Genomic DNA, 502,500 nt, shown 5'->3' on the forward strand with positions numbered 1-502,500 from the left:
GACCCAAGTAATCAATGGCTTTCCAAGCCAAGTTGGATCATTTTTTTTAACTAACTGTTTTTAGTGTGATTAAATAAACATCGCAAAATAGCTCTGATAAGACAATCGTATCAACATTACATAAGCCATCACAAATATTTTCCGGATCTTATTTTCTTGTGTGACTCATTCAACCCATTACAAAGGTGTCAGCCAATGTAACAGCCACATAAATCTAAGAATATTTTAGGATATTTTCAGCGTGGCATCCTGGCAAGATGTCAGTCTGCGTCTAAACATATGAATAGAAAACAAACACAGCTAGTCAGATTTTTTTCTTTCCATCTTCCCAGACAACTTGACTTTCCCTCCGTCTACCCTTGAACTCGGCGCTAGGAATTCATTCCCAGCGGAGGGCTAACGTTTCGTTTGCGTCTGTTGCGCGGGCTCCGCTAACAACTCGCCACACAACACAGCAACCGGAGAACATGAATGATAAATATCTTTGGTTCCTTTTTGAGCATGGTTCTGTGTATTATTTATAGTAATCGTGCAATTGATTATTATTCAGAAAGTGTAACCTCAAGCATTTATGCGGAAAAATTGAGGTTTTAAGCATTTTTGGTTTTATTAAAATGTTTCAAATATCTAATCAAAATAAAACGGACACAACCGCGTTGTTAGAATACTGCACCAACACAACAGTAACACACCTGTCGACATTTGGCAGTGGAGAGACCCCTGCTGGTCGGTAAAATAGCAGTTCACGTTCAAAATCAATATTTTGATAGCGTCTTATTTTGTCAACTGAATAAATGATAAATATATTTGCTATTATTGTGTCTGTATGACGCAGATATTCATGCAGAAAGGTGACGCATGGAACTGTTTTTTTTTTTTACTTTATTTTTCATTTAAACCTTTTTTTCATACACAGTATTGAACATAACACTGACACACTCTGATTGTTAGAATACTGAACCAACACAATAGTAACATGTCTGATTGCATTTACTAGCAGAGGACCCCATGGTGGCGAGTAAAGTAGCAATTCAAACTCAAAATCAATACTTTGATTGTGTCTTTTTCTGTCTTCCTTGGATTACCAGATTGCCCCCTGGTGACAAATGAAAAAAAAATACTGAAAGAATAATAGCAGTCTTTACAATTTATATCAGCATGTTGGTATGTATTATTGAAAGTAAACATGCAATGCTTTATTATTCATAAAATATATATTTTTCATATATAGCTTGCACCGAACTGGAAGTGGCAGATATTTATGCAGATAGATGTTACATGTAAGTTTTCAAAATGTTATTTAATTTTTTTTTTCTTCATATATTCAACATAACACTGACACATCTGGAATGTTAGAATTCTGCACCAGCACAACAGTAACATGTCTGCAGACATTTACCAGTGGAGTGCCCCCTGGTGGTGAGTAATCTAGTTCACGTTCAAAGTCAATATTTTGATAGTGTCTTCTTCTGTCTCCCTTTGTTTACCAGGAGATTGCCCCCTGGTGGCCAGTAATAGATTATAAATGTTTTGCTATTCATTTGAGCATGTTAGTGTATATACTATATATTACATAGTAATCTTAGAATGACAAATGCAAAATCTGTCAAAGGATGCAATACAGATACAGCCTGCTTTTAAAAAATAATTTTAATAGCAAAACAAACATGATTTATTTATACTTCTGTAACACAATAAGACAGTCACAATATAGAACAATGTCGTTGACAATTTTTTTTCAGACTGCATTACTCATTTTCAAATTAGTCAACTGTGTTTTTGAATGATAGCTTTTTTATTATTATTATTTGAAACAGTCGCCCAAACGGATTATTTGCTCAACTATGAACATATAAAGTTTGTTTTGTTCGTGTATCCATTCCAATAGTCAAGGCATTTTTCAATTTTATTGTCAAATGTGTGATATCAATCTTTGCGCTGCAAAAGGTGTTGATTACAGCAATACAGTACAAATACAAATAGAGTGCACAAAATATATATGGAAAGAGCCATGAAGCACTAAACTATGTCGTTCTTCATAACAGCAATATCGTCCTCTTTATTCTGACAAATATGTTTAGGAAAATAGAAAAAAAAATCACATTTAATATAGTTTCACCGGTTATGTAAAAACAAACAAAAAAAACCCAACAAGGCTATGTGACTTTTACTGAATGGATATATGCTTATTTGTGGTGCAGTACTGTAACATAACAGTCTGTTGTCATATCTGCCCTTTTTGTTTTCAGAACGTATAAAACTACGATTCAGTGGTGCCTTGAGAGTGACCTGACTTAAGAGCCTTTGTGCTGACAATTTTTTCCGTTTTTGCTTTGACTTGCCACCAAAAAAAAAAAAGATCTCAGCTCGCCGTACAGTATTTTGGCAAATAGAGCTTCCAACTGTTTAATGGCAGCCTCAGTTGATGTTTACTATTTGAGTACATTTAAAATAAAGAGAGGTGTTTTTATATATGTAAGTACTGTATATTTAAAACTGATTGTCCATTTAGTTTAATTGTAACAAACAATGCAAAGCATCATTTGAACTAGTCAAGAGCTTACTGTATGTACCACTGTTTTACAATACATACTTGAAACACAACAGTGAAACAAAACATGTACTATATACATATATATTATAAATTCTCTGCAAAGGATTATTTACTCTGTGTATTTTCAGATTTGTAAAAAACTAGTCCCAGTTGGTGAGACATGCACAACAAAACCCACACAATGTCCATTGAATTGAAGTAAAAATGGCAAAACTTTTAATTCTATGTAGTGGTATTTTCTTAATAAAAAGAAAAAAAGGTTCGGTGCCATTAAAACTAACAATACTTATTTGTATGCGTATTTATATTTATTTTATAAATGTATTTTATATTATATATTTTTGCTGCCCTCTGTGGACAATATTAAGAGCATTGATGTTATAGCAAAACTCGTGTGTGTGTGTGTGTGTGTGTGTATGTATGTATGTGTGTATATATATATTTATATATATATATATATATATATATATATATATATATATATATTTATATTTTATATTTATAGTATATATATTTATATATATATATACATATATATATATATATATATATGTATATGTATATATGTATATGTATATGTATATGTATATGTACAGCAAAATATATAGTTTAAAATTTCAATTTATAAATATAAATATGTTTACAAATGTTTACAAATATGTATTGTGTATTATATATCGTTTTTTTAACTAGAGTTTTTTCATATGATATAGGACATTGAATGAGTCGTAAGAGAATATTTTGGAATGCCTCATTCTAGCCGTCTCATTCTCAAGACACCACTGTAATTTGAACTTGACTCATTCACTGCCAATGACGAGTTTAGTCGTCTATTAGTTTTGTTTCTACACTGATGGGCAGGAGTGCGTTTGATGCTACTCCACTGTAAATTTTTTAATCCTGGATGCAATTTCACTCATGCACAATCACCACTAGATGGCATGGATGCCCTATTTCAGATACGAAATCATTAGTTTGCGAATTCACTCTTAAAACGTCTGGCAGTGAAAGAGTTTTAACGGAGGTTTACGAGGAGTTGTCATTGTCTACAAGCTGTGGTGATTCAGCTATTTGCGTCCTCCGTGATAACACATAACAAATATCAGTAGATAATATTGCGTAGAGTTTGTGTGTATACGACTGAATTAACAGTTGTGATTTGGCATTATTGTCGTCGGAATTCCGAGTGCGCGGCAAACAGTCCAAAGTCATCTTTCACAGAATCCCTCATACAGTCACTTCCGTCTTGCTGTTGGTGAGCAAGTAGGGCTGCGGCGGCAGCAGGCGGGCGTTGGCAAGGCCGTAGCAAGGTCTCGGCCCCGGCACCTCGTTGCGCTCCCAAGGTCTGGGCGTGGCCGGATTGGAAAAAGAACCGAAGGGTAGCGAGCGGGAGCCGTGGCTTCTCGGGTTCTTGTGCTTGCTCTGCTTGCTTGATGCCTGCCTGGGCGGGCTGTAGGGGTTGCTGAGTTCCGCTTCCGTGTCCACGCGCTCCATTGGAAGGATGCCCTTGGTTTGCCGGCGGTTGCTGTAGAAGCTGTCGTTAGCTTTCTCTGCTGACGTGTGGACAAAAGCCAGACACGTTGATCAATTTTTTTCAAACCGATACCAGTATGAGTGCCCGACTCTTGACCGAGTACCGATACCGCTTGTACATCAAATTTCTCCCAAAACAAAGACAAATAGTTAGTTTAAAATAAAGCATTTTCAAATTGTAAAAAAAATGGCTGTTTTCTAGTCTAATTTTTACTTCATTTCGACACCCTCACAGTCACGAGTGAAATAAAATATGAAATAGATCCGGTATTGGTCTGATGCAGATACTTGGCATCAGTGTATTTACCTTAAAACTGATTTCAAATCAGTATACTGTAAATTTTCTAACTATATAAACTATAAAAGCCAAAACAAGAAACAAAAATAACAGAAAAGCACCAACATATGCTGAACAAAACAGACACACTCAGATTGTAAGAACACTGCACCAACACAATAGTAACATGCTGGATTGCATTTACTATAGGACATTAAATCCTGATTTAAAATCAGTTTACCATGAAATTTGGACAATAAGGCACACGGGATTATAAGTGGTGCAAATGAACTGGATACAAACTCTTAAAAACGTAAAATTCTGTCTTTGGTATTGAATGAGTTAATTTGATGACTAGCATAAACATGCCTTTGGGGTTGAATGGTTCACGTTATAAATTGTACATGACAAATAATGTATTTGTCAAATTAATCAGACGCAATATTAACTTTTTACTACCAAGAATGACAAAATAAATGGACTTTTAGCAATTTATGTATCAGGCATGAGAAATGTATGTTAAAATTATAATTTGTAATCAGTATTCATCATTTTTGTGATTTAAAAAAATAAATAAATCCAACCTTTAAATGAATATTCGTTGGTCTTATTTCTTTCACGAAAAAAGTCAAATCCTAACCGTTGAATGAATAAAATCAAGATGTTATTTTTACCCATACCGCCCAGCCTTACTGTACCGTGTTACATCCAATCACCACGACTCATTTGTGTTTTGAGTCAGCTTGATTGCCCGCCGCCCGCAATCTCATTAGCTAAGATGTGCTCTATTTTCGATCATCGCTAATTATCTGTTTTCTTGACTCGCGCTTCCGCACAGTCGGAGGAGCTTCAGCTGCCTAATCCAAAACGCTCCCCGAGAGAGATTGTTCAAAAAGACAAAACTCTTGTGCTTCAGGATATGTATCGTTATTGACGGCTACTTCCTTTTTTATTTTTTTACTTCCTTCTTTCCTTTTTTGTGCGCCACCTGGGACGGCGATTCTATTTTCGGACCGCTTTAAGTTTTTAGCAAATCTCTCTGGAGGCAGTTTTTTTTTTTGTTTCACCTGCCGACGTACGCTGGATCACTTCCCAAAATGATCTCTTGAGACAAACACATCCTATAAATAACTTCCTTACCTCCGGACTTTGACAGTTTATCGATGATCAAGATTTTAAGATTTTTATGTAGTTATTTGGATTAACCAGGAAAACATTAAGGTTTTAACTCTCTCCAGGCAGATGTTTCAAATTTGCAACAATAAAATGAGAACCCCCTCGCTCTTCCACATGAATATTTTATGAGCCGCTTTTTACTCCAGTGCTCTCGTTTACCTGCGTCCCAGTGTCCCAAAATTTTTAAAAATTTTAAAATCAACGTGCGTCCAACAGATGCAACGTTTTTGATAAAAGAAAAACCGTTCGCTCTTTTATTCGGAAAGACCACTTATGAGTATTTTTTTGACAACTTCATCCGGCGTGCTTGTTTAATCTCACGTCTCGTTTTTACTCGAGATCTCGTTGTGGCGAGATTTTGTCTGAAGGATCACAGTGAAAAATGCCTCCCAAAAAGCGCTTGAGCCATCATCAACTCAGCAATTGATTTTTTTTGTAGCAGTGACAAGTCAAATAATACACAATCAGCTAAGAAGGAGCCAAAAAGTAAGAGGCGAAAACAAAAACGTGAAACTCAAAGATCGAGAAGAGGAACAAAGCGGACATGTTGCAGCTAAACAAACACCCAATGTAAAAAGTGGACTTTTCTTAATAAGTTATATCAGTGGTTGCGATATGAAGAAGATGATGACTGATGCTACGTATGAGTTCATACTATTATTTTAAGAAACATTATTGTGACATTTGTTAATATCTGTTGTTGTTTTTTGCTGACGTTTTGTAAATACAATTAGAACCTTAGACTTACTTTTTATCTTTTTTATTGCACAATTTTTGGAACTCAGTTGGGCCCTACAGCTTTTTGGGACTGCAAGTCCAACAGTTCCTTGAGCTAAAATGGCCGCTGTTACTCAGACATTAAAAAGAAGTACTCCTTTTTTAGTGTCAGGAACTCTTCGAAATAGAAACAAAAAAATAAAATTTCTGTTTGCACTCTTACCGACAGCTTTGAGGGTGGCGTACTTGTTGAGGTCCTGGATTGAGGTCTGCAGCTCGTACGGGCTGCTGATCTGATCCAACAGTGCATATTGCTCGGTGAGAAGAGGTGATGAAGGCGTGGTGTTGTTCATCTGGGGGTTGTCTGAAGAAATGCAGAGAAGGAAGAAATATTACAAACTGCATTTAACTCAATCACTGCCATTGACGGCTATATACGTATGAGATCATTTTTAAACGTCTGAAATGCCATTTTGAAGGGAATGGGTTGATTACAGTTTAATAGTCGACAGCAGGGGATTCAAATCCCCATCCTCGAGGGCCGCTATCCTGCATTTTTTTTTATATTTCTGTCCTCCAAGACACCTGATTCCAGTGATCAGGATCATTATCAGATTTCTGCTGAACTTGTTGATGAGCTGATCCTTTGAATCAGGTATGACAGGACAAAAACCTCAAAAGCATCCAAGGTAGCGGCTCGGGGATTTAGGACAATCCTTAAAGTACGCAAAATTTCCAGATAATCCATTAGTTTGTAGTACCAAGATTGACCTCTGGGGGGCAGCGTAGTGACATAAGGCATGCATACTGCCAGAAAACACAATGGAAAAGGAAAAAGCAGTTGTACTGGAAAAAAAACTAGATTAACGTTTCCTCATATTGAAGACTGAGAATTTATTACTCTTAAACGTGAGGTCGTTTGCTATTAAATACAATCTCATACTGGCGCATTTGATTACGTTGTTCGTAAATTTGGATATGCTTAAAAAGAGTTAACTGTAAAGTGTCAGATTCTATGTCATGTACACTTATATTTAGAGATGCAATCGACAATTATAACTAATAGCAAGTCAAAACACATTTTATTTATAAAGCACATTCTTTTGGTTGCTAACCAAAGTGCTGTACAATGAAATACCAGTAAATAGAAACGTAAAACGCAGAAAAACAAGAGGTTACATTTTTCAAAATAGCTTACATTTACATTCTTTCAAAATATACAGTATTAAACTGGTCGACTTGATTGCTTTATTGATGAGTCATGAAGAAATTCACAATTTACTGTAAAATTGAATTAAATTGCCACTCATATTTTTTTTTATCACACAAATTATTTCACAAACTCCGTGCAGTCAGGCCAAGGAGCCCCGGGGGTCCGCTGACCCCACTTTGAGAACCAATGGTTTATAGAATAGATGCATTAAATTATTAGATTGTTTTACTCCAACGTGTACCTAAAAAAAGCAAAATGAGAGATAGTGACGTGTGCCTTTCTGCGGATGCAGCTGGAGACTCCTGGCTGCTTTCCCAATCCTACACAAGACATCTGCGTAATTAATGGCTGTGCAGCAAATGGACTGGCCCCCTCCGCCTGGCGTGACAGCGCAAACAGATGTTCAGAAAGTCGTCGTTTGGTAGAAGAAGAAGAAGGTAAGGCCGATTTGCTAATTCTACATGACTGTGTGTCAGTAAAGATGAGAATACTTCATAAAACTTATAAGTAAAGTTGATATAAATTGACTTGAATGGGTTAACTCTACAACTGTTTATTGGCTATATCTTAGGGTTTTTTTTTGTGTTTGGTGCACAATAAACATACTAGTTTTAGCGAATAGGATAGTATGAACATCTTGAAAAATATAACTTTATTCTCATTAAAAATAGAACTTTTTTAACCCCTTCAGTACCAGCCTATTTTTGACGCTCCTCAAACCCAACACACAAAAAAAACAAGAAAAAAAATACAGTAAATAGATACCTGGTATTAAATTTCAGTACTCCTTTAAAAAAAGTATTAGTATGTCTTTGGGAGTGAATCAGTTAAATGTATTTTTTTTTTTTTTGTTATTCATCTAAAACTACCAATAAACTCGTGTGGTATTTTGACCATTTTTGGGTCATTTTCTTCCACACCATTCTTGCAATATTTGAGGTCAAGAGATGGCACACTCCTGTAGTTTGATAACTATGTGGTCTTGCCATGTTGAACTTTGACATGTTGTCACCATCTGGGTGAAATTTCAGCTCCCTGATGTCCTCTTTCAATGTTTTCCTTTTGGTGTAAAATGTCTTTGATGTAAAGATCAAAGGATTGGACAAAATCCTGCACAAGGGTTCATCTTAATTTCATGAATCATTCGTTGTAATTGACTCCCAGGCATAATCAATCAACTCTCCGTCACTAATAGCCTAATACACGAGTCGATCCCTCAGTGTCATTGTTGGAGGTTTACCAACTTGAGTGGGCCGCTCCTTGCTGAAAGATTTCTGTGCAAAAAACAGATCATTAATCCAGAATGAGGTTAATGAGGCTCTTATTCCCCACTGGTCAGCGAGAGACTTTATTACTGTGCTAATTAATGCGGAAGACGTCTCGAATCGCCGACACCGTCTCGCCTTTTGATGGAGGAAGACTGCTTTGACGACTGGTTTTGTTTCATCACCAAAACAAGGATTCACGCGACACCTTTCTTTGCAAAATATATATTTTGTGATCATGTAGAGTAGAGCTGTGATGATTATCCGATAATCAATTGAACCGAATTCTTTAAACATGAGACGCACGTTTTTTCCCCAAAAGTATGGGTGTGTCCTATGAAGGGTAACTTAATTTTTTTTTTTTAGTTCAACACCATTCGAGGAAGACTGATCTGTCAGCCCCATAATGCACGTCTGTGCATCTTTATATCGGCCCCATTACTACATTGTTTTCAATATAAGAACTGATCGGGCTGAACCAACAACCGAGTCCAACCTTGGTCACACACAGGAATATTACTAAAACGAAGCGGAACGTGTAAAGGTTATGTTGTATCCATCTGACTCAAATCAGAATGCATTGGTGCGAGAACATGAAGAGGTAAACGAACACAAGAAAATATGAAGAATTTAGAAAGACACAAGTTTTATTCTGTTTTGCTAGTTTAAATATTGTTGGTTAGCTGTTGGTGCATCTTTTACACGATAACATAGAAAATATCAGGATTTGATGCTAAAATTAAGAGTGTGCCTAATACACAGAAGCGTCCTATACTTGGGGAATTACAGTCATTTTATTATTTTCTGATAATGGATTAATTGTTAAATCTCCTCCTATGTTTGTTTACAAGGGAGAGCAATAATGTCCATGGGTCACTTTGACCCGGGATGTATTTAGTCACCTCAAGGCCAAAATGACCCGGAGGTGTGTGCGTTTATCCAAATGTGTCAACAACTTTTTTTTATGGTAAACCAAGTCACAAAATTACGATTATTAAGTGCCATAATGTTGTGTGTTATATTTTTTTCACTGTAATAGTAATAACATCATGGGTCAGTTTGACCCAGGGGGCAAGTGTAATCATCTAGGAGTTTTATGATATTTTGTGTCCCATAATTTTGCTAACTAACAAATCTTGTAATTCCTTTTTCCCTTGGAAACAGCAATAATATTCATGCGAGTCATTTTGACCCGGGTTTATCGATCAAAAGCTGCATATAACAAATACCATTTTAATGGCAATGTTGATTTCACATAAGCCAAATGGAAGTCTTATACTGAAAAACCACATTCAACATTAACTTTCATATGGGTCAATCTGACCCACAATATAGCAGGAGGGCTTAGAGACACAAAAAAACTGCACACATTTTTTTGAATTTATGTACCACACGTTAACTCACTCACAGTCAGATCAATTAAAATGTATCTTTGACGTCTATAGTCGTCAGTGGCAGCGAATGAGTTAATACAGAATGAGTATTGTACATGTTCACCAGTTTACCCGGAGTCTGAATTAGTTTTACAGTCGTGCCAATCAATAACTTATCGAAACAACAAAACTGAACCTAAGGGCTCTGCTTCAGTTCAAAGGCCTGAATTATTATTTTTTTCTGAAATTCATAAACGACAATAAGGCCTTTCAGTAAAATCTGACGCATATTTTTTTTTTACCAAGAATGCAGATCCTCACTGTGGTTTTTAGCACGCTGACAGTGCTGTCAGAGTTGCGGCTTTCATGTCAAAAAGTAGGCCGCCGTCATTTTTCTGCATCATTCTCGCTTTATTTTCGCTGTAGTAGTTGTGCCGTGTTGAACGTAAATGTTGGGTGAAATTTCAGCTCCCTAGTGTCTTTTTCCAAGGCTTTGATGTGGAATGCCTATGATTTAAATATCAAAGGATTGAACAAAACACCGCACAAGGATTAAAGACACCTGGCACCACTGAAAACACACCTCTGTGGGACTGGGGTAGAACCGAGCCTGACGTAGACAAAAATATCGCCTTGTCCTTAAGAAACTCGCCAAGACTGTCGTCATGGGAACAACGGCTGTTGTCGGTAAAATTAAGCTGCACTGTTTAACTTATTTTCAGAAACAATCTGTTAATTGTGCTAAGCGCATTGAAAATCGGGACAGGTTTTTCATGACACTTACGGAAACTGTTGATCGCGACTCTTGTCTGCATGTTCTCATAGTGCAAGCCCAGGCTCATCTCGTCGGTATGCTCTGAGGCAGGATGACGGGTCACGTGTGCCAAAGCTCTGCAAACAATGTAAAAAAAATACACATTATGAAAGATGCTAGAAAAAGAATTTCAGTGTTATTTAAATGTCAAACTGCCTCATTTATTGGTTTAGATGACTCCACGTTGCTACTAGGGCGCCCCCTGTTGCTTTGGCATGCACTTCACAGCTTGAGAGTCCATTTTCATGTGGGGAGAAATTTTTAAGTAGTTGGGGGGAATTGTGACCAGTAGATTTGGAGTCGAGTCATGTGACTAAGGAAAATCCTGCTTGGTCACATGATCCACAGATCAGCAGTATTTGTTCATTGGTTTGAGTTTACATGCAAAAAGAGTTTGTATGATGTCATGTATACTAAGTGTAAAATATTTGGAGCCAAGTCATATATGCTCAATGCGATTTTTTTCAATCGGATACCAGAATAAATATTTAACTCTTTCAGTCACCAAAATAAAAAATAAAAAAATATATAAATATAATTTTAAAGTAAGACACATATACTCCAATCAAGCATTTTCGACAGATTTAGACAGTTTAGTACAGTATGTTCAATACACCTGACATTCACGTCTTGGAGTGTGAGAGAAACCAAGCAGGCTCGGGGAGAGCATGCAATTTCCACACAGTAAGGCCGGAGCGAGCTGGGTTTGAACTGGAAAGCAGACAAGCTTATTTACTATTACCGAAAGTCAACTTAAAAGATCCAGCAAACAAATGTTCTTTAACATAGCGTGTTTTAAGTCTCCTCACACCTTTTTTTTTAATTGTGTAATATGAATTAAGCAGTAAAATCCACCTATTTCTTTTTTTTCCTCCTTGTGGCGTGGCAGCTTTTTGTCACTTGCTGTCAACTGAAAATGACATCACTGTTGCTCAGGGCGCAGGTAACAACCAATCAGCTCAGTTTGTGACCGTCACATGACCAAACACGCTAAACAGATGAAATCACAATATTCAAAATCATAATATTCGATTTTACTATGTTGCAGTTTTGTTTTTGTTTTTCAAATTGGCTCAAATGACCGTGCGGTCACAGCGCCACCTGTTGCCTTGGCATGCAGTTTACAGCCTGTAAATGCATTTTCCTGTTTAGTTTAGAGTATAGAGATCTAAAGTCCTACTGTGGCGCGTTCTCCGGGTTGGACCGCTGCGTCTTCTCCAGTCCGAGCTTGGTGAAGATGCCAATCAGCGCCATGATGGCCACTAGCCCGCAGATGATATACACAATCATGTTGGTCTTGTCCTTGGCCGAGTCCTGTGCCACGTCCACTTTTGACGGCGGCCTCCCGGTCATCATCCACGGCGGCGTGTCGTAGTTCTTACAGGTGGTCTGGTCCAGCCGGGAGCTGCGGAAGGCGCAGCAGAACCTGAAGCCGCACGTGCCGCAGCAGTACAGGTAGTTGCCCGTCTCGCACTTGAAAGGCGGATCCCACTGTCCCATCACGTCGTAGTAGCCGCGGCATTTGTCCTCCGTGTGCGGGAGCTCCGTGGCCACGGCCGTGGTGGACTCCGCCGACTCATTGTATCCGCTCACCAACACCAATTCGTCCGCCGCGCGCTCCACTTGACCTTCCGCCTGCCGCACGGTCACTTTGGCCAGGACGTACGCGAGCAGCAGCTCAGCGCCGCGCATCTTTGCTTACTTTTTCTCTTCCGCTCCTTGCGAGCGGACGCGCTCACATCCTCGGCGAGGAGAGGCGTGCGTAAAAGTGCTTTGGGTGCAGCTTGCCATGCAACGAAGCAAGGCACCGTGCGCACAATGCTACTCCCGTTAGCTCCAGCTTGGGAGTGGGTGACTACGACTGAGCAGGAGAGCTTCTGGTCTCCTACTTTGGCCGTGCTGGAGGAGTTCAGCCACCTCTAGGCTGATTCTCTTGAGCACTGAGTGGCAGCAGACACGATCGATTGAGTGAGGGGAGATGCGGAGGAGAGACAGATGGGAGGGAGCGAAGATGAGGGAGGGAGAGAGAGAGAGAGAGAGAGAGAGAGAATTTTTGCCTCTCTGGGACTGGATTAATGGCATCTTCAGTTCAATGGGAAAAGATGATTTCAGACACTTCTTTTGAGTAACTTAGCGATGAGTGAATTCCACGGAAATACATAAATAAAGTGTATGTATGTTTTCAATAAAACCTTGGCTAACTTTCTTCCTCATGCTCAGTGATTTCCCAAATGTAGTACAGAGGCTGAACATTGGTATCTTTTTGGGCAGGAGTTTTGGGCACGACGAACATACGGAGCCGCAGAACGTTGCAGGCAGCCTCTAACCCGCGCTGCCGCCACGATAGCCCCCACCATCACCAAACTGAATCACGACCCCCCAGTCACCGCAATGGAAGGTTTTAGAAGGGCCAAGCTTGATCTGTGTTGTACATTCCCCAACTTTAGTCTAGAGATCTCGGAGATCCTCTCTGAAGTTTCCCTCAAGGTAGCGGCCGTCGCACGTCGACCAAACTGGAGCCTGTCTAAACAGAAAAAAATCAAAGTGCCTGAAAATGGAGATTCCAATCCTTATTTCATCACAATTACACTTCACATGGTAGAAACAAATCTTTTCCCCTGGGGTTTCCTCCTGGTATTGCCTCTTGCCCCACCAGGGGGCCCGCCCCACTATTTGAAAAGGACTGATTCATATAATGCCATGACTCCGTCGATGTAGAATGATGAGGCGGCTAAACAAGATCGAATATTAACAGGCTATTAGACCGGTTCAGAGTTCACATTAGACTGAGCGTGGGCGTAGTATTGCAGTACATTGGTACAGTGAGGTAGTGTCATTAACATTGCATCTACGTTATCAATATATGACGGTCAACATTTACATTTTGGAAAACAAATGCGAAACTGCAAAACATGAAGCAAGTGTGGGGTGAACTTATTTAGCTATTTTAGCAGTAAAATTAATATTTTGCCCATTATTCATTTCAAAACAACAATTTATCATGTACACTGTACATATACCGTGTGAGCACATCCGCCTCACAGTTCAAAGGTCCCGGTTCAAATCCACCTGGCTCTGGCCTTCCTATGTGGAGTTTGCATCTTGTCCCCGAGCCTGCGTGGGTTCTCTCCGGGCGCTCCGGCTTCCTCCCACACTCCAAAAACATGCAGGGCAGGCGAATTGGACATTCTAAATTGTCCTCAGGTGTGATTGGGTGCGTGAATGGTTGTTCGTCTCTGTGTGCCCTGTGATTGGCTGGCAACCAGTTCAGGGTGTCCCCCGCCTACTGCCCGAAGCCAGTTGAGACCCTTGTGAGGAGAAGCGAGAAAATGGATGGAGGGAAGAACCAATCACAGCTCATTTTGCAAACGTCACGGATAACTGGGATGCAATTCAGTCGGCAGTTAGTGGAAAAGTGTGTTTTTATTGCATTAATTGTACATGAAAAATAATTTGGTTATCAAATTAATTATAGATAAAACTATTTAACCGCTGAAAACGGTAACGGTATCCCTTTAAATCTGACATCACTCTTTTCATACACTTTTAAGAAAAAAGGACTTTGCCACAGACACATTTTCAAAAAAATTCAGTTTATTTTTAGAGGACTTTTTTTCTGATTGCTAAAAGGATACTTGCCATCTGCCACTTGAGAATTTTTTTTTTTCTTTTTTTTGATGTTGAATCATCTTAGCAGCGGGAGGCTACTTTTATTTACAATTGGCCACCAGGGGACTTTTGGCTTGTTTCATCTAGTACGTCTACTATAAATAATTACATTCCCTGAAGGAGGAAACTTTTTGATTTGCTTTCAAGTGTAAACAGTGCAGCTTCAGTCAGGCGGACTGCGAAACTGCCACCTGGTCACATGACAGATGTCTTAGCCTTCAACCAGCTTAGCTGTTTGGTTAAAAAGAGCATTAGCAACACTGTGAGTCAACGCCGTTCACGCGGGGGCGCTTTTATGTGAATGAGAAGCGGCGTGATCTGGTTCTGTACCAATTACCTCCATGGGGATATTTTCCGTGGCTGATGGGGGTGGCGGCGTGATTCACTCGACTTTTTGAAGCAAATTAGCTGTATTTTGCAATGCCTCCATCTATAGTCGCTGCCAAACTTGATTGAACTCTTGTTTTACCTAGCGAATCATGAAAAAAGATTTGCCAAGTTGGAAGTAGAAATTAATTGCAGATCAGTGGGATGAATTTTGCCTGAACAAAAGTGCTAAAAAAAATCATAAAATTAAAATGTTTTAGAGTTGATTTGACTGTACTTGTATTTAGTGTAGTCGTGCAACGATTAATTGATGAATAATTGACTACCAAATTAATTAATGATTATTCGGAAAAAAAGGATTAATCATTTATGGACCTAAAATGCGAAAATCGATTGTGAATATTCTAAATGTTTTTAGTCCTGTATGAGCACTGCCTGATTATCGTTGTGTTGAATCATAAAAATCTTTGCAAATATCCACTTTTCCTTGGGAAAACAATGATCTGTTGGATCATAATTTTTGCATTTCCTGAATTTACATATTAGACCAAAAGCCAAATCATATAAAAATGTTTTTCTTTTTTTTTTTTTTTTGCAATGTCAGTTTGAAGAAATATCCCATTTTTCCTTGTGCAGTATTTTGACCATTTTTCATTTTCATCCACAGCGTTCTCGTAGTATTCTAGCCAAGTGATGACCCACTTCTGGTAGTGTGATAAATAAGTAGTCCTACCATGTTGAAATTTGGTTGTCACCCTCTGGGTGAAATTTCAGCTCCACAGTTTCATCTTTTATTGCTTTCCCTGTGAATTGAAATGCCTTTGCTGCAAAGATCAAAGTATTGAATAAACTACTGCACAAGGGGAGTTAGATACCACCAATTCTAATATCGAACTGTTCGGCGGTAGTCACCAATACAAAGTCCCGACACCACTGTTGCTTTTGTTTACTCCCAATAATTCCGAGAAAGTATTTTTGTTCCAATTTTCAAATATTGCGTTTTTCCATAAAATGTCATGAAAAGAATTTTCTATTTTTCAAATTTGTAAATTCTTCTTCCTGATTGTGAAGCTGCTCCAAGAGAATGACTGATACAAGTATCGACTCCCATCACTCGTACCGATACCTTGAAATAAGTCGAGGTATCGGCTTGAAACCAATACTTTGTGATGGGTACTTACCCATCCCTATTTTTTAATAAAGGGATGAAACTTAAAATTATTTTTAAAAAGCCAATTCATCAACTAATTGACAGATTACTTAATTTTAAAATAATCATTAATCACAGGTCTAATTCATTGACTTGTCAAAAAAGTGACTAGTTTAAATAGTTAGCTAGTCCAACAGTTTACAGCTCAGTTGCATCCATGTTAAAAAAACTATTCAAACTGTGGCCCGTGGGCCATTTGCAGCCCCTCTTTCGCATTTTCGTGGCCCACGCAAAGCTAAGCTAAAAGTATTTTATGACAAGGTCTGCAATACTAGTAGTCACCAATAGATGTGTAAAGAAAAAAAAATCTTAGTTTACCTCCTCACCTTTAACAGAAAGCCATAGTTTTTTTTTTTTAATGACTACATTACATAGACAGTGTGCCATTGCTTATTTTTTATTTTTTGCGTATTTAAGAAATGAAAGTAAAAACAAGTATACATGGCCCTTACGTTTGAGTATTTTTCTGTATGTGGTCCTCAAAGGAAAAAAGTTGGGACACCGCTGGTTTAGGCATTTATTTAGGTTGAATTTTTGTCCGACCTAATTGCATTCCGTTTTCATGAAATCCTTAATTTTATAGTTCACAATGGCTGTATAGACAATTTAAGGTGAATAACATGAACTTTCAACCCCTGCGTGACACCCTCGTGACACGCTTCAAAACACTTTGATGGCGCCGTCGACGTGCGGAATATTCATAACTTCCTGTGATGTGCACTCAAGTCTTCTTCCGTTCAAAGCCGGTCTAATCTAATTCTGCTCATTTGGACCGCTATATTTATCTGTTCTTTGAAAGCGGACGCTTTTAATATCAGCGCACAGAAAAGGTTGACAGGAAACAGGACTTCAAAAGTGCTCATTTACAGAATAGGGTCATAACAGGAAGTATTATACACATTCGTTCCTGAAATAACTGCGTGATTCCGTCATGTGATTTAGCACTAAATATAGCGCATAACAATATTACAAATTTTACAATATCACAAAAATGCATTCAATGCAGTCCAACTAGTCTAAATGTGGCATTGTTATTAATATTGTGTTTTTGGAACATGAATTACGCAGCAAAGTTCACTCGTTTTTATCCCTTTTCATGGGACGGCCATTTTTTCACTTGTCACTTGAAAATGACATCACAGTTGCTCGGAGCTAAGGTAACAGCCAATCGCAGCTCAGCTTCCGAGCGTCACCTGACTTAGCTCGGAAAAGAGGGGAAGCTGTGATTGGCTGCTACCCAAGCCCTGAGAAACTGTGATGTCATTTTCAGGTGACAGCCAGTGTCAAAATGGCCGCCTGCTAAGATTGATAAAAATGGGTGAATTTTGTTGCTTTATTCATAGTCCACAAACTGAATACTAAACAGAATGCCATGTTTAGATTAGCGCGGGCACATAAAACATTTTAATGTTAAAAAAAATGTTTTGGGTTGACTTTTAAAACATTCGTTTTCCATCACCCTTATCCCGATTAAGATAAAGTATTTTGTATTATTATCATAAATATTGTTTTTGTTACATTTGTGTTTGGTAATATGCCATGATCTTTTTCTAAGATTAAATCATTAAATATTGGTAAACTTAAGCAAATGTGGCAAATTATGCTTCAGATATGTAGGAGTCTGTTAAAAAAAAATAGCTCAGTTTTTCTGCATAATATTCAAAATGTATTTTCTTTTCTGGACAATGCAGCTGCACCTTTAGTGCGCCGACACTTTTTTAAATGTCACCGTCCATTGCACTGCTTGATGCGCTATTATCCCAGATTGAAAGGCTTTCTGTCGAGTTACACAAGCGACTTACTTACATAAGCTGCTACTACTTGTTTGTATTTGTTGTTTCTCATAAAAAGAACCATTTGAAATAGTTCCCGGGTGTATTACTAAAATGCGATTAGTTGTGTTATTACATTAGCTAATGCTAAATGCTAGCTTGGAAGACAGTTGAACAACACTAAACCGGGCATTTTTTCTCATTTAATCCCAAAGACATTTTTTTGTGTTTACGTCCAGACATTCAATTCCATGAAATTATTCATATTTTTCATAATGTTTTTAAAGTGTTTGGCGAAGAAGGGTCTACAAATTGGTTGATATAAAATTTATTAGTATAGTTCATAATTACTTTTGTAATTAAGTGCTAAAGAAAATGTGAACTTCAGCTGTGTGTATTCTGTTTATACAAAGTACCGAAGTTAGTACATAAAATAATACAAGCCTATAGTAATTGATTAGTTTGGGTATACGAAAGTAATCGATTTCTCTAGGGTTAGAAATGGATTAATTTCTGTATTAAAAGTAATCAACTACTTTAGTTATTAATGTACTAAAAATATTGATGGTCATTCAAGTCCCGAAAGTAATTGATAACTTTAGTAATTGATTGCCTCAAGTAATTGATTACTTTAATATATAATTACCTAAACTTTAGGTACCTAAACTTTAGGTCCTAAAGTAAGACTTACAGTCTGCTTTAGTCATTACATTAGGTACTTAAGTACTAAAGTAATCGATTACCATAGTGCTTACAGTAACTTTTTAGCACCAGACATTTTTAGACCTTCCTTTATAGCCACTTGCATTAAAAAAAAAAAAAAAAAAAACATGTAATTTTAATAGGTTTCCTATGATTTCATATCTGGAGATTTAGAAAAAAAAACTGCGTTTTGGGGTTTGAATGAGTTAAATGGATTTTTTTTTTTCTTTAATGTGGAGTGATGTTTAAAGATGAGTCCAGATCGATAAAAAGCAAACAGGAAACATGGCTGACGCATTTCGTCAACCCAGCGGCATCATTCGTGGACAAGTGCAGTTCGCGTTGTGACATTTTTCCCTTTTGTCTTCCTCTTCAGCTGGCAGACAATCAAAGAGGCGGTTGAGTGCTGGGCAAATGTCGCCATGGTAACAGAAGAAACAGCCGGGATGACCGGGAGAACCGAGGCGGGCCCTATCCGCCGTGATCTGTTATCACAGCTGAGCGTCATTACGATGAGATGGACGCCTCGGAGAGGTAGCGGCCGGCGTGCTTTAAAGGTCACGGGTGGATTTGCTGGCTGGACATTTCATTTGTCCTTTAATTATAGCGTTCGGTTATTTACTCGTTAAATTGTTTAGCAACATCAGGAAATTCAAACTCATTAGGTTTCTTCTTTCCAAAGTGGGGGCTGAATCACGTCAATTATGCTTATGAGTCCATTCAATAGATTGTTATAAATACACGATGTTAATAGAGCTTTTCATCCGGAAAATACAATGCAAATATAACTAATAACCAGTTTTTGGGAAGTAAATATGAAGTGCATTATATAAATGCACTTTGAATAAAAAAGCTTTACAGTAATATCAAACATTGAATATTTCCTCGATGATAATCGAATGTTGATGTGCTAAAAAATGATTTGCTTTCATTCTAGAAATATGACGTTAATCTTAAAGATACGAGACTTTTTAGATGGAATATTTACAGCTATTTTTGGCATAATGTTACAACTTTGATCCAAAAAAGAAAATTGTCTGATTTTTTTTTTTTGTTTAGAAAGTACTGTTTATAAAAATTCCCACTACCTAAAGAATGATACTAGTCTAAAATTTTCTGATACTATATTCTCATAAAAAAATGCTACCACTTTCTCTGAAAAATAAGCAATATTTTGTGCTCCAAGAGCTAACATTTTAGATGAAAAAAATCAGCTATTTTCTAAAAAAAAGACTTAAAATGTTTTTCAAGAAAATTATTTTGATTTTTTTCTAGAAAATATGGATGCATTTTTTCTTCTCTTTTAAAATTTTCTTAGACTTTGTTGTCATGAATTTGTAAATAACAACTTCATATTAAAAAATATTAAACTTTTTAACACATTTTTTTCTTAAAAGTAAGCAATATTTTGTCCTTAAAAATATGACTTTTTAGATTTAAAATATTTGGCTATTTTCTAAAAAAGAAAAAAAAAAGATGACTTAAAAAATGCTTTTCCAGGAAAATGAATCAGATTTTTTTTCTAGAAAATATGGATTAATTTTTTCCTACGACGGGTCTAAAATTTTATTAGACTTTATTCTCATAACTTTATAAACAACAACTTGAAATAATATAAAAATTTAAACATCCTAACTTGTCTAAATTTTTCTTAAGACTATTCTCATAAATCTGTAAATCCCAACTTTAAATTAAAAAAGTATTAAATACACTTTTTCTTAAAAGTAAACAATATTCAAAGATATATGACTTTTTAAGTTTCTAAAAAAAAGATGACTTAAAATGTTTTTCTAAGAAAATTAATCACATTTTTTTCTAGAAAATACATTCATTTTTGAAGGACATACTGATTGTCTAAAAATATATGCAAATGTATTCTTCTCAACTTGAAAATTACAACTTAAATAAAAAAAAATTTCTAAAAAAAACTAAAAATATTTTTTCAAGAAAACAATCTTTTTTCCATTTGTTTTTTTTTGTTTTTTTTTGTATCTTTTAATGCCCGTGTTTGTATGTTGAGCTTTGTAATGTTGTCACCATCTGGGTGAAATTTCAGCTCCCGAGTGTCTTCTCCAATGCTTTCCTTTTGAAATGCCTTTGATGTGAAGATCAAAGTATTGGACATAATACCACACGATGGTTAAATATCCAAGGTGTTTCTGGACAAAGTACAGCTTGTCCCTTTTTTTTTTTTTTTAAACTGTCCAACTATCTTGAAATTCTGTGATTTCTAAACTCCGAAACGCAAAACTCTAATCTCATAGTGTAATTATATTCTTCCCAATGAGCAATACGGTGAGTATAATAGAAAATTTCCATTTAGCTGTCACTGGTGCAGAAGCCCATTAGACGGCAAGCTGCAAGTGCCCATTAAGCATTTACCTTCACGGTGGAAACCCTGCAGGAACTTTTCTCTTCTAATGGCCCATCCAGGATGCCGTCAGACGGCCCCTGCTTATTTCTGGCGGCCGTCTGGCTTCGTACCTTCACGAGTCTCCGGTGTCTTGTCGGGCTCATTACGGCCAGACGAGAGTTCACTTCTCCTCTAATGAAGTGCGCTTCACCGGCTATAACGAGCATCCTTATCTTGCACTCCGTGTGGGAACTACACGGACGTTACATGTTTTAACCATGACCCGGGCCAGCGTGTTGACACTCGTAGAAATGTTGACATTTTTTGGAGCGGGGAGGTCACGTGCGGTATTTTGACCATTTTTTTCCTTCTGCGTTATTCTCACAATATTTTAAGCAAAGGGATTGCACACTCCTGGTAGTGTGATAATGAATTGGTCTTGCCATGTTGAGTTTTAACATGTTTTCACATCCTGGGTGAAATTTCAGCTCCCTGGTGTCTACTTTGAAAGCTTTCCCTTTGATGTGAAAGGCATTTGATGTAAAGCTCAAAATGTCGGACAAAATACCTCCCAAGGGTTAGCTCAATTAATATTCGTCATGTAAAAAGCTTGTGTGTGTCTGTGACAATGATTCTTAACATTTTTTAATTTAATGAATGGATAGATGACATTGGTGGCCAGTGCTCCTCTTAATATTATGCCAATCAAACAATGTTGTAGTCATATACATACGCAAACTGTTATTTTGCCATCAAAATTTTTATTGTTTTTGTTCATGTTTTCAACAAGCGGAAGGACTGTTGAGATGTTTGTGATGCCACTAACCCAAAAACATTGGTATCATAGCCACTTTTGTGCAGAAAAAAATATTTTTTGACAAAAAAGATAATGTTCTCCTTTTGTCCAAAATCGCTTAGTGTCAGTGTATATATGTACCGTATTTTCTGCACTATAAGGCGCACCCTCAATTAATGACATATTTTAAAACTTTTCCATATATAAGGCGCAGCGCATTATAAGGCGCAACAGTAGAAGCAGTCTAACTTTATTAATAGATTACAAACCAGCTCTCTGACAACTCCATTCACTCCCTAAATGAATAAACAACTGTCTAAAGTTACTTTATCAGTTCATTCCCCATCTACCAATCCCAATCTCAATATTGATCCATATATAAGGTGCACCGGATTATAAGGCGCACCATCAGCTTTTTAAAAAAAAAAAAAAATTAAGGCTTTTAGGTGCGCCTTATAGTGCGTAAAATACTGTACATGTATGCAAATATATCAAAAGTAGACAGGAGGTTTCACACAACTAACACAAAAGCTTCATGTAGATGTAGTGATGTAAATGTGAATTGACCTTGAAGATGTCCTCTGAGTCAGGAGGAGTGCCTCAAAAAGTGACAGAGGACACCGGCGAGGTCTCGCTGAGGCCTCAAGTCTGTGCGAGGTGTAATTTGAAACGTGGCGCTTCGATCAGGCCTATTTTCGGACCGCACTTTTTTTTTTCCGCAAAGCTGATCCGTCTGACAAGGGGGAGCACAGTTTTGGTAGCTGCGCACACATGCATCCACACGTTCGCACACAGGTAGGGCGGGTAAATGAGTGCTCGGGGGGAGTCGCAGGTGTTTCCATCATCGCCTCCAAATGAAATCGGAAAACATGCAGATCCGCGGGCAGCCCAATGCACACATTTGAAATGAATTAATGATATTTCCAATCGGGAACTTGAACCCACCGCAGGCACGCAATGCACGCACACACATAAACTGGAAATGAGAAAGGCATATTGTGTTTCACGAGAGAGCAAAAAAAAAAAAAAAACATGCTCATCAGATTGTGACTAAGAAGCATTAGATAGAAGCCAAGAAAATATTTATTTTTATTTTACTATGTTTTTAAAATCAGTCACAGAAGAAGACACTTGTATATACGCTAAATGGGTTTTGTTTCGTCCATAATAGTTTTGAAAAAAAAATCTTCATTTTCATTTTTTAGCACAGGAAAGTGAAAAGGATTTTGTGCACCCCCCCCCCCCCCCCCTTTTTCCAAACACACACACACACTTACTGCGATGACTATAAATGAGATATTTATGAAAGTTTTATATGGATACTTAATATTGTATCCCTTTTAAAAATAACAAAAGGGAATGTTAACTTTCCTTTTTACAGGGATTTATACAGGTTACAGCTTATTCTGAATCTGAAAAAATAGTTTAGAGCGCATTAGGTGCATGAAATTTTAAAAAAAAAATGCCAGTCTTTTTTCAAGATAGATTTTTGACCAGTTGAACGGTTTGATGGATGGAGAAAAACATGAATGAATACTAATAAATGTAAATTGATCTGGAACATAAACAACAATACCTTGAATATTTTAACCCGAAGAAAAAGGTAAAAAAAAAACATTTTGCTGATATTCTTTTCTTAATCACATTAATAATTAATGTGATTTAAAAAAAAACATGCTTCTAACCAGCGCAGACTTTGAGTGAGAGCGCCACAGCACTATTTGGTGCCTCGGGTATGTAATTACAATAGACATGTGTATGTATATGTATATACAATGTATATCTGACAGACAATATCAAAAGTGAACCTTATTCGCTATCTACAGACAGACTTTTGCATGGATTAGCAGGTGCTTCCTAAAAATTCAATCTAGTATCAACTTTCATGTGGAAGCCTTTTCACAAGTATCGCATATATGAATTTAAATGGAGGCGGCCCTTTATTATGGCCTATTCTAATGACATGGTTAGAGAGTTAAGAACATCTTGATGATTTCACAATTGCTGGCTAAAATCAAATTATCACTCTCCGGTGGCTTCATAAAAAGCTTTTTATATTCAGGACAAAAGTCATCTTAAAAAGCATAGACTTGAATATAATTTAATGAGGCGTATTCACACAACAAAAGAGATTAGATGAGTTCTGAAAGACATCAATGCCACCTTCTGTCTTTAGTTTGTGAATGTTGAACACTTTTTGCAGATTGCCCGCTATTTTCACATTCCATCTTCAAAAATGTCCGGAACATCTTGAACTTTTTTACATTCCAGAAATTCCAAAATTTTCAAAATAACTCCGCCTTTTCTAAAGGAAAATTGCGAGATAATTGACATCTATTACATGCCTTCTCTTAGAACGCCGTGTCGCTACATGTTGTTGATATTTTTAGGATGTTAGCAACATTTTGAAAGAATCATATTGAAAAAAGACACATCTGTCAGGAAAACTGAAAGCCTTCTATAAGCCTTATAATGAAGAAAAGACATGCAGGAAGTGTCAATATTAGTCATTTTACCTTACATTTAAAATCACTTGTAGGATACGATAATGACCCTTCAAAAATGGTAAAAATGTGATAATAGCAAAAGCACTATGCTGTATATTTGTGAAATTGAACTATTTGATATGTCATAATTAGAGTATTAGGACTTTTGCATTATGGGAGTCCAGGCTAAGCCAATCAACAAAGTCATTGAAAGGCCTGCAATGGTCACAAGTTGGCTGGTAGCGCCACCCGGTGGTTTTAGGTTGTCAACACAAACATTTTCATTGCACCCTTGTTAGCAAGTTGCCTTCGAAAGAGGATTAATGCAAAAAATTGGAGGGAATGCATCATAAAACATAAGGTGTTCAATATGCCCAAAAATGACAATATTTCCAGTTTTGAATGCAAGTAAATGGGCTAAATTTGACTTCTGCAGGGTGTACCTCTCGACATCCCGTTTGCAAGCTTTTAGAAGGGAGTCATCTTGACAGTCGTCATGTTTTGAGAATCTTCGCAATTTTTTACCCTTGAGATTCCATTTGGTGATTGGCAGACGATGTTAGAAGAAAAGCATTCCATTTTACAGCAAACTTCAGACTTATTTTGGATTTTTAAAATTATTTTAAAGCATTCTTTCCCTTTTTTCGACGTATTTTGGATTTTTAAAACTATTTTAAAGCATTCTTTTCCTTTTTTTTATTTGGTCTCATGGAAAATGCATATACGCAACTGCATGTTTTAGAATTTTTGTGTGTGGATTAATTAAAATATGACGGGTGGGATGTAAAATGTCCTCCAAATTTTGAATGACCCATAAGCATGTGACTCCTACAGAAATCTTATTCTGTAGTATTTGAAAGGAACTTGTAATTATTCCATCTAATTGCTTCTTGAAAGCATTGGGGAAAGAAACCGCAATGATCGAAAATGCACATACAGTATCGCACACTAGAGGGCAGCAGTGGCCCGTGCATTGTCATATTCAGGCATCCAACGCGTGTTATGATATGTTAGTAAAAGCAAACTGAGCAGCTATTTACCCCGAGAGCCATTTTTATGACTTTATCTTCCACGATGATGGACGTGTTGTTGTTTTTGAGCTTTGCCACATTTTTTTATTAGATCCTGCAGCTCCCAAAATAAATATTAATTCTTAGAACCTTTTTTTTCTTTGAGTATACTAAACCGTAATATAATCTCTTCGGAGTCTTTTTTTGTCCAATATTGATAATGTTTGTAGTTATATTGCGGTGAAGAGATATATTAGCGCCTGGAAATATCACAGTGAGCCTTTTGAAAACAATGCCTTTCACGTTGGATCCAAAATAAGCAATCAATGGGTTCGCGAGTCTCTGTCGATTGAAATGTTACCTGAGATAACGAGAGGTCAACCAGCGCACTATAGATGTATTGATTTAACCTCCCGAGACCCTTGCTATTCATTTGTGTCCAATGTTGTGTCCATTTTGTCTCAGCAGGAAAGCAAAGTTAGTTGCATACCACCCAAACACATGAGGCGCCGTTGGAAAGGACAAGATGTCCTCTACTGAGCGCACTCGGACTTAAGAGGGTAGCTCCAATCAGTCAAAAGATATAGTTGACCAGTGGTGTCAAACATACAGTCCGCGGACCGGTTTTGGCCCGCAAACGAGTTTAATCCGGTCCGCAAAATCATTTGGTAAAGCATAAAAATAAGGTGATTTTATTTTTTCAATGATTAATAAACTTGATATGTTACATGATTATTTGTAAAGTTGATGTTTTATGATTAATAGTGATTTCGAACGTGTATTATTTTGGACGATATTAAGGTAAGAATAATAAATTTGACATTGTTGTTTTAAAGTTATATAAACATATACCATGATTTTATTGGTCCGGCCCACTTGAGAATAGATTTTCCTCCACGCAAGCTTAAACGAGTTTGACACCCCTGATATAGACCAAATATAAATGTTCACTACAATGGACACAAACGAAGACGATCGGTCTAAGAAAGTCACTTCAAGAGGTAAAATCTTGATCATAGGGGGTCTCACCGGTCCCCATCTCGTATGACATAACGTGCTCGAGTCATCCGAACGAACGTCGAGCAAACGGAAGAAGAATCGTGTCATTTCTTGCACAGTGAGGGAACGTTCCCCCAAGGAAGACTTGCGGCCTTTGCACGCTCTGATGCAAATGCCATGTGGGTGTGGGATCTGGACTGGACTCGCTCTGGGCCTGAGTAAATAGTGCAGCCATTCCTGGCATCGCTGCGTATGGTGCAGGAAGGAAATGTCTGTAATCGGGGGAACTTTGACGCTTTCCCATAGCTGGCTAAACTGCGCGATGACAGTATCTTAAAAGTGGGCATGTATAAGCCTTTCGAAATTCATTTCAAGTCTGTGTCCTGCGCCTCAAAAATTCCCGTTCTGCAATTCTAATGTTAAATTTGTAGTGCAATGGATAATCCCCGTGGGGTATTAAATTTCTCTTCAGAGACCCTAAAGTTAGATTATTTCCTGCTTTCCAAAGCACCAAATTATCTTTTCCTCAGCATTCAAAACACGCCAAGAATGTGTCCATGGATCTTATGTGCTATTTTATCGCTATTATTTTGTGCAGTATTTTAACCATTTTTTGGGCCGTTTTCTTCCATGTTATTCTTGTCGTATTTTAGCCAAGGGATGGCACTTTTCTGGAGATGCGATAACTAAGTTGGTCATGCTATTTCAAACGTTGACAAGATGTCACCACCTGGGTAAAATTTCAGCTCCCCGGTGTCTTATTTCAATGCTTTCCCTTTGATAGAAAATACAGTTGATGTAAGGATTAAAGGATTGGGCAAAATACCACAGAAGGCTAAAAAGAAAAAAACAGTAGGCCCAGATAGGAGCCTTGGGGCACTCCCTCAACTGACATCCGATAGTAACTATAATGGAGTACACCCAAACTGCTTTTTGTTACCCGATTTTAACCCTTTAAGCACCAAAGAAGCATTAACTTATTCAATGCCGCATTTTCATGTTTTTTTTTAAGAGTCCAGACATTCACTCCCAGATTTATTACTTAAGTATCTGTAAATTAATGTCCTTAATGTACTTTATTATCTATTCAATGCTTAAGTATGTGGGATTTAATGTCCGGAATCTTAAACAAATATACGCCTGTGGCATTGAATGAGTTAACAGTATGCCCTTATCGCTAACCAAATTCAAGCTACGACCTTTTGAAATGGTAATACTAAACCGAAATATTTTATTGAAAAAAAAACATATTTTTTTTTGGTTGAGGCAAAATTTGGATGAGCAAAAAACTAGTTGGGTGTTTTTAGACACGAATTTGGGCATTTTACAAATGTTTGCTGGTCGATCATTCATCGTTTAATGCCCCGGTTTCACTCACAGGACATCCAAACGGCCCCAAAAAATTAGTGGTAGAATAATAAAAATCATCCCACACCACAATATAACCGCTATGAAAAATCTTTCAGCGCCATCTGATCATCGGGCCATTGCTGAATTTAATTCCAAGTTTGGTTAAATGCTCAAATTTGTCTTGCTGTAGTTTGCTAAGCAATCTTTCTAAACACTTGTAAATAATTTTAGAATACAACATTTTGTCATCATCTGTCAGTTTATCTTACGCGGGACACGCTCATTTGGAGTTATTTGTATTACGATTATAGCTTGCCAAAACGACGTTGTTGAGTTAATACTGTTTCCCATTCTAATGGCGATGCCATCTTTTTCCTTTGCCTGAATACAAAATAGTTGAAAAAAAAAAAAATCGAGCCCCTAATTAGAGTCCAGCCCTGACAGCTTTTTACACCCGTAATTATTCCATCGTTTAAGATTTGCGAGCTTGAAAAAATATATCTTTAAAAATGGTCATTTAGTGTGCTGGCCTGGAAACAGTAATTTATAGATATTTTTTCAAACCTCAAACTTCAAAACACACACACACACAGTACATCTAATGTAACGTCAGTAGTGCCCCTAGCCTTATGTAAACCTTCCACTTGAGTCAGCAGAAGTCTCCGCCGGCTATTATAATATCTTTTACGTCAAGTCTAAAACTGCTTGCTCGTCCAGAAAGTCCACTTGGCGTTTTGTTATGTAGCGCCTCTACTACGCTGTCATTTTTTTTTTTTTTCTTCCCTTGGATGCTTGGACCCAGCAACGAGAGGAACAACACGCGACAGTTGTGGCATGCCAGCGAGCACATGAGGTTATTTTCATCTGTGTTTGTTTGCGAGCCCGCGCTGTGAGTCAGGGCCACTGGAGGGTTAATTAGGGCTATGGGAAAACTGCAGTCTGTTGAAATCTGGGAATGTTGGACAAGTGTGAAAGAGTCAGCCACCCCTTTGGTGTCGCCATAATTGTTTCGTTTGGGGACGGGTTGCGTGGCAGGCGGAGAGAGCTCTTTTTCACCCGCTGTTCCGCTCTTCTTCTTTTGAAGTTAATTGAACCGGTCGCTAATATTCTGTATGAGGACCGTATTTTCCGGGATATAAGCCGCAATGGGCTATAAGCCGCAGCAGCGAAATATGAGCAAAAAAATGATTTTTGTCACGGATAAGCCGCGCTGGACTATAAGCCGCAGATAATAACATGCGATATATCCGCAAAAAGATGCTACATGGAAGTTTATATATATGTATATATATATATATATGTATATATATATATATATATATGTATATATATATATATGTGTGTATATATATATATATATATATATATATATATATGTGTGTATATATATATATATATATATATATATATATATATATATATATATATATATATATATATATATATATATATATATATAATTAATAATTATATTTTTATTTATTTATTTATTTTGAATGCTTGCATGTTTAGTCCCAACATATTTATAGAAAATGGAAGGATGGATATTTTCAACACTAACAGAATACTGTTAGTTAAATAGCAGTTCGAAATCAATACTTCAATAGCATCTTTTTTTTGGCTTCCTTTGTTTGATAGATTATTTTAGTGAACATAGAAACACATTGCACATAATTCATACATACAATCATAAATGCATAAATAAAATCATATATACTGTGTACTGTATATTAAATTTACACGTCACAAATTTACCCAAAGTTTTATACATTCTCTTATTCAGTTTAGACATATATAATTTTTAATAATACATTTTTAAAACTCTGAGCACAGCCATTGATAAACATCTTTTCAGTTCTATTTCATAGTTCCATAAATTGAAACCTCGAACAGATACACACATTTTCTTGCTGGTGGCTAGCAAAAAAAGAAATAAAAAACAACAGATGAACCACACTGCACTATAAGCCGCAGGGCTCAAATCATGAGGAAAAAGTCGCGACTTATAGTCCAAAAAAATCGGTATTTACTCATGGGGTTTGAGGTATAATTGGCCTTGGTTAATATTGATACCCGGCCTTTTTTCAAGATATCGGTGTGGCTTTTACAATTGGAAACTAAAGACGTGTTTTACAGATGCCTCTTATGATGTGTAAATATAAGTTTAAAAAATGAAATACACAATAGAAAATTGCCATTGATTTGGTCTTGATTTTGGGGCATGATGGTGAGGGGTGTGGGAAAGGTGGATCCTAAAATACAAAAAAGCCAAGATGAGATGTGTTAAAAATAGGATGTATCTACAAGGAAGGACTTACTTTAACCTCCAATAAATAAATCCAGTACATGGTTGTTTTTTTGTTGTTATTAAGTTGAAGTCACCGAGTGGTAAAAATGTGCCAGTTCTTAGTTTGCCCATCATTGCATATTTACTGCTAATGACCAGCTAATGCGAAAAAGAGTAAGCCGAAGAAGAAATGTTTGTTGATTGCTTCCCAATGACCAGAATTGACAATTTGGAGAGCCCCTACTTTGAGAACAATGACTTGTTCTCCACAAGCTCTTCATGGTGGCCTCCGGTTTTAGTTGACAATTTCCTGTCTTGAAGGCTTTGGTGACAGATGAGTATTTAGCAATCCATCTGACATGGAACCCCCGAGGGCGGCCTCGGCCCCGGCTCTGGTTTTCCCTACAGTAGTTCAAGCCCGGTTTGAACTTGCGGATCAAGTTGTGCTCAAGCTTCTGTCAGTCAAAGCGGCTCTGCTTTGGCACTTGCACATCTGGGAAATGAATTTTTGAAGACGATTTCAGCACGCTAAACTTGACTTTGATGCCTGGAAGCCTCGCTAAGAAAAGGCTCTTGGATGTTGCCTGCCATGGATGTGTGTGAAGTGGCTGTTTGTGTTTATACTGCAGAAAGCACTGGCCATATGTCCCATTCAACATCCCATGACTCCAGCCCCTTTGTGGTTGATTCTATCACCAAATTCAAGTTCAACTTCAGAGGTTTTTGGTCCCATTGGTAGATTTTTGTTGATTCCCTCTTCCATTCATACACTGGGTGAAACTGTCAGAGTGGTTCCATCGATTGGTACAGTTTTATTTACTTGACTTGGTATCCTTTTTTTCGTGTTACGTGGAAGCCCTCACAACCTCTGGCAATAGAAATGGCAAAAAGCGGAGCCCTCCCCAAAACAAGCAGCGCTACTCTGTATTAACGGGGTCTTTGGAGTGTGAAGTTATGTTATCTCATCTAAAGTTGTTGGTAATAATGAGATGAATAGCAGGCAGCTGCGTGAAGCGCCGCTTCAAAGAACGCTGAAAGGCCCACAGGGATTTTCTTTTGGCTTTCCCACCGCTCGCACGGGTTTACATGGGATGCGATGGGAGTTGAGTGCGAAGACTCGGCTATAAAAAAAATGTTGCAAGTTTCTTTTAAGTATAACTCTCCCATCACGTCCCTTAATGGGCTTTTTGTGGCCTCTTTCTTTTAAAAACACAATAAAAAGGCGAAGGTCCAACGTGATCTATTTTGAGCACTGGTCGATCTCTGATGTGCTCGCAGTTCTAAATAGTTTATATAAAACAAAGGTCGATCACACCAGGAAGTGGTCACTAATTGGCTATCAATGTGTTTGGCAGAATGTGATAGGCTTCTGTTGTGGGTGGGAGGAAGACACAAAAATTGAGACGCATTGAAAGTTGACAGATGAATGGTGAATTGAACTCCCTGATGGCAACTTTGATGACGCTAGCGTGATTCTTTGTAAAAAAGAAGCTCAAGTTGAGCCTACCACATAAATGCAAAGCACACAGCAGCCACATCTAATGATAGCAGCGAAAACTCTAACCTAGTGAGCCACAGCAAAGCTCTCTGCCAAACTAAATTTGAGAACACGTCCGCGTCGGGCAGGATGGACAACGTTAGTTGTATTTTATTTATTTTTATTTATTTGGCGATCGACAAAAGAAAACCTGAGTTTGGTTTCAAATGCAGCAAAAGGTAAATTGTTCCTGCTGCTTGTTCAAAAAAAAAATGGCTGAAGCCTCTTTTGTGTTGTTGTTCCCTGAAAACGTTACATTTTCCACTCCTACATTTTTGGTTCCCTCAACCAAAATTTCATCCAGGTGCTTTATGATGATTCCAATGCCATTTCTAAGACCCAGACATTTTAACTACCAAGATAAAAGATACATTACCTGACCCTGATGGGTTTTATGACCTTTTTATGACCTCTTGTCAGGTTTTACGGCCCTTCAATCGGGCAACCAGAAGCCGAACTTTCTACAGTAGCTTATTTCTCCAATTAGATGACAACCAGCTTCGCTAACTTTGTTGGACCAGACTTATGCTCCTGCTCTTAAAATTCCTAACCTTCTCAGGGATCCACCTTGGAATGAATACAGTCAAAACCCAGAAGTCTGCCTGGCTCTTATTTTAAACGTGAGCTTAAGAGTGCTGCGTTTCATCACGATTCACCTGTATGTGATTACTGTGTGCCAATCACCAGGAAAATGACAGAAACGCAGCTCAAACTTTTAAACGTTTTTTTTTTTTTTTTTTTTTTTTCAAAGCTAGACAATTGTGTTTTGAGCAAAAGCTATGAAAGTTATTCTTTAATGCTGTTCTGTAACCAAATATTTGCATTATTAACATTATAAAATCTGGATACAATGCTAATATGCTAAACATTGAATCCCTTAGTGAATACATTTTACAGTACTAATCAATAAACTAATCAATTATTTTAATGCCTAGGATCTTAAATTACTTTAATGACTAAAGTATTCATTTCTCTAGTACTTAATTACCTAAAGTACTTTACTTAAAGTTTCCTAAAATACTTTTCAAGCAATTGCATCCCTTTTTTATAGTACACTTTTATAAGGCTAATTATTTAGGACTTTACAAGATTTTGGTGTGATCAGAAACATAATAACCCACCAGAAATACTGCATCTGCACCTGCACAGAATAGTAGTCTAACGCCATCTCGAAATTAGAGCAATATTTTGTAAGTAGCATTTTTATTGTGAAGGAAACCACTTTTGCTTATTCACCACAGTGCTATGAAAGGAAATGTATTGTTTGGTTGTGAATAGTTAAATTCCATTTTTAACATATCTAGAAAAGCCATACATTTCTTAAAATCGAATGTAATTTTGGTTTATTACGCAGGCTGCTTAAAAAATTGACGAGGCAAAATTGCTCCAAGGGCCATAGTTTGGACACTCTGACCTAGTATATTTTATATATAATTTATTTAGTTATTTATAAGGGCTGAAGGATTATGGCCAAAATAATAATCACTATTATTTACAATTATATTTAGGGAATATAAGCCTGATTCTGTGACAACTCACCAGCTATATACTAATCAGTACCCAGGACTGAACGTGCGGACTCTCGAAAAACGTAATATTACGTCTTTGGGATGGAATGAGTTAATAATCGATTAGTTGTCAATTAATCGATTAATCTTCGCACCAAACTGGAATTTGTGGATAACTGGAATAACCATGCTTTGATGGTTTTGTTTTCCCATACAGATGTTGATATTTCAAGAATATCGAAGTTCACAAAAGTTTGTCTGTGCAATTGCAGCTCAACTTCCCACAGCTGATGTCACGTTTGGACTTCATCAGGCAGCAAACTAGTTAAGGCGACTCGCAAACATCCCCCCGTTTGTTGTGAAACCCCGGAGCATCAGCGCTCATACGCGTCTGCGAGTGTTTTCGCGGCGGCAAAGTCGCGCCTCAGTAAAAACATCTGGCCCGCGCTGCTGCAGATGGATGCAATAATCCCATAATGAGTGTCGTAATCATCAAAAGCTCGCCGATGACTTGTTACAGTCGCAGACAAAAAAATTCTGTCACGTCACCGTGATCGCTGCGCTTTGTTGTCTCGTTTATTGATCGGGTATTTAGTCAACTGGAAACTTAATTCAAACCAGAGCAGACGTTCAAATCATCACTGAAAGAAAGTCGAAACAAGACTGAGAATTTTTTGGGCCCGTACAGGATTATAAAGCCGCCCATTGAGTTTTTTTCCCCGTTCCGATTAATAGGACATGTTTTTCCGCAGTCCCAATGCCCCCCGCGGCGTTGGGCTTGTTAACCATTATTTCATGTAAATAGGGACTGCTCACAGTTCCTCTAATCCCGTGGAGTTGGCCGGCTGTCCCGCTGCGTGACGCGCACGTTTCCTGAAAGCCGACGTCATTTGTCCCGGGGTCGGCGGTCGGCGGCTGCCCGGCATGTGTTGTCCCTTTTACACATTCGGCAACAGTCAGCGGGCCGCGACTCACCAGGTGAAGATTCTGTATTCAAACCACAATTCTTAAGAAAATAGTCTTTGACCTTCTCGGTAGGGGATTCCCACATTTTTTTTTAAAGGGATCGTAAACCTGTTTGGTCATTTTCAGCAGTAAAATGTTCGTATTTTGTCCGCTCAGCTTGCCAAAGTCACGTGACTAAACTCAAAATTAAATATTAAAATTGAATAAATACGTAAAAACTGTTGATAATCTTTTCAAAGTAAAAGCAAATGTTGTATAGCGTCAACACAAAGATGATTTGCTTTCATTGAGAATGACAGAGTATTTTCTGTTGGGAAGTTTCAAGAATTTAGAAAATTAAAAGGATCACAGCGACTACAGACCACCACTTTTTTCTCATACATTGAAGCCTGCATTTCATAGTCCAGTGTGGATTATCCAGTTTTTTTTTAGTAGTCATCAGAGGGCGATCTCCCAGTAAACAAAGACAGGCAGAATAAGACCCTATCAAAGTATTGATTTAGAGTTTTGACTGTTATTTTATTTACCACCAGGGGGCACTCTCCACTAGTAAACATTATCAGACATGCTACTGTTGTGTTGGTGCCGTATTTTAACAATTCGAGCGTGTGTCATGTTATGTTGAAAATATATAATGTTGAAAATAAAAAGTTTTAAATAAAAACAAAAAAAATAAATGTGTCCATCTTTCTGCACATATATCTGATGTTACAAGCTGTGGCTTATTGTCCGGTGATTAATTCCATATTTGTTTATTATCGATGGCACCCTTCTCAAGTGACCCTTACTGCAGCGCTACTGTCAATTACGTACATTTGATGTTGCCATTAAAACATGTAAACTCCCGTGGTTAGCTAAAATGTCACCATTAAAACATGTAAACTCCCGTGGTTAGCTAAAATGAAGCCTTTATATTGTCCATTTGTGTGCATATTCGTTTGACTACATATGACCTGCAACAAGCTAAATTCAAGTTCAGATTGTACTAGCTAGCCTCTTGCTAAACTGTCAGCTAAAGTGGCTCCTCTCACTCAAAGGTTGCCATGTGCTGTACAAAATAATTGGATGTACTCTTCACAACCTCTCAACAGTTGGTGAGAAAGTGGCTTTTGGACCTTCCTGGTTCCCCTCAAATTATAGGAACTCACCTCAATTAGTGTTGTTTTTGTATCTCACTTCCTGTTTAGCGTCATCATTACCATACCACCCCCACACTGACCTGTGTGGCTTGACTTCCCTGTTATGAGTTGCAACCGCAGTTAAATAGAAATAGGGGGGAAAAAAAACTAATAAAACATATTTAGCACATAAATTAACGAGAACAAGTCGAGAGATAAGCTTCTGTCCCCCCGAGGGTTTCGTGTTTGCTCATGTCCTCGTTATTTAGGGCTTCATCAAGAGAAAACAAAAAAAGACTTCTCATGGGAAGATAATTGTCTTCAAGTGTTTCCAATTGAGACAAGTACAGTGGTAGCAAGTTGAATTCATTTTGTGACTAAGTTCATAAATGCGGCCAAGAGGGTTGACGTTTAACACAGAATTAGTCAGTGTGTCCGCTTCAGCTCTGAGGTTTCTATAGTTGAACTAAATGTAGTATTGGAAAAAAAAAATGTAGTTCTTGGAATTTAAATAACACTAACTATAGAGCCTTTGGTGAGTTTTTCAGTTTCCGATTTCAGAGAAGAAATACAGAGTAGCGGTTTATGATTCAAATTACAATGAATTAAATCGAATTAGGTTCCTCCCAATGCATTTCAGTAGGTGTCAATAGTATGCAGATTTCACGATTCATGGGCTATCCTGGTACTTATTAACAATATGAAATATATTGTTTAATAAAAATCAATTCACAAGAATGCATTGATGCATGCATTAATGAGGGTATTAATTATTGTCATGTGTTTGTGTCCAAGTAGTTATTTTTAACGAATTCCCGCTTAACCTTAAAGCTTGTGCGGTATTTTTTCCAGTCCTTCATGTCCAATTACTACAAATAAAATCATTGAAAATACCCGGGAGCTGAAATTTCACCCTAATGATAACCAATATGATTATGAACTCTTTCAATGCCATGGACTAGAATTCTTGTCTTTCAAAATAGTAATAGGAATAATAAATAATCCAATTCTCATCCAATACAGTTTTTGATGGAGGGAAGCTGACACAAGTGCTTACTTATCTAATATTAAGCCAATTAAGCACTATAGTCATAAGTGTGACTATTGGATGGCAGTGTTTTCATACATACAACACATACTGTATATTGCATACTCGTAATTCTAAGTTAGGAATGAAAATCAATCTTTCATATGATAGCACCCATGTTTACATAGACATAGCACACAATATTCTGTCGGCCTTAAAAGATGAGTGAAAATGCGTTTTTTTTTTATTTTAGGGTTTGGCTAAAAGAAGGTCTAAAAAGGCTGGTGAATTAAGAGATTGAGTAAGGAATTATATCTGCTTACTTAAGTAATTAAGTAGGAGTAATCGACTACTTTACTAAAGGTACTAGAATTAATCACTTACTTTAGGCAGTGGATTACTAAGGTAAACACTTCAGGTGCTTTAAAGTACAAAGCAGTTGATTAATAATTACATAACCTACTTGATCGCTTAATTCATTCATTTTCAGGATTTTTAGGTAGTTCTTTAGCCAAATGAAAAATATATAGCTAAGTGTTTGTTCCTTAAGAGTGTTTTCATTTTCTATTCCGTGGTCACGTCGCCTCACGTTTACATCATAAAGTCTGGTTGGGACGGCCTTGAGAGGGTTAACATGAGAGACGCTGAGCCCTCCTACTGATCTTAACACACACGCACTGTGAACACACACTTTCTCAGCTGAGCCGCCGAGGAGGGGGTCTGCGCCAGTCCCAGCTGTCCTTGATTCAGAGCTGAGTCTCGTCGGTCCCGGAGAGCCGCCGCCTCCGCTGCTCCATGGGACTCCGGAGCTGGCCCCCCAGCACAGAACCCTCCATGATGGCCTGCCTCCATGTGGAGAACCCCCCCATCTGTAAATTCAAATCAGGTACGTCCTGCAATACTAAATAATGGTTGTTTTTATGCGCTGTATAAAATACACTCTGTCTCATACTTTTCGACAAAATACACGAGACTAAGTTGACTGAATTTGTAAAATTGTAATCAGCTTAACTCAATCAATCCCAAAGAAATATTTTTACATTTTTTAAGAGTCCAGAGATTCAATTCCAGGTATTATTTTGAAATTTTCAACAACAACAAAAAAATCAAGTCTTTGGCTAAAAAAGACTTGTACTTAATGAGTTGAGTTCTAAAGTAATCAATTCTTTCAGTAATTAAGCATTAAAGTAATCAGTTATTTTATACCTGTAAGTAAATGAGGTATGTTCATGTCAACCTCATTTTTTATTGTGGGCCACTTTGTAGTTATCGTTTCTGTTGGAGGGCCGTTATGACTGCTGTCAAATGTTATGTTTGATTGTCACTCATTTACCTGGTTTTGAAATCAGGGTCCAGTAAAAACTGTTCAAAGAGGGTTCTTAGAAACATAAAATGTGTGTTGTTTCCCCGAAATGTTTAAAGTTGAAGACAATAAGCAAGTTTGATATTTTAATCAGAAACCTGAAGTCATAATTATTTCGCAATCCACGTGAAATGATGTGGTGGGCCGGATCTGGCGCCCGGGCCTTGAGTTTGACACCTGTGATCTATGGTGCTCCATTACTTTAGTTGTTAGATAAAGTAATCACTTACTCTGCATTTAATTAGATCAGGTAACTGATTACTGAGGTACCTTGGTAACGAAAACAAGGTTTTCTAAACTACAGCCCTGGGGCCATTTGGGGCCCTGCATCCACATTTACATGGTCTGCTAAAAATACATATTGACATGGCCCGCAGCACTACTTTTAAGAAGTAATGAAACGTTTTTGATGATGGACACTATGGACACTATAAGCGGTGTAAAAAAAAAAAAATCTAATTTACCTAATTTACCTCCTCACCTTTAACAGGATGTCTTAATGTCGCACCTTTGTTTTTAAATAACTACATTAGATCAGCAGGATGTCATTACTTGTTCTGTTGTTTTTTTACCGTGGTTACCGCATCTTTCTATTTTTCTGTATGTGTACCTCAAAGGAAAAAGTTTGGACAATCAATGTCTTTAGCACTAAAAAAGCTAAAGTTGTTGATTACTCAAGTTAATGTTTTCCGTAATACTTCTTAATTAATTTGTAGACCTTTCTTTAGTCAAACACTTGCACATTAAAAAAAAATACATAAAAGCACCTGGTATTGTCTGTTCTCTCAAAAACGTAATAACACGTCTTTGGGATCGAATGAGTCAAATTCCTTAAAGTACATAAATAACTTCCTGCTTGCTTACTGGAGAAAAGCGATCTGTGATCTTTCCTGGCGCACGTGCGTAAAAACAAGTTAACCCCCTTATCATATAAAATCCTTCCTTGGTCTTTTCCCCAAAGTGTGATAATCCTTTGAGTTTCACTGGAGTGAGGCCTAATCTCACATGACGCCACATTTCACCGATGCGGAATAGATGCTGGAATCCTCTTTCCATTCCATTTCTTTGAGGATTTAGTAGGAAATAGCATTTTATTTTTGTTGCAAATATCCACCCATTTTCTACCCCATGCTTGTTCTCATTAGGGTCGTGAGTGAGATGGAGCCTATCCCAGCTGAGTTTTGAATAAGAGGCAGAGTACGCCCCGGACTGGTCGCCAGCCAATCACAGGTCCGATATAGATAAACACTGACCTACACTCGTATTTACAACTTGGGAGTGATTACTCAGATGCAAGGTGTTTGGCAAAAGTAGTCTCTAAAAATGCTTGGTCCAAAATGCATTAAGTACTAAAGTAATCCATTACTTTATACATTAAAGCAAACATTTACTTTAGGTACTTTTGAAGGCAATTAAGTACGTTAGGTACTAAAGTACTGAATGAATCATTTTTGATCATTAAGTACTAAAGTCATCCATCACTGTTGGTAAGAAGTACTGGAAAAGTAATCTTGACTAAATGCAATAGGTACTCATAAACAAAGTAATTAATTACTTTAGGTGCTACTTACAACTTTAGGTAGTAAAGTACCTAAAGTAATCAGTTACCTACTTAGTACTTGAGTACCTAAATTAATGATTACCTTTAGTAAAGATTACTTGTACTTCTTACCTTCAGTGATCAATTACTTTATTTTCTAAAATAATTGATTACTACTTTTAGTACGTAATCAATGACTTTAATACCAAGCAAATAAAGTCATCAATTACCCTAATTAGGTACTAATGTAATCAATCACTGTAGATAAGAAATACAATTAGTCGTGAATAAATGTAATAACTTTAGGTATTTAAGTACTAAGTAAGTCATTGATTACTTTAGGTACTACTTACAACTTTAGGTAGTAAAGTATTAAAGTACCTAAGTAATCAGTTACCTACATACTGATACCTATGTACCTATGTAGTTCTAAAAAAAAAACATACAACCTCTGCCTGTCTGTTACGGAGTTCTGTTATTTTTTTTAATATTAAAGATGATCCTAATAACTGTGCATGAAAACTAAGTTATTTATCAAATTGAATACGTACAAAATTATACATTTTTAATGCTGAAAATGGCTAAAAAAGAAGTCTATTTCATTTCAATTGGTATTCAAAAATGCTCTCTCTAGTGGTATGTCAAGGAATCACTGCACACGTACAGTACAGTTGTTTTTAACTTTAGCCTAATTGAAGTATAGCCATTCTTTTGAAAACTTTTCAATTGGTAAAACTTGCGTTAGCTATGGGTGTTTATTTGAATCATTAGGTCCTGGGCATAACTGGGCATAACTTGTTATGGCTTGCTAGGACCTCTGTCTCATTTTGGATGAATAGATGAACTGCATTTTTATTTTGGTCATCAATGGCGATATTTGGAGAGCGATCCATTTTTTTGAGGTTGTGCTTGGAGAGCTAAGTATTTTTTTAAGGTGGTACTTGGTGAAAAAGTTTGAGAAGCAGGGGCAGACGTTCAAACCGCCGTTGCACCACGCTTCCGAAATTAAATGTAATTGGGGTAAAATGTTCCACACCTCGGGTGCCAAAAGAAACGCAGCCTGACGTCACGCTGTTTTAAGTCTTCAAAAATGCGTCTGAATTGGCCGCCTGCTCCGGCAAGTTGTGTTTATGATAACGCAAACTGACCATTCCAAGGTCTCCGTCTTCGCTTGAATCAGAGTGCATCTAAAGCCATTTTTGGATATTTATAAGCAATAAAGTCAACATAAATCACCGTCATCCCTTTTGTAGAGCGCATTCGTCTTTGTCTTGGCAAAGACGCGTCCGTTTGTTCTGTTTCTCCAAGAATCAAATCAAATGGGAATCAAACAGGAGCTTTGCAAGCGGGACGACGATGACGTCGCGGGAGTAACCTCTGGTTATACTCCGAGGCGGCTGACGTGACGGGGAGGTTAGCCAGGGTTCAGCGCAAATTATCGGAGCACCCCAGAGCGCCGATCGTGTCACCTTATATTAAATGTTTATTGATAGGTGCTCATGTATTTTATTGCTTGCAGCATTCTTTCCAGGTCACAGTGACTATGAACACTCAAAAGGACACTTTTCCTGATCTCCAACTTCGCTTGTCTGGTCTTTTAACTCATTCACTTCCAAAAATATTTTTTTTTTGCTAAATCAAGACAGACGTTCAATCAGTGCTTCCTTATTAATTACATAATTCCCCAACATTTTTTCCCCCAAAAAGTAGGCAAAAAGTATGAGTGCTTCCTATAAACTGTTATTTAAAAATTCAAATTTTTTTTCGACACAATTCAAGAAAGATTGAGTCGTCAGCCTCATAAGCCGCACAAATGTATATTTTTTATAACAGCCGTGTTCTTATTGTCAATAATTATCGCATTGGTACAAGTTAGAGTTCTTATCTGCTGCAGCTCGTGTTAGCTGAGGTTGTTACGGCATTATTGTCAATAAAAGAAGCGAGCAGACTGAACCAGCGTCCGAGTACGTCCTCGTTCCCACACAGGAATATTACTGAAACAGAGAAGATCATGTAAAAGTTATAATGTCTCCATCCATACAGGAATTTCCATAGTGTGTTTTTATCCATTCATAAGCATGCCAAGCCACTAGGGGGCAGTACAGTAATTTCACCAAATTCTGTCCAGTCAGAAAGAACTTCTGTGTCTAAATACACCGGCATGAAATAGAGTGGTGACGTAAATCTCCGGTTGATGACTGTTAAACGCAAAGGAGGATCCAGAGAATTTGGCAAATGAGTTTTTGAGACCTGTGGTTTTAATGTAAAAAAATCACCCTGGCACATCAGCACACAGGGCAAACAGGAGACATTTACCGCCCGTTTGCAAGAACCCCGGCTACAATTAGAAAATGAAACAAATTTAAAATTTTCGGACTAAAGAAATCAAGTATTTTCGGTCATGTGTCCTAAAGTAATAGTTGAAAACAAACAGGCAAACGCTTGAAAAAAAAACGATCAGAAAGATAAATAAGTAACTGGAATTGAATGTCCGGAGTCTCAAAAACTTAAAAATGCGTCTTTGGGATTGAATGAGTTAATTAAAAACAAACTCGATACCTTTGCGGGGTCCTTCGATCTGCTTTGATCCCAAGACCCTTTTTGCACCCATTCCGAGTTGATCAGGGGTGTAGTTCCGCCATCAAGAGCGGGTCCCGCCCCTCTTGAAACTACACTCGACATGTCACGGTTCCCAGGCCTTGTTCTCACAGCTGCCCCGTTTATTTTTGCTTGCTTGAGTCAGAGGGGCCCGTCGAACGCAATTCCCAGGAGACCTGTGCAGGTCTGCCTTATGTGTGTGTATGTGTGTGTTTAGGGTGTGCGAATTGGAACGATTTGCTTCCTCTGAGCTTCTCTGTACATGTAGCAAATCAAATGGCGCGACATTGCAGAGGTGAGCCACCGGGCATCCTTCGCCATCGCCATCGCCATCTTTCTTAAAGTAGGCACTCTCCAAAAGTATTGAGGCGCCATCGCTGTGATGGTCGCGGTTCTCAATCTTTTTTCACCCCCTGCGAAATATCTTTTCAGCCATGTACCAGTCCAGGGCATTTTTAGGTTAAAAAAAAATCAAATAAAAAACTTAAAACATGCCATCATTGTCTGATTTATTAAAATTTAGACCCTTTCAAACTTCATTTGTATCCATCCACAAAAAAATAATCAACCTAAAGTGTCATCTTTTTGATCATAGAAGAAATCTGTTGTCAAAAAGAAATAACTTAATTATTAATAAATATTTTTAGACAAAAAATAAACAATATAACGACCTGTTCTCAAAATATATGTATATAATATTATAATAAATATTTGTCCACAGGAAAATATTAAACATAAAGCATCCTGTTTTGGGATTACAGTAGCGATCTCTTCACAAAAATAAATCATTAACTTAATTATTAATAAATATCTATCCACAAAAATAATCAACTTAAAGTGTCAGAGCTGTTCGCAAATATATGTAATTACAAAGATTTGTCCACAGAAAATTATTAAACCTAAAGCATCCTGTTTAGGAGTTACAGCAGAGTTGTATTTACAAAAATAAATCATTATCTTCATTATTCATAAATATCAGACCTGTTCGATTATAAATAAATATTTGTCCACGGAAAAATATTCAACTTAAAGTGTCCCCTTTTGGGATCATAGAGGAGATATGTTCATAAAAATAAATCATCAACTTGACAGGTAACGAGAGGTGGAACATGACAGATTGGGTCAAACCATTCTAGTATGGGGGGAGATTATGGCTTTTGACATAAATGAAATTGAATAACCTACTGAACATAAAAAAATTTTTACGAACTTATTTTTTCCTGAAACAATTCATTCAATAATCGATCATTATTTTTAATGGATTTTTGCATGTGTTTGTTTGTTTTTTTTAAATCTTCTGAAGTTCTTTCAAGTACCCCTAGAGGTACTAGTACCCCAATTTTAGAGCCACTTATCTAGAGTAGTCGTTCTAAAATGAGAGTATGTGAAAACAATTCAAGGGGTACGTGATAAATTAACTCATTCAATCCCAAAGATGAATTTTTCCTTTTTTTTTTTTAAATCAAAGTATTTAATCTCAGGTTTCTTTTTATTTTTCCTGGATTTTTTCTATTGTTAAACCTTTTTATTATTTTTCTAAACAGCATTGCCATGTCAAATGTATTTTTAACATACGCCATAGTTTGGATACCTCTGGCTTGAACCCTGCATAAAATGCATTTTTTTTTAAACATTGTGGGTTGTGTCTGTCTATTCATTTGACTGTTCCTCCTTTCAAAAAAGCTCTCATTGATGTTTTCTTTTGCTAATTTCTGCTAGCTTGCGGGCTTACTTTTTTCCTGCCCTATCACATGACCGACGTGATTGGTTTGATGTTTAAAACAGCTGCAAAACGCGAGCTCTCACAAAGCACGCGATTCAAGCTACAACTTGCTAACAATAAGCCACTGGGCTCCCATATTGAGAGCCACACAATAAATTGGACTGCCACTCAATATTTTATTGCGCCAAGCGTGTTGAGTGATAAAAAGTAGCAGGACTGTTATGCTGAACCCTTTTAGTCCCCCCGAATCACAATTTTTCATTCCCAGAGGAAGAGTGCGAATTGCAGCATTTACCGTAATGCCCCTAAAGCGCCCATGGACGCATGCGAAAACTTACTCATACTCCCTTTAATAAGACATTTTAGACAATTTACTTTCGCAATGAATGTAGAGTATATTTCGGACTGCAAGGAGAAAATTTTGCCCTTTTTGTCACAGATAAGCTCCACCTGGCTATAAGCTGCAGGTCATAACATCAGACATTTATGCAAAAAGATGGTATATTTAAGTTTTTTTTAACTTGTTTTAAAGTGCCTGCAAACCACCAAAATTCTTTTCTTCAACAGACTGAACATGCCGACATGTTTAGTACCAATATTTTGAACATAACACCGCCACAATACTGCTGAGTGAAATAGTAGTTCAAACTCAAAATCAGTATTTCTTCAGTCCCCCCTTTTTTAATTGATTGTTTTATATTTTGAACATAGTTTGTATAAACACATTGCACGTAATTCGGATATTTTTTATAGGAGATTTCTTTCAACTTTTACGATTTTATAAATATTTTTCATTTTGAACATAGCCATAATTCACTCCTTTTCAGTTCCATTTCATAGTTGTTCCTTCTATTGATGCCTTGAGCAGAAACACACGTTTTGCTTTCTTCTGATTGCCCCCTGGTGGCTAGTAGAAAAACTGCAGATGAACCGGCAGGGCTAAAATCACGAGAAAAAAGTCGCAGTTTATAGTCTGAAAAAAAAATAAAGCACAAAAATCTAACAGAAAATCTAAGCAGGCTGGTGGAAGCTGTTCTTTTTTTCCTTTCCCTTGGACAGGCGTCCCAATGCTTTTGTGAACCTATTTCCTGATGAATCCATTTCAAAGCGACACATGATTAACTTATAGAGCAGACATGACTCATGGTGCTGTCGGTGGTGTCCTGTCTGACTTGCAGCTTTACTCATTAACAAGCTCATAGAGTAGCTTGGATCGCCTTCTACTCACTGTTTACTTTGGCCGAGGTGTCTTGCTCAGCGCCATCGCCGCTCAAGTCCCGCGTGTGGTTTCTCCCCCCATTTCCCTTATGGCAGAAGACAGGAAGTGAATTAGAATTCTTTGACCTTGGGCGTTTATTACAAAACATGACAGCGGGCAAAAAAAAAAAAAAAAACTCTGCAGGCGTTCACGGCATGACGCTGGAACTGGCTGCCTTGTCGCCTTCTGAATTCCAGTTATTAAACTGGCTTCTGTTTTTGTTTTGTTTTTTTGTTTTTTGTGGGTGCCCGCAGCTCTTCAGTTCTTCCTGCAGCACAGACGAAGTGGAGAGCAACTCGTGGAGCAAGGCATCATGCCTCGTGAGTACGCACCTCACTCCAAAACACCAGGGGGCGCACACTCTGCCACAGTGTACGCTATTTGGGAAATTAATTTTTTGACATAATCAAAAGGGCACCTCAGCTATATCAATTGTGCTGTACCTCAAATTATTATTACTCATTACATTATTACCTCAATAAGTAGTTGGCCACACCCCTTTTTATCTGTGTGGCAACTTTTTTTCTGTGCTCAAAATCCATCGTTGCTAGCTCAAACTTATCATTGCTTGCTCAATACTTTTTTCTGTGGTCAAAATCTATTTGCTCGCTCAAAATTTCTGTGCTCAAAATCTTTACTTGCTCGCGTGGCAAATATAACTCCATACTTATCTAATATTAAGCTAATGAGGACTGTAGTGATAACTTGTGACCATTGGATGGCAGTGTTGCCATACATACGTCACATCCATTAGTTACTTGTAATTTGAAGGAATGAAAATCAATCTTTCATATGATAGCAGCCATGTTTACATAGACATGGCACACAATATTCTGTCGGCCTTGAAAGATGAGTGAAAATGCCTTTTCCGATAACGCTCGGCACTGAAAGACAGAAATTTATTAAAATGAGTAGAAAATTAGCAACAGGCATCAGTCAACTTCATACTAATGTCGGGAATCCTCTGTGTGAATGTCCACTAAAATTCCGAGGTAATGAGTGATCGTTTTGCTATATTTGGGGATAATTATTGACTTTATTCCGTACCTTTTTCAAAAAAAATCGCCAAAATAAATACTTCATGTTGGTAATGTTAATAAAAATGAAACTTTCAATTGATGAAAGAGACCTATTGACCCATTGTTAGCATAAATCTTGAAATCTACCTTCAGAGTCGTTTTTCTGCCACATACCATATTGGTGTCAATTCTTGGCACATTGTCTTGACTACAACTGTCAGGTCATGAGTACATCCTTGTATTTTGTAAAACTTGTATTTTGTACACAATGCATCCACTTCAACCTGTTGAGCCTGGAAGGGTTCTCCTCCCACCTGTGGTCCCTTCTGAAGGTTTCTTATTTTCTGGGGAGTTCCCTTTTGGGAGCTTTGATCAAGGGATGCTGTTGTGTATTTATGATGAAAAGAAGTCTTTGCATGACTTCTTTTTGTCTTTGTATGACTTCTTTTCACCTGTGAAGCTCTTTGAGACTCCAGTGATTCAGAGCTCTACAAATAAACTTGATTTGATTTGAAGTAGTCAAAACCACGTAGTGATAAAATGAAAGTTTTACGGCTTTTGCTAAAATTAAAAAAAAAAAAAAAGTCAATCAAAATGTCATTTTATTTGTTGCTATCTTTGTGGAGGAGCACAAGTCCCCCTGCCCCAATAGTCTGGCTCCACATAGTTTCATGAGTCACAGGCTGGGCCTTTGCTAGAGGTCACTCACCCCTTTGGACTCAAACAAAACCTCCCCCAGTCCAGTCTCCAATACCGCGCCTAACCGTCTTCTCGGTCCAGAAGGAATGCGGCTGGGCTTAGCGATGACTGTTTTGGTTTCCTCCTGCCTTGTGTTCATTAAATCAAATGGTGTTGGTCATAGCGGAGGTGACTGTGTGCTTGATGAACTCCGCCCAGTCAGCTTAAGATTCATCCGGCTTCACGTATAGCTTTCTTCTTGATATATATATAATATATAATATAATTCTTTTACAAGTTTCAATTTCTTTCAGCTCTCAAAGCCCCTGCTGCCTTCCATGAGCGCATTCACAATCTGGACAGAGCAAGGGTAAATAAAAGACTTGGATGGAGCTAATCGTTTCATTTGCCATTCATCTAACCCACAGTTTTTTTTTGTTTGTTTTTTTTTAATCAGACGGGCAACTTACTAAAGCACAAGCTCTGCCGCAGACCGGCCCGCTCCGAGTTGATCCGTATGCACATCCTACAAGGTGATAAAAGTATTCTCCGGGATGCTAAAAGTGGCTAACAGGCGGCGACTTCCTCACGCAGAGAGCGCGGCCGACGATTCCGTGCAGGCCGCTCAGCTGAAGCTCAAGAGGGCCCGGCTGGCCGATGATCTCAACCAGAAGATCGCACACAGGCCCGGACCTATGGAGCTGGTGGAGAAGAACATCCTACCCGTGGAGGATGTTGTCAAGAAGGACCATGATGGTAGATGTTTATTTTCACACACGGTCGTGAATGATGGTGATGGAAGGCGTCCCCTAAATTCATTCGCTCATTGAGATCTTGGATTTGATTCAGTTTGGATGGGGAGAGAAGCTGCTTTGATTGGCTGTGATTGCGGCGCGAAACCCCAATGCCAAACTTGCTATGGATACGAATTAGCAGGGGTGTCAAACTCATTTGAGCTCATGGGCCACAATGAGGAAAATTTCATCTCAAGTGGCCCCGACTAGCAAAATATTGGTACTTAACTTTAAATCAATTTCCGTAATTTACATGAAGATTTGTGCTATGCACCATCTTTGTGCAGTATTTTGAACATTTTTGGGTCATGTCATTCCACATCATCTCATTCACACTCATGGTAACGTGATAAGTAAATGGTTTGCCATTTTGAAATTTGACATGTTGTTACCATCTGGGTGAAATTTCAGCTCCCCAGTGTGTTTCCCCTGTATGTGAAATGTCTTTGATGTAAACATCTAAGTATCGTACAAAAATACTGCACGGGTTAACTGAATAAATAAGTGATGTAGTGTTATATTTTGGGCACCGGGTGGCACCCATCTAATGACAGGCAGGGCGGAAGAAGTTGAAAATTCAAAAAGAAGAAGTTATGCCAAATAAGGAAGGGTTGGGCGCTAACTCCTTAGGTATAAATGAAAAATGAATCACAAGACTGATTGGTCATAATACAACAGGACCAAAGCTGAATGTTTGGCCTATTTTCAATCTCTTGTGGGTGATCACAAGGTTTTACCTGTACTGAGCAGTAGCACGATGAAGCTAGACGCTAATGCTAACATAAATACTAATGTAGTGTTCCTCTTTGGGTCACTGAAGAAATCAGCAAGCTATTTTGCAAAAGTGTGACAACCTGTCCTTCTGTGTGTAGGGAATTGCTTGTAAACGTTTTTTGTCTATTGATTATGGACAGCAGGCTAATGAATTCAATTGGCTTCACAAAATCATCTTGTGGGCCAGATTAAACTTCTTGCTGGCTGGATCTGGCTTGCGGGACATACTTAAGATACCGCTGCTTTAAAGTCAATGTATCACCATGTTGTGGAAATGAGGAGAATGTAGTAAGCGCTTGCTACAAATAACGTAAACAGGATGTCAGGGTAGAAACAAGAATTATGACTTTTCTTGGCCTGTCAGATAAAAATACATTTTTCACACATTATTTCATTGGATCGCAGCGGTACTTAAACTGCTCTGACCTCATGTTGCAGTAATACAAGAATAAATGCGCAATACACATTCCTTGATTCTTATCTTTATTGTTATGTTTTTTGTTTTCCTTCAACCTCAAGGGAGTTTGCTATCCGAGGAAACCAAAACAAATTCATTTTATTACAGAGGCGAGCCCAAAGAAAAAGACAAAACGTGGGTGGAAAAAAAAAAGCCGCGTTATGATACAAAAGAAAATATGCGCTAAGGCAAAATTTGACACGTTGCATGCAAAGCAGCGAATCAAATCTACCTCGTCTCAAATCTTATAATAACCACGAAAATAACTTTGTCATCCAGGTGATAGTCCAGACAAGACAGCAGACGTGTACACATTCAACGAGGGCAAACGTGAGGCTTTATCGCCACGCGCGTGTCGCCGAACATCTCCGAGCACCGACTCGGTCCCACCGCTTCCCACTGAGGACACGTCTCTTTCATCTTCCGGTTCTTCCATGCAGGTGAGACAAGAAAATGAAAATGATTGTTTACATGGCACAGAATTCATATTTTGTAGGCTATAAGCCTAAGTAGTAAGACTGGGCGATATTATCAATATATCGGTATATTGCGATATAAAGTGATGCAAGTGACGTATTGCAATATGACGTTCAGTTTCCATTATATCGTTTTGAAACGCCTTATTTTAGTAAGATTTCACTTTTTTTTCATGGATCCACTCTGGAGCGGCTTTTGTATCATGATTTTTGCCATATGAATAGCGTTTAACGTGTAAATCGTTCCAAGCGCTTCAAAAACACCGCATAAGTTGTTACAATATAGCAAAAAAAGAAAACTTTATGATACGAAGATTGCTTTTCCTTCATTTTTGCCGTTGTTGTCGTATCTCGGGATTCAGCGCAGTGTTCAAGTCATCTGTAGTAATTGTAAGCTGCGGTATTTGTTCCAGCAGCCGAATCTCGAATGTTGCATTTAATTCAAATGGGAATTTGGAGATTTCAAGTTTTGGTTTGTCTTTCAATTGCAAATTTTCATATTAAGAAAATCTTGAGCTTTCACTGTATTTGATCAATTATTACAATAGATTTATCCTTGTTTTTTGTTGTATTTTTTTCACCAGCACCTGTGACGTTACAGATATGTTTGGTTTGCGTTTGAACAGCAAAAAAGACTGAAAAAGAAGCATAAGAAGTATAAATAACTGTCAAGGGCTTGCTTGGAATAAAAAATGCGCACATGCTGCTTTAAAAAATAAAGTTGAATGTGTAATGTGTGCTCATAGATGTCAATGATATGTGGCTTCTGAAAAAAAAAAGTATAATTCATATATTCTAATAATTTCGTTCTGTTTTTTCAGCCATTGCTAATACATCTGCCAGAGATTTTTTTTTTTTTTACAAACATTGCAATACGTTTTGCAATACGCCTTTGCTGTATCGCAATACTGTACACTTTTAAGACAAAATACCATGCACTGCTAGGTAGTAATAACCATTTTTTTCCAGTTTGTTCTTAAATCTAAAAGATCCACTTCTCATGTTGAATCTTTTTTTTTTTTACTCAGCAGCCCTCGCCATCTCACTCTTCATCGGATGTATCTTCTACCAGCGAGAAACCTGCAGCTTCATCTCAGCCAATCACTGCGGTGCTCGCAAAGGTCACTCTCATGTTTTCACACTCAAAGTCATCATGTGAATGCTGAAAATGAACGTTTTTCTTCCTTTGGTTTTTGTTATTTTCATATCGCTGTACTCCTCCATATTTTGCCATTCAATTTCTTTTGACATTTCTTGACCGATTCAAAGCATTCCGACTTCAACATGTTAAAAATACATCACACTGCACGGGCTGTTATTTTTCTCATTCCAGACTTTGAGCGTTTTTCCACATTTCAGCATTTTACACCCCAAAAATACCAGTTCAACACTCCCACATGGCAAAATTGCCACATTTTCACCAACAATTTGCATATATTATCACTAATATCAATTTTCTTACTCCACTCTTTAACGACTTCAACATTTCGCAACCCAATCTCACCTTTCCAACATCAAAAACAGTCCAATAATTCCAGATTATTATTTCTTTATCATCCTAAAACGCCATACTTCTCTAAATATTTAACATTTCCTACCCCAAAAATACATTTTATTTTTGTGACACAAACGAACCAGATTAAATTCCTTTTACAAACCATTCCAGTTGCAACTTTATACTGTTTATCTCATACCAAATACTTTTTCCCTTAATTTGTGAAAGTAAAAAAAATCTAATTTTTCCTCCCTTTTTTTGTCACTTTCAGCATTTTTTTGACCGATTCTCACGTCCAACTGTTCATCTTTTTACCACAATATTTTTTTGAAATTTCAAAATAAAAGCTTACCAACACTTCGTCCTTACTGTACTCAGTACTGTCCCCAAATTTGTATTCAACATTTTTTTTACATCATTCCATACCATTCAAAATCCATCCACATGATTCTACATCGTTCAACATCATCCCATATAATTCAAAATTATTCTATTCCATTATTGCAACGCATTCCACATCATTCAAAGATTTTTCATCAGCTTTCGGCATTCACACACACTTTCCGCACTCATTCTTTTATCTAGTTACATAACATATTAAATTCCGAGGTTCTTTGCTCAAATCCAAATTGTATTGTGAAATTTGCATGCTTTACAATATTGCCGCCTTGCATACATTAGGAGTAAAAATAAATAGTAGTGATGGGAAAATGAAGCCTGGTGAAAACATGTCTTATCATTTTTTGCTCCTTTCAATGGCAGTCTTGGTTTGAAGGCGTCAATGTAAATTTAATACGTTTCCATTGCACTTGCCTTTATTTTTAAACCAAGAGCACCAGCTAGAGAAGTAAAACAAATACATCAAGTGGATCATGAGGTTTCGCTTCCCCATCACTAATAAATCGTTGGCAAATCGGGGCAATTAGAGGAAGGCCTTTTAGTGATACCGTCGGCCTCTTTTTTCATCCCTCGTCTGCCGTTCTCTTCCTACAGGTGTTAAAACAATGAAGGTCACATTTCTACTTCCTCTATCTTCATCCAGACATTTTCATCAACCGTCTGGCGATGGCTTCGGGCCAAATGTCTGCTTTGGCGCACGCTGACCTGCGTGCGTGTGTGTTTGTGTGTGTTAGACTCCGCAGCGGAGCTCGCCAAAGCCGGCGGGCGAAAAAAGCCGCAGCAAGAAGAGCCGAGAGGCCAAGCCGAGGATACGCAAGCTCAAGTATCATCAGTACATTCCGCCGGACCAGCACAAACACGAGCTCAAGCCGGCGGCGGCGGCGGCGGCGCGTGTGGACGCCGCTTATGTGCGCCTCCTGCAGCAGCAGCAGCACTTTCTGCAGCTGCAGATACTCAGCCAGCAGCAGGCGCTCTTCAAGTACGCATGCCGTTTGTTTTTACCCGCGATTGCTGACGATAGCCACTGGACTTTTAAGTTGCAGGATTTAAACGTCAGATATTTACATTTACATATTTAACACCAACGAATTTATAGAAAATCGATGGTTATTTCCAACATAACACTGACAAAATACTGCCTAAGTAAATAGCAGTTCAAAGTCAACATCAATACTTCCTCTGTCTAACTTTCTTTGATTGATTATTTTAGTGAACATATCAACACATTGTACAGTCATACAATACATGCAATCATATATGCAGTATATCCAATTCACACTTCACAAACTTTTATAAAAGATTTTATTCCATTTATACATCATTTTTATATTTTTGATGCTATATTTTTTAAAACTGTTGCACAGTCATTGATTCACATCTCCTCAGTTCTTTTTCATAGTTGTTCCACAAACTGACACTTAGAACCGATCCACTTATTTGCTTTACCAATGTATTGCCCCCTGGTGGCCAGTTTAAAAAAACTGCAGATAAACCGCACTGGGTTATATGTCACAGGGCTCAAATCTTGAGTTGAAGGTTGAAATTATATGTATATAAAATCTACATATGTGAACAATTTATACAATACTCTCATTCAACTTATATTAATATATTTTTAATACTGTGTTATACTGTGTGTTTTTACCAGCCATTAATTTTTCAGTTATGTTTCATAGTTCTCTGAATTGACACCCACGTTTGCTCTACTGGTGGATTGCCACCTGGTGGCTTGTTAAAAAAAAAATGCAGATATGCTCCACTGGACTGCCAGCTGCAGGTCTCAAATCATGAGAAATAAGTTGCGGCTTATAGTCTGAAATGTCTTGTATTATTATTATTATTTATGTGGCAACTTAAACCAATGAATGTTATAAAATCATGTAGGTGGTTTCAAAAATGAAATAAGAATAAAGATGAACCCTATTGTGAACCCTATTATTGCACTTTGGCCTCCATTAAATGTGGCAGTTATCTTTTGTGCCAACGGTTGTCACGTGCTTAAAACAAGCACCCTCATTTTTCTTCAATGTGATAAAAATTGAAGAATGAGTATCTAACTCCCTTTCCTTTTTCGTCAGATCGACAGGCGACTTCCAAAGCGGCTCTTCTGCCAAATTCCCCAACGAAAGCAGCAAGCCGGATCAGCTACCGGCCAATGTGGACGAGATGAAGGTGATGTTTTATTCTAACGATATTTTTACTGTCCCAAACGCAAAATGAACGGCTGTGTCTTCCGGTGTGCAATTCCAGGTGGCCGAACTGAAAGCGGAGCTGAAGCTGCGCTCGCTTCCCGTCTCCGGAACCAAGATGGAGCTAATCGAGCGGCTGAAACTGTATCACGAAAGCCTCGTCACTAACGTAGAGACAAAAGCTCTTGAAGACACCCCGCCGCTGTCCCCCAAAGTGTCCAATGCGGGCCTGGAGGACAACGGCGGAGACGGTCCGGCGACGCCCTCTCCCTGCGAGACGGATTCACGCGAGAAGGACCGACGTCTCCGCGAGAAGGAGCGTCAGATCCGGGAGCTGAAGAGGAGGCTGGAGCGCGAGCAGAAACTGGTGGAGGAGCTCAAGTTGCAGCTGGAGGTGGAGAAGAGGAGTCAGCAGATGGGAGAGGCCTCGCCGGCCGCCCCCGAGGACGGGCGCGCGGAAATCAAACGCGAGGAGGACGTGGAGAGCGACGTCTCAACGCCTCCTCTCGCAGAAGGGGAGGACTGCGCACCTCTGAGCAAGGTAGGACAGGGAGAAGAAATCAACATCATGAGCTCGACGGCCTGACTTCACTTCGAATAGTCAAAGGCCTTCAACTCATCCATCCATGTTGTGCCGTTTTGAACTTTGACATGTTGTCACCCTCCGGGTGAAATTTCAGCTTCCTAGTTTCTTCTTTCGCATTTTCCCATTTGATGTGAAATGCTTTTGATGTAGAGATCAAACGATTGAAAAAAAAATACAAAAAATAGATTTAAGTGATTGCAATGAAGTCATTCATTCCTAAAGACGTGTTTTTACGTTTTGTTGTTGTTGCGTACGTTTATGAAGAACCCAGACATTAAATTCCTTTTTTAGTTTTTTGTTTTTGTTTTGTGGGGCTCACTGAAGTCATATCTAAAAACAACTAGTGCTAAATTAATTTCGAATTTAAAAGGATCAATTACTTTAATATATAACTCATCGAATGCCAGGGACGTATTTTCATGTTTTTAAAGAGTCCAGACATTCAATCCCAAAATATTGATTTCATATTTGAGTATTTGAAAATTAATGTCCTTAATGTACTTAAGTATCTTAAATACTTAAGTTTCTGGGATTTAATGTCCGGACTCTTAAAAAACGTGAAACTCCGTCCCTAGCATTGAAGGAGTTAATTAGCAAAACGATTGATTTTTTTCGTTCTTAATCTCCCCATTACCTCAGCACTTCATTACCTAACAATCCATTATTTTAGTACTTACTTTAGTACCCACTTACCTAAAGTAATCAACTACCTCAGTACTTAGTTACCTAAGGTAATTGATGACCTTCCCCCTACTTAATTACTTGAAATAATCCATTACGGTTGTTCTTAATACAGTTAGTACACAGCAGTTTTAGTCCCACCTTTAGCCCAAAAAAAAATTGGTAAAAAAAATTTGGAGGACCTGGGATTAAATAAAACGTCAAACTACGTCCTTGGGATTGAATGAGTTAATATGTTATATTGACAGCCCTACTGATTTCCTCTTTTCAGTGCAAGATAGCTCTGTTATGTTTGTGTATCATTTGCAAGTTCTCATTTGGGTGTGTACTCTTGATTGACGCCATTTTTGTGTGCAGACGTGGACAGGGCCGAGGATCGATCCCTTTCCACCAAGCGTCACTAAAACAGCCGTGAGTCAGGTAGAATACACATTTTTTTCCCCAATCCGAGTTTTTTTTCCCCTAATCCGAGCCTCCTCGGTTGTCTGTGCCAGCCCGTCCATCGTGCTCATCCTCCAGCCTTCACGCCTCCGCCGCCATTCAAATGTAAAATTCTGCGAGAACCTCCTCGCTACGAGGACGCCGTGAAACACATGCGCATGCTGCCTGCCATTCAGGTGACAAACATTCCTGTCGCGTTTCTGTCGAATACCACTAAGTTTCCCATAACCTTAGTTTCTTTGTAACAGGGTTTGTGTGCAGCCAGTCAGCAGATGGACGACTTGTTTGACATCCTCATTGAAAGCGGCGGTAGGATTGAAATCTTTAATACATTACTGACATTAGCTACAGCTAACATTGTACAAGGTCACATAAAAACACATGGAACTGTGATCTGTGGCATCTGACGTTAGTACTTTAGCAATGATATCATGCAGGAAGCACTTGGCATGACCCCAAACTAAATTTAAGTATACATGCTCAAAATAATAAAAAAAAATATTATTGCCTCTGTGGACTTGTAAATGTTTCCTGGATCACTGGAAATGTAAAATAAAAAGGTACAAATTAAACATCCTAAAAAGGCGTGTCTCGCTGCAGTCATCACCAATACACCAGCACCATCTCAAGGCAAATAAGTGAACAGCAGTGGATGTTAGTGGAGTGCAGTTAGATAAACTAGGACTAGTGATGCGGTATCGCTAATGCTTGCAGAGTTGAACATGCTTAGATGGTGGTTTCTTTTTTCTTTTATCTTTTTCGGGACAGGACACTGTGACTTCCTAAGAACAATCAAAAAAACGAGAAGACTGTTCATGTATTTCTTTATCCATTCATTTTTACTGAACATAGCACACATACAAACATAATAGAAAATATTCTACATTTTGATTAAAAATAAGGACAGACCAAGAGTATGAATTTGCGTGGAATAAAATGCAGACATCATCATCTATTTCCTTCACACTTTGCGTCCAGAGATGTCTCCCTTCCTCAAAGCCGAACTTCCCGACGCCAACAAGCGAGCGGCCGTCACGCCCAGCGTCACCCTCCTGCCCGTCAACACCGTCCTGTCGCGCCCCCCGCCCCGCGTCCAGGTGGCGCACACGCCCGCCGAAGAGCTTCCTCTACCCCCGGTCGCCATGGAGACGGAGCTGGCCGACGACGTGGACGAGCTCCACGGCATGGACTGGCTGGACCTGAGCGTGTCGGCGGCCGAGGGCGTCTTCTCCGCAGATTTCCTGGACACTTACCAGCTGTTCTAGTGGACCGCAGATTGCCCTCCAAACGGCCAGATAAGTGGACATATTTGGAAAATTGTGCTATGCCGCCACCTTGTGGTCATTTCTGGACTTGTCCAGTTTGGACTCCTAGCAGCTGAAATGACAATGGCAAAAATTTACTATACTAGTACAAGTTGACATATTTGCCGTGCATAATTTCTATATGCTGTTTGCGAGTGTGTTTTGTTTTTTTTCACTTTTATACAATTGTTTTGTTCGCTCACCGATGTTGGACAAGCAGTTCCTAAATTGCCATAAAAGGCATGGCTTTTTTTTGTGACGCTAAATAAATAATCAGGGTATTTCATTGGAGTTTGGAAAACAATTGAATTGTTTTTCTTGCTGGAATTTGCATGTGTGCGTGTGCGTGTGTGTCTGTGTGTGTGTATGTGTGTGTTGTGTGTGCGTGTACAGGGCGGGTCCAAGCAAATGTGACCTCCAACAAAATTCTCATATGCTTACAAGATAAATTGAATTTTTATGAAATCCCACACGATTTAAAATATAATATGTGTTATCTAAAGGGGAAGTCACTCAAAAAAGATTCTCTGCAAAATTATATTTTATAAACCCCCATTAATCTCAACATGGCATTCTAATTGAATGAAAATATCAATAAAGCAGCAAAAGAAATGGTTTTTTTTGGAGTAAAGGACTGAATGAACATGTTCGTTTTTTGTTTTTTTTTCTTCTTCAGTAAAATGGTCTTAATTTAAGGCAAACAAATGTATGTACTATACATGGTTGTTATTTTTGCATAAAACAACTCCTTACACATGCTCATTATTATTTCAGCTAAGATCGCATTACTAAATATCAACCTATTCATGTTGTTGTTCATTTATACATGGTCGTTATGAGACCAACAAAAAAATGATGTAATAAACATTTTTGTCATTTTTGCAAATGAAAGCCTATAATACATGGTCATTTTTTTTAAACTAAAAAAAACATATTGTATATATATATATATATATATATATATATATATATATATATATATATATATATATATATATATATATATATATATATAGTACGTGTTTATTATATATATGCGGTACGTGTTCATTATTTTAGTTAATAATGCCTTAGTTGTAAAATTTCCGTATTTCCGTAAAAATAACACCTTGCTAATCATCTATCAAAAAGTAATGTAATATATTGTTTTAAAAAAAAAAAAAAAGCTCACTATATATATGGCCATATTTTGCTGAAAAAAAAGCTTTTACTGTTGGGTTTTTTTCTATGAAAACAAAAGCATACTATACATGCTTGTTTTTTGCAATAATTTTTTTTGCAATAAATCATTTTTTGTCAACAAAAAAAAGAAGCCTTCCAATACATGGTCGTTTTTTGGGGGAAAAACGCCTTACTATACAGTGTCGTGTTTTGCAAAAAAATAAATAAATAAATAAGCCTTACTAACATGGTTGTTTTTTACAAGAATAATAACCTTATTGTACATGGTTATATTTTGTAGGAAAAAAACCTTACTATATTTGGTTGTTTTCTGCAAAAAAAGATTCTTAATATATGTTGTCAATTTTGCGGATAAAAAAGCCCTACTATACATGGTCGAATTTGGAAAAAAAGGCCTTAATATACATTGTCTTTTTATGGAAAAAAGGCTTGCTATAAATGGTTGTTTTTTTTGGGAAAAAAAAGTCTTCAATATATGTGGTCGTATTTTGCAAAAAAAAAAAACTAAAAAAAGCCATGGTCCTTTATTTGTTTTTTTTGGCAAAATAAATAAATAAATAAAAGCCTTACTATACATTGTCATCTTTTTTGCAAAAAAGCCTCACTATAAATTACCTATGATTTGCAGAGCACAAAAGCCATTACATGGCCATTTTTTTTAAATCCTTCTTATACATTGTGGTTTTTTTGCAAAAAAAAAAAAAGGCCTTACTATACATGGTCGTTTTTTTGTGGAAAAAAACCTTACTACACATCGTCATCTTTTTTGCGAAAAAAGGCTCACTACACATTATTTATGTTCTGCGGAGCAAAAAAGCCTTACTACTATACATTCTTGTATTTCAAGGAAAAAATATGGCTTTCCATGTGTGTTCATTATTTTATATAATATTATTTTATTATTACATTATTTTATATAATATATATAGTGTTCATTATTTTATATAATAATGAACTGAGGCGGACATTACATAGAGTAAAAGCCCACAAAAATAAGTCCAGTGTTTTTAAATCAACCAGATTTCACATTCAAATGTATGTTTGTAAGAAATTATTCGGCACTTTGGCGCCCTCTGGAGGATACTTAAGTACTTGTCACACCAAACAAAGAAACAGCAGTGAGGTCCTTATTTATTAAGAGTTCTTCCAAAAAATGCACAAATGATAGAAGAAACAGTCTAAAAATTGTACATAACCCTTCATAAGAAATGAGCTTCAATCAAAGCTGTGTGGTTACATAAAACAGGTGTGAGCTTTCAAAACCCAATGCGTATTAAAAAAAGATAGATGCTTAAATTAAACACCTTTATAAAATGTGAATTGCTCCAAAGTGTATATGAAAGCTTAGTGGGCCTAAAAAAAAAAATCTTTGAAATGATCATCAAGAGCCAAATTTTGGGTGTGGTAGCCACCTCTCGAAAAGGACATATATTATTTCAGTTTTATCTTACACAGTTCATCCTTATTGGATTCTCATCAGTCACTTCCTGTTTGTCTTCCTTCGTTCGTGAGCACATCACACTTGCTGGTTTTTCACGTACATTGACACTCAAATTCATCCATCAACCTTCATATAGGAAAACCATCAACACTGTAGTACCTTAGCAATTTTATTCGTTCGCTGGCTGGTGTGAATAAAATCAAAAATAATCATCCGCCGAGGTCCTGAGGTAAATCCAGATTTGATAAGGAAAAAAAACAAACTATCAAAAATAGAATACGTAACATTTGGTGTATAAATACGGCTAAAAGAGTTGCGGTGGCGAGAAAGTGGACGCAACCAATCAAGGACACTTGAGGGTGGCTCTTGTTATTCCGCACGGCTGACATGGTGTTCTTCAAACGATTCGAGTGGAGTCCAGTCGCTCAGAAAACAAAAAGACGGCAGTGAAGGACGGGCGGCCGACGACTGCGGGCGCCGGCTGGTGGGTCGTGTGACCGTCACTGGACGATCGCGCTTAAATAACGTGGGAGACTTTCATTTTGTTTCGCCGGCAGGAGGAGACGAGCCCAGCAGAGGAGATTTTGGAGAGACCTAAAAGATGGAGGAACATAAATAATTTTTTTTCCTAATTGTGTAAATGCTTTTAAAGGCGTAATAAAGTTATTTATGATTTTTTTTTTTCAGTGGCATCATTTCTATTTGTACATATGTGGGTTCGCGTTGGAGCTTAATCATGTATTAAATGCTTTTCGCCAATAGGTGGCAGCACTGAACTTTGAGAAGATTGTAAGGACTGTTAGTCGGCGTTTGTTTGATTACTATTGATAAAACTTTGTTTCTAATGACTTTATATTATTAATATCGGCTACTGAGTTTCAAATTTTGAAAATTTCCGCAGGTGTGCCTTGGCTCAAAAAGATTGAAAAAGTGCAATAAGAGATGTCCAAATTTCTTGCTAAACACTGACATCCTCTGGACAGTACGGGTAACTGCGACATTGCTGGAACTCCTGTGCCTTGATAGATTTCTATCACAAGGGGCTGATAAATTTTTGTTGTTGTTAGTCTGATCTCTGATGAGGAAAAGTGCACGCAAATGACCCAAGTTGGACAAATGCAACGTCCCACCTTCCTTGAATGCAGCATGAGTCTGAGATCAGAGTAGGAACCATTGAAGTGCCTAAACAGGTTTCTTGTAGTTGATGTTGTGAGTCACACCTCTTTCAAGGCAATTCTTCAACACTCATGCAGTGGACTAGATGGAGTTTTAACATTTAAAATAAATTCATGCGCCTTTGGGAATAACTCGAAAGAACATCCAAGTACTCACGGGGGAGGGGGGCTTGGCAAAGTTGAGGTGAGCGTAGAGAAGTACGGCGATGTCGTTCTGGCTGGCCTCCAAGGCGATGGATAGCGCGCTGCTGCCGTCCTGAAACACGGCGGCAAAACACGCCGTTAAAATGGGCACAGGCTGGGGTGTGACACAGAAAAACAAAAAAAAAGCTACCTGTACATGGTGCTTGTTTTCAAACAAAAAGGTTTACTATATATTGTATGCCCGTTATTTAGAAAAAACAATACCTTACAACATGGTCATTATTTTAGCAAAAAAATGCCGTTATATACGGTTGTTATTTTGGACTGAGGAATGCTTTACTATACACGGTCATCATTATTTAAAAAAATATATGCTGTACATGGGGTTGTTATTTTTAAAAAGAAAGGTTTAAACATATGTTGTTAAATGGTTTGGTATGGTTTAGAAAAAAATGCCATATCATACATGGTCATTATTAAAAAAAAAAAAAAAAAAAAAGAGAATTATTCTATATACATGGTCATTATTTTCAACAAGAAATAGTGTACTATGTGTAGTTTTTTTTTAAACGCTAAATTATTTATATATATATATATATATATATATATATATATATATTTTTTTATATATATATATATATATACACACACACACACACACACACACACACACACACACACACACACACACACACATATATTCTTTTGTTATTTTCGAACAAACTATTACTATTTCCTACTATTATAATTTCTAATTTATTATAATTTAACTGACTTTGACTTTGGAGAAAAAGAAACACTATGGCGAATATTTGATCAAATAATGTCTGAAAAATATGGTGTATGATACACGGTCATTATTTCCGTTGAAAACAGTCGTGAGCGTGGTTGATATTTTCTAATAAAATAATTAACTCTATATTTGGGGGAAAAAAAAACCTATGGTGATTATTTCAGCAAATGAAATTAAATACATGGTTCATTTCAACAAAAAATGGTGTGCTATATGCATAATCGTATTTTATAATCTTAATAGCGTATTTTTGCCCAAAACATCTTACATTGTTGTTTTCTAACAAGAAGCTTTACTGTACATTATCATTATTTTTTAGAAAAAAATGGTGTACTGTCCATTGTTCATATTTTTTTGAAAAAAGGATGTGGACTTGCTCTCTGGAGTGCCTGCCCATCCTTTTATTACGTTATCAGGAAAAAAAGAAAGAGGGCGCTCACATTATCAGTGAGTGTGGCGTCGCAGCCGGGCACAGACAGTAGCTGTCGCACGATGTCCACGTGACCGTGCTCGCAGGCGCACATGAGCGCCGTGGAGCCGTCTTCGTCGCGGATGTTGACCTGGGCCCCGCAGGAGAGAAGGGCCCGCACCATGTCCCCGCGCCCGTGGCTCACCGCCAGCATCAGCGCCGTCTGACCCGCCTGTGGAGCACATATCGGGAAAAAGGTTCGACTTTTGTTTCGTGCTTCGGGGGGGGGTTCTCAAACTTTTGAGACCCCTTACTTCCGAACGAACATGTAGGGCTGATTTTGAAAAATAATCCAAATGAAATCACAATTGCAATGATTGTGAGTTAATCAATGATTACTTTTTTCAAGGTTCTTTTTTCAAGGTGCAACATCAATCAAAAATCATAAAAAAAACCTGACAGAAAATGATCGCAAACAAAAAGGTATAACAAGAAAAATAAAAGCAGGCAGCAAAAAAACAGGAAGACAAAAAACAAAGCAAAAATTACACAAAAACTGGAAAAACTACATGTAATCATAAACAAAATACATTATAAAAGATCAAATACTACAAGCACTCACCCCCTCCCAAAAAAAATAAGCGCAACAACAAACAAAAAAGCAAAAACACAAGACAAAACCCAAAAAGGCGGATTTGCAGTAAGAGCAAGCGGCCAATAGAGGGCGCACCTGGCTGGCTTTGGCGTTGACGTCGCCAGTTCCCAGCAGCTGCAGGACAGTTTGAAGGTCACCGTCTGAGTGGAAGGCGGCCAGAGCCGTCAGCATGATGGCCGTGTAGCCCGCCTTGTTCTGCTTGTCTGCATTACACAGACCTGTTGGCGTGAAAAACAAACAAACAAAAAAAAAACGGGTACCATTCAAATTCAGCAGTCACAAGTGATGAAACTATAGTGCGGAACACTGGTTAGTGCACCGCAACACACACAAAAAAAAATAAATAAATAAATTATATATATATATACATATATATATATATATATATATATATATATAAATATATATATATATATATATATATATATATATATATATATATATATATATATATATATATATATATATATATATATATATATATTCAAGACCGTGCTAAATGTTTGTTAATTTTTAATAGTTAGTTTCTTTTGTTAAAAACGAAAACATATCATCGCAATTTTTTTTCACATAAAAGCAAGAAAACTAGCATAAAAATGAACAAGGTAAACCTGTAATGAAAAGGTTATGGTCATAAATGAAAATCCACAAAAAAAAAGTTTTTTTTTGCCTTCTTAGTTTGTTGCTTTTCTTAAAAAAAAAAGCTACATTGTTTTTCTGCTGTTATGACTTAAAGGGAAGAAAAAAAGCAAAACAAATTGTGTGATTACCATATAATAGAAAAAGTTATGTTCATAAATGATAATCCACCAAAAAAGGTTTTATTTTATTTTATTTTTGCATTAGTTCCATTTATTTGTTTCCTCTGTAAAAAAAAAAAAAAAATCTTTAAATCGTCGATTAAGTCCAACTTTAAAGGAAAAAAAATTAGCAAGAAAAATAGCCAGGTAAATCTGCAATTTGCGACGGTAAATGATTTAAAAACTTCAAAGTGTTGGCGACTGACCGGTGTCGAGCAGCAGTTTGACCACGGGGAAGTTGGAGTGCGAGACGGTGTAGTGCAGCGCCGTGTTGCCGTTGCCGTCCGCCATGTTGATGATAAACTGCAGCAGCTGAGGAGAGACGGCGGCGAAAGCGTCCATGTAGGCTCGGACCGCCTCCACCTCCGCCGTCTTGTGGCAGGACACGCGCAGCCACTCCTGCAGCACGCTGGTGTACGCCTCCCTCTACAAGCGCAATGAGGACGCTTTCATTAAAAAAAGATGTAAACATGTACATACGTTTATATATTTTCTCGAGATTGTTCGATTAATCCATGAAATAATTGACGGAATAATATATTCTAACAAAAATAATACAATAGTCACATCCAGAACAATTGATATTAAAACTTACAAAACTTAACTTTAATTTAAAAAAAAAACAGCAAAAACAAAAATGAATGCGTAAAAGTGACATAATTATATTAATGAAGAGAATAATTATGAAAAAAAAACTGTTTTTGTTATGCACGTTTTGGCCATAGGGGGGCAGTATGGTTCCGTTCATTCATAGATTACGCTATTGATATATGGAAAACAAAAGAATACAATCAACGACATTATTTTGTTTTATGGCAAATTGGAGATGAAAAATGGTTTGGGTGGAAAAAAAAGAACTGCCAGACTGCTTGAAATTAGCTGGTAGGTTTTCTTTTTTTTTTTAAATGCCAAAAACAGTTAATATAAAATGTAGAGATGGACAAGTAAGTATAAGGGCTAAACTTTGGCCTTATTTTTTGATGCCAGTCATGGCTGCAAATACTCGGCTGCTCTCTAATTTTAGGCGTATTTTGATGAAAACATTTGAAACCGATGTTCGGTATGTCTCTCTTCTCCCAGAGGGACGAGTGGACGTACCGCTCCTTGCTGGCTGAAGGCGTTGGGTTCTCCGAGGGCCTTCTGAAGGTCACGAAGAGCCGACATAAGGTCGTCGCTTAGCTCCAACCTGGAGCAAGCACAAATTTAAGCCACTGATGATCTGTTATTCTGCCAAATCTCTTGCAGGTTTACCTGACTTGTTCTGCAGGGACGCTCAGAGACGCAGGCTCGCATTCTGTTTGGCCGGAAGGGTCGGCGGCGACCGCTTGTTCCCCGGCAACCACCGGACTTAGAGTGGCACATTGAGCGGAGCACACAGGCGATTTAGATTCAGAGCTGGTGGCTGACGTCGGGGCGACAGTCTCCTGGCAGGCGGAACCGTTTGCTGGACGCGGCGGAGCCGGGCCGGCGCCCGGCCCGGGGGAACATTCTGGCGCCGCGGCCTCGGTCGCCTCTGACGGCTGAGACGCTTCCGAGCTTGCAGGAGGGGAGTCGTGGTGCTCGGCGGCCGACTGGATGGTCGTTCGCTGGGAAATGTCGCCCTCTAGAGGCCGGGAAGGCTGCTGGTGCTCGGCCGTGGGCTCAGGCAGTTTTTCTCTGGCTTCGTGATACTCGCTGGAGTCGCTCTCCTCATCCGTGCTGCTGCTGTCATCCGAGGATGTCGATTCGTAACTAGGGAAAAAAAAAACATATTTCCTTCAAAATGTGACTAATATTGCGGATGGGGCAAGATTGAGTCCATGAGAACATGACAAGATTTTGGCAAATTTTGTAAGATTAAATAACGCCCAGTGTATTCATTCCAGTTTTCAAACTTTTCTCCTTATTGAGCAGACTGCAAGAAAATTAACACAGTGATTTTTGTTCCCGGCTCATTTTTCAGCTGCAGCTGAGCAAGTTTATCAAAATGCACAAGGCTCATTTTAGCAGTGGTTGTCGGCATCATTTTTTTGGAGTGTTTGCAAATTGTCTTTATCTGATATGCCAATTTGATGTCACCATTTATGTCCTCAACTATAAAACCAAAAGGTTGTCACACGAGTGATTTGAAAGTATATATGTACATTCTGTATCTCTCCTGTTTCTTTTGAGTATTTTGGTATTTCGGTAAATAAATATAGGGGTGAAAAAGAATCATGAACACAGAAGATTTCGATTGAAAATGAATGAGCAAATTTCATAATTGTTTAAACATAAACTCAAACTGACATTTGTGATATGTTTCTCACTGTAATTTTTTTTCAGTGAGGCGATGTGAGGTCTTACCTACAGAAGACACATTTGACGTGGCCCAATATCTTCGAAAGTGATCAGTAGCAACCGCAACTGTGTCAGAATGTCAGCATCAAAGTATACATTCATTCTTGTCTATTAAACTGAAAAGTAGTCCGACTAATCTCAAGGGCACTCTCGGCCTGCTAGCTCGCGGCTAATTTATGCTGCGCTAAACGCTTTCAACGGGAGCTGTACTGAAATGTTTGTGTATTTTTTTTTTACCTTAAACTGATGATTGAACGGGATTGCGGAAAGATTTGTATTGTTTACTTCAGGAGTCAAGACTTACTCAAATATATCAAAATATACAATACTCAAAAGCCTTCCAAGGCATTGTTATCTGTATATTATTCAATATGATATCCATATATTATTCATATATTATTCAATATGGTAAAGTTTATTTTCAGAGATCAAGTCCTCCCGGGCAGTAGATGGCGCTATATTGTTTGAAATGATACATACCCTCCGTTAACACCAATGAACTGCAGGTTTTTCTTAGTGGATGGAGAGCCAGGTTCCCCCTCTGCTTTCCGCTTCATGATGGACCTCAAAGAGGACTGTGGAGACGAGGCTGTGCAAAAATTCCCAATCGGATCCAGTAAACACGACAGAACCGAGGTTAAAAGCGGCGTCTTAAACATCTTACCCGTGGCGTTGCCATCTTGAAGCATCTCCGAGCTTTCTTCCGGGCGCGTCTCGTCCTCTTTGAAATACACGGCGGCAATCTGATTGCTGGCCGTGCCGACGGAGACGGCGGGGTTGGCTACGGGCACGGAAGTGGACAGCTCGCTCTTGAGGATGTCCCGCACCTGTTTGGAGCTGACAGCCATCGGCAACCCCACCGCAGCCTCTGAAGACAAAAGTATTGGGACGCACAACCATTATAGCAAGTGAAAATGGAATGAAATACACTACTACCAAATCTAAAATTGTATTTGGGGGGAGGGGGGTTTGTGTATCAAAAGTACGAGTAGTATTGGTATCATAGTTGAGGACTTGTATGAATCTGGATAAAAGTGGCATCGAACATCCCTAAACTTTACTATTTCTTGTAGTCAAAGTAGATGGTGTTCCACAAGGATCGCTACTCAGTCCCCAGATTATTACAGTGCGCTCTACATGAATAGCAAGTTATTTAGCCAGGAAATGTGTAAGCGGATCAAACACCAATTGCAAATTTTCTTCAAACATTGACCGTATTTTTTTTTCAAAAGTATTTTTCTGAATTTTACCTGGCGAGCCGTCAGTTTGTCCTTCGTGCCGGCCCTCCAATAGCGGCGCAGGGGCGCTGCAGCTGACAGCTCGGAGCAGAGTGCCGACCTCCACCACAGTGGGCTGCTCCAGCGTGTACACTTGGATACCAACAGTTCTCTGTTCCTTGTGCGGCGACTGCTGCGTGAAGCTGACCACGGTCTGCAGGTTTCCGTCCTGAATCTCCTGCCAGCCCATGGTGGTGGCCATCACCGGGTGCTCGGCCCTAAGGTCCTGCTCCTTCTGGGTGGACGTCGTTTGCCGCTGCGCGGCGTGCAGCTCCTCCATCATTCTTTTCAGCTGGCCCTCCAGGTGGACCACTTGGTTCTTCAGCGCCTCGGCTTCGGGGAGAAGACCTAGATCCACCTCCCGAACGCCCACCCCAACCTGACGACTGCTCTTCTCGCCCTCCGGTCCCACTCCAATTGTGCGCAGCTCCCTTTTAGAATCGGGTCTGGCGCCTGCCACGATAACAGTGTCTTCAATCTCGCATCCTGAGTCTTGTTTGGTGCCCTCCGGTGTAGTTGGAGACTTGTTGACGCCCTTCGCTCCTGCGCTCACCTCCTCTTCCGGAATGTCGATGTACAGCTCTCCTCGGTTACGACCTCTGTTGAAACCCATGGTGTGACCCAGGAACTTCTGGCTCTTCAGTTGGACGCTCAGCTGCCGCTTCTCCTCCTGTAGCACGGAGATCTTCACCTGGAGGACGGGGATGGTCTTCACCTGCTCTTCTAAATCCCGGATCTTCCTGAGGGCGGCTGCCATCTGCTCCCGGACGTTCTGCAGGTGGGCCGGGGTGGGCGTCACCGGGGTGGACAGGCCGGAGCACATAGGAGTGAAAGTTCCTCCTCCGCCGCCTCCTCCACCGTGGGCCCGGTTGAAGCTGTGCGCACTGCTGATGGAAGTGTTGGAGCCCGCCATGCTGCTGTGCATGCTGCCCAGGTTGGAGAACCTCCTTCCTTCTTTCTCCTCCTCCAGCTTCCTCCTGGCATCCAGCAAGGTTTTCTCCACTCGAGCAGTGTTGAAGTTGGGCCTGTGTGTGGTGTGGTATCCCGGTGCGCAGTAGGAGAAGGAAGAGTGCCGACTGTCCACGCTGGCGTTGGAGCATAGGGACTCGGTGGAGGTCCACCAAGAGCCTGCGTAGCTGTAGCCGCCGCGGGGCAGCGAGCCGTAGCGCGGCCGCCGTTGAATGGCCACCTTCTTGATGGTATTGCCCTTCTCGATGTCGTTGACGTATTTGAGGAAGTCCAGGTCCAGACGGTAGCCATAGGGGGTCTCCACTGAGTAAGGCGCCTCCTGCTCCTTGCCGTGAAGGGAGGGGGGAGCGGGCGAGCTGAGCTTCCCTGCAGCGGAAGGAAATCGACTTTTAAACAAACGGAAATCTGTGTCTAATCTTGGGCTCAGACTTTACAAAATAGGATCAACTCCGGGACATTGTTATTTGTGTACGCGGGTTGGATAATGAGGCTGAAAGCGGTTTCACCGCCTCCCTTTTTGATGACGTCACTCATATTACAATTTATTTTAATTGCATCACAGCAAGCAATAGAGCATTTTAGAGCAGTGGGATTAGGAAACATTTAAATGTACCTGGGAAGCCGGGGTCCATATGCAGCACTTGAGCCATTTTGGGCAGGAGGCTGCTAGCAATTAGTCACCCGCTTACTCGCACCTGGGGGGAGAACACAAACATTTGAATTTATTTCATCAGTTAACACCAGATTGTACAAACTGCTACAGGCTGCTCAAATGAGATTAACTCATTAACCACTATTGACGGCTACATGAGTAAAAAAAAAAATTTCTCATTCACGAGTTAAATTGTTTTTTAGTCATCTTTTTTTTAATAGGTTTTAAGTTTATTCTATGCAGCTTTACATGTTGGGATTTTGAAAGAGGAATGAGGCAGCAAACCCAACCAGTTTTTAGCCATCTAAAAGGTTGACAATGTAACGACATCACAGTTGCTCAGCTGACAAACTGTGCAATGTCATTTTGAGGTGACACCAAGTGACAAAATGACCGCTCGCTGACGGATAAAAAAAACAAAAAAAAGCTGCTTAATTCAAATTACTGTCCACAAAATTTTAAGGTTGACTTCTGCTTTAAACGCATTCATCAGTCTAGCATTTGTATCACAAAATTGTGTTAATTCATTACAAATGACAATTCCTCTTCATTTTTGAGCATTTCCTGGTTTATGTGTATGTTGGATTTTTTTTTTTTTTTTGGGGGGGGGGGGGGTTCAATAAGATTTCAACCTCCATTGATCTTTTTTAAACTAATTAAATTTCTGATGATCATCTGACTGGTAAAGTAAGCCAAGCTTGAATGTAATGTAATTAAGGTGATTTATCATTGCTATCATATTGTATTTTCTATAATACAGTATTGGTGGTTTTAAGAATTGCTCCGTGATTATGGTGGTTTTACTTCACCATCATGAAAAGACAAATGTTCCCTACTTTTGCTTTAAAGCGATAAGTGTACATTAATGCTTGGTATTAAAGGGCCAATGTGATCTGTGGAGCGGTACACATACCCACAAGTCATCACTTTCACTTTTTCAGCACATCATTGTTATTTTGCAACTCCAGCTTGCTTGCTCCCCCATTCCCGTCTAATTTTATCCGTCCATTTTCCTGGTCACAGTTGCCTGCGTGTTTGTTTCTCTTCTTAGTCTGTGCCGAAGAGGAGTTACGGGGGGAAAAGTTTCCTGGCAGCCAATTCCAGGACAGAGGTTTTCGACTTGCAGCCTTATTAGGAATCGTCTGCACACGCGAACCTCCGCCTTGCAAGAATCGGGGTTTACGCGCACGTTTTTCCCTCTCTCTTTTTCCTTGTTTTGTTTCTTTACCATTTGTCCAAATGTCAGCTGACGATCAGGAGTTAGCTGCTGGCCTCCCTGTGCTCTGCGCTAATTGCGAAGAACTCAAACACATGACTGCCTGTTCCTGCCCTGGAAGCCTACAAGCTCGTCCCCCAGCCCAGTTTGTCCACTTGGAAAAAATTAACTTCATTAGTCAAAGGGGAAGTAATAGTTAACCTGAATTCAACACGAGTTCCAGTCTTAGGGGTTTAAAAAGCAAATAAATTACAGCTTCTGTTGTAACACAATAGTGTACTGCAAGCCAACAAAAGCCAATAAAATCTCAGTAACACAGGTTTGTGACAAAATCATCCACTGCACAGTCTAACTTGAGAGTAAACCAAGACCAAGGCTTTGGTTAGAAATTACAGTAAGTCAGGATCTAGATTTTAGGTAGGGACTAAGTCAAAATCTAGACGTAAACTTGAAACTAAACTTTTGAAATAAAGTTTAATAAAGACTAAACCTGAAATAAAACTAAGCCAAGACCAGGATGAGACGACGTTTAGACCATGAATATTGAGTTGAAAATAGGATAAGACTAAAATTTGAGAATTGACTGATTTAGGACCAACAATTTTAGTTGAGTGGTCAAAAGAAAAGCTGAGTTAAAAATAAGCCAAGACCAAGATTTTGAGTAGGGACCAAGTTAAGACTAAGTATTTTAAGTTGAAACACTCCAGACCAAAACATTTACAAGAGATCAAGTTAAAACCAAGAGCTTTGGGTTGAGGTAAGTCAGGGCCAAGACTTGGCTTGAAACTAAGCCAAGACCAGGAGAGACCAAGTTAAGACCGAGACTTAAGTATAGACCAAATGAAGACCAAGAATTAGAGATGAAAGAACTCAAGACCAAAACTGAGTGAAAACTAAGTCACAACCAAGAATTTGAGTAGAAATACTGTACTTTTAGTTGAAATAGTCGAAATCAAAACCAAAAAACAACGTTAAGAACAAGAACTGAGTTAAAATTAAGTTGAGACCAAAACCTTTAGGAGTAGACCGAGGTAAGAACAAGAATTTTTGCGTTAAAAATAAGTCAAAACCATGATTCTATTCTAGACCAAATTAAGAACAAACATTTTCAGGTGAACAAAGGTTAAGATCAAATCATTCAGTTAAAATTAAATCAAGACCAAGACTTTGAATAGAGACTACTGTAAGTTGAGACTGACTGATTGCATTTTCAGACCATTGATCTATACTGCCAAAGTCATTATCAGCTTCGGTATGTTTAAAAGATATTTTAAAGACAAATGGAAGTTGTGGTTCCATTTTGCGAGACGGTCCAAAAAAAGGTCGGTCTCTCAAAAGCAGGAGTAATATTTACATTGTCAAAACGCAAAACCATAAATAATATAACCCTTCGCTTATAATGCCAGCAAATAGTTGCTGATGAGTATCACTCGAATATTTGAATGTTATTAAGAGTATGAGAAAGTGTGAGAGTGTGCCTTCTGTGTGTGTGACTGCTCGCTCGCTTACTGGCTGGTGTAAAAGTAGGACGCACGGAAACGCTGACTAAATGCACTCGGTATGTTTCAAGTCAAGTCCCTGAGTCAGTTTAATGTCTTGCTGCGATTCGTCTTATCTGTGCCCTTCGCCACCCGCTCATACCGTCGCTGCCACACACACACTCATACTCACAAGCCATTTTGACATTGAGGCGTGGTGTAACGCTAGCCGCATTTGAAGCCGTTTAAATCAGAGGCGCTTCCTTGTATTGAATTTGATAGGCTTGATCAGTTAGCCAACTGTATTGGATTGCGCTTTGAGAGGGAAATTTGTATTTCCAGCAGAGATTTTCACAACTGGGATTTATGGGAAAATGGGTGATGGGAAATACAAGAAGACAGAAGAGCGGTGTGGAATAATTGCAAACAAAAATGAAAGCGAGGCAGTTTTGGCTCCGCTTATTTCCAGTATGGACTTAAAGGACCTGTATCATGGTATTTTCAACTTTTCACTGTAAAATATAAGCTTATATATGATGAAGTCTTAACTTTGGCACATTGGCGATTCACCATATTTCTCAGAGTACGAGTTTTTTTTTTCTCCTTATTTTCAACCCACGAATTACTGGGTGGTCGAATTTTAACCGCATAACTCAAAACAGACCAATTTTTTTCCACATATCTGTGTTTGATTAACATTAATTTGAATACGAATTAGGTACTATCGTGTCATTTACAAGGCTTTAAATGATTCGACATATACCTCTAATTCAATATAGTTTGCATGAGTTTTAGAGTTTTTTCACAAAACTGCAAAAAATGCACTTTTGTCAAGTGCTGCTTTCTTGTCTTTGTTTGCAACAATGAGGCGGCGTGGATAATTTTTTGCCTGACTTTAACATATAATGAAAAGGAAAATACGGCTTGACTTGTTTCCTTTAGCCCTAGGTCAGCATGGATGCCACAGGTGGGGGGAGAAACAGTGAAAAACAATTTCACAACAGTCGTCACGTGGGTAAAGAACATCCCAAATAAGATGATCAGCAAATCATCGCCAAAGACCTCCATTTCAAACAAATTGCATGTGTTATAATTGGACAACAATGATCTTTGTAACCATTAACATCAGGTAGACTTATACTCATGTTTTTGTAAAATTCACCCAAATTTAAGTTAAAAAAAAAGTGGGGGACATTTCTGAAATGAATCGTCGTTGACTGAAATTGCGCCCCTTACTGTGTAGCTGCCCACTTTATGACGTTGTCCTCAAACCGATCAATAACAAAGAAAAAAGCTAAACTTACGTGCACATCTGTGATTTTACAACGCCAAGAAACTCAACAAACTTTACTTCGAGAAACCTAAGACGTTATTAGCAGAAGAAAAATGCCCAATCAATGCAGTTTTCAAACACCATGAATGTGCCGTATAAATTCATCAAATACAACCTGCTCATTTTTGGACAACTGAGCTAACGTGCACTTCCAGCTATGGCCTTACTATCGGGTGCAATTGTGGTAATTGTGCCTGCTTTCATTAGTAATTTTACAGCCAATCCACGCCTGCGTTGGCAAAGGTTCATCGTGCAATCCTTCGGGAAATGATGATGAGAAATTACAAACCCGAACAAACATTTTCACCACTTCATTATGTTCTTAACGTAAACTTTGCAATCAATTCAATCCCATTTGCAAGCATTTAGGAATGAATGCATGGTGCCGTTTCGAACCTCTACCTGTTTTGACAATCTACAGTATAGTCAATTTTAGCCTCCTAGTGTTTTTTTAATGCCTTTTGTTTGATGTGTCTCGATCAATGGCCCACATCGGGTCAAAATTAACACCGAGGGGTTAAGGTAACAAATTAACATTATAACATGGTTAAAAGCTCCTCCAAAGTTCCATGATAGGGGCCTTTAAAGTGTCACATTGATGTTTCATGTTGTACACATCGAGACAGAGTGTGCGTGTTGAGGGGCGGAGTTGACAGAGAACACTTGATGAGATATAATTAGAGTGTGCAGCTACGCTACCAAACATCTTTAACCCGGCCGACTGGTGGCTGGGGCCGGATTCAACTTTGAGACACAAAAAACTTTTCATCTCTTTTTCCCACATCAGCGCTTGAAAAAGCGGAGAAAAAAAAAAACGCCCACGGCATCAAGCCGCCCTCCGCATCTGTCTCGCTGGCAGTCACACACTCCCCCGTGTGCACGCTCCGCACTGAGAGTTCCATTGAGATGACAAGCTAACAGAGACGGCCTGTTCTTACTCATTTTGTACGCCTTTATACCCAAAAACTGTGGTCATTTAAAGTCAAATAAAAAGCTTTGTTTGCTGGTTTGCCATTCTAATCGAATTCTACCGATTCACTCTATTGCTGAAAGTGCATGCAAATTAAGAAAATACTGATTATCAGCCAAAAGACTTTTCGGTGCAACTGTTCTGTATACTGAAAAATATCAGCATTGGCCTTTAAAAAAAATAAAAAAATCTGATGGCCGTTAATGGATCACTTGAAAAACTGTGTTCGCATCTAGAAACTATTTATTGACATTTTCAGTGACATTTTTTACTAACCGTGGGAACACTCTGTTTTTGTTTGAAATTAAGATATAGATGAGTGACATTTTAACATTTTTGTCATTTTGAAATTGTCGAAAACTTGATTAAATGAAGAAAACTGTAGGAACCTATTAAGTTTTCATTGAAAATGAAGCTAAGCCTTTTTTTTTTGCTGTAATAAATAATTTTTCTCCCTACAACTAATTTGAAGAGGCGCAGTGGAAGACTGGGTAGTGAGTGCGCCTCACAGTTCAGGGGTTCCAGGTTTAATTCTGGCTTCTTCCTGTGTGGAGTTTGCATGTTCTCCCCATGCCTGCATGTGTTTTTGCTGGGTACTGCGGTTTCCTCCCACATTCCCCAAAAAATGCAAAGTAGGTATACTGTATTGGACTCTCTAGATTGTCCTTAAGTGTGATTGGGTGTGTGAATTGTGAATTAACTAATGGAGGCTGTCACTAAGGAATATTTTTTAATCGATTATTCTATTGATTATTCCACTGATTGGTACTAACTACTTGTTTGTGATATTTAAAGGGACGCTCAACTTATTTGGCCATTTTTTTTCCAGTAAGAAGTTAATGTTTTGTCTATCATCAACTCTTTTAGAACGGGCCATTTTTCAATACTTTTTTAAGACAAAAACTTGAAAAGTTACCAATTATATTTTAGTTCGGTTAAACGCCTCCTTTGAAGCAAAAAAAAAAAGAAAAGCGCTCATTACCATTACTAAAAACCTTGACTTTTAAACACCATGGTAAACCTTCAACCTGGTTATCAGCTGTTGCCTAATCTGAACAAATATAGGATACATATTCCAAATAGTCAATCACTCACAGAAATTACGTCGCCACTTTAGGAATAGAACACTGTCATAAATTGAGGACACCCTGTGAATTAGTTGATTATATATGGAATCTATGAGGGGAAATTATATCTCCAGCAGCATACAAGCATTCTTCAGATGACTTTCTCCAAGCAACCCCACACAGGGCAATAGTGCAAGCTCCACCCCTTTCCCTGTGATCCCTTCAAGTGCATCTGCTTGCCATGTTAATAGAGGATAACTTTAAGATTAAAAGCCTCGCGTGGTTAAGATGCAGGTCAGTTTGCGCTAAATGCACATCTGCGAAATGTCCTGCAAGATTTTCACGAGAATAGTGTCATTACACCTTTGACCTCCCACGGAGCATTGACAGCAGCACTCCCAGACAGTGCTATCTAAAAGATGTGATACACAGAATGTATACAGACTCCTTTTGAAAAATCGGGACCACCCCAAAGAGTCATTTCAAATTCCCAGGGTTGTGCCTCCTCCAAATGTATCAAACTCACTGCTTCCAGTCAGAACTCAGTTACCTCACTGCTGTTGCCATTACAAAGGATTAAATCTCAGTATTGCAAAGTCAGAACTACCATCTTCTATTAAGGGTTTTTCCACCAAGTTTCCCAAGAATGGTTTTTGAATCAAGAAGAGATCATATTATTTTCCGTTTCATACCAGCAACCGACGAGGGCCCGCTCGTCGCCAGTCTTCTTCAACCGCCGTCCTTCTTTTGCTTTTTTTTTAGGCCAGCACCTGCGAGAAAAACAACAAGCCGTGAAAAAAAACAAAAGCAAAACTCAGGAGGGAGGATAAGTATGTAGGATGGTGGCAAGTGGTCATCAGAAACATCACACGCGACGCCATTAAAGTTGTTGACTCAGAGATAAAAACAGAATTATGTCAGGGTGGTAGAAGCCGGCCCCCGCAACACTCTAAACACCGCTTGCAACGCCAGCAAAAACATTCCAGTCGTGCTAAGAGACACCGCGGATGTGAACAATAAAGTGCCTGCGGGACGCCGATCTCAGTTTGACCTGTTTGTGGTGCGGCCAGTAGGTTGAAGTCGAGCTAGCATCTCCTCAGGGTGGGAGCCTCCACTGCTGTGTTATTGCAAAATGATTTCTTTGAACAGCTGCACAAGTCACCTTCAGATTTCAGACCATGAGCCGTAAATCACATTACCGCCGAGCGGTACGGTTCAGTTTACCATCGTACGGTTTGGGACGATAAATCTGACCTCGTCAAAATATTGTGACGAGACCGATATGCTTTTTTCAGGGCTGATATTCTTTATCGGTAGACAAGGAGGCCGGTAACCGATATTTCAAGCAGGTATTCATTTTAAGGACTCAAGAAATATTTATTGCAGTAAAAGGGGAAAAATGATTAATACAAATCCTAACATGTAACTTAATATGCTTGGGATCTCTTAATGAACACATGAAACTTCTCCTGCACCCATGCATATGAAAACGCTTTTCTTTCACCAGCCCCACAAGGTACTTCCCTACAAACCACTAACGTAATTTTACTCAACTTGTCAGTGATCAACTGGTCTTCAAAAAGTGAAATGAACAAATTCCGCTTTTTTTTTGTGTTAATTTTGTTTGTTGTTTTGTTCTTATTTTATTTTTTTTTTTACAGATTTGAAAGAATATATGGACTTCAGTATTGTCATATAACCAATCTGTATGGGTTTACTACAACATTTTTGTGTAAATATTCATTATTTGAAAGAATCACTCCTGAAACTCGATCTGGAACTTGATGCAAATCTATTAGCTTGCCAATGGGATTTTTACATTGACTGCTAGCATTAGCATTGGTAATGCTTCTTTAATATACAATGTGTGTAATTCTTTTTGTTGTGAGTTTAGTTTTACAATAAACTCAAACAGGGCTTAATTAACCATTGTGCAGTGTTTTGACCGTTTTTGGATCATTTTCTTCGAAATCATTCTCACAGTATTTTATCCAAGCGATAGCACATTGGTGGTTATGTGATAAGCACGTGGTTGCACCATATAGAACGTTGACATGTTGTCCCATCGAGGTAAAACTTCAGCTACCTCTTTTAACGCTTTTATTTTGATGTGAAATTGCTTTGATGTCAAGATGAAAGGATTGGACAAAATACCTCGCGAAGGTTAAGCAAAATATAATGGTAATTTCACACCCGTCATTCTTGATATGTCGTCTTTGATAGTAAAAAGACTATCTGTAAATTTTAACGTTTAATGCATACGTGGACATTTTTCCGTCTCAGTTTGAAATGTCCGACTGCATTTGAATGCACCAAGTAGTTAGTGGCTTAAGCTCCAAGAATGAATTGTTGTCGAGCAATATGGATTGTTTATTGTATAATAATATTTCCAGTGGGAAACTGATCATTTATGCATTACAGTTACGTTTTCACAGACAGTGAGTAACTTCTGACAGTGGAAGCACATAAGGTGGACCGAACGGAATTGAAGCCAAATGTACAGTTTGTTGTTATCAAGGCTTTACATTCCTTTGCTGTGTAGGGAGTGCGCTGGACGAGTAGCGTGACCGCATCTGCTGATTGTCAAACCTCCACAGAAACCCGCTACTAGTGACTTCTTTTTTTTTCAAGCAAGTTTCGAGTGACCTTTCGAAAGATCATAACAAGCCTTGTTGTTGCCGTTGAGCTCATTGTGTCGCGTCAGAGGCCGACGCTGAGAAGGCGGAGTGGCCTGGGTAGCAACAAACCTTTTTTGCAGGGCTGCAAATCACAAAGAGCCATTCATGGAAGGGCCCCCGCTTCCACAGCTGGTTCTAATATCAAGAGGGGAGGGGCATCTCCCAGGAAGACAGACAGCATGCTCATGAGTGTTTGGCAAGAGAGTCTACCTCAAAACAAACAAATAGCTGCTGAAGTGTTGTTTGGGATCCGCATGCTGACACTTAAGAGCTTTTGATGTCTTGATTTCCAGGAAACACAGCAATGATCACTTTGAATTCTGATCTGTAAAGACTCATGGCCAAGAATCATGCGCTAAAGACAGCTAACGATTTGGCAATTTTAGCGTACAGCCCGCAGAAAATACTTGAAAGTCATCGAGCCCCAGATGAGTCTGCAGGCCCGATACAGTCCAAAGAGTTCCCATTCCTAAGATCCACAAACACAGCTGCGGCCCATAAGCCGACAGTCAGGTAAAGACTCCCTTGATGTCAGAGCTGTAGCAACAATTGCTACAATATCCCAGGAAATTAGGTGTAATTAGGCGCCGATATTTGGTATTTTGATGAAAATCATTCTCGCCTTTTTAGCCAAAGGGTCAAACACTCCTGGTAGACTTGATCACTAAGTAGTCGTGCCATGTTGAACTTTGACATGTCACCATCTGGGTGAAATTTCAGCTCTCTTGTGTCTTCTTTCAATACGCTCTCTTTGATGTGAAATGAATTAAATATCAAAGGATTTGATAAAATGCGGCATAATCGGTTTAGCTGATATCGTATTGATAATGGTATCAGACAGCACTGTAGCCTGCAATATCTGTATTGTGTTGGAAATAAATAAAATTGTATTGATATTAGTATCGGCTCAGTAAAAAAATCAACGGTCTATCTCTCGTGCTGTGTTGAGGTCCGATGAGGGATGGGTTCTACAGCAATGGTGTACAAACTACAGCCCAGGGGGCAAATGTGGCCCGCCATCCAAATTTTGCCGGCTCAGAGAATACACGAAAATACATTTTTACATGGCCCGGACTACTATTTTTTTTAAAGTATTTTTTAATATTTTTCTGGTGGACATTGTTCGAACTGTAAATACATGCTAATTAGTTTATTTAATTATACAATACCTATATTTATATGGTAGAAACTGTTAGTTTGATTGTTTTTTTTAACTTACTTTAATAATTTAACATAAAAATAAGTAAATAAGAATAAATAAGTGTCCTTTACGCCTACCTATTTCTCTCGGGGGGAAACGTTTGGACACCCCTGGTTTACAGGAAAGGGAGAAACCCCAAAGGGCCGAGTAACAAGTGGGTCACTTCCTCCCAACCCAGTCTAAGAGAATAAACAAGAAAGGGATGACGTGAAAGAAAAGTGAAAAGTTTTTCAACAGAACCTTTTGCCCACCAGTGTGAATCACAGTCAGATCCAGGGTACAGTCAACTCCCAGATGGGCCAGCATTACACATGAGGGAGATGACGCACAAGATCACAAGAACAAGTAACAAAAAGTCAATATGTAATTTAAAAAGTCTTGGCCCTGAGGATAACCATGATTTGAGCATTCCGCGTCTAAAAATACTCGGACAAAAGAGTGCGCTCATGAGGAGCAGAGGCAGCCACTTTATCTTTCCCGACTGAAGCTCATTTATGGTCAAGACTTTCTTTCCTCGGGGGCCGCGAATCTTAATCGAGACGAATGAAGGAGTTACACAACAGCAGGGACGTGTCTATTCGCCGGGACGTCTGCGTCTGACTCTCTGTTCCATGTGGAAAACAGATGGCTTCTTTCAGTTCACTATATAAGACGTCAGCAAAATGTATACAGTATAACAACCGGATTGTTAAACATAAGGAGATCTTAGTGTTCTGGAATCCGCTGCCCTCGTGACGCATATGGGAACGCGGTGAAGTGGAGGTGGGCCAATGGGACGTCGCCACCGGGACGCTGCCCTTTTGGAAAAATCCCTGCTCCTCGCATTAAAAGGCGTGGAGGATGAGGATGGCGACATGCTGAGCGGTCTGGCGCGGGCTTTAAAGGGAGGGGCCCGCCGGCTCGCATTACTCCTTGAGCAGAGTAAACGCCCGGCGGCCGGGCTATTGGGTCATCCCAACAGGAAGCTGAGCAGGGGAGAGGCGCCGGAAAGAAACAATCCAGAAAAAGAAGAAAAAGCAGGGGGTGGGGAATTTGGGAGAAAATGCCTTAATGGAGGGGGGATTAGGAGTGATGGCGAGCAGAGTTGGCGATGGCGGGGGTCGTCAAGGGAGGAAGATGAAGACCAGGCGGAAGGAAGATGCTTGTTCAAAGCGGAGATGGGGTTAAAAACTCTGGTCCGGTCTAAATTGGATGCCGAGGCACGGGAAGTCATTTTAGTCCCAAGATCTTGTCGGTTCCTTCCCACATTTAATAAGCCTGAAACGGGTACAGTATCGAAGCTGAAGATCAAGATACTCAAGACATGAATTTGTGTCGTCCTTGAAACAGCAGAACCCACCAGAACAATGTCTCCCACAATGGGTGTTCTCATTCAGATACAAACATATGCGCACACAGTGTAGAAAAACTTTCTAAATTTCATTGTTCTAAGATGTTTATTGGTGCCGCAATTACCATAAAACAAAACCAACAACTAAAAGAATAGTACTAATCATATTTTTCAAGGCAATGCTGGTAGAATATGTGCATCGACCATGTGTAACATTCCTGCAAAAAACAGATCCTCACACATGAATAGCCATTCTTTTTCAGTTGACCTGGACAATTTTAATCTGAGCAAAAAAATCAATACTTCTGATCAAAAATGGATCACCTTATTGACTAGTGCTCTGGGCAAGACTGTTTCAGAGTGTCTTAAAGAACAATTGCAACCTTGAACGAACCCTGATGAATCCCTGATGTGCATGCACATTTGCTACCTTTGCCAAAACTCGAAAATGTTTGCATGTCGGAGGTTGGGGGGCTCTTGCAACTTTGAGAAGGGTGGCAGGGACCCCGCCACACAAATAAAAAAAAATACAAACGTGCCCGCTGCTATCTGGCATGAATCACTTCCCATTTCCATCATTCGTTACAAAACGACGGTAACTTTAAAGGTTAACGCAGAATTACTGCTGTTATGGCAGGAGTTGCAAAAACAAAGAAATAAACAAGTATTTTCTGAGAAGACAAAAACTCAAAGGTAGGCCCAAATAAAAGGACACTCAAGCAAAGAGAGATTCTGATCAATGCTACCTTGGTTTGATTCCTTGTGGATGAGTGAGTAGCGTTTGACGCTCGAATTAAAACAAATGTAATTCAGTCCAAATCCGGGTGACCGTGAGATCTGGATTTCACAGCACCATGCTCTGGTCCTCACAGGAAATGTAGTCTTCCTTCAGGCAAGACACTATTGGTTTTGTTCATATGGCACCGTCATAATCAACGATTAATGAAAGTTCTTCAATGTTGCTGAAAATATGCCCTTGGGAGGTACGATGCGGGCCATCTTTGTTAAAATCCACTACCGCCTTACTTCAAGCGATCATTAGCTTTTTCAACCCAAATAAAAGTTGCCTTTGGTGCAGCTGTTTGTTTTTTCAAATAATAAGATGTGTGATTGTATTGTTACAGCCGTTAGGAATCTTCCGCTGAGCCAGTTCTGTCGCTGTCCAGCATGTCACACCACGCAGGTATACTGAAAAACACGCTTAACAGAATAATCGACCTGGAAACCTAAAACTTACAAACATCCCAGAGAAGGTTAAGGAAGCTCAAGTAGGATTATTTGTCTGTCCTCTTCATCCAGATTAGACCACATGCCCAATCAAATTTGACTTACTAGACCGTAGCAATATATATTAGCCTGTGTTTTTTGGACTGGGCTAGCTTATTTGTTTAAACTCCTGCCATAAGAACGCAGATTTTTTATATTGGGACCTCGACAGGGTATAACGGTTGCATCGGCAACAGATTCCAGCTCAAAACAGCCAAAAGCGGCGAGGCGAGGCGAGGCAAATGCCTGAGCACGCTCTCATTTCTCTTGCTAGCCTGGGAGCGCCACTTTGGAAAGCATCGCGCTCAGTGTCATCTGGCTGCTCCTGTTGGGTGTGTTTTTGGAAGCATCTTTTTGCAACATATTCAACCTGTTACTCAGTTGTTCTTATCTTGATTTAAAGGGATACAAATCTTCGCCCATGCATTAGTTCAACCATCATTCAGATGCCAACAGATGTTAATACAGAGGAACCTCTAAGGTATAAAAACATTCATCCATCCGATTTTATGTAGAGCTGTTTCTATTTAAGGTTGCAGATGAGATGGAGCCTATTCCTATTTTGAGTCATCAAAGCATGTTTTGGGGGAGTCGGCCCAACTTGTGAATACGCCTATACTAAAAGTCGAGGCTTGAACCTTCTTACTGATAGAAAAACTGAGCTGACCAGTTTCAAAACAATCAGTCCAAAATCTCATAGAATACGATCTGTTTTATGGTCTAACTGTCGTAAAACTAGAGCATTAAGGAACATTTTCTTACGAAGTTATTAAAGTGTAGAGATGGGAGAAAAATTATATATATATATATATATATATATATATATATATATATATATATATATATATATATATATATATATATATATATATATGGTGCTGCTGTTGTTTTGTTTAATTCCCTTAGTCCACAAAAAACAGGATTTCGCATATTCCTCCATACTGATTCTGTGTTGTACATCTTTGAAACTGTTCCAATATAACCCAATAAGATCAACTCTTCTCATTCATCAACTAAGGTCCATTTAAGTCCATTTCCTCCTCCGTGCACTCTCTGAAGACACTTTGATTGCATGTGTAGCAACAAAAAGAAGGAATCCTTTCATCAGGAAACTTTCCACATTTGAGCGATACAGTGTATTGTTGTTACACATGAACAGATGATTCATTATCCAGCCGTGCGCTCGGCGGCTCATCAGAAGACAGCGTCACGCAGGTTCCAGGGGTGTAATTTCATTAGTCCTGCCGGCGTGTGGCCCGGTGTGCAAATGGGGTTTATAACCCCGCATTCCTTCGGAGCCCCCAGCGAGAAGGTCGAAATGTTATAACGAGACGTATTGCATTCCAGCGACGAGATTCCGAGGTGTCCCCCAGGAGTCAAAAAAAATGCGGAAACCGGTGAAGTTTGGTAGCGATTCAGCTAAGGGTCGTGTTACCGCTGTAACAAAATGGTTCCGCTGGGTGGTTTTGGAGCATTTTGGTTGGGTCCAGTGAGGGTGACACAAACAGAGGAGCCGCACACCACTGAGAGCCAGTCCAAAGGGATGACCGCTGGCATCTAACACGACCCGTTGCACACCAACGCCAACAGTACCGTTTTGTACAGAGGACTGATACATGTGGTGTACCAGCCAGCCCCGCAAAACTCTCAACAGAAAAACACGTGACATCAGTTCACGGGAGAACCCAGACGAGTGACCTTATAATGAAATAGTCTGCCACAAAAAAAGTGTCCGTAAAAAATATGCTCAGCTTGTTTTGAAAGTTACGCCACGTTTGTACGTCGTCAATATGTGTTGTCACAACAAACCGAAAGAGTTATGGTACATTTTCAAGGGTAATGATTGAATTCAAGTGGGATTCTGAATCCATTCGATGAGGTACGACTCGGTTCGAGAGGGTTTGTTTGTGAGAGCAAATAATCATTTTATTATATAAATGATGTAGTTTATTAACATGTAAAAGCTCCCTATAACCCTTATATCCCAGTTTATGAATCCCGAATCACTTTTTTACTTTTTCAAGCTTATACTGAGACAATTTTTCCAGTTCAAAACACTTTTTGGTACAACACAGAGCACAGAGTCTACAGTCTACAATTATTCAAATCAACTAAAACTATGTCCGATGACATGATGGAAAACTGGGGCTGATCTAGTCACTTTCAAAAGTTGAGGGAAAAGATTTCATTACATTTTATTATAATGTAGTTTTTTTTTGTTTTTTTTAAGGGCTAGAAATGCCTACAGATATTGCCTCCAAAATATTTCCAAAAAAATGGCCACCTACTGTAGAAGCGGAAATAAATACAGCCACGTTTAGATCAGGGGTGCCTAAACCCAATCCTTGAGGCACTTTTTTTTTTTGTTTCCATCGCACCTGATTCAACTGATCAGTGTCGTTATCAGGATTCCGCTGAGCTAGCTGATGAGATGACCATTTGAATCAAGTGTGTTGGAGAACGGAAACATCAAAAACATTCGCATAGTGGCCTTCGAGAACCAGGTTTGGACACCTAGATTTAATCTAGTTTTAATCTACTTGCTTTAATACCCCGTTTGTGCATTTTTTTTAGATAAAAGCAAATAAATTAATGAATTAGATACAGTTGTTTTACCCTGTCCTTAATATAGCACTGAGGTATCGAATCGAGACTCAATTTCATTGCGACATCCCTGATTTGATCATTAATATTGTAATCAAGCCATTCTTTAACTTAAAATTGACCAAATGTTCACATGTAAATAAGAAAATAAAACATTATGGATCGTGTGTTTGTACTGTTGATTATTTTTATTTAATCATAAACCAAAAGTAACTGGTCAAATAAGAGTAATGAGAAAATAATTTGCACCAAAAGTTACCGCAAAACTAACTTTCATCTGATTAGTCGAGTAATCAACCAGTCAAACGCTAGAAAAATCGTTCTCAAAAAATTCATTCCTTATTCGTGAAATATAAGTTAGATAAATTGGGTCGGAAAAAACCCCAAATGCACATTTCGGGTCCATCACTCTCCATCCATCTTTTGATGACCTCTCGAAACACTTTCAGGCGACTCAAACTGGACCAGACGAACACATTTTAAGGGTCATAGTGAAAAAAAAAAAAAAAGTGGACCAACATCTGGAAGTAATAAGGAGCAGCAAAAGGCGCGGACCCACCCTCTCCCCAGAGCAGCTGCATGCATGGACATTCACATTAAAAAAAAAGAAAAAGTAATGACACTGTAAAAAAATGATTGGACTTATTCATGGATGGAGGGCGGGCAGGAAGGGGGGACGTCACATGTTATACTGTAACGCTGACATTTTTTTTCAATCAGAAAAGTTCTGAATAGCACAAACAGTCTCATGCATTTACATTAGGACCACCACCCCCTCATTGAAAGCGCCCCAAAGAACAATACACTATATGAGAGATTTCATATACACGCAAGGCGGATTTCATACGCACGCAAGACGGATGGAAACAAATAAACGGGGATAAATTATAGAAACAAATGTTCTATAATCGATTATTTATGATTGAATTGATTATTATGAAAGCAAATATTGCAAAGCTCGCTAGCTTGAGAGCACGAGACTCATTCATCACATGGCAAAAGGACGTAAAGGAAACTATTTTTTAATCGACCCAGAGAAGTCGAATATGAACAAATATGATATTTCTAAGCATCACAGCGTCGTTACTTTTAGAAAAAAAATAGCAAATAGGAGCGACTGCTTCGGGGGAGAAAAAGTCAAAGTAAGCTAGCAGATCGCGTGCGGCACGTGCCAATCAAACCCAACGACCAATAACAAACGTTTTTCTTTCCCCCTTGTTTTGAAATAAAGGATGGAATGAAATTTTAAGGGTTTTCTTACCTGCCCCCCGCTTCTGCGAATCCTTCCAGCCGCCTCGGCCCCGCGAGCGCTCACTGACAGACAGACAAAAACACCGCAGCCAGGATGCTCCGCTCGCCTCCTCCCGCTATTCTTAAAGGGCCAGTAGCACAATTTTGGAGCTCCGGCAAGCACATTACACTTTATTCACTTTGTCAAAATACTGCACGGTCTAATTGAGAATTCAGATTTTCCAACTAATATAACTCAAATCAAAATCTAGTAGGCTATTATCCGCCTTATTCAAAGGCAGACACGCGTGTCCTCCAAATGGAACTGACTGAAACAAACAAGATAAAACAAGGTTACAGCTTACCAGATCCATCAAGTCTGGAGGAAACGAGAAGTCTCTGAAATTAATTCTTCAAATTTTGCACTGAATCAGAACGAAGATGATTGGTGAATGACGTAGCTGGACAGATGGATGAAGACTTACATATCAGCAGTGGTTTACAGTCTCCCTCTAGCTGTTAAAAGAAGAACAAAGTTCAGTTATATTTAACTTTCAAAGGGGCCGTTGGTAGTAAATATAAACCACTTTCTTTCATATTGTTTAAAACTTTCTGAGTGAGCCAAATGTAATAAATGGAGTAAAATGAACTCTGTTTAAAAAAAAAATCAGCCCTCTGCAGCTTCGGCTTGCGCCTTTAATTTGCAAAAACCACCATGCCCAAAGAAAAACCACCAATCAGCGAATGGCGGTGGAACTGATGAGATGTCAATCATTTCAGGTACACTCACTGGCACTCATAGCCAGGGTTGAAATTTCATGATGGCTAGTCTTGTCAATTTCTGGCCTTACTCACATTTACAGTGGTTGATGAAAAAAAAAAAATGACATGCTAAACGGCCACTATTCACTGAAGTTTTGTTTCTGCCCCCCCCCCCCCCCCCCCCACACACACACACACACACACACACAAAAACTCTAGCGACATTAATGCTAATAGCAGGCCCTCTCAGATGACTTTGTGCTGAATCAAACTATGAAGCTTGAGTAACAGTCCCTTACAAAAGCCCAGAAGACAAAAAAACAGAACAGCCATAAACTTTCTTCTATTTCAGTGCATTTTGTATTGCAATACAAAAACTGAACATATTACAGCGGCTTGCGAAAACGTTCAAAACACTTTTTTGAAGTGGTGAAAACAAGATAAAAAAAACCCCCCACAAATCTAAACAAAACAGGAAGCGTTTTAAACTGTTTTAAGAGGAAACAAAAGGCTTTACAGTACACACCCAACGTCTAGAAAGGGGGCGCTGTCGAGCAGGCGTTCGTCAGATGATGTCACCGGACCTCAATTGACCTCCACGGAGTCCGAAAAAGAAAACCCAATCATCTTTTCAAGGAGACACGCTTTTATTTGAACAATAGCAACAGAAGGGGGCTGGACTCCTTCAAAGGCCGATTGGGGCGCTCGGGATCACAAGGATTTAGAGGACAAACCCTTTATGATGATCTTCATGATCCACAAAGGATTGGGGTTTCAATAAAAGGCTCAGTCAGTACCTTCATCTACAAACCCAAAAGAGCTACCGCGACTTTTTGAATATCTTCAAAAATCCAAGATTTATGAGGACGTTTTGATAGGGGAAAACTAACAGCACTGATTAGATTTGCCATTTAATCCAAATCCAATCGAGTAGGATTATGGTGCTGAAACCACAGGAATACAAGAGATTGGATCAATGAGATTAATTATTAAGCATTATCTTCACACACAACGCCAGTTTGCTTCACACAACAGGGAAGTTATTAATTGGATTCAAAATGCCTTTGGCTTTTCGTTCACCTTTAAAATGAATTGCTTTTTATAGAAAAAAGCCCTGCTGGGCTAGCAATAATGAGATGTGTTTGTTTTCCACCCCCGCCTGGGTTTATTTATTTTACAAGGGTTTTCATTACTCGAGAGATACTATTAAACACGCGTACTCACAGTACACCCTGCGTAAAACGCATTTTGGCTACTATAAATGAACTACATGGCAAATGTAGCATCGTAAATACCCCCCATATAAATACAAGTGCAAAAAGAGCAACTCATAAGCAATCAAAGTCATTAAGTTGTAGTAAAAGTAATTTATTCCAAGCCAGTAGTAGAAAAAGATCACGTAAATAAATAAAACATTTATCAGAGGTAAAAAATAACAGGCCTTGGTAAAACAAAAGCACTAATATTTCTACAACAGTGTTAGTTTACAATAGTGCAAGATCATTTTAACAGTAGTAACAGTGTCACAGTTGATTCCGAGGTGCTCACGCGCTGTGACATCACAGAACGCATCTTGAGTGGATGCAGGGGAGATGGTCAAGGTCACACTTGGGACATATTTGGTAAGGCAGTGCAGTTGTGGTACGAGGGGTCCGACGGGGACCTGACGCCTCTCAAACGCACCTCCGATCATAACAAATGAAATTTCTCTGACGGGAGGCGAGCACGCTGGAATGTCAGTTATTTGGTGTTTGGACAGAAAGAGAAAACTCCCGTGAAGGTTTTAATTGGATGTCTTCGGCCACCAGCGGCGCTTTGTAACAACGAGACAGCGAATTAAAGCAAACAAAGAGGCGAAAAAGTCCAGACGCTTGTCTAGATTCAAAGATAAAATCGCTCATGTTGGGACTTTGTCCAACGTACTCATCTTTTTTTTTTTCTTCTTCTTCTTGTGTGCACGCATGTCGATGCGTGAGAAGAGAGATGCAGTCGCTGGGGCCTCTCTCTCTCTCAAAAAAAAAAAAAAAAATGCTGTTTGCAGTGCAGATAACCTTCCAGTATAAACAGCTGAGGTGTGAGAGTGGATAGCCTAGAAGTGCCGTGTGTGTGGAATTATAATGACGCGGGGGGGCGGGTGATTACAGCGCGACAGGGTGTCAGTGAGTGTAGTAAAATATCAAGCATGCCTGTGACAGTTGCTGCGGGGCGGGGCAGGTGGCAAAACCTCCGGGTTGGCTTCAGCCCTCCACTCTTCTCAGGCTGGAGCGACTGTATGAGTTCCTGAAAAACACAAACAAAAAAGGACCTAGAGTAAATCCCACCATCGGTGATCCCCGTACTCCAAAAAAAAACTGGCAGCTTTCACAGAGAGGACCTGAAGGTAAATAAAGCCACAATGGATCGCTAACTACCTGTAGATATAAACACCTCGGTGTAAACAAGAACCCCAGACATGGATGTAATTACCCGCACCACATACAGAGGAGACGCGGCAAGGCACCTGTAAAGCTGAACTATTACTGTAATTCCCCAAATATAGCACACGCCTTTAATTCGAGGGTTAAATTCTGGAAACAGTTTGGTAGCAATGTAAAAACTATAGCAAATCAGCCTAAATCTCATCTTTATAAATTTTTCATTTTGTTGTATTCATATGTGTAAGTTATATATTTGTTGCTGGTTAAGTGTGTTTCAGATTTCCCACATTGCGAGCAGTCAGTAAACACTGCCCCAGTATGTGTAATTTTTCGCATGTGCCCGTGGGAGTTTTAGAGACATTACGGTAAATGCAGCAATACACACTCCTCCCACGGCTGTCCATAGCTATAATAGACATGGCGGACTCCAGAGGAGTGCCACCCCTCATGATATATCATTTAATGGTAACTGGACCTATGATTATATTTAAAACATACTGTTGGTTGTTAAGAACACATATATTTGCAAGTTTTTGAAATGTTAAGTTATTTAATTTGTTCATTTTGATTGAAACACGGTCTAAATCTTAGTGTCACTTTAAAAGTCTTTGAAGCGGTTGTTTATCCTTTTCTTTGCGACGCAGCTCGAGTTTATTTTGCCATAAATATCCGAAGCTGTGCACGATCCGTGTTCCACAAAGTTTATGATTGCGTGTATATGCCAAAAGACCGCAATTAATAAGTCCAATGGAAAACCTTTCTGTGTTCTCTTACCAGTGCACACAACTCTACACCTTGCCACTCTAAATTGACTACACCTTTACATGATCCTCTCCGTTTTAGTAATATTCCCGTGTGAACAAGGATGGACTTGCACGTTGATTTAGTCTCCTCGCTTATTTTATTGAAAATAATGCTGTAACAACCTCAGCTAACATGAGCTGCTGTTAGCTGCCACAGTCACTGGCTGCTAACAGCCTACTCACTTCCGCCCACTAACTCATCCCGTTACGATAATTATTGTTAAGTAAGATTACGGCCATTATAAAAGTGTATAAAAAAATATTATAATGTCTATCATTTAAAGGACAGACTCATACTTTTGGCTGTAAGTTTTTTTTTTAAAAAGTGTGTGTTATATTTGGGGAGTTACAGTAAACCCTGGATTTTAAACAGTGCACAAGCGAGTGTGTGAGCGTTGAAACTTAAATAAAAGACTCCCTAACATTGTTTATTGCCTGGTGGGTGATGCTGTTTTGGTTAGTAATGAAGTTAAAAAGTCCAGCAGTTTTAGTGTCTGTATGTGAGCTGTCATAATTACACTTGGTCATCTTTTCCGGCAGGTGTGGCAGTTGACGCCATCAAACACAGCGCCTGCAGAGCAGACATGGCATCTGTGAAGCTGAAACTGAAACAATCTCTAAACGTAAACAGACTTAGGCAACATTGCACATCAATTTCTTGGGAGTAGAAATGTTCGATGCCACTTTTAACAGATCGATACCAGTATGAGTAGTCACTGACATTATCAAGTGACGATACCGCTTGTATTTTCGATATTCAAAAAAAAAAAATCTCAAAAAGACATGTACAGTAATTAAAAAAAAAATCTAGATATTCCAATGTCCAATTTCATTAAAATTCCATTTTCTATTCTTCGAATTTGTCATTTCTAGCTCAAAATACGGTTCCCAGAGCGGCCGATGCTAGTTTTGGCGACCATCATGAGTACTGATAAATTGAAAAAAAAAAAAAAAAAAAAAGACATGTGTCAGCCCAATGCCGAAGCAAAGTGTATTAAGGCATCCCTATTTGGAAGTTTGTTAAACATAAGGTAAAATCATCTTCAAGTGCTTTCGCGGGTACTGCTGGTTTGGTTAGCAATGAAGTTCTAAAGTGGCTCTGCAGGGAATGCTTTTAGAAGTGGAATGATTTAACGATAACCAAATTGATAAATATTTTTGATAATTATTTAATCATTCAGGGACCTAAAATTGTCCAAATCCTCAGAATTTTAGCCTTGACAAGAAATTCTCTCAGATTCCTCAGTGAAAGCAAACTCATTAGCATTGTAAGGAATCAGAACGAGACCATTCGCAAACATCTGCTTTTACTTTGGAAAACAATGATAACATTTTTGCCAATTTTCTGTTGAGGACCAAAACACCAACCAAATAATTAAAAAAGTGCATTCTCAGCACTTTTAATTTGGAAAATAAGTTAACTTATACAATGCCGGCCCTAATTCTAACCTATTAACCCCCACCACACTCCAAAAAAAAGGAATGAGCTGATAAAGTGATGTAAATTAAGACAAATCATTTTTAATCTGAATCGTCAATTAACCACTCACTAAAACAAATGTTAGTTGTAGCCCTAAATGTTTTAATTTTCTTCCTGATAAGAAAAAAAGAGGTGTCTTTACTTGAGGCTGTTTATTTCCTTTCACCGCTGAGAAGTTTCAGTATCATTACCTATTCATTGAATAAGATGAGCAAAAAATTAAATAAAATAAAATAAAAAATAGAAAACGCTGACAAGTTTGCAAGTAAAGACCTAGTAAAGAGCTGTGGATATAACGGACATGTGGTACTCTGTGCCGTTGGGTAATTAGGAGAAAATAGTGTCGTTTTTGTAAAGAACATGAGCAGCTGGTGCAGTGAAGAGAATTGGAGGCGCAGCAAATATTAATGTTGCAGCTAGGAGGGTATCAACTTTCAAAGAGCGAAGAGGATTAAGTGAAATTCATGTCACGCCATCAGTCAGTTTTGCCTGCAGTAACATATATGACATGTAAATGTTTAGATAACATAAACATGCAGTTTAGTCTCATGTCAGAGTATTGCAAGGCACTGCTCAATGTCGCTTTCTTCTTCATTGTACTAAAAAACTGAAAGAAAAAAAAAAAGACGGCGGTACTTTCCCAAAGTCAAAGACATTGTTGCATCATGTGAGTTTTCATTTCCTGGAGTGTGATACATTTGGCTTCTCCTTCTCCAGTGTCGTTTTGATGGGGTTGGGAAAAGCAGCATGAGAGTTGTGTGTGTGTCAGAGCGGAGGCGTGACAGTGTGCGTGTGTGTTTAATGTCTCGCGTTACCGCTGTGTTTGTGTAGTCGGTGCCGGCAGGGTCCTATAGAGCTGCGGGATCTTGCGGTTGATGAGAGGGCCCAGCGCTTCTTTGAGTTTGTTGTAGTTCCTCTCCAGCTCTCTGTGGTACTCCCTCTGATCGGGCCCGATCAGAGCCTTGTTCTTCCTCAGGGCATCCTCACACCTTGCACACATTCAAGAGGCGATTATGTGTGTGTGTGTGTGTTTGCCTTTACAAGGCACATAACACTGGGTGCGGAGCACGTCATCACCTCTTGTTAAAGTCTTTAAAGCACAGGCGCAATTTGTTGTGATGACGAAAAAGCTTGGGGTCATCGGGAATGTCGGTGAGAAAGACCTGCGCCACCTCCAGGGGGCCCTGAGAAAAAAAGGGAGTGAGGAGGGGGAGGGTTACATATATGCTAAGGAATGTACAAATCCAAAGGCAGACTTTAAGCCCCACGTGGAGACGAGGGGTGGGTGGGCATCTACATTCCATCAAGATACAGGCAATTTGTCCCTCTAACCGAGATGGCAATGGATTACCTGGTTGACAGTGGTGCCCACGCAGCCCTGCAGAACCATCTGCAGCATCTTGGGGTCGGCCGGGTCCTGGTTGGTGGCGAAGGCCAGTTCCTGCGTCTTTTTCTGCATGTCCTCGATGGCCACCTCGATAGGCACCAGGATAATCTGGACAAACAAAAAAAATTGCAGGATGTAAAAAATAATTAAAAAAAAAAAAACAACATTTAGTAAAAACCCATGTAAAATCCAATTCAAAGCAAATCACAGGTTGTATTTAAATCTGTCGAAAAATGCTAATGCTTGAACAAAGTTTTTTTTGGATCTCCTGAAATGCTATAAATTTGAAGATTTAAAGAAGAAATTAGCATTCTCGCTACTGTACCTTAAATTATTGCGCCTCACAAAAAAATAAATAAATAAAAAAGGACATGCGAAACGAACAAGAAAAGTACCAATAGAAGTGAACCGTTTTTCAAAACCCATTCCACGTGTTTGAGCCGACTTGCACAGCAGTGAACAGATCGAAGACCAGCGCGAGTGAATGTTGCTGACTTATGTAAACAAAAAATGCATGCAAATGGCCATTTATCGAGCCTTTCAAAAATATTGTAACCATTTTCCCCCCAAATTTAACAGGCCTTGTCGATCACCTACCTCCTCTTTATGGGTGACATTGACGCGCGTCTTGATATAAGGAAATGCGTGCGATGCCGTCAGGATGGTTTTGCGCTTGTACTGCTCGTGCAGGTCTCCGTGGGCACGGCCGTCCAGTGTGAAGGGCGTGCAGTACATGAAGGTGCGCAGGTTGTAGTTCTTGTCAAAGTAGGTGATTCGTTCCTTCAGCTCGTAGGTGTCGAAGAAAGGCTCGACGTAGGTGATCTGCAGATAAGCCTGGACGGAAGACAGTTTTCAGGACAATAGCAGAAAATGTTCCCTCTTTGACAACTAAAAATAGCTAACATTAAATCTCCTTCCTTCTTCCCACATTCCAGAATCAGTCATTTAATGTTCTATGATCACTTTAATATGAAACTAGCTGTAAATGTTGAGTGTAAATATTTGTCTATATGTGCCTGCTATTTATTGTCTGGCTCCCAGTCCATAGTGTAAACCTCCTGCCGTCCAAAAGTCAGCTCGGAGAGAGTCCAGTTAACACGCCACCCGAAATAGGGACAAGCAGTATAGAAAACGGAAGGTTCAATAAACTCAAATGCCTTTGGCCTAGTTTGGACACAATTTCTCATTCAATTGCATCAGCATGTCCAAATTTCTAACTGGCTTTAAACTAGTTTGTTTCAGTACATGTGGCATCTTTTTTCAATAAAGGTTCATTCTACACAAATTTAGATGGCTTGTTTGGAATTTTAGTGCAACTGGATTTACACGAAGGACTCATAACATAAAATGTTTCAGTAGTTCAATTCAACATGTACATTCATGAAAAACAGGTAAATTCTTTTTAGAAGGCCAATTCCTAACTCTTTTCATCAAAAAATGCTTCTTATGTAATGTCTACGTAAAATCTCAGTGATACAGGTCATGGCAATCCGCAAAAGTTGGATCGGGGCAAATGGACATAAGTCCAGTCAATTCAACCTTTGTGGATTTCTTATGTAATTAGCATTTTCGAGATGGTGAACATGACACATTAGCTGTAAGCAACATTCATTTAAATTGCAAAAATAAATAGTTTTCTTTGTACTACATTATACATGTGTTTGACTTTTTGAGTTGAACTACAGTACTGAGATACATGATGCAGGCTCATTCATGAGTGGGCTACCATTTTCCAACCGTTCCATTATGCATTAAAAAGATTACTCCACAATCAAACTAATAATATCAAAATTGTTCATATTAGAAAGTTAAATGCTTTTTCTCAGTTCCCTCATTGTTTTTAAAATTTGTAGCCCTGGGAATAGTAGCCCATGTTACCTTGTTGACATCCAGCTTGTTTTTGTCCACTGGGTTGGAGTCCTTGATAATTTCAACCACCTCGTCCCCAAATCTCTCTGAGTAGAACTCCTGCATGCCAAAAAGGTTCATCTTAAGCATCTTTGCATCATTTCGATTGTGTTGAATAATGAATAAAGGCCTTGCCTCAAGTCTATGGGAGATCTCAGCCAGCTTGGTAATTGATGGCTCTTTGTAGACAAATTCCTGCTCATCCAGGTCTCCGAATCGAGAGCCATAGAAACCAACTCGGAAGTAGGTACCAAACATCCTCTGAACACTGAGCATGTTGGGGAAGGCAATGAGTCACATTTAGTTGAGTTACACACAATCTATTTTGAAAAGAGACGAAACGTGAAACAACCTATGTTACTCACCCATCAATCACGTCAAGTTGGTGCAACGAGGCAAAGCAATGACAAAGGAAAAGAATATTGTGAATAGAAAATAAATGAGCAGAAAAAACAATTTGACATGTAATAAAGTATTCATATGATACGTTAGAATATATAGACATTATATACAATGAAGTTTCAAATTACCTCCCATCCTGAACTCTGTAAGATATCAAAAGAAAAATAAGTATACATCAGAAAAATGCGACTTTTGTTTGTTTTATTTATTTTAAACGGTAGCTACAGCTTACTTGGTTGTATACTTTGTTGAAGGCGTCCTGCAGCTTGCCGTGGACTGTAGCCAACTTTTTGAAGTCTCGGTTAGCCTCATGAATAGGCAAAAGAATCTTGTACACCTCGTTTATGGCCTCGTACATGGCAGCCTGGATTGAAGGCACAAAAGGCAGATGACTGGTTGCACACTGGTGGCGCCCTTTGGTTGTATTAATGTGTCCATGTGTTGTGTGAAAAAACAGGCTGGCTGCGATTGCTGCTCTCACCATGTTAAAAGAGGCAGCTGCTTGCTCCAGGAGGCCCACCAGGCCTGATTCACTGAAGTATTTTCCAGCACAAATACCCTCCTCTTCTGGTGAAAGGACATCATCTGATATGGCCGACTCCTCCAGAACATTGGAGGAAATATTCTGTGTGTCAGAAATCAGAGTGAGCATCGCTTTCGAGGGGCACGATTCCCTCAGTTCCTTGGCACTGACTTGGAATGTGACACAGCCAATTGGCAGGTAGCGGCAATCCTCCAACATGTTGAGGTATTCCGCTACCAATGCAGCGCTGTGGACAAGACAATGGGCTGCCTCAGCGTGGTTCCCTCTCTCAGAGTGTTTGCCCGCCATGTTCTGAAGCCACGTGAGGCGCAGGTCTGGGGAGTTTTGGTAGCCCTTAGCAATCCTGTTGCAAACAAGAAGACAATTAACACTAGAAAAAAAAAAAAAGATTGAGTTGCACGTATGTTACATTACCTGTACATCAGGTCAATGAGCATTTCAGGGTCCTGCTGATGCTCCTTCATCTTCACAGTGTCTGTGAGAATCATGTGCAAGTTGAACACTAGATCCTGAACCTGCAAAAAAATTTGCACAATCAATGTGATGTTATGTTATCAGACAATGTCACCAAACCGTAACATGCTCAAAAAATGAATTTCTGCACATACCTGTTCGGGGAAAGGGGTGTCACGCAGCTCCACATCCTCCTCGGCGTAAGTCAGGATGGTCTTGAGAGACCGGCGAAGATGTTCCTCATTAAAAGTATGCGAAGTTCCCACCAATGAAGACAGCGACATTGTGACCTGCATCTTTACTCTGGCAAAGTTCTGCTCAAAAGACAGAAAAGACACATGCTGTGACTCAACTTCTACAAACATGATTTTCAGTTTTCAACAGCACCTACTTACATTTCCTATCTCAAAGTTTTGCCTCATGAGCAGGTAAAGCGAAGCAGAGGCGTGACTTCTTACAGAGGCGATACTACTGCTGCAGTGGCGCAGCAGACGAAGGCATAAGTCGGCACAAAGCTCAGTGTCCTCTTCAAAAAGCATCTCTGGAAACTTAACACAAACCCACACTCCTTTTACTACGACGTAATATCCTTTCATTTGAAGCTGAAATTTAATATTTGCTTTAATTAACAAAGGTTTCCTGAGTGCATACCTTAAAGACAAGAGCCCTCTGTGTCGTGAAGCAGTGCTGCAGGAAGAGGGCGCTCTGGTTGCCTGCCATGCTATGGAGGAGAACTCGAAGCACGCCGCCTAACACGCTTTCCTTCAGCTCTGATGCAACGACGGTCTGTAAAAGGAAATAAAAGACATTAATACTAACATATCTGAAGTTAAAAGATAACAGAAGATCATTTTACCTTGACTACGATCTCAAGTGTATCCAGTACTACCAGAGACGCCTCTGTAGAAAGGTTTCCATCCACTACAGATTCCTGCTCCACCTCAGCCTTAGTCCTGGTTTGAGGTATAGATACAAATTATTAGTCTTACGAAAAAGCATTACGTGAACTGGTTTTCTCATGGGATAGGAATAGAACCCTGCTGAAAATTGAGAAAAGCTGCAAATATTTGAATACGGTTTATTATTTGCTGAGTTGAGATGGAAGGAAAAAAACAAACAAAAAAAGTAAATTTTCACTTTGACTGTGTGCCAACAAAATGAGACATCTCAAACGTAGAAGAAAAAAAACAAAAAACAAATAAAGATTATTCACTGAATCGGATGAAGACATTTTATTTTACATCTTTTTATTAAAAACATAACTTAATCCAAATTGATCACTGAGAAAAACTCTCAATAGGCAAAGATGTTGATTGTTTTTCCAAATAAAAGCAAATTGATCCAACACAAAGATAATGATTCATCTTTTTGGAGGACTACATAAATTGGATCGATATTTAATAATGACACTCTGAAATTCAGAGCATTTATAAAGTTTTTAAATAAAAAAAGTCTTAAAACAATTAATCGATTATCAAAACTAATCATTTACTTTCATAATTAGTTAGTCGTAAATTAATTTTGCCTCCAAAAAACACTAACAATAGATTGAACCTAACAAGAACATTAAGTTGGAGCCAAATTAATCCTTCTCTTGCTTTGGTCTGCGCACAAAAACAGTTTTTTTTCAGTGGATAATGGACAATAGGGTCCCTCCAAAAATGTACAAATATACTAATGCCAAATCATAAATGCAAGTGCTTCTTATATTTACTTTTTTAAAGAACACACATACTTGTCGACCCTGTCTGTGTTTTGTCTCCAGTGAGTGACGTTCTTTCTCCACCTCACATTCTCCTGGCTGCCATAAGGACTCCTCTCTAGACATGTCAACACATGGCAAATTACATGAACACAATTCATAAATACTTCTGACTCTTCATAAATTCTCCTATCGTTTACCTCGGCAACGGCGCACCATCTCCTGACGAGCACCGATGGTACCGAGAATGGCCTCTTCCAGGCGGGCCTTCATGTCCTGAGACTTCTTAAACGTCAAGCTGTTGATCCTCTCCAGAGCTTTTTTACCCTACACACAAGTCACGGGAGAAATTATGCATATGGATGTGGTGACGTGGGGCTTGAGCCATTGAAGCCTGCTTTTAGTGACCTTGTATTCGAAGCAGGAGATGCAGAGATGCAACAGATCCAGCAAGCGGTTGATTTGCTGCACTGACAGATCTGACACCCAGCGCTCCAACAGAGAGGCGTCAGCGTTCTTCAGCACCCAAAGGAAGCACACTAGTAGAGTTCGGCTGCATTCGGCAGACAGAGTGCTGCCCTGGCGCACGGCCTGATGAAGGCAGAATAGCAGCACAATTCAAGTAGATGTCAAATAAATCAATAGATGTGTAATTGTGCTTTTTTAAGCCAGTAGTATAAACTCACCACTGTGGGAATTGCGAATGGGTTAACTTTGGCATGCGGCAACGGGGAGCCGGCGATCGCCATGGCAACAGACTGACTGATAGTGCTGCTGCCGTCTAGGTCAGCATCGTCTGCGTGGGCGTGGCGAACTCGAGACTGCGTGGAGTCTGCAAAGAAATGAGAGATGCTCTCTCAGGTGCCGTAGTGCCGACAATAAAGCTCGTGAATCTTGAGGAGGTGGACGTTTTACACAGATCTGCAAAGAGAGTTTGCTGACCTGAGAAGTCATGAAGCTGATATAGGGCCTCGGTGATGATGGGGAGGAGCGGCAAGTACAGCTGGGCGATGTGGGCTCGGACTTGAGGGTCGCTGTAGCGTGGATCGGAATCGTGGCTGCACAGCAGGGAGTGAACTGCGCTGATTGCTTTTTTATGAAGGAAAAAAACTCTGCGGGGGTAAAATGAAGCAAAATACATATGTAAGATTTAAACTGAACATGAGTAGCAATTGTGCTTGTTGAGGCAGAAAATGTCAGGCTACCCTTCCCCTTCAGGATCAAGTATGAGCGCCAGCTCGCTGAGGAGCAGGCCAGATAGAAAGTGCTGTTGTCGAAATGGGACGGAGAGCTCAAACATTGTCGCCACGCCTTGATCTTGCACCATACTGGAAAATGCTGAACTCTGAACAAACAACACCAAGGCAAGAGGAGAGCCGATGTGACAGATTAGTATTAAACACACTTGGTATGAACATTTAGAAAGCCCAAACAGGAGTAGATATCCAAATATATATTTATTATAGGTAGCAGAGTAGTGGTTTGCAAATCCGTCTCAGTTATGAGGATGGGGGTTTTAATCAATCCAGGCACCGGTTTACCTGTGTGTTACCAAATCTCCATTGCCAAAAACATGCACGTCTCTATAGATGTGAATGTAAGTATTAAATGTGCTAAATCGTGGTCATCCCCCACTACCCTAACAGGGATGCACTTAAGAAAATGAGTTTTTATTTATCTTAGTTGTTTCAATTATAATGGTGTGGCTGAGAGATGCGTTCTACAATGTTCCTTAAACCAAAATATTACAGAAAAAAGCAGTACTCTGGAGTTAAGTTGGACATCCAAAAGAATGATAGGACAAATACAAAACATTGATCCAGCATTAGATGCATGTGTATCTAATTCAAATACCTGTGAGGTGGTGGAGGATGTAGAAGGGGAAGGTGACGCTGGAGGGCTGAGCGTGGAACAGGGCAGGTTGAGGATGACGTAGTGCTCATGACTGCAAACAATCCGTATGAAATCCATCCGCAGAGCGTTCAGAGAGCTTGGGTTTGGCGTCATGTGAAACTTGTTGCCAATCTATGACATGGAGTAGTTTCAAATGTGAGAAGACTCAAGGCATGGGAGCATTTGCGCTGAAATAAAAAGGTGGAGCACAATGGGGGGGGGGGGTTACCTGTTTATAGAAGGAACGGATGAGGTTGAACACAAAGCCTCTGTCCATGAGAGAAAGGAGATCATTAAGGAAGAAGGCCAGACTGCTATTTAACCTCTCCACAAGCTCCACATCCTAAATGTGAAAAAAAAAGACAAACAGATCATAAAACAAATGTGAAACAGACAAGATTCACTCTGTGCCATCTACCTTGTGGTATCTACTGGCAATGTCCGCACTAATGGCACAAACAAGTGCTGCGATGTCATCCACAAAGCGGTCTGGAAAGCGCTGACGTCGGGGAACGTCCAACCTTGAGGTAAGGAACAAGTGCTGGGCCATGCTTTTGACCTGCAAACAAGTGAAAGTTAGTGATAATGTCACCTGCCCGCTGCGGGCAATCCCAAAAGATGCCCGACCATGAGCTGAAAGAAGAACCAGGCCTGCTGCAGAGCCGCTTCCCTCACATTGCTTGTGCTAACGACCCACTGCAGAGCAAGCTCTTCATGGAGCAGCTAGATGTGGACCGAGAAAGAACCATTTTTAGATGATATAAGGTGAAACCCGATGAGCCGGAATTCATGCAAAACAAAAGAATCTTAAATTAACTCATTCAATACCATTGACGACTATAGCCATCAAAGATCCTTTTTTACTGGGCTCTACTGACAGCTATAGAAGTCCAAGATCCATTTCAATGGCAGTGAAAGAGTAACTAGTAATTAAGAGTAGGTGTGTAAAGAATAATGATTGTGAATCACACACAGAGTTTGATGAATTAGTTTGGTAGACATGTATTTTACCTTTTTTGTAATCTGCCTCGCAGGGGCTGAAAATGAGGCCACGCTGTCCAAAAAGGCAGACATGCGATTGTTGCTTCGGTCGTTTGCCTAACCCGGCGTGATGGTGAGGTGAAAACACACATATATGTATACACAGACACACATACAGATGAGGACAATGTGGGTGTGACCAATGGAACTACACACATGGCATGCAGGAACTCAATGAACAGTTTGGTTAAACGACAGAGATGATGAGGAAGGCAGGTGCGATGCAGCATGCAGAAAGAGAAGCGACCTGTGGAGCAGAGATAGGAAGGACCGCTGAGAGATTATCCACCAGATTAAGGGCTGCACGAAAAATCAAAATAAGATCACTGGTTTGTTTGCAAGCTGTACAGATGAGAGAGCGCCTCTAAATGCTCGACTTAGCTCTGCCAACAAATGGCAGGACATTATGATGCATTAATGCAGGTTTTATAGATAAATCCTAGTATTTGATCAATCCACTTCACGTGGTTCCACACAATACGACATGATCTTAAATCCCAGTCGTGCAGCTCTAAACCGCGATGGAAGCCCATGGTAAAGTTGAGACTTCTTCAGGCACCTGCTTGAGCTCACAGCTGGAGTTGGGGTTTCGCCGTAGCACAGATCTGGAGCCCCCAGGGGCACAAGCAGAGTTTACCCAGGAATGGGAGCGATCAATGCCCTGACAAGAATACACAGGCGCAGACACGCAGATAGTGTGGCAGGAGGCAAGGACACAGTGAATATATTTGTTTGGTAATTGCCATAAGAGCGAAAATTGGGGAAACATACGTAGCAACAGAAAGTAATAAAAGGGGGAAACGTAGACAGAAGCTACGCAAAAGCACAAAGCGTAATTGACATTAAATGACGTAATTTGACATAATTGCTAATTGACTCTGCTGGAAAGAAATGAGGCAAAGCAGAACAGTAATTGCAGAAAAACAGGCTAATAGTTCCACAGACAGGCACTGAAAACATGACGCAAACATAAAACGTTTTCTTTTCAATATATTAACAAATACATTTTGACAACAAAGAAATGAGTCATAGACAAAAACTGGGACATAAAATAAAAGTGACTATTAATCAATGCACGGAAAATAAGACTTAAATCGAGGCTCAAGAACCACAAAGAAAAGTGCGGTACCTTGCTCCCGATGATCCTTTGCACTTCTTCATCAGGAGAAACAGGAGTGCTGGCCAAGTCGGGGTCAGAGTTGCTGATACTTTTTGAGCGAGACAAGTTCAGGCTGCTCGGACGTCCCGTCGCTCTGGAGAAGGTGGCGTACTGCAACGGCATCTCATAGGACAGAGTGCCTGCTGCTGGCAGAAAAAGACGTGTCACTGGGCTGATGAGAACGAGCAGGAAGTCCTGTCCAATATGATGTTATTTTTTTCCTCCTTGGAATTAACAGCTTACTTGGCGGCGGCATCGCTGGCTCAGCAGTTGGCAGGCGGAAGCAGTAATGGATGTAGGATGCCAGCAGGTTGTTGCGTCCATGCTGGTCCTGGTTGCCCTCCAGATTTTTGTGGATCTGGTTGACCAAAAGAGCCATGGCTTCAAAGGCGGCGCGGCCAAGATTCACTGTGGAGAAGCCAAGAACAATATTTAACGTGGCGGTGTGATAAATTCCAACCATGGCTCACGAGTTCAATGTTTTTACTTGCTTACCAATTTGACCTGCAATGACGGGAGGGTAGATGATGAGCTGAATGAGTTTGTTGAGCAGCTGGTGAAGAAACCGGACACAGGTGTCCAGCAGTGCTCCCCTCAACGCGGCCATGCTGGCCTTCAGCTCGGCCTCCATGTTGGCTTCGGTGATGATGACGTCTTTGAGGCGGAAAGGGAAGGAGTACTCCTCCAGCACGTACACTAACGTAAAGAACTTGTCCAGGTGGGGGTCCTGGGAGATATAACAATCTTAAAATATGTTTAGACATACATTTTGATTTTTATTTGTTTCATCTGTAAAAACATTGTTTTGTGCGTTAAAAAGAAAGAAAAAAAGATAACATGCTTACGTACATGGTGTATGGTTCCTGTGACAAATGTAAATCACTGACTTTTATGTTTAAAGCAGGTCTGGAACGTTTCTTTCAAAAAGGTTTTATGTCATGGTGTTATCAATACCAGACTGACAGTAAGGAAGTTACCTCAAAAATAGAATTATGAATAGGTTTTGTGTTTGGGAGAAAAAAAAAACGAGTCCAAAAACAAAATTTGCTTGACTTAATACGAGCAAAGATAAAACTCAGCCATCTCATTGACCAACTAACTCATCATGAATTTGGACGCTTGCTCTGCATTTTACAAAGTGATAGCGGAGAATATCTGAACGATTTACACTGTAGATGCTTTGTGTGTACTTTGTGGCAAGATTAATTTTTACTCAACCTATCATTTAATATTTTACGTAGGAGGCAACGAGCAGAGGAACAAAAAAACCCCACAGAGGATTACGATTCTGAAAGCAAATGCTTCTTTTGATCCTTTTTGAATAAACAAATGGAAATTGTGACGCCCACGCCCATTCACAGGCAATAAGCTGTCATCATAACTTCAAGGCTTCAAAGGAGAGTCACATTCAATTCTGGTGCCAACTCCCTACAAAAGTGCTGACTCGAAACTCCATGCATGTTTCATGCTCACGGGCTAAGTCAAAAGGAAAACAGAATAGTAAAAGTAAGAAGATTGGAGGCACTTTGTCATAGATACCTGAGTGTGCACTGAGGATGTCGCTGTCACCTCCACATTGAACACGCCTTTGTGATTATCCACCCACTTCATGCCTGGCAGCTGAACCTGCCAGGGTGACATGCGACCCATTTAACTCAGTCAACTTACATACTGACTTTTTGCAGCGGTACTCGTTATTCTCGTCAAAGCCACTCACGTCGGGAGTGAGCACTGAGTAGCTGGGTGGGGGCTTCTCCACCGAGACGGGCAAACTGAAGGAGCCTGTGCGCAGACGGCCGTGCTGCATTAAAGGGATCCACTGTAGGTGGAAAGACAGGGAGATGTGCGTCTTACTGACGGCCAGGCTACAGAGGGAGCTATAAAAGAGTACATGGCGTGTGGGTTGAGGTTTACTCACAGTGTAGCCCACGGGAGTCTCCAGAGGAGTGTTCTGTTTGGTCTGGCAGCTGATGTGGTAAAAGGTAAAGAGAAGATGGTGGTTGTCTGTGAGGTTGGCAGGAATTTTCAGCTTCATCTCTTCATAGAACTCCGGAGACCTGACGGAGGGAAGGAAGGGCAAGAGTTAAATACTCAGCTTTGCCAGGGAACTCCCAAGGAGAATCCAGCAGGCTGGAGAAGGGAAGTTGAAGAAACTGGAAGAAAGGTACTTGTTGTGGTAGATGATGGGGGTGAATGCTTCTTTCGTGAACTCGGCACAGCTTGACTTTCCAAAGATGACCTACATGAACACACAACAACGGAGCAATACTTTTTAAGATCAATAGATGACACACATTAGCCAAACAGCATAACAAGACATGCTCTAGATAAACTCAGGCAGAAAAGTGTAACTATGTTTATTAGAATAGAATAGTCTTTATTGTTGTTGTAAAATTGTGAAATTGGGAGGCTCAAGTGCAAGACAAAAATAAATACAAAAAAACTTTTACTATTTTTAACTATTTTAATGGGTTTTAACTATTTTAAAGGGTTTAATTGGCAGTTGTGTAAAACTGCAATGTATCCTATTTCTTATATATTGTCTTTCAGCTAAACATGCTGACCAAAATACAGAAAATCATATCGGTGGAGTATTTGTAATATGTGAAAAAAGTTTATACATGCATTTCCCAGTTTATAATTGGCACCTATAGCAAAACACACTAAAGGTAAAACGTTGAAATAATCAATTGGACAACAGAATAATCAAAACATTAATTGGCTTGTTGCAGGCCTACAACACACCAAGAAAACTGTTCAGTTTCATCCCTACTGACCGCGGTGCTTAAAGCAATGAATGTTCAATTCGCGGATGCGCAGTTCAAGCATGCTTATAGAATAAGTCGCCGGTGAACCCTGAATGACCCTGGAGATATTTCGGTGCCACCAAAGGTTCATTATCTACAGAACCTTTTGGGTTCAAGGATTCTGAGGGACATAATGCTCTGGCGGTCACAGATTCAAAATGGCGCATACTTAGAAGGAACATCTTCTAAATATAGCGGGTTCAAATACAAGTTTATGTGTCAAGTTAACTAATCCATCTTCACACAGCTCACTAAATGTCACTAAACTTTCCTTCATCCCATCCTATTTCTCCGCTTTGAAGATCTTCAACAAAAGACGTCTATATAATATTTCACCGCCCTGCGGCTGTTCTTCGCCATGGGAATTACATTCTCTCCCGTGGCAGAGAAAGCTGGTGACTCACCGGCAAAGCTTGGTTGGGGTCTTCTGCTGCCATGAACTGAAGTTTCACAGCGATGTTCCTCACCGAGCCTTGGCGGCTGCTGAAATTCAGGCTCTGCGGGTAGACGTAGAGCAGGTTCCTGCCAAGCAGAAAGGACAGATGGAAAAGATTTAATTAGTTTCTATTAAGAAGAAGACAGAAAAAGTCTTAAACATTGACCAAATGCAGAAAATAGGAATCACCAAAACTCAGCGTAGAAGCGTGACCTAGAATTGAGCGCACTTGGTGAAAGTGACCCTGTGCTGGGCCACTTCAAACAATAAGGTAAATATTAAGGTAACTTCAGGTCACAAATTAAAACAGCTGATTTTCCACCACACCCCCAGGAAGTGTTTACTCAGCCACTTCCTAACAAGTTAATGTCACATTAGCTAGACAAAGTCTCTTTTTGTGAACATAAAAAATAATAAAAAAAAATACAAAATAAAAATAACATTGTTTGTGACCCTGCTCTGGTATGTGAGCTGTTGCATTTTAAGGAAGGTCACTAAGACCAAGGTCAAGACCTGAGATCGAACCACACGCGAGCTAATGTTTTACCAATTCTTGCATGTACACATCAAATAAAAGGCTCGTCAACTGCCCTAATGCTCCATCTTCCAGTCCTAGTGAGGCATTTCCACAAATGCTCAATTGTTTATTGTGCTGGTTTGTGCCTTTTAAAATCAGGACCTTGTCTCTGAGCGGCTGGATTGTCGTCTGGTGGAAAATCACCGCCTACTGACAGACAAGGTGAAGCTGAATATAAAGCTACATTGAGTCTGCAGGTGACTGCTATCAAACGGGATGATCTGGAGCCTGTGCTTGCTTTATTTGGCCGGGAGACTCGGAGTGATTCACGCCGGTCCCGTCAAGCGACCGGGCAAATCCGCGGACAGGGTCGCTCCCTGGGAGGATGTCAACGTGCTCATGTTTGGCGTCGTTCAGTTGGGCGAATCCCTCAACAATGTGTATGAAAGTACTGAGGGAAAGGTGGCTAACATCCTGCTGACATTGAAGGAGCAGGAGGGTGCACTCAGGCGGCTCGGGGAGCAGACGGCGCAAGCTGGCGAGGTGGAGAAACAGATTAAGGGAGTGATAAAGCTGCTGCAGGTAAGGAAACACAAGGGCGTGCACGTGCTGTTGCAGTAAATGTTCGTTATCATATGAGAGAAGACACAAAAGTATGTCACTCAAGATAACAGAGAAGACATAACAAAGTCGCCTTAGTGCCTCTTGAACTTGTGTTTTGGCAACTTAGCTTACAATTGAAATAGAAGAACTTAGCTATGGCTATTTAGCTTAAATCTGAAATATAAGATATGTTCGGTGATATCACATTTCATTAAATTGTTCCGAACCAGTTTAAAGCGATTGAATAAATATGCTGCATTTGACATTCTGCCTTTAAATAGATATTATCAGCTAGTCCTAATTATCAAAATATGCATGAATAAACAAATTGTGTCTGGAATTTTTTAGAAAATGTCAAACCATTTCCCTTTGCAACCCATATAATTTTTTTGTGGCAGGAATTTTATTACAGTTCTTAGAATGTTAGTGTGTGAAAGTGAGCCTAATATTGTGAATGTTGAGTGTAGGGCAAAGTTTAAATTTCCGACCTTTATTAAGAAAACTAGACATCATTCAAATTAATGGTTCAATAACATACTGTAAGTATATAAAGTTTCACTTAGAGGTTAGGGTTGGGTTTCTGACAGTTACAGTATGTATTGTATTGCATATACCGCATACAGAGCTATGGGATGGCGATGAGCAAAGGTGCAACTTTGACAGCTCGTCAATTCCCCAATTTTGTTATACACCTGTACAATGACAATAAATCATTCCTTTCTATTTTATTTTACTCTATATGCTGGTAGTTGTATTCAGGTTTTTATTCCAATTAAACATAAAGATAATAAATCTGCTTACACGGAGGACTACAGAAAACTACAAAACAAATAACCAATTATCAACAAATGAGCATCGATTCATTTGATAACCGATTGGTTGCTGAATGTTGCAGATCTAGTTGAATGCATTGATGCAATATTGTTGGTAGTGAGTGTAGCAGTTTCACAAGGACTATTTGCGGCGATTGAGGGTAATATATGAAGATGCTGTTTTGGTAGGACCAGATGTTCAAGCAGGAGACTCAGACCAAGCTGACTGAAGATCGGCTGGCAAACATTGAGCGTGAAGAGGCGGCACTTTGGATGAAAGTGCAAAGCTTAGAGGCCTCCCTCAACAGCACATTCCATGCTAGCATCAAAGAGCTGCAGGTAAGTTCAACCTTTCCTGTCACACTTGCCAGACAGCGTATCGCAAGTGGGTCGGGACTCACCGCAAGGCTTATCTTTATTGGCTTCACTGATTTTAGGAGCGAGCTGCCTTTAATGCCAGTATCTTGAAAGGTCTGCAGCATTTGACCCAGTTTCAACAGCAGAAGATTGACAAGCACGCCCAGCAGCTCTCCACACTGCAGAGGATGGTGAGTCGCAAAGCAAGCGTGGGGCTGCATTGTCATTGGTCTGCAATTGGATTTCATTTTGTTTTGTTTCTCGTCTTCCAGAGTGAAGCGCTATGAAATTTCAAAGGATGATTGACGTCATCAGCACTGAATACCCACGCCACTCCCTTCCACAAGTGCAAAACGCTATCAATGTTGTTTTGTTGTTGTTGTTTCTTCATACGCTTTGTATTTTGCTTCCTGTACTGTGAAAGCTAATTATTAAAAACTTTATATTTAAAAAAATGTACAAAAAATGGATTTAATATGCGTAAAATTGGTCATCTCCTTCCCACATAAAAAAAAAACATTTCTGATTAACTCATTCCATCCTGAAGACGTTTTTACAATTTTTTTTTTAAGAGTCCAGCCATTCAATCTCAGTTACCAATTTACATTTCTTTAATTGTAATTGTAAGGATTTAGCTAAAGGAAAGCCTAAAAACGATCGATGCACTGACAAGAATACACACTGGTAATAAATTAATTCACTTAATCCCAAAAACGTATTCACAGTTTTACAGTTAAGCACTAAAGTAATCAACTTCCAGTGGTGAAGTACCCAAGTGATCAATTACCATCAGTAATGAAGCGCCAAAGTAAACAAATGTTTTATCTACTTATGTATTAAAGGAAATTACTTTGAGTAAATAAGAATTAAATTAGTAAATTACTTTAGCTATTAGTATTTAAAATAGGTAAATGGGAATGAATGGTTGGATTCTTAAAATTGTAAAAATGATTTTGGTACTGAATGAGTTAATGAAAGTGGTTGAATAAAAACAGGAATGTGGTGTGGCTTCTTTCCTATAAACAATGCTCACCTGTAGGTGGTATGTGGGGTATATACATAGCGAGCAGGAAATTCTAGCACTTCTTTGGTGGGGCGAACCCGCAGGTCTGGGTAGGGCTTTACGTGGAGCAGCTCAGGTGACAGGCAGTAATGAGGAGAGTCCGGCGCCGGGGAGATGTCAATTTTCAACTGAGCTGTGTGAGACAAAAAAAAAAAAAAAGGGGGGGGGGGGGGGGGGGGGCAGAGAAATGAGATGAAATAGAAATAGATGAAAGGCAATAATTGCATTAAAAACTACTTTAACATTCACCTGTGACAGGCCTGAGTCGTCGCAGGACAGAGGACGGTCTCCGCATGTCCGCCAGAAACTTGTATAAATCTTCATCACTCAGTCTGTCCCCTTCCTTCATTAAGCATCACAAATGGGACTCAGGGTGCAACAAATGGAAAGACATAACTATAATAAAGACGGAAGTAGCAATACTTAAATATGTGATTTTTCTTAAGATTAAAATTATTATTTCATTTTTTTTGTATACAGTCGAAAATGGAGCTCCGATACAAGGGGCTCTATTGGTGCACCACAGACGACGACAATCGATTTCATTTGAATTTCATCTATGATCATTTGAGACAAAATTTCCAACTTTACTGCTACATGAGCAAAGTGATTTTTGAGATTTTGCAATTCCCTCATGCTCACTTTTATGCTTGAATGCAATGCCATCCTAAAGGGATAGTTCACTTACAAATGTTTTAGAGCTGAAACTGGCTAAATGAGTATTTCGTTAACTGCCCATTGAAATTTACCGGAAACTTGTATATTTATTCCACCTCTTTGCAACTGCAAAAATAACCATTACATTATTATGCAGTATGATGTCAATGAACCTGTTTAAAGAAGTTAGTGACAGTCAGCGTTGCCGGGCGGAACGTGGCAAAGTTGCACATGTCGTCGCCAACACTCATCCGCTCAAATCCCTTTTTCTTTCTCTCGTTCCACGTGCCAAGACCTTTGCGCTCTGGCAAGGGGAAAGAGAAGCTGGATGATGCAAGAAAGCACATGCTGGATATTTGAGTCCATCACGTGACGTCCGATGCGGTACCAGAGTCGGAATCGAGGTCCAAGCGGTCCAAACTTCCGACGCTGCTGACAATGTTGAGAAGGTGGATGGCTGTCCATGCGAAAGGCATACGGAAGGAGCCCAGACGATTGCAAGACTGTTCTGCCTGCAGACGCAGTTTCTCCAGCTTCTCCTTGTGCTGTATGCAGACAAGTACACGTTACATAACGAAAAATTGAAAGAGATCCAATAAAAAGCCTACAGTTGCAAAGGCCAGTCAGTTGGTAAATATTGCATCCAGACAGACAGAATTGAGCAATTGGGACAGTAAAAGCATCCCACGTGCATGCCGGCTGCAAGTCGTAACCTTTGCGACACATACGTTACCTTAGAAGAGTCGGATTCTTTCATGACCATGTAGGGTTCACAGCACTCGCCGATGTCTCCTTGCTGAAGAACCTTCTCAAGCTGCAAAAGAAGAAGCATTCATATTCAGCGCTCACAGCCAATGTCATTGGAGGAGACACTTCAAACGCCTCATAAAAGAACAGATGAGCTCATTCAAGAGCCAATGAGCAAACTGTCAGCATCAATTCATATTACTTGGCGTAATTACGTTCTTTTTTTCTCTCCCTTTACCTTAATGACCAAGAAGATATCAGCGGACGGGTACGTGATGGAAAAAATGGCCGAGCGGGCCAAAGTGGAAATGGCGATGTGAGGCGTGTGGGGCTTCAGCAAGCTTTTCATCTGATCCGAGTTCAGGTCGAAGTAGAAATTCTCGGAAATCTATCAGGGGACGAGGGGATCGAGATATGCGGGAATTGTGGGAGGAGTGATGGAAAAACGGGGAATGAAAATGCACATTGAGGAGATGTAATTGAGTTGTGACTTAAACCACAAGATCACTTAATACATTTTAAGGCAGGGCTAAATTTAATAAGGCCAGCATGAGCTCAGTGTTTTCCCAAATTAATGCAATTCTTCTGATAAAATACAATTATACCTTTTTCTTTTCCTTGACATCATACAGGGCAAGCGATCCAAATATTGGTTCGATTTCTATCTCAAATCTGAAAGCATAAATATGACGGTTAGACTCTTTAATAGATGATGACTGTGAAGCTGCTGTACTGCAAATGTCACCCACTTGAGAGAGAGACACTTGACCATGATTCTCTGGCCACAGTGTTCTTTGGGCACTTCGGGGACAGAGCATCGCTCCACAGCTTCATCCTGGAAACAAAAAAAAGAAGGCATGCACACAGAAACACACACACACACAAACGTGTCATAGCAACGTGTCAAGGCAACAGACAAGGGGAAAAAAAAAAAGGAGAGAGAGTAGTTGGAACGAACAGAAGAAGAGCACAAAGAAGAGCAAACACTAGCTGGAGTGAGACTATTTAAAATTGCAATATGATCAGTCGTCCCAGTTACATATACAACCACAATGAAGAAACGCATGTATTTTATGAGCTCCCTTTAATAAGTCAATCATATTAAAGAATAGAATAAATATACTTTTTAGGTATGAATGGCTGTGAGAATGGTTGTTTGTCTCTGTGTGCCCTGCGATTGGCTGGTGATCAGTTCAGGGTGTCCCCACCTACTGCCCAAAGTCAGCAGTGATAGGCACCAGCAAGCCTGTGACCCACATGGGGATAAGCGGCTCTCAAAAATGGATGGATGGATGTTTTTATGTCATTTTCTGATTACATATACTAGGCCATTTTTTAAGCTAAACTCTTCTCTCTGGTGTGCCTTTTAAATGACTCCATTCGGCTACATTTGAGAAATATGTTCCTCAAGCTCAATGACACAAACCTCATCAGGTGGCGGGTAGAGACCCAACAGGTCACTGTGGCGCCCCTTCAGGCGAGCTTCTGTGTTGTGGCAGTCCATGTCCTCGGGCCCCGTGCGCTCCAGCACGGATGGCAGGAGCACGTCAGGGGCTGAGTTCTTCAGGTCAAAGATACTGGACGCCCAGCTTCCCCGCGGCGTTTCGTCAATAGAAGTGGACCGCCGCTTGATGTCATCCTGATGAAACAGATGAAGGGGAGGGAGTGAGGGGTGACATCATGTGTTTTTGTTTCAGCTCAAGAGCCCGCTGCAGATTTTGTTGAAAGATGAGGCCAACAATGTAGGCTCCAATTTCTTATCCTTTATCCATTCAGACTTAACATGAGCCCACTACGTAGTATAAGTATAGTATATCACATCATTAGAAACACCTGCACGGGTGAGAGCTGCCTCAAAAATCCTAGATTTGTTTCATAGATAGCAATCCCATTAGTCATCTGCCAGGCTCTAATAATAGATAAGCCATTCCCATGTTGTAGTATCCCCAATGCTAACTAAAAACTTGTCAGATTTAAAATAAGTATCTCAAAATTGAGAATGCTTGTATTTATAATACCGCAGAGGGATTCTTAAAAGGGGGTAAATTAAATATTAAAGGGAGTACTGTAATTGAGATTTAAAAAGGCGAATATAATGGCTTATTTTCAAATTAAGAGCAAATTAATTGGAACATGAAGTGACTTGTTGTTAAATTATGTTATAGGGACTCCTTTGCAAAAAAAAAAAATGCGATTTAGTGACGAAATTTTCTAGGAGACAAGCCAGAAATTAAAGAGATAATGTCACACGATCTATTTTTCGGAGTTGTAGTCTGTTTAAAGTGTGGGGTACCTGGCTAAAATCAAATATTTTACAGGGGTAAAAGTAAAGTACTGGTTCACAACACAGCTTTTGATTGTATTGGATTTTATTAGAAATGACAAATTTGCCTAATGAAGTGACAGGTGTATGAATCCCCATTGCTTCTGTGTGGAATTAATTGAGGCCATTAACTACCTGATCATCTTGCCGCTCGGTGGTGGCAGCTTCATCCAGTTCAAAGTTCTGTTTGAGCAAACCTCGCTGCCTCTCACGCTGTCGCTCGGAGCTGTGCGGGCTGTGCATGGTGCTATAGCGCTGATATCTGACAGGGGGGGAGCAGAACCAAAACATTACCCTGGTGACAACTCAACAGAGGTGAAAAAGCACTGCAGGCTATTAAAACACATGATTTGACTGGTTCCCGTGCGTCTGGCAGTTACTTTCTCCGAATGACAAGCCAGTCATCTGTGTAGACAGCCAAGGCATCTCTCACTCTGGGATCCAGTGCGCTGTGAAAGAAAAACACATGAATAATTAAACGGAGCGTGCCTTTAATATTTATGGTTCCTTCAATGTCACAGACAGAAATGCTTTGTTCCAATATCTACGTCACATTTATCTCCCACTTACAATAAAAATAAGGCCCTAAAGTAAAAAAAAAAAAAAGGGGGGGTTGCATACTCTTCCTCCTCAGGCAGGGGAGGCTCCAACGTGGTGCACTCCTTGTCCATGTGGTGGAGCTCCAGATCGTCCTGGGGGAACTCCATGAGCTGCCTGAGGGGGCCGGGCTCCACCCCAGGAGCGTGACTGCTAACATATTCCTCAAAATCCACCGGCTCCACTACCTCAGTCAGGGGTAACTGGAGAGGAGACAAGGTCAGGCAAATGTCTATAAATCACATGAACACCATTAGTCTTAAAATGACTGTGGGTTATCTCATTTTCCCTTGCAGACCGTGATGAACACACCATGTGCATTCTGCAAACTGTGTCTAACGTGCTCACCATGAACATGCGAGTGCATTTTTAAAAACGTGTTGCCCTTCCATCAGGGTATTTACAATATTTCTGTAAACACAACATCTTATGTAAGTACCCTCATTCAATGTTATCCCAGTGTGCATCTGTCCATGCAGAAAGCTTATCAGACAACAAGGCTCGTGCAGGCATATCTGCACTCTTTAAAAAAGGTAACTACAAAGTGTAGTAAGGCATTTTTTTGGCCTCTTTGAAGTAGTTTTGTAAAGCACCACCCACTGACTCTGTAATTGCAGCTTTCAAGCCCGGAGGTAAACAAAGTTAAATACGGGGTGACTCACGGGATGGTGCACGGTTCCTCGCTTTTTGGACAGCAGGGGTGAACCATACTCTCGGGACACTTGCTTCCGAACCTCTGAGGCGACGGTCCTGAGAACCGACAAACAGAAAGGATGAATGAAACTCAACATAAAACAACTACAGCTGAAATAACAGTGCTGCATGTAAATAAAAATCCAACTGGAACTAGACCGATGCTTTTTTTTTTTTCTTTTTCAGGGCCAGTATGATTATTATTAGTCAGAGAGGCTGATAACTGATATTTTGGGTCAATATTACATATATTTAGTTAAAGGAAAAATTATTTAATTAAAAGGAAAAATAATGGCATTTCCTACAAGGTTAAATCAAAACTCCACAGAAAAGTTTTCCAGAATTTAAAATAACAGAAATGTTAACTCTCTAAGAAATGCAGCATATTTCCAGGGGTATCAGAATTATAAATTTAACTTGGAAAAAAAAGTTTCCTGAAGTTGACACACTTTTAAAGTGCTCTATTATCAGAAATCAGATTTTCAAAATGGCAAATATTGGTACCGATAGTTGACCAAAAAAAACACATGCAATAAAAAATATAATTCAGAGAAAAAAAAAATTGAAAAAGAAACAGGGGCTCAAATAACATGCTCTGTTGAACACCACTGATTCAAGACGCCAAAAACTGGGTTTTGAAATTGTAATCTAAGGGACCCTTCCAATTCTTTCTTCTGAGAGAATTTGATGCAATGTTTCTTGGGCCTTCTGCCGTTGGTTTTGACAATATGATGCTCAGCCAACAGCTGTTCTCAATGAAGATTCTAGCAACCCCCCCTTAAAAAAAAAAAGCACACTGGCTTATGGGCAAAGCGCCAGAGCTCCATCAAGTCTCTTTGACGGAGTAACAGCAAATGAGAGGGTTTAAGAAAGAGGGAAAAAAAAAAAACACCACAATCCTCTGAATGAGAAAGCCAACAGCTGCTATAAGAAAGTCACCCAATGGCAGTTTGTTTCAAGCGGACAGCTGCAATGCCAAGGTTTCAGAATTCCATTGATATGTCTCATTATTTGGCTAATCTTTTCCCACCTGCCACACCTCCAAACTACGAAGCAGATGTGATAACAACAATGCTATGATGTTATCATATAGCCGGACATGGCCATTAATAGATGTGCAAAATACTTCTGCAGTTCAGTCTGAGCACCTCCATGTTAAAACAGGAAATGGGAAAAGCTATCAACCACAAGGGCAATAACCAGCACATAACTTCCCACCCTTTCCTGCATCCGGCAAGACACAATAGTCCAGCCAAGCAGAGACGGGGTTGGGGGAAGCAATACACTGACTGGAACATCTCTCTGTGCTGTTATGCAGAGTGCGAGACAAAATGCATTTATGTGATGGCAGCCAACATGATAAACACTCCTCAGCAACGAGATCAATACTGACAGTTTCCTGTTTTGTTCTGCGGAAAGCCTTAAAGGTTAAGCTGGGGCCCTAAGACAAACCCTTCAATTAAGAATGAAGATAAGGTGATTTGCAGGTAAACCCCCTAAATCAAAGACAAACGGGAACCCGGAGCTGTAAGTAGCCTAACACACATTACTAAAGTGTTTTGTTGACAGCTTGATTGCTAGATGCCATTCATGTCTAAAACACACATAACGCTGTCACAATGAGCCACTAGCGAATGACGTCACACTAGCGGCTTAGCTTTAGTTGTACACTTGGATGACACTCGCACGAGACACCACTAATCACACTTTACCGGCCGATTAAATCCTTTTATTTAAGCCTAACCCCCAAACGCTGTCTCGTTCAACTGACTCGCGTCGGTAATAAGCGAAATGAGTGAAGCTACACTTTACAAAAGCGCTTTACACGGCGGCACCGCAGCTAAACAATAACTTCTCACCGGTTGATTTTGTGAGCAAACGCCCGTCTTTCGCTCGCTGTGGACATCATGGCGTGTCCCCATGTAACAGTAACTCGTCGAAGACGAGCGGGGGAGACTCTCGTACTTTCACTCCCGTCCCGTCCCGTCCGGTGTTGTGTGTTTTTGTGGTGAGGAGTGGGAAAGGGAAAGAGAACCAGAGAGAGCGCGCTTCCTCCTCCTTCTCCGAGTCCACGCTGGAAACCTGGCCCGGATCCCTTGTTCCTCCTAGTGGCCGGGAGGCAAGCCAGTGTCAAGTTTAAAGTGAGTAAGTCGTGCACTTCTGGTATTGCTTGAAAATAAAATACCTTAAAAAAATTAAACGCCTTATTTTATTTTGGCGTATAGGGACTCATAAAGCGTCAGGTATAGTCCCTGGGCAGAAAAGCCAAATGTATTGTAATAATATTTAGAAATATAACCTACATCGGGCAAACGCGTGGTGTTATTCTTTTATTTTGTTGTACTTCCGGTCGCTATGCGACGTCTCCTGAGGCTTCTCGGCCGCCGTTGCACCTGCATACTCCAGACAGCTCACCTGACCGGTTTGAATAACGTGTCAGTTGTCTGTAAAATTTAAATAAATACTGATATATAAGTACAATACACACAAATTCATGCAGTCACATTTTCTCTACATACATAAATAATTGTTCTAGATTATTATACAGGTTTATTTGAAGCTACAATTACAGGCTTCAAGACGCAAAAAAAAATACAAACACAAAGGAGAAGGTGCAACTGAATACAAAACCTTAAAAGACAACTGGAGAATAGTTCTTTGTCGTCACGTCACGCGGTGTGTCTGCAAAACAGTGACACCTATCGAGGGTGTCGAGCCTGGCAACGTCTCCCAAGGCTGCTCTAACGAGACCACGCCTGCAGGTGGCGCTTCAGACCACAACCGGCGTGAAAAAAAATCGGTTGTCATATTTGACCTCTACAGAAGATGAAGTACAAGAGCATTTCCAAAATTCAAAAATGCTACTCGCAACATGTATGCAGTACATGTATAAATTCATCAATTTTCACCGTGCTTATTATGGAGGCAGGTGAACTTGAACCTAGACCAGACCACTGGGTGAGAAGTAGGGTACACCCTGGATGGATTACCAGACAATCATCGCCTGGCACATGTAGACCAACTATTCAAATCTATCAATTCAGAGTCCAAATGTATGTATTTTCATGCAAATGACCAATGACAGTGACTAATGGTCAAGCTGCCAGTGGATGGATGGCCCCTTCATCCCCAGATGAACTCATTCCATACCCACCACCACCACAAACCACCACCCACCAACAGCTGCCTATTAAAAACGAACACGACAGCCTTCCTTCCTCCCTCCCCCCTCATCCTCCTCCAAGCCCACTATTCAGCACCCTGGAGAGCGTCTGCAGGTACCCGAGTTGTCCTCTGTGAGGCGGCTGCATGAATGGCGTAAGAGAAGAAAACAGGGGAGACAAAAGCCTGCAAAAACTGGCGTTTTCTGCAGCCCCCTCTGCCTGCATTGCTTTTCTGTGTAAACAGAACCAACAGAGCAGATCGGAGGCAGGATGCTGCCAGGGCAGGGCGCTGATATTTAACACCTGACACTCTGCTGATGTCATCTAATTACAGCTTGGTGGACCGTGGCGATTTTTTTGCTATTCGCAGAACGGTCCAGTTCATATCCCGCCCATAAATTTGCATAACGTTTAACTGGCATCCAATGCAAATTAACTTGGGGGGTAACCACACACACAATGCATGTACAATGCATGTACAATGCATACATTATATATATATATATATATATATATATATATATATATATATATATATATATATATATATATATATATATATATATATATATATATATATATATATATATATATATATATATATATATATATATATATATATGGAGACAACAAGATGCCATTGAAGTATTGATTTTGAGTTTGAATTGATATTTACAAGCCATTAGGGGGCACTCTCCACTAGTAAACACTACCAGGCGCATTACTGTTGTGTTGATGCAGTGGTCTAACAATCCCAGTCTGTCAGTGCTATGTTGAAAATGTGGTGGTGTTGCTCTTATTCCTACATGCATTTTTTTGTTTTAATGTAAAAGCTGTGAGCACATTAAATCGAAACGACTCAATCAAATCTAGATAATATTTCGATACAAGTTGAATCACCTTATTCAATCTTTAGGAAAGATAGATCTTAGAAGGAAATGGCACATTTACAGTACTGACAAGTTCATTTAAAGGCATGTAAAATGACAGCAAAAAATGTCATAAACTTATAACCTTCTCGTCTTAACTATACCTTATCCAATCAAATCAAACCAAATCTACTCAACTCAAATCGTAATCCTGCTGTCAAACTTTTGAATCGAACTGTCCTTGAATCTTTTCACTCTTTACATACAGTATCTAAAACCGCATCCAATTGTCTTTTGTGATACACAACTTTAATACATTTATAGATTTTTGTGTAATCTTGTAAAATGTGTTTTGTAATTTACAATCTGTTTAGACAAAAATTCTAAGAAAAACATTATTTTACTCAATTCTATATCTAGAATAAAATATCAAAGAAAAAAATAAAGTGAAATGAGATATTGTTTTATAATGAAATATACAAGAGCTCAATTTACAAGTCTCCAACTAGCAGTTTGAGAACATCGGGAGCGTACAAGTAAATAGTCTAAAAATAAAGCTCTATTCTAGAGATATTTTAAGGCCATCAATATGAAATTGATTTTTTTTCTCTTTTTTTGCACATGTGTATTATGAGCCAGCCAATGAAAACCAAGGGTGGTAATTTTGCAGGATCTGTACATTTAAAAGGTCAAAGGTAAGTCGTGTGGAGCCTGGGCTGTTACCCATGGCTATTCTGTGACGTTTAATTGGTTTCCTATGTAGTGTGGAGCTTTATTGTTATCTCTTGAGCAAGTGAGTGCGACTTGCAGTGTTTGTGTGTGTGACATTGCAGCGTCCTTGCCTTGCTGAGTAGTTGCACGCCACACCTCCTCCTCTGAGCCAGCCTCCTCCGTTTTTCCCTTTCCTGCCCACACCTTCCTTGCCTCGCCGTCTTTCAATTCCTCGACCGGCACCATTGTTCCACTGCCCAGCCCCCACCGCAGCGACAACCCCCCAAACCCCCCCTCCTCATCCTCCTCCTCCTTCCACCCAGCCGCCGCCACTGCTGTGCAAGAGAAGAACAAAAGCGAGAGTGTCAGACACCACCCACTAGATCTCTTTCACTCCATGGCCCCCACCTCATTTCCAGATGGGGTTCCCTTTAAAAAAAAAAAAAAAAAACAAGGTTTGTCTCAACCCCATGAGTCCACCAAAATGAACCCCTCCACCCCAAAAGCCCACTACTCAGCTGCCTGTCATCCACCTGCTCCGCCGCCACGCGCCCGTGGACAGGGTACGCCCCCTGGACCCCTAGTCCGACAGCCCCCTCCATCCCACTCCACTAGGGACTCCTATTAAAATCATTAAACTCGTTTTTTTGTATTGAAGCGCAGCGTTCAGGCTTTTAAGGCGGCTCTCAAGTCAGATAATGGACAAACAAAATTATATTAAAAAAAAAAACAACTTTAAAACGATTCGTTCAGGACTTTAACCCTTTACTGGGCACAGCGTCTGCTTTCAACCACTAGTCTAAAAGGGTCTATAACAGCCATTGCTTAAATTCTAACATACCCCTAAATGTCTCTAAAATTCTGAAAATTCTTCATTGTTTAGGACTTAATAGAAAAAAGTGTGCCTCATAAAGGCCATTTTTGCCTGTTTAGACTATCGTCTGAAAGTGGCCACTGTGCCCAGTAAAGGGTTCACTCATGAAATCCCAAAGATGTACATATACATCTTTTTAGAGTCCAGACATTGAATCCCAGGTCCAAATTTTCACCCCCCCCCAAATATTAGAGAAAATTAGGTTCTGACAAAAGCAGGCATTGAAGAAACTACTGAATAAACTCAACTGAGCTAATAAACAGCAACTGTTTATCATTCGAACTGAACTGTGCCAATGATATGACATTTTCGAATCATTGGAACTAAACTATGCCAATGATTTGACATTTTCGACTCTCTAAATATAACGCTGTAAAAAAAAAAAAAATACGATTTTTGTGAGTGTCAATTGCAATTTTATTTTTTTAACTCATTCAATGCCAGGGACGTATTTTCATGTTTTTTTTTTAAGAGTCCAGACATTCAATCCCTTTAATATTTAAGTATCTGCGATTTAAAGTCTGGACTCTTAAAAAAAAAAAAAAAACGTGAAAATACATCTCTGGCGTTGAATGGGCAAAAGTAGTATTTTTATTTTTTAACCTTTATGCGGTATTTTGTCCAATCATTGGATGTTTATCTCAGAGGTATTTTACATCAAAAGGAAAGATAAAGCATTGAAGGAAGACACTGGGGAGCTGAAATTTCACCCAGATGGTGACAACATGGCAAAGTTCATCATGGCAAGACCATTTAGTTCTCACACTACCAGGAGTGTGCCAGTCTTAAATACAGCAAGAATGATGTGGAAGATGCATCAAAAATGGCCGAAATACTGCACAAGGGTTAAATAAAAAATACAAAAATATAGTATAAATGACTTTACTGCTTAAAAAAGCTATTCTGATTCAATTATGACTTTCTTGGAGAAAAAAAATTCTTTTATCTTGGAAAATGATGTTAGTTTAGCAGTATTATAAGCTTTTACATGGGAATAAATTGGCCATTATTTTTATGCTATTAAGGCTTTTTGCCTCACAAAAATGACGTCATCATTCAACTAGAGACAAAAATGTTCTTTTTTTCAATGAATACATAATAGGTGACCATTCTCACTAAATCACAACTCAGTTCCTCGGAAATACACGGTTGTTCGAGGAAGATACAACTTTATTCTGACAAAATTGTATTTAAACATAAAAGCGATCGGTAACGCATTTAGAGTTCCCGACCCGCAATTTGGCAAACCTTATCTAATCAATAATTCAAATACAAATCTGCCTCCCTCTGCGGCGGCCGCGTAGCAGTACAAGAGACGAAAGGCAGATGCTCATTTTTTTTTGTTCCCCTAAAAGCGTCGTCAGTCTCTTCAGGGGAAGCTCGGCGTCAACCTCTAACCTCGTCTCAACCTTTGCCCTCCGGGCACGGCCGATGAGATGATCCGGCCAGGGAATATATCTGCTCATTCCCAGCTGTTGGCAGTCTGAGTATTTAGCCTTTCTCGCAGAGGCTTTTCCGACATGGTGCCCATGTTGCCCTCTTAAGGACCACCTGAGGAGAACAGAAAATAGCTCGCACCGAATTAGACATTGTGATTTCCTCGGAATCTTGTAGAAGAGATCAGTTGAAAGACACACAAAACTTTACCTCTGATTGTGAGAATGCACATGTTGTGCTGGGCCTGCATAATACACATGGACGCTTTAAAGACAGTCGCTCAGTAACCAAGATTTATGAAAATATTCCCTTAAGTGTGCCCTGCACGGCTTTATTAGCGCGCTTTACTGTTTAAATTCATGCCGATGTTTGCATATAATGTGTTTACGGCTACTTTACAGTACTCACTCTGGACATTTTGCAGGCCCCACGGTTGCAGGAAATGATAAAGCCCCCCCCCCCCCCCCCCCTTCTCAATCACTTTAGCTGCCTTCCCCCACCCCACCATCACACCAGCATCTTGCGGTCCCTAAGGGCGCCAGCACCCAAATCAATTGAAAGAAAGAAGAGTGCACTGCGGTCCTCCCCCTACATCTGTCAGGGAGGGAACGAAGGAGGGGCCGCGCTCTTAGGCCCAACGGGAGGAACAATATCACTCCATCTGTCACGGAGCGTTTCATCTCAGACGGGATGAAATATAGCTCGCAAATATATCCAGCTCTATATCATTTGCACGTATTAGCTTACTGCAAATCCCAGAAGAAGTACTGTATAGCAAGTAGGCTTTTTTGTATCATATTACTGTACACCCACCAGCGAGAAGCCACCAACTGCCTTGCATATCACACTTGATGCTAAACAAGTGTGATATGATTCTCCTCTACAAGATATTATATACAATAAAACCACACTCAAGGAAATAAAGGTTGAATGTTTATATATGTGCAAATATACACAGTGCATTTATGATATTTTTATAACATACTGTAACACACACACATATATATATATATATATATATATATATATATATATATATATATATATATATATATATATATATATATATATATATATATATATATATATATATATACATATATATATATATATTATATATGTATGTGTGTGTGTGTGTGTGTGTGTGTGTGTGAGAGAGACACGTTTTGACAATATTAGGCTTATGTCTCAGAAAATGAAAATTGAGATATTGATATATTCTAATTCTACACTTAATTCCCTGTAAAATGAGATGGTAAACATACTCCGATTTTAAAGTGTTCAAATCTCAGATGATGCTCTTACCTGCTATTGGAATTTACCCTCCAGAGGTCATTTAACACTTTCTTAGAGTTTTAGATATTTTTCCCAAGGTTCAGATTGCTATGGACATTTGAGAGATGAATGGGAGGAAACTTTGAACGGGCTTTTCTCAAAACGATAAATTTCCACTTGGCAACATTCAAAGTGTTGTAACTTTGTCCGTTTTTGAGCTACCGTAGTACATATCACTTTAAAAACAATTTTGTGTAGAATTAGATTATGTCAATACGTTTTCGCCAACATAAAGCTTAGTTTGGTGAAAACGCATCACACATCTGTCATCAATCGTCACGACATCAGGGACATATTCCAAAAACTGCAAAAACCCATTTGGCTAACAACCAAAATGCTCTTTCAAATACAGTGCTAGTATGTGGATGGCTTAGCATGCGGGGCCCGTGATTTTGCACAGCTTTATGATGTACACTCTCATGGCGACATCATCAAATCAAGCCGACGAGCTCGACAAAGTGCCTTGCGTTTGATTCCTAAACAAACGAGCTAAGCTAAGAAGAGCACAAAATGGCCTGTTTATGAGGAGGAAGAGAGATCCATCCATATCCCAGAGGACCATCATGCATCTCTGTGAGCAGCAGGTAAAGCTGCAATCTCAGTCATTCATATTTAATTCCACAAGAGTTTCCGGCCTAGACTAATGTGCTATTGATTTCAATTCTCCTTTTACTGAAACGAGTAGGAGGGGCAGAGTGGATGTGGGCATATTGGAGGGGGGTGCTGGACTGCATGGAGTGAAAGATTTAAGTTCGAAACTAAAGTGAAAAGTTGCAGCATTAAGGAGAAATAATAATTCTGAATAGTAATACGATAATGAGAATAATCATTTTGTTTCTGTAATAAAATTTTTACTTGACACCAAGAGGCAAAACGATCGGTGGATTTTCGCTTTTATCCAGAATTATGTGTATGGACTAGTGAGAACATATTATTCTAAAGAAATTTGGGGGGTTGACTGATCCTTTAAAAGAAAGTTTATTACGTATGTGGCACAGTTTGTCTCGTTGACTATCCGCGAAATGAAATGAACCGTACATGACAGCCTTTCGAGTATTTCTGCATTATTGACGCTATCAAAAGTATTTGGTGCTAAAAACAGGCCCAGCTAAACGGGAGCTGCCTTTTTGCGTCTTGTCACTTTAGGAATGGCGGAAGGAGAAGGGAAAAACAAAGAGAATGTCTAAGAGCTGTGTGTATTTAAGGTCTCTCCCTAGATACCCAATCAGACAGGAGCCAATGAAAGATTCATAAACGGCAGCTTGATATTTAAAAAGCTTTGGAGTAAAACAGGGTGTCTGTGGAAGTGCGCGCGCGGGGGGGTCAGTCCTAGTTCACTCCGGCTACCAGCCATTCACGTGCATGCAGGAGCAGCATCATTCCACACTTAAGTGCGTCATCGGGACTTTCCTTTCATCCTCCTCTGCGTGCAAATAAACTCTCCACGTGCAAAATGAGAAGAATTAAGAGGCGTGGGGTGGGGGAGTGGCAAACCATAAATAAAAAGATGACAGGAGCGTCTACTTTACAGACTTCCTCCCACCAGCTTGTCGACTAATAATAGCCCTGAGACAACAGGAGGAAAAAAAAAAAAGGAAGATTAGAAAGGGGAAAAGTGCAAGGTGAGCCCACGAGGGAGCCGGCGCATTAACGAACATTTGCCAAACGCGCGCATAAAGGTGGCGCCGTCAATACAACGTCCCATATTTATACTTGGATCTTTAACGCTGCTGCGCTGCTGCTTCCGCTGCCCACAAAGTGCCAAGAGGGACTTACGCAGACCATCCCCCACGCTCACTGTCATAGTGTCACACACACATTCTGAATATACGCACACTGACAGGAAAAACGGGCAAGCGTCATGGACCAATGGTTTCTTACATTGTGCTATGCAAAAGAATCCCTGCTTAACTCGTTCAGTGCCACTGACGCCTATAGACGTCAAAGATCCCTTTTAACTGGACTGGCGCGGTTCAGTTGTATTTAACGTTGCAGTTAATCATAAAGAGCTGTTTAGGCATTTTTCACTGCATAATGTAATATTATTAAGTACAGTAGTACCTTAACATACATTTAATTTATTCCATGACGATGCTTCTAACTCACATCTCAAATCAACTCAGCCCATCTACATGAATGGAAATGACATGACTAACAGGTGTTTTAATAAGAAATGATATGCTCTAAAATTGCACTTGTATTCAAAAAAAAAGATAAAGTAATAAAATAACAAAATGGATTGTGAGGAGTTAAACGGTTTGTGCTTTATGATGGAATAATTATGGCAGAATATAAGCATGGATGTATATTAATATTCTTTTGCTATTATCTTGGAAGAAAAACAACCCCTTTCTTTCTCAAAACATTATGACTAATTCTGTAATGATACGTCATTAAAATTGTTAAAAAACTGGAATTATATTAATTATATAAATACATAACCTATCTACTGTACTTACGGTTCATAATTGTGTTCTGTTGTCTGTGTTTTTATTCTCTTTTGTCTTAACTGGGTACCTTATTTTTATGCATTCCTGTGGACGACAAAGTGAGATTTCATTGTACATTTTATGCTGTGCACGTGAAGAAAAAAAAACACTTTGACTTGACTTTAATCACAAACGTTTTACAATTTTTAAATGAATTCATCATTACAGTTTTAATTTTGCAAAATGACTATTTTTAAAAATTCTACTTTTTAACCTACGCCAAAATATTTTGTCACAACATAATTTTAATGTTGCAAATGTATTTGATGAATGTACAAAAAAATTGGGATTATTTTATTGCAATATGTTAATCTAAAAATATATTTTCAATCGAACTGATACTTTTATGTGTCAAAAATCTCATCAGCTATTCTCATAGTTTACAACTTCAATTTTAAAGAAAAGAAAAAAAATACCAGACTTTTTAAGTTACTATATCCGCCCCAGATCCTGCTTATTCCTGCGTGTCCACTGTTGTGTCCATTTTGTATCAACAAGTCAGCAAAGTTAATCACATTCCACCCAAACACACGATCCAGAGGCCAGGACGGAGCACACAAGGACTCCGAAGAATAGCTTGAATAAGTCAAAGGATAGAGGCCAAACACAACCGTCCACCACAGTGGACACAAATAAATTGCTTGGGTCTCAGAAGGATAAACAACTTCAATCTCATAATATTGTGATTTAACCTAAAAAAAAATCAGTCATTTTATCACCGCTATGTTCCATATTGGTGACAGAATGATTATTTGTCCGGTTGACGGACGGGAATATTTTTCTCCCTGAGCATTTCTCAGTAATCCAAGAGAAAAGCAAACGCTCCCAATCACGTGACAAAAAGAGGCGTCAAACAATTAAGACAATAAGCGGCCGGAATGACAATAATGCTTTCACGAGGCCCCCCAAAAAGCTGCTCGAGCCTGCGATTCGGGAGCGTCCAATGGGTGCTTGAAATGCCCTCGTTAGCCACGTGAAGGATTCAGCTGCCGTTTTACTAACCTGCCCTTTAATGAGGGGCCACAATTAGGCCCATTTATTCACATTAAGTGTGAACTGTAAGTGGGCCTGCAGTCAGTCCGCCGACTTGGCCGCCTTTTGTGCGATAAGAGCCGCTTTTATGCCGCCAACAAAGACGGAAAAAACACAAGCACCTAATGACAGAAGCCCGTCTTCTCCCCTCGAACGCGCGCGGACACACACACATGCGCACTCGCTCTCTTTCTGACAAAGTGACTCAAAGGCTCCAACGCGTAGAGGCTGAGTTGAGTCACAGCTAAACAGGACTGTGGGGGCGGGGTTAAGACAGACTGACAGCGGGGCTCCATCTCCATCCTCTTATTAACGAGTGCTTTCCTCATGCAATATTCATGGCCGCTAATATCGCCCTAGCTCCGAGCCGAGCCCGCTACTTATGTAAGGCAATTATGTAAACCGCCGAGCCGGGGCCCGTGTCGGGAAGCGACCGGGAAGGACGGCGACGGAAAGCCGGCAAAAAGCCACCGGGGCAGGCGGGAGACGGAACGACGCAGAGTGGGAGGAAACCGGAGTCTTTGTGTTTCCTGCGCCATACGTCCACAAAGGCGCGTCTGCGTATAAAGATCCATAGCGGGCGAGCGGCCAGCGATGTAAACAGCTTTCGGCCTATGCGCCATCGTTGCTCACAGCCAGACATCTGAGGACTCTTCAAGGTCACGTCGGGAGAGCTGACGAGGCCTCGCGGATCCGGCCCGCAACGGCGCAACGCAAACCGGCGGAATGACAGGCAATTGTGTCTTTGTGGAAAATCAATATGAATCGAGAGTTTTGCCTCGGCCTATCACGATGCCCTTTAAAAAGTTTCATGGAAATTTTTATTTCAGCTGTGCCAGACAATCCTAATTTAGATAAGCAGATTCATTTATACCCAGGAAAAAAACAACAAAATAGTTGACAAAGGTAAAATGAAATGTAAGAGTGGTCGAGTGCTGATAATAAGTATCGGTACTGGGCTGATACCTGGCGTAATTTCAGGGTATACAGATTGCTGTTACTGGCCGCTCGTGCAGCGGTTTTATGATCAGAGAATTGGCATTATGTGAAAAAAATAAAAATAAAAAATAAAGAAAATGCTTTATTGACGTAGGTAGGGCTTTTTTTAATTATCTTGTTTTGAGGGGTGTATCCAAAAGAGGCATCGGTACTTGGTATTTGTTGGAATTCTTTTTGAAGTTTACATGAAAAAAAAAAGAAAAAGTAACAATTGGAGTGCATAAAAATCCAATTCATGTTGACAAGGACATTAGAAAATTGAAGAAGATAAAAAGTAAATAAAAACTGAAGCATGAAGAATCAAAGGAAAAAGCCATTTCATACAATGTTAACCAGTGTTAAAAAAGAAAAAAAAAGTACAGAAAAAAAGGAAAAGCTAGCCTTGTAGTTTGAAAACAAAAACAAAATAAAATGAAAAAAGCAAATTAAAACATTAAAAAAGGAAGATAAAAATGGGAGAAAATAATTTTAATGCTCACACTATAAAGGGGAGTAAAATAATAATTTAAAAAAAAGTATAATAATATGTTCGTGGGGTCCTCCACTCCACAATCCAGCCTGTTTTCTAAGTTTCCCTACCAACCAACCAACACACCTGATTCAAATGATTAGCTTGCTTTGCAGAATCCTGAAAACGAGCCTGATTTGAATAAGGTGTTTTGATAGAAAGGAAACATCAAAAACAGGTTGGATTATTGTTCTCAAGGACCAGAGTCCAGTCTTAACTGCTCTATATTGTGTTTGTGGAAGAATTAGGCAATAAAATCCACCCGTTATTTTCAACCATCTCAGCCCGTTTACTGTCGACTGAAAATGGCATCATAGTTGCTCGGCGCTCAGGTAACGACTAATCACTGCTAACAACAAACTGATATGGTAAACACTAATGCAGTCAACACCAAATATAAGGCCTCCAGTTTGACAGTAACATCTAAACAAAATTCCCATTCAAAAAGATGGATTTTCAGATGCCATAAAATGATGCGTTTGGCAATCTTGCAAAGTATAGAAACGTAAGACCTTGTAAACCTAATGAAAAGCAGACAGAAAAAAAAAACAAATAAAAAGCTTTCTTTGAAAAGGCTAACAGAAGTGGGAAAATTTCACCCTTGTAAGGATATGAAATCCTTGGCCGACATCCTATTACAATGATTTACACAAATCTGTTCTTGAAACTAAAGACGCAAAGAGGTAAAGATTTGAGGAATCAAATTTATAAGTGCTGCCCATTTATTTTTACCCTAAGAAACTGGGGGTTAGGTGCAGCAAAATGACCAAACGGCCATGCTGGTCCACAAATCTTTGTGGAAAGTGACCAAGTCAATTAATCAATAAACCAATTAAGTGGTACATACCTCCAGGAATAATGCTAAAATTGTGCATGTCCAAAATACTGCTGATAAAGACGCATGTATTGGCCATTCAGAAAAAGAGGGATTCCTGTACCCAGGTGCAATTTAATACGACAGTTAATTCACCACCTGTATGAAGCAAATCGAAAGTAAATACTGTGTATTAGTTTGATTTAAAGTCCAATATTGAAGTAAATAACGTTTTCCATCAAATTCCATTTGAAAGACATATAAATTGCTCTTCTCTATTTTCACATCGATGGGTTAAGCTCACTTTAATCAATCAAGAATAAGTACAATAGAGCTTATTTGCAAAGTTCCAAAAATCTTGATTTAGACCCGCACCAAACTGTATTTAACTGTATTTACATAATTAACTATATTTCCTAATTAATCCTATTATAAACTCTTGGGAACCAATCTATTCATGTGTCCACTGTAGTGGACATTTGTCTTCAGTCAATATCTTTTGAATTATTTGCGCTGAACCCTACTAAGTCTTAGTGTGCTCAGTAGAGGACATTCCGGCTTTTCCGGTGATGTCTCATGTCTTGGGGTGGGACGCAAGTCACTTTGCTGAGACGAATGGACACAATAGTCAGTGCGAATGAATTGGCTCGGTCTCGGGAGTATATTCGCCATTAAATCATCAAAAATCCTGGCCCCGCACCAAATTGGAATGTACCGCTCGGCAGTTATCCCAAGTTAATACCGCTAATTAACATAGCATGAAACGGCACTAATAACATAAACTTCCTTGGCGGAAGTTGCAAAAAAACAAACAGTGATTTACGCACTGCACTGGTAGCCGCCCACCCCCCCGGGTCAGAGCCCTATGGGGGTCTGCACAGAAATAGGTCATTTGTCACACATGATGTCTCGGGGCAGGAGCCTGCATTATAGATGAGCCCAAACAGCACGTCTCGGTGAGCACTCAGCCGGGACCGCGTTGAGAGGCGGGCGGACCAGAACTCCCTGGGAAGGGCGAGTCAACTACAAAATCACTGCCGGCCACATTTTAGCCATCTCAATCCCACGTTTTGGACATTGAACGCATTTAGCGGGAGATGTGATGCGGAGGGGGTTCTAATTTGTTATTCCCACGTCTGCACCTGACCCCCTGATGGCTCGCCATCTGCCTCGCGCATGGCAACTTTGCCTTTGTTTTTAGCCGGCGTTCACACATGGACACATTTCCCGCGGCCTCGCCATGCGTTTTCTTTTTTGTTTTTTCGAAAATTGTATTCGCGAAGCCTGAGGAGTGAGGTAGAAATGGAAGGGAAGGAAGAAGGGACAAGTGCTGCACCCATCTGTTCCGCCAGTGCAGGTGGAGTCCTATTCACGCAGTTGTATATGTGAGTGTGAAGAGGTAGGGGGTGGGGGCCAGGAAGAAAGGAAGGGCATTGAGAAGCAGGCAGCGGAGTGATGGAAGGGCGAGGGGTGGGGAGGGGGGAAAGGAGGGGGGGGGGGGGGTCGGGGCGGGGGCTTTCGGTGATCTCTCTCCTGAAGGGGATAATGGGCGAGGAGCGCATCGCAATGGCCGCCGTGCAGTACCCTCCCTGTACAATTAGCCAATCGGCTGCCGGCTTCGGCAGTCTGAAGCGCACATAAAAGAAGAACATTGCAGCAGAGGCGCAGAAGGAGAGTGCGAGGCGAGGAATCGAACACACGCCGGGAAAAAAAAAAAAAATCCAAAGTCCCCCCTCCTCCACCTCATCATCCTCCTCCTCCCATCCTTGGACACACCCTGCCGAGGATCACTGCTTCTCCGCCCTGTTTTTTTTTTTATTATCGCCTTCCACCATCGGAGAGAACGTTCCTCTCGTCCTTTTCTGCCGTCCTGCCGAGAACCCCCTTCTCCTCCTCCTTTTCATCCTATAGAAGACCCCCATACAACCTCCGCAGGCTGAGACCCTCCGTCAGGTCCCAGTTTTGTATTTTTTTATCTTTTTTTTTTCTTTTGATTTTTTGGGGAACTCCAGCGAGAGGGGCCGCGCGAGCAGAGCACCGAAAGAGCGCCGCCGAGCTTCCGACAGAAAAGAGGGACCTAGATTTCCTTGTCGTTGCACGTCAAGAATGGTTACTGTACGTATGCCTCTTGTTTCCTCCATGTCGGCTTCGGAGGGGCGGGCGGGGGGGATGCTGGGACTGCATGTTGTGTCTCTTGGGCCCCTTTGTGTGAATGCGCGCTGCCATAGCGTGCGCACATGTGATGCGGCCATCTCGCAGCAGTTGGTGTAAACAGAGATTTGAGGTGCTGTGGATAAACCGGGAACGTAGGCAGGAAATGGATACGCTGCAATTTTTGATTCTGATATGATAACGCCTCTTTAGTTGTATTTATTCCTCCGTTTTAGGTTTGACTGGATTCACGGTAATACGTAATTCCAATACGTTCATTTGTGAGGAGAGGCAAGGGCGAACATGCATCACGAGGATGCCGGAGACAAAACGCCATGCCTCCGAGGCTGCTCCATCCAGCAAAGGAAGAAAAAAAAAAAGGTCGAGTCACTCCGTGTTGGGGGAGGAGAGACATTTTCGCTTTTCAAAAGGAATAATTTCAAGATTACGACGTAAGCGTGCGAGTGAGCAAAGAGAGTTTCCATTTTACTTCCCTCTGGAAAATAAAACACATGGCGGCCATGCTTGGTTGTAAAAGAAAAAAAAATGGAGAGATGTAGGATGAAATTGGCTCGGCGCCGTTGGCCTGTGGTCCGTTTTTTTGGGCGTGTCTCAGGATGGACACCGGGGCCTTTAAGCCAAAGCTTGGCAGGCCTTGCTTTTGGCAATATTATTACATTGAACTACGATTTTATTTTACAATTTCAGGTAAAACGTGCTATTGCAATCCAGAGCATTTTATATCAATCTGCATTTCTTTTATCTCCTTACCTATCACACACGGACAGATATCCCCCCCCCCCCCCCCCCCCCTTCCTTCGCCCAACTCCACCTCCCCGTTGCCCCTCCCTCCTCCCCCAAATGCACACACACGGGCCGCAGCCCTCCTCCAACGGCGCTACCGCAGTGCCAAAGCGACTAAAAAAGCGTTGAGTCAGACAACCTTCCCGAGGCTCTTACACAATTCAAGGACAAGGACGAGCCGAGGCCACCGTGCCACTCGAACAGTCTCAATGGCTATTTTGTTTCACGTTCATATTATGCGGCCCGATGACTTAAAAGACATGTTAACTCTGATTAAAAAAAATCCAGGGAGATGACATTGACAAGACACGTAATTATGTTATATAAGACGTTGATTATATTATTGTGCAATTAGCAGACAGACATAATGAAGACTGTAGGAGGCTGAAGGTTAACGTTCTGCTGCTTATACATTTCACGCGGCTAAAAAAAACTATTAAATGAGTCAAATATACATCGAATTGATGTTTTATTAGACTTGACTGTAAGAGTCATTGTCCCGCAGCCCCCTGCCTGGCCGCCACGCATACGCACAAAGCGCCACTGTTGGCATTAATATTCATAGCGCCGCCGCCGCGGCCTGTGCAAGAGGGAGACGAGGAGGAACGGGTGGCTCTTTTGTTTGGGCCCGTCAATACGTTTATTCAGCAAAAAGCTGGCGCTCTGAATGCCTGCAGAGCTCGCAGGGAGGGACGCACGGGGCACATGGAAGGCCGGCAGGGTGGAGGTTATGCTGGACAGAGAGGAAAGGAAAAAAAGAAAAATGCATATTTCATAAAAGGGCAGAGCAGGAGATGAAGATGTCAAATGGCCACTCCCTTTTTTTTTCAGCACGCTGGATAGCGCTCACAATGATAGTATTTCAGTGAGCTGCCGTTTTAGGAAAGCAGCACTCGATACGTTGCCTTTTGTTTTTACTTTTGCTTGAAAATCGGCTCTTTTTTTAAGAATGAAAAGCTTGACGGCGGCTGACATGAGCTCTGACTCCTGTCGCCTTTTTTTTTTTTCGTTTACAGCTGCCACAATAATCCCTTAAAGTGCAGAGCGTGTGCCTAATGCCCTTTGTTTGGGATAATCCCGTAATCTGTGTTATTTAGACGGCTCATTTACACTTTAGTTTAGCATGCCTTTGAGTTGACAAGAGGGAAATTTGAGAGAAAAGGTGGACAAGTGCTTTTATATAACAAGGAGGGGTTCTGTCGATATTGAAGGAGGCATACTTTTTCAAGGTCAGTCTTTCACTTGAAAGTAATTTAGGCCTGCAACACACAATTATTTTAATCGATTAATCAGTCAATGAGTTTGTTGACCAGATTTATGAAAACGCTGTATTTTCCATCCTTTCATTCGCAACAGCCCCCCCCCCCCGAAATTACTGTAAAAAAGCACTAAAATTGGCTAAAATATTGAAAGTTGATTTTCAAAGTAAAAACAAATGTTTGTAAATCTTAGATTGATTCAACATGATAATGCTTTCATAAGATTTTGAATATACAAAACAATAAATACATAATTATGTTATTATGTTATTTCATTTTTCCAGTTGAGAAAAAATGCTCTATTGAGAGACTGACATTTTGAGGATTCTGGACAAGTTTAAGATGCTATACAATTACCGTAATTGACAAAAATATCACTTGATAATCATTTGGTTGCCATCTCTTTCAGACCCTTCATTGCAATATTTTTTGAAAAGTCAATCAATCAATAAATACTGTAACTAAATATCTAGAATTTAATATCTGGACAATGTAGAGACATTTGGGTTTGAATCTTTGTTTTTGAGATTCCGTGCCTTTTATTTTTACCTATTCTGTGAAAACTAGCTAGCTAGCTAGCTAGCTAGCTAAATAAATAAATAAATAAATAAGTATTTGGGATTGAATGTATGGACTATATAAAGATGTACAAATGTACAAATATGTCTTTGGGATTGAATGAGTTAAGCACCTCTAAAGAAATATTTTTTATTGTTGCATCTGTACATAACCATAATAATACATCATTTATCACATTAAAAGAAATGGTACTGGAGTAAAAGTCAATACATATTTTATGCAGATTTGTTATTTCTAGTAAGCTATTTGGTCAGCTTTTTTTGTGATAGACATTCAATTGCAACATTAAAATATCAAGAAAGCGCATTGCCTTTTGTCGTCTTTTTTGTTTTAATCAATTAAAAAAAACAACAAAAAAACAGATTCTTCCTGATCGTCGCTCCACGCTTTTCCTTGGCTTGACATCTCAGTTTCATTTAGTTTCTAGTGATTCTCACAGTGCGCATAACGTGTGATGACTTCCAGTGTACATCACATAGCCTGCAGTGCTGCGCTGCATTTGGAGCAGAAGTGAATTGGCAGGCCTGTTTACATGCTACTCAAAGAGAAAAGAGAGAGGCCGAGACGAAAAACAAGTTCGGTGTAGTCGTGCAGCGGTTGACTTTTATTTATCTGTTATTATTATTTGTGTATTTTTTTTGGGGGGGGTGCTCTACGAGTGTAGGCCGCGTGCGAGCTTGGCAGCGAGCGAAGCAGGAGGAGGAGGACTCTTGTGTTTGCGTGCGAGTCTGGCTGGGTGTGCGAGGGGAGGCTGGCCTCGTGTTTGCGTGCGAGTCTGGGAGCATGTGTAGGCGATGCTGATGCAGTAGATTAAATATTAAGGGAGATCTCACAGAACCCCAAAATAGATGGGCTGGGGGAAGAAGCGCAGCGGCGGTGTGGCCCACACAGCACTAGCATAGCAAATTGAATTCATTAAAAATCTTAAAAGAGAGTTTATAAGCGATCGTTTTTAGGCTTTTTTTTAAGAGTTAGCAAACGAGGGCACGTGTTTTGATGGATGGCAGAAAAAGATGGGCCAATTCAAAACAGAACTTCCCACTGCTAAAGGGAACATTTATATTCATATTTGTGATGATTCATGTAATTATAAGCATGACACAAGGGTGTTGCTGCAAAGCAAACTCGCCATCATTTAATTCCTGATTCTTCGCAGATAAAATAATCCTCCAAAAGGCTTATTAAAGGATTTAAAGCATCCTCTAGATGGTAATCTTAATCTAAGGTGCTGGCTGCGAGTGCTAATCTCCGAGGCCAGCTCCTCACACGATTGCAAATTATATAATTTTACTCCTTTCACTGCCCGAATATGTTCTCTCCCCACCCCACATAGAATGCTTTTGTCATATTTGGGACACACACAGTTGCTCATATTCCTGTTAGTAGGCCGCGTCACATCACATAACAATGCCTGAATTGCAGCAAATCCAAAATAGCGCATTTCTCATTGTGTTTTAGAAGTAATTGAAGCACAATAACGACACCGAGTGGACATCGGCATCTCCATGAAACAGATTGCTGCACACTATTTTTATTTTAGGATGGAAAATCATCATCTTGGATTTATCTTGCGCGTCTGTCCTGGCAGTGTAATATTAACACGCACAAAGGAAAAAAGGTCTTAGCGGACGTATATTGGCCATAATAGAAGCGGACTCCAAGCTTGGAGTAAGAAAAAGCCACGCAGGCAGCCATTAGACACAATACAGTCTTTGAGGGGCGGTTGCCCGGGCAACCTGAGGGGAGGTGAGGCTGGGAGGAAGGCTGCAGGTTGCAGCAATGGGGGGGGGGCAGGTTAGACGAAGCTATTCATAGATGCTGGAGGAGATGGGAGAACGAAGCGTCTGCTTAGAAAGACATAATGGAAGGAGGGGTCACAAAAATAGTACTCCTTTAGAAAAACGGCCTTGTATAGAATTTTAAAAAAAATAATAATAATCCTTTCATGAGCTGGATAATATGTGACAACAATTAATCGACAAGCAATCAATTATCAAATCATTATTTTTGATTATTGAATTATCAATTAGAGACCTACAATTGTCCAGTTACTCAGCTATTCACTCTCGACAGTAAATCTGACTGCAGACTGTTTATTACAGAGTAAATTATAATGATCAAAAATGTAGCCTATTTTCTGATATGTTATGGACCAAACCAGTAATCAAGTAATACGTTTTTTTTATCTTTAGTACAGTCAATGTGAGGGAATATTTCTGAATAAAGGGTTGAACCTGATTCACAGATTAATGGAAAAAAGTAATCGGATGAATCGACTGTTAAACCAATAGCAAAGTAATCGTTAGTTGCAGCCCTAATGAAGTATAATCGAACATTCATGCCAGAAGTTAGCGGAAATAACATCAAAATGAGTTCATATTTAATATACTGTGAGAATTTCACGAGTAGAAATTGAGTTGATGTTTTCAGGTTGCAATTTGAGGTCAGACCGCGCCTAGAGACTCGGAAGATTGTCTTCAGTTTTTATATTTTTATACACGATAAGCGTGCGCCACAGGAAATGTGGAGACGTTGTTTACAGCAGGCTTTTTTTGCACTGGGAAATAACGAGACAAAGACGGGCGAGTGAGCGAGCAAGAGAGGGAGGGCGGAAAAAAAAAAAGTGGAGCAGGAAGTTTCGTATCGGACCAAACAGCTGTTACTTGAGAATCCCCCGTGGAACAAATTAAGCAACACAATGCAGCGCGGGGCAACGCGCACACACATTCAAACACGATACTGGCACAGGCGCGCTCATTCCACCTGCCCGTACAAGTGCGAAAAATGGCTAGTCTTTGTTCCAAATTTTGCTCGAGAGCCACTGCAGGTGTCGTTCCCTCATGCGCTATCACCATCGTCCATCCCTGTGTTGTGATGTAACGGTGTTTGACCATAGAAGTGCGCAGGGGGAGGGGCAGAGAAAAGAAAAAGGGACTGTGACATCTGCAGGACCAGAGGCAGGGAGCAGGAAGAGAAGAAGGGGGGTGGGGGTGGGGGGGGACTGTATATTAAATCAGCCTGAGCATCCATCTCCATTTTAGCAATGCTGATTCTTGACCTTTCCCTGGGACAAGGACAAAGAGAGAAGCCGCTCTTTGTGCGCGCGTGTGTGCTTATCTGTATGGTAACCATCAGCGCTTGTACAACGTACAAAATGTCAGCCAATCTGACGCCGTAGTCTCCCTCAGCAGATAATCAGCACCATGGAAACCCAGGTGTCCAACGGTCCGAGCGGAACCAGTCTGCCCAACGGCCCAGTCATCAGCACCAACGGCGCCACAGACGACAGCAAAACCAATTTGATTGTCAACTACCTGCCCCAGAACATGACTCAGGAAGAGTTCAAGAGCTTGTTCGGGAGTATCGGCGAGATCGAGTCCTGCAAGCTAGTCAGGGACAAGATAACAGGTGGTTGTTGTTTCTTAAGGCGCCGGATTAATTCTAACTTTGAGAATGGCTAAAACCGGTTTTCCTCAGGTCAAAGTTTGGGGTACGGCTTTGTCAACTATGTGGATCCAAACGACGCAGACAAGGCCATCAACACGCTCAATGGTCTCAAACTACAGACTAAAACAATCAAGGTGAGTGGACCTCTATTGTGTGGCAGTCAAGACCGCACCAACCGAGACCAAGACATTATCAAGACTAGATAGCATCAAGACCGACACAGGACTAAGACTTTTGAAGGTATAGCCCGAGACAAGACCAAGACTGCACACAAAGTCAAGAGTTTTGGCTTTGTAACTATGTGCAGACAAGGTCCCTTGGTGTCAAATTAGACTAAAATATTCAAGGTGAGAGAAATTTAGGAGTGTTGTTTCAGACCACACCTATCGAGACTGAGACAAGACCAAGAATGCCTCAAGGAGGAAAAAAAAAAGGACCAAAATGACTGCAAATTCTTTAAATTACCCAAGTTCTCATTGATCAATGAGGTAGTAGTAGGATAGTGCTGGTGGTGGTCTCATTTGGTCTAATTCAAAAATCCAGTCAGCTTTGTCTGAAACCAAGTAAAAATCCCTTTTATTCCGAAAGAAAACTGAGACACATGAAAATGGTATTGAGAACAGTCTCCAGACCAAGCCTGAGCTTGAGTACTACTAAACTAGATCTCATAAAAAAAAAGAGAGAGAGAGAAAAAAAAATCCACACCAGACAAAAAGAGAGGAAGTGCAGATTTTCATCAAGGGGCTTGAGGGAGCTGACGACAAACATGGCAGAAAGGGGGTGGGGTGGGGGGGGGGGGGGGGGGGGGCAGAAGGCAGCGGCAAGGAGAACAAAGGGAAGTGGGAGAAAAGAGTGAAAAGGGACAGAGCCAGCAGAGGTCAGAAAGCATGGCGAGATTATTGTGATGGAAATGTAATTAGGAGGCCTTGCCGTGGCGCACGAGCGGTCAGGCCAGGTTACCCCCATCTGCCTCCAATCGGGGCTAATTAGGCCATTTTTTTGGGGTCCCCAAATCAGATGAGGGGAAATAGGCAGCGCATTATTAATCGCCGCCATTCTGTCATCTACCCCCTCCAAGTTGAGTTCAAAGAGTATTGGGGCAAAGTGCAGCACTATAAGAAATCGAATCTCCTGCTGAGCAGAGCAGGTGATTGTTCAACAGCTGCCTGCGAATTAGGTCTTAATTCTGACTTATGACTGCAGCTGCATAGAAAAAGTCAACAGAGGACAACCGATGAAACTGGATTGGCTTCGTGTCACAAGATGATACTTTCTGGACTGACTTGCCAGTGCGTCAATCGTCAACAAATTCATAAATATTTTTTAAAGTTTGGATCACTTGTTAACATGATTCTGTAGGCTCTAGATGCAGGTTTTGCATGAAGCATGAATAGAGATCGGGAGGAGGGCAAGTCCTTGTAATATGGGGGCAGCAGTAGAGGGGTAGGGGGCAGAGCTGACAGGATTAGAGGCCATATGGGCCTCAGGCACCATCTGTACTGTGGGAGAGGCAGGGAGAGGGTTAATTATAGGGCAGGCTCCGCTCCCCTAATGTAGTGGCTCCCCCTTCCCGCGCCCTCCCCATCCGACTCGTCCAGGGAACCCTAATCACTGCGCCGCACAACCCTCCTGCTTACACAGTACGCACAATAGACACTTGGTGTTTGGCGAACACCTGTATTCATCGCCAAAGATATCATTGGAGCTGTTTGATTTGGAAAACTATACGTTTTAGTTAATCATGGAGGTGGGGTTTTCGAGCGTAACCGGCTTGAGCCTTGTGTTGTCAAGTATTTACCCCGTTTGCTGTTTGCCAGTAGGGCTGTTCCCCTCGGAGGATTGAGACAAAGGAAAAAAGGCAGGGCCCGGCAAGTCGGCTCAGCCTATCTCAGACAGCACGCACTCCGTCTCAAACACAACTCACCACAAGCACGACGACGTGCTGAGCTGGGCTATCTCTCAGTCGTGCTTGCTCACAGGAACATATTGTTTTGTTTTTGTTTTGTTTTTTTTCACAATCAGACAATTCTCTGAAATGTTATGAAAGTGAACCAACAGACGGAACAGAAAGTGTTAGCGATAGAATAACAGATGCACCAGAGAAGTAATTTGGTAAAAAAAAAAAAAAAACACTTAAGGCTTATTATTGTGCTGGTTTGAAGTATTCAAATCAGTGACTCATGGGATTGTTGTGGATGAGATACCAGACTGATTGCATCGGCTGCGATGGTCACAATCATTACTTCTTTGTGCTGATAAAAAGACGCGCACTTCATACTTTTATACAAAAATAATGATCGAGGGTGTATCGATGGCAATTTTCCGGCCGATCTTCGATCCCCGATCTTTAAAACGCCTGCCCTGCTTAGTCATCTCATAAGAAATGATAGCGGCTGTTTGCTTGCGAAGATAAGATCGATGGACAGGATTGGTTTTTATTTTTAATCGACCCATTTCAAGAAAATCAGCGTCAACCCCAATCCTAGCCGATTAATCATCATTTCCTGATTATTTGATGTTTGCGTGACTTCCAGGTGTCATATGCACGGCCAAGCTCCGCTTCTATCCGTGACGCGAACCTTTACGTAAGTGGACTCCCCAAGACCATGAGCCAAAAGGATATGGAACAGCTCTTCTCCCAATACGGTCGCATCATCACATCTCGCATTTTAGTGGACCAAGTTACAGGTATAGCCTTATTTCACATAAGCATAACCGGGTCCTATCTGGCCACTGACAGGGTTAACGCGGAGGCAGCAGTCCCGGATACCAAGGTAGTGACATTGGCGTGTTTTCTTATTCGGAGCAGGCATATCACGAGGAGTGGGCTTCATCCGGTTTGACAAACGAAACGAAGCGGAGGAGGCCATCAAGGGTCTGAATGGACAGAAGCCTCTGGGCGCTGCCGAGCCCATCACTGTCAAGTTTGCCAACAACCCCAGCCAGAAGACGGGCCAGGCCTTGCTGACTCAGCTGTATCAAACAGCTGCCCGACGCTATACGGGGCCCCTGCACCATCAGACGCAGCGTTTCAGGTACTGAATACTGAACATCATCTCATCCCCCCGCTGCTGTCACTAACCGTAATTTCAAAAAGGCATTTTCAGGCCAAGTTGTTTCAAGCATTTGTGTGTGTCACAGCGCTAGTCTGCTTAAAAGGGAGCTTAAGTGAGTGATCATACTACGAGGTCACCTTGAAACAAAAACTGTTGGGTCAGTGGACAGGTTCAAAGAACCCATTTGTGGCTTTAGGGCAAGCCCAAAAAGTAGCCAGCCTTTGATTTCGCTCTTTTCAGTAGGAATCTGACAATTCAAATCGGCAGAGCAATCTTTCAAGCCAGCTCCGCCCATTGTTTTATTACAATGCGAACAGTGCTAAAGTGTCAGTGTTACTCTTAAATGGAATATAATCAATGGCTCAACAGTCTCAGTATTAGACGATGACCACCCCTCAACCAGTCACTATCCAGCAGCCCGACTCAATAGCATCCGTGGTCTAGATCAACGCCTCAAAACAGACACACAATTCAAAGGTTTCCTTATATTAAGGGAATTGTGCGGTCAAAAAATACCAAGTGTGCATATCCTTAAAACACTATCTTTTTCTCTGACTTTCTTTTAAACTGCAGCGTGATCCCTTCTCTCGGAAAGGGACCAGATCCAAATAACAGCTCAAAACCAATGTAAGAGACCAGATTTTTACCATGAAACCACAATTTTCATAATCACTCCCATACATGCTGACCCTTCAGATCTTGCTAACACCTCACTGGGATTGAGACTTACTGGATTAAACTGCTTTCACTAAAGAATATTCTTCATATTTAGCATGAATTTTAACGGGGGTCTAAGAAGCGCTCTGAGATTGATTTGCTGTTTTGAACAGTTGTTTCCCCCCCCCCCGATCATTTGATGCTAGATGAGCGGGGTATGTTTGAAATCTCTAATGGGATCCATTGGGGCAATTCCACCATATTGTCAGAGCCCAATGGATGCGGCAGCTCGGACATTGCAATGAAGGATGCCCTCTGGAGGCCGGCCGGCTGCAGCGAGCGTACATGTAGACTGAAAGGCCAGCCCTGCCTTGTAAATCTCCTAACTAACTTCTCCATCCCTCCACTCTCCCTCTTGCGTTGCAGACTCGACAATTTACTAAACGCCAGCTACGGAGTCAAGAGGTAAATGCCAAAAGGTGTACTTTCAAAAGCATCCATGCTAAAATAAAATCGCAAACAAAGTGCCCGGAATACCATCTGCTGACTTGGAAATTAGACAAGAGCTTGTATCACGTAGCCCCATCGCAGCAGGGTATTCTGGCATGGCTTTGTTTAACCTTCTTTTGATTTGGTTTTCTTTTATCGGTCGAAATGATTTCCGTCTTTATTTAAAAACTAACATTGTCCATTCTGTTGCTTTAATGTCCCCCTTTTTTCACCAGCATGGACATACCAGATTCCGTTTTTGCGTCTGTTTGCTCCAGTTTTTGTATGATTTGACTCTTAATTTGCTTTTCATCCCTCTCTAGGTTTCTGTGTTTCGTTGAACACTGTGGTTTCAGTTGAACATTGTGATTCGTGTGTTCGATCCTTGCAGAAGGCTTTTGGCCAGCAGAGACAATAAGCAGACTGCGTGGGCGTCTGCGTCTCGGGGCGCCACGCTCTCATTTTGTTACAAAAGCAGGTAGTTTGGATCCACTACCGGATAAGATGCGGGTCCTGTGACTCCTTATCCGGCGACAAACTTAAAAGGCACATGGCCATCAAAGATAGCGTAGAGCAGTGAATGTCGCGTGGAACTTCAGAATGACACCCATGGTAGTTCTCCCACTCTCTTTCCCAGATTCTCCCCTATCACCATCGACAGCATGACCAGCCTCGCCGGCGTCAACCTCACCGGCCCCACCGGAGCCGGCTGGTGCATCTTCGTGTACAACCTGTCGCCCGAGGCGGACGAGAGCGTCCTGTGGCAACTCTTTGGGCCCTTTGGCGCCGTCACTAACGTCAAGGTCATCCGTGACTTTACCACCAACAAATGTAAGGGCTTCGGTTTTGTCACCATGACCAACTACGACGAGGCGGCCATGGCCATCGCGAGCCTTAATGGCTACCGCTTGGGCGACCGCGTGCTGCAGGTTTCCTTCAAGACCAGCAAGCAGCACAAGGCCTGAGAGAGGGGCCGTTGGCGCCAGCACCTTTGACCTGCACGGGGGGCTAGCTGAAGCCCCCCGTGCCATCACTTTATATATGGGCCTGGACTGAGTCTCTCTCTGACGCTTTCGCACACGAATCCACAATATATAATCGCAAAACACGCAGACACGCGCAAACACGGACACCGACACACACGACCAAACCGTAGGCGAGCATCCACCAGTCAGAGTTTCAAACAAACATACTAGTGGAGTTTTTCTGTTCTCTTTCCACAACATGCTAGACCTTCCTTGTCTTTGCCTGGATTGAATTAGAAGGGGTACGTAGCTGGTTTGTTGGGTAAGGGGTTCAAATCTATCTATTTAGGAGACCGTCTAATGAATGTGACAAAGAATGTGTACAGAGTGCTTTGATTGAATTCAGGCAAATGATGACAACTGACGAACAAATGGAAAAAAAAAAGAATAGCGATCAAATTTTTGATGAATATGTGCAATTTACCCCACACTTTTAGCCCTATAATCTCTGCCAGTATCACGCTGGAGAAAATGTAGTCACGTTTTTTTCTTTTTTTTTAAACACTTGGGCATTTTGAATCAGTGACTTTTTTTAAGATCAAAGAAAATGAAATGAAGATACAGTGTTCTCTTATATACGTCTATCAAAAATATAACTATATATTCAATATACAGGTATAAGGTGGTAATAATAGCCGTATATGTAAGCATTTTCTAAAAACCTTGACTACTGTTTCCTGACCTGCATCAGGCGGTGCCATGCGTAAAGGCAGATCCTCCACCCCATGTGAGCTTGTTCGGTCCGACCCCATGCCATTAAAGCAAGTTTGTCAATCTGGGAATCAAACTGAAAAACCAGTCCGAAGGCCATAATAAACCCTCCCCCGTTCCGCGGCGTCCCCCGAAACAAAAAGGTAGTACACCTAAGACAAGTCCAGTCGAGCGGAAATGATTTCGAATCTGTCCTCGGGGTGGAATAAACGGAAGCGGACCGTCTCCGAAGTCCGAGCTGAGTGGCGAGCGGGTACATTTGGAAGTCTCCGGTGGGCTTGGGATTGATTGTCAGCTCAACAGAAAATGACGTATTGCTTTTTAGCATCGCTTTAATGGCATCTGCGCATAGTTTGGCATTAGATGCTTCAGGTGACTAAAACTAAAGCAAGACCTCGCACCTGACATAATAGTTTTTGCCGGCGTACCACCACACACGAGAGCCCGTATAACCATGGCTAAAGAAGTAGTAATGGAATTACATCAGACAATACCGACCAACGGCTTAGCAGGTCCGCAGAGCGAGAACGCACTCGCTCAACCTCGAGAGAAACACTTTTATTCCACGGGCAAAATCCTCCACGTCTACTCAGTTAAAAGAGCGACTGCGAACCTCAGCTCAAAATCAAAGAAACAACCGTTGACTGCGGTTAAAACCGGTAATCGTCCCTTTTGGTTGGACTCCTTTGCAACAACTCGGTAGCTTCCTAAAAGCCGCTGAACTCTCGCCCTCGCACGACAACTGAGCAACATCGCGGCAGCAAATAAGTGTCACACTTGCGCTCCTGTCTACAACGGAAGACAGTAATTTCACTGATTTGCTTCACTGTTCTTGAAATATCTCCAACCCCTCGGTGTGGAATTTGTTAACGGCACCCTTGATGGAACATTCCGTCTTATCTGAAGCGTCTGTCCCGGAGCAGGCAAGAGCTCCGCCATGGGGAGGGGCTAATGTCTTTCGATATCCGCACATGATCATAGATTAAATAAGGTCAACTATATTCAAGACATGTTTGCTTTTTGCTTTTCTAAATGACGCTGTGTTAGCCAAAGAGGACGATCTCTTTGAAAGGATTACAATAGAGATAAATCTATTTTTATACATACAAAGGAACAAGACCTTGTGCTGAATTTTTACAGATTCTTAAGTTTGGGAGAAAAAAAAAATTGGGACATCGCATGGCTTTATTTGAAACCCTCTGATGTTTGCAGCGTGAGGGGGAAGGGGAAGCATGCGGTGTACGGGTGGGAATCGAGGGAAGGGGGCAAAGGAACACTGTATCGCACACACCGACTTAAACCGCTCGACCGTGGCTAACGTTTGGGAGACAAACTTGACAGTTACGAAGAAAAACGCGACAGAATCTGACGTTAAAAAATAGGTCGAGCCGAACCGTCAGTGCTATGAGACGCATCTATACTTTTGAGTGCCCAGACACTCATGCGCTGAACTCGTGTACAGTGTTGCTTCGTGTTGGCTCTTTGACTCGTGAATCCCAGATGGAAAAAAACCACAAAAAAAAACGACGCGGTGAGAACATCTCATCGCCCGGCTGACAAAACAAATCGCTGCTTGCAACGCAAAAAAAAGGGTACGCGCAGATTTGAAATGACAATGCGGCCTCGTGGTGAACACTGAGCACGATTCCTTAGATAGATTAGATTTTTTTTGCCAAAGAGTTTGCTTTGCAAGTCAGTAAAACTTTAATATATCACCCCCCCGCCCTGATAAATTGCTGTACAAATCTGTTATTTATGGGCGTCTTTATGGACCCTCTCAGCTATTTCGGTTCTTACGTTTGAACATCTCCCCTGCGCATATCATTTGTAGATCCTAAAACCCACCAAGCTCCGATACGCTGATGCATCGCAGCAGCAGCGAGCAAATCCCATTTGCACACATTTCACGCAGACACCGACTGCTAAAAAGGCATATCGGAAACAAGCCATGAATCATATCACCTCTCCGTAAAGGCAAGCATCGGCGACAGTTTAGCTCCCCTAACATTTCTACCTGCTCACCACCAACCCGATCCATAAAATCAGCGCACCGCTTCAAAAATGTAATCAAACATCTGTCCATCTCGCTGCCATTGCTTACCAGGACTAAGGCGGCTATTTTCAGTCAGGCGTCAGCGCCTGAAAACTGAATGTTAAGATTCTATGAACGCCGCCCGGTGCGTTTCGTTCCATCCGAAAAGCCCGGAATTAACTTTCGTACGCAGTCTGCTCACTCAAAATGTTCAGAAGAGAGCCGAGGAACAGGAAACAGTACCACGACATACGCAGACACACACACAGACACACACACACACACACACACCGCTCGAGCGACAACAATAATCATGTTTTAAAAAAAAAGACAAAAAAACTTTCCTATGGAACAGTAAGTGCAATGTGCTTTGTTTTTATATTGACTTAGAACAAATGATATATATTTTTTAAAAAAGAAATGAAACGTCACACTGAAAAGGTTTGCGGAATAGCGAAAGGAACAAAAACGAAGTCAAACGAGATCAGACGACCAGCGGCGCTCGGACGAGCCGGCTCGTTAGCGGAAATCAAGCGAGCTCTGATCTGTAAATTTCCATAACGACCTCCTCAGCCCCTGTAATTTGTGCTCTTGACCACGCAAGCTCAAAGGCTCCAAACCGAGCTGACCTTGAAAGAAATACTGTCTAATAGATCATCAGTTTTTTAGCCCACGTCGACCGAATATCATTTTTTTTTCCTCTTGTTGATTTCGATTGCATATCAGGATTCACTTGTTAATGAGTGTATTTGTGTTGTTGATGTTGCCATAGAGAACACACATATGGGTCAAGCTTATGTTTGGTTGCATTGATTGGGTACAGTTTGTTCTTTTTTCCTCCATTATCTGATTAGTTGCAGTTTTTATTTTAAAGTGTATGCCGACTTTAGACTTAGTTAGATTCTTTTTGTTCAATCAAACTGTGTTCGATTGTGTTTGTAAAAGTCTGTGGTAGCTTTTGTTGCAACATAAAAATAATTTAAACAGAAAAAATTCAAAATAGCGCCAACAAACTTGTATTATTTGGGCGACTTTAAGCTTGTAGTTTTAACTTATTGTTAACTTAAAAACTATTTATTATGATTATTATTATTGCCTCGTATAAAGTATGTTTTGTGTATATTTATGGTTTATTTCGTTATATTTGCAAGGTTAAAAGATTTTTAAGTTTTTTGCCAAAATTGTGGTTACATCATTTCGTTTCTTGGGGAAAAAAAAAAAAAAAAAACGGGGGGAGGGACAACTAGTAAAACATCTTTAGAAGTTCGATCTGGAAAATGTTCTCCATAGTCAAAGAATGCACTGCTATATTTAACTAATTGAACTGTATAAACATACATGCTGTGTGCTAGATGTTATGCCTTTACTGCCTGTGTTCTGTTTGTCTTGTTCAATGAAAAATCTTTTAATTATTTAACCTAATCACAGTCTTGTTCTTTTTTTTTTTTTTTTTTTTAAACCGCTCAGTCAGCCCCTGAGACATGATGGGACAGCCCCACCCCCATTGGCCCTCTCCTTTCAATTGGGGGCATGGATCCAGAAGAAGGGGGCGGGATTGTCCCTCACAAGATGCTTTCCTGCTCACAATTGTCTAAAAATAGACGTTTGGGAGTATTTATAAATAGCACTTACATTATTTTGTGCAAGGAGAATATTTAGGACCAAAAATGAGTATGGAAGCTAGCCAAGAGCTTGTTTATTGTTGACTGACAAAAGCAGCAGGAAGGTCTTGTTGTTTCAAGGGGCGAGCGGTTCTTCTGTTTCTCAGCCAACTGTATTTTGTGTCTATTTATTTAGAAGAGGGGACGCAGTATAATATTAGTGATGTTTTTCGTACATTCTTCCTGGAACGGTAGAACAAAATCAAAAAAGGTGAAAACGATCAAAGTAGTGGATTACAAACACTCATACATACTTCCAGACATGACCAAATGAGCAATGAGAAACAAAACAAAACAAACAAAAAAAAAATACAAGTAAAACCTTTCAGTTTAGTCTAGAATATTTACTACTGGGATTTCAGCTGAAGACGCTTGAAGACTTTTTCATGGAATTGTTTAATTATTTGTACTTTACATGCCAGAAAAAAATAAAAGTTACAAATATGAGTGGGCCCCATTTTGTTGACTGGACAAATATATTTCACTGTCTTTTTCTCAATGAGATTATAAAGTTTGAATTTTGTGTGTAAAGCTAAAACTCTGGATTACAAATAAAGTTGCACCACGATTACTTTGATAACAGAAGAAACAAAATACCGAGACAGGCAGAATCTGCACTGTAAAACAAACTGCAAAAGTTCTGAGTGATCCGAATATCTGACGGAAAAAAATATATTATACTGTCATTTCCTCAATTGACACAAAAACGGTTTAGAACTCAATATTACATAGTCACACATTGATCATTATGCAAATCGCATGAAAAATAATCCATAGACAACTGGAACACTAATATCACAATTTATTCACATTTCTTAAATTTAAAGCATTTGTCTCAAATGACCACAAACGGATAAAATGACTTATTTGTGTAAAAATGAAATAGTAGTGCGGTGGTGCCTCCCAACTTCCTGTTGCCGCGGCGACGTGGTCCCTGGTGAACGACCTGCAAGATGAACACAAACACGTTCAGTTTGGCACTCCGCAAACGACTTAGCTAGGTGTCAGATCCCCGTAGGGTTGAATTTCCGATGGCTAAGCAGGCGCCGGGTCAGCATGTAGAGCATTGTATTCAATTGAAAATATTAAGGACAACAACTGCGCCGCCAACAGTAAAACACTCATGTACTATATTGAATTATGTAGAACAGAAATACTTTAAATGAGGATGACAACAAAGCTGACAAGAATTTAGTAGGATGTAGAACAAAACAGCATTCTGTTAGTGGAAATGTGACAAAATAGGCTGGCAAACTAAAAAGGAAACTTGCTGTTTGTATGACAAGATCACAAATAAATTTGAGTTGGGTACCTGACAAGCATGCAGGAGCACTAATCCCACGTACTACTATCAAATACATTTTCCTTTAAATTCTTGTGTTAACACAAAACTTGCCACTGGGTTTCCAAAACCAAGAAATGAGTATGCATGCATTCATTTACACGGACAACTTTGATTTCAGGCTGCAGTGCGGCATTTCAGCGCTGCCAAACGCTCCTGTCCGAAACGACGTCGTTAAACTGTCACGTTTAATTAATTTTTCTCCCTCTATTAATGTAATGAACTCCTAGGAAGATGCCATTACCTTGCCTCAGCAGCGGTGCTGCTCGTCCTTCAGACAGAAAGCCGTAACGGCAAATCGACCAGTTTCCTTGCATTCAAATGATGAGATGCGCTATACCGTCGCTTAATCATGTTGATGGCGGCTGCATTTCATTCGATGTCAGTGAGCTTCATGTTTAACCCTTGCGCGATCTTTACGTCAAAGGCAATTGACATCAAAAGGAAAGCACTGAAAGAAGACGTTAGGTAGCTGAAATTTCGCCCAGATGGTGAAAACATGTCAAAGTTCAACATGGCACAGCCTCTTAGTTATCACGCTACCAGGAGGGAGCCATCGCTTGGCTAAAATGCAGTGAGAATGATGTGGATGGGTTAAGAATTGATGTTAAGTAAGCGAGCAGTAAAACATGCAAAGCAACTCACTGCAGCGTGTGCACGACTGTATGATATGACTTACAATACAGCGTTCCCTCGCCATTTCGAGCTTCACTTTTTGCTGCTTTGGTGTTTTGCTATTTTAAAAAAAATACATATGTCGACTGTTGTTCGGCTGCAAACAAAGGCACTTTTGCTTGAAACTAAAGCTGCTCGTCATGGCCTTGTGTGAGGGCATTTTAGCCCGAAAAAATCTCCGGTGGCAAGTTCCGCCAACAACTCGATCCTCTTCACAATTACTACAGGCAACTTATGTGCGTGCATGAGCATAGTAGGGGAGAGGGGGGAGTGTGGGTAACGTGCATGTATAAAATCAAGTGAAACTCTTCCTGTGTCTCCCGACTACAATCATTGGACATGAAAGGCCTTTTCGGAAACCTTCCATTGTGGTGAATGGGCGTCATGTTCCAGTATGGTGGCATGGACTTGAGGAGAGTTAATGGTGGCTCTTGGTGCGCTCTGGTGCACTGAATGTTGTTTCTTGTATAAAATAAATAAAGTTTGTGCCCAAAAAAAGAGACACATGCCTGTTAAGGCTCCGTACTATGAAGATTATTGTGCATAGGGAAGACAGGTAGGATAAGTTTTATTAATGTATGGACAATGTCCACCGGGGGTTTTGTGGTTTCCATTAACCGTGAAACACGGGGGAGCACTGTATGAGAAAATATTACTCACGAGTGGAGTAGGTTTAAAGTTCGACATGCTCATGCAGCATGGGGTCCAAGGTCTTGGGGTCCTGGCAGAGGGCGGGAGTGGTAAACTCCATTAAATACTCGCAGCGACTGGGTTCAGTTGTGGACGTTACAGCAGTCTCTTTCCCACATTTTAGCTTAACCTGCAAGATAAATAGCCAAACGTTATCTTTTTTTCATTTTTTTTAAACGGCATTGGGAAGGTGCAATGAGACAGACCGTGGTGGATCTGTTGGGGCCTTGCCAGCAACCCATTCCATTCTCATATTTCATCACAGAGTAGATGTCACCTTCGGGACCGCTCCAATGACCCCAAGTCCTTCAAAGAAAAACACTCATAAGTTGCCAAGAGACCAGCCAAGTGTTATTAAACGCAGGCCCTTTTGCATTACCCTAAGCTGGTCTCTGAACCACCGTATTTGGGTTTCTGGGTTACTCGATTAAATGGGCAGAGCCTGTAGATATACCTGAGAAAACAAAGATATGAATTCCAAATACCACACAGGGAGGGGGGGGGGGGGGGGGGGGGGGGGCATGGGCACATACTCGCTAGTAGATAGGTCGTAGCATTGGCTGTAAAGGTAGGCAAACTCAGCACTGGGTCCAAAATCGGAAGTGGTTTCCTTTTCAATGTTCCTACAGATAACAAAACACATTGTCAGCTGGAAGCCAGGCAGAATCAGGGTGGCTTCACGCCACATAATTCAAGTGAAGCGGATCAGATTTTTTTTTTCTCCTCAAACGGAACAATTGAGATATGCATATTCAGGAAAAAAAAAAATGCATGAATCAGATACCTTCAGGCCAGTTTTTAAAAATGGGGACGGGATCTAGGTAAAATAGAAAATGGCAAAATTATGGATTTTTTTTAATCTGCTGATATGCGTTTTCGGAGGTGCTGAATGTAGTTTTATATTGTAGTATCACTTTTCACCACTAGATGGCACAAGGCCAACAAATCTTAGTAGCACTTCCATGGGCTCCATGGGCTGCGTCTGCTTATGTCGCCTGTCACAAGTAGGTTAAAAAAAAAAAATTCTGCCCTGTACGGTAATGCGAGCAGGCTTTTTTTTTTTCTTCTTTTTGTGAATTCATAAGGATATGCATGACAAGCTTCCATACCATGGAAATACAACTTTTTGGAGCTCATGTTCCAATGTTAATTTATCATTTGTCATCATTAAATTTATATGTCGGTAAAATGTCTGTTTTTGGCTTTTTCATTCACTCCACTTCTGACACCCATTACTGATAGCTACAACATTAGCTTTTTGGTTGTTGTTTCGTCATAGTAGTCGGTTTTAGAACAACACCATGAAACGGGCGCGGCAGCCACATGTTGAGAGGCACCTTTCACTTCTTCGTTGAAATGTCGGTAACAAAAAAAACCCATATTCCATAAGAAGATAAATCATCAATCTGCAAGTGTAGGATTCAATCATTCATATGCATAAATGTGGAAAGTTTTATATAGCATAATATGGGCCATTTAATAAACTACATTTTTAAATTAACATTTGATTCATTAACATTTTAAGACCATATTTATCCATATTAAAAATGCCATTTTTGTCATACATTTGGTTTGGATTTACATGGTCCTACGTGACCCCACCAGCATTTAAGTTTCTCATCCCTGAAATAGGGGGATATTTCATTCAGGAACAAGCGCTGAATCGGAATGCAGTACTTGGACCTGGCTATAAATCCAGATGGACATGTCAGAAAAAGGTACATCTGCATTAATGGAAAAGACGTCAGCCGTTTTCCGAGTACAGTACTTACTTCAACTGATCATCCAGTTCCCGGAGAGCTCGCTCAGCCTCATCAAACTGCTCTCTTGCCTTCTGGGCGGCTAACAAAGCACACATGTGAGATTCAATTACCGGGCCTTGATGGGAAATTTAATGCACACATGGTCACAACATAAGGCACGCCTACGCCATCGAATGAGATCGAGTAGTTAATGGTCTTGCATGACAGCACTGGATCATATGAAAATGCATTTTCATGCTCAAAGGAGAAGTACATGCCAGTTTTAAAGCAATATTTAAACATTCCCATCAACACGCAAGGATGACTGGAGGTTAACCGGGGTCATGCAATAAGAGTGTTCGAACTTTATAGTTATTATCAAAACAGACGGGATTTAATATTCAGGTATGCGGTCATGTGCATTTTTAGTGATTAGTCATCACTGAGTCACTCAAGCACTTACCATCAATGAGGTTTTGCGTTTCGTCATCGTAGGGCGGCATGGTCCCCTCGTCGTCATCCTTTTTTTCTTGTACCGCACTTGGTCTCTGTGTGATCAGCGCACACACACACGCGGTGAGTCAGAGGATACAACTTTTCTCACTTAGTGCATAAGCTCCTAAAGTGTACATTGTAGTCTGTTTCATCTTGGTCGTCATCTTCCTCCTCTTCGTCATCCTCCTCTCCCTGATGGTCGTCATCATCATCATCATCTTCTTCCACTGGGAGTTCACCCTCAGAGTAATGCTCAGATTCATTGTCGGACAGCGGTTCCCTTGTTTCCCCATTGGGCGCCTCCTTGGGCGGCGTCTCCACAGGCACATGTGCCTACCATCAAGAAAGCTCCATGTCACTGGACTTGAGGCTGGTTTGGACAAAGTGTGCTAATGTGGGGTGCCTTTGTCCTACCTTAGAGATGTATTTGTCTTTTATGTCCTTCCAGACTGCTTCAAACGCTACTGTGTCCACTTTGTCCACGCCTCCCAAAAGGGTCTGTGTACAAAGAAACATCTGACAGTTAAACCTCCAACAACCACCTTGACGACAATGCTAAAACGCAACAATGTAATAGGAAAATTTGCTGGACAAAAAAACAGAATGCATTAAAATCTGTGATTTTATCAGTTACTGGAATGGAGTCAATTATTATCAATTATTCAAATGTGAAACTTTTTGGGGGGTGGGGGAGTATATCTTTTGTTTGTTCTTTGAGAAAAGCACAAGTTGTTCTGATAAAAACAGTTGACAATGTATTAAAAAATGAAACATTTCATGTCTATTGGTAGAACAGATGTCATTCGAAATGTGTTGAAAGAAGGAAAAAAACATTAATTATTTAAACACTTTTATAATGGAGACAATTTATAGTCCCTCGGGATTATAGTGGGAGGTTTTTATATTATTTTTAAACCACTACCATTGCTCTAAAAATAAAAACACATTAAAATCAGTGATGTTATGAATTATTGACCTACTAATGGCCCCAATATAATCATCTCAATTTTTCTACTTGGAAACTTTTCTGGGAAAATACCACATATAAAAAGGAAACTTTTGTTTTACAACTTTATATCTAAAAGGACTGACAGCTACTGGAAAGATCAGATGGTCAAATTGTGATTAAACTTTCACCAAAAGTAAAGCTGTTTGAAAGGTTAAGATTTTAAAAATCACATTTTTTTTTTTTTTTTTTTACCTGAGCCTCTGCTTCAGTGAAAGAACCATCTGAATCTGTGTCAAACTCACTGTGGGCCTGAAGCTCAGCCAGGGAGACCCTGTTATGAACATTCATTTTATGAGTGAATCAAACCATTAAAATGATAAATGTTCCCAATATATCAAAGTAATATACATGTTCTGTAGGCGGGACATCGTACATCATTTTAAATGTCATTACGGTTTGGGTGCCGATACTCACAAGCCATCGCCATCATCATCCAGTTCAAGAAACACCTCAGCCATTCGAGCCCTGTCCTTCTCCGCACGTACTGCGGCCTTTTGATCTGGACAAACAATTATTGCAGTAAATATGAGAATTAGGTAACCCGCAAATAATGTGACAGATCTGGTTACCTTCCCAAGCCTTGAGGTGGCGCCCTTTAGCTTCTTTCTCAGGTTCCTCAGCCGCTTCCTTCACTGTTCTCAGAGCCTCCACCTTCTCCTCTAGTTGTTTCTTACTGGCTTCTAAATCTAATGCTTTGGCCTGCAAGGGCGAACAAATGCTTTTATTTAAACACAATAAAAAGTGCACTAAATGAGAATAATTTTATCTACATTTTCAAGTGGTAACCAATGTGTCATTTTTTTTTCCAAATTTGAGCTACTTTCGCACCTTCTTCTCCTCCAGACCCCTTTTGGCCTCCTGAATGAGTTGCTGTTTGAGCAGGAAACCCTCCTTGGCGATCTCAGCCAGTTTTTGCAGGCTCTCTTTCTCCTTGCGCCCCAATTCTCTGCAAGCGGGAAAAAAAAAAACATTTAAAATTGTGAAACCTTTAAAAACCTACGTACACACAGTACATTTTTTTAAAGGAGTTCCATCAACTGTGCAGGTGTACCCAAACGCGTACAGATAATTGGGACAAATTTGAGCATTTTCCTCCCTTATGATCAAAGTCAGCTTACCGAGGGTGTGTATTTTCAAAAGCACCCATCCTTAAAGAGTTCTGGCTTCATAGTGAATTTCTGAATACACCCTAGGGCAGTGGTTCTGAAATGGGGGTACGTTTACCCCTAGGGGTACATGAATACACTTCAGGGGAGAAGTGAGATTTTTATGTTTCTGCAAGGATTGGCAAATCTAATTTATTGCTTTTTAAAGCTGTGACAAGAACAGTCGTTTTCGGTTTCAAACTCAGAGCAAATTAATTGGAACATGAAGCAACTCAGACTAACTTGTTATTTTGTTTTTGTAAAACTCTGCCTTTTATTTGTTATTTTATAAGGATGAGCATTGCCATTAGTGAGGCAATTTTAAAGCAGATTGATCAAAATTTAAATAGATGTTACACACTGCCAGAAACATATGCCTACAAATGCACTTATTAAATCAGATATGGATACCATAGTAGTGATTGAAGTCCCCCCCCAATCCAAAAATGTGTTGTGCTTATTATGGGATGGTAGGCTGGGGAAAAAAAACAACAACAACAAGGGAATCAATGAGAAACGGTTGAAAACCACTTCCCAAGGGAACTTGAACTTGGGGGTGTGAATCTGAGCTCTACTGTTTTGGTCAAATAATCTCCAAGACACAAATACTCAGGAGCAACTTAAAATATTGTGACAGTTTGATTTGTCCTTCCCTTATTGAAAGACTGGTACTTCAATGAGGATTTTGTTTCCGGGTCATGTGAGATGTCCTTTTTTTTTTACTAACGTATGTGACTAATGTAGTCATATTTACCTGCAAGTATTTGGGCAGCTAGCACCACTGTTGTACTCATCAGTTGCGTCACAGCAGTCTGTAAAGAGTATATTTCCATTGAATATAAGTCATAACTACTAGTTGCGTAGAAAAAGGGATAATGGTAGAAGTGACCTTACCGCATACGCCATCGTTGATGCGGGATGATGGGATAAACATTGGTCGATGTCCCGCATTAGTGCAATGGAAGCTCCCATTGGGGCAAGCCGGAGTGCCTGCAAAGTGAAGAAACGACCCAGATGCATTAAATGCAATTTTGAAGATTAGGAAGCTGCCAAATGTACAAACCTGGCTCATCCGAACCATCCTGACAGTCACAGTAGTCATCATTCACCCTGTCAAAAGGAATTGTGCGGGAGCCATCCAAACAAGTGAACGGCTTGCCCTCCACGTAAAAGTGTTTTTCTGTTGGACAAAGTAATATCATTCAATTATTGCAGAATGCTATTTTCTTATTTAAAAAAAAAAAAAAAAACACAGCACAAAAATACGACTGTTTTGAGAGGAACTGCATCATTGGCATTTCGAGTCATTTCAAACTAGAACGGTCATTTAGGATGCAAAATATTTAAAATACGACGTGGAAAACTCGCAAGTCAAGGCCACTGTGCTAAAAAATATATTTTTACTTACTTGAAAGGGGGACACCGCGGGGGCGCTGCACTTCCACGGTCGAGACTGCCGCAGTAAGCGACAGCAAAGGGATGAGGCACTGCCAAGCCATCGCCATATTTCAATTTCTTCTCTCTGTCGCAAACAGCCGGCTTGTATAAGTGCAATTCAAACACGAAATTGGTTCTTTACAGGCTGACGTTACTCCTCGCAAAAAAGCAGCAAGCCCCAACGTATCCCGAGCTAATTGTACAGAGATAACGCAAACTTATCGATATTTGTGACCAAGCAAAAACGTCAAAGATAGGAAAAACAAAAATATATGAAAATTGAACGTACCAGTAACGTTGTTTTGTCCTCCCTGCGAGAAAAACAAGCTAATAGCTACCCGTAGCTTCTCTGCGTTGGTTCCGTAAAACGCATTGCGCATGCGTAAGGACCGGCCCTGCTGTTTCGAAGCATATGATTGGTTGGTTTTATCAGAAAGCTAACTGTGATTGGTTAATGAAGTGGTAATACGTTAGCTATTTCATTGATTCGTCTTTTATGATACATACGGATTGGCTGAGAACTATGTCACTCAAGAGTGCAGCCATCTCGTGCCAGTTATGTCAAAAGTTGAAAAGTCGACTTTTAATCTTTATTTTAATCTAAACACTGATATCTGAACTGCTGCCATTATTCTTTATTATTATTACCTTCACACTTAAATGTTGAATCTATTTACACTGAACAACAATATAAAAAGGAACACAGAGAATATCAATGACTACGGTTAATCAAAATATGTTTTCTATTCTATTTTATATACTGTTCATATTTATTTAATATGCCCCAGTCGGAGAAGCGCTCTCTATTTTGTTGCATACCTGCTGTGCAATGACAAGAGATGCTATTCTATTCTATTCTATTCTATTCTATTCTATTCTATTCTATTCTATTCTATTCTATTCTATTCTATTCTAATGGGATAGGAATTTTGTGTTCTATTTCACCATAAAAGCCCAAACAAACTTACAACCAAAAGTACCATGTGATATAAAAATCGACCTTTATTGTATTTCTAACACACTTTACAGTACCGAACAGTGAAATAAAAAATAATATATATATTTATACTGTTATACTATCATTTTTTTTATATTTATATACATATATATTGGTATTTGCTTATTAAATGCATTTATTCACAAAATGACACCTCGGCTCTTTTTAAGAGGAAAAAAAAATCATAAAAATAATATAATAAAAAATAACAGGACACATTTACACATTACAGCGAGATCATTTACAAATATTACAATCATTTCATGTGTTTTATCCCCATGTATAATTTCTCCCGCTTTTTGTGAAATCACACGCACACATTCGCCCACGTGTGAATTAAAGCTAACGAAAATACTCTTTCGAGGGAGTCAGTCTGCATCGCTCCAACCTGACAGGCAGGTTATTTGTTAAAGTTACTAAGAAAGAAGAGGAGGTGATCGTGCTAGAAATGGTCAAGATAGATAAGGATACACTTTTTGATCTTTGAACGCGTCACATCCTGCGTGACTACAATATAGCCGCTGAAGTTTTGACTTTACAAGTCAAATGAATTCATTCTCACGTGGTCGAGAAGCGAATGGCTCCTTTTGACTCGACATTGTACAATGTATGTTTGTCATTTGGCCCAGTGGAAAATGATCATAATGCTGACACCCCCCAGCACAGGCCAAACACACACACACAAGAAAACAAACACACACACACACACACACACACACACACACACACACACACACACACACACACACACACACACGACTTGAAACTCTGCCTCCGAGCCTGGTGAAATAAAGTGCTGTTACACATATATTTGAACAACAAAGAGGTGACCGTACAGGCAAACGAGAACATACTGAAGAGGTGAAGGTTGTGGCCTGCAATGTGTTTGTAATGTTCAATCATTTACAATGCAATATACATTATATACAAGGATGATTATGCTTACACCTACAGTATATCCACTTGATTTTTTTTTTCCCACCAGCCACAGGAATGATATAAAAATAAACTGTACACAAACTGTTCAAAGAAAACACACTCCCCGTGGTTTTCTTTTTCATCATTTTTAAAAAGAATGGCAGCAATCAATCCACTGAATAATCTTCTTATTAATAAGAAACAATTCGCTACAGTATCGTGTTTGTATGGCAATTAAATAGTAACTTTTTTTTTTTATAACTACATGACATCACAAGAAGAAGCCACCAAAAAAAGAAAACAAGGAGGGCTTAAGTGCATATGGGAATGTTGTGTTGATGATTGTTATTCCATATTTCTGTGGATGCACAAATATACAAGAGCTTCGGTTCTGACCTGCAGAACCAGCTTTCACTACCTTTTATCATCATTTGCTTTTTACCCTGTGAAAACGACGGTATTAAAAAAAAATGAAGCATACGTTGAACAAAATATTAGGACTTCTTGTTCTTTCACACTGTCGAGCAACTTCAAACAAGGCTTTGAAATGCACACATTGGCTGACTTTTTTATATCTTAATCAATTATTAAAATTTGAGATCACACACGACGAAGAAAACATTTAATTCGTGGTGCTCTTTTTATGTATGGGCTTGAAAAAAAAGGAAAAAAAATATTAACTGGAAAAACAAAGAAATTACCCCCCCACGCACCCCCCCCCAAAAAAGGCTGCAGGTTGCAAACTGTTGTTGTAGTACCAAGACTGTCCTGTAAGAGACAGTAAGGAGCTATGTGGCATCCAAAGAAGAAAGCAATTAGACAAAGCGAGGCTAACTGTGTTGGCTTCTCTTGTAATGCTAATGTGTGGGCAAACTCTTCCTTTTGTCATTTAAATTATGGGATTTGATCTGTGAGATACGTTATACAAACACCTTTGTTTGTGGCCACAGCACAAGTGCTTACAAATTGATTGGCTAATGTTCTGTCCCATTTAACAATCAGAGTCACAGTTATACTGATAAATTTCAGCCTCTACAATTTTCCAAAAATATCAGGGCTTTTCTTCAACGTCATCTCTTTCATGCATCTTTTGTTGACTTTGATCGGAGATGTAGATGATTATTGGTATGTGTGTGCCCTGCTTAAATCCTCACGAAAATAAAACATGATTATTTCATCCATGTGGTAGCTACAATGTAGGTATTTTAACAACAGCAAAAACACATTCTTTACGTTGGTCAGAGCACAGCCATAACATATCTGTAAATATTTGACCAATGCACTGAAGCTAGCACTCGAATGAAGTATAAAGATAATAGACTAACTAATAAATTAATCGATGTAATGTATACAAGTATGAATCCTGCCTCTGATTTTCAGGCAAAACAACAAAATGATAGTACACCTTCAGCGATCCGCTCTGCCTGAAATTTAGGTGGATTTGGATGTGGTGACCTATTGAAGCTCATTCCAGCCAGTAAAACAACAACAAGAAAAATCCACAAATGTATCCCCAATTCATTTGTGTCTGCTTGTGTCAATTTTGTCTCAGCAAGAAAACAAAGCAATGCATTCAACACAAACGCGAGACATCATTGAAAAGACCAAGAGGTCCACCAGTGAGCACACTAGAACTGAGTATGAAAGTTCAAATGAGTCAAACACATTAATAGGAACATCAATAGACACAAATGAATAGGTGGTTAAAACTGTGGGGGTTCTTTCTTATTGATTTGCCATCAGAACCCTGTTTCCAGCAGTGGATGTTTTATTTTTTAATTTTATTATTATTAGTGGTATTATTATTATAGGAAAAACTTGTCCACACTTAAAAAATAGCCAATTTTTTTTTTTTTTAAATGGTGAAAAGGGCTGCAGCTGGATGTAGAATTTATATATATATATATATATATATATATATATATATATATATATCCTCTGGAGGAAGACAAACTTTAATAATTTGATATTATATAAATACATCACATATATAGATAGATTAGTTCTGTCAAACTAGTAAAGTATTTTACCAATATTGGGGAAAAAAATGGATAATCAACCACAATTAGTCATTTTTCAACCACTCTTTTCTTCAAAGCTTTCAACTGATATTTACTTGACTGCTTTTCAAAGTATAACTATGTAATTTTCCATCTTTGTGCTGATGAATCTTTCGAATTTTGGTCGCAAAGTGAGCAGAATGTATATGTTGGAGGGAATGGGCTTCTCTAGGTGACAGAGCGGAAGGTGTCTGAGTTTCAAATAATATCGGAAAAGGTCTACAATACAAGGGATTTCCAGACCAGCATTCCTGAATTCCTTTTCCCATTATCCACAATAATCTATTTTGGTGATCATCATATGAGGACTTCAACACAGCGGCGTGAAATTGATCTGCCGATGGCATAACAATCCCACCCCCATCCTCCCCCTGTTGAATAGAAAGTAAAGGCAAAACGTATGCGCCGAAGCATCGAATGGCTTATTGGAGGAAAGAAGTAAAGAGTCGGCTAGCGGTTGTGGCGGCGGTACGCGGTGGCGCTAATTGCTCTGTTATACCAGCGGGAGAGCAACAAAGGAAGACCTGACAGCTTAAAACATGTCACCACAGACACACCACAATAGCATGGACAGTAGCTTCAACAAGAGACAATCAAAAGTGAGAACAAACGCACACACCCGCGCGCAACTCCTGTCCCACAATGCATTGCTTCACCGCAGCTCTCCTTTCGGGAGGCTGGTGAGTTAGAAAAGGCACAGAGCCATCTTCTAGCTAATCTCTCTCTTGGTAAAGGTCTACGCACCCCCCAACATCCAAATTCCCCCGCCGACTTCCAACTTGCGTATTTTTCTTTTCCGACAGAAATGGAAAAAAAAACAGAAAGTTGCTCGCTTTGCTGAGGAGAAAAGTTCCTGTTGGGATTCTACTGAACATGAATCGCTAAGACGGACTAAAACACTCCATTGAAGAGATGGCTTTTTCCAAAACAAAAGAAAAGAATCATTGTTAGCGATCCGTCCTTGTAAATGCACACATACAAACATACAGCCAAGTGTGTGTTTGCAGGAAAATTGCCACCCGGGTGATGGAGGAGGGTGTGCTGCTATGCTCGATTATTCTGCACGCACCGCATTGAAAACGACCTCACGTGTGTTTATTTGTGTGCATGCCAGTCCCAGACTGCTACACCGTCTTTCTCCTGGAACGCTCACTACTTCACATCTACAGTTGCTGTGTGATGAACTCCTCTCCATTCCCTTTTTGAAAAATAGATTTAAAGGTCTGTATTGTTCACCGCGGTTCTATGATTCAGTTCTCGGTTTGGCCTCGCGAAAGGATGAAAAAGGATCGACGCGCGTGCTTGGGCGACACTCATGTATCGTCGGCTTGTGAAGAGGAATCCTCTTCTTCCTCTACAGGACTGGTGTCAGAAAGTCTCTCCCGCTTGGACTGGGTTTTGGCTTCCTCGCCCGGCTCCTCCTCCTCCTCCATCGCCACCTCCTCGTCCTCTTCCTCGATGATGTCCTCGTTTTCCTCCTCTTCCTCAGCCAGGACGTCCTCCTCCTCGTCTTCCTTGGCTTCCTCGTCGCCGTCCCGTCGCACATGGTTGGGGCACGCCGCCGCCGCCGCCTCGCCCTCGGCCTGAGAGCCGTCGTCGAGGGTGAGCTCGAATTGGAACTTGTCCACGCAGGCGTTGAGCTCCTTGTCCTGGCACACGGGAGGAGGCGAGGGGCTCTGCGGGATGGTACTCTGGTACCAGTCTCTGTTGTCCTCCAGAGTGTCCAGGATGTCCTGTGCGTCGGGGTGCACCAGGTCCCCCCAGGTTTCCCACAGTGGATGCACGATGTAGTCGATGAAGCCAACCTAAACGCAAAGGGGAGATGATGAATTGCCAGGGAAAAGGTCTTATTCATAAATGATAAATGCATGACTTTCTTCATTTTGTTGATCGCACACTGTATAGTGCCACCTGTTGCCTTGGCATGGGCCTGAAATGTTTTTTCAATGGATGGAGATTTTTTTTTTGGGCTGCCACTCTTAATGGATATCGCTTCTCTATTATTTGGACTCTACAACAAATTAGCATTAACATTGTAGGAGGATGACTACTGCCTTCCCATTTTAACAAGCCACCCTAGCATGGACATCATCTACCAGCTGGCTAGTGGTGCCGGGAGCCATACACACTGCCAAGATGGTTTACCTGACTCTTTTCCACAGAGGCAGTGTGCTTGTCGCACATGGGGCTGATCTCCATCCCTCGTTCTCTCTCCTTGTCACCTTGCCTGAAGAACTCCTCCATGATCCTCTCCGTCCATTGTCGGTATACGGCCAAGGGCTTGGTGGGATTGCTCAAGTCGGCGCAGTGCACCATGTTCCTCAACACCTGCATGGATGTAGTCGCAGATGTCGGTTAACCATTCATTTCACCCCCTTGAATAAAAACATCAGTAGATGTCATGTGTGTACATGGCATCTGTAATGCTGTTTTTATGTTGGAATTTGAAGCGCAAATGGCAAAACTTTTCAACAATGAGCTGAAAAAAACACACACGCATATTGTGGTGCATGTGTCATATTATCAATAAGAGAGACTGGAGGCAGAGAACACAATCTGAGTCAGAGCAACTGATCTTCTACAGAAGAGAGAAGGGGGTTAGCTCAGTCTAACCCATAGGTTAAACATCTGTCTTGCATGTTTCCCAGGATTCCCTCCCCAACACAAATAATACAAACGGTTAGCTCATATGTGAGCTTTGCAGGAGCTTGAAATGATCCTAAACATTTGAAGTGGGTGTGATTAAGAGAGAAAGCTCGAAAGCATGCTGGCCCTGGATGACCTGGAGAGGACTGGAGTTTGACTCCTACGCGCTAACCCCAACAGAGGACAGCCTCTCCTCTTCTGCCTTTTATTAGCTTCTCAAGCAAGGAGTGGGGTGTCCACAAAACAAAAAAGAAGTAGGATTTGCTAAACTTCCCCAACCTGTCGAGACCATTCCACTTTCTGTACAGAAGTGGTGCATCTGGCTCTAACAATACCGACACGCAGTCATCCTTCATCCATCAACATTTCTTTCATTCACTTTTTAACACACACATAGCAATTACATGGTTTTCACGGTATAATACATTTTGTACATTTTTCCATCAACATGTATGTGCCTTTAAGAGGCGGAGCATGGTGGGCTTGCATGTGATGTAGACGGGTCTGATTATGAGCGTTTGTGTTTATTTCTGTCAAAGAAAATTCACTTTTCCAAACATTTTACAACTATCTTTAAACAGCTGCGTGTCTTTCACTCATTGCTCGAAAAGGGCTTCGGATCTTCACCCAAACCAAGCTTCCGAGTCATCGGCTGAGAAAGTCATGTGTGGCTGTCGTATTACTTAAATCACAAGCGACAATTCTGAACGGCTTGTTTTTTTTGACCCATTTTTGGAAATAAAAGCCTACTTTTCCTAATACCTATGAATTTTCTGTAGTACTCATTAGAATCACGGGAAAGCTGAAAATGATCCTAGCGTACTTGTCACCAGTCAAGAATACACATTTAGATGTACAGTACTTACAATTTATAAATTAAAAAAAAAAATCACTCTGGGCAAACGGAGCCGCGAATCGAACCCCCAAACACAGAACTGAAACACAGAAGTCCTAACCTGTGACCCACTTCTGCCTTTTTCATAATAAATCTCCTTCAATCACTTTAAAAATCACTTTCGAGCCATGTTGCCATGACCTCCGCTGGAGAACGAGGCCTACTCCGATTCTCAGAATCCCTTGCTTGATAGATCTAATTGTGTAACACGGAATACGCAACACTCCTCCGCTGACCTACTTTTTGCAAATGGTCAAAAATCTAGGAGACCTGGAAGTCTGATAAAAAGGTTCTTGCCGCGCTCGAGTTCTTTGCTTTGAGACGCTACCTCGTTATCTCGCCACGATGCGATGAGTCAAATGGGGTCAAACGCGTGTGTGCGTGGCTGCCTGCCGCCTCCAGGTTGAGATGTCACGGTCCCTCGAGCTCGGCGCAGACAATAACGAGAGGCTCAGTCTTTCATTAAAGTGTCGCCTTGTGATATGTTGACAAAGTAGATCAAACTCTAAATTGAAAATGTGCCACAGGGAACAGGAGCGGGATCTCGCAGCCGTCTGGAATCTCACATCTTGCAGTTTGAAAACATTCGGAAAGGCTCTTTTTAAGTTTTGTCCATTTCATCTTCACCAATAGCAAATGGCGAAGAAGTCATTATTTATTATACCATCTGCTGTCGGCGTTCCGATACAGAAAATACACAATTTTGCTCAACACATTCATAATACAAGCATGAACAAATCTAAAAGTAAAAGATTTACTTAAGAATGCCTATTTGTTTACGGTTTTTGTTTCTGTGATTTGCTAACAGTCAATCAGTGCCAATTGGCATTGGCAGCCTACGCCATTTTGTACTGTTTCGACGGATAGCCCAAGTGCAGCTGTGTTAAGACAGCAGTAAGGTGGAACTATTTCTACAGCACGGAATCACTTTCATCCAAATTTTCCCCCAGCTGGGGGTGGCCAGTGGGGTAACAGGAAGGCATAGCACCTAGCTCCGCCCCTGATCCACCATCTTTTCTCACCTGTATCCGATCAGTGTAGTGGTCCAGCAGCAGAACTCCCGAGCTTGTCACTTTCTTGGTTTCCACCATCGTCTTGAGGTCTGCCAGCAGGCTCATGTGTTTGGACATATCTGTTGCCAAAACCTGAACACACAAATTCGCACTGATTATTGCTAGCCTAGATATTACCTAAAGTGGTCATAAGAGTTGGTAAACAAAAAGTCACCATATCAATGACAAGTTTCCTCAGGCTCTGCCTCTGCCTCTTGCTGAGGTTCTGGAAGATGTCACAGTTGTCCTCGTGGAGGAGCTTGAAGCCCACAGCCAGGTGATGGTTTTCCAGAACCGACTCATCGTTGTACATCAGCGCAAGTTCCGAGTCTGCGGGGGTAACATAGATGATTTAGCAAGAATAAAAAATATGTTGCGAAATACTTATATTAATATTAGCGGCAATTATTCTCTAGCTGTGTTCCTACACACGTAACCCTTTTAATAATCTTTTTTCCTCATCCAGAGGAAAAGGAAAACAGTGACTACATGACTCAGCAGAAATTACATCACCAAGCTAATTGCTCTCTTGAGTACATCTAAGGTACAAAAAGTCATCTTTTCATTTTCTAGCTGTGATAAAGAGCTTTACTATCTCAAAGGGACAAATGAATACAATGTTCTTTCTGTCTTTTATATTAATGAACTAGCTACATCTTTTTTTGACATGTTAGCATAGCAGCTAAAACAGCTTGCATGCACATGCTTTAGGAAATTATTTTTGTTTTATTTTTATTTATATTTAATTTTGTTCAAATAAAAACAAAAAATATAATTAAAAAACAGAAAACCAACAAATGATATCTTGGGTTTCTAAAATGAACTCAACTAAGTATATTGAAAACTATAAGATACTTTGTTTTGGTTGCGCATCGGTAGTTACAGAAGCAAGGTCAGTTGAGAATTTGATTTTACCTGATAACACAAAACTTAGTGATCGTTAGTTTAAATCTTTCACTCAACAAACAACTAAAACTAATCCTAAAAAAAATTAAACTAATGTAAAATAAAGCACATCAATTAGCAATAACATATTAGCTCTAATAGCGTATCAAAACTAACCAAATTTAAAATAGAAAATAAAAGAAAAACTCACAAACTATCATAACAAATACAAAGCTAGCACAAGCCTGATTTTATGTTGTGTTGTCTGCCGCGTCATGCACACGCGTCCCTACTCACTGGTATTTATGAGGAACTGGTTTGACACTCCAGGATGATCCACATCGTGGATGGCGGCCGCAAATAACGCAGCCAAAATCTCTAGATCAGTGAACACAGCCTGCCAAAGAACAAAGAAATAACACAATTATAGGCCAATTGTGGACTTAGCACACCGTGATCCGTTTAGCCGCGAAGCATTGATTGATAGTTACATCTAGAGCCGGCGTCGACAGCAGTACGTGCGTGGACTGAGTGACATCTGCTGCGTGGAGGCTGTTGTGGTAGGCCACGTTGGCATGGTAATGGTCCTCCAGAGTCATCACGTAGGTGACAAATGTATCCACTGGGATCCGAAAGGTCTTCAGTAGATCTCGCTCCTGAAACCGGGGAGAAACCGGTGAGCAGAAGCTGTCATCACCGTGAACGTCTGTCGCTTAATGTAGTACTTGTACATGTGGGTCAAACTGACCCATTTGAAAGTTAGGGTAAATGCTGAATGTAGTTTTTCAGAACAAGACTTCTGCTTGGCTTATATATAATAAACATATCTTTGTAAGTTGCAATAAGTTTTTTTTTTGTTTTTTTTTTTTGCAACTTCTTTGATAAGCAAAACCCATGTAAAAATGACCCAGCAAGGTTTACACAAAGAAAAGTGTGAACGATTTGGATAATTATCCATGACCCTGGGTCAAATTGACCCGGGATGTTGTTACTTTGTGAGTGGGTTTACAAGGAAAAAAAAAAGTTTTGACAATAGGATAAATAACATCTGGGTCAATTTGACCCAGACATATTATTGTTGTTCTTGAGCGATGAACATAAATCACTTGTTAAAACAAAATATTGATTGAGGATTTTACACATTTCGGTGACTAAAACCCCCCCGGGTCAAAGTGACCCAGAACATTATTGCTATTCCTTGCAACAAACATAAAAGGAGGCTTAACCGTCAGATTGGACAGACATGGCAACACGGAGACTGACTTCTGATTAGTCAAAAAAAAGTTTCAGATAGCATTTAGCATTAATGGTTATGACTCCCAAAGGGAAAGCCGACATACATTACATATTATATTGGGCGCCATGATTTCCTCACCTGGAAGATGGCAAACATAATGCAGCTCAGGGGTCTGTTGTTGGAGAACTCTGCCACACGAAAGATATTAAGGCCCCACTTGTTCAAGTCATTCAGCTCCTGAGGACACAAGATCAAAAACAATTATACATACAGACAGGAAATGTTCAAATTTAAACTTTTTACAGGAATAAGGTCAGAAAAGCACAAAAGAAAACATTGATCACCCCCCCACTCACTCTGGCTAACGCGTCCTCGTGTTCAGTCTTGACGCCGAAGCGAGGCAAGGTGGAGTTTGAAAGGCTGGAACTGTGCGTGAGTTTCTTCACGCCGCTGATGTGACACATGGGTTTGTCCCGCTCCCTCAAGGTCGGGGACGGGATCTCCACCTCGTTCTGCTTATCTGCCAGAGCCATTTCAGTCACGTTATGACAGCAGTCGTTAATTGTCGGGAAGAATTGGAGTCCCGGGTCAAAGCTACGATAGTTTGTCGAGAGGTTCCACGAACCTAGAAAGGTAGTGGAGATGTATTCGGACACCTGGTTCCCTGAGCGACTCATCTCTGACAAATGGGACAGCTCCCTGTTCAGCATCCTTTTGAACTGAAAAAAACACAAATACAAACGTTGTTCTTTCGATTTGATGATAGACTCGTTTTAGTTCACAACGTTTTCACACAGATAAACCCTTGTTAGAATATCATTCTAAAATAGCTGTTTTGTTCTCAAGATGGATTTAAAGATGAGTTTTGGTCGGTGAATATGTACAAAGTTTGGAAATAAGTTTTTTACTAATCATGATCTAAATATCAATCAATTTAATTGTGATCATGTGTTTTTATCGTAATTACACGGCCTTAAATCACAGCAATTACCTAGCATTCACCTCCAACTTATTTTCAATGTGAAGTGTGTTTTCAGAGAGCGGCTTGGTGGTTCGGAGTTCTCTTCCTGTGTGGAGTTTGCATGTTCTCCCCGAGCCTTCCAAAGCTTCCAAAAACATACATGGTAGGTGTATTGGACATTCAAAATTTTCCTTATGTGTGATTGGGTGCGTGAATGGTTGTTCGTCCCTGTGTGTCCTGCAATAGGCTGACAACCAGTTCAAGGGTGTCTGCCGCCTACTGCGTGAAGCCGGCTGAGATAGGCAACAACAAGATTGCAATCCTAGTGAGATTAAGTGGCTATAGAAAACAAATTAATCAGCACAAAGTACTATGCTATGCACGTCTGATTTACTAAACTTCAAAGTGTGTCTTTTATTCAGCAACTCCTTAAAATAGATTGTGTAACCTTATCAGTTTCATTTCTGGCTTGTCTGCCAGAAAACTGTGTCTCTATTGACAATGTGCAGCCGCATAAAATTGAACAAAAGAAAAACATGTTGCAAAGGATTCACTATAACACAACTTAGCAATTGAGGTTATTAATGTTCCAATTACTTTACTCTTAATTTGAAAACGAAACTGCCTGGTTCCTCTCAAGGCACTAAAACATCAAATTAGATTTATTGATACCTAGAGAAGGCCTGTTAAAATTTGATGTATCCCCTGAGGTGCCTTTACATACGCACAGGTGTACTGGCACCCCCTTTGAGAACGGCTAACATACACGCGAACAGGGCTGTCAAACTCTAACTTCTTGCCTGTGACTGATTTTGATCTAGTTTTCTTTCTTTCTTTCTTTCTTTCTTTCTTTCTTTCTTTCTTTCTTTCTTTCTTTCTTTCTTTCTTTCTTTCTTTCTTTCTTTCTTTCTTTCTTTCTTTCTTTCTTTCCTATAATAAGGATGCGAAAAGACAAAGTGTTTACTCTGATTTTTATTAATCGGTTTAAGAAATTCCACGAGATTGTCAGTCTTTGAAATGGTCTAAGTTTTCCTACGGGTCTTGTCCTAGATCTCATAAGAGTCCACTGAGTGTATCTCCATCATATTCAAAGATTACAAGGAACACAAGCACCCTTGTTTTGAGTCACATGTGTTGAATTCAATTATCATCATTATCATCACTGCGTCTTTAATCACAAAAGGTGAGAAAATCAATTATGATTCATGACACTTTTTTTTCACACAACAATGCTGTGCATGATGACGGCCATGTAATAATGTTCTGCAATCTTAATCCGTCCATCTTCTCATTTACATTTTCATGTTTGCAAACCTTAAATCAAGCGTTCTTTCTATTTTAAATTAGGATGTAAAAGGTGGACGTCTGTACGGTGAAGGCACAATGTGATGTCCTACTGACCGATCCCTCACACATAACAATCTCTTAGGCAACCCGAGCGAGCGGTTGCCGTGGCAACTCTTTCCTCGCAGCCAGTCGCTTGAGCTTGACGTGAGAGCGGCGGCTTGCTCGGGTGACAATTCGAAAAGGAGTAGGCAGGTGTCTCTGACCTTTATCAAGGTCAACTGCCGACACCCTCTTTCCTTCCTGCACTCCCCCCCCGCTCGACTCGTAAAACGCCACGGCGACCTGGAAACCACGCCCCCTTTTGCCTCCCTGCCATTTCGTTTACCATCATTCACTGTTATCGGCGGCTACACATATAGGTGATCTGACAGGCTGTCGGGCAGGATCAGGGAGGCCACGCGTAGTGGTACTTTAGGCCCCCAAACCGCCTCCCCTGTCGCCTTTTTTCCCCTCACGCCAATGCTGTAACACTGAGTCATAGCTGCCAACCGACACTCGAGCGGCGCCAGGACAAACAACACTTCCTCTGACACTGACTAATGAAGCGAGCGCCGCACAGATATGACCCACACGTGCTCAAACGCAACGTATGTACACGCAAGGGCCATTGTGTCTCGGCTCTCATGAGACCAGCATACAAAATGGTTCTCTGGAGAGAGCATGTGATATCAAACAGCGGCATGCAAATCAATCAATGGTCGAGTTTGAGTTCCCTTTCGTTCAACACCGTATTTTCTTCACAACTGTGTTCAAGGGCCGAAAATGTGCGCTTGTTTCATAAAGAGTCCACGGCAACAAAATAACTGGGCTTAAAAAACAATGAATACTAATTGAATCTATATTTATGACTTAACCAGCTAGTAGAGTCCACTGCAACAAAAAACAGGTGTGAAAAACAACAAATACCAATGAAATCAGAGCGAGTTTACTTCAAAAAAGGAAAAATATCTCCCCGAAAAATGAGAAAAGCTGACTTGGCAAGATTTCTTCAGACAATTAAACATAGCTTACTCACTAGCTGAGTCCGTTGCAACAAAATTACTGGGCTTAGCAAACAACAAATACGAATGCAATCAGAGATATTTTACTTTAAAAAAAAACTAACAAAAAATGGTGAAAATCTGACTTGGCAAGATTTCTTGAGACGAGTAAACATAGCGCACTAGCTAGCAGAGTCCACAGCAACAAAATAACTGGGCTAAACAAACAATAAATACCAATGAAATCAGAAATATTTTACTTTAAAAATAAAAAGCAAAATTATCTACCAAAAAGGGAGAAAAGCTGACAGCAAGATTTCTTGAGACAAGTAAACAAAATTTACAAGCTAGCTTCAATCAATACCATACATATTCGTATGCCAGTGTGTAATTCTCATTTTAAGACAAATTAAATAAATCAAATGACTTTGATTGATGTGTCGTTTTAAAAACTGTCAACTTGAAAATGAGCTTCAACATGAAATTGTATTAAGGCACAGGTGAAAGTTAAGTTTGTTACATTTATCTGCCGTTACAATGAATCTACATTATTGTCTAAACATTTTGCACGGGTTATATTTTTTTAATATATCAAACTTCCTTAAAAAAAATGTGTTATTGAACTCAATTAAAGGTGTAATCATGAAAAAAATATATTTTTTTTAATAAATATATATATTTTTTAATATAATCTATAATCTAAGATGTTTACATATTGCCCGGCCCTAGCATATATGTACATCTGTGACTGTGTGTATACACATTGTTCATGTCTTTTCACACGGTGTGAAATACGAATATTTCGGAAATAATTATGGAAATTGCCTGGTAAGAAGAAGTATTATTGCAAGCAAGCTACCCAGACCTCGATTCGATATTAAATTTTTGTTTTTTGCAGTGTGAATATTTCATTTCTAAAAGGAAGTACATGTATAGAAGTGATAAACTCGCGGAAATCAGAACGTAAACAAAGCACCTTTCCAACTTTTTGCTCCTATGTTACTCATAAAGGTGAATGCTAACAACGGGTCATGCACAGTTGGGACACTTGATGATTCCAGCAAGCTAAGATGGCCACTGCCAGGCCTCGTTTGCCCTCCGCGAGCCCTACCTGGTCCCACCAGCCGATGAGCCAGGGCCTGGAGCAGGTCTCGCAAAACAGGTCCACCAAAGGGGTCCTGCGCTGCGCCGTGGTCCCGCCCCCATCCAGGACCCCCCCGGCCGCCTCGCCGAGGTCCAGCTCTGCCCCTGCCCTCCCCTGCAGCGGGCTGTAGCTGGAGGAGCGGGGCAGCCGGTAGCCCCCCGGTACAGGCGAGGGACAGGGGGACGGCGTGGGATCAATGGCTTCCACCACACCCATGCTGAGGGTGACTGGGGGCTTGGGCCGGTGACACAAGCAGGATGTGCGGTAGTGGAGCGGGGTGGGAGCACTGCAGGTGCCCCATTGGCATGAGGGCGTCGTCAGGGCGCGTGGGGAAAGGCCAGGGCACTCCAGAGTGAAGGCTGCCCCGACAGGGGGTTGAAGGAACGGGGGCAGGGGGACGAGGGAAGGGTGCCGACTATCCTTGGCCTACATGCGGCACCCTGAAGCGGCTCGCCCGGTCAGCCCAGAGACGGATCCAGTCCAGCCTCACTTGCGAGCCCGAGACGCGGGGCCCGGGAGCCCCCCTGGAACTGGAAGCTGTGGAGACTACATCTCATCCCATTTGGTGATCCGGCTGACCTAAATGTGGAGCCGCGGCGGGGCGGAGGGGAAGCTGGAGGTAAACAGAGAGGGACCGTCTGAAGGACACGGAGAGGAAGATGAGGCCGACGTGAGGGAGACAGGGGCGCTCAAAAAAACGGGACGGTTAAATGACGGAAGCAGGCGAGGCGGGCAGACGCTGACGGCGGCGCCGCAGGATGACCCGGGTAGCCGACGACAGAGGCGGCCAGAACATGGGGAGGACAGCAAGAGGAGAGAATAAACAGGGCTGAAGAAAAGAAATCCGGGACGGTTCCTTGTCCGCCGCGGTCTGGGGATAAACAGGCTCCTTCTCCCTGCGTCGACCGCCCCTCCCCCACGGAACGGCTCCAAGGGGGCCAGCCCAGTCCTCGTAGCGGCGGATCAGCCTCGTCCGTCCCCGCCCGAGTCCGGGGTCCCGCTCCGCGTCACTCCGAGCCCGCGGGATGGCGTCTCTTTATTCCACGGGATGCCGTAGACGGCTCTGGCAAGCTAATCGGGCGCTGTGGCTGCACGCGCATGCACGTGCGTGCCTGCGCCTGCTGGCTTCTACTTGGCGGCCCCGGTGCGCCTGCGCGGCCAGACGGCGTGTACGTCTGTCGAGAATATGCGCGTGTGTGTGTATGTGTGAGACTGACAGTAGTCTAGTCTCCATCTTGGATCTTTACACATTGGATGCAGCACAGAACCTCTGTTTAACCCCCATGATTTATTTTGACACCTAACACACACAAAAAGAAAAAAGACACCCGAATCCCCATTGTTTACATCCACAGCTCAGAATGTTCAAAAGATGAGCAACAGAAGGGATGATGTTCAACAGAACAAACGGTGCCTGTCACTTTAAGATGGAGCACTACTACAAGAGCGTTGCCTGCGATGTCATTGGCTCCCACCGAGACCACATGGCTTATGGTCAGAATGGCCAGCCAATGACGACGAGGCAGAGGCAGAGCATGCTGCTGTTCGATAGCAACCAAGGTTACAGCGGAGACATCAGCATCAGGACCACGATAACACACTCTCATGTCCTCGCCGCGCACAGACCATCGCTAGTCTTTTCTCGTTGTCTTGCGTGTACATACTGCGTACACACACTGCCGTGAAGACCCACGATATGCACTCTGCCACATATAAAAGCTGATTTATGGCAACAGGCAGAACAATTACATGTTCTTCATTTCACGCTAAAAGAGAGATGAAGGTCCCCAAAAATAACATTCCTCTCTGAACCCTTTTGGACTTCCAACTTGATTTTTTTTTAATGAGCATTCCCGAGTATGGAGGACCAATCAAAGTCAGGAAAATGAGGTGACCTGTTAGTTTGCCATCTTTGTTCAAACTATTGTAATATATGCCTCAAGAAATCATCCTATTATCTACCCCCACTCCAAGGGGAAAATTTTGAAAATGATTTTTTTTTTAGCTATTTTGACATCTGCGACTCGGTGGAGCAGTGGTTAGCACGTCTGCATCACAGTTCAGGGACCCGAGTTTGAATTGACCTCATGTGTGGCGTTTGCATGTTCTCCTCGAACCCGCAAGTGTTCTCTCTGGCCACTCCGGCTTCCTCCCACACTTCAAAAACATGCATACTAATTTATCCTGAGTGTGTGAATGGTTATTTGTCTGTGTGCCCTGCGATTGGCTGCCCAAAGTAAGCTGAGATATGCACCAGCAAGCCTGCAACCCTCATGAGGATAAGCATCTCTAGAAAATGGATGGATATTTTGACATCCATGTAGTATTTTGAGACTCCTTGAAACCTGCCAGTTATTTCCATATATTACCTCATTGACTGCCAGCCATTTTAGAACATTTTGACGGAAGGGAAGGGGGGCATTTGTACCAACATGCTGTCCTGTCAAAGTTTTTTTTTAAATCTACAAAATTTCGGTTCAACAGTTACTGTAAAATAATCAACCTATTTTGATTATTTTTTTAATGCGGTCCAAAACTAACTGAAACTGAAAATATTTGGTGTTTTTCAGAAAAGTCATGCTACAAAGCAGCAATGGCTAACAGCAATGGCTAACGCACGCTCGTTTACACTACCAAAGCTACATTTAAATTAGAGTTTGAAGATCATTCACTTTTTATGTCCCTCACCTTAAACAACTCAGGAATTTGTTTTGGAGCTAAACAAACCTATTTTTTCACCCAAAAATGCAAATTATTTATATTTTATGATTTTTCCCAAATCTCTATTTAGCCCCCAAAATATCAAAGTTGTGTTATTTTCTCTTATAGTTTGCCAAAAGGCTACAAGAGGCCATTTGGGTTCCGTGTCTAATGTTTTGTTGGTCAGTACACGCCCCTTTTGGAGTTTTTGCCATGCAATGTATGTATATAGGGTGTAGACACTCACCTTGTTGGAGGCCATCTCGCTGACCGAACGGTGGGTCTGGATAGTCTCCAGCTGGTCCAGACACCAATCCAACTCTTCCAATGTCTCCCGAGCCATCTGCTGGTATGTCTCCTCTGGGATAGGGACAAGGAAACTCTGGTAATCCACACCTATATAATATAGTTTTCTACATAATTTCATATACTCAGGCCACTTCTTTCAGAACACTTTCTTACTTCAAGTTTTCTGAGCTGTGGCTAATACTTTGTCACTCTCAGTAATGTGACGGGAAAAAAAATGGATTAAATAGTCATCATAATAGAACTATGAAATATGTGCAAGAATGAATTAAAAGTAATGATGACACACAATATAAGGCATGGCCAGTAAATTTACACTTTAAACTAAAATAGCATCAATCCTTGAATTAGAAATGAGCTAATTAAAATGTAAAAGTAAAGCTATTGGTAGTCCATTAGAATTAGTGTACAGTATTATTTTTTCATTATCATTTGTAATGTGATTGGAATTTCTTCGTCCATTTTTTTCTTTCCTCAGATATTTTTATTTTCTTTTTGTCATGCTATTCATGTTATTATTGTACTATTTTATATTTAACTTTTATTGCAATGACTCATACATTTTCTGATCAATCATTTTATTTCATTTTCATTACTATTTTTTAATTATTTTAAAACTTTTTTTTACTTACTCATATTTTTATAGATCCTCATTAAGTATTTTTATTTTATTTGATTAATGTGGTCTTCTTTTAATTATCTTTATTTCCATTTATTGTTAATACAATAAAAATAGAAATAGTATAATAATAATAGTAATACATTTATGAACATTATTAGGAAATTATTTTGGTATTACTATAATGAAAGCAATGTTACCAGAGAGGACTGCTTTAGGAACGGTGGTTTGTCTTGAGAACATTTTAAGGTTTATAGTAATCCTTATTTCATCATGATTTTTATTTTGACGGCAATTTATTTATCTATGTAATTTTTAAAACTTTTTTAAAACTATTTTTATATTTTCGAATCAAGTATTTTTTAACTTTATTTCACCATATACTTTTGTTTTATTCATTAAATGTGTTCTTATTTTGATTATTTAATTTCCATTCATTGTTAACAAATGATTCCAATAATATTTATTACTATTATTATCATCATACTTTTATGAACTTTATTAATTATTTTGGTGATAAGCGGCTCTGGAAAATGGATGGATGGATTGATGGCATTGCGATAATGAATGCAGCCTTACCAGAGAGGGTTGCTTGAGGAACGGTGGGTTGGCTTGTAACGGGCGACCTCCTGTGGACATAACCATCATTACATCAAAAGCAGAACCGCACTCTGCTGCCCTCTGTCGATTTTTGACAGGCTTTTTACGGCGAGGGCAACAAACGCTTTTGACAAGCTCATGGGCTAAAAAGTATTTCCACGTCCGTAATTCATTTCAACGCATCCCCCAAAACGGATGCATTGAAATTATGAAACGCTTTTAAAGCTTTCATACGCTCTCTAGTATTCTCATTACGGAGGAAATACTCCCAAAAAGTCAACGTGTAAACCATGCCTTTTGCTTCAAATAGCCTTCATAATTAAGCAAGGAGACGGGAGGCATTTTCAGGACACCGCTGCATAATTACAGAATGCTGATCATTCTGCTGCATTGCCATATATATATCATATTGATGTGTAGGCTGAAAGGCTGCCAAAAACAATCTGCTTGTGTCTACTGCATCATAAAAAGAGCATCCTTTTTAGAGTTATTGAACGTGTCGTTAGGGAGCCACTGAGGCGGAGGAGCATCAAATAAAGCCGGATTCTCTTCCAATCAACGTCGGCCAAAACCCGATTATCCGATGGTTCTGAGCGATTATCCTGAGGTGTGTCAAGAGTGATTTTTGCTGACAATCTGATGGTTGTAATTATGGACGGCGGATTGATACTGACTTGTTAGTGGGTGTGGTGACATTGGCGAGGATGGTGAAGTTGCTTCTTACGGATCGTAGGCTGGCCAACACCTGAAGATGGGGAGAAAGGCGGGGTGTGAATAATCAGCATGCTATTGAACAAATCGGTAACATACCTGAGCGAAAGGGGTGACGATCATGTCTTCAGCATGCCTGTGGATGACACGTGTTAAAAAAAACAAACATATACCGCTCTCGGCCGAGTCGTATTAAAACTCATTCACTGCCATTGACGGCTATACTCGTCAAAAATTATTTTAACTGAGCTGCCGCTGAATGAGTTAAACCTGATGAATATCTTGGAATGTTTTTGAATGATCAGCTGGAACCATGTGGGTGATTGGTAAAAAGTTGGAGCATAGCGACTTATGTGATGGATCCAGGTTGATGGTATGCGTGCTTACCCCTCACTGTTGATGGAGGAGTTGCGCGACATGGTTTTGGGGGACGTGTCGTAGTCGGAGTCGGAGCGGTACAGGAAGGACTCCCTGCGCTGACTCTGGGGGAAGGAAGGGTGCAGCACCAAGCCAGGACTCGCCTGCGAATCCATGGGACTGCGTCCCGGCGACGGGCCATTCTCCGAATCGAAGCTGGGGGGAAAGTAGAAGATGAAAATGTGAATACGTGACCCCGTTTGGGAGCGACACCGAAATGTGACGTGATCGAGCCACGCGGAGCATCAACGTGTGTGAGGAAAAAGATGTGACAGCTGTTGGATGGCACGCCGCCACAAGGCTGCAGGAAATGACGCTTTACAGACACATTATATTCGCCAGCAAAATTAGATGCATAAATCCAGCTTCATTATACTGTTCCAACCACGACTGGTTATGATCCTTCGACAATCGTCTAAGTACATCTTCCCAATCAAATGGAGTTGCATAAAAATGTTATTACAAAGATAATGAAAAAAGAGTAATCATCTGTATACATTTATTTCGAGGATGCCACCATCATATTGAAGGTGTCAGGTCTTGTGTTAGCCAAAACAAACCCCAGGCTTAATCGTAAAGCATTGCGCTATGTTAGGATGGCATGTTATGTTAAGTCGTTGATTGAGCAATCTTTTGCCCACCCCCCTCTCAAAAAAATAAAAAAAAAACAAGACTGATGCGCAATTTTCAAGTATGTCGACATGAATGTTGTCTCACAAAATAGTTTCAGCAGCGTTTCAAAGTTTGCTTTAAAACCACCAGCAAAACCCCCCAAAAATCTAGGGCCCTTCATCGATGGCCCTTCAAACATATATTTGCTGATCATTTTAACTTTTTTACTACAAGTAACACTGGTGTCGTTATTTATCACATATAACGCCATAGCATAATTTTGTGTCCTTAGATATAAATCATGACATGTTTAGCTGTGGTCATTCTGTAGACCTACCATTCAAAACAAAACAAAACTTAATTTTTAAAAGTAATGCAAGGAAGTTGTGGAAAAAAATTGACCTGGATGTAACTACTTTACACACAATCTAAAGTTACATTTTGTTTAAAAAAAAGTAAAAATTCATCAAATAAATAGTGCAACATATACTAAGGATAAACATGTTATATATGACGCCCATTAAACTTGTAGAAACACAAAGACATACGACAAATATAATGTGCTAATAACTTCATTATTTGTGCCACTTCATTGGCAAATATTGGCGATTTGTGTTTTAATTGGCTGGCCAATCAGTCAGGCCTGAATAACAATTACATTAGTTTAAGTACTATAAGTTCTTGTCCTCCGACAAGAAAAGCATGAAAGAGATCCGAAGAGTCTGGAGAAGCCACAAAAAGGTACAGTGGATGTCCTTTGGAAAGGAAAAAATGAATATATTAATTTTGATCTTTTTTTTCGATGCGCATTCCTAAACTTGAAGAGGCTCAAGCAAAATTCAATTTTACAAGGCTCTGATGCATTGTAGGTTCACTTGAAAATTCACCAATACACGCAACCTTTTGGGAGTGCAAACCAAATAAAGTTAGAGATTAAAGAACAAAGTTGAAAAAAAAAAAATGTATGTGTGCCAGGCCTGTAAAACACCACTGGACAGACTTGAAAATGTACCTGCAGTAACACTGCGACGAGCGCCTGCGCTCCCGAATGCTTCGGTTCAATTTCAGACGGCGAAACAAAGTGGAGCCGACATGTCCGCGGGAATGCTCGCCCGGCGACACGGGCGAGGTGAGCGAGCAGGCCGACGGAGGTCCCTCCGGACCGTCCCATAACGTCAGCTGTCGCGTCAGCTTCTTCTGAGCCATCGCCGCTTGAAAATGTCCCTCCTGTCCCGTGCTCCCGACTACCCGGCCTGGATTTCAACACCGGCGGATCATACAACAAGGCCCCGATGGTCCCTTGGCTCCCGCGTGCCAGCCCAGTCGAAGCGCATCAACATGCATATCCCGCGCTCTCGGTTCCTCGGGCCTCGGATGCTTCAAATCCTTCCCCTCCCCTTTTGACTTTGTTCTCCAGATTTATGCAGGTCTCCTTAATCCGTGCGTGCGTCGGGGTCGTTTCAGGTCTGGCGGTTAAAAGGAGCCGAGGCAACCCCCCCACCCCACCCGCTTCTGATATTTCACCACCTTGGCTCCGCTCCCGCCGCCCGTCCCCCGCCCGACCAGCCCTCCCTTGCTCCGATTTTTCCTAATGAATCAACTTCACGCCCTTCAAATGAATCTATCTGTGACACCGTTTGTATGCCCTCCCTCACTCTTCACCTCCTTTCCCCGTGGGGCCCCGAGAGCATGTGCTCTCAATGTCCTTATCTCACGGCTCGCAGTCGCTCTGCAGCAACAGGAAAGCTGATCAGTAAGAGACCACGGGCAACACAACAACACTCGCCGTCTGGGTGTGTTTGTGCGCAATGAGGATTGGCGAGATAGAAAACCACACAGAAAGAGCAGGAAAAAAAGTTATTAGAGCTGAAGCGAGTCCTCGAAAAATTGGAGGACTTTGGTACTGACGCCATTTGTAATTGATCGCAGATGTAGTCAAACACTGATTTTTGATATTATCGTTTGACCCTTGTGCTGTATTTTGACCATTTTTGGATCATTCCACATCATTCTCACGGTATTTTAGCCAAGGGATTGCACACTTCTGGTTATTGTGATAACTAAGTGAACATAACATGCTGTCACCATTCGGGTGAAATTTCAGCTCCCTTGTGTCTTTTTTCAATGCTTTTTCATGTTTGGACAAAATGGGTTAATATCACTATGCTATTACTTTGTTATATTGCTTTTGTATATCATATGCTTCGGATATCATTTCACAAAGTTTAAATCTCAATTTTACTTACTTTTAACAAGTATTTTTGAAGCATTTTCATTCACAGATAACAGATTGTTGTCTCATAACGTAATTTTACATACAGGTCATTTGAAGTTTGGATAATGTTATGGATAAGCAGGTTTTTGTTTAGGGATATTCTAGCTGTATGTCAGGTGTTTACAGGATGAGGAGGAGATGAAGGCTGAAGGACCTTGGACAGCTGACCCTTTTTTCCATATGTACTGAAGACGGAGGGTCGGAATGATAAACTAGAAATGTTGACAAATGTGTTGGGATACTGGGTCGAGGTAAAATTGACATCTTTTGTTTCATTTTCTAAGGTTAAAAAGTACCGGGGAAGATTCCTAGTCGACAAAAGGGCCTAGGATCCTGATTTTTGGACACTAAACTGGATATTAACTCACTCATTGCCAACCCAGCAAAAATGAATTTTTTACGTCTATAGCCGTCATTGGTCATGAATGAGTTAGATGTTGTTCCGCAAAATGGCAGCTTATCGGTTATTACTCCGCAAGTAATGCATTTTTGTCGTTAATATATATTCAGTAATGTGTTGAGAAAAGTAGAATTAATTCATTCAATGCCAACCCAGCACAAAGGTATTCTTGACGTCTATAGCCGTCCTTGGCAGTGAATGAGGTAAGAAACACTAAATTGGTATTTCTTGCGTGAGTTTTAATGGTAATTATTTCCAAAAAAATCCCACTTCCTGGTTAAGTGCATAATTGATCATTTGTCCCCACTATTTCGAACACAGTAGCAATTGTTAATGCTTTGCATGACTAACACACAATTTGTTAGTTAACAGGATTATACACAAAAAAACGCTGTGAAACTCTTTTATACATGACCCCGGTTGTTATTACTATCCTGAGAAATAAATGTAACACACGGGTATAAATTAAGTGTTGCCATTGTTAACTTTGCGAGTGGGCTTTACCTTCAACAGTTTTTGAGACTTTTGGAAAATGAAACACACCTCTGAGTCATATTGATCCAGAAACATTACTTTTGTTCCCGAGATAAAACCATAAAACAAATTATTGGATTCATTATTGTTTATTATTATTGTTATGATGACTGTTATGGATAAATGATTGGATTTCTATTACACACACAATCTGAAACAGTTCCTGTTCCCACTGATCATTTTTTAACAAACCATGCTGACTTAAATGTGCTGTTAAGCACAGTTAAAATGTATTACAAGTTGGTCATTCATTATTATGGTCTTCTGTGTTTGTCACCAAGCAATTATTTTTATGCAAATACTCAATATTCATTTAGAATTCTCTGTAGGATATCCGAATCCCAGAAATACTCGATAGCTGCAGCCCGATGGCAACGGTTGACTCATACTTCCCCTGCGCCAGTGTTTACATGTTCCACTAAAGGTTATGCATGGTGGTGCCAGGAACGACATGGGGGCGGGGGTGGGGGGGCTTGCGCCCAAAACACTTGAGTGTTTTGACACCAACATCCTTGCACGGAAGCAACACTTTGTGTGGCATTTAAATGGGACCAGACACAACGTCCACTTAATCATCCTTCACCAGCAACAATTAGACCATGAAATAGCTTTTTCTATCAAGGTGCAAAGAGGTCAAGCGCAACTAATTCGGCGATGACATCGGAGATAGGAATATTCGACGGCCTCGGGGTTTGGGGGGGCGCTTTTTTCACACTTGCGCGACCGGATGTTAAAACGCAGCATTATTTTGTCATGTTTTACCAGAATGACGCTGGCGCGCTGCTGGCGGAATGAGCTGAGCTGTTATTTGTTAAGTCAATAACAGGAGCCCGCATCGATTGTTATTAACAACATGGTGTTCACGCCGAGCCCGTATGGCATTTAGACACGGCGCTGGTACGTTTGATTGCTTCATCGGGAAGAAGAGAAAGACGCTGAGTGGGAAAATGCGGAAGACCTCTGTAAATGAATAAATCGCCATGTGTTTTCTGACCACTTTTATCTCAAGCGGCGTTTACTCAAGATGATCACCATCAAGAAACAGACTCGTGCATAGTGGCAAAGGACATCGGAATTTAAAAATAAAAAACAAAAACTATGCTTACTAAAAGTAAAAATTGTCGTCACTTTTTTCTTCTTGTTGATTTTTCTCCAGGGCGTACTTTTCAGATAAGCAAAATTCCACCGATTAGCTGTTCAAAGACTAGCCAGCTGATTACAACTGAACTCATCTACAACTATGAGGCAACCTGTTTGCGCAGTTAAGACAATGGGGTGAGAGGCGTGTGCAGCTCCCACCAGATAAGTGCTATCAGTATCAGCAAGCAGATTGCTAGCATAGTGCTGTCTTTTCTCTTAAATTTAGAACCATGGACATGCTGCTTTAAGTTCCATTTACTTATACCCTGTTTTTTTTTCCAAAACTAGTTTTAAACCATTATACTAACAGTTCCATCTGTGACCTTTTTACATACACAGTTAATTTCTAGAGTACATTTTACTCTAATAAAGATTATGCTTGGTCTCAGTATAAACAAAGTAAATATTACACTCAGATTTAATCAGAACATTTCACCAAACGGAACCAAAGGGGGTCTTCTTAGAGTAAAATGTACTCTAGAAATTTACCAGGTATAAGCACATACTGTATACATAACGTGTTCCCTCATTTATCGCAAGGTTACATTCCCAAACACACCCGCAGTAACTGAAATCCAGGAAGTAGAGATTGAAGGTTTTTCTTTATGTGTATGTATTGTATGTATGTATAAAACGTATATTTATTTTTGATTGAAAAAAAATAGCAAGGTAAACCTGTATTAGCCATTGACAAAAATACTCCAAAAATCAATGTAGCAGTTTTCTTTCTTTTAAGTTAATAAAATTGTTTTTTTTTTTTTTTTTTAATTTAGACTGGTCTGACTTTAAGAAAAAAAAATGCAAGAAAAATAATGCCTAAAACCTACAATAGAAAAAAGTTGCTCCTAAATGAAAATCAGTGAAGGCGCAACAAGCTAACCGTGATGTAGCAGGGGAACACTGTATTTAATATTTTGGGAGAAAAAAGGATTCTATTGCTCAAAAACCTGACATGAAAGAAAAACTAAGATTATTTCCCACTTCCGTACCAAATATTTAACCAATACCAGCTGTCAAACCAAACAAAAAAGAATGCTTAGTATGAGCGTCCTTCCTTTAATCAGCCATCATCGCACCATCACACCGTCTGTTTCTGACCAACTTGGTGTTGACAAAATACATAAAATTCAATACAAATACTAAAAACGTTTGACATTTATTCAACTCTTTAATGACACTAGATTGGGAAGAAAAAAAAAAAACATTTCTACCAAACCCAATGTGCAAACCGATCCTGAATAATCTAGCTAGCTAGCTAGCTAGCATTTGATAGATAGATAGATAGATAGATAGATAGATAGATAGATAGATAGATAGATAGATAGATAGATAGATAGATAGATAGATAGATAGATAGATAGATAGATAGATAGATAGATAGATAGATAGATAGATAGATAGATAGATAGATAGATAGATAGATAGATAGATAGATAGATAGATAGATAGATAGATAGATAGATAGATAGACAGATAGATAGATCGCCAGCCAGTGTATGAGCTTGCTTATGAAAACTCCTGGTTTGTTCCTAAAAAGACAACCAAGGGGAATAACGTCAGTAATCATCCTTGTCATGACAGTTGCTATTATGATTTGCGCAGAGCTGACAATGACTCCATCGTGTGTCAAATAGTGAGCCTGGGCTGCATAATAGCTGATGAAAGCTGGCTAAGTGACTCATGCCTATGGAGGGAGGAGCCCCACACACACAAAAAAAACACCCCCATATTTTACACTTTGTGTTTTCACGTTTTCACTCGCGCAGCAGCGGGCTCGTCCGCTCGCACCGGACGCAAGGTGGCGATAAGCCGCGTCCGTGGGAAGGCGGCTTTGTGCGCCAGGAGCATTTCGAGTGGCGACACGACGATCACAGGCCTTCAGCGGGACGCCGATTTGTGCCGCCCGAGCTGCTCCTTCATTATGGGAGATAGCAAAGTGTCTGCGCCAGGATGCAGAGGAGCACATTAAGTCTCACTGCCGGACAACGCCTGAGGTAACAGATGTTAGTAAAAAGCCATATCGGTCGTGGAGGGGCGCGCTCGCTGACGTGGAACTTGTAAAAGCTGGATCTACACTCCAGGACTTCACCCAAGGAAAACGTGATTTAAATATCTACTTCAACTTGTAAAACTTGCATCCAATGTTATGAGACTTGAGCAGTGATGTTGAACTGATTTTTGCCGCATTGCATTTTTGAAACCATATGAATATATTTTACTACACATACAGTACATTGGACGGCCATTGTTGGAGGGAGATAGCGCCTGGGCCAGCCTGAGAACAGCAAGTATACAATGAAAAAATACAATAAATGCCTTGATTATTGTACATTTGTATTCTTAACGCACTGAAAAATCATAATGTGATTGTCAAAGAAGTAGCTGTTTGCTGGAAGCTGAATTTTGCTCGACCTATTCACTGACTGCATCCACCGTGCTCTTGTCACACTAGACGCTCAATGTTCAATACTCCATTTTTCAGACCAGTACCAATACATGTATTGGTCGTTACTAGTATATTTGATGCATAAAATATTATTTGACGCATTGACAAAATGTTGTTTAAAAAAAACTTTTGTAAGTATCACTGAATTGTATCAACAACCTCTGTGAGTACTCGATATCTTAAAAATAAGTCCCGTATCGGCCAGGTATAGATACCTGGTATGTGTACTCACCCATCCCTATATAATATTGTAAATAGACTTTACACGATCAGGATTTTTGAGACCAATCACGATCACTAATTAGCAAGTTTAAAATTAACCAATGAGAGATTGCTGATCCGATCACAAGATGCAGCAAAATGTCTATTTGAATAGCTTGTTTAATTGTTGCCTATACCTCCATACTGTTTATAGAATGTCATAAAAATATTTATAAATGTATATGAAAAAAAGCATCTTTGTCACAGTTTAACAATCTTTGCCATGCCCAAAACTGACAGGTAAAAACATCATTGACCTCGAGGAGACATTCAAGAACTAGCCAGAAAGTGCACTTCGGTAAAAACAAAAACAACTTGAAATACAATATTGTAAGTAAATTACATTACAGCGCCAAGTAAATTTTGAAAATAAGGAACTAGTGCCACAGCAAACATTCCTACAACTCAAGAAAATGAAAAGACTCCAGCTTCGTCCCACATTAAAAAACAGGCTTGAGAGGTTTACTTGGACTAGAGAATCGGGCCTTGCGTTTGTGCTGTGGCGTGCAATTGCATATTTCCGGCACTAGGTGGTGGAGTTAGGCTTCTCATTGTAAAATCTGTGCGGGTATTCTATTTTTTTTTTTTTAACTCGCTGTCAACATTTGTCTCTAAATCAAATAAATTATTAATGTGATTTAGATGGAAAAATCAGGTTAAAATATTTAGGATATAGGTGTTAATGTTCAATATCAATGTAGATGTATATTATTTTACATTTTTTTGTTATTCAATTTTTTCAGCATCAACGAACTCAGTTGGTCAAAAATGATTGACTTTTTTTCATTCAGAGAATTAAACCAGTTGTAAACTGTATAAATCCTGTAAAAAGTAAGGATTCACTGAAAGTTGATTTAAATGTCTTTTTTCTTTTGTTTTGGTTAAAAAGGATACAATTTTAGGTATATTTATAGAATGGCTTTGCAAAAAAATCATTGAGAAGCACTGTTCTCAAGCAAAACCAACGTATTGACATATTTGTCGTGTGTATGTCGCAATGCTCTTTTTCACATGCAGGTACCCCGTGTCGTTTGGTTATTATATTAGGGATTCCTTACAGGGCGTCATAGTGTGCTAACTAAGCTGGAAAAATGAGGTTGTTCATCTGTGGCACTTTTTTTCTCCCTCTCTCTCTTCATGTCACAAAGAAGAGGGGAGTGGATTAGAAGTCATTAATACAGCAGCCTTCAAAGGGCTGCGGTGCACCGAGTCAATGCAGCAATTAGTTTGATTAAACCTCAAAGAAAGAAAAGGGGATGAGGGGGGTACATGCATCCCCCCCCCCCCCCCCCCCCCACCTTGCGCTGACCCCTGCTCGGTGTCCCCAACCTCTCTGCGCAGTTTTTACTCGCCATTGATTATTCATTAGGATTCATGATGAGGAAGCAAGCCCTCGCCACATCAGCGTTTTCCCAAAAGTCTCGCAGGGTGTCAGCTCCTGCCACCCCGCAATACGCAGCCATTAATCAGAGCTCTCAGCGAAGGAGCCATTACGCAAGACTGGCTTTTACTGAAAATGGACAAAACGCAGCCGTTTTGCCTTTGCGTGAATTTCGGAAAAGGATTCCAGACCTAGAGAGAACAACACAGTTTAAAACGCTTAAAAAGATCATCTTCAAATACAGTAACAGTTAACCAAGCTTTTTCTCATTCTTATTCAACTATTTTTTTTTTCTTTTCCTTGTATTGTCATGTAGGCTGATTGCATTTGGCACAATGCTAACGGACATCTGGTTTAGGGAGCGGACTCACAATTGTTGGTGGAAATATCGTAGTCCGTTCGTCATCGAGAGGAGTACTTCTCAAATGGGGGTACAGTACTTCATTGCACTTCAGGGCATATGCGAGATTTTAACAGCGATTCCGCAGGTATCGGCACATCTAATTGAATGCTTTTAATTTTGCAGCGCAAGCACTGGATTTTTCTTTTCAAGTTAAAATAAAATGAATTGGAACATGAAGCAGCCTACAGCTAAATTGTGTTATAAAGATTTTGCAAATTATTGCATGCCTTTATTTTGCAAGGTTCTACACGGACATGCATTCATCTGTCAGCAGATGAGCGAGAATTATCGAGATGATGTTACACGATTTATCTTCCCGAGTTGCTGAATGAAAAAGCCCGAGAGACACCAACAGAAATGCGGTTCCAAAGTTGAATAAATCAGACACGGATGGCACAGTATTCTGTTATTTTATGAGGTCCAAAAATGCTTTGGATGAAGTTTTGGCACAAGTTATTTTGGACATATATGCTGCCTAATTTTTATCCGATCTGGGAACCGTCATAGAGTTGGTCTTAGGACAAGGGAGGACTGGCAGGTGTGATTATATATCATGCCTCATTCTAAAGTATGCAAAATGTATTAGTACATTTTTATTTATTGTAATAACCAAGTGTAGAGTTTGTGTTTTCTCCCTGCACTTGCGTGGGTTTTCTCCAGGTACTCCAGCTCCCACCCACATACCAAAAACAGGTTGATGTAGACTCTAAAAGTCTAAATCATTAATAGAAATCAATGTGAATGTGAATAGCTGTCCAGATATATTGGTGACTATATATTTTTTTTTAGGATGACATAAGCAACTACTGATTTGGCACGCATATTACAGCAGTCCTTTTTCCAAGCCAATGCTAACGGCTAATGTTTTGACAATGCTGGCATCCATTCCCCAAAACTTTTCTCTGCTAATTAATTTTGTCCTTTGCATATAATCCTTTCTTTAAGCTACTTACTAAAAAAAAAAAAATGACAGTCAATATTCCCTGATCCCATGAATACACATACCCTCCCCCCCACCCACAGCCGGTCTCTTCAGATCACCAAGTTAATGATTAACCTGCCCGAGTGCCCCCCCCCCCCCCCCCCCCCCCCCCTCCCCTCCCGGTACGCAGTTTCAGCCTCGGAGGAGAATGACAGTTATTTCCTGCCCCCGCTTCGTCTTCTGCCAAGCAAGCACAGATGCTTATTTTCAGGCGCAAGCGCCAATCCCCCTTCCATCCCTCCTCCTACCCATGAGCCCTGCCTCACCCAGGCATTTAGCACCTGGCTGATTGCTAGAAGTGTGGGGGAGTGCAGTGAGGAGGGAGTAAAGAGATTGCAAAATGGGAGCGAGGAAGGAAAAAAAAAAAAATAAGGGCGGCTCTGCTATTGGTTTGACCATACTGTATAATCACAGCGGCTGAATCATCCTGCCAGCTAGCCATTGAGCATGCGAGGCGCTTTTATTCCGCAGCAACTCCCCAGGCCGGGGCACGCTTTCGGGGCAACGTGCCCGTAACTGACACATCTCCGATGACACGGCCGTGTCCGCTTGCCTCGGCTTGCCCTTTGTGCGCTTCTCCGGCAATCGCGAGAGGACGAGGAATGACAGACGCACGCTTCGTTTTAACGTTGGCATTTACAGTACAGTGCGCAAGCAGCAGAAGCTTCCAAAGCGGGGGTGTGTGTGTGTGTGTGTGTGTGTGGGGGGGGGGGGGGGGGGGGGGGGGGGGTTGATGTGGGGCAGGGCCGGGACATCTGGCCACCGGATCTCCCGGTGTGCCTGGATGAAGACGAGGGCAAAAGACGGGACAGCGGGTCATCTGCACTTGGCAAGGGGGACACGTCAATTCATTTGGTTAATGTCATAAAAAGCATCTCCGCTCTCCGCCCAGAAACCAGAACAATCAGCAGAAACCTCATAGTGGACCCGCCTTGTGTTCATTTCCTAGCAGCATTGTAGAACACAGTTTTACGAGTGTTATGCTAAATCATTTGAAACCGCGCCAACAAAAAAAATGGACAAAAAGTGTATTTTTGTCATCTATAACTGTACTGTACTGTACCATGAGTCGCAGGTAGTAACATCAAATATTTATGCAAGTCAAGTCAAGTTTATTTGCATAGCCCTGAATCACCGCAGCCTCAAAGGGCTTCACAGGTGAAAAATAAGACACACAGAACATCGTAAATACACAAGAGCATTCCCTGAACAAAGCTCCCAGAAGGGGAAGGAAAAGCTGAGTTATTATTACTTTGAGTATTACTATATTGTGATTGAAAAAGTTTTAAAATATGTCAATAATTGAGGGTGCGCCTTATATATGGAAAACGTTTAAAAATACGTCATTAATTGAGGGTGCGCCTTGTAATCCGGTGCGCCTTATAGTGCGGAAAATACAGTGCTTTTGCACTTAATTCCCGAAAGTAATTACCTAAGTCATGAATTTGTTTAGTATCGCCCATTGGTAGACTTTTTTTAGCCAAACACTTTCAAAATATAATGACATCATATCATCACTCGTATCTCAAGGCACCACTGTATTAGCATACAAGCGTGTAAGAAGTCCAGCTCACATAATATGTCACCTTTAAACAATTTGATATGAAAGAAACCAAGCTCATGAAACCCACCCGAGTCAAAACGGTGAACCCTCCACGCGGCCCTCCTTTTTGGGTCCAACATGAAAGATGGAATAACACAGCCTCCCTGAGCCCATTTGGTTCCGGACCGCACGCGGTGCGGTCCGCTCACAGAGCCCGGGATTACGGCAGATTATCCTTCGCGGCTGGATCGCGACTCGGGCGCAGAAGGCCGGTCGCCGAATTGACAAAAACCGCAGGTGTCGGCCACGGGATGACACCTGTTGGATTCCATGGGAAATGGATTTATTTGATGTGCTAAACCGGAGGGGATTATCCAATGCGCAACGTAGCTGGCAGTCAGCCGCCACCTAGCAGCCTTTTAATCTATTAATGCTCGATAAACGCCACCTGGATTTAGCGGGTCCAGATGAGACGCGCTCGTTTTGGACAATTGGCTTTTATTTGAGGGAATAGCCCTGAAAGCCACTCACGAGAAAGACTTCCAAAAATGTCTACGGTCTGCTAAATTCTAACTACGTTATTGCTGCTCAAGGAATATTGCCAAATTCTAGTCTTTAAACTGCCTCAGATGTTTTTTTTTCCATCTTTGTATGTGATTCAGTAAGGTTCGATCCAAAAATCCGCCATTAAAAAATAAGCAGACCAAGGCCAAACACTCCTTAAGATATCTGTCTGCCTCTGACTGGTTAAGAAAAAAAGATGCACCAGGTAACAGTTCCATTCGATTCCTTTATGTAAAACTCCCACACATAACAAGTTGCATTCTGTGATTTCTGTGAGTCACTGCCCCTTTTGGTTCCACAAATCCTGAAGGTAGTTGGACATACTTTTCTCTTGCCCTATTTCCACTATACAAAGTCTAAAAAAAATAATAATAATAACAACAACAACAAAAAAAACACTGATACTACCATGTACTAATGACAACATTTTTCTTCCACAATTTAGGCCAAAATAAACTATGTAGCCATTACCAGCTACAAAAAGTTTTAATTTAATAGTTAAATTATTTTCTTGTGTAATTAATACCTTAAAAAAACAATATTTTTCACTTGCACTCAGGTAAAAATGACACAAAATCACTACTTGGGTAACAACCAATCACAGCTCACCTGTTTTCTGGGTTTGGTCATGTGACATTCACAAACACAGTGGTTACCTGAGCCTTAAGATCATGTGATGTCATTTTCATTTGACATCAAGCGAAAAGTTCTCTTAAAAGTACTACAGTGCTTGTATATGAAAAATAATCAAATTTATGAGACATCCTCCTGAGACCCAGTCCATTCATTTGTGTCCAACATGGTGTCCATTTTGTCTCACAAAGAGCCAAGTGACTTACATCCCACCCAAACAATAAGACATCCAAGTGCAAGGATGTCTTCTACTGAGGACACTCGAACTTATTAGAGTAGCTCCAAAGAGTCAAGAGATATAGACCACAGGTGTCCAAACTGCGGCCCGTGGGCCATTTGCAGCCCGTGATCCACATTTTCATGGCCCGCGGTATATGGCAAAAAATACATTGACAAGGTCCACAATGTTATTTAAGAAGAGTGATGAAAAGGTTTGGAATAATTACATTTTCATAGCCTTTGTGTAATTGCTTGCTTGATTGATTTTTCTTTCATGTTTAATAATCCCTCCATCTAAGGTCAATTTAGAGCACAGTTGTCAAACTCAAGGCCCTGGGGCCACATCTGGCCCCCAACATCATTTTACGTGGCACGCGAAATGCTGATTTGACCAAGTTTCTGGCTAAAATACCAAATTTGCAAGTTGGATTCAAATTTTGAATGTTTTGGGGACATAAAAAACAAATTCAATAGTGATGTTTGTTTGTTTTTTGTAAAAAATTAACTTAAAATGATTGATGTGACTTTTCCGACGCGTTTAAATGGTTTTGTCAATCTTTGTCACGTATGAAAGATTAACAATGTCTCAGCGGAACTCCGTATAATGAAACATGAGGTCACAGCCACTCTCAGTTGTCACTTGAAGCACCGCGGGCGACAGACATCCACTTCCCGCCGCCGCCGTCGACTTTCGCCGGGAATGATGGAAAAGGTCGCCCGTGGCGCGACCGACTGCGTTATTAAGCGCCTTGTGTTTCTCGTCCATAGAATACTGGGAAGGAGCCTTCCGCTGCCCTCGGAACGGAAGCATCGTGCGCTTAAATCCGCCGCTCGGTCCGAGTCCGAGTGCTGCGAGCGGCGGGGCTTAAGAGCAGCTGCCAACGTGGCCTTTAGATGGAGTTGGCTTGCCAGGTCAGGATGACAGATGGCTTCAAGACACACTGTTGAATACATTATGAAAAATGAAGTCCTGGGGGATGGGATGCAAGCGGAAAAGACAGAAAGGGTCCATGTTTGCTGCGTTTGCCGGCGATTCCCTGTGTAGGAATTTGCAGAGCTCTCCATGAGAGCTGGACCGAGCTGATCTTTCTGAGATCGCTATTAGGAATTGGACGTACAATTAGAACATCACACGATTTCTTATCCATTCACAGCATGAGATCATTTATTATTTTATTTTACATTGTTGTTTTTTATACGTGGGTGAATGCGCATGTCTGTTAATGCTCTTCATGACAGCAAAACGTGATGAGAATGTCCAAAGAAACCTTACCATCCTAAATCTTGTTATGCTTTTATTTTGAAGTTCTTCCTAAAAGCATGTCGCAGCTTAACTAACTTGACTCACAGATTGTTGCTCCAGATATTGCAAGTCAACACATCGCTATTTGAAATCAAGTTCAATCGCTAATTCAAGGCGCGGAAAATGTTCCTGTCGCCAGCGTTTATCAAAACGTCTACCATAAATTAGCCACTGGCTAGCAGCGCTCGAGATCCCAGTAGAGCGGTTGGATTACTTTTTCAGAGGCAGTTTATCAGACGCAAATGACTCCTAGCCGTTGCCGTTTGTACTGATCACTTTTGAATCGGTCTGACCGTGTTCTGTGGTCATCAATTTGTTTCATTGACCGTGTTTATATTTTTGCAAATTTCGCATCTCCTCTCAGGGAATTTGGATGTCGTCCCATCCCTAGTAGCTACCAAGCCCTAACCTTCGCAAGAGGAACCAAAATCCCCTCACTTCTCAGCCATTCACCAAGAGCATTCGAAACCAAATTTCTCGCTTCCCGGGAAGCAATAACCCCGCTGTTTTTTGAGCGGCATACGTTCCACAAAAAATCAGGGGTATAGCCGGCATCAAAAAGGTCAAATCAGTACTTGGCTTTTCAGCACCGCAGCTGCGGAGCACTCTTTAAAACGTTATGGATTGTTTCCGAGAGGCTGATTGATCAAGGACCCCGCTACCTGAGTGCCTCTTGAGAATGTCCACTTCCCTCCCCGAAGCTCCGCAGGGGCCAACGAGCGCCGTGTCGCCCGCTGCCACCGCCTAACCTTTAACCGAACAGTGTTTTAATTAAAGCGCGTCAATTCCCAAAGGACATTTGGGAGTCGCCATTCCCCACACCCTGCTGCGTTTACACCCAGCATTCGGAATTCCGAAGGAGAGTCGCTCTTTGTTTAATGAGCATCCCCCTTCGGTGTTCCTTCCTCCTCCTCCTCCTCGTTGTCTCCAAAACAGATGGATTATCTGATACGCCTTTGTAGTTTCCCGCCACTCGCAGACAAATGACTAGCTGAGCGAGACAAACACTCGTGAGTGTGTCTTCCATTGGCTTTTGATGTTTAATGGACTTTGTCCTGGTAGCGACGGATGAAGGAAGGGATATCGCCGGCATCCTGCTGAATTTAATGAGCCGGCTTTTTAGCTGCTCTGACCGGCCTTCGTCGAAAGCGGAACAGAGCACTTTTTTAGCGAGCCAATTACGGCCAGCGGTGAGTTGATGCGTGAAGCAAATGAGTTGAGGCAAAGTGGACTTCTGATTTCCACTAACGCCACGCCGACCTGCCTCCCCTCCCTCAGTCGACAGGCCCACACAAAACGTGTGTATTTTTAGGAGATGGTGACTCCCTCTCTGCAGGCTTTTCTTTTCATGCACGCCGAGAAAATAAAACACGAAGACACAACGAGAGAGAGGGAAGACGAGTGTGACTCATCCACAGCTTCCACAGTGTCACTCTGACTCTTTTCCTCTTTATCTATTTCTAGGTTCCCTTCAAAGGAATAAAGCTTGATTTCAATCTCCTCTCGATTTTACCATTCAATCCCGTATAGCTAAACCGAAAGGCAGCCGCTAACTACCTAACAATTTTAGTCATTCTTACGACCTCGCTAGATTGATATCGACGTCGGATTCGATTATTTGCAGCACTGTAACTAGCTAGCTACTGTAGATTCTATGAATCACTGAATAAATCAAAACTGTTTTTCATACTTAAAACTTCTATCTATCTATCTATCTATCTATCTATCTATCTATCTATCTATCTATCTATCTATCTATCTATCTATCTATCTATCTATCTATCTATCTATCTATCCATCTATCCATCTATCCATCTATATCTATCTATCTATTTAGCTAGCTATCTAACTAGCTAACTACTGTAGATTCTATGAATCACTCAATAAATCAAAACTGTTTTGCGTACTTAAAAATGATCTATCTATCTATCTATCTATCTATCTATCTATCTATATCTATCTATCTATTTAGCTAGCTATCTAACTAGCTAACTACTGTAGATTCTATGAATTACTCAATAAATCAAAACTGTTTTGCATACTTAAAAATGATCTATCTATCTATCTATCTATCTATCTATCTATCTATCTATCTATCTATCTATCTATCTATCTATCTATCTATCTATTTAGCTAGCTATCTAACTAGCTAACTACTGTAGATTCTATGAATCACTCAATAAATCAAAACTGTTTTGCGTACTTAAAAATGATCTATCTATCTATCTATCTATCTATCTATCTATCTATCTATCTATCTATCTATCTATCTATCTATCTATCTATTTAGCTAGCTAGCTAGCTAGCTATCTAACTAGCTAACTACTGTAGATTCTATGAATCACTCAATAAATCAAAACTGTTTTGCATACTGAAAAAGTATCTATCTATCTATCTATCTATCTATCTATCTATCTATCTAGCTAGCTAGCTAGCTAGCTAGCTAGCTAACTACTGTAGATTCTATGAATCACTCAAGAAATCAAAACTGTTTTGCATACTGAAAAAGTATCTACAGTATTTATCTATCTATCTAACTAGCTAGAGAGCTAGCTAGCTAGCTAGCTAGACATCGGTGCATCTGTATCATTCTTGTCAGCTAGTTAACGCTTAATTGATGTAGAATTGAGTTTATTCAAATGCATTATAAATAGTTATCTATAATTTATTATAAATGCATGCACACAAACAAAATCTGCGAGTTTGGAAATAATTATATCATAACAAATCTATCCATCCATCTATCCAGTCTTTAATCTTCGTATCCTGTCTGCAAATATGAATTCATGCCACATTGAATCCAATCAACAAGCAAAACGCCCACTAATAAGCGGATTTTGCATTAAATACGTCATATGCTGCACGATGATGGCGGGCCGACCATTACTCGGCAACAACGGATAATTACGTGCGATGATGTAACGCAGCGAGCAAATAAGCTTTGCCCAGCATGCAGCCGAGTGAAGAAGCGTTCAAGGTTGATTTGACAGCGAAAATGGTCCACTTAAAGCGTCACGCCTGCAACTGTCCTCTCATTTGTTTGCTGCGTGGGTGAACTCAAGGCAGGGAAACACTTCGAAGGATTACCTCCAAGCAAGTTCATTTGGCTGCGCTGTTCGCTGTAAACTTTATTGGCAACAGCAAACAATACATTTCTACACATTTTTACATATACTGCATATATATTTATTTTTTAAAGGTGGCTGTTCGGAGATTTCTGTTATTCTTTATTTTCTTAAATTACCTTTTTCTGCTTGTCTCTTTTGAATTATGCCGCTCAAAAGAACATCGTCACCCTTGGGAATTAATAATTAAGTCAGAGTGTTGCTGTACAATACATCATTAGCTCATTTTGTATTCCGCTAGGCAGGGCACACGCTGCTGAAACATGATTGGCTGCTGCGTTCGTCCTGCAGCAAAATGATTGGATACCGCACGGTAAGATATATTTACAATGTACTATGTCAGTTAGTATCGGGAAAAAGGGAAAATTTTACATTCCCAATAAGCTCCCAAAAGCTATGTTTTAAATGCTAATACATTGGGTGAATTAGACCAAGATTTAGAGGTAGGCAAAAAAAAAAAGACAGAAAAATTTGCTACAAAAGATGCTAAACGATGTTCCTCCGCGAAAGTGTCATGGGACTTTACATTATATCTCGCCAATTGCTACATTAAGATGATAAGCTTTTGATGAAAGCACAATTTAAACGATCTTGTTTTTATGTTATGCCGACCACGAATTAATTGCGCCGTGTAATTACTATCCCTGTTGTTTCCGGGCCTCCCTAGAGATGAAATGTAGCAATTAGCATAACTATACTCCACTATTAGCGCAAAATTCCCAAAAGATTTAACAGAGAGGAGAATCCCGTTAGGACTAACAACTGAGATAAATCGGCAGTTATGGGCCGTTAGCAAGGTAAAGACGGAATGATCCGCACGTATCGTCCTCAAAAATTGTCCTCGCAGCGGATCAGTGAACAAACCGGGTTTGTCCGATGACTCAGTGTGTCTGTCGTGTTCACTCTTGTGTCACTCACTGCCCGGCTGCCCCTAACGGCCTCCATTTCTTTTCTTATTTTCTTTCAAAGCACCGGAATTCTTTTCCCCCTCAAAAAATGTTCCATAATTCAAAAGCGCCTCATGTGTTTCCACTTGGCATCCCCTCGTAGCAGACGCGCACCATCTGTTGTCCGAGACGTCTGGAAAAGTCGACTGTGCCAAATGAAGCAAGGAGATGTTTAAATCAAATCCTGATAGGTGTATTTTTATTGCGTTTTTTTCAGCTTTTGAGTGGTGCTCGGCGCTCGTCTGCTTTTGTCTGGGGGGAGGTGGGAGTTGCCAAAAAAAAAGTAGCTAGTGACCTAAGAGCCACGGTTCAATTCCTCTGGCCAGAGTTAGTTTTATGATCCTGTGATGGACCGCATATATTACTCGGAAAAAGACACTTCGCGATTGAAATAGGTAATGATCGTAACGGCTCAAATTTACTGGTTTTGGTCACGTGACCAAAAGTGAGTCTGAAATGTTCTGGACAAACCTAATCCAACATTCCTACTATTTAAGTCAACGTTCGCGGGTCACTCAACTTTATGTGTCTCAATCTGATATTGACATCAAATATTGACCTGATATCAGTTCTAACTGGATTGGATTTTAGCAGTCCACATGCAAACATTATATTAGCACTCATACTCTATACTTCTATACAGGAAGTTATATACTAAGTTTTTAAGTTATATACTATTTACACTACTATATATACTATACACTTTTGCCTTTTATCTGTCCAATAAATGGAAATTTGTCATAACTTTGTCTGAATAGTATCAATTGAATAAATGTCTTAAACAAAAAAAAATAATCTAAGTAGAAGCATGTATCATTACTGTTGGTATCAAATCGGATCGATATCGGTGTCAGACAATTTTCACTCTGCAATATCGTGTCGTATTGGAAGGGAAAAATTGGTAGCGGAACACCCCCACACTTTGTCTCGTATACAAAAATCCTATTTTGGGGTCATGGCGGCAATTCCAAAGTTTTGAATAAAACGTTTTATCTATAATGCTTGCAATATTTCAGTTGCAAATTGATTAGCCAAAAAGCTGCTACTACCTGATAAGCACTTCAGCATTGTAATGTCATTTTATATTATATAGTATACATTATGTACTACATATTATTCATAATCTCATGTTTAGACAAATAGAGGCTGATAGAAATTACATAATTATTGTAAAGTAAATTTGCGGCATGTGCAATTTCCCCGACTAAATTCCTGCTACTGAAATAGTAGTCCATGGTTTTAGCGATGGAAAAGTAGAGCAATTTTAGGCTGAGTCGCCACCACTGGGAGCAATTACCCAATTGGATCACTGCATTAAATATAAAACGCAAACCTGCCAGAAGGAAAAAAAAAAAAAGTAGCAGCTGTTGGATTTGGTGAGAAACTCCAAAAAGACAACGACGCTCACAAGCTAATGGAGGCTAACGAGGGTCTGTTGTATTTAATTCCTGATGTAATTTACAGGAGATTAAAGGCAGCAAGAAACCACATTGCTGCGGTAAACCGAGCATGTCTGTGGAGTATAATATGGCAGCGTTCGGAGCTAAGGCTTTTCCCGCACACAATGGCTGCCACATGCGCTGAGTGTTTGAGTATTGCTCTATTAGTGGCGGCAACAGATGCTCACATACAAGGCGAGCTGCGGTGGTTTAAGCTGTGCGACCGCAACAAACTTTTTACCGGCATCTCTCACACGCGCCGCACTCTAAGGCTCGATTGGGATTTTTTCATGAGGTCGTTCATATTTCCAAATAAATGCGACCTGTATGTGACGATCTGTGCGTTTGTCATGTTTACAAAAGTACCGCAATGGATAGCCGAATATTTGTCATACCGGAGCCACAATATTTAAGGTGGAAAGGTGCTCTATTTGGTCATGGCATTTTGTGCCGTGACAGCAACGTCTCCCTGGGTTGTGCGAGCGAAAGGAGACGCTCACACACATACACAAAGAAAATACACTTTATCTCCCTTTGTTTGAATATTTTCAAACTTTTCCGCCACGTTTCGCTATTGTTTCGTCGTTTTGTTTTTTTTTCCGAGCTACTTCCGCCTTTGTGAGCGCAGACTTGTGATGTTTGTTGCATGTTTGTTACGTCTGGGTCAGATATATGACCTGGCCATACATACTGTAGTCGCAAGGTAAAAGATCGGAAACGTGTTGGATTTAGTACGACATACCCAAGTGGCCTGTGTCGCGTTCTCAAAAAAATTGGATACGTATCGCTAACACAGACCTCAAAAGATTAGATACAGGTCTGTTAGTGATGAAAAAATTGTAATCGTGTCACTTCAGGCTGCAGTGTGAACCTAGCCTAAAGAAAAACAGTCGGCGTACTGCGTTTTGCTTGGCATGCAGAAGCCGTACTCCTTATCGGCCTCAGGCTATGTCCGTGTAAACAACCTTTACCCCCTCAAAAAATCTCCACGATTTCCACCTGAAGACTCAGGCTCAGCACGCGACGAAGCAACAGGTGGCACTGGAGCCGCAAAGCCTTTTCTGGCCAAGAAAAGCCTTTTCTGATAAGGCACTGTCATAATGACGGATCAAGAAAAGCGGGATGGGGTGAAGGCTCATTCGCTAAACCTCATTCTTTAATGGCATGCTATGCTTTTATGGTCAATCCGCAATATGTTTAAAACATACAGAGGATTGAAATTTCATTTATTAGGGCCAGTAGCACGTGTCTTTTCAGTTCTGCGGGGTTGCCGTTTTGATTACAAAGGTGCACGCCTGCGGTGCGTTTATCGACGAGGATGCCTGCAAAGCAAATCCTAAAATGTAGTCTAGTGTAAATGGAAGTGCATCTGCAGACCGTGTGCAAGTCCAAAGCGGTCAACGGATGATGGATAAGCCTGGAAGGAAGCGAGTGCTGACGTCAGTCATGAAAATCCGCAAGTCAAGCATGAAATAGCTGCAAATCACTACGTTTTCAAAGCTAATGGATAGCATCTGTAGTCACAGTTTTAAAAGCAGCCTGTCAACGAATACCAAACATATTTTGAAAAATAATACACATTTCATTTGTGTCCATTTATTATTAGTCTATAATGTTTAACTTACTTCAGCTACACTACCAAGTCCGAGTGTGCTCAAGAGAGGACATCCTGGCCTCATCGCAGTCCTTCCTTGCTACAAAACGTAATATCAACAGCGGCCAGAGGTGGCGCCAAAAACAAGTAAAAAACAGCACAAATAAATGAAGTTTTAAAGCATAAACTAAGTTCCAAAACATCATTATTTCAGGAGTGGCCCATGCAGTCCGGTACCACTTGATCCACGAACGGGTACTGGGCAGCGGAACCGGCGGTTGGGGACCCCTGGTCTATATGATTGCACAGTATTTATACCGCTCCTACATAGTATTTAAACAGCTATTTTCTTTGAAATTCACTGTATTGATGCATGAAACACAGAACAAAACTTAATTTTACACCGTGAAAGTTTTTGGGATTCCCATAGCTATTTAGTTTAAAACAAATGTAGAAAAACCAAAAGATTTCAACCCGGGGTTTTCAGCACATTGTTTTTCTATGTAGAACAAACAAAGAAAGGACAAAAAAAGAAAATCGAAAATTTCACCAAGTGGCCCTTTCTATTGGCAGAGTGAAAGAAAAAAAAATTGCTGTGGACGTACGGCAACCAGAGACTGAGAAGCGAAGCGCCGCTCAATGAAACAAGGAGAAGCGAGGCTGGTTGTGTTAATCTCATTACACCAAGAACCCTGAGGCTTCTCTGGCCCTATTTATAGCAGCCTGACAGAAAGAGAAAGGCCGGCCTTCGTATGTACGCTGCCGTCGCTTTTGCTTATGCAACTGAGTGGCAAACGAACATGCCGATCACATGAGGGGGGGGGGAAGAAAGGACGACCTCCAAAAACAAGATCTCCCCTCGCCGAAAACTGCAATCAGGAATCTGGATGCGATATTCCGCCAAATACGAAATACGTATCGCTCGTATAGATGTTTCCCTGCGAGTCTCTTGAGTGGTCACCTTGCCAGGAAATGGGAGGAAAAAAATGGGCGAGGACTCAATTTTGATCCTCTCACAACAACAAAAGCCCTCATTTCCCACAAGTAATCACACAATGGGCCCCGGGACGCACACTCATGCACACAACACGACACGCTCACACAAAGTGAGAGGGAACTCAGACTGGGGGAGTTAATTACCTCCACCAAGGAGGTTCTGTTTTCACCAGCGTGGGTTTGTTTATGTGGCACTTTATGAATTGTTGTTTTTTTTTAAATGACAGTTATTTTTGGTCCCATTAGTGTGTTTATTAGAGACAATGTGTAATGTAATGAGGTCACAAAATGATTTAAAAAAAAAAACATCCTAATCCGCCCCCTCCCTTGCTAGAGGATTTAAAAGTGAAACCCAAGTCACAGAGAGTGGAGTCATATATGCCGACTAAGTAGAATCGTAGCGGTGATGACATAGAGTTCCACTACAAAACAACAAAAGATAAATAAATAAAAACAAATCATTTGTTTTTCAATTCGGACTGGCCAAATGGTCACCAATGGATGTCGATCAATATGTTACATTAAAAGTACAACTATTAGTACATTATTTATATTATTAAGTCATTCGCTGCCATTGACGACTATTGACGTCAAAGGCGAGATGTTTAGGTAAAAATCCATACAGTGAGTTAAGATCCTTACATGAAAATGTTCTATTTAAAAGGGGGGTCAAGTCCAAATTTTTGTTTACAATATAATATAGCATATATGCCCCTATTAGTCAAAACAACATTACACAACATTATATAACATTTTTGTTTATATTTGTCATCTCAAGGAGCGGCCATTTTGTTGAAAATTAAGATGTAGTTGCTTAGGGCTGAAGTACCAACCAATTACGGTTCACTTGTTTTCCAAGTTAGGTCATGTGACCTAACCTTCGCAAACTGAGTAGTGATTAGTCATTAGCCGGGCCCTGAGCAACTGTGATGTCATTTTTAGTTGGCAGCAAGTGGCAAAATGGCCGCCCCAAGAGACCTAATTCATATTCCACAAATGCAATATTCATCAAAATACAGTGTTTAGGCTAGTATGGCAGGATTGAAAATGTTATTGTCACAAGAAAATATTTAAAATGATTTCCCCTTTGATTTAATGTAATGTTAAATAAAAAAAAAAGAATTAAAAATATAAAGATATATAAAGAAAATCAAATCAAACAAATTACTAGGGTGCAACTATTGGTTATTATAAAAATGTTGATAGTTGTTTTTCAAAGTAAAGGAATGAATGTCTTATTTTGACGACTACAGACATCGGAGAATATTTACGATTAAGTGACTGAAGATCTGAGGATTTGAACAATTTGGAATTAACGTCTAAATATTTAATTTTGATGAATGAATTCATTACGGTACCTCGTCTAGCCAGAAAAGGATGGATTTAAATGAGATAAAAGCACATTTTTTTTTTTGAATCACGATGCTGTCATATTCTTATGAGATAAGACAAAAATTGCGTTGGGAGCACATTTGACAGAATTCATTAATTGAAATTAACTTCTTCAATTTGACTGGCCTAATTTGATCAAATTACTTGGTCATTTGTTGTCTGTTTGTTACTTGTGTCTCTGGAGGTATGACTTCACAGCTGGCTATCGTTTAAGCGTTTTTTTTTTTCTTTTAATTTGTTGAGATAAGTGCATTCGAAGGAGAAAAGGAAGAGGAAGAGTGGCTGAACTGACCCGCGAGCGGCGCATTGGGCCCGTCTGCCCTCTGACACGCCGAATGCGGCGCACTGATGTGTGTGACCTACAAGGAGACAGGTTGCGCTCACGCGTGGATCCGACCCCGCCGGCTGACCTCCTTGACACTCGCCCCAAGCGCCATTTGTGCATCGTGGAAAATTCTTGTAGCGGCTGCAGGTGACCGCTTCTACTCCGGTGTAGGACCATCTACATGTCTGTTTGTTTTTCCCTCTGACTCAGACAGGAAGCGGCCTTCTTGAGTTGACACCAACGAAAGAATTAACCAGGAAAACGACCACGTCTCACAGACTTTTATGGGGGTGTAATACTACTGTTGACCACTAGATTGCAGCACGCAAGTTTGTTTGCCAATGGATACGTTTGAAAGAAGAAGTTAAAGTATTTAAATTCAGCCTAGTTTTAGGACAGAAGGCTATTGAAAGTCAAATCCTCTTTAATCCTGCTTTATACGCCTACAGAAAGCAATGACTGTACATTCATTTTATGTACATTTAAATATATGATTATTGATGTATATTTTGAAAAAAAAATGTTAGTTTTAGTTTATTCACTGAAAGCAGAGGCATCCGTAGACTTACACTGTTTTGTGTTGGGTTTTTTAAACTATTGGATGCATCATACTGATTTTGATTGGGTTCCCTAACCTGTGGGTGGTATTTCTTTCCTCCCTTTTTTTTTCCAAATTGGCCAAAAAATGAAAGTGCACTTTTGAAGTGTCATAACCAAGTAATTATTATTTTTACTTTTACCACACAAACTGTTCACACCTGGGGGGACATTGGCTCAGTGGAAGAGTCATCGTCTCCCTACAGATAGATGATGGGTTTGATCCCCAACCATTGTTTCAATGTCAAAGTGTCCTTGAGCAAGACACTAAACCCCTAGTTGCTCCTAATGCGCTTTCATCAGAAGGTAAATTATCAATATAAAGTTATGAAGTGTTTTGAGTAACTAAGGTAGAGAAACGCCATTTAAACTGTTCAATTACATTTTGCCAAGCCCCCCTAGGACAGAGAAAAGTTTTCGCTCAAAAATCAAAAAAAAAAATTTTAAAAAGAAACTTCACATGATAAAATCAAAGCCTAGTAGGTCAGGCAGGCAGGCAGGCAAACAAGACGAAATACGAGCAGGCGGGTAGACATGACTAGAGGATGATCCGACAAGAAGAGAAACAAAACAGGGAACTAAATACACTCAAACTGATTAGGCAACAAGAAACATCTGGGCAAGAAACAATTGTAGCTAGGATGCTGATCGGTCAACACAAAGCGGCGTGTTGACAAGGACGTGGACACAATCAAACTAACATGTCACCAAGACAAATAGCAAGAAAACATGAACAAAACTAAAAGTCAAATCTATCACATAATTCCAAACCATGACATGAAAGTGTGTTTAAAGACTTTCAATAAATCTGTATCATAATCTTCCAAAGAAAATTGCTCTTATTAGTAGTACCTAACCAAGTGTGGTCCCCCTTCAAGTTTGCCCGTTTTTTTGCCCGCTTTCCATCCCGAAAACGTGGCAGCGGGTTGCCTGACGTTTGAATTCCAAACTCAACGTTTCACTGCTTCGACAGCACCAAAATCAACAGAGCAGGAGGCGCTCGTTTTGAGTAGCGAAGGTCGACGTACATTTCATGCTCCGATCGCTCCCAGATGCTCGGGCGCAGGAAGCCCGACCTCCCCTAAAATGAAGCCGCGAGCTGCCGTGACGTCCCGGCCCCCCTCCCTCCGCCCCCCTCCCCCGGCATCATCATTTCCTCCCACGCGTTTCCACTTGCGCCCATTTACACATCATCTCCCGCAACGTCGGCGATATGTTCCATCTTGACGCCGTGTGGAATAAAAGCATTGCGATGGTGAAAATGGAATAAAACAAGCAACTGGAACGGCGTATAACAGCTTCCTTAGGTCTTAGGTGATTGGTCAAGTTCTTCCGCAGAAAACTCATTCGGGCATATTTCCGACGTTTTATTTGTCAATATCAATATTTATCCTCACAAAAATCAACAAAAAGTGTCAGACTTGTTATCAAAAGGAAATAATTATAAATAAATATTTGCCCACCCAAAAATATTAATGAATTACCGTATTTTCCGAACTATAAGCCGCAGCGGTATATAAGCTGCAGCAGCAAAAATTGAGAAAAAAAAAACACATCTTTTGCAATGGATAAGGCGCACTGGACTATAAGCCGCAGGTATATGGTGGTAATATGAAATTTTAAAATTTTCTTCATATATTTTTTTAATTGTCTACAACTGCAACATCTTCTCTTTAACAGACTGAATATGCCTGCATCTTTAATCCCAGCATTTTATTTATAGAAAATGGATGGATGGATATTACCAACAGAATACTGCAGAGTTAAATAGCAGTCCAAAGTCGAAATCAATACTTAAAAATTATTCTGTCTCCCGTTGTTTAATTGATAGATTATTTTAGTGAACATTGCACATACTGTGAATAAATAATATACACGATGATACATTTAAAAATACAATCATACGTTTATCTTGTATACGGTATATCAAATTTACACGTCACAAACTTTTATACAAGATCTTATTCAATTTAGACTTTTTAAAAAATATTTTGAATAATATATATTACATCTCTTTTTGTGCACAACAATTAATTCACATCTTTTCAGTTCTATTTCATAGTTGTTCCATAAACTGTTTACATGACCGGTGGGAAATACCAGCAGATAAGGTAAACTGGACTATAAATCATGATGAAAACGTCGCTTATAGTCCGAAAAATACGGTAATATTACAAATATTCAACACAAAGTGTCACAAGCATGACAATATACTCTGATGCATTTGAGTCAAATGGGAAAATCCTGATTTTTGACTCAATACAACTCATACATTCTAAACACAAGGCGAGTGGCAAGATCCCAATTGGTAAGGGTTAGCTTGTGTCGTTCCGCATCCGCGGCCTTCATTCTCACACCAACAATGGGGAACTATTTCAAATTAAACTACAAACGAAGAAATAATAAGAGTCTGATTCACACGGTGGATAACGACTGAACAAATGTCCGAACAAAGACGAGTGTGATTGGACTGGGCTAAGAGCGCGCATGCACGCGCGTACTGTACATACACACAAATAGAGAAGAAACCCGCCGCTATCAAGCGCCATCTGCGCCCATTCTTTGAAGACGCCAGCGAGCTCATTTTGGGATGCGGCATCCACGCTCGTGTGTGTGCAGCTCAACGTGTCTGAGGCGCTTCAAGAAATGGGATATCTAAATTATATATGTCAACTGAAAGTTATATGACGCCGTGACGCTCGGTGAATCGTAATGAGTCGCCGTTACTATCATCGGATCTACGGAATTCCAAAGGATGACATTTGGCATCAATACAATTTTGGTCTACAACAAGGCAACGATGCCAAAAACATGTTAGCAATCGTAATATGCTTGTTTAACATAAAACTTTAGCGTTTTTTTTTCCCACTATTTTCCATTTACTTTTTTATTATCTTACAGTTCATAAGAAAAATGATAGGCTTGGCTAATTCCAAAAGCAAAAATCTGTCATTACTATGCAAGAATACTTGAAAAAGTAAATACTGTGGCGCTTAAGTTTTTTAAGTTGAATATTATTTTCCACCAAAAATTCCAAAATACAGTGGACCCCTGTATTACAGCGTCCCTGGCTTACGTTTTTTTCATGTTGCGATGTTGGAAAACTGAGTTTTTTCGTCCCCTCTTTAAGGTATTTTCCCCGCTTTGCGACAAAAACAACTGTCATGACCCTAGGATGCTGGCTGTATTTGTGTTGTTTTGCCTCCATCTGCAGGCGTTTTTAGGTAATTGCACTTATTTTCTGTTGCCGTCAATGCCTCCATGCAACGCGTCACTACAATGCTGGTCTGCTATTGGCCGTCGTCTCCTCACTACGATGCTGGTCTTCTATTGGTCGGCCTCACTCGTTTCAAAATGACAAAATGGTAAAGCTTTGTTCTATCGTGGTTAGTTACAAAACCGTTTGGATTGCCCGCCATATGGTGAATTCGCCGAACGAGCCCAACCGCGGAACGAATGAATCTCCTAACACGGGGGCCCACTGTAACTAAAACCTTAAACATTCACGTACAGGATCTTTTAACCGCTAAAAAATGGTGCAGTAAGCACCAACCTCTGTAAACTGATTCAATTTGAACCTTAACATTTACACTCAAAGAGATATTTAGACCAAAATCAAGTGTAATTTTTATTCTGTTCCGACAAAGATCATCTTAGTTCTTTTAATTGCAAACAATAACAAAAAAGTGCAAAAAGCCTTCAATCTTTTAAACATAAAATTGACGCTTGAAAGAGAGAGTAAATTCAAGCGTCAATTTTATTCCATAAATAGCATCTTTTAGCATAAAACGTATTCTAAAAAATTGTCTTTATCGACTTTCAAATTATATAAAAAAAAAAAAAAAAAAATACGATAATCATCAAATGCCAAATATGAGTACTGATAATCGGCCCGGCTGATGATCGGTCCAACCCGTATGTCTGTTTCATCCAATCAGGAGTAAGTTTTAAAGCCAGCTAATGAGCGTATAATAAACTTAATGAAAGAATGGATTTTTTGTGCGATTCGGTAAGCGATTTCGTGTTTTAAAATCCTCTTCCCATTTTTTTTTTTTTTAACCAATCAACAATATTAAATTGATGAGTAGTGACACAAGCATGATGTGCGCATGCTTTACATGCTTTAATCAGGCATCTGGAGAGGCAGCAGCCACTCAGCTCCACTCTCCCCTGACATCGCTCACATTAGTGTGACAGGACGCTCCGCTCGACAGGTGTACGCCGTTTGTTCTTTCCGCGCCGTCGATTCCATGTGTGTGCGTTTTTTCTTTGTTTGTTTTGGAATGCGTGCGCGCCGCTGCGCGTTTGTCATCCTCAGTCCGACAGACAGCAGCCCGCAGCGCATTTCGCCTGAGATGTGCCCCTTCGGTGGTACACATTGGACGTGTGGGCTACGATTATGTGACAACATCCATCCATCTCCGGTTTATCCTGTTCTAGGTCACGGGTGAACCTGGAGACACTTGATTTGTAGACTCTAAGTAAGCTAACGTGCCGGAAAGGCTGTCGCCGGAATCGAACTCAGAACCTCACAACTCTGAGGCAGACGGGCCAGTCATTATTCATCCGTACTGCTTGAGAACCAAAAATTTGAACCGAGAACTTCTTGTCTTGGCGGTAGGCGTTCCAAATGTCGCAAGAGGTTGTTGAAATTAGACTTTGAACAAGGTAAGCAGAGCTGCAGTGAGTCTTGTAGATTGCGCAGTATCGTGTTGGCTGAACAGCATTAGCTTGCGAAAAAATACACTCAATTGGTGGCTCACTTATGTAAGGCACAGAAATGAGTCGTGCAGGGTAAGCAGAGCTGCAGTGAGTTTTGTAGATTGCACAGATTTGCGTTAGCTTAACAGCATTAGCTTCTGATAAGATTAACGTAATTGACTGTACACTGAAGTACGTTTTTTTTTATTTATATATATGTATTTATATATTTTATGGTTATAAAATCTGTGCTATAACTTTGGAGGTTTCATGAGCTTTAGCATTGGTGGTTGCTACTTTTTTTAACAGCTCAGTATATGTCTTTTTGTAACTCAGTCGCAATAGAGATCAAAGAGTACAATTTTAAATGGAATAATTATAAACAATTGTTTTTGTTTTTTGTCTATATGCATTGTGGTATTCAGATCATGATCAAGCTCAAAAAGTTAAATTCTTAAACTCTCATACAACATTGTTTTTAAATCACGTTTAATCGCCAAGTTGCAGCACCAAAAAAAAAAAAAAAACTAAATTATTTTGAAATTTTATTGTCTGTTGCCAGTATTTAGCAAAGCATCAATAGCATAAATTAGCCAGTAGCTAGCTGTGATTGAGTGCCTCCGAGAGCAGTCAGATTATTTTCAGAGACACTTTAAAAGACTTAAAGATGCTGACACTCTCACATGGTTGCTGTTGCTACTGATCACTATACCTGAGTCAAATGTCTCTTCTTTTTCTGGAAAACCGGAATTTATTGTATATCAGGCATTATTTTCTCTTATAAATTTTGCCTTGGTCTTGGCTCATCTCATTCACTCTCGCGAGACATCTCCTCTGGCGGGATTTGTGTCTCGTCCCGATCCTTCCTTGCATACGTCGCAATTCCAGGCCGGACCATTTAAAGATCAACGTCATCATCCATAATCCCGATTGGCCCGGCAGTTTGCTCAATAGGGCGCGGTTTCTTGATGACCGGACTTCTCAACTGCGCCAATTTCATCTAGACAAAAGTCTGCAAAGTGTTCCGTAACTTGGGGAGCTTCTTTAAATGATGAAAAGGCCCCCAATACATCTCCTTTAATACGAGCGCGCGGCTGATGACGGATCTATGATGCGATTAATGTCGTGTTGTCGCGAGCGAGGACAAAGCCGGAGCGGGAGAATCGCAGCGAGCAAGCGGACGAGAGGAGATGCAATCAATGCGAGTCATTTACGCCGGGCGCCGAATTATCACAAAGAGACAGGCAATCACAGGCAGTCCCTTTTTCCCCAAACACAAAAAGAGCCGGCCGAGTGGCGTTATTGGATCGTTCTGCCGCACAATGGCTCGTTCCTTTGCGTTACGATGGAAGTGGCGCATTGGATTTGAACACGCGGAAGCGTCTAATACAGTTTGGCGGCGTTATTACGCCAAAGCAAACACGACGGAAAGGATTGTGCGGCGGAGGAACAGGTGGCTTTGGCTTGTGAATTTTTGATGCTTTTGTTTCCTCTCGCCGGGATCGGCGCCCAGTCACACCTCGACGGCACAATCAAACCACAAAAACATTACTTTACAAACACTACTGCCTTGACAATACATCAAAAATTAAATTCCACATATAAAGGAAAGTTTCCTTTAATTGTTTGTATACAAAGAGTAGCTGCCCACCAGTCAGGTGTGAAATTAAACAACCATAGGAAATCCTTTGTGGGCCAACTAATACTGAAAATTTGTCCGCCAGCAAACTATTATGCTCTCCGAATTATCCGGGGAGGGGGCTGAAATTGAAGTTTGGACACGGTGGGATGAACATTGTGCTCTGGAGAGACTCAGAGTCTCCAGAAATCTAAAAAGAAGAAAAAAAAAAGACACTACATTTGAGTTTAGCCATTTTATGTTTTCAATATTAGCCAAAAGGGGGTGAAAAGTTGCTAAGCTGGCAAAACTGAGAACAGGTAAGAAGTTTAGCCAAAGCTAATAGTTGGTAATTAGTATCAGTTTTACAACAGAGCAGGTGCAGACTGTTGGATTTAAGTTCTTCATTTATTGTTTTAACAAGCTAATAGTTTTAGCTAACGTTTTGTTTCAGTTTTACAACAAAAAAGGTAGTTACAATTTTGCCATAAGGGTTATTCCTGTATTCTTTCAACAAGCTATTTTTTTGGCTAAGATTTAGTTTCAGTTTTTACATTTTTACTATCTTATTATTTTAACTCATGTTAAATTTCAGTTATACAGTACAGCAGTTACTTATAATCTTCTGTATTTGTGCAATTAACTTATTGTTTTAACGTGTTAGTTGTAGCTAACAGTTTTCGTTTAACAATAAAGTAGGTAGTTTGCTGTATTTATGTTATTAATGTATTGTTTTAATTAGATCATTGTTTTAGCTAACATTTAGTCTGAGTTTTAAAATAAAACATTTAGACTCCTTTATTTGTTTTGTTAATCTATTGTTTAATTGGTCTGGTATAACATTTAGTTTTACAGTAAAGCAGGTGCAGTCTGCTGCATTTGTCTTATTCATTTGTTTTAACTAGTTACTTGTGTAAACTAACATGACGTTTGAGTTTTACAATGTAATATTTATAATCTACGCTTCTGCTGTATTTGTGTTATTCATTGATTGTTTTAACAAGCTAATTGTTGTACCCAGCAAATAGTGTGAGTTTTACAATAAAACATTTAGTCTGCGTTATTAGCATTATTCATTTTTGTTAACCGGCTAAATGTTTTAGCTAACCTGCGGTTTGAGTTTTGCATTAAAGCAAGTACAGTCTTCTGCATTTGCATTTTGAATTTATTGTTTTAACTTGCTATATGCTTTCACTAACATTTGGCTTCAGTTTAACAAAGAATAAGTACAGCCTGCAATGTGCTATTATTGTTTTAACAGGCTAGTTTTTTTTAGCTATCAGTTTCAGTTTCTTTTCTTTTCAGTTTCTTACTGTTTAACTGAATTGTTTAACTGAGTTGTTTTAAAGATTTAAAGTATAAAAAAAAGTTGAGTTATGTGTCGTGCCATCAACGAAAAGCACGGCTGCCTCCGTTTTGACTAACTATGAAGATAGAAAGAGCGTCACGAAGGCCACCGGCTGAGTTCAAAGTGGTCACGCGCGGCATCCGAAGCGAAGCGGGCTCGATGAGCCGAGAGCAAACACAAAAGACGGACCTTGGACGCCAGCCGCGCGTCTCCTCGGTCGGCAAACAATCGTCTCGCGCCTGACGTCTCTGCCATGTGCCAGAGCGCCAAATTCCGGGCCCTCCGGAAGCTAATTAGCTTAAAACGGGAATTTGCGCAGCGCGCTCGGCGGTGTCAACAGATGGTGGCACGGTCACAAATGAGTTGTATTTGCCGGGGTGGTTTTCCTGAGCGCTCTCTGAGTGAAACTCGTGCTCCTCGGCGTCGATTAAAGTATAAATCAACAGCGAAATGCCACGCTCGTGCTAATTAACTGTAGCTCATTATGAGCTAAATGATGATGGCAGCTGGCCCGTGAGGCAAGCAAAGAGTAGCTTTACTGTAGAGATCACGCAGAGTAAAGGATGCAAGTAGCGCTTCGGTGCTCTGATTCAAGGGGACATGTGACGAAAAATGGACTTCTTCATTTTTAAACAAATATTACAGTTGGGTCTCCCTATTATTGAATCTGGTGTTACCTTGATACACTGTACTTATATTGGCCCTGGCAACACTTATCATTTTTCCCAAACATGTATGGAAAAGCATCCTCGGCGCTCCAAAAGTTTGTCCTTCTTTTTTTTTTCTCAGGCGCTGCATTTAAAACGGTTTAGGATTGCTATGTTTAGCTCAATGCTAACCCTATGCAAAACGCTATTGACATGGCACCAGTCATACTTGTGTGCATGACTCTAGTATTATACTGCCTCCTTGTGGCCAAAGCGGGCACACCAGGAGCAACACCATGCATTTGAAATGCAGCATTAAATTGTGGACAGTTGAATTAATATAATCGTTTTTAATTATGTTATTTTACTTTTTTTTTTTTTTTTACATTTCGTTTTTTTCATCAAAGAAATATGCAAACATTTTTTTTAGGAGTGTGGATAAAGATTGGGTTGATTAGGGGGGCGGGGCTTGTACAGATGAATGGCATTTTCATTCACACCAAGCGGGAAAGATGATTTAAGTTCCAAATGTTTTGAGTCACGAGTATATTCGTGGAAAGAATGAAATGAGCATCTCAAGGCACCATCTGTAATGTATTTTGAGAAAACAATCGAAGTGCCACTAAAACATCTGGGAACTGTTTTAAATTGCCCAAAACGAGTGCACAATATTTCTCCTTTAAGTAAGCAGACGTCGTTTTGCAAGACCTCTGCGAACAATTCTAAATCACTTTCGCTGTTACGAGCGGACAAACTCACGGCACTTCTCTACCTGGACGCCTTGATGTATGATCCCACTAAGTCAAGTGCCTCCCAAGCCATCACTTTTGTTGGGGTGGCTAAATAAAATCTATTTTATACGTGCACAAAAAAAAAGAGGGTAACCATGGCAACAGAGTGGCGGGGAAAGACTTGTGTTCACCGTCAGTCATTGATGCTTGCCTTTGGAAGTTCCCGCAGCGTAACGGCCACGGGACATGGTGACTGATGCGCTTGTATTAGCATATTCTGGTGAGAGTGTCGAACAAAAGATGCCTGAGGGGGACGCGGAGGAAGAGGAGTTGGCGAAAAGGGCTGCCATTTTGCCAGAGACAGAGCAAACGGGATATATATATATATATATATATATATATAAGGTCCCAGTGCAAATCCACCTGGCTCCGGCCTTCCTGTGTGGAGTTTGCATGTTCTCCCCGAGCCCGCATGGGTTCTCTCCAGGCACTCTGGCTTCCCCCCACTCTCCAAAAACATGCATGGCAGGTGAATTGGACATACTACATTGTCCTTTGGTGTGATTGGGTGCGTGATTAGTCATTCGTCTCTGTGTGCCCTGCGATTGGCTGGCAACCAGTTTAGGGTGTCCCTTGCCTACTGTCAGAAGCCGGCTGAGATAGGCGCCAGCAAGCCTGCAACCGCTATGGGGATAAGCTGCTATAGAAAATGGATGGATATATATATATATATATATATATATATATATATATATATATATATATATATATATATATATATATATATATATATATATATATATATATATACACACACACAGATAGAGTAAATTCTCCATCCATGGAGACTAAAGTCTAAATGTACATTAAACGTAGCTGTGTTGCCACCTAGTAGCCAAAAGTGAAATTACATCCCAAAATACAAAACAAGTTAAAAATGGACAAAAAATCTGCATAATAGCAGCACTGCAAACACTGAAGCCACATAATTGTAATTAGAAAAAAATATATCTTTCATAAAGACAAGAAACCAATGGTTTTGAACTTTGGATGCGAGGGTCCACCGTATTTCTGTCCCACTAAAAACATCACACGCAGTCCCCCTTGTTTACCCTGGTTTTTCACCTCAAAGTTGTCCCAAACTATTCCATCAGTGCCTCTCAAGTTGATTGATCCTCCGGAGCTCCGGTTGAGGTCTTAACCGACTGCGACCGAGTGATTGAATGGACTTCATTCTGCGCAACAATGAGGTCGTTCGACGGGTCGATCGGCAGCCGACCAATTTGAGAGCAATTATCTTCACACACACTCACTTCATCAAGTTTGCACTTGAGGTAATCCGAGAACAATACTTCCTCGCACGCATTAGCGTGTGAGGAAGACAAGACACTCAACCTTATAGCAGTTGATCTCAAGCGTTGATGAGAAACGCATTGTAGTATTGTTGCAAGTTTTTGTCAATGGAGTTTTTTGTTCTATTTGTGTATAAATTGTACATTTGTTCATAATGGCTTAATAGTAGGGGTGTGCGTCGCTCCCAAAAATATGATTCATCATTGAAGGATGGTTCAATTTGAAAGTGGCTTTACGGTTTTACGACGACGTCATAAAGGGGGCGTGGCAGCCACGCGGCGAAAGGCGTGATTTCAGTCATTTATATGCATATATTTAACTGTGGGGAGTACCATGGTACGCGTCTTTGAACTGATTCGGAAATTGTCAATTCTTCAGGAGTTTTATTGTCATATGCATAGTATTACCGCACAGTGAAATTCTTTTTCTGTTCACTTCTTTTTTAACCAAAGCTTTTTTGAACAAACGCTGACAAAACTTTGACGTGGCCGCGCAATCACGACCTTTAACGCTTGAAAATGTGCACGTCTCGGTGAATTTAAATATCAAAAGTCTTTCAAAAAATAACTTGTGAAAAATCCAAAGCTTTTATAACTCTGTACAGACATGTTGGCACTCAATAAAACACTTTTGTGGCCAGTACTGTCTGTTTTTTTGTTTTTTAATCTCCCGCCTGGGCTCTGTTAGCTCTTTTTCTTTGTTATTGTTTTGTGACCAGTCAGCTTTAAAAAGGTTAGGGTTGGTCATGAAGCAGATGCAGCTTCAGTCAATGAGACGCTTCAAACATCACTACCAAAAAAACCTCGTTTCATACGAAATTAAATTGCCAATGTGCCAAAGCTAAGATTTCCTCAGTTATCTGCACATATTTAACTGTGGAAAATTGAAAACACCTTATATGGGTCTTTTTTTATTGATTCGGAAACAGTGAATAGTTTTTTTGTGTTTTCAAAATAAATAACTACAGATGCTCCTCTACAGTACATACGAATGAGTTCCGTACTGGGCGCCCGTTCATTAGCTGAATTTGTTCATAAATTGTTATAAATAGAATTAATCCGAAAAAAGAACGTCAATTAGGAAAAAATGCGGTGTCGTTTAAGTACGTCTAGAGCTGCTCTGGCTTGAAAGAATTTTCAAGTTAACCGTTGTCACTATACCATGCTTCCAGGAGGAACTTCAAAATAAAAGCACACCAATAAGTATGTGAATACTTGACGTAAGTGACGATAAGTACGTACGCTTCATATACTTCTTACTCTGGTACATTTAATGAAGCAACTCTCTCGGAACGTTACACCCTTAGCTAAAATGGAGGCGATTGACAGGCAGCGCATTCCCCCTGCGTTTCATAGCACTTGTGCCTCATCACTATTAGTTACTGCTAGGCATAATCATCTATCCTGCCTGAATTATTGGGCACCCCTTCACGACACTATCAGCGGGGAAAAGACGTACTGGGTGGAAGCTTTGTTTATGATGATATCACGGAAAATACGGTAAATACAAAATATGATTTACAGGAAACTCTCTGAACGTTCGTATGCAGAGGAGTGTCCGTATAGTGAAAAATTCTAAGCTAACCACATCACTGTGCACAGACATGTTGGCACCCAATAAAAGCGAGTTACGGGAGCAGAAGTGTCTATTTTTTTTTTTTTTTCATCTCCCGCCTGTCTGCCGCCACATCTCCGACACGACACCATATTCCCCGTAGGCCCAGCGTCATTGAAGCGGAAGTGCCGGCAGACTTGCGCGGAGCCGCTTCTTCATCGGGCTCGCCTTGAGCTACGCGGCCAGAGCTGCCGGATGCGCGCCTCTCTTGATAAAGAGATGAGGCATGTGGCTCCTAGCGCTCCGTGGACATGAGCGGAGAGGCAGCGCAGACGCTTATTGTAATATGTGGAAAAAGAATGAATAGCGCAAAAAAAAAAAAAAAAGCCACGGAAAACCCTCTGGCCTCCCACCCATACGGAGATTAATGAAAAAAAAAAAAAAAAGATAAAAACGAGGCGGGCGGCGGTCCATACGGGCTGAGGGTCAGACGCTAACCTGTGCGCTGCCCACTTGTAAACACACACAGCGACTCTACAACATTCATCTGCCGGCTTGAATTCCTACAGCACAAACGCCCACGCAAACACACACAAACGCAGTCAGTTTAGTGCGCTTGTAGGGATCAAATGATCTCCATCCCTCTCACTGTCAGCCGCCCACAGACGGGAGATTGGACCGCCCCGGAGCGTGTCCCGAGGATCCTGACGCAAATCGGCCCCTTCCTTCAATCTGCCTCCTGCCGGGGGGTCCGCCCCGAGGAACATCCCGGCAGTGTGGGGGAATGAGGGGAAGAAAAAAAAAAAAAAAAAAGATCAACAGAGATGGACCCGAACGGCCCTTTTGAGAGACTAGCGGGGATTTGTTATCGGGATAATAATCACACCGATTCAGAGGAGAGCGCAAACGAAGGCAGTGGCTATTTTTACCGTTAGTCTCTATTTTCTCCTGGCTATTTTTATGATGATTTTCTTGAAAAGCTATCTGCGCTGTACATCAATGGCTCTCAAGCGCTTTTTTTTTTTTTAAACCAACGAACAAACTTTCTCAGCCTTTTTCTATAACAGCTTTAAACACACACGCACAAAAATAAAAGGCATCTTGGACTTCAAGTTGTTTACTTTCAAAACTAAAACCCGAAAAGTAGAGTAGATGGTAGGTTTTGTTTTGAAGTGAAATTTCTTTTAAAATGACAGATATTGTATATTTTACTGTAACACTTCTACAGAGTGGAGTTTTCTCGCGTTTAGTTTACATTTTTACTGCGTCGCAATGTTGCGGAAGAGCTTAACCAAGAACCACAGTCAAGAATTAGCATTCGCTAAAATTTCTACATGCATGGCACCATCTGCTAGCCTGTAATTATAGCTGACTGCATAGTCCCTGTCAAATGAAGATTCATTCATTCAAAGATTAACGCACTGAAATATTTGTTGAGCCCCCTTGTCCAGCTACCGCAAAGTATTTTTGGATGAAAAGAAAAAACCTGAACCCTTTAAGGCTCAAGTTTTATTACTTTTTTATTTTTACATTGAGTAAAAAACGGCTCAAAAAGGAGATTTTCTTTTCCTCCTTACAAATCTGACTGAAGGTTAAAACAGAGTATTGTCAAGAATATTTGACTAAACCTCTGAACTACATTGCCAACATTTCCAATTAATTTGTTCTGAATTTGAAAAGAAAAAAAGGCTGTTCCTGTCACCAGCATCCACCATACTTTATGAATGTGCAGTAGGATGTATGCATCATATTTGTTTTAAGTTGCATGAAAACATATTAAAAAGCATTAAAATTGCTGGTCAACATAATCAATTTCAACTTCTGTCTTTGTCAACTTTTTGGTTGAAATGTTCAAATCCAAACTGGGCAACCTTGTTTTTTTTTTTTAATGAAGACAATCTGGATGCAAACGTTTTCCTTCTCAAAAACTCTGACTTTAACCCATTGGCAAACTATCGGATGAGGACTCGGTGTCGATATCCTCAAAATCAGGTGACCTGGACTCATATTAGGGCGCAAAAAAATGTGATGGGCAGATCTCTAAATAACGACTGATATAACGCATTAAACATAAAAAATCCTCCTGAGATCCAGCCTATTCGTTTGTGTCTACTGTAGCGGTCATTTTATTTCTGGTCTCTTTCGTTTGACACATTCGAGTGACACTACTAAGTCCTCGTGTGCTTTGTTGAGGACATCCTGGCCTTTTCATTGATGCCTCATGTGTTTGACTGAAATGGAATTGATTTTGCCCGTTAAGTCCAAAAATTGAGATGAATAGGCTGGGTCTCAGGAGGATGCGGCGGTTTATAATGATGACAATCAGCTTGCAGAAAACTAACTGCCACTTACCATTGGTCCTCAAGTGGTTATTCCAATAACCGCCTGTTGAGTGCAGCATTTTAAAACACTTGAATACGAATCACATATTCTTCTAATAAGGTGTCCCTCATGTTTGAATGCAGAAATAAACAAAGAATTAACAATACATGGAAATGCGATATATGGCAGTCACAATGGATATTTGAATTAAAATGGTGGACAAATAGGTATATACGATGGTGCCTCTACTTATAGAATTATTTTTGTTCTGGAAGTCAAAAGTCATTGTGAATTTTTCATAAGTAGAGATGCTTTTTACATGTCAATTGCCTGATCCGTTCCAAATGGTCCTAAACCCTTTAAATGAATAATATTCATAAATTATTTACAAAATGGATCTAAAACTGTGACAAGTACACATTAGAATTATAGATAGAATTACATTTTGGGATAAGTCTGAGCATGTAAGATTACCTAAGTTTAGTTTATGGTCATGCGGAGTGCTTCCTGTGTGATGTTGTTCTGTTGCCCTCTTGCTAACAATGTGCTAACAACACTAACATCAGATGTGACAGCCCAAATTGGTGTTTATACGTTTTTATGTGAATATGTACAGTGCTAGCCATAATTAATGTCAATTTTATGTCTGTTACTTCAACAATGTTGAATGTTCAACTATTGTTGGGAAGTGCAGACGGAGCGTGTAAAGATGAACAGTGCAAGCAACAGTAAACATCGGTGCAAAGAACTAGCGTCTCGTGTGGACAGGCCAGAACATTAATAAATTATAAAAATGAAGACGTTGCGGAATTTGATGACGTTTTACATTGCAATCTTGTTTGCGTGATTGCTTGAGCCTCATTATTATACACCAATAATGTTCACCTTTCGTATCCTGAATTTTCTTTCATAGCTGGACAATATTTTTCAGAAAAGACGTTTGGTAGCCTACATTTTTCATAACTACAGACATTCTTAAGTAGAAGTACTACTAATTGATGTCTGTAGCCATCAATGGAAGTCATAATGATATAAAAAATTAAGTTTTTGTCATCGAAAACACAGATGTTGGTTTTTTTTCTTTTTTTCGTTTTTGAAAAGCAAAAGCTCGAAGGGTAGCCACACGTCAACAGGCCCAAAGGTGCAATGATGTCAGCTTGTATAGTCGCCCATGCGCACGTTTTCATCCAGCAGGCCAAAATGAAGCAGCTGCAGCTATCAAGAGGATAAATGGAGCTGCTGCCGTGTGAGCGGCAAGTAATCGTATCAAAAACCGCATTGTTCCATGACTCACACTTGATGAAATGCAGTTAATCTAATCGACTTGATTAACATGCGTTGCGTAATTCCATCTCTGTGTGTTTTGTGAGAGGTTACTTTTTTTTTTGGGGGGGGGGGGCTTTCTACAACGTTAGTCACCTTCGAAGCGAGAGCAGCGGCCGAGTGGCACTTTTGACGAAAGAAAGACGGTATTGAAGTGACAGTCCGCTGCTTAACTTTGTCACATGGGGTTACCTTAACCCGAGGGTACTTTTCGGTTTTGGGCCGAAAACCGCTCAAGCGACGGTGCCTTCCTGTCCCCTGGGAAATTACAGTCCTACGACTTGGAAATGTGCGAGGAAACGCCAGTCAAAGTTGAAATGTCGAAGATGCAGTAGCAAAAATGCACAAATGCACGCCCCTGCAGAAGTGTGCACACCCTCTCATCTTGGGAATATGGATAATTAGACCAAATCGGCCACATTCACGCTCAAGTTAACGCGGAGTCAGTACACATCTGCCACCCCATTAATTCATTAAATCCCAAAGACATATTTTTACGTCCAAGGCATTAAATTTCAGCCAATAATTAACTCATTTATTTTTGTAGCTATGTGTTTATCTTGAACTTTTTCAAGTGTTTGGCTAAAGGAGGGTCTAAAATGGCGAATATTACTCATCTTATCAATAATATTAGTACCTACTCGATTACTTTAGTACTTTAATACCTAAAGGAAATGACTTTACTCCTTCAAAAAACAAAATACTTTGTAAAACATACATTAACATACATCCCTAACCAAAAACGTAAAAATATGTCTTTGGCATTGACTTCGTTCTGCACATAAGCTGTTGTAGTAGATTTTTTTTTTAACCTCTACATGTGCTTTCTCATAGAAGCCTGAGACGCGGCAGAAGGAATCATCATAAACAGTTCCGAAAATATTATTCACTTTTTGTGGTTCGGCCAAGTTATATTGCAACAAACAAGGACCAGCGATGAGGAAAAATGTGACAACAATGATGTAGGCATGAGGCACACATCACCATAGTTAGCAAAAATGTTCAACGGTCCACTGATGCTAATAGATTTTTCCTGCAGAAGAGGATTGAAGCTGAAAAAACTTCCATCTGTGAACGAAATCTATATCTATTTCAGGGACAAAAAAACAACGCCCCCCAAAAAACGGCTGCAGGCATTGAGCAAATCACCAATTGCAGTACTACTTTTCTATTTAGATAAAGCTTTGGTGACATCTTGTGGCATGTGTGTGCTTTTCACCAAGACGTGGGTGAGATTTTTCAACAACAAAACCTTCCAAGAAAGGGAGATGAAGCATTCCCCAAAATAACTGAAATTCACAAAGAGGAGATTGATCTATTTTAGGGGGGGAGGGAGGGCTTTTTATTTAGTTTTTCTTCTTTTGTTGTTAAAATCCATATTTTTTTTGACTGGTCCAAGGAAATATATATATATATATATATATATATATATATATATATATATATATATATATATATATATATATATATATATATATATATATATATATATGTATGTATATAGGGTCACATTTTTTTGACTGGTCTGACTTGAAAAGAAGAAAAAAATGCAGAAAAAGCAGTGACATAAAGCTACAACTGAAAAAGTTCAGTTAATAAATGATAAAGCGAATCCGCAATAACCAAACCGTGAAGGTAGCGAGGGAGCACTGTAGTCAACAGTTGCATTGTTTTCAGATGCCTGCAACTGCTTTTTTGGCACAGCTTTCTTTCGAGTGGGCGGATCTCACCTGACAATCCAAAGACACTATTACGCATCAACATTCTAAAAAGGCAAAAAAAAAAAAGCACAAACCCACGCGTGCCGCTGCCTCCGCGCACAAAACGCTTCACGTCGGTTAACCCTGCGGGCTCACTGCGTTATTTACATTTTGAGATTTAAAAAAAAAAAGAAGAAAAAAAGCGAAAGCCCCCCCGCCCCCCTTTCCTCCCGATCGGCAGTTTTACGCACCCGCCCGGTCTCACTCACCGTCGTGTGGCCAGGCAGTTCCCGATGGACGCGTGCGTGGTGCCGTGGAAGGACGAGGGCCAGGACATGCGGGACTTCTTGAGTCCGGGCCGGTCGCTCGTGTCCACGGCGTCCGAGCGCTCCATGTGCCGCTGGTGGTGTCGGCGGTCGGTGTCGGAGTAGCCGCGGTGCTTGATCTTGATGGGGGTGCGCGGTTGCCTCCAGAGGTGCTGCGGGGGCTTGAGGGTCGCCTGTCCTTCGCGGGGCACCGGCAGCGAAAGGGACAGGCTCTTCTTGGAGCACGGCGCGGGGGCTTCCATCATTGTGCTAAGCCAAGAAATGAAAGGAGAACGAAACTTGACGCGTGGTTAATATGGCTCTTTTCTATCGCTCGTGCCCGCTGCGCTTGAGCGCAAAGTCCACACGAGATAGGGAGGAATCATAAATCACAGTGCTCGTGAGGCATCCCCGGAGTCCGAAATCATCGGAATAATCTCATGGTGGTCACTTTGAATCGAAAGCTCTCGTCGCTCGGTTGATCGGGTGAGGAGGCGCCGCTTCTCCTGAACTTTAACGCCTCCTCTTGTTTCATGGCGCACCGGATGCCGTTAGTTTAGATTAAACGTATTGCTTTCTTCGCGGCCCCGGCCCCGAGCTACTTATTGCAGCGTTATTGCTCTTCCGAAGAAATTCCCCCGGTGAGCTACGACGCCGAGCCGTTGGATGCGCCCCGATGGCGCGGGGAAGCCTCCCGAGATTCCTCCATGGAGATAGATGATCGAAGGCGCTTTCATCCGCGTTCACGTTCGTCCTGATCATCCGGGCTTCCCCCCCCTTTTTCCACGTCCACCCCGAGGAGGGAAAAAAAAAAAGCTTCTTCCTCTTCTTCAGTGTGGTTCCATCACTCCCTCGTCCTCATCCTCACTGCTGGAGTTCTCCGACTGTATTGGTTTTCTCGTCCCTCCCTCTCTCTCTCTCTCTCTCTCTCTCGCTTTCTCTCTGTCTGTCTGTCTGCTGGCCTTCGTGGTTGGTTGCTTGCCTGTTCTCCTCCATGATTTGTCAGCTCAACCTTTTATGTGCTTATCCGTTGTGGTTGTATACCCCCCCCCCCAATCCACATCACTCCTCTGATGCTGGAGCGAGTGGCGCGCACATCACGACATCCCAAAATATACGTTGCAGAAAATCACTTCTGGCATGTTTTTTTTTCCACTTTTTGGTTCTCTTAATTGATTTTTTTTTTTGTCTTGAACTCAAACCGATTTGGACAAGGACAGCCATAGCGATGTCTTTTTCCTGGCTGCCGGTGCAGCACCAATAAATATAAATGGACCAGCTGTGACTTTTGACCTAAATTGCATTGGCAAAGAAAACTTGCTAAAGCGTTTAAAAATACTAGGGCCTAATTGATATGAGTTTTTTTTCTTTTTTGTATGCCAATGCCAATTTTGGCAGAAAAAAAAGATGATTGAGTGATCGGATGATTAATTTTCAAAATGCTAATGACTAAAATACCATTTGTTTCCTCCCACCCAATGCATTTCAAAAGGTGATTATATGAAGAGTTTCGCACAAAAAAAAAATTAAAAGCTCCTTTTCAGATCACCGAATACATTGCTTGCTGCATTTAATTTAAAACATTCTTTTTTTCATATGTGCATGTCTTACTAGAGTACCTGAATGGGTGTTTAATGTATGTTTTACAAAGTATTTCGTTTTTTTTTTACAGGCTGACTTTAGCTTGTGTGTAAAGTTCATTTTCTTGCACATCATCTTTACATTGCTTGCAAAAATAAAGATTTGCTTTATTTTGAACGACTGCTCGGGCCAGTATATTGGGTCAAACCAACCGAATTGGACTGGGGGGTTTTTTGGAGCCAAATTGGTTTACTTTTGAGCCAGCTGTTTCTAGAGTGTACCCAATGAGTGTACACAACGTTTGAGTTATATGTATTAAAACAAGTAACAGTCTTGTCGAATAAGCCGTTTGCAAGTTTGAGGCACATGACTGTGAGAAATATCATGAATTCTTAAAAGACTGAATGGTGACCCTTGATTGATGAACTAATAAAGTGCTGAATTGATGAGGGCGGCAAGGATTATTGAGCTGCTTCAACTGAATGGAAATACTATTAATCTGTTTCCATCTTTGTGATAAAAACTCGCAGTACGACAATATCGTAGGAAAACTTTCAATAATGACGTGATGAACGCAAGGTGTTAAGCAATTTTTTTGCAAAATTATTTTTACTTCACGTCAATGGGCAGTGAGCCGCTTTTTGTTATGCACGCTTCGGCCACCAGGGGTCGCCAAAATCCAGACACACATAAACGCAAAGAAGAATTTTACAAATGACAAGAACTGTGATTTTGTTTTGTTTTGTTAATGATGGATACCTTCTGCCACACCACTTCCTCCAGACCGGTAAAAAAAAAAAAAAATGTTTTTTTGTACACTGAAAACAACACAGAGCAACAACGGCGCATTGTACAGTGTAATGACCATTGCATCCTGCGCGCCTCCCATAACACTGTAATTAATGTCCTCGGCTAACAAACGACACTCGGAGGGATCGTTCCCCTCTCATTCTTCTCATTGGCTCAAGCCCCATCTGAAATTCAATCATTATTTCTATTTATTTTGTGCTCAGGCCGGCATCGATACGACACCGTTTGCTTGACAGCGGAAAGAAAAACGGCGTCATTAGAGGAGGTGAGGAAAAAATCATTTGTGTATTGTACAGGAAAATGTACATGACACTAAATTATGTTGAGTGATACATTTTCATGATAAACACTAATTAACTTAATAGAGCAAAAAATTCACGCGAGCAAATGATGCCAAAGCATCATCATAGACTTATCTGCTACCTCACAATTAAGCATTTATTTATTCATCGCATGTACTGTATTGTGTTTTTTTTTTAATTCATAAAGACAATGGTAATTATTTTGAAATATTTTTTAAATCATTTTTGAGCACTTGTTTTTATAATTAGTTTTTTTTTTTAGTCACATATACTATTTTTTAAAATTAAATTTCTATTCATATACTGCATTTATTTTATAGGATGTTTTATCTAAATTGTTGTGAAGTATTTTGTTATTCCACAACAGTGGTGGCCAAGTCCGGTGGTCCTTGAGAGCCGCAATCCAGTCAGTTTTGTTTTTTTTTCCCCTCAACCGACACACGTTATTCAAATGATCAGGTCATCAGCAAGGTTTGCAGAAGCCTGATAACGAGCCTGATTTACACAGCTGTGTCAGGCTGGATTGTAGCTCTGGAGGACCGGACTTGGCCAAACCTATTCTATAACTCTTTTAATCTACTTTTTTGTATAATTTCTTGTACGTATGTATTTGCATACATATGTTTACATATATAAACATTTATACATATATAGGGAGTCCTCGGGTTACGACGGTCTCGACTTAGGATGTTTCGAGGTTACGAACGCGCGCAGTAAACAATTGGCCATCACCATGAAAGTCAAATGAGATATTATGAAGCGGTCCAAAAAATGGCGAAACGTCAACAAACAAGTTGTTGCCCGCAAGAGAGACCGTTACAGTGCTATATTCCGTTTTGGGGTTTTGTTGACGTAATAAAAGTAAAGGTGAGATGGACCCTTCCTCCCTGCTAGCATTCTTGCCAGCCATGACGAATAAATGACAGACTCACGGGATGAAAATGGCCGCCGCACCGTTTCCGGTTACATGGCCCTTCAAAACAAGAGTTCTCGGTGGAAGAACAAAGTTTATCCGATGAAACGGGTCAAAAGGGGCAGAATAAGAGTACAATACTTTACAGTATAGTACGCAGAGACCAGTGTTTCTCAACTATATTTTGTCAGGCCCCCCATAGAAAAGAGAAAACTTTTTGCACCCCCCCCAGTCGATGCACTGACTATAAATAAGATTATTATTGATGAAAATTGTTTAAGTATACCTACACATGGATCCTTTTTAGCATTAACAACAGAAAAACGCAATATAAATCAACTTTCAACAACTGTTATTTTTATTGCGTTTATGCGGGTTACAGCTTAGTCTAAAACGGAAAAAAAGAAGCAGGTGCACCAAAGTGCCTGAAACTAAAAGAAAATGATGAAAATTATTACTTTATTGCAATTACATTCCACATGAAAAAAACAAAGCCTTTTTCCTTGGATCACCCCCCCCCTCCACACACACGATTTGGGAAGCACTGGCATAGACTAATATATTTTATTTGTTTTTTAGTTATTATTTGTACGGTGTTCCGACACTGAAATTTGGGTTACAACGCGTCTTGAGTCGAGGACCCCCCCGTATACATATATAATGTTTTTATCATACAGTATTGTAGATGTAATTATTTTCATTTTTGTATGCTATTCACATATTTGCATTCCCAGTATTAACAATCAATCGGAGCAGTTTTGAAGTGGAGGACGCGTTCCCAAAAGTTCATTGGAAGCGTCTTGGCCCGCGCGTGACGGCGCAAGGCATTTCCGCCAGCATTGAAGGATCACGGTCACCGCGAGCGTCCTTTTTGCTTTACGGCGGCCATGCGTTATGCGCTCGCGTGGGCCAGCAATAATTGAAATGTCAAGCGGGTCCTCGTATTTGTGGAGCCCGACTGTCCGCCACGTTATGAATAATATCTGCGGAGATTTCAGCTCAATCTTGTGAGTCACGGCTCGGCCGGGGGAGGGGAAGGGAGGGGTATCGGGGGGGTGGTTTAAGTGGACCTGCAAGTTCAGCTGCCCTCCAGTCACCCTTCCCCGCATTGCTATGAATAATGCATTCATATGTCAGATTGGTTTTAGGGTGAGAGGGTGTGATGTTGACTACGGCTTCGGCCCGACAATTTGTGCATTTTGGCCTTCGGGGCTCTTTTGGCGACGCGTCGTCATCGGGAATGTCGGGAATGCTGGGAATGGATGCCGTCTGAGCCAGAAGGGACCAAATTAAATATTTATGCTGCCCGGCGTGAGCGCGTTTGTGCATTTTAGGCAAGCTACCTGACAATTGGGACCAATTTGAAAACGTTTGCCTTATCTTGTGGTCAAAATCAGCAAAAACAAAGTAGAATTACACCAGTTCAAAACAAAAAAAATGAGCTACCTTGGCGCCTTGAAAATGCAGCTTTTTTTCCACGTAGTCAACAGTGGTGGGTTGAGCGTGCCTCATAGTCAGCCATGTGTGCAAAAAGGGGGAAGACATAGAAAAGAGAAATTGTCTTTTTAAAAGGTCTGAGTTATTTGCGGTGCTCCGGGATGGCATGGCTACTTTAGAGCGCCCCATTGTTGGCCAAGAGTGCATGCACATCAGAGAGCAGATGTAGATGTGAGGAAGTTGGGGGGGGGGCACTTATTTTACCCCTTGAGCGATATTTTGTCCAATTCGTTAAACTATTTTACTGCCAAGCATTATCGGAAGAGGAACCCTTTAGAGGGTCAGTATATTTAGCATTTTCACTCATCTTTCAAGGCAGACAGAATATTGTGTGCTATTATCTATGTAAATATGGGTGCTGCCATATGAAAGATTGACTTCCATTCCTTACTTTAACTGCATGTAGGCAATAGCTATGATGTATGTGTGGAAACACTGCTATGCAATGGTCACAGTTATCACTACAGTGCTCAATTGGCTTATATTAGGTAAGCATTAGTCAAGGGTGTCAGCTAACCTCCGTAAAAAAAACGTATTTGAGAATTGTATTATTGTTTTTACGCTTATCAAAGATAAGAATTCTCATCTATGGCAGCGAAAGCATTAAAAGAAAGAAAAAATGAGGGGTCTGAAATTTCAGTCATAAGGTGACAAAATGTCAAAGTTCAGTACCAGGAATGTGCTAACCCTTTAAGTTTTAAAATGACTCAAAAACGGTCAAAATACTGCACAAAGGTTAAAAAGCACCTCTTATCGTTTGTTTTAATGTGAGGATCAGATAAAATTGCATTTTCTCAAAGCGCATGTCCTATCGCTTTTCCATTTAGGGGTTAATGTTTTTCCTTTGCCACCTTGAAAAAAAAAAAAAAAGACGTTTTCAAGGTAGTGACAGAAATTTCCTGTGGAGACTGTATATTGGACCTGAAGGTTTCCACTGCATTCTTCTGCCGCCCTCACGGCTGACACGAAGATGAGGCCCGCTCGGGGGACCGGGACGTCCCGTCGGACGTCCGAGGACACGGCCAAACTCGATTTCAAAGCGTCCTCGGTTCCGAGAAAGCTAAGCTAATGGCGTCGCCGGGCTGAAAAAGTGGAAACCCGAGAAGGGAGGCCACTGTCTGAGTGACCGCACGGTCGTTTTCCCTTGCAGCCTCTGCAAACTATTAGCGGACACAGGACACCGGGAAACTCGATTCCACACACAAACGCATATTGGGAAAATCTATGACAGCATTAGGGAGCAAAGTATTTGGACCGGGGCTGCAGCAGAGTTGAAAGAAAACAGAAAACGCCATTGCCCATTTAGGATTTTACATGCATTCTTTTCTCATAAGTATTTGGTCAAAGTGACGTTCTATTAAATCCCCGCGGTCCATCCCACACACGAGCGCCTCCACGTGAATGTGGAGAAAAATCAAGAGGAAAAACAACTCTTCCGCCCAAAAATAGCAAGCGCGCACACGCACAATGTTTTGACAATATCTCGTAATTGGATGCTGATCAGGTGCCAGACAAGTGGCAGCCGAGGAGACTATTAATATTGAGCGGGCTGTTATGAGGGAAAAGCAGAAATGACGACGAGAGGTAGCTTTCAGGAGAATCTTTGCATTTCTGCTCCGCCGCTTCAAACTCCCAGAAAAGACAAGCTAGACGGTGGGGTCGGGAAAGACATTTGGAATTCAGGAAGGGACTGTGTGCACGTGCGGTATTTATTCAGTTGCTTAGTATTTCTATGGATTGCGTCAAAAGCTCGCTGCTGTTTTCTAGAAACTCATTTCTGTCCGAGAAAAGATCATTTTAAGCACACTTTCACTTTATTTCACAGTGTGTGACGTGCAGTTGTACTAATAAATCTTGATGTCAACATGCATGTTTTATCAGGATGGCATGTAATGTTCTCACACGTGCAATTCTTCTGTATCGTGTCAGAACCTGTTTTTTTTTTTTTTAAATCATTTTGTCAGCCTCTATGATCCTACTTTATAATGCTACAAGTAACTGCAATCTTGTTATTTGACGATAAGCGTCTTTGGGCATGATTATTGACTTTAATTGTGACAAGTTAGTTCTGTTTACAGAACTGTTACCAAGTTAAGTTTTATTTTTAACCCTCGTGTGGTATTTTGACCATTTTGGGTCATTTTCTTCTACATCATTCCCGAAATATTTTAAGGGAGGGATGGCACACTCCTGGTCGTGCAAGAACTGTAAGTGGTCGTGCCATGTCACCATTTGGGTGAAATTTCAGCTCCCCTTCAAATGCCTTTGAAGTAAATATCAATGCAGAGTGAGCTGTAGACAGTTACAATGTACTGTAGAATATTTTGTCTTATCCAGATTGAACGTTCTGGACTGCGAGGCATCCATGCTCACCACTACCACACCGTGCTGCCCGAGTTACTTTGAAAAGACTTTGTTTGCTTTCAGTCTAAATAAAGTAAAATGGATAACAGATTTACCCTGAATATTTCACTCCCTCAAGTCTAAATTTGACTCTAGTTTAAAATATAGACTTTTGAGAGTAAATCTCCGAAATTTGTGTACACGGTGCTTTTTTGTCGTAAAAGTTTTAGGAGTGACCATTTGGTTGATTTCCCTCTATTTTATCTATTGCTTGTGAATTGATGCAACATCATTCAAGTAGAATATTTGTTCCCTCCTGGCAAATAATAAGATGTAACATCATTATAACTTGGCCCAAATGGAGTCCAACGACGCGAAAGAGCGCGCGGTAGCTACCTTCCACGCTGTGCGGCTTAATGGAGTGTTTGTCACCGAGGGGAAGTGAGCTGCTTCTCTCTGACTAATGCTGCTATAAACAGCAGCCGCGCGCTCCACATACGCCACTTGCTTACATTTTTAGCATTTTTTTAATGTTTCCGGCACATAGCGTCGCAATAAATCATCCCCGTTTGGAGCGTGGAAGAGCTGAGGAATGATAGAAAATCATTTTGCTGTTTTTGCAACTTTTGCTTGTTTGAGGAGGGTTCAATGCAGTGGTTGTCAAACGATGGTTCTCGGGTCCAAACGAGGCCCTAACATCTAGGTAGAGGGTCCGAATAATTATTTGGACAAAAAGGCACTGTTATACTTTTCTTCAAAAGTGAAGATTTAGTTACTTTTTGGACTGACATTCCCTACCTTATCTTTGGACCAATTAACTCATTTCGATTACTAAGACATTTTTTACATTGGCTTTTTTTTTTTTTTTTTTTTTTTTTTTTTAAGAGTGTAGACATTCAATCCCAGGTACATATTGAGTTTTTCCCTATTTTTTCAAGGGTTTGGCACAAGTGGGGTGTAAAGAAGCTTGTATTAAATGAAAATTGGATTAAAGGAATCAATTGCATTACATAGGTATGTGCTGGGTAGTTGATTACGTTTTTAAGTATGCAAGTACAAAAATAACTGATTTGTTAAGGTAATCAAGTACTAAGGTAATTGATTGCTTCAGTAATCAAGTGAAAATTAGGTACCAATGTATGCAATTACTTTAGGATTAACAATTGGTTACTTTAGACACTAAAGTACTAAAAGTAATCAGTTACTTTGATGACAAATACTAGCAATTGATTTAGTGCCAGCCATTTTTATATCTCCTTTAGCTAAACACTTGAAAAAAGGAAAAAATAAATAACTAGCTATGATTACATGACCAAATGCTTTGAAAAAATAAAAATCTCGTATGGAATGTGTTAAAACTGAGACTCATGGCCTGCAAAGTTTGTGATTTTCATGAGGAATATAGTGCTTGATAATATTTTGCTTCATAAAAAAAAAAAAAAAAAAAAACTGACAACATAAAGAATTAAAGGGTTTTTGACACATTTTGTGCTTCATTGTAATGGACATTGTGCTGCTCCTTTTGGTTGGCCTATATATATATATTATATATATATTTTTTTTTTTTTTTTTTTTTACATTGGCGTCCCTGGTTCGAACTGAAGCGAAACGTCAGACTGTGCCCTGACATTCCCCCATCCTTTTTTTTTCCCCTCGTCTCTGCTCGTTATCAGCATTGAGGGCAATTATTCTTCCCTCCTCCACAACAAGCTGCTAAATATTCATGCATACCCCCCCGCCCCAAACGCTGTTACACGTCGCTAATGGGCCCATTAGAGGCGCCCGCCAGCTTGCCCCCCTGATAACAGGGTGTTGAGCCTGGCACATGAATGAGGGCAAGGGCACCTTATGCAAAGCTCAGGCGGCAGATGTTTGGCTTCGATTACAACTTAAGACTTGTTTACCGTGCAGATGCTTCGCTTTTGCTTCTTTATGTCACTTTAAAATACTTCCCCTCACACGCACAAAGACACATATTGCTGTATTGCTATCTAATAAAGGCCAAACAAGTCTAAATAATTCCATTGGTTTAGGGTTAATTGTTTTGCGCAAGAGGTCCCCCTACAGGTTAAAGGTGACAGTTACAACATGTGTTTAACAGCTATTATTAATAAAACAAGTGATGACAAAAGTAGACACGTTTTAAACTTGCTGTATTAACAGTAACATCGTGGTGACTGAGCTGGTATGCCAACTGGGTATGGCTATGGCTGTGGTTGTCATGGTAACAACAGGCCAAATCTTTTCACTTTACACCTTTTGAGGTAGGGATGTTAAACTTACTTTAGTTTAGGCGCTACCCAGAACAAAAACTATATTCAAATGTGCTGGACTGGTAAAATAAATGTGTATTGTATAATTCACAAACAACTGGTGTCCCATTCGATGTAGATTTTTACTATGCACGCCAGCCTAGTTCCAATATCCAGCGAATAGTGGCAATCAACTGTAACTAAGTTAAATTAAGTAAAATAACTTGCCCTCTATAGATCCCATTATAGTTTTTTTTAATAGAAATGTTCTATTATCTTTTTTCATTTGTTCATTAAGTATATATTTTGTATGGAACACAAGATGATGCAAAAATTAATTCATCAAAAGAAATACATGAATAAATAAACAAATATCCAGTGGAAGAAAGATGCCCCAACCAAAATATGTGGTTATACAACTTTTCAAGGAGTACAGCGAAGTGCAAGAAAAAAAACAAAACAATAAAATAGTGCTGTAGAATCATTTTGGACACCTGATGGCACCCACATAACATACATGAACAAAAAAGTTGAAAACTCACCAAGAGGTCATGTCACGTCAAATACGGACCGGGTTGTGCTAACTGCTGAGCTGAAAATAACATTTAAAAAGAAATACAAGACTGATTGTATATAATTCAAGACCGACCAAACCTGAATGCCTGGTGATGGTCCAGATGGTAGCCCCCCCCCCAAACACACTTCACTTACGTGAATGCGAGTGTAATGTTCCGCTTTCTGTCGTTGACAAGCGTGGTAATTGATCACTTTTGCTTGCAGGGCTCATTATGGACAACAGACTAATATGTTTGGTCCTATTTATTTATTTATTAAAATGCTTCACTCAATTATCTTGTCGTCCGGATTTAACCTCCTGGCGAGCTGAGGCCCTAAGTTTGACACCCGTTTTGAAAGAACCCACAACACAGTAATATAAACTTACTTTAAAAGGTCTAATTGTTAACTGTTTTAACCCAACCCCCCACTCAAAAAAAAAAAAAAAATGAAGTGACAGTAGAGTGAGTTTAAATAACATTTACTTTCTCTCTCTGGCACATACACACAAATTACAGAGGTGACCATGGAAGAGACAGCTGTTACAATCAAGTCAATGGAGATGATTGACCATCAAGAGTCTTGGACCGTGTCTCATGGTCTATGAACAACAAGCTGCAGATTCAATCATGAGTAGCGAACCAAAGGATATTCTGGTTGCGGCAGACAAACATTTTGGTGGGAGAGAGAAAGGTATCAAACTATTTACACGGCAAATAAAAGACAGAGGCGATAACGGCCAATACTGGGCAGGAACGGCGTCGAGGCTTAATAGTCAGTCGTCTTCTTGCGAGGAGGTAATGGGTTCTTCACGATCAAACTGTTCACTTTAAGTAAAATACGATTTAAGAAGAAAAAAAAATACACAAAAGAATAGTGTGTTGTTTGAACTGCCAGAGGAACCACTTAACGACATGTAATCGCGTAAAAACTTTCAAACAACGAGCATTGCGATAAGTGTGCTTCAAATGCACTCAACTAGTGACGCGGGGACAAGACAACTCCAAGGGTGACAAGAAAATGACATGGAACAATTCGGGAAGATTTTTTTCTTTTTAACTCTAATGTAAAGGCAGCAGTGTTGGGTGGAACGCAAGGAAAGCGGGCACCACAAAACAGTTAGGTCCCAAAAGTACAAGACTGTCTGAATATAGTAAAAGACATCACTTCAGTGACAGTCAAAATACTTGCCTTATTTCTTTTGCTTACACGCCACACAAAAAACAAAAAGGGGAAAAAAAAAAAAAAGTGACTTGATTAGCTTAGCTTTGTAAAGTCCCTGCTGGTAAACACGGTCGCCAACAAGAAATTGAATGAGCTAATTAAAAAATATTAATTAAAAAAAAACAAATGGTCAACGCACTAAAATTCTATATACAAATACAACACGAGAAAGGGGGGAAAAATAACAAGCATGAATTCCAATGGGAACGAATTGGAAGTCCCTGTAAGAGATGAAGTCGCAATGCGGCTTCTCACGGTGCCATTTGCTGTTGTTTTTGGTTCTTTCTTTTAGAAGATGCGCTTGCGCTTCAGGTAGGAGTCAGCGTAATGGCCGCCCAGGCCCTGGGAGTGCTGGCCCACGTAACCGCCCTCGGGGCTCGGCTCCGGAGACGGGATGAGGCGAGAGAAGACGCGCTTGTGGCTCCCGATGGGGGTCTAAAGAGGGGTCGGAAAGGGAGGCGTTCAGGGGGGACACTTTATGGCACGGACTGACTTCTTTTATTTAATCCAATGGGGGTCGGGGCTCCGAGAACTGAGAAATTTCCCCCGGGTGCGGCCATTTTGTCGATTTGCGATAGGAGTGGACGCATAAATCACGGAAGGTGCACGGACCAGATTGAAAAGCTAAAACCAAACACTTCTGGCACCATCACATTAATTTACACCCGAACCTGTCATTATTACTTCACAGATCCCATACGATTTTAAAAACTCTTAAAGCAGTAATTATCAAATATTCTACACCTTCATTGCTAACAATGAAATACAGTGTTCAAATTAAGCCTGCATTTGAACTTACCTTTTTACCCACCTTTACTGTATTTTAATGTTTGTCACAGGAAACCGGTGCAGTTTAAAATTTAATTCAGTAAGTGCTTCTCAATTATATCTTGCAAAGCTCCACCCCTTTTCATCATTAACAAATGCATAAAAGCAACATACCCTTAAATCATCTTTCAATAACTTCATTTACAGCTTAGTCTAAAACTGAAAAAAAAAAATGGCAATCTTTTTTTATTCTCTTCATTGCAAATACACTGTACATGGCTAAAACAAAGCCTTTTCCCTGGGGTCATGCAGGGGGGGCCTGCCCCACTGTTTGAGGACTACACTTGAGGCAAAACACAAAGAACCAGTTCTCAAACTGAAAAGCGCTGACTGAACATTCCTAACTCATAATTAGGTAACATTTGTTTTCATTTGTATTTCATCATTTTTATGACTATTTTATCAACCTGTTTTCCCACTGCATACATTTTTGGTCGTTAATTCGGGTTATTTTTCCACTAGATGTTTAAAATAAAATGGATATACCTCAGCCCATTTTTTGTAACTCTATTCTCTTGCTGGTAAAGCAGTTTTCTTTTACAAGGTTGTCTAGTCTAGAGCACACTTGATTGCAATCCCTAGTGGTTGGCTGTCCTGATTTCCAAGACAAACATTATTTAATCATGGTGTTATTTTAGGTGTTGCCAAGGTCTGCGCTCTTTGATTCTCCTTCATTATTATGTTAAAAAAAAAAAAAAAAAAAAAAGTTACCTTCATAGTGTTGACAAGTCCTGGAGGGTAGTCAGAAGTGTGGCTCACAGGAGGCATCCCCACAGCCTGAGGACAAACAAATGTACTTTGAATGTGCACGCTTTGGTACACAAACATCTGCAGTGGTGATTGAACGTGGCCTTTTCACAACAAGTAAAAAAAAAAAAAAATCAATAGTGCTGCATTAAAGAGAAGGCTTAAAAAGAAGAAAAATAAATAAAAAGTGACATCCGCTTTGGACTCACCCTGTTGAGCTGGCCAGGAGGCAGGCAGCCATTATCGGAAGCGTCCGAGCTGAAATACGAGGACGGGGGCGGGCTGGGCGGGAAAGTGAAGTGGCGCTGGCTCAAGTCTGACGGACGAGCGAGCTGTCGGAACCAGAAGGGGGCGGGATGTCGGTGTCACGCCGCTGTCAAGGCGCCATCCATTTCACATCGTTCAGATAATTAAAGCTCGGCGCTACCTGCTGTCCGTAGCCTGTCAAGTCACCCAGATGCTGATTCTCCTGCTCCTCGTACAAGTGTTGCATTTGATCCTGATCACGCACACACACAAATCACGTTGAAGAACTTAGCGACTGACTAGGATGGAAAATGTCTAAACCTGGAGGAGATCAAGAGCTATAGCTAAAACACATTACCTGCTGGAGAGGAGGATATTCAGCATGGTAAGAGTCTTGGTAGCGCAGGTTGTAGCTGGGGTGCATGTTGAGGTGCTGGTTGGACACATTACTTAGCGTGGGTCTCTTCCGGTACGGGTGAGGTCTGCAGGTAAGTCCTGGAGCGGAGGAGTTTATGTAAAGAGAACCTTTGGACTCAAAAGAACACGGCAACAATTTGGAGATACTCACCTGAGGGAAATGCATTGTTCACGGAGAGAAAGGAATTCTGGGGAGGAGTCACATCTTTGGTCGGATTACCTATGATGGAAACCTGGGGGAAAAGAATGCAAATTAATGTTGACCACACCTGAATCATAACTATCTTCTTTTATTGTCAAATGCCAAAAAATGACGATTTTGTCCATGTCGATGTTTGTCAACCTTTCTTGATTAAAAAAAACCCAAAACAAAACACTCTGAGTAGTTGAACAAGTCATTGAACACATTTACGACTAATTATGTTTCACGTTTCATGTTTTGTCTGATGTCTGAAGAGCCATAATTTAATCAGTTGAGCCGTGCCCTTAACAGACTGAAAAGAAAACTGATGCATTTAACGAAGGCTAAAAAGTTATTTCATATTCCAAAGACTACAGGCTCATTTTCTATCTTTAATAGAGGCCATTTTAAACGCGCATCAGGTGGTTGTGAGTCTACGCAGGGGGAATTACAGAAGATTAAACAGGCAAATGAGGCATGACGTTTCGCGGGTTGCCGTGCGGTGGGGCCTCACCGTTTGCGCCGCGAGGCCGTCTGGCGCCATCATGCCGCCCAGCAGCGGCACAGACAGACCCTGCAGAGTGGGAGAGGGAGTCTGTGGGAAGCTGGGAGACTCCTGATCTCTTACCATCGCTCTGCTTAAAGGCGCTGGCTTCATTGAGGGCAGCGGGTCCAGACCTGGGGGGGACCAAATACATATATACACACACATACAGTATATACACTAAATACACAGAGAGCTCAGTTAAAATGACGTTTTTACTTATATAGTTGTCCAGTTACAATGGATCTTTTGACGTCCGTACTCGTCAAAGGCAGCGAATTAGTTAATTTTATAAATTAATCCAATAAGTGACATTGGGACAGTTTCGGACCTTGGGGCAAATCTCCAAGCAGATGGATTCCCTGCTGGACGGGCAGTGGGGCCAGAGGATTCTCCGCCAGGAGTCCTGCCTGCTGGGCAGAGTACCGAAAGAGCAGAGGCTGAGTGGCACAGGAAGGTCACAAGCAGTGCAGCGGTGGAAAAGTGCTTCAATATAACACCACGCAAGCACACTGAACCATTACATACTCACCACCTCTCTGTTAGCATGTGGCCATTAATACTGATAATATGGAGATATTTAAAAAAAACAAACACACACTAAAAACATCTACTTAAAAACCCATGCCTCCAAGCTGTGATGTATATGCACTCACCAGTCAACATTTGGAACAATGCTAAAGTGTCTGAAAAAATAGCTTTAAAAAGCCTTCACCAATTTAGATGAACAATATCAAATCAAATCTGTTTTATCAACCTACGATTTTTTTTGTATTATGAATAGGAAATTTGAGATTGAGACCAGTTACAGCAGCTATGCTATTTTTTCCTCTTTAATTAGCATTTTTATTTCTTGTGTCATTTTTTGTGTATTGTACCCATTTTGGCTCATTTTGGCCAGTTTTTGGCTATGACGGTTCTTGAATAGCAACATTTGATGGTTGCAATTTCACGGCAGCATGTTTGCAACAGCGCTATTTTGTGTTGAGGAATAAGTCAGCTTTAATGGAATGCCGCCATGGCAGATATTTTTGCAGCTGTTTTTGCTGAGCGGAAAATGACTGCTCTGTTGAACCGTCTTGAACGTTATGGCAGAAGGAGCTGCCATGCAAGGAGCGGTGTCAATGCGGAGCAGAGTGCGTCCCGGAGAAGATGTCAAGCAAAACGACAGTCAGGGCTATAAAAAGTCAAGCCGTGTGGGAAAGAAGACTAAATGAGACTGGAGAACTGAACCTTTTTTGTTGCCTTTAGCTAAGATGTTAGCCGCCAATGGCGGAATTTTCATCTGCTCTAATTATGACATTTCTGCTAGAGGTGTGATGTGACTTGTGGAGGGCTCTTGTCAAAATTTGAACCAGTTGCAATTCATCAATTTGTTATGAAACTAAAGACTCAGCCTATAATCATTTGCATCCTTTTTCTCAGAACAAGACAAACACGAGACATCATTTGAATGGCCAAGCTCTTCTCTACTGAGCAGAAAAGGACTCAGCAAGGTCGCTCCAATGAGTCAAAAAGACAAACCAAAGTCCAATACAGTGGACACAAATGAACAGGCTGGGTCTCAGGGCGATATTATAGTAGCTTCTCTCTCAATTGATAATGAGTGTCTTTCAAAAGGCACACTTGTTTGCCCCAGCTCTTGTTTCAATCTCATTAGATGCAGCAGGCATACCTAATGAAGCAGCAGGTGAGTGCATAATCTAGTGTGTTACATGAAGGTGTTATTTTTTTTTTTTTTTGGAGGGGGGGGGGGGGGGGGGGGTGAACAAGAAAGAAAGCACTTCACACGGTCAGTCAGGCACAAACACCATTAGCACTCACACAGGGCACTAGAGGGCCTTCGTAACTGTACAGCACCTGAGCCCAAAGAAGAGGATTTCCCAGAAAGGCTTGCTGATGGCAAAGTGTGAAGGAGACAAGAGGGTGGGTGTTGTAAGGATGAATCAAAACTGTCTGAGTGCTTAAGGACAGAGAGGTTTCGGGAGGGTAGGGGAGGGTTTGGCACCTGCTGGGCTTTCGCCTGATTTTGTAGCAGCAGTTGGAGCAGCATGGCAGGGAGGGCCGGGTTGGCGAGCAGCGGCACGGCAGGGGCTGCCCCAAGGAGACCTGCGCGGCAAACCGTGAGACCAAGTGGCACAAACGGAGACAAAGTGAGACCTTGTCACCTTGTTTGTGACTCTGTGACAACGGGTTGAGCAGCATCTGGAGGGCAGCCGGGTTGTTGAGGCCCGACAGGATCTGCATGGCGGTGGGGTCCGGGAGGAGACCCTTGCCCCTGTTCACAGACTGAGCGCACAAACAATTAAGCCTCCATCTGTTAAAAAAAATTCAACGATGGATTATTTCCCACTTTCAGGTTTTCTTGACTTACCATGGTTTGAGCTGCAATTAGAGCCGCGAGCATGCTGCGGCCGGGTGGACCCGGGGCACAAAAAGATGCCCTGATGTGCGTGCCTCCCACCAAACGGCCATCTGACAGCTGTTGAGCTTCCTCGGCCATCTCAGCTGTGGCAAACTCCAGCACTGCGAAGCGGCGAAAATTTCCATCTTGTCCCTGTGCCAACTGCGGGGAAAAAAATAAAACATTAAAACATTCCCTCTTGATTATGTTTAAATATATATCCGAAGTAAATCAGTCTATCCTTTGTTCAGCTTTGTTACAAGCGCAAGGAAACACTGCTAACGACCATAAAACAAGAGATCAATGTATGAAAACACGAGTATCTGGTTGGTTACGACTGTGAAAATAAAAATAAACTAAAGTCAAACTAGCTAGAACCTCATTCAACCATTCTTATGTGTAGAATGAAAAGTAAATGACCAGAAAAAAAGAATGCGCATACATGTGCTCCAGAGACACACACAGTCATTCCAGAAACATCTGTTGAATGACACCACCTGGGGAGTCAGGCGGTCATCGCCATGGCAACCAGCAATGCTCGGGATGGCCATATGCATTCTGGGCTAAAGGTGAATAGCAATGAGGGACGACCAATGGATTTTCAAGCACACCATATAAATAGGTCAAATGTACACATTTTTGTCAGCCCACATGAAAATGCATTAGCAAGCTATGAAGTACATGCCATAGCAGCAGGGGGCGCTATTATCCATAATGGCTATGAAATAGGTACAAAAGGCCAAGTCAAAGGAACACATTTGTGGAACTTTGAATTGCCTTCCACACCACCATGTGGATGTGAAACATTAACTAACCCCAAGACCTTCAGTTCGAATTTCAGCCTGGCTGTATCAGCTTTTGTGAACTTCTGGCGACATTAAAAGCAGATTTTTTTTTAACAATATGAATATCTATAAAACACCTATCATCGGCCAAACTCAGTAGCATTCAACATTTTGGAAACACCTTCAATATCAAATGTTCTAAACACATTACGTGTTCAAGAAATTCAAAATATTAACTTTTGATTATACAAGTCTGTGAAGTGAAAGTCATCAAGGTCACAAAGCACCAGTCACATTAAATAAAAGATGTAATAAATTGTTAATTGGCAAAAAAGTAGAGATTTTGAAGTAGAGGTACAGTGATTAATCGACACTAGCTACTCAAATGAATCGCTAATTATTTTTGGTAATCAAACCTTTAGAGACAAAACTTTCACGTTTCTGCCACATTTTATAATATCAGATGATCATTGTGGTCAATTAGAATGATGACAAATACTTTTATTTTGGTAAACAACTTTTGCCCATTTTGCATGCATATTACAGGCATAAGTCACAGAATTATTAAAATAAAAATAATAAAAATCAGGGCATTGCACTGTCTATTTAAAAAATTCAATTGGCCTTATTAATAATTTTAAAAATATATTTTTTGTAATCATTCGATTGATTGATGGCAGATGAACAAATTACTTGATTAAAATAAGCAATAGTTGGAGCACTACTTTAAAGAATGTTAAGTACAAATCATTTTGTATTTCTGTTCTTTGATGAACGTTTTATGCTTAACAAATAATTCCATTAATATTTATTCATAATGGTAAATAATAGGCATGAATACTTACTGGACAGTTTTATTTTTAGGAAGAAAAAGCAAGAGCGTTTCCAAACTTTTGACTGGTACTTAGTCTGGCCACTTTCGAGAAGTGACACGGGTTTTTAATGCCAGGTCGATGTGGCGAGTCTGACCTGACAGAAGACTGGCGGTTGGGCATCAGCCAGAGCGTTGCGGATGTCTTGGGCGCTCACAACACTCTGAGGCAGGCGGTCCACGCAGATACACTTTGAATGCAGCAGCGGGTACGTGAGCGAGCCCACCTCGGTCCAATGCACATAGAGCATGCGCGAGCCCAGCTGCTTCCCGAGCAGCTCCGACTTGGCCCGGGCCGCGGAGTCTTTCTTCATGTACTCGACAAAGCCGTATCCCTTGGAGTGGCCGCTGGACGCCCGGTAAACCAGGAAGCAGCGCTCCAGGTTGCCAAAAGGGCGCACCAGCTCCTCAAACTGCTGCTGGGTGAAGGAACGCGGCAGGTTGGCGATGCACAGCAGGGCGTCGGTGGGCTGAAGCTGCACAGAGATGTCCCGATCGCGGAGCGGGCACTGGTGGAATTCCTTGATGGCGCTCTGCGCCTGCTCGCCATTGAGCAGCGTCACAAAGGCTGCGTGAGCAAGGGAGATAAAACATTAGCCAGACAATGGAGACAATAATGTACTTGGGCAGAGCAACAATTAAAATATATTTTTCTGATTTGGTACTTTTCATCTGCTTTTCAAAGTTGATGCATCAAGGTTAAGGTCATGTTTAACACTCAGCTCTAATTAACTCATTAGATGCTAAAATCGTCTTTAGAGAGTGCACACATCCACCCATATACTGTGTGTGTATATATATATATATATATATATATATATATATATATACACACACACACAACACCACAGTAGTTCAAACCTCACGAGTCACAGCGTACCAGTTTTCTGAGTTCAGTCATGTGACACATATGTGATTATATTTTCAGTCAACAGTTTGTAAAATGGTCACCCATGAAATGGATTAGAAACATATTGAGTTTGCTGCTTAATTCATAAACCACAATCGTGGCGTGAATCTGATTACCGCATTTGAACTCATTGGGCCATATAAGATATATTGCGTGGAAATGTATTTGGTTCTCCTTTATTGAACTATGGATTTATCAAGCATCCCATAGTTATTGATTTAATTACGCACAATTTTCTGAAATTGGTTACAAAATATAATCTCTTCATAAATAGTTGACTTATTTGATTTACTGTGAAACAAACTTATAACAATAAATAAGAAACATTTTGAATTAACAAACATTTTTTAAATACCTAATAATAATAATAATAATAATAATAATAATTGACCACCAATCCGCTCTATACCACGCTGGAGTCCATCCTAGCTGACAGTGGGTGATTTACCACTCAAATAAAACTTTCACCCATACATTTGACTTATTTACTAACCTGTGCCCTTGTATTTGTCTACAAAGCAGTACTTCAGATCATAGTTGCCCAGCAGCTCATGAACCTCCTGGAAAACAAACAGAAAACATTATTAATATATTTAATATAACAAAATCAATAAAAAATATGAAAGTCCAAATTAAACAAAAGCATGAATAAATATACATTCTGGTGGTTAGCGGCCGTCATCTTATATGAATTCTTTACTTTGTGTTCATGATCAGTGGGTAACAAGGGCCAATGATTGCCTCTTTGTTGACGGGAGAAAATTGTTCTACGCTGCGTTTGTCCATTCACGACCGGCGATGCTGTCGAGCACTTTCTGAAGCGTTTTGTCCTCACGCCTTCCACCTTTTGTTCGAACGAAACTCGCATCTCGAAACCCCACTAACTACTATCACACCCCCATTTCCTAAACAATGGTATCGCCCGCAGGCCCCATCGCTCCCCACGAGTCAGGCACGTTCCAAAAACAAGAGGGGGAGTGTATGACATCATGAGTTTATCAAACTAGTTGATGAGGTTCAATTTGGCTGAGTTTGGGGCACCGTCAAAGTTATAAATACCTATTATTTGTTATATATTTGAAGTATGATGAATCCTCAAGTGTCACAGAACAGTCCCAATGAATTTGAAACCCCCGGTGTGGACGTTCGCGAGGCCTGACTGACGGCTCAGGCCACACTTGACAGTTGACTGACCAGAGTTGAATTAAGTTAAACAATTACAAGTACAATTTACAACAACTTAATTCGTTGGTGGTAAAAAAAGAAAAAAAAAGTAAAATTTGAGGTGGGGGGCACAATACGGGCAAAGGGGGAGCTAATTAGCGCTGATAAACTACTGTTGTGTTTGATGGCCAACGAGCTAACAAGAATAGCATGACACGGCTAGGTTAACACTAGCCAAACGACCCCTGTCACTCAATCACTAAAAGTTGGAATCATTACCTGATTACTGACGTCAGGCGGCAGATTTTTGATGATAATCTTCCTTCGGTTGTAAAACTCCCGTCGAGTTCTCTCCAAGCGGCTCTGAATCTCTTGGGGGCTCAGCGGTGTCAAGTCTTGGTCGGCCCTCCGCTGACCCTCGCGTCCCGCTGTCGGGACCTCATCACCGGCGTGGAGCTCTGGATGCCGTCGCTCTCCGGACCTCCACTTATCTTGGTCGGCGGGTGCGGCGAGGTCGTAATTTTCGTGGGGCGGACGGGGGACGAAGCCGAGCGCCGTGTCTGTGTTTTCTTCGTTGCCGTTTGCGCTCACAGACACGACGGCCGCCATCGCTCGACTTGGTGGAAGTTTTGGTTACTCTGGAAAAGCCAGTCGCATTTGAGCAGTTTAAACAATACACACATGGGTCCACCGCCGTCTCCGATAGGACGAGAGGCGCGTGACGTCAGTGGGAGGGGCTAGATGTGATTGCGTGTGACCAAAACTAAAACGGCCGAAATGTAGTCAGTGGTACAGATGCGACATTTCACCCCTTGTTTTGAATTCTGCTGAATATTTTCTTAATTCGTCAAATTTATTAAATTTATCTTGTTCACTTAACTTTTATTTAAAATATATTGGCCTGTCATTTTTAAAAGATTCAAGAAGTAGATTCCCACTAACACCGGTACTATTGTTTTATGGGGGTGGGGGGGAGTAATGATTTGAGTAATCAAAATAATATCGTAAAGTAAAATATATGCTAAAATTGTTGGCTTTCATCATACACATATTTTAGTAGTATTGTGATGTTTACATCAAAACCATTTTACATAATTGAAAGAAGATACGAGAGGGCAGAAATTTAACCCAGATGGTGACATCATGTCAAAGTTTGAAATGGCACGACCAACTTAATTATCACACTTCCAGGATAGTTCCATCCCTTTGCTCAAATAGTGCGAGTAGAATATGAAACAATTTGTCCAAATATTGGTCACAATACTGGGTTTGACGAAGTGCAGCTTTATTTAACTACATGTATTATATTAATAGTTATATAAAATGAATATTATTAAAAATTAGGTGAGTTAAAGTTTTAGTTGCAATATAACCAATAATATACCACCAATAATAGCTCAACATTTGCAAGCTGAGCCACGATTGGTCATTGGTGATGGAAAAAAAAAGAAAACCCAAGAGGAATGTAAAAAAATATTTATTAAACCAATGATATATTTCACGGTTTGTTAAAAAATAAAATTCAAAATGTAACAACCCTGTAAAAAGAACAAAAATTCAATAACAGAAAGCATACTTACAACTTCACAATTTTTTTCTTCATCATGATGAATGGCCAAGATTTGTCATTGTATTTCTAAGAGGTATTCAAACAACTAGATGGAAGCCCAATTCTAAAAAAATCAATATTTGGCTGTAAGCGGATCTCATTCAACTTCGCAAAGAGGGACTGGAACGTCGGCCTTTGTGCAGGATCGTGATCCCAACACTGCATGGTTAAAGTCCTCAGCTGCCCTCAGGGGAAAAACAGTATTAGACACCCATTAAAACACCCAAATGGACACTGCAATATTCTTTACCTCAAGAGGACATCCTTTAGGACAGGGCAAGCGCTTCCATTCCTCCAACATGTTGATGAGCACATTGACATTCATGTCTCTGGGGCATAACCCCGCCATCTTGCCAAACATCTAAAAAGCAGAAGACGCGGCGCATTGGAAAGAGTCCGAAATATGTGGGTTTTGACGACGTACCGCTGGGGGGCTCTGATTCGGGTCGCAGCGGGTCAAGATCTCGTACAGCGTCACGCCAAAGGACCAGACATCGGAGCAAAACGAAAATGTGTTTTCTTTCAGGCACTCAAGGGCATACCTGTAAAATATGCAAAACAGCATGAAAAACTTATTACTACGGTGGCTCCCTTCTAATATTGTAAAGAGACTGCGTAAACTCACCAAAAAACTGGACTGTCACCGTCTTCCGAAACGCGGTAGTAGGTCTTATTATCGGGGATATGTTTGGACAGGCCAAAGTCTGCAATCTTTACCAAGCTGTCACTTTTCACTAAAATGTTACGTGCGGCGAGGTCCCGGTGAATGTATCGCGTTGAGTGCAAGTATTCCATTCCCTGGGAATATTTATGAGATGAAATATGATGAGTAATCATATTAAGCAAACGCTTAAAGAGCACAAGGGATTCTCTTGAAATCATTGAGCGTCATTGCAAAATGCAACACTAGTCATTTTTCGTAAATACATTCTTTTGCGGTAGGAATCAACTTTTTATTTTAATGATGGCAGAAAGCATGAAATGAAAGTCTTATGGTTTCCATGCGGCATAACGACGCGAACAGCTCACCTGGCAAATCTGCTGAGCAAACAGCAGGCACCGGGACGTACTCTGTTCTTGTTTTTGAAGGTATTTTTCCAAGCTGCCCAGCGGAAGGAACTCCATTATGAGCTGCACCACCTGTCCCCCTGTCATTGCAGATTAGCAAGCAATTTACAAACCTTGTGCTTCGGAATGGTAGTCACAATCAACCCACCACCACCACCACCTTGAATCTACCTCTAATAAAAACACAAGCAGTGGTTGTGTGTGTGTGTGTGTATATATATATATATATATATATATATATATTTTTTTTTTTTTTTATGAAAAACGTTAAATTGTCAACATTAATCAACCATCACATGATTGTAAAACACGTTTGGTTCAGTTCCTGGCTGCAATGGTAAAAGCAGCAGCAAAAATCAGTAAAGTTTGAAACAGTCCAATCACGGCGCACCTCTTTTCTGAGTTTGGTCATGTGACATTCGTAAACTGAGCTGTAATGGGCCAGAACAGATCTGTCAACATCTCAGTTGACAGAAAGTGGCAAAATGCCCCCGGCCCCAGGGATATTTTTTCTGCTTAATTCATATTCAACATACGCAATGTAAATTAGAGTACCGCATTGAAAGCAGACCAGCAGGGTGAGAGCATACAGTATATTGAAAATCTGATTTTTGATTCGACTTCCCTTTAGATGAACCACGGATTTATCGAGTGTCCCGCAGTTACTGTTGAATTAATTCAGCACTTTTTGTCTAAAATTGGTGAAATCAGTTTCTTTCTGGCGAGTAATAATAAAATAAATAGGGAAACAAGATATTTTTACCACTCAATTTTAAATGACTTTTTTTTCCATCCTCCTTTGGCTTAAGGAAAAACTGGAGCCCATGACAGCTGACATATATTTTTATATTTTAGATTTTTATAGAATGTATTTTTTAGACAGCCACTAAATTGTTAAAATTGATCTTGGTTCTGCTCTTCGTTGCCATGGTAACAAAAGCTAAAATCGGTATTTGTCTGACACAGACTCCCCCGAGACGGTCTTATTTCAAGTGGTGTGACAAGTGGATGGAATTCTTTAACCTGTGCGTACTTGTACATGATCTCATTGAAAACATTTCAGCCTTTCTTATCATTACGAGCGAACTTGAAAGATTTGACATATTAACCGAGGACTCACCGATATCAGTGCAGCATCCTTTGTACTTGACGATGTTGATGTGATCGAGGGACTTGAGGGTCTCGATCTCCTTCAGCCAGAACTTTGGCAAGGGAGCGTTTTCCTGTTTCAAAGTCTTGACGGCCACGAGTTCCCCCGTTCCGTCATTGGCGGGGTCGTACATGTACAACGTCACCGTTCCGAAATTACCCTAAAGGGGGAACAGGTGTTTCATTAGATCAGCGACATGAGGGGAACGAGAGACCCACTTGGAGATAAGCTCACCTTTCCTAAGATGTACTTCTTTTTCAGATGACGCTTGAGAAAGATGGCAGATTGCGCCGGAGGAAGCCTTTCCCCGGAGGTTATATCAGGATCTGTACACAGAAGAAAACATTGGAGACTCATTTTCATTTAAAGCTGAACATCTTCGGGAGCGCACTTTTTCTCATGATGTCGATGAAATCTCTGAGCAAAGAGCTGAAGGAAGGCCTCTCCAAGGGCTCGTAGGCGAGACACTTGTTGATAAAGACAACCAGGTCCTGAGAGGGCGGCTCCAACAACTTTCCCTTTTTCTGATAGAAGCGCTCTTTCTGTGGAAAGGAGACGAATGGAGGCCGTTCAACATGGAAGCGGTCGCCACGTTTTGTAAAGTGACCGGTCGCGGGCTGACCTCCAGCACCGTGGCGCCGCTCATGGGGACGTAGCCGTCATTGCAGATTTCCAGCAGAGTCACGCCGAAGCTCCACAGGTCGGCGGCCATGCCGGCGGGCGCTTTGCTGTAAACGCACTCTGGAGCGATCCAGGGGATGCGATCGAGTCGCTCTGCCGCAAAGGACGATGACATAAAGCACTTGATAAGATTAGGATTGTTATTTATTTTATTTGCTAATTTGTTGACTGGCACTGACGGCTGTAGATGTCAAAGTTCAATTTTTAGTGAAATGGCTTATTCACAGTTAGAACAGTCAAAAATCCATTGGACGGGCAGTTAAGGGCAGTACATAAAAAGTTATTTGGGTCCGCGCAATGTCACGACTTATCAAAATTCACATTTGGCAAACTACAACATCCATGACTATTCACAGTCTTGCGTAAAGAATCCATTGCCACAAAATTAAAGATGATGACAAGGCATTATTCAGAATATGCCTAAAGGGATTTCCAAAATATAATATATATATATATATATATATATATATATATATATATATATATATATATATATATATATATGTATGTGTGTGTGTGTGTCAATTTCGAAAAAAAAAAAAAAATTATAAGCCTTAATAACAACCTAAAACATCATGGCTTCCTTTTGGGTTTTTTTTTCTACAAGTTTCCTCATGTTAAATAGGTTACAATAAACAACGGTATGGAAAACAACATTGCAAACTTTGAAAAACTAACCAAAAATATGTTATACAGGAAACACTATTCAAAAGGCCTTTGGGTGTTCTGTATTATGCATGTCATATGAACATTAATTATAAGAGAAGGTTTCATGAGGTGACGTGTCAAGCAAATTTTTTATATTTAAAACAATCTAAAGTTACTGTGCCAAACAGGGGTTTGCCATTAACCCTGTATGTGCCAAATATTTTTCTAATTATTTTTATATCGCTATTCAAAAAGGTTGTACCTTGATAATGATTAGAGCTAAAGGGATACTGTGTAAATGTTGCTTGGTGCAATTTTGTTATTTTGGAGCCTCCAAGATGCCACTAGATGGCGCAGAAAAATAGTAAATAGGTGAGGTTTTCAGCTAATGTAAGATAAGAGTACACTGAGAGGACAAAAAGTGTCTAGCTTTGCTGTATTTTACATTCGACAAAATCTCACAGCACAACACCGAAAAAATGTCGCAAAAAAGTATGCAGAATTCACAAAGATTCATCTCGGCTAAATTTGTTCAAATATTTTCTTGCTCTATGTGAATTCTCGGCCTGTCTAGTTGAATACAAAACTGCCATACTTGGGACACACAACTAGATATTGAATAGTACTTTTTCGCTGCAGCAAAGGGATTGGGAATCACTGCTCAAGATGGATCATGAATAAAAATGACAATGCCCTGAAAACATCCAATTTAAAATATACTCCCAGAATTCACACTCAAAGACTGTCATGATTTGCAGGACTGTACTGACCTTCCAGTGAAAGTGCATTGACTGCAATTCCTGGGTCACTCAGCTTGACGAAAGGTGACTCCCCTTGCTCCAGGCCTCGCCTCGCCACCAGCACATTCCTGGCACAAACGTTTCCGTGGGTGACGCCTTTGGACGCCTACAAAAAAAAAAAATCAGATTCCATTGCAGCTAACTGCCCGTTTGTCTCCATCAATTTTACAACATCTGTCATGTCAGTTATTAGTGCCACTTCATATGATTCATTCCGCTCTCGCTATGCAGGTGTTTACGAAGTCAACACTGATTCTGATCACTTAGGCTGCATTTACACTGCATGTTTAAAGTGACAATTCCCATTGTTTTGGGCAGTGTATATAGGGGGAAAAAAATTGAAATCTTGAAATCAGTATGGGGCCTTTTTAACTCATTGACTCCCACTGACAGCTTAAATAACAAATTGTCTAAATAATGGCCAATTCGGCCAATGGAGTACTATTCTCCATGTTTTCCGTCAATGACATCAGACGCACTTAAAATGGTCACAAAAATAAGCATTAAATCAGAACAGAGCACTTAGGCTTGCAGTGTAAATCCAGCTTTAAATGAGAGCTCAATCCCAAATTCACTTCTAAAGCCACTTAGCTGAATGGCACGGAAAGCGACACATATTGACTCTGGAAAGAAGACAGAAATGAAGCACAACTTACGAGGTAATTCAAGGCACTGGCAAGTTGTCTGGCCACAATAAATTTCCAGCGAGAAGTCAATTTGGCTTTTTCTCTGCGAAGGAAAATGTCTAAGGGTCCAAACTCCACAAACTCCTCCACTAAGATGTCTGCAAGGGAAGGCACAAGAAGTTTGTTGTACAATAGACACATTTTGTGTAAGGGACCACAATTGTGTCGCAATATTTTTTTCCTGGTAGATTGTGTGAATGTCGAAAGGCTATAATATTATTATATTATTATTATATTATATATTATTAATCCTTTTCACATTTTTGATTGATTCAACCAGTTTCAAACGGTTCATCTCCTACCTAGTACAATTATTTTCCCCAAATTTCTAAACAAAAGCAAAAATTGAGATATTTCTTGTTAGTACGTTGTGAGCTCATATTTACTCCTACATTTTTCTCAATGTTTTCTCAACATTCTAACTTTAAACTCCATCCATCCTTTTTCTACAGGAGAGCGGCTTATCCTCACAAGGGTCACGGGCATGCTGGTGCCTACCCCAGCTGGTTTCGGGCAGTAGGTGGGGACACCCTGAACTGGTTGCCAGCCAATCGCACGGCACACAGAGACAAACAACTATTCACGCACGGAGTCAAACCTAAGGACAATTTAGTATGTCCAATTCACCTGCCATCGTGTTTTGGAATGTGGGAGGAAGCCGGAGTGCCCGGAGAGAACCCATGCGGGCTCGGGGACAACATGCAAACTTGTATCCCTTCATCTGTGAGGCGGACGTGCTATTCACTGCGCCACTGAGCCAGCCTCCAACTTTAAACTGTTTGGATTAAACTACAAAATACAACATGTTAATCTTTTTGTTTTTTCCATCTCATTTTCACACTTTTTGACTGACTTCAATTTACCAGCATTAAAAGGTTCAGCTCGTCTCGTCTAGTTCTAAATTCTAAACAAAAGACCCCCCCCCCCCCAAAAAAAAATCATAATTCCAAAACATTCACTATCTCGCCACATGATCACACATTGTTCAATATCATTCGATATAATTCAGAATCAGTCTTTTATAGTCTATGCATTCCATATACTTCTAGAATTTTTCATTCATCTTCCAGCATTCACAAGCGATTTCTTTAGACATCTTGTTCCTACTGTTATGGTATAATTAAACATAACGTTTATTAAAGCAAATGTTTTGGAACAAAGTAAAAGCTGAATGTGACTTTGAATGACGTTCAAGCTTCATCATTATATCACACATAGAAAAAGAGCTTTTTTTGTGTGGGCGTTTTGAGAAAGAAGCAAAAAGGGGAAGTGGAAGACTGTAATGTGTGCTCTCACTTTCAGATCCGTTGACTGACAAACCATGGACAAACGCCAGGTGATCGTGAGACACCTGGCTCATGAGACTTGCCATCTCAAAGAACGCCTAAAGCAAAACCAACAAAATATCGATTTGGAATCAATAGACAACGGTTGTTAAGCGGCGGTGTGACGAAAACTTACGGATGTGATATCCTCATGACTTTCCTCCAGAACCTTGAGCACCACTTGGACATTCTTGTAGTTATCGCCGTTCCAGTCGTCCTCCTGCTCATCGGGTGCTTGGCAGACTTGCAGATGTGCCGAGTAGATGTGCGTTCTAGTGCCAAAACCCAAATGCGGCCCCTGTGCGTAAACACAGCACACGGCGCCGCAGCCGCATTAACACGGAACTAACGAAGCTTCAGAGGCGTGACGGACAGGATTCCCACCAAAGTGATGTCTTTGTACTTGATCTGGAAGCAGAGCTCCCACTTGTTGGGTGAAAGAGTGCGCGCGGTGGCGCCGCCATCCACACCGTGTCGCTTCACCAGGAGGTTGGAAAGCTCTGGCGGAGATAAACAAAATGAAAACGTTGTCAGCGGCACAAGACAAACGACACACATTTGGCCCTCATCGAATACGTTCATTTAAAAGGGGAAGTCAACCCAAATATATTTCAGTATTTCGATTAAAATTGCGCTTGTGGAAGGTGAATTAAGAAGCCAAAAAAATAGCTGTTTTCATCTATCTCAAGGGGTGGTCATTTTGTCACTTGCTGCCCACTGAAGATGACATCACAACTCAGGGCTAAATTCATAACCAATTAGCTTGTGAATTTTACATGGGTCAGCTCAGAAAACAAATGAGAGATGATTGGTCATCATCTGAATCCTGAGCAAATGTGATGTCATTTTCAGTCAACACTAAGATAAGAAAGTGGCCGCAACCTGCGATGAATAAGTATTCAGAATGTCATGTTTAGACTCGTGGTTAAGCATAGAAAATATTGCAGAAAGAACAAAATTAGCATTGACTTTTACTTTAGTCTTAATTAACGTCCGTCCGTCCATCCATCCATCCTTAACAAATATATGTTTACTTTTTGTTACTTTTACCACTGAAACTGTACGTGGCATCTTCCAAATAAAGTATCTTGAGGTTTTCCTCTTTCCTTAGACAATGAAAGTAAAATGTAAAATGAACAAATGCCACCGGGTTCAATTAATTGATCAAAAATAGCTAGTCTAATGCGCAAGTCAAAGCTTTACCCTTCCATCACTACGCATTGAACCCGTTCACCGCCACTGACGGCTTTTGACGTCAGAGATCCATTTTAATGGGCGGGCGGTGAATAGATAAACTAATTCACTGCTATTTCCAGTTATTTCAGAAAAAAATCCATATTAACTGGGCTGGCAGTGAAACAATAAAGAAGCCTTAAAGAACTCCAATAGCCTCAAAGTGAAAGAATTTCAGTGCAAGACTGCGGAGCGATGTGAGGTGACAAACACTTGAAAGCAAAGTGCAACATGAATACAAATTACGCTCAGCTGAATTAAACACAAACCTCGTTGTCGGGGCCGACAGCACTTTTTAATAGTATAGCTCTCCGTGCCAGAGTTGAGTACGTAGTCCTTTAGAGTGTTTATGAGGTCCTTCACGTTAGAAAATTTCTCCTCCCAGCCATCCAGGGAGAAGACCGAATCTTTATACTGGATGCAAAACAGCTTGTGGCTTGCCGTGGATTCCTTCTGCTGGGCACCCGATAAGTCAGTTTTCAATCTCTGTCTACCATATTTTTTTATTAAATAATTCATCAGATTTACAATAAAATGAGTAATGTTTATGATATTGGTGTTAATGTTAATTTGTTTTCAGCATCAAACAGTACAGTTGGTCAAAAATATCTCTAGTCTGAATAAGGATTGACATTTTTTTTTTCCAGGCACTTTCATTCACTTTAAGCTATTTTTTTCGGATTCAGAATAACCTGTAAAACCTGTAAAAAGTTAACATTTTCTGAAAGTTTATCTGTTTATGAGTTATAATTTCACACCTTTCATAGATAATGATCTCATTTATGGTCACCGCAGCAAGTGGGTGTGTGTGAAATGTTTGCTCTTTCTTTGGAGGGGCTTTGCAAAAAATTAATTGAGAAGCACTGAGCTAAAAGAAGGTCGGTATTTCAATCAAGCACTCTAGTAATGTATTACTTTAGTACTAAAAACTAAAGTAATAGGCTACTTTAGATACTTAAAGTTATTAAGTGCTGAAGTAATTGATTACCGTATTTTCCGCACTATAAAATGCAGCGGATTATAAGGCGCACCCTCAATTAATGGGATATTTTAAAACGTTTCCATATATAAGCCGCACCCTCAATTAATGACATATTTTAAAACTTTTTCAATCACAATATTGCAATACTCAAAGTAATAAGAATAATAACTCAAATATTAACTCTAAACTCTCAATAGCATAATAACTCAGTCAACATGACCAACCTTGTTCAACTGTAAACACACAGGTAAAGCTTACTTTATCAGTTCATTCCCCATCAACGAATCCCAATCTCAATATTGATCCATATATAAAGCGCACCTGATTATAAGGCGCACCATCAGCGTTTTAAAAAAAATAAGACTTTTAGGTGCACATTACAGTGCGGAAAATACGGTACTCATGTATTACCAACCATTGTAAGACCCTTCTCCCTACTTGAAAAAAAAATCATAAATATGTTTCTGGGATTGAATGTACGTAGACTTAAGAAAAACATAAAAACACATCTTTGGGATTGAATGAGTGAAGGAGAGCGGCGACTCACCTGGGTTTTGTTTGAGACGGCCAGGACCAGACGGTGATAGCTGAGAACACTCCAGCGTACGAGGCAAGCTTCTTCTTCTGCGTCTTCCTTTTTTAGCTTGTGTAGCACAAAGTCATCACTAGAAACACACAGTTGAGACAGAACGCGTTTGTGTAACGCTTACAGTGTACCAAAGACGAGGGTGAAAAGAACTCACTGCATTGGTCCGTGCAGTCCATTAGCTTCACTCAGCAGCACCCTGGGGGGCGCCACCTCATGACAAAGATAGTGGTGGGCGTCGGCAGTCAGCCGGTAGTATCCATCCAGCAGGGAGATGAAGGAGCGGGCCTCCTGGCTGGAGCTCATCTCAACCTCCTACGTGCACATTCACAAAGACAACGAGTGGCGTTTAGCAGCAAGGCTGCCACCTACGGATGCGTTCACGTTGGGAAGAAACACAAATGCCAGAAGCGCATGGCGACCTCGCAGAGTCGATTGGATATGGTTTTGGATATGGTTTTACTGCGATTCTAAATTTGAATGGAGGTGATGAAGGACTGACCCATAATACAAAATTTAAAAAAAATGCAAAAAGAAATTTTGAAAGATTGAGCGATACTCATTTCTGTCATTCTGCTCTCCCGCTAGTTAGATCCTGACCTGACGCTAATCGTTTAGCTTCGTGTGATGTGGAGAGCTAACGCAGAAGCTTGGGTAATGAGGCAGTGTTTCGTAAAGTGGGTCAACATGCTTTTTGGTCTAACTGTGAAGAATCTGGTTGAGAACCAATTCCCTCTAAAATGTCGGCTGCTGCTGGCATCGTGGATAATATCCTCAAACAACTTCCATTCATCAAACTTCTCCAACTCCCATCCCCCTCCTCCAGGACAAAGTGATTTTGAACTTTAAAAAGCTAAACAGTTGTTACGTTTTCTGCCATTTACATCGTATAGTTTTGTATTTTTTGTTTTTTTTTGTTTTACTTTTAATTCTCATGGTATTTTTCTCTCCCCCTCCTCACATTTGGAAAATATGAGTTGCCTCTAAGTCAGATTTAGTATTTAGCGCATTTTCTATGAAACTAACGCCAGCCAACGTAAACAAACATTGCGCCCAGTACATCTCTCCCCCCGGCTGATAGTACGGTGCAATGGTGCCAAATAAAGTTGAGCTCTTTTGCAGTGATAAAAACTAATAGAGATGGGCCAGAAGCACTTTGAAATACAGTATACGGAAGAGCGCAGCCCGACAATATTCGCCACGATTGTTAAGCAGAAAATTATCTGCGAGGACATTTATTTCTTCAAAATAAATTGTACCATCGTTAGAAGCGTATGGTGCAAGCGGCCTTGGTATGCTTTTATTTTGGAAGTTCCTACCGGGAGCATGGTATAGTGACAACGGTCAACCCAATCATTTTTTTCCTCCCTGAGTGGTCTGGATGTTTTTTCCGATTGACTTTTTTTTTTCTTTTACTAACAACTTGAGAACAAACGGCCGCCCGGAACGTAACACGTTCGTATGTAGAGGAGCGTCTATAATAGTATTAACTCAAGCACTGCCAAACTATAGAAGTCAAAGGGTTAAATACCGCATTTTTCGCACTATAAGGCGCACCGATTATAAGGCGCACCCTCAATAAATGACATATTTTAAAACCTTTTCAATCACAATATAGTAATACTCAAAGTAATAACAATAATAAGTCAAATAATAACTCTAAACTTTCAATAGCATAATAACCCAATGTCAATATGACCAACCTCGTTCAACTGTAAACACACAAAACAGGTAAAGCTTCCTTTATCAGTTCATTCCTCATCTACGAATCCCAATCTCAATATTGATCCATATATAAGGCGCACCTGGATATAAGGCGCACCTATCAGCTTTTTAAAAATATATATATATAGTGCGGAATATACGGTAATTGTATAAACAGTATTATTCCAGTACTCGAGTAGCTCCAACTCCCATAGACAAATTCCTTGTATTTTTCACATTTATGCTCTCACCATGCAGTTCCCGTCCTGAGTGGTAATGCAAACATTAGCTTCACTGACGGCGATGTGAACCATTTCCGGGAAGTCGCAGAAGGTGGTCCACTCGACGGGAGCGGAGGCAGTCGGCTGGCTGGAACATTGCTTGGTTTTCCTCGGGGAGTCGCTGCCCTGGATGCCATTGGCCTGCGTGTCGAAATCACAAGCCAAAGGGAGTGAGGAAGAAGCAGGAAGCCGCCACATTTTCTGCGACGATATTACAAACCTCCTCACAGCTGCTGGTTTCCCTCCACTGGAGTCCCATGGCGGCAGATACCATCAACTCATACGAGACGGCGGCCGCGCCGTCCCCTCGCGAAGCATCCTGACCGGAGTCTTCGCCGTCCCTGCTCAGTCTCAGGCGGCGAGCGACGAAGGTCTCGGCGCCAAAACGCGGCGCCACGCACTCGAGAGCGCAGATGTACTGGCAGATGATCTCCTTAATATCCGGCTGCTTTGCTTCCAGGTTGTTCTGGTTTTTACGCATGGATTGTTGAAACATCCAACGGAGGCGTAGTTTGGTGACAACGTTGTCTTCCGATATTTGCTTGGCCAAAGACTTCGGGATGCATTTTAGGAAGCTGAAAAAAAAAAACCACAATCGTCTTATATAACTACAAAACAGAACTGAAAAAATGTCAATCACTTGCTGTGTTGAAAATAAAAAGATAAGAATAAGAGTATAGTATTAGAAAAATATCAGCACATTGTTTTTGTTTTGGGATATGAATAACCATACTGAATTAATGTCATGAGGTAAAGACAAAAAAGCGCACTGAACCAATGGTGATTCTTTTTTTCATTTTTTGCTCTTTCTATTTTAAATCTGTTTATACGTTCGATGAACTCAGTCAATTACCGCTTGATTTTCTTAATACTGATACATCACCTCACCAATCTGACTTTTCAATAATGCCCTATAAATTTATTTATCTCTATGACGACATGAAATGACGAAATGAATGAACAATTTTGTAACGATGATTTTTTTCCCCAAGATTCTACTCATTTCTTTTTTAATAAAAAGGCTTCTTCTCTGTAATACTGTAATTGAATCCTGCAATATTGGTTTTTATCTTGTTAAAATAAAGATTTTTTATCTGACTTTTTAGTGACAATAAAGGTTCCTTATGATTCCAGTCGTGCAACATTACACTTCTTTTCTCAGATAGAAAAGCAAAAGAATAATGTAAATGTTTTCATTTTTGCAGCTGGCCTCAATAGCTCAATAGCTCAAAAGCTCATCCATCTGAGGGGACGGCCATTTTGACGCTTTCTGTCAACTGAAAATGATATTGGTTTCTCAGAGCAGAGTGGCTGGCCAATCACAGCACAGGTTTTGAATATCACATGACTAAACTGAGAAAGAACGTGAGCTGTGGTTGACTGTTATCCGTGCGCAACTGTGACATCATTTTCAGTTGACAGCAACTGCAAACTAGCTAACCTTTGCGATGGAAAAAAAAATGGTGGATTTTGAAGTCGAACTTTAAATGCCAGCCATTTATAATAGAGAACATGCAAACCAAAATCATAGTTAAGTTTTTTTTTTTTTTAATTATTTTTCCCCAAACCTTTTCCGCGTTCATTCCCATAAAAGAAAGAAAAATAGTTGACATCAATTGAGGTCAATGAGTTCAGTTTCTATTCAATGCATATCATAATTTAGTTTTGATTGATAATGTAAAACAGTATCGATAAAATAAGGACGATCATATCCATAAAAGCAGGACTTTGGATAGGTGATTAAACTGTGGGTGAGTCCCCGGTGTAAAAAAAAAAAAAAAAATCAAAAAATGACCTGGTCTTTTTTGAAACACGCTGCATGGTGCTGCGCGTTTGTAGCGCCAGGTGCATGAGGTGGAGCATGGCCATGCCCAAGCTGTCGCTTTGATATTGGCTTAGCTCCTCCTCTGATCTTAGGTTCTCCATTGGAATGAGCTCATTCACAAAGTCGTGCTTAGCCTGTCGGGAAGAACACGGTGCTGTCAGGAGATCGTTGAGGAAAACACGCTGTGAAATGTCTGACGCTCACCTGAGCAAATAAATATTCCACTGATTTGATTTCCAGCAGGGGTTTGCCGATGGCGGCGTCATCTGTCTTGCAGAGATGTGTGGTAAGGGTAGGCTCCCTGTCTCCTGCTCTGCTTGTATTTAAAAAAAAATAAATAAAAAATAATAAAATACCCAGAGTAACCAAAATCCACAAAGCAGATTCCCCATTGACTTTGTTTATTTGCTTTAAAAAAAATAGATACGGTAAATTTAAAACTTTAATCTGCTACTTTTTTCTCATGCTTTCAACCTTGGGTCTTTATGCAGATTCAGCATAGCAAAGCTGCAATTTTTTTTTCCAGAGACCATTGGGCACTCCCCACCAGAGTGTTAGTTCAGGGGTGAAGTGCAAAATGATGCGCTCAATAACTTCTGGCGTGTTACTGTTGTGTTGGTGCAGTGTTCTATCTCAGTGTGTGGGTTTTATGTTGAAAATATGTTGTGCTGCTCTTTTTTTCTAAACCGGCATGTTTACTGTATTGAAGGCATGATGTTGCTGTAACGAGGCAGTTCCAAAAAAGTTTTTAGCAAAAACATGCATCATGCATCATCTTTCTGCGAAAATATCTGACGTTACAACCTGCAGCTTACATTCTAGTGTGGCCTGTACGCGACAAAAAAAAAAAAAAAGATTTTCAGTTCAATTTTTGTTGTTGAATTTTGTAATCTGTTGTGGTTTGTAGTATGAAATTTATGGTATGTATCGATAAATGAAAATCTTTTTTTTTTAAATGCTGTTTTTTGACTGGTCTTAAAAGGAAGAAAAATTAGAATAAAATCGTGCTGCAGACCTGTAATAGAAAAGGTTATGATCAAAAAAAGAAAATACTTGAAGTGAAGTCGCATTAGCCGAGCAACGATGTTGTGAGCGAACACTATACATTTTTTTTTTTGCTTTCTTGCTGGGAGAAAATGGACACAACATTGGACTTTGAAAGGAATGATTGAAATTAATAGGCCAAGTTTCAGTGGTTGAATTTAATCCTCTTTTGTTTTTCTAGCAATCACATTGGTAAACAGTATGCAATTGATTGCAGCTAAATGAAAGCTTTGATAGCAATTTAAATATAGGCCAATTGTCTATTATGTACTGTTATTCCCAACTCCAAAGTAGTCTAGCGCCTCACCTGTTATGAACTTCACCGCACGTTCCTGCTGTGTCGCTTTTGACAGTAAAACGACTCACAACCGGCTCTCTGTCATTAAATCCGTGCCAATTACGAAAATAGAACCTGCACACAAGGAAGCGAGAATTTGCAGTGTCGCGGTGGCACCTTGTTGTGTGCTATGATGACATGACCTACCTCATTCGGTAGTGAAGAATAAGACAGGAATCCTCTTTTGGGTGAAAACTGTGATTTGGACTGTACCAGCAGCATGTCAGTGGGTCATACAGAGCAAACAACACATGGAATAGAGGCGTTATCCCTGTTTAAGACACAGATGGATTACGCACCTTGCCTAATCTGATTTTATTATTCTTTTTCCGCCATTATTCTCACCAACGGCCTCTGCGGCCAAAATGCACAGGTCCTCAGCGGTGATCTGTTTGGCGGCCGTGTACGACAAATATTGCTCTTCATTGGGGCTCCAGAACAGGAACACGTGGATGCCGTCATCCTGAGGAGTTACCAAGGATTGCGCTGAGGACCTATGCTTGGGAATTTTGGACCACCTCCTGGCGGGCATGACGGCTGGTACCTTATGACCAAACACAGACATATTATCAACAAGTAAAAATCTCAAAAGTGGTTAGCAAATCCGCCTTGCGGTTCTAAGGTTGAGTCTGAGCTCTCACAGTGCTTTGATTAGTAATTAGTGAAGACGTGCGTGAGGCAATGTGTGAATGAAGAAAGTGATTTTTCATGGTTGAGCAGTTTTGCTTTATTTCATGTTGTCATGCTATAGTTAACATCTCATCGCAGTTGTATGGCAGTTTCAGAGATGGAACAACTAATTGTTAACTGCTAAAATTTTGCTTAACAGTGCTTTTTAAAATATATAACAAGTTAAGAGTTCCTTTTTTATATATATATATATATATATATATATATATATATATATATATATATTACACATTTTTCACAAAATTTGGGGGTTGTTAGAGACTTGGTAACGACCCACCAGAAAAATGTCAGGTGCACATTCAGAATAAAAAGAGACGTGATCTGTCATCAGCTCACAATTTTTTAACAGCTACTATGAAATGATTCATGTGATCTTTACGCATTTTGTTCCTCCTTGACACAGAGCCAAAAGTGGAGGAAACCATTTTGCTTGTAAAATATAATTATATTAAAAATAATTATATTCAGTCACTACAGTGTTATGAAGAGGGATGTTGTGAAACCTTCAGTTGTAACTGGACCAATTGCATCTTTTTGTGTTCAGAAAATTTCTACAGCATATAAAACTAACTTTATTTTTAGGATATGGCAGGAGCCACTTAAAAATGAATGAAGGGCTGCAAAGACCCCCAGGCCGTAGTTTGGGCATCACTATTTTATGATATGTTTATGACTTGTTTCCCTCGTCTTCCAATATCTCAATCGAACCACCCTGAATCATCGAAAAATATAATCCAGGAGCCATGTTTAACTTTAATACTATTATATCTTTATACTGTTATTATGACTTTTGGTCATGTGGACTTTAAGTTTGTGTTTTACATAACAACTGAGTCAATTCGTTTGTAATCTATAAAATATCAAATAATGAAAAGAAATACTTAAAAAAAAGACAGAAAACGGAAGTGATTAGACTTTGTGAACAACACAAGTAAATACACTACCGCAGTATCCATGGCGTCTGGACACATGCAAATGAAGCGATCAAAAAAGATATAAATACATGGGACCAGTTACTATTGACTAAAAATGAAGGGGAAACCCCAGAAGGTTTCGGCAGTATCCGGAAAGTTTGTGGTGGGGCGAATGAGTGATCACACGTCGATGACCTATTAAGACGACGTTTTCTGTGTTATATTCGCACAAACTTCGGTAACGCAATCGTCATTTTACAACGTTTCGCAGTGACTCCGGTAGTGACGGAAAGAACCGAACGAGACCCAACAACCAAGAAAACTTACCTTGCAACGGCGACGTTCTGAACGGCTATCCGCTTACAGACGATGTAAAAATATACACTTGTTAGGACCTCCATGAAAAGGCGTCAGCATATTACTATCACTAAATCTTCACTGGCCTCCCATTGCTCTCGAACTACCTCCTAAGAACAGTTTTACTTCCTCAAACCAATCCCGGAAGTGACGTAGAACTCACGCCTACGTCAGCACAACAGGTAATACTGTCCTATGTAGCAGATCGATATTTTTATATCCGACAATTGTTGTTTTGATTTGCCAGAAATCTCTAAAATAAAACGTTTTCGCTGTCAATATTTTTTTTAATATTTTTTTTTAACGACAAGCCATCACATAATTCGATTTGTCCAGTTCAACTATGCAGATAGACGCCTGAAAACACATGAAAAAGCACTTCTGAACAAAGCATTATTTTTTTAAACACTCAATAAATTTCAATATTTTAATCACTACAATCAAGGTTATAACAGGCTTGGGAATAAACACAAAGCAGTATTGGCTGTTGAACTCAAAACTTTTTTCCCCCAATACAGTATATAATAAGTCTGAAACAACGCACAGGACATGCGCCGAATTCCTCACCCGTTTCATCGTTGATTCCTTGCAAATAGCTTGTAAATATCTGTACATCATCTACCTCGCACGTTATACACAAGTATCGGTACATAATCTGCAAATTTATGGTCTGTTGTGTTGTTAGCTGTTCTTTTTTACTCATTTATATGGCATTCACGTGGATAGCATGTTAAATAATTAATGAGACTAGTTAATGTTCGTTAGTGTGGCTTCACAGTACACGTAAAAAAAAAAAAAAAAAGAACTTACCTTTGGTATACCCACGGTCAGCACAATTAGCTTGATGCGATAGTCTTGTGGCTCACTTTTCCCCTCTTCCTCGTAGTTGAAATAAAAAATCTAGCAACAGGGTTATGTTGCGTTTAAATGCAACCCCTGCGCATAATCTCGACTCAAATGTCTGTCTTCAAAAAACAATCTGGAAAAAATCCTTTTATAGTGGTTTAATAGCAGTTTTGTTTTGACCTTTTTAAAAAGTTTTTCATATTTCAGCAAAAAAAAAAAAGCATACTTCCTTGCTGTGTGCCATCCCCTGGAATACACAAATCTATGTTCGTTTTTGGGAAAAAAAAATAGTCTTAAGAATTTGGGTACACTTGAACAGGTTTATAGAAAATTGGTGGGAAAATACATCTGCACTACAGTGATTTTTGAAATTCTACATCCAAAAGCATACACGTTTGAAGGGGAGAGTAAACAACAATATTTGAGCGTACAGAACCCTTTTTTGTGTCCAAGTATTAAGTCAAAGAAAAAGACCTCGACAGACAAGCTGTGCTTATTTCCTAAGCAGAATTCATCAATAATGGAGAAGTAGCATGACAGCCAATCCTTTACTGGTAAGATTAAAATGTGTGTTCTAGGCTCATTGTTTTCCTCACAAGGCAAACTAGTCGCACACTCTTAATTTGAAGTAGCAGTGAGTTTTGCAGCAGGGTTAGGAAAGTACAATCGCAAATGATTTATTTCCCTGTTGGTCAGTCCTTTTTGGTTTCTTCTGGCTCCTCTTTAGCATCCTCGTAGGTGGGCTCTTCATCTTTCTCGTCCCCGTCCTCCGGCTTGGAGTTGGGCACCCAAAGTCCCGAGTCGATGCAGCGCTTCATGTGTACCTTGGCCTCCTGAATCACCCCCAGGAAAAATTGACACAATTTGAATAAAACGAGGATAAGTGGCTCTCGATAATAGATGGATGGACAAATAAAACGTGAAGAATTCATTCTTTCTATGGATGAGTATATATTTGACTGAAGTGGAAAAAAAGATTGCATATATTTGAGTGAGCCTGGGCAGGTAACAATATCATGACCGATACCTGGACTTTTGGACTTTGTGGCGCCAGCTGATACTAGTATCATATCTTCTGACCAAAAACTAAAAATGAAAAATTAGAAGGATTGAAAACTGCCAATGATTTTAAGGTGAATGTAATAATGGAACAGAGAGGTCTATAAATGATCTTTCGTTGTATTTTGGGAGCAAAATGTTGTGTATCTAAAGTACAAGTTGTAACTAGACATAGTATTGGAATCTACTCAAGAGTTGAGGACTGGGGAAAGTAAGTGTTATCGAACATCCCTAATAAAAATAGCTACCTAAAAAGCTCCCTGTATTAGAGGCTTTTTGTCTGGTCAGGAGATTGGCGAGGAAAACTGTGACATTCTAATCAAAGTTTGAAAGGAGAAATCAAACCCTTTAAGATCTTGCCTCAAGTATTGCGCTGCCACCTAATGGCGAAGAGTATTTATTACATGTTTACGCTGCACTGTAAAATCATTCATGTAAAACCAAAGTGGCTTACCGTCGGATCCATCTTGCTAATAACATCTTGTAACATTTGGATGTCCTTGTCGTCAAAACATTTCTGCATCTCCTGCAGTTAAAACGAATGAATAAATGAGCGCGAGGCACTTGAAGGTGGAAAGTTTATAAAACGTGAAAAAACTGACCTCTGGTAAACTCTCATACACTTCGACAGGATCGAGCCCCCCTGGTCCTAAGCGTTTCTGTCGCTCCTCTTCCTCGTACTCCTTCATGGCCTTCTCGATGCGGATTTTGGCCCTGCCGCGCACGCGCTCTTTGAAAGACTCCAGCTCGTCGTTGAACGCGTCCTGGTACTGCTGATCTGATGTCTGGGGAGGAAACCGTACCAAAGATTTCATTTTTTTTTTCTTCGCAGAGACAAATTGTATTTTTAGCTGCAGCTTGACGCGCAGCGGCTCACCTTGATTTTTGCAAAAAACTGACGAAAGCATCCTCGGGGGTCCACCTTCAGGCTTTTTGCCAACTCCAGAATGAACTGCATGACGATGGTTTGATGAGCCACTTGCTCCATCAAAGCATGTTTCTAGTGAAAGGGGCCAAAGTAGAGTTTTTAGCTTTTAAGGACCTTTGTGTACTTGCTCAGAGGGAATCGTAAAAGTTAACCCTAAAAGTACAAAAGTAAAAATACAAAACTGAACTGGAAATGGGGGAAACGATCATGAAAATAAAAAGAAACGGAATAAAAACACAATAATAAAAAATAGAATAAAAAAAACACCCCAAAAAAATCAATCTTATACCAAATCAATAAATAAGAATAATTAAATAATTGGAGTTGCTCACTGTCTTAGTTCTGGTTTTAGGTTTTTTGCTGATAAGAGCATTCTGCGATGCGTTTCAATGAACTAATGAATGCAGACCAAATATGCATTTTTTTTCTCTGACTGCCTCTTTGCCAGGAAACGCAAGATAGAAGTTTTTTTATTTTCTATTTAAAGACGTTTTTTTAGTACCGGTAAATTCAACCTCAGCAATACTTCGTTTCACTTTAGTGTATGTGACAGGTAAAATTTAGACAAATGTTAATGGAACTGTCTTCTATAGTTGTAGGGCAGGCAGTTATAAATGAGAATGTCATCCACAATTTGAGAGTCATAAAGCATGATAATGCCATTCGGTGGAGATAATTGCACTCTCGTCCCCTGTATTAGACATTATGGTGTATTATATCCTAGGGTTAAACCCCTTATCTTATATTACTGTTTTGTGTTTCATTTGGAGTGTAGCCGAAGAACCACAGACATGGTGTTAACTTTAAGTGTAAGTACTAAACCAGAAAATAAAATTTGTATGAATGCAGACAGAAATAGACCAGCACCTGACAAATGACTAACGATGGCGGACTAACGATTCCAATTTTGCATGGCTTGAAAAAATGGCGGCTCAACGATGATGGAATGAGAGCGGGGCTGACAAATGACAGACCAGTGTGTGTAGATTTTCTGCTAAAAAAAAAAAAAAAAAAATCTCCATCATAAATCCATAAATATAGTTGTGTTGAAGCATTACCTCCTCCACTTCAAGGTCAATGCACATAATGACCAGGTAGTTGGCCGTCTCTTCGCACACTAGATGAGGGTTGTCAGACAAGTACTTCTGGCTGTCATCCCAGCGCCGCAGCATGCCTTAGGGAAGACAACACGGGTACTTGGGTGGTGGTGTGTGGGGGGGGATAGCTTTTCGCACACTTCAGAGCAGAAATTACAAAACTGGCTTGGGGCCTGATTGTCCATCCTCACCAAAGTGCTTGATCTGCTTTTCATATTTTTCCACAAAGGTCTTGTGCTTCTTCTCTTTGTCCTCTTCGGACTCCTCCACTACTTCAGGTTTGATGTTGACGACACTCTGCAAAAACGCCCCCAAAAATAAATCAGGAAACCACAAACTTTTGGTTTCGTGAACATTATTAGGTGGAAATTTCCACTGAAGACACATTGCACTATTGCATTAGCTGAAAAACCACAAAAAAGGTCATATTCAAGCACTCTTATAGGCGTCGTACATAAGCGTCACACTAAAAAAAAAGAAATTGCTTTTAAGTATCGATTTTGATCAAAATTGTTGAATTTTGCCTGCCAACACCACTACAATAAATTTAACAACAAACACTTAAATGAGGGCTCCAAACAGTTCACCGCTGACTAATTGTTTGTATATATGGTGCGGCTTCAGTAAACGAGATGTTTCAATTCCAGGATGAAAATAGCGGTACCATAAAACTCACATTTTCTAAGAAATTAAATCACCAATGTCCCAAATGTAACTAATATGCATATATTTCACTGTGGAAAGTAAAAAAAAATACAATGACCGAGGTCCTCCAACTCGATCACTGCAGTTGACAGCAATACACATGAAAAACCCAATTCTACAGTGTTGATAATTGATAAAGTAGCTCATGGACAAGTATCAACATCACAAATTCATTTTAGCTGGGCTGGCAATTAAATAGTTAAAGAATAAAAGGATTTTGTTTAATAGTTTGTGTATTTTCACTGCTGCAATAATGCACACTTAAAAATAATTATAGCCTTAATATTTGGTCAGTGGCAATGAAGATTTGTTTGTGCAGCTAAAAATTAAACATGAGTTGCATTCTACAGTATGTACAGTAAAAAAAAAATCGTTACGGCAATGACGCTCAGTGTAGTGCGTCAGCTCCCTCTAGTGGTATACAAAAGAATTACATTCTATTGGCAAAACTCCACCTGTTTGTTTTTTTCCCCCCACCTGAGAGGATTGTGACTCATAATGCTCTCAATATGCTTGCAGGTACACAGATTAAAAACCTGGCAATTTTTTTTAGCTTGGCATTCCCTTTGAATGCACTGCAATACCTTGCTGAAGCCTTCTTTGCTGAGCGTGTCCACGTTCCACGGCATCTTCTTCTCTTCCCGGGCATGATCTTCCAGCTTCCTCTCCCAGTCACGCTGCTCCTTCTTCAGTTTCTTCTCCTCTTCCTGAGCTTTGCTCAAGTCGGCCTTGCTTTCGTTCGACAGGCTGATCTCCTGGATTTTCTTTTGTACTTCCGACATCTTGCGGAGACACTCCGCAAGTCCCTTGTCGAGTTCTTTTTTTTTTTGCTGGAATTCTTCCATTCGCTCCACTCGGGCCTAGAAATGTCCACACGCGTGATAGTTATTATTTTTTTCATGATTGAACTTGATTAAAATATTTTTGTACACGTAATACTTAAAAAAAAATCTTATCACTTGTTGACTGAAAATGATGCAGCATGTGCTAAAGGTTCAGGTAACTGCCAATCACAGCTCAGCTTGTCAGTCACATGTGCAACCGATGAGCTGTGATTGGTCTTTTTTTTCAAGCACGTCATTTTTAGTTGACAGTATGTGAGACAACGTATTTTAGAAGGTTTTAATCGTGCATAAAAAATAATGTTATCAATAAATTATAGACAAAATATGTACTTTGTACTTCTATAATTGGGCAAATAAGCGTATATTTTTGCATTGTTTATTTCCCTGGATTTACACATCAATGTTAGGTGCAATGTTTATTCGTTTCACAGGTGGCAAACGTGACAGCGTAAAAAGTCAGACATACTGAATTATAAATACTTACTCACAGGGGCTAACAGAATGAATGCAGAAATTACTTTGCATATGCAACAATGAAAAAAGTGGTTCCTCGTTATATCGCAGGTCAGTTATTGCAGCTTCACTATTGCATATGTTCATCTATGACCATAACTTGTTCTATTGCTGGTTTATTTCACTATTTTTCTTCCCTCAAGTCACCAGTTAAAAAACAGCAATTGTAATTATTAAAACAATTGAACCTACTCTACATGGAAGTTCATTTATGACCGTATCTATTGCATATGGAAGTTCATTTATGACCATATCTATTGCAAAGTTACCTCGCTTTTTCTTATTTATCTTCCTTTGAAATGCGTCCAGACAAAAAACAACTATTTTGTATTGTTTTTTGTTTGTTTGTTTTAACGAGCAGAAGTAAACAAAAATAATTACCTCGCGGATTTCGGTTACTGCAGGTATTTTAGGGAACCTAACCCCGGACATTAACGGGGGAATACTGTAAACAGCAAATAAATATACTACAATAGAATTTTGTTGTATTTTATAGTAATTCTGGCTGCCATGAAATGTCACCATCCACGTAAAACGAAGATGTCCAACACTAACATAGTGAGATAATTCCCTAGCAAAATCAACTATATCTGAGAAATGTTTTTTTTGTTTTTTGTTTTTTTTTTATGTAGCGATCGTACTCTTATGACTAGTAAATTAACCAGAGGACTCATCATGGGAGTTCAAAAATCTTCGTGACATCACTAAAAGCCAAATCTTTTTTTTTTTTTTTTTTTCAAATCATCAATTTGTACCTGATGTCTCCACCTGAAGAGGCTCGGCGTGTCGATATTTGGGTGGGTGTCATCCTCGTCGTCCGACACCTCAATGTGGTTCCACACGCTGTAGTCTATCCCCTTGGACATGATTGAGGAAATCTCAAAGCGGGTAAGAGTTAGCTTTGGATCCGCTGAAGCTCCGAAGGCCTAACGAATCTAAATTGATTTGATGGTCATAAAACGTGGAGAACAATGCTGAATTTTAACGTAAGTTGCAGCAAACTCCGGTTTAGCCTTGAATAAATAGGCAATCAAAAACTAAGCGAAAGCTAGCGTTAGCCAGCCGACAAATTCTAGAAAGTACGCTCTGCGTTTCCGGTGTCCGTCGTGCGTATTACGTCACATGGCGCCCTGCCCTTTTCTCACTCAAAGGAACCACAACAACAATCCCAGTTTTTTAAATCATATAAAATCTTGTAAAAATGCATTTTTTTCTGGTTTCAGTTTAATCACTTATTTTATGAAAATTATTTCAACGCTACACGCCGTGCATCTGACGTCACATTTATGTTGCTCCTCCCCTTCTTAAAGGAACATCCCCTTTTGTCTGTTAAACACGAAAACGAGTACTGTAATTGAAATTGACCTCGTAAAGTGAAAAATGCCATGTGGCAACCACTTCATATATATTTATTAAAAGTTATAATCCAGTTAATAATGCTGCCAGGTGTTGTCCCATGTAATAAATACATTACAAGCCGCGTTGGAGGCTACGCTCTGGGTTTCCTCTCCTTGTGTTCGGGGTCTTTAAATCCGGAGCAACAGAGAGAGATTGCGCCATGAATCCGGCAGCACCGACGCATGTCATCGATCACATCCGCGCACAGGCTCTCCACATACTTGTTAGCTATCAGAAAAGAACAAAATTAGCATGGTGCATGCTGTCTATAAAGACAGATTACGACTGCTGTATACCTTGTAAACACGTTTGGATGGCGCAAGCGTGCTTTTTGCAAGGGTCTTTTGCTGGCATTGCTTCGAGGACAAGGAACGTTTTCCACTTTCGCGTTTAGGGATGTTGTGATCACGTGATGCACACCGAACCAATGGAATTTCACAAAAGTGTCAGCGAAGTCGGTTGGCTGTAGCTGGCAGTGTAGCGATTTAAAGGAGCAGACAGTTTGACTTTTTATAAAATTATATGAATTACAATACATTTTGTTGTCTTGTTATTGAAATGAATTTATTTACATAATATTCAATCAATTTATATTTTTATTAGTCATACAATATACGTAGATATTTAGAGAAGGGCATGGTGGCGCGCAAGTGCAAATCCCCAAAACACATTACGAAAGACGCAAAAAAAAAGTAATCACAAAAAAATACTTTATCACACGTTACTAAAAACGGCAAATAAAAAAATGGTTGCAAACAATAAAGCAAAAAACGCATTACAAAAAATAGCAAACTTGGGAAACAGTACAACACGTACATTTCAAATATCCACAATTGCCAAATGAATTCAGTAATTTAAATGTCCTTCTCTTTTGTAATGCGTGGAAACAGATGAATTTCCTTTGTTTGTTTGTTTCCGTTTTTTCCTATGTGATGTTGCATTATCCTTTGTAATGTGTTTTGGGTTTTTTTTTAGTTGCATTTCCGCGCCACCAGGGTACCAGGGGGCAAAAAACGTCAAAGAAAGCATATCCACTTTATTTCAACTTTATTTTTAAATAAAACAAGCACATGTATTTTCCATATATATTTGTACATTCATTCTAAGAGATTACATTGACAATATTTATTTGCCTATAATGGTACTTATTGCAAGGGTCCCAATATACACCCGATTTAAAGGGTAAATCGGTACTGCCCCAGTGACAAGCCATTTGACCCTTAGGCTTACAAGTCTAGCACCTTTTTTCTGACAACGTAGAAAGGAAATGGTTGGATGAATAAATCCATGTGCTGAACTTCATCTTAAAGACACAATTGTGCAAACTGTTGTGGTATATATTATGACATGTGGTTATCCATCATAGCTAATGACAGCAACTATTTGAGAAAATATGGTAGCTGTGCTGTAAACTTAACTAGATCTATATTAAAATGATGACAAATTTAGCATAAATAATGCATTTTAAACATCCCTGGTGGCCAGTTCACACCTTCTGTCTACCTTTGCTCTTGGCTCTGACAATGAACTGCTTGCTCTTCTTCCCGAGAACGTTGGAGGCGGTGCAGGTGTACGTTCCCGACAGCAGAGAAGAAGAGGTGAGCACGGCTTCATGGTTGCTCTCCCTTTTTGGCTCCGGCTCAGGTTGCCAGCTGTAGACAGGTGGCGGGTTCCCCGTGGCGGTGCAGTTCAGCGTTGTTTCTCCACCTTCTGGCACATCCACATTTTCATCCTCAGGATTTTGGAATGTCGGAGGAACTACATTGGGGGTAATAATGTGTCAAATTTTCTGCCAGGCCAGATGAGCAAAAAAACTCCAGGTTTAAAGGATTTGAACTCACAGTATACGGACGTTCTTAGGGGCTTTGAGGTGATAGTCGGGGGCGGTTGCGGTCCCTCGGCTCCGAGTTCCAGCTGGGCCACGCAGGTGTACCGAGTGCCGTCGTCGGCCTCCGAGGTCGTGATGACGAGGATGGAGGAGACTTGCACCGGCGAGGGAGAAGTCAGGTCGGTAAAGGAGCGGTTATACACCTCTTTGTGCCCTCTGTACCATCTCAAGTTGAGATACTGAACGGGAGCGACGTTCTGGACCTCGCAAAGCAGCTGGTACTCCTTTCCTGCCACCATGGGCCCGGTATGATTCACTACCGTGATAGTGACACTGTCTGGGCTTTCTGTGAGAGTATAACACAAATTGAAAAATGCAGAACTATAAAAATATGTTTATAATAAGGGGGGGGGGGGGGGCATTATTACACAAAAACAGCAAAAAAATCATTGTAAGTTAGAAGGTGAACAGAATGAAATAAATACATTAAACTGTAAACTTATAAAACAAATGAACTTAAAAATAATAAAAACAAATATTGTAAAAATAAAAAAAATACTAAAAACATACTGATAACATGGTTAAAATGTTTAGAAATAATAAAATTTAATTAGGGAAGTATAATAAATAAATGAAAAACAAAATGTAAAATGTAAAACAATAAACATAAGAACACATATACAAAAATTATGCATATAAAAAATAAAAAAATACTTTAACAAAAGAGAAATTTTATATTTCATAATGATCAAAAAATAGAAATTGTACAAAACTAAATGCAAAATACACTGTAAAAAAATTTGACAAATTGACAAATAAATAGTAAAACCAAAACCAAAAATTTGAAATAAGAAATAAAAAATACAAACTTCAAACAAATTGTAAAAACAATGTGAGACAAAAACAACACAGAATTAAAAACAAACAAAAAAAACTGTAAAAAGTTATCCAAAGTATTAAGTTTGAATATCATTATAAAATTGTCAGAGGTATTGTTTAAACTAACAAAACAAATTCAAAATTAATTGTAAAAACTATTTGGGTAAAACCAAACAAAATAGTAAAGACAACAACAACAAAAAAAACACTGGAATCAAAAATAAAAGAAACTCATCATAACAAATTGCAACACAAAGAGAATATTATTGCAAAAACATAACAAACAAAAAAATGGCAAAACCACAAAATAATAGCAAACAAAGCCAAGCGCTCCAAACTGACTGTAGAGGACGAGGTTTAGCTTCTCCTCGCACTGACGCGGCTCACTGAAGAACACCCCGTAGCAGATTGGTTCCTCGATCCAATCGATGAGGCTGTCCACCTTCCACTGTACGCTGGGGCCCTGCTGCGTGTGCGCGGCGCTGACGGCCGACTCCCAGCCCAGCACGCGCACCGGCCTGGTCGCCTCGCAGCTCACCGACACTGACTCCCCGAAGCCCACCACCACTCTGTCGGGCTTGAGGATTAGCGAGCAGTTGTCAGCTGAAACTGAGATCAAAATCAGTCAACTCCAAATAGCTCAGTGAGATATCTATCTATCTATCTATCTATCTATCTATCTATCTATCTATCTATCTATCTATCTATCTATCTATCTATCTATCTATCTATCTATCTATCTATCTATCTATCTGTCTGTCTGTCTGTCTGTCTGTCTGTCTGTCTGTCTGTCTGTCTGTCTGTATACAGGGGTATGTTAGTGTGTATGTGCCTTTAAAGGGGGCGGAGCCTACTGAGTGACATCAGGCGAGCTGCTCCATGCCCCTTGCAGGTGTTTTCATTTGGTATTTCATTGTTTGTCCCATGCATCTCGGTGGACCATAGCACGTCCGCCCTGCATTTCAGGGACCCGACTTGCTCCAACCTTCCTGTGTGGTTTGCATGTTTTCCCCGTGCCCTCCCAGGCTCTCTCCGGGCATTCCGGCTTCACTCTAAATACTTTTCAGACTGGGTGGCACATTCGCCTCCACATGCGGTGGTTGTGGGTTTGATTCAGGCTCTGGCCTTGCTGTGTGGGGTTTGCATGTTCTCCCCATGCCTTTGGGTGTGTAAGTCAGTGTGAATGTTTATTTGTCACCGTGTGCCCTGTGATGGGCTGGCAACAAGTTCCAAAGACAGCTGGGATAAACACCAGTTAGCCCGTACCCTTGTGACAACAAGCGATTAAGAAAATGGATGGCTGGATAGTAAGGTATTTTAGATTGATACATCGACAAGGGAGAAATTGTACACCTTCATTAAAACGCCTTGACATCAACCAAGTCATCACTTGTAACTTGAAAACTTATGTTGAGCAGATATCACTGTGATTGTACTTGTATCATAGATATGCACGACTTGGATACGCCGTTTCCATAATGAGAGATTTTAAGGATCACGATTTCTAGCTAAATGTGTGACAAGGGTAAAAAAAAAAGGACACAAGGTCAATCAAATTTTACACAAATTAAAAAAAAGTCATACAAATCAATGTAAGGTGGAATTTACATTTTGTTGACAATATCTGCAAGTAAAGGAAGCTCACCACAACGGCCTATTTAGGTTTGCAAAAAAATGCAGACTGCATATGAATAATCCTGCGTGACACATTTTTAATGACATCACCCAGCAGCGTCGCCCCCTAGGAGTACTGCTAAAGCCTGAAGTTGTACAAATGGATAAAAGAGCATCCTACCTGAGCAAAACATGCAGAGTGCCACCACGATCCACTGCAGAGACGCCACGTTGGCCATGTTCACTTGATGGCGAAGGAGCCCTGGATAAGAAAAATCCCAAGTTACACAAGCTTGGCAAACTCTGCAGGGAACAATGCTTGTTGCTCACAAGGGCCCCCTTCATCCCGGCTGACTTCGTTGTGTGTGTGTGTGTGTGTGTGTTTGTGTGCGCGCAACAGGGGCACAGAAGGGAAAGTGGGGGATTTAGCAGGTGGAAGTAGCTGACTTGTCATATTCAAAAATGATGTTAAAGCAGTTCCAAAATGGTAGGTGCTCAAATCATGAATGTTTATGATTGTTTTCACTTTTCAGTGCATTCTGGGCAGGCGACGTTATTCTGCAGACTCACACTGTGACCAGAATGCTGCTTGAGTGCAGCACTATCAGATGTTATGTGTGTATTACTTACTGTGTGCAAAAATACTGAGATGGACTGACCATTACAATTTTGTCTGGCTTGAAAAAAATATGATGGACTGAAAAGGGGGCGGGGTTCAGACGAATGTCGAACCAGTATAAAAATGTAAGTTGCCCACCTGTTTATTTCAAAAACACTATTTTGAAAGCCTAACTTTAGTATGGATCTCTACTTTTTTTCTCGACTTTCATTTTTAACCCCAGTTTGAAACTATTTAGAAACTCTACCTTGAAACCCTAATCATAGAAAACCCTACTTTTAAGCCCTAGCCTTTGTTGAAACTTTACTTTGTAGCCTTAGCCCTAGTTGAAACCCTAGTTTGAAGCCCTAACCATAGTTTGAAACCCTACTTGGAAACCTTCACCCTAAATCCTACTTTAAAAGCATACTTTGAAATCCTAATCCTATTTTAAAACCTCATTTTGAAACAGCAACTCTAGTTGAAAACCCTCATTTGAAGCCCTAACCCTAGTATGAATCCTGACTTTGAAATCCTACCGCTAGTTTGAAATGAGATACATGTTTTGGAACCGACACCCCTCGTTTGAAACGAGCAGGGTTAACCTCGTCGGGTTGTTCTGGACGGGAGCGGAATGTCAAGAATGGTGCAAGTGGGCTAACTGGAGTCAGGCGAACTTTACATTCACGTCTAATTAGTATGGCGGTCCAGCAACAGGCGGCTGAATGAGAGCAGTGGCGGGCCAAGAGGGGGCCAAAGCAAGGTAAAAGGCCATCACGCAAACAGTTAATAAAATAATCAACTAATTAGTGTTTAGATATAATCATTTTCTACCTGGGGAGCCTGCGAGTAAATATAAGCACTGCTTACATTTTTAGTTTTATAACAATCTCTCTCACCAGAATTAATTTAAGGTGACTGTACTGGTTAGGATGCATCCATCATAAATAATTATTTGACATTAGCTGCCATGTCAGTGTAGAATAAATAAATAAATAAAAATTCAATAATATGTTCTAGTTTACACATTCTGTTCATTTTTGCTTTCGTGGGAATATGAAGCAGCAAAATTCACTTGTTTGGATCCTTCTCAAGGGGCAGCCGCCTGAAAAATGTGCTGTGATTCATCGCTGTGATTGGTTGTGACCTGAACTCTGAGCAACTGTGATGTCATTTTTAGTCGACAGCGAGAAGCGAAATGGCCAGCCCATACGCAGTATTAAATAAAATGCTGTTTTAAGATGAGTGAGCTTGCATAAAAAACATTTTTGAGCGACTAGCGGGTTGACTTCCGCTTAAATAAAAGTAAAACTACTCACCCTTTAAAGACATAAGACGCACATGTAATGAGAGGCTGCATTCAGTGCACTACTGACACCTAGTGAAGTTTTGGGGTATTGCAACGTTAAATAAGAATCAGTTACATTTCGTATCATATTAAATTATTAACAGTCACACAAGTGTAAAAAAAAAAAAGTAAAACAATTCACCTTTTGAAAACATAAAAAGAATAAAAGGGGGACAGATAATGAAAAATGACTTTTTTAGCTACGGACAATGGTAAATGCAGCACCTGCAGCACCTCCTGCTGTCCGTCAAGAAAAACGGTCTAAATCTTTCACATCATCCCTTTAATTAATTTTTATATTGATCAGTATAGAGTTCTATAAGCTTAATCCTATGTTTATTCTATTTATTGTTCATATTCATTTAATATGCACCAATCAGAGCAGTGCTCCCAATTCCTTTATATATCAGCAATACAATGTCAATCAAGGCATTGTATTCTTTTCTATAGTACTTTACTACCAACAGTAAACAATTACTAAGTACGTAAATACTTTATTACTTGGGTATCTAAATTAATCATTCCAAATAAAGTATTCTAAATATGTGGTATTAACTGTGTAAACTTAAAAAAAAAAAAAGTAAAAATATGTCTTTGGAATTGAATGAGTTAATATGCACCCATCAGCACTCCCGATTATGTTGCGATGACATTGAACGCATTCTATTCTATTCAATTGTAAAAACTCAACTTTTGGCTCCAATTTTGCTCACATCATTCTTTTAATCCAAAGGTGTAAAAACACAAACGTTTTTGACACTTCCTTTGCCCATTTGATGCTTAACATGGTCAAGTGAAACAAAATTGGATGGATAATTGTCTCAACACGCTGGGAAGAAGCAAACACGCAACTTAGTGTTTACAGTGCAAACAAATAAATCCGACTTCACAGAAGTGGACTAGAACCGATGCAAACATGCGATTATAAAATAGCTTGACAAAGTGCGGTGAACACAAATAGAAATGAAAACACGCAAATCGGTACCAAATTCATGCAAATGGGCTAAATTAAATGAAAACACACACATTAGTACCAAAAACAAGTAGCCGAAAACATTTCAAAGAAAAAGTCAGACAAACAAAATGGTGCAAAAACAGTACAGTAAAATCGCAGTCATAAAATTGCTTATTTAAAGAAAAAAAAAAACCAATCAAACAAGACTCACACAGGACCTGATGTAGTGCTTCCAGGAGTATAGCTGTGCTTGTTGCAAGAAAAAGTCCCATGGGGCGTGACAAATAAAAATCCTAAAATGGCAAGCACCACTGCCAGGACCAGAAAAGCTCCGAGCACGGCCGCCAAGGTTGTTCGAGACCCTGCGGCAGACGTGAGAGTCCACGTTATTATCTTCTCATATTTGCAAAACACACAGGAAAAACAATTTAACTCAAATTCCCGCAATAAATTTGCAAAAACGGAGCCGGGTCCCCCCTAGGGGTCGCGTCCCCCCAGTTTGAAGACCGCTACGCAAAATTCTGCTAAAAAATGACGATTTTTTTTTTCTATGATTAATTAATTGAAGATGTGCTTACTTGGCGCTTGAGTGAGCGTGAAACGTTTTGTGACGGATCCCACATAGTTAGCGGCGGCGCACTCGTAGACGCCCGGAAGCTCGTAAGACGAGTTGAAAACAGCTTCAGTTCCAGTCATCACGTAGGACGAGTCGGGAAGTATCCAGGTGTATTCCGCCGCCGGGTTTCCGGAGGCGCTGCAATTTAAACTCGTTTGGCCATCAATGGGGAGCGTCAGATTCTCGTCCTTCGGTTGACTGAAAGTCGGCGCGTCTGTTGATACGAGATTATCATTAACTCATTGAATCCCAAAGACAAATTTGAACTTTCTATCCCAGGTACTTATTTATACATATAAAAAAATAATTTCAAGTGTTTAACTGAAGTAGGTTCTAAATATGGCTGAGTTTCCGCACTATAAGGTGCACCGGATTATAAGGCGCACCATCAATGAATGGCCGAGCCTCAAAAAAAAAAAAAAAAAAAAAAAAAAAAAAAAAAAAACGCCATATATAAGGCGCACCGGATTATAAGGCGCATATAGAGTTGAAACCATAGTACTGGCTGGGGTTGCATTATGCATTCACTAGATGGAGTTGCGTTATGCAGCCACTAGATGGTGCTTTACTAAAGGGAATGGATTAAAAACGATCAGCAAAGTCATCAAACTTTATTAATAGAATATAAACTTTATTCATACAATATAAGTGTTGTATGGATATTATACTAAGAAATATTTGTTATTAAAAAAAAACAGATAAAACAGAGAATGCGTTATTTGTAATTGCTATTCAACTACTAAACACTTGTGAACGCTGCGACGCAATTATTTTGATTTTCCCCTCGGCATGCATTATATTTTTTTGACCAGCTATTTCGTTATGGAGCACAAAGAAGCTAGGATTCAATGAAAGTCAGGGAAATTTAAACGACGCAACGGGGCCAAGCTTGGGTGAAGGCTGGCGTCGCTGTCTTTTTAATTTTTTCCTTGGCGCGAGCATTACGGTATATATTTTTGATATGGAGCACAAATTTAAACGGCAAACATGAGTGTGGGGCCACACACTCTTAAGTCCTCAAAAAAAAAAAAAAATCATGTTGGACCTGCAAATCAAGTTCATTAATACCCTCTGGCCAGGTCGGTTTGAACTGAATTTTTTAGGCATAAACTATCGTTTATGCAGTCAGCACATGATTTGATCCATATATAAAGCGCACCGGATTATAAGGCGCACCGTCAGCTTTTAAAAAAGGTGCGCCTTATAGTGCGGAAAATACGGTAACTTTAACACTAAAGTAATCAATTACTTGAGGTAATTAAGCACTAAGCAAAAATCCTCCCTTTTCTGCTGTCCCACTCGCTGCATCTCTCTCTCAGAGTGTAGACTTACAGTGTACGATGAGCTGGAGCGGCTCTGAAGATGTTGCTGGCAAGTCCTCCAAATCATCTAAATGTATCTTTGCCTCACAGTGGAATTGCCCTCTGTTATACTCCTGCTCGGCTGTCAGTGCCATATCGACCGATTTGTTAATTGGGCCGACGTCACCATCTTTGAACCGCACCACGACCACACTTTCATTGCGATGGAACAATTCCAAAGAGACGCGATCAATGGGCGCAATCTGAACGGCCTCACATTGAATAGCAACGGGGTGAGACTCCAACACCGGGCCAACGTGACTCCTCACTGATATGGACACGCTGTCCGGCCTTTCTGCAAGGAGAAGTGACAAAGTGAGGCATGCGGTGACGCTGGTGAATGATCACCAGGTCCACTTAAACGACGCCTTACTGTAGACGGTGACCGGTAACACCTGAGTACACTGAGAACCATTGAGATTGACGAAGCAGATGGGACGCAGGCGCCAATGTTGCAAGGGATCAATTCGCAAGGTGACGTTGGAAACGCCTTTCACCAGTCCTGTGCCTCCGGATTTCGACTCCCAGCCCATTCCCTTGGTTTGATTGGACAGGGACTTGCACACGGCAGAGACAGAGCCGCCGAATGGCACCTCCACAAAGGAAGGAGTGATTTCTAGTGGACAGGAGGTGCTAGCAGGCTTCGCTAGAAGGACACACACACAATGGGATGAGGGTTAAATGTACTGTACAAAAGGAGGATTAAAAAAGAAGGGGCAACTTGATTGGATGGAGACAGTGGCGCTGGTGTGCATATTTTGCATGTTTCAAACCATCAGAAAGAAGGCTATTTGTGTATGATGTGTTACTCTTACTGTGGAAAGGTCCTGGGGGAGGTGGCATCAAACGTTACCATTATGATAGCGCCCCCTCTCGTCTAATCACCGGAAGCAAAAAGTTAAGTGTGGTTTTTTTTTTATGTGGGTGTGTGTTTCTTTTGTTTGCTTCTGATTCCTGATATGAGGTTGTTTTATCTTTGGTAAAGTGCTTTTGTTTGTTTTTTTATTTGCAGATATTTTTGTGCTTTTGGTTTGTGTTTTGTCTTTCTTAATGTATTTTGTTTTTCTGTTTGCCATTACTTTTCTTGTTTGCTTTTTTTGTCTGTGATTCCTGATTTGCAGTTGTTTGTAATCTACCGTAATGATTTTGCTATTTGTTTGTAAATAATTGTCTTTATTTCTTCATGACATACATTCATAACTAAGCGGTGATTGGTGATCATCTGAGCTAAAACCAACTGTGATGTAAGTTTCAGTCGACAGAGGCAAAATTACTCATTGTAATTAAATTGTTGAAAAAAGGGTAGTGGGGGTGACTTATCATTGTGAGTCTTACGTTTAAGCACACCAGATTTTCCTCATTTTACAATGTTTAGCTTGACATTAAATACACACAACCCGTTTCCGTTCATACAAAACATTAGGGCATGGCACTCATACAACTTTTGACCAAATGAGACGACATCTATTTTATCAGTATACGTACGGTACATACAGTACTTCTTGTGATGCTTTTGCTTTACGGTACGCCGTAAAAAAAAGTCTAACGTAAACGATTAGCTGAATAGTACGCCGTAAAAAAAAAAAGTCTAACGTAAACGATTAGCTGAATACAAAGTTGGGGAAACACTCAAAATGGGTGTGTGCTTAAGACTGTATACCACACACGGTTGCTCACTAGTACAATTGTACTAACGCATAACTATTTCACAGATTAGTTAGTAATTATTATATTATCGGTATTCTGTGTAAGCACACCAACAAATACAAGCAGTTCACAATAGCACAAAAAACGACCATGCCATTGGCTAAAGCTAACAGGCAAAAAAAGAAAAACATTGCTTACCTGCATACATTATTAAGCAGCAGAATAGAATGGCTATCATCACGAACGCTGCAAAACTGGCACTGTTAAAGCGAAATTAATAAAAGAAGGTTAAAAGGAGTTGTGAAGTTGTCTCCTCACACTTTTAGAACCGAAAGTAAAAGTAGCAGAGTGCTGCGTTCAAGTATTCCACGACTTGTTCAGAAATCAGGAGTCAAGAATAAAGGGGTTGGCAAAAACAGCTGCATTCACGTCAATTCCCGATGGGTCATTGTGAAATGAAATAATGTTTCGACACAAAAAAAGTCCGGCCACCTGCGTCATTATGTCAACATGTCATGAGAATGCAATATACAGGAACTATCTCACCATTCAGTTACAGTAACATATTTTTCCCGATAGTTTGAAACCAGCATGGCCCGATTTAAGGATCGTGGATATTATACTAGCACAATCCAAAATGTTGGAACAAAAACATGCATGATCGTGTAATAATGTAGGAATCGTGATCCTGTAAATAACATTTGAGAATAAAGAGAACATACTGAGAAAACCCCCCAACACATTTCAACAGCTGTTTGGCTCTCTGCCTATGGGCGTCACTACACTTAATACTGTACTGGGGCTCAACAGGGGCACAAAGAATCCATGAGAGCGTGCAAAATGCATGAAAAAAATAACATATTTAGCACTTATTTATGATAGAAACATTGTTTTAACTACCCAATTATGTCAGACTATGTTGCTGTCTAGATCTTTGACTAACCTCCTAACATGTATTGCGGTCATGCATCTGGCCTACTTATGCACTTAAAACTTCTAAACCATTACTGAGAAAAGCAAACAAAGGAAGAGCAATGAATTTTTGTGTATCTTTTTGGACCAATATCACCATAGTGCAAAAACCATCATTTAAAGGTTAAAAAAAATGCAAAAAATATGAATGTTTTTGTGAATACTTAAATATATATAAAAATAATTGCTATACATTACTATATGATAATCAATTAGAAATTATGACATATTATTATAAATAATTAAATATAATGAATGAGCTTATGTCAAATTTAATAAACAGTATTTAGGTAAATGTTTATAGTTAAATGTAAATTCGCCCAATGTAAGTCAAGGAGGACTAGGAATAGATCATGAGGATTTGGGGGAAAGGATAAATATTTGGAATAAGAAAAATACATGCAATCCTCTCGTGAATATGTAGAATAATTATATAAAATTGAAAGTATCAACATAAAAGAAAAACAAATGGTTCGACTGGTTCGAATAACATGGAATCATGGAAAAAAAATATCTGCAATGTGTGAATCATTGGAATGTTAGGAGTGATCCCTGAGGCTAAACGAGAGGTAAATGTGATTGTGCAACCGGAAAGCTTTAAATGTAAAATGCCCATTGGAAAAAAAAAAAAAAAAAAGGTCCAAATGAGCTTTCAAAATTCATTTAATTCAAAAATGTACAAATGTGCAAGAACAGGTTTCATTTTTGATATCGGAGACACTTATTTTAGGTGATTTAATGCTCAGCATTATCAAAGTAAATAATTGTCTGGATAAAAAAAAAAAAATAGGAAGACACAAACTCACATGCGTATTAATCTTAATAGTACAAAATTAGTAATCCAGTTTCACAGAAGTAGACACCAATTGATGGAAATTATACACAGGATGTGATGATATAAAAATGTGCAGCAAACAAAAAGGTGCAACAACAGAGCATGAAGAGCAACTCGTTTAAAAGAAAAGTAGTTGATTAAAAAAAAAAAAAAAACTCATAAAGGATTTTACGGCATGTTTCAAGGAGTACCGTTGTGTTTGCTGCAAGAAAATGTCCCTTGGGGAGTAACAAAAAAAAGTCCCAGGACGCCAAGCACGATCGCCAGGGCCAGAAAAACTCCCAGCACCACCGGCAAAGTTGTTGAAGTCCCTACAGGAGATGGGAGCGTTTGTTATTGTCTCAACACTTCGGATTGATGAAATTTCACGCAGCATCCCACAAAGCGCTTAAAGACGAAAAACACAGTCATTAAAATCCCAGTAAAGTAAACTCATTTTTATTGTGGGCCGGATTGTAGTTATTATTTCTGTCGGAGCGTCCTTACGGCTTTGAAGTCAAATCTTAAGGATTAGCCTCCAACATTTACACAGTTTTGAAATCAGAGGCCAGAAAAATCTCTTGAAAAGGAAGGTTTGTTGTTGTTGTTTCACAAAAGAGTACTTGCAAACTTGGTATTTTAGCCAGAAACTTGAAGACATAATACGCATTTTGCGGGCCCGAAAAAATTGATGTCGCAAGGCCGCATCCGGCCCCCGGGCCTTGACTTTGACATCTGTACAGTAGAGGCAAATAAGAAGATGGGTATGGAGGCTCAAAACTGACAAAATAAAAATAAATAATGTGTAAATTACCAAATGAGAAAAACGAATATAAATAAGTACAAGAGGAAGTCAACCAAAAATGCATATGAAATAAACAAATGTGAAAATAAAAACAAACGTAAACATAAATGAAAAATGTATATAATAAACAAATACATGTGGAAAAAACAAATATAAACCTAAATGGAAATAAAACTAAACAAATGTACGTAATGAACAGGTAAAAGTAAAAATATATATTTTTTAAATACAGTAGAAAGTATAAATGGAGATGAAAACTGAAAAAATGTATATAATAAACATATGAAAGTAAAAAATATTGGAAAAAAAAGATTCTAAAATAAATACAGACTAAATGAAAAGCTAAAATATCTATATATACTGTTATATCTATCTATCTATCTATATACAGTATATCTATCTATATATATATATATATATATATATATATATATATATATATATATATATATATCTATATATCTATATATATATATATCTATATATATATATATATCTATATATATATATATATCTATATATATATCTATATATATATATATCTATATCTATATATATCTATATATCTATATATATCTATATATATATATATATATATATATATATATCTATATATATATCTATATATATATATATATATATATATATATATATATATATATAAAATGACATTTTTCAAAAGCCTAGATTCGCCCGACCAAATCGATTCCCGATAAATCAATCAGGACTGAGTGAAGATGAGCTTACTTGGCACTTGGGTGATCGTGAATTGCTTGGTGACGGCCCCGACAGAGTTAGCGGCGGTGCATTCGTAGACGCCTGGAAGCATGACAGACAAGTTGAAAACGGCTTGAGTTTCCGTCAATTTGGAAGGGTAGGGAAGTTTCCACGTGTATTCCGGCGCTGGGTTCCCTGAGGCCATGCAATTTAAAGTCTCTCGGCCACCAAGCGGAAGCGTCAAATTCTCGTTCTCCGGTTGGCTGAAGGTCGGCGGGTCTGTTAATATAAGATCACAGAGTGAAAGTGGACGGCACAGAAGTTGAAGTTGACTGTGTGTGTTGCACTACTCTTGTCCTGTCCTTTTCAAGTTGCTATCTATCCTTCCTCATTTGATGTCAACTTACAATGCACAATCAGGCGGAGTGGTTCCGAAAACGTCAGTCTAAGAGCCCCTCCATCCCCATTGATCCTTGCTGCGCATTGAAACGCTGCTCCGTTATATTTCCTCTTGGGTATTACTGCAAACTCCGTCGATACGTTATGAGGGATATCGATTTTGACACCATCAAAATCCATTCCTTTCAAAAATATAAAATTATAGAACAATTGCAAAGAGACCAAACGCATTGGCGCAATGTTAATGGCTTTACACCAAAATACATAGACTTCAGACTCCAACAAGGGGCCGTCGTGATTCTCCACTGATATGGACACGCTGTCCGCAGCCTCTGTAAGGAGAAATGACACAGTGAGGCAATCGGCGAAGTTGACGTTTAGCTGGTGAAGGAACATTACGTCCACATGAAAGGCTCCTTACTATAGACGTCGACCAGTAACTCCTTCGTACACCGAGAACCATTGATACTGACAAAGCAGACGGGACGAAAGCTCCATTGTTGTAAGCTCTTTACGTTTAAGTCAAGGCTGGACACGCCCTTCACCAGTCCTGCACTCCCGCCGATTGGCGATATCCAGCCCATTCCCTCCGCCTGGTCCGACGTAGAATCGCAACGAGCATAAATCGAGCCGCCAAAAGATATCGTGATTTTAGAAGGACTGATTTCCAGTGGGCAGGAGGTGCTTGCAGCCATTGCTGGAAAGACACACACATGCACGCGCGCACACACACACACACTATAGTCTGTTATTGTACTCTTAGTTTTTTTAAGTAATTATACTTTACATAATTATAACAGTGCTTTTGCAATTATACAGAGTCCCTCTGATGCCAGGGTATGAGAGAAATAAAACTGCTAATCTGTTCCCTCAATTCACTTAAACAGATTAGCAAATAATTATTTTTTCATACAATGGCGCCAGAGAGGCTCGTACGGATTAGTAAAAAGATAAATATATCATATGAAAATTGAAATTACCTTGACAGATCCGCCGTCACAGGTGTGTTTGCTACTGAACCCTAGTCATTTGCTAAACTGAGGGTACACATTAGTAGATTGAGGGACCAGACTAGAAAATTGAGCATACACAGTAACCTGAAGGAACACATTTGTAAATTTAGGATACAGATGAGTAAATTGAGGCGACAGACGAGTAAACAAAGGGATCAGATTAGTAAACTGAGGGTACAGATTAGTAAACTGAGGGAACAGATTAATAAATTGAGGGCAGAGATCAATAAACAGGGATATTATATTAGCAAAGTGTAGGTACAGATGAATAAACCGATGGTACAGATTTGTAAATTGAGGGTACAGATTAATAAAGTGAGGGAGCAGATTAGTAAATTGGGGGATCAGATTTGTAAATTAAGGGTACGGATCAATAAACTGGAATATTATATTATACAATTTAGGGTACAGATGAATAAACCAATGCTACGGATTTGTAAATTGAGGGTACAGATGAATATAGCAAGGCATCATATTAGTAAATTGAAGGTACAGATTAGCAAACTGGGGGAACATATGAGTAAACCGAGGGAAAAGATTAGTAAATTTAGGGATCAGACTCGTAAATTGAGGGTGCAGATTAGCAAATTGAGGGAATAGATTAGTAAATTGAGGGAACAGATAAATAAACTAGGGTAACAAATGAGTAAATTTAGGGATCAAATTCGTAAATTGAGGATGCAGATTAGCAAACTGGGGGAAGAGATTAGTAAATTGAGGGAAGAGATTAGAAAATTGGGGGATCAGGTTAGTAAATTGTGGGATCAGATTAGTAAACCGAGGGAACTGATTAGTAAATTAGGAAAACAGAAAAGAATTTGAGAAATTGAGGGTGCAGATTAGCAAATTGGAGGAACAGATTAGTAAACAGAGGGAACAGATTAGTAAACAGAGGAAACACATGAGGAAACTGAGGGTACAGATTAGTAAATTGAGGGAATAGATTACTTAACTGAGAGCACAGATCAATAACATGAGGGAACATACAGTATTAGTAAACGTAGGGTACAGATTAATATACTGAGGGTAAAAATGAGTAAACAAAAGGATCAGATTGGTAAAGCAATGGTACAGATTAGTAAACCGAGGGTACATATTATTAAATTGAGGGATACGATTAGTAAACAAAGGGATCAGATTAGTAACCCGATGGTACGGATTGGTAAACAGAGAGTACATATCATTGAATTGAGGGATCATATTAGTAAACTAAACGATTAGAAAACTAGAGAAACAGATTCGCAAAGAATATTTTTTTTTCTCATACCCTTGCACCAGAGGGTGTCTGTGCTTAACATGCCTTGGCTGAATAATTATTATTGCTATAAAGTGGGTGTGTATTTTACTTTGAATCACCATTGCTACCCTTGGCACGGGTCACGAGTTAATAAAACAAGAGAGTATTTACGATGAGGCTAAAATCAGAAATGGCTAGTTAATAGAAAAATAACTTACCCGCATACGCTATTAAGCAGACGCGTAATAAGACCATCATCGTGAACGTGGCAAAACAAGCAATGTAAAAAATGGCGTCGTAAAAAGATGGTTAAAAGAGAGTTCCTTCCTCACAGGCTGAAGTAAAAAACCTAATAAAATGCGTTCAAGTGGTCTCTGTTTTGCTCCAAAATGGACGGCGCCAGTCAAGCTGCAAGTACAGCCCTAACCACGCCAACCTGGGGTACGTCATTGTTAAAATTTGGACAAAGTACAACCTTCTCACAGATTTTTAAAATCTGGCCAATCACCTCATTAAGTCAACATGTCAGCACAATGGAATAGAGGAAACCAACCCAGCGTCTCTTTTTTCAGTGACACATTCTTTCCGATGACCTTGAAAAACAGCACGGTAACGATTTCAAGACCGTGGGCGTTTTCACAATCCAAATGAATCTGGGAATAAAAACATGGGTTCTGACCACGTATTAGAATACGCATATGCCGAAGCATATTTTTATGGTCTTACCGTGTATGCCGCTGATCGACAAAACAAATTGTTGTGACTTGAACATGCACAGAAGAGAAAATCTTTTCTGAAAAGCCGCATTTTTATTTATCAATAATAATAATAAAATTCTTCTGTTATAAATATGTACAGCAAGATTCACATATAGGTGGACACCACATTCACATCCACAATGCAGTGTTTGTTCACTCTTAAAATTCTACTTTTCAACCGCATTCATTCATCGAGAAGCATCTGACCTCAGACACAGAATTTCTCAAGCGGCACCAGGCACACAGAGAGAAAGGGAGGCTACGCAAGTATAAGTGCACAGAGGGTAACTGAGAGCACGGTGAAAAGGGCGGGGGGGGGGGGGGGGAAGGCTCAGTGGTTGACACACGTCACATCGTGTTGAGCGCAGCTGAGTAGTAACGAAAAGTAGTGCGCTTCCTCAGTTGAAACCGCAAAGGCCTCAGAGTCACCGCGCGCTTCCTCAAGGCGCTTGTGTGTCATTTAAATGTCACACGAAGCAGCCAGGGCAAGAAAGCAAACATCCATCCATTTTCATAATTATATCAAATTCCCTTTTGTGCTCATTAAACATTCAAAAGCCATCTTAGGCGGTCTCCTTTTTTTTTTTCCCAACTTTCCATCCAGTGAACCAGAGTAGTAAATACTGACGCATACGGCGCGAGGCGGCGTCTTTGAAAGGATCCGATCAGGAGTCAAACCTGGAAGTGTGAGTCAGCCGCCAGACGGCTCGTCTTCGTGAGGGGTCGGGGAGGGTTCGCGGGGCGGGGTCATGACAACTTGGTCATAGGGAACTGTAAATCCCAACCGTTGTGGGCCACGTTGGCGTTGTGGCCACTGAGTTTGGGATTCTTCAGGCTGTAGCGGCGCATCTTGGTGTTCTTGTAGTAGATGGAATAGATGAAGAGGAAAACGGCCGAGATGATCACCACCGTAGCCGCCACGAACCCGGCGATCAGGGGCAGGTAGTCCTCTGCCGTGGCGACAACAGCAAAGATTCACCGTCACTTTTTTTTTTAACATCTCTGTGCTCATTTTGTCCCAATTTGGTCCATTAACATTAACAACAAAACACTAGGAGGCTAAAAATTACTATAGACTACAAAACAGGCTGTGGATCACCATGCGTTGATTCCAAAATGCTTGCAAATGGAATTCATTTGATGGCAAAGTTTACATTGGGTAAACTGTATTTATGACCATGGACCCCCAGGTGTTTTAAAAGGGACAGTGTGTAAGTTTTTTCATTAAAAGGGATTAAATTAAATGAAACTTCAAAAACTTGTAAATGATGGTGTTCTGAAGGACTAACAGTATGTTTTAAATATAATCATAGGTCTAGTTATCATGAAATTATATTACATGGGGGGGCATGTTTGTTATGGCTACGACAATGTTAAATGAAATACCTGCAGCACCTCCTGCTGGCCGTCATGAAAAACGACCTAAATCTTAAACATTATTCCTTTAAATGACAAAACTTGCTACAAGTTGTAACAATTCTTCAGCAGATCAGACAAATTTCTGTACGATCTTGCATTTGGTCCAAAAAAAAAAAAAAAAGGTCACCTTGCGCTTGGCTGCTTGTGTCTCATAATCAGTCTGATATCATAGGATTACAAAACAGACAAGACGTATCTTAGCTGGATGCCAGTGGCGTCAAATGGGGAATAGATAAATGTCATTCATGTTTGCATTTAAGAAAAGTTGCAAATTGTATCTCTCATATCTGTGCTCTTCCCCATCTTGTCTACTTTGCAATAAATAGAATCATTTCCAGATGGCTGGTTTACAAGACATGTTTACAATATTTAATAAGTAAATTGTGGCATTTTAGTAAGGAACAACCTATGGACAGCCATTTTTTCAAAAGGCTATGAATGGTAAGTAATCATTACAGCCAATTGATTTCAAATGAATCCTTCTTCAAATAAGTGTTGAGGTAATTAGTTCGATTAAAGTAGTTTTAAAAAGCCTAAATATCACAATCTGATTTTTGACTAACACCCAGCCTTCCTCGGAACGGATATTTGTCCCGGAACAGTGTCATTAAAACTGTATTTTCCTCACTCTGCAGGGGTCGTGCAGTCGTATGTTGCCTCAAGATTGAAAGTCTTGATGTTTTTTTTTTTTTTTTTTTAAAGGGCTAATTAAGTTTTATGTTACTACTGCATTTGTGGCGTATGAATTTAATGGCAAAATCCACCTGCTTTGTTTTTCCCGGATCTCAGCAGGCAGCCATTTTACTGCTTGCTGTCAACCGAAAATGACATCACAATGCCTCAGAGCTAATGACCAATCATGGCTCACCTGTTTTCTAAGTTTGGTCAGGGGGCATGCACAAGCTGAGCCAATTTGAGTTTTTATGAGGAGAATTTTGACCTATTGAAGTCTCGGAATTTTGGCCGGCCCGAAAACATTGGTTGATGTTTTGAAGTGAATCATGTCAGCCAGCCAGAGAATGAGAAAAAAACGAAGCTATATCGGTTTACTCTAATTTGAAGGTGATTTTGGACCAGATTTTCCAAAGATAATATCACATAAAAACAATAGGCAATAGAAATAGTCTTACCTTTTGAGACCACTTCGACCTCGTGGACGTCCGAATCCACGGGGTTGACGGCCTTGCAGACGTAGCGGCCGGCCTCTAAGACGGTGATGTTGCCTTTTGACTCCCAAAAAGTGTTTTCAGCGACTTTGGCCCAGTAGATGACAGGAGGCGGCTGACCGTCGGCTTCGCACACGAGCTCCTCGGGGTAGCCTCGGAACAGCGGGACCACTTTGGGGAGCTTGACGGTGTTGATGACCGGCTTGTCTGTTTAAAGCAGAAGTACGCATACACCATTTTTTTAACTCTGTGTATTGCTTGGGAAACGTTCCAGGGATAAGAGTCAAATGTTCCGTGAACAAAATACGGCATTTTAATCACTATTTATGTTTTCAATAAGATAAAGCAGCGATTCTCATCGTGTGATATGAATCAAGATATGTATTAGGATGTGATGTGATTTTCAGCTGACAGCAGATAACAAAATAGCTGCCTACTGATATGAAAAATAAAATAGGTGGATAATGTTATATTAATTCACTGCCAGTCCAGTTAAAATTGATATTTGGCTTTGATAGCTGTCAGGGGAGCCCAGTAAAAATAGTTTTTTTTTTTACAGTTTTTTTTAATAGTACTGAATGAGTTAAGCAGAATGTTGCATTTAAGACTTGTGGGGGCAGAAAGGACATATTGGGGGGGGGGGTTTGGGCTTGACATCCCCTTTAATGTTGGTCATTATGGTGGTACTTGTCGAACTATGTACAGTAGCAGCCAAAAGTTGGGAAACATCTTTACTTGTGTTGGCAGTTCCTCAGTCAGCTTTATGATGTGGATAATGCCACATAGAAAGAAGACATAGAACCGATTTCAGTTCATAGATGTGCATTTAAGTTTGTAGGCGCTAAACATTTGACTGGCATTGACTGATAGTTTGAGAAGCACTGCTATCCTGTATTTATATCCAATTAAAAAGCGGTAAATAGACATCACGAATGGCTAATCGAAATCAGCATTTTCTATTATAAATCTGGGACTACAACAAAAGTTATCATAAAAATCTAGGATACAGCAGAAGAAAACTGTAATAATGACATTAAAGACGAGCTCACAGTTGACGGTGAAGCTGACGGCTTGTGACATCACGGAGGGTGGTAGTCGGGGTCCCGCCGGTCCCAATTCCAAGAACGCCTCGCAACTTAACGCTGCTTCATGATGCGTTCGGTTGAGGACGAAACTGGCGCTGGCGGACACGTTTACCGGCATCTTAGTCACTGGTTCGCACGACACGTTCGAATCTTGCGGACAGTCGGCCAATCGCAAAGGCTCTGTAGGACATTTTATGGGGGACAAAATACAATTTGAAATGATATTGCAGCAAGCCTGTCTTTAGCAAGATCTGCCACATATCCTAATAAGAATAAAAATAGAAACATATGACTCGATACCTCTGAATGACGGCTCAATGGTTCGATTGCCGTGATACCAGCGAACAACGAGGCTTTGTGCGGGAGCCACGTTGGTGATGTCACAATTCAGCCGACACATGGTGCCCTCCAAAAAGGTCGCCTTGTTGATAGGACTGACGGTGACACTGTCAGGCGTTTCTGGTTGTGGTCAATGAAAGGGTGAAAAGACACACGCATATTAAAACAGTAATTCCCCATAAAATATGCTATGAAAGTAAGCAAACTAACGTACCAATTAAATAACTGTTAAATGTTTGAGTAGTTCATTACTTTAACTCATTCAATCCCGATTACATATTTTTACATTTAATTTTCTAAGAATCCAGATATTCAGTTCCAGCTACTTATTTTTTTCAAGTGTTTGTCTTAAGGACTCTAAAAAATGCTGATATTAATCGACTACTTAATGTTAGTAGTATTTAAATATCTAAAGTAGTTGATTACTTTAATACTTAATTACTCAAAGTAATGATTACTTGTAGAACCGGTTGTTTTGAGACCATTTTTAGTCAAATAAAAAAACATGAGATTGAATCTTAAAAAAATCTTTTAAAGAAATCTCTTAAAAAACGTAAAAAACACGTCTTTGGGATTGAATGAGTTAATATATATTCAAATAGGCAAAACATCCGAATATATGCAACCATTGTCAAAGGAAAACCATTATTTTTGTCTGGCTTGATTTAATTATTTTTTTAAGGGATGCTGAACTTATTCAGCCATTTACACAAGTATAATGTTAATCTGTTGCCTATAACTCAGTTGATAACAAAACTTTTTAACGAAACATTTAAAAACACATTTTTCCTCTTGACATTACATGAGCTAAAGGCTCAGGTAACAACCAATCACCGCTCATATTGTGAACATCACATGACCAAATCCAGAAAACTGTTGAGCCATGTTTGGGCATTACCTGAGTCTTGAGTACATGTGGTGATATTTTCAGGCAATAGCAAGTGGAAACATGTTTCTTAAAAAAATTCATTGTGAAAAATAGGAACTTTGTTTGGTTGAAAATGGCTAAATATGTTTGGTAATTCTTTTATAATTATAAAAATGTATGGCTGTTTTTACAATTCTGCTAATATTCATTGATGCTATGTTTGATTTCCATTTTTAATCAATCGAGTTAATTCTGTGACCAATGTGGGCTTTACTTCATTAACATAAGCGTACAAAAATTTTTGTCCACGTGTGTATACTTTTGTGACATAAGTGGAATATAGAAATACTAGATATACACGTAAATTTCAAGAAGATACCCACTGTAGAGCGTGAAGTCCAAAGACTTCTGGCAAATTATTCTGCCCTGGTGGAAGGCAGTGCAGAGAGGAGCAGGGTTCCAGTCTTTGTCTGTGTTTGGAGTCCAAGTTGTTTCGTTGACGTAGAAGACGTCGCCCTCGTGCCAGGCTATGGCTCGGGTGTTTCTGGAGCTGGTGAACATGCAGGTGGCGTTTTGGCTTTTGCCCTTGTATTGGAGCACCAGGGTCTCTGGGTGTATCCGAATGGGGCATTCATGGTGCTCACCTGGGGAGATAAATAGAAATATTACAACCTAAGCTAACATTGAAGATGAACGTGCACAGGTGCTGCAATTTTAAATTGGGAAATATGGTAACGTGTTTTTTTTTCAACCCTACACACATGCGGTGCAGTAATGCGATGTGGTGTTGACATTTGGGAGCTAGTAAAACAAAAAGTGTTTGTCAAGGTCCAACGGGAAAGGAAGGCAGTCAGGAAGGAAAGACCCTCCCAGAGGAAAGCCTGCTCCAGCGGTCTTTGTATTAGACTTGAACGCATCATCCGCCCCCTTAGCTTGCATTTCTCAATTCACAAACAAATTCATCACCATTAGAGGATATGATGTTTTTTTTGTTTGTTTGTTTTTTTAAACAAACGGCAGGACCGTTACAACTATTCATGGAATACAATGTTCCTATATGATTTACTGACAAAAGAAGCGTTTCAAATATGTGGTGTGGTCTTCTTATGCTGGAGTCGCTGTACAGCAAACAACCGCTAGAGTATTTTTAGAAATTGTCATATTTTTATCATTCACATTACAGAGCGTTTTACTCACTCGACTGGGCTCCGTTTGACAGCGACAGCTCTAAAGTCAGGAGGACTGAAATAAGACGAAGCCACTTGAAATCATCCATTTGATTTTGTTTGTTTTGTTGTTGTTTTATTTTTTTTCTCGCCCGGACCCCACGAGTAGCGGCTCTCTCCCGGCTTGGGCGGCTCCGGCCGGGCGGCGTCTGTCTCCCGTGTGCGTGTGTCAGCTTCTCCCGGAGGCAGCTGAGCGAAGCAGCTAAAAGCTAACGCTACATGCTAGGCTATTCCATGCTCCTCCCGCCGGAGGAAGCAGCGGTCCTGCCTCCTGTCCCCCCCCCCCAAATAAATCATTCCGAGTGCATGCTATCACTGAGCATGCGCAATCACGAACATGAAACCAAACTTGAAATAACTGCTTAATTGGCTTTATATTAAAAAGATATTTCATTTATTTAGCCAATTTGATCGGTATTTTTTATATGATAGAATTATTTTTCTCGTAAAATAAATATAAAAAAAAAATCATCGACTGTCAACTGAAAATGACATTACACGTAATCGGGGTCAAGTAACAACCAATCACATGGCAAGATATATAAGCGAGAGATTTAATAAAGATATAGATGAGAGCTGTACCTTTTGTGAATAGTGCCTAGAAAATTTAGTTTTTTTTTGTTTTTTGTTTTTTTTTGGTACTGTCATCCTTTAAGTTTGTCATGGCAGAAATTATATGTGATTTTATTCACAATAATACAGTATTGAAAACCAAGTCACAATAGCTTAGAATAATCTGTTTTTTGGCTTTGTTGAAGATAAAATAGAAAAGATTGAATCTAAATATTTCACAAATGTATTGTAAATGTTAAAATATCACATTCATTGTACATTTAGTGAAGAAACCCCCGTTTTAATATTTTAGTGACGAACTTAAGCAATGCATTATTTCTATTGGGTAAGAATAACTGGATGAATGATGCATGCATCTGTGTATTGTATAAAGTTTGTTGTTGACGTAAATTAGGACTGCACCTACATTTGTTACGTCTCAATTTAACCTGTTTTGACAGTCTTGCCTTTGGTTAAACCACCCTGACTATGCAATTAGTTTTTTGCCCTGCCATAACCTGTGAAATATGAATTTTGGCTTGTTTCATTGCTACTTCTCAACCCCCTCTTCTCCTGTTTGGTTTGTAGGTGCTTGAAGTAAGGATGTTGCCATAAATTGACATGCATTACTTTATTTCATTTAATGAACAGAGCTTGACTTGTGGAGTGTGATCGACGCTCACCTTTTACACTCACTGTGACACGTTTCGAGACTTGCCCTCTTTCGTTGCTGGCGAAACACGTGTAGAAGCCCGTGTGGCGCGAAGTCACATTCGAGATCAGCAGACGGGAAACTCCATCTTCATTGACCTGAGCTACGTTTTGAAAAGTAGGTACACTCCAGAAGTACTCAGGTCGCGGCTTGCTTTTGGTGGAGCACTTGAGGTATACTTCGGAGCCCGGCTCCACTTCAACGTCCTCCAACTCCTCTATCTGCGAGGGCGGATCTGACCACAACAGTTTGCGGTTATTACTCACATTTTCTCTGACAGCTTTTAACCCTTGAGCAGCATTTTGATCATTTTTATGTCATTTTCTTCCACATCATTCTCGCTGGATTTTAGTCGAGGGATGGCACACTCCTGGTAGTGTGCCATGTTAAACTTTCACACGTTGTCACCATCTGGGTGAAATTTCAGCTCCCTGTCTTTTTTTTTAGTTTCCTTTGATGCGAGATGACTCAAGATGTAAAAATCAAAGCATGGGACAAAATACCACACAATGGTAAAGGACGGAAGTTGGTCAACAAAACAGATGGACTCACATAAAACATCAAGATCCACCGTGGCGTTGACCGCGGTTGAAAACAAGGTGGCAACGACGACATACTGCCCCGCGTCATATCTCGCCAGCGTCTCGGGTATTTCCACCTCCTCTCCGTCTTTGTACCAGGTGATCAGAGGTTCGGAAGACCCACCCGCCACAGAGCAGGAGAGGTTGTGAGGAGCATACTCCACTGCGGTGTAGTTCTTTGGACATATCAGTTCAATGTCATCTATGTCATCTGAAAGAAAGGACAAAATGTTCCAAAAATTCTTACTTACTTACTTACTTTAAAAATTCTACTTACACTCAACTGTAAGATTGAACGCAGGTGAGAACACGCTAAGTTGTGGCCCCTCAGGGGTCAGGTCCAAAACCGCCTCACATTTGAGCGTGACAAGCGGCTGGAGTTCCAAAAACGACCTGAAATGTTGATAGTTGTAGCCCAAAACAAGATCAACGGGTCCTTTAACGGGGTCTTTAGGGTGGGTTTCCGTGATGACTCTTTCGCCGCTGTACCATCGTACAGTGACAAGTTCAGTGGGCGCTATCTTGCTGATGATGCATTTCAGTTCAATCGGCTCTCCTTCTTTTACAAAAGAACTGTTGGCTTCTATGGAGATTTCTTGTGGAAACGCTGGAGGAAGAAGGAAGAATTATTATTACCAAATATTTTGGTGAATTTGAGCCAACTTTCTGTGAGGTTTTGCATAAAAAAATGGATTGCTTTGTTCAAGACAACCTCAACAGTTGGATTATTTTGTATAAAACAATCCAAAAAGACCTGTTATTTTTGACCCATTATCGCATCATTTGACCCAATTGTTTTTAGAGTGCAATATGACCCAAAAAAACTAATGTAGGTTATTCAATTGACCCAATTTTTGGAGTCAAATAAATAACCCGAAAAGTTGGGCCACTCACCCTTAGTCTCAAACTGACTAAAAAAAACAAACAAGTTATTTTGTGTGGTATTTATATGACCCAACTTGTTGACTTAAATCAATTTTAAAAAAGTTGGGTCAGACTCTCTTCAGGTCAATATGGTTTATTTTTGTTCTAACATCTTTTATACTCGAAAATTAAAAAAATGATGCAACTATGGATAAAACAGTTAAAAAAACACCCAATTTTTGGATCAGTTTGACCCAACTCACTGTTTTGTTGTTGTTTTGTTTTTTTTGCACAAAACACCCCTCAATAAAAGGTCATTTTGTACAAAATAACCTCTAAAATGTTGCTGTTTTGCATGATTGTGAAATTGCATGATGAAATATTAAGCATCTGTAAATTTCATGTTGTGTGTTTAGTGTTTGTTTTAAAATCGTTGTATACTAAAATGGAAATTACAATTAAACCTCAATGAATTAATTAGGGATTAACACTCACTGTAAATGACCACGTTTGGCTTCTTGGAGCACTGCTCTCGCCCACTTTTTGGTACCGGTCTGAGGAAGCACGCGGGAGAGATGCTCCATGTGTTCAGTGCGTCCACACTCCAAGTCAAATGGCGCACAGGCTTCAGACCCTGGCCACCCAGCGGAGCCTCCCAACCCATCTCTTTGTAGAGGGGGTCGGATGTACTGCAGTTGATCGACACGGTGTCTCCGTATCGCACCGCCACCCTGGAAGGGCTCAACTCGATGGGGCAGCAGGCACCTGCATGAAGTGGTAGGATCAGCGAAAGGATTATTAGTTAGGTCCGCAGTTATGGTAGCAACACAGTGAAAGCTTGAGATACTTGAGATAGCTTGAGAAAGTTTACTTTGTTCTGTGATCAGGTCTAGATCAAAACACTCATAACTCAAATCATCTTTTCACAGACATGAATGGAACCACCTTTAATATGTTACAAATATGTAAAATATTGATTGTGTTTTCATTAGCAAAACATTATATATATATATATATATATATATATATATATATATATATATATATATATATATATATATATATATATATATATATATATATATATATATATATATATATATATATATATATATACGTATATATATACACGGAAATAGAGGGAAAGAAAGACAAGCAAAATAATAAAACGGAATGTAAAAATGTAAAATTTTCAATAATTTGCATTGTGATTTAATGCTGCAATCCAATTCAGTGGGCTGTTCCCGACTCTGGTGTACCCAACCTGGCCACTGCAAGGCAGTATAATACAGTGATGTAGACAAAGAATAGACTTCTTTCACTACTAATGAGGAATCTTCTGCAATATTTGTCACTTTTCAGGGGACGCAAATTATAAATCCGAGTATTGTTATTGTTATGTGTCTACATGTGTTGTTCCACCATTTTTTTCCCAATATGCATTGCCTAAAGTAACTGTATCTATGCTAATCGTTAGCACGGTGAAAATACAATAACAATTATCGAAATGCATGACAATCACATTAGGGGGAAGAATAATTTCTTTTGTGGATAAATGAAGTATTTCATTTCCCTTGTGGATGAATTAAGTATATCTTTCTTTCCAACCTACCAACCCACATAAAGATATAAATACATGTATATATCTGTTACATTATTTCTCTTAAACAAAAAATTAAAGCTGCTTTGAAGTCATTTGCAACACCATTTTCTCAGCATTGGTGGGTTCCATTTTGTACTCACAGAGAGGCAACATGCAGTTATTATTATTTTGGAACGTTTGTGGCATTTGTCGAGAGCATGCTCAACTAAAATGCAAGAGCGGTGTGCCTACCTGTGACACTGAGCAGAAGCCCCACTAAGAGTCGCACGAAGGTCGTCCTTTCGTTCATTTTCCAAAGGCAATAAAAGAGTTTCCTCTTGTGTGAATCCTTTCCTGACTCAGTTCCACTTGTGTACCACGTCGTGCCTTGCATAAGTGTCAAGTACAAGAGAAGGCACGACAGAGAGAGAGAAAAGGAGGTGTGATCACTTGATATGCGTGTGTATGTGTGTGTGAGAGAGAGAGAGAGAGATTCTTGCCCCTAATGAGTCAGGCAATGTTACACTGCAAAGTCGACGCAGCAGCTGCTTCAGGGTGCAGATTGGGACATCAAAATAACCCCCCTTGTCACAAACACACAGTTGTTAAAGGTCCAATCTAAAGTTTACACTTAGAAGTTCAACATCCACTCACACTTCTGAAGGCACTTCAGGGGGTACGTTCAATTTAACAACGGTTTCTGCAGGTAAAGACAATAATCCAGTCTAATACTTTTTGGTGCAATGTCACAAACAGTATATGTATCTTTTCAAATTAAGACCAAATCAACTGGAACATGAAGGACCCTATTTCTAAATAGTCCTATCGTGGTTGATTTTTTATTCGGATTGTCATCAGTCACGCAATTTTACGGCACACGAGGCAGAAATAAACCAGACGTATCTTATGGAATTGCTGAAAAAAAAGCTGAAGAGAGATACCACTACAAATGTAGATACAAAGTGAATTAAATCAAACACAGATGTTGGATATGCAGAAAGCAAAATAAATGGCTTGATATTTCCCTTTGAATTTTTTTTTTTACCTCTCTCTCAAAAAAGCTTTTCCAGACAGATAGAAAGGGTATTAGAGTATAGCGGTAACAAGCTAGAGCGTTGTGTCGTTAGAATGTTTGACCTTTCAAAAATAGTTAACTTTGCTTAAAAATGCACAACAATTTTAATTTACACTCTCCTGATTCACCATTGAAATTAATGGTAGTGTTTACCTTCCCCTATTTTTCCAGTGACCTTAAAAATCCACTTACCAACACCCATTCTGTGTCAGCCACACCAGTAACCACACAAACAAACATTGTAAATCAAGTTAACAGCCTTTCAAAAAAAAATATTTAAAAAGTACAATTAATGCTGAGAGGAGAAAAGAAAATCAACAGGACCAAATGTTGTATGCAAGGACATGATGTTTTTTTTTTTTTATATATGTGGTAAAAAATACATAGAAGGCCTCATTTAAAATTGGTATAACCAACATTGCAGATTTTTACACTTGTACTTTCCTTAATGTTGGCCATTTAACTTATTCAACGCCATCTTTGACATCCTTAACCGTCAATGGCAATGAATGAGTTAATGAATTGCCAGTATACCTAGTTAATGATGGAGACAGAAACCGGAACTGCATGTTTCTGTTATCAACAAGTATTTCCCATGAGAAAATTCTCACGATAAGATATGCGAATACTCTATGAAGTTGCCGTTTCGAAATGAAGTTGAAACTAAGTAAAGTGGGTTTCCGATAAAACCATCAAGCCTATTGTGCCGCTTTCTGGACAGTGCCAAGGAAAACGGTGGACTTTCCTCACCACGCCTTGTTCGTTCACTTCCTGTTTGTAGCTTGTTCACTGATTGAAAATGAAAAGGTGTAGGAATTTTCAGGAAACGCAGGATATGTTTGCTATTTGTGCAGGATCGAGGGCTGTTGGATTTGGGAATGTTGCTGATGAATCATCTTTGGATGATATTTGGGAGACATAATTAGATATATTGATCATTCTCAAAGAGAACCAAACTGAGGTTGAATCTTTTTTTTTGTTTATTATTATTTTCAAAGCTAATCATGCAAGGGGAGGACCTGGGAAACATCAGTTACCGTGAGAAAGTGTTAAAATTTCAGGCATGCAGTGAAAACAGTCCAACTCCATCACATCATAACGCGTGCCCTTTTCTCCACCCTGCCCTTTAGCTACATGATGGTTTATACAAGCGTTTAGATCAGATGATGATGATGTTGTCCACATTAATGATGTTTGACCTTCTGCCGTTTTCCACCCATTTGAAACTTAAAAAAAAAAAAAGGCAGAGTTGCCATTTTGTTAAATTCAGATTATAGAACTATAATAATCTCTGAAAATGAGACCCAAATGTGCAAAAATTATACAAGATGACTGACAGTAATAATAAAAGCTATGACTATAAAGAATCACGTTTTCTGTTTATGCACATGCCAGGTGACTAAGATATTGTTGTGAAAGTGTTGTCAAGGAACAAACTTTTTTTTGGAAAGGGTTGTGAAAGTATAACAATGGAACAGACTGGAATGATTGCAAGTAAAACAGTGCAGACCCCGAATGAGTCACGAGGAACGTTTTGTCAGATAACTTCTATGCTTTACTGACGTCAGCATTTGGGGCCAGATGCTTCTTTCTTGCCATTTCTCCATTTTTGCCCCCACCTCCTCCCTAAAAAAAAAAAAAAAATCCCAAATACTAGTGACTTAGTGAAACAAGGCCGAGTGAAATGCGATCGTGGCAACAGTGCTCCTTCTGTGTGTGAGCATTGTTGCATACAAGCTGGGCCTCTTGTGCAAGAGAGGGGAAATCATCCAAATGTCTTTCTTGACTCCCTTTTTCCTTCGAATGCTGTCCAAACTGCAAGATAAATCACTGTGTACGATTCTCATTACTCATCAGCTTTCAAAAGGAGGATGTCTCAAATATCAGCTAAATATACATACATACAGCCACCCCTTCAACGTCAGAAAAAGCGAGTGCCAACTTGAGATAACCTATACATATATATATATATATATATATGTATATATATATATATATATATATATATATATATATATATATATATATATATATATATATATATATATATATATATATATATATATATATATATATATATATATATATATATATATATATAATCCTTTACAATTATTATTATTATTATTTGCCCCTCAACACAACTGAATGCTTTTGCAAACCACCTTTATCGAGTCCAAGGCTGAGTCACAAAAGTCAGACTCCAAGTCAAGTCAGAGTCCACAAGGTCTTAGTCCAAGTCAAGTCTGAGTCATAAAAAGTCCGACTCCAAGTAAAGTCAGAGTTCACAAGGTCCGAGTCCAAGTCAAGTCAGAGTCAGAAAGGTCTGACTCTGAGTCTAGTCGGAGTCCACAAGCTCCGAGTCCAAGTCAAGTCTGTCAGAAAGGTCAGACCCCAAGTCAAATCAAAGTCCACAAGGTCCGAGTCCAAGTCACAAAGGCCAGACTCCAACTCAAGTCAGAGTCCACAAGGTCCATGTCCAAGTCAAGTCCAAGTCACAAAGGTCCAACTCCAAGTCAAGATAAAGTCCACAAGGTCCCGGCACACAAGGTTCAGCTTCAAGTGAAGCCCCAGTACACAATATCCAAGTCCAAGTGATGTCTGAGTCGCAAATGTCTGTGTTTACGTAAAGTCCAAGTCCATAAGGTCTCAATCCAAATGATGTCTGAGTTACAAAGGTCTGAGTCCAAATCAAGTCATTATCACAAAGGTACACGTCTCGGTCAAGTACAAGTCACACAAAGGTCTGACTCCAAAGGAAGTCCAAGTCCACAAAGTCTGAGTCCAAATGAAGACTGAGTTACAAAGGTCCAAGTCCAAGACAAGTCAGAGTCACAAAGGTCTGACTACCAATGAAATCCAAGTCACAAAGGTCCATTAACACTGTGGGATATAAATAATTTCTTCTGACATGTTTAGAGAAAATACAACAAGTTGAGTCACTGAAATAGCTTTAACATCCGATTCATGTTTCGTTTGTTTAATTCAGCACATTTCCTGTGATTCTTTGGAGACCCTTCTCGGCTTGACACTTCCTGGTCCCCTGCATCACAAGAACTAAAATGATTTAAGCTCATCCGCCAAAAAGGATCCCATTGTTACTGTCCATCATTAAATCTGGGAGGAACTTTTACTGGAATGCATGCGCTTTGAAGGAAGGTCACTGTTCCATATGTTACAACTTGCAGAATTTCGCAATCAAGTGACCATATGGATTTTTATGCACTCAGAAAAAAACATAACAAAAAAATGGATTAAACGCAAATAGCCTTCCAGAGTGGTTCTCAAATGGTGTACCCCTGGGGGTACAACAAGGCACTCGGGATTTGTGAGATTTTAAAATATCGTTAAAAAGTCGCATCCGTGCAAACAACCTTTTGAAAATATTCCAGGAAAATATGTAAAAAAAAAAAAACTACATTCAGTAGGCTATTGTATTTAATAATCCTAAAAATTCACTTTCCTCCATGTCAGAAGGGTTAGCACTAGCATATACCACCTAGTATCATTACTATGATCCTTCATATTTATTTAATTATATTTAAACTCTTGTGATGCAGCTCAAGCTCCGCCTCCCTTTTCTTCTCTGACTGCACATTTCAAAAAAGAAGAGGACACAGCTTCCAACTTCTGGGAAAACTCCTCTGTCCATTCATCCAGAAGAACATTTGTCTGGTTTTCTGTAAATGTCGGATATCCTCTGGCCTTAACGGCATACAAAAAAGAGCAGGAAGTGTGTTTGGAGGTGAGAGTTGGGCTTCCTGATGTTACATCCAGTTATCTGATGACCTCCTGCTCTCCTGCTCCAGTCGACAACTAAAAGCCTCCCTCCCCTGTTCCTACTTGGCTTTCGCTTCCTGACTGATTAGAAAAATTTCAGTTGAAGTAATCCCAACGTGTTCTACATCGCAAACTCAAACTCTCCTTATTTGCAAAGGCTTCCTGTGGCGCCATTGTGAAGTTCAATTGTTGTTGGCCCGGCTCCCCTCGGCTCCACACTCGCTCGGTTTTAATCTGTTTTAATGCACCCCACGTCTTCCCTTTCCTCTCTTTTACTTTCTATCTGCTCCATTCTGCCGGCTTCCTTTTCTCATGCAAGCGTCCTCTTGACGTGGAAATGAGCCAGGGTTCACTGTAAATGAATTGTTTTGTGTTCTTTCTTCGGGAATCTCCTGTTTTGGGGGATGAGCGAGATGATTCGGCAGATTTGGAAAGTTTTGTTTGAATAGCTCTATTTTGCTTGGTAGGGGACACCTGCTTTAAGATGAACATATTTGCACAAAGTGACCGTTTGATGTCAATATGGAAATTAGAACAATCACACTTGATAGGGGGGCGGGGACTCAAGATACGTTAAGTTATCATAAGATATTAAAACTCAAAACTAAGAACGATTATCCTAGTACTCTAAAGGCAGATCTACTGTAAAACCGGTGGAAAGAAGTACAGTATAATGTCATGACATCATCATCATATGTGAACATTTAGGGGTACTCTGTCCACAATGGAAATTAAGACTATATGAAGAGAATAGTGAGGGGAGCAATCAATAAATGTTTTGGGTTTTGTGTGCGTCTGTGTTTGATTATGTGAACGAAATGTGGGTTAAGGTGGGGTAAGCACAGAGAAATGGATGATGTCATGCATTCTGGGAGTCATAAATGGTCAGTGTTTTCCAGTTGGATTGATTTGGGGGGGGTAATGCAATGACATCTGCTCACCAAACTCAAGTGAGTGTTTTCATCTGCTTGGCTTCGCTTGGCCTGCACGATGTGATTTTAAACTTCACGGCTCCACCGTCTGTTCATTTGAAGGAAGTCCGACAAAAGCCTGAGAAAAATCAGCACAACATTTGTCATATTGAGGAATAGTTTTTGAAAATATTGCATTTCATAGTTAAAAGTTGTTAGTTTTTTATTTTGTTGATAATCATGATTCTTACGTCATCTTTATTTTAATCATGAATACAGCCGTGCAACACTTCTTCACCACATGTGAGGTGAACATCTGGACAGCATTAATGTGCAATAAAACAGTATGTAAAAAAGAATTTGAAATACTTCCAGAAGTGCTAATTTATACTTGTTTTTAATTTTTTCCTTTTAAAACCATTATCATAATAATTAAAAAAAAATCCTAGTAAAATATACAGATTATAATAGTGTTTAAAAATTATTTTGTACAATTTCAGTCGTCCCTTTTGTGGTTGGCTTATGTAAAGTAAACCACTCGTTTTGATAAAATATTTGTACTGATGGTTTGAAATACCAAACTTTTCCTCAACATATTTATAGGTACAGTTCAAAATGATCTATAGTTGTAATAATTATAAGAGTATGCCAAAAAATATTAATTTTCTTGTCTTATTTTAATTATTTACTTATCTTTGCCTGCTGGTTCATATATGCGATCTTACAGTTTGTTCCAAATTAACATTAAGAAAGTACAGTTCAGCACAGTACTCAATTGTGAGAATTAAATGCAAATGGCCAATGACCGCTAGGTGTCAGCATTGTATCAAATAAGAGATCCAAAAGACATGCGCGTTTTCTCATTGCATCCAACTATGTCAGCGTATATATATCGGGTAAGCGAGACGAATATAAAAGAGGGAGCTGATGGAGGGGGTGCAGGTCTGTTTCAAACAGGTACCATCTGAAATGAGGACCGGTAACCACAGTGACCACACACTCGCTTTGCAGCTCTAGCAGAGCTGCTGTTCTGGCTGAATTAACAACGTCCAAAAAAGCCGCTGTGTTGAAATGAAACGAGGGAAATCCCAATTTTGTTTTTCTATTAGCTAAAAATGGAAAAGAAAATGTGTGCGTTTTTTTTTTTTACAAGGGAAGTCCTGACCTATGCCAAGGTCAATAGAGTTTATTACTCAGAAGTCTGCATGTGAAGTCTGCATGTGAAGCAATATATGTCAAAAGACATAAATTTGAACGGTGCTTTAGAGATATATGCATTGAGTGAATTAGAAATGAATGTGGTCCTTGTTATACTGGAAGTAAGCTTGAGCTTGTTGACAAGCTTGAAAGAAGCGAAAACAGCCTCCGCCACACCACTCAAATGGTTATCGAGAACTTTCTAAACCACATTTAGTAGAAAATGTGAATCAGAGGAAGATGTAACGATGCATTGTGTCCACTCTTTGAACCCGTGTGACACTTTTAGACGACCTTTTCCGACATCTTCAGAAGTGACCCCATTTCTTTCAGTTTCAGTTTCCACTGAAGGGACTTTTTTTTTCTCATACAGCAACTTTGATTCTGGGCGTCAACAACTAATCAAGTTTTCCATGTAGACATGTTCTGATTCAAACATGCAATTACAAAGGATATTTTCGATACATTTCATCATTGCAATACTTTGGAACTCAAACATGTTTACAATGCGTTTGAAAAATGTGATTACAAACATTTCAATGCTTAAAAGTCCTGTTTTTTCAGTCTATATGGACAATTATGATTTTAATCATTTTAATCATCCATACGTCCATTTTCTATCATAAAAGTGACAATAAACAATAAACCGACCAAAAATGCATTTAAAGTAGCGATGGGAATATGATGCTTCAATATTTTACTTCCCTAAAAACTCTTGTTTTAAAAATAATCACTAGCAAGGTGGAACTATATTAACTGCTTCTTTGAAAAAAGACTGCCATCTAGAGGAGTCAACAGATATCACAAGTGCTTCATGAAGCTTTGTTTGTCACTAATTTCAAGGCCTGATTTCTTAAAAAATAAATCCCATGCAAAAAGTTCAGGGAGCAAAAATCTGTGCTAATCTTTGTTCAGTTTTAACATATATTTGACATTCATAGCTTGTGCATAATGTGTTTAAATGCCACCATTAACTAATTAGTAAGTAATTTAAATACGGCTCATACACATCCAGCACTTTGCCACTTGCCACATCATTTAGGAAATATTCAATGGGTGAACTCTTTTACATATATACATATATATATATATATATATATGTAATTTTTTCCCTATATCAAAACGTACTAAAAATCACTGCATATGATTATATATGAAACAAATAAACTCCAATAATATTTGGCGTGAAAAAATGGAGCTTATCCTCCACCTGTAGACGCGTTAATGTCTTCCAAACGTCCATCAGCTGTTCTGCACCATTGTGCCTCAGCGTTGCAGCTGTTGCACACATTACCGGTCCATTTGAGGCAAAGCAAACCACAAAACTGACAATTTCTCCACTCTTTGAAATGCTAAGGATCCACTGTTTGTGAAGATTTTAAACATGGAAACTATTGGATGTCTGCACTGTGGTTTAATTTTAACTTGTTTGCTTTGGGTCGCCTCCAGCGTGTGCTGCAGATGGGCACTTTCTCACAGAGGTCTGGAGCTTTTTCCAGCTCGCAGCGTCTTTCTCGGGGTCGGATAAGGGGGAAGGGCGCTTGCGTTTGAGCTTAGCAAGCCTGCTGGGAAGCCAGAATGTTGTTGTCTTGTTTAATGTTAACTACAACAAAGAACTTGTCCTTGAGTAGTAGAGAGTTGCCAAGGCCAATCTGTTACCAAGAGTAGAAAAAAATTACTCGCTTGTCGGTTCATCTGTTTGTTGGCTAGCAGGCTACTTCCTGTTTTATAGAGGAAAACAAGATATTGGTTGGCTCAAAACTTCACTTACGTAGGTGTAGTAGCAACTCGTTTACAGTACTAATGCTAGCTTAATATTGCTAGCGCTGCTTTTTCATCATCGTATGACATTTTTGTAGGCTATGTTTGATGCATCGGAGACTCAAGTCAGGGAGGGATTAGTGAAGCGAGGCTACATTTGAATCTTTCTAGTGGTTATGATACTACAAACTGTCCCTTTAATGCGTGAATTTTTTTTTGAGACGAGACTGAGGGAAGGAAGAAAATGGATAGCCGCTGCAAAGTGGAGACCGTAGAGATTACTGTACTAACATCATGCTCACGTATACGACACATCGTTTATGCTAGGTGCTAACTGATCATTTACTAGATATACAGTAGGTCCATTTCTGTTTCCTAATTTTTGTTTCTAATACTGCTAACAAAGAAAAAGTACAGAAATTACACTCGAGTCTCTTGTTTCAATACTTTAGCAAACGCGATGGAGCAACTGAACGCAAGCATGTGACATTCCAGAGCCTGTATTGTGGAACGAACAGGGTCCACATGACCCACAAAACACGAGATCATGCAAGTCTGACTGTGGGACACCAGATCTTTGAGAGCTGAGTATCTAGTCATTGATTTAATATGCTAAGAGAAAGCCCAAATCATTCATTTCAGGCTGTCACAAGAAACCCACAGGCCCAGCGTGAGGACCGAGTGAAACCAAATAACACGACCCGCCTCGACCCATCTGGACTGAAGAACACCTCTCCCTAAAACATAACCAGGACGTCTTTCTAAACCACACCCGTGCTCCATTCCCGATTGCTTGAAGATGGACGAGCCATTAACGTGTGAAAGGGAAAGGATGCAAAGGTCTTCTTTTTATTGTGGGCTCAGCAGGAGCTAAGGGCCAGAGACCCTCCAACCCCCACTCCGTTCATTGACAAAGAACTCCTGGGCACTGTAAAAACACCTCTAAAGAGGGTGACCAACTTCCAAGGTTCGCTAAAAACGGAGAGTACAGGGTGCGCACATCTGGAAGGCATCAAGCTGTTGTTGGCCGCAGGTGAAACTCCACCATGATGACGCGGGTGTGAGTGTGTGCTTTTCAGCGACTTTCTGGAAGACTTGAAAACCTAACAAATTGAGTCGATTGAGGTTGCCGTCTGCAATTCATTAGAAAAAAGGAGAAGTCGGCGTCCTTCGCACGGAGGCATTCTTTCGATTAACATGAACTTGTTAGTTAGCAGAATTACACGCGAAAACATTTGATTGCGTTACATTATGTTCAGTGACGCTAGGAACTGCGGTTGATACTAGGTGACTTCGTCCTTGACTGGTTACCAGTCAATCAAATAATGCGACCTACAAGCTGCACTAGTCCGAGAAACACGACACTATATAAAACAGCACTTCCAATTTCTAGAACTTTGTAGGGGGATGCCAACAGCACATTGGTGATGTTTTGGAAAAAAAGACTTGAGTTTGAGCCATTGGAATTTGGTGAAAATTGTACAGTCCAATAGAGTGAATGGAAATGTTACAGTTCATTCCAGAACCCATTAAATTGAGGTATTTCGCCGTATGAGTCATTGTACCACCAATAAAACACCCCTCTTATAGTTGGAAACCCCCATCAAAGAAAACAAATACAAAACCTTTTTTTTTTTTTTGCCTCGAAGGGAAAACTACAAATTGGACTGTTCCCCATGTGTGTGATTTCCCATAATTTATAGTTTTGCAATAAATTGTTTTCTTCATCAACAGCACAGTAGTGTTGTAGTTCTTGAAGTTCTTGGTCTCAAGATCAGTTTTTAAGGTTCTGGGTCTAGTCTGGTAATTTTATGTTTTTTTTTTTTTTAATTTATGTATTTTATCAAGACCAATCAAGACCATTACCACTATTTGATAAGCAAGAAAGTGCATAATTTCCAGACGAAATTTGCAAATGGACCATATTCTCTGCTCCTTTCATTGCATCATATTATTAGGTGCAGTCTCAATTATGGGGTATACGTGTATTTTCGTACTTACATACATAGGACACACCGTATTAAACATGCCCAAGTTTGGTCTTAAATAAAGGTTTATCGCTCCCAGGGTATGTACTGTGTTTAATACAAAATATTCTCTGATTGTTTGATTACTCCCAGTGTATCTACTTTACATAATACGCAACATTATCTGATTGGTTTATTGTCGCCAGTGTATGTACTGCATGTATTATGTAACGTTCTCTGATTGGTTTGTGGCTGTTCAGTACATGCCCTGGGTGTTCCTTCTCATGTCCGACAGTTAGTAAAGCGATAGGCTGGTCGCACAATAAAGTTTTGCACAGACACGGTGCACCGGATTAGAAGGTGCACTGTCAATTTTGGAGAAAATTAAAGGCTTTTATTTGCAACTTATGATTTGTAAAATACGGTAATGAACTTATGTAAAATACGGTAATAAACAACAGCTTGACCTCCAAATGGCTTGCTCTTGTCTCTTTCTTGATAATGTTTTGGTCTTGGGTTATGCGGTCAAGACTACAGATAAAAGTATCAAACTCTCTTGTAGAACATACTGTACCTTCTGTTAATGTTCTGGGAAAGGTACAAACAGCCACCCTGGAGTTCAATGACTTTCCCAATGGGATACATAAGTGTAGCCTAAGGGAACCAAAAAAAAATGGACTCCTACTGTAAGCCTGCTTCTTACAGTACGGCTCTTTGTTTGAGGACCAGGCGCTCTAACACAAGCTGTCTTTGTATGTGCAGTCATCAACGCTGCCCCTCCCTTCCTCCTGTTCGACTTACCTAGAGTTCCGCCGCCGCCGCCTCGGGCATCCTCCATGAGAACCCCCACAGTCAACTCCCTTTGCCCTTTCCAGGACTCGCCGCTCAAAACCACAAGTCACCTCAGCCTTGAGTTGACCTTCACGCACGCCTTCATGTTCAGCTCGCCAGAAGCTTGCGGGAGAAAGCAAAGAGAGCATGGCAGACCACAAATTTGTTGCTTGTGCCACATATGTACAGCAGAAGAGACTTGTGTACAACAACCTAATGAGACGCTGCAACCGCTCTAAACATTCCACTTACAATCATCTGGATTGTTGATGGCCTCATTTTTTAGATTATGTTTAATTGATTGCATACAGTCAGAGTTTAAAAATGATTTTTCACTTCTACAGCAGCTATTTTGTTTGGCGAAGGTCTATGAGATTCATGTTTGTAGTAATAACTTCATGTCTGTTGTGGTCTTAATCATTCATTTATATGTGTTGCGGCAATGCATGTTTTATTTTGGTTTCAGATAAATTTGTCTCCAAGAGAGGAATTACATTTCCAAACCAAGGTTGAATTTGGTGAATTAGTGATATACAATCAGTTTACTGCAGTGTTATTGTTTGTGGTCTCTTATCTTTATTGCGCATTAAGATTTTATTGATTTTATTTTTGTTTTTATCCTTAGCTTGAGACTCTTGTCACTTTTTATGATTATTTATGCACATGTAAACCAAACCCAAACCCACATTGAGAAAAACAACCATTCTCGCTTATGATCAGATATGATTTGCTTATGATCAAATTCAACTAGAATCTTTAATGAATGAAACATGCATTTTGTAGTTTTGGAAGGTGGGAAGGAAATGGATTATCCTTTGAAAACCCACACAAGTTCAGGGAAAAAAAATCTCCATCCATCCATCCATACTCCATCCATCCATCGCTGCCAATTTAATTACAATACGCAGCATTGATCCATAGAATTCTAATTTCAATTCTTGTGCTCTTCATTCAAGGTCAACAAAAGATTTTTTTTTAAAGGGGGACCTTTCTTTTTGGCAGTTGTGTGAGAATTGTAGGCCATGTAGTTTTAACACCTTTGCCACTAATTCTTTCAAAAGGAGGGAGTCTCCATAACAAGAGCACATGCTGTGCTCCAGAAAGCGCCCCGGGGCTAACTAGAGACAAGCACTACATGGTCATAACCCCCCATGCCTGCACCCCCTCACATCAAACCATCATCTGCCTTGCCTCCCCTCCCTCCCACTGTGCCCTACAGTCAAGTCTGCTGTTATTGAGCAGGAATTTCACAGACGCTCCCACTGAGGCCGAGTGACCTCATCAGCGGGCAGGAAGTCAGAGGGTTCAAGTTCCCCCCTTGCGAGAGCGATCCCACACAGTCCCCGCAGAAGGGGAGAGTGGGGTGAGGGCTATCGGGGGGCCCGTGGAGAGACCCTGCCACATCATCACTGTCATCACATGACGACGGCTTACGCAACGCAAAGACGAAGGAGAACAGTCTCAGAGGGAAAGCAGCTGGGTCCAGGTGTCTCCAACTTCCCGGCTCCAACGTGGCAATGGAACAATATGGAGGAAGCGGAAAGGGGATGGGGGCATTTTGACAATTGTATATATAGTAATCACCGATGAACAAAGATGTGACCATTCATAGACAAAAGCTGGCCCCCACTTACTCCCCCCTCCGCATCATGACATCAGGGAATAATCATTAATGTGAAACATCAGGGACACGCAACCGATTGGAGGCTTTTTTTATTCTCGCTGCAGCGGGTCAACGACCTTGACTGTTTGTCTGTCCCTTCCTGCGGCCTGCCCCGATGACATCAGTGGGAATAGAAAACCACATGGGCTCGGCACGCCCACCTGGTCTCATCCAAGCTTTATTCAGTGGCGTGCTGGACTTAAAGTCAAGAAATATAAACTGGGGTTGGGGCTTTGCTTTGTTCTGCTCGGTGTTGTAAGCGTGTGGCTCCGGCATTGATCCATTTTCATTTTAGGCCAAAAACTTCAGAGCGCTTGTTTACAGTGGATCAATAGCAACAATTCGATGTAACCCGGGGCAACGTCATGCGCAAGGTCACAGACGCACACCATCCCAAAGCGCTCAGAACCTCCCTCGGCGTCCAAGAGACTCGTGTTGCGGTCCAAAGACTGGCTGTAGTGGAAAGCGCAACCCCCCCCCCCCCCCAATGTAATATATTTCACCTACCGCACACAGTCAAAAAGCTAAGACAAAGTTTGTTAGCTCTTTGCTTGATGACTCAGCTGGAAAACACATGGCCTGGGTTTGGTCACTGCTGATGTGTAAAGCACTTCGATGGACAAAAGTGACGAAAGACACCTCGTTATTGATTGAGCAATCAACTACAGCTTACCAACTGCAATGCCGGTTCTATGTGGGAAACCATGAAAACCACACCACTTGGAAATGGCCAGAACCAGACTTTTACTCAGTAAAATTATGTTTGCTCATCCGCAAGTAAGGCACATTAGCAAATATTTATGTTTTGGTTTGTTTTTTCTTGTGAAGCATCCGGTGAAGTTTTCCTTGGAATAGATCAAAATGGACTAAAATCTTAGTCTAATGCGAGTAAACACACATACACACAAATACGTATCAGCGATAGCATTACCCCATCTCTTGGGAAAACTACAATAAAAAACAGCAACACACGGAAGCGGTAACATGTCTTGTAAAAAAAAAAAAAAAAAAAAAATCTCCGACTTATCGCAAAACAACAAAGAATGCAGAGAAAGTTGTGAAATCTAAACAGCACCACATGTCTGAGGCCCACTGTTACCAGGCAATATCACAATGGTCTGCGTGTGTGTGCGCGTGTGTGTTTTTCAAGAGCCTCTGTCTGAGCATTCGGAGCTGGGTGAAAGACAACATTCAACAAGATAGAGACTGGATTGAAGACTGGGAGGACATTGACTGATAAACTCTGAACCCTCTCACAATGACAACATTCAGGCGAAGCCCAAGATGAGCTCACTTAAGGCTCGGCGGGACGGCGGGAAGCCTTCGCACACCGAACAGAACATGATGATATACTTCAGGCAACTGAATGTGAGACCGTCAAACTGGACCTTTGGAACCGGGAAGAACCGATGGACAGCTTTATGATGTTTTTAGACCATTTTTTGTTTGAGAGCCAAGTCATTCAAGGTCCAAAGCTGTGGTTCACTGGAAAGAACACCCAAAAGCCAGAGCTATGGATTCGGGGGCTAAAGGTCATCAGGATGATCAGGAGTCAATTGAAAGCCTCACATGAGTGCTTTAATAATAGAAACTGGGAGAGGGGAGTAGTGATAGAGAAAGCATTTAGAAGTGAGAGAAAGCGGAGATAAGTGTGGGCCAGTCTGTTAAGTTAAGAAGGGTCGGCGCTCAGATTGGATCATCTTCAAATGTTGCCATGTGGGAATGCCTAGAAGAGGATCACAGGTCGGGAAAGTGGCGGGTAACATTTTCAGGACTGTTTGAGATAATTGAAGTGCGTCCTTCAGCTTGGTCATAAAGAGAAGGATGAGAGAGAAGGGGAGAGGACCAAAGGGGAGAGTTTTGGTCCTTCAGCAAGTCTGGTTCCCATTAGACCAGAGGCCCTGGATCACTTTGTTTGTACAGGCAGAAGGTCCCAAAGGGGGAACACAGAGGCGGCCTGCTGTTGCTCCTCCCAACTTGGCCGCCATGGAGGGAATATCAGCTGCAGTCCTTCATGCTCTCACCCCCGACTTTGTCCCAGTCCTCCTCCTTCCCCCCCACCACCTCTCTGGAAGTCCAAACGGGCCGTTTCGGAACTGTTTACGGATGTTCTCTGTTTATGTGATGAAGTTCCCGTCCGAGCTCTGGGCCTCGCCGTTCTTGAAATTTAGCCGCGTGATCAACATGAAATTTGTCATAAACGGGATGCAGTGAGAGTTCATTTCAGCTCCTCGAGAAATAATCTGTCTTCACGCTAATGTACCCCAATCATACACAGTTCATTTGAAAGTTCAAATCAATGTCGGCTCTTGTCTCAAATGGCATGTGACTTATTTTATTTCCGCTTGGATCGTGACTTTCTCGTTGAAATTTGTTTTTGGAGTTGCAATCTGAACTAACAATCTGACCTGATGCAATTGAACGTTTTGAGAGGTTAAAAAAAATTATATATATATAAAAAAAAAATATATATATATATATATATATATATATAAATATGACATAGTTTATCACACCTCAAAATCCATCGACCATTGTGTTCGAGGGTGATGTTTTTCAGAATAGCTGCCTCTGCCCAAAAAATTGCTCTGCAAAAAAATTCTTGTTGTTATGAGTTGAGTTGTTATAATATGTGTTAAAGGTAAGGTTTATAAATTAATTTAGAGCAGCTCTTCACCTGGGGCATGAACATACCACTACAAATGTGCACTTTTTAAAGAAATTTTGTATGATTGCTGAAATACTGAATGAAAGAATATACGTTGAAAATAGATTGACATGAAAAAGATGAATTATGTGGAAGTCGAACTATGTCAAAATAATGCATGGGAGACAAATAGGAATATTGTGTCTCAACACTTTTTAGCATTCACAGTCATAGTCTTACCATAATCCTAATAACAATGCTTTGCACACATTTCCGAAAATATTTGAGGGACAAAAAATGCACAATTATGTTTCAACGAGCGCAAAATCAAATCCTTCGAGGATAAGATTAAAGTTGAACCCTAAATTAAGAATGAACAGTATGTAAACCTAACCTTTGCACGTCCCTGGAGTCCTGCAAGTAAATGTCTGTTGCTCACACGAGTTGGGCCAATCAATAAAAAGATTTTCCACTGGCCTGTACAAAAAAAAAAAAAACAACTCTTACATAACATCACTTTTCACGATTGACTTCCCCACCCCCAAATGACACATCGCCGTCATCTGCACTTTGCACATTATTTGCAAAAATGAACGAGCAACACTTTTGTGGTCATGTTTTTTTTTTTAGACAGCTAGACTTGACAGACTGGCACCGTCGCACTGTATTGCAGGCTATAAAAGGAAAACAACACCCAGACCACAAGCTGAAAACACTGACAGGTAAATGCAACGGTGAGGCTGACAGAATCGGCGCCACTTGACGCCACCGTGGTGCGACAGACGGCGTCGTAAAGATCTGAACGCACGGTGAGCGGCTCAAAGCGAAACAGACGTTTGTTAAAAGAAGGCGGTAAAAGAGTGAGGAAGTTTGAATACTTCCAGTGCAGTATAACGGTGAGAGAAGTGGGGGAGGCACTGAAATGAGGTGGAAGGCAGGTGGTGGGGGTTCAAGGAAAGGAAAAGGGATGATATTTCTTCCTTCACGCTCTACGGGGAGTGGTTTAGGGAGGGTGATTTATGGAAGTCAGAACTTCACTACAACTTTTCCAGGAATCCGAGGCTTTTCTAAAGGAGGGGGGCAAACGGCTAACGAAGAGGTCAAGGGGCAAGAGCGGTCCAAAGACTAGATATTAAGCGATATTTTACCAGGACCTCAAACAGCAATCGACTTCAGGAAGGAAAAAGGGAACCAATCACCTTTTCCTATTGCGGCACTCTGACTTTGACGACGGTCAAAGGGTTGTTTGTCCAGGCGCCGCTCACATCATTTTAGCAGAGTTATTGCACCTTGTTGAAGCAGGTTGCGTAAATCATTTGGTGACTGACAGCTGAAAAGAAAGAAGAAAAAAATGGGGATTCGAGGAGGGGTGAAAAAAAGTTTGAAACAGTAAATGAAGGTCTTATTATTTATACATGGAATTGTTGGGGCGGGGCATGAGGTGATGCCGGGGTGGGGAGGTTTGGGGGGGGGGGGGTGACCCCAGGGAAAAGGCTTTGTTTTTGTCGTGTGAAATGTTCAGTAATTTCAATAAAATCAAAAAATGTAATCTTTTTTTTTTTGCTTTTCTTTGTTTCCTGCACTTGATGCACTTATTCATTTTTTTCAGTTTTAGACTAAGCTGGAACCCATATAGATGCTGTACAAAAATGGGCAACAAAAAAAAGGTATATGTGCATGAATAAGATCCAAGACAATTAAGTGCTACATTGGCTTTTGTTCTGTCAAATGTTTGGCCTTTATTGAGGACGCTACTTTTTTTGGACCCGTTCCTAAGATGTTGAAAATTGCTAACATAGGCTCACGCAAAAGTCAAAATAGTGTAAATTAAGGGTGTAATGATAAGCATTTTTGAACGAAAATGTATTTTTTAAAGGATGCGAGTGCATGAAATTGGATTTGAACCAGTTGAAATATGTTGTCTTTAATTTGAGAGATATTTCTGAGGAAATGGCACATTAATTAAAAAAAAGTCGTTGCATCGGACATACTGTCTCAAATTGAGCCATACCATATATGTAATATTGCAATCCCACTGTCAAAACGAATCCAAATGTTTCACTTTCTAATTGAGCCTTCCTTGAATCATCTCGCACCTCACATATGAAAAACCATATCGAAATGTCATAAAACTTTTTAGGCTTCATAAATTTCTAAAAAAAAAAAAAAAAAATGTAACTTGATTCATTAGAACCCAAATCAAATTTTGGTACTTTTGTTGCCAGACAGCCTTCGATACGCACCCCACCCATTTTCATCTGTGCCTGGGACTGGCAAATTGCTGGGCATTCTGACCAAAATAGGAGTGCAAAATTCAGCTGGAATGGTCTCTATAAAACTGACTAACTGCATTGTTTCCTAGCAGTGTTGAGCATCTGGCAGCTGCATTAGAAGTCAGAATGTTAGCACTGATGCCTTTACTTTCCCCTTTTAATTGCCAATTGTTTATATTGTCTAAAAGGCGGATCGTGCCTCTTTTCAGCCGGTTGAGATAATGAAGCTCGAGACTCGGATGGTGTGACTCACACACACGTCAAAGCAAAGCCCTGGCTCAGCTGGCAAGCATCAGCGCTCGCACTCATCATCATGTGAAAAGCTCCCGCGCTGATGCCGCTGCGAGTGCGATCTTGTCATAGTAGAGGGTGGCGCTCTTGAGTCACCGTGGCGCTTCAGAAAGACTGGATTTGATTTGGAATTATTTAGCCATCGGATGTTGCCGAGCAATTATAATAATCGTGTCGTATTGAGTTTCGGCTGCAGCAGTCCTCATTTTTTATTTGTATGAAAGCAATAATTGCGAAGCCATCTGTGGTACATGCTAACTCGCCTTTAATTGAAGAGGCTATTACAGGCTGGCAGCGTTGAGATGGCATTCAAAACTTGATTGGCTGTGGCCAATGAGGTCATCGCGCACACGCAGTCTCTGTGGCAGCTGAATCAATAAAACAAAACTTCCCCCACTCCTCACTTTACCAAGCCACCTTCTACCTCGCTTTTCAAACTACAGACATGCCAGTAAAATACACTTTTAAAGTGACAAAAATGAGTTTGAGCCAAGATCATTTCTTTTTAGTGACACTTCAAAAAAGGCCTCGAAAAGGCCGTGATGAGGAGAACTAAGAGCCAACAATAAGACGCTTGAAGAGAACAATTTCTGGAAAAGGCAGGATAACAGCGGAGATGAAGGAAGAAAGAGGAATCAAATGTGGCCTCACTCAATTTCACTCTTGAATGTTTGTTTGCTATGTATGAGTTTATACAAGTGTTTGTTTTACAGATGCAGCACAGTGGTGTGGCTGCCGTCATTTTAAACCTGTTCAAATGTTTATATTTTTGTTAGTATTCTTAAATCTTCCTGCGCATGACGGCTGAAATATGTTTTCCTCTCAAAAACCATTGTTCTTTTAAATATGGGGTTGATGAAATAATGCAGAGCAGCTCTTCAACTGAGACATCAAGAGGATGACATTTGCAGTTTCTAAAAAATTGTGGTATAAATGCTGAAAGAAACAGTGAATGAAATGATGTTAATTAATATGAAATGATACAGAATGATTTTGAAATATTGATTTGTGGTGTGTGGAAATTTTAAGTTTAAAGATGATTTAAATGATTTGGATATTTTGAATTTCGAATGATAATGGTGCAAATCTTTCATGTTGAGAGCCCCATCGGGAAAGAATGGGTAATTTTTCGTTGAAAAAGTTGAATTTTGGTAAAATGCATTTTGGACTGAGAAAAATAATAGCCTGCAAGTGGTGACATTTTGGAATACGTTGAAATTAGAATGACATGAATAGGATGAATAATATGGAAGTAGATATATGTCAAAAGAATGGACAGGAGACAAACAGGAATAATGTGTTGTGAATACTTTGAACATTCATTCAATAAAGGTTTTACTATAAACCTAATCAGGATGGTTTTAGACCCATTTCTAAAACTGTTACATGAGGCTAAGGAACAAAAATGATTCAACAAACATCTAATGAGTTCCCAAATCAGGGCTCAATAAACCACTGTCCCTCTTCATACTTATTAATATAATTTTTACTGACATTATATGACTTTACAGGTGAACTGAAGCTGTCGCTTCAAGTCTGACACATTTCTATCAGTCTATTTTCCTTCCATCCCTCCTCAACGCGAATTGATTCCTGCGAGAGAGCCGTGTGGCTGCTCAGGTTCAGCGTGAGGCCTTATCACCGGTGCCCTTCTCATGCAGAGGTTAAAGGTCACGGGAAAAGGAAAAGATTTATTGCGGCTGCAAGGAAGGCAAACCCGCTTTAAATGCTTATTGAGAAGAGAAATGCTCTGGTGTGGCATGCCGCGCATTAGCCAGGTTAGACTCCAGCGGACATGCTATTGCGTCATGACATATTAAATTATAGACACCCGTCCATAATTTTCCCCTCGGTGCATTTCTGCGCTTGCATATAATTACTTTGGGTTTAGTCAAACAGAGGTGAGCTGGGATGGGAGTGAGTCGGAGTGAGGGACCGAGAGGTCTTCCAGCTGCAGCTAATAAAAAAAAGAGAAAAAAAAATCCGGCAGGGGAATTGAGACGGTGATGGGAAGAATGCAGGCATGATGCGGATCAAAGCGTGGCTTCCCTGGCGGTGTGTAAAGCTTGACCGCATGGGCGGAACGGTCAACCGCACTCTGGTTTATATGCAACTCTAGCTGGATTACTCATGTATCATCAGTCATCAAGTAGTTATACTATCCTCCATTAATTTGACTGTAATTTGATTTTATTTTTTGTTACCCTTCTTTAATCTGAGTGTTTCATGAGAAAACTCATTAGGGTCGCGCAGAAAAAAAGGTTTAAATTAGTCATTTGATTATTTAAGTGAAATTAGTGTTGAAAATATGACTAACAGCAGTTGAGTTTTGTTCTGGCACAAAATAGTCACAGTGCCGTAAAAAGTATCAAGAGCTGAAGTTTACAACAGGTTTGCGTTGGAAAAAGAGCAGAAAGAGCAGCATTAACTTATCTGCGGAATCATTCCAAGGCAGGGAACAATTTCCAAGCAGAAGAGGAGGATGTTATTCCAATCATGTGCCATATATCAGACACTGTTACAAATTCAAGCTAGTTTCGCCATCTGCTTGCTAGATTGACGCGTGTATCTCCAGGAGGCTTTCAATTTGGATCCTGTATTTTTTGTTGCTCACCTATGTTTCCTTTTAACTCTTGCCTCAGTTCCTGTTCATGTGATGCATTTCCTGTGCCACTTGTAGCAACTTACAGTACTAGCAACAGCTAACCGCTATAAATCTAGCTAGCAACATCTATCATGGCAGTTAGCTAGCCAAGCTACTATCTATCTATCTATTTATCAAGATCGAGCGTTAACAGGCTGTTAGATCTATCTATCTATCTATCTATCTATCTATCTATCTATCTATCTATCTATCTATCTATCTATCTATCTATCTATCTATCTATCTATCTATCTATCTATCTATCGATCGATCGATCGATCGATCGATCGATCTATCTATCTATCTATCTATCTATCTATCTATCTATCTATCTATCTATCTATCTATCTATCTATCTATCTATCTATCTAGCTAGCTAGCTAGCTAGCTTGCTATCTATCTATCTATCTATCTATCTATCTATCTATCTATCTATCTATCTATCTATCTATCTATCTATCTATCTATCTATCTATCTATCTATCTATCTATCTATCTATCTATCTATCCTAGTATTTATTTTATGTTTTAAATCACGCATCTAATGCTCTCAGTGTGCTGTGCTTCAGGCTATATTAGACAAGTGTGACTTTTAGACTCCTGCTGTTCCCTTGTCATCCCTCCTCACGCTCTTTGTCTATTTCCGTGCTCTATTTTATCACTTTGACCACAAAGCGTACATCTATGTGTGCCTTGCGGTTTGAGTGTGAGGCAGCGGTGAGGATTCCTGGTCAGCTAACAAAAGAAACATACACACACAGAAAGGCACACACCTTGGATTAAAGTAATGGCCTGACCCTGATCCTTCTTATCTGATGACCAAAACATTGAGCACCCCCTCCATCACCCGACAGCCGAGTGACAGCAAGCGTTGCTTTGGTAAGAAGAAGAGAAATGTGCACCTTTGACGCACATGTTTGCACAAACTGCCTTTTGTTCACAAGCGTTTAAACAAATAGCGAGCGCCGTGCCTCTAGCAAAAATACACAAAGATCAACGCGGACTAAGTCCTCCGGGCGGGCGGCATGCCGGCCTCTCTCCGCCAGATTCCATCGGGCGCACGCTTGACCTGTTTACCCAAAGCTTATTTTACCCTCTACCAACTAATTTTACTTCCTCCGTCTTATGCACGTCATCCACTTTTGTTTTTTTTCATATGCTCGTTACCTACCGCCCCCTTTTTTAATGGCTAATTTTTTCATTGAGCATTAAGCATTTCATTCACGCTGAGGCCAAAGCAAAGGCGCTGAGTGCTCACAGATGTGAACAGAGATCGAGAAGCACTTCTGGACGGGCCCGGAATGAGTAATCTGGAAATCATGGCATATTCCCGCTGGGCTGCTACAATAGATGCTGTTCCGAGATTTGTTGTATTGTATTATTGTACAGTATGTCCTCAACAAAGCATTGTCATCTAAAGTGGGCCGGTCGGAGACTCCATGGCTGAAAATACATCTCACTGAGAAACGTAGTATTGTTTCATTCACACAGGGATGCATTGCCTTATTGTTTTTCAGTGAACGCTTCAAAGACTAAGCACTCACTTTTTTTTGTCATTGTACACTGAAAAAGTTCTGATTCTGTTTTTTAATGCATTTTTTCTTCATTTTCTTTTCACGTGAATGCTAAGAGATCATTAGTTACAAAACAGAATGCTCCTTCGCCTTGAAATATTTTTTCTTCGTTGTGTGAGACAAGCACTCACGCTAACGCTATTATGAGGAAAAAAAATGTCTTTCTTGTGGCGCCAATTTTTGCTTTTCAGTGTCAAATTGTTAAGCTTTTATCGTGGCCTTGCCAGAAGTCCAAAATTTCAAGTAAATGCCAATATGGGAGCTACGTTTGAAGGTCCTGCAATGCTTGACGCAAAGCGATGACTCACCTTTTGAACTTCCCCTCTGCTCGGTGATTTAGCGTCACAAACGTCAGACTGGGCTTTCTGGTCACTGATGGGAGCCATATGGTGATGCCCGAGAAGATTAAATGCCGAGCAAGTTGCATGTGTGCGATTGTGTCACGACACTGAAGCCTTTGTAGTGTTTGCTTCGCCGCTTTGAAAGAAGAAAAAAAAAAGGACAAACTCTCCCACCACCTAATGACCGTTTGACTGCAGGGCCGACGTGTGCTCTCCTCGACGATTTGCAAACGCGAGGCGTCATTATGGCAATGATAATGGTTTAGACTTGTGATGGAAATGTGGATTTGACTGTGTTTTGCCAAGACTACTTCTACTTCTTGTGGTAAACACGAGCTAATCTGTAGAAAGCCGCAAAAGTCATGACTCTCCCCCTCGACACCACCTCCTTCAATCCATGTGGTCCACTTTACTATCCGCTAAGATCCCCTCCGTTGCCTTAGTGGAGCACAATACAATAAACACATCCGACATCCAATACTCAAGCAGGATGCTCCTGCCAAGTGGGGTGTGCTATGGTTTATAAAAGCAACGTATTGAGGGGCTGCTTACACAAGGCTATTTTTAATGGACAACTTTTGCCATTTTTTTCACTTCTGGGGTTCTACTGCTTCTGTCAAAAAGAGAAAAGTGTATTTATTAACGGATGACATACAAATGAGTGGTAAAAAACCCGTAAAGACAGTGCAGGGATTTGTTTCGAAACACTGCATAGATGTGTAAAATAGTACTGTCAAAAACCCAAAAAAAGAGTAATTGATTAAGAACTGTAATTAACTTAACTAATTAATCTCTTTTTAATCGCACCTAAACAGTTCTGAAAATAAAAACTCTCCAAACCCCGAAGTGCTGGCTGCAACCTACGGTTTTCAACATTAGGAAGACCAACGTTGTTTTCTTTCTCCAGAAAAAAAGAAAAAAAACAACATGTTGAGCAGAATTGCTCAAACATGGGGTGTTCTCATGTTTTTTTCGGCAAAGAGCTTTGCTATGGCTCGCTACATTAGCGTCTGTTGCTAGTGTTAGCTGTGGCTGCAGTCTGATCTGGGTGCTTTGCATTTATGTGGTAAACTAAACTTAAGATGCTTCCAAGCAAATAATGCATCTAATTATCCCTTTATCAACGTGGTTGTGGTGTTTTTTTAAAGCTAAATTTACCATTCGTCGGGCTGACCACTCTCACATCCTGTTCTATTTTTATGTCTTCCTTCTGTCCTGCGATCCACAACAGGATCCTATCAGCTTATGGCAAATTGCAGCCAGAGTCCACTACAGCATGTGATTGCAAGCACAAGAAGCCTGATGCATAAAAAGAGATATAATCACCATCTAGAAAGTAGAGATTCAACTTTTGATAAACATGAATTAAAAAACACAACAAGTTAACTGACTGTAATTGATTGACCTTAGATCTCTTGCACATTTAAGGCGGTACATTTTTTTGTAATTAGCTCATTTCAATCAAGTGGCCCTACATGTGATTTCAAAACATGCCTAGGCTTCTTCCGTGCACAGTAAACAGTTCAGTCCTTTTGTGTCCGGGAGAGAGAAGGTGAAAAGATAAGCGGTAAGACAACACTGCAAAATCTCAGAGTGGGGGTGCCTGGGTGCATGGATTCCTTCCAAAAACCTGTGGACAGCAGAGACATGTGGCACAGGCAGCTTTTGGCCCGCTGTTACGAGTGCAGACAGAGATAAGCCAGCCTGACTTCAAGCCACAACAAGGCATCACCATCCCTAAACCTGGAATCTCCCTCCTCCACAAATACAAACCAGTTGTTATGTCCATTATGTGGATTATTGCACACAAGAAGCAAGGACCTCTCTTCCATCTTGTGCCTGATCACATGAGAACCCGTAAGTGAATTTTACAGCTTTACGACATAATCAGCTAAAGATAGGTCATTACGGCGTTTCTGCAGGGAAGTTGAAGGAAGAAGCAAATCATGCGCCGCAAGTGAAAAATGTTATGTTTTGCTGAGTGCATCCCATGACTGATGCCTTCAGGCCCTTGCTAACTTCCTGTATCCAGATGCTGAATTGTCTTAATGGGCCAAACAGTTACTTGAGTGTACTGAGTAAAAGGAATAGTTACATATATCTATCACCCCTCCCTTAGCGCTCATGTTGAAGAACCTGCTGAGGGGTTCAGGTGTTGTTGCTGACTCATTGACTTTTGAATGTGTGAATCACGTTCATGTTGTTGCCCTGTTGTATTCATCAATTCCCTTGAAAATATTTTGCAAGCTTTAAGAAGGAAAATGTGGGTCTGTGAGGGCAATATTTTGGTAGGCTCATGTTATTCCCAAATCTAGGCAATCGAGCATATAAATGATCAAGATTTCTGTCAAATTTGTTGCATCAATGCTTTTTTACACATTTGAATAATTTTAACAAGGTTACTGCAGGTGCCAGCAAATCAAATCTAAAGCGTTTTAAAACACGTTTTCTTTTCAAATTAAAAACAAACGAATTGGAACATGAAGTAACTTTTTGCTGAATTGTTTTATAGAGACTTACTGTTAAAATGTTGCAAATGTTTTATACAAATGTGCATTTTCAGTAGTAGTACAATTTTCTCACAGGCAAACCAGAAATAAAACAGATGATGTTACAAGAGCTATCTTCTGGAGTTCCTGATTAAAATACACCAAGAGATGCTACTAAAAATGTAGTGCCACAGTTTAATGAATGAGACATGAATGGCACAAGACTCTTTTTGAGGGTTTTTATTTTTAATCTAAAAATGCTTTGTTCACTAAGAGATACTTGTCTGAAAAAATATTTCACATGAGGTAAATTACTGGAAAAAGATGGAGAACCATTAAATTACATTTATTCTAATGTATTAATTGGTAGGTTAATTGATTCAATGTAGGGTCATGAACTATTTTATACCCATTTAAATGTGTTTATCTTTATCTAAATATTACAGGTTAAAAAAAGAAATATGTCGACAGAGGTCAAACGTTTGCCAACTTGTGACATCAAAAGAGATAATCGATGCATGAGAAGATCTGGGGAGAGGCGTGCATATGAATGAAGAAAATGTGTGAGAAGAATCTTTGTTAGGAACGTTTTGGACCATACAATTTTAGGTCAGGCTCAAAATTGCATGACCACCAAATATAAAATGCCAAATGGTATAAGAAATGCTCCTAAGGTATTGCTAAGCTAGGCTAACTGACTCAAAAAAGTGTCATGACAGTTAGAATCACGTGTTTAATCCGCTTGATGATTTTTTTTTTAAACAGCTGTCACTAATTGTGAACCCTCGCACAAGATGAAGCTAAGCTAACTAGTTAGGTTAAGTGACAGAGCTAAGCTAGCAGGTTGTAGCTTCAAGCATCAAGCAAGTTAGTCAAACGGCCATTTGTTGCAATTCTCCCTTGAGATCTGTCCTTGCAGTCACAAGTGAAATAAAATCATCTTCCTGTGTCGTGAAATGCGTGCTTGTGAAACATTAGCATATCCGAGGTGCACGTCCACCATCTCTCATGTCGGGGTTAGGCTGTGTGCGCTAGTGCTGCTGTCGGAGGCTGCTAATAACAGCTGCCAGATGTGCAGAGTCCCTCGAGCCCATGCACATTCTCACAGACAATGGAATGCTTGTGAGGAGCCCCGACAGGAAGTGAGGTCAGGGCTCGTGCCCCCTCCCTTAAACTACAAGTGCCGTAGAAGGCAGCTCCAACGGACAAACTCCTGAGAGTGTCCCGTCGTAAAAAGACGCTGCGTAAAGTTGCGTCTGCGACACATCCCGCCGTACTCGCAACCCGAAGTGTTAAAAAGCCTTAAAAGAAGCTTTTCTGAAGCCTGACTACTTTCCACATACCAGCTGCTGCGGGGGCGGCAGGGAGTGTGGCTTACACAATCTTGTTGCCGTTCTCCCCCGAGTCAACCTCGGGCAGACACGACATGAGTCAAAGTAGCTGAAACGCTTCAGCACAGACTCGTCTGCTTTTTTGTTTCCACTGGACGCTTTTAGCTGTAGCTCCCAGCGTAGACGCTCTGATGTCACTCAGCCAGGTATGAGTAAAGCACCTGTCTCAGAGGGAATACCGAGTCACAATTAAGGAGAGTCCGCCCAAGTGATGACTCCACTCAAGAAAAAAGTACTGAAGTAGTCACGTGTCAATGGTAGCATTAATGGTGCTACCCAAATGATATGTTTGTACGGTTCAGGTGACACGATTGAGATGACACACTAAATACATGTCAGGACAGTACAGATATTAAAAATTAATGGAATTGGAGATCTTCAAATCAAAAGACGGCCTCATCCAAGTGGATGAAAACCTCTTAGGTCTCAGATATCTCCAACTCCTCTCTCATAAAATGTACCTCCTTGTAGTGAACCGCATGCCAAAAAGTACTGCAAATTCATACTTGGATGGGGACGGACTCAGGAGCCCTGACCTCAACCTAGTCAAACACCGCTGGGATGAAATGGGGAGAAATTCCTGTTGCTTTAAGTGTGAAAATACCACTAAATACAATCCAAATCCAACACCATTAGGGCTTTAAGTAACATGAATCCATCTCTTCGAGCAAATGGAAGAGAGAACAGTAAAAAAAATCGATAACCGCAATACATCTGAGACATGACATCACAACCGCTGACGATGACTTGCCCAGTAATGACTACGAAGACATTATTAGCTCTGTGCACGAGGAGCACCTGCCCTCAATGAATGATGATGACTGACAACCCCTGGAGGCCCAATGGTGCACATAGCACATTATCACAGGGGGTCAGACGCTAATGTTCGTAATGCTTGGTCAGTAAGTAGGGCTAAATTGACATGTGAAACGACGTCGCGGGTCACGCTTTGCAAAGCGCCCGATGCGTCTTTCGGCCGCTCGCAGGGGAAGAGGCATTAGTTGGGAAAAGTGAGGACTCTGCGGCATGCTGGGATCTGCATCAGGGGGAGAGGAAGTGAGGAGGTGGAACATCTGGACTTGATTTGTGCTACGCTCCGACCCGGGGAAACAGCCCCAAAAATAGGCTGTAAAAGGCATTACCTCCGCCAAGGAGGTTAGACTTGTACTCTGTTTGTTTGTTTGTGAGAGACCTTACACAAAATTATTTATCCAATTTTACAGTGATGAATGGAGGAATCAGCTAGGAGGCGGGACTTGATGAAAGTGTGTGAAGTCGGCCCTGAACGATTATGACACTTCAAACGTTGGTCACAAAATTGCCAATTACTTGAACTTTTTACAATTATGTACTCCAACCATTTACAACAGTTGTACACAAGGAACACTCCTGTCATTATTTGTTACACATAAATCCATACGATAACCTTGTATCCTTAAATAGGTATGAAACTTGTTGATAAGGTCATTCTGCAACCTGTCATTCAAAACAAAGCGAATCTGTATTTTTACAAGCGATGATTTAGTAAGCAAAGCAAAAATGTTGTGCAAATAATTGACCTAGTGGTGATTCAGGGCTGTACGATTACATAAATTAAGTATACATGGTTTAAATGTGACTCCCATTCAACTACTGGTAACACAAACTGATAAGAATTATTGTTCTATAAACCAAAGCTGAAAGTTTAATAGATTTACTTTTCACCACTGCTAATCATGAGTAATACCAGGACAGCCCATAAATGGTGGAAATCCGCATATAATCCACCTAATGAAACACATTCATTATAACTTCGTAAAATTAATCATCTGGTTAATTGGTAATATTTTTCTGCCACAAATTGGCATCAACCAAAAAAAATCATAATGGTTGAGCCCTAGTGTGAAGATTTATCTGTTTTATGCATTTATTTTTTTTCAAATGTGTCACAAAAGTGACAGAGTAAAAAAAAATGGGAACAAAATGAATTTGGTTACTGCGAATATTTATTGAGCAACGTGACCCCCGCGATAAACGAGGGAACAATGTAATTATCCCTAAGCTATTTTAAGTGGAATGTTATCGAGCAATGGTCCACAATATAATTGGACCAAAATATAATTGGACCATTGCTCAACAACAACATTACACTTTGAAATACCTCCGTTGAAATTAGTACGTTAAAAAAAAAGAAGAAAAAAATAAAATTGCAATCCGTTGGGAACCTGTGCCGAAATCGACAAAATAGTCGACAGATTTATCAATTGCATCACAAACGCAGCCCAGTTAGTTAGAATTGCTGTAAGCAAATAAATGTGCATTTACCTAATGTCCCAGTATACGTTTGAATGCGTGTGTAGGCGTGTGTGCGTACGCGTGCGTGGAGATGGCGTCATCCGCGCGTCTGCCCGCCTCTGGAGCGTGTGCATGTGTCAGTGTGAGATTGTGAGAGCGTGTGCGTTCAGTCAGTAGTAGCAACAGCAGCAGGAACGAGCCGACGTGCTGCTGGATCCGAGAAAGCGAGACCGCTGCGGGACACTTTTTGGGGGGGAAGGTGCTGGGGGATCCTCCATCGCTACCCGACAGCAGGTTGGACTTGCACCGGAGTCCGCGTAACTTTTGGTCCGCTATGGATCGCCAAGCAGCCCGGATCAGACGGCGCGTCTTGGCACCAAAACAGTCGTAATTGTCATCCGCTGGATTGGAACACGAGCGTTGAACTTTTGCTTGTTGATTTTTGTGAGCGCGTGTGCGTGCATGCGAGTTCTGCAAGTTGGTGACTACATGTGAGCGCGACCGGAGACCAAAGTCATCTGTTCTCTCCCATGGGGTAAGTTTTATGAGAATAAATAGTGACAGTCGGCATAAGCTGCTAACAAAGAGTTTTTTTTTTGTTAGGCGCTCAAGTGAAAGTCGAAGCGCAGATGTGGCAACCACTGCAAACGCGCGTCATTGTATGTATGTGAGCGAGCGTGTAATGGCTAACGTGGTGTCGTTAAACATTAAATAGATGGCATATGGGTGTACAGTGAGCTCAATTCATCATTTGCTGTCTTGTGCATGCACGCATAAAGGTTTTGTAAAGAGGGGGGTATCCTTAAAGCCGTTGCGCAGCCTGCTGTGCACCCCCCCATATGACCCCTCCGATGTTGTTGAGGCTTGTTCATCCGTCACTCTAAAGAAGGCATTGTGTTGAAAGGATGTATTAATAAGACAAAAGCCTCCATTATCACCAGCACCCCTCCACCCCCTACCCGGTGTTCCGGCTAAATCTCTTGGGTCAGAGATGTCCTCCACAGAAAAAGGCACCTCGCAGCTCAGACAATGGCAGACTTAACACACTCCTGTTGTTGAAACAACACACAAAGACTGTCACTACTTTCTTAAAAAGTGTCTCCCACTTTAAAAAAAAAAGGAAAAAAAAGAGCTAAATCGGCGCAGGTTGTGGATCCCAAAGCATTCCTGGAGGTGTCGGCAGTGCTTTGGTGTGAAGCGCCAAATCACTGGGAGATAAGATGATAAGGCGGAGGAAATAATGTTTATTGCTCAGATAAAAGCGCTGATCCATCATTCGTTCTGCTGTGGTAGGGAGAACTGCAGCAAGTGTGGCAATGTTATGATCCGAAGCACCCCCCCCCCCCCCCCCCCCCAAAAAAAAAAGAAAAGCACGCAGCTTGAACAAGACATTAAAATGCACCAGTGATAAGATCACGCCGCAAGCGGGTGAGGAGGAAACACGCTCGGCAGCATCGCGTTGGGGCTTATCAAGTGTCGAAGGCTCTGTCGACAGGTTCCTTGATGGCAGCTTCACGCCAGAGTTGCTCAGTTTGGTTTGCGTACCCCATCTTGGGCAATCCCAGCGATCGAAAAGAGTCGACGCGCCAACTGTCCGTCCGCATTTTGGTTTTGTGCGATTGCACGGCTCATTGAACCAGAACAAACACTTGGCTTCCTCACCAGGGCCTGTTTGGGTTTCTTCACAGACTGGTCTTCTTTGTCTTTCCTGTGCTTGATCTCACAATGTTATTGAACAGATGTGGGTTGTCAGACTTAGGACCGAAACCAAAGAATGTCTGCTCCTAGGAAATATGTCCGTGAATCTTCCCCATTTGGAACTTTAAGAAAGTTATAAGTGTAATGAGACAGGCGTGTTCCCCACTGGCTCCTTGAAAGTGAATCTCCATCCATATAAGGTCCTCCAAATGATGTATGTAGTTTTGGGGCCAAAATGTAGAAGGTAAATGATTCAAAAGCTTGAATGAGCATCATAGTGAAAAAAGTATCAGCCTCCAAAATGAAGAGTCAAAAGGGTGCAGAAAACTCCTACACAATTAAAAGTAGTAGTATTACGAACAGAGTAGTCCAATATGTTTTGAAGTTGTGAAATATATCTCAGTGTATTTCAAGGAATCCTAAATTCATACTTGTTCCAATATGTTCCTTGTTGAACCCAAGGTTATGCATCCTGTCATTTCTGGATGATCTACGGCGCAGTACCCAAATGACAAACCAGTGTATAATCAAACATACTATCTCTGGTACCCTGGGTATGAGATTCTAAATGTCATACCTTGAATTGAGTCTAAATGGCATAGGCATGATAAAAAAAAACAAAAAAAAAAAACAGGAGGTAACGTTTTTGTCCTCAGTTTTGTCTCTTCACCCAAGGCTTAAAGGCACCGCTACTCCCCACTCTGCAAATGTCAAATGTGAGGGGTATAAAATCAGTAATTTAGGGCATATTGTACAATGTTTTCCTTCTGTCTGAGAGCACATGGCAGAAGTCATCAATAAGGGAGCTGCAGGCCTGCTTATTTGTGTTGCAGAGTGTTTTTTGCATTTGGTGCGTAACCGGAGATAGGGATTAGCGTGAGAATCGGTGTTACGTAGATTTGTCAGACAAATAAACGGATAAATAAATGACAATTGAATGGTGGGAACTGGATTTGCGAGGGACTTTTTTTTTTCCTACTGGAACCGGTCATTGGGTGGGTGGGAGGGCGATGCGGGGACGTGGAGCTGGCGGGTGGTGTCGATCCCCCCCTCAAGGACGCTCGGGTTTCAGCCGAGGCCTGGGAGCGGTCCGTTAACAGGACGCAGTGAGGCGGCTTTTCCTTTGGGAGGGTGACTCCTCTTTTGTTGTCGGCACACACCACTTTATGCAGCGCGATCGGAGGACTAACGACGCCGTAAGATCTAAGGAGTGTACTGCCAGAGGCATCTGCTTGGTTAAGTGAAACCACCGCTCAGTATGTGAAGGCAGAAAAGAAGAAGAGTGACAGATCACATGAGACAATGCAGCAGTTTAGAGACTTTTCAAGTTTGAGTTCTGACAGTTCTGACCGGTTTGCCCCCACTCGCAGCCTGAAAAACTCTTTTTTTATTTAGGGTGTGGCAAATCAGCAGGATAAAAAAAAAAAAAAAAAAACTCTCACAAGTCACAACACAACATCGGCAGCATGTTGCCTTCTGATTCACAGCTAAGAGAAAGGAGTGTCGCCCATCTGGGAAATATATGGCGCCTCGTTTATTGTTTTAGCGCCTTTTATAGATAGATCCACTCATCATCCCGCTAGCTCTGGATATTATCGAGACACTCTAGAGGATGGAGGTGTCTCAGTCAATGAAAAATCCATTAACTCTTGTTGCATTCCTTTTCCACTTGAGGGACTTGAACAAACTATAAGATCCCCCGCTCCCCCCTTCACCCCGTACTTTAAGACACCGTGACCAGGCACAGATTCTTGTAGCGGCATGCCAGGATATCCTGACACTAGTTCAAGCGTTGATATGGCTCCTGTCACGTTCTATCTCAAAGTAAACCCCAAAACATGTGAGGCCAGACATTTGACGCCCAGTCCGCATGGAGGCGAGTATTTTTAAAAACGTTATAGCCTTTCATCCTCATTTTTAGGTCAGTTAAAACCAGCGTGAAGACTTTCCAAAAACTGTTGTCAGCGTTTGTGTGTAGACGGGGAAAACCACCGTTTTTATTGGCTCGTATCCTCTGTATGACGTGACCACCGTCTCCTTACATGCGCAGATTTTATGTTTTGCTTTATGGTACACAAGAATAACTGCAGTCCGCAAGCAGTCTGACATGATTCTAATGTTCCTTGATATTTTATTACACCTTTTCCAGATACGACTTTCTTGGGGTTCATGATTGGTTGAAACAGTCCTACGTGCAGCTGACACTCTGGACTTGGGTTTTACAGCAACAGTTTGAGAACTCAATCTGCGTTGGCAGTTTGACGTTTATAATTATACAGTGTATGACCAGCTTTAGACTGTTCGCAGCATTTGGGATGTCAGGTTTTTGGTCCATGCTGCGATTTTGGACATTGACAGCGCTTTGCAGCCTTCACTTGAGGTTACAGTGAGTGATTTATGAAGCGGATGGCAACGGCTTCGCCGGTGCGGTCGTGTCTTGTCTTCAGCATTCTGGCTTCTATATGACGGGAAAAGTGCGAGAGCAGGTACACACGAGGATGCTTTGAAAAGAACCACTCTTCTTTCTTCTTCCCACTTGGGAGTCTTTGTTATCCAATCAGCTTTGTTTGTGCAGCTGCAAAACTCAACGGGGTTACCTCCAATCCACCAGTAAGCTGGACATCCTTTTCTTATGTTTTGAATTGCCCGGCTGATTGGAGCTCTGAGCTCAAATATTACGATGCCCTTCTAACGTACGACCCGTTTTAGTTAAGGACTATAGCCTCCTTTGTTTAGAAATGGCTATTAAGTATGCCTCTGCTTTCCAGGCTTTTAAACGTAAAGGATTTAACCCCCAGCTCAGCGCAAGCCGGGTCACGATTGAGACCAGACTGCGGTGCTGAAACAATCTGCCAGGTGGAAAAATGGAAGCTTTAATATGACAGTGTGCTTCATCCAGATCAAAGTAGCAGCTTAATTCAGTAATATAGTATGCAGACAAATCAATCGGGACATTACACTTGATCAAGACTTTTTGTTTTACTCATTCAGTGCCATCGACGGCTATAGGCGTCAGAGATCCATTTTTACTGAGTAGGCAATGAATAAGTTAATGGATTTCAGAATGTATCTGGAGGATATTGTTCAGAAACATATCAGGCGGTAGTGTAAGCACTCAAAGTTGGGTCTTCCTAAATGTGTTGGAATGAGCTGCAACGGGGTTCTTCCATACTCAACCCCCACGAGAATGTATTTTTGGCTTTCATTTCCCCGTATTATAGCTGTTAATGGGCTTTCCCAAACTTTTCCCATAAAGTTGTTTCGTACAACGGTCCAAAATGTCTACTAAGATGATGACTTCAGGGTTGGCGATTCTAGCCAAGCCATGATTGATCAAGAGGTGTGTCTTCAGACCATCCAGTGTTTTCAAATCGGCAAAGAACCCAAACTGTCCTTTTGGCAGGCGACGGCGTGATTTACGGTGTTGTCATAAAAATCTCTCCATGCGCTCATGCACCGGTGACTAATCGTAGATTGTAGTTTTCCAGAAGAAAAGAGCTGACATCATAGAGATATCCAAGACATTGAGAGGTTGTTTCATTGTGTAAAGAGCACAGCCATGTTCTCTTCCTAGGCAACCGTGTTGTTTTTTCTCCCCCTCCATAACAGTGTTCCCAGTTTTAATGGATTTGTGTTTGCTTGGGGAGTCTTGGCGCTTTTGTCCTTTTTCTGGAGTGTGAGGATGGATGGACGCTCCTCCATCAGTCCAGCATCTTATCAGCGGGTGCTAGGCAGCGGCAGTAGAAGCCTGGCTTGGTGCTATCATGTTCCATTTCATGTTGTTGTCAACACATGACTCCTCCTCTTTCTCCCCCCACGTCTGTAGAGTTCATGCTGTGGATCAAGCGTGAAGGTTGCAGACACGGCATGCAAACCTTCCACGAATGCGTCTCGCCGCCTCCTCTGATCCTTGACCAAAAGATCACATGTGAACATGAGAAGGGGTGGAGTTCAAGGTCTGCAGTTCAGAAAAGAATAGGAGCAGAAGGGACAAAAGAATCTGAAAAAGAGGGTTCCAAGCTATTCATTAGTTTGAGCTCATTGTAAAGATATGAACAAGGAAGGTGTCAGCTGAATTTATTCATTTATTTTTTGTGGTTTCCTGAGGACAGCTAGACCTGACTTCCTTTTTCTCTACACGTATGCATGCATACACATGCACATGCATGCATTCAGCTCGTAGAGATTGCATTATTGGCTCTTTTCTGATTTTGGCAATGGCACCAAGGTTCCTAACGGACGCATGCATGATTTTGATGTGGAAGATATCCACACTAGGGCTGCGAAATCAAGTGAGTTTCAATTGCGATCACAATATTGGCTGCCACGATTAATTAAGCTGATCCACGGCGATATTAACGTTTAAAAAGTCAAGCACTTTTTTTAAAATTACAAGTCAAATCAAGTACTACCACTAGGGGGGAATATATCCCACATATTTGCATGACAAAAGCATCTTAATTTTCTCCACCTAATGTATTATTTACTAGTGTGAAAAAGCGTTGAATTCCTCACCTGAGTCCTAATATTGACAGTGTTAGCTGTCATTTGAGACCCATTTTGCAAAAAAATTGCAATAAATTTAAAAAACGATAAATTCAAATTCAAAATCATGTTTCGGTTAAAAATAATCAAATATGGGGGGGCCGGGCCAAAATTTTGAGATGTCCATGTGTCAGGTTTTGCGCCAGCGCGCCCTGCCCAAAAATGACCTTGACTAAAAACAGAATAGGTAATGAATAGAAACTATCAATTGTTTATTTTTCGTAAATAAATTTGCTATGAGGAATTTGCATGTAAGGTAAATAAGGATGATATGAGGATAGACAGTGAAAACATTAATTGTCTGTGAGGTGCCACCTTTGGAGAAACCTCAACCTAGCTAGCCATCCCTCCCTCCCCTATCAACTATTATAAGTAGGCTACATTAGGGATTTTGGGTGTGGGGTGTCTGGTCCAGTCATGTGGGTTATACAGTAGCTCCCGAGGCTCTGTGATGCCCCTGTTTATGCAACTCTTTGTCTCTATGCCCCCACTCCTAGCCCGCACACAGTAAGAACATCTGTCATAAACAAAGCATGGCAAACTTCCTAAGCTGGACATAAGTGAGAAAGGCAAGTCCACCTCAGTCACCAGACTGACGAAACCGCACTGACATGCACGGCGGACCTTTCGGAAGAGACTGTGCCCAAACTGTCAGACTCTTTGACAAGCGAAAAGGGTAATCCCTAATTAAAAGACGAGACCCCCACTATGAATTGAGGGCACCCATTTTCACCCCCCCACCGGCACGCCACGAATATCCAGACGCTTATGGGCGGTTTTAATGAAGCGTGTTTTTTGGGGCTTGCGTGAAACAAAGACCAAGGGAGGTTTTGGTGTTTAAGACAAAGAAATGTAACAAAAAAGGCCGAAAGGGAAGTGCTTTTTCTGTCAGTAAAAGAGGAAGTGTTTTGTTCTGTCTGCTGTCATCGAATGCTTTGGTGACGTAAAGATACTCAAGCAAATGATATAGCTACTGCTTTCATCCTATCTGCTGAGCAAGTTTTGCTGCTCAGTTTTGACTGCCACTCTAAGAGCGTTTTTTTTTTTTTTTAATAATAAGTATTTATTTAGATACCGTACTACGTATTAAAGGTAATGAAAACTTGCACATGAACCCTGCATGCATATCAAAAGTGCATCATAGGTCAGATTTTTTCATGTCTTTTAAAATTTTTGCCAGCACCTTTTTCTGGAAATCTCTGAGTTTTAAGTCAAATTTCTGCTCTGAAGTTGCACAAAGTTTATTTTGAATTTCTCTTAGTCTAAGAAGAAAAGCTATTGCGGGCCGCTCCTCTTCCTCGTTTAAACTTCCTCTTTGAGACGCCGCTTGTCATTTGTCACTGTGATGTCTGTGTGAATCGCTGTAATTTCAAAATCAGATCCTGGCAGTGTCATAGTGTTACGTGATCAACCCACGCTTTTCGACTGCAGAAGTTGAACCCCCCACCCCCACCCCCACCCCAAACACACCCCTTAACACACTTTGATTGTGGTGTTGGAAAAAACACTTGGTAATGGTATTGAGAGTGAAGATGCTAAATAGACATTAAAACTTTAGGAGAAATTGAGGGGCTGATTTTAAAGGTGATATCAATACTAAAGGAGCAACAATGAAGAAATTATTAAACAACGAATCAATAATCAAACTACTCAATAATTATTTTTGATGATCAAATTATCATCCAGAAACTGAAATTGTCCTAATCCTCAGAAATTCAGCTTCTCAAAGGAAAATATTTTCAGGTTCTTCGGTCTTCTATAATACCGACTTGCACTCGAAAAAAAGTTGGGATGAAAATAACCCAATTATGGGTCAGAAAAGGACTGACCCAATATGTGGGTCAACTTGACTCAACTTTGTAGGTTGTCTTGCACAAAATAACACACCGAAATGAGTCCTTTTTGGACACAACAACCTAAAAATTGGGATGTTTTATATAAAACAACTTGGTAAAATTAACACAAACATTAGGTCTTTGGGACATTCACCCAAATGTATGTTATTTTTGACCCATTGTTTATAGAATAAGCCATTTTTCACACACACACACACATTATATATATATATATATATATATATATATATATATATATATATATATATATATATATATATATATATATTATAGCCCATTTTCTAACATGTTATGAACCAAACTAGTAAACAAGTAACAAAAAATATCATTTGAGAAAATCTGTTATTTAATAAGCAACAGAGTTGAATAATTAAAAAAATATAATAGTAAAAAATAGAAAAAAAACAACCAGATTTATTGATTGTAAAAATATTAATTCGTTGCAGCCCCTAAAGAGACAAATATTGTCAGGCTTTTTTTTTTGTGACTGTTGTGAAAATGTTTCCCCTTTGCAGTTAAATAAATACACATTACTGCCACTTACATGATGAAATGCTGTGAAGGCATTGCAGAGCTTAGAAGTGTGTCCCTTATCACATTTTGATTAAAGGTGTTAGAATAAACACTTGTCATGGTGAAAGTGTTAAAATGCTGATTGAAATGATTTTTCCCCCAACTTTTGGAGCATTTGACTCAAATAGAACACAAAGGTTCCTGTAACAGAACCTGGGAGATTGCGCTGAGTTTTTGGGGTAGATTTCAGCATAGAGGATGCTTACATTGATTCTCATTATTTGCAACATTATCAGCAGCATGTGTGGAGGAGGAGAGATAAGGCGCAACACATATTCGCGGGCTGTCACTACTATTTATTTTGATGTCGTTTACAGGTAGTAGACTAAACCAGCAGTAGAATGCGGGCGCTTGATCTGTCTGAACCACCGGGGTCATTGAAAGGATATGCAGCGCTGATTCTCATCATCCTGCTTTTACAGGCTGCGTATTGACCGTGGATCAATAGTGTGGTGTGGCTCAGATGTGGAAAAAAATCAACCACAAGCATGAAGCCTCAGGGTGGAGACTTCGACTTCGGCCGTGTGCCAGCAGGCCATTTCAGCATTTCCTGTTTAGTTCGCGCGCAAAAGGATTTTTCGGATTTAGGATTTGTTCATGTGTGTGCCAAGCAACATCATTCCAGTCCAATTAGAGCTGAAGTGGTCGCAGTGTTGAAAAGCAATTAGTTCGTCCTGCTCTATTCATTTCCATGCAGTAGATTAAAATATAAAATCCATATGATGTCTTGTGAAAATCATGTACATTATCTCACAGAGATAACTGCAAACAGACATCAATAATAACTTATTTGATTAATCCATGAAATCAGTACAATAATTGATTCTAAAGATACAATATATTTTTTAGCAGTAGCCATAACTTAATCTTTGAAGAATTCGTGTAACATATATAATTTAAAGTGAAATAAGAATAAAGTCATTATTCCCTCTTTACAGTGGCACCTCTAAGAAAAATATAAAGATGAAATTCCTGACAACTTTTTTTTTCCTCTTTTTCAGCACTAAATCCTCTCATAAATTCAAGAGAATGTATTCAGTTGAGAAAACTCAATATTGAGAAACACTTTTGTTTTTACATCAAATCAAAACAAAAAACACCTAATCCCCAAAATGTTTCGCAAGATGGGAAAATACAGATAGAGGGATTTACAAACATTCCTCTTTTCACAATCACAAAATCATCCAGCGAGCTGGGTTTACTCCACTTTTGCTCACTTCACACCGTTTTAATGTGGTTGATGTCTAGGGACTGATATGGTCATGGTAGTTTGATTCTGGGTCAGGCCTGGGGCATTTATATTATATATTTATATTATATATTTATATTATATATATATATATATATATATATATATATATATATATATATATATATATATATATATATATATATATATATATATATACACACACACACATCTTAACCAGGGGTACCATAAAGATTTTTTTTTTCAGTTTCTTTTTTTTTTTTTTTTAACACAGTTATGACAGCTGCAAAGACATTTCTTTGTATGTGTGTGTGTGGAAAGACTTTGCCATACTTTGTCACAGCAGGATGTTCGTTCCAAACCACAAACGTCTGCACAGCCACCAAACAGTTGAAACTGTAGCGCAATCAAGGTTTTCCTGAAATGTAAAACAAAGCAAGGTTAGGAGAGGTAGGTGTGCTCTTAGTTTAAGAAGAGAAAGTGAGGCAGTTTGAAGCAGGTAGCAGGTGGTGTGGTGCTAATTGGAGCTTATCAGGTGTTTGAAAAGGTAGTTGGGGGGTTAAAAAAAAAAAAAAAGCATGTGTGGCTATTATGCAGCTGTCACCGGAGAGTTTGGACTGTTAGGAAAGCATCAGCTTTCAGCATGATATAGAAAGTTTAGGTGGCGTGCAGCAGTAATGAGTGCCAGGTGACTGTGCTTTGGTTTGTTTTTACGTCGGTCGCTTGTCCTAACACGCCCGCCTGCTGGTTTGCAGCCGTGACGCTTTTCGTCTGCTTTTTTTTTTTTTTTCCCCCAAATCCAGACGGCGTGTCGCGTTATTTTGTCTTTGTGTGAGCTCTCAGCACGTCCCACCTGCAAAGCCACTGGGTGACATGTGTCAACAAAACAAAAAGTTTGCAGTCAAAATATGTGACAATGCCAGGCAGATCTTGCATGCGTTAGTCAGCTTCTTTCACTTCAGTTTTGACCAAGGATTGAATGACAACTATCCAATCAGCTGCCCATTTTCAATAGCCCTTATCCTCAATAGGGTGTTTGTCTGGTTGCCAGTCAATCGCAAGGCAGATATCAATCCAATATGCATTTATTACGGACAGGGGCGTGGCCAGAAATTTTTCGATGGGGTGACCAGAGTATCAGCTCAGTGAAGGGTTGGCCAGTGATGGCATGCGGTTAAGGTGTTATAATATAAAATAATATATTTTACTATTTAAATAAAATATGCTGTTGATATCAATAAGTGGCAGGTAGCGAGGGATCTAAGAATACTGCAAGCATGTAACAATGGCAGAAAAAACACATATCCAAATTTTCCCCTAGGTGTAGGTGTGGCCAAAATGGGGGGACCAAAGAGTGACAAAAGGTGGCCATGGACTCCCCTGGCCAACGTGTAGCTCCGCCCCTGCTTATGAAAGTTCCCACAAGCAGGAGGTGCAAAGTCCTCACGGGAAAGTCTGAGCCGAGATTTGAACTCAAACCTGTGAGGCAGATGGGCTGACCGCTAGGTTTTGGTGTCCAATAACAGGAAGTGTAAACCAAATGGGCGGGGCCACATAGGGAAACAAAAGGGTTGCGGAGAAACCGGCGCATCGGGTTTCCTCATCTCGTAATGACAGACGGCAGCATGGTGACAGGAGGACCTGCGAGCCGTCTCCAAAACACATGCGGGATCAGTCATGTACTGACCTGCCGACGATTACAGAAAAAGAGAAAGGGTTTGAATTCCCGATTGCAAAGTACGATGAGTTATTTTTACATGTTTTGAAGCAGTTAGAATTTACAGCCATATGAAAGGTATCTTTTTGGCATATTTTCTAAAGTACTTGAAAAAATTATTTAGTCAACCAAAAAATAGTGTTTTCCCTATCTGATTGACATGATTAGAAATGGGGGGGGGGGGGGGGGGAGCATCAGCTTTCAGCATGATATAGAAAGTTTACAGCCATATGACGGTATTTTTTGGCATATTTTTTCAAGTACTAAAAAAACAAACAAACAAAACAAAGATAATTGAGACAATTCGAATATGTTCTTTTTTCCTTCTTTGCTATGCTTAGCAAGTGGTATTGATCAGGAAAACGTGATTGGGACATCGTTATAAATGAACTATAAACAAGATATTGATGTTTTTTACTGCTGAAATTCTTTAAAAATGAAATTAAGTAAAGCTTGTGCACACAGGGAAACAACACAGCAAAAAAGGTGTGGGCCGCCCTATTAAATTTTTAGGGCCACAAAACGTCATCCTGCAGGGTGGCAAATGGCCCCCGAGCCATGGGTTTGAGACCCCTGCACTACATTGTTCACACACAAGAGTTTAATAATTTGGCTTGCTCTTCCCAACTATAACTTTTAATTGGGGATTTTAAAAAAAAAGGAACAACTGGACTCTCAACTCACAATGCTCTGCCATTGATTTAATGCAGGTCACATGATTTTTAGGCACCAAATTGTCACTGTCACCATTTTGTTGTCTGATTTACGCAGTAGGGGAGGAGATTCATGATTGTCGGTGAAGATCAGATTGCGTGTGGTGTGTTGTGTCATTTGGAGTAAACCACACACTATAAAAGCAGTGAGCACACACAGCATTTTTTTTTTTAACTTGTGTGGGATCACACATTTCAAAAAAATTGTGTAAGACGTCGAAAATCAGTGGCCTGCTCTAACTCGGCTGACTTAATTCATCCCTGCTGCAAGAATGAGAACTAGTGTGATTGGACTGGCGCAGCTGGCGCACGAGCCGAGTCTCAAGGTTTCTTGTTTATTTCTATTAACAGAGCTAAGAGACTGATGGCGAGTGACTAGACTACTTGCAAAGCGCTGGCAGCTGGAAGTCCATTGGTGCCAGCTCTCCAGATGCATCATCAGGCCTCAAAGCAAAGTGAGCGGAGGCCTTATGTGTGCCCGAGGCCATCGAGTCTGGCCGCCGCGCTCAAGGACTTGATTGTTCCTTTTGCAGCTTACGAGAAAGGTGCTGTAGAGCACCTGTTCTTTGCTCACGCATGATTGACGTTCGGGCACACCTCGGTAGAATTTCCGTTGATGTTGTTTCATGTCAACGGTGCTCAAAATGTAACCGTAAAATGGATTATGAATATTAAATTATTTTGACCTTGTTAATGCTTAGAATGATAAATATATGAATTACAGGCGACAATAATAATCGTTTTAATAATAGATTCAGATTCATTCATAAATTACTTTTTTTTAAACGTTTTAATGTTTAAACTCTTAATAAGATTCAGCACTTTTTTATTTTTACTTGCTTGTTGATTTAGTCTGTAAAATGCAGATGTTTGCAAATTGTTATTTATTTTAGATTGATAATGTGTCTTTTTTCACACAGGACAAAAGAAATCTGATTTTTCCAAACGAGAGGCTGACATTTTGATCATTTTAAATCCTTAAACAATTAAAACTGATTCGCAAAATTATTGATTCGTAATCAATCAGTTGTTTATTAATCGTAGCACTCCTATTCGACTGATTTACAACACTTTGTCATTAAGTATTTCTTTAACTTTGAAAAAAAAGGGGTGGGGCAATGTTTTTATGTCATATGTCTTGTGTTGTAATGTGTTTGCCAAAAGTCGGACAATTTTAAGAGAGCTCATATCCATAAATGTAATCGTCTGTCTGATTAATCAGTCAGGTTGTAGTACTGCACAGTAATCTTGCGATTCACTATTGACATATTCACAAATCAGTGGCTTTTTTGGGGGGGGCTGTCCACTGCCACACATTTGTTGAAAAGGTCACCAATTTTGAAGTCTTTATGAGACATCCTAGGAAGGTGCTGAAGCACGGTCTAAATAGCAATTGGTGTCAAGGAAATATGTTGAAGTGATATTAAGAAGCTTAAACTGAGAATCAAGCCTCGTGTGTTGGCTTTAAGGCTTTGTTTAGCCTGGGTTGTTAGTGGAGGTTAAGTGCACTTCCGGTGAGTTTTCACAAACTCAAAACATCTGTAAGATTTATTCTTAAAGGTCATGTGAGATGAGTTGAAATTGTTATGAAGTAATTTTGGCATCGTAGCATGTGGTATATTTATGATCTTAAGTAATAAAGTGGGCAATTGAACGTTTTTGGCCAGGGTGTCAATTGCTTGTGGTTTGTTGCTATTAGAGCTTTATTAGTATAGTCATGAGGAAAAAAAAAAATCTTTCGCGGGGAGCTTCATGGATGTGACGCTTTTTACGCGTGTGCTCATTCCGATTCCTGCCATTGTGTCCAGATGTCGTTCCACAGGCATGCTCCTTGTGTGGCTTTCGCTCCCCCACGACTCATGCCTTCTTCCCCATAGACTATCACAATCGAGTCGTAGTGAGACGCATCAGTGTTAAATTACATCCGGAGAAGAGCTGCACATGGATTGTGTTACTTATGACAGTTTTAAGGCCGCCAGCTCCTCCTCTAATTAGATTGTCCCTTTGTTGCCAGACAGTATGACATTTTTTGTAAAACGCAGTTGACAGATTTCAGCTTTTGCCAAAGTCATGCTATTTTAATTGCTTTTAATTGCGCCATCGTAAAACCTGACACTGTGTTAGTTCATAGTTCAGCTGCGTGAATTTCACACCAGTACGCTTGTTTGTCAACCCGACACAGGATACATCTACATATCACATATGTGTCTGTAGAATAGTGGGTGGGAGGTGTTAAAACCTTAGAATGATAACAATATGGCTACAATATAAGGTACATCTGAACTGGATCATATTGGAGAAAAAAAGTGGTTTTCCAAAAATAATACCCATTTTTGTTTGACAGCATGTTTATTATTGTCGTTAGCTGTGGTATGGCTCTAACAGCAGAATCAATAATGTTTATTTTGAAGTTTAAGTTGTATCTTCATTTAAAGGGATACTTTATTTAACCGTTTATCAGTAAAAATTTAATAGGTTGCGTAAAATGAGTGACAACCAAATTATTTTTCACATACAAATAAAAGCGTTAAAAACACATTTTGTCACTAATGACACAAACTCTTTTCTGTGTTTTCTCATGTGACCTACGCAAGCTGAGGTGTGATTGGTTGTTTGCCGAAGCTTTAATTTTCAAAAAAATATTAACTTCCAACTGTTGAAAATGGTTAAAAAAGTTCACGATCCTCTTAAAGCTTTTTTTTTTTTTTTTGTATATTTGCCCAGCAATTTGGCGCTACACATCCCTGATATTCAAAACCAAGCACTTTTTATGAGAATAACAGTACGTTTTTTTTTGTTTTTTTTTAAATAACTGTGAGTTGCTAAATGAAGACTTTTTTTTTTGGGGGGGGGGGGGGGGGGGGGGGTGATATTCAGGGATACTCAATAGCACTTTTTTCAAATCAATACCAGTACGAGTACTCAACTCTTGAGTTGTCAGACCGACTTTTAAAATGTAAAATCTCTCAAACAAAAGAGTCCATTAGAATAGTACTTAGGGTATTTCATAGAAATACAGTAATGGTAAGTTTCGATTTTTTCTAATTTGTAAGTTTTAGTTCTCGATTTTAAAACTGCTCCACGAGAGCAGTCGATCCGAGTATCGACCACAATGGCGAGTCCTGATTTCTTTAAATAAAGCCAGGTATTGGCCGGATGCCAAGTTTCGAGACCTGACTGTCTCTAGTTATATTTTAAAGGAAAACATTGGTGGCATTATGTGGGACCCGTGTATTTCACTAATCATTTTCAGGAACCCCACAGCTCCCTAAACATTTAGCCAGTAATATTGCAGTGTGATATAGAGAGACATCTTTAGCACTTCAAATTTCATAAGTCATGAGGGACTGACCAATAGGATACATTTGTGAAATTTAATTACATTAGTATTCCCCAAATGCAATGTTACAATGAGAGAACCGTCTTTTGACTAGTGCCGGCACATACAATGTATTTTTGCTTGAAAATGTTAGCAGTTTTGCATCTGTTTTAGAAATTGTATGTGGCAAAATGAACAGAATACAGAAAGATGAACAAGTTTAAACTAAGTGGAAGAGCTAATGTTGACTTTTTACACTTGCAAACATCGCAGTTCATGTCAGGAGACAATTTGTTGGCATTTGACGTGAATTTCAGTCGCCAGCAGGTATTTGCAAAACTCAAAACTGGATTTGTGTCTAGCTTCCAAGCTGCGGAGGCTGGTGTCGAAAGACATCTCACAACAGCCGAATGGTTTTGTTCTAGCAACAATGCCTTGTGTTGACAGCGGAGCATTTGCGCCGGGCGTTAGTGGAATGTGTCCTTCAGTAAGCCAGAGGAGTTGTCCGCTTTGTCCAGCTGGCAGCCCTTTTCTCTCATCTTGAACTCAAATCATCTACCTGAAGATGAGATCTGCTTCTGTAAACCGGAACGTGCTGTCCCGCAGAAAAATATATGTTTCCCTAAAGTGCCGTTTGAGGCCTCTGACAATCCACCGGATTATAGCTAAAATGCAAAAAGCAGCAGAAAGCTTTGTGTGTGGGGGTGTCGAGCGGGTCTAAACAGACGCGCAGAGTTCACTGGATGCCAATTCTTTCCTTGATGAGGAAATGATTGAAAAACATGATGTGTTGCGTGGCTCTCTTATCTGCAGGTTTTACCATATGAGTACTTGTAACAGTAAATAGCGAGCACCCACAGCACCATCACGTCAACCGCTTCTCCGAGCAATTATATCCCGCTTATGAGAAGCTAACGCTAATCTGCTAATGCAGCTATGCTTACCACCTATAATTGAAATAATGGCAGGGCCATCACACCCAAGGGGTGTGTACTGTTCAAAATTTGAACATTGCAGTTTAACGGCGAGAGTCTGGCAGTTGCTTGAAAGTGACTATGGATGTTACCCCCGCATAGCTGTGTGTTATTTTGAAAATCAAGCAAGCCCATTTATGACTGACTTTACTTCATGTGTGCAGGTGACCCGCGTAGATCTCCTGAGACGTGACCGAGGGACAGGCGTTCTCCCTGCCGGACCCTCCGCCCTCCTTCCGACACAATCCCTCAATGTGAGTGAATGAATATTTGCCGTGAAGCCGCTACGGTGGGCCAGCTCGTCGTCATGAGGAGCAGATACTCGCAGTACTACAACCGGACTCTGATCCCCTATTACTACGTGTTCGCCAAGAACATGAGCCTGGAGGACCTGGACAAGCGCTACGAGGACAAGAAGTTGCTGACGGACCCCAGCATCATCATCGTGGTCCTGTGCACCATCATCATCCTGGAGAACCTGCTGGTTCTGATCGCCGTGTGCCGCAACAAGAAGTTCCACTCGGCTATGTTCTTCTTCATCGGCAATCTGGCGTTCTCCGATCTCCTGGCCGGCTCGGCCTACATCGCCAATATTTTCCTGTCAGGCTCGCGGACCTTTGATCTGGTACCCGTGCAATGGTTCATCCGGGAAGGCACGGCCTTCATCGCCTTGGCCGCATCCGTCTTCAGCCTGCTGGCCATCGCCATCGAGCGCTACATCGCCATCACCAAGGTCAAAGTGTACGGCTCCACCAAGACCTGCCGCATGTTCCTGCTCATCGGAGCCTGCTGGGTGACGTCCATCCTGCTGGGCGGTCTCCCCATCATGGGCTGGAACTGCATCGACAACCTGCCGCAGTGCTCGGCTGTGCTGCCGCTCTACTCCAAGAAGTACATCCTCTTCGTGGTGACCATTTTCAGCCTCATCCTGCTCTCCATTGTCATCCTCTACGTCAAGATCTACTTGATCGTGCGCTCCAGCCACCAGGAAGCCACCAATTCCCCCGCCTATGCCCTCTTGAAAACCGTCACCATCGTGCTGGGTGTCTTCATCATGTGCTGGCTACCCGCCTTCACCATCCTCCTCCTGGATTCATCTTGCGCCATTCAGTCCTGTCCCATCCTCCACAAAGCCAACATCTTCTTCGGTTTCGCCACGCTCAATTCGGCGCTCAACCCCGTCATCTACACGCTGCGCAGCAAGGACATGCGCAAGGAGTTCCTGCGCGTTTTGTGTTGCTGGGGGGTTCTGCAGAGTGGGCGGCCCGCCGAGCGATGCCTGGTGCCGCTCAAGAGCTCCAGTTCTCTGGAGCACTGCACGCACAAACACGAACATCAAACCACACCCATCATGCAGAACTGCACCACTTGCGTGTGACGGCACCCCAAAGGAGAGAGCCCATGCAACGTTGGGAGATCGCAATCAAACGGAGCCTGCGTTAGGGTGCTAGGCCACCTTTGAAACCCGACTTGGGGCCCGCGTTGGGGTGCTTTGGAAATGTGAAACTGTTCTCGGGTACTCTGGTGAAATCATACGGAGTCATTTTAATGTATGCTTTCCCTTTTTTCTATCAGGCTGGATTTACACTGCATTCGTTGACACAATCGAAATATGTATTTCTTTGCTTTCTAGCATAATTGGCATTTAGAAATATTCGCACAATAGCCGCACAGTAAATTGAGGGTTCTAATCTGGGTTTCCTGTGTGGAATTTGCATGCTCTCCCTTGAAGGTTTTGTTCAGGTACTCCAGCCTTCTTCAACATTCCAAAAACCTATGTTAGGTTCCTTAACAACTCTGAACCGTTCATTGGTATGAATGGCAGTCTGAATGGTTGTTTTCAATAATTCATCAATTGATTGACAACTAATCAATTAGTAACAGTCATTTGTGGCCATCCTCTAGCCCAAAAAAATAAAAAATAAAAATAAATATATATGACTGGACTCTTAAAAATTAAAAAAAAAAAAACATGCAGGAGTTCAACACCTGTGATTTAGATATTTTATGATTAACCAAATCTTTACAATTGCACCTTGTCAACAGTAAATATTCTACAATCTTGTCATCGCTGGTTATTAAAATAATCATGATATGCAGCCCAAGTGGGTTTATCAGGCTGACTGATTAATTGGCCAAACCTAACCTTTTTGAAATTAGCAAAATTGAATTTCATTCTGACAAATAATTCATATCTCAAGGCACTAATTAAAACACATTAGAAACACTCACTTGCAAATCTAAACATCTGGTTTAAATATGCAACATTTGACATGATTCTCTATTATTGAATAGAAAATATTAGAAGACAAAGGTCACTCCAGCGATGCTTTTTTTTTTGCTCCCATTTAAAATGTTATGGGTAGGGGGTAATAAAGCCACAAACATTGTTTCACATTTAATATTTGTCTTATTTATCAACCATTGTGTACTCCCATGATGTGATTTTTGCGTTATGTGTGTGCAATTTGTGCATGCAATTGTTCAGTCATTGTAAACACAGCCATATGGGATACGTGTCACTTGAAATGCGATTGAGCACTTGGACCAGCAGTGTAAATTCAGCCTTGGAAGCCAAAAACAAAGAAACAAACAAAAAAAAGACGTCCTTTATACCACACTTGAACTTATGACTTTTTGCGGCGTCTTCAAATAAAAGCTTTCGGCGTTGCACTTTGTAGCTTGTAGGCCGAGCTCCAGACGCCTAAAATCCTCGCCTGCGTTACATTTCGAATTTCCGCTGAATTAATGAATGAAACGTAAGGATCTTGATGATTGTAACACGAGCCATGTGATTGCTATTTCTCTGCATCGCGTTGTACTTAATGAAGATATGAAAAAAAAACAACGTATCCCAAAAGAGGATGTGTAAACAGGACATATTAGGCCTTCATATTTAGTAACCATTCCACAATGAAAAGCAGGGCTATATATTCCCGATATAACCTTACTTAAAATCCATTTGAGTAATCATTATCTGCTTCCTTGTAATGCATGGAATTGTAGCTCATGACATGTGTATGATGTATTCCAGCTTCCATCACTAACCCCCTTTCTTTTTTCCCCGTTTTTTTTTTTTAAACGCTCATCTTGTGTATCTATCTTAACGGTTTCCTTTAAGGGAAAGCACATTTCCTCCAGTGATTCGCTTTGACTTGTTATTTGTCCTGACAGTGTTGTTAGCAACGTCTGTGTTTGCGTCGTCCCTCTCAGGGGAACTTGGCTGAATGTATGCATGAAGAAAAAGTAGAAGAAGTAGAGGGTTTTCGGGACAGGGGTCCCGTGGTCGACAGTATTACCGCTCATTCTGGCTCACTGTGAAGTCTTAAAACAAAAGAAAAGAGCATCCCGGTTTCATTTGTCCGGTTCCATATGTCTCGTGTGCAACTCGAGCTATCGATGCCCCCCCGCTAAAAAAAGAAACGTGGGACCAGATCTGGTTTCACCCGAACCATCATCCTTATTCTCGACAACTTCCTGCCATCATAGGAAGTCCTGTTGTGTTGGTTTATTCATGTTGTCCGGTTCCTGTTGTTCAGGATTATACTCCCATTCTTCCTGTGTGTTTTGTTTTTATGGCAAAGAATTAAAACAAACAAAACCCTTCACATTCGTTCACACTCACACAGCCCAGCAGAAATGGTGAAAAGCACTTTGGCAGCTTCAGTGATGTCTTTTTTTTTTTTGAGGCGTATTGTCATGTGTATCACTTTTGTCACCTGACTATAAATATATGTACATGTATGTAAGTATGTATGTATGTATGTACAGTTTATATGCGTGTGTTTATGTATGAAAATGTGTCTCGTGTGCAATAGCCTTTTTGTTTGTGTCCTGTAGCACGCTGCCTGTGTCCATTCGGTACAATCTGAAACACTAATGTAGGTACATTGTTTTTGTTTATTGCATTCCTTTTTTTAACAAAATAAATGAAATACTAAAGAAGATGTTTACTTTTTTATTGCATCTGCGTAAGAGCCAGTCACCCAATTTTGCATATCTGCCAATATAGTCCCGATCCGATCCCACAGCAATGTATTGAGGGGGATATATACTACTGTATATACGCGTATATAACGTTAATTTCCTTTCCTTTCCATTACATGAGGCTAGCTTCACGTCAGCCTGCTGCGACAACTACTAGAAACGTAAACTAAAACGTATAGAACTCTATTTACTCTTATTTTTTTGATGATGTCTGTGTAGTTTTGGATTATTTTGCTCGTTTGTAGCAAATAAAAAATACATAAAAATTGAGTCAATCTTTTTCCCCTGATTCAGATCAGTGGAAAATTACCTCATTCATTACATTTGGCAAACTAGCCAGGGCACTTGGACAACCATTCATGCTCACATTCACAATTTCGAGCTTTCAATCGATCTACGTTTCGGTGAGAGGTGGGGCTCACTCAAAACTGGCCATCAGTTTGTCACAAAAGGCCACAAAGTCCATATTTTCAGACTGAGGATAAAAGGAACTCAAATACGCTCCAATAAGGTTGAGGGAAAACACACGCATGTTCAACAAAATATGAAATTTGGCCAATGTTGTTTGTCTGTAAATCACGCCTGTCTTACTCAATAGAACTGCAGCACTGATGGGAAGCCGGTCAGAGGGCAAAGCGAGAGAGATTCGGGGTGTGGCGCTGACCAAGAATGTCTATTTGTAAGCAAGCTCGTCTGAGAAATGCCCCCCGGAGATTTTTTCGGGTCTGGGGGAGACTCGGGCGAGGGTTGACTTACAGCGGCCTCTGGAGACTTGGGCCTGTTTCCTGTCAGCGGTCCAGAATTCCTGGGTGGGAACATTGGCCGAATCAGCCCCAGGAGGCTGCGCCGGCTGGGACGGCTGCCAGATCGCCCCGCAGCCTTTTTTCTTGCGGGATGTGACATCAGATGCTCAAACCTGTAAGGGGAAGTCATGCATCCTCATACAATCAAACCAAAGACAGCACACCATGCAACAGAGTGAAAAAACTTCATGTACTTAAAAGACAGCTTTAACATATTTTACAACTTATATCTAGAGTGAAAATCATTTTTTTTAAGATCAAATAAAAGTACTACACTATTTAGACACGCATTTTGTTTGATTCAACTCAAATATATACACTATTGTCAGATAATGATAGTCTGGTCTGTAGCAGGATTTTCTTTGGTCAAACAACTGTATTGGTCAACTGGTCCCGCCTTTTGAGCAGAATTCATGAAGTCACATTGCCACCTGGTGGTCAGGCGTATGCACTTATTTAAACAACATGAAAGACAAGAAAATCATTAAATTAGAGGAATGATTTAGGTCACAAACGTGCAGACAAAATGTATCAATTGTTTAAAAAACAGAAAACAGAATAGAACTATGTAATAACTATGTAATAACTATGTACGTTTCAATGTATTTATATATTCGTTTCGAGGTAGAAGATGGATGGGTAGATGCATATATATTCGTTTATACATAAATGTATTTGTTTATCAAACTCTACAATAAAAATAATAAAAAAGCATGCCATAAAAACTATTAGAAAAAGCTAATTATATCATATGGATTCTTTATTTAATTTATATCGGGATCGCACTGCATTTTAACATATTTTGTGAGTTGTATGCCCCATTGTTGTTTTTCCCAATACTATATATACTGTAATATAAAATATGAATATTTTATGATAAAAACGTCAATCAATTAATCGATAATTGATTAATTATAAAATGTGAACTTATAATTCATAATCATTATCGTGTAGGTGACAAAGTGAGCATGAGCCCAGTTATCACCAGTTACCATCCCCCCCCCCCCCCCCCCCCCCCCCCCCACCACCACCACCTCTTACACCCCTGAGTGAGAACAAACTCCTCAAAAAATGCAGTAAGTAAGAGTTTACATATTACAGCCAGCCCTACCCCGCAAAAAGTATGACTTGGCTTTCGAAAATCTCCGTAATGTAAAATAGGGAAGCACAATGTTGCCAGGGAGAACTGTAATTATTTTAATGGCTGTAAAAGTATGACAAGCGAAGGCTTATTCTTACCTCTCAATTTTACCCATGAACATAATTATGGGTTTCATGCAAGATGCCAGTTTTCAAACAAACATAAACGGCAGTTAAATCTGTCAAGTATTATTTTGTTAAATCTCCCCAACAATATCCTGTCCATTTCCGCATGCCCTGTCGACCTCAACTTCCGGTATAAAAATAAGGGGTATAACTGTTATATTTATTCTAATTAACAATTATCATACCGTATCTAAAGCGGTAAAAATACAGGTATTCATACATTAGTTTACAAGTTTATAAAATATGTGTTTAATAGCAAACTGTTCCTCATTTTAGGGTTAATCCGTTATCACATTAAACTACATTACCCGCTGGAGGCTTCATAGTGGTACAGTCCGAAACGCCCAGGTTTCCGCGCGAAAAGACGGCCCAGGCGCGCCAATTGCTTACCTACCGTCCGTTCCTCAACAGGCTGAGCTGCACCGTTGCTCGCTTTTACGCTCAGCCGCTGCTTTTACTGTATTTTAAAGTCATTTTATCTCACGCTCTCAAACGTTGATTTTTACCGCCCGCCGAGCGTCATGCCAGCCAAGACTTCCCTGACGTTGCCAGAGGATGTCAGGAAAAGGTAGGGTGTCGTGTATAACCTGGATGCTAACCTGCGTCGTGCTCAGACAGTACCACATTGTTGTCGTTTGAATCTTTTGAGTTTTTTCGGGGCTTTAACGAAAGTCCCCGACTGCCTCCCTGTTGTTGCTACCGTTAGCACGTCACCGCTTGACCGTCGCGTTCCATTGGGCACGTTAGCATGCTCGTTAGCGCCCCAGCCTGTCAACGCGTATGTGTGTGTGCGGGAAAGGATTTGGCGCCACTGCGAACAGTCTCACAGTGGTAAACAAAACAAAAGCAAATATGGCTTGGCATTGTTTTGACTTTTTTTTTTCTCACCTTCGTTTAAAGGCTGCAAGTGCTGCACGAAGATTGCTCTTCCGACGAGGTGAGTTGGACCGCAGTCCTAACTATTTTGTCTTAGGAGATTTGTTAAGTGTGCCTGTTGTTAGGCAGCAATAAGTTCCGGAACTGACGTTCAATGTTTAATTTCGGTCACTAAAAACCGCGAATGACGAACTGACACAGGTGTAATCATTAACGGCAATTTGGTGGTCCTCGGGTTACGACGGTTCTTACGTCATGACGTAACACGCTCTCATACGTGTACGCATTGCTGTCAAAACACATAGAAGTCTAGACTTTCACACTAATAGAAAGTATCCTTAAAATTAAAGAGGACTCAGATTACAAGCAATATCGTTAAATTTCACTGTACTTTGTATTGAGTTAATTAAAATTAATCATATCAAAATTAATTTGAAAAGACCCTTAATATTCATTTAAAACAAGTAGCTTTGAATAGATAACAAAAGGGATTTAATTTGAAATGGATATTTGATGTGTGTAAAAATTCTTTTTGTACTCTTTTATACAAGAATGTTCTGTATTTTTCACAGTCAACATTTCCGCTAAGGTTTTAATTTCCTATTCATAGCCTCACATTAAATGCTTAATTATTAGGGGGTCCCATTTCATTGATATTTATTGACATTGCTTGTAATCTGTTGTCTCACTTTAATTGATTAAATGTGCTGTTTTTTTCTTAGTGTGGGTTGTCTTTAAGCTTTCAACAATTGTGATCTGCAAAAAGTCACAGAAGAATATTAATGTGATCCGCAAAAAGTCACAGAAGAATATTCATGTATATCAATTAAACTGATTCTGATAGAATGTTTCTATTTGCTTAGCTTCTTTAAGTTCTTAAATCCCCATTCAGTTTAACTCTATACAAAGTGAGCCTCTCAGTGCATTCACTGTATTGTTAAACAAAAAAACAAAAAAAACTCAATATAGTATAGTCCATATCAAAAGGTTAGATTCGTTTTTCAAATGCAGAGAGGAACTTTTGCCTTTTCTTTTCCGCTTTGCTTGGACATCTCTGCTCTGCAATGTGCCAACATTTTTTTAATTTTTTTTTTTTTAGCATGCCTCTTCATGAATCACATGTGCCATAAAGTGGAATATTTTGCCTGTGGTTTGACTAGTAACAGTGGTCTCCAATTGCCTTTCCAGGATCACGTGAAGGAGAAGCTCAAGCTGGTGCAGGATTTCCTGCACACAGACACTCAGGATGCCCTTAGCTGCCTCGAAGAAAAGATGAAAAGCTCTGAAATCTCCATGGTGAGGCTTTTTTAATTCACTACCATTCAAGACCTTTGCTCACAGTATTGTCTCATGCATCACCCGTTACCCTCCTTCTTCAGGAGGACTATGTCTCGAAGGTGAAGTCCTTGCTGGGAAAGGAGCTCAATTTGGAGAATGGCGAGGAATCCAATGGCAAAGCAAACGGCTTCTTTAATGGCTCCCACAAGGATGAGGACACTAGCATGGAAGTTGAGGAGGAAGACGAGCCCGTCAAATCGCCCAGCGCTCGAGGAAAAGGACGCAAGAGCAAGGCCGATGCCAAAAGTTAGTTCAAAGCTTTTTTTCTTTTTTTTCTCTTCCATTCTTAAGTTTCGATTGTGAATTATTTAACATTTTTATTCAAAATTTCCATCCCAGAGTCTCCAGCCAGTTCCAGAGTGACGAGAAGCGGTGGCAAGCAACCAACCATCATGTCGATGTTCTCAAAAGTGTGCGTTTACCATTTGTACATTTATTTTAAAGATAAGATTGTTCAGATTGCAAGATATTTTTCCACTGTGTTTTTGAAGGTTTCTTTATGCCTCATTCTAAAATTTGTGCAACATGATTAAGAAAAAAAAAATGCCTAAACTTGTATTTCTTAGAAAGGTAATCATTTAAGCATACATTGTCTCATTCGAATAGTTTTGAAAAAAATCATATTGATCTTAGGCAAAAGCGCAAGTCCGAAGACCTGAACGGTGAACCCACAAATGGAGAGACTGAAGTGAAACAAGAAGACTGTACTGAGGTGAGTGGTTTTCGTTCCTCCTCCTGCAGCTCACTTTTTCACACGCGTTTCCAACCCACTCATTTGTTCAAAATGTGCCCCAGTCCCAGGAGAAGCGTCTGAAAGTGGAAACAGATGACAAGTAAGTCCCTCGAATACCTTGAGATGGTGCTTCCTTGATTTTATCTTTCTAAAATGCTTGACTTTGACAGAGCTGCTCCTGAAGAAGCCAAGACTGAGACAAAGGTCATTGCTGCTGCAAAGGTAACAAGTATTAACATTTTCACTGTTTGGGAAAGACTTTTTTTTTTCACAACTCATCATTTTCTATGTCTTCTTTCAAATCTAGTTCATCTTTCTTACAAATTTTTTCATTGTTGTTTTCAGGCTCCACCTCCCAAATGTCCAGATTGCAGGCAATATTTGGATGACTCCGATCTCAAGTTCTTTCAAGGGGATCCAGACACTGCGGTGAGCACATCTGTCTGTTTGGCTATCTATCTATCTATCATCCGTCCATCCATCAATAGACAACACGTCGTGGGTGAGTGGTTAGCACGTCTGCCTCAGAGTTCAGCATCCCGAGTTCTCTGGCTTCCTCCCACATTCCAAAAACATGCATGGTAGGTGTATTGAACACTCTAAATTGTCCTGAGGTGTGAGTGTGTGCGTGAATGGTTGTTTGCCACTGTATACCCTGCGATTGGTTGGCAACCAGTCAACGGTGTCCCCAGCCTACTGGCTGAAGACTGCTGGGATAGGCACCTGCAGGCTAGTGACCCTAGTGAGGATAAGCGGCTACAAATAATGGATGGATGGATGGATGGATACATAACACTGGCTAAACCGGTGTGGTCATGTCTTCAGCTGGACGAGCCCGAAATGCTCACAGACGAGCGCCTCTCTTTGTTTGACTCCAATGAGGACGGCTTTGAGAGCTATGAGGATCTGCCACAGCACAGGATCACAAATTTCAGGTGACAATTCTAGATGACAAAAAGTCACTTTCGTTTTTTTATTTGAGAACTTACCTTTTTTTGTTATTTAAATCGTTCTCCAGTATCTATGATAAGCATGGCCATCTTTGTCCTTTTGATGCCGGACTGATTGAGAGGAACGTGGAGCTCTACTTCAGTTGCGTTGTCAAACCAATTTATGATGACAATCCCTGCTTGGATGGTAAAGACCACGCTGGCATATAACATTTGTGTACTCTTAATGGACTCTTGAATAGGCATGCATGTTCTAACCACATTCATAGACCTAAAAAATGTGTATATTCTATAATTCAGTTTTAACTGAATAGTTGGGAGTTGATGTTACATGAGGACATTCCATTTGCTCCTTCTTGAGGTGGTGTTCCTGCAAAGAAACTTGGGCCCATTAATGCCTGGTGGATTACTGGATTTGATGGTGGAGAAAAAGCACTCATTGGATTTACCACAGGTGTCTCCTCTGTTCTTTTTGTTCCAAGTGAAATGTTAGGGTTTTTTTTCGTGTCCAGTGGAGATGAACTATTTTTTCTTTCTGTCCAGCATTTGCGGACTACATCCTGATGAATTCTAGCGAGGAGTACGCTCCCATCTTCGCACTGATGCAGGAGAAGATCTACATGAGCAAAATTGTGGTAGAGTTCCTCCAGAAGAATCCGGACGCCAGTTATGAGGACCTTCTCAACAGGATTGAGGTAAAGATGACTGATCTACAGAACTCTAGAATCTATTAAATTGTGTTTGTTTATAAATATTGTAGTCGTTACATATTTTATCTTTTAGTGGTATCATTCATGGTAGCTTAAAAAATTTTTTAGACTAATTTTTTTTTTGCTCAGCAGGGCATGACAAATGTAGTTTTATTTATTTATTTTTAAGGGGGATGCATATTAACATTCACTGCCATTGTATCGCTGTCTATGAATAAATTAATCGTTTTGAGTTATGAGTATTAGCTTTTTTTTTTTTTTTAACTGTTCTAGCAGCCATCACATTGAAAAGGTAATGAAACAAATCAAGCAAGTTTTTGTGCCCATTTTTAACAAATTTCTTTCCTTGCCCTTTATGCAACTACACATTCAAAGACTGACCAAAAAAAGCACAGTTCTATTAAGGGGCCATTTTGTTTCTCTTCCCACTTTCAGACCACAGTGCCGCCGCCCGGCCTCAATTTCAACTGCTTCACTGAGGACACGCTGCTGCGCCACGCCCAATTTGTTGTGGAGCAGGTGGAGAGCTATGATGAGGCGGGTGACTCGGACGAGCAGCCCATCATCGTCACGCCCTGCATGCGTGACCTCATCAAGCTGGCCGGTGTTACACTGGGCAAGAGGTAGGATTTTTCTTTGCTGCGGTGTTTTTGATTAATGCGGGGGCTGCTTTTTGGCTGCCTTTTAGGTTAAATCAGCTGATATTAAGTTTTAGCATTCGTTTTGAAGAATTATTGGCTTGAAATGCTCGCTAATGTCTGCCATTCCTCTGACGTTTCCTAATGCAGCATGCTGCTGTACTGGTAGGTAGGCCTGAATGCATTATTGACTTGTGTGATGGAGGATAAAGACCATGCTATTGTTGTGTATGGCTTCATATGGTAGTTTGTGTGTACTAGCGTCATTCCGCCATCTGAGTTGCCATTTCAAGTCACTCCATAAACGGTATTGACGCAACACCAACACAAACGTAGTTGTCCAAAGCAAGGGCTCTGTCTGCCTTTTGAAAAGAAAAGGCACGTTATCTCTCTAAAAGTGGCATTTTGGATGAAACTGTTTTATGGCTAGTAGTGTTTTTTGATGGCGTAAATCATGTCGAGAGCTCATGCAGCAGGCAGAATAATGGAAAATGATTTGCCTCACAAGTGTTGCGAAGGTTCAAGTTCTCATCCCGGTGTTGCCATGGAAACTAGAACATGCTCTTTCAATTTGGAGTCTGCACCTTCTCACGATTGTTCATGTGACATTTTTTAAGTCACGGTGAAAGCTCACATTTTAGACCTTTCTCTAAAATTATTTTGTCACTTCATTATGTTGTTGTGCTAATTGGTTGAAAGGTTACCCACGCATCTGTTGTCTTTTATATTGAGGTGCAGTTTCTGTAAATATAACCAATATACTATGCACTGGCTACAATAATTAAAACTGTTCTTTTTACTGTAACTCATTCAAGGCCGGGCATTTGCACTTACCACAAGCCTAGGATGCCAAAGTGTCTCTATTAAGCCAGTAATAGAACATAACGAGTTAACTTTTGAACTAAACTGACAATCCTCATTTCACTGTTACAAAGCGTTACACGCATACCAGCCACATTTACACAACAAGGTAAAATAGGTAGGTCCTCACTAGTCCATCCACTGACAAATGTGTGAATCCTCCCCAAACCAGATGTCTGTTGTAGTATCAAGACTGACCTGTGTAAGGCTGCTCTAGGACAGACTGCTGAAAAGTAAATTTAAAAATGTTAAGGGGGGGGGGGCAATGATTCTTAACACACTCAACACCACACATGCATACCTATTATCAGTATGCGTTTTTCCTGCTTTACTCTTCTACAGTTTCACTGTGTTGCTTGTCTCGTGTTGCATGGCTCGATGCTTTCGATGATTGGTCTGATTGCTTCATCTTGACATTGCATCACACAAACACCAGTAGCCCTTTTGGTCCTAAACAACAAATAGCTGAACACAAATGCTTTTGTTTGTCCTGCTATATCCAGGCGCGCCGCCAGACGGCAAGCCATCCGTCACCCCACCAAGATTGAAAAGGACAGCAAAGGTCCCACCAAAGCCACAACCACAAAGCTGGTCTACCTGATTTTTGACGCCTTCTTCTCAGAGCAGATCGAACAGGACGACAAGGAGAGCGCCGCCAAACGGCAGCGCTGCGGTGTCTGCGAGGTGAGACTTTGCCACACCAAGACTGTAGATGAAATTTGAGCCTCTATTGCTGTATTTGAGTGTGGAAGTCCTTTTTTGTAGGTTTGCCAGTCTGCTGATTGTGGCAAGTGTGCTGCCTGTAAGGACATGATCAAATTTGGAGGAAGTGGCAAAAGCAAGCAGGCGTGTAAGCAAAGAAGGTGGGTGAAGAAATACATCACGAGAGGCCGCTGTCTCCATACCCTCGTTAATCTAAGTTCTGTCTTCTTTTACCCAGGTGCCCAAACCTGGCTGTGAAGGAAGCTGAGGATGATGAAAACATAGAAGAGGAAGATGTTCCAGTGAAGAGCAAGAAAGCATCTCGGGTGAAGCGGAAGAAGCAGACGCAATGCAAGCTGACGTGGGTCGGCGAGCCCATTCAGGTACTGGCTGTTTGCCACTTGTACTTAGGGCGGTATAAATCACACTCAGTGTTTGTCTTTTGTTGATTCAGTCTGAGGGCAAAAAGCAGTACTACAAAAAGGTCAGGGTGAATGATGAAGAGTTGGAGGTAGGCGATTGTGTCTCCGTTTCTTCAGAGGATCCGGCCACACCATTGTACCTGGCTAGGTAAATATGGCCTCCTAGCAAGAGACATTTTTTTCCCTAGCATGAGGGTTTCAAAGTTGTTGTTTTTTTTTTTTTGTTTTTTTTTATAAATAAAGATTTTCCAGTCTGACTTAGGCTGCAAAGTATCTGTACATTTGGTGCTAGCGAATGTGAATTTAATTTCCCATTGAAATGAACTAATTTCATGGAAGCCCAGTAAAGATGAATATTTGTCTATTGTTGTCTACTGACAGTGAATAAGTCATGGCATTAATCTGTTCTAGCCCCTCAAAATACACAAAACATTAACAACAAAAATAGCACTCTTTTATAACAGCATAAAATAAAATCATACTAAAAGCAAATAGAACGTCACAACGGACACCGCAAGCTGCCGTAATTTTAGTTTCCTTTTCGCACAGCATAAAGTGTGTATATTGCCATTGTGCATTCACTTGTGATGTGATGTTTACTATATATTCTCGATCACCAGGATCACGGCAATGTGGGAGGACAACAACGGCAAGATGTTTCATGCCCACTGGTTTCTCCGCGGAACTCAAACTGTGCTCGGGGAGTCGTCCGACCCCCTGGAGCTGCTCATGGTAGACGAGTGTGAGGACATGTCGCTCAGCTATATCCAAGGGAAGGTCAATGTCACCTACAGGGCGCCGTCAAACAACTGGTTCATGGAGGTAAGTCTAATTCTTGCCGATTGGGGGTGTTGTCTCCTTTTGGGATGCTCACAACTGTTTTTGTGCATCAGGGTGGGATGGACGTAGATGTCAAGGTGATTGAAGATGACGGGAAAAGTTTCTTCTATCAGTTTTGGTATGACACGGACTTTGCCCGTTTCGAGACGCCGCCCAAGACTATACCATCAGAAGACTGCAAGTTCAAGTGGGCGCAAGCTTTTTTTCCTTTTTCAGAAATTAACATTCCTCTGCTCTAATCCACTCAGTTGCTTATTTTGTTTGAATAGGTTCTGCAGCAGCTGCCTTAGGATTAAAGAGCGTGAGGAGCGGGAAAAGCCAAGTGCCTTCGAGCCCCTAGATGAAGAGCATGACTCCAAGGCGTTCTACGGGTTAGCCTGCTTCAGAGGCGAGCAGTTCAGAGTGGGAGATAGCGTCTACTTGCCTCCCGAGGCCTTTTACTTCAGGTGACCCTCAAGATTTGAAGAAATGTCAATTGTTGATTTTTGAAATGGATAAAAAATGTGATTGGGTTTTTTTCTTTCATAGGTCAATAATTAGGAGTTTTTTTTAATCGAACAAATGTATCTATTTAAAAAAAGGATATGGCCAGAAAATTAAAAAAAGAAAAACCGGGTCCCACCATAGTTGCTGCTGGAGAATATTATTGCTTCCACCAGTTCAATAAATGGTCCTTCACCAAACATCTTCCATCCTGTCGCCAATTTTTTTAGAACAATACAGACATTAGTAGATTGTGGAAAAAGGTCAAATGAAGTGACATGTTTTGTCAGAAAAATGTTCAAATTAAAATTCCTCTGTGCAAAATGCTTCAACGCCGATACAGTCTTTGTAAAATTGCAGCACTTATGAATGACCTCTACATATATTTAAAACGGCTTTTTATTGCTCACTGTCTTTTCTGTGCTTTCAGTGTGAAAGCAGCCAGCCCGGTGAAGCGCTCCCACAGAAAAGAGGACGTGGATGAGGACTTGTATCCAGAATATTACAGGAAATCCTCGGACTATATCAAGGGCTCCAACCAGGACGCCCCGGACCCTTTCCGCATCGGTCGCATCAAGGAGATCTTCTGTCACCGACGAAGCAACGGCAAGGCCGACTTGGCCGAGGTCAAGCTACGATTGTATAAGTTCTACAGGTAATACGGATGGACGATTTTGCTATCTGAGACTGTTTATGCATATTTTTAATGGCTTTTATTTCCTTTGGTTAGGCCCGAGAACACCCACAAAGGAGTGAAAGCCAGCTACCACACAGATGTCAATCAACTGTACTGGAGCGACGAGGAGGTTACGGTCAGCATGTCAGATGTGCTGGGCCGCTGTCACGTCGAATACGGAGAGGACCTCACGGAGTCGGTTCAAGAATATTCCAGCGAAGGACCCGACCGCTTCTATTTCTTGGAGGTATTATCTCTTCACTTACAATTTCAATGCTTAGGGTTAAGGATGAGATGAGATTTTGCGAAATTAGAATGCCATGAGATTTCTTGTCCCTACGCAAGATTATTTTTTCTTTTGCTGACTTAATTAGGCTAGCATTTTATCGTACCGTGACTGTTGCCAGCGTCGAGCTACAGGTTGGTAGAGCTGTATGCATTTTGTTAAAACTATTCCATATGAGGAAAGATCTCAGCTGTTGCTGAAAAATGAGCCTAGTTTTCTTTTTATAGTTAATGTGCACAGTAGATCGTTCATTTTGTTAAAGTTTGCTGTGAAAAAAGAAAGCATTTCATACAAATTTTGCTAAAATCTTATTCTCGTCAACTCAATCTCGTGGGACTCCCATCCATACTTTAAGATTGATCTTTTTTGAAACACTTGTGTATGGATGAGCTATGAAAGTCATTTTTTCTTTTACAGGCTTATAATGCCAAAACCAAAAGCTTTGAGGATCCTCCAAACCACGCTCGCTCTGCCACGCACAAAGGCAAAGGAAAGGGCAAAGGGAAAGGTAAACAAAATATGACTCAGCAAAATGTTCCTCTAGGTTTCTGTGAAGTTATTTTTAGTCATTGATCAGGGCTATTTCCACCCCAGACATCTAACATATTTCTTTTCCAAGGTAAAGGCAAAGGGAAGGCCTCTGCTGTTCAGGAATCAGTGGAGCAGCCCACTGAACTGCAGAGTCCCAAGGTGCACAAGTATCGCACTCTGGACGTGTTCTCGGGCTGCGGCGGCCTCTCTGAAGGCTTCCACCAGGCTGGTACGAGCTCCCCCCTACATATTTCAAATATCCCGATCCACACAGGTCACCAAATGAACGTTTTTATTGCCAAGGCATCTCTGAGACGGAGTGGGCCATCGAGATGTGGGAGCCGGCAGCGCAGGCCTTCCGGCTCAACAACCCGGGCACCACCGTGTTCACGGAGGACTGCAACGTGCTGCTTAAGCTGGTTATGTCGGGCGAGAAGACCAACTCCCTGGGCCAGAAGCTGCCGCAGAAGGGCGACGTGGAGATGCTGTGCGGCGGGCCCCCCTGCCAGGGCTTCAGCGGCATGAATCGCTTCAACTCACGCACTTACTCTAAGTTCAAAAACTCGCTGGTGGTCTCCTACCTCAGGTGGGACAAACTGAACACTCAATTCAACAGTTAGCATGTCTGGCTAACGGTTGGCTTCCTGTGTTGCAGTTACTGCGATTACTACAGACCAAAGTTCTTCTTGCTTGAGAACGTGAGGAACTTTGTGTCGTTCAAAAGCTCCATGGTGCTCAAGTTGACTCTGCGCTGTCTGGTTAGAATGGGATACCAGTGCACGTTTGGAGTGCTGCAGGTATGATTACTTTTTTCCTTTAACTTTTGACATTTTATACAATATACAATGTAGGATACATCACATAAATCCCCTTCTATTTTTTTTTTTAACTGATGTTAGAAAATTAGGTTCTTTTTAGCTAACACGTTCTTGAAATCAACAATTTGTAAAGTATGTACTCTTGCGCATTGTCTCTCATTGATCACGTGATCCTTTTTCGATAAGGCGGGTCAGTACGGCGTGGCCCAGACTCGCCGCAGAGCCATCATCCTGGCCGCCGCTCCCGGAGAGAAACTACCTCTCTATCCTGAGCCGCTGCACGTCTTTGCTCCTAGAGCCGTCTCCCTCAGCGTGGTGGTGGACGAGAAGAAATACGTCAGCAACGTCACGCGGTGAGTTCGGCCTTTCAAGCACGTGACACCCTTCATCAAATGCTGTTATAACACGACGTCCGGTGTACAGTGGCAACGGCGGAATCTACAGGACCATCACGGTCCGGGACACCATGTCTGACCTGCCCGAGATCCGCAACGGCGCCGCCGCCTTGGAGATTTCCTACAATGGTGAGCCTCAGTCGTGGTTCCAGAGGCAGATCCGCGGCACGCAGTACCAGCCCATCCTCAGGGATCATGTCTGCAAGGTGAGCCAGCACGCACAGTAAACGGATTTGCTACTCCGTAGCCCTGGGCAATATGAACAAAAATGTAATAAGATCTCTGTTTCCACCAGTTAGGCTCTACGATTACGATTTCAATTGAGGTAATAAAGCCAACAAAGGAAAATATGATTTTACTTGCATAAATGTCCCAATTAACTCATTCAATTGAATCCCAAAACGCATTTTTACGTGTTCGTCTAGGCATTCAATCTATATTTTCAAGTAGATTAAAAAAAATGGCTAAACCTCACTCTTGGAATGAGTTAGGGTTAAAAAGTGGATCACTGAATTTGTTTCCCATGAACCAAAACTGAGGTTGTGAGTCAGTAAGTTTTGAGATGTTGAAAAAAGTACATCAAATCTAATAAACACCAGTAAACTTTGTTTATTTTGTGTAGGACATGAGTGCGCTTGTGGAGGGCCGCATGCGGCACATCCCGTTGCCGCCCGGCTCGGACTGGAGAGACCTCCCCAACATAGAGGTGCGCCTGAAGGACGGCACCATGACCAAGAAGCTGCGCTACACGCACCCGGACAAGAAGAACGGACGCAGCGGCACGGGCGCGCTCAGAGGCGTCTGCACCTGCGCCGGAGGTGCGCACCTAATCAAACTGCTCCATAACGTAGTCCCTGGAATACTAATGTTTTTTTGTTTGTTTGTTTCTTTCCAGGAAAGCCATGCGATCCGGCTGACCGACAGTTCAACACGCTGATCCCGTGGTGTCTGCCTCACACGGGAAACCGTCACAATCACTGGGCGGGACTTTATGGAAGGCTGGAGTGGGATGGCTTTTTCAGCACCACAGTCACCAACCCTGAGCCCATGGGGAAACAGGTAAAAAAATAAAATAAAATAAAAAATCTGGATACAAAACTCAAAATTGTTGCTGTATAATGAGACATGAGACACTTGAACTCGCTCAAAGACTGTAATGTATTGCGTCATCACAACACGCAATGTCTATTTGGTACAGTTTTTGATGCATTTTTGTAACTTAATAATATGCCAGCTTGTCCACAAAGGAGACACCAGTTCTTTGCACTGATAATTATTGTGGTCTTCCACATCATCTCTACATGCTTCATCCACACTTTAACCAACATAATATTAAACATAATATTGACATTATATACAGCTAACACTGTACATATTCACATAAAAACATACATACCTATCTAGGGCTGTCCGGTTTGATGATAGCACGGTAGCAAGAGGGCTGAACATCACACAGGAAGCACTTGGCATGACCACAAACTAAACTTAAGTAAACTCAATGGCTCAAAATTACCCAAAAATAAATATTATTGCTCCTTTGAACATGTAAATGATGCCGAGATCACTGGAAATGTAAAATAAAAACGTACAAATAAAATGACCTAAAAAGGAGGTCCCTCTCTGCAATCATCACCAACACATCAGCACCCTCTCAAGGCAAGCAAAAGAACTGCATTCATATTGTCAACTGCTACAGTTAGTATGATTAAAGGGTTCAGGAGCGAATGGCACCACACTGACCCCAAGAGGCCAACAAATGTACAGCACAAACCTATTTATTTTCTGATTCTTTCAACTTCCAAGTTTTCTCTTTTTTTTTTTTCTGGTAAGACAAACACATGTGGCATGTAAAGCTATTCCTGACTTCCCATATTAACTTGCTTATTCTGTTTGCAGAATGAAAATGCAGGACGGTTGAAGTTTATATTTAAATACTTGGCTTAAATAGCTGGGAAGTCGTGTGGATACTTTTTTTTTTTTTTTTTAATAAATTTGGCACCGCTGTTTCTCTTGTGCCAGGGTCGCGTTCTGCACCCCGAGCAGCACCGAGTGGTGAGCGTGAGGGAATGCGCCCGCTCTCAAGGTTTCCCCGACACGTATCGCTTTTTCGGGAACATCCTGGACAAACACAGACAGGTGAGCAACTCGGCCGGCCGCAAGTAGCCAAAGTTGGTGTTAATTGCCATTTGTCGCCGGCGCCACGCAGGTGGGCAACGCCGTGCCCCCGCCCCTCTCCAGAGCTATCGGCCTAGAGATTAAAAAGTGTGTTATTGACAGGATGAAGGAGGAACAGACAACAGGTGAGCGCACCGTATTCAGCCTTTTTTTTTTTTTTTTTACACCACATGTACTAATTACTGATTGAACATGCAACGTTTTTTTCCCTCCCGTAGACAACAACGTCAAACGAGAAAATGGAGATGTCTGATTAATGCGTTCTCATTCTCCACCTGCCAGGAAAAAATGATCGCAGTGGAGATGCTATTAATTTTGGGCCAGCACGCGTTTACTTGGTCAGAATTGTTATAAGTGATGCTTTTAAACCCCGCTAACATGTTGGACAAATTGTATGTAGTTTTTATATGTAATATTTCAAATAAAGTTCTTATTACATGGCTCAGGTGTGTGACTTATAGCAGAGGTCCTCATTCACCGGTTCGCGTCCCGGTACCCCTCCGTGGATCAACTTGTACTGGTCTGCGTGCGCCACGCCCGAAATAACGAACTATTTATGTATCATCAGTCTGAAAGCTATTTTATTTAGAAAAAACTTATTGGGAGTCATTTCAGGCGCTTGAGCCTCAAAACTCCCCTCACAAGACATCTTTGGGAAGGACCAAATTATTTTTTGCTGTATGTTTGAGTGCTACTTCACTGCAAAAAAAGTAGCCATTAACTGACAAGGAATGGCTTCTAAACCTATTTGTTTCCGAACCAGATGTTTGCAAAAGGCTGCAGCCTTAAAACTATGTTCGGGTCTCCCGACATCGCATCCATGTGGAGAGAAACCGGCTGCGATTCAAAAATAATTTTGCTTTTAAAATGATTACCTTGAGAGGTTCATTGCATCATACTTACTTTACAATGTACACATGTAATGAGTGACCTTATGGATACAAATTTTGTGGGAAATTGGACTACTTAATGTTCACCCATTAAGTGTTATATTAACAGTAAATCTTTCAATTTGACTGTTTAAAAGTCTGAGCTTTTCTGCATGCAAAAACCCACTCGGGTGTTGTAAATACCGCGTGGGAAATTTGTATGTCAGCACAATATTCAATTATTATGTTTTGAATAGAGCCAATACCGATGCCACAAGTCACTGCAAATAAATCAGCGAATCTAGGAAAGCGCAGCTGTTAGGTCATTGATGCACACAACAGTGTGGAATCAGAAAATCTCACCAGCCAAGTCCATCTGCAAGTTCAAATTCCTCGAGCGCTCCGAATGAAGTTGGCTTTCACAAGTGTGAATGCCCCGCCATCATATCAAAGCCAAAAGGTAAGCAGAGCTGCGTTCAATTGGTATTAGCTTCTGATAAGCGCGACTTGATTGTACTTCAGCTGTCATTTGTTTTCATGCTCTATACAGTGGACAGGAGTTGAAAAATTGTTTTAAGTTTCTCCTTATATATAAGCTATATGAATAAGATATTTGATATTATACGGTACTTATTTACATAAGACAAGAGCGCAACCTGATGAGTTTCTCTTTATTTATGTAACAAGCATATTTTAGCACAGTGGCAAAATGTGTCCTGTTGATGGAATATTCTGAAGTCCTCAGTTGTTTGATGGCCTGCAAAGAGAAAAAAACAGTCAGCCGGTTCACTTTTGAATCCTTGACATTACAAGTAACGCCGACTTACTTGGCCCATTCGACATTGAGAATAAGGTGATCGTATCCGAATCCCGACACGCCCGCAATGGCTCTGGCCGCGTCCTCGCGACGGTGGAAGCTGATGAAGGCGAAGCCCTGCAACACGAGGTCGTGTTCAACTTTCTGTGTTTTAAGTGAGTATAAACTTTGCGTGATCGGTCACCTTGGACTGTCCGGTGTTTTTGTCTTTGGCCAGGTAGATTCTGGAGATAAAGCCGAAAGGTCTGAAGAGCTCCTGCAGGTCGGTTTCACGGGTGTCCTCGGACAGGTTGGTCACACGGATCGTGGCGTTGTCATCGGCTAAGATGGGTTTTGGGTTATTTACATGGCCTTCTTTTTTTTCCATCCCTCAAATTTTGACCTCACCTCTGCGGTTGGGCTGCATTGACTCCCCTCTGCGTGCGCCCCCGTCCCTTAGGCTGGGGGGCACATACTTGCCAGTCTTGCTCTGTGCAGGCTGCGCGGGTTCCGGCTCGGCTGATTTGACACAAAACGGAGAACATTTGTTTGTTTGACAGTGTATAGCACCTACACTCAAGTCAAAACAAAATGTTTGTGCGCCAATTTGCAAAATTCACCATATTCCACCAGCTTAACTTTTAATGGAAAAATTCTAGCCCTCACAGTACCTGAGCCTGCAGGTTTTTCCTTGTCTGAGGTGGACAAGCCAAGCTGCTCAGCCAGCTCCTTCTGCATGGGGCCCAGGGTGTCCTTGTAGGGACAGCGGGTGGTCCAATGGTCGCCTTTGCAAATACGACAAGACACTATTTTCTGTCCTTTCAGCTTGTTCATGGGGTCTTCATCCTGGTCTTGGGCGTTCAGATCCTGGAAAAAAATACGCGGGACTCGTCAGACCCATTCCACAGAGTTTCTTATAGCGAAAGATGATCCTCACCTCTTTGCTGGAGATGAATGTCATGAAGACGTCGTCACTGACGGTCGTGGTGGCCACATTCGGACCAGCGGCATCAAACTCAGAGTTGCCAAATTTCTTCCAGTTCTGGAGGTAAGAGGAAAATGTAAAAAAACAACAATTCCGGCTTAATATCTACTGCTCACCTTCCTCCTCGCCACAGCCTTGGAGGCTTTCCTGGTCTCGATCTTGAAGGTCCGCACGATCTGCAAACATAGTACGTTGGTTACTTTTTGTGAGAACACCAAATATCGAGTCGCAATTACCTTAAGCTTCTTTCCATCTTCGTCAATTTTATACTCTGTAATAGTTTTAATGTTTCCTTTAATAATTTCTTTTGGTGGAGGAAGAGTTCCTGTCGAAGACAAAAATAAACAACTTTCATATCAATATCAACCAAGTCTACAGAATATAACAATGATCCTGAAACTCTTTCGCAGCATTTCAAATTCACGCTTTGCAAAACGCTTTAAAAAAAAAAAAAAAAACTTAACTTCCACCGTGCCTAATATAACGTGACGTCACAATTCCGAACATCTGTTGCACCATTTTCAGCTCGTCTATCTACGTCAATTGTTCCGCGAAAACGTGTATTGATAGCAGTCATAAGGTTCCTACCGTAAAATATTAATTTTAAGTAAATGAACAAAGTCGGCGTCAAGCACGTGGAAACTGGAGCCGCCTAGCTGGCCTTGTCTATTCCGCACTGAGTTACGTCAACGCGCGCTAGCATGCTAACAGGACGAGAGAGCGCGTTTTACCTTCATCTACCTCCTCTTCGACTTGGTCCGCCCAGCTGGGCTTGGAGCTGAGGGGTAAATTAAAGTATGTTATTGTATGTACTTAAAAAAAGCGAATTGGACGTTTTTAAAAGAAAACACTCACTCGTCGTATTCATTCGACGGCATCCCGGGCGTTCGGCTAGCTTAGCTTCAGGACCGCAAAGACCGGAACAGCGCAGGCGCTGTCGCTACTGTGACATCACTTCCGGTATTGGGAATTCAGAATAAATGTAAATATTTCTGAAACAATACTGTATTTTGAATTAAACCAAAAAGTAATCCAACGGTTTTATTGCGCAACATCACGACTGGTCTGCTGCTAAACCTAACATACTACTTCGTTCGTAACTTCAAAACCTCGTACGTCGTCCCCTTGAATTGTTCGCGAATTTGTGCAATTACAAGGGACCTAAGAAGGGAAACTGTTTTTAGTGCAGTATAAATTTAACTTTGACTGTGTGCAGTCTTCATCAGGAGCATGCTGTGAAAAAATGGTCAAATAAACTTTTTATTCATTTCAGCCAGTTACATAAATGTGATTTGTACATATACAGCACTAAATTCCTCAGAAAAGGCGCAAGTATCCACTCTTTCGTAATTTATTAGAAATAGGCATTTTCATAAACAGCAAAAAAAAATGACAAAACTTGTCCGTTCACTTTGCTTTTTCCAGTCAAAGTGCTCAACCCTTTCCCTTCTTGTGTTTGAATCCTTGCTTTGCACCAGCACTTTTCTTGTTATAGGGCGCCTTGCTCTTCTGGCTCTTGGCCTGAAAAGATTTGCCTTTATTTATCTTTCCCCCAAAAGTCCTCTTGCCTTCAAATTTTTTCTTGTTGCCAAATTTATTCTCATCACTCTGTTTTTTTCTGAATGTCTTTCCTCCGGGTGACTGCTTCTTTTCAAATGGCTTCTTGCCAAAGGATTTCTTCTCCCGGTCGCCAAACTTCTTTGCTGGTTTATCCTTGTAATGTCCTCCCGGGATGTTTCCTTTAGTGTCTTTATCTTGGTTGAACGAGAGCTTTGTGATCTTTTTGGCAGGTCCTCGAGGACCATCTTTGCTTCTCTTCCTCTTGGTTCCGGGGAACATATCTGAAGATCAAAGCTTTGGTAAGATGACACTTACAATGAATGCTTGTTATCACCTATGGATACCAACCTTCATCCGGCTCCTCTCCCACAGCCTGCCTGTAATACTCGGCCTCGTCTTCCGACTCCGCCTGCTTGATCTGAACTCCTGGATCCTCCACCTCGCTGTCCTTGTCCTCATCGCTGCCTTTCCTTTTGAGGCCCGCGAGGCTCCTCTTCCTGTATGCAGGTAGCGTTTTGTGTACATTTGTGAAGTCAGGCCAAATCTGAAAGTTTCTCTCTCAGTTCTTTTGCTTTTTTTTTTTTTTTTTAAACCACAAGTTCTGCTATTTCACACAAAGGTACATATATAAATATGGTTATGTATTGTGGTAAAGCACAATATGTGTATATAACCCTCAGACCGTATTTTTTCCCTCAAGCTTCGCTATTTCATCCACAGGTAGATTTGATATATATATGGCATAAAACATCCAGTGAAAGACGTAACATACTTGTGCTCCTCCTTTTTCTGTTTCTTCTGAGCAACATTGCTCTCCTGCTTCTTCCGCCGTTCCTCTTTGGCCTTCATTTGTTCCTCCTTCCTCTGCAGGATCTCCATGATTTCCTCCGGTGTTTTGGAAACTGTCGAGGGAATTATTTTTAAGTGTGTTCCCTTGGCTCCAAACTCACATGAAATTATCTTGGAAGTGCATCAGTAAGCGTTTACTTGTAGAGAAATCACAGATTTCATACAGACGTTTGTCATCCTCTGCACCATAGTGAACGGATGGACCAAGACGACCAATGACACTTACTGGTGGCATGATACATGATGTTCCCGCAAGCCATGCCGTCTTGAATCTTCATCAGCTGCAGAGTCATGCGAGGCCCGATCTGCACACAGAGCCCCGCGATTGAAAATTCGCGTCAAAAACACAACAAGCGTTTTTCCCATATGAGCATACCTCCGTCAATCGGATGGCGCTCTGCTCGGACGCCATGTTGCCGCGGCCCGAGTACACCTGAGGCAGCTCGGTGATGTTGTGGTCGCCGTCCTGCTCCGCTTCACTTTCTGAAAGGTTCGCCCCTCTGGAAAAGGTGATTGGTTCATTATCTTCAAAATATCTCACTGGAAAGAAGCAGTCCATTACTAATGCGTCGCCATTACTTCATCATCAGCTCACTGATGTCTTCAAACTTGCTCATGTTGGGGAACCTCTCCTGCATCAGCTTCTTGATGCCACGACTCATGCCCACCGGCACCACCTTCAGGCTGCTGCAAGGTGAGACAAACAAAGTTTGAGGTTTGTTTTCGAAATTCATGAGAAATAATCAGTATTTTATTGACGGGAGGCTCATCAGTGCGTTTACTTTGAACATGCATCACTGAGCAGTCAAGTTCGCTGTTTGTCATCATCTGAGCCACACTCACTGTCCAATGAGAAGCCTTTGTTGGCTGAAGGACGAGCTTGTCTTGTTTTGATTTTAACTTTTCATTGAACAAAACTTGTAAGAAAAAAATGTAAGTTTTTTTTTGTCTAGAAAATAATCCCACAAAAGATATTGAAAAATAGTGCCTGAGATTCTCCCACTCTTAAGACTTTGAGTGTGTGTGCCTTCAAAAGGTGTGTAAAATAAGTTAACGCCATGACAGGAAGAGTTATTTTCAAATCAATTGCAAATTAAACATGGGGCAACTTAATGCTACATTGTGTAAAAGTGACACCTTTGCAAAAATGTTTTTGTATGCTTTTATAATGTTAAATGTAATACAAATGTGCATTGTCATTACTGATGCAATTTTACAGCAAGCCATATATAAAATGATGTTATACGATCTATCTTCTCCAGTTGCTGAATAAAACACGCCTAGAGATACTATTACAGAGTTCCAAACACTCTGTATTTATTAATTTTTTTTATTGCTTTTTACTAACTTAAGGGGTACTTGGCTGGTGTACATAATTGAATAAATATTGAGAACCACCGGTCGAGTCTATTGAGAGAAGTGTGCTCAACATACTAATGGCGGAACTCGATTTCCTGCGTCTCTGAGTTGTAGTTGAGCAGCACACATCTCTTGATGGTGTTGAGGCTCACCTGGCAAGAAAGAACATGGTCAGTTCTCATCAGAACTGGACTTTAAAGTTACACATAAAAAAAAAGTGTCAGGCTTAGTAATCAGAAAGCGTTTACTTTTTAATTCATCTTCAAAGTGAAACTCAGAAGACTATACTTTCATCATTCTACTCAGCAAGCCCATATGAAACCAAAGGAAGTTCTCAAGCTTGTTTTAAAACATAAATTCACTGATACAGCTCTGATACCTGGTGCACATTAATGGTAGGGAACATGTTCTGGAACATGGTGGTCATCAGTTTAATGTGCATGCCGTTGGATCCGAAGTTGTTGAGGATGAGCAGCGGATGGTGCGTGAACTGCTGCCCGTGCATCCGATGCTTCTTCAGAGACGATACCACGTCTTTCATCAGGGTGTACTGCGAATGCAATTAGCGCTTTAAACCAATCCAATTGGAAAAGGAATTCCAACGGAACAATCAGGTGCATCAGTGCGTTTACTTTGAAAAATATCACTTAGAAATCAAGTAGGAAATAAGTGTCATCATATGCACCTGTCTGCATTGCTTTTCTCATGTTTTGGCCAAATGCAGTACTAACCTTGAGAACTTTAAAATAGAGCATCGGCCCTTTAGGAAGTCTTGCCAACCTCTGAAAATGACAACAAAAAAGTTAGTATTCAAGAGTTCAAGATCAAGAGCTTTATTGTCATAAGCATAGTAATAACACACAATGAAATTCTACACTTCCCTGAGTAGACTCCCTAAATGTACTGTGAAGAATGTACGGTGTAGCATCATAGCAATTTTTTGTTTTATATTTTGCAGCCAAGTTATGTACCCAATTCCCCTTTAACTGCTAACTAAAACCCATTTATCATTTTTTCTCCATCTCTGCTTTTTATCAAATGTGCGTGTGCACTCTCACCATAGTAATGCTACTGGGCGTCTTGCTAAAGATGATGAAGTGAGTCACTCCAATTGGTCCAGCTACAGCTACAAAGTCTTTCAGCACGTTCTTTTTCCGGACCTGGGTCAGGTGATGATCATTTTGATGATTAAATGTGACAGTAAATTCATGAAAGATGCAAAGACAGAAAGGCAAACCTTTAACTGCTCTCCAGTGAATGGCTCCATGACTCTCCTGACATCCATGATGAGCTGAGACACGTTTTTCCCCACTTGGCCCCGATGGAAGACGAACGAGTGTGGGACGGCTCGGTAATCCTCCTCGGCCACTTGCTGAGCGTGTGCTTTGGACTTTTTCTGGTGTTTGGTCTTAAAGAAAAAAATAAATAAATGGCAGACATGCATTGGTCGACAAAAGTCGCAAGAGGTTTTATTATAACACTACAATAATTTCAAGCAATTATTCGCAAACAAATATCGACACATGATAACAAATATGTCTTAGTCGGTTTACAAATGTTTCCTCAATTATTCCAGTTTACCTTCGGCTATAGCTCAAGAGCTAACATGCTAGAACATGGAAATAAAGCTGCTTACCTTTGATTTGCCCATGATTGTGCAAAACGTAGTTTGAGTCAAAATAACTCACTTCGCTTTTTAATACAAAATTACAACAACTACATCCGTTGTTTCGTGGCTTTTTACTAGCATTTCCTAGGAAGAAACCGAGGCCACCATTACCATTCTATCCACATGGTTCCTCAATGTTCTTTACGCTAATGTGTCCGTGTATCCACTTTCGCACATGACTATGGTTCCTAGCTAATGCTAAGCTAATTGAACAAATGCTTTGACTTTCCGCAGCAAACAAAACTAGGTGTGTTATTTTTTGCATTAAAAATGCACATAAAACAAAGCTAGAGTAATTTTAACAAACTTTTTCATCAATTTTAAAATTGTATACGCTTCCGGAAAAAAAGTGACGTCCAGTTTCCGGGTAATTTGTCAATATAACGAAAATCATTACATTTGTAATATATTTTAGTGAATCAGAATGTAGGACAGAATATTGATAAATTAATAATGCTTACAAATAATCTTTTTACTTTTCTGTATTTAAAACAATCACATTCCCTTAATTTATCAGTAAATTTATGGTCTATCACTGATATCTGTCAGGTTTGCAATCAATGTTTTCAATTCGTTTTTGCAATAATTCTCTCTTTTTTTTACTATCATCACTTATTATTATTATTGTTATTATTATTATTGTTGTTATTATCAAAATAATTGGAGCTATCAGCCTCTCAGGGAGGAGACACATACAGAACTCCTCCAGTGAGCATGCAACCCAGAGGAGGTGTCATTTTGCACGCATGCATACTTTGTAATTAGGCCTCTCTCACTTGTTCAACATCCTGTACAGGCCTTGACCTCTGCACACAAACAAGGAGCTGCAGGAGGAGCTGCTAGTTGTCATTCTGCTCGCTCTTCCTTATCTATCCACATTCTCCCAATTCGTGGAGAACATCAGCCAGATTTCAGGAGCATTGTCTGGATTCAGTCGATTGATCTCTGAAGGACCAACAACCACAGTAAGTTATTGTATTATAGTGCTTGACAAAAAAAAAGAAAAAAAAAACCTGCAAAAGGTGTTCTTATTACACTTCTGTCTGTATCTTATGTTGAGTTTTTTTTTTTTAGGAACTCATTTCAACATGATGAAGATGAGTTGTTGGATTAATACCAACCATTTTTAGACACTCCTTAAGACAAACACTTGAAAAAAAAGGAGCTGAAATCTAATGTCTGGACTCTTCGGGGGGGAAAAAAGGGTAAAAATATGGCTTTGGCATTGAATGAGTTAATATAATATAGGGCCAACGTAGTGTCTTATATTAAATACACAATAGAATGTCTTGTCTTTCTTTCTGTTTCTTTTTAACATAATGTTTTCTTGATTGTTTCTTTTCTATTTTTTTTAAATACACAACTGAATTTACGCATTTAAGATAATAACTTAAGTACTTAAGTAGTTTTAGCTCCACTCTTCTAGATATCTTAGTAGACTTACAATAAAATATTTTCCTTTCTAAAAAAAATCTGGATATTCCCTCGTGAACTCGTGGACCTTTTGTGTGAAGGGTTTGTCAACATTGTCTGATTGTTGCGTTTACGACGTTGACCGTGCTTGTTTTGACAAAGCATCCAGCTGACTGGTTTGTGTTGATTCTGGGCGCCTTAGTCAGTAAATCTCTGCCACTGTTGTTTGTTGTGACTATGTGAGGAAACATATGGTCAGCAAAAGGTACGTAAATGTTTTTGTCAACACTCAAAACGTTGGGGATTTTAGAGTTAAGAAAATTTGGCAGCGCCAATTTACACAATTACGCCAATGCATGTTCTTACCTGCGTCACATGTTGCCAGGCAGAATTTGTCCAGGGCGATATTTTAGTTGCTAAAATAAGTCATGCCAGTCATGATCGCAATTTAATGCCAGGGGAGATGCAAATGACTTTGAGAAAAAGTTTTTGATTTTGCCTGACGAATGTTTGGACATACACGGCTCCAATGGTGCTCTCGTTGTCAACAACAATTTTAAATTGTTGTCAACATCTTTTTTTTACTCAAATTACATAAATGATTAATGTGATTCAGAAGAAAATAAACACAATGTTTTATACCTTTTTCTTCAAAATGTTTAAGACCTTGATGCTGTGTTGCTGTTAATATTGTTAAAAACATATTCTATTCATCAAGTTGGTCATTAATGTTTCTAGTTTAAATAAGGATTGGCATATTTGTTTTATTCCAGGCATTGTGATGCATTAAATTATTTTTTTCAGTTCCAGACTAACCTGTAACCTGTGTAAACCATGTAAAAAGTAAACATTTGTTGAAAGTTGGTAAATATTGCTTTTTTGTTCATTTTGAATAGGATACAATTTTAAGTACATTGTACTTAGACAATTTTGATCGTGAATCTTGTATTAAGTATGACAAGGGGGGAGCGTGAAATGTTTTCTCTTTTCTAGGGGGAATTTGCAAAAATGAATTGAGTCGCTGTGCTGTACATAAATGTTAATGGGATACTTTTGGGATACATTTTTTACGAGATGATCTGATTTATGGTCACCCAGATCAGGGTGTGTGTGTGTGTGTGTGTGTGTGTGGGGGGGGGGGGGGGGGGGGATGTTTTCTCTTTACTGTGAGGCTTTGTAAAAATGAATTGAGAGGCAGTTCAGTCAAGAAATGTTCTACATGGGGGATTGTTGTCAAAAAATGCTTTCTACATCTTAGCATTCCTCAGAGTGAAGAGAATTTGCATCCAAACAAATCAACACATATCATTTGTGTTCATGGGCCACAAAAAAAGCAGAGCCGGATTTGGCCTTGAATTTGCTACCTGTGATATTACCCATATGTACGTAACCTAGCATCGCTGCTTTGTAAGAAATAGAAATCCAATCAACTGGAAAATGTTCTCTTTTCTCTTCCGAAGATGGCACGCCCCACGTTAATCGGACTGATTCTCCTCTTGGCATTAAGTCTGAACTTGCTACGGGTCGGTGGCCTGAGACCCGTTCGAGACGCCACAGAAAATCATCAACCGGGTTCCTTGGATGTCAAAGCAGGCCGTTGCTCTTATACCTTCATCGTCCCGCAGCAAAAACTAACCGGAGCTATGTGCGTGGACACCAAGGCGGCCGCCGCTGCCGCCAACCAGACGGAGGTGACGGCGTTGCGGTCAGAGGTGAAGCGCCAGCAGGAGCAGCTTGAGAGGCTGCAGATGCTGCTGGAACAGGAAGGCAGCTTCATTACGGAAATGCGAATCCTGCGCAAGGAGAGCAGCGGCATGAACGCTCGCATCGCCCAGCTTTATAGCCAGCTGCTGCAGGAGGTCATCCACAAGAAGGACCAGGCCTTGGAGCAACGCAGGGTGGAGAACCTTCTGCTTAACGCCACAACTCATGTGAGTACAATTGAAGAATTTTCGGATTCCTTCTTTTCTGTTGAACATGTACTAAAAATAAGCTCTTTTCTCAAATTGACAAACAGGAATGTAATAATTGGTGTCAAGGAAGTATAAGTTTGTTTTAATTGGATTTATGTATTTTACTTACAAACCTGAGGCACAGGCACAGAAAAACTGGAAAAGATTAAGAAAATAACTGTCTACAGGTGCACTAATATAAGTTTGAGAAATAAACAGTGGTCTCTCGTTTATCATGAGGGTTACATTCACAAAAATGACCTGCATTACCCAAAATCTGCAAAATAGAAAATGTTTTTTTTTTCTTCTATTACATTTTTATAGTTTGTTTCGTTTCTTAAAAAATAAAGTTCATTTTTTTTTTAAATTAAATTGTTGAATTGGTGTGTTTTTGTTGTTGTTATTTATTTATTTATTTATTTCCATTATACAGCATATAAAATCACTATTTTTGTTGTATGGTCCAACTTAGAAAGAGGAAAAAGAGATAAACCTGCCATAGTTTTTGTCATAAATGAAAATCAACAAAAAGGTTAGATTTCGGCTTTTGCTTTTGTTACTTTTTTGCTTCTTAAAAAAAAAAAAAACATAAAATGTACTTATATTTTTTTTGTCTCGTCTCACTTAAAATACTGAGGGAAAACCTGCAATTAAGTTATGCTCATAAATGTGTTAGAGTTTGGCTTTTTTTAATTTTTTATTTTTGCTTTTGTTCCTTTTTTGTTTCTTTGGTTCAAAAAATAATTCTTTAAAATTTGTTTAAAATATTATTTATGTATTTTGGGATTATAGTCTCAGTTTTGGTTATTATCATCAGAAATGATCATAGTTTTGGGCGGAAGTGCAATCAGGACTCAGCCTTATATCTCCTATACTGCATCTAATTTGGATACTGAAATCCTACTAGGCGCTGCAAGTGACCAGCAACTTCAGAGAACTGGAGAAGAAATATGGCGAGCTTACATCCACGTTGAGCTCCCAAAGCCAATTAATTGGCCGTTTGGAGAAGCAATGCCAATGTAAGGTTGACTCTCAGACTGACCCGGTAAGAAACCGCCCTTATATCCTCATGAGAACCAGCCTTTTCATTTGTGTCCACTTTGGTGTCCATTTTGTCTCAGCATGACAAAAAAAGTTAATTGCCCCCCCCTCCTAACATCTGACACATCCTTTAAAAGGCCAGGATGTCCTTTACATAGGACACCAGAGCTTTGAGAGAATGAGTCAAAAGATATAGACCACCAACAAATATCAACTGCAGTGGACACAAATAAACAGGCTGGGTCTTGGTTAATTATATTATAACAAATTCCATTGTGCGGGCTTGTACAGGTCCCGGCGAAATCTCAAAAAGGTCAGTCTAGTGCGCCGCTTAATAACAGTTCGGAAATCAGCAACGATCTTCAAAGGGACCAAAGTCCTCTGCAGCAAGGCAACACTTTGGGAGCGCTACAGATTTTCAGCACCACTGCCAGTACTTCCACCATCCAGCCTGTCATTAGCTACCCAGTCACCAAGACCCCAGGTATATAAAAACTGTCTGAAATGTCTTACAAAGATAAATAATGGTTTTGTTTTGTTTTTTTAAGTCTAGATTAACCCCTTGTTACTTGAGTGTCCCGATGCTTTTTGTCTACTTATCGTAATGGATTTCAATGCTTACAAATGCTGACAGAGTCAGTGACCTCCTTGAGCGCGAGTCTTATCTCTTGGGGAATGCCAAAACAATGTCAATGGCAGCATCCATCCCTTATCAGAATGTTTGAAATTAGCAAAGCAAATTGGCCTCGAGTTCACCTTGGAGTAATCATTAGCGATTGACGTGGGAGACCTGGTTTTGTGTACACATCAGTGCATTCCCTCATACCATTGTTAATGCTCCACCCTGTGGAAAAAAAAATGAATTCTGACATTGAAAAACCAAGGGACGCCCAATTTTTTTTCCTCGCCACTCAGGGCCGTGGCGTGACTGCCAGCACGCCCTGGAATCCGGCGAGACCACCAGCGGCATCTACCTGCTGCGCTTGCAGAGCGCCAATCGCCTCCTGCAGGCCTGGTGCGAACAGAATCACGCTCAGGGAGGCTGGACGGTCATCCAGAGGAGGCATGACGGCTCCGTCAACTTTTTCAGGACTTGGGAGCAGTATAAGGTAAAGTTACAACTCATTCAATCCCAAAGACGTAAATATACGTTTTTACGCAGTCCTGACGTTCAATTCCGGATACTTTTTCTTCAGATATTCGGGTAAAAGGAGGTCATAATGTATATGACAGTAATTCCTTTTTATGTATTAATTGGCGCAGCTTGTTAACATGATTTGCTGCTGCAGTATGCAGTTTTGATCAAATCAATCCTCACAATGTATCGCAGCACGGTTTCGGGAACCTGGATGGGGAGTACTGGCTGGGCCTGGAGCACCTCTACTGGCTGGCCAAACAAGCCAAATACAAGCTGCGCGTGCTTCTGCAAGACTGGCAGGGCCGGCAGGTGTTCGCAGAGTACGACAGCTTCCGGTTGGAGGCGGAGAGCGACTGGTACCGACTTCGCTTGGGTCAGTATCGGGGCAACGCTGGCGACTCGCTGTCCTGGCACAACAACAAGGCCTTCACCACTTTGGATCGGGACAAAGACGCCTACACAGGTCCGAATGCCCATCCCGTTCATTTATCTCAGCGGATTTGAGCTTTTCTTAGTTTTATGTTGTTGTTGTGGCCACAGGTAACTGCGCCCACTACCACAAAGGAGGCTGGTGGTACCACATGTGCGCCCACTCCAATCTCAATGGCGTGTGGTACCGGGGCGGTCACTACCGCAGCCGCTACCAGGATGGCGTGTACTGGGCGGAATTCCACGGAGGCTCCTACTCACTTAAACGGGTCCTCATGATGGTCAAGCCGATATAATAGTGTCTTTGCATCACGGTCACGGCAGGAATTGTGAATGTGCTTCAGAGTTCCTCCACTGACATTCGCGTTCTGATTAACTGCCGTGACTTTGCCTTCTTGTTTTTCATGATTCGTGCTATGTAGAATGCAATAAAGTCAACTCAAACTGTCGGAAATACATTATTTTGAAAAGACCGGGAATCATTTCAGGATTAGTAACGGCTCACATCTGTTTTGAGGTTTCCCGGCAAAGAGGGCGGCGGCATCCTCTTCTTTGGCTTGTGGGCTTGTTATTGTTAAGAACATCTTCAAAGAGGAGCTAGTCGACTCAAAGATGGACATCGTCTAAGAAATTGTGAAACTTTTATTTCATAATTACCTCGGAGGATGGCGCTTTGGATGTTGGTGGCTTTCTATTTTTGGTCCGCTTTACATGGTGAGTAACCTTATTGGACATTGCTGGAAAAACATGTTGAGGGATTAACACCGTAACTACAGTTGCTACAGTGGAAAGAAAAACAAATAAAACAAGGGTTCCTTAAAATAGCCGTGCCATCGAAACACAAAATTAACCAAAGTCACTTGAAAAGGACAGCGGCAGAATGTGGAACTAATTGGAACCAATACTGAGAGCGACTAGTGTGGTGAAAACAAAACTTGTGACTATATTGTGTCACGCTCTGGATGCAAAATAAGCGACATGGCTTTCTCATTAGCAGTCTGAAAAACTGGAGAATGAGGCAGTGGTAAGCTCAAAGATTGAACGAGGGACAGTTGATTTCACATAACTGCTCAGTGACAATGTTTTTTTTGTTTTTTTTTCGGTGACAATGTTGCAGATATGTATTATCCATAATCGCCATCATGAGGTTTGTGGTCCCAAGGTCTTTGCTAATGAGAGGACGAATGACGTGAGCAAACATGCAAAATAAGTGCTTCTATTTCTTAAGACAGGGTGGGGGGAAAAAGTAGGATTACAATTAAACACTTACATATTTTACATTTATCAAATAGTTACTTATATTATTCATAATATTTACTTCATTTGCCAGAATGTATGTATAAAAAGGTGAAAGAAATCAGTCACTGTAGTGTAATATAACATTCGGCCCCCATTTTGGCAAAATAGATGAGTAAACTGTGCTAAATTCCAAGGAATTGTTCTGTACCTATTAACAGAGTTAAATTCACTTACACTTTGATAATAATTTGTATTTGTGATTTTTTTGTAAGGCAAAATCCAACAGCCCTACTCCAGAGATTGAAGGCGTATAAACACCATGATGTGTATGCCTTCTCGTGGGTGTGATTGCTAATTGCAGTCTTGATGCATGCGTGGAAAGCATTGTGGTGTGGGCTTTGTGTATTTTGTTATAGGTCCACAAGGTTGAGCTTCGGCTTAAAGGGACACTGTGTAAGATTTAGACCGTTTTTCATCAAAAAGGAATGTATATATATATATATATATATATATATATATATATATATATATATATATATATATATATATATATATATATATATATATATATATATATATATATATATATATATATATATATATGTACACACATACACACCGGTACTGTATTTACACGCACACATACATGGGGAGTTTTCAGTAATACATGTGTTTCAGTGCATCATCTGACTATCGGTGGCATATGTTGGAAAAAGTTAATTTGCTTCTCCAAATGTTACAGGTTCAGAGCAACAAGAATCCAATTTCATTGTCTTTTGTGGACCGGATAACATAGATTTTTATGATGCCGGGGAGAAAGATGATCAAATGCGTGTACATGTCTTCGACTGTATGGCCGTCAGTCAACATTCTCAGGAAATAATATCTCTCCTTCTTAATGTGGTAAAGGCCACTCCTGCACAAGTTGCACAATTACCAGGTGAGCATGTGACTTCTACACACTATATATTGCAGTTCAGTAGTACAATGTTCCCTCTTTTTTTGCATTTAATGGGGACCAACCCTGCGAAAAGTGAAATCCACGTAAGTGCTACTTATATATATAATATGTATGCATACAATTAAATAATATCAGAAACAAAAAAATATATAAAGGATTTATTTACCTTTGATTGATGCTTGTTGTGGCCATATTCCCTAGTAAGTAGCCTAGGCTAGGCTAGCTTCGTATTTCTTGATTATCTCCAGCTTTGCTTCCATATAAATCATCTCCTTACTTCTCTCTTTAACATCACTAGCAATCATGGGACTCATGGTTACCTAATTCAAGTTTGAATTAAGCATTACATGCATCTCAAATACGATATTGAAAGCACTCACATACGAGAACAAGTCTTTAGGCAGCCGTCTTTGTGACCCCGTGCGCCGATCAATCGCAGACCAGCATTGTAGAGACGCGTTACAGCGGAGGCAGTTTCACGCCAACAGAAAATAAGAGCAATTACCTAAAAACGCCTCAAGAGGGAGGCAAAACAACAAACACAACCAACCCCACAGGTCATGACGGTTGTTGATGTTTATGGTAAAGCGGGATTAATTCCTTAAAAAGGGGATGAAAAAAACTCTGTTATCCACATCGTAACGTGAAAAAAATTTAAGCCAGGGATGCCGTAACCCGGGGGTCCTCTGTACTTAAATACCAATGCTTTTGTTTTAGTTGTGACGCTACTCTCTTCGCACTGCTTAACACGCTGTGTGTCCAATGTCAGTTTGCCCTCTAGCGCATTCATACTCCAAAATCTTGAAGGAGTTTGTTACCCCAACATCCAAAACTTGCCACACGAAAGATGTTTGGGACACTCTCTGGAACGAAACAGCCGAAGGTCAATATGTGAGCAATCTGCTGACTGTTGTCAATGGCACCCCGGAGGAGTGGGGTACACAACCTCAATGTTACACTCGGAAGACGGACTTCGAGATCTGTTATGTGCTGCCCCCCATCACCTTTTACGGTGAGTAATGCATGGACATGATCGGAATTTGAAAGATGTGACGGTAGTAACATTTTGTCGAATTTGCAGACACTCAAGTTGTGGTGAGGATCTTAGTGGAGCCCGATTATGGTCTTTTTTGTGACATCATCCCCTTGAGCCCTGTGACAAGTTTGACCAGCAGGTGGCTGCAAGGCAGCAGAATCATAAGCAACACCGTCCATTACAACCAATCTCCAGATGATATTACAGCGATCCCTCAGCGCCACTTGCATTTCTTGCCCATTTTGACGCTCAGAAATGAAAGCGGAGACATTTTTACTTGCCAAGCTGAGTTCGCCCTGGAGTCAGAGCTCGTCAGCCAGAGCAATGCTTCCATTAACATCACACTTGAATGTAAGCGCGCTCAGTTTGCTTTGATTGTAGCTGAAGTACATTTTGCCTATGCTTTTATTCTTGTTCCTCTTGCAGTCTCCGAAAGAAGTCCGGTTCCTGAGAGCAGTCCAATCCCTGAAAAAAGTCCAGCTCCCAAAGGAAGTCCTGTCCCTGTAAGCGGTCTAGTCCCTGAAAAAAGTCCAGTCACCGAAAGAAGTCCAGTCCCCGAAAGAAGTCCGGTCCCCATAAGCAGTGCAGGCCCCGTGGCAGTAATTATGGCCTGTGTGTTGGTGTTTCTCGTGATCCTCACCCTGATCTTGAATAGGAAGAGGCGGAGCCAGCTCAGTTTCAAGGGCCGAAGCAGCACAAATGGGACCAGGCTTGCGACATAGATGATTCTTAGACTCGACTCACTTGAATGCACTTATATTTTACTTATGAATTGAGGGGCTTACAACTGCCCAGTGTGCTAAGGAATGGGCGAAGACTATTTCCTCCAGTCTGTAATTTTGTTTTCACAAAATCAGAGTTACGTCCAAAATGAAATAATTTCCTTCAAACCCTTGTGCAGTATTTTGTCAATTTTTTGGATAAATTCTTCCATATTCTGCCCACAGTATTTCTGCTAGGGATGGCACTTTCCTGGATAACTAAGTTTTTCATCTCTAAACTTGGGTGAAATTTCAGGTCCCTAGTGTCTTTCAATTCTTTCCCTGTGATGTGAAAGGCCTTTAATGTAAAGATCAAAGGATTGGCAAAAAATACTGCACAAGGGTCAAAATGAACAACATGGAAAGCATGGCAGGAGCTCAAATATTGATAAAGTTACAGCAAATTAATTGTTGCCAAGATGAAATCACTAGTGTTGAGAAAAACACAAATAAAGTTTTGTACATTAATTTTTCAAATGAGCGTATCATTTACTAATTCCTAATCTGTCAAGCTTGGATTTTTTTTCCAGGCTTTTTCTATGCTACACTTGTTGGGGCATGGCCAAAGAAAGTGTTTTTTCTCTCATCTATCTATCTATCTATCTATCTATCTATCTATCTATCTATCTATCTATCTATCTATCTATCTATCTATCTATCTATCTATCTATCTATCTATCTATCTTTATCTGTATTGTATTTTGGATGAAATATTATTTCAGTGACATTCCCTCTTGAATAAAAAACTAGGCTGTATTCTATTCATGATATCATTTTATTATAGTCCATATTAGTTTTTGAACTCAAATATTTGACCAAATTAATTGCACATTTTTCAATATGATTAATCTTTCATAAATATGGCTATTGCATATGGCTGTTGTCATTTGAATAGGCGTGTCTCAACCAAACATAACCCATTCAAGTTTTGTATTGTAAAAATGTTGAATCATAACAATTATAAATTGAACAATGAAATGCTGTTCTATCAGATGTCAGATGGTCAAGTAAATGTGTGTATCGACCGTTGTAATCACAAAACAGAAAAATGTAGGACTTCCTGTGAGCATGGTAGCATTTTGTTCAACCAAACAAGCTCAGATTTCATACAAAATAAAGTAGTAAAGAAATATTGAGTTGATCTATATTTCCCTATTTTTGCTCTTAGTTGACATATGTGCCTGGTACGATGTTACGCAATCCAACCGGCCTCCCTTCTTGTTTTTTTTTTTTGTTTTTTTTACTGCTTCAGAGGTCTTCCACCAACATTCACTTGCAGACTTACTTTAAATTCCATGCCCTATAGTTTTCATGTTCCCCATCATGTATAATTCAATAAAATGACGCTAAAAATGCAGAAAATGACAACTTATTTTTAAAAGAGGCAGTGAATCACCACTTGCCTCATCTCCTGTATCTTCTTTAAGATTTCCTGTGAAGGAGGGCGTTGACTCCCTCTATGCGGAATTGTGCAACCGAAGAAAGCCGAGAAAATATTATAAGAAGAATGTCCTGGGAGTTTCAGCTGATCAAGGAGAGACGAGCAGCCCCGAAGATGATGACCATCTAAAATACATAAAACCCTTCTTCAACATACTTTGTTTGTTTTTATTACCTGGAAAGATGGCGCTTCGGATGTTGGTGGGCCTCCTCTCTTGGGGTACATTGCAGGGTGAGTCCAAATATTGTGGGGAGTCATTTTTGATTTGTACAATTCGTAAGATTGAATGATTTAATGAAGAAAAAGGTCATTTGGAAAAGCCGCAATGAGTTTCAATAATATGCAGAACATTATGTTATTGCGGCAACATGTTTTTTTTTTTATTCCTTTTTTTTCCTTGTACACTTTCAACCACCATATTAGGGGGGTCAACTTAGAACCACATAACCCTCGGGCACTAAATTCTACATATTGTCACTTTAATTCACCTTGAATGTCAAATAATAAGGATAGGCGAGTATCAATACTAGGTATTGGTTATCATACCAGACCTTATTTCAATGTGGTGGTACTCGCAACGGCGGCCGCTGCAAATATTGGTCAACCACTCATGCTTGGTTTAAAATGAGGAACTAGAAATGATGTACAATTTAAAACAAAAAGACAAAAACATGACTGACAAACAGTAGTCAGTTCACCATGCAGAGGATTACATCAAAATGTTATCTCAAGGTCCAAGCAGAGTTCTTGTAGGCTGAACTATGCATAGTTCTGGACCTAAACTTCATATTGTGTAAGCCGGTTAACACAATAATTAGAAGCTGTTTTAGCAATTAAAATGGTGTAACTGTAACTGTAGTTGCTAGCTATTTCTTGGTTGTTGGAGGATGGTTTCTACAGTGGATGACATATTCGTTGTTTACCTGCCGTTGTGTATTCTCATGTTTAAACATACCAGATGAAAGTTGACCATTTCTGCCGCAGCTTCTCAGGAGTCACAGTTCAGCATCTTCTGTGATATGAATGCCACCGTTGCTTATGATCAGGTAAAAGAGATCTTTAAAATTTACAGCTGCACCGCCGTCAGTGATCATTCTGCCAAAAGAATGGCAATCGACGTTCATGTGAGGGAAGACTCTCCCGTGAGCAAGTATTCAACAGGTAAATGGACAACTTCGACACTGCATGGTTGAAATTTTTTGCTACATCCCTACAGTCTAGTGCAGGGGTGTCAAACTTATTTTTTATCGTGGGCCACATTGTAGTCATAGTTTCTGTCAGAGGGCCGGAATAAATCTAAAAATAGTCTAAAAAAGCATCCTTAACAGTTATTGCTTAAATTTTGACGTACCCCTGAATTTCTCTAAAAAAATGTTTAGAAAAATGTGTTTAATGAATGCTGTTTTTGCTTGTTTACATCCTTACCTAGTTTTGAAATCAGAGGCCGGTAAAAACTGTTCAAAAGATAGATCTGGAACAGATTTTTTTTTTAAGACAATCTGCAAGTTTAGCTAGAAACTTGACATCAAATCAGCCTTTGGCGGGCCACATAAAATGATGTGGCGGGCCGGTTCTGGCCCCCGGGCCTTGAGTTTGACACCTGTGGTCTAGTGATTCTCAAATTATGTGTATGTACCACTAGTGGTATGTTTGAGGAATTACATGCCGGACAATACAATTAAATAGACTGACTAACGCATCGTTTTCCCTTTGTCAGTTTGTCCTTTAGATCATTCGTACGCTATAATCCCTGAAACGTCTGTTGACCAATCTTTGAACAGCTGCGTCAGCAACATGAGCCTTGCTTGGGAATGGCTATGGAACAGAACAGATGAAGGCCGAGCTCAACACCCCCTGATTTTATTTAATGGCTCAAATCAGGAGAGGGGCACGAAACATCGGTGCTACATAGATATGATTGACATTAACTTGTGTTACGTGCTGCCTCCCGTCGTTTTTTACAGTAAGTAGTGCTTTGAGGCCATCTGAATCGGAAAGCTGTCATCAAAATAATATTTTGTTGAATTTGCAGAGGCTCCAGATGTTGTGCATATCTCTGTGGATCATCATTCTGTTCCCATGTTTGAGAATCACAGTTTCAGGGTTATCTGTGCTGTCATCAACGTGGCCCCGGTGCATCAATTGACCGTCTGGTGGCTGCAAGGAGACAAAATCATAGCCAGTAGAACACCCATTCAATCATCTGTCACCCCGCGGAACATCTCGTTTTCCTTGAGTGTGTCGCACAAAAAGGAAGATGGAGAAATTTACACTTGCATAGCTGAGTTAGACCTGGAACCGTTTCTCGTCATCCGGATCAACGCTTCCATTAACGTCACAGCTGAATGTAAGCACACTCAATCTTCTTTGATCCAATGCTGCTGTGAAATGAATGTCATTCCATTCCAAATCGCCCAATGTGTTTAATTAACCAAGTCAAAATTGATTTGGATGAAACTTTGTGCACTTGTTGATAGTGATGGCGCAACAATAAATCTAGAATTTTAGGTGAATCGGAGCAGGGGGTTGAGAACTGCAGCTTTTCGAATTTGAACAGTTTGGGCAAAAAGGGGCGTGGCTGTCGTACAGCGTGTATCCAACATCTCAACTAAAATCAGTTGCTAAAGGCTTCAGGTCATCTGTGATCCTAATTAGAGATAGCAGAATATGAAGTTTCTCTGTTCGTGATTCTAAGCGAGCTAAGCAATAAGCAAATACTGTAATTTGATGGTGTCCATAGCTCTATACATACACACACACACACACATATATATATATATATATATATATATATATATATATATGATTAGCATTTCACGGGCCAAATGAAATGATATCGCGGCCCGGATTTGGCCCCCGGGCCTTGAGTTTGACATCGGTGTCGTACATCTACAATTTGCATTTTTTAAAATCCAATTATGCCGCATTTTCATATTTACATTTGCGATTGAGAGAAAGGTAACAAGAGAGTACTGGTAGCGAAATTGGTTTAATCGTAGAATAAAGCCTACTGTTTATCCTGTGGGAGTATTTTTGCGATATTTCATTTTCCCCTTTTTTTTTTTTTTTTTGGTGCTTTTTCGTTTTGACTCAGTGGGGCAGGAGGACGTCACCCCAGCGCCCTCTATTGACGAAGCGCCATTGACCCCCACAGATGCAACAAGTGAATGTCCAGCTGGGCTCAATCCTCTCATCCTGAGTGCATCCTCCACTGAAGTACAATATGGAAAAAGTGTCACTGTCTCATGCGACAGCACTGTGAAGGACCATGACGGGATGTACTTCCTCGATGCAGATGGGAGCACCTCAATGGGGGGAAAGGAATACATTCATTTACAAAAGATTCTTAATGTTTCAGACTGGGACATGACAATATCATGCGGAATAAAGCTGACTCAGCATAACGCATCTTATGAATGTCACAAAACTCTTCAAATAATTGTGTGGAGTAGGTTGAGCTGCTATTACATATACTGTATATGAGGGAAAAGCTGAAAAGAACTCAAATCTCATTTTGTTCAAATAGAATATCCGGACAACGGTCGCCTGGACCAGAGCCCCTTTCGGGACGGTGAAAAAAAAATACGTTGCGACATCATCAATGTGGCTCCAGCAAAGAATGTCTTGGTAACCTGGAAGATGGACGGTTTGGTTTTAAAATCGGGTCATCCCACAGACGACCAAATCAAGACACCATTGAATGTGTCTGATACTATTACACTTGGCAAAAAGGCGATCGGATCGAAGATTGAATTGCTTGTCGAGCTGGTTTTGGAGGAAACACTTGAATTGATGAAAGGCAGTTTAGTTGTTGCTGGACCTGGTGAGTTTCCAGATGCGTGCATTTCATTGTATCTCATGACAAGGGCTAAAAATGACCTTTTCTTCTGTTCCAGATTCAGAACAACAGGATTCTGTTTACAGTCTCTTGTGTGACTTGAATGAAAATCTTGTTCACGATGGCCAGAGGCAAAACACTTCAAATTATTTACCAACTTTATCCGTCTTCAACTGCATGGTGGCCAATAAGCACGTTGAAAAAGTTTATCCCTTCACACTTGTTGTGAGTGAAGCGTTGAATGTTCCAGGTAAACGCACAATTTGTACAAAATATGGATCAAAATATTGGGGCATATCTCTTTAAAGGACCTTGGTAGATGCACCACTTGTGCAGTGTTTTTCAACTTTTTTTTTTTTGAGATAATGCACACTTTTTTTTCTTTGGAAAAATCGAGAAGTATACCATTTGCTTAAATTTTAAGTCTGCAACTTTAAGGTCACATTTAGCCGATACTTAAACTTCAATGGTTTTTCCTTAGTTCATATTTCTGCAGTCTTTGATTACCCGTCACCTATTACTCCTTTCCATGCAATGCACTAATTAAAAACACGCTGTTTGTTCAGCATTTGATTGCCCTCTAGAATATTCATACTCTACAACAGAAACGTCTGTGGACTCAGCATTAAAGCGATGCCACAACAACATTGGTGATCTTTGGGATATGCTCTCCAATGAAATAAAGGAAGGAACAAATACGACCATTCTGACAGTTGCGATTGATGGCCCTGTGAAGGAGTGGAGTTCAAAACATCAGTGCTACATTCATTTGCGAATCAATAAGGAATGTTATGTGCTCCCTCCCATCATATTTTACTGTGAGTGCCTCAACACCATCTGAATCATTTACAATGATGTGTTTGTAATTATTGTTTTTTTCTCATTTTTTGAGCCCTGTGGTTTCTAGTTCTGTGCAGCTTATCTGCAGTTTTGGATGGATGGATGGATGGATGGATGGATGGATGGATCGATAGATAGATAGATAGATAGATAGATAGATAGATAGATAGATAGATAGATAGATAGATAGATAGATAGATAGATAGATAGATAGATAGATAGATAGATCTAACAGCCTGTTAACGCTCAATCTTGATAGATAGATAGATAGATAGATAGATAGATAGATAGATAGATAGATAGATAGATAGATAGATAGATAGATAGATAGATAGATAGATAGATAGATAGATAGATAGATCTAACAGCCTGTTAACGCTCGATCTTGATAGATAGATAGATAGATAGATAGATAGATAGATAGATAGATAGATAGATAGATAGATAGATAGATAGATAGATAGATAGATAGATAGATAGATAGATAGATAGATAGATAGATAGATAGATAGATAGATAGATAGATAGATCGATCGATCTAACAGCCTGTTAACGCTCGATCTTGATAGATAGATAGATAGATAGATAGATAGATAGATAGATAGATAGATAGATAGATAGATAGATAGATAGATAGATAGATAGATAGATAGATAGATAGATAGATAGATAGATAGATAGATAGATCGATCTAACAGCCTGTTAACGCTCGATCTTGATAGATAGATAGATAGATAGATAGATAGATAGATAGATAGATAGATAGATAGATAGATAGATAGATAGATAGATAGATAGATAGATAGATAGATAGATAGATAGATAGATAGATAGATAGATAGATAGATAGATAGATAGATAGATAGATAGATAGATAGATAGATAGATAGATATGCAACTTATTTGTGTGTGTTTTATGCTAAATTGTTGCTGCTGCAATTTAGAATATAAATTGTGGTTTATAGTTCAAAATTAATGGTACATTTTGTTGAATTTGCAGCGATCCCAGATGTGAGGATCTACATGGCACCTGATTCTGGTCCCATTGTGGCGGACACCATTTTCAGTCTTGTTTGTAGCATCGTCAATGTGGCTCCATTGCCAAACTTCACCTTCTTGTGGCTGCAAGATCATCATTTTTTCGCAGATGCTATCAAAGAAATATCAACAAATGATACCACATCGATTGCACAGAACATCACAGATGTCATAATCATTTGGGCGGACGGAACAGAAAAAGGAAAAATTTTCACTTGCGACACTGAGTTGCACCTGGCGCCATTTTTGGTCATCCGAAGACAGGCTTCCATCAACTTAACAGCTGAATGTAAGCACACACATTCTTTTCTCATTTAATTATTTTCTGATATGTATGATAACAATGTAGATAATGTATCTAAAGGCCTAGAGACAACAATCTGATGTCAGTCATATGTTGGAAAATGTGTTTTTAATGGTAGTAGTACAGTACATGAAAAATCATTTAGTTAAGCTATAGGCAAAATACATTTTTCAAAAGGATAATAAAGTTTTGTAGTCTAGGGTAAACAAGGTGTTCAATTGATTGTTCAATTATTTATTAGCGCAATATAAACTAATTGACAAAATCCACCTGTTTTTATCCATCTCATGAAGCGGCCATTTTGTCGCCTTCTACTGAAAATGACATAGTTGCTATTATGTATGTATGGTCATCTCATATTTGCAAACTAAGTTGTGATTGGTCATCACCTGAGCCCCAAGAAACGGATGTCATTTTCAAGTTAACAGAAACTAATAAAATGGCCACCCCTTGGGATAGATGAAAACAGATGGATTTTGCTGCGTATTTTGTATCCCACATACGTAATATTAGTCGGAATGCTGTGTATGGACTAGAGGGAGATCATCGATCTTTTTAATTGTAAAGATTTTTGCGGGATTGACTTCCCCTTTAAGGCTGAAAATGGACTGCTAATGAATATTAGCTTAATTTGGCTAATTCTGGAACTTTTACATTGCGTAATGCTGATTGTGCATTGTTCCTTTTCAAATAAATATTTTAAAAAATGCCTTAATGTGTATAGTATTCCTTTAATGAGACTGAGATCGGCATTCAATCACAATATGCGGAATAAATTCTTATGTTGCTTGTTGTTTTCTATAGATAGCCCGATATTTTCTTGTGCAACGGAATATGCGGAGACGGAGTATACTGAATGGAAAACTCAGTGTGTGGCAGATGGTCTGCCTCCGCCTGTCATCACCTGGTTAAAGGATGGAAAAAAAGTGGCTCCGCCTCAGCTCTTGACAAGGAACATCACCGGGACATACACGCTAACAGCCACCAACAACCACGGATCAAGCACACACACACTTTATATTAATGTTTTATGTGAGTCTTCACCCTCAAAAAATGTTAGATTATATTTCTCCATGTTTTCCCAAATGTGTATCTCTTCTCCTCAGATCCACCAACTCTCAAAGAAAAAGCATTTTCCCTTGAGTTTGAGCTTGGGGGTGATATGGTTTTCAACTGCGGTTGCGATGGCAACCCGACCCCAAGCTTTTCGTGGAATTACGTCAATGCACCAAACGTGCAGACCAGCGGGTGGCGCAACAGCTCTCTTGAAATCCTAAACGCCACGTCAACCAATGCCGCTGTTTACAATTGCACCGCCACAAACATTTTGGGGAGTGTTACCAAATCTTTCACGACCATTATGACAGGTACCTGGGAAAATATACTTATACAGACCACAACATAAGCAACGCGTGTACTTTGTGAGCTACAATGCCAGAAAATTCCAGAACTCAAGCGCAAGTTTCAGTATGACTCATTTTGTAGTCATTTCAATTATGAATTAAATCACGTATTGACGCAAGAATAAATGTATGGTTGGCTCTAATACAGGAAATGAGAAAGAATACGAACACTTATCACTATTATTCAAATTGTTATCATATTACTGACCGATTTAATCGGTCCATAATATCTTTTAAAATCAGCTGCCTGTTTTTTTTAAAGAAGACAAGACATCAGAACCCGTGATATGGACACTCAATCACCCCACTCCTCAAAAAAAGGCACAAAAAAAAAAAAAAAAGGCCGATTCTTCCTCTATTGTGAGGGAAAACAGTTATCATAGGACAGTGGTTCTCAAATAGGGGTAGTCAAGGTCCTGAGATTTTAAAATATGTTTAAAAAGTAGCAAAAGTACTACCAAAATAACGATTAAATCATGAAAATATTCCAGGAAAAAAGTTCAATAACTTCAATTTCAGTAGGCTAATCAATTTCATAATTTCCCTTGTCAGAATGGTTTGGCCCAAGATGCTGCAAAAAATGATATTTTAATCATTTTTGTAAATTAGTCCACCGATTTATCATTCATCAAAAGTTTTGCTAAATTTTGAAATCGGCATCAGCCTTAAAAACATAATGGTGGGTTCCCAATAACAACTGTTATTAAAAAAAATATGAACATTTTCAAGTATTACTGCGTTATTTGAATATACATTATTGTTATATGTGTAAATTATGCTAATATGTAATACTCGATGGTTAATACTCAAGATTTACTGGATAAAAGTGGCATTACCGAAAAAAAAAGAAACACGCAAAGCTGATATTAAGTACACTGACAGTTTTGTCCTTAAAGTTTTGTTGGTTGCACCAGATATTTTTTTTTGCTATGTAGTTATGCTTTTAATCTTGTATTTCTTGCAGCCCCCAAAAGCAGTCCAATCCCCGAGAGCACTTTGGTCCCCGAAAGCAGCTCGGTCCCCAAGAGCAATCCTGTCCCCGAAAGCAGTGCAGTTCCTGTGGCAGTCATTTTGGTGTGCGTGCTTGTATCGCTCATGGTCCTCGCCCTGATCTTTATCTGTTTGTACAGGAAGAGACAGGGCCAGTACACTTTCAAGGGCCGAGCTGACAACATCCCCCTGGAAACCGGCACTGGTGGGAGCGTGGTTGCGACATAGAAGATGCATACACTTGATTCACTCTTTACATGCGTCAAAATTTTAATAAGTTATTTTTTTTCAGCTATACAGTACTGAGAAAGAGATACAACATCAATTATTGTTTTTTTTATTAATGTTTTTTAAGCAAAGCATCATCAAAAAAGAAAATAGCTCAGTCATTTGATATGCATCAAATGCATGAAGGAAATCTTTTTGAGCTTTGCAGCCCTGAAGAAATGATTCAAATACACAAAAGAAGATATTTGGACTACTCTTTTTATCCCTGGCATGTTGCAAGTCTATTGCAACTTATTTCCGTCTCGATGAATGATAATTGGTTGTGTTCAGCTGAGAGAACACAGACCAAAACAATGTACCTTCACTTTTTTGTATTCTTGATAATAAATGGTCGAAAATGTCTTTCTTTTTTACATTGGAATTATATTTTGGGTCATTTATTTAGTCCAGACTGTAAGAGAAAAAATATCACATTTACTCAGTTCAAATGATTACCAACAATATTATTAATTGAATATGAATTAAATGAGACTCTTAATAATTGTCTATAAATTAATTAGTTTTGAATAGACAATAAGGAATTGACAAAAAACAGTTTAGGAAAAATCTAAACATTCTAAATGTGCATGCAGTTTGAATAAAAAAAATAATGACACATATTGCAAAATAATTAAAAGATAATTAATTACGTTTTGTTTTCTATTCAAATCCACTCATATTAAATAGATAATTATTAAGGGTTTGAATTAATTAATATTTACACAATACCAAACAGTGAAATTAAATAAGATTGTTTGTAATCTGTGGCCTCATTTTAATTGAGTAAATTTTATGTTTTTTTTTTTTTTCTGTAGCCCAGTCAAAACCTTTCATTCCACATTGGCAGATCTCCCTCCAAAAAAGTCTTTGGCTCAAAAAAAAGACATTAGTTTTCACAATGTTGCATTACATCAGTATTAAGTGACAACACAAAAATAGCCTGTGCCGCTTACGTCATTTAGAGCTGGTCAGTCAGTATTTCTCAAGGGTGACGTCATAAACGCCCATATTTGCTTTGAAACTAATCATGTTTAAGAAACTCCCGTCCCTACATCATCACCTGATTATGAAGGCCCTGTGCAGATTAAACTGATTGATTGGACAAAATAAAAATAACTACAAAAACAAACAAAACCAAAAAACAGCCGCGCTACCGCAGGTGTACCAAATGTTGTGTCACGTGACGCTCGACGTGCGCGTCAACGCACGTTCGAGAACGCGCGCCCCGGTGCGGGCGGGACGTGGCCTCGCAGTCAAACTTGAGTGCGCTGGCCCTTTAAGGTTGGAAGGATTTGGGAGTGACGCGGATATGAAACCCAGTTAGTTTATCGTCTTTCCTTCGCTATGAAAAATATTTGGACAAACTAGACCAACCGCTGTCACACGGCTTTAATTAGCCAATTATGTTACCGGTTGACTTAACTTGTTGAAGGAAGCGAGCGTTTGCTGCCGAAGCGAGACGACGGCCAGAGAGTGTTCCTCCGCCCGCCTTTCGGGGGATTATACTCGGAGAACTTTGGAGAAGTTCTTTGTATTCGGGGCGGTCGTGAGGGCTTGGCCAGCGGGCTGAACATGGACTGGGGCACCGAACTATGGGTGAGTCGCTGCGGAATTAACCATCGCGCTCAGGTGGACAATTTTTGCTAGCTTGTGTTTCGCTAGCTGCTATTCTTGTCAAATTCCTCGGCATGGTGCGTTCACGGTCACCGCCTTTCGGAAAGTTGAGTCCACGTTTGCACGATGACACATACTCGAGGGTTACTTTATTAAGTGCGCGACATGCAAAAAAAAAAAAAATCCGTATGCAGTTTGGTGTTGCAATCAAGAAGTTTGTGCAGGGTGTACCTAATGTTCTGTCCGAACATCACTCGCAAATGTGATTGCTCTTCAAGGTTGTCACGTCACTTCTTTCAAGTGCACCCTCAAGGTGCCCCGCAGGGGTTACGTTGCAGCCGCTGGGAATAATGTGTTTCCTTGTTGACACTTGGCTCCCATAGAGATGGCAACACATACTTGGGGTCGTTTTGATTTGAAAACAACCTTTATATGAAGCACACTTCAAATGTATATCACATTCTTGTGCACCAGAGGATACGATGGTAACCATATGGTGCATTCTCATTCAATTGTAAATAATGTTAACAGAAGCTTACATGGTTGTAATAGTTCAATATTAATTGTAGTTCTGTGCCAGATGACATTCGGCTGCTTGTTGTTTTGGGGGTTATGACAGACAATTAAACAATAGCATCAAAAGGTCTTTTCACAATTGTGATTTTTGCAGTGTGCTGCTTGTGGATGTTTTGAATAGAGGGGAATCTGGAAACGCAGTTGGTTTTGAAAACTGATTCAAACCTTTATTAACCCTCATGTTATGTATGTTTGCAAATAACAGCAATAATGTCCCTGGGTCATTTCGACCTGGCTTTATTTTAGCCACAAAAAAACAAAACGTGTATAATTCAGATGCAATGCTTCATTACTCTGGGTTAATATGACCCACCGATGTGTGCATTTATATTTGACCCGGGGTTATTTTTTCCTAAAGCTTCAAACTTTTTTTGTATTTAATCCAGTCCTTCTGAAACTGCGGTAACATTCTTTGGTCAGTTTTTCTTTTGCTTATATACTGTGTGTGTATATATATATATATATATATATATATATATATATATATATATATATATATATATATATATATATATATATATATATATATATATTATGTTGTTGTTGTTTTTGTTTTTTTTAAAGTTGCAGCACTTAAAAAAATTAAAACCCTTCTAACAAAAACGCATTCAAATGCCATCTTTGATTGATATTATTATTTGACATAAGCAGAGTAGAGTTACTGAAAAAGTACATTTACATTGACTTTCAAATGGGTCAGTTTGAAAGTACATAAGTTTTAGAAAATACATAATGTAATCAAACTTTGCATGTGACTTAAACAAAAATATTGGGATGGCAATATACTTTTTTTTAATATCCCCCTTACGTATTTTGTAACAAATGCAAGCAATAACCAAAATGTCCTAAGACCCAGCCTATTAATTTGTGTCCGCTGTACTGGACTTTTGTTTTTTGGGCTACCGTATACCTTTTGGCTCATTCCTGCTACCCTACTAAGTCCTGATGTGCTTCATTGAGGACATCCTTGCCCTCCAATGTCTGTGTTTTGGTGGGAGGCAAATAACTTTACTGTCTCACTGAGACAAAATGGACACAACAGTAGACACAAATAAATAGGCTAGGTCCCTGGTAGCTATCAAATGTATTCTTCATTATTGTTTTCGTATTATAGATTAGGCTTTTGAAAATGGAGACAGTCAAACCATGAATGAACAAATTACCTGCCAGCCCAGTAAAAATGGATCTTCTATAGCTGTGAATGGCAGTGAATGAATTCAATGCTCTTTTGTGCCAGGGACGTTTGGTTACAGGTAGAGTAATTAAGTCATTCAATGCCAGATCTTTGAAATCTGTAGCCGTCAGTAGCAGCGTATGATTTAATGATTTAATACGATAGTTTTTTTACCGTTTTTTTAAGTGTTTTCGAAGAAAATTGAGTCAAAATTCTCAGGTTACAACAATATTGCAAACAATATCATCGCTTTAACTTTTCAAGTTTGATGAACTGCACTTTCCCCCCCAAATTGCAGTCTTAGCGATATGAAAATTGCATTCCACTACATTGCGATGTCTATTGGAATTTGAGTAATTGCTCAGCCTTACGATGTGCTTACTCACCCTTTGATGTAGCAGTTAAGCGAGTTGAGAGAGGGATGCTTGCTGAAGGCAAGTAGATTCCACGCATAGACACATTCGTAGCTGTCGTACAAGTGTAAGTGAGTTAAAAACTCGATTCAAACTTGAGAGAGAATTCCGGCGTTTGCCTGGGAATGGAGTCACTTTGAAACAAAAATGAAACATGCTTGTTTTTGCAGTGCATGCATTGGTTCACTTGCTTATGTGCATTCAGTTTGGGTTCAGTTCCCACTCAGTGAGATGTGAGTTCAAATAATAAACCGGTCATCTGATGGCGACCAGTCCGGGGTGTAGTCAGACGATCCACATGGGGTTAATATAAAACAGAAGAATATTCTATTCAACAAAATGTCCCAACTCCTCTCTCAGATCCTCAGTTCAACACTAATATAATTTGTTCTATGGAGAGGATAAAGAACATATGAAGGAATACTTTTAGAACGTCGGTATACATGTATGGTGATAATCCTTACTTTAATGCTTAGATACTATTTAGCATTAGCTGTAAGCTAGCATGCTGAATAGTCAATCTACTGTATGTGATGGACTAATTTTATCTACCACAATGTTGCATATGAAGTAAGTTGAGTCTCTGTTACCATACGGCCCTTTTATTTTAAGTCCTTGCTCAAGTCAGTGAAAAATAATCAGTTGAACAATAGCTTGTATCTCAAATAGAGCCAAGTCAGTTTACTCTACGCACTTTTTCCATTTTCCTTTACTACTCGCAGGGTCTAAAACTGAGACACGTAAGGCCCCAAAGCACTTAATAAGCACTGTTTCTCCTGCCCCGAGTGGTATGCTGCCACACATTTTTTGCACAATCTTTCCACATTTATTCCACAAAGTGCATTCTTCTAGCTTACGGTCTGATAAATGGTTAAGCAGCAACGTGCAGCTCGCAAGACAACTTACAGAGACCAAATAAGCGCATACATGACGTCATGCTTGCAACATTCTCTGACAGGCAAGATTGCACTAAAGAGATAAAGACTGGGAGGCAGCAGCCTCATTACAGTGTTTCCCCCTCAGGCCATTTTTTCCGTCCCTTTTTCTGTTCTGAGTGCTTGTGCAACAGCCTAATTAGTTTTGCCCTACTTTGATTGGACGGTGGTAGCGCCAGTGTGAAGAGGGAGGTTATTTACCCTACTTATTTGCAGTAGGTTTCCCCTGATCCCCCTCTCATTTTTGTGTGTGTGTTTTTTTTTAACCTGATCCCGCGTGATCCTGAGTATTTTTATCTTTTCCGACATGTCGCCTCACAATTTGTGTTCAAATACACATTGCTAACAGGCTATAAGGCTAATGCTTAAGCCAGCAGCCATTCCCAGGGTGAAGTTATGGTTTGCTTTTAAATATACCACATGTTATACTCTGTTTTACCTCAAGTTTTATGCTAAACTCTTAACTCGTAGTGGTAATAAACTACTTAAAGCTTATTTTTTTAAGATTTATTCAAATTGTAGGTGGTATCAAAATCAGTGTGCTGCCACCGGCTAGCCCTTGCAAATATTTGCTCGCTTGCGAGAAATATCAAACAATCCGCGTGTCACTCCCGAGTGTCACTTTGCGTCTTGAAAAACTCGCAGGTCAGGTCACTCATGTCTCCAAGTACCACTGTACATACTCTATGTAAACAATACGCGAACATAAATAGCATTTCACTGAAAGCATACTAAGTTGAGCACAAAAATATTCAGAGTCTCTGTCGACAAACGGTGAGCCACTTTATTGTTTTTAGTTTTATCATAGTTGTCAACATATTTATACTTGTGCAGCAATTGTCTTCAAAGTTGGAAGTTTTATGATAGTGAGTGAATTTGCTACATGATTTTATACAGGATAAAACATTTGTTAAGAAATGGGAATGTCTAGGATGTCACTCTGATTGAACGGATTGTGTTCCACTTCGGAGGTTCCTCCGCCACCGGTTCGGTGAATGTTTACCCTGTCAGTCACTTGTCTGACATCTGCCCACTGATCACACTTAATCCCCTTGCTATTTAAAGGTGTGCTAGACTAGTGTGGCGCCTCGTGCTAACATGATAGTAAGCGCTAACTTTGCCTTTAGCATCTGATACTTTTTGTCATGTCTTGATGAGCTGTTCAGGAGACTCTCAGTATATAATTGCCACTAAAAGTTTTTTACTTGAGCATCAAACAGTCACGACTATGTCACGTGATTGATGACCAGTTCGACCTGTTGCTCTGTGTGAATGAACTTTAAAGTTATCAATGGGATACAACATGAGCTTGCTAAAGCTTGTATTGCTTCACTATACTTTTGAGTCTGTCTTGATCTTTGCATTAGTAAACAAATTCTGCTTTTTTTATTTATTTGAGTCGCATTAATGTGTCACCTTTATTTCAACTCATTCACTATCATTGATGGCTTTCAACATTTAAGATTCATTTTTACTTGGTTGGAAAAAATAAGGAACAGAATGACTGCCATTGACTGCTATGGCAGTCAATGAATGAATAAAACACTGTTGTTTAAATTCTTATTTTGCTCTCAAAGTTTTCTATTTTTCTAAACTTTCCTAAAGTACAAGCAAAAATTTAGTATAAGTTTTGAAATACATTCATTATAGTGTTTGTGAATCATCATTTCAACATCATTCAAAATAATACAATTACTATTTGATTATTTCAATTTCACCTTGTCCTAAGTACAATACAATCCAATTGGAAATGTTCTGAAAAAATTAATTGGATTTCTATTTTCTATCTTTCAATACGGAATGATTGAAAATAGGCAATTTGAAGTACAACTGAATAGTATTGTATTCGTAATAGAAGGCGATATGACTCAAATTAAATGCCAATTTTCGCCAGTCATCCTGGAAGATTACAATGTTTATCAATCTTATTTGAAGTAAAAAAACAAACAAACATTTATTTAAAAGTGGGATTTAATAAAAAGTAACCCCTGTGGAAAATATTCAGACAATGATGATACTGATTTTGAATTAGTTTTTACCGTAAACTCAACAGTCGTAGTTTTATCAGAAATTCCTTAAATGTCACCGTGAACTCATTCACCCCTTAATACGTATATCGTTCATGAGTCTAGGCATTCAATCTTGTGGTTGTATTTATTTATTTTAAATACTATTTTGTTTACATATGTTAGGGCAAAGGAGGGAAAAATGGCTGTCACTGAATTATTATTATTATTATCACTATTGTAAACATTTTGGAAGTCACTCCTCCAGAGTTCCTGTTTTGCAAAACATTTGTTTCACGTTTCAGCTCATTTTCAAATTGCTGATTTATGAAAATTAAAAGTTTATAAGATTTATATTTCCCAGCCCTAATTTATAAAGGCAGACTTTTTGACACAGCTCTTGTATTAGTTTGGGATGATCATTCCAATACCAGGTATCAATATTGCGCAAGACCAGTTTTATTTTAGGGTATTGTGGACTTGTAGAGGCTGCTGGTATGTGTCACTGATACTTAAGGCAGAAAAAAAAATGAAATTGAGTCCTTCTCAGGAGCAGTTTCTTTACTGCAGCAGTTTAGACATTGATGAGTCATCATCTGCACTAAGAAGAAAAGTTAGCTGAGAAAACTGGTTTTGAACACTACTAGTCTTAATGAAGTTGAATTGACAGACATTTTAGCCTTCAAAAACAGATCCCAACACCATTTCCCGACTATGCTGTGTAATGTGATTAAAATGCTCTGGCTTTTGGTTAAAAATACTAATCTCATGAAACTGTGACACACAATGATGTGGCTCTGTTGTCCAAAAATGTTCCAGACAACATAATTACTTGGACCATGAATAAATAGCACCACGTGTTGATGTTTCATGCCGATAGCCTCTGGTGGACCAGTCAGCTGACACTAAAATTTGGCATTAAGGATCATCCACACAAGTGGTTTTCTTTTTTTGTTTTTCTTCATTTATTTTTTTGCTATTTTTAACTATTCACTTTAAGGTGGTGCTGTATTACCTCAGTAGGGCGAGTGGACAAACGTCAGTGTGGATGACCTTTTGTTTTAGGCCAGAGTCTTTAACCTTTTACTCAGTTCTGTAATTAGTCGAAATGTCGTCTCCAGAAGGGCGGAGAAGGACCTGTCAGGGTTCCCCTGTTCAGTTTCCCACCCTCACCCCCACCAGGCGCAAATAAAGCCTGGGAATGTCCCGTGAGAGGCCATCAGCAATTTCGTCACTCACTCTTGATCGGCTTGTCCGAGCATGCCCTTTTATTATGGAGATGGAGTTCCACTAAGCAGAGAGTGTTGAGGTTTGCAGCTCACACGAAAAGCATTGAGCAAGGCTAATTTTATGCTACATTTGGTGACAATTTGCTGTATTCATGCGTCAGATCATAGCAAGCGGTTGCATGCAGTGAGTACCGGCTTCATTACCATAATGTGAACACAAAAGAGCCTCATGTTATTGTAGAAAAGAATAGGAATTTTGCTTGTGTTGTATTTTCTTCTTTCACATTCCTAAAATATGCATGTTGCCATTAGTTGTGAAAGTGTGTGAATGGGGTAGAACAGGGCCGATAACGGTACCATTTTTTAAAAATTAAGTCACCAGTCCTCACAACTTTTTCAGTTCCACCGAAACCTCATCATATCAACACATACATATTTTGAAAGCCCTAAAACATATGATTAAAAATATTACTCACAATGGGTCCTCTTTTTGTAGACCGCACACATGCATGAACCGCAAAACTGACGCATCTTCATTTTTGTGTCGGGGAAAGTGTAGTTTACCGTGTCTGGGAATTTGGCAGACTCTGTTTGGGCATTCCGGTTGACCAAGGTAATTTTTTATTACATGCCTCTTTTGCACCTGACAATTTGGTGCCAGAAGAGCAAATGAGACTTGGACTTGGTAAATGGACGTATACTAATATAGAGCTTTTCTACCTTAGGTACTCTGAGTCATTGTAGAAATCAATTAATTGAATGTATTATTATTATTGTTTTTGTTGTTGTTGTTGTTGTTTGGGAATATTAGGAATGAGTATCTTATTTCAAAGTATCAGTACTTGTTATGGCAGCCAATACTAGTATCAGTTGCTCTTTTGGAGCAGTTTTATGAACTTGAACTAAAGATTACAAATTAGAAGATGATCTTGGCAATGAATCTAATAAATTTGATTAATTCATCTTTTTAAAAATTAAAAAAAGGGTTAGGAATCGTGAAATCAAGGTTCTGCTAAAGTGACAGAAAATTGGGTCGGTTATTTCCAAGACATGTTTGTTGAACTATTTCATCGTGGCATTTAGGGAAATTATGACCAAATTATGAGAAGCATTTTTTTTCCATGCTATGAATATTAGTTTAATATTAAAACCATTTTTTAAAATAAGAAATTAAATATTGGGTTTATCTCTTAAAATCGTTATCATCCTGAATGAGTGAAAAAAACCTCACAAACTAGAAACTACTAATTAGTAGAAAGTTGCCATTACTTTCACAAAATTTTAACAAAATGATCTGTCATTGTTTCTCTGGGGAATTTTGTGTATCAGAAGTACAAATAGTATTTGGTGATAACTCAACAGTTGAGTCATACTCGCACTCTATTGGTTTGAAAAAAGTGGTATCGAACATCCCTAATCACTATTGCATCTTTGATCGGCTGAATGTACCCATAATTTTTTCTTGTACCCTCTTTTATGCTTTTGTAATGCATGTTTTTATCATTGTGTATACAGGGACTGTACATTGTAATAGCACTAATTTATATATAGGCCTGTATGTGAAGTAATTTCCATTATTTTATTCTATCCTCCTTTAAAATCAGAGCCTTTTCTCTCATGCTTCTTGTGTGTCACAGTAACTTGTATAGTGTCCATTCCGAGTTTCCACGTTACCAAATTTGGTTCCTTTCTCTATAAATGGCTACTATTTCAACTTTTGGAATGCTGAAACAAACATGAGGAAGTGTTGAAGTGAATTTGCAGTGTAGGCTTGTCATGTGGGCGGGAACCTGTAATTGCACCATTGCTTTGTAACATCTTGTTACATTTATGAATGGAATATTGGACAAGCAGCTGAATCAACCGTACATTTATATCCATGTTTAACTTTTAACTACTTTGCTCCATGCGGTGGGAACTTCGGCAATGTTAACATGAAGCAAGATTCTTGATGGAATTCCAGCCAGTGCAACATTATCTCAGAATGATTCACATCCTGCAGAGTCTCTTTTCCCTAATCAGTCCCTCGTGCTCTATTTCAAAAGATTTCTTTTTTTTTTTCCCCAGGACCGATGTGACGTCATCGAGAAGCACACGCACTCTGGACTGGAGCTGGTGGAGAAATATGTGAAATTTGTGAAGGAAAGGACAGAGATTGAGCAGAACTATGCTAAGCAGCTGAGGTGGGCCTTGTCCTTCTCATGCATCATCTGTTTCTGTGTGTGTGTGTGTGTGTGTGTGTGTGTGTATTCACGTTTGAAAGGGGCTGTTTATGGCATGTTTGTCTAGTCCCATGACTCTATTGGAACACACTGGCCTCATTCTGCAGCTGCAGTCCCACTGCGCCCTCCTTTTTGCTCGCTGCTCCCACTCGTTGAGCATGCGCTGAGGAAGTGGGAGCAGACGGGCACATGACACACAGGATGTGGTCAGAGGAAGAGTGAAATAAGGAAGAGGAGCACCAGGAAGGGGATAGGGTTAAAAGAAAAATAGTAGGCTGTGGTTATTGTGGACATTTGATGAATTTCTGCTTATGATCCCATTCAACTTTTACTTTCATTCACCCGAACTTCCCTGTTATTGTGTTTAGTACAATTAGTGCTGTCAAGAGATTAAAAAAACATTGATCTTAATTGTGACCTGCAAATAATTGTGCTCTCAAGAAATTAAAAAACATGAGAGATTAATCACGATATGCAAATAATTTATGTAATTGTCAATTTTCCAATATGTTACAAAGGAGATAACCTAATCATGCCCTTTCAAAGTGAAATAATGTCTTGTTTTTAATGAACGAAAAACAATCATGTATGTCATATTGGATTAATCAACAAAATAATAAGTGAAATAATCATTAGTTGGAGCCTTAGTTCTGGTTTTTAAAGATCTTAAGTTTGGAATGAATAAATTGTGAAAACTTGAGTAAAATGTCCCAATACTTTTGTCTTTTGAGTTTACATCTTCACATTGTTTGTTTTTGATGCACTTTCGTCTTGTCTTAGGAATCTTTCAAAGAAGTTTAATCAAAAACGGATCGGCAAAGATGAGCCAGACAGCAGGTGAGCAAACTTAAACGAAAAAAGATTGCAGTTTCAAATGTGACACTCTCATTGGTCCGACAATCCTACCAATATTTCCAAAAGCTCTTATCATGACTTCCCTTTGAGTGTGCATGAGTGTTACCTGTAACACTCATCTCTGTGTTCTTGATTATTTCTTCCCTCACAACGGTCAGGCTCACAAGCTACCAGTCGTTTATTGACATCTTGAACGAGATGAACGACTACGCGGGCCAGAGGGAGATCGTGGCCGAAAACATGCTGATGAACATTTGCGCTGACCTCACCAAGTACCTACAAGAACTTAAGCAGGAGCGAAAGTCGGTAAGTTCCCAATAGCTGTCAATCTGAGCCTGTTAACTCATTTGCAGCTACTGTATAGTATTTGTAGTACCGCTAGTCGTCTTCAAAATGTTCAGCAAGACATTTGCTGATTTGATTGCAGAGTGCTAAGATCTTGTTCAACTCCTATCTTGAGTAAAAAGGTCATTTTGTGATTATTTTGCTCAACACACTTATCTTTTGGGCCTATGATCAACACATATTGAGACACAACTCTTAAATCATTCGCTGACAGCCCAGCGAAAATATTTTTTTCATTATAGAGCTGTCAGTGTCAGTAAATAAGCAAACTAACTAAAACTAATCGATTAACAAATAAACTTGTTCTGTTCCAGCTATTTTCAGACACTGCTTTACACGAATACTCTGAAATAAAAAAAAAAAAGGGGGGGGGGGAGTACTGTAAACAAGTACCTGGGATTGAATGTCTTGACTCTGTAAAGCTGTAAATACATATTTGGAATTGAATGAGCTCATCAATAATGATGTTGTATAGTTGAGTAATCATTTACCTTTTTAATAGGAGTGTTACTACTTTCATTAAGATGAATACCAGTATGAGTATGCACCTCCTCATATATCATTAGTATACCTCATTACAAAGAGTATTTCTGATACACAACATTCCTATTCCCAAAATGACACATTTTAAAGAAAGGCCTACCTATTCCTATGTATCATTTTTCTGAAAATGATACATAGGAATAGGAATAGGCACTATGAACTGTTTTCTGCGCTATCAGTTTAAAATATGTCCAATTTTGGAATGAAGGATGGAAGGATGGAAATCAAGCTTTTCTTTTTTTTAAATACAATTAATTAATTGACAGGTTAATCGATTTAGTACCATAATTATTCGTCGCGGCCTTAATGAACTTATTCATGGAATGCGCAAATATAAATGTTTTTACTTGCTTTGAATAAGTTAATAACTGGCAGTCCAGGAATGGAACTTTAACATCTATCGTCGTTAATGGCAATGAATGAATTGATTGTCTCATTAAGGAATTATGTAATTCATGAAATTCCTTTGTTTGCCTTGAGTGAGTTGTGCAATCAAATTGAAGGCTTTGTTTAGAAAGCACCTCTACATAAAACCATGTTTGGACAAAGTCCACATGAAAGAACCAATCAAAAACTTTTGAGATGAATTAGAACAGAGATTGTGTGCACATTTCCCTTTTTTTTTTTTTTTTCTAGAAAGTTAACTTCCTGTAGGTGCATTCTGATTTTTTAGTCCCCATGGTAAGAAAATATTAGGGGTGCTTGACATACGTCATGGTGATGTGGAAGTTCATTGAAGCCAAACTGGATGCGCGGTCTCTTGTGGTGGAGTCATTCCTTGGCTCCGTCTCGTCGGATTATCTGACTGACGGCAGACGAGACGTCTCGGGCAGACACGCTGGCATTTGTCCTTTCCATTTTTTGTTTTTTTCCATCCTTGTTGTCACTATTTACCCTGCGCTTACACTCAGCCTTCTCCCCCCGCTGTCACACGAACTCCCACCCTTCCTTCCCCCCTCGCTGACTCTATTTTTACAAATGTCTGCAGTATCTGATGGAGGCCAAGAAGGCCCAGCAGGCGTTGGAGAGCACGAACAAACAGTTAGAAAGCGTAAGTGCGGCCTTGTATCAATAAATGCAACACGTTAAAAGGAGATTTATATTTAAATGAACATTGCATTGCTAATAATCCTTCTCCATTATGTCCACTTTCTAGAGTAAAAAGCGCTTTGAGCGGGAATGGCGAGAAGCAGAGCGTGCGGCTCAGAATGCTGATAAGACTGATCAGGACATCAACGCCACCAAAGCGGATGTCGAAAAGGTGAAAACAATAGCAAAGGTTTGTTTTTATTTAGTCATGCGTATGATGTCAATTTTAAGGTCTGTGTCTTTTTGTTGTGGCACACCCGGGAAGGCGAAACAACAAGCTCACATGAGAGCGCACGTCGCGGAGGAGTGTAAGAACGATTACGCCTCTCAGCTTCAAAAGTTCAACAAGGAACAGAAACAGTTCTATTTCACTGACATGCCGCTCATCTTTAATGTAAGTGACAAGTCCACTTGTTTGGAAAGATAATAAGTGGAAAGTTATGAATGGTATTCAAATAACTGTTGATATTATTGTCGGGAAGGCTGAAGGCCACAAACTTTTTTAGATGCTTCTTCTTCCACATAGTCAATCCAAATCACATCATTCCGATTTCAACATACTGAAAAAATTCTTGCCACAAGGGTTAGTATTTTTCTCGTTTCCCCAAATTGACTTTGTTAACCTAGAAATGACATATTGTTTCCCAGTGAGGTCAAAATTTCCAAAATTGCTATCTTTCATCATAGTGGGACAGTTAAGATTTCACTTTTGCATCAATCCTATTTGACATCGAAATCATTCAGCTCAGTCATTCATCTTGGGAATGATTTTCAATTTGCCAAAAATTCCACTGAGTAAAAAGTCACCATTAGAATACATAAGACAAAAATCCCATTGAAGCCCAAATCCCAATGTCACTTTAAACCGATTAAAACAAATTCATGTTGTCTCCATTTGATATTCAAAATGTTTCGGTCATTCAATCCACGCCAAAAATTCTAATTTACCAAAAATGTTATTTTCACAATTCAGTTAGCCTGCCCAAAATTGGTTTACCAAAACCTCATCTGTTTCCTTAATAAAGTTCACATATAAATCTGTGTATTCTCATACATTCACCAAAATCTATATATGCCATATAATTCACCTTAAAAATTGGTTTTGAACTTGCCAGAATTTCCATGTCCCACAAAAATAACACATCCATTCTCAATCACACATTTGAGAAAACCTCCGTTACATTCAATATCATTTCAAATGTAAGCCATCTAACCCTGTAATAAATTTCCACATTTTGAAAATCACCATATATTTTAATTGTTGTGTGTGAACCTAGAAAATGCAAGAACTGGATGAGCGGCGGATGCGGAAGCTGGCTCAGGGCTACATCTTGTTCTCGGACACAGAGAAGCAGGTGATGCCCATCATCGGCAAGTGCCTGGATGGCATCACCAAAGCTGGCAATAATGTCAATGAGAAAAATGTGAGTCTATTTTACTTTCTATAACTTTAAAGTGATCGCTGGTGAGTGACAGCTGGATTGTGTATTTTTGTCTGTTCTTTTAGGACACTTTGGTGGTCATCGAGCAGAACAAGTCTGGATTTGAGCGTCCAGGTGACGTGGAATTTGAGGACTATAGTCAAGGCATCAATAGGACATCGTCGGACAGCAGTTTGGGGACCCCCAAGGGTCCCATTGACCTTTTGGGCAAGAACCGAAGCAAAAACTTTTGGCTTTTCAGTAAAAAGTCAAAGGTAGGATTTTGCATGTTAAAAAAGCAAACATGAATGACTATGAGACTATTTATATTTGAATATTGTGTGAAATGTGTACATTAACTTAAGGGTCATTCCATGCCAAATCACCACAAAATATCTCAAATATTTGACTGTTTTTATGTTGATGAAACTTGGCATTCTTCTTGGTAGTGACGTAGCAACATTAACTAATTTTTTAGGTCATCTGTAACAGGGGCTTAGGGGCCTGCCAAAGTTTTTTTTTTTTAAACCCTTTTTATCTCAGGAGTTGCTGGGTCAATCTTTACAAAACAGGAAATTCAGGAATAGTAGACTCAGGAACTCTTTCTTCCCTTCTGCTGTCAGACTCCAGCTGATAATATCACCCTCATACATCTCATACAGCCGCGACTATGACAAGACCGTGCACCTCATTTCTGAATTTTTTTGCTCTATTTTTGCGCTCCTTTTGCACATCACTTTTAAATATTACTGTAGGTATCCTGCACATTATTGTAGGTATCTGTACAGAATCTACCCATTTACGGTTGATACCTTCGTTCTGTTCCTTGTTTGCGTCACCGGGACGCTCAAATCCAGACTGGTTCCGCTCAATGACCACCAGTGTCTTAAAATCACAGACAAAAATACACTATCCAGCTGTCACTCAGCGACGAGTACCTTGGTCTTTGTCTTACCTCAGCACTGATTTTACAACATAGACGGTGAAACACTGAGCACGCAACAATAAACACGTTGTCTTTGACTTGACTTTGACTTAATGTTGGAAAGAGAATTCAAAGATTTCAGATATGCCAGAAATACACCTGAAAGTATTATGTTTTAGACGTGAGACATTATTTTCATAAAAAAAAAAATGTAAAAAGAAATGCCATCAATTTCATGTAATGCACAAGGTTAAATTGTAGATTAATCTTTTGAATTGAATGAATCTTTTTTTGAATTCCCTTTTCAACTATGCCTCATTTGTCAAGATCGACCCAGTAGGGCAAGAGATATGGAAAAGAAAAGTGATTCATCTGAATTTTGTTGGTGTTGCCCCATCACTCTCAACAAGTAGTGTCCTTAAAATCAGTATCAATGACCCTGCACATTTCTACGATATTCAAATGGATTCAAATGCATCTGTATTGACAAAACAAGAATGCAGTGAGCACAAGCAGTCAAGTAGTTGGTGGCTCCTTGCATGGCGGGCCGAGCCAGGGCGGACCTCACAACCCGTTCAAGCCCTCTAAACCTCAACAGCATGCTTCCTGTTTTATTATCATTATGCCCTATTGCACCCCATGGAGTGTTTCCAGGACACACCCCCTTTGCATGAGTGAGCCCCCTTCCCTCTCCCCCTTCCCCTCCCAGCGCACAGGTCAGCCGGCAGTCAAGCGTTGTGCTGCGCTTGCGCTTTCAACATTGAATTTTTCCTCCGCGGGCATCCGCAAACACACTGCTTCCATTATACTTGGCGCGACAATCGCAAGCATTGTGAGGACAAGCCGCAATGTTATTTGCCGGGTCAGTAAAACGGGAATCAAGGTCAATTGGCGCTTTTACTGACTGCCAGCAAGTGTACAGTTAGTAGAGATTGTTTAAAAACATTTGCCACCTTCACCTAACGTGGTGGTCCAAATCATTATTCACTTTTCACTGTTATGGTCCCCGTCACATCTGGACCAACAGATTCAGGAAAAAAGCTTTCTGTGTATTGCAGTTGGAACTCACATTTTAAGATGCATTACCACCACCTATTGGAGTGGAGTGGGATAGCAGTCTTAACTATCACTAAAGAGAACAAGAAATCGCTCACTCTTAGAGGTGTTCAGCTGATCACATGAGTAGCCACCCACGTGCCCCCCTCCCATTTATTCACAACACTAAATGACCCCCTCTGTATTCCTTGTTTGCTTGTTCAACGCCTCTCTCCGCTCAGCATGTCTTCCCAGGCTGCGCTCGGCCGTGCATGTTTGTTAGTGTGTGCTTGGTGTGTGCTGAAGTGTGTCGTCAGTCATGCTCTCCCAATTAGGCCCCCAGCCTGATGAATAGCAGGCTGACTTGAAGGGACTTTCTGGTTTTAACCTTAAAAGCAGCTGCTCTTCTTTTGAAGCACTCTCCTGTACTTAGAGGACCATTACTCTCCAGGAAAAAGAAATTGGTAATTTAACTTAGCCATTTTCAGACCCTCCTGCTGTGTAGAAAAAAAAAAGCTATACTGTAGGTACCTAAAATTGAAAGTCAGGATTCTTCTTCTTCAAAAAAAAAAAGTGACACCATTTGAATCATAATGAACATTTCTAGTTCAATAGATTCATGGATATTACTTAAAAAAAAAAAAAAATCAGATTGCTATTCATTAATTTACAGCAGGAATGTGCAAACTGCGGCCCAGGGGTCCGATGCAGACCATTGAGCTTTTTAGTCCGGCCCGCCAAACTTGAAGAAATTATTTCATTAGATGGGAGAGTGATAATGTAATTATCCTGAAGGATCACGCAACTATGAGTGCTTTAAAACAGTAACTGTTAGCAGGAGAAGAAACAGTATTTTGTTCAGTTAATTTTGAGCTATTGGAAGAGTAATTTTGATAAATACTTCAATACATGGAAATTGAATTACACTATTTGAAATGGTTTTGTAAATTTTCTGTTGCTCTTAAAGCACATTTTATCCCACATTTTTTTTCTATTATGAGGTGAATTATCAAGCCACTCCATCCATCTGCTCGTGGTCCGGCCCTTTTGTTAAATTTTGGAACCCTTTGCACCCTGGAGTCAAAATGTTTGCCCACCTCTGATATACAATGTTCATTATACAAGACTATATTGGGAATGCTGCCACCTGGGGGCGCATTCCCAACAAAGGAACTTGAAAAATGAAAGTTTTACTGAAGGGTTACAAACGCATTCACTGCTAGCCCACCTAAAATGAATTTTACATAGCTGCCAGTTAATGTGTTTATAATTTGTCATTTTCCGACAAATCGCATACAATTTAGTCATTTCTTGTGACATCATACCACTAGTTTCAATGTGATCATTTGTGACTGTCACTAATTCAAGAACAAAGGTGAATTCAGCTTCCAGTGATAGATGAGTATGACTGCAAGTGTTTGGCTGCTGCTTCTGCACATTTGGGATGCGGGGGGGTGAAGCCTAACCTGCCAGCTTTACTGTTTTCATTGTTTTTATTTCAACATGTGTTAAGAGCCTTAAAGGCCTTGTGCTAGTGTGCATGTTTGCTGTCATCTTGTCGGGGCTCAATGTTGTCTTCTTGCTTTGTGTTGTGCTTTAAGGTGTTGACGGTGTCTTTTTCTTTCTCTTGTCACCTTTTTTCTCTTTTCGCCCCCACCCACCCCCGCATCCCCCCAACCCATCTCCCTTCCCGCTGTACATCGACCCGCCTGCCTCATGCTGTTTCCTCACCCTGCCTCCAACCAGCAATCCCCTTCCACGCTCCCCCCCTTCTCTACCCCTCCCGCCCCCTCGCCCGTTAACGGACCCTCGTCCCCCAAGTTTGGCCGGGACCCCCTGTCGTACTGTTTGAAGGAGATCAATAAGACAGTCAAACCCAGAATCTCGTCCTTCCGCACACTCAGGAGATCGGTGAGTCCCTCCCGAAAGGAGAGCCGCTCGGTCACTCGCTGGTACCCGCACTTGCTAGCGCCCTGCACTACTTTGTTTGTTGTACTTGGAAATGTCTTTTAAATCACACTTGCATGAATCTGACCAGTGTTGGACATCACTGCTGAGGGTAAAAACTTCTTTTGACAATACTAAGCATATGTTCCAATACATATTCTGCTTCCTTTCCCTTTAGAAGTTCACACCAGAGAAGCTTCCGGTAATGTGGAGCGCATTAATGGCGCGGGTTTGTGAAGCGGGTGACTTGTTAAGCGGCCACCTTCCCCATGCAAATTCTTATTTAGTTAAAAGAAAAAAAAAGATTAAAAGAGAGAGTCAACTCAGTTTCTTTACGATATGCTTTATGTGCCCCCGCTAGTCAACAATACAGCTTTCTGATTATTATTGCGTTTGTGGTGTATAAATTAAGCAGCAAAACCCACCTGTTTTTTCCCCCATCTCATGGGGCAGCCAATCACGGGTCAATGTGTGAATGTCACATGACTAAACTCTGAAAACTGGTGAGCTTGCTCATGGGGCAGCCATTTTGCTTCTTGCTGACTCCTGAAAACGACATCACAATTGCTCAGAGTTCAGGTAACAACCAATCACAGCTCAGCTTGCAAATGGCACATGACCTCACCCAGAAAACAGTGACCCGTGACCTGGTTGTTACCAAAGTACTGAGCAACTCTGGTGTCAATTTCAGTCTACAACAAATGGTAAAATATCCACCCTCTGAAATGGTTATAAACAGCTGGATTTCGCTACTTCAAAATATATTATTATATTAATACGACAGAATAGCAATCATAACGTTGTGTTTTTACTAGAGGGGTCTTATTGACTATATTATTGTAAAATTAAAAACTTACACTTTTGGGTTGACTTACACTTTAAATCCAAAGTGTCTAAACTCTGGCCTCTAGGGCTGCTATCCTGCTTGTTTTTGATATTTCTCACTTCCAACACACTTAATTCAAATAATCAGCTCATTAGCAAGCTCAGCGGAATCCTGATAAGGATCCTGATCATTTGAATCAGGTGTGATGGAGTACAGATATATCAAAATTGTGCAGGATAGCGGCACTCGCAGGTTAGGTTTGGACACCCACTTCTTGAAACAGATCTGACTATCAAATGCAAGAGGGCAACAACTTTTTTTTTTCCTTTTTTTTGCATTGAAAAGGTGGTCACTTGTTGGTGGAGGAGAGGAGACAGTTGGTCAGACTCAAAGAATCTTGTGCTTTTTTGCTACATGGCAGCAGAGTGTTAGGGCCACACTGATTTCAGGGAAAAATAAAGCAGTCATAAAGCTGTTAAAATAATTGCGACATGCAAGAGTCTTACGGAATAAAAATTGCCAATTTCATCAAGAAACTATGGCTTTATTCTCATACTAATACACAATACGTGATTTCTTTTTTTGGGGTCTTTATGGCTTTTAATCCGAAATTGTGTGTCTTTACTTTCATAACTCTAGGGCTTTCCCCAGGAAGTTTTTTTTTTTTCTATTAAATGTGGCCCTATTACTCTTAAGTAGATGTCAAACGCAGCAATCAATGTAATAAAATAGGAGTGACTTTAAGGTTCATCTCAAATGACAATAAAATATTGCTGATTCATGCATTCAAATCTGTTTCAAATGAATAACAAAAAGAGTATTAGGGCCACATTAAAAAAGTAAAAATTACATAACTAGATTCAGTCATACCTTCATGAGAATAAAGTCAAATGTTTACATGCAAAAAAGTTGTTGTTTTTAAGAAAAAACATAATTTGACAACAAAATGCCTTCCCTTATTCCTGTACTATTATGGTTATTTTTTCAAATCTCATGTGCGTTTTTTCCATTAAAAATGTAACTTTTTTTCTTGTAACATGGCTAAGTTAAAAGGGATTTTTTTTTGTCTTCAGAGCATTCAAATGTACTATTATAATGTTATAGCTAGTCCCCTCTTAAAGTATTGGAATCGCAAGTCAACTCTTGGTTTTGTTATGTAGATTTTGGTTTGAAATAAAATAAAAAAATTGGGACTAATGTGTGGAAGACAAGGTTTTATTTTATATTATTTAGTTGTAAACTAGTGGTTTTGAAAAGGACATGCACAAAGGCACAAAAGGGATATGTGGCATTGTAAAAGGGGCAGCTTTCAAATTAAGAGCAAATACATTGGAATATGAACTTTGTTTTTTAAATGATCGGAACAACGCATTTTTCTTTTCAAAGTAAGAACAAATAAATCGGAACAGTATTTGTTCCCTAACACACTTTATTATCGAGTGACCAACTGTGACTAGCTAAACTTTCATTTTGGAAAGCTGAACTTTTTCCTGATGGGAGGGTGTTTGTTTCTCTCCGTAAGTTCCGCAGCGTTAAAAGTTTTGACTTCCTGTGACTTTTTCCCTTAGCCCGCAGCCTCCGAGGACTTCACACACCTTCCCCCGGAGCAACGCCGGAAGAGGCTGCAGGAGAAACTGGAGGAAACTGGCCGAAAGTTGCAGAAAGAAATAGATCAGAGGTGTGTGTGTGTGTGTGCGCTTGCGCCCATTCATCTTCATTATTGCTTCTCGGGTGGCTGAAAGTGGACATAGTGGTCATGTAGCAGTGACACGATGACCTGAAATTCTCTTTCTCTTTCCATGTCTGGCTGTCAGTGAGGCCCTGGGGAAGATGAAGGATGTTTATGAGAAAAATCCTGATCTGGGAGACGCCGCCAGCCTTGTGCCCCAAATCAATCAGACGAATCAGAATATAGAACGCCTTAAGTTGGAGCAAAGCAAGTATGAGGTAATGCCGCCTTAAGGGCTCTTTTTATTTATTTTGCTCTGTAATAGGTAGACCGGCCGCACTCTGAATTATTAATTTGAACATGAAGTTCTGGGAGCAGCCTACAGAGAGAGGCAATTAAGCCTTTTAGTTTGATGGGAGCAGGTACAGGGTATTACGTTCTTGGAATTAAGTTCACCCGCAGGAGCTTAGTAATGCTACACAAACGCTCTGTGGTATTGGGTAGCTCGCAAATCAACATGTTAACGAGGGCGCGAATCTTTTTAAAATTAATTATCCTTTTATAATCTACTAAAGTTGAAAGTGAATGGGACTGGATTTAATTAGAATTTTGTTTATAATCTTCTATTCATATAAATTTTTAGACACCAACAACATTTGCCTTTGTTAACCGGTTAGCAATTGCGATTAGCATTAGCATGCTAGCAATGACTGTTTAGCTACCACGTCGCTCACGCAAACATAATGTTATATGCACACGACACAATGTTAGAGTGTCTTTAATCAAGTCACTTACAGATGATACTTCTACAATATTCCATTTTTTTTTGTCTTCTTCTTGACAACAGACTAAGCACCTTTGGTATTTGACTGCCCCCTACTGGTTAAAATGTGAACACCCAAAACAGAAAATAGTTTTTCATGAATTTGGGATAATACAGCCCCAGTGCTTTCTGGGATTTTCTTTTCTGACTACTCAATCAGTAAATATTATTAAGCACACAAATAGCATCAGACATCTGGCCACTAGGTGGTGCACTGACAAACAATACAGCTTTATGTCAAGACGGATTTTGGATAGGTGTTTTATTTTTCCGAAATACTGCCGCACTATGTCTTTTTCACATTGCGGTAATCGAACGTGTGATTTTGGCTTGTGAGTCTTTCTCCTTGGCCGCCATTGCAAATATTGTTACAGGGCTGCTTCGAGGACGTTGTTTTTAGTGGACCTATTTTTAAAGTTGACTTACCCGACTTGGTCGACCTTTTCCCACTATCCCTATTGTTAACAGCACTACTTGGCAACTTAACAAGCACTTTGAAATCAGTTGAATTTGGGCGCTTTAGCTGCACGCAAGCAATCAAATTCGCATGTAATTCTCTTCATTCATAACAAGAAATGATACAAATATTAACACGCCTGCTCCCTATAATTTGGACATTTTTACATAGGGGTGGACTCTACTTTGTTGCTTCTATATTAAAAGCAATTAAATCAGGGTGTCAATTTTCCAGACGTGGCTGGCTGAGGCAGGAGGTCGAGGAGACACTCCACGATACAAATCTCACTCCTTCAACAGCAACGACATTCACGAAACGCTCAGGTGACTCACATCTTCCTTATACCAAAGTTTGACCCGCTGGGATTTCCTACACACCTTTGTGTATGTGTTTTTTTTTTTTAATTTTTTTTTACAGCCCGGATGGAGCTCACTCTGATGGAGGCACGCCCGACGCCTCCTCCAATGCAATCTACGCAGAGTTTGATGATGACTTTGAGGATGAGGAACTGGCGGCTCCCATCGGGAGTTGCACCGCCATGTATAACTTTCCTGGTATGTCGTTGCCACCGAATTTTGCTCTCCCAACATTTTTGGAAACAAGGCATATATTTTACATGAGAGAAATCTCTCGTTTTCCACTGTACAACGTGGCATGTCAATACCAGCATCACCATCCGGTTGATAGCGCCCTTATCTCAAGGTATCGAGTGTTTGTGAATTATGCCGATACAATCAACTGATACCCCGTATTTTTTTTTTTTCAGGGCCAATCCTGATTATTCATTGTCAAGAAGGACAAAAAACAATATTTGGCACTGATAATCATTTTCAGTGAAAGGGAAAATAATGGCATAAAAAAGACAAGTAGATAGCTTCTTATATTTTTATCATTTTAAATGTTCTTGTTTTTCGAAATAACAGAACGGTGAAAATTTCACTTGTCTTTTTTTTTTTTTTTATTAATTCATTTAAAACAGAGCAGAGTGTTGCTGGGAAATGTAGAGTTTCCTTGATAGAAAATGTAAATAAATAGTTCCCTGAAGTTGACTTTTTAAGTGACTTATTTTCGACCATGAAATTTTTAAATATGGCCGACCCTGATATCTGTTAAAATGTCAAATATCGGCAACGATAATGAGCCCTAGAGGTTTTCGTCTATCCCTACTTCGTAACAATGAGAGTTGAACAATGAGAGTCAGCATTGGTGTGACATCCTGCCAGGCCTTCAAAATAAAAGTGGTCGGGTATAGTACAATAGAGGTAGTTGTAAAAAAAAAAAAAATCAAATTTATGAATAAATAACTTCCACTTTGACACAAATGCAAATAACATTTCTAATAAAGGTTGTGGTCATGTTTTAGGCGCCAGCGAAGGTACCATCGCCATGCAGGAAGGAGAGGTTCTGGCCGTGGTGGAGGAAGACAAAGGAGACGGTTGGACACGTGTCCGGAGGGGCAACGGAGACGAAGGCTACATCCCCACGTCCTACGTCTCCATCACGCTCCATAAATGACACAAGCGGGCGAGATCAAGAGAGAAGTCTCTTAAAAAAGAAAACAGTTGAGAAGTTCGTCCCTATGGGAGCCATCATGAAGACACGGCGGCGCTCGTGAGCGAGACCCGAAGTGCAAACAGGAAGTAGGGAGCGGCTAATACAAGCGTAGTCCCCAATTAGCAAAAACACGGTGCTAACAATGTGTTTGCTCTTCTTGTAATCCCACTTAGAAAAAAAAAAAAAAAAAACACGCCCGGCGATAATTTTGGTCGAGTTCTCAGCGTCACCGAGTGACACCGCGTGTTTTTGTTGCGTAACAGTAGATAACATATGACCATCGTTCAACCTAAAAACAAAAAAGCAAAGACATAGTGGTTCCCTTTGCTGTGTTTTCTACTACATGTAATTTATTACAAATGTTTATGTACGTTTTTTTTTTTTAATGCTTTGAATTTAGTAGTTTTTTTTAAATGACCTTGCACACAACGTAGTCACAAAAGGGAGCCGATGAATGCGCGCCAGTTGCGCAAGTAGTGACTATTGTACTTATGTAAGATACACTTTAGACACAACAAAACCACTATTGTCTTATTTAACCTTTCAAATTAAGATTTTTACAGTTGTGATAGCGAAGTAAAAGACGCTAATTATGCTTAGTGCGCTGCTCTTAATTGTTTTCATACATTCTTAAGTTTGTTTTAAGCTACGTTTTGGAGGAAGCGATTTTGTCTTTGGTGCCTTTCAGGTAAGAATCATCGTTACGCGTGTTCTGTATATTCACCATTTTTGCATTAAAGTTATTCTCTTGGTTCAGAAGTAAATAAATCTGGAGCACATTTCAAAGTTAAATGTGTCGTTCATACACTTGCATAGTGACTGTGATTTCATTTATATGACTATATAGCACATCTATCTTTCTGTCTGTCTATATAGCTCATCTCTGTAGATTAATTTATCTGAATCCTGTGATCGCTAGATGGCACTGTTGTACCTTTGCACAAACAGACATGCTACAGCTCTTTGCATGTTCCCCCCCCCCATACAAACAATGCAGTTGCATGCCTCATTAGGTTGCCCTGCCTTTGAAGAATAATTAACATTTGGATGTTTCAGACGTGTTGCCCTAGCGCTTATTAGCAGCTGAAATTGCCCATTGTTACACAATGAATCGACACCTATGACAGGATCATTTAAATGCAAAACCTGATGCTGTTTTGTTGCTTTTTATATATATATATATATATATATATATATATATATATATATAATCTGATTTTTCTGCCATTTTGACACGGATGCAGTATTCTTGATACCTGGCCAGTTATTTATATAAACTGCATACTTATATTTGATATATATTATACAATTAAATAGTTCATTTGATGAAACACTGATTGTGTATTCTACACCTGGCCACCCATCATTGAGGTGTTGGAACTCCCTGGCCATCCCACTGAATCATTTTTGGTGACATTTTGAACCTCCTTTCAATGATATATCCTCTGTTAAAATACTCTTCTCCTAACCATCTCACAAAAAAAATGGTATTGAAAAAAAAAAAGACTTAAAGGGCAGTGCCACCTGTGCCTGAATTGATAACGTTTGAAAACTACATTTGTAGCATTAGGCAGATTTTTTTTTCAGCAATTCCAAAAGATGGCTTGTATAATATTTGTCTCAGCTGGGAAATTGCGTCACTGTATATCTGTTTATAAAACTTAACAAAATAAAGGCATAGATCACTTTGCAAATGAGTCACTATACCTCAACTCTGCAATAGGTTGCTTGATGTTCCAATTATTTTTCTCTTGGTTTGAAAAGAACAATGTACTGTTGAACCCTGTTAAAATCTCATGAAGTGCCTTCAAATACCCCCATTTGAGAACCACTGCTCTTTTCCACAATCATTCTGAATCAATATCCGTAACATGAGTAAGTGTGCAAAATAGCATAACGTAAAAAATGTGACTTCGCGTTTTAGCAAATGAGCAAGTCCAATATAATTTTACATTAAATGTGACAGTCTCCTAATTGCAATAATATCTCAAAACAATCTTTCTCAAGTACATGAAATCTTATCTGAAAGGGAGATTCAAGTTTTTGCTGGTGAGCGATCACCGTGCATTGGGTATCCAGCAGATAATGATTGAAATTCGATTGGGAGCGCTCCATTGGATCGGAACATTCATCGAGCACAAAGACTCGGGGAAAGGGAAGAGAGAAGATAAAGGGCAACGGCGTACGTCATCTTTTATCCATCGTTAAAATGCATTACAAGTGATTAGCGCGTCAATCAATATGAGAAGGGCTGTCGCATGTGCAATTTACTAAAATCTATGAAGAAGGATTACAAGAGCAATTAGCTCACTCAACCATAGAATAATAAATAAAGTACATTTGTTTTCCGGGGCACTGCATTTTTTTTTTCTTTTTCTACAAAATGACTTATTCAATCCCAAAGACATATTTTTATTTTTATTTTTTTTTAAACTCCACATATTCAATCCTTGGCACTTATATCTTATTTATTTATTGCTAAAAACGGTGGGTACAAAGGTTTCAAAATGTATCTAAAGTACTAAAGTAACTGATTACTTTAAGATAATAATTACCTTACTTTTGTGCTTTGGTACCTTAAGTAAGTCATTACTTTAGGACCTTAAGTAATGGATTACTTTAGGACTTTAGTTCTTGGAGTAATTCATTACCTTTATACTTTATTACTAATATAATCAGTACTTTTGTACCCAAAGTAATTGATTTCCGGACTAACTAAAGTAATTGCTGACTTAAAATAATGGACTACTCTCATACTTGCTTTACTTAACATAATTGCTTTCCATAGTAATTTAGTACCGTGAGTAATCAATTGCTTTAGGACTTTTGTACTCAAAGTTATTGGTTGCTTTAGTACTGAAAGTAATCGATTGCTTTAGTTCTTTACTCAATAAAAGTAATTGATTTGTACATAGTTATATGAAATAATATAGTAAAAATATAACAGTATATATATATATATATATATATATATATATATATATATATATATATATATTTGTATTGAATGGAATGCCTGGACTCATAAAATTTTTAAAAATTGAATGAATGAATTAATATAATAACTGATAGCAGGTCACGTTTTTACGGGGTATCCAATTTGAAAAGCACAGTGTGTAGTACGCTTCTTTTTTCCTTTAATGGTGGTTTCTGTTACAAAATAAGCAATTACTGCATGGCTCTCGCAGCAGCACCACAGGTGTTTAAAGATTTAAATTTCCATCTTCCAGCAGTTGCCCAAAGGATAAAAAAAGGACACATCCACAGAAGTTAACTGTTTCAGAAGCTCTGGTGGTCTCATAGCATATTTCTTCCTTCCTCCTCCAAGCCACAGCATTTAACAATTTTACGAGACCAGGGGCCTTGTAAAAAATACTAAATAATTAAAGATTTTCAAGTTGAGAGTTGGCATAGCTGCTGTTCAGACACTTTGTGATACGTGAAATGAAAGTCATGAATAAACAATAAGGCTCTTAAAAAAAAAAAAAAAAGTCTTGTAAATGTGCAAGTAAACGTCTAATGAATGCCTCGTTTTTATTCCTGGGCTTGTGTTTACCGTTTTTTTGTTTGTTTCTATTGGACAGTCTTTCAGCCTTCATTGATGCATCAGGGTTGCCTTGCTTTCTTTTCAATTAGAAGAAAATAAACTTAAACGGGAGGATTTTTTTTTCTTTTGAAAACGCAGTATTTTGTCCAGATGTTGTCAATGGAAAGAGCCTATAATGGTGATTAAGGTGTACCACAAGCAACGTCACTGGGTCTCGTGCTACATTCAATTTAATCTACACTTCTAAAAAAAACAATGCTTGTGTAAAAAGACGATGTAAATTACATTTATTTATATTTGTTTGTTATGAATTGCTGTGTAGATATATTGCTATGTGACTGTGTCCTCATTGCTCTCACAAGATTAGGGTTTGTTGTCAAAGCGAAAACCGGAACCCAAGCAGGGTGTCTTTGATTTCCCAGAGGTAATGAACGCAGCACAAGGCTTTGCTGGCTTTACTTGGCGTTTGGAGTTTTGTCAGTCAGGTATGTGAAATGCGTTTTTTCTTCCCTCGAACGTGACAATTTGCAAGTTTATATTTTTGTGATTGCTTTTGCTGCAATACGCACAACAAAACAAACTTTGAGCCCAATAAGTAGTCATTCTGGGTGGTATAACACCTGTAGCTGGGTTCACAAAACAAAAGGTCTCATTAATTGTAGACATTTTGGTGAGCTGTTTTGTTTATTTTGCTTACAGCATCTTTTTTGATGTTCCAGAATTGGCGTTGTGTTTGTTTGTATTAAGTTTATTTTTAAAGCCCCTCAAAAAACATGAGTGTAGCGTCTAAGGTTAATACACTAATTGCCAACACCCGTGATTTTTTTTTTAATTCCCTCGTTAATCGCGGGAGTTACGTCTTAAATTAAACTTAATTTTTTCCCCCTGCTTTTGCTATTTTTTTTTTTTATTTTTTAGTTTGTTACTTTTGTTAAAAGGATAATTACATAAAATTGAATTTGGTTTGATCTGGTCCAACTTAAAAGGATGAAAAATAGTGAGGCAAACCTGCAATAGATATGACCGCAAATGAAAGTTGAATTTTTTTTGTTTGAAAGTTGTTTTTTTTTTTTTTTTTTTTTTTTTTTTTAATGGTCTGACTTAAGATAAATTTATGGTCATAAATGTCAAGCAGCAATAAGAGAACCACGACGTAGCGAGGCAACACTACACATGAAACGATATTAAGTGGTGTCCTCAAATGCTCTTAATTTGCATTTAGTCGCCATCTGTGTTGTTTTGAAAATAACTCCTCCAGACCCTCTTATTATTATTATTATTATGCTTACACAAAATCTTTTAATACCAAAAAGAGTTGAATCACTCAAGTTTATGAGAGCAATAAAACAGCTGGGTATCAATTATGCTTGACATTTACGGACGTTTTTAACTAAGTTACAAAAGCGGTCATTGAACCTCTCATATTTTGTTGATGAAGGCAGTTGAGGGGAGCAGCTCCTCAGTCAAAATGTCGCCGCGTAACGGATGAATGCGTTGTAGGGTTTAGGGGGACCCTGCGCTCATGAATCATTTACTCGGAAAGGTTTATTAGCAGCACATCTGAATACAGATGTAAAACTCTGTCCATTATTCATTTTGTTAATTGGAAAGCAATATCTGTCCAATTCCATTACTAGTGATGAGGGATCAAGCGCAACAATTCCGGATGCCAAAACGGGATTGAAGAAACCAAAACGCGCTGAAATCAGTGTGCTGATATACTTACTTCATTTTGTATACATAGATTTATCTACCTATCTATCCATCCATCCACATATTTATAATTAATTTGATTTTAAGGTTCAATTAATAGATTTAAAAACACATTTTGCTACTTACCCTTGACTGAAAATGTCATCAAATATTTTCAGGCCTCAAGTATCGATCAATCACAGTTCAACTGTTTTCTGGGATTGATCGTGTGACAAATCTGATGCCATTTTCGTTTGACAGCAAGTGGTAAAAGGTATTTTAAAGGTATTTTTCATGAAAAATAATATTTATTGAGTTAATTACAGACAGGTGGCTCGGTGGCGCAGTGAATAGCACGTCCGCCGAGCAGTTCAAAGGACCCGGTTCAAATCAACCCTGTTCCGGCCTTCCTGTGTGGAGTTTGCATGTTGTCCCCGAGCCTGTGTGGGTTCTCTCCGGGCACTCCGGCTTCCTCCCACATTCCAAAACGCACATGGCAGGTGAATTGGACATACTAAATTGTCCTTAGGTGTGATTGGCAGCGTGAATGGTTGTTTGTCTCTGTGTGCTCTGTGATTGGCTGGCAAACAGTTCAGGGCGCCAGCGACATTTGTGAGGATAAGCTACTGTAGAAAATGGATGGATAATTATAGACAAAATATGGAGTTTTCACTGCGCATATTGGCTAAATAAAATACACTTTTAGCATCTGGTTTTGAAGGTTTTGTTTTGTTTTGTTTTTTTGCTTTTTATTTTTTATTTATTGACTTAAAACAGTAAGACCTGACAGCAGTACAGTAATCCATTCATCTCACCGGCCTCTTGCTGTTGACATGAAATTTGCCTAAAATTCAGGTAACAACCAATCACAGCTCGTCTTATAAATGTCACATGACCTAACCCAGCTAACAATGATCCGTTGACCTGGTTGTTAAATTAGCCCCGAGCTTCTGTGATGTCATTTTCAGGCGACAACCATATTCCACACAGTAATAATCAGAATGCAATGTTAGACTAGTGGGGATGCATTAAAGTTTTGCAAGAAAAGTTTTGAGTTGACTTACCCTTTTACAGAAACCATCGCGCCTCACGAAACTCAACCATTAAGTGACAGAAGGCACTAACGTGTCAATTATTTTCCTGCACTCACAGGCACACATTGGGATTTAAAAGCTTCGCCAAAACCATGGCGGAATATCTACCAGCAAGCAGAAATTGGACTTATCATGAGCAAAAACTAGAATGAAACATGGATGCTGCCCTCTTGAGGGGGAGGGGCCATAATCAGCTTGAGAGAATTCACAAGCGACCAGGATTTGGCAACATTTCTGCTTGTCAGGTATGTTTATCATTATCACCGTCTTAGATTTTCAATTTTTTATTTTGAAATGCAGTTTGATTTGTTTAAAAATACTGTAAGGCAGTGGTCCACTGCCCGTGACCGGTCCGTGGATCGTCTGCTACCCGACCGCGTGGAACGTACCCGAAATAATGTTTTCGAACTGATTTAGTTGAACTCTTCATTCATTTGTGCGTTGTATGACTTGATCTTTGTTTTTTGGCGCCTCTTCTGGCCACTGTTGATATTACAACCGTCAGCAATCTAAATCCCAAGCGTGGACCGGTCCGCGGTGATAAAAAGGTTGGCGACAGCTGCTGTAAGGCAAACGTTCCGAATATCATTCCAAAAAAAGTATTTTGGAGTCATTGATGAATGGTTGCTTGTCTACATCAGTCCATTGCGTACCGCCTCAAAGTCAGCTGGGACAGGCCGCAGCTCACCAGCGTCCCTAATGAGGACAAGTGCCATCAAAAATGAATGGACGGGTGTCTGATTTGTATTTGAGATGCTCGGTCGAGGGTGACAGAAGCTGATTGGCTTTTTCGCCCCTTCCTCAATACCCATTTGCCGAAATAAATTTGTGCAGCGCCGTAAACACGTTTGACAACAGTCATGGAAATGTTTTTTTTTTTGCGCATCGAATTACGGCAGCGTCTTCAAGTTGTAGACGATCTAGAGAAATGATCACACTGTTTATTTTCTATTTATTTTCTGGCTGTGACAGCTGCGTTTCTTGCCAAGCGAGCGTCGGTACCGAAGGGCAGCCCGGAGAAAAGTGGAATGAGAGCAAAAGATGTGTAGTTTCCCCTCCACGGCGTGCTTCCAGCGTGTTTCTAATAATAGTTGAGATTTAATTAGAGGATTTAATTGGTGGCTCCAGCTCTCTCTTGACACAGTCAACAAACGCCTTGCTCGGTTTCTGCTCCGGTAACATAACAAAAACAAAATCAAAACTTTTTTTTTTTTAAATCATATTATCTATGTGGCTGTTTCCACTTTGTTGTATCGGTACGCCATCCATCTGTAGTGTGTAATTAGAGTGCTGCTTTCAAGGTTTTAGCTTCATTTCTCATGCCAGTGTCTTTGTATCACAGAATATGCTAATATTATTCATATTAATATGCAGGGGTCTTCTATGTACAAATGCTCTCAATGTGCAAAAAAATGCAACGGGCTCCTGCAAGTAGTTTTTAAAATGACCTTTTTGCTGTTTGTGCCAAGGACCTCAGTTGCAAGAGAATCAAGAGCGTCGTTCAGGCAAAAATACAGTGATGCCTTGACTTGCAAGTTTGTTTTGTTTTTCAACCACACTTGTAAATTGAATATTTTCTCCATTGAAATAAATGGAAATTCCATTCATCTGTTCCAGTCCTGGTTGCCTCGGTGGAGCAGTGGTTAGCACGTCCACCTGGCTCTGGCCTTCCTGTGTGGAGTTTGCATGTTCTCCCCGAGCCTGCGTGGGTTTTCTCCAGGCACTCCGGTTTCCTCCCATTTTCCAGAAGCATGCATGGCAGGTGTATTGGACATACTAAATTGTCCTTTGGTGTGATTGGTTGTTTGTATTTGTGTGCTCTTCAATTGGCTCGCAACCATTACAGGGTGTCCCTCGCCTACTGGTTGAGCTGGGATAGGCACCAGCAAGCCTGCAACCCTTGTGAGGATAGGCAGCTATAGAAAATGGATGGATGGATGGATGGATGGACGTACCAGCCCCCTTTTAAAATTACAAGCAAAAATGTTTGGGCACAGGCCAATAGAGTGGGACCACTTGGCGAAACTTTCAATTTATGTTTTTTCTCTGCTTTTTCTGTTTGTTTTATCCAGAGAAACAATGTGCCAAAAACTCGAGGCTAAAATCTCGTCTAGAGAAAAACGTTTCACAGCGTATTATTCAGTTTTATTCAGTAATTCACTCATCAAAACCGTGAATTTTGTGGAATATAGCGTGAAAAATGCACCGACTTGCTTCACTGTCATCAACATGGCTTCTTGGTTTTTCATGCTTTTCTCGCTCACCTATAAAGTTTTCATTTTTTCAAAGGGGTTCCGTCCTATTGGCTCATAACTATTTTTGTGTTTTAAAATAAGAAAAATAGCTCATTAGAGACTTGTACAAGGCTACAGTGCAGTCACGCATCTGTTATTTGTTCTCTTTGAAAAACAACTAATATTACTTTATTTGCTGCGTCACCCCCAGTAGTTGTGATAGTCTTGGTTTGTGTCTCAATGTCTGTATTATACTGCTCGAATGTTATTAGCCTGTTATGCTAACTATCTAGGCATGGGACAGTATCATTCACTGTCTTGACCTTCACTTAAGCTCAATAGACTTCTCGCGTCCTTCCTAAAAAGATATCACACATAAAGCGCTCCGTAAAAGTAGCATAACCATGTTAGCCACGTAACTTACAGCGATATTAAATGGTTTGGTACTAAATTGATTATTCTATTAACATTTTTTTCCTCCCACAAACTTGATGTTAATCAGAATATCTTGTTTTGACTAGTGCTGACACTTATAACATATTCTTACAAAACTGGAAAAAAAAAACACTAAGTGAATAATACCTGTGAATGTGACCTTTCCCTTCTCTCGGACATGGAAACAACGTCTTTGCCAACCGGCCACATTTACAGTCGGCTCACTGTCACACGCAGGTTGTACGCTTCTCCAAGTAGCCCGTAGGCCTCCCGTGACATTGCTTGGCCTCTTGCAGGCACTGCTGCCTGCTTGAGTATGCACAGTAGCCCCCCCGGTGATTGATGCCCAGGGAAGGGGAGAGGAAATCTATCCCCGGGTTGCAGCTTGGACTGTTGATGAACGACCCCTCAGAGGCCTGAGCAGAACTGATGGGTCACGGGCGCCCGGGACCTCGCAAGATAGATGAGGCTCGGATAGATGAGGATAGAGTCTTAGTAGTGGGAGTGCGAAGGGGGGAAAAAAGGCATATGGTTTTGATGTTTACGATATATGGTAAAAATATAGCATTGAGGGCCCATTTTAAGCCAAACGCTGACATTACAACTAAAATGCAGGGCAATGTTTTTGTAATGTTTGTTGGCCACGGTAATAGATGATTTTTTGAGATTTTGATGAAAATTTCCATCTGCCTTTTTTTTTTTAAATTCTGATGATGATGACAAATCAAATTTAAAATGGCTCCCTTTATAACAGATTCTGTTGACCCTGGGTACATTGCAACTTTGTTTTAAATTAAAACATGGATAAATGGAAAATTTAAGAGCGCTTTGGTTACAACACTATAGAAAGGGATAGCTCCCTATACAATTTGTTTACATTTTCATTTAGTATTTTAACACATGCTGATGACCTTGGAAGCAGGGTTAGAATTTTACAACTAAAGAATTTTACAACAAAAATCTATATTTACAACAAAAATGTGTATTAAAAAAATCAACATTATGCAAATCTTTTGAAGCAACTTAACTTGACAAAAAGATGTGACTTACGAGGTTTTGGCAAAAAATAACAAAATTAAAGCCCTATCCCGCCGAGGGAGGAACATTGGTAAGGATCGATGAAGGTAGCATTATTTTTGATCTTGTCAGGGTGCGTTTGAGATCGCCAACATTGGTCAGAGTTTCAACAAATGTCCCTAGATGTTAGCCTGTACTGCTTTTGCGTGGAAATATTCAACACGTTCATCATTCTAGAATGCTCTTGAAAGGTAATTAAGAAGAATATCTGCTCCAAACATTTTTTTATTGGCCTCCTTGACGACTGTATTTTCTGTACCGTAAAGCGCAAATAAAAGCCTTTAATTTTCCTCCAAAATCAACAGTCTCCAATCCGGTGCGCCTTGTGTGTGCATAGAGTCCCAAAATCTGTAAAAATGCTTTTGCGCGACTTTGGTAAGCTCCCCTTGGATGACCGTTGGACCATTTCCTGCTGACACAGGGACATAAGAGAAAGAACACGCACAATTCGTATGCTATCAGCAATAAACCAATCAGAGAACATTAGGTAATACTCTGCATGTACCGGCAGCGATAAACCATTCAGGGATCAATATGTATCATGGACATTATGTACAAAGGAAGCGAGAAACATTCAGAGAATATTACGTGCATTCCCTATTATTACCAACCGTGTGCTTTAGCATGTGCCATTTAATACGGTTCACCCTATGTATGGGATAAGCATGGAAATAGACCCTATAATCAAGATTGTGCCCAATAATATGGTGTGGAAAATACAATACTAATAATTGGCACTGTCCTTGAGGGAAAGAAAAAAAATTGTGTCTGGCTCTACTCAAAAGACACTATTTCTATGCATCTTTGCGTTATTATTGTAGAACCGAAGCAGCCTGGCAGCTTGACTGCCATCTAAAGCAAGATTTTGTACGCTATACTCGTAATCCGCAAACGCGGCACCTCTCCGGGACAAGCATTTGATCATCCGCCTGCAGTGAATTAAGGCAAAATCAATCTGGGTGATGCACAGGAAGAGGAGAGAAACTGACAGAAAATAATACCATCTGTGTTTTTATGACGGCGGCAGATGAGGTGGGAGGTGATTCCAGGGGGAAAGAAAAACCCGCACCTGACAGGTTCAGCCCGAGAAGTATCGTACCTTCTCAGCTTGTTTCACAAACAAGCTTGCCGCAAAAAGAGATAACTATCCCATATCATCAATATAGAAAATATGATAATAAACCGCTCGAAAAACTTCGCGATGTTCTTCACCCTCCCTTGCCTGCCGAGAAGATTCATTGCTATATCTCTCTGCATGGCCGCAATCTTGGCCCGCATCCACGTGGTCATAAAGAGGTGCACAAAAAAAAAAAAATGGCTTCCTTTATGAGCCACCACTGTTCTAGCATCCCAATCCTGATCGAGACTATCTCTCACCTCTAATGCACTGCCCTCATTTACATGTACAAAATCCACAAAGAAAAAAAAAAATCGCACCACGTCCCTGCTTTAGGTCCCGCCCCTCTCCCGAGGCAGACCGCCACCCGCTCCAGGCAGTCCATCCACTCGGGTGGGCCGCAGTGGTGATAAATTGGCATGGATTAAATGTCAGCCCTTGGAGCGCATCCACCCTCTGCCGAGCCACAGTGAATCTCTTAAGCAGGAACGGGTCGGACAAATTAGAGTAGAGTCTACGTCCAGCGCCGTCATCCGGACAATTTAAGGGACGGTTTGACCCAGAACATACAGACACAAGGTGAGACCGGCCTACCTTGATACCGCTACTAGTCCTAAATCATGATTTGAGTGGGTGACCCAAGTGATTTTTACCGCGAGTGACCCGACTCATAGCAGTGAATAATCACGTGTAATGCGTGGTTTACAGGAGATAATTAACAAAGTAAGCGGCAGATGTCTGTTGGAGTCCTACGACTAACCTGCCTGCTGCAACAGGGCGTCCACACTCTCACATCCTACTCCACAGGATAAACAATCGTAATAGTTTTGCAGGTCAATTGACTATTATAGACGTCAAAGATCCGTTTTCACTGGCCTGGCAGTGAATGAGTTCAAGACAAATGATAATCAGGCTCTTGATATCTTGAATCACAAAGAACACAAGTTCTTTTGAACACCACTTGAATAACGTGTCATGAAAATTACATTTTGAGGCCGCAAATTACATTTTTTCAAAACCTTAAATGCGGTATGTCAACGAGACGTTTTTGACTACTCAGACTAAATAATTTGTGCAGTCAAGTGACAATGTGATAAGCTAATATTATAGCTAGCGTGCACAAACATAACTAATACATTTTCTAATTCTGTCAGTTAAGATTAGCTACTTGTTGTTTGCTACAGACGTACTGTAAAAGATCCACGTTATTGACTACTTTTAGGTCATACAACATTTGAAAAAAAGTTACAGCACTTCTGTCAGTTTTTGCCATCCATCCATCAATTTTCTTAACTGCTTGTCCTCACAAAGGTTGCAGGTGCTGGTGCCTATCACAGGTGTCTTCGGGCAGTAGGGGGACACACGCATACATGAACAACCATACACACTCACAAGAACACTTAAGGACACTTTGGAGTGTCCCATATAGCATCCATGCTGTTGGGAATGTGGGAGGAAATCGGAGTACTCATAGAAAAGCCGCACAGGCATAGGGAGCACATGCAAACTCCACACAGATCGACCCGAGTCTAAATCAAAGCCCAAAATATTTGACAAACAGGTGGAAGAATGGTTAGCAGGTTCGCCTGGAGGTCTTGGGTTTGATTCTGAAAATTCGGCTGCTGTTCAGTAACTGTAATAGACAAATGTTTCAACTGTCCACTTGAACAGAAAATATAGCATAGAAGCAGAATTGGCCTTCAAGCGCAACAATTCGTAGTCCCAGTACACAACAAACCATTCATCCCTATTTCAGTGTATCTTTAAAAATGACACCTTGTGAAAAAGACCTCCGCCAAGGCTTAAAACATTTGTCATCTGCAAAGTCAAAAAGTGAATGACTACAATTTAGCGCAAAGCTCATTCAAATTGGATAAGAAATGACAGCAAGGTCTGACATTATAAAGGATAGGGATTTTTTTTTTCTGGCCGAGTAATTTTTCATGACTCATAAAAATGTAATGGAAGCACCTGTGGAAGAATAACTACCCATCAAATATCCGGTATTATATATCGCACCTGTCAAATGAAAGCTATGTATCTCCAGAAGTATTTTTCTTTTTGTATGAGCAAAAAGTCGTAAATAACATTTTAAAAATTCAAAAGAAGAGTCACCAAGCATGTAGTTTTGTTGACCTTTGTTCTGGGAGAACTCTAACTCGAAGTGAAAGCGATCAAACTCCACAACGTGAGATGCTAAGCGATCTGTTTTTCTTTGCGTGGGTTAAAAGTGATCTTTCAACTCATTTTTGCATATTGTGAACTGCCTCAGCATGCACAGTGGCTTTGGTGTTATTATCAAGCATGCAACTTTGCAAGACCTCTGAATATACTCTTTCGGTCGATGAAATTACAAATTCCACGAATACGCAATTTGGGATTGCTGTTTGTGCTCTGTTTAAAAAACATTAAAGCACAACTATGCATTAGCTTTCAATTTCCTCTCAACAGAACAAATTCGGACAACTGTGGGAATGGTTTGGGGAGGGGAAAGGATCTGAAGATCCTTAAAGGTGTTCTGGACTCTGAGGGGTTGGATGAGGTTCTTACATACATAACAGGATTAACTGCAATTACTACTTTCCTATCAGATGGGGATTTTGCACCATCTTGTGGCATCTCATTCATCTCTGACATTTTTTCTGAATAGCTGAAAATGGCTTCCACAGAAAAGCACATAAGCTAATTCATTTTTTTTTCATAGCAAAGATTTCATATGCAGTCCTTGAGTAATTTGAATATCTCTTAAAAAAAAAATTCTCAACATGTTTTTGTTCCACTGGATACTTGCTTATTTTTGAACATGTCAGAAAAAAACAAACAACAAAGAAAAACAATTGCAGCAACAGTTAGTAATGCTAATGCTTGACAGTAAAACAAACCGGAAAGGTGGTGAGAAGGCCTACTTCAAAATAAAACTTATTCTACCAAAAATATATGGACACAAACGTCTTGTCATGCTTTTATTTTGATATTGGTCTTGGCAGCATGTCCAGGCGCAACAAATTGACTAGTCTTTCTAGTGTAATTGTTGCGCCTGACTCTCTATGTAAAAAAACAATGTTCTGAAATCACGTTCAGTCACCAATCCATTGCGCTAACAAACAACGTAATTATACTGACATTGATATTTAGCATCTGTTGTCCGTGTTTACTGGTGGCTTAAGAACCGTTACGGCTGTGTCATAAATTAGCCACTAGCTAGCTACCATTCTAATGTTCCATATAGGCCGGCGTGAAATATATATGAATAACTAATATATATGTGTGTGTGTTTAAAACTACATATTCAATTGAGTTTATTGTAGGCTATCAGAATAGCAAAAGATACTTGATGGCTGCAGCCTAGCTAACAAGCATGTCTGCTGCTTTTCCGTGCACCAAAAAATGAGGGCAAAAAAAAAAAAAAAAAACACCAGTAACTGTGGTCCCGCTGCTCTTTATCTGTAATGGACGCCTGCCCAGAACTAAGTTGCATCTGGGAGCAAGTGGAGCACAATGCTGCGCCACAGTTATTACACAACACAAAGCGCTTGTGCTGCTGAAAATGTTGACAACAAGGGCAGGAAAAGGACAATGTGGCCATTTGCTGGCGCCGTTTGGGAATCTGTCCTTCTTAGTCGTGGAATCCGTGCCCGCTTCAAGTCAGAGTTAAGCGCTGCTCTCGTTTAGCGTTGTAAAACCGGGGAATCGCCAATAAGGTGGCTGGGTAATTGATGAATGGCTGCGGTCGTGTTAGCGCAGGCTAGTGTAGTGCAGAGGAGAGGCCAAAGGAGGGGAGCAATTTGCCGCTCAGCAAGGGGGCACACTCGCTGGCTTTCAGCGAACACTCCAATTTGCTTTAACGGGTTATTTATTTATTTTTTCATTTTATTGGAGCTTAGACAACGCAATTTGAAGTTCTGCTGATCACGCATGCAACTCTTGCAAACGGATTACCCACTACTTAGGAAACAGAGATGCATATTTTCAATTTGTTGACAATTTTGTCCCACAGTGACATGACATTTTTTGCTCATTTGATGTTGGTTAAGCTATACAATACCACTATACTATACAATACTATGTTCTATGTGGCCCCACTAGTCTAATTGTTGTATTCAACTGACTATTACATTTGTGGAGTACGAATTAAGGAGCAAAATCCACCCGTTTTCATCCATTTTGCCACGTTCCGTTAACTGAAAATGATATCATAGTTGATAAATTCGCAAACATCATATGAGCTCTCCAGAGTAGCTTATTCACACATTTCATTGGCAGCATTTAACTGTTTGTTTAAAAATCTAATATCGCCATTTTTTAAGCCAGATGTGTCAAATTTGATTTAGCTTGTGGGTTGCAAAGATGAAAATATATTCCAAGTGGGTGTGATCAGTAAAATCATGGTTTATTGTAATGTAACATTAAAACAGCAACCTCAGATTTTTGATTCTCTAAAATAGTACTAGCACAACATCACTATTACTCATAAAACATTAACATAGTCAATGTCAGCAAATCTGAATTGCAAATCGTTGAATTGGTGATATAAATACATAGAGGATTTTGTCTTGGTAATAACGTTATCTAAATGCTATATTTTGTCGTTAGCAAGCAGCTTCTGGTCCATTACGATAAAAAACAAAGAAAAAGGCATCTTTTCGACTTAAAGGTGAGGTCAACTCCCATTTTGTTTACCATAATATGTACTGTGCCCATGCACTAGTCTTAACATGGCATTTTGATTTTTTTTATAAAAATATATGAAAAAATATGAATTAAACAGCAAAATCCATCCGTTTTCATTCATCTCAGGGGGCGGCCACTGTCAGGCGCCTGAAAATGACATTGCAGTTGCTCAGGGCTCAGCTAACAACCACAATCAGCTAACAATCACAGCTTTTGCTTCTTAATGTCACATGACCAAACTCAAAAGACAACTCAGCCTTGATTAGTTGTTACCTCTGATGTCACTTTCTTCTGACAGCAAGTGACAAAATGTCTGCCCGCTGAGAGGAATAAAAATACGTTAGTTTTGCTGCTTCATTCATATTCCACATATGATATAGTTTTTTTGTTGTTGTTTGTTTGACTTCCCCTCTAAGGTGTTTCTACTGGAGCCACTATTACAAGAATTATAGTTATGAGGTTGTGGGATGGAGACAGTTTATAGTGCGATGGAGGATGAGGAACTAGAACGAGCTCTGGTGGCTGCATAGTGAAGAGCTCCCGCGAGTGAGCTCGCCCGTATAAATATTCATGTCGCTCATTTGTTTGTGTGGCAAGAGCTACAGCGCTTTCATCTATCCAGCTTTTTCACTTTCCGAGAAAAGATGGGTCCGGGGCTGCGTTCGGCGTCGCGCTCACTTTGTTAGCCGGGCCCACAAGAAGGGCCGCACGCTAAGTTGTTGTTGTTTTTCGTTGGATGATTCATAATGAATGAGGCCCACCAACTTAAATTGATTCTGTGTGTGTGTGTGGGGGGGGTGGGGGGCTGCTACAACATTAGCAAAAGAGTTGCATAGAAAACCTTGCCTTTAAAATGAGAAAAATACTATGTTTTCATTGACAATGTCAGAACAATGCAAATGACCTTCAAGGTCCAATGATGAGTGTTTTTTTTTTGTGTCAAACTTCAGTAGCTACAATGTGGTCAGTGCAGAAGCCATCCATTCAAATGTGTTAAATAATCACATATAATAGAAAAAAAACAAATGTTTACATCATTAAATTGAAGTGAAAAATGTAACACTTTTTGCTTGAATTCAAAGGAAATAGTGCTTTTGCTGAGCATGTCGTCATGAATCAAATCATAAGTCATAAAATGTCATAAGTCACAATGTAAATAAATTAGACTGTTTTTGACATTTTAATCAAAAGTCACAAATCTGATGGGTTTAAACATATGTCCTAACCTATCAGAATTCAGAAGTCATAAATCAAATTAAGTCATTTACAAATGAGATCACCCTGTAAAGAAATTTCTTTTTTCTTTTTGGAAAATTCAAACAATTGAATGATCTTTTTTTGTTTGAATTTTGTGGGAATAGCGCTACTTCTTTGCCTGTTGTAAACATGAGACGGTAACAAATAATAATTTCACAAATCATAAATCAAATTACAGGTACAGTACACGTAATATCCTTGTGATATACTTGTGAGCGACTATATAAAATGGATGGATAGAAAATCCACTTTTTTTTTTCCAACTCTGTTCAGCCCTGTTTCTTAACGATCAACCCTGACTTATACATGGTCGTTTTTTTTTTGTTTGTTTAATTTAATGTCTTTACATTTGTCTTCATTCGTACATTTGATTAACTCTCACCACTACCGCGGCCAGCTTGCCTTGCGGTGACAAATCACTACAATAATCTTACAGGGGGTAGAGTCCTCGCTGTGGAACAGAATGCACACACGGGCGTCTCGACATGTGAGCAAGCGTGCGACATTAAATATGTAAATATCTCCATCGGCGTATGAATTGTGCATGGCGGTGGCTTTACGGAAGATGGAGAGCCTCGTTTGCCTGTTTACCGATTACGTTGGATATTTCAATTTTTGCCGCGATGTCAAACGGAGCTGTCGGTTTATGTTTACAAAGGCGTCCATCAAGTCCCTCGCTCTCGCCGACACATTTATTAGCGTTATCATATTTAGCTCCTGCGTGCTTTTAATTGCACTTAAGGAAAGTCGCCAAATTAACTCCAGGGAGAGTCGATCTTCCTAGAGAGCGGTGAGAATACAGTGGATATAAGTGATCTACACCCACACCTGTGCTTGAGTATTTTAAGAGTTCACCAAGTGTTAAGGTGCCTCAAGGGTTAAACATAATGTCCCATCTACATCCCATTTAAACATTCATATATTGTGAATATTGCAGCAAAAACAAAATTGTTTTCTATTTTGTCCACCAATTATGGATGATGATAGAAAATATAAACGTGCTTGACATTTATAGCATTTTTTTTAAATTAACTTTACTTATATATTGCCCAAAGCTACTTTGCTTATAGCTTTTTCTGCTCCCATGGTATTACACGTTCCCCCCAGCTGACTGCGGTTGCCATGGGGATGCCAGCGTTGCTAATGTTGTAGTATGGTACAAGCCCACAGGGGCTGCAGTCAACATGCGGTCCAACTGAAATAATGTAAGTTACTGTAGCATACCGTCTTGGGGGGGGTATGAGAAAGCTAACATCTTGACATTAATTAAACATCACCTGTGCAGCAAAAGTAGCTCCTGATTATTCCATAAATTAAAGCCCAGCATATGCAAATGTTTTACTTTTAGCCTTACCCCCCCTGCGCCAGAAGGTGGGTTGCTTTGTCTTTTTTTTTTTTTTTCCCACGTTTACTCGAGCTTCACCTCAATAAATAGTAAATGTAAAAATCCTTTTTAAAAGAGCTTCAAACATTCTTTGCAAAAGCATAATAACGGCAGAGTTTGGAATGAATGAATCAAGGTCATTAATTAATAAGAACATTTTTCAGCCACATGAAAGGCTAACGGAATGCGGGGAATCTACTTAAAACAAAGTCAAACTACAGTCTATTTCTGCAAATAGAGGAAAGGGATTTGAAAAAATATTTATACTGAGTATTCTGCTGTATTTTTGTATGGAAACTCACTTTTGCTACGGTGGCCCCAAAGGTCAAGACATCCAACTTTGATTTGCTGTTTTTTTTTTTTGTTGTTGTTGGGGGGGGGGGGGTATTTACTTGATGCAGAGTTTGCTCACCCACTGCTGCTCCTCCTTTTTAAAGGCACAACATTGCAGGGGCTCTTAAGTCAGCGTTGCTACCGCTTGTACGCAAACAACTCTTAGAGCTGCTGGGGGAGCGATAAACAGCCAAGTCCAAGAAGTCTTTAAATGGCCATGGATGAGGAAAAAGCTCCATTATATGTTTGTTCAATGTGCACTTGGATGTTGGCTTTACGATGTGTGACCGCAATGTAATTGCAATGCGGAGTTGGCCTTAGGTGAATTGCATTTGTGCCGTTTATAGGGCTAGGATTTACATTCGCTGTATTTTAGTGCTTCTTTATTGTAACATATACTGTACATAATATATACTGTAAGATCATTATGTCCATTTTAAGCTTGCGGGCTTCAGTGGTTTTATTAAATGCCATAGGATTGCCAATATTAAAGCATATAGTCATTAATTTCCTGCAATGCCGTAAAAAGGCTACACTTAAAAAAAAGAAAAAAAAAAGGTTCCAGATAAATTCATTATATTGAATGTTTTAGAAAAGGGGTGCGCAATGCGTCGATTGGCGAGCTAGTGTTGCCCGAAAAAACCTATTCGTTAACGAGTTTCTTGTTTTTAGCGCCCCGAATTGATAAATGAATATGATTTATTTATTTTTGAACAGCCCCCTGTGTAATACAATTTCACGATAACTAGATCCACGATTATAATTGAATCATAGTGTTGGTCTTTAAGAACACATTTATCTGCAAGTTTTGGAAATGTCTAATTTAATTGATTCAGTTTTAATGAAAAATGGTCAATCTCACACGGGAGTCACTTTCAAGAGAAAGCATTGAAAGAAGACACTAGGCAGCTGAAATTTCACCTTGATGATGACAACTTGTCAAAGTTCAAAATTGCACTACCACTCAGTTATCGCAATAGCAAGGGTGTCCATCCATTGGCTAAAATACTGTGATGTCAAAGAAAATGACCCAAATGGTCAAAATACTGCACAAGGGTTAAACTTAGCTTCTAGCTTTGATTTCTCTTTGTTTTTGTTTTTTTTGGGCATGTTGTGTGTGGGTAAGGCTACATTGGCTTTTACCACTGTGTGGCTCTGGCTCTTGCACTTTTAACAAAATAGATGTTGAAAATTTTCACTGACTGGTTCGCTTATTAGAATTACCATTGGCATTTCTTCTTTCAAGCAAGGCCCTAATACTCCTCAAAAAAAAAAAAACAACCCCAAAACAAACTCAACCTGACTGGTGAAATGTGTTTTTTCCCCAACACTCACGCTAATGATTGCACGCTTTGCACTGCTTGTTTTTAGCGCGTGTCGTCGCTCCCAGCGATTTCAAATTGACATTTCTAAGTGCTCGTCTGCGATTCCCAGCAGATTTGTTTGCATGCGTGTGGAGAATCCCTTGCAGCTACTGTGTCACTGACTGCAAAGACCCTTCCCGCCCTTACACACTCCAGATTATTTCTTTACGATATATATTTTTATATTATACCCACTTGAATGCTTAACTGCTCATGAATCAAAATGGTGACTCCAACAATTGAATGCGCTTTTTCAAACTGCTTTTAGAACCCCTCAAAAAGCCTCAAACGATAATTTGAATAGCAAACGGAGGTTCCAGGAATTCCAGGAGAGTAATTGGACGCTGAAATGCGTGAGTCAGCATTTCTGGCAAGTTTTCAGCTCATGCTCAGAAACAACATGAAAATCACAGCAAAACACACACGGAGACTCATTTGCAGGCTTTTTGTGCTTTTCCCTCTTTGCCAACATCCATAATGAGTCCACCGGCTGTGGGTCCCTACAGGACAAAGCTGGTATTGGCAAAGCCCAAATCCTTTCATCCAGCGCTCATCTCATGTTGGTCCACATGGTGCTTGCTCACTGCAGATTTTTTCACCCCCCCCCCCCCCGGCTTTTAAAACATATTTGAGAGGCTCTGTGTGACATCCGCCGGGGTTTTTGTTTGTACGCTTTTCAAGTGTGATTGTTAACCTGAGCGGTGTGAAGTTCGCGTTTGTCACGGAGCCAGGCGGCTTTAGAAATTTTCCACAGAGACGAAATGTAGCACAGCACGAATTAATCCACATTTGCTCTGCTTGTTATTTGAAAGGCAATGTGTCCTGATGATTTGATTGGAAATTAGAGGTGTTTTTAATTGCTGTATTATGTCCATAATTAACAATTATTCAGCAAGTCTCGCCACAACTATGAAGACATTATGAATATTATCTAGTTCAGCCATGGGCAAACTATGGCTTGAGGGCCATATGCGGCCCGTCAAATGTTTTACTCCGGCCTGCCGAACTTGAAGAAATGATCAATTCAGAGGCGAGTGATAATTTTAATATTCTGAAGGATAGCGGAACTACCAATTTTTTAAAATAGAAACTGTCAGCTATTGGAAAAAAACAAAAACATATTGTCTTCATTTTCAGTTATTGGAAGAGTCACTTCCATAAATAATTAAAAACATTGGACTTGAATAACACTTATAATGCTTTTTTTAAATTTTCTATTGAAAAAAGAAATCTTTTCTAGATAAACCTCAGTTTTTTATTGGTGTTCAACTCACAACACATTATGAACAGGATAACCAAATAATTTAGTGTCTACACATGCGTTTTTACTGTATCGGAACATTTTTATGAAGCTGTAGTAAGTTATTGTAAGCGACTTCTCCATTATTTCTTTTTTTCTGTGCATTGCAGTCCATTAGAGTGGCAAAACTCCAATTATCTACTTTTTTAGAAAGTGGCTAGCGCTCTTTGTTCCGCCTGCTTGCAAATGACGCACGGCATATTTTTTCCTGTTCTGACACAAAGACTTTTCTTCATGGACAGTTTGCTGTTTTATTTCTTTCTTTTATGACTCCCTCTTTAATCTACATTGCTATAATTTGCATCAGTGTGGGTTGGCCACAGGGGTACTCTTTGGCGCCATATAAAATTGAACGTATAGCCGGTCCTAGGTCGACGCTTCCGCCCCCTCCACCTGGTTTGAGCCTGCTCTCGCCAGCCGTAAAGAATTTATTCTTATAGGAAGCTGATCATTTGTTCTGTTTGCATTGCTCATGTTTGTTAACTCTCAGTGGGGCTCCAGGGAACGCAGTCGGTGGTCTACTTTTTTTTTTTTTTTTCATGTTAAATGGGGCGAGGGTTTAATTGCGTCAACAAGCAACTTCAAAGTGTATATGTTCTTTCAGTTATCCAGGCCAATTACCATGCACCTGACTGTGTAGCCGAGGTGGGAGGAAATCACATGTGCAAGACAGAAATGTCAAGTCCTAACTGTTGGCTTTCAAACATGTTCCAAGTTACCCTGGCAAAAAAAATGAAATTTCAAGTACCGTATTTTCCGCACTATAAGGCGCGCCTAAAAGCCTTAATTGTTTTAAAAAGCTGATGGTGCGCCTTATCAGGTGCGCCTTATATATGGATCAATATTGAGATTGGGATTGGTAGATGGGGAACGAAGTGATAAAGTAAGCTTTACCTGTTTCTTTTGTGTGTTTACAGTTGAACAAGGTTGATCATATTGACATTGAGTTATCACGCTATTGAGAGTTTAGAGTTATTATTATTACTTTGAGTATTGCTATATTGTGGTTGAAAAAGTTTTAAAATATGTCATTAATTGAGGGTGCGCCTTATAATCCGGTGTGCCTTATATATGGAAAAAGTTTTAAAATGTCATTAATTGAGGGTGCACCTTATAATCCGGTGCGCCTGTTAGTGCGGAAAATACGGTAATTGGAGTCAAGTCATTACTTTCTTAATGCAAGTCAGACAGTACAGTAAATCAAGTATAATACAATACACTTTAAAAACAGCTGGGTCAAAAATAACCCAAATTGATTTCTCACATTCGCGACCCTCGTGAGGATAAACGCCTAAGGAAATGGACGGATGGCTGGATTGGTCTAACTTTTTTGGTTTATATATTTAACCCCGTAAAAAACAAAAATAATTTGAGTTTTCATCTAATTTCTCATTTAAAACAACAACAACAAACAATGTTGCGTTTTGTGGGTTATTTGGGTTGTGTTGTGGGTTATTCATTTTGCGATAAATAAGTTAGCCCAATAAGATGCGTTCTTTTCAACTCAATTTGGGTTATTACTGGACCCAACAGTGTTTAGAGTGGACTCTTAAAACGGCTAGGTTAAAGTACAGTCACTTAAAAATTCAAGAGCACTTTATAATACTTAATACCACCACAAAAATAAGTCTTTTTGGTTATGTACACTACACACTTACACTACACACTTAAGACTGTTAAAAATAGCCCTGTCTTGGTCAATAATTGGACCAACGACCTATGTGGCGAGTTGGATTAGTCCAATTTTTACACCCTACTTTTCTGTGGTAGTTTCATACGTGTAAGATGCAAAAATTTGATGTGTGTATACCAGTCTTTAGAGTGTTTGCTTTCAATCCTGTGTACTTTATGCAGTTTTGCAAAAAAATGAACTTTGAAGGTCTCCCTCATTTAATGTTTTTTTTTTTTTTTTGGAGGGGGGTGATTAAGCTGCAGTTTCACCACTCCATCCAATGCATACGCATTGCTGTCTAATTATAGAATTCATTACAAGTCGGCTTTGTCCCACTTTCCTTTTTCCGCTTCCTACACGGGCGGCGGCATGGCGGGACGCTGGCATGCACGCGTGGAAGCGGAAGCGGAGGAGCAGATGTTGGTGTGCTCGTGCAATCTGCTCCTCGTCGTGTAATTAACCTCCCTGCTGTCATGTTGACATCATGCATGTCAGACGAGTACGACGGGGCCTTTCACAACATTGCGCGCTCGTTATTGTAATTCCATCAGAGAGAATGCGGCAGCACAATAGACGAACGCGGCCCAGTTAGTACGACGAGAGTTTGTGGGACCAAGTCGCATGACTTCAATGCATTACTTTTGATTTTGTGTAAAAATAATACCCTAAAATTTAGGTTAGCTTAAAAATCACCCAGAAAGTTGGGTTGAAGTGACCAAACTAACAACTTTTCTTTGTTTACTTCTATTTTTTTTTTTTTTTACATTCATGGTACGACACAAAATAAGGTAGTTCCTGTAAAAATACTACCTACTAGTAGCAAGTATGTTACTTCAACATTCTGGACACTAAAAACCAACCCAATTATGGGTCAACGGGGACCAATTGCTATTTGGGCCATTTAACCCAACTTTTTCTTTGGGAAATTGGGTCAAATTGATCCTAGACAGGGCTCGGTCCCTTTCATTTTTAACCCGACTATATTTAGAGTTCACCCTTAAACCTTGTGTAGTTTATTGATCATTTTTGGGTCATTGTCTTCCACATCTTTCTCACATTATTTAAGCTAAGAAATGACACCCTCCTGGTAGTGTGATTAAAAAAGGGGTCATGCCATGTTGAAATTTGACATGTTGGGTGAAATTTCAGCTCCCTACTGTTTTCTTTCAATTACTTCACTTTGATATGAAATGCCTTTAATGTAAACTTCAAAAGATTGGACAAAGTACTGCACAAGAGTTACAGCTGCTGGGTCAAAAAAAATGAAAGTTGGACCCAATGAGCTCTTTTCGTGCCATGGATGAGAATTCTCGTATTTTAAAATAGTAATAACAGTAATAAATAATACAATTCTTGTCACATACGTTTTTTTTATAGAAGGTAGCTTACAACCTTGACTAATTCTTACCTAATACAGTGGACCCTAAACTGCACTCTGAATCCGGTTTTGTAACCACTCACGATATAACAAATTTACTGTTCTGTGATTTTGAAACGAGTGAGGCCAACCAATAGCAAACCAGCATCTCCGTAAGGAGACACCAACCTATGGCAGACCGGCATTGTAGTGACGCATGGAGGCATTGACGGAACAGAAAATAAGTGCAATTACCTAAAAAACCCTGCAGATGGGCCCCTAGCCCCCTAGGGTCATGACAGTTGTTTTTGTCGCAAAGCAGGGAAGATAACTTAAAAGGGGGACGAAAAAACTCAATATTCCACATCCCAACGTGGAAAAAAACGTAAGCCAGGGAGTCTGTAACCCGGGGGTCCACTGTATTAGCCAATTGAGCACAGTAGTGATAACTGCGACCATCGGATGGCAGTGTTTCCACACATACAACATTGATATTACCTTTCATATGGCAGCACTCATATTTACATAGACATAGCACACAATATTCTGTCGGCCTTGAAAGATGAGTGAAAATGCTAAATATACTGGCCCTTTAGAGGTTTCCTATTCCGATAACGCTTGCCACTGAAAGATTTAACTCAATTCGTGAGTCACTGCAGTTTTTGCCCCAAATGGGTTTATTTTTGACCCAGCAGTTTTAGGAATATAGCAATGATTGGCAAATAATTACCCAACTTCCAATCAAAGTCTTCTTAGGTGTTCCTTTTTTTTTTTCTTTTTTCTCTTGCCTTAATGTGCTCTAAAAACGGTCTGCTTAATGGAGGCATGTCATTTCTTTGTTGAGACCTTTAAAGCTTTCCGGCTACGTTAGCTCGTTGCGGAAGAGAAAGCAGGGTGTGATCTGTTTATAACCCTTCTCCGTTAATAAAAAATGACATTATTAAACATAGATAGATCTTCCCTGTCTTTTATTGGAATTCTTCTTCTTTGGTGACACCTGTCCCAGTGGTGTCATATCTTTTTAAACATTCATTTAAAGATCCCCTTCTCTCCTCCTCTTCTATCTGAAACAAAGTTCAGCATCCAGATGACCTCAATATCTCCTGTTTGAATGTTTCCTCAATTTGATCTGACACGTCTACATGGTTATAGATTTTCTTACATCCTTAATGAGCCTTCTGACACCAGGCGCATTTCTAAAAAAGAAACAACGCAATTAACCATGTCGGCGTTTTAATGATTTATGGCGACCGCCATTGTTTCAATCACATCACGGATGCCCGGACTTCACGCATGGACATGAAGGACATGTGGTCCCGCCTCGCTGCTGGAGCTGCCAGTTGCTATGTTTTGCACCCCGTAAGGTTGTAAAAGCAGCAGCTCACCTGCTGTGCAATGAGGATTCTCTTACAAGCACTTTTCTCACAGTCTGGACGTCAAAAATGACAGCGGCTCCGGCGTCAAGCCCGCTTCCTGTCTGTCTCCGTCTCACAGGTGATGGATGCTTTTTTTTCCATTTCTTTGCCGCCTTGGCTGCCAGCGTGATGGGAGGTCTGCCCTCTGACGATGTTAGAGAGCAAATAAGGCAGGCAGCCGCAGTGTGTTTGGAATTCTGCCGACGGGCGTCAGTTAAATTCACTGAGCCACAGCATTAGGCATACCTTCGTGATCTAAGGCAGTGCTTCTCAATTATTTTTTGCAAAGGAAGGAGAAAGCATTTTGCGTCACCCACTCACTGTGGTGACTCTAAAGGAGCTCGTTATGAATAAAAATTGTATACTGTAAGTATACCTAGAATTGGATTCTATTTAACATCAACAAAAGAAAAAAAGACATTTAAATTAACTTTCGGCAAATGTGTACATTTTATACTGGTTATAGCTTGCTCTGAATCTGAAAAAAATAGCTTATAGTTCATAAAGTGCCTGAAAAAAAAATCCCTGTTCAAAATTTTTGAACTGATTTGTTTGATGCTGAAATAACAAATAATATTCATCTAAATTGATCTGGAACAAATCAACGTGAAGAAAAAGTTAAAAATGTGCTCACGTGTTCTAAATCACATCAATCAATTTCCCTGTGCGTCCTCCCTGCTTTAGAAGAACTGGTCTAAAGGGAGCTAAATAATTTATCCACCTATGTAATGGACTCTTCATACTATTCCTATTCTACAATACAGTGGTGCCTTGAGAGAAAAATATCTATCTATCTATCTATCTATCTATCTATCTATCTATCTATCTATCTATCTATCTCTCTATCTCTCTATCTCTCTATCTATCTATCTCTCTATCTCTCTATCTCTCTATCTCTCTATCTCTCTATCTATCTCTATCTCTATCTCTATCTCTATCTCTCTATCAAGATCGAGCGTTAACAGGCTGTTAGATTTATATCTACCTATCTACCTACCTATCTATCGATCTATCAAGATCGAGCGTTAACAGGCTGTTAGATCTATATCTATCTATCTATCTATCTATCTATCTATCTATCTATCTATCTATCTATCTATAACTCTCTCTCTCTCTCTATACATATATGTATTTCTGAGTTGTATTTCTGTACTGTGTGTCAGCTTGATTACTTCATAATGATGTGTTGAGTCCTAGTATGTGCATCCAACCAACTCTTGGTTATTTGCTAAGTAAAATGGTAGAGCGCACAGCAAAACTGAGGCTGGCTTCCTCATTAGCTGGAACTGGTGTGCCTAATGAACTGTCCGGTAAAGTGTATGTTTAAAACGAGACGGAATGAGGATGATGAAGGGAAAAAAAAAACCCTTCACAACAGCATGTCTTCTTCCACATGATTGCACCGTCCCTATTTAAAGTTGCAAATAAATCCCCAGAGATTTCATCTCATCACTGCAGAATCCAAAGCGTACGGCAGCCCGCTCGCATCCCAGTACCGCCATTGCTTACGTGACCTTTTTTACCTTAGGAAGAACAAGAAAGTCGTTTGCGGCCTCAGACGGAAGCACGCTTGGTTTAAATTTAAGACGTATGCGATGACTTTTCCTCCTCATCATTTCATCAGATTCTCTTCATCTCCTTTCACAGCCTTGATGAAGACGTCTCGGCTCGGTCGCGCTTTCCCTCGCCGGCTGCCGCCGCCCCGTGGCTTTGCGGGGTCTCGTTCACACGACGCCCACACCCTACAGAACCTCTTGAAGCGGCGCCGACCTGACAAAAAGCCCCTCGACTATTGATCGGCCGAGCACATAATTAGCCCGGTCTAGTGTTGTCGTCAAATGGCTCAGAGAGCATTAACGGCGTCTTTGTCCGAGGCTGATTGCGCCGTTTTGATGCGCCTGTTGATAAAAGCGACCTCGTTTAGCGACGCGCATCCAGCATCGCGTCGGCTTTCATCCGTATTCTCACCGGCCACTTGATTAGGTACGCCTTCGTCATCTAATGAGATCCGATTGAAGAGCCAAATCAAAAATTTTTGCCTCGACAAAGAGAATAAAGCTCCCCAAACCGAACTTTAGATCACAGTGACGGTGCCTTTTAATCACAGTCGGGCCATACAACAAAGTACCTTTCCTTCGCTGTCTTCACTTATTTAGTTTCTCTTGCTAGCGTCACATGTATAATTTATAATTCCCTGGTGTATGTACAAAAAAAAAGAAGTTTTTCTGTGTAGTGTTTAAACTTTTCCCCGCGCTCCACAAGTACTTTGATGTCTCTGTCTTCGGCAGTGATTCAGCTTTGTAGCGTTACAATTCGGAATTCAACCTGGGAAAATTTGTCGTTACAAATAAAAAAAATGTCTTTGGCGAGATTTTGGAATGCTTACTCTAAAAAGAGTTCAAAGTGAAAGCTGCACTGTCATGAGATACCAGCTCAACTGTAATTAATTTTTTAACTCATCTACTGACTGACGGTCAAAGACATCAAAAATCCATTTTAACTACAACTATAAAAGACATTTTAAATGAACTGGCAGCAAATTTGTTATGATCTATAATGTGCCTGATATAGCTAAATACAATAAATATTAATGTTCTGATGGAAGTTCAGCTCCTCTCTAGATTCTCACTACAGCAGTAATACTTTTAGAATTTACTGAGCTGGCAGTGAATGAGTAATTATTCTACAGTACCTGTCACTTATATTATATCCAGGGATGAAAATGCATTACTACTTACTGGTAAATAAATAATGCTACCATGTCAATGTGCCATTTTGCAGATGGACATTTAACTCTTTTGCTGCCATTGAGGACTATAGACATCAAAAATGTATTTTTACTTGACTAATTATAAACATTACACTATTTTAGTGTACTGTAATATAAAATGCAGTCAAATGTATATCTGTGTAATTATATTATCAGTCTACTTTTGTTGCTGCACCATTTGTGTTCAGATATCCATTGCGACAGCAGTGCCCCTTGCATTTTAGCGTTAGGTTAGCAATGCATAATTCTGTTTATGTTTTGTTCATTTAAAAAAGTATATATTTTAATCAATGGTGACAGGTTATTTTGTTTGGAAATGGTTGAATAAGCCAATGGCGCCTTCCCACAGTTATCATTTCTTTAGAAAGCGTAGCGGCATTGAGGTCAACCGGATGCGCGGATTGGCGTGCTTCTTCTGAGTTTGTTATGATTTCGTTATTTTTTTGTACCCACTTCTCTCGCATTCCACAAGGTGTTTGATGTCGCACGCCGCAGTCTCGGGAGAAAACGCTCACTAAAGTTCCTAACTGAAGCGGAGAGTTGAACGGTCGGGTTTCTTCTCTCGTCGGTTTCTTCTACGCCACCGCCGTTTGTCTGGATCTATTTGTGAAAAGCGCCTTTGATGTACCCCAATATCCCACCCCTACTTGTTGTCTCCCCTTGAGATCAGCTGGAGCCTAATCTCCGCCTGTCAAGAAAAACTAGCGTGGTGACGCTGGAGCGCTCGACGGCGATCACCTCAGATGTTATCCGGGGCTCCTCTCGGGTCCTTCAATGAGATTTGGGTGGAGGAGAAAGGCCAAGAGGGCTCCAACTGTGATATGAAATGTTGTGATTGCGTTTTGGAACGGCCTGTCCTTAAGGAAATTGAAGTGACCAGCGGTGACGTGTCAATACAGTGAGCTCGGTGAACTTTTGTGACCTGGCTCTTATCAGCTGAGACGCACGCGGCCTGGGAACACATTGACATTTTAAACGTACGAGGATCCTCCTGTGCAAGGTATAAACGTTGGTGTGGCTTAGAATTACATTGGAAAACAACTATTGGAACACAAATTGTGCAGCAACACATTTATACAGGCAAGTTTACAAAACTCAAAATCCCCACGCGTATGTTTTTTTTCATTCTTTTCAAAACTCAACTAATATTACAATTAAAGCACATTATGATTGAATGCATCCTGGTGGCTAAAACGCGCATTCCAGAAGGAGCAAAATCTGTAAAATTGTTTCTAATTCTAAATCATTCTTCTCAGCCTTCCAAGAGGCACGGTGATGGAGTCCCTGCCCCTTTGATAAATTGTACTCCCCTTGTTTGCATGTAAAAATGACCGCTGGAACAGGCAAATGACAGAGAGCATTAGCGAAGCAGCAAACGCCATTAAAGGCAATTACAGGGAAATAAGAACCATTATGTGCTTTCCGTTTACAGTCCTGCACTGGAGGCAACGGAAGAAAAAATTCTCGGAGAGGCTAACGAGAAGAGGTAAAGGATGACAACGTCATTACATTGGAGTCTGTGTGTTTTGTTCCTTCGTTAGCTTTTTCTGTGACTTGTTCCAAAAGGAGCACAATCTCTGAAAGTTGATCTGGGAAGAATGTTGAAGCAGGTATGATTTTTTTTTTTTTTTTTTTCTGGGCGCTTTGCATTTCTATGTTGACACTTATAACTGAGAAGTACTATTTTCCATCTTATTTAAAAAAAAAAAAGTCCTTCCAGTTACAATTACTTATACGTGTATAAAGTATGTCCAGTATATGGGGTTACATAAAGCTTCATTTCAGGTGTCACGAGAGATTTTTACAAAATTTTAACAAATCTAATTTAATGCATTTGAATGCTTTAGCTGGAACAGTATATTTTTCTTATTAAATTAAGAGCAAATTCATTGGAACATGATGCATCTTTTTTGCTAAACTCTAATAGTGATTACTTTGCAAAATGTACCCCTTTATGTCATTAGTTTTATACAGATGCTTGAAATAAAATAAAATAAATAGAATAATATTGGGGTATATAATTGAAAATTAATTGAGGACCACTGGTATATACAATACATTTAGTTAAAGGAACAGCAGTTTAAGTCTTTTATCTTAAAAACTGAATATTATTTGAAACTAACTGCAGAAAAAACATTTGCTACTAGTTTGAGCCATAACCTGGGCATACATTTTGCCCATTGTTTTCAAAAGTAAAAACAGATGTCATTAAATGTTTCATTTTGATTAACCATTAAAGGGTTAGCAGCGCAAATCTAGTAATGGAAGAAGTGTCCTGTTTTGGTATTTTTCTCGACTAGTGAAGGTAGAATCGTGGGTTTGCGCCCTTGCGGGAGGGAAGATAGCCCAATGCCGGCCAACCGAAGTTTCTGCCCTCATTCCCTTTAATTTTCGTTTTTCATGAAACTTCTACAACCATCTCCGGCTGTCACTGTGCATACCGCACACTTTTGAGCCATATGAAATTATGACAAGGGGAGGTGACGCGCGGATCCACAGAGATGCGATCGCAACCAATGCAGGCAGAGCCGGGCGGCCTGCCACATCATCTCCCGTCTGCGCCGTATGTATAATTGAGTCTGGCTCATTAATATGCGACAGAAGAAAAAAGCCTTTGACTACCTCAGCAGCTCCCGTCGCTTGTTTTGGGGGAATTTGATTTAATAACAGGGATCAGTAAAGTGCTGTGATCACAGCCTTTCCCCCCGTTTTGCATATCAATGCAGTATAATGTGTATAGCCTGCAATGTTTATAAATGGTTCAGGTCCAGTCAACTCCTTTAATTACTTTTGCTTTGGTGGTCTATGTTTGACATGCAGCATACAATATAGGCCAAGTGGAGGAAGCGCACCCGAGTTGAATAGCCTGTGTAGCAATATGATGTATGAAATCTATAAAACATAGAGCATATTATACAGTAATACTTTATACATGTCAACCATGGGAGAAATATATTCCACATTTGGCGGGGTATTAAACTTATCTTTATTACCCTCGACTGTGTTATGAAATTTAAATTGAGTCCCCATTTCCTGCCCACGTACGTATTTATAGCACCAAAGTGTCAAAAACAAGCAGAGGCGTCCTCCATGAACAGCAGCTTTACACACACGAAAAAAGTCCCCAAGAGATTCAAAGGGAAGCCAAGTGGAAAAACTAGCAGGGACTCAGCAGACGTGTTATAACTTTTGCTGTCTGATGACAACCGTCTCTGTTTCGCCACTAAAAAATATATGACGGTGCCATGAGATAGGAGCCGCTCCTTTTCGACTTTCTAATTACAGCGCAACAGTAGCGGAGATCTGAGCGTGTGATGCAAACGTTAATGTCCAGCCCAGCAACCCTCCCACTCTTTAGTGCCCTTAACATCACGACGAGAGACATCCCGAAATCAACGGAAGCCCGAAACACATTTCGAGACAATTAACCAGGGGGATTCTCAGCGGAGTTAATTGGTGTAAAATTACCTCCTTCTTCTTTGACCCATTACTCCATCTGCACTCCGCAGCCTCAACTCAAACGTAGCCATAAAATGTGGAGCTATAAAGGCTCACAAGACACTTGTGGTTGACATAGAGAGGGTTGCTCATTGTTGATACAAAAATAGTGAGGTTGTTTAAGGACTCTGAGCTAATGGGTGTCATTTGTCAAAGTTGGGTTTTGGCTAAGGCTAATATTTTAACCTAAGGGAGTTCTATAAACTGTCATCATTTTATCGCTCATTAAGAATTGATTGCTGAATAATAATAATAAAGCAACTTTAATGCGCGGGTGATTCTGTTCAACTTTGCTTTTTATAGAAGGCGCAACTATTGACGATGCTGTTTGGCTTTGAACAACAACGCTGCGCTGTGTGCCCATGATATTTCTTTCTAACTGCAACTCTAATTGCCTAAGAGATTCAGTGTTGATGGCAGAGTGGATGGATCTAGAGGGGACTGCAAAAAGAGCCCTGAGGGACTCCATGGAAGCTGTTTGATTTATTATTGAACTGTAAATGACAGTGTTTGTTTGCGGGGTGAGATAGAGCTAATGGTTGATTTGAGGTGTGTGATGACATTATTATTGGAGTGTGGGAGCGTGCCCAGAGAGAACCCACGCGGGCTCGGGGTGAACATGCAAACGCCACACAGAAATGCCGGAGCGATGTGGTTTTGAATTCAGGTCCTTGAACAGTGAGGCGGACGTGCTCACCACTGCGTCACTGAGTCGCCTCTGAAGGTATCATCAAATATAATTTAGTGTGTTTTAATACAGTGACAGGAACAGCAAATTTTTCTTTTCAACTTGAGAGCAAATAGATTGGAACCCCTATTGCTAAATTGTGTCCTTGTGACTCTCGCAGAATATTGCAGGCCTTTAATTTGTTAAATTGGGTACGGCAAACAAAATGACTTGGCTCTGGTTAAGGAGTGCTTAGCTGAAAAAAAATTTCACAGGGGATATATCACTGAAAAAAGGACTGTCTTATTGGATCTATCGGTACCAGTATTTTGTCAGAAGTAAAAAAGGGTTTTCCGGAAAGCAGTAGTCAGAATAATGAGGATTGCTACTGTGCTAATTTTTGCTTACCGGTTTGGGCTAAAACACGTAGGACACCACGTCAGAGGATGACGATACTGTTCCAATGAACGCACAGAGGATAAGAGCAACGGCACGGTTGAATGGAAGAGGAATTCGCGAGGACCAGCTGCACACGCTGAGATAATTGCCTTCCCATTGAAATGAACCCAAAAGAAAGCCGCATGACTAAAGCTGTATTCGCGCAGCGGTCCTTCTAACCGGTATATAAAGCCCGAAGCCCTCACCCAAGTCGTGAGTGGCTGACGCGAGCTTCGGCGCAAGCAGCCGACCTTGATGCCATTTGTCACGCCGCTGATCTTTATTGTACAATCACAACACGGCTAATGCGCCACTTTGCGAGTGCCGCAGGCCACGTTTACGCTCTTGGCGGCCGTCCATTTCCGTGCGACAAAGTTGCCAACGTGTTTTTCTCCATGCAAAACCGGGAAGCAAAATGGAGCGTCGGTTGGAGGTTTGCAGATCATACCGGTCGTTTCCAAAACAAATCCCCACAGTGCTAGCCCATTTAAGAGATTTTTAACAGAACAGCAATAGAATACTTTTGTCTAAGCACCTGACATACCAAAAAGCAAGTCAACTCTCTTCTTCAACAGAAATTTTCTTGCAACCAATTTTATTATATACCAGCTATACAATGACAATTAAGATGTTCTGTTCTATTCTATTCTATTCTATTCTATTTTATTCTAAAGAAAGTTTGTTTCTACCTTTGCTGATGTTCGAAATCGGAAAAAGTACATCGGTTGTTTTAACAACAACAAAAACAACAACAAATAAAACACACACAAAAAAACCCAAAAAATGACTAAAAATCACCTAAAACAATTCTTAAAAGTGAACGATTAATCGCTCATTCAAGAAATAATCCACCACCAAACGATTCTGTAAAGGTTTTTGATGTTTGGTTAATCATTTAGATATCGATTTATAGATAAAAAGAACAAATACTCGGAATTTCAGTTTTCCAACGGTAAATATTTTTCCATTTCTGTTGATCCTTGTTTTGAATCAAAACATTGGAAAACGAGAGTGTTCGCTCTTAAACTATTTTTCGACATGTTTGTTTCCTGCAATGTTAATTTGAAATAAGAGCTTATGAAAGATCGCATTAAAAAAAGAATAGTAAAGATGCATTTAAAAAGAAATGGAAATAATCGAGATTTTAATTGATAATTCCAATAATTGTCAGGTGACTTACAGTATTTTCCAACCAGTCACTGAATCACAGTTAATTTATGCTTTCTGCACTGTTAATTTGAAACTTCATTTTGAATAAAAAGACAAAAATGAAACATGTTTTTTCTTAGATTCAGCAAGGAAACGAATGACAAATTAATGGATAGCTGCAGCCCTTAAATTATTTGTCAAAAAATAAATTTCAAACAAGAGTTTTTTCGCTGATACGTTTTACTTGCCTATTTTTTTGCCTTCTTGTTAGAGTTGATTAAAGATCGCAAACGGTGTCCAAAATTCAGCAGCAATTTTTTTATTTATTTTTTTTAAGAATGGAATTTTGAAAATCTTGAAAATTACCTTGCGGCAACAAAAAAACAACCTAAAAAGAACTAAAACTTCACAATTTTTTTGCAAACTTTTGTGACCATGTACCACCTCGTAAATTCACGCGTCGTAAATTTTGCTACCTTCGCCCACAAAATGTTTGCCTCTCAGTGTGATACGGTCTTAAAGAAGAACTTTTTTTTTTTTTACAAATATATAAATGGTCGAATCCAGGACGGTTTAATCCGTGTCAGACCAGCTAGCATGTTAACATGCTCGTTTCCAGTCCAGTGGGCCAATCGCCTATCATTTGAGACAGCAATGAAAAAAACGGAGCCAAAAAAAAATGTTGATGTTCTGGTGTTGGGCCAATTCGCATCTCAGATGGGAGCACTACTATTTCCACTGCCGCCATGTATTGTTTGAGCTGTGCTGTGCTTTAAATGTCAGCCAGCATTCTATGAACTTATCAACCGGTATTGATATAAAGGCCATCCACTATGAATGGGATTGCCATGGTTACATCCAGTGGCTCCTGACAAGCTCAGAGATGGGCTGCGCCTTATAAATAATTGATCAACATTGAAATGACATCACTGCCAGACCCGGGCTACAGTAAGCCAACGTGCTTTTTTTTTTTTTTTCTTTTCACGGGATAGACAACACGCAGTAAAACATCCGCAGCGTTTCCCGATCTTTTCGTATAGGAAATTACTTGATGAGACGTTTGCCTGACTGGAGCTGACAGGCGACGCAAAGCGTGAGGAAATATCGTAGCAACAAGCACTTAGCAGCAGATACTTTGTTTTCACTAGCAGTTCACCTTGAGGAAAATAAAAGTGCTGACTTTAACACTATGGTTACTGCGGCCAACTTGAATATATATATTTATATATATATATATATATATATATATATATATATATATTTTTTTTTTTTTTTTTTTTTTTTTTAGGTCATTCTCATATTGCATCACTGACTTTTCTGCCAAGTACAATTATAAAATCTCTTTACCGTGTTTTCATTTTTGTTGACTTGACATTCAAGGGTGTCAAGGACTAACCATTTTATTTACAGTCCATATGGAAGATTTTCATTCATTCGGCAGTTATTTTACTGAGATGAGTTCTTCTGCCGCGTTTCTGTGAGAATGGAGAGGTTCTCGACCTTTCTTTAAATGATTTACGCTATGTGAATTTTTTTTTTTTTTTTTTTTTAACTCCCCAACTAAACTCGGGGTGTCAAACTCAATTTTATCGCTGGCAACATTGTAATGATAGTTTCTGTCCGAGCGCCGGAATGACTGTGAAGCCAAATCAGTTTTAAGTGTGATTTAGATTAGATTGGTTAATTGCTGGTGGTCCATGTCCAGACATTTGTCAATCTGTCAAAATTACATGAAACAACATTCACTTATGGCAGTGGTTCTCAATATTAATAACTTTAAGGCATGCGTAGGCATGGAAAAAAATCAGTAAACCGCAGTTTGGCAATATGTTGCTTCATATTCCAGTCAATTTGCTCTTAATTTGAAAAGGAGGACACATTTTCCCCATCACGGCATTAAAAAGCATTCAGTTGGATTTGCTGATACCTGCAGAAACCTTATTCAAACCTCACATACCTCCTGAAGTGCCTTCACGCACCCCCGCGGACCCCCATTTGAGTTTGGCGGGTTATTGCTCCAGAATGTGCTCGACAACTTTAGAGTTGCCAAATTGCTACAGTTATGAACAGCCGTCGTAACGAAATCAAATAGCCATCGAACGCAATCGAAATGCGCGTATAGACGATTGATCAGTGGCGTACACTCAACAAGTTCAGCCTTAGCCTGTACCGAGTCTGTTTGAGGAGAAAGAACGACAAGGTCATAAATGTTAAAGACTGATATTTATTTCTCATCACAGTTAAAATGGACCATGCTTACTCATCACAGAAAGAAAACGCAACAGAAATGCTCAGTCTTTAGTTTCATTACCGACCTCGCTGTGTTTTTCACAATGTGAATAATAGCACTATGAAGATCTGATAAAAAATACAAGCCTATGCCTGCTAACACTTAAACCCCCCTCCCCCCGCCCCCCAGCCATCCCGACCTGGCCTACGGCATGTCTTTTCGCCCCTCCCTCCAACGTCGTATACAGCATTAAACGTGTCCGGTCCGGGTTGAGCTCTCAGTCCCCAGAAGTCTTAATGACCTGGAAGAGTGTGACGTTGTAGAGCACCTGATGCCCATTGTTCCAGGTGTAGAGGACCCTCTCCCTGGGGTTGTAGTCCATCATGGAGATGTGAGAGTATTGATTGTGGAAGGGGATGTCTGTATACTCGTAGCTGGACGTGTTGGTGTAGTAGGCAAAGTAGATCTTGGCGCCGGCCAGGTGGGAGTTGGTGACGTAAAGCGTGCTGCAGATCATGAAGGACTCTCCGGCGCTGCGTTTGGGGAAGCCGGTGTCCCACGTCTGCAGAACCTCCAGAGTCTGCGGCTCCAGGCGGCTGATGACGATGTTCCCCGCTTTGGGGATGGTGGTGTAGACCGCCCACAGGCCGTTCTCGTCGGCCATCAGGTCGATGTCGGAGGAGCCGCCCCAGGAGTAGGGGAAGGTGTTGTTGTAGCCGGCGCCGCTCAGGCTGCGCTGCACCAGGACGCTCCGGGACCGGAAGTGGTACTTGATGATGATGTTGCTCTGGTACTTGTTGTAGTAGAGCGAGCCGTTGTAGACCACGTGGCCGGTGCCCGCCCAAGGGTGCGGGAGCAGGTGCTGCACGAAGTTCTGGCCCTTCGTGAAGTCGCTCATGGTGCGGTACTCCAAGACCCGACGCCCCTTGAAGTAACCGTCCATGGACCAAACCTGCCGCGGGGGAGATAGCCAAGAGACGCCTTGAGGGAGATTTTCGATGCGCGGTGAATTTTGTCGGGTGCGTTTTACGCTGATGTAGAGATAGATTTGGTGCCAGTCTAAATATAGAACATTTTAAAAGTTACATTGCAGTCCCTGAGTGGAAGTGAGCAAAATATTCGGACTGGATCCAAGTGTAAATGCCACACAGTTTTGACTTGCTCATGCACAAAACTGTTTTTTTTTGTTTTTTTTTTACGATATACCAATTTGTTAAAAAATGGTTTTCAGGCTTTCATTTTTATGCCTCCAGCATGTGCACATGTGCATGGATTATTTGTGGCCTCCATTATACCAATATGTATGAAAATTATGTAACTAAACATTGTCTATTGGTTTATCATTATTTTAATGTTTTATTTTCGCAGTACGCGATTTCCAGCTGGCTTTTTTTTCCCCCATAATTCCGCTGATTATGCACGTGCACATCACTAAAAAGTGAAGATGGCCTCACGGTACAAAATTATCTCCATAGTTTTCCAATATTAGCAACAGTATCACTATTGATACTGCTGTAATAAACAATTTATTGGAAGAAAACCCTGCACGATAAATCACATTATAGGCATGCTGCAACTGATGATGGCTTAATATTGATATTGGTCATTGATAATGTTTTCTAAGAGGTAACGATACATCACAGTATTGATATTTTGTATAGCAACACACAAGTACTGCTTTTCAGTAGCATCTCATTAGGCTTAAATGCTGTTAGGCGACATCCATTCATTTTCAATAGCGCTTGCTTTACATGTTTAGAAGGCAACCAAAATATCTGTGGAGCTCATAAAAATCTTTCATTTGACTTCTGTGTGTTATGTTCTTATCCGAATTCCACCCACCACTTTAATACTTTTTATGCGACTTTGAGTGACTTTACTTGTTCCGGGCCCAAGGTTCCGTATTTTAAGCAGGACGCGTCTTGTGCTGACGGTGCGAGCGCATGTTCTCATGCACCGCCGCTTGCCGAACCCGCATCGATCCGCGTTAGCGTGTGCGCCCGCCCGACGACGCGGATGCACTTTGCAGTCAAGCACTTGTGGCACGCCGCGCCCTCCGCCGTCCACACTTGCAGAAAATCGATCCGTTTAGCGGCTCTGGCGTCTTCCTGAAGCGCTCACCGACACGGGCCTCGTTCGTCGGCTGCGCCCCGATGCTTCCGTTGAGACAAAGTTCATCTTTTAATTGATTTAATTAAACAGCGCTCCACATAGATGTTTATTTTGTGCTTAACACAGCGAGGAGGGCTTTGCTAAGATAGCGCTTTTTGTCTCCCCCACCTCCTCTTACGCCCAGACTCCCCAGGTGCAACAGTAGGCACTTTGCTTGCAATAAGAGTTCCAGTGGGAGCGACGGGAGGAGCGAGGTGCAGCCGTTGTATTATGGGATGGGGAAAATGATGGAGCATTAAATATCCTTGGCCTGACGAGTCCCAGGAGCACTGCAAGTGGAAGGAGCTGAGTTTACCCCCCCACCCGCCCCCCAGTTGATATCTATTTCACTACAATCCTGCTCCTCATTTCGAGTGATATAACAGGAATTGATTTTACAAGCATTTAGTCGGAAATCCATTCATTCCTTTGTCTTCTACACCAGTGGTCCCCAACCACTGGTCCCGGTCCGCGGATCAACTGGTACCGGGCCGCGTGGGCTGCACCCGAAATAATGTTTTGGTTTTGGAGAGTATTTTAGTTTAAGATTTCATACGTTTGTGCTTGATCTTTGTTTGTTTGGCGCCGCCTCTGGCCGCTGTTGGTATTACATACTTAGTGAGAAGGATGATGTGGTTTTTAGGGCAGGCCCCCCCCAACAATATAAATCTATGGCGTTGACTGGTCCGTGGTGATGAAAAGGTTGGAGACCGCTGTTCTACATGACTTCCCTTTCGTTTGTCGGGGGTAAGCTGGCTGAAAACTCTGCAACCAATCACAGGGGACAAATAGGCAAGCATCTTTTCACACTTACATTAACACCATGGACAATTTACAGCAGGGATGGGCAACGTAAATGCTGAAGGGGGCCACTGGTTTCTTTATGGCTACTAGGGGGACATATAGGACCAGTCACTTCCTAACCAGATTTACTGTATGACAAAATGGACATGTTGTGTGCGTTATGTAACTCATATAACTCATATGGTGGCCGAAAGTGGATGGTACGTGGCTTTTAGCGCCGTAAATGCTCGCTAACTTGGATAGCCAATTTCCTTGATACCTAGCAGTATGCTGGCTCGCTCTCGTCATGGCAAGCTCTGCTTTCATGGAAATATCCCCTCACGTTAAGTGAAAATAGTGCCTGTATAGACGGGCTAAAAATTATAAATGTATTTGGTATATAATAGGAGTGTGTATTTCTCCACAAAGGATGATTGGTTTTTGAAACAAGGACAGTTTGATTTGTGTCAATCAACTGGGAATTTGATTAGATATCGTCGATTCGATATAGTTGGCTCAGTTTGAGAGGGTATATATAATGCTATAATATTTTTTTTTGTCATTTTAGATACAATTGAATGAACTGGTCCATACTGTAAATGTACATATTTCCTTGGAAGATATCGCTCTCTGAAGTAAGGAAATTGAAATTGTTTGTCTATATTTCAAAGTGGAGCGGTTTTTAATGGTTTGTTTTGATTCAAACCATTTTTTGTTACACCCCCTAATATATATACATTTCTTTTAAATTAATGAAACATGGCAGTTTTCTAAATTTTCAGATGTCAGAAAAAAGTGTTGATAGTGTTGAAAACTACAATTTTTACATTGTTTTTGCACACTCACTCAAATACCAATTTAAATCAACAACTTTTTGCCCACAATACTAGTATAGTTCTTTAAGTAATTATCTTTGTAAAAATATTCTATTTAGTGTTGAATTTTTATTCTTTTTTGGGATTGAAAAGATGCATTGAATCAAACCGAATTGAATCGTTCCACTTTGAAATACAGACCAATCATCTTTCATTGGAAACGTATCTCGTATATGGCACTGATGAGTAATTCAAATGCATGACAGCAAAAATAAAAGCAGTGCATCATCCCTCTGGAAATCAACCGTATCATATCGAATCAAATCATCGAGCCTAATTGAATCGTTCAGCTTTCAAATCAAATCGTCCCTGAATCATTTTGATCTCCAAATTGTTTCTTGTGTACAGTTGTACACCCCACAGCTGTTTTTGTACAAAATTCTCTTAAATTCTCATAACGGGCTTTCCAAATGCAAACATCGTTATTTTACATAGTATGAAAATAGAATTCAAGTCCGGACCTCCCTCCTTCAACCATAAACCGATTGATCCAAACTCACATCGTCGCTCAATTATTTGAGGGCACTTTCACATGTGTCCAGGGGCAAGCGCACTAATTGCCTCTGCCATTTGGAAAACTCCAGTGCAAACAACTCATTTATTCCTCCATTGATGATGATGAAGTGATTTATTAGCTCGAGCCGCAAAAGCGAACAAGCGTAGGGAGGAGGTAAACGGATCCATTAGTGATTATCGGCTTGCGCGGGAACTTTTTTGGATATAATTCCGCCGAAAGTTCAGCTCAAATTTGGCCAACGAGAACGAATGAGAACGAATTCATTCGTATCCGCGACCCAAAGTTTCACACTATGAACGGTCCATCATCTCCGTCGAAATTTCCGTTCATTTCCACCCGTGAAAACCGAAGCTTAAGAGATCTCCTTCCACTCCCCATTTTACACGTTTCCCGTCTTTGCTTTTGGATTTGTTTTCCACTTCATCCACTGTATTTGCTCACTTCCAGGGATTTGGACACTCACTCTGTTGTCGGAACTGGGGATCATCGTATCTGTCATCCAGGAGCCGAACCTGGACCCCGACGCGCGCACCGTGATGGGATTACTGACGCCCGTGAGTTTCCCGCAGCCTGCGGGTCACAAAGAGATAGCAGGAGCAAGGTATGAATATGAATACACGTCCGCACGTACACACACGCTGAATCCTGTGGGAAGACGTTTAAATTAGATTCGGAAAGGGATGTGACATCGCCTGTTCTTTTACTTCAAATGGAGATGCTAGATTTGGTTTTATTGATGGATGCATTATTTTAAGTGGACCCAAGCCATGGTACCTGACAAGTGCCTCACCATGACAACAAACACAAACGGATTTTGCATACACATCTCTGGCTAGGACGAGCTGTGTATTTGTTGTGTGCTAAGTTAAGTGTGTATCAGATCTCCCGCATTGTGAGTGGTCAGTGAAGGTCGCGGCAGTGTAACGTTGCATGTCCTGGAAGTAGTTGTTTCTCTTTTTCCTCGCGGCGCTGTTTGACTTCATTTTGCCATAAATACCCAAAGTTGTGCATCATCCGTGTTCCACCAAGTTTATGATTGTGTGTAAATGTCAAAAGACCGCAAATCTCTAACCAGAGCACACAACTCCATACCTTGCCGCTCTTAATTGAATCAGCTGGAGACATCTAAACCGTTACATCATCCTGTCCGTTTTAGGAATATTCCTGTGTGTGAACAAAGACGGACTCGAACATTGGTTCGTTCTGCTCGCTTCTGTGATTGAAAATAATGCCATAACAACCTCAGCTAACAGCTGTTGTTAGCTGCATTTGTGCGTCAAAACTCAGCTTATTTGGCTGATGGAACAGTCGTCCTCGAATGATTAAAAAAAAAAAAAAATCTTCAAGTTACTGTTTGAAGGATGCACCCATACTTTTGGCCTTCATTTTTGGGAAAAAAAGTGAGTCTTATATTGGGAGAATTATGGTAATTACACTTAAATTTCAAATGCTGTAAATGTGCCATTGGAATGAATGATAACGAATTAATGCCTCACTTGGAATGATTGGGAATTTTTCGGGTGAAAAATATGTAATTTTGTAAGAACCGTAAGTATTGGCCGAAATATTTTTAATATCTTTAAATTGGTTTGTTGTGAATTGGATGAATGATGTTGATGGAAATACAGATTTTGACATGCATTTCCTCGCGTGCGAAATACCAAATAGGAATAAGATATTTTTGAAGACTTTCAGCTTTCACACAATTACATAATACTTTCATTCGGGAAAAAAAAAGACATTTGTGCATTTCCACACATTATATTACAGATGGTTGCACCACCACCATTTTTTGTTTCATCTTAGCTGCCCTTATTTACATATTTTATTATGCTAAATCATCACTTTAACCAAGTGAAAACAATCAATTATTCATTCTGACATTCCAAGAAAGTTTTTCATAATTTACGTTGATCATTTGAGAGGGCGACCAGGGTGTAAATGTTGTACAGCAGACCGTTTGTCTGTTTATGATCTCCGTTCAATCAATAATTTAATTCCGTCTTCCACCGCTCACGCTAATTGCCTATAGGCACACAAGTGCTAATAGAATCGGATGGTTTGCGATTAACAATTCATCAGCAAGAGCAAGAGTCATTTGCATGCGAGTACGCACCTAGCTTCTGCATGCAGGAGTGGAGGCGGGTCTCCAGCAGCAGCACCCTCTGGCGCAGCTCCTCGTAGTCATAGGCGCCCATTTCCTCTTGGATGGCCATCAGCACCAAGGACAGGTTCTTGACCTCCTCACGAAAGTGCTGGATCATCTTGGTGTCCGATTTGTATTGCTCCAGCACGGGGAGGCGACGGAGAAGCTCGGCCACCTTGTCCTTCAAATCCTAAATTGTCAGCAGAGGCGGGAAGAAATGTAATGCCACGCAATCTGTTCAGCTTGGCTGTGCCTTGGCATTTACATTCACGTCCGTCCCATTGTTGAGCCTTTGGTGGTGTAGCGCTCACACGAGCCTTTGTGAGGTCTACTCGTGCCGTTTGAAATCTCACCGTGAATGACAGGTGATTCGTTCAGGGTCTTGTAGTTATTTATGTAAGCTGTATGAACATCCGCTGAAGGTTATAGCTTTCTTGGATGATTTAGATTTTTTTTTTCCACCCCACCTTGTCCTACACTTTGATTCTTATTGGCCTTTAACAAAGTCACCTGAGCAAGTTTAAAGTGAATCCATACACATGTGCAAGTCATCCATCCACACACTGAATATGTCCTCCATATTCACTCATCAGTCCGTCCGTTCATGCTTCTGTCTGCCCATCCATCCATCCATTGGAAAACCATCCATTCATCCAATCCATTGGGAAACCATCCAACCATCCATTGGAAAATCATCCATCCATTCGTAAATCAGGTATATCACCCATCCATTAGCTATATTATCCATCCATTGGCTATATCCATCCATTCATTAGCTGTATCCATGCATCCATCTATGCATCCATCCATCCATCAGCTATATCAATCCATGCATCCATCCACTGGCTAAATCATCCATCCATTAGCTATATTCACCCATCCTTTCATCTACTAGGTTTATCCATCCATCCATCCAGCCATCAGCTATATCACCCATTCATCCATCCCGTAGATATATCATCCATCCAACCATCCATTGGAAAATCATCCGTCCATCCATTCATCCATCAGGTATATTACCCATTCATTAGCTATATCATCCATCCATTGGCTATATCCATCCATTCATTAGCTCTATCCATCCATCCATCATCCATCAATCAGCTATATCCATCCATCCATCCATCCATCAATCCGTCTGTCTGTATGTCCGTCTGTCAGGTATGTCATCCATCCATTATCTATATCAGCCTATCATCCACCCATTGGCTATATGCATCTATCCATTAGCTATATCATCCATCCATTAGCTATATTCACCCACCCTTTCATCTACTCGCTGAAACCATCCATCCATCCATCCATCCATCCATCCATCCATCCATCCATCCATCCATCCATCCATCCAACCAACCATCCCAGACTTTCACGCACCCACTCATCCCTTCCAATCAAGTCTCAAGCACCCAGGACCCATCCATCATTCCACACATGATTTTCCACTTTGGCACATGATGGTGCACCATCTGTATGATTGATTGAATAAGACCGCAACCGCGGTGCGCTCGCTGTGACTCATCAGGTGTTCCGAATGGGAAAGGTAGGAGTGCAGGAAGCAGTGGGAGAGCCACGCAGCATCCATCTTTGGCAGCCATAGATCACGAGCGAAATAGACCTTTCGATAAAATATGCTCGCCACGGGGATGGCGCCTTTGCCCCCCTTTTCTCTCTTGTTGGGGTTTATCCTAAATCTAGTGATGGAGCCACTCTCAGCCCTGCGGCGTCACGTCATAAATCTCGTTCCACCCCGCCACCCCTCCGCTCCTGCCTCCTTTTCGAGGCGCACAGATCCCGTTAATCTCCCACGTTGCAACTTGGAGCTGAGCACGGCCATCAGTCATGTGGTCAAATGCGCAGATTTTTCCTGTCTCTCTCTCTCTGCTGTTTTGCATTGAGAATCCTGAGATGTAACATTTGGGGGGGCTTGGCGCATGTTTTAATTCTCTCAGCCTTAACTAATGATCAGGCCCATTCCACATGCGCACTTCCGCATTAATAAGCTTGCGGCCCAAAAAACACAGTTGAGCGACATTCACGCATGTCCCCAGGGGCAGCGCACGTTTTGCATTTATACTTTAATCAAACTATTATATGCTTCATCTCATATCCCAACAGTGTGAAGAATGAATTAGCGGCAGGCGAGAGACAGGAAGACCAAGACAGACCAAGACAGACGCTCGCTGCTTGTGCTCGCTTGTAAGGAGATAAGGTGGAGATTGATGGCGGGGGAAAGGATACGTTTGACACAACCTCCAAGACTGAGGGAAAAATAATTGCAGACATTGTTTTCGTGGGGGGTATTTCTACTACACCAAATGCAAAAAGAGTGACACAAAGTTAAGGTAGACTGTTTCATTTGTGGTATTTGATTTGATATTTGTTTGTGAATATATTTTCGAGGGTTAGGGTTAGTGTGTATATTCTTATATATATATATATATATATATATATATATATATATATATATATATATATGTCTGTACACCGTATTTTCCACATGATAAGGCGCACCCCCAATTAATGAAATATTTTAAAACTTTTTCAATCACAATATAGTAATACTCAAAGTAATAACAATAATAACTCTAAACTCTCAATAGCATGATAACTCAATGTCAATATGATCAACCTTGTTCAACTGTAAACACACAAAAGAAACAGGTAAAGCTTACTTTATCACTTCATCCCCCATCTACCACCTGATTATAAGGCGCACCTGATTACAAGGTGCACCATCACCTTTTTAAAAAATTTAAGGCTTTTAGGTGCGCCTTATAGTGTGAAAAATACAGTGTATGTGTATGTGTGGGTATATATATATATATATATATATATATATATATATATATATACACACTGATTTGCTATCTATAATCAAAAGAATGAAATATGAAATAGCACAATTAAACATGGCAATTAATAACAAGTTTATGCACGTATTTTAACACAAAAATAAATGACTACGGATGATCTGACCCATCTGTCTGTTAAAAACCAAGTACAACCCAAAAGCATGACACGAAGGAGCATCTGTTCAGTGAATCATTGCAAGTTAGTCACTAAAGTAACAACAGGCTGTTTTGGTCAGCTTCATATTCAGAATTCAGATATTCATGAATATTTTTCAGAAGTTCAGCCATCATCCGCAAACAGACCCTGACCCAAACCAAGATTTTCTGCTCCGGTTCATGCAGACCTGCAAAACTATTAGTGTAATATTCACCTTAGGCCAGGGGAAGTATTATAAATGCAAAGATGAAGACATTTCCGCAACAACTTTTTTTTTTCAGAATTTTAAATAATACAATTTCCCGTGAAGCGCTCCAAAAAACAGCACCTTTAAAAGGAGTAACACACAAGTACAGCCACTCCTAAAAATTCAGCCGGGCTGCTCGGAACTTTAAATTAAGTTTGTGTTGCTTCAAGTCATACAAAACTTTACCGGCTGTGAAACGACATGAAGCAATTGTGGCGACCCACTCGCACGCGCACGCAGCGCAGCGGAGGTGGTGAGCAGCCAAGTACCTGAAAGCCTTTGGGATTGAGACTGCGGGGGTTGTCCGAGGCCACCTTCAGCCTCCCGTCCACAACTTTCATCAAACCTTCTGTTTCCCGCACGTACTGGAGGTCTCTGGTGGTCCGCACATCCAGGCCCTCCATGGACTGACTTATATTCTGCACCTGGTGGTGACAGCACATGTAGCATGTTCGTACACGTTGTCAACACTGAGCATTAGCGACTTTGCCAGTGTGAATTTTTCTCTCGGAGCTCGTTAGTTTGTGCAGATGCACTCGGTGACATTGGAAAAAAAAAAAAAAAGCTCATAATGCGATAATGTCTATATATAGCAGAACGGTACTGACACGCTGTCTCCACAGTTGTTTGAATCCTGATTGCATCTGCTCGGATTCTTCGTAAATAATTTTGCAGTGCCAGAAGATCATTTCAAATTGAAAGTCAGTTAACTTTCCTGTGAGTAAGATGGCGATTTGAATAGCGACCCTTATCCTTATCTGATCAATATTTGGCAATGCCGCCATTTTGTTAAAAGTGGAGATGTGCTGAGAAAGAGTGCATTTTTGGCAGGCATGTATGGACAAAGTGATTTGTTTTTGTCTCTTGGTGGATTTTAATTAGTACTACATTAACCTTGCTAGAACGCTGCAGAGGGTACAAATTTACACTCAAAACAAAGATAGCTAATTTGATTAAACCCACGCAAGGCACACAGAGATGAAAAAATATCACACATGAATTTTCATTTAAAACTTCCTGGGACACGTTGACACGTCCTACAAAGCAACTTTGACTCTTTCAGTGTCGCAGAGGAGAATTCTCGTCTTTTAAAATGATTGCGTTGTGTGCCAATGATGAGAATTCCGTTAAATATGTTTTTTTTTTCATGAAGGGGTAGCTGACACGACTTATTTTAATATTAAGCCAATTGAGCACTGTAGTGATAAACTGTGGCCATTGGGTGGCAGTGTTGCTCGCGTTGGGGAAGCAAGTCCTATTACACATACATTACATACTTGTAAATCAAATTAAGGAACACAAATCGATCTTTTATATGATAGCGCAAAATACTCTGTCGGCACTCTGAGAGGACATGTACGAGGACATTAAGACAGAGGTGACATTTGCTGTAGGCGTTACAGAAGAGTTCAATCCCAAGACCTTAGTTGTTGTTTTATTTCTCCAAAGCTTTTCTCTGTCCATTCTTATTTAAAAAAAAAAAAATATTGTCGACTATTGATGTCTTTTGACGTCAGTGGCACTCGGTGTTGATACATGATTTCATATCACAGAGTGTTATTATTCACATTACAATACACTGTACTGTACATAAAACCCGGATCTGTTTAACAGCATTTCCATACACTTCAATGTGGAAAGATAATAACTTTCCTACTATGGTCCAGGAAAAAAAAACAAAAAAACTTTACAATATGTCCCCCTGTGCAAAAAACGACAGCGCTTCTGAATTCCCGTATGATCCCGTCACTGCATGTAAGCGGAAAAAAAAATGAACCTCATGTTGGATGTCAGGCTATTTATCGATTCCCCATTCAGCTCGGCACTAAGTTTAATCCTCTAATGCCGACAGCCCACTCTGCTGCTGCATAACCGGCCTACTGTCACGCCCCCTCAGCCGAGAGCTCATTTGAGCCAACGCCGGGTGTCTCCTGTGCATCGAGGCGCTCACGTGTGCTTTCTGTAAGCCCGCGCAAACTAAAACCGCATCAGTCCAAACTCCTCCGAGTTGCGCGCTGGGTTTATTTCGTACTTTATCCAACAGTCCCAACTCTCAAAGGTCGCCGTTTGGCATCGAGTCTGTTGCTCCAGATGCCTCGTTTCGCCTTCGCGCGCTCGGCCCACTCAATGACTGTGTCCAGCCTACTGTTCTCTCCACCCGTGTCTTCTCCCACATGCTTTATCAAAACATGTTCTTTTTCCTTTTCGGAAAGATTCGGAGATGCTCATAAACTGGAATGGCCGCCAAACTGAACTTTTTGGTAGTATTTCTTTAGCGTTGTTCTATGTTTTTTACATTAAATATCAAAAATTGATTTTTTTTTTGCATTGATAAATACAGTGAACCCTCGCTACTTCGCATCTCTCTTATTTTGCCCACGGTGCATTGCGGATTTTTTTTTTTCATTAAAAATAAATGCTAAATTGCGGAGAGATGTGATGTGAAGGTTTCCTGCACGCCAGTCGGACGAGTTATAAATGCATATAAATGCACTTGCCACGGGCACTCCTTAAAAATTTTAAATTATTAAACCTTATACAGTAACTGTACTGTTATCCCTGCACTTTTCTCCGATTGGCTGTAGTCTCACAGTGAGCCATGGTTATACTAGCGGCACCCGCAGGTCTAATTCGAGAGAGGCTTGTAGCTGACCAAACATGATAACAATCAAAGTTTACAGTTGAAATTGGAATTTATTAGAAAAGAAACGCAGGTAACAGATTTGCAACGCTCCCTTTCATGGCACCTCACACCTCACATCTTGTGAGTATAATTAGGAAGCACAGCTCTCGGGCACTCCTACAAGACACGTAATTGTCTGCTCCCCTCATTGGTTGATGTTTGCGCGGGAAGCCAATCACGTGTCTTGTAGGTGGTAACCCTAGACTACAGCCAAAGGGATGTGAACGGGAAGGGACAACAGTACAGTTACTGTATAAGGTTTAAAAAATTCAGATTTAAGTAGATATGTGTACTGCAGTAATATTTGTCTTAAATATGCACTTCTTTACATGAGAGCTGATCTGTTCCAATCCTTTAAGGTTTGAACATTCAGTCGCCATTTCAGACTGCTAACAACATAATCACCCTGACATTGACAGATGCCATCTGTTGCTAATGTTATTAATAATTACCCACTAACTAGCAGCTCAAGTGCTCCATATAGGCTGGCACAATATTCTTATAGACCGAAACTTAGGTGGGATTTGGAGGGGAGGTGATTTCAAATTTTCTCTAGGATAGCTGAAGACCAAAAATACTCAGAGCTGCAATAATAATCAGAACTGCACCCTTGTTTAAAAAAAAAAACAATTAGGCAAAACTCTTGAAATGAGTGGCTGATATGCTAACCACTACTATTGCTATATTCATTGTATTTGCTCATGCTATGATAACTAGCCAATCTTGTTACTTTCAGGTCTTTTATTCTAGGAATTCACAGTAGTTGTCTGAGAGGAAAGAATATTTGTTTTGTTTAATTTGTGTATTATTTGATTGTTTTAAAAGACCAAAATTTGATTTTACTTTAAGAGAGTTTTGACAAGAAAATGGCTCCGATTTATTGGAATGACCCAAAATGAAACAAAATCTAAATGCAGTGGTTTAATTAAAGTTGAAGAATTTCAAAGTGCCTTTTCATTCTTTCCATCCATCAAATGTAAAATAAATGATGTCTTGTGAATGAAGGCTTCCTGCTCCTTGCTTTTCTACCTCCCTCATTCTTGCATCTCCAGTCAGTTAGTGAGTGAGCGAAGCAGGTCAGTGCGGGGGGCTGCCAGCTTCAAAAGCTTGCACACACATTGAACATTCCCGCCGCACCTCCGAGGTCAGCGCCGCGTTGTACGAGCTTAACATGAAGCAGTAGACAGACTTTGGCGCCAAGCTGTTGTGAATTCTTTGAACCTTGACATGCCCGCCTGTCCTTGTCTTTTTATTTTTTCTTTTCCATGCCAGTGGCGAGAATTTGTGGATTGGGCTCCACTGAAATTCTTCCTCCGCATGCTTTGGATCCAAATGAGGACGTCTCTTTAGTGTGTATGCCGCACACGCTCGCTCTGTCTTTTTGCTTTTGTAGCGCTCAAATAGCACAAACCTCAGGTGTCCTCATTAAGACGGGCTCTGGTCTGTATTAGTCGGGAGCGCCGCCTTTGATGGTCGGCGCCTTCCAGGCAGAGGCCGATTTTGTAATCGCCCCTAGACCGTTCCAAAACCTTGAATTAAACTAAAAAAAATGGATTGCGTTACATTGGTTTGCCGGTGTCAGCGTAATGCAAGATTTTCAAAGAAAAAGCAAGCCGCACCACTTTGCACCCGAAGTGACACCAATGGCAACCCGGAGTGTGATAAATATACGGAACCACCTCTTATTCAGCCAAGTACTTCAGTACAGCATTGGCAGGTTCTTCGCAGCGCAGATGCAAAATAACCCAATCCATATTGAGTTATTGAAATGTTATGTAATGGCCAAGGCCTTGATCATGAATTTTACTTGCGGAAGACAAAATTGAAGAGAAAGCAAGCAAAGAACAAGCATAAACTAAAGACGGTTGGATTCAAAGCATAGCGAACAAGTATAGTGTCTGGTGTTGTTTATGCATTCCAGACATAAATCTTTAAGTATTAAAAAAAGCCTCGTTTTTCCCATACCGTACACCTGATTTAGAAGGAAATGTCCTCAAATAGAAGCTGAAGCCAAAACATAGATTTTTAAAATATAATAATTGTGTCGATGTCCTAGTGTTCATGGACCTGATTATGCACTGCTCTTTGCTGTTGGTGTAAGAGAAAACCAAAAATGAAGTTTATTTCATAACATTTTTTGTAAATGTCTAACAAGCTAATCAAAAAAGGAGCTAAAAAGGTTTATAATTGCGTCAAGATGCCACAAGATGGCGACTAAGCATTACACAGAGCTCCTCAATTCACTTTAGTACGGTGCTTCTCAAAAAGTGGGGCACAGTGAAGCACTTTGATGCACTTGTTTTTTTTTTGTTTCTGTTTTAGACTAAGTTGTAACCCATATAAATGTTGTAAAAATAATTAACAGCTGTTGAAAGTTGATTTATATTGCTTTTTTCATTTGTTAATGTTAAAAATGTCACTGCCTCGAGTGTGTGTGTGGGGTTTCTTTCCTCGCGGGGGGGGGAGGCTTGGCAAAATTGTATTTCTCAAATGGATTTTCCACTTATTTAGCCATTTTCAGTAGTAAAATTAAAAACAAATTCTATACTTGATTAATTACATTATTTTTTATATATTAAAAATATATTTTGCCACTTGCAGTCAACTGAAAATGACATCGCCTGTGCTCAAGGCTTAGTCAACAACCAATCACGGCTGTGCTGATCATTATGTGTGATGTCATTTTCAGTCGACAGCAAATGGCAAAATGTGGCGTATTAATATCTTTTTACCGCTAAAACTTGCTAAATAAGTGGACTATCCCTTTCAGTTCTGTAGATGAAACTGTGATCCAAATAAACATTGAGCAATATGGGGAAATATGTTATTTTACATGAAATTTTCCTATTTCATCACTCAAATGCAGACAGGATATATGAATATAAATAATCTGTAGTAGACAGGGGTATGTTTTGTTTTAAATAGAATGCTCACACAGTTAGTCCCCATGGAACCAAAAAAAACGTGTTCCTGTCAAAATATTCCCCCACTCTTGCGTCGTGCCTCTTTCAAAGTCAGTGTAAATTTTGTGCGCTTGAAGACGCAGCAGACACAACCATCCGTCTGGGGAAAGACAAACTTGTAGCGATGCGGAATGCAATATGTGGATTCAGGTGGCAGCCCGATCCGGCGGGGGCTGCCGAGACCCTCTCTTGCATCTCAATTTAGCCCCGCCTCCCTTACAAGAACACATCAATGTCAGACTGTGTGTTTTATGGCCCACTCTTTGCTAGCAGTCTAAAGAAAACGCAGCAGAGGTGACTTATCGAGCTGTTACTTCCGCTTGTTGCGATGCACCTGGAAGTGTGTGAAGTTGTTTCCAGCGCATTCTCTTGCTTCTTTGCCAAGAATAAAAAGAATTCACACGGCGCATGCCAGCCAAAAATGATAAATCATATCATTGCTATTTAAACCAGGAATAAAACGTGGACTACACAGTGTGATAACGTGGTTATATTGAATGTAAAACATGAAAACAGTCGTTCGCCGTCATGATTTATTGCCGCAATCCAATTCATTGTGTGAATCCTTCTGGTGTGCCGATCCAGTCGTGAAAAAAAAGGGGGAATATACCACTGTATTCCTCTGTAAATTGAAGGTTATTTTTGGAGAGGATAAAGAATATATACATGTGAATGTTGTAGTATTAACTGTTTTTACATGGGCTCTTAAATCATTGTTTAAATGGGAAGTCTTTACTAGGCTAAACGCAGCCTTCTGACAAATATTGTGGTTGTGGAATATAAGCTCAGGTCAAAACCAATCATGTCTTTTTTGGTCATGTGCAAGCCAAGTTTTGATTACCTGGTGTCATTTTTAGTTGTCAGCAAGTGGCAAAATGATAGCCGTCGGAGATGAACAAAAATACGCTGATATTGCTGCTTAATTTATATTCCAAAAAGACAATATTAATCAGAACACTTTAAGCCAAATAGAATATATTAATATAAGGAGCATGTTTGACTTGTCTTCCCCTTAACTCTTTTAGTGCCATGGACGAGAATTCTCGTCTTTTAAAATACTAATCACAGTAACAAACAATAAAATCTCATCAAATACGTTTTTTATGGAGGGTAGCTGACACCCTTGACTAATGCTTACCTAATTTAAGACAATTGAGCACTGTAGTGATCACTGCGACCATTGGATGGCAGTGTTTCCACACTGATGTCACAGATATTACCTACATGCAATTCAAAGTAAGGCGTGGAAATCAATCTTTCATACTATACCATCCATTAGAGTTAATTAGGTTTTAAAACTGCAACTAACTGTGCTAACCATTAGCATGCCAATAGCATTTCCCATTATATACGAGAATTAAGCTAGCGGGGGCTTTTTTGTTCTACTTAAATGTCAACTCTTTATTAACTTCTGCTTATCGTGAAGTAAAATAATTGAAAATTATTAAATTAAATTGAAAATTGCACTCCGCTTTTCACACCCGGATCATTTTTCTCAAATCTTACTAATACCCAGTCGGTTTACCAGCCGTTGCTCGATGATTCAATTTCGGTGACTTCATGTTAAAACTCTACGGCTTTTAGTCATGTGTTCACGACAGCCCGCGTCGTCAGTTGCGCCCGGAAGCTGACGCTTGACGGACAGCAGTCACCTTCTCCATGAGCTGGCGGAGCTGCCTGCTGCGTGGGTCGCGGTTGCACATGCTCTGAGCCGGCGCCACCACCGTGCAGATACATTTTCCATCTGCGCCCTGCGCCGAGGTGTAGATCTGCCAGCCTTCCTCCGGACTCGGGTACAGCGCCTGCGGAACATACACAGACATGCATCTTGGATACGCAAACGCTTCAGCGGGCGCTTCTGTCACTTGTTGTTTGACTTTGCGGCTTTTCCCAACGCCTGAGACAGGATAGTGGATGTCGTCCCCGCGCATCAACGCCGAAACACACGCAGTTGTTGTCCCCTCCTCATAAAACATTTGCGAAGCTATGCATTCATCTAATACGTCTTCGTCCTGTGAGGATGTGTTTAGAGGGAAAAAGATGTTTTGAATTCATTCTATATCGTGATTAGTTGTGCCCATTCTGTCACTGCAACTTAGCCGCCGATTGGTAATTTCTCCTTGGGATTCTCTTTCGCTCTCGCGGCCCTGTCAAAAGTTGTTCTTCCCCAAAGGCAATTAATGGCAATTGATCCCGGCGACTACTCAGGATCACTCGCCGTCTAATTTTAGCTTTGAGTGGAGAGCGGCAACAGCAGAGAGCAAGCGAGAGAGGCTGCGAGTGTTTGCGGCATCTGCGCTCTATCAGAAAATTTGAGAGAGAGGTTTTCCTTTGATTGAATGCGGGTGAGGATAAGCCATTCATTTATTCATTTCTTATAGAAAATGCGAGTTACCTTTGATAGTTTCCAAATTAGTCCAAAAAATTACAGGATATTTCGAATTGTAAGCCACAACTTTTTTCTCATAGTTTGAGCCCTGTGGCTTACTGTCCGGTGTGGATTACCTGCTGTTTCTTTTACCGGCCACTAGAGGGAATCCAAACTACAAAAAAAATGAACAGAACTGAAAAGATGTGAAGCCATGTTTTTATAGTAGTAAAATTATAAACATGCCTTTAGCACGACAAACTTTTTTGCTATAAATGGCAGTCATTTATATTTTAAAATTGTAGCAATTTTAGCCCCAAACACTTGAAGTTGTGTGTTTTTACAGTGGCTATGCTATGAAATCATAAATTATTAACAAAGGCACCACTCAATGTCCCTAGAGTGAAGATATACTTTTATTTCCCCGAAGAGTTTAAGCAGCTCAGTTCAACAAAATGCTCAAAGTATTTTATTTTTTCACTTGAATACCTGCGTATTAGTGTATGCACATCAGAAAATACACAATTGTTAATTACTAGCTTGAAAATAAAAGACACCAACTTCAAAATAAACCTGAATTTAAAAAATATCACATGGACATGGATGCCATGGTACACTTTTATTTTGAAGGTGTTATATGCAACATTTGAGTATTCTTCCTCTTGTTCAATCGCCAATTCAGGGAGCTAAACAACGACTTAATTTTTCTGACATTAAAATATGGCACCTCCTTTACTGGTGGCTCAGGCTCTGTTATAGCTGCGCCTAGCTTAAATTAGCCGCTAGCTAGCAGCGCTCGGGTGCTTCTTGTATGCTGGTGTGATAGATTTAAATGACTGTGTGCACGTTGATGCTGACGGCCAGACACAGTTGCTGTTCCTACTGATCACTTTTGAACAAACCATGCTGAATCAATGTGCTCACTTCATAAACCGTCAGAGAGATATTTTTTTCAAAAGCAATATTTTGTTTTGTCATCAATTAGGTGAAAATATTGAACTTTGAACCATGTGGCTGATATGCTAACGACTACGCTAACAACCCACTACTGTTATTCTCATTTCTCTTATTCCCAGAATTTAGTTGTCTGAGACAACATTTTGAGTCGTTTATGTGATTAATAAATTTAAAGTAACAAAATGACTGAAATTTAAGTTTTTGTTTTGTTTTTTGAGAGATAGTTACAACAAGCAAATACCCCCAATTTGATAGAATTGCCCAAATATAAATAATATATAATTGCTTGATGCATTAATTGGTTTAGTTGACTAGGTGAAGAATTTCAAAGTGGCCTTTCTGTCTTTGATTTCTCTTTGTTTGTCTCTTTTATCCTCAAAGGAAAAAAGGCTTTAACACTCACAAAAAATGTTTCTTCGGCAATCTATTCAAATTTTCTGTCAGATGTGCAAATACCAAAAATACTGGATAGCTGCAGGCCTCGATCCGAACAATGCCATCCTTGATGGACCGGCAAAATTCTGACATTACAGCCAATCACCGATTTTGCGTTTTATGCAAAATATCTGCTGATCCAAATCATCTGATCGGATCTGTGTCAAGTCTATATAAAGATTTCCAGGCGTTATTTTAATATAATTTCTTTTTCCTGCTGTCTTAAGTGTGAGGTTACCAAGGGAACAGCACAGAGAGCGCTACACTTGTACTGTAAACACACACTGCAAAAGTGAATTAGCGTAGCATAAAAGCGTGTGTTCCAGGTTTCCACATGAAAATACTGGAAAAGAACAACAAGATGTACCGCAATTAAAAGTCTGATGGAAGATGAAGACACAACTTTTCAAAGTAAAAGAGCGTGATGGAGCAGCAGAGTGGAAAACAGATGCGCCAATATGTTTGGAAGTGGGCAGGAAATGGAAACGTCCATGAATCAATAACCAACTTGGGGAAGGGGGGGGGGAGAGCTGAAAGGCTTCATGTCCCTCCTGGACTAATCCAATCAGAAGTAGTGCTGAGTGCTTGCAAACAAAAACACACACATGCACACATACAAAGAGAGGTTTCTATCATAGTGGGGACATCTCATTGACATTATGCATATTTCGGAGCCTCTGACCTTAAGCATCGCAACACATTGCCCAATCCTAACCTCAGTCAAAATCCTATTCAAACTTAGACCCTAAAAGCAAGTCTCGACCCTCAAGAAGAGGTCTGAATATGTAGCGTCCAACAAAATGGTCCCCATAAGGTCAAGAGGTCCCCACAAGGTAAAACCCGAGATTTGGTCCCCACACGAGACATAAACTAGGCCTGCACTAACACACACACACACACCTATACGGGTTTTGTTTTTGTAGTGGGGACCTTCTATTGACATAACACATTTCCTAGCCTCTAACCTTAAGCATCACAACACATTGCATCAAGAAGAGGTCTGAACATGTAGGGTCCACCAAAATGGTCCCCATAAGCTCAAGAGGTCCCCAAAAAGTAAAACCCGAGATTTGGTCCCCACCATGAGACGTAAACTAAGCACACACACACACAGAGGCCTCGGCCAACGGAGCCTTTCATTCACATCTCCACTCACTCTGGGCAGACAAGGCCAAAACGTAATGAGAGAAGGATTGGCCATTTCGGAGATGAAATTAAAGAGCCATCAACATAAGTGCAGGCAGAAGGCGGCAAATAAAACGCTCCGCTCGCCTCCGTGCCGTGCAGTCATGTCGTCCTCTTTGCTCCGCAGATCACAGGGAATTTGGAGTTGGCGGGGGAACGTGGAAGGGGCTTTCGTTGGAGTTTGAAATGACACACACACGCAAACACACACGTCTCCATCTACCATGTCTTCATTTCCTCTCAGCCGTCAGTCTTTCTGAGTGAGTTCATTTCGAATTTTTATGATTAAATGAAATACGAGGAAAGCATTGTGGGTGCAAGTATTAAAGAATATTCACTTTTATCAGTGGTATCCAGCACAATAAAGACAACCTATATGATTCTTTTCATATTTCATGTCCTTTTTTTATTGGTTTCTGCGCGGGTTTGCACGAAGAGTATAATCTTCAATTCCTCACAAATCATAACCCACCAGCTTTACACTTGTTCCCACGTTCATCCTATAGAGCCAAAAAGAAATTTCGCCAACTACTGCGTACACTGTAAAAAGTGTAGTAGGCTAATGCAATGACTCTGAATCTTTTTTTCAATTTTTATTTATTTGTTTTTTTCAGCCAAGCACCCCCCCTTCCAGAACAAATCATTTTTGGGTGAAACAAACAAAGATTTAATTTTTGGAGAAGTATATTTCTAATGGTATCTCTTTATTCGGCAACCCCAAATAGCTCGTGTGACATCATCTATTTTATTTTTCCCTCACCTGCCATTAAATTGCTTCACTAACGATAACGTGCATCAGAATTAAACTTCACATAAACCGGTTTGCAGCGGGACCAGGAGAACATGATTTGGCAATGAGTTTATTTATGTAACAATTCATTTGCTCTTAATTTGAAAAGAAAACATGCACTGCTCCTGCCGTGGCATTTCAAAACATTAAATCCGATTTGATAATATTTCTACAAACCCAAACAAAAATGTGTAAACTGTACAGAGTGGACCAAATCACACTTTGATATTGATATATTTGATATATTTATAAGACATTCATTTTCATACATATATTTAAATATTTGATGTTTTAAGACGTGAGTAAGTAGTAAGGTTCAGTAGTATTCGCCATAATTTGTATCTGAAGGGATAATCAACTTATTTAGCAATTTTCAGGATTAATACATTGTTAGTTTGTCTAAAGTTAATTTGGTGACTAAATTATTTCTCATTTACACTTAATATTAAAAAAAAAAAAAATCATTTTATCACCGCTGTCGACTGAAAGTTACGTCATGTACTGACACGAACAGCAGGTGGGCCGTGATTGGTTGTTACCTGAGCCTTAAGCATGTGATGTCATTTTAGGTTCACAGCATGTGGTAAAATGCATTAAAGCGATAGTATAATATCTTATTTAGCCATTTTCCGCTGTGAAAAGTGAAAATTGTGCCTATAGTTAATTTGATAAGTATATATTTTTTCCATGTACACTTAATATGTTGAAAATATTTTTTTCGTGATGTCAGGTTGCAAAATGACCAAACCCAGAAAACAGTTGAGCTCGCAGTCGGAAAATGTGTTTTTTAAGGTATTAGGGCAACGTGAAAAATAATTTGCTTGTCAATATATCACATACAAATATATACAAATAAATTAAAGACAAAATATTCACTTTTTACTGCTCAAAACGCCTAGATAAAATCAGTATCCCTTTAAAGATTTGAAACGTAATGAATAAAATGGATTAATGAAAGGTCACAGCAAACCAAAACTACTATTCAATAAGGACCATATGAGGTGTGTATAATAAACCTTTTTTAATGGACACTAATATATATATACATACATATATATATTGTGTGTGTGTGTGTGTGTGTATGTATGTATGTATGTATGTATAAATAGTGACGTTTCATTTAGTCTGTGGTGCTTTTATTGTGCCATTTCCTGTTTGTGTTTGACAGTCAGGAAGTCAAAGGGCGTGCCAGCAAATTGGCTTTGATTAGTAATGCAAAACGTTTGCCCACCTGATATCCTGTTACCTTCCCTTTTAGGGCTTGAGCAGGTGTCTTTTGACCCACTGTGAGGACTACGACTTTTGGAAAAATCAAAACTCTGTAATGGACACTGGCAAGGAGTTTCCATCTTCACGTCTGGTGAGTCTTGCGGACTTTTCTTTTGAAATCTTTGTGCATCGCGCTGATGATTGCCGCGAGTGGGCCTGCCCGTTCATGTTGACGCTTTTGAGTCAAGTCTTTTATCTTTCAAAGACACAAGCAAGATGTGAGATTCGCTTTCAAGCCTGCATTTATTGTTCCGCTGCAGCGTGACTGCGCCGCTGTGCGTTTCTGCATGCGCGTCTATATATTTGCACAAACCCTCTCCGAGGCCTTTTTAATAATGCATGGCTTTTTATATGCGACAAAGTCCCTCCTGAGCATTTGTTTTGAAAGGAGCGTGGCTGCAAATGTGTGTGGGCGTGCTTTTAGTTTTGTATGTGAAGAGCAGGTGATGCCGGCTCCTTGGTGCCGTCTTAACAGGTGGGCTGGGGGGGGGGGGGGGGGGGGGGGGGGTTGGCCTTTGACTGCGGCATGCATTTAGTTGTCAGACTGTGAGACATTTGTATCTATATGTTCTCTCTTCCACTGCTTTTATGTCTCGAAACAAGGCTCATGAAAGCAGAAATCTAACTATGGCTGTTGGTGAGGCGAAATTGGGCCCATCACTTTACTTTCAGCTGACTGAAATTGGGGGGAGGGACTAGGCTTACATTTTTAAACTTTTTTTTATTTTAAGTGCCACAAAGCAGCAAAAATAATCCAGGAGCACACATACATCGCCAAAACAAAGAGTTAAATCAATGTTTTATACTCTGATGGGGCGGGGGAAGCAATCACATGATTTGTTAGTGAGCAGGATTACACACAAATATTTTCTGCCAATTTTTGGATGATTCCATCTGACAGCAGATCAAATTGACCGCGGTTATTATTATTATTCCAATAATTCCATTAGAAAACAAAACTTAGGTTTTGACGCTTTTGGATCCCCAAACTCTGCATCAAATTCAAATTGTGAAACTGCCTATGTACGTTTTTACTTTTTAAAACCAGTATCACAGTATCTTCAAGTTTATCTGTAAAATGCCGTAAGTCATTCCTTTTGCGTAACACTCTCCTCGATTTCCAACCTCATGCTGTGCTTCCTCGTGTTTTTTTTTTTTTTTTTTTTTCTCACTAGCTTCTCAGCAACACTTCTTCCGTGTATTAATATTTCATAAATGCCGGGCTGAAATTAAGAGTGCATTTGAATCCCTTCCAATTTCCATTCGCCACGAACCCGCCCGGTCAGGAAGAGCGTTTGGAAAGAGACGGATTCACCAGGATGCAAATGGAATTGAGTGCTTCCTTTTTTTTCCCATGGAAATGTATAGTCGTATTTAATCAGCAGTAGAAACTCATAAGCGCCATAACTTATTGATGCAAATAGAACGTATTGGTTCGCCACCAAAAAGGAAAATAATTAAAAAAAAGTGAGCTCACTAGATAGCTCATTAGCCAAGGCCATCATATTCTTTAGCCTTTCCAAATGAATAAAAGATGCATTGACTGTATTATGTAGGTAGGTCAAACTACTGTGCCATTATGATTATTTCATTGCACGATTGGATCACATTGGCACATTTGGTCATTTAAAGGGGACTTTTTTTTATTTAACTCATTCAGTGCCATTGACGACTATTGACGTCAAAGATCCATTTTTAATGGGATCCCCTTACAGCCATAGAAGCCAAAGACTTGAATGAATATCATGTCTGGGGCATCCTATACAGCTGTAAAAAACATATAGCACATTAAACGCAACCTATTTCTTGCTTTGCTAATGTAGCTTTTTTTTTTTCTTTGATGCCTTCGGCTTTTGTTACCATGACGATCAGGGATAGAGCCTGCTACCACTCATTTTGTGATACACAGTGGTACACAGTTGTATACAGTAGAATTAATGATGTGTTGGCTCTGGAAAGTGAGCGTCGACCAAGTCGGGTAAGTTAACTGTAAAAATAGGTTCGAACTAGGTTTGTGTCAGCGTTTTTCACGGACCTTTATTGCTGACACACTGTGTTGCAGTGACGAGAAGGGAGAAAGACCCCCAAAAAACTGATTATAGTAATATTTAGTTTTTTGAAAGGATGATTTTATTTACGTGCATCTGCACTTATTTATAATGCTTGAAACTTTTCATACGCCTTTCGTAGTGGTTTGGTCTTAGGTTTTCAAATTTTAACCAGAAAGGGCAGTCAAACATGAACCTTGCCCAGTCTGCTCATCAAGAAGAAGAACAGGAAGTTTTGGACCTCACAGTAGCTAAAAGGCAGATCCTCTCTCAAGTTTCTCATGCAATATTTTTTAAACCTTGTCTGTAATTGACTACTACATGAGTAACGTAAATATGTGTGAACTAAGTAGTGATTAGCATTTATAGACCTTATAGCGTAATCATTTGTGATGCTAATGCTAATCGTGATCGCTAACCATTTCGAATAGGCAAATTTTGACGAAATGAGGAAACGGAGCCGAGGTATGGATGCAGAAAGGGAGCTCTTGTATTGACAATTAAAGCATTTCAAAAAGTACATTTTGCAGTGCAGTACAAGCCATTTAGGGAGAGGGGCGGCGTTGCGTTCACCGTCACAAAAATGAAACCGTTAGCAGCAAAGGATTAAATAGAATATGCGAGCGGCAGACATGAAGCTGTCACAGTCCTGGTGAGAGATGTCAGCGACATTGAATTGAGCGACTGTTTTGCAGAGGACATATGATGAAAAATCAATCGGGCGTCCGTTTATGAGCAGTTTTTTTTTTGTTTTTTTACACTTTTCGTAGGCAGTCTCTCTTGACACAAACTCATAAACCACAAGTGAGCATCTGAAAGGCTGACACTCACTCAGAAAAACCAGTTTACTGGACTGCCATTTATAGCCGCTAATTTGGCCGGCGGACTTTATTGCCGCGGGCCGTTTGACGACGGCAACTTCGGGGATCGCTGGCACTTAGCGCTTCGTGAATATCAATTTGTGCTAACGGCCTGAATATCAATTATCTTGTTTCCCGTGTCCCGTCCAGTGTGGCACTCTTGGGGGGGGATGTTAATTAGCGGTAGTGCTAATGAACCCATCCAGGAGTCGTCTTCCACGCCGCAGCTAGCTAAACTTTCGAAATGTTTCCAAGGAAGAATTTGACGCACACGATGCAATGACATAGATGTAAGTCCTTGATTACCAGATGTCCTCTTATATTTTTCATTCTGATAGCAGTACCGAGTACTGTTTGCTAACTACTTACTTTTAAGACGTAAATTATCATTCAACACAATAAATAAATAAAAATCTTCCTGACTCACATGTGACCGACATGTCAAACCGCCAAAGAAGACTTTCTCAATGTCACATTTTTTTTCTTTTAAGTATCAGTGGCTAGTATCGGCAGAAACTATTAGAACCGATACTTGAAAATAAGGCTGGTATCTGCTCGATACTTTTGTTGAGAAGGACGTATTGTCAGTTTATTTTTTGCCTTAAGTATTAGTGGAATTGTATTGGCATCTGAGTATCAAATACCTTAAAATAAGGCTGGTATTGGCCCGATACCGATACCTTGTATCGGTACTCGCCCATCCCTAGATATGTCCTTCTGGGGTTCTCCTGCAGGGATGGTAAACAAAAAAAATAAATAAATAAAAATAAGTTGCAGTAGCATTAGGTGTTTTCACACCAGGTAGGCAATAAATATGCTCTACTGGACTCACTCTATTATTTTTTTGTTTGTTTCTGTTTATTTAAAGCAATCCCTGAACACATCCATGTGAACATGTAGTTATTTAGAAATTTAAAAAAAAAAAAAATCCAAACGGGGTGGTATCGGTACAGTATCTGTATCAGATGATATCACACAGCTGGGTATCGTAATTGGTATCGGAGAAAATGGTATCGGAACAATTTATATATATATATATATATTTATAATGGACATTTTTCGCAAAAAACGGCATCCTAAAAATGGTCGTTCGTGTCCATTAAAAAAAGTTTATTATACAGTACATCGTTATTTTCAAACAAAAAGATTACAGTCAATATTTTATCCCAAAACAAAGCCTCACTTACATAGTCATAATTTTTGTAAAAAATGCCTTATTATATAAATAAAAGTTATTTTCCTAGTTGTTTATTTATATTGTTATAGATTACATAACACTTTAGTATATGTGGTCTTTTTTTGCAAAAAAATGCTGACTATATACATGGCCGCTAATTAAAAAAAACAAAAAAATCCCAATTGGGTGGTATTGATATTGTGTCCGCATCAGCTGATACTGCACAGCCCGGTACCAGAATTGGTATCGAGGGCAAAAATAAGGAATCAGAAGAAGACTAAAAGTGTCTTCAAACTTATTCATGCTCTAAAAGTAATTTTCGGCGAGTCACTCCGTGCCAAATGGCGTGTGGCCCGGTGGTGGGGGACCCCTGCCTTAACGGCTATTTGGCAATCCCGCATATGGCATGTAAAATGAACGGAGCGTAAAAAGTGCACAGTTCAGTGGCGAGCGGCGCGGCGACCAACTCATCAACTTGCGCAATTACCTGAGCATCTCTCAGCAGCGATGAAGCTGCGAGCCTCCTTAATGATTAACAAAGTTCACTGGGATTATCCAATTAGGCGCCCGAGCCGCAGGTACGGCTGTCGAGAGGATGGACTTCCTCCGGCGTTTCATTAGAGCGACCCCGGAGCCGGCTGCTGTACGGGCGCGGCTAAATGAGATCATAAATCTGCTGCGCTATACTTTTATGAGCATGACGGGAAGTCTATTAGAACTTTCATAAGCGGCGGGCCAAGCCAGCAAATAGCGGGCCCAACTCGCCGTGGCGTCCGCCAGGGATGGCGGCGGGAGGAGTGAGAGATGCATTTTGGGAAGGCGGACGTGAGGCGTCAAGCTGAGTTTGTGAGTCTGGATAGAATCGGGGCGCCTTTTGATGAAGCGCCATCCAGGTGCCGTCTTTTAAGGAATAACCTAAAAACGCTTTTGGTTTCAAGAAACGGGATCATCTCTCTGCGGGCTGCTTGTTGTTTGTCTCTTGGCTTTTACGATACATGATCTCAACCTTGTTTCACCGATGTTGTGAAATATAGATTTTTTTTTTTTTAGCCAAGTAGTCCCTAACCAGAAGAAAGCTTTTTACCCCCCTGTGCATGTCTGTTTGTTTTAGTAAACTTTAGAACTGCATTTATATAACGGTATCTATTTTATTCAGCAACTCCGAAAAATGAAACTGCGCCTCCATATCGGACTTAACATAATAGACTTACAATGTTTTGCAGTCACTTTCGTGACTGTAGCAGTAGGTTGCCTCATGTTCCAAGGAATTTGCTTTTAATTTGAAAAGAAAAATGTTCTATTCGCATCACATCATTAAATAGCATGAAATTAGATTTGCTGACACCTGCAGAAACCCGGTTGAAATTTCGTTTACCCCCAGGGGTATTCGTATTCCCCATTTGAAAACCGCTTGAGCAAAAGTGTTGGAACGCCTGTTCATTACATACCCATTTTGCAGCTCTTCTATACTTTCAGAAGAGCAGACTTTGCTAAGCATGCTTTTATGGACCTTGCTGCCATGTTGTCAAAAACGACACATTTGTACAAAATAATCAATTTTTCAGTGCTGGGCTTTGGGAGCCTTGCAGAGACTTTTGAGATATCTTACATACAAAACTGGGCATAGGACTAGCAAACAAATGCAGAAAAAGAAACCTTAAGCAAATAAATTCATGTGACGCACATAGATTTCTGATACTGACATTTTAACCTCAGTTTCAACCTAATTTTTAGATGATTTGACAAACTTCAAACAATAACTTTTAGTTTCATGCTAGCAAAGTCATGGCTAATGTTTGTTAACAGTGCTAACGCTATCTCCATTTTGCTGGCATTGCTATTTTGTTGAAACCGGACAGCGTACTCACAATTCCGCACTGTAATAATTGCCTTTTAGAAAATATTTGAGAATTATGGTCGTGATTAGAGACCCAGTGCGTAAGGGGCTACGTTCAATCCTTGCTAGCACATTCAAAACTGAAAACTGAAAACTTTTTCAAGCTAACTTTGAAGAGGACTTGCGGAACGTTTTATCTGCTTCACAAATATACAAGCAAAACTATCACATCCCAGTTTTTGACATTACCCGTGTGGCACTGAAACCATACACGAACAGATAATACTGCTAGCACACTCACACACACACACACACAAATTGTATCTTGCACACACCATCTGCTTCAAGCTTACCATGTCACAAAGTGATACGCTTTGGTTCGGACTGGCATAAACAGTTGTATTGTAAAGCCACTACTACATTCATACAGAAAAAAAAAAATCCTCTTTCCACTAACAACCCAGGCTTAAATTAGCTCCTCAACAAACCTCTTTGAGTAGATGAGATTCATGAGCTAGATTTTGGCGCTATCTTGTGGCAACAGAGCCCACATTTATGCAAAAACCGGTAAATAGACAAATATTCTCCACTTATATATTTGTTTTTGTCTTCCAAGCAAAAATTTGCCCAATGAATGAGCTTCGGACATTCTGCCACTAGTTGAAGCAAAACACGGCTGTGTCCTTTTACATCCCCACTCCATCACTCCCACCATGGCGTCAACTTTCCATCTGGCGCTCAAGGTGGCGTTCGGGGGTGGACAGATGCGTTGCGTGTTCTGTCTAGTTGCATTCGGAGATCACTCGGCCAACTCTTAGTGAGACTAATGACGCCAAATGACGCCCGGCGCCACGTTTAGGTCCGGGGCTGTCTGCAAAGGGTACCACGTCGACGGGCTCGACAGGCGCTTGGCGCCCGCTTGGCGCCCGCTTAGCGCGCAAGCTGGCGATGGAGGCTAGTGTTGTGCAGAGGAGGCGCGATGAGGAAAACATGAGATAAACTGTGAGAACACGCGCCATGGTTCATTTGGGGATATCTCGCATGTGTGTGTTGTGAGTTCTTGCGTTACTATAGTATGATATCATCAGAATGGCTTGCAAATGGTGCTTTGAGATGCGAGTGGACTGACGACTTTTTCTGAGATAAATAGTAGATTTTGTCCATTGACAAACAGTTTTGCAGATGGTTCTGCAAAAAAGAGCTATAAAGGTGTGTACTTCCATTCTCAATTCACGTTTACCGTCCGACTAAACAAAACTAAGAGAATTACAGCCTCCGGCTAGCTTAATACTAATACAAAATGCTACAGATGGGTTAAAAATAGCACCAAAAGCCATCTCTTTTTTTATCCTTTAACATTATTATATTTTCTATACCTTCTTTGAAAAAAAGTTACTAACTCCTGCACTTTATTGACTCATGTACAGTAGTTGTAAAACTATTATTTTCCTGCATTACTATGTTGTACTGCCCCCGGTGGCCAAGCGAAGGAAGTAATCCTGTGAATCTTGCACAAACCCTTTTTGTTGACATTCTGTCAATATATTGTATGTTTTGTTTGCTTTGCCTCCAGCTATCTTAATGCTAATACATAAAACATTATAGACAGGCTAAAAATAGCACCAATAGCGGTGGCTTTTTGACCCTTTAAGCATTAGATGAAGGAACACCAACAGTCCAACATATGTAGACAGACACTATAACAATACTCACTGTACTTTTTCTCTTTCTTGAAAAAATGACAAACTACTGCAGATTTTTTAGTGATTTGCAGTGATGATGAAAGTATGATTTGTTTGCATGACTGTTACAGTGCTCCCGGTGGCCAAGTTAGGCAATAAGTTAATTATGTTACACAAACTTTTTATTTGTTGACATTCAGTTTACACATTTTATGTTTACAGTATCTGCCAGCTTAATCCTAAATCACAAAATGCAACAGATGGACCAAAAATACTAGCGAATAATAGCTGTGGATTCTTCACCTTTTTAGCAATTGATTCAGGAACACAAAGAGTGCATCAACACATGGAGACAGACAATATAACAATACTTTTTTTTCTATCCTTTTTTAAAAAAAAAGAAAGATTACTTGCAAATTCAGATGTATCTCTCAGATGTATCTCTCCCTCAGAATGTTCTGAACTCCTGCTTCCAAAATCTTCATTATCAAAAGCAATAATCTAATTGATTGTCCATTCCCAGTTATGGCAAGACAGCTAATTGATTCAATCTAATCATGTGTTTGAGTTCAGCAAATTCCAAGTGAAGGCAGTAATTTGCTGCAAAGCAGTCCCTATAAAATCAGCAGCAGTATTTAATCAACTGCCTATAATCGATCAACACAATTTGCTTTATTGGGCCGCACGGTGGATGTAAAAGTTTACAGCACGTGACGGCCAGCGCCACAATGACCTCAATCACATTTTGATTGGTATGCTGTAAAAAAAAAAAAAAAAAAAAAATCCATTCTGTCAGCTGCCTCAGAGCTTTTTTTCATTGAAGATAACGCACACACAGGTCTAGAAGTCAATGTATTCACATTATTTCACACACACACACACACAGTATAGTGTGAGAGTTGATAGGATAAAAAAAAAAAAAGAACATTGATTCACTGAAAATTCTTTTATTTACACACTGCAGAGGTCTTTGTATTCCAGTGAATGCAGATGCATCGAAGCTCTTGTTACTCTCACTGTGCGTCATGCTTTTTATTTTTATTTTTTAAATAAGTTTCTCAGTTGCACGCCTTGTGGCAAAACCTATTCTTCATTTTGAAGCTTGTTTCCATCGTTGAGGTGTAAATATTTGAATGGATTGAAAAGCTGACTTGGGTGGGTTAGGCAATGAGGATGATTGATGACTGTGTGGAAGCCAATCTTGTTCCAATAATTGGACCTTTGAGTTTTGATGTTGTTCTTATGTGCTACTGCTGCGCCTGCCTTCCATTTTGCTGTAAAACTGAAAGTCTCTAATTGAGAGATGTGTTGAGACTTATTTTTTTAATAAGAGATGACAGTATACAGAAGTTTCCATTGTATTAATGTAGTTCTTTTGTACTACACAAAATTACACCTGTGTTCAAGATTACTATCCAAAATAGACTTTTTAAAGGAATAGTTCTTAAATGCGGGCACGTGTTCTCCAAGTGTCTGAAAAAACATGCTGAAAAACTGTTCAGTAGCTCCACAATTGTTCTTGGTATTTGCAGCAATAATCTTAAAACATTTACAGTAAATTTGGGCTATAAGCTACACATGATTATAACAAGCAACAACAAATTATTACCAGAAATTATATTTTTGTCATGCATAGGCTGCACCGGATTATAAAATATTGGTTGTAACATGGGATTTTTATGGAGAAAAATGGTACAAGGCAGATTTTTAAGACTTAGAGCTTTTATTTAAAACTTTTTTTTTCCCCTTAGTGCTGAGTGTTATAGAATCTCTATAGGATCACACTCTCGATCACTCCTTCTAGATTGTTAGAATACTACGCCAACACAACAGTAGCACCCCCGATTTAAAGTTAGCAGAAGTTATTGGGCGCTATTACCTCTCTTTTCACCCTCTGTACTAAATCCATTCATGCCCATGTCCAGTGCCTACAATATTTTCTTGTGTTGGAATCACATCTTTTATTGTGTTTGTTTTGTTAATGGCCACTTTCAAGGAATCTAGTAGAGATTGCTCCACCTGGTGGCTGGTTTAAAAAAAAAAAAAGAAAAAAAAAACTTCCAGATAGCAGATTTCAAAGCACGAGAATAAAATAGCGGATTATAGTCCAAAATTTACAGCATATCGTTTTGTGTTGTCTTGTTTGTTTTATTTGGCCAACAAACTCATACTCATAAGCAGCGTTTAAAAGCAATCCCTTGTAGCTAAAAATATAAAAAGTTCGCCAGCGCTACTGCCTACCAATCTTCAAATCCCGTGTCAGAGTTAAGACTTTCAAGGCCCTCATTAAAGAAACACAATTTTGCACTATCCAGATGCGCACAAGCATCCAGGCGGCGTCGGATCTCCTAACGTCAAGCCGTTCATCCGTCTCTTCGGGATGAGCGGCTTTGAAAAGGGGCAAGCACCGAAAGCCAGCACACCAGACGCTGAACTCCAGCGAATGTAGGACGCGGGTGCTAAAGGGCGAGCGGAAGCCACGCGCTAGCCATAGGCGCGCCGACTGCCACCCGGGTGTCACAAGAGCGTTGCTACGTCGCCGTTGATAAGAGCAGCAAACGCGCCGGTGAGTCACGCGGCCGGGAAACGTCTCGTTAATCGTGATGGGACCCGATGAGGCGTTCACGTTCAACTTTTATTCTTTATGAGGGGGAGATTATCCGCCGTCACATACGCTAACCATTCCAGGCGCCGTCAAACCGGCCTCTCGCCGATGAAAGGCGTCCGCACAATACGGGAAATCAAATCTCTCCTCATAACTATGTATGTTTTGATGCCGCCTATCTTCTTTGAAATGCAAAATAGATGACTTCAGCTATGAGTCTCAGTCAGAATCCAGACTTTGCCGGCAACATATTTCATCTTTCTCTCTCTCTCTCTCTCTCTCTTGACTGGCAGCGAGATAAGTGAAATGGATGGATTAAGCAGGGCGCGCGCCCCAAAGGGAAATGTGGAAGTTGGGCAGGATTTCCAGAGTTTAGCGCTGTAAATAATTCAAACCTTCCTCACAATCTGAGCACCTTTACATCCACGATTGGACTGCAAATATCCTGCAACTGTTTGAGCCAAAAGGTGAACGCGCTAGGAATGTCCCAATTTTTATTTGAGTCAGTGACCTGATTTGGAGTCTGTTGATACCAATTTACAGTCCAGTGCCCCCATCCGTCGTCGCTGGTTCGTTGTTTTTGTAAGTTTACCCTAACTGTAATCGTCAGTCCATCAGCCAATAATAATGATGCTTTTCTCATCACCTGCCTCACCAAAATCTGCCCCCATGCCCAACAATTTTTCATCATCTGAAACCAAAAGCCAAAGCTAAACCTTACAGCCTTCCCTTCAACACTCAATTATCCTCATAAGGCAGTTGACATAACCAAATCACTAAACACACATCACAATACCACGCATGCGTGCATGCGATTTATTCATTCATTTCATATTTAAAAAAGCAAAATTACACAAAACTCGTGGACAATACGCTTTTCAGTTCATGAAACTACGACAAACACAAGATAACCATTGACTTTCTAGTTATGCTACCTGCCTTGAGAAAGTGTTGCTCAATGAAATGCATTAAAAACACTTCCTCTCTTGATAGTAGCTGCTGCATACTAATGTGCTATTTAGCTAGTTATTCTTTGGTGCATGTATATATGCTTGTTGCCTATTTAGACTGTCTTTACACATCCATGCCCCTAAGACAAAAGACAAAACATTTCTTGGAAATTTGGAAGATTTCATTGGGTGAGGTGACATTTGCCGACTGTGGCAGGTGACACAGGTGGAGACTGATTCTAATCAGCCGAAAATGTTGCGATCAAGCCCGATTGACATCCCGAAAAAGGACTTTAGGCTCGGTTGCGTTTTTTTCTTCAATCTTAAGACTAAAGCAAGACAAAATATGAACGTCTTCTCAAAACAGATGGACCTTACACCGCCTTAAGACAAACATACTCAGAATAAGTGGTTGAACCAACCAAAATAAACACACACACACACACACTTGACGGCACTTCATATCCAGATGGCCCCGCATCTCTCGGGAGGTTCAATTTCCTTCCATCATTTGAACAGAACGCTGCATTTGCAGTATCGGGCGTGGAGCCATTTGGAAACGTGCTCAGGATGAAAGCTCATCAATCAGTAATATCTGAAAATGGCAAATTGATTCACTTAACTTAATGGCGTTGATTAATCATTGTCTCACAATGAGCATCAGCAAAGGTGCAAAGTTGAAGTTTGGGTATCTTAATGGAATATGAATGAACAAATCCCTCCAAATAATTCTATTCTTGTTTATAGTATGTGTAATTTAATAATGCTATTATTAAAAAAGATCCAAATTGGTTTGACTATGCTACATTTGCTGTAATTGGAGTCGATCTGTTTCATTTTCGGTCAATTTGGTCGGACTCAATAAAAGTTCATTTGTGAGCCGACGTACTCCCTTTTCATTAAATCACATTCGATTAAACTCCAGTTAATGTGGTTTAGCCCAGGTCCATTAGATTATTTCTTTGGTTTGATGTTTTATTTGATTTCCTTGCATTGCGTTTACATTCATTTATACAAATCTACAGTCCAGTTTCAAATTCATTCCTTTTGGATTCGGTTTGGTTTGGTCTGGTTGATACAACTGATTGAATCAAATCTGATACTGTTCAGTGGATTCAATTCACTGGAATATTCTACTCAGTTTATTCCACTTTTGATTCCCTTTCAGGTCATTCTGTATGGTTCAGTTAAATTTGACACCATTTCCACTTGCTTTGTTCAAAACATTCATTGAGGTGCATTTGACTTGTTTCACATTTGTTTAATTCAATTCCCCTGTACTCAATTCACTTTAAATTTGATTTCCATTCAAAGTCATCCAATTGTCTTTAGTTTTGCTGATTTGATAGTATTATTCTATTTTTTTCTACTTTTAAAACACCGTCAATTCAGTTCCAGTTCAATTTTGTTAGATTCAATCCAGCAAGGTAATTAGTTGAATAATTCTGATGGATTCAAACCAGTCACTATATGTTTTTGTTTTCACTTCAGTGCATCCTGTTTGTTTGAGATCTTCTGATGCAACTCAGTTTATTAGTTTTTTTCAATTCGGTTCAGTTACCTTCAAATTATATTTGTTGTTGATTTGGTTTGGTTCAATTCCAAATTGAACTCATTCATAAAGTATGTGTTCCGTTTGATTCAATTCTCCTGCGGTCGTTTCGGGTCATATCAGGTCAGTTCAATTCCATTTTTATGCAAAGATAATTCACATCAAAAGTTATATTCAGTGGTTTTGGACCACCCAATTTCAATTCGCATGAGGAAGCGCGATAGCAATGAACAAAGGAAAAAAAAATCTGCGAAATCTTGAACAGAACCACAAGTCATCCTTGACCATCTGCTTTCGAAAGACTAGGTGCATTTCATCATTTCCACATCGTCGTCTATCAAATCCCCCCTGAACACCATTCGTGTCCCACCGGATCATTGACAGATGGCATCAGCTTCTTTTCCCAAAGTGAGAGGCACACACTCATCATAAAACACCCAATCAGCACTGTGTCCATCGGCTGCTTTTCACATCACTCATTAACAGCCGCATCGCCATCCCCAGATGATGCCTCTCACACATCACTTAGTAAAAACACCGCTCTCGCATGCGCGCCTGAGAGGACGGCGCCTCGAAGCAGCAACTCACATGCCAGCCTCACTTTTCCCCCACTTGCCACCAAAAAAAAAAAAAAAGTGATACCCACACTAACGATCCTCTCTGAGGTTCCCCCTCTGGAGATGGCGGTCCCGTTGAGTCCCACCAGAGACGGTAGAGTCTGAGACATCCAGTTGGTCACCATAGCCATGGTGCTGAGCACCGCCCCGATCTTTAACATGGGAACGCTCATATTCGCCTCCTACGGGGGGGCCCCCGATGGCCCCTCAGCGCACCCCTAGACACCGCTTCCGACCCGAACCCGATCAGCCGTCCGACGTCGTTACCGGACCCGCCGCTCGCCGAGACCTGTTAGAGGAGAGCGGCGCCACGCAGGCATCCTCCCTCTCGGAATGACATCCTGAGCCTCCCCCCCCCCCCCCCCCCCCAGCCCTCCCCTCCCTCCTTCGTTGCCTCCCTCCCTCACCCCTCGCCTCCTCGAGATTCCGAGCAGCACATTGGCTGCCTCACATCGCATCCCTCCCAAACGCCTCATATCCCGTTCGGCTCCCAGACATTTCTCTGTGTCTTTTTATGACTCGCAACTCGATGCGTATCCAAATTAAAGCCGCGGACGTCAAAGATCCCGTCTTGTGACATCCGATCGATGCGGGGGGATGTTTTTAAGACCGCTGACGGTGGTCCGACGCGGCTCATAACGCAGACATCCGTCTGCCCCGTTGATGATCTGACAACATCAGATTGGCATGAACGCTTCAACGGCGGCGGCGGTGAAATTGCCGTTTGATGTCAAATTGATAGCTACGGATTGCGGCTCGGTGGCAGCCAACTAGTGGGACTGCGTTGAGATGCTGTCACTCCAGGCAAAATGGGGAATATAATGCCAAATAATGAGTAATGCATTACAGGATATCCCAGCAGGTTCCTGGTATCGTGCAAATTGGCCCCATGGTGACCGTCGGCAACGTTGGGGACGAGAACCTCAATCTGATCGGATGCTCACCCTATGTTCATATTCCGGATTAAATCGTTCACGTCGAAGCTATAGATCAGCTGTTTCGCTTTATTAGCTATTCCAATATGGTGTTTACATGCGCCAACAGAGGTGGAAAATTACATTTCTTTATGCCAGTTACTGTCCTGTCGGTACGTGCCCCCCCCCCCCCCCCCCCCCCCCGTCATTTTTACCCAGCCAATCCTGTCATCACTCTCTTCACGCCTGTTATCACTTGTCACCCCCACCCAAAAAAAAACCCTACCCAAGTATATAACAATCGATTCTCCAGCATCTTAAACCAAAAGCTAAACCTTCAATCATTCATTTACCTTATCAGGTAGACAAGCTTCTAACTAAAATTAAAACTCACACCACAATACCTAACATGCATGCGTCAACACATATGCTGCACGTGTAAGAGTTCCCCTAGCAGTCGAGTACAATAAGCAATCACGCCCACTGGGGTGTTTGAATGCCTTCAACCTCGAGACTCATTCTTTCCATTTTCTTAAAACAAAATACACATTTGAACACATCATCTGTCACATACACAACAAGTAAAAAGTAGGGTTTTGCTGAGCTTAATTAACTGAAGTATGCCTTTTTGAGGTGGACAATTACAACTTCTATCTTGCATTTCTTTGCTAAGAGCCAATGTGAGGGAGACTTTCACTTTATGATGTGCCCATTGGTTACTTAAAAGCCGTCACCTCCCAGGCATCCCAGAATGTGTTCCTCAACCATATGCAAGCAATTTATTCATTTGCATCATTTATATGAAGCAAAATAAAACAATTCTAAAATTGCTTTTAAATTTAGGTCTGTACGATGAATGTGTTGAGCAAAATTGTGTACGGTATTCATTTCAGTTCAAGAAGCAATGACTCTGAAATGCTCAAATGCTCCCATGTACATGGCAGTTTAAACATGTCTCAGAACTTTTGAAGGTTTTTCTGGGTGATGGTGGATGAAAATGACAGTTGAAATCTACTGTTCTGTCATTCTAAAAACGTAATTTAAAAAAAAAAAAATTCATTGATTTCTCATTTGATGGGCAGTCTTTCAATACTGACAAACTGCACACCAATATGTTTTATTCCTTCATTGCCATTGGTGGATGTGGATGTCAAACGTCCGGTTTTACTGGTCGGGCAGTGAATAAGTATCAATACCCTTAGTACATTTGATATGCCCCCGAGAAAAACAATGTCAGATCATTTAACTCAATCAGTGCCAATGACGACTCTTTATGTCAAAGATCCATTTTTACCGAGCTCCACTGACAGCTAGATAAGCCAAAAATCAGTGAAGCAGTGAAGAGGTTAAAGAATGACCTATATATTCCAACATACTGTAGGATTTTTATTTGAAATGGCATGAAATAAATGTCAATTTTCTATTGTTTTAATTTGTTATTTCTAGTTCCTGGTTGTAAAATGATTCTAAGAGAGCGGCTGATACGAGTATCCGCTTCCATTGTGAGTACCGTTACCTGGTATTGGTTCTCGTCCATAGCTAATGAAAAGTTTTGTGGAAAACTCTGCCTCATAGGGAACGACAGGGTAATTTTTGTGTGTTGATTTTTGGAAATATTTGGAATGAGGAAAATACTAGCCTCTATGTGCATGACTTTTTGGAATGATGTGAATTTGATGAATTATGTAGGAGATGCTGGTCAAAAAGTGAAGTATAAAAAATCTGAATAAGATGTGAAGGCCTCCATCCTTTGAGGTGAGAAAGCAAATAAGCGATTGATATTTTTTTTCCTTTCATGGTCATTTTCATAAACACATTTTGAACCTACTCAAAAGTATCTCCACTAAGCTGACTTTGTAGAGAAAGTGTCGCAAACAATTCTGATTTTGAGGCACGTATCAGCAAAAGATAGGTGATGGTGGTGCAAAACCAGGAAGTAAGACATTACTTTTGATCTTGTCCTTCCTTAAAAACAAAAACAAAAAAAAATGCAAAATGTCAATTGTTCATTTTATTACATGCCAAGATATAACAGACAGCGGTTCGCAAATTTCCCTCGGGCTGTACTGTGTGTTTGCGTGAACATGTGATGAGATGTCGTCCCATCACGTCACAGGTTTCATTTTCTAGCAGGAAGCAGCCAGTCTAAAGATGCAAGAAGGAGGGCTCTCTCTCAGATAAAAGCGTCAGGTCATCTCCCCTCCTGGCTTGTGCTGTGCTGACTTATTCATTGCCCCACCTACCCGTCCCCCGGCCCCCACCCGTCGCACCGTGTGAGTGATATGAGCGCCTTCAGGGTGTCCCTGTCACACGAGAGACACTTCTCCCAAACATCAAATTCTTAAAAAAAACAAAAACGTCAGCACTCCTCAGCTCACCTACAGGCTAACCCAAGCTGAAACCGGAGTGCAAGAGTGCCCCCGTGTGGTATGAGGCGGCACTGCACGTCATCTCCAAGTTCATCAAGTCCAGACCTGGTGGCAGGTAGCTGTCACCCCGCGGCAGTGCGTGAAGGACATGAAGGAAGGCATGTGGCAGCCTTGTTTAGCGTCACAAGTGCAAAATCAACACAAACGCTGCAATGAAAAAAAACAAAAAACAGGAATCAGACAACCTCTTGCCGCACGAGAATAAGACAACACTTTTCATTCGTATGATTTTCACCGCCAAACGTGCTCGCTCTATCCGTATATGACACACGCACTATTTTCTCGTGATGCACTCATGTTCTCTCGCTAGATGGCAGCAGAGACTCGAACATGAATTCAGACTTTGCTTCCTCATTAAAGATGCCAGCAGACATATATTAGGCCAAGAGAAGAGAAAATCACTATCTCAGATAATTGAACCTTTGGCACCGGGAGCACGCAGGATAATTCACGGATTAATTACCTCTTCCAAGGAGCTTGTTTTGACCGCGAGTGTTTTATTCTCTCCCCGCTTGTTGGATGGATTACACAGCCCTCAATATTTTATTTACACAGCTAATTGCTTCTTGGGAGCTCAATGAAAAATATACTTGAAAGTAGATTAAAACTTCAGATATGGCTCATTTTTTACATAGAAGTCCAGACACTCGGTCTGCCTTATTTAATGAAATCTTCCTATCTTTATCAACAAGAAAAATCTCATTTTGGATTAATTTTCACAGCCGTTTAAATTCAACTTTAATAATTGTCCATTAACTTCCAATGTCAGCTTTTTTTCTGAGCTTTTGTGGATTCTACCTACTCATGCTCGTGAAGTAATACATTTAAGAACAGAATTTTTCGTTTTCATAATGTATTTATTTATCTGACAACAAATAACAGCCAAATGTACACCTAATGCACAGGTCATCAGTTTTAATCTAAACCTGCATAAAAAGCTTAATTATTAAAAAAAATAAAATAAGACATTTGATAAGAAAAATACGTTTAAAATGTGTATATTCTTTTTTGTTTTGAATTGAGATGCTGTTTGAACCTTATTTGATGAATATAATCTGTTTAATGAAAACAAAAAAGCAGTGGCAGTCCCAATTTTGTCCTTCAAATATGATTTATAAGAACGCGCTATACCTGAGGGAAAATAATCCAACAGTCAATCATTTTACACACACTTGCAGGTCGAGACTTTGTTTTTATACAGTAAAATGTTTCACTCAAGTAAATGTGGTAAAAATTTGTATTTGGGGGCACACAGAAACGATGCTTGTAGTAAATAGTAAATAATTCATCTGTGGGTGGAACTTTTGTTGTGAATACTGGTATCCCTCAGGAACCAATTTGACAGGAGGAACGGATTTGACTTGTGCGCTTTCTTGACACGTCTTTTGCTTTGTTGGCAACTCCTGTTCATTTCGATGTCTGTAAAACAGTTGTCTTTCTTGCTTCTTCATTCGCTCCGGCTCTGACTCCCATGACGGATGGCTACAACGTTAGCGTTTTTATTGTTGATGTTTCGTCACGACAATCTGCTTTGAAATGACGTCCTGAAGGGAGCGCGGCAGCCACACGCTGAGAGGCGGGGTTTCAGTCAGTGAGCAATTTCGCTTCCCGGTTAGAAATCTAGCCACCCAAAAAAATCACATTTTACAGGAAGTGTGCCAAAAGTGAATATTCCATATTATATATTTATAAATCTTAAAATACCATAATATAGGCCCTTTAAAAGTTTTGACCCACATTTTCTGTATACGCATGATATGGTGGCTGAGAGTTCCTCCGCAGGAAAATTAGCTACTTTTTCCTCAGCCTTTAGGCACGCTCCATCTTTAAAGGGCATTTTTAATACAGACAGAATGATGAAAATGTGCAGCAACGGTAAGACACGTGCCCTCCCATTTGAGGGCAGTGGCGCGCCGCAAACGCCTAAATCCAATGTGACAAAACCGCCTGTGATAAACAAACCTAGCAAACAGGCAAAGTGAATGCATCAGATTCACACGGAAAAACGCAAGCCTCCGAAATGACACACCCGAACCGCGGTGACGGCGAACCGAGCGGGCTGCACTCGGCCGACTTCCTGTGCACCGGCCACTTTTCCCTAAATGAGTCATAATTTGATAATTGCATGATGGACATGGAGGCCCGCCGCCGTCTTAATGGATCAGGATCAAAATCAATGTTGGCATATGTGACCTCCTCACCATGGTAACAATGTAAATGGCTTAAATAGAGTGTAGCCCAGGGTACGACTCGACGGCGCGCTTTTAATCTATTAAGGACTCCTGTGGGCTTGCGAGTAAAAACGGCAGCGGGAGGGCAACCCAAGTGCAAAATAGTGAGTCATTGCGGGGTGAAAATGCACGATAATTCAAAACAAATGCTGAGCCTTTGCAGCACACAGGAAGCGGATTTGTGTTTGTAGCAGAGCATGTGTACTGTATCTACAGTGGAACCTCCGCTTTGGTGGCATTTTCCTAAAAAAAAGAGCTCTTCTGTCATGTGTTTGTTGACTTTAAATGGTAATTGCTAGCGTGCTAATGCTAATTGCTATTCCGAACTGTTTAGCATAAGCAGATTTCAGTGTAAAATAAAAGTTATATCCTCTTTATAATGACAACTAATGATGTCCCTTCACTTTTAACCTTGCTAGTTTCCTAAAAACAATCAAAAGAAAAAAAGGCTTTATTATTTGGGGGGAGTGGAGAATGCAGGAAGTTTGATTATATGAAGGAATATTTATTAGGATAGTTTATTTTAAAAAGATTCAGTAGTTAGCGTGGCAACATTTGCATCAGCTGTTATGCCTAGTTGCGAATTTACTTCGTTGTAATTACAAGGCGTCTAAACAGTATTATTCCCCATTCTGTTAGCTAGCTAACTTGCTAGATATTGGTATATCGATTTGGTGATTTTTGAGAAGAAGGATTTTGAGTGAAATTTAAGGTTAAAAAAATTGTATATCTTTTGATTATTTTGACAGAAGAATTTCAGTTAGATAACAGATCCTGGGAATTATTTTAAATTGTGAAAAAATTCTCACGTGCAACGGGTTGTTTAACTTATTTTAATGGCCAAAAAAATAATAATTTTACCTGTGAAAACCTTTATAGAAAAAAGTTAAAAAAAAAATCCTTAATTTGTTAGTAAATTACAATTGACATTGCTGTGTACAGTGTGTCACTGTAGTTAATTTGTTATCCTGTTTTGGCCTGGTATTTGCACGTGTACATATTTAATCATTTACCTTAGGGTTGTAATGACAATCTATACAAATTGGAAACTCCTTTTTGAATTATTTTTAAATGAATCCACATTTAAAAGGAACTGTCCATGAACCCTACACTCCTAATATATACGCATCATTGCAAGTATTTTATCCATGCATAAGCCTGCAAAATATCAGCCACAGCCTCCAACCTCATTTCTCCTAGTGCGAAACTGAATTCAGCCGTCAGATGTCCGTACTTTGAACAAAGCGGCACCACTAGCACAAGCTCAATAGTGCTTAAGTCTAATAATAGCTGATAAGAGCTAGCTATCTGTCCCTCTGCTGGGGGAACGTTTGTGCGGGAGATCAATACAGTAGGTGAGCGTGTCTCACAGAATTGACTGTAAATCACCTACAATGAGCCCATCCGTTGACGGCGTATCACATCCAGGCCTGCTAAGCGAGAAACCCGAATGATACCCCGTCGGGCGCTGCTACCGATACGGACTAAGTAGAACTCCAGTTGTGACTTGACAGTCTTGTTAACCTTATGGAAATGTATTCCGATTGTGGAATAATTTTAGTTGGGATTAGTAGTAGATTTGCGTGCGAACAACAGGAGGTTACTACATGTCAGTGCCTCAAGCGCCACTTTGATATCAGATGGAGGAGTTGTATTTATGTCTAATTGAGATTGCCTTGAATTTCTATTCATGTTGCTGTGATTGCTCCCTTCATTGCAATCCCAGCACTTTCTGTAGCACACAATATATGATTATTCTTTGTAGGTTATGGCCGACTATTAGGTCGCTCAATCAGAAAGGCCGGCTCCATTAATATCGTCCCAAGCACTGAACAAGGGGTGCAATCAGCTGCCATATATCCATGGACCATGCTGAACCCTGATTGCGGGCCCACTGCTGCGCCTCCCGTGTCCACCGGTACATGCACGAGCATGCAGATGCTTTGTGAATACGTTTTTAGGAAAATAATTTTGCACTGTTGCCCACTAAGGTCACAGTGTTTGCTTGGGGGTATCCATTAGTTGTCATCTGTGATGTTTGTTGAATACGTCATATGCAGTGGACCCCCGTCATACGAAATTATTCCGTTCCGGGCTTGGGATTGTGAAATCGTTGTATGGCAGGGAAAAGAAACCTATGGTAATTAGCTAAATAGATTTTCTTTTATTTTTAATTAATTTATTGTTTTTTTTTTTATTTTTGCGCTGAGGATGCGTAGATGATAGGATGTGGACCACTGTTGTGATCTTGTCTGTCTCCATATGTTGCCACACCATTTGTTTTCAAATAAGCCTTACCGCCTATAGCATTGATCAATCATCCCTGTTAGCCTGTCAGTTGTGTTAGCATTGCGCTAGCACTTACATTCCTTTAGGGCTGTTTTAAACATGCTATTCTCTTTGAGTCATTTTTAACCGTTGATATTTTTTGAAGTATTATTCAAACACCTAGCAGCAAAAAAAGAACTCTGATTAATTAAAAAAAAAAAAAAAGTTCAATCACCCATCTCTACCCAAGCTTGTAAAAGTATATTGCTTTTTGGAAGACACGGAGAAAGAGTACAAATGAAAGCAAACAGCGAGCAAGACTTATCAGCGATGCATTCGAAACGCCCGAGGAGATGGAGGATTTTTTTTCTGCTACGTATGCAACAACCCAGCTAACAGACTGCTGAGATGCTGCCAATTACACTCAGGGTAACTGTGAGTTTGCTACACATTTTTGTTGAGCATTGCAAAAAAAAAAAAAAAAAACACACAAACAAAAACATTTTCAATCCCACACAATAAAGCATGAGCAAACAAAAAGAGCAGATCCCATCAGCTACGCCGACTTGACCGTACGGCCGTAATGAAGGCGCACGAGCAGCCTGCAGTCTCCAGCCCGGCTTCTTTGTGGAAACTGAAGCCTCCATTTGTATCCGCTATCTCCAGGTCATTAACGTGCTGAGAAGCTGTGACATTTAATTAGAGAGACATTATTAGTGCTACACAAGGCGTATTGTGCACTAGCCAGAAATCCCGAAACGACCTCTAACTAATGTTACAGTCAAAGTCAGTCAAGTGCAAATAAGCTCATGCGGAACTCAAAACAACTGATTAGCGAATGAGCTTATCACGGTGTGTGGTATTATTATTTTTTTTTTTTTAATATCGTTCAATCTTTTAGCTGACGACAAGAAAATATGAATTGAAATTGTTTTATTTAATAGGTGTCCCGGTCGTAACCGAAGATGAAGAATGTTCAGAAGTTTACGAGATTAATATTCAAAGAATAAATGATCCATTAAAAAATGCGTTTCTAGTTAAAACAAATTATTTGTTCAATTTTTCATCATTTTTACGGGGGCAAAAAGGGTCAAAAGAAGCTGAGGTAAACTATTAAGGATTTTGTTTTTCATTACAAAAAGTCTGGCGACAGAATATATTAGTGAAATCCATTAATCCATCTAAATTTTCCTTTAATATGACTGTCAAAAACACATACCACCAAGTGAAAACTATCCAGACATCAACCTTGGAAAATAGTTTTTGCCAAATGTTCTTAGCTCCCGTTTACGATACCAAATTATTATATTGTAATGTAATGTACTGCAAATCAGGTGGGATGACCTCTTAAGTCTCTGTTAAGTCCAAATAAATGTCAACTAAATTCTATGGTTATTTTCACATTTAAAGCACATTTAAAGTCCAAAGTCCAAGGCAAGTGCAGGCAATAAAGTCCATCTTTAAAATCAACGTGCGTCCATCAGACGCAATGTTTTTGATATCAAAATATAAATCATCGGCCATTTGATCTCTTACTCAACAAAACTTGACCACCGGAATATTTTTTGACAACTTCGTCTCTCATGTTTGTTTGGATCTCGCAGGTCACATTGTCCCGTTTTTACCCAAGATTTCGTTTTTAAGATTTCGTTGTTGTGAGATTTCATATGCAGGATCTCATTTGTGAAAATGCCTCTTAAAAAGAAAACAACATCAACTCTGAGCCAGAAAGCGAAAGCGAAACACTTTGGAAGATCGAGAAGAGGAACAAAACAGACATGTTGAAGCTAAACAAACAAACACAAACGTCTGAAAGAAAACGTTCATTTTCAGGAATGACAATATCGTTTCACTCAGATCGAGAAGAGGAACAAAGCACACACGTTGAAGCTAAACTACAATTTCCACTAGGGAATCCGGTGGCAATTGCACAAGGAACATGACCATATCTAAATGAAGCAAACGTGCTGCTGAGTGTGAGGCAGGAATGATATAAAGTGGACGGAGGGCGGGGGGGATGACGCCATATCACAAAAGAGTCGCCACATGGGGTCGTGTGCCATCATCGGGCGGCGCCTCCCCAGTTACAGATGTGATCTCGGGGGCGTAAAAGGCTGTAAAATGAAGTGCCAGTGCACTGATACCAGAACTGTGGCTTTTAATTCAGAGCACCAGCACAAGTCTACCGGGCTCAACTGTATTATTTGCGAGCGCAGCCTGGGAGGGACCACAAAGGCCATTGCTCACATTAATATTCCATCCACAAAAGAAGGAGTGGGAAATGCTATTCATCCCCATGCAGCAGCAGCAGCAGCAGCCTCCATTGGCAGTTTTTCATTTGCTGTCTTTAAGACAGAAATGGACACCTCCAACTCCAATGTTGCTCCCTCCCGGGACTTGTGATTGTTGACTTGCGCCTGATTGACTCTGCTAAAAGGACAGGGATGCTTTCAAAGTGAGATTCAACCACTAAGCGTGGGGAATTGGATTGACAAGCAATAATGAGATTTAGCGGCTAACGCATCCATTTACCTCAAAATGTGAATGATTCACAGACACAATGGAGATTCTGAAACTCATAAATGACAAATTAAATCTTTGGGGACTTGCCTCATTCACCATGAAGATGGATATGTTTTTTTTTGTTTTTCAGGGTCTATATCAATTAGTACTAAGTACAACTCCTCATTTGTAGCAAAATGTTATCACGAATTTTGACAAACTTTATTCGAATCTCTAATTTCATACTTATTGTATGTTGATTTGGTCTGTTAATACACTTCAGGCTTCGTGTATTGGAACACAAAGGTCAATCACACTATGACGTGGACACTAATTGGCTGTCTTTGTGTTTGTGGGTTGGAGCGCAATTGCACGAGCAGAAAGCAAACGTGAAAATTGAAGCGCTTGTGTGAATTGTTAGTCCAGTGAATGGTGATTTTAGCTCATTTCTGCTAAAGGTATTAATATGCATTCTTTGTTAGAAGATGCTAGCTTACCACAGAAGTAGCTCAAGTTTAGCCTACTACATAAATGCAAAGCACCCAGTTGTGACTGCAGCCACAGCTAACGATAATGTAGCATCTCATATTTGATCAATTCTTCAACGGATAAGCATAGAGAATTTTTTAGCCCCCGTTCACATGGGTTCATAGTGTAACCTTTGCAATTAAAAAAAAAAATCGCATTTGCAAACATTTAGGGAAGTACACATGGTGCTGTTTTGAGCCTCTACCTATTTCGACAATCTATAGTTATTTTTAGCCTCATAGTTTTTTTTAAATGCTTTTTGTTAGCTGTAGCATGATCAAATCACCCAAAAAGTAGAAATTGACAAATGAATCAAGCCTTTGATCTTTCCATCCAATGCCTTTCACATCAAGAGGAAGGGTTAAATGTGAATGCTTGCCTAGTAACAGATCCAGATCCAGTCTGCTTTTATCGGCTTCAGCTCATCCATGGCCTAATGAAGAGCTTCAGAGATGAACTAGATGGATGTCATTTTTTCTTTCGATCAAATCGACGCCGATCTATTCATTTCTAAACTGAGCCAATCCACCAGCTGCCATGATTAAATACACGGCACATGTAAGAAGCCTTCCTCGCCGATGCACTTCCACCGCTCGTATTCAAAGCGGGAGAGAGCGCCGAACGCTTGGTCCAAGAGTTCCCGAGGCGCCAAAGCTTCAAGAGAGGCCAGAGCTTCTCTTGAATGCCACCTATTCATCACATCACCATTAGCGTGGCACAAGCACTCCGCTTTTGGCTTTGGAAATATAACAAGGATTACTGCATTAGGTCCTCCGGCAGAATCTGACATGATCACTTCCCTCTGATGGAGCGCGGCTGGGGAGATGGAAGCGAGGCGCGTAGAGAAAGGAAGATAAATTAGTCGATTATCGGGAGGGTTTTCAAACCAAAGTATTCAACATTTTGGCTGCTCCTGCCAACTCGCTTCTTGGATGAGTTTGCTTATGTGACAAGGTGAAACAAAAAAGCCCATCCCTCATTACAAAAATTCATTTATGCAACCGTTTCTTTTGCTGCTTATTTTGTTCAAGGTTACGGCATGGGCTGCTGCCTAATTCAGCTTAAGTGGACTTTACCTTGAAAGGCAGATTTGAAGTCAAAATGATTGAGATTCAAATCCAGCCCGTGATAAAGTTGGCCCAACTTTTCAGTCCGTCAAAATGTTTCTGTGATGTGGAATCAATGATGAGATAACCTTGGCAGCCTGGGGAACCTTCCAATTAATTTCCCACCGGTCGGTTTTTGTCCTTTTACTGTCTTCCCTCCTTGTAATGAAGGTTTTTTTCTGGGCAAGAGGTGTCCGAATTTTTTTGCAGAAAAAGCCCGATTTGGGTGATTTGTCTGCTCAAAATAGTGACTGTTCATCCATCTTGAAAGTGCCAATCTTTCTACTTGACGTACCCCTTATTTAAAAAGTAAATATATATATATATATATATATATATATATGTATATATATAGTCGAATTTCTGGCTCATGTGCTGGAAAATTGCATCACTAATGATAGGGATTCAGCCATCGAGTATTTTTGGTGTTTGGCAGAAAAATTTTAGCGTATATAGAGTATTCGGATAAAAATAAAAATAAAAAAAGGATATGAATGACCAACCTTTTCATTTTTGATGATCAAATGTTTGTTTACTTAAATTTAAACCGTGCGTAGCAGCACATGACTTTCCCCCTCTTACAGATCTCTACCGATAAATTTTGGTCCATGAGACAAATTTTCGGGCTGACTCTGCACTTTTGAGTGAGGTTTGTTAAAAAAATGATCAGTAGGCACAGAAGCTCTGTCATCAAAGTGCTGCGTCATATGGGGCACTGTGTAGAACTTTAGCAATATAAAGGCAGTCAATGTTTTGCAAAGGAGTCAATATATGGCAAATAAGTTGCTTTATGTTCCCAAGTGGCTCAAATAGCGTTTGATTTATTATTTGATTTCATATGATTTATCAAGACCTGCAGAAACCCTATTAAAATTTCCCTTGTATCCTCATTTGAAAACCACTGCTGTAGAAGATGTATGAGTGGTCCTGTCATCGATTAGAGATCCGTCAGAATCGGCTGAGAGAATCTTCGGATTGCCTGTGACCCTGAAAATAACAATTGGAAAATGGTTTCTATAGCGATGACCCTCATAAATAAACGGAAATGGATGGATAAAATCCAAGTAAATGGCGGTCATGCGGTGTTGTGAATGCGCTGATGAAAAGATGCGGAGCACATTCGGTTGAACCAAAATGGTGAATATATGTGATTATTACGATGCTTTTTGGTTTAAAAAAAAAAAGAGAGCAATAACCCTGCAGGCACAGTCGGGAGCCACTCAGTCTTCTGGCGCCATCCTTGCCTGTAATCTCCCGTTTTCATTTCCACCAACGCCACTTTGTCTTCTTTTTCATTTCCAAGACACCGCTCATTTACGGCGCTATTACTAACGCTGTCGAATGCCTTTGTACTGGCCACCGGCCATGATTGCAGCGATCTTGTGTAATTCCCAACCCGTGCGCATTTGTTATTTTAACCCGCGTTCCTCCAAGATGTGTTCAATCATCGGAATAACGCCACGGCGCATTCTGCAATCCTGGATGCGGCCTCGCTCTCAAAGCACCACGAGTTCCAATATCCGCCGCCCGCTGGGCCCCTCACCTGTCTGAAGGGAACCTTTAAGTCATGAGAAGCCCTGCGTCACCTCATCAACCGGTTGGCCGCGGCGCTTTGACAGCGTCGGACGCGTAGCGCATCGATTAAATGCCTCCTCTCACCAGCTCGCTTCCGCCACGACGCCGAGCTTTCATCTCTCATTAGCCCCAAATAAAAACTCTGCTGCTGAGTGAGTTTCGGCAGGGGAGGACAGCTGTCGCATTGATAGTGGCGAGGAGAGGATGCTTTGGGATAATAGTGGCATGGATCATAGAATTTGAAGGATATGGAGATTCTTCAGTCGGGCCATTTCATACAATGCTAAAAAAAAAACAAAAAGAGGGCTCGGCAAAAGGTAATCAACTCTGAAGTGCAAAATCTTCGGTTGAGAGCGTTCCGCATGGGAAAAGGGATGCGTAGGATCAAACAGGTGGAGGCGACTAATGTCTGTTTCTTTTCAGCGCTACCTGATACATTGTCTTCTGATGGAACTCAAGTGCGGCGCTCAATTAGCGGCAATTCAGCCAAGCCTTTTGTGCCTGCGCACAAAAGGATCTCTGGGCACAACAGCCATATTTATATTCCAATCTCCTTGTCAGAAACTCACATTGCCGGGCTCATAAAAGATTCATGGTTGCGGGAGAGGCAAGGTCGCACACAAGTCTGGTCAGGAGGTGCCGTAGGCTGCGATGGCCCACGAAAAATTTGGCATGCAAAAAAGTCAGGCTGTATTTGTGAGCTCAAACTGTGTTTTCCGCAGGCCATCTTTACGGCGCTACCGATGCTCTTCGACTTTCTTAGGCAATTTGTTGCTTCTGCCATAATTGCTTCTGAGAGGACTCTAAAATAACAAGCGCATTACATTGTGTTTTGAATTCCACTTTTTGCAGACGTGTAGATGTGTTCGTTTGGAGGGTCTTTTTTATTTCTGTTCATGCTCTTTAGTCCACCATTTCCCATCTTCAAAGAAAAATTAGCACAATCATGAAAATTGCTTTAACCAAGGCTTCAGACATTTATTTGTCCACTTTTATTTCCTCAAGCAGAACAAATTAAATTAACGTAAATGTTCTATTTTTCAATTTTGAACTTACCATATTTAACCATATACCATATAAAACCCTTGAATTTTCTTAAACATTCACCATGCAACATTCACCAAAGTCCCAAAATCTGTAAAAATGTTAATGTGTGACCGTCGGGCCATTTCCAGCTGACACAGGAACAAAAGGGAATGAACATGCAGAGTATATACACCATAAACCAGAAAACATTATGTACCGGATTTTCTGCACTATAAGATGCACCTAAAAGCCTTATTTTTTTTTTTAAAAAGTTGATGGTGCATCTTATAATCAGGTGCGCCTTATATATGGGTCAATATTGAGATTGGGATTCGTAGATGGGGAATGAAGTTATAAAAGTAAGCTTTACCTGTTTCTTTTGTGTGTTTACAGTTGAACAAGGTTGCTCATAATGACATTGAGTTATGCTATTGAGAGTTTAGAGTTATTATTATTACTTTGAGTATTACTACTGTATATTGTGATTGAAAAAGTTTTAAAATATGCCATTAATTGAGGGTGCGCCTTATAATCCGGTGCGCCTTATATATGGAAAAAGTGTGTAATTAATTGAGGGTGCGCCTTATACTCCAGTGCGCCTTATAGTGTGGAAAATACGGTAATATTCCAGTGCGGATTCTGGCAGGGAACAACCAATCAAACCACGTAAACTGAAAACAAAAATTCCAGAGTCGAAAAGGTTTGAAACCACCCCTGCTTAAGGAACAAATAAAAAGCAAGAAGAGCCAAGCACTGGTCAGGATGGTTTGATGTTGACTCACTTTTGTGTTCGGTCTCTCTTATTTATAACCCTGACAGGGTTATCATACTTTGCGCATGAAAAGGCTAAAACAACCATCTCGGTATAATAACAAAGACAGAGCCTGCCCCGCCCCCATGTGACACCCCCTGTTGCTACCCTGGTATCCATTCCATTGCCTCTGCTCTTTGACCCTGAGCCCATCGCTGACATGCTTGTGAACTTGCAAGCAGAAGGCAGAGGCACACACTCGTGCGTGCGTGCGCGCGCGCGCATGGGTGTCCCTGGTCAGGGTGTCGTCCGAGGAATGTCACTCTTGCTTAAAGTCACAGCCGTGAACCTCTGGGAGCCGGGCGCCCTCCGGCGCACGCTGGCACACAAGGAAAGGAAGCAAGCGGGGAGGGGATCTTTGAACGTGATACAAGGATCGTATTTATCTCACCCGACCTTACGCTTGACAGCGGGGTGCACGCGTAACATGAGAATATGAAGAGAAAGCTTGTGTGCATTATTTAGTCACGGTGAAATGCGGCGGCGCGGAGAGAAGGTCAGCATTAATGTTGTGTTTTTTGCCTGGCAGACCTTTGGAACGACAATTTACGAGCTCGGGCCTCGTGAACACTGACGGTCACATTAGGGCAACGGGCCCGGGGGGGTTTCTACGAAACGGCAAACAATCCGACAGAGGTCGTTTAGAAACCGCGCAGCCCCGCCTTCCCAAGGAAGCGCCGAGCGTCTGCGGCTCGGAATGACTAAACGCTCATTTACAGACATCGACGGTCTGACCTCCATGAGCTAATGTTCCAAGTGAGGGGCTGTTTAGTAGGTAATCATTTGATTTTATGCGATCATTATTGCAAAGTCCTCTTCTCATATTTCTTAAGGCACACAAACTATAGTTTGGCATGACTAAACCAATCAGATTTATTGTAAACAGTTCTGTGCTAAGTTAGAATTCTGCTAAAAAAAAAAAGGCAACCTTAAATTAATATTGATGACTTTGTGCAACATTTATTTGGTCGATTTTACAATCCTACCACAGTATGTTAGCATGCAACAAAAATCATGTCAACAAATGACTCGGCTTCTGCTTGGGTTCTCTCCAGGGAATCCGGCTTCTTCCCTTGTACTTAGGTGTGATTGGGTGCATGAAAGGTTCTTCTTCTCTGTGTGCACTGCGATTGGCTGGCAACCAATGCAGGGTGTAAGCTGGGATAGGCACCAGCAGGCCTACAAACCTAATGAGGGTAAGCGGCTCGAGAAAATGGATGGGTTGGTGGAAATAATGATATGAATGAGATATATATGAGAACTGCATCTCTCAAGCATGCAAGATATCTATTTTTTTATTGCAGCCCGCATGATTGGAAAATTACATTCTTCTACATTACGATTATCAATTCGATTATTATTTTTTTTTAATTCTATGTGATTTCTGCAGGTGTTACTGTCTTTTGTACCTGAGTCTAATATATAAAACTAGGCTCGGAGATTAGCGTTGAGTTATTGACGGAAATGTGGATTTTCGACAGAGATCTCTATTTTGGGATTTCCACAAAAATAACCTTAAGATCTCTTCTTTCATTTCCCAGCGGCCAAAAGGTTCAAATTTTAATGAAAGTCTCTGAAAGTAAGGCATTAGTAGATGATGCGCACTGTTGAAATGTGAATGTGACAAAACTTTAGATGTGGTTTCCTCCAAACTAGGGAGTTCAACTTGACAGTGTTCACACTGCTGCTTTTGAGCTACCTCCATATTATTTAGCATTTTAAAGGAAATTAAGTGTATTGGATATTAGGTGTATTAGAATTTATCCTCCTTAACTTTGATTTTCAGAGACATAAGCCTGATTTTCAGGCTTATGTCTCTGGTGATTCGAACCCAGAACCTGTGTGAGGCAGACCTGCTTAGCCTAGAGCAGCATTAGGCTGTAGTAAGATTTTAGCATTGCACAGAAATGCAATTAAATATGCCTCTTTCTGGCACAACATTAACATTTCTTCACTATGGGGGGAAAAAAAGAGCAATCCATTATTCAATCAATAAATCACTACAGCGCATACGAGCACTTTATAACAGCAATGTGAAATAATGGCTCAGAGCTGGTGTTGTACAGCACCTTAAGCAAAAATCTCTTTTAAAGGAGAGAAATGTCTTTTTGCCTGCATCTTGGCATCATCATCATCATCATCATCATGTACAATCATCCGCTGTATTTCAATCTGGCCGACAAGACGGCAACCTAACGCAATGCCATTATCTGTGTGATTGCGATGCTTCACGCTGCTGCGTAAATGGTTGGGGGTGTGTGGAGGTGTGCTGGCCCAGCTAAGTCACTTACAAACCCACACACATACACAGGTTCTCATCTGAACTGCAAAGTGTGTGTACGGAAACAAGTAAACACCAGTAGCGGTGCAGGTTCTTGAAGTTTTTTTACGTGAAAAATAGCTTGCTCTCCCTCCTTAACCAAGAATACAGCAGCGTAGTAAGACTCCGTTTTAATCCGAAATGGGACATTGTGCAGTGTGAACGTTTAATTCAGCAATTCCCTGTGTACGAAATTAACCCATAACATTACATTTTACTTATCACGAGAGGCTACATCGATCAGGTCGGCTGGATCGTCAGATATTTTGCATTACATGCAAAATTGATGATTTGCTGTAAATGTCATGATTTGCCAATGGAGCATTGAATTCCTTGATCGGATTCACTACAGAAATGCTCTGTGCTGTCATTGTTAGACAAGGTTTCATAGCACATTTTTAGATTAAAAAAAAAAAAAAAACATTTAAAAACAAACAAACAATTAAAAAAAACAACATTTTTTTTCAATATTAAAAAAAACAACAAAATACAAGAGGTAGGGGGTTATTTACCTGATGTGTAAAGTTTGTTTTATTTATTTATATATATATATATATATATATATATATATATATATATATATATATATATATATCAGTATATACAGTATATACGTGTAAATCTTCTTTTGTAATAAAATATATGTACAGCACTGTATATATATTTTAACCAATGCATTTCAATGGAAATCAATTCCAGTTCTCCTACTTATCACTAAGGTTACCTTAAGAAAAGAAGTTTTCCCTCCATTACTTTACTTAGGATAGCCGAACAAATTATTATTTTTAATTTTAAGAGTTTGAAAAAAATACACAGATATTGCCAAAATTAAAAAAATGTTTGTAAGCCTCTTGATTTAGACCGCTGTTGACATATAAAAAGGGATTGAACGTTTTTTTTTAATTAAAAACAAACAAACAAATGCAAAAGTAGATATGATTTTTTATTTATTTATTTTTTCATCCTTGCCAAGGTATTACTAGGACATTACTACTTTACTAGGACATTACTAGGACTACAGGACTATATTGGCAGACCCTCAAAATCAGATGCCTCAGACTCATGCAAAAAATGTGATTGAGACGGCTGTACTTGACAGGGTAAAGCTTAAATCCACTCTTTTTGCTTCTCCACTTGTTCGTCACTGTCAAAGTCACTCAGTCCAACCTGTCACCTTTGACTGTCTCTTACCCATCTGCCCAGTCAATAAAAACCTTTAAGAGCTTGAGTTTTTCTGGTAAAAGTGCCGAATGCACATTAAGAAAGCTTTTTCTTAGAGTGCAACGCAATAGACCTTGGGAGATTTTTAGGTGCGTGCGCTTGTCAGACTTGACTTCGCCTTGCTCAGCGGATGAGATTTTTTGCAAAACAGTTGAGCGGCAAGGCCTGCGGACTAATCGCAGATGTCCGTATTGGACAGGAGCCCACGCAGATGTTTACCCGGCCTCTCTGTGACAAAGTGCTTTGAGTTTGCTCTTGTGGTCCTCAGGTGCTGACGCTGTAGTTTGCACGGCAGCGTCATTGTTTTCTAACTTCGCCCGCTTGAACGTTCATTGTTTGTTTATCGATCGCGCTCGCGTTTGACCGGGCATTCATAATGCGGAACGATCAATCCATCGATCGTCAATCCATCGGGCTTGTGGAATATGAATTAAGCAGCAAAATCCAATTATTTTTCTTCTCCTCTTGGGGGCGCTTATTTTTTCATTTGCATTCCACTAAAACTTACATCATAGTAGCTAAGGACAGGGAATAAAGAAAATAATAAAGCGAATAATAGAGCAGGCAATAAAAAGAGGGAGAAAGAAAGTGTTTTTTTCTCTTTCTGTACATTTATCTCGCAAAGTTTCACTGGCTCGCGCTGAGCCACTCAAGCGAAGTAGGCATCGCGGTCGCGGGAAAAAAAAAAACACAGTGGTGAAATACCACACTTTTGCCCCTCCTTTCCACCTTAAACGTAACAGATTGAAAATATTGTGGCTCCTGTATGAAAGATATTCGGCCATCCATGTTGGTACTTCCATAAACACGAACGTTAAGCACTGTGTAACGTCACAATGTCTCTGCGCATGCAGGACAGTTTTCGGCCCTTTAGCATTCACATACAAGTCACATACAGATCACAATTTTTGGAAACGTGAATGACCTCACGAAACAATTGGAATGTAGCCTTGAGCCCTGCAGTGTAAACCTGGCCTAATTTATCTGTAATATACTTTTAACACTATGTATGTGTGAACTAAATGGTAAGTTAATGTTGGTTGACCTTAAATAGTAATCGCTAGCATGCTAAAGCTAAATTATATGCAGTATATCACAATTGCTAACCGGTTAGCATAGGCGCATGCGATTAATGAAAACAATTGAGTAGTTCTTTCTTGAACTCATGTTCCACCTTATTAGATTAGAAACAAAAACACAATTGGGGAGGGGCGGGGACGCGGGGGTTAGGCAATTACTCAAATATTCATTTGAATAATCAATTTTAAAAAAGTTGATGATGACAGCCCTAATCCACACTGCAAATTAATCCTGTTTGCCCGAAGCCACTAATCAAAAAACATTTATCTTAATCTTTGTAGTGGCACGATCTGCAGACACCTTTAAATAAATCGGAAGCTAACAAAAGACTCGGTTGTGTAATTTCACACTCGAAGGACCAGTCATCTAAACATTAGCCTTTTTGTGGTACCTGCTATGTGGTTTTCCGGTTATAAAGCAACTCTGGCTCCAACCAAGAAATCAACTTGATCAGCTCTTAAATGCCTGGACTCCTCAATGCGTTTGTTTATCATAACTCCCAGCGCTAAGAGCGCCTGCAAAACTGTGGCCAAGTCCAGCCTATTATGTACTCAAGGGGCTTGTGACTCCTAACTTGAGGGTGACAGCCAATTAGCTTTTCAGACCCACTGCACTTTGGAGTTTGGGATGGCAAGAAAATTGTAAAATATTCGCCTTTCTCATTTGCCTATCCCATGCTGCCGCATTGTCTCATAAGCGTTCTGTTTTGGCTGCCGGGAACATATATCGTGTAAACATATTCTCAGCCAAGCATCTGGGCCAAGCAGGTGTCTGTCAATATCAGCGAGGGCCCCGCGGGTTTTATGGGTACTTAACGAACACATGCAGCGAATGAACAAGTGCATCTGTCTCATTAAGGCACTTTATATATTTCATTTGCATCCTCACCAGAAAATATGGACTTATTTGGGCGTCGTCGTACTGTAGTGGGGATGGGCTAGCATCGCCTCTATGGCTCCTCATAGGCAAGAAGGGATCAAATGCTAATTATTTTGTGATTTATTTTGCTGAAAATTTAATGCAGCCATTTACATCGAATTGTCCCTGAAGGCCATTCGTAGTAGGAAATATTTCCACGGAGGCGAAGCACAACTAACAATTGAGCCATGGCTGGGGAGTTGAAAAATAGGAATTACACTATTTCTGCACTATAAGGCGCACCGGATCATAAGGCGCACCCTCAATTAATGACATATTTTAAAACCTTTTCCATATATAAGGCGCACCGGATTATAAGGCGCACCCTCAATTAATGACTAATTTAAAAAAAAAAAAAAAATTCCATATATAAGGCGCACCGGATTATAAGGCGCACCCTCAATTAATGACATCTTTTAAAACTTTTTCAATCACAATATAGTAATACTCAAAGTAATAACTCAAATAATAAATCTAAACTCTCAACAGCATAATAACTCAATGACAACATGAGCAACCTTGTTCAACTGTAAACACACAAAAGAAACAGGTGAAGCTTACTTTATCACTTCATTCCCCATCAACCAATCCCAATCTCAATATTGATCCACATATAAGGCGCACCCAATTATAAGGCGCACCAACAGCTTTTTAAAAAAAATAAGGCTTTAAGGTGCGCCTTATAGGGTGAAAATACGGTAAATATAAAAACCGGCTAACATTTCAACTCAATTACTGTCTTATTTTATTTATTTTTTTTTAATATTAAAGTTAACCTCCAAATTCAATATATACTCTTCTGGTTTCGAAAAGGTCGTGTGACTTTGGATATGTCGTGTGCGTAGGATGTGAAGCGAGAGTAAGGCTCGTGCAATTTGGAAATGTCACACACGGTTACACCGCTAGCCTAATACAAGTAGTTCCGCACCAGATAACCTTGCAATGGATCAAACCATATTTAATCCAATAAAGACTTAATCACGGGTTGTTAAGTGAAATTACTCTCGCTGTGGTCATGCTTGAAGAGAATAACGAGATTAATTTGCCTTGTGCGGACTCTTAAGAGATCAATGTCCTAAGGGCCAATGGGACTGAAAAGCTTCAACTTCATTAGCACCGTTTACAATGGCACAGGGCACTACAGTATTTGCTTTGGGGCCAGGCGCTGTTTACGGTCCGTCTGGGGATTGGGCGCTTTAAACGGTCGGGATCGGCGTTTTTTTACGTTAAGAGAAGGCTCATTTTATGATGGGAGTGGGCGTTTTACTTAAGATCCACATGGGGGCTTTTTGCGGTTGGAGTTTGTTTTTTATTTGTATTTTTTTTAAATGATCGTTTTACATGTCTCTGTGTGCCCTGCAATTGGGTGTGCACCAATTCAGCATGTCTTCCGCCTACTGGCCCAAGTCAGCTGGGATAGGCACCTGCAAGCCCCTTATGAGGATAAGCGGCTCTAGAAAAGAGACGTTTTTTTTACAATTGGAGTAGGCATTTTTTACGGTAAGAGTAGGTGCTGTATACGGTCAGAGTGGGCACGTTATACGATCAGTGTAAGCGCCTATTACGATCGGAGTATGCGCTTTTTCCGGTCAAAGTTGCCAATTTTTAGAGTTCAAGTGGGCGCTTTTTAGTATCGGACTAGTAAGAGAGGCCCTTTTTTCGATCAGTGGTTCCTAACCTGATCAGCGTGGACACTCTTTACAGTCGGAGTGGGTATTTTTATATGTGGGAATGGGCGCTTTTTACAATTGGAGTGGGCACTACTTACGGTCATCGTGGGTATTTTTTTCGATGGGATTGGGCACTTTTTACAATCTGAGTCGGTGCTTTTTCTGGTTAGGGTGGGCACGTTTTATGGTGAAAGTAGGCACTTTTTACGATCGGTGTGGGCACTTATTACGATCGGAGTGGGTACTTTTTATGATCGGAGTGGGCACTTTTTACGAACGGATTGGGCACTTTTTACGATCAGAGTGGGCACTTCTTACAACCACAGTGGGCACTTTTTACTGAACGGATCGGGCACTTTTTCACTCATAGTGGGTGCCTTTTATGATTGGACTTGGAACCAATTGCGGTTTATGATCGGAGTGGGCACTATTTTTACGATCGTAATGGGAACTTTTTCCGATCGGTGGGCACTTTTTCCGATGGGAGCGAGTATTTTTTCAAGATCGGTGGTGCGCGTGCTTTACCATTGGAGTGGGCACATCTCCACCATCGGATTGGCTTTTACGATGGTCGTAAGCGCTATTTCTGGCATTGGCTGATGATATTTACAGTGGAAGCGGAAAATACTTGCGGTCAGGGCGGGCTCTATTGCGCTTTTTATTGTGGGAGTAGATGCATTGCCCCTACACCATCCTCGTACCACCGTGCAAGAGTAAATACACACCCATTTTATCTGAAGACTTTTTTTTACATTTCGTTTCCATCTCGGAGTTGGAGAGGACATGGCCACGCAAACAACGTTTCATTTATTAGTTACAAAATGTTACTGTGTAAAATGTCAAGCAAAATAAATGTTTGCTTTGTTGGCTCTCCAGCTCACTTTGATGTCAGTTAAACAAATGTTTTTGGCTCATGCCCTTGACTCCCATTACTCATTGCTACATTTTTAGTGTTTTTGTTATTGTAGTGATTGTTTTGTGGCTGATCGACTTGTAAACATACGATGTGAGGACAAACGATGAGACGTGCAGCTTCAGTCAATGGGACATTGCACTTCTTGTTTAGAAATGTCTGTACAAATTAATTCATATTTAGTAAGAAAATAAATCACCAATGTGCCAAATGTAACGCATATGTGTAAATATGCGACTGTGGAACGTTTGGAAGTACCATTATCTGGGTCCTCTAATGTCCATTTTTAATACCTCAGTTTATTTTTAT

General features: G+C 40.2%; 23 protein-coding genes and 2 long non-coding RNA genes across 59 annotated transcripts in view; 9 read left to right on the forward strand and 16 right to left on the reverse strand.

Moving 5' to 3' along the window:
- Window positions 1-3,153: 3,153 nt before the first annotated feature.
- shisa9b (shisa family member 9b) lies at window positions 3,154-12,841 on the reverse strand. Of its 2 annotated transcripts, none has more exons than XM_088437439.1 (4): window positions 12,103-12,841; window positions 10,893-10,999; window positions 6,481-6,621; window positions 3,154-4,104 (listed from the first exon to the last, which is right to left on the reverse strand). In XM_088437439.1, the coding sequence occupies exons 1-4, from the start codon at window positions 12,612-12,614 to the stop codon at window positions 3,782-3,784; spliced, it is 1,083 nt and encodes a 360-aa protein (XP_088293565.1). In that variant the 5' UTR covers window positions 12,615-12,841; the 3' UTR covers window positions 3,154-3,781. The 2 variants fall into 2 exon arrangements, with proteins under 2 accessions (XP_088293565.1, XP_088293564.1); XM_088437438.1 differs by having other exon boundaries at window positions 3,154-4,107.
- Window positions 12,842-36,767: 23,926 nt separating this feature from the next.
- Window positions 36,768-56,705, forward strand: mrtfbb (myocardin related transcription factor Bb). Of its 2 annotated transcripts, XM_088437356.1 has the most exons (15): window positions 36,779-36,925; window positions 38,548-38,632; window positions 44,776-44,841; window positions 46,533-46,588; window positions 46,676-46,751; window positions 46,813-46,974; window positions 48,523-48,683; window positions 49,748-49,840; window positions 51,348-51,592; window positions 52,692-52,785; window positions 52,864-53,343; window positions 54,427-54,489; window positions 54,564-54,686; window positions 54,759-54,819; window positions 55,489-56,705. In XM_088437356.1, exons 3-15 carry the CDS (start codon window positions 44,835-44,837, stop codon window positions 55,773-55,775), a joined length of 1,908 nt encoding a protein of 635 aa, XP_088293482.1. In that variant the 5' UTR covers window positions 36,779-36,925; window positions 38,548-38,632; window positions 44,776-44,834; the 3' UTR covers window positions 55,776-56,705. The 2 variants fall into 2 exon arrangements, with proteins under 2 accessions (XP_088293481.1, XP_088293482.1); XM_088437355.1 differs by lacking the exon at window positions 38,548-38,632 and having other exon boundaries at window positions 36,768-36,925.
- A 1,407-nt stretch (window positions 56,706-58,112) lies between these two features.
- On the reverse strand, window positions 58,113-85,434 carry kank2 (KN motif and ankyrin repeat domains 2). 2 transcript variants are annotated; one of them, XM_088437792.1, is made up of 16 exons: window positions 85,292-85,434; window positions 84,489-84,519; window positions 84,369-84,428; window positions 84,035-84,140; window positions 74,387-74,464; window positions 67,592-67,673; window positions 65,983-67,344; window positions 65,397-65,600; window positions 65,213-65,321; window positions 63,665-64,144; window positions 63,512-63,599; window positions 62,620-62,839; window positions 61,689-61,831; window positions 60,990-61,190; window positions 59,770-59,868; window positions 58,113-59,031 (listed from the first exon to the last, which is right to left on the reverse strand). In XM_088437792.1, exons 6-16 carry the CDS (start codon window positions 67,626-67,628, stop codon window positions 58,975-58,977), a joined length of 3,000 nt encoding a protein of 999 aa, XP_088293918.1. In that variant the 5' UTR covers window positions 67,629-67,673; window positions 74,387-74,464; window positions 84,035-84,140; window positions 84,369-84,428; window positions 84,489-84,519; window positions 85,292-85,434; the 3' UTR covers window positions 58,113-58,974. The 2 variants fall into 2 exon arrangements, with proteins under 2 accessions (XP_088293918.1, XP_088293917.1); XM_088437791.1 differs by having other exon boundaries at window positions 84,035-84,145.
- Window positions 85,435-86,117: 683 nt separating this feature from the next.
- dock6 (dedicator of cytokinesis 6) lies at window positions 86,118-113,589 on the reverse strand. Of its 5 annotated transcripts, XM_088436438.1 has the most exons (51): window positions 113,426-113,589; window positions 111,536-111,623; window positions 110,898-111,076; window positions 110,657-110,725; window positions 110,412-110,538; window positions 109,380-109,592; window positions 108,703-108,788; window positions 108,559-108,625; window positions 108,192-108,341; window positions 107,940-108,020; window positions 107,595-107,751; window positions 107,380-107,510; window positions 106,799-106,892; window positions 106,520-106,682; window positions 103,166-103,283; window positions 102,123-102,193; window positions 101,873-102,011; window positions 101,672-101,773; window positions 101,494-101,580; window positions 100,450-100,681; window positions 100,198-100,362; window positions 99,925-100,100; window positions 99,355-99,456; window positions 98,766-98,852; window positions 98,382-98,477; window positions 98,173-98,313; window positions 97,984-98,097; window positions 97,716-97,886; window positions 97,067-97,206; window positions 96,804-96,973; window positions 96,548-96,693; window positions 96,270-96,452; window positions 96,062-96,188; window positions 95,895-95,979; window positions 95,016-95,112; window positions 94,811-94,945; window positions 94,555-94,707; window positions 94,315-94,473; window positions 94,121-94,221; window positions 93,857-94,049; window positions 93,644-93,787; window positions 93,395-93,526; window positions 93,291-93,305; window positions 92,896-93,021; window positions 92,731-92,820; window positions 91,450-91,686; window positions 90,817-90,960; window positions 90,543-90,649; window positions 90,281-90,454; window positions 88,504-88,556; window positions 86,118-87,045 (listed from the first exon to the last, which is right to left on the reverse strand). In XM_088436438.1, the coding sequence occupies exons 1-50, from the start codon at window positions 113,473-113,475 to the stop codon at window positions 88,544-88,546; spliced, it is 6,327 nt and encodes a 2,108-aa protein (XP_088292564.1). In that variant the 5' UTR covers window positions 113,476-113,589; the 3' UTR covers window positions 86,118-87,045; window positions 88,504-88,543. The 5 variants fall into 5 exon arrangements, with proteins under 5 accessions (XP_088292564.1, XP_088292563.1, XP_088292562.1 ...); XM_088436437.1 differs by lacking the exon at window positions 88,504-88,556 and having other exon boundaries at window positions 99,925-100,097; XM_088436436.1 differs by lacking the exon at window positions 88,504-88,556.
- angptl8 (angiopoietin like 8) lies at window positions 101,368-105,893 on the forward strand. The gene is made up of 6 exons (XM_088436441.1): window positions 101,368-101,936; window positions 102,000-102,118; window positions 103,874-104,296; window positions 105,319-105,468; window positions 105,567-105,677; window positions 105,759-105,893. The coding sequence occupies exons 3-6, from the start codon at window positions 103,991-103,993 to the stop codon at window positions 105,771-105,773; spliced, it is 582 nt and encodes a 193-aa protein (XP_088292567.1). The 5' UTR covers window positions 101,368-101,936; window positions 102,000-102,118; window positions 103,874-103,990; the 3' UTR covers window positions 105,774-105,893.
- A 13,790-nt stretch (window positions 113,590-127,379) lies between the features above and the next one.
- On the forward strand, window positions 127,380-144,116 carry elavl3 (ELAV like neuron-specific RNA binding protein 3). Of its 10 annotated transcripts, none has more exons than XM_088437565.1 (8): window positions 127,380-127,913; window positions 133,780-133,999; window positions 134,069-134,172; window positions 136,573-136,726; window positions 136,845-137,073; window positions 137,668-137,721; window positions 138,178-138,216; window positions 138,857-144,116. In XM_088437565.1, the coding sequence occupies exons 1-8, from the start codon at window positions 127,905-127,907 to the stop codon at window positions 139,203-139,205; spliced, it is 1,158 nt and encodes a 385-aa protein (XP_088293691.1). In that variant the 5' UTR covers window positions 127,380-127,904; the 3' UTR covers window positions 139,206-144,116. The 10 variants fall into 10 exon arrangements, with proteins under 10 accessions (XP_088293691.1, XP_088293693.1, XP_088293692.1 ...); XM_088437567.1 differs by having other exon boundaries at window positions 138,878-144,116; XM_088437566.1 differs by having other exon boundaries at window positions 136,848-137,073.
- Window positions 144,117-144,451: 335 nt separating this feature from the next.
- On the reverse strand, window positions 144,452-152,592 carry prkcsh (PRKCSH beta subunit of glucosidase II). The gene is made up of 18 exons (XM_088437564.1): window positions 152,494-152,592; window positions 152,176-152,289; window positions 151,831-151,947; window positions 151,662-151,757; window positions 151,522-151,579; window positions 150,451-150,568; window positions 150,192-150,321; window positions 150,037-150,121; window positions 149,815-149,893; window positions 149,028-149,111; window positions 148,749-148,946; window positions 148,582-148,666; window positions 148,149-148,218; window positions 146,910-146,999; window positions 146,756-146,830; window positions 146,583-146,682; window positions 146,347-146,506; window positions 144,452-144,615 (listed from the first exon to the last, which is right to left on the reverse strand). The coding sequence occupies exons 2-17, from the start codon at window positions 152,270-152,272 to the stop codon at window positions 146,360-146,362; spliced, it is 1,629 nt and encodes a 542-aa protein (XP_088293690.1). The 5' UTR covers window positions 152,273-152,289; window positions 152,494-152,592; the 3' UTR covers window positions 144,452-144,615; window positions 146,347-146,359.
- A 596-nt stretch (window positions 152,593-153,188) lies between these two features.
- On the reverse strand, window positions 153,189-216,197 carry pde4a (phosphodiesterase 4A, cAMP-specific). 3 transcript variants are annotated; one of them, XM_088437562.1, is made up of 15 exons: window positions 215,357-216,197; window positions 172,650-172,835; window positions 172,362-172,398; window positions 172,226-172,296; window positions 171,531-171,580; window positions 170,274-170,386; window positions 163,520-163,613; window positions 163,251-163,414; window positions 163,033-163,131; window positions 162,149-162,313; window positions 161,955-162,054; window positions 160,948-161,102; window positions 160,743-160,865; window positions 158,325-158,507; window positions 153,189-157,984 (listed from the first exon to the last, which is right to left on the reverse strand). In XM_088437562.1, exons 1-15 carry the CDS (start codon window positions 215,656-215,658, stop codon window positions 157,493-157,495), a joined length of 2,334 nt encoding a protein of 777 aa, XP_088293688.1. In that variant the 5' UTR covers window positions 215,659-216,197; the 3' UTR covers window positions 153,189-157,492. The 3 variants fall into 3 exon arrangements, with proteins under 3 accessions (XP_088293688.1, XP_088293686.1, XP_088293689.1); XM_088437560.1 differs by having other exon boundaries at window positions 163,251-163,613; XM_088437563.1 differs by lacking the exon at window positions 215,357-216,197 and adding an exon at window positions 174,304-174,750 and having other exon boundaries at window positions 163,251-163,613.
- Window positions 179,398-187,354, forward strand: LOC148410462 (uncharacterized). Its single transcript, XR_015868224.1, has 2 exons — window positions 179,398-179,634; window positions 186,841-187,354. It is a non-coding gene; the product is annotated as an uncharacterized LOC148410462 (long non-coding RNA).
- Window positions 216,198-226,110: 9,913 nt separating the features above from the next.
- Window positions 226,111-236,616, reverse strand: raver1 (ribonucleoprotein, PTB-binding 1). 4 transcript variants are annotated; one of them, XM_088437065.1, is made up of 14 exons: window positions 236,246-236,616; window positions 235,296-235,362; window positions 233,991-234,460; window positions 232,207-232,398; window positions 232,001-232,121; window positions 231,841-231,941; window positions 230,160-230,242; window positions 229,803-229,968; window positions 229,259-229,340; window positions 229,049-229,185; window positions 228,872-228,943; window positions 228,654-228,776; window positions 228,409-228,474; window positions 226,111-227,304 (listed from the first exon to the last, which is right to left on the reverse strand). In XM_088437065.1, the coding sequence occupies exons 1-14, from the start codon at window positions 236,573-236,575 to the stop codon at window positions 227,158-227,160; spliced, it is 2,157 nt and encodes a 718-aa protein (XP_088293191.1). In that variant the 5' UTR covers window positions 236,576-236,616; the 3' UTR covers window positions 226,111-227,157. The 4 variants fall into 4 exon arrangements, with proteins under 4 accessions (XP_088293191.1, XP_088293190.1, XP_088293189.1 ...); XM_088437064.1 differs by having other exon boundaries at window positions 230,160-230,245; XM_088437063.1 differs by having other exon boundaries at window positions 229,803-229,966; window positions 230,164-230,242; window positions 236,246-236,613.
- Window positions 236,617-237,427: 811 nt separating this feature from the next.
- Window positions 237,428-254,017, reverse strand: tyk2 (tyrosine kinase 2). Of its 6 annotated transcripts, none has more exons than XM_088437135.1 (25): window positions 253,857-254,017; window positions 252,271-252,469; window positions 252,073-252,196; window positions 251,896-252,000; window positions 250,749-250,860; window positions 250,515-250,678; window positions 248,940-249,294; window positions 248,690-248,860; window positions 246,892-247,049; window positions 246,696-246,813; window positions 245,436-245,622; window positions 244,318-244,433; window positions 244,070-244,231; window positions 243,905-243,992; window positions 242,579-242,706; window positions 241,893-242,028; window positions 240,416-240,567; window positions 240,185-240,335; window positions 240,028-240,119; window positions 239,764-239,953; window positions 238,605-238,723; window positions 238,201-238,373; window positions 238,000-238,117; window positions 237,826-237,936; window positions 237,428-237,755 (listed from the first exon to the last, which is right to left on the reverse strand). In XM_088437135.1, exons 2-25 carry the CDS (start codon window positions 252,455-252,457, stop codon window positions 237,603-237,605), a joined length of 3,570 nt encoding a protein of 1,189 aa, XP_088293261.1. In that variant the 5' UTR covers window positions 252,458-252,469; window positions 253,857-254,017; the 3' UTR covers window positions 237,428-237,602. The 6 variants fall into 6 exon arrangements, with proteins under 6 accessions (XP_088293261.1, XP_088293260.1, XP_088293259.1 ...); XM_088437134.1 differs by lacking the exon at window positions 253,857-254,017 and adding an exon at window positions 253,560-253,658 and having other exon boundaries at window positions 250,749-250,857; XM_088437133.1 differs by lacking the exon at window positions 253,857-254,017 and adding an exon at window positions 253,560-253,658 and having other exon boundaries at window positions 245,436-245,619.
- A 1,021-nt stretch (window positions 254,018-255,038) lies between these two features.
- LOC148410465 (hsp90 co-chaperone Cdc37-like) lies at window positions 255,039-261,119 on the reverse strand. The gene is made up of 8 exons (XM_088436453.1): window positions 260,635-261,119; window positions 259,106-259,381; window positions 258,008-258,113; window positions 257,778-257,893; window positions 256,669-256,791; window positions 256,394-256,576; window positions 256,246-256,317; window positions 255,039-255,565 (listed from the first exon to the last, which is right to left on the reverse strand). The coding sequence occupies exons 1-8, from the start codon at window positions 260,743-260,745 to the stop codon at window positions 255,425-255,427; spliced, it is 1,128 nt and encodes a 375-aa protein (XP_088292579.1). The 5' UTR covers window positions 260,746-261,119; the 3' UTR covers window positions 255,039-255,424.
- Window positions 261,120-261,272: 153 nt separating this feature from the next.
- Window positions 261,273-261,631, reverse strand: LOC148410466 (cx9C motif-containing protein 4-like). The gene is made up of 2 exons (XM_088436455.1): window positions 261,574-261,631; window positions 261,273-261,505 (listed from the first exon to the last, which is right to left on the reverse strand). Exons 1-2 carry the CDS (start codon window positions 261,629-261,631, stop codon window positions 261,369-261,371), a joined length of 195 nt encoding a protein of 64 aa, XP_088292581.1. The 3' UTR covers window positions 261,273-261,368.
- A 676-nt stretch (window positions 261,632-262,307) lies between these two features.
- On the reverse strand, window positions 262,308-272,590 carry LOC148410467 (vascular cell adhesion protein 1). Its single transcript, XM_088436864.1, is given in 10 exon segments — window positions 262,308-263,035; window positions 263,119-263,451; window positions 264,327-264,593; window positions 265,780-265,834; window positions 265,836-265,952; window positions 268,713-268,861; window positions 269,078-269,329; window positions 270,448-270,771; window positions 270,850-271,122; window positions 272,322-272,590. Coding segments are annotated over 10 exon segments (2,082 nt in total). The 5' UTR covers window positions 272,362-272,590; the 3' UTR covers window positions 262,308-262,763.
- Window positions 272,591-273,740: 1,150 nt separating this feature from the next.
- On the reverse strand, window positions 273,741-278,696 carry LOC148410468 (uncharacterized). 2 transcript variants are annotated; one of them, XR_015868130.1, is made up of 6 exons: window positions 278,299-278,696; window positions 276,811-276,927; window positions 276,252-276,527; window positions 275,839-276,162; window positions 275,462-275,710; window positions 273,741-274,241 (listed from the first exon to the last, which is right to left on the reverse strand). XR_015868130.1 is itself a non-coding variant. In XM_088436454.1 (5 exons), the coding sequence occupies exons 1-5, from the start codon at window positions 278,336-278,338 to the stop codon at window positions 274,111-274,113; spliced, it is 1,020 nt and encodes a 339-aa protein (XP_088292580.1). In that variant the 5' UTR covers window positions 278,339-278,692; the 3' UTR covers window positions 273,741-274,110. The 2 variants fall into 2 exon arrangements, 1 of the variants encoding a protein (XP_088292580.1); XM_088436454.1 differs by lacking the exon at window positions 276,811-276,927 and having other exon boundaries at window positions 278,299-278,692.
- A 179-nt stretch (window positions 278,697-278,875) lies between these two features.
- Window positions 278,876-300,741, reverse strand: icam3 (intercellular adhesion molecule 3). Its single transcript, XM_088436452.1, has 11 exons — window positions 300,725-300,741; window positions 289,485-289,619; window positions 288,146-288,415; window positions 287,064-287,393; window positions 286,758-286,997; window positions 286,177-286,440; window positions 284,099-284,359; window positions 282,809-282,967; window positions 282,473-282,688; window positions 281,388-281,630; window positions 278,876-279,788 (listed from the first exon to the last, which is right to left on the reverse strand). Exons 2-11 carry the CDS (start codon window positions 289,540-289,542, stop codon window positions 279,586-279,588), a joined length of 2,244 nt encoding a protein of 747 aa, XP_088292578.1. The 5' UTR covers window positions 289,543-289,619; window positions 300,725-300,741; the 3' UTR covers window positions 278,876-279,585.
- A 17,748-nt stretch (window positions 300,742-318,489) lies between these two features.
- s1pr2 (sphingosine-1-phosphate receptor 2) lies at window positions 318,490-338,891 on the forward strand. Its single transcript, XM_088436571.1, has 2 exons — window positions 318,490-318,876; window positions 335,111-338,891. Exon 2 carries the CDS (start codon window positions 335,209-335,211, stop codon window positions 336,322-336,324), a length of 1,116 nt encoding a protein of 371 aa, XP_088292697.1. The 5' UTR covers window positions 318,490-318,876; window positions 335,111-335,208; the 3' UTR covers window positions 336,325-338,891.
- LOC148410471 (uncharacterized) lies at window positions 327,299-341,119 on the reverse strand. The gene is made up of 4 exons (XR_015868151.1): window positions 340,976-341,119; window positions 339,690-339,849; window positions 328,557-328,641; window positions 327,299-327,563 (listed from the first exon to the last, which is right to left on the reverse strand). It is a non-coding gene; the product is annotated as an uncharacterized LOC148410471 (long non-coding RNA).
- A 258-nt stretch (window positions 341,120-341,377) lies between these two features.
- Window positions 341,378-354,877, forward strand: dnmt1 (DNA (cytosine-5-)-methyltransferase 1). Of its 2 annotated transcripts, XM_088436569.1 has the most exons (35): window positions 341,378-341,570; window positions 341,903-341,939; window positions 343,067-343,174; window positions 343,258-343,462; window positions 343,556-343,628; window positions 343,850-343,928; window positions 344,012-344,049; window positions 344,120-344,171; window positions 344,295-344,378; window positions 344,775-344,884; window positions 344,968-345,086; window positions 345,261-345,353; window positions 345,443-345,594; window positions 346,045-346,232; window positions 346,398-346,412; window positions 347,612-347,792; window positions 347,874-347,971; window positions 348,049-348,193; window positions 348,265-348,380; window positions 348,853-349,054; window positions 349,126-349,259; window positions 349,342-349,518; window positions 349,986-350,210; window positions 350,286-350,478; window positions 350,935-351,025; window positions 351,137-351,277; window positions 351,352-351,634; window positions 351,704-351,845; window positions 352,053-352,219; window positions 352,290-352,467; window positions 352,884-353,079; window positions 353,157-353,320; window positions 354,281-354,397; window positions 354,468-354,561; window positions 354,655-354,877. In XM_088436569.1, the coding sequence occupies exons 1-35, from the start codon at window positions 341,524-341,526 to the stop codon at window positions 354,687-354,689; spliced, it is 4,479 nt and encodes a 1,492-aa protein (XP_088292695.1). In that variant the 5' UTR covers window positions 341,378-341,523; the 3' UTR covers window positions 354,690-354,877. The 2 variants fall into 2 exon arrangements, with proteins under 2 accessions (XP_088292695.1, XP_088292696.1); XM_088436570.1 differs by lacking the exon at window positions 346,398-346,412 and having other exon boundaries at window positions 341,379-341,570.
- A 1,085-nt stretch (window positions 354,878-355,962) lies between these two features.
- On the reverse strand, window positions 355,963-358,059 carry eif3g (eukaryotic translation initiation factor 3, subunit G). The gene is made up of 10 exons (XM_088437016.1): window positions 357,942-358,059; window positions 357,818-357,864; window positions 357,323-357,411; window positions 357,203-357,262; window positions 357,039-357,143; window positions 356,773-356,968; window positions 356,510-356,620; window positions 356,307-356,443; window positions 356,133-356,239; window positions 355,963-356,062 (listed from the first exon to the last, which is right to left on the reverse strand). The coding sequence occupies exons 1-10, from the start codon at window positions 357,962-357,964 to the stop codon at window positions 356,047-356,049; spliced, it is 891 nt and encodes a 296-aa protein (XP_088293142.1). The 5' UTR covers window positions 357,965-358,059; the 3' UTR covers window positions 355,963-356,046.
- A 273-nt stretch (window positions 358,060-358,332) lies between these two features.
- Window positions 358,333-362,651, reverse strand: ppan (peter pan homolog). Its single transcript, XM_088437125.1, has 12 exons — window positions 362,491-362,651; window positions 362,092-362,262; window positions 361,913-362,014; window positions 361,586-361,636; window positions 361,234-361,404; window positions 360,930-361,006; window positions 360,075-360,182; window positions 359,872-359,995; window positions 359,722-359,800; window positions 359,419-359,548; window positions 358,995-359,143; window positions 358,333-358,927 (listed from the first exon to the last, which is right to left on the reverse strand). The coding sequence occupies exons 1-12, from the start codon at window positions 362,503-362,505 to the stop codon at window positions 358,521-358,523; spliced, it is 1,584 nt and encodes a 527-aa protein (XP_088293251.1). The 5' UTR covers window positions 362,506-362,651; the 3' UTR covers window positions 358,333-358,520.
- A 672-nt stretch (window positions 362,652-363,323) lies between these two features.
- angptl6 (angiopoietin like 6) lies at window positions 363,324-368,943 on the forward strand. Of its 2 annotated transcripts, XM_088437140.1 has the most exons (8): window positions 363,324-363,488; window positions 363,598-363,728; window positions 365,397-365,867; window positions 366,796-366,933; window positions 367,221-367,413; window positions 367,845-368,038; window positions 368,260-368,530; window positions 368,608-368,943. In XM_088437140.1, the coding sequence occupies exons 2-8, from the start codon at window positions 363,699-363,701 to the stop codon at window positions 368,790-368,792; spliced, it is 1,482 nt and encodes a 493-aa protein (XP_088293266.1). In that variant the 5' UTR covers window positions 363,324-363,488; window positions 363,598-363,698; the 3' UTR covers window positions 368,793-368,943. The 2 variants fall into 2 exon arrangements, with proteins under 2 accessions (XP_088293266.1, XP_088293267.1); XM_088437141.1 differs by lacking the exon at window positions 363,598-363,728.
- Window positions 368,944-369,035: 92 nt separating this feature from the next.
- On the forward strand, window positions 369,036-382,964 carry LOC148410476 (uncharacterized). Its single transcript, XM_088436865.1, has 17 exons — window positions 369,036-369,210; window positions 370,478-370,675; window positions 371,466-371,708; window positions 371,778-372,083; window positions 372,159-372,445; window positions 373,934-374,165; window positions 374,919-375,095; window positions 375,652-375,897; window positions 375,967-376,281; window positions 377,029-377,382; window positions 377,461-377,757; window positions 377,831-378,022; window positions 378,339-378,590; window positions 379,613-379,939; window positions 380,759-380,986; window positions 381,061-381,321; window positions 382,322-382,964. Exons 1-17 carry the CDS (start codon window positions 369,162-369,164, stop codon window positions 382,573-382,575), a joined length of 4,218 nt encoding a protein of 1,405 aa, XP_088292991.1. The 5' UTR covers window positions 369,036-369,161; the 3' UTR covers window positions 382,576-382,964.
- Window positions 382,965-383,886: 922 nt separating this feature from the next.
- On the forward strand, window positions 383,887-407,085 carry trip10a (thyroid hormone receptor interactor 10a). Of its 4 annotated transcripts, none has more exons than XM_088437148.1 (15): window positions 383,888-384,210; window positions 392,629-392,744; window positions 393,564-393,620; window positions 393,797-393,944; window positions 395,515-395,577; window positions 395,683-395,787; window positions 395,881-396,009; window positions 396,893-397,039; window positions 397,123-397,311; window positions 400,743-400,907; window positions 403,338-403,447; window positions 403,584-403,716; window positions 404,953-405,041; window positions 405,136-405,272; window positions 406,082-407,085. In XM_088437148.1, the coding sequence occupies exons 1-15, from the start codon at window positions 384,187-384,189 to the stop codon at window positions 406,231-406,233; spliced, it is 1,764 nt and encodes a 587-aa protein (XP_088293274.1). In that variant the 5' UTR covers window positions 383,888-384,186; the 3' UTR covers window positions 406,234-407,085. The 4 variants fall into 4 exon arrangements, with proteins under 4 accessions (XP_088293273.1, XP_088293274.1, XP_088293275.1 ...); XM_088437149.1 differs by lacking the exon at window positions 400,743-400,907 and adding an exon at window positions 401,122-401,145; XM_088437147.1 differs by having other exon boundaries at window positions 383,887-384,210; window positions 395,683-396,009.
- Window positions 407,086-442,947: 35,862 nt separating this feature from the next.
- olfm2a (olfactomedin 2a) overlaps window positions 442,948-502,500 on the reverse strand; it is a 63,303-nt gene continuing 3,750 nt past the window's right edge. The window contains exons 1-6 of one of the 3 annotated variants that reach the window (XM_088437534.1): window positions 478,709-479,025; window positions 460,000-460,149; window positions 452,971-453,126; window positions 449,416-449,635; window positions 447,763-447,869; window positions 442,948-443,925 (exon numbers count right to left, since the gene is read on the reverse strand). In XM_088437534.1, the coding sequence (XP_088293660.1) occupies window positions 443,251-443,925; window positions 447,763-447,869; window positions 449,416-449,635; window positions 452,971-453,126; window positions 460,000-460,149; window positions 478,709-478,852 (1,452 nt within the window). In that variant the 5' untranslated portion in view covers window positions 478,853-479,025 and the 3' untranslated portion in view covers window positions 442,948-443,250. Of the gene's footprint in view, window positions 443,926-447,762; window positions 447,870-449,415; window positions 449,636-452,970; window positions 453,127-459,999; window positions 460,150-468,903; window positions 468,976-478,708; window positions 479,026-502,500 lie in introns of those variants that run through there. The other 2 variants (XM_088437536.1, XM_088437535.1) reach the window with 2 other exon arrangements.

Source organism: Hippichthys cyanospilos, chromosome 16, assembly GCF_059441005.1.
Source record: "Hippichthys cyanospilos isolate Australia breed blue-spotted pipefish chromosome 16, RoL_Hcya_1.0, whole genome shotgun sequence".
In the NCBI taxonomy this organism is placed as follows: domain Eukaryota; kingdom Metazoa; phylum Chordata; class Actinopteri; order Syngnathiformes; family Syngnathidae; genus Hippichthys; species Hippichthys cyanospilos.

Bases quoted from the DNA above. Each gene is read 5' to 3' on its own strand.
- mrtfbb (XM_088437355.1), top strand. From the start codon at position 36,835: ATGGGACTCCGGAGCTGGCCCCCCAGCACAGAACCCTCCATGATGGCC. The intron at 49,841-51,347 runs GTCACTCTCATG...TGTGTGTGTTAG, and splicing joins TCACTGCGGTGCTCGCAAAG to ACTCCGCAGCGGAGCTCGCC. The intron at 53,344-54,426 runs GTAGGACAGGGA...TTTTGTGTGCAG, and splicing joins ACTGCGCACCTCTGAGCAAG to ACGTGGACAGGGCCGAGGAT.
- angptl8 (XM_088436441.1), top strand. From the start codon at position 103,991: ATGATCTGGAGCCTGTGCTTGCTTTATTTGGCCGGGAGACTCGGAGTG. The intron at 104,297-105,318 runs GTAAGGAAACAC...CTGTTTTGGTAG, and splicing joins GAGTGATAAAGCTGCTGCAG to GACCAGATGTTCAAGCAGGA. The intron at 105,469-105,566 runs GTAAGTTCAACC...CACTGATTTTAG, and splicing joins CTAGCATCAAAGAGCTGCAG to GAGCGAGCTGCCTTTAATGC.
- shisa9b (XM_088437438.1), bottom strand. From the start codon at position 12,614: ATGCGCGGCGCTGAGCTGCTGCTCGCGTACGTCCTGGCCAAAGTGACC. The intron at 6,622-10,892 runs GTAAGTGTCATG...GCATTTCTTCAG, and splicing joins AGTCGCGATCAACAGTTTCC to ACAACCCCCAGATGAACAAC. The intron at 4,108-6,480 runs GTAAGAGTGCAA...TCCACACGTCAG, and splicing joins CGCCACCCTCAAAGCTGTCG to CAGAGAAAGCTAACGACAGC.
- ppan (XM_088437125.1), bottom strand. The intron at 362,015-362,091 runs GTTTGCCTTTCT...CACCTGACCCAG, and splicing joins TCACTGGAGAGCAGTTAAAG to GTCCGGAAAAAGAACGTGCT. The intron at 359,144-359,418 runs GTATGTTACGTC...ACCTGCATACAG, and splicing joins CAGAAAAAGGAGGAGCACAA to GAAGAGGAGCCTCGCGGGCC.
- dnmt1 (XM_088436569.1), top strand. From the start codon at position 341,524: ATGCCAGCCAAGACTTCCCTGACGTTGCCAGAGGATGTCAGGAAAAG. The intron at 347,793-347,873 runs GTGAGACTTTGC...CCTTTTTTGTAG, and splicing joins AGCGCTGCGGTGTCTGCGAG to GTTTGCCAGTCTGCTGATTG. The intron at 354,398-354,467 runs GTGAGCAACTCG...GGCGCCACGCAG, and splicing joins TCCTGGACAAACACAGACAG to GTGGGCAACGCCGTGCCCCC.
- pde4a (XM_088437560.1), bottom strand. From the start codon at position 215,658: ATGATGGAAGCCCCCGCGCCGTGCTCCAAGAAGAGCCTGTCCCTTTCG. The intron at 170,387-171,530 runs GTAAGGCTGCAT...TCCCTATCCCAG, and splicing joins TCCTCAAGCAACCCTCTCTG to AGGAGACATACCAGCAGATG. The intron at 158,508-160,742 runs GTGAGAAAAGAT...ACATCCATGCAG, and splicing joins ACTACACTGATCGGATACAG to GTGTTGAGGAACATGGTGCA.
- dock6 (XM_088436436.1), bottom strand. From the start codon at position 113,475: ATGATGTCCACAGCGAGCGAAAGACGGGCGTTTGCTCACAAAATCAAC. The intron at 96,974-97,066 runs GTAGCCTGACAT...TTACCCCCGCAG, and splicing joins CTTGATCCTGAAGGGGAAGG to AGTTTTTTTCCTTCATAAAA. The intron at 93,527-93,643 runs GTGAGAGCAGCA...CCTTCAATCCAG, and splicing joins CAGCTGCCTCTTTTAACATG to GCTGCCATGTACGAGGCCAT.
- angptl6 (XM_088437140.1), top strand. From the start codon at position 363,699: ATGTCTGGACTCTTCGGGGGGGAAAAAAGG. The intron at 367,414-367,844 runs GTATATAAAAAC...CTCGCCACTCAG, and splicing joins CCCAGTCACCAAGACCCCAG to GGCCGTGGCGTGACTGCCAG. The intron at 368,039-368,259 runs GTAAAGTTACAA...AATGTATCGCAG, and splicing joins GGACTTGGGAGCAGTATAAG to CACGGTTTCGGGAACCTGGA.
- trip10a (XM_088437147.1), top strand. From the start codon at position 384,187: ATGGACTGGGGCACCGAACTATGG. The intron at 395,578-395,682 runs GTAAGTGCGGCC...TCCACTTTCTAG, and splicing joins CGAACAAACAGTTAGAAAGC to AGTAAAAAGCGCTTTGAGCG. The intron at 396,010-396,892 runs GTAAGTGACAAG...GTGTGAACCTAG, and splicing joins ACATGCCGCTCATCTTTAAT to AAAATGCAAGAACTGGATGA.
- LOC148410465 (XM_088436453.1), bottom strand. From the start codon at position 260,745: ATGTCCAAGGGGATAGACTACAGCGTGTGGAACCACATTGAGGTGTCG. The intron at 256,318-256,393 runs GTCAGTTTTTTC...TTTTAACTGCAG, and splicing joins TGTATGAGAGTTTACCAGAG to GAGATGCAGAAATGTTTTGA. The intron at 255,566-256,245 runs GTAAGCCACTTT...GGGGTGATTCAG, and splicing joins TTAGCAAGATGGATCCGACG to GAGGCCAAGGTACACATGAA.
- raver1 (XM_088437064.1), bottom strand. From the start codon at position 236,575: ATGGCGGCCGTCGTGTCTGTGAGCGCAAACGGCAACGAAGAAAACACA. The intron at 235,363-236,245 runs GTAATGATTCCA...TTTGTTTTCCAG, and splicing joins CGCCTGACGTCAGTAATCAG to GAGGTTCATGAGCTGCTGGG. The intron at 229,186-229,258 runs GTGAGTATCTCC...CCTCCGCTCCAG, and splicing joins GAACAATGCATTTCCCTCAG to GACTTACCTGCAGACCTCAC.
- LOC148410466 (XM_088436455.1), bottom strand. From the start codon at position 261,631: ATGCCAGCAAAAGACCCTTGCAAAAAGCACGCTTGCGCCATCCAAACG. The intron at 261,506-261,573 runs GTATACAGCAGT...CTTTTCTGATAG, and splicing joins CATCCAAACGTGTTTACAAG to CTAACAAGTATGTGGAGAGC.
- kank2 (XM_088437792.1), bottom strand. From the start codon at position 67,628: ATGGCTCAAGTGCTGCATATGGACCCCGGCTTCCCAG. The intron at 63,600-63,664 runs GTAAACCTGCAA...TGCTTGCTCCAG, and splicing joins GTCCCTGCAGAACAAGTCAG to GTTGGAGCTAAGCGACGACC. The intron at 59,869-60,989 runs GTGAGCGCCCTC...GCCGTGTTTCAG, and splicing joins ACGCCACACTCACTGATAAT to GACGGCAGCAGCGCGCTATC.
- tyk2 (XM_088437132.1), bottom strand. From the start codon at position 253,586: ATGTGTCCAGACGCCATGGATACTGCG. The intron at 244,434-245,435 runs GTTTGTGTTTAA...TATCTCCGCCAG, and splicing joins CTGTCGGCCCCGACAACGAG to AGCTTTCCAACCTCCTGGTG. The intron at 237,937-237,999 runs GTACGTCGTCAA...TCTGCTTTTTAG, and splicing joins CGAATCAGAGCCCCCCAGCG to ATGTTTGGCAAGATGGCGGG.
- eif3g (XM_088437016.1), bottom strand. From the start codon at position 357,964: ATGCCGTCGAATGAATACGACGA. The intron at 357,865-357,941 runs GTGAGTGTTTTC...TTTACCCCTCAG, and splicing joins CCGTCGAATGAATACGACGA to CTCCAAGCCCAGCTGGGCGG. The intron at 356,969-357,038 runs GTGAGGATCATC...ATTTTTTTCCAG, and splicing joins CATTCATCTCCAGCAAAGAG to GATCTGAACGCCCAAGACCA.
- s1pr2 (XM_088436571.1), top strand. From the start codon at position 335,209: ATGAATATTTGCCGTGAAGCCGCTACGGTGGGCCAGCTCGTCGTCATG.
- prkcsh (XM_088437564.1), bottom strand. From the start codon at position 152,272: ATGGCGATGGCTTGGCAGTGCCTCATCCCTTTGCTGTCGCTTACTGCG. The intron at 149,894-150,036 runs GTGAGTATCGGC...TGTTCATAACAG, and splicing joins GATGATGATGGCGATGGCTT to GGTCTCCCTGGCTGAGCTTC. The intron at 146,683-146,755 runs GTAATGCAAAAG...TTTTCTTTGAAG, and splicing joins GGTTCAGAGACCAGCTTAGG to GACTTGGGGTCATTGGAGCG.
- icam3 (XM_088436452.1), bottom strand. From the start codon at position 289,542: ATGAACGAAAGGACGACCTTCGTGCGACTCTTAGTGGGGCTTCTGCTC. The intron at 287,394-288,145 runs GTGAGTGTTAAT...TTCTTCCTCCAG, and splicing joins GCCAAACGTGGTCATTTACA to CGTTTCCACAAGAAATCTCC. The intron at 282,968-284,098 runs GTGGGTATCTTC...GACCACAACCAG, and splicing joins TTTGGACTTCACGCTCTACA to AAACGCCTGACAGTGTCACC.
- elavl3 (XM_088437565.1), top strand. The intron at 134,173-136,572 runs GTGAGTGGACCT...CGTGACTTCCAG, and splicing joins TACAGACTAAAACAATCAAG to GTGTCATATGCACGGCCAAG. The intron at 137,722-138,177 runs GTAAGAGACCAG...CTTGCGTTGCAG, and splicing joins AATAACAGCTCAAAACCAAT to ACTCGACAATTTACTAAACG.
- LOC148410468 (XM_088436454.1), bottom strand. From the start codon at position 278,338: ATGATGGTCTTATTACGCGTCTGCTTAATAGCGTATGCGG. The intron at 276,528-278,298 runs GTAAGTTATTTT...GTGTCTTTCCAG, and splicing joins CTGCTTAATAGCGTATGCGG to CAATGGCTGCAAGCACCTCC. The intron at 275,711-275,838 runs GTAAGTTGACAT...TTATATTAACAG, and splicing joins ACTCCGCCTGATTGTGCATT to ACCCGCCGACCTTCAGCCAA.
- LOC148410476 (XM_088436865.1), top strand. From the start codon at position 369,162: ATGGCGCTTTGGATGTTGGTGGCTTTCTATTTTTGGTCCGCTTTACAT. The intron at 370,676-371,465 runs GTGAGCATGTGA...GTCCAATGTCAG, and splicing joins ACAAGTTGCACAATTACCAG to TTTGCCCTCTAGCGCATTCA. The intron at 377,383-377,460 runs GTAGGTTGAGCT...TTGTTCAAATAG, and splicing joins TCTTCAAATAATTGTGTGGA to AATATCCGGACAACGGTCGC.